At 45.2% G+C, this 409,127-nt stretch overlaps 1 protein-coding gene and 1 pseudogene across 2 annotated transcripts; both read right to left on the bottom strand.

Moving 5' to 3' along the window:
* Positions 1 to 23,694: 23,694 nt before the first annotated feature.
* ITGA9 (integrin subunit alpha 9) lies at positions 23,695 to 360,987 on the bottom strand. Of its 2 annotated transcripts, XM_041733738.1 has the most exons (28): positions 360,731 to 360,987; positions 345,727 to 345,854; positions 344,355 to 344,461; positions 335,802 to 335,925; positions 323,094 to 323,161; positions 313,552 to 313,681; positions 310,572 to 310,657; positions 308,241 to 308,309; positions 303,573 to 303,710; positions 300,941 to 301,046; positions 299,654 to 299,748; positions 295,515 to 295,605; positions 292,689 to 292,734; positions 285,676 to 285,830; positions 275,878 to 276,038; positions 189,513 to 189,662; positions 172,981 to 173,057; positions 149,607 to 149,757; positions 105,238 to 105,324; positions 101,442 to 101,521; positions 94,053 to 94,142; positions 91,832 to 91,940; positions 86,438 to 86,545; positions 62,182 to 62,307; positions 60,191 to 60,310; positions 56,557 to 56,658; positions 41,273 to 41,392; positions 23,695 to 28,237 (listed from the first exon to the last, which is right to left on the bottom strand). In XM_041733738.1, exons 1-28 carry the CDS (start codon positions 360,913 to 360,915, stop codon positions 28,139 to 28,141), a joined length of 3,108 nt encoding a protein of 1,035 aa, XP_041589672.1. In that variant the 5' UTR covers positions 360,916 to 360,987; the 3' UTR covers positions 23,695 to 28,138. The 2 variants fall into 2 exon arrangements, with proteins under 2 accessions (XP_041589672.1, XP_041589673.1); XM_041733739.1 differs by lacking the exons at positions 23,695 to 28,237; positions 41,273 to 41,392 and adding an exon at positions 46,706 to 46,876.
* On the bottom strand, positions 261,747 to 264,382 carry LOC121478621 (annotated as a pseudogene).
* Positions 360,988 to 409,127: the final 48,140 nt, after the last annotated feature.

Genomic DNA, 409,127 nt, shown 5'->3' with positions numbered 1-409,127 from the left:
TGGGAGTGAAACAGCCCCAGTGATCTGAGGACAGGTATCAGCCATTGGAGGTCAAAGCACATCAAGTCCCAGAGACAGATGCCCAGAAACAGTAAAAGGGATCTAAGGGATCTGAACAAAGCACCAAAATGTCTGAGTCACAATTCCCAAACTATTATCATGCAGTGTCCTTATACCATAATGCACTATTTAATGTTTTAACTTCTTTTTTTATTTAAATAGAAAATTAGTGGATAACATTAAAAAAAAAAGACAAATGGAGATTGTAGGAAGAATAACAACCCTAAAAAAAGAAGAGTTGCCCAGAGTAGGGGGGTAGAGACCGTTATATGAAGGGCAGGGGACATAGCCCTAGAGCTGGCAAGTGTGGCTCCATGAGGCCAAGGACAGGAGTAGGTAGGAAGATGAAGGGTGTGTGTGAGGGCAGCCTGGCCTGGAGTCTCTGGGGTAGAGCTCCAGTGTGGGAGGGGACAATTGGACCAGAAGGTGGGGCAAACTGGTCAAGAATGATTTGGAGTGAGGGAGAGGCTGCCCTTGACAAAGGAACAGTGGATATGGAATGGGCAACTGAGGAGGCAGAGCAGAATGAGTGTCCCAGGTAGAAGGAACAAGAGCATGATTTCCAGCTTAGAGGCCAGGGAGAGCAGGCTCGGGAAAGAGTCCACAGTGGTTAGAGTTGAAGATCTCTGGTGATGTGTAAGGCTCATCAAGCAGAGGCTTGTGGCTCAGGAAAGGTATTGAGGATTTCTGTACTCTGGGGGCAGTGGGAATGACATATTCAGATATATGTTTAGTAAGTTCCTACTGACTAGCAGACTGGGTTAGAGGCAGTGCAAGGGACAAGGAAACCCATGGAATGTGTTGCATTAATCCAGAAAGGAGATGATGGTGATGCTCTCTGGACTGGCCATTCCCAGCCTGGCTGGCCCCGTTCTCCATCTTTGAATCTCTGCCCTCCTGGCTCTGTCCTTGGTCAGCTTTCTCTTTTCTCTGCAGGCATCTCAGTCTTGTGTTTTGTGTCTTGTTACTTAGTTTCTATCTCCGTGCCAGCTTTCTTGGTCTTTCTCTAATTCTACCTGCATGTGCTTCTGACTCAGGGCAGCAAGTCTTACTGGGAAAGGAGTGGAAGTAGAATCTGGGCTGGGGGCACCTGGGTAGATCAGTGGTTGAGTGCCTGCCTTGGGCTCAGGGCATGATCCTGGGGTCCTGGGATCAAGTAAGTCCCTCATTGGGCTCCCTGCAGGGAGACTGCTTCTCAATCTGCCTATGTCTCTGCCTCTCTCTGTGTGTCTTTCATGAATAAATAAATAAATAATCTTTAAAAAAAAAGAATCTGAGCAGAGATTCCTGATGGTCAGTCAAGTGGATACAAACCTGAGCCCGCCTACAAGTCTCTCTCTTGGGGTCACCTTGGGACCTAGATGAGTTTCCTCTGGGTAAGAGTTCTCTTTTACAGCGGATGGAGCCAGAGTTTTATCAGATCCCAAAAGGGCCTGCTCTAGCTGGGCAGGATAGGCCATACCCACAGAGGTCCTTTATATATTTATTCTCCAGGTGTGTATTTGGGTGCCTTCAGTATGCCCGGCTTGGGTCAAATGCAGGAGACATAGTGCCCTCAAGGGGCTCATAGCCTGATGGATGAGGTAGAGGAATAATCAGAGGGTGGCACAGAGTATAACTGGTTTATTCTCCTGGCAGTCCAGGAGTCCCTACAGAGGATATGATGCTAGCAAAATCATTTTCTGAGTCGCAGTCTCCCAGGTAAGAGACTTTTCCAGCCACAGAGAAGACTCCATTCTGAGGAGCAGTATAACATCATGATGGAGGAAAAGATTGGAATTTTGAAAGCCAGGTTGAGTTTGGCCTTTAACCTGTGAGTAATCTGGAGCCTTCCTGAGCAAGGAACAGGCACCATTCAAGAAACTTGTTCAGATCTGTGAGTAGAGTGAAAAACAATTCGAACCAGGCTAAGCAACAATGAAGCTCATGTAACTAAACCAGGGTTACGTGTCTGGGACGCAGTAGTCTGGGAACAGCACTCCTGACTCGAGGCTGTGGAGCTCCCTACAAGGAGGGTATGAATTTCCTATGACCTGGAGGATCAAGGTGTAGTTAGGGAAGCCAGAGGTCTTCCTTATGCCCAAGACAGCCTGTCTTGTCTTTCCCACGCAGGTTGCCCAGGACATCATTCCTTAAGGGCTCCACAAAAGCGCATCCTTTTACCTTCAACACCCATGTCCCCACAACATCCTAATTCTTCCTTTCAAAGACCCCTTCCCCCATTATACATGGATTCCTCCAACCAAATGCCTATTTCCACTAACACTTGGGGCATCCGGGCCATCTTTGTTTGCCTTCTGCGGTCATCCCCAGGGACGTTTTCCATCTGTCCCTATGTGGGACCTGTGCAAAGCATCCTTCCCACTGACTCACAGTTCTCTGCCAAGAAGGTGGCCCCCTGATGAGCCAGAGGTCCAGTAGGTGAAGCCCGCCCCCTGGTGGTCCCCAAGTTGTGAGGTCCTTTTCATGTGCCCAACTGGATAAGAAAGTTGGACTCTCCTTGCCAGCTCCCTGGAGTGTACTGTAGGGCCCAAGGACAGGCTGCCCTCAAATGTGCCATTTTCACATGTTAATTGTTTTAAATAAAAGTTACCTTAGCAACAGCCTGTGTCAGAAGGACACTCAGACTCTCTGTCCCCCTGAAATCAGGAAATAAATCTCCCATGTGAAAGGTACCCTTCCTGTACCAGGGAGTAAAGAGACATCCTTATCGCCAGAGATGGGAAACTTAGAGCTCACAAGGCTGTATAAAGAACCCTTGTTACTTTTTGCTAATTTATTCCTCCAGCCCCCAAGTCGAAGTTCCCAAAGTTAAGTTTTCTTAACTTATCAATTCCTCACAAATGTATTATCTCTTTGTCTAAAAACTATAAGAAACTTTCTGCCTTGGTCATTTCTTTGGGTCTCAATTTCATTATTGGGCCTCCATGTACACATAAGAAAACTTTGGGGTTTTTCTCCCATAACCTGTCTCATGTCAAGTTAATTCTTAGTACAGCTAGCTAGAAGACCCTTGGACCAAGGGAAATTTCTTCCTTTTATTCCATACCATAGCCACAGTGGACCCAGTCGTGTCCCCTACTTCACCTAGCTGTCATGATTTGTACTCCTGTTCCACTTTTCACAGGGTATTAACAGAAAAGCCGTCAGGAATGTGAGGATCTGTGTGCTTGTCCCGGGAGCAGAGAGCAGGGGAATTGAACTGGGCCCCACTTGGCAGCCAGCCTTGGAATAGAAGATGAAGTGGCGTTGGTGATGATGTCCACTGGTGATGGAGAATAGGGTAGTCAGCTGGGGTCCTGAACGCAGAGAAGAGGACACCTGGTATAAAGTTGGCGGTTGGAAGCATTTGGAAAATTTGAGAATAAGACACATCCTGGTCTAAGACAGACTCTGGGGCTGTGAGGTTGAGATGTTGCATCTTCAGAGATGTTGCATCATCAGGATACCCAGAAATCCAAGAAGCCTTCCTAGAGGAGGACACGCTAGCGCCTTTCCTTCTACTTCCAAAATCTCAGGCCTGCCCTGCCCAGAGAACATGGGTAGAGTAAGGGGACACAGCCCTGTGCTCACATCCTCCCTGGGAGCTCTGGGTGGAGGGAAGGCAAGGCCTTGCCCTAAAACCCTGTTACAGAGGAATAGCTACTGGTGCAGAATGGGTAAGGCAGCCCTGTGTGCCCTCAGCCCACTGGTGGCAGTGGCTTTGGTTCCTGAAAGGACAGTCAGTCATAGAGTCCTAGCTTGATTTGGTGCCTGGGACCCCACACTTTTAGCCCTCACATGGATTGCCCCTCCAATGCCTCCCCTATGTCCCAAGGCACCTGGGGTCATCTCCCCAGGCTGGTAGAGGCTGTTCTTGCCTCGTTGATGGCATCTGGCTTCTCTTACCCAGGCTCCCCAGGCACTGGGCTCTGGCCTGGCCACAGGTACCCCCTTTATTCCCTCCTCTGCCACAGGTACTCCCTTTATTCCCTCAGAGGCTGAGTTCGAGCTGAGATAGACAAACCCAGACATGCCCAAAGTCTGTGGCATGAGACATTTCATGGGCAGGTCCGGTCACAGACACACATCTTGGCACACACAGGTACAAGCTCATTTGTACTCAGGCTCATATACGTGTTGGGACACAGGGCACACACATGACAAGGCTGTCTTTGCCCAGGCTGGTTTCTTCCACCTTGGCATGCCTCTTTCTCTCCCTCTCTGTAGCCTTCTGGCTCTCCATGTCCCAACCCTGCCAAGCATTACCCTGCCCCTTCAGTTCCGCTTGAACCCCGCCTCCTGCCTCCTGGTGTTTTTTGGACATGATCACAAGTAAGAGCAAGGAAATGTCTGCTAGCAATTTCTATTTTTCACACAAACTTGCCCAGAGGCCTGGGTGGAGAGAAGGCTGGGCTTTCTGCTTTGGAACTGGGAGAAGAGGAGAATACAGGAAGAAAAAACAGATGTCAATAAATCAGCCTGTCCTCTGACACACCCCCTCCCACCCCTGGAGCCACACACACCTCCTTGGGTCCCCCCCCCCCCCCCCCCGCCCGACATACTCAGGTGCACCCTGCTGCTCTTCATCCTTCTATACTGCTGTCCCAGAAGCTCGGCTAGAGCTGACTCTTGGGGCTCAAGACCCAGTGAATTGCTGGTCCTGCTCTGCTGCCAAGCCGGCCATGGGAGGCTCTCCCTGTGCTCCACACCTGAGTGCCAGGCTGGGGACCAGTCTCCACTGAAAGAAGCCACAGGCAAGTGCTTCCTCTCTCCAGGCCTTGCATTTCCTGGGAAGGCCATGCAGCTACATGATGCCTGTTGCCCAGAAGGAATGGGTGCAGACCAGAAGGAGGCACCTAGCCTGGTCTGAGCTTGGAGATGGGACTGAAAGAATAACATTTCCGGACAGTCTGTAATTGTTATAACAGTTTTTAAAATATTCAAATCAAAATGTTTTTGAGAAACAAAGATATGCGCCACATGGATTTGGTCAGACCTAGAGAGGCCACAAAGGTCCTGAAAATTTACTATCTCTGTAAATCCCCGATACCTCCGGGCAGGTGGGGAGGTGGGTGGGTGTCGGCCATCCTGATTGTTTACTGTATACCAAGCTCTGCATGGGTACCATGTATCCCTGAGGGGCACAGGCTCCTTCAGCTGCAAGGAATGGAGCTGGGGTGAGCATCCCAGAGCAGGCGCTCTGCTCTATCCAAACTTCAGAGGAATCCAGCTTAGATTCTGGAGAAACCCACCACCTGGCAGGCCTTGGGGATCAGTGGGTCCCACTGCCAAGCTCAGGAAACTGAGGCCATTCAGGATCAGAGCCACTCCAGACCAGTCCTCTTTACATTTGTCATGAATGTGACTCCCCTGTGTCTCTATCCCTGCTTTCCTTTGGGTCTGATCACTTGTCTTCCTGCTGGCATTTAACTAATTCTCTTAAACCTCAGTTTAAATTCTGAGGGTGGGGGTGGGGGGCGGAGAGTCCATTTGGCTCGGTTCATTACCATAGTTCAGGTTACTCTGGTTGGATAAAATTTTATTCCAAAGCTTAGCAACTTAAAAGAAACCCCAGAAATATGTGTATGCATGTGATCTGCAGACATATTTATTTAGGGTAAGTAGCCCATGATGAGGGACTGAAATGGGCACTTTCTCCTACATTCTAGATAACGAGGCCTGAGACCCAGATTCCATTAGACGGCTGTTCACTAGATCATGAAGATGTGACCTCAGGAAACCCAACTCACAACTGCAGACTGCATATCTGTGGACTGTTCCAAGAAACCTATGAGGAGATGGAGATAAATGGCAAGAAAATAAGACATAGCCCTAAAGCTACATCTTCCCTATGGTGCCTCTCCTTAGCATATGCTATTCCCTCTACCAAGAATGTTGTTCCCTGCTCTGTGCCTCGAGTAACTTTTCCCTGCCTCCCAAGGCCCAGATAGCAGGGAGCCTCCTTTTCTGGGCTTAGTGCTCCTGGTCTGTGCTCCCTTGGCCTTTGGACTGATTAATCTGGAAAGAGCAATTGCAGAGTGAAAAGGGAGAGGTGGCCTGAATGTCCCCTGAATCAGTCTGCAAACTGATTTAACACCTCCTGGCTTTGGCGGATTAGGCTGCACCCTCAGATGAGACCATTCCATTTGCAGCACGGGGTTCCTGCCTCTCACCTGGCTTCTCCTTCCTACCCACAAAAGCTTGATATGCCAAGAACATTTCCCTTTCCAATGCTGAAACACATTTTCCCTCTTTCAAAAGTTCATTCTAACTTTAAAGTCTCTTCTTTCCCCTTCAGTCATACAAACATGTTTTCTTCAACTGTGAGGCTCTGATAGATTATTAGACACCCCTCTAGTGCTGTGTATCGCTAAGACCAGAAAGCAGGAAGCAAGATTGCTTGAACCTCTCTAAAGGCAGCTAGAGAAATGCAGGACTCCCATGGGGCAAGGCTATCTGGATCACACCACTTTTCTTCATTGTTGAGAATGGAGACTGCATCCAGATTTAAATTGCTTTATTACTAAATCGATTATATAAGGACCATCTCTGTGGCTTCCTTGTTGCTAGTAAGCTGGTTTGAAAGTTCCAGAGGCAGAGGAGCCTGGGTGGCTCATTTTGCTGGATGTCTAACTCTTGGTTTTGGCTTAGGTCATGATCTCAGGGTCATAAGAACGAGCTCTGCATCAGGCTCTACACTAAGCATGGGATCTGCTTAAGGTTCTCTCTCTTCTTCTCCCTCTGCCCCTCACTCTACTCTCTCTTTCTCTTAAAAAAGAGAAAGTTTCCAGATGCAGCAAAATATTCTCCAGCACCAGCAATGGTTGTTATCAACAAGACCTCACTCAAAATAGACTCAGGAAAATAGCTCCAAGCCAGAGACTGCAAACTGGCAGCCTAGGGGTCCGTGCTGGTGGCAAATATGATCGGTTGTTCTTACTGTTGTTGCTTGTTTTCACTTGTACCATGCAGACTCTCAAAATGGATTTTTTAAAATAATTATAGCCTTAAAGAAACATTACAAGAATAAAGAATTCCCATATACCCATCAACTGGATTCCCTAAGTGATCACTTTTTAGCTCCCTATATTGTTATCATTTGAACCATATGAGAGTAAGATTTACCAGTAAACACCAGTAAATACTTCAGTGAATATTTCCTTTTTTTTTTTTTGAAGATTTTATTTATTTATTCATGAAAGACACAGAGAGAGGCAGAGACATAGGCAGAGGGAGAAGCAGGCTCCCTATGGGGAGCCGATGTGGGACTTGATCCTAGGACCCCGGGATCATGCCTTGAGCCGAAGGCAGACACTCAACCACTGAGCCACCCAGGCGCCCCTCAGTGACTATTTCCTAAAAACCAAGAATAGTCTCTTACATAACCATGTACAATTACCAAAACAGAAAATCAACATTGAGACAATATTATTTGATCTATAGACCTTCCTCACCTTTCACCAACTAACCTGTCCTGCCCTTTGTAACAAAAGAGAAAGTTTACTTTTTTTTCTGGTCCAGGAGCCGATGTAGGGCCATGTTGTCAGGTTTCTATTATTTCCTTAATCTAAAACAGTTCCTTGGTCGTTGTCTTTCATAATCTTGCCAGTTTTGAAGAACAGAGGCTAGTTGTTTTGTAGAAAATCCCTGAATAGGTTTGCCTCTTGTTTTCTGATGATTAGATGCAAGTTATGCATGTTTGTCAGGAATGCTCCAGAAGCATTGTATCCCTACCCGTGTGTCATGTGAAGAGGCCCATCATATTGCTTGTGGCGTTATTGGTAACATTCACTTTGATCACTTGGTTAGGGCAGCAACTCTAGGGGTTTGTCCACTATAAATTTTGTCCCTGTGTATTTCCCCTTTCTAAATAAAAAGCATTTTGCGGGGAAGTACTTTAAGACATGTAAATATCCTTATTCTCACCAAATGTTTACCTTCCGGTTTTAGTATCTGTTGATTCTTGCTTGAATTGGTTACTGCCATCACATTTTCACAGTTTGGGAAAAGTGGGAATTTGTTTGAGTTGGCTTTTGTGTGTGTTTGGCATCTCCCCATTATTCTTTGAGCCCTTCTTTGATTTCTGGTACAAAATGTTCCAGGCTTATCTTGTCCTTTCCCTGCCCTAGTGCTAGAATCAGTCATTTGTCTAAGGAGCCTTGATCCTGTTTAGTGGAGAATACAAACCAGGATCTGGGTGCTAGGTGCACTCACTGCTACTGGGGTGTTATTGATTCTAGGCTCACTCGGTGGACACAGCTAAATAAATGTATCTGTCTTCATCTGTATCAATTTCTTTATATTAATCAAACTATCAGTCATCCATCTATATTCATTCTACTAAAACCATAGGTTTATAAGTGGTACCTCCAGTTACTAACACTGCACAATTATGCCCCCCCCCTCCCATCTCTGTAACTCCCTTCTCTGACAGTGAGAAACTGGACTCCTGCTACCCATGGTCCCTTTATATACTCATGCTAGAAAACCCAGAAAGTAGCTTCAGAATGCTAACCCATTCCACTGCAAAAAACCAGCCCAACCAGAGTTCAGTATTTGTTCCATGTTCTCTCTGTCTTTTGTCAAAATACTTTATCTCACCCCCTTTAGTTCTTCCACCCCCAAGTTAGGGTCATTTTTTTCTCTCCTGTAGAATTTTCCCCATTCTTATTGATTTTTTTCTTTTCTTTTTTTTTTTTTTTTAGGTAACTCAGACATTAATATGGCCCCCAAAGTCAGAGGTATATGGAAAGGTACATCTAGAGAAGTGGCACTGCCCTATCTGTTGTACCTTCCCCCGAGCCCCACACCTCCACCCTGCTTCTATCTTAGCACTTTAGATAATCATTGCCATGAGTTTCTGCTCTGTCCTTTCTGTGTTTTCCTCTGCTGTACAAACAGCAAATACGTGTATCTATTAATTTCTAATATTCTAAGCAAAAGGTAGCATACAGTAGATACTCACTTGTATCTTTCATTTTCACTTAATATAGCCTGCAAATAATTCCTTCAGTTTATAGAGATCTTCCCCCCCCCCTTTTTTTTTCTTTAGCTGCACTGTCAAGGAGTAGCTTAAGGGTACATGCCTGATAACTGGGTAAAAAGGTAAACACATATGTAGTTTTGTTAGGAATTGCCCATTTCCTCTCAGGAAGATTGTATCGATTTGCATTTCCACCAGCAATGTATGCAAGCACCTCTTTCCCCACAGCCACAACAATAGAATGTGTTGTCATATTGTAAATTTTTGCCAATCTGCTAGGAGAGAAATGGTATCACAACATAGTTTAAATTTGTATTTCTCTTATAATGTGAGTTGAACATATTTTCACATGTTTAAGGCCCATTTAAATATCTATATCTATCTATCTATATATATATATTTTAGTGAACTGTCTATTCATGTCTTTTGCCCATTTTCCCATATTTTTTAAAAATCTCACCTCCTCCATGTTTTAGAGCTCTTTCTATATTAAGGATATTGGTCCTTTATCTCTAACATAGATTGCAAATATTTTCTTCCATTTTATCATTTGACTTTGCTTATCGTGTTTTTCTCGCCAAGAGGAAAATTTTTAGTTTCATGTGGTCAAATTTATCAATCTGTTCTTTATTGCCACCAGATTTTGAGGCATAGTTAGAAAGCCTTTCCTGACACTTAGATTATGCAAAGATCCATCCATATTTTCTTCTAGTACTTGTGTGGTTTCGTCTTTTACACTTAGATCGCTGATCCATTTGGAGTTTATTCTCTTGTAGGTAGTGAGATCAGGATCTAGTTTTTTCTTTGCTCGTGGCTACCCTGTTGTCTCAGCACCATTTATTGTAAAAGTCAATCTTTGCCCTAGTGATTCAAGATCCCACCTTTATTGTGTATAAATTTTCCATATGTACTTAGGTTGAGTTTGGGGCTTTTTATTCTGTTCTGCTGGAATGTCTATTCATGTACCAGTATCACACTGTTTTAATTATAGAGGTTTTAGAACATGTTTTAATGTCTCATAGGACTAGTCCCTGACCTCTAGTTAAAGCTTTTTCCCCCCTCATTTTTTCTAGATATTCTTGCACATTTGTTTTTCTATATAAACTTTAGTATCAACTTGTCAAGCATCATTAAAAAAATAATTTGTCTCCAAAAAAGTTCTCCAAATTTTGAATTAGCTCCTAAAATATAAGATGGGGAGAAAATATGAATTTCTGGTTTTTCTTGAAAATTGGGATGGTCTATCAACATGGGCATTTTCTTTCCACATGACAGAGCAATAGCTGTGGCCTTCACAAAGACCTGTGGTCTCCAGGGCTACACAGTGCCTACCACTCCCTCTGACCCCTCACCCCCGACCTTCACACATAGATGTTCCTACTGTGGCACTTGAGTTGGTGACACAAGCTTTAAATGACCAGGAAAATTATATACCATGTCTATCCTTTGTTATATATTTCTCTGTGTTACAATAAAAGGTTATTAAAGGGATTTGTGCCTGTTTTGTTCACTGCTGTATTTCCAAGGCCTAAGAAGAGAGCTTTAGGCATAGTTGGCACTTGGTAAATATTTGTTCAATGAATGAATTTTTATAGATAGGAAATAAGAAAAAAACCAAAATGTGTTCCTTCTTCAGGAGACTACTAAAAACAAATCAAGTAGAATCAGCACATTGGTGGGAGCAAGTTGGTACAACACTTACAGAGGACATTTTGGCAATATTTCTCAAAATTACAAATGCACAGGTCAGTTGTGCTACTCTTCTACTTCTAAAAATTTTTCCTAACATATATTGGTATATGGACAAAATGATGATGTACAGGGTTATTTACAGTAGTAATAATAAAGGATGGGAAAGAAATGAAAATTTCTTCAAAAAGGGACTGACTGGGGTGCCTGGGTTGAACAGGGGTTGAGTTTCTGCCTTTGGCTAAGGGTGGGATCCTGGGGTCCTGGGATCAAGTCCCATACCGGGCTCCCTGCATGGACCCTGTTTCTCCCTCCGCCTATGTCTCTGTCTCTGTCTCTCTCCCTCTCCCTCTGTGTCTCTCATGAATAAATAAATAAAATCTTAAAAAATGGGGGGGGGGATTGACTACATAACCTATGGCTTATCTATACATCAAAGCAATGGAACACTATGCAGGTAATAAAAAGTAAGAATGTTTTCTTTCTTTTTAAAAGATTTTATTTATTTATTCATGAGAGACACCCAGATAGAGAGAGAGAGAGAGAGAGAGGCAGAGACATAGGCAGAGGGAGAAGCAGGCTCCCAACATCCCTGCTAGGAAACTGATGTGGGACTGAAGCCACAGGCAGACCTGAGTCAAAGGCAGATGCTAAACCTCTGAGCCACCCAGGTGCCCCAATATGAATGCTTTCTATGAATTGAGGGAAGAACACAAGGTGCAGAATAATACAAATAGCAGGCTGCCTTTTCTGTATAAAAGGAAAAACCAAAGATCCATATTTATATTTGTTTGTAAGTACATAAGGATACTCTGGATGCACTCATAAGGAACAAATAAAATTGTTAGGGGGATAGAGTAGGAGGGAAATCTCTCTCTCTCTCTCTTTCCATGACTCTGAGGAGTAGGTTTAAGCCAAATACTTATATATGCATACATAATGCATGTGTACATATACACACATGTATAAAAGCAGCTATTAAATGGAAAAGATAGCAGAGGAAGCCATCAGATCCTGGAGACCACAACTATTCAGCTAGGACTGTCTGTAGGGACAGCTGTTGGATGGGGTCACTTGCTGGAATTTCATCCAGTCTTGCTCAAAGATGATATATTACACATGTTAATTATATTTTGACAGAAAAGGCAATGAAATATGTTTCTGCTCCTACTATCTTGCATTGAGAAACTCCCAGAGAGCACTTTACAAATTGACAGTCAATAAACCACTTCACCCAGTGGAGACATAGAGCAAACTCCAAGATGGAATGCTGCTATTCACGCCACAGAGGATGCCCCTCCCCCACAACGCTCCATGATTAAAAAAAAAAGTGAAATATTACAGCTAGTGAAATTGGGAATTTAGCAAAGAAAGAATTTATGGAGTAACTATAGTTCTAGAATGATAGAAAGCTATATCTTCTGAAATATTAAAATGCAAATTCAGGAAGTCTGCAGAGAATAACACAGCTCTTATATATTATATAGGGTTTGGCACATGGCATATGATCCATGTGAAGTGAATTTAAAAAAAAGTAAATGTATTAAGCTGAGTGCTGTTACTCAAATAGATGAATCTGTACCTGTCATAGCATTTATCAAAATATTTTCAATTGGGGAGCCCAGAAAATAATTGGAACCACTACTGTGGCAGATACTAGTCTGGATGTACATACATCTCAATAACTTGCCTTTCCCCCTTTTTTGGTTTATAGTTTAATTTTTTCTGAGAGTGCCAGTTTCTTTGGAGTTATTAGCTTCTTTTAAAAATAATTCTCAAATAGCAAGCCATTATTCTGTTTTATCTCCTTGCAGGCATCTAACAACAAACAAATGTTAACATTCTGGTAGGCAAAATACTGGTGTTTCAGTTCAGTATGCTACACCTCAAGGTCATATATTCTAGGTAGAAGAATATTAACTTTCAAAAAAATTTTGCATAAACCACCTGAGAATATGATACTTGTGTGCAGTGAAAGGAGTCTTTAGCTCATAGGCAGAGTATACAGTTAAGCATTTATACATTGATACCTGGACATAGGGAAAAGAATCTCCATGAAATAGGCAAGAATGTAAAGAGCTCAGATTCTAAGAATGCCTCTGTTACTTTTCCAAGATACATTTCAAATGATTTGTCCAGTAACTGCAACACTGTAGAGGAAATGTTGTCAAGAGATAGCCATTGACTGAGAGGTGTTTCACCCATTGTTACAAAATGATTAAAAGCAAAATCTCCTTGACCACGGGATAGTTTTTGGAGGAGGAGTGGAGGAAATAGGTTACAAAACATAGAGAACAGCCTCATTTCAGGAAGGGTCACGTTCCCCAGGCCATTCTCTCGCTTTGTCTATTGTCCTGCAACTTGAAATGAAATGTTTTAAAAATTGCTTTTGTAAGTTTATGGTTGAAGTCTTTTGTTGTTGTTGTTGTTCTTTTAAAAGCTACTTACTGGGCGCCTGGGTGGCTCAGTTGGATAAGCCTCTGCTTTCAGCTTAGGTCACGATCCCGGGGTCCTGGGATCCAGCTCCACATCGGGCTCCCTGCTGGGCGGGGAGTCTGCTTCTCCCTCTCCCTCTGTGTGTGTGCTTTCTTCCTCTCTCTTTCTCAAATAAATAAATAACATCTTTATTTTTTTTAAAAGATTTATTTATTTATTTATGAGAGACAGAGTGAGAGAGAGAGAGAGAGAGAGAAAGAGCGCGCGAGTGAGCGGCAGAGACACAGGCAGAAGGAGAAGCAGGCTCCACGCAGAGGTGCCCCGCGTGGGACTCGATCCCAGATCTCCAGGATCACACCCTGGGCTAAAGGCGGCGCTAAACCGCTGAGCCACCCGGGCTGCCCATAGATAATATCTTTAAAACAAATAAAAGCTGCTTGCTTTCTTTTCCCATTATTCCCACTAATTGCATAACTTCATTTCTTTGATTGTGCGACTCCTCGGCACTACTTCACTGACGTTTTGGGAAGTTAAATGTTTGTTCTCATGAACACCAAAAATATCCGAACTCCTTTAAAGCAGTTGTTAGACAGGCAGCCCTGACTTCTCCTGACCAGCAGGGGACAGTCGGGAGCCAGATTATTGGATTTCCACCCAATTAATTCATACTCTTGAGGGTTAGCTACTGCCTTCACTTTAGGCCTTCCCTTGACGCTTCCGAATGGGTTAAGGGCTGCTCTCCTTCCAGCCACCCGCTAGCAGTTCCTGGCTCAGCCACTCCTGCTTCACTTCACACTCGTGCCTCTTGGCTACTACTGTCTGGACACTGGGATCTTCTCAGTTTCTTGAACAATCTAGGCTCCTGCCTGCCACTGGGTCTTTGCACCTGCTGTTCCCTCTGCCTGAGATGCTTTTCTCTTCTTCTTCACCCAGTTATTTCTCCTTCTCTATCATCTCTTCCTTAGGGAATACTTCTATGCTACCAGAACAGGAAAACTTTTTCATTTCATGTTCCCATAATACCCCTTTTTTGGTATGATTACCTGTATTATTGTCTATTCGATTATTGTTAGTAACCGTAGTTGCATAGCCTTGCTGTAGTTTGCTGAGGGGTGGGATGTTAGCCTGAGAGACCCTGATTCCTCCCTGTGAGGACCCACTTCCACACCCAAACTCACAAGAAACTTCTGGGCTGATATCATGTTTCACAGTGAGAGCTGTGAGACCCCGACACAGGGGTCTCTTCAGTGACCATAAAAGTTGGGGGTGGGGGTTGAGGCTAGATGCATCTGTTTCCCTTTTCTGTTCAACTTTTGTTTTCCCTGAAATTAAGAATTGTCTGGTTTTCCCTTTTATTTAGTTTTCTCTGTGCTGCTCACTAATTCATCCCCAAACCTAGTTCAGACTGTTTGTATCTCCCTTCCTTATGAACAGACATGTCAGGTGTCCTTCAGCCCTGATTTCTTGATGAAGCAGCATCTCCCAGAGTCTTCTGACTTGCTCTCTGTATGCCTGGGCTCACTCTCCCGCCCACTACTGGTGGCAATGCAGAATGGCGCAGCCACTTTGGAGGAGAGTTTGGCAGTTTCCTACAAAACCAGACACAGCTGGACACCTGGGTGGCTCAGTGGTTGAGTGTCTGCTTTCGGCTTAGGTCGTGATCCCAGAGTCCTGGGATCGAGTCTCACATCAGGCTTCCTCTGCTTCTCCCTCTGCCTGTGTCTCTGCCTCTCTCTGTCTCTCATGAAAAAATAAAATCTTTTAAAAAATATTTAAAACAAAAACAACCGAACTCACCCTTACCATACCATTTTGCAATTGCACTCCTTGGTATTTGTTCAAATGAGTTGAACGTTTACATCCACACAAGAACCTGCACACAGATATTTGAGCAGCTCTATTCATAACTGCTAAAACTTGGAAGCAACCAAGATGTCCTTCAGTAGGTAAATGGACGTATAAACTGTGCTACATCCAGACAATGAAATGTTATTCAGTGCTAAAAAAGAAATGAGTTGCCGAGCCGTGAAAAGATGTGGAGGATATGTAAATGTATTTTACTAAGTGAAAGAAGCTTGTCTGAAAAGGCTATAGACTGTGTGATTCCAACTATGTGACCTTCTGGAAAAGGCAAAACTATAAAACTGTTAGAAAAAAAAGGAGGAGGAAATATTCACAACCTCAGGTTCGGTGAAGGGTCCATAGATGTGACACCAAAAACATGATCTTTAAAGAAAATAATCAATAAATCAAAAAATGAAAAGACAAATAGTAGACTGGGAAAAAATGTTTCTAAACCACATATCACAAAGGACTAGTATCTAGAATGTATAAAAAGCTGTCCAAACTCTGCAGCAAAATATCACACAGTCCAATTCAAAAGTAGGCAAAAGACTTGGAGTGAGGTCTCACCAAAAAGGATATACTGTGGGCAAATAGGCCCATGAAAATATGTTGGGCGTCACTATCTGTTAGGGAAATGTAAATTAAGGCTGCAGTAAGATATTGCATCTATTACCAGCGAAAAGTAAAAATAGTGATGATACCAAATTCTGGTGAGAATGTAGAAAAACTGTATCTTTCCTATATTGCTGTGAAAATGGAAAATGGAACAGTTACTGGAAAGGAGTTTGCAGTTTCTTATACAACTAAATGTACGCTAACTGGATGACTCAGTAATTATCCTTTTAGGCATTTGTCACAGAGAAATGAAAACTTATGTGCCATGTAAACCTGAATACAAATGTCGTAATACATCATTATTTGTAATAGCCCCAAACTGGGAATGACCCACATGCCCTTCAGCAGGTGAATAGTCAAACAAGCAATACTATGTCCATACCACAGACTATTATAGAAATAAAAAGCTACAAACTGTTGATATATGTAACAACTTGGATGGATCTCTAGGGAATTACTCTGAATGAAGAAAAGCAATCTTGAGGGTTATCTACTTTTTTTTTTTTTTTTTTTTACAATTAAAAGAAGTTCAAATATTCTTGTTTCTCTGATTCCAGTCAAATAAAAGTCACTCCCAGTCCATACAATGTTTGGCAAAACAAAATTTGTCTACACAGTTTCAACACAGTATTTGCAAACACCTAATGACAAGTTGTTTCCCACTTCAGACTTTGGAATATAGTTTCTTACTATGGTAAGCAAGGTTATGGATAGCACTTGGGCCAATGGGAAAAAACCCTATTGAATCCATATATTGTATCTATAGGATAGTACTAGAAAACTAGTGTTACCAGTATGGAAGCTAACTACCAAACATGAAATTAGGAATCTTCCTCCTCCCAATCTTCCCACATGGCTGAAGAAGGCTTTCCACACATGGTCATTTGTATGGAAGACTCATATGCAAAGTGGGCATTTCTGCAGAGAAAATAAAGGAACACTTTCTGTGAATAGAAATAAATCTGACTAGAGTGTACCAGTAGAAAGAAAAAAGAAGGTTATGTACTCTATGATTCCATTTATAAAACATCTTCTAAAAGACAAAATTATAGAGATGGAGAGTAGATGAATGGTTGTCAGAGGTTAGGGGTGGTAGGGGAGGGGTAGCATGAACAAATCCCTTTGTGGTGATTAATCTTTAAATTTTTTTTCGATTGAGTTATAACTGACATATAACATTATATTAGTTTCAAGTGTACAAAATAATGTGATGATTAATCTTGATTGTGGTCGTTGTTATGTGAGTCTGTGTAGGTGACCAAATTGCATGAAACTATAGATCACTCACACACACACACACACACACACACACACACAAACACACACAAATCAGTGCATGTCTACTAAAGCTGATGAGAGGCGCTTGGGTGGTTCAAGAGGTTAAGCCCCCAACTCTTGATTTCGGTTCAGGTCATGAGAGCGAGCCCTACCTGGAGCTTGTGCTCAGCACAGAATCTGCCTGAGATTCTCTTTTCCTCTGCCCCTGCCCCCGACTCTCTGTCTAGAATCAATCGATGTTTTTAAAATAACTGATGAAATCTGAGTATGGTCTGAGTATTGATACAATGTAAATTTTTCCCTTTTTGATACTGAATGGGTTATAGTTATGCTAGATGTTACTATTGGGGAAAGCTGGGTGAAAGGTCCATGGAACTTTTTTATACTATTTTTCAGTTGCCTGTGAGTCTATAATTATTTCCCCCAAAAGTTTAAAAAAAAAAAAGCCGATGGCCCAACAAAACAATTGAAGCAAATATGACAAAGTGGTGGTAGGTTCCCAGGCATTTGTTATAATCATGTTTGCACTTTGCTGAAATATTTCCCGGAATTAAGATAAATGGCATGGGGAAGATACTTCTTTTTTTCTTTTGTAGCAGTGGATTAAAAAATACCTAGGAATTATCCACAACCTTATTATAAGTCAACAGGATGTCAAAGCTGCCAACGAAACACGGATAAAGATCTCTGTTATTGAATGTAGTCCTAGACTGGCAAATCACAGGAAGGAGGGAAAGTTGAGGAGTAGCTGCATTATAGACTGACAGTTATTTTCCTCTTTATGTCAGAGATGGTGCAGGATGTGGAAACTGTCATAAAAATAGTTTTAGGAACTGGAGGTTTCTTGATGCAGGAAAGAGAAATTTTGTAGGTTATATAGCAGCTCTTTCTCATATGCTTCAAGTGCTGTCATGGAGACAAAATTGACTTTTTTAAAAAGGAGGCTTAGGACATATGGTGGGGAGGGTTGGTGAGACAGTGGAAGAATAGACAAATAGACTGGTGGAATAGAATGGAGACCCAGGAATGAACGCTCACACATATGATCAAATGACTTTTGAGGAGGATGCCAAGACCATTCAATGGGGAAAAAGACAGTTTTTTCAACAAGTGGTACTGGGACAACTTGATATCCACATGCAAAGAATGACATTGGACCCTTACCTCACACCACATACAAAAAGTCAACTCAAAATGGAGGATGGACTTCAAAGTGAGACCTAAAGCAAAACAGACTCTTAGAAGAAAACATAGGATAGAAGCTTCCCAACAGTGAATTTGGCAATGATTTCTTGAACATGACACCAAAAGCACAGTTAACAAAAGAAAAAATAGACAAATTGGACTCCATAAGAGTGTAAAGATTTTATGTGTCAAGAGGTACTACTCACAGAGTAATTCTCCCACAGAATGGGAGAAAATATTTGCAAATCTTATATCTGATATGGGTTTTATACCCGCAATATATAAAGACCTCCTAAAACTCAGCAGCAACAGCAACACAAAAAACAACTCAATTCAAAAATGGGCAGAAGCCTTGAGTAGACATTTCTCCATAGAAGATGTATAAGTGGCCAATAAGCACATGAAAAGATACTCAACATTACAAATTGTTAGGAAAATGTAAGTTAAACCTACAATGAGATATCATCTCACACCCATTAGGATGGTTACTATCAAAAACAAACAAACAAACAAACAAACAAAAAAACCCAAAGCCCAGAAAACAAGTGTTGGTGAGGAAGTGGACACATGGGACCCCCTGTGCATGGCTAGGAGTATAAGCGGTTCAGGCACTATGGAAAATAGTGTGGTGGTTCTTCAAATAATGAAAAATAGAATTAACCATGTCATCTAACAATTTCGTTTCTGAGTAGGTTCCCAAAAGAATTGCAAGCAGGGTCTTGAAGAGATATTTGTACACTCATCTTCATTGCAGCATTATTCACAATAACCAAAAGGTGGAAGCAAACCAAGTGCTCTGCTGACTAGCGAATGGAGAAGCAAAATGTGGAATATACAGGCAATGGGATGTTATTTAGCTTTAAAAAGAAAGAAAGAAAACTCTGCAATATGCTTTAACGTGGATGCACCTGGAGGACATTATGCTGAGTGAAATAAGTCAGTCAGAAAAAGACAAACATTGTATGATCCCACTTATATGAGGTTCTTAAAATAGTCAAAATCATAGAGACAGGAAGTAGAAGGGTGGGTGCTGGGGTCGGGATGAGAGGAGAACAGGACCTCCTTTATAGGGACAGAGTTTTGGTTTCATATAATGAAAACCAGCTATGGGGATGGATTGTGGTGATGGTTGTGTAACAAAATGGATGTACTTAATGCCACTGACTATACCGTTACAAATGATTAAGATGGTAAATTATAGATTATATATATTTTATCACATTTTTAAAAAAAGGGATGCTTGGGACAAAAGGTTGGGGAGGGCTGGGGAAACAGAGGGGGCTCCCAAAGTTCAGGTAATGCTGACCATTGAGGGGAGGTGTGGGTGGAAATCACATGAATGCTCCATCAAATGGAATGTTTGACAGAAGCTGGAAGAATGTAATTTTGGGGATGTTGAAGAAAACATTTCCATAACGAATGATCTCCAGAATAGGTGACAATTCCAAGATTTAGATTCTAGATGTAACTGATATGTGCCAGACCTTGCTGTTAACGAAAGCATAGACAGAACCATAATGACGCATACCCAAGTACCTATACTTCGGCCAGAATCATTCAACCAAACGTTCTTGAATCCTCTCTTTGGCCATGGTCATGATTATATGCAGCTGCATGATTCCCTGTATCCATCTGGCCTGGGGATCCTGGGTGAGCTTATATTCTAAGGTCCCTTAGACCAGGTTCTGGCATATGGTTAGGGGGTGGGGGTTACCTCACCAATAACCAGGGCTCTCTTCTGCCAGTCACTTGTCTCTGGGCCCTGGCGGGGATGGCCCTCTGCGCCTCTTCTCTCCTGCTGGGTGTTGGCCCATGATCTGCCTAAATCAATAGCTCATCTTGTCAAACAAGCCCCAGTACTGTACACCTCACACGTCATCTGTCAGCCAGTTTGGACACGGCATGTGAACATGATAGACATTTGATATCACAACTAGCCTGGGGAAGTCTTATATGGAGAGTCTATGGATGGTCATCATTTCTCAGAAAAGCCTGGAAAACAGTCTATATTTCTGTTGTGGAAGGAGTTTCTAAATGTTTCAGTGATGGATATATAGTGTCTTAGAGATTACTGTCCTGAAAATAGAGGATCCCTTGAGGAAGCTATATCATTCACAATAGCTGGAGTGTGCAGTGTATGTTGTGATTCTCAAGTTGCAAGTCCCCAGACTAAGGGGCTAATCTTGCAGGGACTAAGGAGGGAACAGAGAGATCTGAGTTGTTCACCATTGAGTGCGAACCCTCATGTACAGCTGGTGGGAATGCAAATTGGTACAACTGCTGGAGAAAACAGTATGGAGTTTTCTCAAAAAATTAAGAATAGAGGGGCTTAGTTAGTTAAGCACCCAATTCTTGATTTCTGCTCAGGTCATGATCTCAGGGTTGTGAGATTCAGCATGTCGGGCTCCTTGCTGGGCGTGGAGCCTGCTTAAGATTCTCTCTCTCTTCCTTTGTCCCTTCCCCCACCTCTCTTTAAAAAATTAAAAATAGGGGCACCAGGGTGGCTTAGTGGTTGAGCCTCTGCCTTTGGCTCAGATCATGATCCCGGGGTTCTGGGACTGAGTCCCACATAACATATATAACATACATATATACCACATATATACCATATATAGACAGGTATGTGTGTGTGTGTATATATAATAGAATATCAGCCATATAAAAGAATGAGAGATTGTGATTTTGCCATTTGCAACAACGTGGGTGGACCTAGAGGGTATCATACTGGGTGATATAAATCAGACAGAAAAAGACAAATACTATGTGATTTCACTTACCTGTGGAATCTAAAAATAGAACAAAAGGACAAAAAACAGACTCTTAAATACAGGGAGCAAACTGGTGGTTGCCAGAAGGGAGGTGGAGGGGGGAATGGGTGAAACAGATAAAAGGAATTAAGAGGTACAAACTTCCAGTTACAAAGTAAAGAAATCTCAGAAATAAAAAGTTCAGCATAAGAAATACTGTCTATAAAATTGAAATAACATTGCTGGCAGATGGTTCCTACACTTAGACTGTGATGAGCATTGAGTAACGTATAGAATCATTGGAACACTATGCTGTATGCTTGAAACTAATATAACTCTGTATGTTAATTATACTGCAAAAGAAAGAATATGAGGGGCACCTGGGTGGCTCAGCAGTTGAGTGTTTGCCTTCGGCTCAGGGTGTGATCCCAGGGTCCTGGGAACCAGTCCCCCAATGGGCTCCTGGCAGGGAGCCTGCTTCTCTCACTGCCTGTGTCTCTGCCTCTCTCTCTCTCTCTATCTCTCTCTGTGTGTCTCATAAATAAATAAAAAATTAAAAAAGCTAAAAAAAAGTTATGTACACTCCTCTTATTCCTTAATAACACACTCCCCATGTTCCTTTGTGGGTGGGTGCATTTTGATGACTCATTTCTGGTTCGTGTTCTATGGGGCTTCTGGGAAGGCTAATTAAAAGGGAGGAGGCATGTGCCATCTTATCCTCCTCCTCTACTGTTGGCTTGGAAAGTTGCCATGATGGCTGGTACCCTGGTAGCCATCCGGAACCATGAAACAACTTTAAGAATGAAAACCACATGTCTAGTAAGATAGGAGCTGATCTCCTGATAATTCATGAATCTACTATATGAGACTGTGATGATCCAGACCTGGTCGTCTTTTGTGTGGGAGAGGAACACACTTCTATCAGGTTTAAACCATTGTTATTTTGGATTTTTTCCCTATGATATGGAGCCAAGTATTCTCTTAACTGATAAGGTGGTTATGAACGGATGTTGATTTGGAGGGAATTTCATTTTTCTTGATCTGTCATTTCTTAGAAAAAGTTTCTTGGAAATACTTTTTAAAATGCGCTCCCTCTCCCTGCTTTTTCATCTATTTGGTGTCTTTAAAGGGTTATACTTTTGTTGAGATTTGTTTTGATTTTTAGGATATTTTTCAATTATAGAACAATCATATCAAATAAAGTGCAAAATGATCTTGACTAAACTTTGAGGCATAGCAGAGGTCTGGCAGCAAGCCCAGACGGCACAGTTTCAGGTCTTGGCACAGAGCTGGCGATACCCTCTTATATCCACTTCAGTTGGATGTGTACATAGAATGAATAGATGTGATCTCAGGGTCAGGCGGCTTTGCTGATGGATAGCTGCCAGTTGGTTTGATAATGCAGGCAGAGCTCTAAGTGAGCACTTACATTAATTCTGTTACTAAGCACAGTAACCTGATGAACAGACACTTTAAGGACCAGATGTAATCTGGTGGATTGAAAAACTCTTGATTGAAGGGGGGGGGGGGCTGACACGACTAATTGGCGATTTTTCTTCCTCTTAATTTTGTATCTTTTGATTCTTTTGAGGTTGTCCAGGCATTTTCCTGGCTTAAGGAAACAGGTTAGGCAACCTTAGAGAAATGTACTTAATTAGATGGTGGCAGGTCTTGTTAAGCCAGGAAGCATCCGGAATGAAAAAGCTTGAAATTACTCACTGGACCAGTGCCCTCAGAGTCAGGCTCATCAATGCTCTTTGCTGCACACAAATCTCTTCTCTTTCTAGACTTGCAAATTGGGATCTCTTTCCTAAGCAATGCACACTGTGCCAGGTGTAGTTTTACTGAAAAAATAATTTGCATATGCTTCATTGTTACAAAAGAAATGCCTGCTTACTGTAGCAAACTAAATTCAGATAAGTAAAAAAAAAAAAAAAAAAAAAAAAAAAACAATAAACAAAGCCAAAACACTGACAATCCCATCTACCTAAAGGCAACCATTTTTAATCCCTTGGTGTGTATCTTTTCATCCACCTTCTACACTCTGTGGTGTTTGTGCATGAATTTTCATTATAGGGCAGTAAATTTTAACAAATATAAAGGCAGTAATCAATGAAATAGGAATAAAATACCAGTAGATCTGCTTGGTACAGCCAAAGGCTTATTCTTGAGGAAGACTAGTAAAGTAGATAGATCTTTGTTGGTCTCATCCAGGGGAAAAAGAGAAAAACACACAAATGAACAACATTTGAGAAAAGAACAGGGACATAACTAGACAGAGATGACAACTCTAAGAGAACACGACTAAACGTCTAAGGATGCTACCAAAACACTTCTCGGAAAATGCTTGGTGACTGGTGGGAACACGTGGAAGAAGTCTACTCATAACAAGGAATCCACCTCATTTAATTTGGGCACTTTTATCTTAATATCAAGGTCCTGGGGACACCTGGGGCCTCAGCAGCTGAGCGTCTGCCTTCGGCTCAGGGCATGATCCGGGGTCCTGGGATCAAGTCCCATGTCGGGCTCCCTACATGGAACCTGCTTCTCCCTCTGCCTCTGTCTCTGCCTCTCTCTCTCTGCCTCTCTCTCTCTGTGTCTCTGAATAAATAAATAAAATCTTAAAAAAAATATCAAGGTCCTGGGTTTGGCTCTGGGCAGGTGAGTGATGCACTGAGAAGGTGGTGGCTATGGGATGGAGGCCAAGGATAGCGGACAGTTCAGCCACATTGAGGGGGTTGCTCATGCATGACTAGATAGACCTGCATATGCTCGTCAATGCTCATGAAGTACTGCATTCAAACTCCATCTTCAACATCCTAAAAAGGTTCAAGTTCTTCAATCAGCAAAGAAATTATAGACCAAACTCCTGAATCATTTGCAGCCATTTTTTTTTTATTCCAAACGTGTATTTTTGTAAACCTGCATTTCCCAAATAGTGCAAGTGAATTAGAAGTGACTGCATAGACTTTAATACATGTGACTTTGTAAGGGGTGACCCCTCCCACCAAAAGTCCTCAGCAGAAATGTATGTGGATGCATCAGTCAAGTTCTGGAAGTGAAGTTAGCGTGGGTGTCTGCATGCAATTAATCACTCTTAAAGCTTTTAAACTCACTCTGCCCATCACACTGTGCACATTAGAATTTTTTAAAAAAACCTTAACAAAGTCTGAAATCTAGATCATTGTGCTATAAAGCATTGCACCACATGGGAAATTTGTTCATTATCCCTCACAATGTGCTGAAAATCGGAAGACATTCTAGAAGATTCATCTTGGCCCTACTGGCTCTGTATCCTTCCTTTAGCCATTCATTTCAGAAAATATTCTCCACTGTGTACACCGCTGCTCTATACAGCAGGACAGCAGAACACCACATCCTGTACATTAGAGTATTTCTGAAGTGACACTCACTTTCTGCCTTTTCTTCTGCTACAGGGCCATTTCCTCTGCATAACCATCCTTTACAGTGCCTCTAATTCCCAGAAGTTTGAGTCAGATGTATGTAGGTTTCACCAGATGCACATTTCCTTTGTGACCTATGTGTTACTGCATTCCCCTGGCCATAATTCCTTTTCCAAAAATAAAAGTAGTAGAATAACCTTTAAAAATTGACCCCGCTAGGGTTCTAACAGGTAGCATACAGCACGTGTATCTCTTGGGGGATCTATTACACTTCTGCATTGAAAACCGGTCCCAGATGTTCTCGGGAGGCCTGCTGGGTTTCTGTTTGTTTTTAATCCCCATGTCCTTGGCTCAAAGACTGTAGGCTACTCTTGATATGGTGACGGAGGACTTTCTATTGGATTTTCTACAACATTTATCAAACTTTGGAATACTCCTGGGGATGGAATTTTCACAAAGAGCTGATTCCAGATGTGTGCCTGTGAGTCACCATAAAGCCAGCAGACCTACTTCCCTTTTTCTAGCATCTCCTTACTCCTAAACTTTACAGCCTCTTCATGGTGACAGGTCTCGGACTCACTCTGGGGGATGTCCCCAACTCAGGAGTCCCGTATCAATTAAGCACAAGCAAATCAGTTTTGAACAGAAGGCATTCTCTTCCTAAGTTTTCACAGAGGTCCTTTTTTCATTTTTAAAAAGTGTCTCAATACTTCTGACAGTTAATGCCATACTGAATCCATAATTAAAAGCTGAAGCAGACTGAAGCTGAAGCAGCTGTGTAAGAGAATATCTGATAGGATTCCACAGTGAACCCATATAAGCAGGAAGGTTAGAAACTGGAATGCACTGTGGACTTTTAAAAGAATATTCTGGAGGAGTAACACAGATGCCATTCACCCTGTCTGCTTCCCCTGAGAGCCTCTTGAGAGCTTCTGAGCTGGGGTGGAGCTGGTAAAATGCCCAGTTGAGAGGGCTAACAGTGTGCTTGGCTTCTTTCTCACTGTGTTAAATGGCTCCCTGTTGCCCCACCTACTACTCAGCACCATTGGACATGCAGGGGCACCATCCTGCTCCAGAGAGACTCCTGGAGTGGCTGCCAGTGTTTGCTTCCAGTGAGGCCAAGTACAATTTTTAAAAAGAACTGTCTTATGGAATCTTAGTGATCCTGAGTATATGACTACTCCTGTGGGTCTACCATTCAGAATCAACCAGAGGCGAATAGATCCTGGCTGTGACACTGCCCACAGGAGCAGGGTGCGTCATCCTCGACACTACTGCCAATGTGTCTGCACCCCTTGTGGGAAGCTGGTTAGTGGCTATAAATGCATTTGGTCAAAGCCGCTGATGGAGCTGACCCAGGCCTACCACCTAAGAATCTTAAATGGTTTATTAAAGGACAACATGACACAGTGAACAAGAATCCAGCAAAGGAAAGCTACACATGGGGTCTCATAAAGGCTTTCACTCTCTAAACTCTTCTTGAAGGGAGGTCTGGCTTTTCAGGCAAAACATGCCTGTGGTGTTCTCGGGGGACCCCGCAGCACCTAGCACAGCTCCTGGCCTACAGGACCCCCGTAAGTATCCTTGAAATGAATGACTATGACCCACTCAAAACTGCCTTTGTTACTCTTGATAGAAGTCACAGGTGAACTCTTAGAACTGGTTTCTTTGCCTGCATCTGCCCAGTAGTCACCTCTGTGACTCCCTCTGTTAGAAGCAACATCCCTGACTTCATTCTAAGATCAGCCTCATTCATGCCACTGACCCTCTGGGCTTTGCTGTCTATTCCCATATTCACCAGGAGGGGAACACATGATACATACACTGTCTTCCTGCATCAGAGTCAATTGCATAATGAGAAACAAAAAGATGCTTCAGTTTCATGCCAGGTTCACAACTGCACGCCCGGTCTCCTCATGAGTCTGCCCCAACTTTAAATGCCTTTGCAAGTATTAGCCAAGTACCTGCACAGAAAAATCCCTTTCCTCTGGAGTTGTCTTTGCAACAATGTTCACAGACCCCCAACATGTTAGTTTCCAGCAAACAAGGCCTTTTGAGAAAGATCTTTCATCTTATTTCTGGCTTCATGTCCATTTGATGCCATCCGTTAAGTACCTGGGGCATCACTGGGCTGTAATAAGCCAGTAAGGACTCTTTGTCAGACCCTGTTCTTTGCCACGTTTTTTTCTCTCATCAGATGGTCTGTGGCGACAGCAGCCAGAGCTGCTACCAGTCACTGACTGTTCACTACGGGCCAGGTGCAGGGCTGAGTACACTATAGCTGTCATGTCACTGCCCTTTTAGAAAACCATTTTGCACTTAAAACTGGGCAGCAGTGCATCTGATAATAAACACTGTCAAATGGGGGGACTGGAAGGCCCCAACTCAGCATTCACACACACAGGGGGCGGGGCAGAGGTCACAGTTATGCCTAGATCCCTGTGCATCATTTCTTTCACAACATTTCTGGATGCCTCCCTGCGCTGGGGGTGCACTTCCAGCTCTCTTTAGAAGACTTCCTCTGGGCTATCAGAGCCATTCTGCCTCCAGGAACTGAGAGTGAGAAGTTTACACCTCCCCTGGGAGCAAGAATATAAAAGCTCAGCTCCCTCACCTCAGGTTGGGAGAACTCTGAGACTTAACTTGCCCTCCAGAGCTCCCTTGTAGGATAAGGCTGAAGCTACCCTCCACGGGATATCCTCTGAAATGGCATCCTTACCTGGCTTTCTCCCCTTCCCTGTCCTGCTTCCCTCATACCCCTACTGCAGTTTTCCAGGGGCACAGACAGTCCCTTAATTAGTCACTTGCATGTAAATCCTTCTATCAGAGTCTGTTTTGGGCGAACCTCACTTAAGACACTATTTTAAAAACTAAAGACAGGTTGAATGGTCATCTCTGGGAAGAATCTGCAGTCACCATTAGCTGGGACGGCAAGAATGGTAGGGGAAGTGGAGACCTCTGAAGTCAATGAAAAGGCAACACATCACAGCATTCAGACACAAGTCTTTGCTTGGTGGGCACCAGCTTAGTCCTTGTGGTGTGTGGACTCCAATGCACGATGTCCGGGATGAGACGCCATCCTGAGGTTTACCAGATGACCAAATGGCCTTGCTCCAAGTTCTTATCTATTAATCCAAGTGGAAGGAGGGTGTGATGCCTGCTGTAGAGGTGATGCAGAGCAGACTTGTGCTAGGATCAGGTTCTTCCATCCAAGTTCCTATTGGAAATCTCCCAGTGAAAGGTACATATGAAAAGCTACTTACAGTTCTTTAGCACATTGCTTCAAACCTGACTCCAGGCAATAAAGATGTGAATTGTCTTAAAGGTCTCACCACCACCACCGTTTATAATGCAGCACTACCAGCCTGGTGGATTCATCGCATGAGCTTTCTTCAGATTATTTCATCTCCAAGTCTCTTTTAACAGCAAGTTCCAAAGTACAGTCAGATTTTTATCCTTTAAAAGGTGTATGAATGCACATGGACTTCCAAGCTTTCAGGCCAGATATCAGTGCTTGAGTGAATTATATAACTATTTAATAGAAATAACAAAACATCGATACAAATATAAAGACATAATCAGTATAAAAGGCTTATATTTATAAAAATACTTTTAGGTAACAGTTTTCCCCTGAGGGTTGACCACACATGTTGCATCCATAAATACTGCTCATCTCTGTAGCTTGCTTTCCAAAGTTCGGAGTTCATCTCTAAAAGGAAATGGGTGGTGGCTGTAGTCATGTGACCTGGCCAGAGTGGCTGCCTCAGGTTGGCTCCTGGGCTTGGTGAAATGAGGAAGAGAACAGCATCAGTGGGGCCTCCGAAAAATCTGGAGAAGATTCTTTCTTCCAAATATGGAAGATACAAAGATCAAGATACAGGCGAATGATTGGGTCACGTGACTGGCGTGGCAGGTCACTGGTTTTTCTGGACCCAGTCCCAACTGTCTTCGTTCTCCTTCCGGTTTTTCTCGGCCTCGATAATTTCTTTGTACCTTCGGCGAAAGAAGCCCATCTAAAAGGCAGAGAGAGGAGAAGCCAGGTTAGAATGTTGGAGAATCAGTTGTTCTGATTCCCTGGGTGAGGAGGAGGTATAACTTCTACTCACAGAGCTGGGAGGGCTTGGAAAATCCCTTAGAGTAGATTGATGTAGGAAAAGCATTATTGTGGAGCAATCTTTCAAAATGCATGGACTTCCTCCAGGTTATCTTATGATTGACTGTTCCTTGTTAAGTGCTTTAAGTGGAGCGTTTCCTGAATGGTGTGCCGGGGAACAGTAGTTACTGAGCGTTACTCAAAGGCATTTGGGAATAAAGTAGGTTTCATTCATGGTCAAAGAAGTTTGGGAAATGTTGCACTCTTTCTTCCTCTCTGAGCTGTGTAATAATGTACAGGAGAACAGTCAAGGGTCTAATAAACTCTTAGGAAAGGATCTAAGAAAAAAAAAAAAAAAAGGAAAGGATCTAAGAAACTCAGGGACTTGACATTCCCTGAGCTCATTTGGCTTTCGATAAATCTACTCATATCCTGGGCGACATTCGCCATTGTGGGCTAATTGATAAATACTGCTCTAACATAATAGGCTTTTAAAAGTGTCTTCAGGTCTGCAGTCTACCATGCTGTCCCTCTAGATCTTTCTCTCAGACCTACAAAACACACAGGGCCAGCCTCAGAGCCAGCAGCGTGAATTCCCCTGGAACTGGCATCTCACTGGATCCAGGATAGCAGTTCCCTTTAACTGAGTTCTGGAAAGGCCTTTGCCTCTGATGTCTTATGGTTTTTCATATACTGGAGGATGAGTTTCTAGCTGTTCTCACACAAACATCACAGGTAAAACCCACCAGATATTTGAGTAATTTTGTAGCTCAGAGCTGACCTTCACTCACGCTCAGGGAGACCGGGCATGTCTTGTCCTTTGCTCACTGGCATTAGTGGCCACTGTTTCTAAGGTCAGACATCCCGTCGTGCCTCTGCCCTTAAGCCTGACCAGCAGGAGTAGTTTCCACCAGCTCCCTCCCTGGTGTGACAACCCTCAGGTGCATGGCCTACCAGAGCTTCCCAGTGGAATGTGCCCATTTATTCATGAGACACACAGAGAGAGGTCGAGAAGAGGCAGAGGGAGAAGCAGGCTCCCCATGGGGAGCCTGATGTGAGACTTGATCCCAGGACCCTGGGATCATGGCCTGAGTCAAAAGCAGATGCTCACCTAGCCACCCAGATGCCCCTGCAACTGGTCTTACCACGTCTTTATTGGCTTCCTTCTTTTTCCTGTCTCACTTCTTTGCTCCAATTGGTGTTTCCTGAAGTTACCCATGCTCAAACCCCCACTTCAGTCGCCTTGAATGGGGGGATTCAAACAGCCACACACATTCGGTCTGCTGTTGGCAGCTCTGTGGCACTGCAGGTTTGTGGTACTGTTGCGAGCTTGTAACTCCCATGTTTAAAAATGCTCACGACCAGCAATTTCTGCAGCATGCCCATGTTCTCCAGCTCCTTCACCATGAACTGAGCGTCCACAGTCATTCTGATGATTAGGATTCTTTCCCCCCAAGAAGGGGCTGATTGGCCTAGCAGAAGATGAGAGCTGTCAAGGCAGCTGCCAGGAAACATCTCCACCCACACTGCCACGGGAATCCTGAGAATTTGCTTTGAGCAGAGTCAATGAAGTGTTTGGTGCAGTCTGAGTGAATGGGAAGAGGCTTTCTTCAAACAACTGGCAAGGATCTTGTGTTCTGAGCTTCAACCCTCATGTCCAGTTTTGTGGACACTGAGTTCCTAGCGTTTTCATCTCTGGCAGTTTCTTCTAGCATGTGCCAGAACCCCACTTTCTGAGACCCCCGCTCCACCTCCCGTGTGCACACACACTTTTCTTCTCCTTAAATCTCTACCGTCTTCTCCCTTCTGCAAGGAATGTAGAACAGGGGCTTGGTCTGGATGTTTTGGAAAACAGCCTTTGTTAAGGCCACCAAAGCACACCCACAGAAGGTCAGAAGAGCAACCCATGACTTACTGGAAATGTCTAAGAAGTTACTGCTTGAAATACCGTTAGGATAAAAATGCGGTTGACTGGACAAATGTGTCATGAGCACCTTCTGTGCTGGGGAGAACATAATCATGAGACTAAGCTGGATGTGGTACGGATGTAAGATTCTTTAGCTCAGGGCAGCCCGGGTGGTGCAGCGGTTTAGCGCCGCCTTCAGCCCTGGGCGTGATCCTGGAGACCCGGGATTGAGTCCCACGTCAGGCTCCCTGCATGGAGCCTGTTTCTCCCTCTGCCTGTGTCTCTGTCTGCCTCTCTCTCTCATAAATAAATAAATAAAATAAAATAAAAATTCTTTAGCACAGAACTCTGCCTGCTGATGGTGTGATGCCTCACAGGTTCAGTTCCAGGGAAGTAACTCATCTCTACTGGGGCACTCATCAAGCAGGGTTTCAACTGCTCCCTTGTTATCTTTCCCATTTGTCTTAAGTCTTAGGAACCCCCGGGGCACCTAGGTGCTCAGTGGTTGAGCTTCTGCCTTTGGCTCAGGTCATGATCCTGGGGTCCTGGGATTGAGTCCCACATCAGGCTCCCTGCAGGGGCCCTGCTTCTCCCTCTGCCTATGTCTTTGCTTCTCTCTGTGTGTCTTTCATGAATAGATACATACATTTTTTTTTTTTAAGTCTCAGAACCCCCGACAGGTAGGATTTTCGTATTTTGTCCATGGAACTGAGCATATCACCTGTACTTGGCAGCAGTGACAAACTCCAAAAATGCCCACAGTCCTGCATTGCTCGAATCCAGGCCCTTTACCATGTGACTTTGTGGTGGTTCCCATCCTGAGGCCAGGGCTGACTCCCACCCCTTGAATCTGCACCATGACTCGTTCTGACAACTGGATACTGTGGAGGGGATGCCGTGTCAATTCCACACTTATGCCTCCAGAGGCCTCACCCCCTTCTGCTAGCTCTCGCAGAACTCTGCCTGGCCTCCATGTGAATGAGCTCCATCTAGATTAGAGTGCACCCAGCTGAGGCCCTGCTAGACCAGCCAAGCTCCAACTGCCTGCAGGTGTAGACATGAGTCCAGCTGAGACCAGAGAGTGGACCCCCTCACACCCTGCTTAGGCTGAGCCCAAACCACAGACCCATGAACTTCACAGATATTTGTTGCTTTTAAGTCATTAAACTCTGGGGTGCTTTGTTATGCAGCATGAGTTAACTAGATACGGTAGTCTGTTTTTTGTCTGACGTACTGAATGAATCAACACCCACAGGAAGAGACGCAGAGGGGCACCTGATAGTTTTAGATCTAAGGAGCATCATCTGTGCCTTGTACTGCTGCACAGACTTTCCTTGTTCATCTCCAAGCAGGACAAAAGTCGGCTCACTTTCTCAAGGCTATGCTAGCATAAGGATCTGAGAGTGGGCAAACCAGCTAGCAGGGATTTGGAGCTCCTGGATTACACTGTCACGCGTAGCTAGCATATGCTCATGTTTCAGTGTTACACTTGTTATCAACAAAGTGAAGGCACCATTGTCTCCTGCAGGCATGCAGAGGCAAGCTCTCTTCTATCAAGTAGTGTGGTGTTAGCATTAGTCCTAAGAATCACCCTCCACCCCACCTCCGGAATGACTGGAACGCTGCTGCGAAATAGCCTTGCAAACTCCGTGCCCTCCTCCAACACCACAGTGTCTCAAGAGCTCTGTGCCCGGCACAACCTGTGTGTAGTCTCTTAGATGGAAGGTTGGAGCTGCCACTGAGCTTTGCCCTCCTTCTATGCAGCCCAAAGACCATTTCTTAAACCACAGCCTACTCTCATGGCTAAGGAGTCCTGGGTGCAGCAGTGCAGGCTGTGCCCCTCACATCACAGACATGTTAGATTTATTACAACTACTTTCCAGTAGATGGCAGTAGAGGGTCTTCTCCCCCCCCCCCCCCCCCCCCAACTAACCAAATCAGCGGCAGTTTTCCAAATTTCCTGACAGATGGAAGTAAAGTTTCTGGCCGAGGCGGTGCTGTTTACTAGTCTGCAGAGAGGTGCCATAGAGTCCAGCGGTGGGTCTGTCAAAATAATACTGTTTCTTGCACGATCAAGCTAATTCCATTTCAGAAACAGAGCATATTACCTTTGTGCTTTGTTTATTTTTATTTTTTTTTAAATTTTATTTATTTATGATAGTCACACACACACACAGAGAGAGAGAGAGGCAGAGACATAGGCAGAAGGAGAAGCAGGCTCCATGCAGGGAGCCTGATGTGGGATTCGATCCCGGGTCTCCAGGATCATGCCCTGGGCCAAAGGCAGGCGCTAAACCACTGCACCACCCAGGGATCCCTGTGCTTTGTTTAGAGCTTAATTTTGGCTTTTGATAGACCCAAAGCCCAGGCTCTGAGTTTACCAAGCAATGGGCTCCCAACAACTGTGTCACCCAGGCCTGCCCACCCAGTGCCAAAGGATCCACTCGGAGAGATGTGGGAGAGGGAGCCGTGGGTCCTGATTATTGCTCCTGCTCCAACTACCTCCCTGCTGGGCCACAGGGAAGCTCGCTGTCTGGCTGTGCCCCAGAGACCCAGGGCATTCTCAGACCTCAGCGGAAACACGACAACGACCCCTTTTTATGTTGGTCCCCAAACCAGACTCGGGATTGCAGCCTGTGGGGCACGCAACCTTGTACCCAGGACTCACGCTAAGGAGGCACAAGGCACAGAGTCCCCACCTGGGGGCAGCTGTTTTCCAAGAGTTTATGGAAATTTTGGAAAACTGAATGTGAACATTTTTATATTAAAGTATGGATGTATAATAAGACATAAAGAGTTATACAATTCCTTAAATGAAGATAAACTGAGACTTCAAAGACATTTCTCTCTCATGCAGGTCTTCCTTAACCATACACTCTCACTCTGGTTAGTCCTCACGATTACTTTGGGGGAAAACCTTTGAGATGTGCTGGGCAAAACCTGTTTTTGCGGTCGACAGAGCCCACTGGGAAATGGATCAGTGATGAGTTTAAGCTGGACCCTGCAGCAGCACCCATCCAGCAGAGTCAATGTTGTCCTGCACTTTTTCTGGAACCTTCCAGGGCCTGCTTTGCCACTTGAAGGGCAAAAGACTGTGTTTATAACTGTTCTGTCTGTAGTGGAGGAAACATTCATGGAAACCCTAGAGGAGGAGTGACTCAGGCCAAGCTTTGCTCAGCGGCAAACAGAGGCAGCAGTGTGCTTTCTGGCGTTTGTCTCTGTTGGTCCTGCTAGGAGCCTCCAGCCCCATAGAGCGGCTCCCTGAGCCCTCCTGACAGACTCACAGAACCTTGTGATGGAAACTCGTACCAAAAACCTCCCAGAAAACAAGGGAAAGATTTCCTTTGAAGAGTCCTAGTTGGGGAGGTACTAGGAGGGCGGCTTAAAACTTAGGAATAAAGGCAGCCTGGTCAACCTCTGGGGCCTGCACCAGCCCATTTCGGGGTGAGCGAGGGCCTAGCTGCACAGCTCCAGGCATCTAGCCTCCTGTGAGATCCCGGCCCCCTCCTTCCCTGGACTGTGGGTTGCCTCTTGGGTAGCCATTCCAAGGACCTCAGCCACACTCCTTCTTTGGACTAACTCGTGGCCTCATGTTTATGGGATCTCTTCAGTTCCCTGAGTATTTACACAGCATGTCTCTCTTGAGATGTTGACGGTGCAACATCAGCCCAATATTTACTTCCAAGCATAAATAAGTCCCCACTGAGTGTCTCTGGCACATGGTTTTGATTGAGACAGTGCGAAGGATGTTTGTGCGTGTGTGTGTGTGTACACGCATGTGTGCGTGCATCTTCACCTTCTTTCTTTGGAAGAGAAGCAAGATGGATTCTTACAGCCTGGCTAGAGGAAAGGTGATAACCCAGTGACTCCTGGAGGGGCTGCCAGACCTTACACATCCTCTGGGCCATTTCACAGATTTATTTTCCTGCGTGTTTCTGCTTGAGGTCAGAAGAAATGCTCTCAAATAAAAACCATGAACCCAAAGCCAGCTTTAAAGCAGCAGGCTCCTGGAACAGGCCCAGCAGAGGGTTCAAGAGCAGTGAACACCCACCACGGCCGGCCTCCTCCCTGCCTGGGAAAAGGAAGAGCTAAGGGGTCTCAGCCTTCTGGGGAAGGGCCTGGTTACTGGGCTGGCAAGGTGGTGGCTCTTCCCTTTGCTCCAAGGCATCTGAGCTTGCAAAAGAGGCAGAGAGGAGCGAGGGGAAAGGTTCCTTGGTTGAACGTGGAAGGGGGGGATGAAGAGTATTTCTCCTCCACTGAGGGGTGGCTTGTGTGTTTTGGCAAACTGCCCAAGGGTGGAGGGAGAGGGGTGAGGAAGGGAGGCACTGAGAAGCCAGGGCCCTAAATGAGGCTTTCTCTTCCAAAGGAAAAACAACCTCGAGTCTTCACTCTCTTGCCACTTGCCCCAGGGGCTGGCCTCGGGACCTGAAGGCACTTCGTAATGTGCATGTGCCCCACGAAGTTGCTATCCCTACTGGACAATTACACTTTCTTCTATCAACAGGCCTTTATGATTGTGGCAAAGAGACACGAGGCCCAGGCCCAGGCAGCTTCAACCCCCATCAGGAGCTAAAGGAAAGGAGAGGGGAACTCATTTGGATTTTTCTCCCTTAAAAGAGTTTCATATTTCAAAGTTTTCTTCCTGCATGGTGGTTTGGCAGGCTACTGTAATCCTCACACATAAAGTTTAAATTATGGCTCCCAGTGTCTGCTAACATCCCAGCTTTGGGGGAAGCTGATTAGGATCCATTTCAGTATTTGAAGAAGGGTCTGGTTAGCTCGGAACCCCGGTTGTGGATTTTGTGCTGGAGCCAGGGCCTGCTGCCGCCAAGCTTGAGAGCGCCTGGGACGCAGGCGGCGGCGGGCGGACCTTCGGGAAGGTTCTGGGGTCTGCCCTGAGGCAGAGGTGGAGGCTGAGCGGTAGGCAGGGAGCCTGGAAGGGCTTTCTATTGTAGATTGATCGTGGATGAGGGGCATGTTAGTAGCACCATGGTGAGTGCAGGAGGGCCTAGGAGATGGTGGCACAGCCCCTTCCCCTGGCCAAGTCCTGCTCATCAATCTGGGTGCTTGGCTCAGCCACCATGTCTGGTCACTTAACCACATTTCCCAGAGGTCTTCCAGGCTGAGTAAGGGCTCTTTTGTTTACCGCTGTCTCTTTGCCCAGAGTCTCTCACCTAGTAGGGACCCAATACTGTTTGCTGAATGAAGGCACTAGCCATCTTTCAAGGGTAAAGTGTGCTGACCCACAGGCCTGTGTCTTACAAAGAACACATCAGCACAGCCACCGGCTTTGTTCCGTTCTCAGTACCATGCTATGATCTGTGGTTATGTGGCACATTCTGGGGAAGGACCATTTTTGGCTCATCAGCTTGAGGCAATGGCAAGCAACCATAGGTGGCAAGATAAGGGGTTCCTGGTCAGCAGTGGCAACTGGGTACCACTCGGTGGTTTTTCCCCTTGATGGGGATGGAAGGAATTATAGATGAACCATGGCAATAAGCCCAAAACCATAAAGACCTCCCATGTAAGCTAAATATTAGGCTGGTCTTTAGTCCAACTAATCAACAGACTTCTATGCACTGGATTGTCGATACAGTATCAGATTTCTATTCTATACATAAGGCATCATTTTTAGGTTACAGACACAGGAATCACAGTTAATAAGAGGTCTGTTGGTGAAGTTTCAGGAATATGTAGGTCTTCAAAATAATCCTACATTTTGCTTGCCATTTTTAACCTCCTATGGTCATCATACTTACTAGTTCACTGTTGAAGAAAGATGCTTTTCTTTTTTTTCTTAAGATATTATTTATTTATTCAGACACACACACACACACACACACACACACACACAGAAACAGAGAGAGAGAGAGAGAGAGAAAGAGAGAGAGAGAGAGAGGCAGAGACACAGCAGAGGGAGAAGCAGGCTCCATGCAGGGAGCTAGATGCTAGACTTGATCCCAGGTCTCCAGGGTCACACCCTGGGCTGAAGGTGGCGCTAAACCGCTGAGCCATCCGGGCTGCCCGAAAAATGCTTTTCTTAAAGAAACTCCCTCTGCTAACTTACTTCCTGCATTGTAGCTTTGCCTAAAGAGATTATCCACTCTGCATTCTGAGTGTATTCGTGAATGTTGCACCAAGATTAATTTTTATTCCCTTTCCCTAAAGAAGCTCAATTGTGATTTTATCTATGATACTATGGAAGAGAGGTGAGGTTTCAAATACTTTAAAACAACAGTGACTTTCAAAGAAAAGATTAAGAGTTTGCCCCTATCTCTGGCCATCATGAATGTGGCAGATAAAACGTGGCCCTAAACCCTTTGCCCCTCCTCCTATTAGGATGTGGGGTCTATTTCCCCTCCTTTGAATCTGGGTTGGCATGTGACTGCTTTCACCAACAGAGTATGGTGGAATGATGCTATGCCAGTTGTGGACCAGGCTTTAAGAGAACCAGCAGCTTTTACCATGCTCTTTTGGGGCCTACACTATCAGGTAAGAAGTCAGACCCCTCCCTGGGGAAGTTCTGAGTCTACATGTAGAGGGAGTGGGCCTCCCAGTCATCCTCACCAAGTGCCAGCAATGTGAGTGAAGCTGTCTTGAACTCCTCACACCACCACTTAATGTGACTCCACTTAATGTCATTGGGAGCAGAAGAACCACCTAGCTAAACTCTTCCTGGACTCCTAACCTATACATTTGTAAGAGGTAATATAATGGCTGTTCAAAGCCACTCAACTTGGGGGCAGTTTGTTACACAGCAGTGGCTAAATGGTACAATATAAAAGCCCATGATGTGGGCAACAGCACCACGAACAACCATGAAGCCCTGCTGGAGTGAGCACCTTTGTAGTATCTGCCTAATTTCCTTCTTTTATGAGATTCAGCCCAACTCCCATCCTACCTCCCCAAAGTGCCACCTTGTATCTTTCTCTCACTTAGCTGTTTGGATCAGTGGGAGATATGTGACCCAAGCGGAGCCAAATTCTCTCCCTGCCAGTTTCCTGCCTCCAGCCACAGCAGTATACATTCTCTCCCCTAGACTTGCAGACTGGGATCAGTCTTCGGCTGGGACTAGAAGGTCCCTGCCTCTTGGCAGGAGCAGAGGGCAATCATTTTCTTCTGTGTGCAGGGATGTGTGGAGAGGCAGGTCTGTTTTGGGAGAACATGATGCAGGGCTATAGAGAGGCAGTAGTGAGGGGCTGCATGGGACAAAGGGAGTGAGGGGAAGAGGGGGTTGTCTGGCTTGGTTTCTGGACACTTTCTGGTTGCAGATATACATGTTTCCCTTGGGGTCTATGCATACCCTTACATCCTTAGAATTCTCTTTCTTGCTTATGTGGCTGTGGATGGATTTCTGGTTTGTTGGTTGTTGTTATTGTTGTTGTTGGTTTTTGCCACTGAAAAAAAAAAGGGCCTTGATGATGCCTGAGATAGTATGTTTAGCCCTGGAAACTGAAGGGAAAGCTGGCCAGACCAGTGAGGTGACAGGAATATCCTTTTGGCAACCTTCCCCCTGCTATGTGAGGGGAGCTTAGAGTGACTCAAGCCCATTCTAGTCTCCTATAGGCACCACACACTCAGAATGTCTCATACCAAGCAGCTCCTTTTCCAAAATGACTTCAGATCCTGCCTTCCTTCCTCTGACTAAGGGAAACCATCAATTGTCTAAGCTAAAAGCAGTGAAGGATGGCTACTTTCATTCCTTCCTGACCTCCCAGCCCAACCAGCCACCAAGTCCTACCTGCTCTAATGTGCTCCCCTCCCCTCCACCATAGTGATGGCCCTAGCGAGGGGAGGGGAGCACAGATCTGGCAATACTACTGCTCTACCTCCAGGCCCCCCATGCTTCCCCTTTCTCCTGGTCAGTGGGTGCTGTCACAGCCCTGGTGGACGATCTCACTGCAGGTGGCTGCCCTCTCATGACACACCTCACAAGCTGCTTGCCACAACACAACTTTTTCACCAACTCTACCTTCTAGATGGAATATCTCTCTGCCCTTCCCTGCCTGGAAAACTCAAACCACATCCAAGGTCAGACTTGAATGACACCTCATTTGTGAAATGTCCTATGATTTTTCTCAGGTGCTTCTAAGTGTTAATTAAGCTCAGTGCTAAAGATTTTGCCTGTATTTTCTCGATACCTCAGGCTCCAGGTTATGGTCTCCATTTTACTGAGGAGGAGACTGAATGTCAGAGAGGGTGACTCTCCCAAGCTGCACAGCTGGCGAGTGCTAGAGCCCAGTTCTTGTGCACAGCCATTGGCCTAGCTTGCAAAGTGCTCCTCTCACTTTCCACATGGTACTCTATGGCCTCTCACATGGTACTCTGTGGTCTTTCCATTCCCCCTTGGTGTGAGAGATTAATGGTACCTTATTCTCAGTTTCCAGAGAAGCTTGCACATACTCATCATACTCTATTATGTTATAGGTCTGTGTGCTGCATGGTGAAGGGCAGGGAGGAGTCACAATCACTGATGTATCTGTGTACCTACCCAGCATTTGGTTCAAAGCAAGTGTTCAATAAATGTGAGCCAAAATGAAGTATGGCTTTTGGATGATGAGCAAAGTGGTTTTGAGCCCCATGGCATCATTCAACTGCTTCCTTAAAGCTATTTTAGACCACTGTCTTCCACCTCATTAGTAATGGCAAGACTTTGTGGTAATGCCGCCACTTAACTGCCACCACTCTGCCCTCTTTCCTGGTCCATGGTAGATGGTGGTGTCTGCCTTCTTGGGTCTTGGCTCTTTGGATCACATATATCTGGGTGACATCAGGGTCCTGGCCACCCCATGACAGCCATCTCCTACAACTGCATTCTTTAAATAAACACAGCAAAAGCAAAGCTAAGCAGATGGTAGGTGGAATGAAGCAAGTGCATGTAAACAGAGGTGAGACATACACCTGAGTGGCAGAGCCAAGAAGGGTGGTCAAAAGGAGGGCATTCTTGTCATGAGCGGGAATGGGGCATGGCCACAAAATTCCCCACTCTGGCCCTGTCTGGTCTCATGCACCCAGCTTTGGAGGACAGAGGATTACTCTCATCTGAAGGGCCCAGATAAAGGCAGAAGGAAGAAATACACACACACACACACACACCCCAACCAATGCCCTTATGGTCTCTTCAGATTCCAAACACTGAGCTGGCTTTGTTCTTTGCCCACAGACCAGAGGCAGTCTGGGCAGGAAGTTGGAAGAGAGAAGGGGGAGTTAAGAATCTACTGGCCACATAGATTAAACAAACAACAAATTGGCAGATTAAAAAAAAAGGTTAATATCCACTCCTGGCAAATATATAGGAAAATGGACACATGCTGCAGTGCTTGTGGGAGGGTGAACTGGTATCACCTTTCTAGAGGCAATTTGCAGTATGTAATAAAAGGCGTAAAGTACTCTTTTTCTTTGACTCTGTAATTCCATTTCTAGGGTTTCATCTTAAGCACAAAATGGAGGATTTGTGCAAATATTTGGCTCTTAGGATAGATATTCACTATGGCACTCTTAAAGGAGGTGTGAAACCAGGAGCCACCTAAACTCCTGTATCACAGGGCTGGACAAGGGCAGACCTTGCAGCCTCATGACAGGCCTGAGAGTGGGTTTTTAACAGTATGGACAGATGTTTACAATACTGTGTTTGGGGAAGAATAGGCTTAGACACAGTACATTAAAAGCATGGGAATGTTAGATAAGCTTACTTCAAGTTGTGTGCTCAATATTTTTCATTAAACCTCCAGACCCTTTTTCAGGTGATATAGCTTTAAATTTAAAGCAATGAGTCCCATTGTCAGTCTGAAAAATGTGTAATAAAACACTTTTTTTCCTGTTTCTAGACTTCTCAGATAAAAGTATATTTAATATGCTTTTTTTCAGATTAATAATTGAACCCACAGTTTTGACTTTAGAGGCCTTGTAGCTCACAATATATCGAGTATATTGGAAAATTTAACATCCCTATTCAAAAATAAGTAGGTGCTATGAGAGTACTTGGTCTACATCTTTATGCAGCGAGTAAGGTCAAGAAGAGACAACACTGTTCATCATGGTTATTCTGAGATGTGGACTCCTGAGTGTTTTACAATCTTTTTTTTTTTCTTCCTGACATGCTACAATGTTGGATCAATAAAAATTATTTTGCAATCTCAGAAGCTAATTATTTGAATCTAAAGCTTTTGTCTATAATGCTGTAAGAGGCCATTTCCGCCTGCCTCTGAAACTGCGAACCCTGGAAAATCAAGGCTTTGGGAACAGTAGGTCCCACCTATGGTTCCTGGTGCTATCCTAGAAGCCAGAGACCCAAGACCACACACGGGCTCCACTCACCTGGAACATTACTGTCCAGTGGAAGAGACATACCTTCACTAGATAATGACTCTGAGGTTGCTACTGATGAATATAGAGGCTCTGAAGTAAAGGGACTCCAGATCTCTGAGAGTGTGAGGCAAAGAAAGCATCTCAGACTTGGGATGAGGACATTCCCTTCTTCTCGAGAAAGTGACAGGAGGCAAGAAGGATGGGCAGGTATTCCCTGGTGAAGGAGGCAGGGGAAATCTATCCCTTGGTTCACCTACAAATGAACCACCAAGAGGTTGGGAGAATGGTCCACTCAGCTCCCCAGGCAGAACTCTGGACAGTTAGCTCATCTCAGCTACCTGAGTAAGGCAGAAGCCCTTTTCATAGTCTACATGGGTAAAGAACAAAGAATTGCCCTGCAGTCCCTTGCTTTTTTTCCCCCAAGGAAATGGTGAACCATCCCAGGGTCCACTGTGCCTCCCCAGGCTTCTGTTGGTGTGGAGTCAGGCTCCCACCTTCCTGACAGGACTAGTGAAAGAATGGAGTGAGGCTGAGATGTTTAAATGGTTATGAGTGGCCTCAAGAGGAACCAAGATTCCATTCGAGCCTGCAGGGGGCCCTGCCCTCCCTCCACTGTACCTGCACCATGAAGAAAGTCCTAAGAGGAAATTTCTTCCAAGAGAATTTGCCTCTGGTGAGGCAGGAAGACTGTGCACCTATGGGTGGGGGCTCCGTGGGGCCCCCCACAATCGCCAGACTCACCTTCCAGAGCAGCACAGCCAGCAGCAGGAAGATAAGGATTCCCACCAGTAAACTTATGGCAATGATCCACCCCACGACGTAGCCACGGGGCTCCAGATTGTGCAAGGCTTCGAAGACCACCTAGGAGGCAAAGCAGAAGGGGGGGGGGGGGAGATGCTCAAACACAAGTACTCATCGCGTGACAGAGCCCGGCCTGGGCTTGATGTCTGGAGGGAACTATAGGTGTGTCCAGTCTGTTGTTACCAGAGTAGATTTTGGTTCTATGCTTTTCTACTTATAGACTGATGGATTTTTTCCTCCCACGAGCATCAGAAAAGGCACTTGAAATCCAAGCCCCAGTTCTTGAAAGGGTTGTAACAACAAAAAGCCTGACCAATATCATGAAGCGAACATAAGTGTGGTAAAGGTCTCAGAGGACATGCTCCGCTCTTGATTCAGGCAACAACAGTCTCTCTTTTATTATGGTTTTACAATGAAGGACATGGACATGCCCTCCATGTAAGACAGGTACTCTCCCCAAGTGTTCACTTCAACAAGTAGCTTAGCGCAATCGTTTGATCAATGCCAGTTTCCTGACAGGCTGTCGTTCCACAAGGGCCAGGACACCATCTGTCTCAGGTCTCATGGCAGCACCTAGCACACAGTAGGCCCTCACTACTGAAGCACCGGGCTCTGGTTTCCAGTGGGAGCCATATGCATCCTGGCCCCTGCCACAGTGAGGCAAGTTTCCCCAAATTTTATGGAAACCCGGTGGTGTGTGGGTTAGCAGCCTGCAAGAGCCAACCGCGTGCTTCTCTTCCTCGCCCCACATCTAGTGACACTGCAGTGGTGGTCTGAAATGGGCCACGGGCCAATGTTTACACTGCGGAAACTGGCAGACGAGTCAGGGCCTCCCACTCTCCACCAGGGAACTGATTGCTTAATACATATTAATGCTAAGTGTACCCTTCGGCCCTGTTTTAGCCTCACTGGGCACCGTGCAGTTTGGTTTTATAGAATTCAAAGCATCTACTGTGTCCTCGTTGCCTGGCAGCTTTCCCTAACATCCACTGCCCACTCGAGCTTGCTGCAAAAGAGACAAGACTCACAGTGCTGGGCGGTCATCATCTCCCTCGGCTGCCTGGTTGGCTCATACCCAGGTCTTTGTCCGAGCTGGGCCATTCCATCCTTGGGGAAAGCCTACCTAATCCTAGCTGGATGCTGGAGGCCAACTGAGGCTCTGCCTCTGCCCGGAAGCCTTGCTTCTCATGGAGGAGCCCAGCGGTCCTGCCTCTCCCTGCTCAAGCCATATGTCCAGCACCATGTATGTCCCCTTTTAGGGCCTAGCTCCCAGCTCTCTAATTCTTCCCAAATAGCTCTCTGTGTCAGGCTCGGTGCTTTACTTGTAACCCCCTGACTAGTTTACACAACAACCCGAGGACGGCTTCAACGCCCGTTTTACAGAAGGGAACCATGGAGGCCCAGAGAGGAAAAGCCTTTTGCTCTGTAGCTTAAGTACAGAGTCAGGATTTGAACTCAGGTCTAGCCAACCCCAAGCCCCTAAATCTGAGCTTGCCAATGTCACACCACGGAGTGCCTAAGCTGATGGTGGCTCTTCTTAAAGAATACTCATTGGTTAAATGGATCATTTGTTGTCTGTGTCTGGGTGATAAGGGAAGCCAATGTGAGCATCTCTATCTCACTGTGTCTATCCCTACAGCTGGGGTAGGAGGGGAGTTGTGCACCAGGGGCTGGAGGGGCTGTGGTCATTCATGAGGCATATGACCTGCCACAGTCACACCTGCAGGCCCTAAATCCAGAACATTATCTCAAGGAAAACCAGGCAGAGCAGAGACCATCCCTTCCTGCATGGGGACAAGTGAAAGATAATAACTACAGACACAGTTGTCATTCTGGGAATGGAAAGGAGGCCACCCTATAGCACATACTCACTGACTGTGTGACCTTGGGCAAGGTACTTTACCTCTCTGAGCCTCATTTCATCTGCACAATAGGGGTAAAATAGCACCTCCCTAGAGAATTCAAGGGTACTATGGACATAAAGCTCTGAATCTAATACCTGGCAGAGCCAATCCTTGACAGATAGAAAGTGATTTTTCTATCAGTGCTGACCAGAAGATGTTTTTGAGGTTGTACACAGTTGGCTAGTCTTTAATTTTTAAAAGCCATTTGTTGATGTCTAAAATACATAGAGAAAAGTGAACATAACCCAAGTGCATGGCTCACTGAATTTTTATATACCACATGCTAAACATACACGTGTAATCAGCACCCAGAATAAGAAACAAAATATGACCAGTCCCCCAGATGCCTCCTTCCCCCTCCTTTTCTGCTAACACCTGCACAAGGGTAACCACTAATATGACTTCTCAGGGCCTAGATTAACTGCACCTGCTTTTGTCCTTGGAACATTTGGAACAGTACAGTGTGAACTCCTGTGTCTGGCTTCTTTCTCTTAATGTTGTGTTTTGGGGAGCATCTGGGTAGCTCAGTGGTTGAGTGTTTGCCTTCAGCTCAGGTCATGATCCCGGGGTACTGGGATCGAGTCCTGCATCAGGCTCCCCGCAGGGAGCCTGCTTCTCCCTCTGCCTGTGTCTCTGCCTCTCTCTAGGTCTCTCATGAATAAATGGGTAAAATCTTAAAACAAAACATTATGTTTTGGGGAGTCATCCAGGTTGTAGCGTATTTATCCTTACTGCTGGACAGAACTGTACTGTGTGAACACACTACAATCTATTTATCCATCCTATCCTGTCACCAAGAGTGGTTTTCAGACACTGAGCAGGGGGTAGTGGCTTGGAAAGGAGCTGTGAATTCTGTCTTCATGGGCCCCTATTTCCTATCTGGTTTAGATTGAGAGGTCCCTGTCTTTATTTTATTTATTTATTTTTTAAAAGATTTTATTTATTTATTTATTCATGATAGACATAGAAAGAGAGAGAGGGGGGCTGAGACACAGGCGGAAGGAGAAGCAGGCTCCATGCCGGGAGCCTGACGTGGGACTCGATCCCTGGGCTCCAGGATCATGTCCTGGGCCAAAGGCAGGCACTAAACCGCTGAGCCACCAAGGATCCCCGAGGTCCCTGTCTTTAAAGACAGATTGGTGCCTTTGGGTTCTCACCCCTAAAAAGCTGTAGATTGAACCACCTCCCATATTCAGAATCTCTCACGGTGTCTTGTACAGATGAGGCAAGACACTGTGGCCAACAGGCACGATGTTAGGCAACCAAGATCCTGCTCTCAGCTCCCCCCTTGTGAAATGGGGGTCTGAAAGGGAAAATCAGATATAGTGTTGTGAAAGTAACGCAAGTCTGTGAACCTTCCTGTCGACGGTGAGTTGCTGAGGCAGGCCGTGAGCTCAGTGTGGGCCAGCTGTAGTCCAGCTCCTTGGAGAGCCCCAGTGGCTTCTCAGGGACGGTGCCAGAAATCTGCATCCCCGCAAAGCCGCGCCGGAGGTCTGGTTTTGCGGATACAGACACAGTTAAGGGTGTCCACTGCAGTTTAGTCTAGCAAATTCCACAAGAATGCCCTGTCATTTCCCCGGAATGCGTGTTTAATCCTTTCTTATTTTTAGTGATGCCGTTCATCTTCTCGGGTGTGTGTCTCGTGCTCTGGCAGAGCTGGCCCCCACACGTCAAGACTCTAGTAAGTTCGTGTAGGAGAGAAAATCAGAGTGTCCTGCAGTTTTAAGAGGTCCCATCTTGGAGCACCTGGGTGGCTCAGTGGTTGAGCAAACTGCCTTTGGATCTGGGCGTGAGCCCGGGATCCTGGGATGGAGTCCTGCATTGGGCTCCCTGCGGGGAGCCTGCTTCTCTCTTCTCTTTCTATGTCTCTGCCTCTCTGTGTCTCTCATGAATGAATAAATAAAATCTTAAAAGGAAAAAAAGAAAGAAAAAGAAGTCCCATCTTAGATAAGACCATTTCAGGAGCCTTTGGGAGGATTCCCGAAGGAGTTAGGAGTTGTTAGGAGTTGTCTTTCTAAAATGTAGGTCTTCTGTTGCTTCTCTACTTAAGCTATCAATGGCTTCCCTTTACACTGAATACATCATCTGGGTCCTGGGGCTCTTTACAGTCTGGTCTCCCTCCTACCTGGCCAGCCCCTTGCAGAGCAACCATTCACATCCTAGCCAGTCTGCGTCATCTTGCCTGTGGGACCCGTGCTCTCTGGCCTCTCTGCAGGCTGCTCTGGCCATCTGGAATGCCCTTCCATTCTTGTCCATTTAGCAAACTCCAATATTGCTCATCTTAAAAATGTTCATACCCTTTGGTCCATTCATCCTGTACTTGAAAATTTACTCAAAGGCAAAGAAACATAAAACAGAAAAAGTTTTGTTTTCAAAGATGTTCACTGAGTAATTATTTATACTGGTACATAATAGAGATTTCCCCAACGTCTAACAACACGGCAACAGATAAGTAAATAGGTAATTATGGTCAACCACAAAGTGGAATACCATAGAGCTATTAAAAAGGATGATAAATCTGGCTGTCCAAGTACAATTTTCAAAAAGCTGAAGACATGCTGCTCATACAAATAGAGAGCGAACACATGTTAAAGATGGATTTAATTCATTATTGAGGGAACCAGCAGGATGGTGAAACTAGTTCAAAGAAGGATCTGAAAACATATGTGGAACACACATGCATATACACACACATACGCAAGTGCACACACACAAGAATGCTGAAATCAGATACAAAACTGGCTAATGTCCCACAGGGCGATGAACTATAATCTTTGGGATTATATTTTCTGCCAGACAGAAATCATTTTCACCTTTATTGGCAAAAGGCTTTATAACTTATTAGTCTTCTACAATCAACTTGTAACTTCAGAGAATCCAGGCCCTAGAGAGTTAGGCAGGCGTGCTACACCTTTTCTCAGATTTCAGTGTGTCCAAGATTCACGTAAGGAACCTAGTTACAACGCAGATTCTGACTCTGTGAGTCTGGGTTGGGACCAGAGATTCTACATTTCAAATAAGCTTCTTGGTGATGCTAATGCCGCTGGTCCATACTTTGAGTAGAGAGGGGCTAGGGAATGCTCCAGTCTACCATTGGAAGGACGTGCAATCATCTTTTTACCTGATTTCCATGTTTTAAATACTTTTGAAAACATGATAACATGGGAAAAATGATAAATGTTACAATGTTAAGTCAAAAAATGAGAATATCAGTTTAATATTTAGAAGGTATCAGCTTTGTAGAAAGATGGTAGGAAGTTTCAAAAGTACACAGGTGCTTTTTGATATGGGCATTTTTTTTCTTTTTGCTAATAAATTTTTTTAAGCTGAGCATTTTTTTCCTTTTAAAAAATTTATTTAAATTCATTTGCCAACATATAGTGTAACACCCAGTGCTCATCACACCACGTGCCCTCCTAAATGCCCATCACCCAGTAACCCCATACCCCCTAATTTAGCATTTTAAAGCGAATTAAAAAAAAAAAAAGACGAAAAGGAAAGACACTGCTTCAACATCTCCTATTTCAAGAAGCCTGACCCATTCCTTTCTTTTTGGCAGAATTAGTCATTCTCTGAGCTTCTGGAAACAGCAATCTTCAACTTCTTTTAGCAGAGAAGACCTACTGTGCTATCCCCATGTCTGAAACAGAAAAAAAGTGGAGGTTCTCTGGTTGTAAAGAAGGTAGGCAGCCAGAGTCCAGCGTGCTCGGCCCCCTTCCCAAGTCTGCCTATCCCTACCCCAGAGCCAGTTTTAAAACAGTTTTAAAACCATAGCTGAGTACTTGGCAGTCCTGGCTCCAAGTCCTTCTCACTCTGTCAGGTAATGATGGATCTTCCTGCTGATGGACTCCAGTGCCCTGTGAATTCTTACAGAACACGGTTTCGAATGCATGTCCTCCTGTCGCCTAAACCAGGATCATGATTCATTATGTGATTCATGAATGCACAGATTAATACATTCAATGTCCTCTTGGCTATAATATGAGATGAAGCATGAATGTGATTCAGTCTGCAACAAGACATCTGGGGTTTGAAGCTTGAGTCTCTGAGCGTCTGAGTGTGCTTCCCTTCTCTCTACCTCAAAAATAGAGTTGCAAATGTTATTTCTTTGCAGGGAGTTCTGGCCATCCATCCATCCATCTGCTTACCCACCCACCCACTCATCTGTCCACCCAACCATCTGTCCATCCATCCCATCCATCTGTCCATCCATCCATCCATCCATCCATCTATCCATCCATGCATCTAACAAATGCGTACATAGCAACTGCTATGTGCCAGGCACTGTGGGGGTTCTGTGATGAATCAAGCAGGTGGTCCAGGCTCTCACAAAGCTTCCGGCTTTTAGAGAATACTGACCAATTAGACCCATAAATGTGAAATTATAATTTTGTAAACTGCTCCGAAGGAGAGGTTCACGGTTATGAAAGATTCTGAGATAGGCATGGCAGTCAGAAAGAGTTCCTAGAGGAACTGCGTGAGTGGAGAGTGACGAGTCAAAAAGGGAGGGAGGGAACAACATTCTAAGAAGAAGCAGCATGTGCAAAACCCCTATGGCAGGAATATGCTTGGTAGGGGTGATACAGGGCCAGCAGACAGTGGGGTTGGAGCAAACAGAATCAACAAGAAGCCAAAGGAAGATGTTCAAGATGAAGCTGGACAGATAGGAAGAGCTGGAGGCTGTGTTAAGAATCATATGCTTTATCTTAAGAGGAATGGGATTCCAATGCAGGGTTTTGACCAGGGGAGGGACATGGTTCGCAGTATGCCTGGAGCACTTAGCTGAGAAAGGACTGTAGATTAGGAGGAAGAGCTTCACGTGGTGGGGTGTGTGTGGGTTCACGGAATAAACAACCTGGGTAGCAGGGCTGCAGGGGAAATGGTGCTGGGGAGGTTTATGGTGCTTTTCTGGTATGAAAGGAGGTGAGGAGAAAGGGAAAGAGATTGAGGATGAGGAGGAGTCTCATGGTGGAGGTTGATAGGAGGCCAAGAGATGGGGAGACAGAAGTTCTGAGCAGTGAAGGGATGGATGATGGCATGGCCATGGACTGAAGCTGGAGGGCTTAGGCGCCAGATGTTAATTAAGAATACATAAGAGAAGGAGGAGTTGAGGATTTGTCTCAACAGAGATTCTGAGGAGGACAGACGTGAGGCTGGGGACACAGCTGGCCCAGATACCGGGCATCCTGCCTGCTGCTGTAAAGTTTCATGTACTTGAGGTTGGCAGGCTAGTGTCAGGGGACCACCGGGAGCCAACATCCAGTCTGAGGCAGCTGGCAAACCAGAACCAGAGAGCTCAATTCACTTCTGTGTTTTCTGGAAACTTTTACAATCCCACCACTGCAAATATGCCTAATGTCATAGCTGGCAATGCTCAGGTCTCTGTGTAAGGCCTGAGGACATGACTACAACAGGGTGCCCCGGTCCAGGACTCTGCTGGACAACAGCTGCCAGGGATGAAGGGACCTGCAGTCAGCCCTACCCAAAGGGAGCTTCGACCTCAGACCCAGTCGGTGGAAGGTCAGTTACAATGGCAAGAGGCTGTCTGCGGTCAACATCACACACGTCTCACAGAAAAGGAATTTGAGTACAATAAAAAGTAGAAAGGGAGGAACATCTGGGACAATGAAATGACATTTCCACCTGCTTCTGATTACATCTAATAGCCAGTGAGGGTGTGTGGGAGGGAGGACAGAGAAAGGGCTGTGGGGGCTGGAAGAAGTGCTCCCCACAGAGCCACGCCTTAAACTACTCTCAGAACACAGTTGTCCGGAAGCACACCAGCTCAGGGGAGCAGGGACACTTATGGAGACAACATCAGTGACCAGAAAACACACTGCACGTTTGGCAAGATTGATACTACTGTCCGTCTATGCTGTGACAGACAGACATGCCATGCACACCGTGGCTGCCAGGCGCTGGGTTTCAGAGAAGCCTTGCCCCATTAGCACACGCAGAGGAATGAGCTGGGCTGGTGCTAATTCCTTTGTTGTTAATAACGGGTCACATTTGTTGGGGAACTTACTGAGTTCCTGACATTTCGTTGAGGAGCTTATATCCACTACTGCCCATAATCCTCACCACTGCTCTTTAAAGGGAGGAGGGGGGAAAAATTAAAAAAAAAAAAAAAAAAAGGGATCCCTGGTTGGCTCAGCAGTTTAGCGCCTGCCTTTGGCCCGGGGCGCGATCCTGGATTCCCGGGATCGAGTCCCACGTTGGGCTCCTGGCATTGAGCCTGCTTCTCCCTCCTCCTGTGTCTCTGCCTCTCTATCTCTTTGTCTATCATGAATGAATAAATAAATAAGTAAATCTTTAAAAATTTTTTAAAAATAAAGGGAGGAGGGGAGGACAGCTCATCTATCTCCAGCTATCTTGATGAGAAGCTGTGCATCTGGTGAGGGCCCAGGCCACAACAGGAAGAGCTCCAGAATCAACAGACCCTTTAGTCTGCACACAATGTGCTTCCCAGGCTCCCGGAGCCACGGGTCGCTCTGAAGACCAAGGGCCAGCTGCTTACCACCCATGACTGTGATACCTACCACCTGCTCAGAATGGTGTTCCCTTTGTGTGTGGGCACAAGGCCATGGGCCAGCATGGGGCAGAGGAGCACGGGATTAAGGAAGACTCAGGACTTGCAAACAGGCGCACCCAGCAGCCAGTCCTGGCTCTTCGACCGACACACTGTGGCACCTCAGGTTGGAAGGTCTTTCCAAAGCCTCAGTTTCCCCAACAGGAAACAAGAGTCATGATACCTGGCTCAGAAGGTCACCAGAGCTTATCACATCAAACACCAGGCACACCACAGGGATTAAATACCACCTTTCACAGCAGAATTCTCTAGAGACAAGGGGTTCAATAAGGGAGTACAGAGGCCACCAACGGAAATGGGAGGTAAAAAACTGGGGGAATTTGGGGGTACCTCAGCCCTGATTCAACCAAACCATGTTTCAATTTAGGAGTGGGTTCCATTGTTTTCAAAAATAACATCAGTCATGATGATCATGATGGTAACCAGAGAGCACTGATTTAGAATAAACTGGCTGAGACCCTGGAGGTTTTGGAGGAGGGAGAGGCTTATTCTTCATGTGGTTCATCCTGTCCTTGGTCATCTCTTTATGCCATGAGAGCCACTATTAAGTGAATGCCCACATGGATGCTCCAGGCAAGGGGCTTTGTATCAAGATGTCACTTGATCCCTCCCAACTCTTTCGGACAGGCATTCCCTACATGTGACCAGCACAAACTGCAACATCTTTACTGATATAAATCTACATGTCCATTTCCATCTCCTCTGCCACCATCATCTCTTGTCAGGTAACTGTCACAAGCTTCTAACTAACCTTATTTTCACCTTTCCTTCTTCCAATCCACTAACCACATGGCAGCCTGTGATTTTTAAATATACAGTTGACTCTTACATCACAAGAGTTGCAAGAGTTGGTTTGACCTGTGCAGGTCCGCTTCTATGCGGATTTTTTTTCAATAAATACAGTACAGTACTATAAATGTATTTTCTCTACCTTACGGTTTTCTTTTTCTTTCTTTTTTTTAAAGATTTTATTTATTTATTCATGAGAGAGACAGAGAGAGGCAGAGACACAGGCAGAGGGAGAAGCAGACTCCCTGCAAGGACCCCGATGTGGGATTCGATCCCGGAACTCCGGGATCACACCCTGGGCTGAAGGCAGACGCGCAACCGCTGAGTCACCCAGGCATCCCTACCTTATGGGTTTCTTAATGACATTTTCTTTTCTCTAGCTTACTTTATTTGCGAATATATAGTATGTAATACAGATAACATAACCACATATGTGTTAATTGACTGTTCATGTTATCAGTAAGGCTTCCAGTCAATAGTAGGCCATTAGTCCTTACGTTTTTTGGAGAGACAAAAGTTATATGTGAATTTTTGACTGCCACAGGGGTCATTGTGACCCTGTGTTGTTCAAGGGTCAACTGTGTATTGGATCATGCCATTCCCTACTTCAAACAGAAGCTCTCAGAGGCTTCCTTTTGCTACTGCCCCCTGGCGTTACATGGCGTGGAGTTGCCTATGCGTTCCCCTGCAGATATATTCACTGTTCCCCGGGGGTCTTGACACACTGGTCTTTGAGCAGTGAACATAGTGGGCTGTTTGGATCTTCAAGAAGCTCTTCCCTCAAGCTGGGGCACCTCTTTCCATTCTTGGCAAGCTAATTCCTTCTCATTTTCTATATCTCAACTTCTTCAGAGAAAGATTCTTTGACCCCCTTAACAGAGAGCAGGTTACTCCCACAGAACTAACCTCAATTTGAAATGAAATCCTTTTTTGCTTCCCTGATTACCATCTGTTGTCCTCTCAGTTATCTCTGGGAGTACAGGGACCATGTTTATTTTGTTTCCCATTGAATTTCTACTGCCTAGTACAGCACCTGGCTCTTAGCAAGCCCCCAATAAGTATTCATCAAATAAATAAGCAACTGGTACCTGTTAAGAAGTAGGACTCCTCTTTTGGCAAATGCTGAGATATTACTTAATTCCTTATAGTTAATAACTGAATTCTCACTTGTTGGGGGTGGTGGGTGAGGGGGAGGACCACCTTTGGATGATGGTATATGATGGGGATGGTGGTGACCTTCTAATGACCCTCATCTGCAACGTAACTTGCTGTTCAAGGAGGGAAAACTTTCTTGCCATGTAGAATGTGATTTTAACTGTAACTGGCCACATAAGTGTAAAGCACATGTCATAATCCACTTGGTGACTGTAACAACTGTAAAGCTCACACCAAGAAGCAGTACAACAAAAGGACGCTAAGAGGCATCTTTTGGAGTAATCTCTGTTTACCATGTTAAGTGATGCCTCTCTGGTTGAGATGCCCTGGCTTGCATCTTTGGTTGGGAGGCTGTGGTAGGGTACAGAACAAAGGCAGAAATCTCCAGCAAGTAGAAGCTTTCTCATAGTATGGGTGGGGAAACTGAGGCTCACAGAGCCTACCTGCCACCCAAAGTCACACAGCTAGGATGTGAGGAAGATGGATTTGAATCTGGGCTTTCCTGACTCCCAAGGGGAGATGCAGTGCTCTGTATTCAGAGGTCTGACTTCTCGAAAGGGCCAAGCCTGGGAATTGAACTGAAATGACTTTAGAGAAAATGAACCTGCAACTTGCTGTCCTGATCCATTAGTGTTTGAGAGGGCAGATTTTTTTAGGAGTGAAAGCATGGCTGTGATCCCATGGCTTCATTGTGGGGTCTGATTAGGGATGAGAAGAGAAAGCCCCTACTGGGGTAAGGACAACCAGGTCCAGTCTGAAGGAGCTGGCTGGGTTCCAAGGCCACCTGGGCGGTTTTTAATAGAGATGCTTTAAAACAGGTCAATGATTTCCTTTCCATACTGGATACTTTGCATTTGTCCAGGCCGTTTCACCCCCCTTGGCTCAGTGCCTTCCCCAGGGTCTGGCTGGCTGCAATGGAGAAGGGGAAGGAACACCAGGATGGGACTCAAAGGTTCTGGGCACTGTTCTTGGTTCAGTCCCTGTGAGATCTTGGGCAAATCATTTCTTCTTCCGAAGTATCAGAGGCCTTGTGTTCAGTAGAGCAAGAGACTAGTGGCTCTAACCCAGGGTGGGAGGCAAAAGGGAATCTTCGGGCACTTGTTAGAAATCTGACCTATCTTCCCATCTGCAGAAGGGATGCTGGTGGCAGTGAGCTGCGCGAGGGAGGTGAATGCCAATGTGGACATATGGTTCGCATGCACCATGGCAGACGGAGAAGAGCCCCAAACATTTGCCCTATCAAATAAGCAAGGAAACAGCACTCATTCAAGCACACGCTTTCTTAAAAAAAAATAAAAAAGCAAAAGAGCACAAATACTCCTTAACCATCTTTGGAGAAAGATTTTTACATTCCCTCACTAAGGTTGCATCTTGCCCAAAAGAATGGTCTAAATGATTGAACAAGGACTCTGGCTCAGAGGGATGCCCTAAGAAGAGCTTGGGAATGGTTAGCTGGCCCAATATTGAGCCTCAAGGATTAGAGAAGCACAGGGGAGGGGACACTTGTCACTTTTTAGAAGTTCCGTGATGACCTCCCTCCTAGTGCTGGGGAATCCTCCTCTGTGTGAGTCTCAGGGCAATGGTGAGGCAGAAATGTCAGTGATCTGCTTTCCCTGGGATGTGGGTCCTGGCGACAGGGACCTAACCTCAGCTAGTGAAAGCCTCCTGCCTGACTCTGGAGCAAGGGGCTGAGAGAAGCTAGGCACATCTGTGTCCCGGGCACCATGCCAGGTTCTTCCTGTGGCCTGACTGAGCCTGTGGTCCTGGCTCCTTGGGTTTCTTAATTCCTCTCCTATCACTAGTCTGGTTCTCCAGCCTTCTTGGCAATTCTGGGAGCCACAATAGCCTCTGAACCTACTGTGATTCTGCGGAAGAGAGACAGAGCCAGTCCCTCCTACTTGTTCCTAAGATCTCAGCCTGGTACACAGTCCACATGGCAATGACTTATTCGTCTACAGATTTATGTGTGTATCATATTTTCTGCTATTTGAAAATATCAAGGAAATAGGTTTGCTATGTAATTCATAGAGGCTTCTCACCCAGCCTGGGAAGGGAGTTGGGGGCGGTGGCTTGCAGTCGCAAAGCCCATTCTCCAGATTTTTGGTTTGCCCTGTGGGAGTTTTTAGCTTTAGTTGTTGGCAACTCTCCCTGAAAAGTAAGAAGGGCTGGGTGGAATAAGGATACGAGATGCAGCGTACTCTTGGCACCTGGAAACCAGTATGGAATGCCACCTCACTGGTCTCACCTGGAACTCTCAGGTTTGGATCTGCACACAGATAAGCTTGGTGTGGTTGGTCTTGGACAAATGCTAACACATGACCTGGAAAGTACTCCCACGTCTATTTATCAATAATCAGGGCAAATGCTTCAAGAATCTATTACATATTTCTAGGTATTCATCCAAATGCTTTGTAAAGCACCACTCAGACCATAAAAAGAAAAGATCCACAAGGTCACAGGAAAATCATTTCATGTCCCTGTCGATGAAATTTACCACCGTGTACACCTCATGTAGTTACAAATCAGATTTCTCTTCTTGCCCATACCCTGTTCATACCAGCTACAGGTACACTTCCTATTCATTCCAAGGCCATCAAAATTTGGTACCTAATCTAAAATCTTGTGGAATTTTGCTTGGTTTAAATCTGGTGGCTACCCTCCATGGAAATTTCCCCTCAAAAAGACAGTTGACAGAGAGCCAGGCATTCAGAAGACTCATGCAGGGAAGAACGTGTTTGTTCTAAAAAAGTAAACCTTCCTACTCAGAAAAGATTTCTTTTTTCCTGCCAGGAAAGTTGAGAACAGATTGTAGGACTTCATCTTAGCTCATGGATTGAAAAGGCAAAGTCCTGGAAAGGAGGGAGAGTGGGACATTGTAGGATTCTGATGGCTGAGTACTAAAGAAAAATCAGTTGAAATGAGAGCTTCTTCCAAAGAACTCTTGATAATGAAAATATCACCATAGTGCTCAAAACAGAACAGTAATTAATGGAAGTGGTATTTTGGGGGCGTACAGATGACTCAGAAGCCAACAATGGGACGTTAAGCAATGTCTTCCTGGATCCCACAGTTCAGTGTTGTCATCGAAGGCAATGTGCCCAGTGATTTTTTTTTCATCTACACAAGGGATTCCACCTGTAGAAAACCTGCTAAATTACATCCATTTGCTCTTAACTGGGAACACTGTGGTCTACCCAAATATTCCAAACCTCTTGTGTTGGGCATGGATTGCATTCTAGAAAACTCTTTAACCAGAGCTATGACAATGAGCAATGAATTACGATCTCCTTCACTTCTCAGGTGAGAGTCTGAATTAGCAGTGCAATGGCCAAAAGGCAGGGAGGGAGAGGCAAAAGCCAGCTCCAAATATCCAACTGCCAGAAAAACTCCTTCTCAAAGGTGAGAGATGCCAATGCCTTTCCTTTTCATCCCATTTAGTTTCCGTTATTAAAATTAGCACCTGGTCAATTCCTTGGTATGAATAGAGGAGTCAAGCTCCGCATCTGATGGATGGCCCTTTCCTGCATTCAGCATGCAATGTCCAAGCCCTGGGGCAGCTCAAACATCCCACCTCCGGAGCTTCACAGATCCACATTCATTCTGTACCAGCCAACGCTCTCATCTCTTGTTCGCTGCACACAGGAGCAGGCCTGAGGTTTTGAGGTGGTCCCAGAGGCTTACTGTTTAGGGTCTTATAAGAGTGGGCTCTGGTCTGATCCCCATCCTAATCTTCAGATGCATGGTGTTTCCATTGTTGATGGGAAATAAGTTAACAACCTTCTCTTTTTTGAAATTTTTTAAATTGGAGTTCAATTTGCCAACATACAGCATAACACCCAGTGCCCCTCCCGTCAAGTGCTCCCCTCATTGCCCATCACCCAATCACCCCAACCCCCTGGCCACTTCCCCTTCCACTACCCCTTGTTCATTTCCCAGAGTTAGTTAGCAACATTTTCTTTATAGCTACATAATCTCTATGAATTTATCACATATGTAAATTTATCACAGCAACAGGGATGCTTCCAAGAGTCCCCGAGAGAAGGTGAATTCCAGGGAAGGAGCACAAAAAAGTAATGTCATTGCCTAGCTCAGTGGCAAAACCAGTTCACAGGTTGCTGTTTCCCCTTTCTATCTGCCTAGGATCTGAGTGTGGGTGTCAGGGATGTGCCTCCCTGCCCATCCCCGAAAGCCAGTAAAGGGCAGTACAATCCCAAGGCCACACTTCCCCTCCAGTCTCTCTCACACCCCGACGTCCAAGCTTCCTTCCTGCTGTGCCCTCCTATGTCTCTGAGGCCTGCATCCCAACTGCACTCTATGGAGGACAAGGGGTTAGAGAATGAAAGAAGGTTCTAGGCCTTGGAAATTTGGATGTGACCTCTTTAAAGTTATTTAAACAACTTGTTTTTAAAACATCCAGTGTTTATCCATGAAGCAATGTTATGGGGGGTGGCACAGATGAGATTTCAGGGAAAGGTCTGAAAAAGATAAAAATAGTCTTGGCTTTCTGAATGGAAATTCAAGCCCTGTCAAGGGTACTTCCAGACTATTTTTCCTTTGGCTGGTCATAGCAGAGAGCTTTCACATAATGATGGCACAGTAAAGAGCAATGCTATCACAAGAGCAGACGGCAGAAATTCTCCATGTGGGCCTGGAAGCCAAGGCAGGCATGGTCTTGGGTCTACCACAAATCTTGGCTCAGAGACCATCTTTACCCTCAAATTCTAGCACCAAGCCACCCAGATTTCCCCACCCTCTAAGGAGTGCTGTTCTAGGGGTGGCTGACTCACCATCATCTCTTCTGGGTTCCCGTTGGCTATCTCCACCACCCTCAGGGCAGGGTCCACCTTGACCTTGGCGCGGGTCATAAACTGGATGACAGATGAACTGTCCTGTGGAGGAAACAATACAACTCAGACTTTTTTTTAGCGATAGTGGTTAGGCCTTAAGGTACTGGGCAAAACTGAAATTCTAAGATTCCATGGGAGACGGACAAAAATGTTATCACTGAACCAGATACCTTCCCATCCCAGGTACCTACATAAGCAGAATTTTACAGTCTCTCTTGAGAATTCTTTCATGCCATGGTGGGTGCTGAAAAATGGAAGTTTTGCCAATCATCAATACATGCAAGCTTGTGTGCCATGGTTTCCAAGTGGTAAGAGCCAGATACTTGGATATTGATACTGACATATTCACAAAGAGTAGAAAATAAATAAAGCTGTTTAATTGTGTACAACAAATCCGGGCCTGGCATTCCATAGAAGGCATCTGATTTCTATTTCTCAAGCATCTTCCTTCTCTGACCACAACCCTCAAACCCTTTACATGAGTTACTTTTAACTCTTTCTTTACCCTTACAGGAGGGTGTCTGGGGGTCAAATCCATTTCACATGGAGAGAGGGTACTGGGTAGAGGGAAGGAGAAAGGGAAACATCTGGTTTTTAAATCAGGCTGTGGCCTGAGAAGCAAGGGGTCTGGGGTGGGTGTGGGCGTGTCTAAGACTCAGGAAGAGTCCACTAGCCAGATGCCGTCACAGGCCTTGGTGGGGGTTCAGATCCAGATAATGAGAAAATGGTTCCCAGGCAGGGATGCAGGAGGAATTTAGAAAAAGGGCAAAACTCTGGCTCCGGAAAGGGTCACGACCTTGAGCCAGTGGTACAGATGGTGCTATACTGACCGCAGTGGAGGAGCAGCCTGGCTTCAGGCGTGGAAACAGAGTGCAGGCTACTGGAGTGTTCTGCAGCCCACCTGCTGGGGGGAGCTGGAGCTCTGTCAGGAAGGTGTCTCGTAGTTCACCCACCCACATCTCCTCAGCCTGCCTGTCGCACACGGAGGCACAGATCAGATGCCAGCTTCCACCCACTTCTGGCAAAACCTACCCCCCAGAAGTGAAAGCAGAGGACTCTCATAGGAAACCGTTCTGAGGGAGCCCCCCACTCATCTCTGTCAAAGAAATCACAGAAACCTTCCTGGGATGACACATGGGGATGCTACTTTGTGTACTTTACTGGGACTTACGCACTAGCTCTTATTCTTAAACAGCAATAAAACCAATTTTATTCTTACTTTTATTTTTTTTAAAGATTTTATGTATTTATTCATGAGACACACAGAGAGAGAGGCAGAGACACAGGCAGAGGGAGAAGCAGGATCCCTGTGGGAAGCCTGATACAGGACTAGGTCCCAGAACCCCGGATCATGCCCTGAGCCAAAGGCAGATGCTTAACCCATGAGCCATCCAGGTGCCCCTAAAACCAAATTTAAATGCTTCTTGGAAGCTTGTCACTCAAGCTGCTCCAGTGAGCTCTCATGAAGCAGTAAATAATTTTGTATGCAAATCGTCTTTTCCTGACTTAACAGTTTTGCAGATTTGTGGCTTTATGTGTCAGGATATACTGTGTTTGCAAGCTTGGATAATCATCATCTTGGATATTTATACAACAATAACAGTAATGACGATGGTAACTGTCAGAGTCAAAGGCCGAGCAGATGAGCAGCCTGCCACAGGACAGGCCCCTGGTGGTTGTAGAACACTTTCAGAGAAATCTGAAGCCTCTTAATTTAAAAAGGCAGACCTTACATTTCAAATGAAAACTTGTTAGGATCAAAACAATAAGACCTCAAATTCCCTTGTCTGGTGCTGAATCTTGAGGTCAAAGGAAAATAAACACAACCATAGACACAGGCAAACCACAGGGCTGGAGCAGCTCCATAACCTTTGGGAGGCCAGAGGGCTCCCAGAGCCATCCAGAGCTCACTCCCCAGGGGAGGTCGTGGCTGGCTTTGGGGCACTGACCTTCTGCATGTCAAGCGCCGGGAGCAACTGATGCCCCATCTGGTTCCAGGTCGGCCTCATTTTAGGCTTTCCTCAGCACCTGGAATTTCTGGTTTCTGCAGAAAGGGCACTTGCAGGGAGAGTGATCCTCTAACGTCTACATATGACACCCCACAGCTATCTCTTGGGGTGCAGATTGGGCTGGATGGCCCTTGGGAACAGCAGTCCAAACTAATTTCCCTGCAAAGGAAATCAGAGAGAACTGTGCACAGCTTCCCCTGAGTGCGTGTGGGCTGCACCAACGACAGATGGACAGTGGGCGAAGCATCCTGTGTCCCCTCTGCCTGAGATTTCTCAGGTCCACATGCCACTGCCATGCCTAATTTAAAAACTAACGTTGGAAAGACTTTTCTAAAGATATTCATTCAGGTTTATACTGAACACATTTAGTTTTTCCAGAGGAAAATAAATAGAATCTCTGTGGCTAACATGCATATTTTATCTTCACAAGTGATTATTTTTAAAGCATCTTGTTGGATGTGGCCTTTCAGAGTCAGCAGCTCTTATGTTAAAATAAAAATCAGTGAATTCATATGACATTTTTAAAGAACCACTAATTCACTGACTGAGGTATTTTTAAATGAGGCACTTTTGATAAACTCAAAATAGGAAAGACAGAGTCATCTGAAATTCAAAAGTTGGACTTCTCTGAAGGTAGGTGTTGGCCAAACAAAGGACTGGTAAACAACCACCCATGGGTCAAATCTGGGCCTTTGCCTGTTTTTGTAAATAAAGTTTTATTGGGACACAGCCACACCCAGTCATTTGAGCATGGTCTATGGATGTTTTCACACTACAATGGCAGAGCTGAGCTGTGGCAAGAGACTGTATGGCCTGTAAAGCCTGAAATATTTACTACTGGCCTTTTACAGAAAATGTCTGCCAACCTCTGATTTAGAATTGGGTCCGGAGAGCAGAGGTACTGGCATCACTTGGGAGCTTGTCAGAAATACAGAATCTCAAACTCCACCTCCCAGGAATTTCCATTTTAATAAGGTCTCCAGGTGATTCGGATGCAAGCTAAAGTCTGAGAAACTTAAATGTGCAAACAAAACACCTGGTGAGCTTATGAAACTGAAGATGCTGTGTCTGAGTCATAGAGCCCAAGATTCTGCATTTCTTTTTTCTTTTCTTTAATTCCACATTTATAATAAGTTCCCAAGTGATGCAGATACTGCTGGTCCTCAGACCACACTTGGAACAGCAAGGATCTGTATCTCCCACCCTCAGCATCCTCCAGCAGTGAATTACCAATGGCATTTGCCAGAGAAGTTTTAGAAGGGGCAGAGTTTCTGAGAAAACCCACTTCAATGCTTTTAAATTCCTCAGGAATCACCTACTTTTAATTTATTTTTAATTTTTAAAAAATATTTTATTTATTTATTTGACAGAGAAAGACAGAGAGATCGAGAGAGAATGAGTAAATACACACAAGCAGGGGAGAGGCAGGCAGAGGGAGAGGAAGAAGCAGGCTCCCTGCTAAGCTGGGAGCTCTTTATATGGCTCAGTCCTAGGACCCTGGGATCATGACCTGAGCTGAAAGCAGATGCTTAACCAACTGAGCCACCCAGGTGCCCCGGAATTACCTTCTTCAATATTTCTGTGTTCAGCAGCATGTAAATGTCTATAGTACGACTTTCTTCTTTAGCAAGTGCACTAAGGTTACAGTGAATTGTTAGGCAAGAAATTCCTGGTTTTTCACAGTCCTGAGAAGAAAAATCAGAGAACTTACAAATGCTATTAAAAACAAAGACAAATGCACAGCAGTTTATGGAGCAGAGTGGTCCATGAGGTTCTATTCTGGTCACTACAATAGCAGGCATTCCCAGGAATTCCACAGTTAGATGCAATCATCATTCCTTCCTGCCACCAGAGGGCAACAGAGGGATTTCCTGCCCAGCAGGCACCAGAACATACTTTCAAGTCAAGCAAATGGGAAAAAGCCTGGTTTACCCTACCAAAAAATTGGATTTCACAAGGAGAAATAATCGTTTTTAAAAATAAACACATTTACATATTCCGAAATTGTTTTCCTTAGAGTTCTGAACACAAGATGTATTTCCTTACGTTATGTAACTTTTGCCTGTGCAGTGGCAATTATACTTTCATGTTCCTTTTTCAGGTAGAGCAAATAAGAGGGTTAAGAAGTCATAGGACTCAAGAAAACATATGAGTAAAGAAAAGCACGTTTGACCAAGAAAACACGTGAGTCACCAATAGAAATCTAAATTCCAAATTAAAGTTACAAAAGTGGAATTCTTCTCTTTTCTAAGGTAGGATCCAGAATGTATATACATAGATTTATGATGTTTCAAGGGTGAGGTAAGACTGTCAGCAGATACAGAGTCCTGTCTAACAACTAGATATCACTGTGCCTAACAATTCTAAGGGCTTTCAAAAGTAGTTGTGTCATCAGCACTAGGTAAGTAAAATAAAAAAAAAAAAGTAGGTAAGTAAAAAAAACACAAAACACAAAACAAAACAAAAAACCTGGGGAGGGGGGGGGGAAGAAAAACCCTCAAACCCAAAAAACCACCCCCATATTCCAAGTGGCAAACAGTCCTCCTTTTTTTTTGGTCAGGAAAAAAAAGAGAAAAAAAATGTGAGCAAGATGTGCCCAGCTTGAAATAAGGAGCTAAAGAGATGTAACCAAATATATGGGGGAAAGGAGGCTTTGGGAAAACTTACAATTCTATCTTCAATACCCTCACTTTAAAACAATGGAGGTAAAACTTATACATAGTGGACAGAATTAATCTTAAGGGCCCATCTTGATATATTTTACATGTCACACCCAGATCAAGATGTAGAACATTTCTGGTACTTAAGCAGGTTCCCTCATGCCCCTGCCTGTTGCTATTCTTTCAAGAGTAACCACTATCCTAACCTCCAACATCACTGCTAGGCTTGCTATCTGAATGTCATATAAGTGAAATTTTATATGCGTGCTTTGGCTCCAGCTTCTTTCAGGCATTACTATGTCTGTGAGATTCCTTCATGTCGCTTTGTGTGGTAGTATTGTTCATTACTCTGTAATATTCCCCTGTGCGGCTATGCAACAATTGTCTACCCATTCTCCTGTTGATGGGGATCTGGACTGTTCCTAGCTTTTAGCTATAAGAAGATTGCTATAAATGTTCTTATCCATGTCTTTTGGGGGATAGAAATACTCATTTCTCTTGGGGATATACCTGGGAGTGGAACTGCTGGGTCACAGGATAGAGAGATGGTTAGTTTAGTGGATCCTACCCAAGAGTTTTCCGAAATGCTTGTAGGAAAACCATCACTCTTGATTAGACTCATACTAGTTGGAAAAATGTTTTACTTTGTGTTTGGTGGGTTGCAAAGGTTTTCTTTTTGCCAGGCGATGGAATTTGGAATGTAAATTTAACACTTTGATTGAAACCTCAGGCTGAAAAATAGGAGTTGACCACAGTCCTTGTGACTTTATACGCCAATTGATGAAAACCAGATTTGGGAAATAATAAATGCCAAATAGAAAACTGGCCTCTCATCTCAGACTTGCCTTCCTGGTGAGGACCACCCATGTTAACCCAACTAGTAAGCAAATTCTTACCAAGACTTTTCTTCCAGACTTTGTGAAAAAGGCAAATATTGTATGGAAGATATTTTCTTGCTCCTGAGGGATGATGCAGGGGGTTGGGTTTTTCTGGAAAGAACAGTTTCCCTTCTCTTGGCCCACCTGAAAGTGAAAAGAAATCGATCAGAGTGGTCTGACCCAAGAATGAAATCATAAGCTTGCAATCCCTTCTTGCAGGGGTGACAACAAAGTCATCTCTTCCCCCTCATCCATTGTCCAGGGGACAATATGGCTGCAAAGCTGAAGGGCAGGGTAGTAGAATCAACCAGGCCAAACAATCCTAAGTCCTTAAATAATCAAGATGAGATGGCATACAACATGCAAATGAGGTGTGACTAGGAGATAGCAAGACTTTTTTTTCTTATAAATTTTTTTTATTGGAGTTCAATTTGCCAACATAAAGAATAACACCAGTGCTCATCCCATCAAATGCCCACCTCAGTGCCCGTCACCCAGTCACCCCCACCCACCACCGACCTCCCCTTCCACCACCCCTAGTTCGTTTCCCAGAGTTAGGAGTCTTTCATGTTCTGTCTCCCTTTCTGATATTTCCCACTCATTTTTTCTCCTTTCCCCTTTATTCCCTTTCACTATTTTTTATATTCCCCAAATGAATGAGACCATATAATGTTTGTCCTTCTCTGATTGACTTATTTCACTCAGGAGACAGTGAGACTTAAGGAACAAACCAACCTTATACTTTACGGTTTCTAAAGCATATTTATAAGCCTCCTTGTAGCTACTCTCTGAGATAAGCTTTCATGCTTTGTCCAGATGAAGAAAATGAGACTCAGGTTAAGTCATTTGCCAACAATCACAGAGTTCAGAACCCAGGTTTTGAAGCCAGGTCTTCTGAACCCAAGCCTTCATGCATGGTCCACTGCCAGAGGTTTTCAAACTGTGTTCCATGGAACTCCTAGGGTGCTGTAAAACCCCACAGTCATCTTCCTAGAGAGAAGAGGCACCTAGCAGGACTTCTCTGGGCCCCATTCTCTGCTCTAACTAGAGCAGCAACCACATATAATGTCACTTAAAATGAGGGTTCTACTCCAAAAAAAAAAAAAGGTTGGGCAGTCACCACACTGAGCCATACGGGAGCTTATATGCCCCTGAGCTCTTGGTGAGTTATCTGATCTTGCTTCTGATGGCAGTAGCAAGAGTGCTGAGCAACAGCAACATTAAAAACAAAACACATTGAAACAACAGTGTATGGTCTTCCATGGTGGTTTCTTTCAGAACAACACTATTTTTGATGCCTATACTGAGGAAATGTTGATAAAACCTCAAGACTTCTTTACCTAGATCATCACACCACACTGGTTGTGGCCAAGGACCAGATAGAACTTAAGGTCAAGTGGTAAGAGTCATAATTAGTAATTTATAATTTAGGATTGTGTTTATAACCCCATTTCTAACCAGAACTGTCTGTTTAAATCAAACAGTTGATTATTATTTTTAATACCCTTGAGGAAAACATAGTCTGTTTGAATTTATATAAGAATGTTTCAGCTTCCCACTCATGGTAGGGAGCAAAACTTAAAATTTTTACATAAACTTCTAACTTAGGCCAACAGTGCTAGTCTTTTCATGATGAACTATAAAATAAGACTCCCAAATGTGCTGCATTAATCTCAATTTTATCTTTGGTCTAAACACATATGGCAGGATCTACTATATATGCCTAAAAACAAATAAGATGAAAATCTATTTCCTCAAACTGATTATTAGAAAAGAGAGTGTAGTCTTTACCAATCTCTCATAGTTTAGGATTTATTATTCTTTAAGAATATCTCATAATTTGGGACTGTCTCAATTACTTTATTGGAATCATAAAATCTGGGAAGACATGTCAGTCTGAAATACTCTCAAATCAATACTGGTTTTGGCTGCTTTTAGAGGTCCATGAGAGGGATTAATGGGAAGGCAGAAATGAGATTTAACATAAACTTAGGGATTATTCCTGGGGTGCAAGTGTGTCAAACCGTGCTAAGTATTTTAAAGCTCATTTTGGAAAGCAAAACAAGTACTGAGGATTATGAATAATCACAAGAAAAATGAGAAAAACTGCTGCAATGTTACACAAATGAGCATTTGTGCTTTGCAATAAAATTTCAGCAAGAAGCCTGGATTCAAAATGTACTACATTTCAAATTAATTAGACAAATTCAAGATGATATGCTCTGGAAAACTGTGGACTAAAAAGTGGCTTCATTGTGATATACACTGGTCTCAAAAGATATACATCTGTACAAAATCATTTCAGGAGATGTGAGAATGGGAAGAGTAATATAAATTAGTATATTATTCTTACATAATTTTAGGTATGCAACTGCATGGTTAGGTTAAATATTATAAGTGGAGATTATTTAATTCATGTTTCTAACTTCTTTTATTGAGGTAGAATTTACATTCACAAACATGCACAGATCCTAAGGGTCTGATGAAATTTGATAAATGAAATCACTCACATCACCACCACCCCAGTGAAGGCATAGAATCTGTCACTCACTCCACAAAGTTCCCTCTGGTCTCCTAGTTCATTCCCATCTCCTACCTCCAAGGCAACCACACTTCTCATTCCTACTATGCCGGCAAAAAAAGTGTTAAATGTGCCTCATTAGGGAAGTGGGGGATTGTGTTATTTGAGGGTTACCCTCCATTTAGGCAAACAGGGCACACCGTGGATGGCAAACATTTCATTCATCGAGCATTTGAGAATTTTAACACATTGTGCCCATGTTCTTAATTCCAATCACTTTTTGCTCTGAAGCATCCTCCACTTTCCCTGTCTTCGGGGTGGACATTTGCTGAGAGGCCACTGGGAAATGGTCCTTCTGCAGCCCGGGCAGAGGGTGGGGGTGGGGGCACATTCCTCTGTTGAGATGACTGGGCCTGACCACACAAACACATTGGTCTGGGTTTAGAGAAACAGAATCTCTGAGTCTTGCAGGATGCATTCGTCCTTAATTAAAATCAGGGATGGGGGCAGAGTTTCTCCTGGCTCTGCAGATTGGTGCTTCAGGGTCTCTAGGCTGGGAGAGAAAGTGTAGGATCGAGTCTCAGCTCAGCCAGTTTCACTAACTTCGGGTGTGGGGAGCCTGGCACTGTGAAGACCCCCTTCCCCCACAGATGGGCAGAAAGCTGAGAATGGCAGGGTGAGGAGGGGGTGAGCAGCTGCCGAAGGCTCAGGGCATGCCAGGTGGGGCAGAGCAGAGCTTAGAGCTTCCCTCTCCTTTCCCCTGGAGTTTCGGGGGCTAGTGAATGGGGTGCTGACAACCATGTGATGTTATCCCATGTGACATCTGATCTGCTCCAGTGGAATCTGGAGAAGGGAAATGGAGACTGAGTCTGTGGTGAATGAAAATCTCAGCCAGTTGTGCTCCCGACTGTGGTTACACGGGAATCACTTCAATGGGGGGGGGGCATTTTTCTGGGAGATTTAGGGGGTTCTTCTTTCAAAGGCAGAATGAAGGTTGCTTCGTGCTACATGGGTCTGATTCCCACCAGCTAATCCTGCTGCAGGCGCTCCCTCAGCTAGAATTGAGCAACTCAGATCCTGGCCGGGTCATAGAAGGGAAGGATTTTTCTATGTTGGATAGATATGTATGCGACAGTCGCAGTAACACCTAACACTTGTGCAGCCCTTACTATGTGCAGGTTCTGAGTGCTTTACACATACTAGCTCATGCAGTCCTTGCCTCAGGAGGGGAGTACTATTGCTAGCCCCATTCTACAGATGGAGAAACTGAGAGGCAAGGGGAGGCCAGGTGACTGCCTGAGGACCCCTGTTAGCAGGCCATCCAGCTCCAGAGCTGGTGCTTATGACCACCTCCCTGCCTCTCAGGTATAGAGGCTGAGGATGGGGTTGGGGTGGGAGTCATGGATCAGCAAAAGTGGAGGAAAACCAGACCTTCCTGTTCCTACCTAGGTCAAAGGGAAGGAAGCACTAGCCTAGCAGCCTAGAACGCCAAGAATCCTCCATCCTGACCCATTTCTGCCACTGTGGCCAAAAAAACAACTCCTGGCCAGAGTGTGGGAGATAAAAGTGCCTGCTAGCTGGGGGGCCAGGCTGCCTTGGGTTGGAAGGGGAACAGAGTATCCTGGAATGTGGTTTCTGGGAGGCAGCCTGCAGGTCACACAGTTCCTTGGCCTCAGCTGACAGATAAGGAACCAGAGGCCCGGAGTTCCAGACCTCATCCAAGGTCATGCAACTGGTTGCTGGCAGCAGAAAGCACCCAGTGAAGGATTCCTATGGGACAGATGGTCTTGATGAGCACTTGACAGTCCCGGGGGTCAGCCCTAGCTCTGCTTCCTGCGAGCCATGCCAGTTCGGGTCTTCAGGGCCTCAGCTCCTCATGTAAAATTAGGATGGTGGCCTAGGTAGTTACTAAAGTTGTCCTCACCTGCTAATTCCATACTTTGAGGACTATCTGTGCATTTTGTAAAAGTACGGGGCCATCCCCTCTCACATTATGTAGACAAGCAACTGCTGATCCCCCCACTAGCTTGGTTCTAACCACGTTCTTTGCTTAAAATCAAGGGGAAGTACTGTTTTCTTCTCACGTTGCAGACAATCCAAACACCACAGTGCTCATTTCCATGGCTGGCCAGGGTCTCTGTGGCCACTACCCCCTGCTCATCTCTGCCCACTCACTTCTCATCAATTTTCCAGACTATCCAAGTCCACATGCTTCCCATGACATGGCTGCTTATCTTCTAGGACCTCTGGGAGCTGGACGAGGTCCATGTCTATTGGAATGTGAATAAAAGGACTTCACCAAAAACACAACACAAAGGACACGACGATGCAGGACACAGAGTCAAGGCTGGATTCTGCCAAGGCAGCTATTGAGGGTTTTCTGCTGGCTTTTGGTCTCCCCTGCTCCCCTCATCCCGACCCCAAAGAAAACATTATGTAAGTCAAAACCAAGAGATGGTGGTGATTTGGGAAACTGTGAGGAGCCCAAGGAGAATGTGGACATCACTTGGTGGCAGGGTCCGGGTCAGTCTCGGTCAGGAGGGTTCATGGTCAGAAGCCAGCATCTAGAGCTTTTACTTTAGTAAAGTCTTTAGACTTTCCCGGCTGTGGTGGTCCGATCAAGGGGCTGGGGAAACAAAGTATTTCCACGTTATGGCCGAGTGATAGAGGCCTGCATAAAGTCCTCAGAGTTGTTTGGTGACCTAGAATTAGAGAAAGGACACAGATCTCCCCCACTGGGGGCCCAGAACAGAGTAGCCCTAATGAAGTCTTTGTCCCTGGGCCTGAAGACTTGAGAGACAGAGAAGTCCTTTGATCTGTCTTCTGAGTCTCATTCCCCAAGCATATCATCCTGGAAATCAATTCCAACTGCTTAAGGCCCCATCCCTGTGCTGAGTTCAGATAAATGGGAATAATACTGGCTAACATTGGTACTATTCTAAGAGTCATGCACTGAATCTATATAATACCCACACAGAGAATACTGCGATCAGTAGGGTGACCATATCATTTATTGTCCAAACCAGGACATTTTTTAAAAAAGATTTTATTTATTTATTCACGAGAGTTAGAGAGAGAAAGGTACAGACACAGGCAGATGGAGAAGCAGGCTCCATGCCGGGAGCCCGATGTGGGACTGGATCCCGGGACTCCAGGATCACGCCCCGGGCTGAAGGCAGGCACTATACTGCTGAGCTACCCAGGGATCCCCAAAACCAGGACATTTTTTAGAATAAAGTGGGGGAGTCAACCAGATAGACTAGTAAGATAGAGACCTCTATTAGGGATGGCCAGGCAAACTGGGACATCTGGTCTCCTTAATTTTTATCCCTGTTTTACAGATGAGAAGACTGAGGCCCAGAGTGGGTAAGTAGCCAGCCAAGTACCTAGATGGTTCAACTGTGGAAGGAACACCACCTCTGAAGCTGTCCCCAGCTGTCCCTTCCTGTTTCATCATCCTTGGGCACAGGCTGCACAGCCTCTGTTCCCCACACATTTGGATCTTCATCTCACTGTCCATCTGCTCACAGCCCTCAGAGCAGCAGTCCTGCTGCCACCATGACTCTTATCTACAAATTTCTCCCTCCGCCAGCAGTCAGCCTGTCATGATCTGCACTCTGGACTCAGAGGAGGTGACGCTTCACATGGATCTTGGAAGATAAAGAGGACTTCCAGAGAGCAAAAGTGATTAAGGGGGAGGTAATTCCAGGCAGGGAGGAATAACATCTGTGAAAGCACAGAGGTTCCAACAGTAGACTTGATCTAGAGGGAGCCTAAGAGTTCAACATGGCTTAGGTACTAGATGAATGTTGGGTAGTAGTGGTGAGAAAGGAGGCAGGAGAGGTGGGTCTTGGACACAAAGGAGAATCTTGCAAGCAAATCTTAGATTGGGATGGGGGGAAGCACTTACCCAGATGGCGATGAATATGTCTTAAAATGAAGGAACCATTTTTCATCCTGGGCATGTGGTATTACTGGTTTGTGTTTAATAGGCTAACACATAAATGTCTCGTTTCTACCAGCATCAGCCCATTCCTTGACCATCCCATCCAGGAATGAGAAAGCTCACCAAAATGCCCCTGGCTTGATGTACAAAGTGGACTTCCCTGAACACAGTACACGGCCAGTACAAGAGAAGTGTGGGGGATTAAATTGGCATGGGAACAAAACTCAAATGATGCTTGAAGTCTTGACCAATGTGGGTTTTAGGGGAAGTTTGATTTAAAAACTCTGTTGAATTGACTTGGATTAAAGAGGGTACAGGTTCATTTTTGAATAACATGTGTTTCATGTTAACTCACATTTATCTGTTAATCACTGGCTCTGTGTTCTCTGTTACATCCTCGGGCCACTTTTTCATATCGTATTACACCCATCACAGCTGATGGCAACTGGGTAAACATGACCTGTCCTCTGACTTACCACCTGCTCCTCCAGATTCACACGCCCCTTGAGTTTGAAAACCCAGAGAATGTTTTGAATGCCTACTTGACTAATTCAATTATCTACTGCCTAATCTTGGAAACAAGTATCAGAAGATAATAGGCCCCCTTCGGCTACAGGAGGCTCAACATTTACCACAGTGGCTTTGGCGATATTAATTTTAGGATTTCAAGGTTTTAAGTAAAAACAATACTTATATAATGATTGAGCAATGATACCAACTGGTTAATTAGGCTGACCTAAGATGTTTACTGACAGAAAGATAAATAAAAACTATGTATTTTCCTTTCAGCAAAATATAAACTGTGATAATAGTCTTTTCCAGTCTTAGAGAGCTCCTTAGCTTATGACTTCTTAAATCATGTTGCTTTGATTCACTATTGAGTGTTTCTTAGTATTGACCAAAGAATGGGAAAAGAGGATAATATTTTACCAATAAATCCTAAAACAAATATTTTTCATGTATTACCATTCATTTTGAGTCTTTGTAATAATAATAAAGATGCAGAATAATGCAGAAGGGGGGCTGCTCAAAGGCTCCATTTATTTACTCTAATTTTTCAACTGCAAGAACAATCTTAACAAAAGGGCAGAGAAACCAATAACACCCTGGGTACTTCCTCCTCACAGATAAGCCTCGCTTTAGGTTACTAATATATTTGAAAGGTTGAAAACACAATTTTTGTATGCATGCATCATTTTGTGTAAAGGAAGGATTTCTCAAAGGCATCTTCTGGGAGACCTTCCTGGAGCATGGATTCTTTTGCTTTGTGCAAAGGGCCCTTGGGTATCAGTTCAAATTCTGATTTTCTGATATTTATGTCTGTGTGTAGCTAGAGAGTCCAACACATTCATACAGACAAACAAAAGGCAAAACACTCGGATGATCACAACAATATGAAGTAAATTAACAGGAGGCTCCGGCTTTGGCTAGTCCCTCCTCACCTTGATCCTCAAATCAAGAACATGCTGTTTCTGAACTGAAAAAGGTAAATAAGAGCAGAGCAGCAGTCTGTAAACAATAACCCATCTCCAAACGGGCAGAGCTGGGGATGGAGCAAGAGGAGCAAGGAGTTTAAGAAGGACCTGATGTCAGGATGCCTGGTTGGATCAGTGGTTGAGCATCTGCCTTAGGCTCAAGGCATGATCCCAGGGTCCTGGGATCGAGTTCCGCATCAGGCTCTCCACAGAGAGCCTGCTTCTCCCTCTGCCTATGCCTCTGCACACAGCTCCTGCCCCGTCTCTCATGAATAAATAAATAAAATCTTAAAAAAAAAAAAAGACCTGATGTCATTGAATTTCCAGATGGGCAAAGACAGTCACTTTAAAAAAAGCCTGAAAAGATCATAAATTTCACTTGAGATGTCTCCTCTCTTTCAAATTGAAAATGATCCTCTAAATAAAATGCTTGTTTCTTCTTACCGTCTCCCCAATCCCTTAAGGTCACCACTGCGGTGAAAGGTCAGGGTGTTACTGAGACCAAAACTGAAACAGGAAATAAAAGGGCAAAGCCTCAGAATCAGTCTTCCAGAGTGAAGGGAGAGCGTAATCCATCGTCTGGTTTTGACCTCTGTATGAGTCTGCCACTATTTTATAAAATATTTCACTTCTTATGATAAAAGCCAATGGTTTTTCCCTTTCAGCAGCTCCAGGGTTTGGCGAAAACAATGGTGTTCCCTCCCCGCTCTCCCCACACCCTTTTCCTCTGGGTGTGGCCAGCCCATGGGCTGAGAAGTCAAGAGTGCAGGCTGCCACCAGTGCTGCCCTGTAAAACAGAATTCATTTACATTTAATCACAGCAAGACTAGTCTTCCTGATGAGGCCCATTTCTCAAGCATGGGGATGGCCTTTTCCTGGAGTTAAAGGGATACAGATGGGAAGTACTTTCAGAGAAGCAGTGACACAAAAGAATTTCCAGATGCGGTCAGATTCTCTTTAGTGAAAAAGTGAGACATAAATACATTATCTGAGCGCTTGACATGCATGCCAAAAATGTTTTCCTTCCACAGATAATGAAGCATTTTGGAGAGAGAACAGTCTGTTGATTTGGGTAATAAATGAGTCAGTAGCCCTCACGTTGGACACAACACAGCCCTGGGAACTGATTCAGTTTATCTAGATTCTGGGTCCAGCTTAGACCCAGCTTATGGTAAAGAACAAAGTTCATCTCTAGTTTACATGAAAGGATAAAGTAACACACCTACTGATTCACTGAGTTATTGCAGCATTTATTAGATGTATCACTTTATAATTATCCCTTTATCAAAAAGCAAAGAGGTGTCTGATTGGCTCAGCCTGCTGAGCATCTGTCCGACTCTTGGTTTTTGCTCAGGTCATGATCAGGGTCATGGGACTGAGCCCCACATCAGAGTCTCCTCTCCCTCTGCCCTCCTCCTGCTTGCAGGAGAACTCTCTCTCAAATAAAGAAGTAAATAAATAAGTAAAATCTTAGGGCACCTGGATGGCTCAGTCAGTTAAGTGTCTACCTTTTTGGCTCAGGTCATGATCTGGGGTTCCTGGAATCCAGCCCTGCTTCTCCCTCTCCCCTTGCCTCTCCCCCCAGCTCATGCTCTCTGTCTCTCAAATAAATGAAATCTAAAAATAAATAAATACAATCTTAAAAAAAAAAGAGTGAAGAACAATTTTCTGATTGCCGTCTGTGTAGCCATCTGTCCTAACCTTGCACACAACTTTCTGAGAGTAGATACAATCAGAGCAGTAAAAAGAGAAACCTTAAAACCAAAGTTTCAAGACTTCATGAGAGGCCTAAATAAAATATGCTGCCACTCCCCAGTTTGGATCATTAAGGAGATGTGTGAGTGAAGCTGGTTCCTGGACAGCTGGGGAGAGAATCACTTCTCAGTGTCTAACAATGTCGAGAAAGTTCCTTCCGGTCAGAAGAAATGTGGTGTGGATGTCAGAGAGGAGTTTTCCTGTTTTGGGGTTTTGGAAGCATCCACAATTAGTCCTGGGCCGGTTACACGAGAACCACGTGTTACCGATGAGCTCTGTTTATCCTCAACGAGATTTCCTGTTAGCAACTTCAGTAACAACCCCTCGCCCAGCAACGACAGGGCTCTGTGTCATGTCGCTTTTAAGGAAGGAGGGAAGTAAACTGCATAATCGTTGACTTTCAAGGGGACCAGAACAACCCCGCACGCAGCACAGGCATTCCAACTGGCCCACACACCGGTAATGGAGAGTTAATGCTTCCAGATGTCACAGCGGCCCCGGAGCACCAGGACCCCGGGCTCCTTGATGAGCTGGCGCGATCAGCAGGGAGATGTCACTGCTGGCTGGATCCATTCACTCTGTCCACAGGTTAGAGGGCAGCCACTGGACCACACTGAGCACGGACAGCCCAGGCTGAGCCTTGTCCCCACCTTCCAGAGTGTGCGTTGAATGTAAGCTGTGCAAAAACACACACACTTTCTCCCTCTAGCCAAAACTAAAATTGATCCAAGAGCTCAGGAACGTAACTCTGTCTCCAAAATTCAATCAGCCATCTCCCCACTTTTAAGTGTTTGGCTTCTGTTGAGAAAAAAAAAAAAAGGAAGCCAACCTAATCCTGACTCATTTCAGGAACTTGACTATTCGGCTCATATTCAGACATATGCAGAGGGAAGAAAAAGAAAAAAAAAAAGGTTGGAGGCCACTGCAGAGATCTGAGTACCTGACTGTGTGTGTGTGTGTGTGTGTGTGTGTGTGTGTGTTGTGAGAAGGAGAATGTTTTCACCATGTCTCTGACCAAAATTTGCAGAGTTCAAGTCTGCTCTTAGAAGCCTTCATTTCTGGTATGTGACTCAGCTCCTGATTTCAAAGTTTTACCTTTTTACTTATTCCCACATTGAAATTAAGGCCACTTCTGCTGTGAGTTAAGGGAAATTGCCAAAACATCTACACGTGGGATTTCAACTCCATGAACATTTCCTGAATTCCCAAGACATGTGAGATGCTCATTAGATGTGCCGCAGGGTGTGCAGTTGTCGAAGGACGCACACCCTCCGGTAAGGCAGAAATACATACTTGCGTTGATTAGAATCAACAGAGTGGGTGTGACCAATTCTTTCATTTATCTGAGCACAGACTGTGGTTGGGGCACCAGATGTTGGGGATACACAGGAAACAAGGTGGCCATGACTTTGCTTTCATGGTGTTTTCAATCTTGTGGAAGAAGGCAATGAAAAATAGTAATTTCAGACAGTGGCAAATGCTATGAAAAAAATAACACAGGAAGATGGGATAAAGGTGATGGGGGTTTGCAACAGTAGCTAAGGTGGTCAGGGAAGATCTCAGTGAAATGGCGAACTTTGGGCTCAGAGCCATAGTATGAGAAGGAACTCCCCAGAAGATCTGGGGAAGGGTGTTCACAGCAGAGGCAGGTGCAAAGCCCTGAGGTAGGACTACCCAGGAAGGTATCTGAGAGGGCCTGATAGAAGAGAGGAGGTGTGAGAATTAAGTCTTGAGGAATGAGTGGGCTTTCCATAGCCAGGGGTAAGGAAGAAATCAGGAGGTCAGGAAGCCCAGGGAAATGCATAGTGGGTGGGTCAGCAGCCTTCATAGGGTGGGTCATGAAGCCTTCATCTTCATGGTCCAGAGTGGCTGGAAGACAAGGTCAGAGGCAGAGGAAATTGGAGGAAATGGCCTGGAAAGGTAGATGGGGGGGGGGGGGGGGGTCATGGTGGGTTTTAGGCCACATGGTTTTGACCATTAAGATCTCCTTGCTGGGGCACCTGGATGGCTCACTCAGTTAAGTGTCTGACTCTTGATTTCAGCTCAGGTCATGATCTCAGGGTTGTGAGACTGAGCTTCATGCTGAGCATGGAGTTTGCTTAAGATTCTCTCTCTCTCTCCTTGCCCTTTCTCCCCCCACTCTCTCTCTCAAAAAAAATCTTTTTGCTATTCTTTTTACAGAGAACCCCAAGGGTGTCTCTCAGAGTTACACAGATAAGTTAATATGTGTAGAAGGCAGTAAGTCCTTGAATGGCAAAGCAGGTCCTCAAGGAAAAGAAGGAATATTACCTACAGACACTGTGTCCCAGGGAGGCTTCTTTTTTAATGTTTTTTTTTTTTTTAATTTATTCATGAGAGAGAGAGAGAGAAAGAGAGAGAGAGAGAGGCAGAGACACAGGCAGAGGGAGAAGCAGGCTCCACGGAGGGAGCCTGACGAGGGACTCGATCTCAGGACTCCAGGATCATGCCCTGGGCCGAAGGCAGGCGCTTAAACCACTGAGTCACCTGGGCTTCCCCCAGGGAGGCTTTCTAAGCCATGAATTCTTGTTTACAGGAACCTCCCTCCCATGATGAGTGCTGGTTTGGTATAAGCCCTCGGATTTCTACATAAAAGTTGAGGAAGAAGGAGGGGGAATAAAAGAAACATGTGTTCACTATGGAGGAGAGTAATGGACACTGAAAAAAGAAGCAAGTTGTTCAATTCTGGATTATTCGCCAGGGTGTTTTAAAGTGCCAGACCTGGCTTGTATACAAATTAAGTTCTGACCTCCTGCAAGCTTGCCGTGGGAGAGACTTCTTGTTGCAATCACCCTCCAAGCATAATTAAGTCATGAGATCCAGGGCTCCTCTCCTGCAAAGTGTGCCTTAACCACCAGCCAGCTTTAAAAGCCAGGGTTACTGTCAACTGCTGTTTCCAGCGAATAAGTGATTCCCTTTGTGGCAGAAAGCTCCCCCACGATGAGTCCTAATGAGCACACACACACAGAGGCTCCTGGATGTCCAGTCTGGACACTGCACAGGGCAGCATGGGAACTGGGATTTCACAGGAGAGAACCCAAGCAGGGCTAGGAGCAAGAAGAGAAAATTCTCAGGAAACAGAGACATGCCAAGGCCTTCACGCAAAAAGATCACTGGACAACCTCCCGAGAGAGCATGGATCCCCCACCCTGAATGAAGGTCTCAGCCAGACCTGCCCTGACTACTCTTGGAAACTACAAACTTTCCCATCCTCACTCCCTTGTCTCCTTTGTTTTTCCTCATGGCACTTGCCATCATGTAACACGCTATTCTATTTTACTTATTACTTGTCTCTACCACAATGTAAGCTACATGAGGGCTGGAAATTATTATATTTTGTCTGCTTTTTTTCCCCCTGCAGCAAAAGCCAGTGTGTGGCATATGGTGGGTACAAGGCATTTGCTGAATGAATGGATGAACATGTGGATAAAAGATTCCCCACGACAGTCTTGCAAAGATTGTCATCACTATTTTATAGATGAGAAAAAGGAAGCTTGGAGTGATTTAAGTAATATGCGTTGGGCCAGGGCTTCTTAATATTAATATTAATATTAATATGCAAATGCATCACTGGGGATTTTGTTAAAATGCAGATTCTGATTCAGCAGGTCTGGGTAGAGCCTGAGATTCCATGTTTCTACAATTCTAACTTCCAGGTGATGCTAATGATGCTAGACAGCTCATGTCTGGACAAAAGATGTGGTGAGGCCTTGCAAGTGGCAGCCCACTGGTTAAGAGTGAACACTATCTTTTTTTTAATTTTTAATTTTTATTTTTTTTAAGATTTTATTTATTTACTCATGAGAGACACAGAGAGAGAGGCAGAGACAGGCAGAGGGAGAAGCAGGCTCCTCCCAGGGACCCCGATGTGGGACTTGATCCTGGGACTCTGGGATCACGCTCTGAACCAAAGGCAGATACTCAACCGCTGAGCCACCCACGCATCCTGAGTGAACACTATCTTAGCCACTTACCAACTCTGTGACCTTGGTACATTTCCCTGCCTCTACTTCCTTGCCAAATTCTCATGAAAATTAAATGAATTTGTTCAGGTAAAGTACTTGGTATAGTGCCTCATCTATAACAAGTGCTTAATAAAAATGTATTATTATTACTACTTTTTTTTTTTTTGCTTGAATCTCACAGCTTCCTCTCAGAATCCTAGTGGAATATTATTTTTCTATTTCACCAAAATAGAAAAAGCTTGCATTTATGCTAATAATGACATCAACATCTACTATTAAAAAGTTAGAAATTTCTGCTAGATACATAGTTCTGTGAGAATTTTGAGATAAATTCCTGAAAGCGGAATTGTTGGTATTCATATATTAAATTCTGATGGTTACTGTCAAATTGCCTTTTACACCAACTGTATTTAAGAGTGCTCAATTCTCCTCATCTTAACCAACAATGGATATTAACAATCTTTGGGATTTTGCCAGTTTAATGGTGGGGACCTCATTTTCATTTGAATGTACATTGCTCTGATTACCAGTGAGGCTAATGTTTTCATTTTTTTTATGTTTATTTGCCATTAAAATTTTTGTGAATTGCCTGCTCATATCCCTTCACCCATTTTTATAATTTTTGGCCTTTTCTTTATTGCTTGAAGATGACATTTACAAATTTGTCTGTTAACTATGTTGCAAATATGTTTCCCCAAATATCTTTGTTGGTGATGCTTTATGATTACACAAAAGTTTAACATTCTTTAAATCTGTCAATCTTTTAAGTGTTCTAGATTTTTATGACTTCCTTAGGAAGAAGAGATTTCCCATCCAAAGATTATGAAAATATCCAGTACTTTCCACTAATACTTCTTTTTTTATACATAACTTTGTACTATACCTATTTTTTTTTCCAGTGAGGTAGAGGTTTTCTGTAATTCTTTCCAAATGAAGAGCCGATTGTCTTCATTTCATTTTTTTGTATGGGAGTCTGTACAGCTCCACTGTTTGGGGCAATTCTTTCATAGATATTTTTTCCTGCCTCTTTCCCTCTATCTTATCCTTCTGGAACTCCAATTATGTCTATTTTTATGTGTATCCTTTATGATGTCTCAGAGGTCTCTGAGGCTTTGCTCATTTTTATTATTTTTTTTTCCTTTCTGTTCTTCAGATTGGATAGTATCCACTGACTTATCTTCAAGTTTGCTGATTCTTTATCAGTTCAAATCTGTTCTGGAGCCCTTCTAATGAATTTTTCATTTCAGGTATTTTACTTTCAACTCCAGAATTTCTACTTGGCTCTTTTTATAATTTCCATCTTTTATTGATATTCTCTGTCTGATGAGTCATTATTATCGTACTTTCCTTTAATTCTTTAAACATGGTTTCCTTTAGTTCTCCAAATATATTTATAATAGCTGCTTTGAAGTTCTTGCTTACTAAATGCAACATCTGGGTTCCTCAGAGGTAGCTTCAGTTGATACCTTTTCTCCCCTTGGACACTGTTTACCCTGTTCCTATTTCTTTCCATGTTTCATAAAAATTTTTAAAACTGAACATTTTAGATAAATACTGTGGCAACTCTGCATTCTTACCCCTGATTTGGGAAGTTGTAGCTGTTACTTTTTTTTCTGCTTATTTGTGTCATGCCTTGTTTGTACTTTCCTGTGGAGTCTGTTTCTCCTACAAAATGTAATTTTTGATGTCTGCTCAGTATGTTTTTTACACTTGTTTTATTTTTAAGCCTGGTTTCCTAGGGGTTGTCCTGGATCAACATAGCTTAGTGATCAACCAACGATGGGCCAGAGGTTGGTCCAGTAAGGCTTCCACCCTTAGCCAATGGGCCAGTGTGTGTCTTGGACAATGCATTCAAGGGCAGGCAGTTTATGTGTACCCCAACTTTTACTTTCAGCATTCACAAGACCTCACATTCAATCAGTTGGTTATCTCAGATTTTCTAGGGGGCAACAACATTGTTTGCCATAGGGATACTTCTGTTTCTTTCTTTACGATAAAGGTTATTTATTTCTTTTTATCATTAAGACCTCTTACACTACTAAACCAAAGATAAAAAAGCAGGAACTCATGTCTTGCTCCTCACTTAGGTGGGATAGCTTTTAACATCTCAGTATTCAGTTTCTATATTATAGGTTTTATAGGTTTCTATAGAGGGCTTTTGTCAAGGTGAAGAAGTTTTCTTCCATATCTTCTTTCCTGGGAATTTAAAAAAAATACCATAGGTGTATGTTAAGTTTCATTTTTGTCTTTTTGGAAGTCCTCATCATGATAATCATCTGGTTATTTCATTCTTAATTCTATTAATATTAACAGAGTGAATACCATTAATGTCTTCATAAAGAATCAACATAGCATTCCTGGATTATATTGTACTTTACTCAGTATATATTCTTCTTCTAACAGGAATTAATTTGCAAACATTTATTTAGAATTTGCATATTTGTTTTCAGGTGAGTTGGTCTGCAGTTTCCTGCTCTAAGTGCCCACTCTTCATTTCTAGTTATTGACCCAGAATATGTTAGTCTACTAGGATGAGTTTTTCATCTTTTTCTAATCTCTGAAAGAGCTCATATAACTTAGAAATTATTCATTCCTTGACAACTCGGAAGTACTTGCCTATATAGCTACCAGGGCTGGTGCTTTTTAAAGGTATAGATCTTTGGCTACTCCTATATTTTTTTCTAAAGTAATTGGTATATTTAGACTTTTTACTTCATTCATTTCTTTGAGTTTTTTTTAATGGGAATAAAATTGTGAAGTAATATAAGTTAAAAATCTTTTCCACATGAGTATAGTTCTTCTATCATTTCTAGTGTTTTCTGGCATCATGACTCTTTTTCATTTCTTGATCAAGTTTGGTATAGGTTTGTCTATTGTGTTGGACAACCCCCCCCCCCCCCCAGTTTTTGGTTTTCTTGATGTGGAATACTTTTGTTATTGTTCTTTTATTTTCCTATATCATGACTTCCACTTTAACAATATCTTCACTTTACTTTGTTAGAGTCAAATTAATTGTCTCTTTTCTAGAATTTGTCAGTTTAGTTCACTTTTTTTTCAGTCTTTCCTGTTTTCTATGTATATGTAGTGATATTTTCCTCTGTGTGGGTTTTGTCTGCATCCCATTGGTTCTGGTATGAACAAGTTTCACTGTCCTTTATTTGTAATTTGGTCATCATTTTCTCTTTGATTTCTTCTTTGTCTAAAAGCAGACTGTGTCTTTAGTAATTTTGAAATGCTTTTTTTGGTCATGTTTACTGATTCTTTTGTTTCAATTTTATTTTGCTTGCCATTAGTATTGTTATACTTGCTTTCTTTTTGTTAGCATTTGCCTTTTCTTGGGATACCTTATGGGTCATTTTTAAAGGTGTGTCTCTTATAGGTAACTTATGTTTGTACTTAAAAAAATTCAATATGACAGTCTGTCATTAACTAGGGCATTTATTTCATTCATAGCTATTTTGATTATTGATGTGTTTAGATTTATTCTTGCCATCTTATTATATATAAATGTGTGTGTGTTTATTTATTTTCTTCATGAGTTCTTATAAAATTCTTCTTTAGTGGTTTGGATGTCCTATGTTATTTTATTCTTCTAAGAAGCCATTAAAATTTTTATGTATGGGGATCCCTGGGTGGCGCAGCAGTTTGGCACCTGCCTTTGGCCCAGGGCGCGATCCTGGAGACCCGGGATCGAATCCCACGTTGGGCTCCCGGTGTATGGAGCCTGCTTCTCCCTCTGCCTATGTCTCTGCCTCTCTCTCTCTCTCTCTCTCTCTCTCTCTGTGTGACTATCATAAATAAATAAAAATTTAAAAAAAAATAAAATTTTTATGTATTTAAAAATTTTATCAAAGTCTTGGGCTAATTGGTACAGAAACTCTTCCCCAAAGAAGACAAGACTCCTCACTTGCTTTCACTTCCATTTTTCCTGCCTGCTAATTTTTATTTTGTGATCATTTGGATCTCCATTCCAGATTTTTATAAAATAATGAAATGATACGTTTAACCGGCTTTTTTTTGCGAGGGGTCCTTTTGTGCTATATTATTGGGAAACCCCTCAATTCAAGTTTCCAACCCACTGCTTCACTCTTTTCTATCTATTCTACTATATAGATTATATAGTATACTGAGGTTTCTGTTTGAGTGATCAAAATTTTAAATTTATGAAACTCTAGCTTATTCTATTCCATGGAAACTATTTTTGCATCTCTCTGGAGACACTAATCTTGTTCATTCTAAAATCTTCTGTTGGCTTCATTATTACACTCTCTGGTATTACTTTTTTTTTTTTTTGGATTACTATTTTTGATAGCAGTTGCCTCACTGTCCTGGGGTTGGTTCTCCTCATTTAATGCATGATTTTTAGTGGTCTGCTCATCATCTGTCTGTTTTATTGACTAAGTCTGTCTCCAGTGAGTGGGGAGTGGGCAGTGCTCCGGAGAGAGGTATGACATAGAATACAGTATGAAACATAGGAGCTTTGGAGCCAGACAGACATAATTATATACCCCACTCTATTGCTTACCAGCTGTGTGATGCTGGGCAAGTCTTTGAGACTTGGTTCCTCAATGTGGGATAATGACCTTCGCTTGAAAAGGCTGTGTGGATTTAATCTGACAGCACATGAATACAGGCCATTAAAGCCTCAGGACTGCAGTAAGTGCTATTTGTTTTTTGTTAGTCATTTAGTAGAAATTTCTTCATTCTTTAGTTTTTGATTAAATGTGATCAATTTAATTGTCACAATACCACTCTCATTAAAAAGCTTCCCCAAATCATCCCAGGGGAAAGTAATTCAGCCCCCCACTTCTAGGTTTAAGCTTCTGTGTGGTTACTGATATATCAGGTACATCTTTCCTTTACAGGGATATAGACTCATCACAAATTAAGTGAAGTTCCCATATCAACTGACTCACTTCGGCAGAAATTAGATCATGGGCAGACCTGTCTGGTGTGCCTGCATGGACAGGGTGGGAGGGGCGTTTATCATTTATTAAGATACATTCTAATGGATAGTGGTATTAATATCATACTGATATTAGGGTGCCCTATGACAAAGTTATTGATGTGTCTCCCAAGAAAATCATCCCTCATTCCCAAACTTTTTTACCTCCTGGAAATTAGGTCAGTTTTAAGGATTGCTGCCTGAAAGCAAGGACAGAGCTGGTCAGAGAGGTAAGCTTTTTCAGGTGGTTTTGAAGGAAGAACAAAGAATGGGATGGCATTTATTTAATGTCTCTAGATTAATTCCAGAGTTCTTCAAAAGATCTGAACTTGCACCTTGAATACAGTTCCAGCCCTTTACTCTATGTAAGCTGTCATTTAGGACTTTCTTCTTTCTTATATATTTACAAGAGCCAAGCTCCAAAGCCTCCTCTTCCAGCATCAGAAAGCTGCTAATATACAGGTTTTCAGTGTTAACAAGTAAAGCTTGAGTCCTGAGACAAACCTCCCATCCTTGCCCTTGAACTTCATACATTAGGAGTAAAATTTAACTTTGTAGGGGACCACTACCCGAGTTCAAATGGTTTCCCCTTCATGAGCTATAAAACTTGTGACATATGTGCTAACTTGGCTTCTCTGAGGCCTGTGCCCAGGGCTCTGCTAAAAGGCTCATCTGTGCAGAGAGACTACCACAAAGTGAAGCCATTACATTTTCCGGGCCAATTCCCATCAAGCTGTATGAGAGGTTATATCCTCACTTCAAACAGGAACCTTCTCCAAGGAGCAAAGGCTTGCCTTGCATGGGCTGCCTGGCCTACAGAAGCCACTGTTCTCTGCAGCAGCCCAGGGTCATTTGTTGGCAACATCCATGTGTGGTCAGATGGCCTCTGGTAGCAGAGGGCTTGGCCTTCCCCATTCCTCAGTCAGGAGAAATGAAGGAACCAATTCACAAGCACACAGAAATGATGCACCCCAGAAGGATTAACTGTCACACAGAAATGACTGTGGTATAGTACTTCTTATCACACTGCCTAGATATCTACCTGCAGTACATTCTGGAAAAGTGTAGGGAACAGTTACCTTTGTCTATCTGTATAAGGGCTAGGCACAGAGCATAGAGGACCAGATACTGCCTCCACTGAACACTTACAACTACTGACCTTTCCCTCTGTCTGGAATGTTCTTTCCCTCACATGTTCTCCTGGTGAACTATTACACATCCTCTAAGCCCTGACTGAGAGTCTGCATTTCCTGCACCTTTACTAGGGTGGGATTTGCACCTTTGGACCATCCCTGGATCTGGGCATGCCTCCACTACCGAGTTTGCACCATGGTATTGCAATGACATTTTCTAGGTCGCTCTCCTGCAAGCCCAACTTTCTGGGAATGCTGTGTGACTTATTCCTCGTATTGGAGCCTGGAACATACAGGTGCTTTTTCTGCCAGTGTTTGCAGAAGAAACCCAGAATGATTTATTATTTTCAATGATTTTATCTTAGATGGACTAGAGAAGTCCCTCTTGCTCATACTCTTTCCTTCACGGTTGTTCCATCTAGGCTTCCATAGGCACTGTGGCTTGCTCACACTTTTGCTGTGCAGTGGGAAGTCAGCATGTCCCCACAGGATGCTGTGCAACCCTGAGGGGTGGGAGGGGATAGCAATTAAGTCTTTCCTCAGACCACCGCTATAGTTCTGTTTCTATATAGAACACAAGCAAGGTGGAGGGGCTGAGGACATTTGCTATAAGGAAAGATCATGAACCACGGCTGGGAGTATGAAGTAGATATGCTTCCTCTGACTTGCTGGAAAATCTCTCCCAGGTGGGCAAAGGCACTCTCCACTCACCGGCAACTGGACCTTAAGAAACCCTTGGGGAAAAACAAGTCTTTGGTGAAACCTAGAGGCAACTCTGTCCTACCCAGGGATCACAGCTACAGCCCCAGAGGCATCTGAATGAATTCTGAACCATCAGTTGGAAAACTGTGTCAAAGGTCAGGGCTATAGGTGGGATAAAGGCCCAGGGCCCCTGAGGACAGCATGCCCACCCTTAGCATTCTATACGGATGACAACCACAAGTAGAACAGATACTAAGGGCACTATGGCGGGGGGGGGGGGAATATATATATAGAGAAAGAGGGATTGAGAGAGAGAGAGAGAGAGAGAGAGAGAGAGAGAGAGAGAAACAATCAGAGGTGCCCACAGGATGTGGGGAGGGATGTCAACGCCTGTTATCTGCACCCAGGCTTCAGTTGGCTTAACAGGTAAGCTAGTGGTTGGCTGCCCAGTAGCTGTCCAAGACTGAGGAATGGTGGTGCTGAGGTTGGGGTGGGGGGGGAATGTCACCAGGCCGTGGGGTCATCTCCTGGTGCAGTACAGGCAACGAGGGCTGGTTTCTCCCAGAAGGAGTAAGTCCCACTTGCACCAAGCCACCCATACCTCCCGAATGAAAGCTCTGCTCCACCCAAAGTCCCAGAAGGCCTAAGTGCAGAGCCAGGAGCATTAGGAGCCACGCCTGCCTCAGTGAGTATTCTTAGGCTCTGCTGAGGAAGGGAGGGGCTGAGGCTGGGGCTGAGCTGCTGGATGCCCAAGCTCTCAGCCTTGTGGCTTTAAGGTGGAAGGTGTGCTGCCTACCGGCCTCTGAGACAAGTACCTGGGGCTCTTGCCTCATCACTGCATCACACCATGCATGGCTTTACATTTCCATGGTCACCGTAATCCAGTCTCGATTGTTCCTAAGAATACAATGCTTCACGACTTGCTTCATGAGATTTGCCAGTGAGCTGAATTTTCCATATCGTGAAAATGCTGTAAGCCTCTGAGCATGGGCTGGTGTATCCAACTGAAGGCTTGGCCAGTTTTGAGAATTCTGTTACAGACTTTGTGAAAATTCTAAATACAGTCTTGAAAGTCCAAAGGGTTTGCGTCTGAAAACTCAAACAATGGAATGAAGCCAGCCAATATCACTTGGGTTTGTGAGGGTCCCACTCAGACTAGCAGTCATGCCGTTCTGGAAATCTTCAGGAAAACCACTGCTAATGCCTCCCAAGCAAACCAGCTGTTTATAAATGTGTTCCAGAGTCCGTTCCAGTGGCTCTTCCTTGGTCTGATGATTAGTGCAGAGAAAGGGGGCAGAGCTGGTTCTCAGATACCCTCAGAATCCAAGTGAGTTAAATTTCCTATTTTGGTTAATAAATAATTTTGTCTGTGTAGAAAAAAATTCTCTGTACAACACTAAAGATGTTTTTTTGAGCAACTCTCAGGGCATGCTCAAGAGGAAAGCACTCCTGGCCGCTGGGGAGTAGGTGGAGAGGTTGGTATGATTAATAATATTTAGGAGGGTAGGTGAGAGCACATGTAGCCTTATGCTAAGCTCTAATCATGGTAGCTGGTACAGGACACTGGGCTTATCTTCTTCAGCAAAGCTCATCGACATGGGCACTTCACGAAGCACAAGTGAAATATGGTGAGGGATGGAAGTGACTGAGCAGGCAACCTGGGAGGGGTAAGCTGCTCTACATTCGACATTTCACATGGTCCAGGCTTTCAGGCCATGTGACCCAAGAGGACAGCAATGCCACACCCTGCTACCACCATCACATGATGGTGCCTCCCATGGGCAGTATCCTCTTCAGCTGTAGGCTCAGATGTGTGACATGACCTGAGCCTTGCTGCCCCAATTTCTAAGCTATCAGTGGAGAGACTGTCCCTTTGTCTGGCTAGCTGTCCCTCACATGCCCATATAAAGAGCAATGATTCCATAATTCTCTCAAAGTGCCTGCAGGTGCTCCTCTTGTGTCCTAACTCCCCAGAGCTTCCTGTACCAGTCCTCCCCAGGAGGGGTCACCCTCAAGCCCAGCCACTTGAGACTATGAAGCACTCTGAGGCACCTCTTAACGGTCTGAAACTTTTCCTGAATTCATGCAGACAGAGTAAACAGGTCTGTCTTATACTGTAGAGTCTTTTTTCAGCCCACACATATTTCCTGAGCATATGCTACATGCCAAGCATTGTATTAAGAGCCTGGAGATACAGCAGTAAGAGAGAGAAACCCCTGTCCTTAAGCTGTAGGGGGCCAGGAGGAGAGAGAGAAGCTGGTCAAATATGAAAATACATGCAATGTCAGCTTGTGACGAGGGAGAGGGTGATATACGAGCAGGAAAGAGGCACAAGGAGTGCTGGGACTGAGGCTGAGTAGAGAGGGTGTCCCTGGGAAGCTGATATTTGAGCACGCTGGTGAAGGAGGTGAGTGAGGAGGTCATGTGGCTCTCTGGGGGAAGGGTGTCTGCATAGAGGGAAAATTGAGTCCAAGTTCTGGAGGTGGGAGAGTGTCTGCTGTGCTCTGGGACCAGCAAGGGATGGTGTGGTGGGGGTAGAGAGAGTGGTGAAGGAGGAAGAAATGTGGTCAGGGAGTGTCAGGAGAGAAACTGTGGGGCCAGCTAGGGTGCCGGGAGAATTCAGGGAGTAGGTAAGCCACTGGAGGGGTCTGAACTGTGGAATGACATGATCTGACTTGCATTTTGGAAGGCTTGCTCTGCTGCTAGACTGAGAACAGATTGCAGGGGGACCAGGATAGAAGCAGGGACACTAGCGAGGGGCTCCTGCAATAAATAACTGCTGGTAGGTGATGGTGCCTGGAAGTGGGGTGCTGGCAGGGGAGGTGGAAAAAGTGGCAGCATTCTGAGTTGTTGTGAAGGTGGAGACATTAGGGCTGCTGGTGGATCAGATCTACGAGATGTGGCAAGAGAGGCAGGCATCAAAGATGATCCAAGGTCTTTGACCTGAGTAATTGAAAAGACTGAGTAGGCATTTGCTAAGACAGGGAAGGAGGTGGGAGAAGCAGGTTTGGAAGGGTACTACGGAGAGTTCAGTTTAGGATAAGATGGAGATTTTCAGGCACCTAGGTAGAGATGTCCTAAAGGTAGTTGACTTTCAAAGTCTGGATTTCATGGGAGAGGTTTGGGCTGGAGAGAAACATCTGTGTCATCAGTACATACTGAATATAAAGCCACGAGTCTGGGTGAGGTCTCTGAGATTGAGTACAGATAAAAGGGGGTCCCTGAGCCCTATAGATGTTGGTGAGATGAGGAGAAAAGCTAGTGAGAAAGAAGGAACCAAGGGAATGTGATGTCCTAGAAGCCAAGAATGTCTCAAGGAGGTGGGCAGGAATGATCACATACTTGTTGTCAAGCTTCCTCTTGAGACAAAATCTACAGTTGACTTAGGACCAAGGATAATTACATATTCCATATATAAACTTGAATTTCAATGTATTCTTCTATTTTATGAATTAATCCTTCATGTTCCAGGCCTCAGTGACCCTTTGAAACTCTTCATATATACTGTGGATCTTCCCCTCAGAAAAATGCAATCAGATACACCTAAATTTTCCAAGAGTTTCCAGTGCCAGAAAAGTCTATCCCAGAAGTCATGTTCATAACCAAACCTGCCCCATACCCAAATAGGTCTTCTCATGACATTAACCAAACCGTCTCGAAGCAGAAATTCAGTTGTTGGGGACCTCTTGGCTTCTCTAGGTATGTCTCCAAAGGTTAGAATAAGTTAAACTTTTTGGGCCCTCAGAGTAGTATACAAAAGGTGAATGGGTTGGTTCAAGTCTGAAAGCAACAGTGACAACAAACGAGAACTCACCACCATCTCCTGAACATGAAACATCTCTGCACCTCCAGATGATAATCGATTAGGAAAAGTGATGCTCACAGACGACCCAGGAAGGGTGCTTGGCCCAGTGTTATAGACCTGTGGGTGTGAGACAGCAATTTTTAATAGAAATACAGACTTTCATTTCATGACATGCAGTAGATACCCCCACAGAGACTATAGGGTTTAGGATCCAGAGGTCATGACTTCAAGTGTATCAAAATATTGAATAATAACAGATTTTGATGCAACAGCAATCCTTCCAATATGCATTTAAAACCCTCAAACTTTCAAATTACCTTACTCCCTTTTAGCATGTTCTTGTCTTCTCCCTGCTAAAAACTGTATTTCCTTTTACATACCGAGGAGTTGCTTAGAGACTATTATACTAGAGAATATAGACATAATCTGGTCCAGTGGTTCTCAAACTTTAGCATACATCAGAATAATCAGATGGGCTTATTAAAACATACACTAGGGGAGGGCCATGCCTGGAGTTTCTAAAGTAGATCTTGGGGGGGGCGGGGGGAGTGTGGTGAGAGGACTTAAGGATATGCATTTCTAGTAAAAAATCCTAGGAGATGCTAATGCTACTGGCCCAGGAACTGTGCTTCTGTGCTTGGAGAATCACTAATTGGGTCCAAGCCCTGTCTTTTACAGTTTGAGGTACCTGAGAAGACAAAGTAGATTGTCCCCAAACCAAATGGTGTAACTGACAGAAAGGGCTGTTCTTACTACACCATCCAGCTAATCAGGTTTCTCTGTAACTTGCAGCTCTTCCCTTGCTAATACTGAGGACCTCTTTTCTACCCCAGTGTTTGGTCCTGTAAAACTTGATCTCCTCATCCTCCCAACAGTCCTCCCTGTTTTCTGTCTCCAGTAACCCATCATCTCCTGAGAAATGAGAGGAAAGATGGTGGCCACCAAGAGACAGATAAGGGAAAGGAGGTGGAGCAAAGACTGGGCAGGAGACTTAAGGAAGAAATGGAATACAAAGGAGAATAAAAAATATGAGTAGATGTGTTGAGGCAAAGAACAGACTGATGGTTGCTGGGGGCTGGAGTCGGGGGAATATGGCTGACAGAAAAATGGCTGCCAAAGATGTCCATGTGTCCCAATCCACAGACCCTGTGAATATGCTACATGGCACGGGGGAATGAAGGTCACTAATCAGTAGCCCTTAAAATGAGATTACCCTGGACTATTCAGGTGGGTGCAATGTAATCACAAGGGTCCTTGTACGGTGAAGAGGAAGACCATCAGAATCATAGAGGTTGACTGTGAGAAAGACGTAGCTGGCTACTCTTGGCTTTGAAGATGAAGGGGCTCAAGAGCGCAGTGGCTTGGAGAAGATGCTGGAAAGGGTAAAACAGATTCTCCTCTAGCGGTTCCACAAAGGAACACAGCCCCACCGATACTCTGATGTTAGCCCAGCGAGACCCACATTGGACTTCTGACCTCTAGAACTACACAGTGATACATTTCTATTGTTTTCAGCCATGGAGTTTGTGGTAACTTCTTACAGCAGCAAGAGGAAACTAATGTAGGGAGTGACTGCTCAAGGGTATGGAGTTCCTTTTTTGGGGGTAAGGAAAATGTTCTAAAATTAGATTATGGTGATGGTTGCACAATTTTTTAAAAGATTTTATTTATTTATTCGTGAGACACACAGTGAGAGAGGCAGAGACATAGACAGAGGGAGAAGCAGACTCCTCACAGGGAGCTCAATGAGGGACTCAATCCCCTGACTGGGATCACGCCCTGAGCTGAAGGCAGATGCTCAGCTGCTGAGCCACCCAGGAGTCCCAATGGTTGCACAATTCTATAAACACACTAAAAGTCATTGAACTGTACACTTTTTTTTAAAGATTGTATTAATTTATTCATGAGAGACACAGAGAGAGAGAGGCAGAGACATAGGCAGAGGGAGAAGCAGGCTCCATGAAGGGAGCCCGACATAGGACTCGATCCCGGGTCTCACACCCTGGGTCAAAGGCAGGCGCTAAACCACTGAGCCAACCAGGCTGCCCCCGAACTGTACACTTTAAATGGGTGAGCATCACGGTATGTAAATGAGATTCCAATAAAGATGCTATTGCTTTTTAAAAAATATGGGTAGAAGCAAGCGAGAGAAGAAGCTGGATGCTGCTCTGTGGTCTGGGGACTAGAGAGAGAAATTGGGCATTTGTGGCATCTCTGAAGTTAAGGTTGCTAAGGGCAGAGCCAAGAGGTGAACAGAACTCTATCTAGCCAGGTCTTCACACGTGACAGAATGTACAAGGATCTAGGCTCCAGCCAGCTCTTCCCTAGAAAAGCGTGTGTTCATGTTTTGCAATAGCTGGATTCTGCTTCAAAGCACAAAAACACGATTGAGAAGATGAGCAGTCCTTGCCAACCCTTGATTCGAAAAGAACAGAATTCACCAAAGACAACAACCGTAAGACACTAGAAAAGGAAGGAATATCTAACCGCAAGTGAAATAACTAATTTGAAGTGAAACCCGAGAGCCCAGAATTGCAAAGAAAACTACTGACATGTCTGGGAAATCCCAGTGAAAGCAGGAGGTGGGGGAGGAAAGAAGAGAGTGGGTTTGCTTTGCATGCTTTCACTTACTACAGCCAGACTGGTGAGAGGGCCTGTGTCACCATATTTATTTATTCTTAACACATGTCTTAACATTTGATTCTTTGCAAATGTTCTTGTGCAGAAGCTGCATTAGTTTTCATGGTTATTTTTCAGGTGAGAAAAATGATTGACTCTTGATGAATACAGAAAAAACCTATCAATGGTCAACACATTATCGTGTTTCTGTTCAGAAAACTTTGGTGGGATGTAGAAACAAGGCCCAAGACTAGGATTTCTGCCTTTCTCCCATCTGCATCTGTGGTGAAGTCTTTAAACAATCACATAGCTTGTTGAATAATAGCCTTTAAAAGACAGAAAAATCACTCTACGTGCAAAGTCCTGTGCTCTTCTTCAGTCAAGGACATATAGATCTACATTCCTGATCCCACCCTCCCCCACTAGCTCTAGTCTTAATCATTATGGCCATCAACCTGGTCCAGGGCCTTCCTGCATGACAGTCATAAAAATGACAATTCTATCAGAAAATGAATCATCAGAGCTTTCCCAAGGAAACTGTCAGCTTTGCTGACACAAGAGGATCTCCTTCCAGTCAATGACACACACTATCCATCTTTCGGACCCAGCAGACTCTCTTAATCCTGAATGGAATGCTGTGTACTTCCTCAGGCAAACTGATAATCAAGAGGTTTATCTAGGGGCATGCCCATCACTCATTCCCGGCCCCATTCTCTAGCCTGTACCCTAGGTCAGGTCAGATGTGAAGAAAGCTCTTTGCCTGAATACTAAACATTAAGCTCCCTGTAAAAATGCCTTCTGAGAAACAGGACTTAACCACATACCCTCAAGATCAATTTCTTTCTCTTTCCCTCCCTCCCTCCCTTCCTTCCTTCCTTCCTTCCTTCCTTCCTTCCTTCCTTCCTTCCTTCCTTCTTCTTTCTCTCTCCCTCTTGCTTCCTTTTCTTTGTCTGACTGTCTTTTCCTCCCTCCTTTTCTTTCTTTCCCTCCCTCTCTCCCTCCTTCCTTCCTGGAGGGTGATAAGAACATTTTTGGATCTCTGGCATAACTCCAACTATTTCTTGTCTTTTCCTTTAACACCTACACCCTCTTCATTACATGGTATGTGTCATTTGAGCCCTTCTGAATCATTTTCTGGATTGTATCTTTTGTTATAAGACACCTCAAAAATTCTAAGAGTGGGTGAGTAATTAAAATTAAAGTGATTTCAGTAATATGCAATCACTCCATCTGGTCTTTATCTGTTTTCTAATTGCAAAAAGCAATGGGGAAAAATAAACTACTTCTGAGCAGCAGTTCAGAAATACAGACGTCCTACTCACAGCAATCACTGTGACATCTCAAAAGCAGGTCTAACCGCACCTTCCCCTTTTCCCTGGAAACTGAGCATAGGGTGTGACAGTAGGAGCTTAGCTGGCCAGGAGGCTCCTCCTCTCTAAGCTGGGGACATGTGTTCTCCATCAAGGTTTCAGAGGCCTCCTGCCTGGGAGAACACTTCAGAGAGGGGGAGACCATTGTTTGAGAGCCCACAAATATTTTGCTGCCTCCTTCTCTGGACCCACACCCCATAATTATTTCTCATCCCCTCAGTCCACCTAGGAGTGGCCACGGGGAAAGAAAATAGTAATTATTGGCCACAGCAGTCAATGCCAGACCAGGAAACCATCTTTTCCATGGGGAGAAATGGGGAAGAGGTGGGGGACAGCTCTGAGAGCTGGAATGCAGAGATGCTGGATGTAGTTTATAGTGCACCATGGGTTAGCCAGGCCCATCTCCTTCACTTCATCAACAGCTCCTGGCAGGGTGCTTGACCATAGGTTGTCACTAGTTTTTGTCAACTGAGGACAACAGACTGGATGAGGCTAAGCTTATTCTAGCTTAACATGCAAAGATGTTTGTGTCAAACAGTGCTGTCCTGAGAATTTATACTTCACAGCAGGGGTCAGCAAACTATGGCCTGCCACCTGTTTTTTGCATGGTCTGCAAGCTAAGAATGGTTTCACATTTTTAAATAGTTTGGAATAGTGAAGAGAATATAATATCCCAAATTCAGTGCCATAACTTCAATTTTGCTTATGTATTGCCTATGGCTGCTTTGGCACTACAGTAGCATAGTTGAATGGATGCTACAGACACTGTATAGCCTGCAAAGCCTAAAATACTTACCTGCTGGCCCTGTACAGAAAATGTTTGCCCACCCTGGCCTGGAGAAGGAGGAGTGTTTTTCCGGATGTCCACAGTCCACACTGAGCGGACCTGCTGAAAATGATGCTTATGTGACTGGGGAGAGCCAGCCATGGCTCTGTGAAGGAGCAGCATGCTTCTCACGCTGCTTTGCTACTGTAAGCCTGCACTTCTGAATGGCTGTTCCGCTGTGGGAGGAGTGGGCTCCAGGCAGAGTCAGCACAGAGAACCCCAGGAAGAAGGGGATGTGGCAAATGCATGAGGCTGCCCTGCTCATAATGTGAATAATGATGGAGAACTGAAAGGCGCCTTTGGGGCCATTTGCGTTGGGATGCTGGCCAGAGGCCTTCTTGGGATGTTTATCATGCAGTTCTCCTTCTAAGTATTGAAAAGCAGAGGGGTCTACACAGCAGAGTACCAGACAGGGAAGGGATTAACTCTGTGTGGTTACAGAAAATATATACAAGCACATGTACTACACTCCAGCCAATCAGGCTGGGACAAGTTTTTCCCAGGAAGAACCTGGCTCTTCGGCTGCCTTTAGTAGAAGACCCATCCCTGTGGGCCCTTCTGTTGGCCCCCAGTGACAGGAGTCAGTACCTGAAGGGTAATGTTGAGCGGCTGGAAATGACATTCCAGGTCCTCCAGCTGAATGAAGTTGGATGCCTCCACAGACTCGCCATACACAAAGGAGGTTGGAGACATGATTCTGAAAGAGGAAAGCATTTCATCCATCATCCTAAACCTCGGTCAAGCAACCCATGGTCACGGCTGTCCTGAAAACCCAAACATCTGTCTCTAATCCAGAACCTTGCCCCTCCAGTGTCTTCACCAAACCCTTCCATTCTGGAATTGTTACTTCTTTGTCCCATAAGTGGACAGAGCCAGACCCGCCAGACCCATGTTTCCTAAACAGAGGTGTCCTGAAATGTCTTCCCATCTTAGGGTCAAATCAATAAGCTACATATAAATATGTACTGGGATTACATGTCTAAAATAAGGAGGAAGACAATGGTAGCTTTGATTTCGTTGTTTTCCTTTAAACTGGATTACAAAATTATGTATGTTCTGTTTTATCATTTGAGAAACATTTTGTGGATTGAGGAAGATTATGGCAAGTTTTTAAGAAATAAATATAAGTGAATTATATATTTAGCATCCTGAAGCTCATTCTGTGGCAACTTTATTAAAAAAATTTTAAATTTGTCAGACTACCAAAACCACTAAAAATTAGGTATTAAAGTTTGGGTCTGTTCAATGATAGCATTTTTCTTCAGATTTCAAACAGTGGCTACTTAAGATGTAGTTAAGAATTCAAGCTCCATTTGTAGTGATGCTTTCAATGCTGTCCATATGAACAAGCCCGAGATGAGACCAGGCCCAGACTCACTTAAATTCCCAGACAAATAATGGATTCTAGATGAGATTCTAGAAGGCTGCTTACTTGCCCAGACACAGTCATATAAAAATTTTGGTACGAAGTATGAATGGTCAGTAATTCATCTACTTTCAACTTAAATGTATTATTTTAGAAATGTCATGAGTTCCTGGTGTTATCAAATGGCAAGAACTAGTTCGTTTAAACTAGCCCTGTTTTATGTTCCTGGAAAGATCAGAGGTTGACTCATGCGTTTAACTGATGGCTTCACTGGGGGCTGTTAACGCCTCAACAATGAGGCCTCCTAGGGCCTGACAACAGGATCAAGTGTTTTGTCTTCCCCCACTAAGGACAGGGATTGGTTCCAGCCATATTCTCACTATTTCTCTGATGAGACAAGTAAATAAACCACACGGTTAAAAATAGAGCCATGAACAGAGGCAAATCTATGCTAATTTGCAAATATATTCCACTGATGCCTCCTGTCTGAAGAATGTGAGCAAAAACACCTAGAGGCTCACTGCAGCACCCAGCAGCATGTGAACTATTGCAGAATGGCTCCTCCTGCAAAGTATTAACATTTCTGCTTCTAGCCAAGGCTGGGACCCAGAAGTACTTGAAGAGTGAAAAATGAGAAACTCTGAACCTCCAGAAAGTTCAACTTGCGTTTGGGGCACGGGTTCAATGGGTCCTCATTTGATCTAAGCTAATTGTGCAAATCCTTTTTCCACTATCAAAGAGGTATGTGCTCTGTTTTCTGAAGCCAGAAACAGGAACTGAGTTCTCATTTTTCCAAGCCTGGGCTTTGGCTGAAAGCCGCTCAGGCTGCTTCGGGGTCCAGCAGCTGCAGTCCTGCCTTCTGATGCCAGTGGCACTGAGTGGCCGTGGACTTTACCCAGGCACATGGTGCACCCGTCCTAATGGGTCCCTGCCCACCACAGACATCAGGTAGAGCCGTTGCTGGCTCTGCAGAGGGGGTTAACAGAAACAACATGAAAGCCAGCGCTGACTGTGTAGCTAATCAGCAAGGCGAGCCTTTCTGCAACGCCGCTAGGGCGTTGGGACACATCTGGCTGTAACCTCTGGCCCCGCAGCATTTGGCTGAGATCTGAATCCCAGGAATCATGGCCTTCTGGAAGGGACGGGTGGGTGCTGGGTATATAGGTACATAAAGGTATATAGAATGCTCAAAGAAATTCTGAGGCTTAGCCTTGTCATGGAACTTCTTGCGTCACCCAGCAGGTGGGTAGGTGGCTGGGAAAGAGGAGAAAACAGGAAGCCAGGAGGGCATGAGACAGTAGCTACAGCTTTGCCCTGCATTTTGAAGCCGGCATGAAGGGGAACTGGCAGGACCAAAGACTCCTGGCTACACCTGCAAATAAAAGCATGGCGTTCCAGCCTGGGACACCTTTGTGTTTTGGGGACCCAGCACTGGCTACTCACCCAGTGATGGACGTGTCCACTTCGTGCATCAGCGGCACTGTCAGCATGAGGGTGTTGTCGTGCAGGGACTCGGAGCGTTCCACGTTGCCACTGCATGGGAAGAGAGGGGTGAGTGCTGGTCAGTGCTAGCTACCCGGCAGCAGGCTTCATCGTTCTATGTGAGGTCTCAATCTGTCACTCTCCAATGGTTGGCTGTGCACTCCATGTCCCCTTGGTTCTGTTTGTGGTTCCTGTACAGAGTCACAGTGGGCACTGTGCTGTCTCAGCTGTGATCCCCTCCCAAAGATGTGAGTCCCAGCAGTGTGCTGGGGAGGCAACCCCAGGAGACACCAGCAGGAAGTGGAGAAGAGATAGGGGAGGCAATGAAGGTAAAAAAGGCACACAATCTAGGAGGTCAGCACTCTGGGCAACTGGGTTTGGGCTCACTGGGGACATCTGGGATGCAGCATGGAGTACAAATCTTGGTCTTCCCAGTGGAGTTGGGACTTTATCCATTAACTCCTGAGACCTGCTGCTGGGGGGCAGGGAGCACGAATTTCCTGGTACCTGCCTTCTGCACCCAAGTGAGTGGCCTCTGGCCAGAGAAAGCCTGGACAGAGTGGCAGGTGCTGGGAGCCAGAAGCTGTCCGGGAGGTGCAAGGGAAAGGTGGGTGCTGAATGGTTATGGAGGTACCAACAGCACGTGCTACTTCTGTAAGCGCTTGTTCCATGAATACTGGATCCACAAGGTTAGGGCATTGCAGCTGGGAAGGGGCTTGTTTGCTGGACTCAAGTAGTTACTTCCCACCTGGAGGCATCACCTGTATCCATGGCCAGCCAAGCCTGAGAAAGAGGCCCTGGCCAATCCTGTCATGGTAAAGACCATGGGAGCTCCCCTATAAATTTCTGGCTGCAGTATGTCCACAGACAGGCATCCCCTTTGGAATGAGAAAATGGAGAATGGGGATTGTTGTGGTCTTTCTGGAAAGGGGAATGCAAGGAAGCTGATGCTATTGGGTGGTGGCTTTGCGCCAGGCATACTGCATGGCATGACCTCATTGGGTCCTCAGAGGAACCCCAGTGGGGTGGAGGATTATCTGCCTCTGACAGGTAAAGAGAAGCTCAGATAGATCAGGGAACTTTCCCAGGGATCCAGAGCAAACCAGGTCAGTCAGATTTCCCAACTAGGGCTATTCTATTGTGACCCCTCCAAATCTGATACCGGATTTGAGAGGTTGTGGGGAGTGGGGGGGAGAGGGGGTGGAGGAAGGGAGAGGAGAGGAAGAAGAGGAGGAAGGGGAGGAGGAAGATGAGGAGAGAGAAGACTTGGCTTCTTTTTGCTATTTTGTTACATTTCCAAGATGACTGTGATTATTATTCCACTGGAAGCACCGCCTTGGGAAAGGGCAGGCTGTGGGGTGCAAGTTGCCAAAGCCAGCACTTCCAGTTGGTTCTAACACATGGCATGTATGTGGGATCCCAGTAGGAAGCCACTCCAGGGGTGGAAGGTAGTGGCCCCAAGACCCACTGAGGTTTGGGTACAGCTCACTGGATGGCTCCCCGCTCCATTCCCTGAATGCTTGCAGAGTTCCTGTCTGCCCCCCACTGCCTTCCTGTCCCCCCAGCAAGTGCTAAATGCAACAATACTTAAAGGGCAGCCCACATCCCCTCTCCTTCTTTCTCCCATTGTTCTGAAACAATGGTGCTCTGTGACTCTGACCCCTGACTTCTCTCATCTGTCTTCCGCATATGGGGTGACATCCATCACTCAGAGGTCAGCCAGTCTGCAGAAACAGCAGGGTCAGGTGCCCACCAGGCCTAATTCCCTTGCCTTTCCTTTCTCAGGGGGGCAATAAAAGCCTTAGAATCGCTGCTAGAGGGAGCCCTGAGGCAACTACAGAGTGGATGGGACGGATGATGCCCTGGCCTGCTCCCTCCCCACACCCAGCATCCTGCCAGGTCTGAGTAATCGGTTCCTGATGGAAGCACCACCCCTTGCCCTGCCATTTGTCCAGCCACCTGTGGCTGCTGGCAGCTCAGGCCCAACCGTCTCATCTGTCATCAGGGTACTGCTCCAGACTGGCTGAAGCTGAAACATTGAGATACTGAGGCCAAATATCAAAAGGCTCCCAGCCACTCTGCAAGCTCGTGACTTGGGATGCTTTCCCATGGTCTGCAAAGCCAGGCTGCTGAGAGAGCTCTGGAGGACTGTTTAGGCTCAACTTTACGTCCTCCTAAATCCATAAGTAGGCAGGAGAGCTTCAAAGGGTGATGATGGGGAGGACGGAATGATTGATATTTTAACTGTGGCTTTCAAGATAAGGAGCTTTAAGGATCTTTCTGCCTGAGCAAGGAGTCAAGTGCTGGGGGCCGCCCTCTGGGGCAGTAAGACTAGTTTTCACCAACATCTGGAAAGAAATGAATTCCTGTGATATGCTGTTGGGTGTTTAACATAGAAAACGGCTTCCTTAACATCCATGATTCCAATGTTAGAAGATTCTGCTATTTAATTATTTAAGCTGCCATTATTTAAGCTGCCAATACTTGGTGTCCCCTGATGCGACATGGCAATATTAGTGCACTAAGTGGATGTTCTTGATTTTAGTAAGTTATTAGCATTTTCTTATGTGCCGGGCATTGCATCTGATAAATAGTGCATACTTAATAGATGTTTGCGGAATACAAATGTGCCCAGTTTAGAGCCAGGGACTGCAGACAGTCGTTCTCAGCCTGGCTGATGAGACTATTTCAAAATCCCAATGCCTAGATCTCCCCCAAGCCAATATTCAAACCTTTGCAGGATTGACCAGGGATTGGTGGTTTTTTAAAGCCTTATAGGTGACTCCAGCAGTGCCCACTGGACACCTACAATGCCTATGGACACATGATTCTAACTGATAGAGGTTCCACTGTGGTATTATTGGCTCCCCCTTCTCTGACACCACTGATCAGCCCTGGGTGGGGTTGGGAGGCAGGTGGAGTTTCCTCTTTTTGACAAAGAAGTCCCTTCCATGTCATTTATTTCCTGCCCAAATATTCCTTCCCAGGATATGGACGGCCCCAGGTGAAGAGGACCGAGACAGTATACTAATGGATCCGCCCAATCATAGTGAGTTTTCTGTGGATCCAAGAAGCAGCAGGAGAATGACAATTCCCAGGTTTGAATGGCCTTTTGCCTCCCTGTATTAAATTCAACAGTCTCGTGCTCTGTGGGTGAACTGTTGCATGCATCACTTCGCTCTTCAGTAACTTTTTGCCTTTGAATGTAGTGTAGACTGTCTGAGGCTGCCCAGCCCATTCTCCTCTGTCAGCCTATCTTCCACTGCTCTGTATGTTCCCCGCCAGAGATGGCTCACCAATGCCCAATCACCCACAATGCCCACCACCCAGGTGGGTGTCACAGAACAGGCTGTCCTGTGTACAACCTCAGCACTACTCCTCTGTGTCTTCAGCCTGCAAACAGACTCCTCTGTTTAAATGCCATCTCCCCAGTGAAGCCCTTCTGGATTCTGGGAACAAAGTCCACTTTCTCTTTGCTTTGTATGTATTTCTACTAGATCACAGTTGTGTTTTATGTGAATGTGAATTATGTGCTCCCGAAATTGTATGAATAAGAAACAACCAAGTCTCACACAATTTCAAAGCTTGCAAGCCCAACAAAATGTAATCTGTGCTGAAATGCTTGCTAGTGCCCCATGATAGGTCACCCTTGCCATGCGAGAAGGTTGTGCAGGATTTCTGGGCTTGCTAGGTTGTATTTTAGCCATCATACTGTTGTCATATACACCAACTTTTTACATATGCTTTAGTGTGTGTTCAGTAAGTCCAATCATGCTGAACTAAAGGCCAGAAAGTCATCACCTCTGGGGTAGGAAGTTGGACACAATAACACAAGGTAAAGAAGGCCAAACACACACTGGGATGTGCTGTGCTCTTATTTTTAGGAGACGGAACAGTCTCCAAAACGTTAGTGACAATGCTAAAAAAAAAAAAAAAAAAAAAATACAGAAAGCAGCATCGAAGCCAAAATATGCAATCGTGGCTGTAGAATTGAGGGGCTATGAAAATGTATGCTTCCAGCATCACAGCCATTCCCCAGGGAAAGTGAATCTTCATTCCATGAGCTTTAAATAATGTTGAGATGGAGGAAGGCCTCAAATGAAAACAAAATTAAAGAGCAGTGGGAGATGAGATCAGAGCTTTTTTATGTCTGCATCCCACAGATGTGGCTGCTGCTGTCATGTTGCACTTGTTGGGGACTGCCCCAGATGCCCAGCGGCTAGAGGGGGTACCTGAGAGCAAATCCATTATGAAGGGGCCAGAACGGACTGCAGAGAATTGAAAGATGGAGAGCTTGGGAAAAATCATAGTTCAAGACTCTAGGGGAACTGGTGTTTCTGTGAAAATTCGAGAATCACTCAGGGGATGACTATGACAGTATGTTCCTTCAGATGCACATTTTGGCAGAGGTGTAAGAGATGCCAGATCTAGAGGAATGCACCACACCAAGATGTATTATGGTTGGGGGCAAAAGTCTGAGATGTCACATCAAGGATGGAACAGAGTCCAAAAGGAGATTTCTGGAGAAACAGCTTTTAGAGAAGTGTTTGTGGTGGGGGGAGGGTATCTGTCCTTTCAGGCATGCTTCGGGGCACCCCTGATCATAAGCTGGGGTGGGCTGCATGCCCAGGGAATGAATATAGGGCAAGGCTGCTGGCTTTCCCTCTCCTGGCCCAGGGAAAGAGAAGGGGACATGTGAGAATCCCTGGCATGTCCAGAGACCTTTGGGGCAGAGGCTATTGAGTGGGACCAGTGCAAGATCCCCTTGGTCCTGATCCCCTTTGGTCCTGTCCCTGAGGGCACAGTCTCAGCAGCAGAACCCGAAAGGATCCCTGGCTGCCATGAGGCTGAGGTTGGAGGATATGATGAGGGACTGAGAGGCCAGAACCCCTAGCTGGGGCTGGCTGTCTGAAGGCAAGAGTCAGCTTGGAATACCCCCGCGGCCTGGGGAGTGCTCACACCAGTACCTATGAAAGTGCTAGCACATTTCTATTTCACTCACACCTTCTACAGGCTCTGCTGTGAGCGTGGGGGGCTCGGGAACTCCTCTAAGGGGAAGGAGGGCGGGCAGTAGCAGCACCACTGGAGGAAAGCAAGATTGTTCCTGAGAGACAGGCAGGCTTCCCTTCTGCAGCTCACCCTCACTGAGGGGAGAAAGGCTTCACTTTAAATCCAGCTTTGATTATTTTGGGGGACACCTTAATTACCAGTTTGTGAATTTGCCATGAGACTTGAAGTGACTCTGCATTACCCGAGAGAGACCTGAGAACACACAGGATTGTCCTAGACAACCGCCCTGCCTCAAGACAGGGAAAGAACTAACCTCACCCCATGGGCTTAAGGAGAGAGTACAGGACACAAGGAAGATGCTTTATGATTACCAGTGTCTGCACTTGCTGGATGAATCATTACACTCCCGGCTCCCGCTGACACTGTATGGTTCATTTGCTCATTATCTATCCCCCTGCCACCAGCACACTAGCTTCCCCAGGGTAGGACTTTGCCAGTGTCGCCTGGCTTATGGGAAGGGGTCAAATATTTGCAGACTGAACGATGAGCGAAGTGTGCCTGCCCTGTGGTGTTTCCTCCCCCCTCCCCTGCAGGAAGCTGTGTGTCTACCTCCATCTCTAGCCTGAAGTCTTCTTCTTGAGATGCTCTGGGATGCAAGACTCGCTCTCACTCATCCAGGATCCCCCTGTCCGCTCCAGCCTGGTCCTTTCCCCATGGCAACCACTTGATGATTGTGCATGGCAGTGGGCAGAGTGGTCCAAAGCATGACTCCTTGCTTTATCTGGGGGCCAGAGACATAGCCTAGCTGGTGCCCCTGTTATCCTGTACAGCACATCACCCCAGGGAGCTGGCCCTAGTGGGGCTCATCACAAGAGTCTGGGAAATGACATTCTTTATAAATGGGAACAGGGGATGAGGAGCTCCTTCTCAGGTCCTGAGGGCATTCTCCTCTTCAAAGGAAGGCTTGTGGAGCACACTCATTTCAAAGGTGACCATGCAGGCGGTGGCGATGGTGGGGTTGGGGGGAGGAGTGGGGGCCTTAGATCTATAAAGCTGAGCCAGTGGCCTTACTCTGCACCCCAGATCCCACGGGTCTGTATGTCTGAACCCTGTGCTAACCTTGTGACTCCTCAGACCATCTTTCCCTGGTTGACTTGCAGTCCTGGTTCCCACTGCCTGCTCACCTGGTGTCTGGCCTTCCGTCTTCCTGGCCTCTATTAGCCATGCAGTTCCTCGTTTTGTTTTCTCATCATTTTCAGTGGATCCTGCCTGATCTTGGCCTTCAGGGTGTTTAGTTCAGATCTCTAGACCACCTCTGGGATGGACTTAGGATCTTTGGCATGAAATTTTGTGTGGAGGTTAAGGCAACTCTAGATAAGACAAGATAACTGAACACAATAGATGATCCTTGACTGGACTCTGGACCAGTGGAAGAGTGGCTGCAAAGTCATTGGGATGACTGACACAATTGGAACATGGGTGGCAGTTGAAATAATAGTATTGTCTTGGTGTTAAAATTCCCTGCATTTGCTAACTATACTGGTTATTTAAGAAGATGGTCTCATTCTTAGGGAAGGCAGACTGAAGTACTTATGGGAGGGAGGCATAATTTCTGCAACTTATTTTCAGATGGTTGAGAAAAAAAAAAACTATACGGAGAGAATGATAAAGTCAACAGAGCAAAGTGTCAGCGTTGGGTAAAGCTGGGTAAAGGCTACATGGAAGTTCCTTGAATTATGCTTTGCAACATTTCTGGCAAGTTTAAAATCTCTTCCAAATAAAAATTCGAATTACAAAGGTAGCCTTGGGTATCCAGCCTACACCCCATTCAAAGCTTGTTTTTTCCTAATCACCCATCTAAATACCTCTCTTTCCATCCTCTGTCAGCCAAGCGCTACCCAAATGGCGCTTCAGGGTGCACATGGGTTCTGGCTTGTGGAGGCAGCTGACAACAGGCTTGCCCAGGCCTTCAGACTGCTGTACCCTCTCCCTGCATCAAGGAATGCAACCCACAGGGAAGTCTGTGAACTAATAACCACGTGGGCTTGGATCGGAATCCTCACCTCCCCCGTCTGTTTCTCCTTGGCTGTAAAAAACATTACCTCTGACTGGATGATCCCCAGTCCCTCCCAGTTCAGTCTGACCTGGTAGCTGCACAGGCAGAACCAGACAGGCACCATCCCTGAGAGATCTGGTTCCAGCCAGCGGTCGGGGGCTTTATCACTGAACTGTTTCTTCCTCCTCAGCATCCTGAGCATCATCAAAGCATGACCAGGGAATGTCCTTTCCTGTTCCCATAAATCTTTTATCTTTGAAAAAAAAATTAAATCCCCTCCTTACCTCTGAGCAGTAATGATGAAGCTAAGAACTTCCTCTTCCCCAGACAGGTGGCTTGTGTCAAAAATCACGCTGAATTCATACTAGGGGAAAAGAAAATGACATCTGGCATCAGCAAGCATTCCAAACTTAAACACTACAGTCTTCTGCAGTTTATGACCTCTGGAAGCTCATTTGCATGACAAGCTTTATTTTTTATGCATTTCTTTCTGGTTGCCAGGACAGAGAGACAGCTTGAGCAATAAAACCAAGCCTGAAGTGTGTTCTGGTGAGAGGCATACTGTTTTTCAGCAACTGAGGTTCTCTAGGAAGTTAATATGCTTGTCTCTTAAACCAGACCTTTCTAAGTATCACTCACACACCATCTTCCTAATGTTTGTCACAGCTGGTGCCACATCACCTGCGTCATTTACTGTGCACTTTCATTGCCACTTTTTTTGTTTAAAGACTTTACTTTTTAAAATTTTATTTAAATTCAATTAATTAATATATAGTGTATTATTCATTTCAGAGGTAGGGTTCAGTGACTCATCAGCTGCATGTAACACCCAGGGCTCATTACATCACATACCCTCCTCAATGCCCATCACCCAGTTACCCCATCTCCCCACCCAGCTCCCCTCCAGCAACCCCCAGTTTGTTTCTTAGAGTTAAGAGTCTCTTATGGTTTGTCTCCCTGTCTGATCTCACCTATGATTCTATTTCATTTCTTAAATTCCACATATGAGTGAAATCATATGATAAATCTTTCTCTGATTGACTTATCTCATTTAACATAATATACATCAGTTTCATCCACATCATTGCAAATGGTAATATTTCATTTTTTGATGGCTGAGTAATATTCCATTGTGTATGTATATGTATATATGTGTGTATATACATATATATCCCCCATATCTCCTCCTTTATCCATTCATCTGTTGATGGACATCTGTGCTCTTTCCATAGTTTGGCTGTTGTGGACATTGCTGCTATCAACACTGGGATACAGGTGTACTGTATCCTGATTACTGATTACTATGATTTGTATCCTTTGGGGTAAATACCCAGTAGTGTAATTGCTGGGTGGTAGGGTAGCTCTATTTTTAACTTTTTGAGGAAGCACCATACTGTTTTCCAGAGCGGCTGTACTACTTTAGAAGGAAAATTTCTAACATGATCATAGGTGGGAATCGGGATCACTTATCAGTAAGAGAAGGTGCTCATAAAAATAAATGAAACCAAGCATTGTTGCATTCTGTTGCCTGCTGAAGGCTCTGGGCTTAAGGTCCACTCTATTTGGTAAGAGAGAGACTAACAAGTGCTAGGGGGGTGTTAAAGACAGGCTGGCACTATGGGAGACTTTCTTCTGATGTGATCAGGGAGGAAGAGTACTGAATAGGTAATAACTGTGTTGCCGTCAGAGTCAATGCTGTATAGTGCCGTGTCCATGTTTTGCCTAAAATAATCTCAGGGACTGCCTACAATCACTTCAGGTACTCCCCATGGTGAGCATCCTATGACTTGGGAAAGACAGCCCTGAGCCAATGGTTTTCACTATATACATATTAGGCATGTGTGAGAATGTGAGAGGGACCCCAGGGTAGGAGTTACAGAACCAAGCTCTACTACAAACTGAGTATGTGATCTTGGCCAAGACACTTACTCTCTTCGCATTTCAATGAAAAAGAAGAGGATGGACAAAATGATTCTTAAGTTCCATCAAGTTCTGAGGGTCTATAACTGTTTTTTATCTAAATACTTGGCTTCCTTAGTGTCTAGTGGCAGCCCCTGGTCTAACTTCGTGATGCTGGGTTCAACTGCACTGAATGCCACCTGAAAGTAATGAACGCTGACCATCAAACACAGTGGACACTGGACACCCCTCTCTAGACTGAAATTTCTATTACAGTGGGACTTGTCAGTTGCCAGGGAAGGTGGGATGTGGTGACAGGATGGGAAGCAGAGCTGGAGGACACAAGGGAAGGGAAAGTCAAGGGTCTTGTCCCAGCACAGAGTCAGAATTTGGAGGAGATCTGAATTAAATACTCTAAAGCCCCAGGTGAAGTGAGAAGCTGAAATCAGAGAGGGAGGCCTGGGAGAATGGAAAGCCAGGAATCTGGCAGGCCGGTCGTGAGACAGAAACAGAGGGCCACCAAAGTAAGCTGATGGGACCGTCCAGAGGCTCAGCAGGTAGCCTGCAGCCTGATGAGCCACATGGGCTTTGGCACAGGGGAGGGCAGACCAGGTGTGGACAGGGGCAGTCCCTGGCCCTGCTGGGTCACTTCTTGGGCATTTTCCAGGGACTAAGCCCTAGACCCCCTCCCTCCTGGGTTAGCGTTGCTCTGGGCTAAACCTCTATATGTGGGAGGAAGGTAGTAGTATCACCGAGCTGGGAAAAAATTCAACTTTCCAATGTTCACACTTCCATTAGTTCCATGACTCTTTGAGAGTTAATGAATTTTGACAAAATTTAATGCTCCAGAATTCAACGTGGCTTTGTTTTTGTTGTATCCATTTTTATGACTACCCTCTTTATGGTAAGTGATCCTGAATCCGAATGTGAAAGGGATACAATTTTCTTTTAAAAAAATCTTTAAACTAAAACGAGCAAGACACACCTTGGGTTTGATTTGGGATGCAGGCTGGATTTTACTATGAAATGACAACTGTTAACGTTTTTCAATGAAGTCAATTTTCTGTTGCTGGAAAGATTTTCATGAAATGTGTGTGTGTGTGTGTGTGTGTGTGTGTGTGTGTGTGTGTGGTGTGTTTCTACAGGCAATAACACCCAGGGTTCAGGGCCTTCCTGAAAGAGTTAGGAATCACGGATGTAAGAGCACCATCCTTCGGAGCAGGCACATTCTGTGGGGCTAAGAGGTTCAAGTGACTGGCTAGGAAATAAGCGAATCTTCTTTCTCACTTCAACATTCTCAGAATTGGTTTGCAAAACAGCTGTGAGGCACTAGGACCAAAATGTCTTGAAGATGAAAACAAGCTGATTCTGTGACTTAGGAGAGGAGGATTAAACTTTCATTTTTTTGGTGTGGGGGGAAAGGTTAGACAAAGGAATATGAAATTTCCTTCAAATCATAGCAGGAAAAATAGCTTCCATTTTCAAAGGCAGACCTGATCTTTTAGATTCTAGTTTTGCTTCCAACAATCACATCTTCTATGTATCTTTGCATATCCTTATAATACTGGCACATACCAGAATGTTCCATGAATGTTTGAATATGCTGGACCATATTATTGTTTGAGCTTAGAAAATTTGGCTCCTTATAAATACCAAAGTGAGTCTAATTTCTTTTACTTAAACAGAAATGAAGTGCAATACCATTATTTATGTTTTAAGAATTTTAAGAGGTCTCTTGAGAAAACTGTGAGTGCCCAGGGGGAGTGGCAGTCAGAACTGCAGGTCAGTAGCCCAGACCACATTTATCCTATGTTGTCGCACTCACAGTGGCATGGAATGTCCCAGAGGAAGATTTTTAAGGAGGCCAACCAGATGGTGCTTGCCAAAGTACCAAGGCCATGGTGTGTTCTCTCATATTTGGGGTATGTCAAGTGGATCAAAGAGGAACAGCATGTGGGGAGGGCCCCTGTGGAGTGCACTTGGAGTAGATCACAGGCTTCCGCCCCCGCATCCCCCCCCCACAGGAGGTGAGCCATGCCACTGTACAAGGTGGGAGGTGGGGGGGGGTGGCGGCAGGGGTGGGTAGAAGAAGTCTGGGGGAGGGTATAGCTGACAGGGCAGGTGGCTGGTGGGAAGGGCTGGGGGCAGCTGTGAAGGAAGTGCCCCGTCTCTGCCCCTTACCTTCGATTTTGACCTCATGAAAGGAAATCCCACACTGCATTTGAGGAAGTCTGATTCCAGCAGCTCACAGGAAATGCCCATTTCCTCCTGAAAGAGAAAAGGCACCAAGGGATAGGCTGGCTGTGTGGAGACAAATGTGTGTAAATGGTCTCAGAGAGGCAAACTGAGACTTCAGCAGACACGGTTCTTCTTCAGGGAAGTTCCCAGATGGAATCACTGCTGGCTTGGGGGGAGGGGAGCCTGTGACCAGGCTGGAGTCCGCAGTCCTCCTCTGACACCCCACCCTTCTCATGGGCTCCCTGGGAAGGCAGGTGTCAGAACATTCTTAATATTTTGGCTCTGAAGTAGGCCAAGCTGCATGTGAGCTGGATGTCTCCAAATGTTTGGATGAAAGATAACCAAGTCATCTTCCTGGACATTTTCTCCTAAACCCACACTCTAATCTTGCCTTTCAATATCTTGCTGGTTTGGGAATGACACACTCTAAGAAAATCACACCAAGGAAAATATAGGAGTTCTTTCTGCAGCCTGGGGTAGTAAGGGCTGACTGGTCCCCTGCAAGCCTTCCCAGATACAATGGTAAGGAGAGGTCTCCTAGTGTAGCTCGCTAGGGCTGGGCTCTTACACAAAGTGGCATGAGAAAACCAAGACTGGGGTCATGAGGAGCTGTTGTGTTTCTACCTGGAAACATGGTCTACAACCAAGGTCAAAGCAAAGCCAGGAGGCTCTTCATAATCCACAGGTTCCAAGTTATTGAAATCAAATCAAGACCTCCAAGGGGAGATAGTGTGTTGCAGATTCTGGAGAAGGAGAAGGCACAGAACTCGTACTTGCTGAGTGTCTAGAAGCCATTACATCAAAGTTCAATGAAATCATGTGCCCTCCCCCAAGGTCATTCTTGGACTCTAAAGCCTGTCTCCCTCCCCATTCCAAGCTGATTTTATAGAGGGAAAGAGAATATGAATTCTCTTCTATTTCTACTCTGTTTCTATTCTATGAACACCCTTTATCTGGCTTTATTTCTATACTTCTTTTTAAGTTGTTCCTACGATCAGGAACACTTTTCCTCAGTCCTCCTTCCAAGGCTTACTTCATGTATCTTGGCTTCAAATAGTCATGGGTGCTAAGTTCACACACGTAGGATGGAAGTGGCCTAGGATTCAGAATGGACCCTGAGCCTCTCCTGGGTCAGCTGAGTCAGAGTATCACCTACCACGATTAGCATGCAGGGCACAGGTCTGAAAGATGGTAGTCCCTGTCCTTGAAGAGCTCATAGCTTAGGAAGAAGAGACCTCCCAGCAGATAGACAGACATCTACACAGAAGTGTGAGGGGATGCTCTTAGAACCTGAAGGATAGGGGATCCCTGGGTGGCGCAGTGGTTTGGTGCCTGCCTTTGGCCCAGGGCGCGATCCTGGAGACCCGGGATCGAATCCCACGTCGGGCTCCCGGTGCATGGAGCCTGCTTCTCCCTCTGCCTGTGTCTCTGCCTCTCTCTCTCACTGTGTGTGTGACTATCATAAATAAATAAAGAAAAAAATTAAAAAAAAAAAAAGAACCTGAAGGATAGGAATTGGCAATTTCAAGAAGGAAACCAGAAGATAATTTCATAAATGCTGTCTGATGACTTGCATGTCCCAAAGACTGGCTCTAATGAGTCACCGTGGTGGCTTTGTTACCATCTCTTTCCTCATATTCCTCCCTGCAGAAGCAATGTCTATAGCTGGCCCAAGGAGAAGCTCCTCTAAATCCTTGCTAATCATCCTGTGGGGAGCAGAGGCAGTGAACTCGAGCCTAAGTGATGTTGGCTCTCAGTTTCCCTGGCACATTTCCCGTTCACATCTGTCATGGGGTATAATGACTCTCAAGAATATCCCAGCATATGTGTAAATTACCTGATTCCTCCACTCAATTCTTCTTTAAAAATATTTAATTATTTATCCATGATAGACACAGAGAGACAGGCAAAGACGTAGGCAGAGGGAGAAGCAGGCTCCCTGTGGGGAGCCCCAATGTGGGGCTCAATCCCAGGACCACGACCTAAGCTAAAGGCAGACGTTTAACCACTGAGCCATCCACATGCCCCTCAACCCAGTTCTAAACTCCCTTTGCAAAGATCCATACTTCATGGGGAGTCCCTTTCAAACCAGGAGACAGGTTTTTGGTTCAAGTTTAAGGTCTACTTGTTCTTGAAGTAAAGATTCACTGCCTTCTGAAGACTTTTTTAGTTTTTGCATGGGTGTGAAGGAATGACTGTGACTTCAAAAATTGGCTCTGGAACTTGAGAGGACCTCAGTTTACTTGGCTTTGGCTTAAGACTGCTTTTGGTTATTCAAAAGCTGCTGGATTTACTTCTTTTTGTTAATTTCAAGATGCCAGAAAATAACACTTAAGCCAGCATTTATTTCATTATTCCAAGTCTCTCTTCCACCCTACTCAGTCTACTAGAGATTACAAAATTGGATCCTTGGTGGGGCCAGGCAGAGAGTGCAAAAACCACAGACCTCTCTAGGATTGAGAGCTCTCGGCGGACAATTCATGACTCATGCGCTCCTGGTGGTACTACAGGAAGGGATGTCATGCATCACCCTTCTGCTGCCTGTCAGCACCAATAGAGACCTCCTGGGGTTATTTATTTCTATACTCTGCTCTCCTACTGCAGCTGTGAGGTAGCAAACACTATGGCTCCCTGTGTGGATGGTGTGGGTGCTTGTCCTAGAACCCCTTTACTACACGGGTTCCATAGCTCCCAGCTGAATGAACCCTTTTTGCCTGGAAGCTTATAATGCCCTCTCCTACCAGCATTCTGCAGGCTAGGATTGACATCCTTCTGGCTCCAGGTGAGACTGGCTCTGGTGTATGGCTTAGGTTCCAGAGTCCCCATGGGATGAGGTAAAGCAGCTTCCAGCTGAAGCACATCTGTTTGGTTCCTTCCTCTGTCCCCTTCTGCTCCCTTCACTCCTCTTCTTTCCCTAATAAACTGCTTGCACAGAAATCTCCATCTCAGGTTCTGCTTCTGGTGAACCTGACATCACACAATGGCTTTTTCTTTCTTTCTTTCTTTCTTTCTTTCTTTCTTTCTTTCTTTCTTTCTTTCTTTCTTCTTTTTTTTTTTTTTAAGATTTTATTTATTTATTTATTTGAGACAGACTGTGAGAAAGAGCACAAGCAGGGGGCAGGGGCAGAGGGAGATGGGGAGGGAGAAGCAGACTCCTTGCTGAGCAGGGAGCCAGATGTGAGGATATATCCTGGGCCCCTGGGATCATGACCTGAGCTGAAATCAGATGCTTAAATGACTGAGACACCCAGGAACCCCCACAACAGCTCTTTAGAGCTGAGGCTCCCTGTACTGAGAGCTGCTGGAAAGTACAGGCATTTGCTCCCAGGTGAAGAAAGACAATGGATGGGGAACATGCACATGCTAATAAATCTGTTTTAGATTCCTATCGAACAGTAGTTTGTAAAATCTGGATAGGAGGCCATCAGGGGAGCAATTGGCCCCAAAGCAGAAGTATCATCCTCTTTGTTCTGGTTTCACATCATGCCCAGGGCATAACTGAAAAAACAGGCTCATTATGGAGCCATTCACAACCCTGGCAGTCAGGCAGGCACCCTGTAGGCACAGAGAGACCCAGTGAAGTGGGTCTATTCAAAATAGATCACTATTCAAAATAGTGATCTACTGAGGGCTGCTTATTACTTATGCCAGCTACTTGATACCCACAGCCACCAGGTGTCTCCTTGGCTCTGCCTTTACTTTGGCTTTAGGTTGGAGCAACTTTATCATTGTTGCAAGACATGATAGACATGATGACCAGCTCTCAGCTGACCAGGAATATAGACCAGTGAACAAACTTTGTCCCCGATCACCTGCCAGTGTAGACATCTGATTACCCAATTCAAATACAGTACAAATCTACTGCAGAGGGAAGCTAAGATATTGCTGCAAAAGAAGTAGGCTTTCATGAAATCAATGAAAGTGATGATGGAAAACTGCTCAAGCCACCAAAAGCCACTGTTAAATCTGGACCTGGCCAGGTAAGATCAGTTAGCTGATAAATATCACTGGATGATAACACTTTAAGATGCTTCTAAAGATAAGGATTTAAATAAAAAAGATCAAGAGAAGCCCTTAGAAGAAATATGCTATAAAAACGACCCTTTTGTGATTACCCTAAAAAAAAAGGCAAAATATGAAACAAAGAATATCACCTTATATTAGGAATATTCACATCCAAAATCTGTCCATCAAGCACTCAATTCCTTCCTTTGTCTCTGAAATTACATACTGTTAAAGATGCTAATAAAGCAAATAAGTTTTTGCCTTGTGTATAAGATATCTTTGACATTATAATCCCAACATTATAAGACCTGTTAAATGTAAAATAATGTAAACTTATTTCCATAATTTTTAGTTTCATTGTTTAAGTAAAGTCCCAATCAAAAAAATTTTTAAAGAGTTAAGAGTTAATTTATTTATTTGACAGAGAGAGAGAGAGAGAGAGAGAGAGCACAAGAGGGGGAGTGGCAGGCAGAGGGAGGGGGAGAAGCAGACTGCCTGCTGAGCAGGGAGCCCTATGTGGGGCTCGATCCCAGGACTCTGGGATCATGACCTAAGCCAAAGGCAGATGCTTAACTGACTGAGCCATCCAGGCGCCCCCCCACCTCACCGCTCCAATCAAATCTTACAAAAAAATTTTTACTAGAAATTTTGGATCTTATTCTAAGAAGATTCACATAACTGGCCTTTTGCCTGGCCCAATTTTCCTTGGCTAACAAAGATCTCCAATACCATCAAATGCTATCAGGGCTTCTCCCTAGAGACTGAGTGATTCAATTTAAATAAAATTAATTTTTTTTTAACTGACACACATTACTCTTAGAATCAGGAAGACAAAAAAAAAAAAAAAGAATCAGGAAGACATCAAATGGACACTTTCTAGAACATGTGATGAAATACATATTTGGTTTATGCACATTCACCTCTGTATCCTCAGCCTGGCACTGAGCCTGGCACTTAGTAGCTTCTGAGTTTTCTCTTATTAAGTGAATGGGCCTTGGCTGGTCAAGGATTCAGATGAAGGGACTGTAAGAAGAAGCTCATTTGCTGGTCTGCCTGGCACGGGAGATGCTTGCCTTGGCAAAGTCCCCCTCTTTTCCAGACATACCTCAGCTCTCCCGGGCCTAGGAGTGTGGCCAGGGGAGCCAAGTCCCAGCCCTGTTTGTAACATGCAGTTGTTGGCAAGAAGAATCAGATAATGAAGTTAGGGAGCCCCCTTGGCCTTTGGACTCCTTCCTCCCAATCATACAGCATTTGATTTCATTCTGGAGTGTGCTTTGACCACCAACACAGTGCTCTTAGGGAACAGCAAATCTGCAAAGTCCGACAAGGGCTCGGTGCCAGGAAAAGTTTGAAATTTAACTTCTCATTTTCTAGCTTCCTCATGGGTTTGTCAAACTGAAGAGGACACTCATGTCCTCATGTCTGGCTGCCAGTCTGGCAATTTGGTGTTCATCTAAGACTCCCTTCCTTCATCTATGCACTAGCGGTGTGGCCCCTATTGAGTTGGTAAGAGAAGCCGCCGCGTTAACTCAGTTAATACAGAAGTTGGGTAAAATTTGGAAGCACTTTATCCTCAATTCTCTAATCAACTGAAGCGCCACAGGGGTTCCCAATAAGTTGGTCCAGTGACTTAATAGAAAGAGACTTCATTCCCAGGAAATACTTCATTGGCCCCATTCGACCATGAGTCAGCCTGAGCCTCACCAGAAAAAACAGTTCTATTCCCGGAGGGGAATCCTTTGGGATAGGATCCATGAAATTCCTACCCATGAAGAAAACCACATGGGTTTACAGCATAGAAAGTGCACAGGTTAGCATCCCAACTTTTATTACTGGCTCAGGTCTGTAACAGCTATGTGTTGTCAGGCTAATTAACCATCCTTTCCTTAAGCTTCTATTTCCTTACCTGTCAGATGAAGTGGTAACACCTGCTTTGTTTGTTGGCCTGCTAGTGCTGATGGCTTTAAAGATGGAATGCACAGATGGCCCCTACTCAATAATGGCTTACTACGTGCCAGGTAGCTCCTCTGGGTGGGAGCATCCTTTTTGATGCCATTTTACAAGGAGGAATGAGAACACAAAATAGTTATATCACTTGCCCAAGGGTTCCTAACTGGCAACATAAAAATAGATCAGAAGGGGCTTGGGATGGGAACACCAAAAAAGGAACAGACGAGGTCCCCTTCCCCATCCCCACCAAAGAACCCATGGAAACTAAGCCTGAGAGGTGGGAAGCATACCCGATGAAGCCAAAACAGCCTTTAAAGGAACATGGAAAGTATAGTGACTCTAATACAGATGCTCAACATGGCTGATGGCCTGGCAAGGCTGGGTCAGTGGTTACAGACCTCCTGCCAGATAGGAGCCGGCAGCTGAGCAGTCTGAGGAACCAGAGGTGATCACTCACACATGTGGGAGATTTGGAAGAATCAGGCGAAGAAAGCACTACAAAGCAAGTTCCTTTCTTAAATTTTGTCAGAACCCTGTTTGGAAGCCAAGGCTCAGACTAAGCTGGGTTTGTTCTTTCCATGCTTAAGAAAAGTGAAGAAAGCAGGAACTATAGTCAGAACATGTCTGAGACAGATGAACTGCATAGCCATTGGAGCAGAATTCCCCTGGGACATGAAGTATTAGAATTTGGTGAGTGCACTTTATGCCACCCTGAACCAATCTCAGGCAGAGGGAGGCCAGCTGTCAGAGAAGGAGCAATTACCTAATCAAAGTGAACCAAACAGTCCTCTTGGCCCTTAGAAAAAGTGCTCTGAAAGCTTTAAAATGAGTAAAAATACTACATTTTAAAAACCATTATGAATTAGAAATGAGTTGAATAAACTTATCTGTGTAACATTCCCTCCTTGGTACATTACATCAACCCTGTTTAGAGCTAATCTTTATATTTTCCCAAAGTGCAGACAAATAAAAACACTTCCCCCATGGGACACCTGGTGGCTCAGTGGTTGATCCGGGGGTCCTGGGATCAAGTCCCACATCGGGCTCCCTGCAGGGAGCCTGCTTCTTCCTCTGCCTATGTCTCTGCCTCTCTGTGTAGATAGAGATAATGAACAGATAAATAAAATCTTAAAAACAAACAAACCAAAAAAAACACCTCCCCCAGTGCTGATGATGGGTGCCTTTAGGACCACAGGGATAGGAACTTAGAATATAGACAAAGAAATCAACCAGCTCTCACTGAAGAGCCCAAAGTGAAGAGACCAACAATCCATGCCTTCTAAGGCTTAAGAGAAATTATTTGATTTTCATCTAGGAAGTTTGTCCTCCTGTTAAATAGTGGGAATGTCTCATTCTTAGATTTTAAAACCTGATTTCCATTCTTAGATTAAAACAAAATATTTCCCAAAGCTTGCCAATTCTTGATCAGCCAACTAAGAATTCAACGTTGCATTCTATCTCACAAATCAAATTATTTTGATTTTCTATTGCTCTTTTCCTTTTCCCTACAGGCTGACTGGAAAATCAACAAGGTGGAGACCTCTCCCGAAAGGACACAGGAAAGAATTTAACATCATGGCACAAAAACAATTTATGCATGGTGTTTAGATGAAAGGCTTTGTAGGAGTCAAGTGCTTGAGGAGTACTTATTAAAACCCTGGCCAGGAATCTTGGTGTTAGAAATGAACTAACAGGAATGCCTGGGTGGCTCAGTGGTTGGGCTTCAGCTCAGGGCGTGATCCCGTGGTCCCGGTATCGAGCCCCGCATCAGGCTCCCTGCATGGAGCCTGCTTCTCCCTCTGTCTCTGTCTCTTTCTGTTGTTGCTCATGAATAAATAAAATCTTAAAAACAAAAAGAAATGTACTAACAGTGAAGAATTTTACCCTACCTACAAACCGACCTACATTCCTGCCCACTCAAAACTCATTTTCAAATGATTTTGTTGCTAAGGGCCTTGCTCCTCAAAGTGTGGTCCTTGGACCTGCAGTGCAGCAGGGGTGCAGCAATCGCACCCTTGGGAGCATGCCAGAAATGCAGATTCTCAGGTCCCCCTGAATTAAAGTCTGTACTTTACCAAGATCTCCAGGTAGCTCTGATCATGACCATTTGAGAAGCACTGCTCTATATCACTGAGCCCACCCACCCAGGAAACAGGATGTCAACCCATGGAGACCACTGTCTCATGCTCTCTGCCTTCCAGAAAAATATGCACACTACTGATGCTAGTTAAGGGCTACTGTCTATGTGAAGACACACTTTCCTGGAGTTGGAGATCTGCCCGTTCACATGTCCCCGATCTAGGTTCCTCTGAAAGCAGATTCTGGGACAAGGAAGTGACCTCAGTACACTTCATGAAGGAGTGGGCAGGTATGCTACCAATGGGTGAGGAAGCTGGGACATCTATCCTTCAGTATCTACCTGTCCTTGGTTGAGATGTATCAGAAACACCGACCGTCCTATACTTCCTGTGCTTCTAGCCTTGGTGCTTGACCATAACACACCTGGAGCCTGGAGCCGAGAAAGCCCAAGGCAGAGAGACATAGGTAGGCCTCGGCCTGCAGAGCAATTGGCACAAGTGGTCTCCAGGGAGGTGTCGGGGATATGAAAGGGCCTGGGCTTGGACAGTATGTCCCCTATCCTCTCCTCTCTCCGCAAGCAGCTGGGATGGTCAACTGTGGACTCAGAACTCAGGCAGCTACTGATGAACTTCCCTCAGCCACAGATGAAGAGACAGGCCCTCAGAGAGGACCTCTCCTGAGTACTGTGTCTCCAAAGAGCATACTGTGGCCTCAGGGAGGCCTGTCTCTGGGAGCAGCTGCCAACTCATCTCTTCCCTCTGGTTGGTGCATCCATTTAGCTACCTTTGGACACATCTTAGGACTCTAAGAATCAGCATCCTCTTCTAGAATGATCCCTCTCTTCTTTTTCTTTCCTTGCTGCCACAGCACATCAGCCCTAACCTCCTCCCATCCAGATCAGCACAAAACCACCTTAGTGGATGCCCTGTTCTCAGCTGTTCCCCAGTTTGTTCTACAAGCTACTCTAGGTGAATCTCAACATGCTCCTTTGTTCCCTTTTACTTATGAAAGGACTTCAAAGGTTATTACCAACCAACACCCTTCACTGATCTCTAACTGGAGTGTGCACTGGAGCCAGCTGGGGCCAGAGAAACCATGCACAGCTGTGGACGCTGGTCACTGCACAAGAGACCTGGCTGAGGGGGGAGGGGGCTGAAATCCAGCCATGTGGCTCTCCCCAAGTCCTGCTCCAGGCCAAGAGGCTGTGGCCCACCAGAGGGGGCACTTCTCTCCAATTTGTATGACTGTGCTAGAAAGATCAGAGTCTGTGTGGAAGGCTTTCTTTTAAAAAAGACCCAGATGGAAGCCCTGCCATAGACCCACTGAATCACAGCACAAAGCAAGGGCAAGCATCCGCTGAAATCTCCCTGGGTGGTTCCAATGTACACTCAAGTTAAGAGCCCTCCAAGGAATAGATTACGTTATAAACCTTGTTAAAGATGCCGATTGCAGGCCCTACCCTCTGGAGTGGGATTCTTAAGAGCAGAAGTGGGGTCAGAAAAATCTGAATTTTGAATCATCTGGAGCATGTGTTCCAGGGCAACGTCTGAAACACTGACTCCAGGGGCGAGGACAGTCACCGCCATTTTGGAGGTGAAGAGACTGAGGCCCAGCCTGAAGGGAAAAAAGTGCTTTCTCTGGGTTCTAACTCAGGTGAGGACAGGAAGCCTGTCAATATGCGCCCCATGCCTGGAATGGGAGCCTCCCAGACTGGTGTCTTGCCCTCAGGGCGGTAATGTAGAGAGAAGAATTGGAGAGACGGTAGCCAACTCCAACATGGGTGCCCATCTCCCGGTGCCCCCCAAGGAAGCCCGTCCGCTCATTCAACAAGTGTTTCTTATTTTGCCTCTAATGGGAACCAGCTCCTATAGAATGATATGCATGTTTTCTGTTGTCTTTACATTCCTTTGTTTATTCTCTCATTTAATAATTATCTATTGGGCAGCCTCAATGCCCTTCACTGCTCTTATAAGCAGTCTCCATTGTCTACCAGGGGGTGCTTCCAAGCCTGTGGTGAGGGACAAGGACCTAGCTGCTGGAGGAAAGACTCCTGTATACCCTGTGTGATGACAGCCTGGGTGAGGTGTGCTCAGTGGGCTGACTTGGAGCTTTGTGCACAAGAGCAGCTTAGAACACATAGGTCAAAAGCTATTACAAATGGTAAACAAAAAGCACTATTCATAAAACGGAAAGATCTGGATGAGGGCCCTCTATTCAGGACTGTATCTAGCAGACTAAAAGGTGGAGAAGAGGTCCCTGCAAGACTTGTGGACTTGAGTGGATTAATCTCATGTGCCAGGAGTGGAGGTACTAGGCGAGCTTTCCTGTTCAATGTCGGACATGGAGTGATTGCTTGATGGTGCATCTAACAGAGCAAAAAGCACCAGCTGAGGGCTCAAGCTGTAGGAAATGCCCATGGGAAGGGCAGAGAGGGGAGCACAGGCTGTACTCAGGATGTTCAGACGGCACATGTGCCAAGGAAAAGCCTGATGCCAAGAACCTCGAGGATCAATACCACATTCAGAACAAGAGTAAGTCAATTTTACAGCACTGAATCGAGAAGGACCTCCTGTTGAAACGAAATGTTAATGTTATGTGTCCTGTTTGTATTTCAAGAACAATATAGGGAGATGGGCTTGGTCTCTTAGGATTATAGTTGGTCTTCTCTATATTTAGTTTTAACATTTTCAGTTAGTTGGCCACTTATGTAAACTGACCCACACTACACAAAGCGTAAAGGTAGCTTTTGGTTGTTTTAATGGTTGGGTTTTAAATTCAGTTTTGCTAGAGTTGTTTGTGAAAGCTCTTCTGATTCTTCCTGGTTCTTGGGGGAGGGGGTGGGGGGGGAGAGGAGGATGAGCTACAGGTTCATCACATTGCCTAAGCGCCAGTATGTTCTGAACTTGTTGGAATAGATGAAATTTAGGATTATGTCAGAAGCTGGCTTGGTTGCAGGGGACAGATTGAATGGACTGGCTTATGACTTCCCAAGCCCTGACGCTGCAAAAGTAATGGACTAATCAGCACTCTATGTGCTTCCATCTGTCATGTGCTGGGTGTCTCCCCCACAGGCAGTTCTGCTCGTTCTTTATTTTCCCTTTGATGACGTTTTCATTTGTCTTACTCTCCACGCTGGTTTTTAGGGCCACTTCAGATGGCTAGACTGACCACACACCACCCTGCTCACAGCAAGCCATGGAAGGAGGGGTCCATGCTGCTGGCAGCATCCCTTCCACATCCCCGTGCATCTCTTTGCATGTGGCCATGTGCACTGATTTCCAGCTGCCAGCACCTCTTTATGAACATGGTGAAATGGAAATGCTTGGGAATTCACATTCCCTTGGGGCAACCCTTACCCAACAGACCCTTGTCCCTGATTGGGAAGTTCTTAGATGTGACCTGTAGTTCCTGCCAAAGTTATCCATCTAATCTTTCTTGCTACCCACTGAGAACTTTGCTTGGCCTCCTTTTCCACTTCCCTACTGGTTTCTCCTGGGAACACTTCCTAGCAAATTACCTTTACATGATGTCTTATCTCAGGATTTCATTCTGGGGAACTCAGAGACCATCACAGACACACCGGGCTTCCCTCCCCTCTCTATGCCCCAGGTAGGGGGATCCTAGCCTGGTGCCAGTGGAAGCACTTCAGACTGCTTCTCAAGTCTTAGAAAACCTCTCATTCTAATGCATGATGCAGGGTAAGGCTGCTTTCCTTGGAATACCAGTTCTAAGGAAACCAGCATCTTTTAAAACACAGAATTCCACCCACCAAACATTAAGGGTGCAAGCTAACATGGCTGTGCAGACTTACATGACTCACATTATCAGTCTTAATCCATTTAAGTGCCTCTTAAACATGAATTCATTTAATTATTGTTCCTAAGCATTTTTCTCTTTGTCCACTTTGGGAAGGAGTCCTCCCGACCTGTCCGCACCAGGCTCTGGGCAGGGGCGCTGAACAGCAGGTTAAAGCCACTCTCCTCTTTATAGAGCTTCCCAGGGAAAGGATCCAGGACCCTGGACACTTCTTGACTTGTGATTGCACAGTGATTTTTTTCAAACTGACGTGGGTTTAAATCTTAGTTCTACCACTTATCCAGTGGTGCCTTAAATACCTCTGTAAAAACACAAAGTAATACCTAGTCCACAGCCTTGCTACAATGATTTGGCGAGTGTCTATGGTGGTGGTTGCTACTCAGCTCTATTGAGGGACTTTTCAAATGTTTCCTTTGCTCTGCCACCTACATTTGCTGGCAAATCCAAGGCTGTTCAAAGCCACTCCCAGTATAAGACCACCTCCCCACCCCACCCTGCCCCGGCTGGGCCGCCTGAAAAATAAGAGACAGAATTAGTGTGTAGTGAACTCTGACCACATGGCAGACATTGCTCTAAGCACTTTGCTAGGATGGACAGATTTATGCTTCTCAACAATCCTACGAAGTAAGTATTAGATCATCCGCTTTGCAGATGAGGATCCAGGAGCCAGAGAGGGTGAAGGAACTCATCCAAGGTCACATAGCAGCTGGATGGTAGCGCTAGAACTCCAGTGTGGCAGATTAACCCTGGAGCCCGTACTGCCTCACAGAGACTGGTCCACAAAGGGGCCTGCAGGGTGCAGGGCACAGGGGTTTTCCTTCCTTTGCTTTGCAATAACCTGCCTACAGCACACTGGTTCTCAAACTCTATCATGCATCAGATGCACACTGCTGGGGCTCACCCCCACCCCCTCTGATTCAGCAGGTCCAGGGAATGGCCTGTGAATGTGCTTCTCTCATCAGGTCTCTGGCGATGTGGATGCTGGTAGCAGGAGACCATGTTTGGAGGAGCACCTATCCAGATTTTCAGAAACACTGGCCCAGGGCCAGACCCACAGTGGAAGACAGTCTCATAGGAGGGAGTAGGACTTGGTCTGCTGAGCCAGTGGCCACCTGAGGTGGTCCCTTCCAGGGATGCTATGAAGTCTGTGGGGCCCCTGCTGCTGGGGCATATGGGAGCCCTTCACAGGCTGTCCATTGTCACTGGGATACCCCCATGTCCGCTTCCTCCACATTGCTTCTGACTCCCCCACTCCTGCAACAAATGGAGCTAGATTAACATCATGATGGTGTGGTGAAGAGATGCTGAAGAGCACAGAGAGGGGGAGGGAATAAACATTTACTGAGTATCTTCTCATTTTGGGATGTTGAAGTGCCATCATCTTGAAGCCTGATACTGTGAAGGAGGTCTCATAATCCCCACTTTACAGATGAGGAAAACGAGGCTCTGGGAAAGTTGGACAACTTGCCATAATGTGTGTAGCTACTTGGTGGCTAAAGCCAGAGTCACACAGTGCCTACGTCTCCTCTACTCCGAGCTGCGTCCTTGTGCCTGTCTGGATGGTGGATGCCCTGTTTCAGACATAACTGGTGCTGAGCAGACTGCAGAGAGGGGGCCTGTGACTCCAGGTGCTGTTTCTGCTGGGGAAGGAAACATTTCATATTCACCATTTCTGGCCTTGAAACAGACTCCAGTCTATGTGGGGTTTTCTAAGCAGAAATAAAAGGGTCAGATGGTATCTCAGTGGCCTGGAGGATCCATAACTTGCCCTTACTGCGGATAGAAACAGCAGCATGACTGCAAGTAGAGTGGCCCTGGGCCTTCAGAAATGGCAAGGAGATGCCTTGCTGGCAGCCACTGGGCCCCTTCATGAGTCTCAACCAGCAGCCCCTTCATGAAGAGAGCCCAGCAGGCCTTTTACAAAGACCACAGAGAGTTTTCTTTGGCACAAGATTCAGATTTCCTGCCCTGTTCCAATGACCTCACGAGGGAAGCACCCCTGGACCCCCCTCCCCCACCCAGTGCCAACAGTCTGGGTTTCACAGCTCAGGCTTTCTGCTTATATGGGGAGAGAGCTTGTTTCTTGTCTTCCTGAGGCCCGCCTCCATGGCTCAGTCCACTGCCTTCCTCTGTATTTGGAGACAAAAGGCAGTCCCTCCAACTGGAACCTTCTAGAAGAGGGGATATGGATGAGGGAGACCCCTCTCTTGTAAGCACCAACTCTGCATTTCCTCAGCAGATGCATTTTTAACTCCTGAGAAATGACACAAGGGAGGATAATTCTGTGTTTGAATCTTATGATGAGCACTAAAAAGTGAAAGGAAAAGTTGGGCAGCCCAGTGGCCCAGCGGTTTAGTGCCGCCTTCGGGCCGGGGTGTGATCCTGGAGACCCGGGATTGAGTCCCACATCAGGCTCCCTGTATGGAGCCTGCTTCTCCCTCTGCCTGTGTCTCTGCCCCCCACCCCCCCGCCCATGTGTCTGTCATGAATAAGTAAATAAAATCTTAAAAAAAAAAAAGGAAAAGTCATACGGACCTTGAGAGAACAAAAGCTCCCAGTTCTTTCAAAGGTTCTGAAAGGGGTTTTCCTAACTGGAAATTCTGGTTCCTCCCCTTGGCGGGTATCATCCAATTCACGATCCACCAACGTCATTTTAACCCAGTCACTTCTAGAACCACTGGTCACGTCCTAGAGTTTTAAGGGAATACTTAAGATGGTCACAAAGCACTTAGGAGTCAAGGCTGGGGTAGAGAGAGGACCTCTTCTTTCATCATCCACCTGAACACAAGTAGGATCCCTCAACTGTTAGCTGTGAGATCATGAACAAGTTACTTGCCTGCACTGAGCCCAATTTCTGCACTGGTCAATGAGGATAACAATGTTGCCCTTCAGCTTTGTGAGGACAGACCACAATTCCCTCTGGGGATCCATCTCCTCCCCACATTCAGCCCAGGAGCTGTGGGTGGCACTCTACCCCCAACCCCTAAGAGGTAGGGCAGTGTAACCCAGGCTTAGGGCAATTAGACCAATGAAACTCAATATAACTTTTGCTAGGAGTTTTATGACATGAGACTGCTCATTCGCCACAGTTTGACAGCCATTTTGCCACCCTGAGGGGACAACCTGTCTGAGGAATGAGCCAAAATGAGAAAGAGAAGCTGACAGATGGACAGACACTGGGGCAACTTTCTGAGGCCTAGTAACAAGCTGTGACTAAAGCCAAAGCTAGTTTTTTTTGGTTGTTTTGTTGTTGTTGTTGGTGGTGGTGGTGGTGGTTTTGTTTTGTTTTTTGTTTTTGGCAAAACAATGAATTGTTTTTTCACCCAAGCCACTTTGGGTTGAATTTTTTATCGCTTGCCACGAAAAGGGTTAAAACGGGTATAAATACCTATCTCCCAGTGTTCTGGGAAGCAAATTAAATAAAAGCCCTTGAAAGGGCCTAGCAGAGGGTGCTACAGTGCTGGGACCTACCTCCCCAGAGGAGGGGAGGACACTCAGCCATGATGGCCCCATGCACCAAAGTGGGGCTGGGAGTGCTCATCAGAGGGACTTAGGAGGATGTGTGTTAAAGTCCACACTGAGATGGAGTCCTCTGGCTACCTGGTCCCACAGAGGAATGACCCACATCTGAAGAAGCCTCAGAGCTGACCTAATTTCCTCAGGCCCTTAGTTATAAAGATGATTCAGGTTCATTCATGCCTGGCAGCCATGCCCAGGCTTACATGATTTCGGACCCTGTCTTGTCCATCATCATTTGGGAATGTTGCTCAGAGAGCCAAGAGAATCTTTGTTTTTAATGAATACTGGGCACTGTTGCAGGTACCTTACAGACAAGAATTAGAAGTCTGGAACATCCATCCTGATCAGGAATAGTGGTTTTCAAATAAATTATTTGACCCTCCTCCCTTCAAAAGGTGGAGCCTCAGTCCCCTGCCCTTGAATGTGTGCCAGGCTTACTACCTCCCTTCCAAGTAACAGAACGTGGTGGAAGTGATTCTGTGTGACTTCTGAGAGAAGGTCAGGGGCGAGTGTGCTGCCTGGCCGCCTTGATGTAAGGACACTCAGACAACCTGTTGGAGGGGCTGTTGTGCAGAAGCCCTGAGGTCTCCTACCAACCGCCGCGACCAATCCATCAGCCATGTGAGAAGCTACGTTAGAAGCAGATTCTCCAGCCCCAGCCAAGTCTTAGATAACTGTGCCCCTTGCCAGCATCCTGACTCTACTCTCTGAGAGGCCCTGAGCTAGAAGCACCCCAAATCCCTGACCTGCTGTGAAGGATAATAACTGTTTGTTGCTTGAAGCTCCCAGGTTTTGAAGTACTTTGCTGCACAACAATAGATGAGTAGGCATCGTTAGGGCTGCTGTGCAGAGATCCAGAATCAGACAGTGGGGGTGGGGAGGTACACTAAGGCCCAACCTCATCTGGCTCCAAGGCCACAGTCTTCCCCTCATGCCCACTCCAGGGAGCCTGCAGAATCACAAAGCCTTCCTTATAGTTTGACGGTAGGTAGGGTGACGGTGAATCGCATTTGCCTGGGACAGTCCCAATTGATGCCTGTTTTCCTGGGGCTATTTATTAATTATTCTCCTGGTAGGTCCTTGAAGTGTCCCAGTTTGACAGATTATATGGTCACCCTAGAAATAAGGAATCTAGCTTTCATGTTCGGGCCTCAGGGTCCCTCTGGGAAGACACTCTGAAGCCGATGTGTCTAGGTGAGAGCCCTGTTCACCCTCCTCCCCCCTAAATCATGCCCGGGAGCTCATCCTCAAACCCTATACTCTTATTACTCTCTATTTTGGGTGGGACGCATGGTGATGGTGAGGACAATATTTACTTCCTGGCAGTTCACTGATGTCAGGGATCAGGCCCTGTCCTTCACCGTGAGGCAGGATGGCAACGGAAAAGGTTTGTCATCAGAGAGATGGGAGCTCCAGTGCCAGCGCTGCCACTTGCCAGTTTTGTAAATTGGGGCAAACCACTCTCTTCCTGAGCTGAGTCTTTAGCTTCCGTGAAATGAAATGGAGATGATCATTCTATCCCCGCAGGGTTAGCGGGGGTGCTCCGTGAGATGCTGGCTTGTGGCTATGCCCAGCAGAGTCCCTGTCACACTGGGTGTGTTCCTCTCCCCATCAGGGCTCTGCCAAGTTTTTGTGAAAACCAAGCCAGAGCAGTAAGTACAACACTGTACTTGGTTTTTCCATCACAAGAAAGAGTCCGATGGGATCCTTTCCCCTTCCTGGTGTCAGTTTCATTCAGAGAATATACTTTAGAAACATCAGATTCTCCAGCTCTGCTCCAGACCTTCCAAAACCTTCCAAAAGTGTGCTCTGCTTCCTCCCATTAGGATTCTCAAGTTAAGGGTGAGGAGTGAAGATAATGATGCCTCCCCTCCACCACCCCCTTCTCTCCACGCTTCCCTGCCACTGCCCCCAGCACCAGGTGGACGTTTCTCCACCTCGAGTCTGCGCAGAACACATCACTTGTCTGACCAACAGAATGCAGCAGACGTGGTGCTCTGCCTGGCACAGGCCTCATCTCCAGAGGCCTTGGAACTTCTGCTGGCTCTCCTGGAGCCCACGTGAGCCTGGGCCTATCTGCTGAAGGAGGAGACCACAGAGCTATCACTCCCACTGCCCCAGACATTGGAGGGCAGCTCCATGGGCCTGCCATCTCACCACAGATATCTGTGTGAGGTCAGGAGCCCAGCCTGGAGCGGAGGGACTGCTGTCAGGGTCATGAATGACATTAGGTGGTTGCTGTGTTGAGTCACTACATCTAAGGGTGGTTTGTTACAGTGATGGGTACAGAGTACAGAGTTGAGGAATAAATGAGGACCCCTGTGAGTGACCCAAGTCCTATCCAGCCAATGGGAAGCACTCAGGAATGGGTGGCCATGAGGATGGGGTCACCCACCCAACCCCTTGCGAGACCCGTACTGCCAGCCAAGGGAAGCCCTGGCTTGTCCCCACTCCTAGTGCTCAGAAACTATGATCAGTCCTTCTTTTTTGGTTAGCACCAGAGGCAGAAATGATGTCCACAGATGAAAACAGAGACAGAAAATAAGAAAATGACTGCAGAACTCCTAGTAGCAGGTCTTTCATGAGGCTCTGAGTGGCAAGATCACCACTGAGCCCATCCACTGGAGCCAAAGAAAATGGGGCCCTGGAGATGGTGGATGCATACAAGAAACCCAGACATCACCTTTTTCACTGTACCTGTGTCCCTGGCAGCTGAGGACTGAACCTCAGAACACGGAAGAACATACCAACTCAAGATGGATGACAAAAAAATGGCCCTTGTTTAGTGTCCTTAGACCTTCAAAGCACCAGACCACACTACGAGTAAAAAGAAACAGGAGAAAACCACAAACACAGTAATAACAAGGGATGGGTTTCATAAACTCGTCAAAGACATGGTTTTCATTACCTGCTAAAGGTACACACCCCAAGATCCCACCTAACAGAAGATAACTCACTGGTAAGATGTTCCTTAACTAAATCTTTGTAAATTGTTGAAGCACATTGAACTTCTCATTTGAATTGCACTGCCCTCTGCTAAGACGTTTAAAAATGTTTCTGTATTAATCTTTTTGTAAACAGAAGGAGTCTGTGGTTAAAGCAATCAAGTCCTTATTTACCTTTCCTAAGGTCTGGATTTCATTTGTTTAGCTCAAAATGAGGTTTCTTGCACAGTATAGTTTAAATGTCATAGCTTTTCAGACATTTTCCCATTTTCATGCTTTCTTAATTTATATCTGGTGTCAAGCATAGTATCAGGAAGAGCCAAGGTCTTGCTTTTTTTTTTTTTTTTAAAGATTTTATTTATTTATTCATGACAGACAGAGATAGAGAGAGAGAGAGGCAGAAACACAGGCAGAGGGAGAATCAGGCTTTATGCAGGGAGCCCGACGGGGGACTGGATCCCGGGTTTCCAGGATGACGCCCTGGGCCGAAGGCGGCGCTAAACCGCTGGGCCACTGGGGCTGCCCCAAGGTCTTGCTTTAAACCCCACGCATCTCCCTCTGAAACACAAAGTCCTATCTGTTCACCTCGACTTAGAATGCAGACTGTCTGGATGCCTGGGTGGTTCAGTGGTTGAGCATCTGCCTTCGGCTCAGGGTGTGACTCTGCGGTCCTCGGAGTGAGTCCCATATCAGGCTCCCTGCGGGGAGCCTGCTTCTCCCTCCGCCTATGTCTCTACCCATCTCTCTCTGTCTCTTGGGAATGAATAAATAAAATCTTAAAAAAAAAAAAGAATGCAGACTGTCTTCCCTGTGGGCTCATGGAAAATGTCAGAAAACGGATTTGGGCCAGGAAGAGAGCTGACCAATGCTTTTGCTCAAATGGCAGAAGGCAGTTAGGGGCTGAACTCAGTTTCTGACAGCTTGGGTTGGGACTGGGGTTAGAAATGGCTGTACATACGCCTCAGATGCCCTGTGTCATTCGCTCTTGGCCTAACTCTGATTTCAACTCTGGCACAGCAGACAGTTCCAATGGGCACTCACACTCACCTGCACCCTTGCCAGGGCTGGACAATCTATTCCTTTGGAGACAGACCTCAACTGACTGGGAGTGGGCACTAGTGAATGAATGCCCAGCCTCAGTGTCCTCTCATGGAACTTCCTGCATGACTTTCTTTACATTTCTCAAAGGTGCGGATACCACCAGTGGTGACCTGAACCCACACACACACACACACACTCATATGGGTTTTTCTTCCCTTCTTCCTGTTTTCTGGGCCCCTGATGCAATAAACCACCTGCATTTACATCCTCATTTCAGGCTTGGAAAATGGCAGACACCATTTGCCTGTGGTTGGTAGATCTTAGAGGAAGGAGTGGTCTGAAAAGCATTGCTTTGGGAAAAAGGTGAACCAAAAAGCCCAGTAGTCCAACCGAGGCCTTAAGGAAGATTTCCAGAAGGAGCTCACAGGGAAAAGCCATCCCGAAAGGGTTCGTGGGCAAGATATGCAAAGACATGTGGTTCTTCTGGAGCAGGCCAGTATGTATGCAGTGGGGTGAAGAGCAAGAATGTAAGAAATTAACCTGCCTGGGTTCTTGTTCTGCAAAACCAAACTTCCTCTGGCCTGGCCTCCATCCTTCATTTCCATTCTACCCCAAATGTCAAGCCCACCCCATGGAAACTGCAACCTTTTCATTTTCTGCTGCTTCCATCTCAAAGTCCTCATTGGACTTGGCCTTGCTAGAACACACTTCTTTCTTCCCAAAGAGCAAGGCAGGTTCTAGAAAGCTGGGTGGGTAGTGGCTTTAAAAAAGCCTAGATGCTCAATGTGCATACTCTTTCCCCTCATTGCTCAATTAATTCATGAGGCACAAGCAAAATAAAATGGTTGCTGTATACTTCCAGCAAAGTAAAAGAGGCCTTATTTCCCAAAGCCAAAACTAATATTGCACACTGGGACTGGTCGGGAGCTGATAAGGAGTGCAGGTAGGACGCTTCAGGGACCATATATGGTAACGATGAGCTGGGAAATCAGACCGGGGAGCTTCAGCATCCTCCTGCACCAAGCTCCACTTTCAGAGAAGCTGGAGAAGGAAGGAACTTCTCTAAACCTAGCTTTGGTTTTCCAAGACAAGAACCAAAAAATCGATATGTGGCCTTGTGACATTCAATACACCATTTCCTTTTCCAGGGGCTCGTCCCACCTGGGAAATGTAATGTTTTAGGTCTGTTAGGGCGTGAGTTTCCCTCCTTCTATGACAAAGGTCAGCTGTAGAGCTTGGATCCATCAGCTGGCTGATAACCATCAGTGCCAACCAAATGTGTGAATGATTCTTTTATGATGACAATTCTGGGCTCAACTGAAAAGCTTCTACTTTCATTAAGGATAGCTTTTGTTTTTTTTTTTTTTTGGGGGGGGGGTAATATCCTAAAGTAAGGAAAAATAATAAAAGCAGATCCTTACTTCTTCAGAAATGAGATCTTTATAATAAATAAGTGAATAAGCATTTTTATGGCATTTTATAAATCTATTTGGAGGCTCCAACAATAAGGAATTCCAACAATAAGAAGCTGAAATGCACACACAATCTCCCTCCCTGCCGCTCACACAGGGACATCTAGCTGTGGAGCTGAACATAGCCGTGGCCCCTGCTAGAACCTCCTGGGCTGACTCATTCCCCTATCTTCCCAGAAACTTCCCACAGTACCCCAAGAAACCTGCCATGACACCCAAGTGCGATACACTCACCATGGTGTCAATCCATTGCATGTAGAACTGTTTTCCTGATGGACTGTAAGCAACTGAAGGTAGGGCTTATGTCTGGCTGGCTCATGCATCGTCTACTCCTGATCCACGTTAAACACATGAATTTTATTCGCTGAGAAAATGGATGGCACCATGATCCTAGTCATGACTCAGCTAGGTGCCCTTTATGCCATCCTAAGCACCCCGTTTCCCGTTTGTGAGTTCTTTACTGGTAGAATTAATCCCTATAGACCTTTAGGATATAGGTTAATATGGTTACCTCCCAAGTCTCATTCTAAATGATGAAAATGAGGGCTCTATGTTATTCACTCAGCCTCGGTGTTAGGAGAACCAGCCTTTGGTTATTTACAGTTAAACAAAACAAAACTAGAGGCTTTTATCTCATGAAAATCATAGCTGTCTCTAAGACCCTGCATCACTTCAATGTACACATACATCAGGAAATTAGAATGTGTCATAGCATTCCACTTGTTATGTGATATAATCAATCATTCAATAACCTCCTGGTTTGCCAGACTCACTGTGCCAAGAGCACAAAGCCACCAGCGGGTCCTCTTCCAGCTGTCAAATGCTTAACAGGTAAATGTCAAAGTAGGGAGGACGGTGCTATTTCCACCTCTCCAATCCCATTTAAGGGCAAAGCTTTCATGTGTGATCTTTCCTTTTATGTTGAGTTCACATGAGGACAAATTAATTTCAGAGAGGAAAACCCAAGGGTGAGGTTCCTGCCAGTTTTCCAGGGTCCAGTGTGGAGACATGCAGGCACCACAGGAAAGCTAACTCCAGGAGGAACTGGTCAGGAGCTGGGTCTGTGTGCCAATATCCTTAGGAGGCTGAAGAGAGCCTTGTTCAGACCAACTGCAGCTGTCTCTGCAAATTCATTAATGTTTCCTTGCCCATTACCTCCTGTACAAAAAACTGGAGATGAGCTCACGAGAAAGACTCATTCACGAAGCACCTGGCCCTCCAGAGGGTAACAGCTCCAGAGCCACGTGAGCAGCCAGCACACTGCACTGGACGTGTAAACAAGCCTCTTGATGCAAATAAGATGCATTTCAGCTCCCTGGAGTGGCCTGTTTGTGCCTGAATTCTCACTCCGCCACTTACCAGCTATGGCTCCTCCTTAGCCTTGCTAAGTCTTGGTTTCCTTATCAGGAAAACTCAGCTTATAACTCAACATGCCTCACCACAGTGAGTGTGAGGCTTAAATACATTAATAAAAGTGAAGTCCAGAGCATGGTCACACACATTGTGCTGCCCACTGTGGTGGCCGTGACCATGCCATGTGCATTCCCAGAGTACAGGGAAAGAATGTAAACTTCCTACTTATTTTTGTGAATGCTTGCAAAAGCCTGACATCAATTTGACAGAGACCACACAAGAAAGAAAACTACAGACAAAGCTTGTTTAGGAATACAGAAACAACAGTACTAAATCAAATATTAGCAAATGGAGTCCAATGACATAGTGATGATCAAGGAGAGGTGGGAGCTTTTAAAGTACATTTGATCTTATGAAAAGGTAAAAAAAAGAGAAGCAGCATGAATAGTTTCAGAGGCCAATATTTTAAGAATAGTAATTAAAAAAAACAAAAAACGTTGTCATCTCAGCGACCCAAGTTGATCAAAACCTTTAAATCTTACTGACTTGGAAGGGGCCTCCCTCAGAACAAGTAATCAGTCAAAACAAATACTTATAAAGTAGATTTATATTAGGTTGTGTTACAGAGATAAGATACTCCAAATGGGTCATTTGAGGGAAGAGTCTGTGGTCACAGGGTAACAAAACAAAACAGAACTGATTGGTCAGATCAGTAGTTTGAGAAGTGTCTGCTGTGATGAACAAAGCCTATTTACAGAAAAAGGGGTCCATCTGCTGTAGGTCTGGGTACCAGAAGGAGAGCCTGAGATGAGTATTCTGGATTGAAAGATGCATTAAAAAAATGTGCTCCCAGGGAACCAATAAGAAAGTGGAGAAGGCAGGAAAGGGGATCTAGGTGGTGGTGGGAGTCAGGCAAGGGTGTGAGCTCAGGCCAACTCCAGCAGAGGGTGGCCTCTCCTGATCCCACAGAGGGGCTCTGGAGTGAGTTACCTCACAGCTGTCCTGATCTGGGGGTGTTGGGCATTTGTAAATTGGTACCGCACAGTCACAGCCAAGGGCTGCCCGGATCGAGGCACTTGCACCTCTTCATGACTACAGGTAAAGCAGCGCCTGTGACCTGAGGTCAGTCTTCAATACAAGAGTCACAATACCTGGGTGTTGAAAGAAAACCAAGGAGGAGTGTGTGTGTAGGTGGAGGGACAAAGATGGCAAGAAGGGCTGGAGGGGACTAGGTGTCACACCAATAGTTTTGGCTACATGGAACAACTGGATCATGGACCAGAGTTGCATCCTCGTGTCCCTGGATCCCAAATCAGCAGTGCCAGTCCATGCCTCAGGCCTCAGCAGGTGGCCCTAACCCTTCTGGGAACGTCCATGCAAGTGCAGCTCCAGGAAGAAATCAGAACTGAAGCCAAAATTAGAATCAGACTAGAGATAATAAATTTCAATTTCTGATAACAGCACGTATGTAGTTGGGTGTCAGTGTTAGTCCACTGACTGGTGAATCATGAGTTTGTTAAGTTATTGAAAGCATTTAAGAGAGTCTGAGATTTAAGAAAAAGTTCAAGTATTTAGCTTGCGTTCAGAGCTAAATGAGAAAATCTATTAGGCTGAACCACCTGACATTGCCAATATTTGGCTATCTTTGAGCTACAATAGTTTCAACTTCATATGGTTCAACTTAAACCACTGAAATCCATTTTCTGACTTACAAGTCATGTAAGTACTATGTGAGTATTTGTAAAATGGTAGTTGCTTGAAAGTAAGTGACTTGGATATTAGATATCACACTAACAGAAGTGACCATTCCTTGACATGCATAAGAGCTCTTCAGGTTTGCAAGAATCTTACAAATAGACTTAAAGTATATTTGACAAGATGTCAGTGCTCATCCACATTAATGCACTTCCTTAATATCATTAATAAAACAGAACTCAGGTCTATAACCACCATAATGACCCATTACAGTTGAGAATGAGAAGGATGCTCACTATGCCCACTGCTGTTCAACACTGAGTGAGAGGCAGGGTACTCCTCTAGAGGAAGAAGTGAAATTTTAACATTAAAAAGGAGGAGTAAAAATCATTATTTGCAAAGATTATGATTTCTACCTAAAACAGGCTGGGATGAGTGAAAAAGCTAAGGTCCTAGCTCAAAAGCTAAGGTCCAAGTTCAATAAAATCATTAGTTAAACTTACACCAAACTTGAAAGCTTCTTTTTCTTTGTATATATGTAAGAGACAGTTAAAAAGAGATCGTGGAAATTTTCTAAAAAGTAGAATAGGTTTTCTAAAAAATGTAATATTTACAACAGCAAGAATCCAGGAATAACATGAACAGGTGGGACCTCTGTGGAGGAAATGATGATATCCTTCTGAGGGACAGAAAGGAAGAGTAAATGGACAGAGTAGATTCTTGGATGAGAAACCTGAAAACTGAAAAAATGTGTATGTTCTTCCAAAATTAAAGTACATATTTAAAGTAATTCCAATCACATTGCAATGGAATTTTTCTGAACTTAAAGGAATGACTGAAAAAATAAGCATGTGACATTTGGCGGCAGAAGTTGAAGAAGTCGAGTGCTAAGGGAGACACTGTCTCTTCCAGATGTTAAGCTGTCATAGGAAGCTTCAGCAATTAAAGCTGCATCGGTCTGACCTTGAGGTAGACAGGTCAGGAGGCAGAACACAGAAACTCAGAAACCCAGAAACAGATGCAAATGTAATGGGAATTCAGAATATGAAGAAGATGGTGACATCAAGTCAGGGGCAGTGTGGGTGGGTGATGGGTGTTTAATAAATCTTTTGGAGACATTGTACTATTTGGAGAAAAAAAAGGTTGGATCTGTACATTTTTCTTCTTACACCAAGGTAAATTCCCCCAAAGATGGACTGGAAATTTAAATGTGAAGAGAAAATGAAACTAGAAAGTATGGATACATTTTGGGTAGATATCTGGAGATGGGGAGGAATTTTAAGCCAACACCAAAGTCAGAAACTATGCATAAAGAACAAGATGAATGAATTTGATTATGTAAGAGTTTAAGACTTCTGTTGGGCTAATTGTCATAAGGTTAAAAAAACAAAGGACAAACCAGGGACAAATGTTATTGGCAAAGGATTAGTATTTCTGGTATGATATGCATAAAATACTCCATATGTCCTCTTATGTAATATATATTCAAATGCATAAATAATAACATAAAAATACAAGAGGAAATTTGAGACATATGCCAACAATTCCTAGCAGTCATCACTGGGCTGAGGGATCACAGCAGATCTTTCTGCTAAGCTGAACTGACACCCCTCCTAGGCTTGGGCAGCGACAGGACCCTTCTTACCCCAACGCCAAGCTCTGCTGTGCACTTTCCAGAGGCAGAGCTGACACCTGCCCCATCTCTGACTCCTGGGCCTCTCCAGACTCCACTGAGGTGCTCAGTGGATATCTAAGGAATTCTCACACCTCTGTTCAGAGGAGGGGTGGGCTTTCATTAAGGAGATGGGTGGCCAAGGAGGCACCCTGCGATGATGCATTTCCCAGTGTGACTTTCAGGAACATGGCATCCTTAGGAGGAGAGCTGGCCACTCCTCTCCTGCAGCTGACCTCCCAGCAAGGTGTTCTGTGGCAGCTCCCACCCTCCCCAATTCAGCTCCATTTCTCCTGCCAGGACCATCATCTGCTCAGCCCCAGATACCAGCAGCTCCAGTTTTCTGCATTCCCCCTTGGAAAAGCTTCGGAGAGCTGTGTCTGCCTGCTGGGGTGAGCCAAGTGCAAAGGGAACAGAGCTCTCCAGTCAAAGGCTGGGGGCTCCCCGGCGTCCTTCTTTCACTTTCTCTGGGGAAAACTAAAACCTCGGTGGAGACCTTTCAATGCACAGCTCTAACCACCCTACCATGTGCAGGGACCCCTGTGGGGCTGTCGCTGTCACACACACACATCCCCCCAGGTAAAGGGAGGTAAAGGCTTCTCACTTGGGAGAAGCATAAGCATCATGGACAAAACACAGCCTTGGTCTCCCAGCAGACTGGGCTCAGATCCCAGCTGTGCTGCTTCCTGGGACAACCTAATCCTTTTGCAGCCTCAGTTTTCTCCTTTTAAAATGGGTTACTGAGAGGCACCAGTGGGTGATTATAATGACTCTGTGTCATCGTTCCCTGCCACCATCACCAGCCGCCCGCCCCCCGCCACGCCCATCACAGGTACTTCTGCGCTCCCACCATGTACGCCCTTTTGGTGGCTCATGTATAGTGGCAGTCTTTGGTAAAATTAGGCCCCTCAAGCACCAAATAACTCACTCTTTCGCCTGCCAAAAGCCCACCCTGGATCCTGAGCCATACCTCTGGTGGACCACATGCATGTGAGGCCATATTACCTGCCCCACAGACTCTGGAAGCTCCCTGAAAGCAGAGGCGGCCTGCCTCGTGTCTATCAGTGTGACGCCAATGCTTCCAGATACCCCGGGCTATGTGAGGCCTATAATTGCTCCAACCTCCTTAAATTCTACAGCCTGTGGACTGCTGTTCCATCTCCTTCCCTCTATCTTAGTGAGCACTAGAAAGAAATGGGGCCAGCAGTTGAGGAGTCGGAGGCCAGCCTTGGCTGTGAGACTTCTTGTTGGAGTGGAGGCAATCAGAGCAGACCTTGGTCCATGTCTCTGTCTCTGTCTCTCTCCAGCTGGGGTGCCTGCAGGTTTTCACTGGAGGGCTTTCTCCAGTGACAGAGGCACTGTGGCCTCTATGCAAGGCAACTGAGAAGTGTTCGAGCAGTCCTCAACAGTGACTGTGGAGAGTGTGGATAAGGCCCCAGCCCTCACTCCTAGGGCTGCTAGCTCTGAGATGCCTCATCAATGGGCCCAGGACTCCCCAGTGGGAGGGGACCCAGGGGCCCACAGTATACCTAGCTTGAGAACCTATCCTTCATCTGCTGCTTTCTTTTCTCTCACCCCCTGGGTCCCACCCTCACTGCTGTAAATAAATACCTTGCATCTGAATTCTTGTCTCAGGGTTTACTTCTGGGGAAACCTAATGAAGGCACGTGAAAGAACCCATAGCATAGATGATTTTCAAGCCCGTGGGACTGTCACGTTCCCACGCCTATCCACGGCCTGCAAACCTAGGGCAGAAACTCATGGACAGAGGACTGCTCTGGCAGGAAAACGATGCTGGCCTCAAATGAGGGGGCGCAGGGCACAGATACTACATGGATCCCTTAGCACCAATGGTGACTTTCGGCACCAAAGGACCAAACTCGCTCATCAGGTCAGGCCTGATCCTACACAGCAAGACTCTCTCGCCAGGTGGGGGTAGCATTGCTCCAGTTCTCTGACTCTTTGTGGTTTGCCTTTCCAGGGAGATAAGAAGCTAGCATACCTCTCCAAGCCACCAAGTTTTTATTTTATTTTATTTTATTTTATTTTATTTTATTTTATTTTATTTTATTTATTATTTTATTTTATTTATTTTATTTTATTTTATTTATTTATTTATTTTTTATTTTTTTGCCACCAAGTTTTTAAAAAGAGCATTTAGTACTTAAAAAGTACTAGGGCAGTATAAAATTTAATGATAACTGACATAGTAGCCATAAAGTACATAAAAAAATATCTTTCTTCCTTCTATATACCCATTTGCCACCCATTCATTTATTCATGTAACAATACTGACAACTGACTATATCCCAGGTACTGCTGTAGGTGTTAGGGGATGAACTGATGAATAAAAAGTCATTCTATACTATATGGAACTTACAGTCCAATGGGAAGGCTAAGGTAATCAGCAAAACAAATAGTACATCAGATGGTAATAAGTTCTATAGAAAAAATCAGGGTATGGGGGTGTTTGGGACAGTAGGGTATTTCTAATCAGGTGACATTTGAGCCAAGATGGGAAGGGATTGAGGGACTGGGCCATATGGATATCTGACAGAAGAGCCTGTGCAAAGGCCCTGAGGCAGGAACAAGCTTGGTGTGTTGCAAGGAACAGCAAAGGAGGTCACGGTGGCTACACTGGAGAGGGCAAGGGGAAGAGTCAAAGGAAATGTGTGCAGAGAGGCAGCAACTAACTGGTTCTGACCCTATAGGGTCTTACAGGTATTGCAAGGAATGAAGTTTACAGTCAGATGGGAAGCCATTGGAGGGTTCGGGCAAAGGAGTGTAGAGGTGCAAGGGTAGAAGCAGGGAGACTAATTATGGAGGAAGCAACTGCAGTCAATAATCAGGCAAAATATGGTAGCAACTTGGGCCAGGACGGGAGCAGGAGGGATGGTGCAAAGTGGTTGGGTTATGGATATATTCTGTAGGTCTAGATAATAGGCCATTGGTGGAACAGATGCAGAGGTGAGAGAAAGGAGCAGGGGCAAGAGGAAGGGAGTTGGTATTTCCTGCAAATGGAAGGTTTGGAGGGATTAGGATCCCATTTCAGACATCTTCCTGTACTGCTAGAAATGTTCTCATTCTTGATGTGGTGGTGGCTAGATGGGAAGATATATAAAGATTATAGATTATAGTTAAGATGTGTGCATTTTACACTATTTAAATTACATCTCAATTAAAACAGGCTATTTAAGACTAAAAACAAAAAAGGACATAAAAGGTTGGTGAATAACTGTGCTACTAGTTGTGATTGGTCCAGAAAGAAGACTGGATTTAGCCAGCTGGAGTCCTACTTGTCTTGCTATTACAACATAGTTGGCAACAACAACAGTTGATTTCAAGCATAGCCCACTCTTTGGCCCAGGGGACTTTTTTCCTTTTCCTTATCTCAATTTTAGTCCATGAGCAGCTATGCTCACGGTTTGACTTTCTCACCCCAGGAAAGGCACCTCCCTGACCACTATAAACTGTCTTGAGACTTTCTTTGGATCCCTCAAGATCCTTGATTTTGGACTTCTCTGTTTGCTACAGCACATGTACCAGTTAGTTTCTTCTCCTTGAGCGAAGAGCCCACCTCATTGCCTCCTGCATGGGCAGCCCCTAAATGGCTGCCATTTGAACAGTTAATGCTAGGGAGAAACAGCATTACCTCTAACCACAGAGGCAGAGACTGATTTCCCTGGTTAGCCAACCACATTGTTGGCAAAGCATCTGAGAGATTTCCTGGCAGATAAGACAATGAAATCTGGGCCAGAAGGTGATGTTAGCACCAGCTCAGCCACTTTCTAGTGCGATCTCAGTCTTGTTAACCTTTATGAGTCTTGAGCATAAAATGATTATGTTTCTTTCATCTTGTGAGTTTCTCTTCCTTCATCTATACATTGGGAATAGGAGCACCCATCACACAGGGCTGTGGTGAGGATTCAATGAAATAAGCACCCAGTAGAGTGCCTGAAGGATGCTACAGAAATATCTACTTCTTCTCTCCTAGTCTACCCAGCAGCAAGTGGCTCCATGTTTACCTACAGGACATCACACCTGGAGCTCTACCAGGCCCATTACTCCAAGTGCATTTAAGGGTTCTTATTGATGTCTTGATAGGTTACCAAGTTAGATGACCTAAAGTCAGGAACTATGACCAATGTCAAATTTTGCTGTGTGTACAAATACCCAGGGATCTTGTTAAATGCAGACCCTGATTCAGCAGGGTCCAGGGGTGGTAAGGTCTGAGAGTATGCCTGTCCTTCTTTTCTTTTCTTTTTTAAAAAGATTTTATTTATTTGAGAGAGCAAGAGCGAGTGAGAGATAGAGTAGAAGCAAGGGGAGAGACAGAGGGAGAAGCAGACTTCCCACTGAGCCTGATGCAGGGTATGATGGGAGGCTTGATCCTAGGACCCTGGAAACACAACCTGAGCCGAAGGCAGATGCTTAATTGGCTAACCTACCCAGGCACCCTGAGATTCTGCATTTCCAACAAGCTAATTGACTAGATGGTGCCATGCTGTCAGTCTGTGACCATATTTTAAGTAGCAAGCCTATAAATGACACAACTAAACTTCCAAATAGCATAAAAAGACAAGAAGAAAAATAGAGTAAATGCATCACAAATGAATATAATTGTGCTGTGGCTGCCACATTCACAGAAATACCATGTTTAGAACTGGGGCAATGCTAATTCTGTGGTGGGCTCACTGGACAGCAGTTTGGGCCTGGGTTCCATATTTTAGAAGAAGGAAGATGCCAAACTAGACACAGCACAAAAACAGAAATAGAACAGTGAAGAAGGGACTGGAAATATGTACACCAAATGGTTAGGAGGACAGGGGTACTGAATGCTGGCCTTTCTAGTGCAGGTTGGCTTGGACAGAGAGCTGTGGCAGCATTTTCGTGGGAGGCTCCCAAATCCAAATCTACCAACGTTGTCATTGGAGTGGCTTCATTTTGTCCAAATAAGAAATGCATATGTCAATGAAGACAGATAAGGCAGACAGGTAAAGATCATCTGATACATTATCAGGATCTGACATCTACTGGAGTGGATTTCACTGGGCACTGCTTGATAAGATGGAACTGAGTCATATCACCTTGCTGGTTCACTCTGGGTGCTCTGTGACACCTGGCCAGGGCCAAACCAGATCTTCCCAATAGGTATTCTTTTTTTTTTTTTTTTTTAAAAGATTTTATTTATTTATGAGAGACACACATACACACACAGAGGCAGAGACATGAGGCAGAGGGAGAAGCAGGCTCCATGCAGGGAGCCCGACGTGGTACTTGATCCCGGGTCACACCCTGGGCCAAAGGCAGCGCTAAACCGCTGAGCCACCCAGGCTCCCCCCAATAGGTATTCTTGATGATGACTTTAATATATCCTAAATGCAGTAATGCAGAGCCTGGAAGAGCCCTAGGAAAAGGAAGATGAGATGGTGATTGTGCTGGTCATTTGCCTGTTTGTGATTCATTCTCTCTCCGTCCCTCTTTCTGCTGTTTCTCAGAGACACATACTTGCAAACACCCTCTCTCAGGTTTCTGCTATGGCTGACTCCACTGATGCCTCTCAAACACCACTCTCCCCTTCCTCCCCACTGGCAGAACCTGACTGTGTTTGGGGCGGCGATGTGCCCAGCTCAGAAAACTCATCTCTTAGCCTCCACTGTGGCCAGGGGTGGTCAGATGACATGGTTCTAGCCAATGAGAGGTACATGGAAAATGCCAAGTAAGGTTCCAGGAAAGCTATCTAAAAGGGGGCAGGCCTAACTGGACAACTACATGCAAAAGAATGAAACTGAACCACTTTCTTACACCATATAAAATAAAATCAAAATGGATTAAGGACCTAAATGTGAGACCTGAAACCATCAAGATCCTAAAAGAGAGCCCAGGCAGTAATTTCTTTGTCATTGGTCAAAGCAACATTTTTCTAGATATGTCTCCGAAGTCAAGGGAAACAAAAGCAAAAATTAACTGTTGGGACTACTTCAAAATAAAAAGCTTTGCACAGCAAAGGAAACAATAAAAAAACTAAAAGACAACCTGCTGAACGGGAGACGATATTTGCAAATGATATATCTTTTTTTTTTTTTTAAGATTTTTTTTTTTTTTTTATTTATTCATGACAGAGAGAGAGAGAGAGAGAGAGAGAGAGAGGCAGAGACACAGGCAGAGGGAGAAGCAGGCTCCATGCAGGGAGCCTGACGTGGGACTCGATCCCGGGTCTCCAGCATCACACCCCAGGCTGAAGGTGGTGCTAAACCGCTGGGCCAATGGGGCTGCCCCGCAAATGATATATCTGATAGAGGGTTACTATCCAAAATATATAAAGATCTTATACAACTCACCACCAAAAAACTTCAAATAATCCATTTAAAAAATGGACATGAACAGACATTTTTCCAAAAAAGACATGCATATGGCCAACAGACACATGAAAAGATGTCCAACATCACTAATCTCAGGGAAATGCTACTCAAACCACAATGAGATATCATCTCACACCTGTCAGAATGTCTAAAATCAAAACCACAAGAAACAATAAGTATTGGCAAAGATGTGGAGAAAAAGGAGCCCTCCTGCACTGTTGGTGGGAATGTAAACTGCAGCCACTGTGGAAAACAGTATGGAAGTTCCTCAAAAAATTAAAAATATAACTACCCTATGATGTAGTAATTCCACTAGTGGTATTTACCCAAAGAACAGAAATACATTAATTTAAAAATAAATATGCACCTCTGTTTTTATAGCAGGATTATTTACAACAGCCAAATTATGGAAGCAGCCCAAGTGTCCATCAATAGATGAATGGATAAAGAGGTGCTATACACATAAAATATGACTCAGCCACAAAAAAGAGTATTTTTCTGTTTGCAACCATATGGATAGATCTAGAGAATATAATGCAAAGCAAGATAAGTGAGTTAGAGAAAGACAACTACCATATGATTTCACTCACATGTGGAATTTAAGAAACAAAACAAATGAACAAATTAAAAAAGAAAAGGGATACAGACCAAACAACAGACTCTTAACTACAGAGAAGAAACTGATGATAACCGAGGGGAGGTGGGTGGCTGGATGGGTAGAGTAGGTGATGAGCACTGACTACAGATGAATCACTATACTGTACACCTGAAACTAATATAACACTGCATGTTAACGATACCAGATTTGAAAAAAAAATGAATAAATAAAAGAGAGCAGGCTGTTAGCTTTCCTTTTCTTACTGCCAGGAACATAGCTGCAGCTCTGGAAGTGGAAACCAAGAGACAACATGTATGAAGAAAGGCTGAGTGCAAAGACCAAAGAACTTGGTTTCCTGATGGCATCATGCAATTGCCTACCAGTCTTGGACTGTCCATTTTTAGGTTTATTATTATGAAAGAAAAGTCAAAATGGTTCAAAAATCCCAATGGGTTAGGATCAGCTGCTAAAAGTTGGCCTTTTACATGCAGCCAAACATATTCCTAATTACTTTTAAAATCAGTTGTTTAATCCACTTACTTAGGAAAGAGGACTGGCTGGCTAGTTACACTCAAGTGCCTAGATAAGAACAATGCCAGTGGCTGTCAGGAAGCAGTGATGCTACTGGTAAGTCTGGCCTCAAAGGGACAGAATGACAGTTCTGGGAGGCTGGAACATCATGGGATGTGGCTGTGCATTCATATTCTCTGTTAAATTCTAAGAGCCTCTACGGTTGCTGGTTCCCTAATTCCGATGCTGGCAGAAATATCCTGTGTGCAATTCACACTATCACCTGAGAATACCACACGCACTTCTCACAAGCTGGATCTTTGTCAATAAGCTCATAACCCAGACTTCACAACACAAAGAACACCAGCAGACGGCAGCCCTACTAGAACAAACACTTCCAGGATCCCACCAGATTCCCTTGGGCCCCTGAGGTGCCCACCTCCTGACTCCAGTATGTGTCTTCTTCCAAGAGCCAGCACCCAGGAGTCTTCTTTGGAGGCTTGCCCTCAGCCTACTAGACCACTGTGTCCCCACCTCACCCACAGAGGGCAGAAAGTGCTAGAACTTTTATTCCTCGGTAGGTGGCCTATAACCAATCACTGGTGCTACCGGGGAGCAAAAGCCCATCATGCTGACCTTCAGATGGACCTCGCTGAGTTGTGACTCCCACCTCAGAGCTCCCCTGCAGGATCGGGCCGAGGCCACCCTGAGACCACACCCTGCCCTGTCCTGCTTCCCTGCCCCCTCTGCATCTGCTTCGGGGAAACTCAGCCTAAGACACCCAGGTTCTCCTTGATCTTTTTTGTGTTTTCTTGTTTGCCTTGGCTTAGCAGTCCATCTTCATCGCTCTCCTTTTAAGAGGTGTGGTGTTGCTTTATGAAAAAGATTTAAAATCCAAGACTCCTCTTTTCCCCTTAAAAAAGGAAATTATTAAATTGCTGTTTTGCAGCGCATTAGAAACAACAAAAAAAATTGCAGAGATTTAACACCTGTTTTCTGAACTACCCCCTGCTTTCCCCCCACCAAATAGATTTACCCAGGTCCTGCAGTTCTGGGAAGCGTCCTTAATTGATCCTTGTTGTAGCTATAGCTCTGTTGACATTTCTAAAGCAAAATGTGGCCTTCCTTCCAAACACAGTGAATACACAAATGAAACTTTTCATATATGTGAAAAGTGAGCCCAGCCGGAACGCCAAGGCCATGCGGTGATTGGAAATGGGGATCTAGGTTTCTCTACCACCTCTTCACTGCCCACCAACACTGTGTGGTGGGGAGGCAGCCTGGCTCTCAGGCAGGGCTTCACTGGGGGGTTACAATCTCTCTGACTGCAATGGCCACAGGCAATCCAGGTGAAGGACCCAGAACCTGGCCTCAGGGTACCTGCTCCTGGCCCACCACCCACTCTTGTCTGCTCCAGGAGGAAGATCAGAGCCGCCAGAAATAGCTCAGAAATGGGGAAGGCTAGGGAACGTGGGGTTGACCTCCGAAGAGCAGGATGGGGAAGACCAACAAGGGAAGACAAGAGAGAAAGAGCTTGCCACTGTGTCAGAGCCTCAGATGGGCTTGGAGCCAGGTGAGGTTTCTCTGCCTGGCATGATGCAGGAAGTTCAAGGTAAAGTCACCAGGGTGCTTGGGGCGCTGGATTAAAAACAGAAAAGGGGCGGAAAAGACTTATTATTTTCTGAGTATCGATATCCACCCTCAGGGCTCCCTTACAAGGGCAAGAAGCGAGTACATTCATCATCTTAATGGCCGGGCCAAATGACTACAAACATCTAAGGGTTGCATTTTACTCGAGGCTACTATTAAGTTGACGAGAGACACCGGAGAAAGCAGAACACAATGAAAATCAGTTCCTGCATGAGTGAGAGCAGTGGCAGAGTGAAGGCAGGATGTTGGAAATCTGCTTCCATGGGTCTTCCCAGCTCCACTGAACACATCTTGTTTTGTTCATACGTACAGATGCAGTTTCTGTGTGGAAACTTCCATCTGGGAACAGGCCAGGGCCCTCCCACAAATATAAAGGTATATAAACATGTAAGTGTCTAATCTTTCCCACTCTATCCGGCTAGAGGCTGGATCATTTTTATCGTCTGGCGCCATCTTGAGCAGTTTGCCTTGAAAGTGAGAAGAGAGAAGCCCTTGTGAGAAAGAGGCTGCCTTTCTATGGTAAAGGTAGATAGAAACTGGAAGGTTCACTTTACAAGTAAAACAAACTTATGAGCCCTCTATGCCTTTTGTCATGAAGAATAAGCCGTGGAATGCCACAAAAGCTGATCTGGTGCTTTTCTGCCCCCAAAGCCAACTAGGAGGCCAAGTTTCATTTGGAATTCACAGCACTCCTCTGAAAGAACAAACTAAGCTTTCCTTCACACAACTTCTAATAGACATCATTAGGCTTCCCCCACTGGGCCCTGTCACAGGGAGAGACAGAAGGACACAGGCGCCACCCCTCCATCCTAGTCTCTCAGGGAGGTTAGTGACACAATGCATCAGCCAGAATCAGTGACTTACAACCAACCCAGGCTGAGCACGAACTACGGTTCTTACGGTTCTTACGAACCTGAAAGTGCAGAAAGCCCTAACTGCATTGTAAGTGGTAGTCTCTGTTTTCCCTGCTGGATTCATGATCCTCCCCCTGCTTACTCACTGGTCTCTTTCCTTCTGGCAATCCCAAGACTGAATCTTACCTTCTGGTGTCCCTGGCCTATTTGCTCTTTCTTGGCTCTTCCTCTAGCATGTCACACCAGCTTCTGTCCTTTCTCTATTTTCTCAATCCTCAGGGAAGAACACAGATGGCCCATCACTGTCTACCTGATAAAAATCCGATTACCCCACCGGGCTTCACGGGGCCTGCAGACCTTTGGGCTGGTCCTCTCCCTGCCCGATCTGCAACACTCAGGGCCTAGCCCTACATTGTTTGGGGAGTACATTATTTCCTCACTCTTTAAACTCTGATATTATTCATCACACATATCACATATTTGAACCATTATATATCTTGGATTTTAAAAAGTCAACATCCCCAAACCAAAACTTCTAATACTTCAGCAAATAATAAGTAAATGAAAAAAAAAATCAACAGGCATTACTAAATCCAAACAAACAGGGGTCACCAAAGCTGGCTCATTTACTTAACTGCTATATATTTACCAAATCTTTTTTTTTTTTTTAATTCTAGTTAACAAATAGCGTAATATTAGTTTCTGGAGTAGAATTTAGTGATTCATCACTTATAGAGAATACCCAGTACTCATTTTATTTACCAAGTTTTTCATTATTTTTCATGTAATTTTATTTTCTTAAGTAAAGGCTATTAAATACAAAAATATGTTCAGTTTAACACTAGTTCTATTTTTGACATTATGAAGGTACACACCCATGTGTGCACACTCATGTAATCCCCTTGGTAAGACCCAAGTCTTGATTTTTGGTTTAAAAAGGCAACTTACATGCTTTTTCTTGTAGTCTTGTTTTTTTCCCTCCTCCCCTTCAGCATATAATCTTGGTCTGGAGTAGGTGACCAATATATACCCTCTGAGTAAGTGAATGCATTATAAAGTTTATGCTTGTGTGTAGGGGGGCTACCATGGCAGGCTATGTATCATGTACAAGTAGTTGGCATAGGCCCCAGTTAATCCTCAGCATATCTCATTTTTTAAAAAAGATTTTATTTATTTATTCATGAGAGACACAGAGAGAAAGACAGAGACATAGGCAGAGGGAGAAGCAGGCTCCTTGCAGGGAGCTCGATGTTGGGACTCGATCCCAGAACCCTGGAATTACGACCTGAGCCAAAGGCAGATGCTCAAACACTGAGCCATCCAGGTGCCCCAGCATATCTTATTCAATAAAGAAAGAAACTGAGGCACAGTGAGAAGACCCTTGGCTCAAGGTCACACGGACTACAAGAAACAGTGAGGTTCTGCATCTGCATCTGATGGTCGTGAGAACCTAGCTTTCCTTCTGCTCCACTTTTGCTGCTTGCTACATTACTTCTAAGAACTTCTGAAACACAAACTCCAGCTTAGCTGCTTCTTGCGATCACTGCAAAGTACAAATATTCCAGCCTGTGAAGTTTTCAAAACGTCACTGGCTTTAAAAATGCTATGGATACTACATGTAAATCGACCCTCTCCTTCCCCCAAACACACACTTGCACTTGAACCCCCAAGCTCCAATCTATTTGGCTAGTTATCTGCCACCCAGGGACAGGTGTGAAATGCAGTTAAGCCTGCACACATGCTTGGTTCTACCACAAATACAGATCCATGTGACAAACAGGCAGGCAGGGGAATGTGCTTATAGCATATGGAAGACAGCTAAGCTGGAGGTCACAAATTGGTAGCCTATGGGCTGGATGTGGTCAGTTGGATGTTTTGTTTGGCCCATACAACGTTCAGAGAACATTTTAATTAGCTGCCAAAGTCATGAGATTTCACATAAAAATGTGGATTTCTGGCTTTTGTTGAAAAATAGGAAGTCTGACAGCACCAGTCCTCACTCCCACCTGGTAACCATTGACTGCTGCAGTGAATTGCCTGCTGTCTCTGGATGAGGCTCCATTTTTCCACAGTCTTCACTGCTTCCTATTGTCCCACACCTGACACCCTTACCCTCTTTACAATACTTGCCTTGCCCCACTCCTTTAAGTCTGCAAAGTGTATGTCACTAGATCTAAAGCTAGAACCTTGGCAAAATTTCATGAAGCTAACTCACAACTTCTGGAAGCCTAGAAAATGAGGTGCTCAGGTTGCAAATGCTTCCAACCCTGTGGGTATCTCCAGCAGGTGCTGGTGAGCCTCACATAGCTGTGTTGCACCTTTCAGGGTGCTCCACCCCAGTTACAGTTGCCAGCAGCTAGGTCTCTGTACCTGAGTGCATTTTTCCAGAACCAGGTCGATTGCTCTGGCCATGCACATTACAGAAAAGGGAGTCCTGGGGAAGGCGCACTCCTAGAAAGCTTCAACCATTGATACCCTGGGAGGAGGTGTAAATCTCCCAGCTCTCTCTGCTCTGTGGTTTGTGTTTTGCACTGCCTCCCAGGGTTGTTCTGGGATGAAGTCCCAGTGCCCACTGTGGCAGCTGGTTTAACAACACCCTCTTCATTAGCTGCTTCCACTGGTCTATTCCTGCTCTACCTCCCTCCCAGTGCTCTAGCACCTGCCAAATGAACTGCTCTCAATTCCTCGCTTCAAGGTCAGTGTCTGGGAGATCCAAACCAAGAATGCACTCACACTGTGGAGAAGAGACTAGGTCAGGGGCCTGCCCTTGTTCTTTCTTGTCCAGCATGGCCTCCTCTGTAACTGAGCTGTCAAGCTCCTGAGTCCCCTTTGCACATAAAGGTCGCCTGGGAGCTCTCTTCCAATAGCCTAAAGCTTACAACTGCCCATGTCCCTGTCTGTTTCCACACAGGTCAATACCATGAAGACATACCCATGAACCCAGCCCCTTCTTTGAGCTTATCTGTCTCGGTCACAGGAGGCATTCCTGAGTGCAGGAGTCCTAACTGACAAGCAGCTTCAGCCTAAGACAGCAGGCATCTGCATTCCTAAAATGTCCTAAGGTCACCCAGCCACTAGGAACATTGCTGGTCCTTTGACCCACATGGGCAGTCTCTTTCCATCTTGCTGGTTCGCTCCTGTCCCTCTTCCTCTGCCCTCTTACCAGGCTCCAGCCAGCTCTCTCCTTCATCAAATAAACTCACCCACCCTCCAACTTTGCAGTTGACAGCAGCAGCCAATATCAACTCTCCAGAGGCCCATCCGTCTTTCTCTAAGCACTTAGCTGGGGACTTTGGGTACCTTGAGACTAGCTGTCACAGTCATCACTTCCAGCAGGGCAACGTTTTAGTGCTGTGGTCAGTAGCTGGCCTCTTGTGCTCTGCTTGCTGACATGCCTTGCACCCCATTAGGCCATGAGTTCTTTGGGAGCAGGGATCAGATCCTACTCATCTTTGGGTCCCCTGGCACTTAGCATGTACTTAAAAACTGCTGTCTGAACAAATGCATTCCTATTCCACGGAGGCAAGAGGAGCCAAAGCCTCTATGCCAAATGGCATCATAGTGAAGAAATTAAAACTCTGCTTTCTTTTGACTCTGGGGCCACGTGGTAGTATAGCTCCAGCAGGCACCATTCACGTAGTCTGTGGAGTGGTGCTCTGGGAGTGTCACAGAATCTAATGTGAACATGACTGTGGGATTGTGCGATACAGATGGGCCCCAAATGCATTTCTTCCATTCTTTCTTAGTCTCCCTTTCCACTGTGCCCCTACCCCACCCTTAAGAGATCCTGCACACTGCTCCACAGGTGGCCACTGTATTACCACTGGATGCTGTGCCCCAGCCAGCCCACCAGCCAGCCAGCTGGTGGCCACCAACACTTTAAGTCCCATTTTATAGAGTGTTTTCAAGTTAGCTTGATGGAGGTTAGAGAAAAGTCAGCAGATGGTTATCCATGTGTATCCCACATTTTTTATAAGCCGCCTTCCCTTTCAGGAAAGAATCAGCATAAATCTATGAAAGCAGCTTTGTGTTAGCACAGAAGAGTTCATCTTCAGGGAGATGTTTTGTTCAGTCCCAGAAATAAATACATCACGAACTGTGTGATGACACAGAAGACTGGAGACCTCATAAGTCTAGGGCTGAGTCTCCTGGTGGCTACAGACACAGGGATAGCTCCCACCCTCCTACCCACATCACCTGTGCAGCCAGGTGAGGCACCTGAGCTGAGATCTGAGGGCAGAGCAGTTGATGAAAGAACATGAGGGTGGAGGGGATTCCAGGCTTGATTATAATTGGATCTGAGTGCACATGTGGGGGATGGTGAGCAATGAGGCCGGGGGAAGAGGGAGGGCAGGAAACGCGGGCTCAGAATGGCCTCTTAGGGAACAGCTGAAGAGTCCAAACTCCATTCTGAAGAATGTCAGACAGGAAGAGAGACGAGATTAAGTTTCTTCTCAAATTTTTATGGTATAACTGACATTATAGGCTTATTTTTTAAATTAAGTTTTTCAGTTATGTATTTACTGTGGCAATACTTTTTTTTTTTTACATTTGCTTACTATTTTAAATGCTTGCAAGATTTGTTTTTGCTTATGTCTACTTTTATTTGGCCTTAACTTTTTTCACAATTGCAATTTTGCATACTTTATCTGTAAGTATCCTATTTCTCAGGAATAGTTTCATGCTTATCAAAGCTTTAACAGTTACTGAAGCAGATGCTGCCTTGCTCATATGCTCTAGAACCAGCCAGAGGATTGGTCACTTGAAGCCAATGCCCTCCAAGCCAAAGGTCTTCCAATTTCTCACTGCTGGAGTTATTTGCTCACTCTAGGGAGCATGGCCCATTGCCAGAGAAGGCTGAAAGTGTCAGGGAGTTAATGCCCTTGGAGTGATTCTCTGTAGATGAGTGGTAAGAGTTGGTATAGAAATCCTCTAGCAGCTTCCTTACCCCTGGGGGTGTTTCTGAGGGGTGTTCAAGGATCTTTGAGGATCCTCAGTGAGATAGAACCCGGGTTCCCAAGGCTTGCGTTCCTATCTTTCATCCCTTCCCTGTCTAAACTCACCACTACAACAAAGTGCCTCCTGAGATCACCCCCAAATAAACTACCTATACCTACATATCATTGTGCTGGGGTCTGTCTTTGGGGAAACTCAAACTAGGAAAGTTAACAGACTTTATGAATTCTTGTATATTCAAGGATGTCTTTATTTTGTCTCCACAATGGAGGGCAAGTTGGCTGGGTATAGAATTCTCAGTTCATAAGAGAACCTATTCTGATTTTTAAAATACTGTTATAGAAAAGAAGCCTATGGAACACTGGTTTCTTTGTTTTCTGTTAGGTATCAGTAGTATCACTTTCATAGTTATCAAATTAAAAATCTCATGCAACTGTGTGTTGACATTAAAGTGCTCTAATATTTTTGTCTGATGTTTGCAGAGTTCACTCAAAAGAATGGAGATCCTTCCTTGCTGTCTACTCATGTCTTCTATTCCAACTATTATGGAGCTACTTCTCTTTGCTGATCGGTTTCTACCTTCCACATCTATAGTCCTCAATGTCATCCTTCTTTATTGCTTTGTTCTTTTTCTTTGAATTCTCAGAGACCATCTCAAATATGCCCTGTACAACAATGAATCAATTTGCCATACTGCTAATTCTGCTTTTTCCTGATTATAACATATCTTTAATTCTGCCATCGCTTTCTTGGTTTCATTTTATTTCCTTCTCTGTCTACAATCTTTATTTTTGTTTGCCTCTCAGTTCATTCCTTTTTCATCCCAATTTATTGTTCTACTATCTGATCTTTTGCTGTCTCATTTTTTTCTTAATTTAGTCAAGAACATAAGTGGATGCTCTATAGAATTTACTTTTGTTTTCTACTAATAATCCTTTGAAAAGGTATGTTTTCCTTCTACATCCTGAGTTGCACTTTTGTTAGTTTATGTGTTAGAATCTTTTTGTAGGGTCCACTTTGGTTCTGTTAGGTCTGTGCAGGGTGACTGGGCTCTCCTGGTTCCCCTTTACCAACCACCTGGGAGCTGTGAGAATCTTGCTCTGGACTGAGTAATACCATTTACACCTCCATTTGGAGTTGTGGTTGTGATCACAGGGGATGAATTTTTTGTTTCTTTACCTTCTCTTGCCACATTGAGGGTCATCTCGCCTGTTTTTCTAGTTGGGTCTGCCCTTGTGGCAGCTACATGATGTCTATGTGCCCTACAACATTTCTCACACTGTTTCCCACATCCTGAAGAGCCCCTGATGTCAACTTCTAACAAATTGAAACTGAGGCTCCCTATGCCAAAGGTTATTGGGATTCAATGGAAAAGAGATTAGAACGATTAGCTGTAGTAGCTAATGACACATCTGTGGTCTTCTTGGGTACACTGTCCTTAACTGACTAGAGTCCCTCAGCCAGAATGCTTGAGGGGATACTTACCACCCCTTAAGGTGTGCTCAATGATACAGGAGTCAATATGATGCTTTCCTGCCATTTTAAGAGGAGACACTTCTGCTGAGTGATTTATGCTCTTGGGAATCCCTCCACCTCTTTCCATCCTATCAATCAGACCAAGGCTACATTTTATGACAGCACACCCTTAGCCCTTTCCCTGTCTCATCCTACTTCTTTCACTTCTCTCCCACAGCATTCCTACACTATAGCAGATCCATGTAGTAGGAGAGAATGGGAAATGCATGTAAAGCTCCTGATAGTAGTTATATATCTATATATAACTATATATACTAGGTAGTCAACAAACACTATGTTACATCTCCCAAATAGTTACAAGACTGAAAATATAATGTTCATAGCAATCTCTGTGAAAGACATTCATTACAGTATTTTTAAAGAAGGTTTATTTATTTATTTAAGAGAAAGAATGAGAGAGGAGAGAGAGAGAGCAAGCATGAGCAGGCAGAGGGGTAGAAGGAGAGGGAGACAAACAGACTCCTTGCTGAGCAAGGAGCCTGATATTGGGCTCAATCCCAGGACCCTGAGATTATGACCTGAGCTGAAACCAAAAGTCGGATGCTTAGCCAACTGAGCCACCGAGGCGTCATCATTCATCAGTATTAAAGAGAATAAAACTGGAGTAAAATATCTACATAATAGGAATTTGAGTGTAATCCATAGTATACTTTATGATAGAATATTATGCAGCCTCCAAGCTAAAAAAGAAAACTATGATGAAGGGAAATAACATAAGATATAAGAAGCTACACCTTTGTTTGTGAGATATTACTACCAAATCCTATATACCAACTGAGTGGGACTAGCTCAGAAACTTCTAGCAGACAACAGAGAGAACAAAGCCTAGTCACAGAGAGGACTGTGTCTACAGTTAAAAATAAGCAAAGTACTCAGGGAAAACATGGCTATCTCTAATTCTGAGACCAAAGAGAAATTTCTCCTGTAGGTCCTAAGTGAGAGGGATCTGCAAAGTAATGATATGTCACCAACCATATCCTTTCAGTCATCACAGTGATGAGTTTTACAGATCTGTCCTTGAGTGAGCCCCTCTCCTGCCACCCCCTACAGAAATATGGCATAGCAGCACAGGAAATTCTGAAAAAGAGATTCTATATGGAGTCAGAGATACTAGAACACTGCAGATACTTGGTTTTCTCTTGACTGGGCTTAAACCAGGACAATTTTTAGGGTGTAGAAGACAGATGGGAATTATGCTTTTCTCACGGTCCTTCTTGATTGCTTTTGTGCCCTCCCCAACCCTGGTGCTCCTAAAAGCTATTAAGCAGCAGAGAGTTTGAGATGACGTCTTGTAAAGTTCTTGGAGTGTGCCACCAATACAGATCGCTCTACAGAGTGTCAGTTGCCCCCCAAACAGGGCAAGGTTGGTATAATCCTATCAAAACTGTTGAGCTTGCCAGGATCTGTGTCTGAACAGAAGTTTGCCCATTGGCTTGAATGTGTGCTCATCTGTGGGCAGGGGGAAGCTTTCCTCAGAAAGTGATTTTGATTCCATTTAACACAGACATCAAGACACTGCAGTTCCATGTTGTAAACACTTTGGAAAGCTCCAAGAATTGCCTTCAAAACTGCTGTCAAGAGTTAGAGCAACCACTGGGGAGGGTGAGATCTGTCTTAACCTACTCATTCCTCTTGCCTGCTGGAAACTCATTCTTTTTTCTTCCCATAGGTGGTTTGTTGAGTTGGATTATGGGAAAGGAGAAAATACCACCTCCTTTTTCCTTTCTGAGTCATTCTACTTAAACTTCAATTTATTCATATACATGAATTCATGCTGAAAAGCTCATTCAGTTAATGAAAATAATTTAATTTCCTCAATTCACTCAAATATATCATAAATAAACATGCCAAAGCACAGGCTGACATATGTGACCCCCTAATGGAAAACATGAAGTGCACTAGTGCTGATAACAAGCATAATAAGCAGTGATCTGTCCTCATTTCTTATCTTGTTTTTACAACTACTGACATAAAACTGAAATTCTCTAGAACACTCTAGTGTTTGGAGAAGGGGTTAGACAAAAAACAGTAGGGAAAGGGTTCCATAAGAGAGGAAGCATGGGAGACAATGTTAGATATGGATATTGCTGTAGTACTCTGTAGGTATTTATGGTTTCTTCTTGGGTTGTACCAACACACCTTCTAAGTCCCAGGAGAAAAAATTCTCATGGTTCCAAATGATAGCCCACATAATGAAACAGTCTTTTCAGAATCACTACACATTGCAAGCTATGATGAAAGTCAGAAAATGCACCAGATGGAAGGAACAAAGACTCTCTTTCAGGGGTGCCTTCCTTACCTTCTGCCACATGTTGATGAAGAAGAGCTCCCGGGAAACATTGAAGGACACATTGGCATCATAGGCATCATCCCCAAGGTTTGAGATGGAGATGTTCAGGGAAATATTCTTCACAGCCCCCAAAGCTAGATATGGGGTTTTTCCATCAACACTGTAATGAAAAATAAACAGCAATGAATTCCCTGAAGCTTTCACTAACATGAGATATCAGAGGGTAGCTGGGGGTTGGGAGAAAAAACTCTCCTGGGGTCAGAGCTACAAGTTCCAGGAACCCCATTAACCAGCCATACATTCTTGGGCAAACAGTTAGCTCCCATGGGCCTCAGTTTCCTCATCTAATAGCCTAACTCGATATGTTCTTCTGGAGCTCACATCAATCTCAGAAAATTATAAGACATTTAATACCCTAGACATGTAATTTGGCCATGTAATCATTTAAATGTTTTTTAGTACCTACTACAGCCACTCACTGCTACTCTGTTTGCTAGAAGAGAGAACAGTGAATAAAACAGAGTTCTTGCCTTCTTATGGCTTCAGGGAGACAGAAAACACATACACCAAGCAGCAAACATATAGGTCAGATTGTGCTAAAAGCTACAGACAAAACTCACAAAGGGTAAGAGGGGTGGAGAATGATGGATTTGGAGGGAGAGTGGGTTACAATTTTAAATAGGGTAGTTGGGGATGCCTCACTGATGAGGTGACCTCTGAGTAGAAACCTGAAGGAAGAAAAGGAGCAAGTTACATAGACACCTGGGAACTAGCAAAGGGGAAGTCATGCCTGGCTTGTTTAAGGACTGTCAAGGACACCAGAGTGGCTAAGAGCAGTGAGCAAGGGGGAGTGTGGGAACAAATGGGCATGGGAGGCAAAGGAAGTAGGGGAAGACAGACCATATGGGGCACTGTGAGGCCATCACAAGGACTTGGTTTGATTCTGAGATGAAACTCCTGCAGGGCTCTACACAGAGTGGTGAGATTTGACTCCCACATCTGAGGGTTCACGTTGGCTGTGATGCGAATGGTCTGTGGAGTGCATGGTCATGGGGGAAGCAGGGAGCCTGTTTAGGAAGCTCTCAGAATAATCCAGAAGGCAACTCAGACCACAGTCATCAAAGCCAAAGTAATGAGAAGAAGTTATGTTCTGGATGTATTTCCAAAGTTATGCCAACAGATTTTGCTGATGGATTGATTGGATGAAGGGTATTAGGGAAAAAGAGTTATGGATGGCTGCAAGGATTTAGGCTCAGCAATTGGAAGGCAAGAGTGGTCATTCATTGAGATGGGAAAGACCACAGATGTAGAAAGTTCAACAGAAAAAAATTCAAATGCTTATTGGATATTTAAGAAGAGGTGTTGGACAGCTGGATGCATAAATCTTGAAGGAGGGCTGGAGATACACCTTTGGGATGGAATGGATATAATTGCTAGGGAATGAGTATAGATAGAGAAGAGGTCTCATACTTAGGAGCTGCAGGTGAGGAAGAGAAGAGAAAGCATGACAAGGGGGGTAGGAGGTAAACCAAGAGAGATGGTACCTAAATGGCCACAGAAGCAATGTTTCAAGGAAGGAATACTCAATTTTGCCAAATGTGGCAGATAGGCCAAAATAACATGAAGAATTAGGATTGGCCACTGGAATTAGCCATCTGGAGGTCACTGATGATCTCAATAAGAGCTGTGTAAGTGGAGTGACAGGGATGAAAGCTTGGAATTGGCTTAAGAAAAAAAGGAGTAGAATAAATGGAAACAGTAAGTGCATTCAACTATTTGGAGGAGTTTTTCCGTAAAGGGGAACAGAGAAATAGGATGGGAGCTGAGGGTGGGGAGTGGGCTCAAAGCAATTTTTTAAAAGATGGAAATTATCATATTTGCACAAATATGGGAAGGATGTTCCACAGAGAGAACAACTAATGACATGACAAGGAATAATTGCAGGATGGCCTGGTAAACAAATGGAAGGGCTGGCCTCAGCTAGTACAAGGTCAGAAATTAGAGCCAATGGCACCAATGTGTTAGTAAATGGGTGTTAGAAACAAAGTAGAGGTTCCTTTGTGATTGCTTCTATTTTTCACTGAAACAGAAGGAGAGTCAAAGACTGGGAAGGGAGAGAAGGAGTAGGGAATGTTTGAGGGGTGAAGAGATGAAGGGAGATGGCATCTCAGTAAAGCAAGGGAATGAGCAGGCCATTAATGGGATGAGAAGGGGTGAGGACGATGATGAAGATGTACATGAGATGGGTGACTGTTAATGTGACATGAGCTGTGGACAAAATAAAACCACATTGGTAGCCAATCTTTGGCCAACCAGTTAGTGGATGATGTGATTAAGCTTATGGGGGCTTGTGTAATGGACAATTGGTATTTTTGGCTGCTCAGCATCCTGACACCTTCCCGTTAGGGAGGAACCCCAAGATAGATGGGAGCGGCACATCAGAAGAGAGGTTGACCCTGCCTCTTCCCTTCTCTTGATAGCTAAAGTTTGGACACCTGATTATGCAGTCATGTGATCTCAGGCTAGTCAGTGGCCTCAGAATGGTGAGCAGATGCTCCCAACCAGGGCCATGAATTTTGAGGGTTGCACAAAGATACCCGGGCCCTCTGAGATCATCTGAGGGGAGCTACAGAGGTATTGAGAGCCCAGAGGTGGCATCCTGAGCTAAGCCTGGTCTCCCCTGTTTCCCGTTCACATTGGTTCTCCAAGCTTCCAGCCTAGGCTCTGAACCAGCCCATATCCTAGCACTAAATTCCTTTTCTGCTTAAATTAACCAGCACGTGTTTATTGTTGTTTGCAACCACTAATACAATGAATAGAGCATGAAAGAAAAGAGAAAGATCTCAAATCTCAGTAGGCTGTAATACTTTGAAACACAGATTGTTGCAGGGGGAACAATCCTCATAACCCATCCGTGAAGAGAAGACCTCACTTTCCTGCAAGCCCTGGCGCATCAGCAAGAATAACATGTGCAACGAGAGATCTGATGGCCTTGCTTTTTGGAAGCAAGAGCTCTAAGGATCCAAACAAGATGTGAAAAATTAACTCAGAGAAAAGTTTCAGATTCCTGAATGGTTTCCAATAAATTAAGACCCTGACCTCAAGCTATTGTGGCAGTTATGTATTATTGTTGGCCATTTTAATTTTAAACAATTGATGGGTTATTTCTGTCCTCCTGTTTGCTTTTATAAGATTACAGGAGTAATCCTTGGGCCTTGAGGAGTTATGAGGGAGTGCTAAGCTTGCTTTCTCTTGAGAAGGAATCACGTAAGCACTCGAAAGCAGCCCAGTCACATCAGAAAGTACCCATAGTTTCCAAAAGGAACATAGATGATACAGGAAAGCATAGGACCGTGGGGGTAGGGAGCTGCCTCCTCATTCCAGTTTTGTCATTTGTGATCAGCCTCTTTTCCTCACATGTAAACGGCAAGAGAACAGGCCAGGCATGTCTAAGCTTCTCCAGCACCCTGAGCCTGGGCCTCTGTCACTTCATCAGGCAGCAAGGACGTTCCTAGGCTTTCAGAGTCAAGTGATGCTAACATGGCTCCATGATGAAGGGAAGGCAGGCGCCTTCCAGGGTGGAATGTGAACTCAGACTTCTTTAAAAAGGGGTGCCTCAGAGCTGTCTTTGCTCATTCTCTACAGTTGAAGTCCTATGTACAAAATGGTCTGCCTCTGCTTCCAATGCTATTCTTAGAAATGAAATTAAATGTAATTTGCCTGATACTGGGTGCTTTGAAACATGTCATCTTTCTGAAACTTTACAACACTGTGAACCGTTCCTGATGTTAGTCCCATTTTTAGAGACGAGGAGATGGAGAAATAGAGATAAGGTGGCTGGCCAGGATGCTGTACTGGGCTTAGGAAGCAGCACCTCCTCTGCCTTCAAAGCCCTGCCCCCTCCATCGTAGGCCCCTTCAGATCTCCCTCTTGGGGCAATAAATCTCCCTATTATGAGCCCCTCCAGTGCTCACTTTGGCAGTACACATACTAAAATATGAGCCCCTCCAGCCTCATATGCTCCGTCAATCCTTCATAGCACTTACCAGGTTGGGATGACATATTTATTTCTGTGGTTATCTAATTAAGAAACATCTCTTCCCTATTAAAATCAAAGCCCCAGGGGGCAACGATGCCGGTCTGGTTTTGCTCAATGAACAGACTTGTGTCAGGCACATAGTAGGTGTTCAGTGAACCCTTATGGAATGGTTGAATAAACATGCCCAACAATCCCACAACAGTTCATCAGCTCAACCTTTGTACTTTACAGCTGAAGAAGATGAGCCCACCTCCCACCCCCAAAGGGGAACCCACTTTCGTCAAGGACACTTAGCCATGGAGGGGCTGAGCTGGAGCTAGTGACCAATTTCCTGCCCAACTTCCTTTGGCATGAAGGCCATCTTATGTAAGCTCCATCTCAGTTGGGAAGAGTTTTGGCAAGAAGTATCTTTTAATGACATCTGAAAAGAACAGAACTCCACAAAGACCAACCTCTCTTTCAGGACTGAAAGAGTAAGACAATCTGGAACAGAGGTTTTCACCAAACATCCCACAGGTGCTTACTTATTAAAGAACTACCTTTCTAATTTTCTGGAAATTTTATTCCCTAAGAAATTTTCCCATTAATTCTAATTTGCTTATTTAGCCTCTTAAATGGGTCTTATTACTTTGTACACCACTCACTGGTGTATTTTTAAATGAAAAGTGTTACTAATAGTCAACATATGATACAAATTGTGCAGTTTCTATAAAGCATATCTGACAGCACGTATACAGCCTGCTGGAAATACACTGCTCATTTGTTATGAAAAATAACACATATAACTGCCCTAATACATCTCATAGTAGCTGTTTTTGAATATGTTGGACTTATATTTAAGTTTAGCACTGATCTGATGTTTCTGATGTTACTGCTGCCAAGTTGGTAGCTGTGTGGTGCCCACGGCTCACTGCAGAACCTGTTCCCTGACCTCACTCATCACCGTACATTCAGAGTGCACACCACTCAAAATTCCTCACCAAGTAGATGTGATACATTTTTGTACCAACCATCATATGCTGAACAACTGAGGCCACTTAAAGTAAATTCTTTCCCCTCTGCAGTCATGCAAGCAATTTTATGCAGATATTTTTTTGAGAAGGTGCTACGGGAAGAAACTAAAGTAGCTCAATGGTGTTTAATAATTAATGATGCATTGGATCATTTTAGATATTCCCTAAGTCCTAAAGATAAAAGCTGTAACCTTGTTTAAATAATTTCTGGTTATAATCTACCTTCCATAAAATGTAATGCTTTTATTTTCTTTTACTGCTAGCTTCAATCCAGCCTGAGTAAAGAATGCTAATACAGGAGTTAATCAAGTGCATTTTAGTCAACCATATTTGAGTTTTAAAAACTTGTTATACCATTATTTTCTTTAAGATTTTATTTATTTATTTGACAGAGAGCAAGAGAGCACAAGCAGGGGGAGGGGCCGAGGGAGAGGGATAAGCAGGCTCTCTGCAGAGCAGGGAGCCAGACATGGGGCTCCATCCCAGGACCCTGGGATCATGACCTAAGCTGAATGCAGACACTTGACCAACTGCGCCACCCAGGCACCTCTTGTGATACCGTTATTATTATTGGTGATATACTTGCCAACCACAACTATATTTGATCATGATAACCAGGATAATAGTATAGGGCAGCCAAATCCATTCATTCTTTTTCTTTTCTCCTTCCTTTTTCTATCCCTGCCCATTCTCCCTCCCTTCCTTATAGTCATTTATCCATCCATTACTTTTTATTTTTTTTTTTTAATTTTATTTATTTATGATAGGCACACAGTGAGAGAGAGAGAAGCAGAGACATAGGCAGAGGGAGAAGCAGGCTCCATGCACCGGGAGCCTGACGTGGGATTCGATCCTGGGTCTCCAGGATCGCGCCCCGGGCCAAAGGCAGGCGCCAAACCGCTGCGCCACCCAGGGATCCCTATCCATTACTTTTTAAAACTACCTTCTCAACTTAGGTGCCAGGGATACAAGTCCCAGGCCCCTAGGAGTTCACAGTCTAATGTATTTACAAAAGACAAATGTTGATGTCAACATGTGTGAAGTGCTGACCCAGAGGTATGAAGAAACATCCCTAGGAAGTCCCTTAAAACTATGAGAGTACAAAGAAGGGATTTTCTTCAGGGGCAGTGGGGGTGAGGTGTGGGGGAGTGGCGGGGAGTATTTGGCAAGGTATTACTGAGGAGGTGAACCATGAGTCCTACAATAGCATGACAGCCCTGTCAATAAAATTATTGCTAAGTGTGATTATACAGACAGAAAGAGACACACACACATGCACACACACACACACACACACACAGAGGCAATCCTCAGTTTTCATGGAAATCATAATAAAAAGGACACTGTGAAGCAGATCATATTCTCCCCAAGGAGAGACGTCAAAATTGGGGGCAGCATTCCTAAGTAAGGATCCAGCATCCAAAAAATCGCAGATATCCTTAACAATGTGTCATAAAAGCAAGGACATAAATTATAGCCACTGCAATTTAAAAGCACAGACAATGCTTCCTATTCTTAAAAAATGGGCAAACATCATAAAACAAGAAATGGTATTGGACAGCTGGATGGGGGCTGACTTGAGTCATCGTTTTGCAGTTAAAGGCCAGAGAGCGAATCATGTCCCTTCGGCCGTCCAGCAGACAGTGGCGAAGCCAGGAGGCCCTTCCAACTCTCGTGGGATGTCTAGTGTTCCTCCCTCTATTCCCAATGCTCTCAAAGTACAGAAACATGCAATTAAACAGACTCAAATTCACAGAAACCTTATTTGGCTCTAATTAGATGAGAAGTGAAATTTTTCCCCTTCTAGCATTTAGAGAGTATTCAAAGTATCGGGAGGTGTCATCTCTTTACAAAAGCTATGTAAAGTACTATTTTCCCCTTGACAGTTTTTATTTATTTATTTATTTATTTATTTATTTATTTATTTATTTATTTATTTTTACTTATTTATTTTTTTCCCTTGACAGTTTTCCTTGAAATTGGTGGAGGTGTTTGGGATGTTATCTTGAGTCACCCATGCAGGCAATGTTGCAAGTAATAAGTGAAAATGAATACTTTCACCAAAGTAAAAGTAATTACAAAATGAGGCTGACTCTACTCTGTCCCCCGGGGGTCTTATCACTGGAGCCTCTGCTTCTATCTGCCAGATCTCCATCTTTTGCTGGAGGACTTTTCTCTGAAGGCCAGCAGAGTGCCAAAGAATAAAGTAGCCCCGGGGTAGCCCTGAACCAATGACTGATGGTGGCTGGTGTGTAATCACCTCAGCAACCTTGCCTACTGGCTGTGATAGCTCTGAAGTACATGTTCTAGCCTGGGTTGCCCCATGTGCTAGGCACTAGTCACATGTGGCTTCTGAGTGCTTAAGATGTGACAGCTCTGAATTCAGTATAAAATACATATCTGGTTTCTTAGACCTTACACAATAAAAAAAGGATGTGAAAACCTCCATCATTTTCATAGCAATTACACATTTAGATGATTTTTTAAATTTGTTAAATAGCATTTGTTTCATTCGTTTTACTTTAATTCTTCAATGTAGCTACCGGAAAACTTTTAACTGAATATGGGGCTTGTGTTATGTCTCTCTACTGGCCAGGACTCTCCTAGACTTTCAGTAAATTCTTTTTTTTTTTTTTTTTTAAGATTTTAGTATTTATTCCTGAGAGACACAGAGAGAGAGGCAGAGACACAGACAGAGGGAGAAGCAGGGAGCCCGATGTGGAACTCGATCCCAGAACCCTGAGACCAGGGCCTGAGCCAAAGACACATGCTTGCTTAATCATTGAACCACCCAGGTGCTCTTTCAGTAAATTCTAAGTCTTTTAATTTTAACAATGTGGTTGACTTATGATTCATCTTCAGTGGTAAATATTTGCTTACGTTACTTGCAAAGTAGAGGTCTAGGGAAAACAAAGTACATTTGGGTAAAAATAAATTTTAAAAAATAAAAATAAATAAAAATAAAATAAAATAAAATCGATAATATTTAGCTCCTAAAACCCACTTGCTTTTCAAATACCTTAACATTATGAAATGTCAGAAAAGGCATTTCACATGTGTTCCCTCCTTCCCTACAGAGTAATTTTGAATTTCACCAAAATCAGATGCCCAAAGTTGTACACTGTGCAGATAAGCCTCACTGGTTACATGTGATGTGGTGGGAGAAAATGAAGCCAGCCACGTGGACCTTGGCAATCAGGAAGGTCTTATTAGTCTGGCTCTGTCAGAGACAGACCCTGAGGTAGGTTTGAGAACAAATAAACCATTTATCCATGAGGGGGCCCCAGAAAACACCAATGGATGAGAGGTGGCATGAGGGATGGGAGGGATAGCCAGGGGGTTACATGAGGGGAGCTGTACTGGTCATCCGTGCCTGGCAATTGCTCATCAAGGTAGATACGCCAATTTTCTAGAAATTGTTAACTATTTTGAATATTGCCCCTGCCCTAAACTAGCGCACATTAAGGTAAAACAAACAGGACACAGCTCTTGCTAAATCTGAGGGGTATGAGCGTGTGTGTGTGTGTGTGTGTGTGTGTGTGTGTATTTTTTTTCTGAGCTACCCTAGTGCAACCTACTTTGGAGAAAATAATCAGGAACCAACTCGAGAAGGTCTAGATGACAACAAACACACATTTCTGAGGGCACCTCTGCAGGGCATGCGCTCTGTGAGGGACTTCCCTCAGCTTTCCGGCCTGGGGAGCCAGCGGTCGATACTTTCCAGGCCCAATGGTGTTCAGACTATTTTGTGCCAGAATGTCATTATGGTGTTAACGCCTCAGCCTCTGTTTACCTCTAGGGGCTGAGAGCTCTGACAGTCAAGCCTACTGTTGCTTGCAGGCTTATTCCAAAGCCCCCTGGATTCGTTACTGAAGTGTATGCATTTGAAGAGCCAGACTGGAGGCCTCTCCTCTGTGACACAGGTAACCCTTCTATATAGAAAATGAGAGGTCTAGACCAAACGATATAAAAACCCATTTTCAAAACCCCAACATTTCAAGGTCTCCAAAGACTAAAGCGGCCAACCTCAGCCTTTATAGGTTAGATGCCAGGATGAGTGCCCTCGCCAAATTCTGTACACCCTGAGCCTTGTGCACCATGTGTTCAGATTCTTGATCCCTTTCAGCTTGTATAAGCCGGAGAAGCTATCCTTTTCCCAAGATGATCATTCTCATGTGACAGAACCCTGGACAAGGAAACCATGAAGTACAGTGAGGGACTACAAACGAGTAAGTTCTCGTAGAATGTTCTCACATCAGCTCTGAGATTTCTCTTTCCTACAGGGATGGGAAGTTGACTTGCTGGTTTATTTTAGTTAGTAACTGCCTATTTCTTCGGATTCCTGTAGAGCTCATTGATAATTTATCTAGAATCCAAATACCAGTTCTCACTGCTGTAAAAAATCACAAAAGTTTCCTTATTTGTAAGATTCTAGCTACTGTGGCAGATATTCAGGAATTTATGTTACTAACCAAGAGCACCAAAAAAAAAAAAAAAAAATCACTAAGAAATTTCCAAAAGTATATTGTGCTAACAAGGTACAATTCTAAATATATTTAAGAAATCATATCTAGTCTTGTTTTATATTTTGATATACTCTAGGAAGAGAGGACTTGTTATTTCTGCCTATTATTAGTCTTATCCTGCAGTTATCCTAAACTAGCCCCACGCGAACCCAGGCCTCCAACCTCCTGTGGTTTACAGCCTCAGCCCCGAACTACCTACTCCAACCCATCCGATGTTCCTCATGCCGACCTGCTCAAGATCCTCTCATTTCACAGCCTACAATACATATTGGTTTAAAACTCAGTACCACATCTGGGAGCAGCCTGCTTCTCAGTTGTCGGTGCCTCACCTCTGCCACCACTCAGCCTCTCCTCTGGGTGTCCTGTCTTTGGGCTCCAGGGACAAACACCACAGTCATCTGTCTGGGCTTCAGCTGAACCCCTTGGCTGATGTGCTTACATGACTTGTCCCAGACCCCTACCAGCATCTATCTGGACATGTGTCTACTTTCAGATACACTTCAAAAAATCTAAACAGCAAAGACTGTCGACTTCAATTTCTTCTTTCGTTTTAAAATCTGTAACTTTAAGTAGTTTTAATGTTCGTACTGTTTATATTCTTGAATGCTGCATCAACCAGTAACACTATCATGAAACAGAACACACTATACGTATGTATGGATGTAGGTCTTAAACTTCTCCAAAAGTGGGTTATCATGCCGTATAGTTTGAGACGTGATTCACATCTCACCATGCTTTATAAACCTCTTCTAATCATGCAAAACAGATCCATATGGTTATTAACTCCAGATAGAGATCATAAGGCACCTCTGGAAGGCACGTCAATTAAAGTTTACAGCAGGTCACCGGAATGATTCCTGGGACTAAGTTTCTGGTTTGAAAATCACTTCTATGAAGCCAGAAATACCCCTATCTCCCTCAAATGTACCCACCTGGGCCAGTTTTAAGCTCATAAAGTGAGAGAAAAGCATTTACTAAGGTGATCTGAGCCAAAATAGTGGTTTCCCTAGCAACATTCAGATAATTAACATGAATATGTGGTACTTTAAAAAAAAAAGTGCCTATATCCTGACTGTGTTAGCATCAATTTGGTCCTAGATCTGGCTCATTTAGCAACTCATGTAGTGGTAGAATCAGTATTTGCTTCAATAGTCATCCTTTTCCTAACAAGGCAAATGTGAGAAGCCAGAGGGTCTGCCCTCCCCCTGCCCCATCTGTTTAACTGTGAAAAGAACTGCTGGTTCTCAGCTAACAGAGGAATTCAAATCCTCATCAGCCTCTACTTTAGTAGTTTCTGGAATCACTAAATCTTAGGACATCTGGAACAAATCAGGTCCACTCACTGTAACAACTGGATTAAAGACAAAGAATACTTGGGGTGGGGGGGAGGGCACAAAGGAATTCCCAAAATCTGTGGGCTGCTCAGAGGTCTGATGTCATAAGACAGCATGGTGTGCAGCAATGTGTGACCCGACCCAGCAATGGCATGGTGCCACCTTATACCACACATAAGCTGCTTCTTAAACCTGGCCACCACGTACTCAACATGCAAGAAGCTGATCTGCATTTCATGGAAGCTGGCAGTCCAGGTAACTCAAGAGAACCCAAGTCGGCAGGGCCACTGGGGTCTTTTGACAAGTGTGTCGTGGCCATAATTTTTCCCTGCTTCAAGCTCAAGAAGCAAATGGGTTACAGACAATAAAACGTGTTGAAATTATAAGCCTCCCTGGGTTTGGAACCGTTTTTCCTGTGAGGTGAGGAGCCATGGGAGCAAGGAGAAAATAGCCCTGCCTGCCTGGGTCCTCTGGAGCTCCTTGAAGGTAGAAACAAGAATACACACAGCAGACACAGAGCATCCAACAACCACTGGCGTGCCCATTTGGCCACAAAGTGGCTACTGCATTCACCCCCCCCAGCCCAATTTCTCTGCTTTTGGCCCAAAGCACTAGTTTTCTTGAGCTCATCAAAGCTCTGATGCACAGTTACCTGTCTCTTTAATAAACCAAGAACAAAGAATGAATGTGTACTTTATGATCAGTATATTACAGACCCTAGGAGCCAGAGAGTCAGGGAAACACTTCCTGCGGTGGTTTCAAAGTTTGGTCTTACATTAAAAGAAAGAAAACTATAACATGACAACAGCTTTATAATGAGATCCCAGTTCTGCATATTATAATAAAAATTTTCTGTCTACTCCAGTGAACAAAGCAAAACATTTGCTTTTTCAGCATGTATCCTTCCCATAATCAGGAAAAACTTCTCAACAGGGGTTTTTAGCCTGTTTTTATGCCACCAGATACTCCTGGTAGCCTACTGAAATGAATGGCCCCCCTATCAAAATAAAGTTTGAAAATGCATAAAATGGAAAATCAGACTACAAAAAAACCAATCATACAAAAATATCATGATAATTACTTTTAAAAATGTGTGGTATAGTAATATGTGCTCTTTCTTTTATGACATTAAGTAATAAGATTTGGCAGTGGGTCTAGTAACTACCATGACTTTGAAGCAAGTATGAATGTAAACGATATTCTGAAACATCTGCAACACTGTAACCTGATAGGCAACATCAGTGATTTCTATGTGTGACAGTCACAGGTCCTGCCTATATTCTTATGTGTCATTGTCTACATTTATAATCGAATAAGATGCTACATTTCAGTTTGAAGTTAGTGAAAATAAAGACTGTCTTACTATTCAAGTTCACAGACTCCATGAACTCAATGCCCAGATCACTAAGGGGCTATGGATCCAGGGTGGAACATCTGTCCTGTGGGAAATGGAGGGAGACGGGCTGGTTTAATGACAGGAAGGAGAGGCTAAGCTGGGGGAGAGAGGAAAGACGAAAATGTCATTTCTGGAAGGTGTATAATAAAGTGTTTGCAACTGCTCTGGATTTCCTTCACCTTGATTCCAATGCCCCTGGACTGACAATGAGCCGTCTTTAAAACTGATGGACCTGGGGAGGCTAGCCAAAGAGGTGCATATGAGAACCTTCTCCTTCTTGGCATAGAAGGTTAATCTGTTTGAGTTCTTCCACACCAGGAAAAAGAAACAAGCAAAAATTTTAAAATTCATTTTTCATTTTTTTCTCGAAGAAACAACTGTCAGGTGAAACAATGGTATTTACCTCTTGTTCAAATTTCATTTTCGCAGAAAATATTCTATAAAGGAGCCCATTGCTCCTGGTGAGGAAGCCTGATTACTCCACCTGAGTATCCACGTACTAAGGACTCCGGCTGCTTTTGGTTCCCCACCAGTCAGGAGCTTTCCAGTAAAAGCCATCTCTCATGGGGGCACCCCTTCTCCTTTTATCCCTTGTGTCTGCAGAGCCCTCTTTAAAAACAAAGTCCCAGGGACGAAGCCACCAGAAGTAATCCTAAAGATACAAGAGCTTGGGAGTGCCTGGGTGGCTCAGTTGGCTGAGTTTCTGACTCTTGGTTTCAGCTCAGGTCACCGTCTCAGGATCGTGAGATCAAGCCCAGTATCAGGCTCTGCGCTCACTACGGAGTTTACTTGAGATTCTCTCTCTCCCTCTGCCCCTCCTCCTGTTCACGTGTTTGCTCTCTCTTGAATGGATGAGTGAATGAATGACACAAAATCCCACTCACCACCTGAAAGGACCTCTTACACATCACTACAGGCCTGGTTTTAAAAATCCAAAAACCTCTCTAATTCCAAGAGGGCAGATAAAAAGTCCATTGGCAACTATTTCCCCCCAGTGATACCTAATAAATACATTGGATTTAGTTTCCTCTCAAAACTCACATTCCTAAAAAAGAATCAGACTGCCTGGCCAGGAGATCCAAGAAGGAACAAATAGGATGCGAAGCCTAAGACGTATAGCCTCTCAGGTTGGCTTCCCTGGAAGCAATCTCTGAATGGGGATTCAGGTGGTTTAGAAAGGGATGTCATGAGGAGCAAGGAGCCATGGAAGGCGGATGGGGCAGGCAAGGAGCTGAGCAAGACTGTGGCCTTGGATGGAGTCGCCTGATTCACATAGAGCACAAACTGCAGCACAGAATTACCTACACTTGAGAAAAGGGGACTAGTTTCTGTGTCTCCCAAATGAGCCAGCCAGTCATTGGCCGAGAGTTGCCCCAGGGTGGGTGTAACCTCCCAGGCAATGTGACTCCCAGAAGGCAAGGGCCATTCTCCAGGCCAGAGGAGGGGCAGCCGTGGGCCCTGAGTAGCCAACACTTAATGACAGCTGGGAACTGGCATCTGCAAAGTAAAAAGGATCTGGGTGTGGTACCAAAAGCATCCACCCAGCCTCATCGTGTTTGGGTCAAGATCACCTGGCATGGAGTCAGAAAAGCAGGATCATAAAATCTAGAAGTTCTTTACATAATACCTCCCTTCTCATGGCAATTGCCATGAACCGTGACTTATGAGCAGTCCACCTTATACCCAAGTCTGTCACCTTTGGCCCTGCAGGTGGGGGTCAGTGACCACTGGGGACAAAGCAAAAGGATCATCCCTTCTCAACAACAGCTACTTGGGTTTTTCATTGGTGGAGAGCACAAGGGTCGATTTCTGATTTCCTGGAGGTCCCATCAGGTGGCTCAGAACAAACTGGGAAAAGATGCTCACAACAGGGCATGGGCAAGACAGCAAGAAAAGTATGTGTGGGGAAAGACTTACTTCAGAAAACAAAACAACTGCCTGTCCTTGGAATTTAGCTTTTCTTACAGAAATAAAAGTCTGCTTCAGGATGGGTGAGGCTAGTAACAGTGGCAAGAGACCATTGACCCCGCCGCAGAATAAACTGCCAAAAATCTTAGCAAAGAAGTAGCCCGTCTGTTCTGCACTTGAGAAGTGAGGGATCTAGTTGCTACCTTCTCTCATAGCTCCTTTTCTTGGTTTAAATGTCCAGGGAGAAGGAAAGTAACAGCCGTATCATTTGGACCTTGCTGGAAAGATGCTTACACATAAAACCTCCAATGGTTGGCTGTATTTGGAAGCCAAGGAAAATATTACCAAATAAAATTTTATTAGGTACACCCTTGAGGTAGACCAAGACTTCCCAGGTTGCTTAGGAGGGAGGTAGCCTACAGGCAAGTGCTGTCCCAGTGGCTTCTGTGGTTGCCACGGTTACTCGGTTACCCCGCAGCCCTGCCTTCAACATTCCTTTAGGGATTCCCCAAACTCTTACCATCCAGATGGAAAATCCCTGTGTCTGCTGAGCAGGGGGAGGACTATCCCTGAAATCCAGTACTTGTTGGGATAGATTTCTGCTGTTCCTATGTGTGGGTGGGGGAGGGGGGCAGAGGAAGCTGAAAAAATGAAGTAACCTCCCCTCCATGTTTTCAATCTGTCCAACAAGGAAACATGGTCAATTCCTCAGGTGGTGGCCCACTCTCCTCAACCTCACACCTGAGGCTGGTAGGCTATTTAGGAAGCTACCAATCAGATCTGCCCTGAGATAGGCAGGAAGTTCCTAAAGTCATCTCCACTGGTTAGCGGCACAGTAGAGTGGGTGTCAGAGACAGGCCAGGTTCCCCAAGCTGCCATGGCTAAAGACACAGGCCATGGGTCTAATGGCTAGGACACTGGACTCAGACTCAGGAACCTACCAGCAGGTGTTTTTCCTGCCACTGCCATTTAACTTTCTTTTTGACTTCAGAAAAGTGACTCCAATTCCGGCCTATCAGCTTCCCCTTCTGCACCTGAAATGCTATGGTTTCCAGTATGTACGTGCCAATCACCAACCGTGAAGGACCTGTGAGCTGGACTTGTTTCTACCCAACCTGAGTTACTCTGAAGGACAACAGAGAGGGCATCTCAGAGCCATACAGTCACCCTCTGTGCTCATCCCCAGACCGGGCTGGAGCCAGGGCTCCAAAAAAACACAGCTGCTTAGCCCTGCTCCACTCAGGTCCCTCCCAGGACAATGGAGGAGCCAGAAGTCTTACCCTCTTTGCCCAGGGTGTGCTGTGAACACATCTCTTACCTATCTTTCCCACTGCCCTCAGGAAAATGAGAACAAAGCTCCTAGTCCTGTACTAGGCTCATGGGTTTGCTCTAAAACCAAATGCTCTTCATATTTGCTAGAGAAGGGACAAAGGATTAAGATACAAACAAATGCAATAGGAAATAAAGTTTTTTTTAAAAGATTTTATTCATTTAATTCATGAGAGAGAGAGAGAGAGAGAGAGGCAGAAACACAGGCAGAGGGAGAAGTAGGCTCCATGCAAGGAGCCTGATGCAGGACTCGATCCTGGGACTCCAGGATCACACCCTGGGCCAAAGGCAGGCACCAAACCACTAAGCCACCCAGGGATCCCCAGGAAATAATGTTACCATAGTAATGGAGAATGTTGGGTATTTGGCAAACCATGGAAAGATAGTATTCTCAGAAAGCTAAAGGGAAGAAATCTTAGAGTCAAAAGGTTCTAACACACTTGTTAGAAATTCCGGAATAAATTCATCAATTGAGATTCTTTGAGAAAGTGGGTGTAGCAGACATAATCCATGCCCTTGCCCCCCTCCTTGGATGGTGCCAAACGCTCTTGCCGACCTCCAGCTGCCAGTGTTTGCATCTTTGTATCCAAGGGTCTCTTTCTAGAACCAGACAAAGCTGTCACAGGCTGGGGGTGCCAGGGATTAACTGTCCCTACCCTCCCAACTCCAGAGCAGCCCTCAACCCATGACCAAGAGTCAAACACTCCAGCCCCTCTGATGGAGTAATTGTGAAAAGAATGTTTTCCACCATGCCTTAGGGTTTTCTTGCAGGGTGTAGCTGCAGCCACTGTGGTAGGTTGGCATGATGAACTGACTACTGGCCTCTCTCCACGGGCATCCTTTGTCATGTGACATCACATCCCCTCCCATCAGGAAGTAGAGTTTACTTCCCCACCCCTTGAATCCTGTTGGCCCTGTTGGCTTTGCTCTGGCCAACAGAATGGGACAATGAAACTAACCCTTACAAGTCTTCGTGCATTGCTGTTCTGGATTTTGGATCCCTGCCACACCATAAGTGTAAGTGTGGACCAGCTGGCCAGAGTATGAGAGACCATGTGGAGGCCAGTGGAGGAACCCCAGCCACCAAAAACCAATCATCACAAACAGAGGCAACTGGCCAACCTGAACTTGACTGCAGATCCATGAGGGAGTCCAGGAGACCCGAAGATCCAAACGGCTGAACCCACCCTAAACAGCTGACCCACAGAATCAAGAGATAAATAAATAGGGTTTTTCCAAGGCATGAATTTTTGGGGTGACTTATTACACAGCAATAAGTAACTAATACACTAGAGTTGCACAGTGATGCAAGAGATTGTCCCTACTTGCCTTCATCAAGCCTGGTATATCCACAGCAAGTGCTCTGTTACTCTTTGTCAAATAAATGAATATACTAGCACTTTGTCACCTCCTGCCAGATGAGTAGAAGCTAGACACCCTGGAAGGTTACTATATGTTTCGATACCCTTCCCAGTGTGTGAGTGTTGCTTTGCTTACCTGACACTGCTGATTACCTTCCCAGGGGCCTAAATCCTACCCTCTGCCTGGCTAACTCCCAAAGAAGGACCACCCACATGTCTGTTTAACCTTGATGTGTTCCTGAAATGTGGAAGACACACCTGCTGCCTCCCATTAGGGAATCCACATCAGAGCAAAAGCAAAGACTTATTCTGAGAGAGGAGAGGATGAGCAATCCTTTGACTCATTCAAAAACTCCTATACACTGGAGCATTTCATTTTTCTTTCAAGAATACACCCTTGAAAAAACCATTCCTGTTTCCAGAGATTTTAGAAATAGCGACTACACAGCCCAATCAACAAACTTCTTTTGCATTTTTCTTCCAGATCTGGGACAGTGAAGGAAAAAACCTTCACTTCAGTGAAGTAAGTCAACCGGCTAATATTCTGACAAGGGCACAAGTTTTCCAGGTTCCTGATCAGCTCCCACTTGCCTTCCTTCATAAAAGTGACAACAACAATGATGGCAACTTTACATATGAGGAAACTGCTGATGTGCCCATCATAAGCTTGGGGTCAAATGTGGCCCTCAAAGGAGAGGAAAGTCCAACTTAGATGAGTTAAGAATGTGTGACTCGGGGATCCCTGGGTGGCTCAGCAGTTTAGCGCCTGCCTTCAGCCCAGGGCATGATCCTGGAGTCCCGGGATCGAGTTCCACGTCGGGCTCCCTGCATGGAGCCTGCTTCTCCCTCTGCCTGTGTCTCTGCATCTGTGTGTGTGTGTGTGTGTGTGTGTGTGTGTCATGAATAAATAAATAAAATCTAAAAAAAAAAAAAGAATGTGTGACTTGGGATGCCTGGGTGGCTCAGTGGTTGGGTGCCTGGCTTTGGCTCAGGGCATGATCCCCAGATCTGGGACTGAGTTCCACATCAGGCTCTTTGCAGGGAGCCTGCTTCTCCCTTTACCTATGTCTCTGCCTCTCTCTGTGTCTCTCATGAATAAATAAATAAAATCTTAAAAAAAAATGTGTGACTCACTGCAGACACCACCACTGACCCATCAGACAGGCAGCAAATGTCTCCAGGGGGAAGAGCAGAGCTTTACATGTCCAACAACACACAAGAGAGCATGAATGGGGATGGATGAAAGCCATCTTGATTCACAGATTTTTTAACCCACCCAGCTCCTTTCTGGATGGGACTTCTCACACAGAGGAGGACTTTTTCCCCAAGGTCCCCTGCCTCAGTACTTCGGGTTCAGAGCCAGCTGATATCAGACCCCCAACAGCAACTGAGGCTAGTGTTCAGGAGGAGAACCAAATGCAGGATTAGACATTCCTGGCTTTAAGGGCTTGAGTGTCTGTATCCTCCCCACTAAAAAGAGTATAATAATATTTACTTGTTAGTGTCATTGAGAGGATTAAATCAAATAATAATGCTAACTTTCATTTGCTGAGTGCCTATTATATGCCGAGCACTTTTAGAGACACTTAAATATGTTTTAATTCATTAGATACTTAGAATAACTTTATAAGGTGTTGCTATTATTTCTCTTGTTTTACAGATGAGGAAATGGGCACAGAGATGTTAAGCAACTTGCCCAAGGTTGCACAGCTGGTAAGACACTATGGTGTGTCTATGTATACCCATGACTCTCTAGGGTACCTAGTGCACAGTAGGTGTTCCTTAAATAGAGCTCTCTTCCCCTTTATCAAACAAGACTTTACTTCTACTGCATGATGTGCAGTTGATAATTCCAGTTTTGATAATATAAAAAATAGCCACTTTTGAGAAGAATAATTTTCAGGTTCTAAATAGCTCTTGGGTGCAGCAATCCTCCTCTTGAAGGCTGGTTTTTCATGGATGGAGCTACCTGTCTTCCAGCCAAAAATTATGGGAAATGCACCTGATCCCACACCTCCACTGTGATAATAGCACTGTTAAGACCACAAACATACAAGCATTATATGTGGCCACAAGATGGTTCTTCTAACTTCGTAAGTATTTTACTGTGTCTTTTCACTTCCCTTAAGCGTTCTTTCATTATTCAGGTTGGCTAGCCAGAAGGTACTGCAATGTTCCACTGGTCTCCTATGGGATGGATCAAAATATATACGTGTATTTTTAGATCAACTGCCATAGTCTACATTTCTTTTTATCTTAATCACATGTGCTGTAATCTTAGATACTGTAAGTATTCAGACAGACAAAACAAGACATGTTGCATCATTTCACAAATGGAGTTTTCAGTTCTGTTTAATAGAAACGATCTAAGCAGCTTCATCCCTGTTCCTGGACATTCTGGAAGAAGCGTGTTTTGGAAACAGGCTCAAGCCCGTTAAAGACGATGAACCTTTAACTAAAGACTTGATTGTTTTAAGAGACAACAGGCCTGCCAGAATTCCTGCTCTCTGGAGAGAAAAACCAAAACATCACTGAGTCCCCATCACAGATAGCATTTCCTGGCCTGATCCCTGGCCACTCTGGGGGACCCAATCACTCCCAGATGTCTTTCCCTCTGTCTTCTGCAGCCTCCTCAGTCTGGTGGGTACTTGGCCACTTCCAGCCATACCTTGTCCTTTGCTGTCTGCCCAGTCATCAGAGGGGTCTTCCTCTGTTATGCTTTGCTTCAACTTTTCAGTACAGTGAGTCACAGCTAATACAAGAGTGAGGTTCTACAGGCACTATGGAAGGCAAAAGTCGTGTCCAAAATGCCCTTCTGAAATCTCAGGGGAGGCACTGTGGTGAAGATCAATACAGCATGTCTCATAAGTCCGATGCTGCCAAGGGTACTCCTGCGCCAGGACAAAGGGGCTCTGTGGACCTGTGCCGGGGACTAGGAAATGAGGTGGGTGGGGAGGAGTTGATTCAAAACTCAAGCTTTCGCTGAGCGGAAGAGAGGAACAGATGACCCACACCATGTCACTCTCTCTCAGTCTTGCCACATCTCTCACTGTGTCCTCCTGACCCCCCTCCTTCATGCCAGACATCTGCAGATCTTTGTGGGCATCAGCCCTCCACACCTTCATGCCTCTGCTTACAGTTTCCATCTGCCCAGAAAACCCACATCCTCCCCCTCATGTCTCTTCATTCCTCATCCTGGAAGCTGCTCCCTAGCCCTATAACGACCCATCTACCTTTGTTCTAGCACTGACCAGGTGATGCCATGCCCATTGTGCATGCTGGGAGAGCAGGGCGCACACAGCGTTCATTTCTGCACCCTGGTGCCCAGTGTTTCCCTGACTTGAAAAATCAAGGGATATGCAACCCTCATCCTCCCCTCCCTGCCCCCGGGGCAATAATGAGTCAATACAGTTCAGTGACAACCAGAGCCACTCGGTTCTGGTTCTGACAACTGAGCCTTTGTGAACCACATTCACACCCTGGCTTCCACCAGCAGTTTACTGACTGTGCCTTCTCCTACTTGGTGACTAGCTCTACATGAAGGTCTGGGGAAATCCAGTATACCCAAAGCCACCATTTGATTTTTTATTTCTCCTCATTTAATTACCAATTAATGTTTCTCTGATGGCTCCCTTGGGGACAGCTATGGGTCCAAGATACAAAGAAGGTTTAATGGGGGATCCAGACAAAAGCCTATTTTGAGGGATGGGGGTGGGGGAAGGGAGGGCTCCTGGGAAATAACTCATGCTAAGGAGAGGCTCATAGCTTTCATCCAACGACACTGTTTCTGAGATTGAGAAAATATTCTTACCCAGTCTCTAGGTCTCATGCCTGAGTCAAGAATGTTGGAATTAGAAGAAAGGTTGAATCAGCCCTGAAAACTAAGGTATCAGGAAAAAGAGCATCTAAAAAAAAAAGGAAAAAGAGCAGTCCTCTTCCTTATGTAGTAATGTAGTAGAGCAGACTGCCATATAGGTCCCAATTCACCCTTCCCTTAACTTATGCCCTCTGCTGTGTGACTTTGCTGTGCCTCTCACTAAGGCGGCACAGAATATTTTCCTGTCCCCTGATTTTGGGGTCTGTCATATGACTTGCTGTGACCAATGGAATAAGGCTAAAGGCAGAATACACCAGGTCTGAACCTCGGCCTTAAGGGTTATTGCATGTTTTTGCTTGCCCTTTCCACTGTCACCAAGTCATGAGGGCATAGCATATGCCCATGCTAGCTGACTGGTTCCAGCAGGACAATGAAGATACATGAAGCAGAGCTAACTAAGTCACTTGAGCCTAGCCGAGATCAACTTATCCTCTGCTGAACCCCAGATGCTTGGGCAAGTCAGCCAAGATCCAGCTGAATCCAGCCTGGACCAGCCAACCCTCAGCCAACCTGCAGTCCATGAGAATAAATGACTGCTGTTTCAAGCCACAGAGTTTTGAGGTGCTTTGTTATGCAGCTGGCTATAGTGAGCTGATACATATGGGGGATCTGGATCCTGGCTGCCATACCAGTTCTCAAATTATCAATTACTGGGCCCATAAAGCAGAACTGGTTCTGATCCACAAATCCTGAGGGGCCAGGTAGGGGCAGCAGAGGCCATTTTAAGTACAAGGTGCCTTACCAACCATGAGCCTTGGAGTTTATATCTTAATACATGAAAAGTACAGTTGAACAGAGATAGATTTGACTGTGTCCATTAATGGGCAGAAAGAACATCAGAACTTCCCTAACCTAATATTTAACCTTGGAGCAGGTGTACATTTTCCCACCACACAAAGTTTTCTGATCCCAAACAAATTTCCAACATTCACAGTCTGCTTCAAGACAAAACAAATTCGTATATTTTTGTTTTATGTTACTTTTTCCCTAAAACACTTTTTGGAAGACCTATTTAAAGCTAAAAGTAATGACTTGATAATTTATGAACTTTTTAAGAACTGGTTTCTCTAATAACCCCAGCAAGTTCTTTTTAATGTTAAAAAATTCCAATGTCCACTTCATTTGTCTGAAGTAATCTTCTAAGGTTGGCAAAACATGTGCCACTTTAATCTACCACTTTTGTCCTAAGTAAAAGTAATGCTAATTAATATTTAAGTGGCAGGCACCTGGGTGGTTCAGTAGTTGAGCACCTGCTTTTGGCTCAGGTCGTGATCCCAGAGTCCTGGGATTGAGTACTGCATTGGGCTCCCTGCAGGGAGCCTGCTTCTCCCTCTGCCTGTGTCTCTGCCTCTCTCTCTGGGTCTCTCATGAGTAAATAAATAAAATCTTAAAAAAATAACATCTAAGTGTCATGGAGGAGTATTGGTGTGTGTGTGGTGGGGGGGGGGGGCAGTGTTACATCACCTTGTACCCAATAAATGAATATAAAAGAAAAAGAATCTTAGTATTACTTCCTTTGATGAATAGATTACTTATCAATGTAAGTGTTCCAGTGCAGTCACTGTTTACATTCCACCCATTCTCAACTCTCATGGTTACAAATAAAGGGCACAGCATGGCATTTTGGAAAACAACTATCAAAAGAAATGGTAATAAACCTACGGAGAGACTTTCTGGCCCCCAGGCTAAAACAATCTTTCAGAAGGAACTGTCTTGAAAGGAAACCATTCTCTAAAATGTAGTCAAATGATTTAGGACCAGCACCTAGATCCTACAAAACATCTAGAATAAAAGGCTGGCAGAGAGGAAACAGAAGGCCTCTGTGTGGTTTACCTTTGCCTGGGGGACTCTCATACTGTGGGAGGAAAGCCTGAAACAATAGAGACTGTCTGTTCCCTCTAATCAGGACCACTAGTCCCTCTCCTTCACCCCCTCCCACTGCCATAGAAACCTTCACCTGTTGTGAAAGCAGATGCCATTGTTAAGTGCGTGTGCGTGGTGGTGGTGGGAGAAATTAAAAGAATCTTTTATAATAGTCAAATCATATGAACGGTCTCAATTAAATACTGGCAATTTCTTACGGTTCAATCTAATACAATGTGTAGGTATAAAATACCCCCCCTCCATCACACAAATCAGAAATATGGGCTAAACCGTAAGATATGTAGAACTGTGAATGAAACAAAAAGCAGATTATCCCCTGCAGATGACAGGCGTTGTTAACATGATCACAGGGGCACTGGGAGGCTCAGTCGGTTAAGCGGCTGCCTTTGGCTCAGGTCATGATCTCCAGGTCCTGGGATGGAGCCCCGCGTCAGGCTCCCTGCTTGGCGGTGGGGAGTCTGCTTGTCCCCCTGCACCCATACTCATGCACAGCATGTACACGCTCTTTCTAGCTTGTTCTCTCTCACATAAATAAAATCTTTTTAAAAATTAATGTATGATACATACACATCTTTTTAAGCTACAAAATACTGTTGCAACCTACCAACTCTAGTTATCCTCTTTGTGGGGCTGAGGTGGGGGGAATCTGCACACTCAAGCTTTAGGGTCATGACAAACGCGCCCCCTGGAAGGAGGTGGCAGGAGTGCTGACTTACCTGGAGAGCAACAGCTGACCTTGGAGCTGCAGGTCGGCGGCACAGTCCTCTGAACGGCAGTTCCTCTCAAAGACCGTCTGTTGGGGACAGACAACGGGAAGGACAGGATTTAATGGCAAAGGTGTAAATACCAGCCAACAACTTTCTTCCAAATCAGCAAGCGGTAACTCTTCCTGGGAACCTTCAAGGCCTCCCCTCCCATGAAGCCAGCCCCCCAACAAGGTGAGGGCTCCTCCTCAGGCTCCAAGGAAACCCAGGGCAGAGGGGGCCTGGACTGCAGAGCGCATTCCTTATCGGGTTCCTTTCTCAGTCTACCGAAGTGCTTCTTGAAGTATGTTCCTCAAGAAGGGTACACGGCAGGTGTCCTTTCCACGTTTGAGAAGATCCTTAAATGCTCTCCAATGTGAGTGAATAATCCAGTTGCATAAAGAATTCTTAGATTATAGTGTGGTCATTGTCTTCTGTTTGCTCTCTTGGGGAGGCAGAAAATCTCTGTGTGAGATGGGTTCGGCTCGAGCGATGGGATATTATTATAATGTTTAGTGCCAAAGAGAAACGTCAAAGGCAATGAGGCGAGTAAGCTGAGGACACCACACCCGGGCTGAGGGGACTCTTTCCTACATCTGGGGGGTGGGGAGGCATAGCCTCTAACCCAGATTGGGCCTCGATGGCCAAAGCTCCTGCTTAGCTTCAGGGCCTAACCCTCTGTGCGCCAAACCCGCTCTGTCCATGGGCCTTGTGCAGCGTGCTGAGCCAGGTCTATCTGTGGAGGTTGGCAGGGGAATCGGGAGCAGCATTTTGGGAGGAGTTACAGTTTTCCCCTGTGGTCCACAGCAGGCTGCCAGTCCCTCCCTCATATTGGTCTGGAGCCCTCTGACATGTCTCATCTACGGACAGCAGGCTCCCGGTGTTCCAGACTCACAGACACTCCTCACTACTGTCAAGAGGCTTTGATCATTTTGGATTTTGGAGAGAAGAGCCTGTTGTCATTTTTTCATTGTAAGTCATTCACTATTGAACGTCTCTTCTGTCACTGCTCATGTTTGTGGGTTTTTCCCCACCACAGAACACAGTTCCAAGTGATCTGCTCCCCTCCCACCGGGTCCATCCAGGCGCTCTCAGAGTGCCAGCACGGACTCCGGTGAACTTGCTGGCCCACGGACAGTCTAGACCTACCAGACGGAGTAATTGTGCCTATGGAAATTCATATTCCTGTGTCACATTTCCAAAAGAATAAAGTGCCCCAGCCAACATTCCCGGCCTTGATTGTGGCAGGGGCAAAACTCATGGAAGGCTTGGGCAAAACAAAGGAAATTCCCAAGTCCTTTTGGACACTACTGGGAGCAAGGGAGACAGCCAGATTTCCAGACTTCCAGATAAGACGTTTGTGCTTGATTTGCCGTCTTGAGCAAGGAGAGAACAGGAGCAAGTGGATGTGGACTGCACGGATATCTCAGGCAAGAGCAGCAGGCTCTGGAGGGTAGGAATGAGGGCAAAGCACTAAAAGCGGCTTCACCTTTGAGACTGAAGCCTGAAGGTCCCTTCATGGGGACTGTCATGCCCTGACCGAGGCTTTGCACCTAACCTTGTTGTAATTTCACATTTTTCTTCCAGCAAACTTTCCACCCATTATCTAAGCTTCAGGTCTCACAATACCCAGCCCTGCCCATGCTGACAAGGCTCCTCCTTGCACATCTTTCCAGTTTCACAGGTGAGAGGGACAAGGTGAGTTCCCCACTGTGGGACATGTGGTGGGAAGCAGGTGAGAAGTTATGGAAAGGACGTGACCTAAGTCCTCCTATGGCACACAATCTGGCAAGACCTGGCCCCTTCCCTCCTTACCTCTGTCCCTTTGCCTCTCTTGTGCCAGCCACCCCTCAGACTGGCCTCCCATTTTCCCATAGGACAAGCAGGGCCTCCACCACAGCTGGTACCCAGCTCCTCCACCTGGTTCACCCAGGGCATGTCCTCTCATCCTTCCATGAGCAAATCAAAACCATGTCTCTGAGCCCCCTCCACCCATGAGCTCAGGCTTCATTGTAGTTCTTCTAGTTCTGGGTACTTTCTGCAGCTACTGCTCCTCTGGGTTTAAAACTAACTGATTTTTATCATTATTGGTTTCCTGTTTATCTCCCCTGCTAATATTATGCCTCCACAAAGATAGGGACTGTATTGGTCTTTTTAAAAAAATATTTTATTTATGTATTCATGAGAGACACAGAAAGAGAGGCAGAGACACAGCCAAAGGAAGAAGCAGGCTCTCTGTGGGGAGTCTGATACAGGACTTGATTCTAGGACCCAGGAATCATGACCTGAGCCCAAGGCCGATGCTCAACCACTGAGCATCCCAGGTACCCCAGGATATATTGGCCTTGTTCACCATTGTGCCTGTCCCTGGAGCCTGGCATGTTGAAGTTTCCTGGTCAACACTGGAAGACCGTGTGGTGCTCTGAAAGATGAGGTGACCCTGAAATAGAGAGTCCCATGGTGGCCGCTCCAATCCAGGCCAATGCTAATAATCAATGCTCAAGCTGTAGCAACCATCCCTTAGCGACATGTGAGTGTAGAGCCCCCTACGAAGGGTCTGTTGCTTTGTAAAAATTCATTGTCTTTGGTCTGCCCTCCTCTTGTACTCTGCTATTTCCTATCCCTGGAACTGACTCACATCTTCCAGGGCTGCTAAATTTCCATCCAACAAAGGCAAACACTGAGTCCACCATTTATATATCTTGATGTACACACACGGGGATACATATATGTACACACACACACGTGTTATGTGAGTGCTTATACTCACCAGCTAAAACTAAGCATGACCTATTCCGAGAAGATAAAACACCAGCTTACAAATTAGCCCAGGACTCAATTTCCACAGTTATAAAATGAAAATCAGCCATGGCTTTAGGCAAAGATCCTTCCAAGCTGCGAATGCAGTTGTCTTAGAGGTAGAGTAGCAAGACAGAGGAAATCAAGAGACTTGCCTCATGTACTGGGGAGGCTGAAGTTGAAACTCAGAGTTCCTGTGCTTTGGACCTGGATTTGTCTCTCTGGGCAAATGACCATTTTGTTTCCTGAGGAACTGAAAAGCATCCCTCTGGGGCAGAAGGTAGGCAGACTGAGGCCTCAGAAAGCCAGCTGACAACAGAGTTTCCAGGAGCAAGTAAAGACTACTTCTCTTTTACTAAGTACAAAGAGTACAGGTTCCCTATGAAGCCAATGGGCCAAACTCCCAACTTTCCTCTTAGGAACAACCCTGAGCGCCAACCAGAGCCTCTACGAAATTCCTCCACCCGCTTTTGCCCCTGTCTCCCTAGTCTTCTGGGCAAAGGCAAGCCTGGCCGTCCGAATCTGACAAATCCCCCACCAGCTTGGAAGCATTCTCTCCTACTGCCCTCCAGCCTCCACCTTCTGGTTGCCAAAGCCCCATCCATTTCTTTACCCAGAAGAAAACTTTCTGGAAAATGGAAACAGATCTGAGAAGCCACCATCTCTTAATTCCTCTCTGGTTAAAGGAGGTAAACCCTTTCTCTCAGGAGAAAACTGTTTCTTGCCTCAGTCTTCAGAGACTTGCGGACTGGACTCCCAGCGGCCTCCTCAGCCTCACAGACTAAATTTCCATGTTGGCTCCTTCCTCACCCTGGTCTTCACCCAGGTTTTCCTGGAGAATAGTTTTCTTTTTAAAATCCTTTATCCAGCTTCTCCCAAAATCCTTACTCTGCTTCTTTTAAAACAGGATTGGCAGACTTTTTCTATAAAGGGCATCTAGTAAATACTTTTGGCTTTGTGGCTATATGGTGTCTGTCACAACGAGTGGTGTGAAAGTGGCCATATGCAATATGTAGAGACAAAGGCATGGCCACATCTCAGTAAAACATTATTTATAAGAACAGGCAACAGGCCAGATTTGGCCTGCAGGCTGTAGTTTATGGACTCCTGTTCTAGAATATTTGGCTATTGGTTTCCTCGTTCTCTTCAGGCCAGGGGAAAAAAGAAAAAAAACCAACAATGAATCCAGCTCAAGTTACATTTTTCTCTGAGCCAGAGTACAGAGGCTGGAGCTGGCCGTGCTTTCTTCCCAACGCAGTGGCCACCAAGGCCAAGGCAGCCTTGGGGATGTGTGGCTTGGGGCTGGCAGCTCAATGACTGTTCTGGCCAAGGTTGACTTTAGAGAGGAAGTTGTCTAGGGACTCAAGCCTTGGGGTGCCCATTTCTCATATTCAAATCTGCATTGGAAAAAATCTTCCTTCCTGATCTAATAGGAAGTAGGTTTCTTCACCTATTCTAGCTGCATGTTCATAGGAGGGTCAATTTCTTGGACTTGGTGATATTTGCATATATATATATTAAAAAAAACACAAACCAACAATGAATCCAGCTCAAGTTACATTTTTCTCTGAGCCAGAGTACAGAGGCTGGATTATACATATATATATATATATATATATATATATATATATATATATATATAAACACATATATATAATCAATGACATAGATTAGATTCTATTTACAGGGTTGCTGTGGCAACCATATCCATGCTGAGGCCTGAGAAAATAGCACAAGTGGATTGAATGGGAATACATGATTTTCAAATCCCACCCCAAGGGGACCCAACAAGAAGGCTATTTTTAAGCTAACATGAGTGAGGCATTTCCTGATGGGCAATGTGACTTACCAGAGGGTCTCTGCCTGGATGACAGGAAGTATATTTCTAAACTGCTGTTCCTCCTACAGTCCCATAGAAGCTCCCAGAGGCTCTGGCCATATGTAAATAATGTCTGCAACCCCCAGCACCTAGTACAGTGTTAAAAAATTGTATAAATGCCATGACCAGAGTGTAAAAGGTTTCTCCTTCTAATTCTGTTTCAACAGACTCTTTTTTTCAGAATCCAACACTGTCTTTAATGTGAGCTCAGGGTGGTCCTGAGATTTTCTTTGTTTAGCCCCATGCCCAAATGAAGAAAGGAAATGTCTCGTTGCCCAGTATTTAAAATCAGGTCATACAGATAGAGTTCCTTTCTTTTCTTTCTTTCTTTCTTTCTTTCTTTCTTTCTTTCTTTCTTTCTTTCTTTCTCTTTCTTTCTTTCTTTCTTTCTTTCTTTTTTTTTAGAGTTCCTTTCTAAAAAGTATCATGTCCAAAGAAATAAATGAAAGACAAATACTTTGTAAGACTAAAGTGGAGACATTCCTCCTATACCAGGGTCTGTACAAATTATCCTTTTTTGATTTTGAAAGCATGGGAATAAAAACAGTCCCATTGGTCTTCCTCTAAACACAAACACAGAACCAATTTTGCCTCATGTCCTTATGGAGAAATTGGAAGTGACAAGTTCTGTTTGGGGCATCCTTGGGTTTACTCCATGGCCCTGCAGTTCATAGCATAGTCCCCTCTGCCTAAAGACAGCCTTCCCCATGATCCAGTTGAACCCCCATGAAAAAGTGAGAGCTGAGACAGCCCCTCTGGAACTGCACCTGGCCTCTGGACTCACCTGGATTCCAGGACTGCCTGGGATTGGCTGGCCTTTTACAGGCCACATTTCACATCCCCTTACAACCTTTGCCTTTTAATATCAGCCATAAACTTGCTCCTAGAGACCTTCTGCCTCAAGGGTCAGAAATGCTCTCCCACGATTTTTGCCCTGGAATCTTCTGTGTTCTACACTTCATTTATTTTTTTTGAACAGTTACTACTAATTAGTCACAAGAGGCAGAAAACAGAACCAGCAATAAAGATGCTGGGCCTGTCAGAGAAAAGGAAGAATATGCTAGCTGTATTTATAAAAGCTGCAGAGCCAGATGGAATCAGGCAACTGGGAGACAGATCCCCTCAAACTGGAGAGGCTGCCAGCAAGACCCCTCCCCATGCACCCACAGAGCCTCACCTCAATGGGGCTCCAGGTATAACCTCAAGCACCAAGTGCCTGGCCTCGGACTTCCTCAATCATCTCAGAGGAGAACAAAAGAGAAGTTGATGTTCCTTCCCTAGCCAGAGACTGTCCTCTGGAGTTGAGCCCTCATTTGTTTATATAAATACTCTATGGGCTCACGGACAAGGTTTTCTATAAGGCAGGACGAAAGAAAGAAAACTCAATGGGCCTGAAGATTTGGGGGCAAAACCACGATCTTTTTCTTACAGAGGGTTGTGGAGGATCGGAACAACTCTTTCCATAAGTTGCAGAGATAAAGCACTAAAGAAGAAAGTGTGCAGGCTGTGCAGGTCACTGCTGGGTACAGCCCAGCCTTTGGGAGATGGGAGTCCCCTCTCCTTTTGGGGTTAACCATGGTGGAGAAGCTAGGAACATAGGGATGTAACCAGACTTCTGGGGTCAGTGAGAAGGCTAAACTACACATGCTTGAAGCTAAATGTCTTTCACACGTGTTTCACCATGACCGTGGTGCCCTTTCTGAAAAGATTACCCAGAAGCTGATGCCAAGCCGCTGATGCTTATAAAAGTGGAGGTAATCTGGTTGGACTAGGGATGGGAGTAGAAACTTCTTCCTCTCACTCCCCTCCTACCCTGCCGGGCCAAAGTGCTTCCCTGAATCCAGGTGCCTAATCTGCCCCTCCTCCCCCAGACTGGATGGTCCATGAAACCTCTCTGGCCCTGGTGTCTGCAGTGACATGCTCTCTCTTCCATTCTCCCGACCACTCAGCTTTGCACTGTTCCCTAGACGTTTTATATATGATAATGAAAATAAACTTTCAGCCTGGCATTTTAAGGCAGCTGGGCACCTCACTGGGGAAACCATTACCTCATGTCCAGGCTGAACAAACAGTGAGTTCTCATGGGCTTGGGCTATATTTCCACACATCCAGGCACTGAGAGGTCTAGGGTCGGGGGACAGATGGTGACGATTTCCAGCACAATGGAGACCCAAAGGCTATGATTTCAACATAATTCAAAATTAACAGTAGAGTAAAACAGCTCACTTTTCACTTGAAAGATGACAGGGTGAGTGTTCTCAACACAGGTAATGCCTATTCTTTCACTGAGCATATCTCCTCCAGCTTGTTTTTTGGAAAGGACATTTACACGTGCACAAACGTACGACGGTTGTTAGGTGAATCACTCTAAATCACACACCATGCTCTCCTGTCTGGGAGGAATTCCCAGAGAGTTCATAAAGCACATTTTTAAAAAATTATACAGCCTTACTGAATCTGTCAGTGGAGAAATTCTGATACGATGTCCAACCTTTGTGGGAAGCCCTAGCTTTGTGTTCTTTCAGAAGGGCTGTCACCCGAGATAGATTTACTGAGCATCCACTAAGGCAAGGCACTGTGTCAGCTACGAGGGATCAACAGAAAATGAGAAAAAATTGATCCCTGTCCTCTTGAGCCTCCATTCAAGTGAGGAAGACAGAAAAGCAATTAGACAAATAATAATAGATTGTGACAGGTTTCATGAAGGAATCAAATAGATAAGTAAGTCAAGGTATACAGGTGGTTGGAGAATGGTTCTTTGAGGAGGTGGTATGTAAGCTGAGACCTGAAGAATAAAGAATTGGCTGTGAGAAAGAGCTTTCTAGAAGAGGTATCAGCATGTGCAAAGGGCCTGAGGCTGAAGAGGGTTTGAGTTTGAGAGTGGTTGGCATGCAGTTTGTAGCTAGCACCCAATAATCCTGGAGAGGTCAGGGCCCCATTGTGCAGGGTCTGTGGGCCTTAACAAGAGTCTATATGTTCTTCTAAGGGCAGAGGGAAGCTGGGGGAAAGGGGGTAGGTAGGCATTATAAAGAGAAATGACCTGGTGGCCTGGACTACAGTGGTGGCAGGAGAGAGGGAGTATAGAGGCAAGGATTCATGCATCAGTCCAGCTTGTGCTGGAGAGCCAGCTCTCGGGTTCTGGTAGTGTAGATCATCCCCATACCATCCCTCTAGCACAAGGGAATCTCTGGGCCTCACAGGCAAGGACCAGTGCTGAAGATCACGAGAGGTCCATATGAATAACCAGCCAGAGCCCTTAGTGTCACTGCTTCCTACCCAGGGAACTGACACATGGGCCAGCTGAGATTAGACACACGCTCTGCAGAAGGGAATCAGCTTCAGTGGAGCATCTGCTTCCTCTAGTCCCACTTAGACATTCCTGTGGTTTGCCCTATTCTTTCCTCACCACAGTGCTGTGAAGCTGCCTTGTCACCTCCACTCACGGGGGTGGAGACAGAGGCTTCCAGAGGTTAGGTGACTTGCCCTTCCCAGGAAAGGAAGAGCAGAATCTAATGCTGTCTCACCATTTCAATGCTCCTCATGTGTTATTTCACAGAATCCCACAATCTCCCCCAGGTAGGCAGAGCAGACAAAGGTACCCCAAGTGACAGATGATAAGCGGGGCTCTTAGCAGGTAAATGCCCCATGCCACTGGGTGAGTACATTCTGCTCTGGCCTGGGACCCTGATCTTACTTCAAAGACTGTACTCCTCCAGAGAAGCCAGGGGAAGAAAGAAGCCCTGGAGTTCTCTGGGGTATGGAGCACATTCCTTTTCTACTGCTGCAGTAATAAGTTAGCACAAATTGAGCAGCTTACAACACGACAAATTTATCATCTCACAGGGCTTGGCTGGTTTCTCTGCTCTGGGTTTCACAAAGCTGAACTCAAGGTGTCAAGGGTTTGGCCCTTCTCTGGAGGCTCTGGAGGAGAATCTGCTTCTAGGCTTACTCAGGCTGTTGGCACAATTCAGCTCCCCATGGTTGTAGGACTGAGGCCCCAGTTTCCTTGCAGATGCTCACTGGGAGCCTTTCTCAGCCCCTGAAGGTTTCCTATGTTCTTTGTCAAATTGCACCTCTATCATTAAAACCAGCAACAGTCAGTCAAGTCCTTCTCATGCTTCAAATCTCTGACTCCTTCTTTTGCATCTCCCTGACCTTGTTCTGCTGCCTCTAGCTGGAGAAAGATGGGGCCCACCTGGATTATCCAGGCAACTCCCCCTATTTTAGAACCCATGACCTTAATCATCCCTGAAAAGTATCCTTTGCCATGTAGTTTATTGTATCCACAGGTTCTAGGAATTAGGGTAATGGATATGGGGGTCAGGGGCATTCTGTCTACATGGTGCAAGTCCAGCCCCAGTCAGGTCTTTGGCAGCCTCCTGAGGAAGCGTGAGAGCAATTAGAGTTTTCAAAGCTCTACTCTGTGTATAGGGTTTGAAGACAAGAGCTTCTGTCACAGCCACTGGTATGCTCACCTGACGGGGAAAGACAAGGGCTCCTCAGGTGATAAGTTCAGTGCCAGCCTTCCTTCTTTTCCAGCACACAGGCCAAATGGGGCTTTGCAGGATTCCTTCATTCAGCTCTATACTGTTTCAACAGCTGAGACCAAGTAGGAACTAACGATAAGTCAACTCTCTGGGTCTTTCACACTGAACTTCTGAGAGAACTCACGTGGCAAGGCCTTCCTGGCACTGCTGTGAGAGCTGCCAAGGGCCTCACCAGGCCCAGGCAGACCAGTCTCCCCAAGGCACGTCTCTGACCTCCTTGTACTCAAAAAGATATAATGGTTTCCTGTCCCCAACAGAATCAAGTCCAGCTCCATGGCTGGTGAACAAGGTCCTAGTCTTCATGGCCCCTCCCCCTCTCCTGACACCAGATATTCAGCCACATGGAAGACCATTAGGTTCCATCAGTCCTTCCTCCTTGGTTAGCCTGTCAAACCCCTCTAACCCCAGGTGTCCAAATCCTACTTTGTCCTTGACTCCAGCCCATTCTCCCCTTTCTCCACAGAACACCTTCTCCTCCGTTGGAAGTGGAACACACACACACTAATCCGAATCTCACTATCTTCTCTGTACACATTATTCCTGTACTGTAAGCCTATTGAAAGCAAGCAATGGTTTATCTTTTTTATCAAGGTCTTACATGGAGTAGGCACTCAATGACTGAATTGCTTTTGGATTTATTACAGTCCTTTTAAATACTCTTCTGGCTAAGGGATAAAACAAGTTGCTTTTTGTTGTTGTTGTTGCTTATTTTTGTACTGAATATCTCCTGAGGAGAGGCAGGTCTCTACTCTGCTTACATTTTTAAGGAGAAGTGTGTGCTCATCAGGCTGAGAATCCTGCAGAGTGCCTAGAATCTCAGGTGGTTCTCAGCACTGGTGGCAACTGCACTCTGCACTCACACAGCCTAGTACTTATCCTATGGCCCACATTCTACCAATACTGTTCTTTACCCAGCAGAGGGGAGGCTTGGCCTCCTACCTGTCCCACTTGCTGCAAAGAACTGCAGATCCCTCAGGATGCCTGTACTCACATGCTCTAGTCCTTGCCTCCATGTTATACATACTGTGCAGCTATTCCACCTGAACACAACTACCCATGAGGGCAGGCCACATCTCCAATGGATCACCAGAACTTGGTTCATCCCACTGCACAATCCTGTGTACCAACATGGGCTGGGTGCCTTTTAGTTGAAGAGACTACAGTATATAAATACTAATGTTATCTGGCAATGTGACTTGAAGAGTTCCAATGAGGTTATTTCTTCCTATGAAAGAGGTTAGATGCTCCTTGGGGAATGGTCATAAATACATGGGCTGAATTTTAGCTCAGTGTGATGGAGTGGGCTTAGCTCTCAGAATCTTTCTCCTCAAACTTAGCTAACATCTGGAAGACACATGGAGTATGATCATTAAATTAGCGCCCCCCCCCTCCCACTTAATCAGGAAAAGGAGAAAAGCAAGGATCACTTTTCCCAGAATATTTTTGAGACTCCTAGACAATCTTCCCAATCTAAGAACAATATTTTTCTTTCATTTTAATTTCAATCAAAGAATCACATGGTTAAAAAAAAAACAATGACCCCCTGCCACACATCTCTTTATACTGAGTCCTGCTCTCCAGGAGCAACCACTATTACCCATGTCCACATATGTTTCTTTTGATGATTAATCACATTTTGACATCTTATGGAATTTCTGCCACAAGGTACAAGAATTTCCCTCCCCTCCACCTTCCTAATTCTGACGGGCAAATCATTAGTCTTAGCTTCTCTCCTGCAGCAGTTCTCAAACATCAGCTGCATGAGAATCACCTGGTCAGCTTGTTAAAAGACAGACTGTTGGGGCCTACTCCATGAATTTTTGATTCAGTGGGTCTGGGTGGGGCCCAAGAATTTTCATTTCTTACAAGATCCCAAAAGAGGCTGACATGGCTGGTTCAGCAACCACAACTTAAGAAGTAGTCCTCCACTGAAAACCTCTGCAATTTTAAGTAGTAAATAGCTATTTCTTGTTTCACTAAGTTTTGCAATATATTTTGACTCAACAATTTAAAAGATATTAAGACAATTTTGGTTGTCCTATTTTTTACCTCTATATTTAGTCAAATTTAATGATATTTGCATTTTATTCCATAACTGAAAACCAATAAATAATTCTAATGTTATTATGGCTACACGATTATTGATCACAGTAGAACCAAAACAAGTATCACGATTACAAATCCTCTTCTATAGGTGAAAACTCCTAGAACACTCAACTTCCACTTAAGGGAGAATATGTATCAAAGTCTTCTCTTCCTTATACTCTTTTACTTGCTTAAAATCACATGATATTTTGTTTTATGTTTGTTTAAACCATGATAATTGACCATATTTCTATTTTTCTAAGAGTTTTTGATTGCCTTTATTTTTTTGTTAGAGAAGAAATATATTTCATCTACACTGTATCCTAAAGTTTTGCTACTTTCTGTTTTTCTGCCTATTGCTGGCTTCAGTCCTCCTGAAGTCCATTGATCCCCTTTTCTAAATTGGTTAATTATTTTTTTAAAATTTGCTATTACCCTTTTGTGTTGTTGGAGTGCATTTCAAGTTATTCCCTTAAAAGAGTTCCTAGAGAGGTAAACTATGTGACCCTTGCTTGTCTGAAAAATGATTGTATTTTGACCTCATACTTGAGTGTTAAGCTAAGTATAAAATTCTAGTTTCAAATCACCTTCTCTCAGAACTCTGAAGTCTTTATTTCACCATATTCTGGCTTCTAATATTGCTAATCAGGAGTCTGATGGTCTACTTAGTATGACTCTAATTCTGTTGTAAGCTGACATATATCCCTCACTACCACCATCCATCCTGTATTCTCTGTCCTGGAAGCATTTAGAATTTTCCTTAAATGTTAGAAGCAGAGACACTGCAAAATGATGAATCTAGGACATTTTTGGTTTCTCCTGCTTGTAGTTGGTAAATTAAAAAATAAGAGGTTACCCTTTACCTCTGGGAAATTTTTTCTATTGTCTTTCATAACTTTTTAAATTTTCTCTGTTTACTTTTCCTGGTATTCCTATTAGTTGAATATAGGACCTTGTAAATTGATTTTTAGTTGTCTTTTCTATTTGTCTTTTAACTCTGATTATTTGAGGATTTCTTACCATCATCTTCTTATCCTATTAAATTTTTGTCTCTGCAGCCATATCGTTAATTTTTAAGAACCCTTTTCTTGGGGCACCTGGGTAGCTCAGTTGGTTAAGCATCTGCCTTCAGCTCAGGTCATCCTGGCATCCTGGGACTGAGCCATGCATCGGGCTCCCTGCTTCCTCTGTTCCTCACCCCACTCATACTCTCTTGTTTTCTCTCTCTCTTTGAAATAAATAAATAAAATATTAAAAAGAACTTTCTTTTTTCCTGTTACTTCCCTGCAAAAAGAAATAGAATTCAAACCATTTCCTAATGGACAGAATGCATTCTTAAATCTCCTATGTTTATTATGTACAGTTTAAGGTAGTTTTTTTTTAATTTTTATTTATGATAGTCACACACAGAGAGAGAGAGAGAGGCAGGGACACAGGCAGAGGGAGAAGCAGGCTCCATGCACCGGGAGCCCGATGTGGGACTCGATCCCGGGTCTCCAGGATCGTGCTCTGGGCCAAAGGCAGGTGCCAAACTGCTGCGCCACCCAGGGATCCCCTTTAAGGTAGTTTTTAAATGTATATAATGTCTTCTATTCCCTGGATAATTTATTTTCTTATAAGTCAGTTATTCTGTTGTTTATTTTGTTTCTTTCTCAATGTACCACATTGCCCCTTCATTCTCAGGTTTTACTGGCTGTCCATTTGTATTTAAGGCAAAAGGGCTGATCAGAAAATCTGTGGATGTGTCTGGGTGAACAGTAAGAAGGGCAACTAGCACTTACACTGGAGTCTCTAAATGCCAAGAGGTAATAAGGTTTTCCTTTGGGGAACCAGCCAACTCACACCTCAACTAGTTTATTCAATTCTTTACAGAAGAAAAATGCCTGGTTGCCTGCTATTCTGCATGCCTAAAGTATTGGGACAAGGACAGAGGTGAAACGTCAACTCTTCCACTTACCAAATTCCACTTAATATCTCCCTCCCCTATTTCAGTTCCACCTGTCACTCTTTCACCCCTCTGTAACCACTGGCCTGGCCATGACTGTAGCCTTTCTGGATCCCTGGATAGATGGGCACCCAGGCCCTTTCTGTATAGTTCAAGGTTCACCCACCAACACTCTTCCATCTTCTTCAGTCACTCCAGAAAATTACCAGACTCTCTCACTGATTGATGTCCCTTCTCCCTCACAGTCTCTATTAACTCATTTATTATCACTGTAATGGGGTCTCAGGAAGCATAAACATATGTGCTTGGTTGATCCAGAAGTGACCAAAAAGGGCATTTTCATATTCATCTGTCCCTGCATCTTTGGCTTTGATTAGGCTGATTCAATGAGACCCCAGCCTACTCCAAGTGTCAATAACCAGTAGGACCTACCAGTCACCTTCCAGGGTACTTGTGTTTTGAAAGAAGTTCATGTTTGAAATAAAAAGAAGGAATTTGCCAGTAGGTTGTGTGTATATGTGTGGCAGGTCCTGGGAGCCTTGCCTACACCCATGCACAACTGCTGCCCATCCCCCAGCTGATGTGTAGGTAGCTAACAGCTCACATCTGTGTCCTTCCCCAGAGAACTGTGAAAAGCTGAAGGGAATCTCCTTCAAGGAGACCCACACTCCCCTTCTACACTGGACAGCCAGCCAATGGTTGACTAACACGGGATACAAAAGGCCAGCCCTCTTGCCTCAAGAAGACAACTTCTTGGTATAATTTATCCTCCTGGGTTCCCCAGCTCAGCTAAGTTAGCTGATGCCACATCCTTACTCAGTCCCGTCCACTTCCCTTACTTCCTTGTTTCTTCCAGTTGCTCCCAAGTCCCTGCCTCAGGCTCTGCTTCTAGGGAACCTGACCCAAGACCATGTGGGAAATACTTTGGTAGAGAACTGGGATGCCTTGGTAAAAATCTCACCACTTAATGAACATCTGGATGCATATCACAAACCTCAAACACTTCTCTGTGTCTCTGTGGTTTTGTCACAACTCTAATCTGCAAGGCACGGCTCACTGACGTGCTAATTTTCCCCTATGCTCAGTGCAGTCAGCAGGTGGGTGGGGCCAGTGAGTGGTTCCACAACTTTGCTCCCACCCTACATAGGTTCGTTTGGCCAAAAAGCAGTTTTGCCTGACCATCCCCTCACCATAGTCTTGGAGCTGTGGTGACCTTGGGTGTTGAGGAAATATTGAAAACAGATTTGGGACTAACAGATTCTTTTCATATTTCCTGGATAGTAGTGGTGCTGCACATTTCACAGATGGCTCAGGGCAGACAAGCAGCACTGCCGCACAGAGTCAGCTCACGGGCTCACTCCAGCCCACTCCTACTTGGAGGGCCTGTCCCTGACGTTGTTCTGAAGCTCTTCTATACAGCAGCACATCCTAGAATCTGATAAGCATCAGACAGGATGGGTGGCCCACCAGCACTCATCATGTTCTAGGCTCCAGGGATGCTTGGGTTGGGAATTTCTAACTCAACCACCAATTCTACAAGATGATGTTCTCACTTCTTCACCTCCCTCATGCCCTCACCAATAAAACATTTAGTGAGCACCTCCTATGTGATCTAAGCTCTGGAATTGGTCTGGGAACAGGTGTCAAGATCAGGAGCCAAGTAACCAGTTCATGACCTCAAAGGGACATTAAGGAAGGCACGTGATGGAATGAGCACTGGGTATTACACAGGACTGATAAATCACTTACCTCTACCTCCAAAACCAATACCTCCAAAACCAATACCTCCAAAACCAATGTTAATTAGTTGAATTTGAATTAAAAAAAAAAAAAGAGCCAGGTTAAATTCAGGTTCTGTCTGACCTCAGATTCTCTGTGCTTACGTCATAACCATTACTTGTAGTGCATCTCCATTCTACACTGTAATAAACTGGGACTGTAGAGGGGGCAAAAAAAAGGATGTATTAAAAAGAAAGTATCATTCCGCAGGTTACTTTTTTTTCCAATTTTAAATCCAGTATAGTTAATATGCAGTGTTATATTCGGGTCAATATTTGTTAATATAATAGCTGTAGTAACCCAGAAGCCCTAAAATCTCAATGTCCTAAATTAAGAGAAATTTAAGTTCTCTCTCAGTCAAATTCCAATTAGGGATTAACAAATGGTCTGCCTTTTGGTAACTCGGATCCTTGACTTTCTTCCATCTTGTGGTCTGCCATCTTCTGGAGCCTTTGAGTCCTTGGCTTCCAGTGGCAAAAGAAGATGATGCAGGTTTTGGTTTTGGTTTTGGTTTTCAAATAACATGCTTTATTGGATCAATTTATTTTTTTTTTAATTTTTATTTTATTTTATTTTTTTTTATTTTTTTATTTTTTTTATTGGATCAATTTAAATGCTACAACAAGAAGAAAGAGAATGAGGTAGATAACCAGAGTGAAGAGATGTATACTGAATGTACGATGCAGTGATTCCACGGTTCTAGCTATTATGCAGTGTTCATCGGATGAGTGTGTTCTTTATCCTCTTCACCTATTTCACACACTACATAGTAACTAAAAAGGGGGAAAAGATACTTTTAAAGGAGGGTTCTGGCAGACACCACTTTAGCTAAGTAATCTATCTTAATTATAATGAATAATGGGTCAAACTGATACTGCCTTCTGAAGTGATAAAGTGGAAGGATACAGCATCATCTGTGTAAATAATTTGTGAAAATGTTTAGCCTGAAACTAACTGAGGGAAACAACCAGACAATTCCAGATTATGGGACAGTCTACAGGACAATTTGCTGATAATCTTCAAATAATGATATAATAATATTATTATTAAAATTTTTATCATTATATATTAATGATGGTGAATTACTATGTTATACATTATAATATATTAGTGATAGGTGAATTATTATATTATATATTATATTATATTAATGGTAGGTGAATCTAGGTGAAGGGTATATGTATGTCCATTGTGCTATTTCTTCAACTTTTTGTAGGTTTAACATTTTCAAGATAAAAACTTCAGAGACTTAAAAAAGATAAGTTTATAACCACTTGGGAAGAGACTCCATGTGTTTAAATCATGTCATTGTTAGACGCAACCCCCCAAACCACATATTTTATCATTTCGCAGATCAGGAAAGGGAGGTGTGGGGGGGGGTGCCTGTGCCCCCTTCCACCAGGCAGGGCCGCAGCCTTTGCCACAGGCACCTGCCACCCTGGGTCCCGGTCGCGAGCATCAAGGTTCTGACCTGATTCTGTTGGGCAATCTTCTGTCCCTTTTTCCAGCGGAGCACTGGTGTCAGGGCTGGCAGTTCTCTCTCCTCCTCCCCAGTCACATGCTCACCCAGGCTGTAGGCGGCTTCAAACACGATGGGGCTGATGACGTCCTGCACTCTCCGCTGAAACAATAAACAAGCAGTCACATTAATTGCTAATACTGGCCGACACGTGCAGAGCATTTCACAGTTTATAAAGACCTTCCACATGGATTGCCTCATATGATCCTCACAACCACCCTTGTGAGGTAAGATTTTATTGCTCTCATATTTCAGATGAGGTAACTGAGGTGGAGCGCAGGGAACGTCTTGTCTAAGGTCACCTTGGTAATAAGTGGGGGCTTCCCCACTCTACCTTGCGTGATGCTCAATCATCTTCTCTTTAGCATATGGAACACATTACCTTACTCGTCTTCCAAATATTCTCCTCAGCCAGCTGACGGGTAGGAGAGCATCTGCACTCACGCTGGAAGCTAACTCTCTGCATTCATAGTGTTTGGATGACCACAGGTCTTTTGTACAGAGATAAATACGGCTCTTGTGCCAGGACAGGAGATCTCAGGACACTGAGGAGACTTTTGTCTTCCCAGGGTTAGGTATTGGTGGCCTTATGTTCTTTCCTCTGAGACCAAAGGGCTTTGAGACCCAAAGGAATGAGAGGCTGATAGTCACAACAGGAATGGAGAGGGAAGGAAGGGAAGAGAGCAAACAGACAATGAACACCTGCAAGATGCCAGGTACTGTGCCAGGTGTTCTCACCAGAAGAGCAACATGCCCAAGCCCTGTGAATTAGGACTTCTTACCCTCCATCATCTAGAAAAGATCAAGGAAAATGCAAGGATACACTCCCCAGGGCACAAGGCTGAAAAGGATTTGAGTCACATCTGTTCAACCCTGGAGCTCTTGGCCTTCTGGCACAAGATGTCACCATCTCTTGGGGACTCTGGGTCCTCCAGTCTCATGGTCTCTGGTTAGAGGCAGGGTACAGGGTAGGTAGTTCTGCGTTAGGGCCAGCATGCCCTGTGAGAGGTGGGCTTCCAAGTGGAGCGGGGCAAATCTGAGGAGTGGCGCCAATAAGCCACATCCCCACTACTCTGCATCTGTCACGGGCAGGGAACCAGCAGAGAAGCAGTGGCCCTTTTAGGGACTGATAGAAGCTGGGCAGGAGGGCAGAAGCTGACCATGGGGCCATGAGCAGAGCCAAGGACTTCACACCACTCTCTGTGCGAAGTGTGGTGGAATTTCAAACAGATTAGAGCTGAGTTCAAAATAATAGAAAGTTCTAAAGTTCCCAAGAAGTGCACAGTGAGGAACTGGCTCCAGCCCCTCCCTGACACCCAGAGCCCCCTTCCAGAGGCAGACACACCTGTCATTTTTGGATATGGGTCCAATCTAAGTGTATGCAGGCAAATCGCAGTTCATGGCATACTGCAGTTTATTTTCTTCACATAGCATGTATCCTGGAGGTGGTTCAGTCAATACACAGAACCCCAGCACCTCTTTCTAAATGGCACACGACGAGTTATGGATGCCCTTACTGACCAATGTTTATACCCAAATCTGCTTTAATAAGTGAATGGGTGGCAGCCCATCCACAGATGAGCAACATTCTCTAAGATGGGGGCCTAGGAACCTCAGTTTCCAGGAGGGGAATAAATAAAAGGGTCTGTGATCAGACAAGTTGGCGGGGGTAGAGAGATGCCAGGTTCAAAAAGTTAAAGAGGGTTTTTATTCTGTTTTTAGCGCAACTGCCTCTGAAAAAGGGTAGGGTAGTCTGTGGAACAGACACTTAGACACAGTGGAGGACAGAGTAGGACTCTCTCACAGCAGCCCAGGAGAGGAGGTGGCACTGGAGCCAGGGCAGTGTGGGGCGGGGAGCCAGATGTGGCCACACCTGTCTGCTGACTGTGGACCACAGGCAGCTCTGGGGGTGGGGGCCTGAGTGGCCAGGGGATGATACATCTTTGTGTTCAGGAAAGCATTCAGGTGGGAACAGATTCAATCATTCAGCATAACTAAAATATAGGACCTCTCCAGCGTAGTAATACGGAAGCCTTTTGGATAAACTGCTTCCAGAAAATTCTCTTGACCTTCAGATTTGAGGGACAGGTCTTTAATACCTATGTCCTCTCTGGGAGTAAAACCTATACTTGGGAAACAGATCTCCTCTGCCTTGCTGACTTTGCTAAGCAGAATTTAAAGGCTGTTGCGGGTGTAGAGAACAATGAGAGTGCAATCTTCATGGTTTTACAAATAAATGCCTCAGTGGTTTTGTTGTTGTTGTTTTAAGAGGGCCTATCTTATGGCTTTTCCTTTAAATCCTTTGTGTTGAAGAAGGTCAGTTACTATGTTTTTATTCTTGGGGGAAAGGTTGAATCTGGGAGTGGGGGAGACAGAAGTGACTTATCATTTCCCAGCTACCAAATGCATGTATTCCAGAGACTCGGCCAAGATGTTACTTTACCTAATCCACATTCCACCTGACCTGGTAGACTATTGCTCCCATTTTGTAGATGAGGCAACAAGAGGTTCAGGAGCTCACATAAATTGCATTTCACCCCAAAGCTAATAATAAGTGGCAGAACCAGACTCATTCTTAGAACCAGAAGCAAAACTCCTTTCCCTGAAGTCCATAAAAAACTATTTAAAGGTTATCCCAACTGCTTTCAGTTCTGACATCACCCTCAAACATCACCTGTTAACTTAAGAGGACAAGGGGCAGGAGTGGGGGCTGTTTCTCATACAAGTAGGAATAGGAGTTACTGACAGCCAGGAAACTGGGTCTGTGGGCGAGCACTGTTCCTAAACATGTGGCCATCAAGCCAGACTCACCAAGGAGGGAAGCCTTACTGGGGTCTCTTATTTGGAATGAGTAATGAAGTCAGACACATAGGCATGCAGATGCTGTGCTGTGGCACTGATTGCAAGAACCTATTTTAATGAAGAAGTTTGGAAAAAAAACAGCCTTTAGTACAAGTCCTGGTGGCTCTGGGCAGAAGGGAACAAAAACACACTGAGCCATAGGCGAGGGCAGGACAGAGGCAGCATTTTTTTTTTTAATTTAGAAACAAATTTTATTTAAGATCTGAAATACAACCTAAAATATCAACTTCTCCAGAAAACCGTGGCTACACAATAATGCATTGCTTCTATCATGTTAGACCCATGCATTAGACTCAAATACAAAAACCATGAAACAAATCACCATCCTTCAACAATTTGAGCAAAAATAGAATGCCTAAGGATCAACATAGATGGGCTTGCAGAGGATGAGCTGTTTTACTTCAAGCACCATAAAAAAAAGGAGCACAAATGCATGGGTTTTCAGGTATATACATTAAGTTGAACCTTTGGCACTAGGAATCAGGGCATTTTGTCACGTAGCATTAACACATATTAGAAAATTGTGTAGTGTCAAAGGGATAGAACCACCAGCATTTAAGCAATGTTGTCAACTAGGCAATAAAATGTTCTACTAAATGTTTCTTCTTCATCTAATTACTGTGTACACTGGTAGCAACTTTGCAATGAGAAAAGGAGCTTGTACTCCTTTCATTTTCTGTTTAAAAACAGAACAGAAAACAAACCGAAACATAAGCCCTGTTATACATTAACAATAATTAACAATCATCAATTATACAAGAAAAAGACTAAGAATGAAAAGAGTGTTTACAGATACCAGACATAACAGTGGGTGGTCACTAGACCCTCACAGGGCTTTGCGGTGGTACTCAGCTGAAGCCACTTTGTAATCACTGGCAGTAAACAGAGATGCAGCACTCTTTGCCAGATATTTTAGGAAATCATGCAAATAGCCCAACAATAATGCAAGGCTCTTCTCATCAAGGGGTGTATATGCCAACATTGCTCCAATTCTTACAAATAATCTCAGTAGGTGTGGGGCTCCATAAACCTGGGACATTGGCGCATCAGGGTGAACCAAGAATATTTCAAAGTGATGTTGGGCACTCAGCTGCTCTACAAATTTGAGAGACCCCAGTATACTGAAATTCTCAGGGGCAGCATTTTGAAAAGCGCCAACACCCCCAAGAGGACATCTCCCTCCCACACTCTGTTTATTTTATCTGAGCTGTGAAGGAAAAGTGGCAGCAACGTTTAGTGGTTTCCTTTTCATTTCTGCAAGCCTCCCTCGGATCAGCACTGCAATTAGTGGAGGAACTCCTTAGGATAGAGGAGGCTTACCGTGTTGGCAAAGGCTGTCATCACTGAAATTTCACTGCTTAAAAAAAAAATCACCATTGCAAACTGAAGCTTCTATAGTAGAGCACTTAATCAATAGACCAAAAGGCAAGAATCTACCTTTTCTCACTAAAAATCTACCAGGAGTCTCTTGATTCTGAAAGTGGAAGGAGCCCCATGGAAAACGCTGCCCAGGCTGGTGGCAGACTTGGTAGTGATTGAGGTTTAACAGGAAACTTACCATATGCTCAATTTGAAACCTACTGGGTGCTTAACTTTGTGCCAGGCCATGTGCAGGCTCTAAAAGAAACAGAGAAGAAAGACCCTGGGGGAAACAGGTAAGCAGTGACAATCCAGTGCAACATGCACAGAACAGAAGAGGCTTCAGGGAATTCAAATGAGGGACATCTGATTTGGACAGAGGCTTGGAAGGCCTTGTCTGTGGCAGAGATAGCACAAGGAGCTTGGGAACCCCAAAGAGGCCCCATGTGCCTGGAGAAGTCCAAGAAGGCTTCTTGGATGAGGTAACATCAAGTAGAGGCCTGAAAGACAAGTGGGAGTTATCCAGTCCAAAAAGAGTGCACAGGGAGAGACTTACCAGGTGGAGGGCTTATGGAGAGGAATGAAAACTTATTCCTTCAGCAAACTGAAAATGGCTCAGTGTAGCAGGAGGGCAGGTTTCTGGGGGCAGGAGTGGGGCATAGCCTGGGATAGATGGTGAAGGACAGTGTGGGGCAGAGATGGGAGAAGGATTGAGGCATGTTACACAGGTAGAATCAGCAGGACTAGGTGTGGGAGGGAGAGCTGAGCCAGAGCCCAGTGCTTGGTGACAAGGAGGGAATGTAGGAGGAAGAGGTTTGGGGAATAGCAGACAAATTCCATTTTACCATGTTGGGCCTAGACATTGTGAGATATCCCTCTGGAAGGCCTCCCAGAGGAGGTGCCCCGGGTTCACCTATAAGACAGAAGGACATCAGCCAGAGAACAGGCAGGAAGCAGGCTGGCCCAGCAGGATGGAGAGGACATGGGCTGTCCAATGGATTGCATGTGATTCCCAAAGTGGGGAAGTAGGGCTCACGGGGAGGAATAGGGAGAGAAGAGGCTGCAGCAGAGAACGGATCTCAGAATTTTCACAGGTTGTGCTGACTTCATCCTGTAAGCTGGGACCAATTGCAAGAAGGGTAAAGTGATGATAGAGGCTATGTTAGAGAAGAATCCCTCTGGTTTCTTACACTGATAGGTAAGATGGGAGGCAGGGAGGCCAGTAAGAGGCTGGAGGAAGCTGTATTCTAGAAAGATCCCTCTAGTTGTAGAATGGAAGTAGACTGATGGGGATAGGCCTGGGGACAAGCAGGATAGGAGGTGGCCGCCATAGGGCTTCAGAGGGAAGATTGTGAAGGTCTTTGCCAGGACACAGCAGTGGTGATGGAGCAAAGGGGAGGGACAGGAGGGTAACTCAGGAGGAAAAGGTGGTAGGACCTGGGGACTGGCTATGAGGATGACCTCTCTTCCATCAAGAGTTATGGAGGATGCCCTAGCATTCAGCTTGCATGAGTGAGTGTATGGACACATGCCACTCAACATAGTGGTACCAGAAGGACAGATGTGCAGAGAGCTTGGGTGTAGACATACTGAGTTTTGTTACACTGCAGAAATCCCCTTCCTGTCTCCAGACTAACTCTGTAAGGAATCTCCCTGACTAGATCAATTTGGCCCTAAAACTCAGCACCTCCTTTTCTCATCTACAAAACCATTTCCCTGCCCCAGTGTCCAGAGTCAGCCTTCCCTGGTAGGGTTCATACAGACCCACCATGGGTCCTCTGCTTATACCACGAGCCCATTCAACCATCTTCCCTGGGTTGGGCTTTGCCCTCCTTTGGACGACCACCTTTCATCCTTCCTTGGCTCACTTCACATGCAAAGACATTATCTTGGGGCCCCTAGAGAGGGCTATGGGGCCTTGCAAGGTCTGTTAGCAAGAGGGAGTGAGGGCCACAGAACAACATGCCTTCCTATGGACTCCCATTCCTTATGGAAAGTCCTTCAAGGCTTTTCCTTCTAACTGATTACCTCACTCTAAAAATGAAATATAAGTAACTCAGATGGAAAATCCTGCAGGGGAAGGCCATGGAAGCAGGTGCCACCTACCACCAGCGTTGCTACTGGAGAAGAGGTTGCTCTGCCCCATTATCCTGGGCTGTCTAGTTGTCTGGGGGTCCAAAGTCTTTGTCTCCTTTATTTGTGGAATCACAGAATTTCACCGGTGAGTATAATTAGTATCAAATCACAGGAACCCACATACCTGCCCGAAAGAGGGCATGAGTTACTAGGTGGGGGGAAACCCTTACCCCCAAGCGATTCAAGTCCAGCCTTTGCTCCAAGACCCAAAGCAAGCAGTTCCTGAGCACCTGTGCACCCAGACCTGCCTTGTGAATTAGAAACCTATTTCTCAGCTGCTTTTCTCCGAAGAAACAGTTTTCATCTTTCTTAGCTAACTAGCAGCTGCAGGGGTCAACTAAATGAAAACAGGAAGGGCTGGCCTCACTTTAAATGTGCAAATAACCTAGAAGGTCAGCAAATAAGCCTCTAGCATTAAGCCAGATAATTGGTTTCGGAAAAACCCTCTAAGTGTTTTTTAAAGAGGCCTTGGTATTTTTTCTTTTTCCAAACAGGAGATTTTTTTGTCCCTTCCCCAGATCCTTTCTGCCTATTTCTCCCTACAATGGGCTCTACTTCTGTCCATGACTGTCCTGCAGGCATGCCCACGAATAGAGAAACCCTGAAAGTGGAATGAAAGTGGAATGCTTTCTCCTTTATCTATCTAATCAGAAGGATTACAAAGGCAGTTCAATGGTTCAGGCAGTTCAAAATACTCAGAAGCTTGAAAATTCTTTGAAAAGCAAGGCGAGGCTTTTACATCTCTAGTAATAACACAGTACACTGTAGAGCCACCCTCAACACAGATAAGAGCAGGGCTGGACACTGCCCCTCCCCCCACCACACACACACACACACACACACACACACACACACACACACACACCTGTTTAAAGGTATTAGAAAACTACAGAGAGGCTGGACTTCAGAGTCTAGGGTCTGAAGGGGAAGGAAAGGACCATGAGTGGACCCCAATATGTGGCACTAGGTGTGGATTTGGAAGCAGCAAAAATGGGAAGCAAAGAAACTGAATGTGAAGTGGTGGCTCAGAGGCCTAGTTTCTGAGTTGAATTTCTGGTACTCTTATGAGTCTGTGAAGATAAAACAGAGCTAAGGGCTATTAAGGTGGCCTGGACTTGAGAACTAGGATCCCAAAGAGAAGAGAAGCATCTGGAGGCTGATATTCAACATCATATTTCCTCCCAGGCATTTGCTGATTCCATTAGCACTCTAGGGCTATGAGATGCAGAAACCCAGCAGAAGAGAGTGGTCAAGACCAGAGAAGGTCTACTGAAGAGCACACTGGACACAGCAGAAGACCAGTGATCCAGAAGGTAAGGCAACAGAAAATATCTGGATTCGAGCATGGAGATGAAAAAAGATGGAATGTTCAGACACATAAAAGGCCACAAGTGAAAGGGAAAATATATTTCTAATGATATAATACTCTTGATAAATATACAAAAAATCAAGCACCATGACTAGCACCATGTAGGTGAGCAATAAACAGTGCCTATTACTTTTATCATAATTTTTAAATGGCAACTTTGAATGTCTGTAAAAAAAAAAAACACCCTGCCCTATTACAAAATGGATTCTTATTATGAACTCCACATGTAGCAAGAAACGATTTCTCATTTTATGAGAGAATAAACTAGGCCAAGTGTGATTTCATTTAGAGTCCTATAAATTTAAAAAAATAAATGAAAATTTAAATTAAAGCGGAGGGAAAAATTCCTGGAAATAATTTTAAGCAAAATCTTCCGAAAAGCACAACTGACTTATAAGAGTCTTACGAGATGAGATTTACCCTGGGAAGAGAGAAAGCTTTATCTTTGGACGAGTTCAGTTATAAACACTGACTAGACAGGGCTCTGAGGCTCAGCTGAATTCAAAGAACTCCAGTAATGCTGTCATGAGAGGCGGAAATAAGTGGTGAGCAACTCAGAACGTCTTGTTTCTGAAAGTTTCTCAGTGAGATTAGAAATTTTAATTATGACAACAGATTCCTTTATACATAATATCTTATGGAAATAGGTATCATCATTAGTCTGGTATGTATTATTTTCTGGCTAGCATCCATGCTCAGGAAGCCATCAATGACTCTTCAGCTGACATATTTGCATACATTATGCATGAAAATCACAAACCCACTGAAGCTTTTTCCCCTTTAAAGACAAAACAACCTCTAGCTAGATATCCGGAAAATGGTTTGCTGTTGTGTTTCAGAGTTTCTGTACGTGTGTGTGTGTGTGTGTGTGTGTGTGTGTGCGAGAGAGAGAGAGAGAGAGAGAGAGAGAGAGAGAGAGAGAGAGAGAGAGGCATGGTGGGGGAGAGTGTTGTTTATTTAGCTGTTACGTATGTTGATATGTTTTCTGATTTTTGTTTTGTTTCTTTTTCTCTGCGAGCATCCATTCCAAAATATGCCGATGGGGGATTAGGACTTTTGACTGTTTAGAAACAATCTTCTAAGAACATGTCACATCTTTGTGTAACGCTCTTTGCAAAGAGACATGTTAATTACATCACAGATAATTACACACATCATTTGTTGGCTAAAAGACAGCAGACAAAATTGGCCCAGCATGGAGATTATCCAGTCAGCATGTCCCTAGGGAGAACCAAATTTTGACTTCTAATCTACTGCGCTGCCCTTCTTCTCTTCATTCTCTCTTCTCATCTCCTATCCCCAAGCCCCCACAGTGGCTTAGAAAAATACTTGTAGTTGAATAAGAAACTAACACAAAAGAAAATGCTAAAAACATAATCCAAGAAAGAAAAATGAGCAGAGTTGGCATAGGTAGCTTTTCCTCTCCACCACCCTTTTCCCACATCATCTCAGCCATCAGTTCTGTATCTGCATGGTGTGTCAGCCTTCAGTCCTCACGTTGGGGCAGATGCTTTAGGACCGCCAGGGTTAAAAGTGGCGGAAACTCAGCAGTCTCTGGCTGTTAAGTGAAGGAGACATGAGGATGAGGGGCAGGGACCTACTTGGCTCAGCAGGCAGTTGAAAACCCTGAGATATCAATCTCCTCTCCCTGCATCTTGTGAGGACAGGGATACAACTGAGCATCTGCTCAGGTCTCACCTCTGACCTTTGCTCCCACTCATGCTGTTCCCATGCCTGGAATGCTCTTCTTCCCACAAAATGGGACTTTACCCTTTGAGACTCAGCTCAAAGCTGCTCCTTCTATGAAACTTTCTTTGAGGATACCAGCCCTCCAGTCATGGCCCACCCAGCAACTAGAACCCCAGGGTCCTCATTACCCAATCTGGCACTTGATTATTTTGTCTTCTATTCCTGTCTTTCCTTAATTTTAAGGATTTCTCCTTACCTTCCATTTAAAGTTTCTGAAGCTGGGATGCATCTTAGCATTGAATAATACATTTATCAGGAGAATGTTTCCCCTCCTCAACTCCTGCCTGAAAAGCTGCCATTACATTGCTGAAATGTAGGAAGGGAGGAAATATAGTACCAGTTCTGGGGGTCAGTTAACTCATGGCTGGTAAGTGTTGCTGTGGGAATCGGATGTCAGCTCTACCTTGAGGTCATAGTCTCTCAGACAAGACCAAGCATGCCCTTGTCCAACAAGGTAGCATGTGGCAGCAGTAGGCAGGACATGGCTCTCAGGGATCCTTCAGTGCTAGGGATGACAGGTGTGTGTGGGAGGGAGGTAGAAAGGTGAGTGGACAGACATTATGGTTGGCCCTCCCAAAGACCTTCATCAGGGTTGCCTTCAGCCAACACTTGGTTGCTGTGTGCCTGCGCCAGGCACCGTATTAGGCATGGGGAAGCAGAGAGGATGCAGGCAGGGGGTGGAGGGTAGTGAGCAAAAAGTCAAGATGCAGAGGGGAAGGTACCCACTCCAGAACTGTGAGAACCCAGTGAGAGGGAATCACTTTGGATCCTGAATGGGATGTGGATAGGGGTATCATGATTCCGTGGAGAGGTGGTGACTCTGGAGGAAGAACTGGAAGTTCAGCAGCCTGATAGGGAAACAGGTATAAGGGCTATTATATCAGTCAGTGGAGACAATCTGGAGGTCTAATAGACCACTGTATGACTGAGGAACAGAGGCAACTGACAGGGTGGGAAGCAAGGACTTTGACATAAGTTCTGGGTCCAAGGGAGTCGCAGCTCTATCCCTTACAGACTGTGTGACATTGGTTACTTCATCACACTGAACCTGAACAGTTGTAAGATGGGTTGACACAATCAACCCTTCATGGCTATTGTGAAGACTGGAGACCATACATGTCAAGCACCATGGAGAGCTCCTGGGACTGAGTAACAGCCAGGGGCACCTGTGTTATCATCACCATCATCACCGTCACCATTGGTACTGCCTGAAAAGGGGCTGTGGGGCAAGATCACAGGGTGAGGAGCAGGGAGGGGCTGCAGACAGTGAGAGAAAGTAGCCTAGAACCAGGTTGTAGGACCTTGAAAACAGATGAAGGCCTTTCATTCAATTCTTTTTTCTTTCATGCAATTCTGTGCGCAATGGGGACTGTCATGAGTTTTGTAAGCCAGTCTTAAGATAAGAACCACAGAGGTGGGATCCCTGGGTGGCGCAGCGGTTAAGCGCCTGCCTTTGGCCCAGGGCGCGATCCTGGAGACCTGGGATCGAATCCCACGTCGGGCTCCCGGTGCATGGAGCCTGCTTCTCCCTCTGCCTGTGTCTCTGCCTCTCTCTCTCTCTGTGACTATCATAAATAAAAAAAAAAAAAAAATTAAAAAAAAAAAAAAGAACCACAGAAGTGATCTAAAGGACTGACTGAGAATGGAAAGGGAGGAGGACAGGACCTTTATGGGGCTAAAGCACCCATCCCCCAGCTGCATGCCAGCTATCACAAGCTCACAGCTACCTCTTATAGAGAAACATTCTTGGTTAGATGGGAGCCATGTTATAAAATAGGTTTTATGTCCCCCTCTCTCCTCACTGGCGATGACTGACTGCCATGAGGGTATAAAAGGGGATAGTCCTTGCTGAAACGTAGGACAACTTTGTGGTGTACTTCGTGTCCCAGAGCTCCCTCACAGGATCAGGCTGAGGCTGGTCTCCAGCTGGAACCCCTCCCTCCCCCTCCTACTTTCCTCACTGCCCTTTCCTGAGAACACCCTCTCAATAAGTCCCATGCAAGTGAGTCCATATTTCAAGCTCTGCATCCAGGAACCTGACCTCACATCATAACTGAGTGTTACAAAAAGTTGTGGTAGCAGACATACTTCTACATATACACACACTACTTAAAATGTGGACTTGGACATAGGGAGAGTACTGTCTTGTTCAACATCTACTCTCAACCCCTTGGCATACCCAAGGGGAATTCCTATGCCCCCTTCATGAAAGAGATGAAAACACCGAGGGCTGAGGAGTGAATAGACCCACCGAGGTCATAGCACCAGCACCCCTAGATTCTGTGGAATGTGAATGCAATAGAGTCAGAGAAGTGGAGGGGGCTCTGGCTAGAGAAGTCTTGGAACTGCAGTGAGGATGAATGCCTCACATAGCTCTGTGGATCCTGTGGCTCCCACTCTCTTACCAAGAGGGAAATATGGCCCATGAGGCAGCATTCTGAGAGCTGGGAATGGTCTCGAAAGTGACCCAATCCAGCTCTGCGAGCTCCCAGGGGATGCTGGTCTGTAGGTGGCAAATTCCTCCTTGTTTGCACTCCATCCTGCATGACCACCATGGGTCTACAATGTAATTACTAACCCTCGTGCCTATCTTACTGCCACACTGTGAGGTCAAAGTGGTACAAGGGGCAGAAATCAATCTCTGGCTGACCAGCTGGATTATAGTTTTGAGGCCCTAGACAAGGGGACCCAGGTTGGGGGCACTCAGGTTCCTGACCCACAGAAACTGAGATGATAGATGGGTGTTGTTTTAAGCTGCTAAATCTGCAACTTTTTATGTATCCTAGAAAACTAAAATGTGCCCCACTTCCCCAGCTGGCTGATACAGAGGTCAGACAGCCCATCCACTGGCCTCTGTATGGATGAGCTCTGCCTCTGTATGGATGTATTCATACTCTAGGGCTTCTTCATGGGACCAGGCTGAGGCTCAACTTCTCTAGAGAACACATCCTTAACCCAACTTTTCCCTGCCCTGTTCTGCCTCCCCCACTTCTGAGAGGCCGCCCCACTGTCAATCTCAGGCAGAAGTCCCCAGATTCTGCTCCTGGGGAAGCAGATGTGAGATACCACATAATAAATCCCAAGTTGAATCTGTTGGACGAGAGGCACCTGGGTGGCTCAGTGGTTGAGCTTCTGCCTCCAGTTCAGGTCATGATCCTGGAATCCTGGGATTGAGGCCTGCACTGGGCCCCCCGCAGGGAGCTTGCTTCTCCCTCTGCCTATGTCTCTGCCTCTCTCTCTCTGTCTCTCATGAATAAAGAAAGAAAAAAAGAAAAAGAATCTGTTGGCTTTTAAAAAAAGAAAAAGAATCTGTTGGCTGAAATATCCTTAAAGAGATGAGAGAAGGTAGTTGAAGCAGGATGGAGACCTGAGCTCATGTCCGACCAAAACACAAGCAGATCCCAAGACGACGTGAGTCGTGGGTTCTACACAGGCTACCATATTGATTATTGTGCTCCCGTACTTTCAAGTCAGAGTTTCACCATGCCCTTCTTTTGTTTATTCTTTTTCTTTCTTTTATTTATTCTCAAAAAGAACAGAACTAGCACTCTGAAAGAGTCTTGGCGCTTGGGGTGGGTTAAAGATACAGATCAGCCCCAGGCTTCCTCAAGGCAAACTCTTTCTTTTTTTTCTTTCTTCCCTTTCTTTTCTTCCTTCCTTCCTTCCTTCCTTCCAGCTGCTCGCAAAGCACCACTGTCTCTAGTGCACTCAGCTCCGAGTTTTACAAAGGGCAGAGTGGCAAGAAAGGGATAAAGTTAATAAAGGAACTGGGGCTTGGAGCATCCACAAAATTAATAATGAGTTCCTCATCCCTGAAGAGTTATGATGTATGCCATGCAAACTGTAGAATTGTTTTTCTACCTGCAACCGAGATTACATCTTAAGCCACAGGTTCTCAACCTAGAAGAGAATTCAGGGGTCTGTGAACTTGGATGGAGAGAAAAACATTACATCTTCATTTTTATTAGCCTCTCACTGAAATTTGGGATTTCCTTTCATTATAAATGTAGACAGCAAAACACTAAAGTATTAGAAAGACTTACGACTCTGTCATCAGTAGAAATCTGAGATATTTTCACGTTATATTACAGTTGTAGAGTCCTTGAAATATTGTTCATGCTCATCAATACTTCAAAATTGCCAGATCTCATTATTTAATGTATCAATAAAAAGTAATATAAATGTGGGTTTTCTTTTTAACACTGATAGCTGAATTTTGATATATAAATCTACATATTTTACAAAGTTCTATGTATTTTACTGTATGCACTCAAAAACATTGTTTTTAAAGACTTCTCCCAACTGCCAAAGCAGCCCATGTACAAAAACGGTCAAGAACTTTGGTCTAAATGGTAAATGATACAAAGAGAGGAACCATCTTGTGGTTTCTGAAATGCTTCCAAATATGCTTCTAAAATTGCAGAAAGAAGCATGATGTTGCTTCAGTCTTCATAGGTTATATGAACTCCCCGGTTTCAGCAGTTAAAAATATACTGTCCATTACATTTTATGACAGGTTCAAGGCCTAGGCTCAAAATCATACCAGGGCCCCTGGGGTTTAAGAATTCCATCCTGGACAGTTATTTCAGGCAAGAGTAGAGCAAATCTGCTTCGATGCTGAGAGTTATATGAAAGCATCTGTTTCCCTGTGTGAGGCCCTAGGAGGGCTAGGGGAGAGAGAGTAGGTTCCCTGGGCTACATGTAGTGTTCACTGCTTTTACAAAAGGAATCCTGACCTTCCCAGGGCAGGCCTGCTGCTTCATGAGCCCTGGAAGGGTATCTAGAAAGCTGAGAAGCTTTCCCTAGACCTTGGTGGTGTGTGAAAATCCTGAACCGTGACTAAAATGAAGAAAAGAGTCAACATACTGACCCCACAACATTTCCAAGCTACTCAAACCACAGTGGGCCTATCTGTTCAGCTTGGGGGTTAACTGAACCAGCACAGTTTCTCTGATTAATTTGCAGCTTAGCAAGTGAAGAAAGTAGCTCCCCTCAAACCTGTAATAAAACAAGGTCATTAAAATTCCAGTGAATTTCATCAAAACTTGTGCAGTCTTTGGTCTATTTCATTCTTCTTCTTGCTCTGTTTCCATTGGGTTGGTCAAGATCACCAACAGCTGCCATGTTGCAAGATCCACTGGACAGCACCCCTCTGCTGTCAACTTTCTTACCCCCAACAGGCACTCCTTATTGAGTCTCTTCTTCCTGAAGCTCATCCTTCCCTGACTCACCCAGGGGATGGCTTACTTCTGCCTCCACTGTTCTTGTCCTCCTGAGATGATATCTAAGGCAACACATGGCATTTATTGGTTGACATATTCCTCACCTCCCAAACTAGACTAAAATGCTCTGGGAGCTGAGGTCATATTGCATTCATCTCAGTATGTCCCCATGCATGGGACACAGCAGACACTCAATAAACATTTGCTGAGGTGTATGCATACAGAAATGTACACTCATCCAAAACAGGCGGCATTGGTGAATCTGAGATCACCCCTCCTAAGAAAGCCAGCTTTACTCAGGGGACTGATCCTACTCCTACAATTAATGTGCTATACACAAGACATCTTACTAACACTGACCTGAAACTTCATTGCTTTGCTCTGTCATTACTTCCTTTCAGTGTTTATATATCTCACACCTCTTTATTGCCTTTCTTTTCATATGTCCCTTCTTCTTAACCTTGGCTATTCTAAGTATCTTTAAATTCAAAAGAAGCATGTTATGCTGGTCCACGAAAACCTTTTTAAACCACTTAATAAATACCATTTATTACACCTCTTAGCACTCTTGGGTTACTGGATACTGTGGGATCTCAACCCAGTAATAAAGAAAATGGATACTGCTTTCTTACTTATGGGGAAGGGTTGGAACATTGGCAAAGGGACGCTCTGAGTAAGGGCTCCTTTAGTTCTGGTCCTTTCGGCACCAGCACCTGTCACATTTCAGTGACACTAATCAATCACCAACACCCAGGACTGAACCACATGCTCTTACAGGTTACCTGGTATAACCTCTTCACAGGTATTATTTTCCCTCAAGTAGTGAAACTCCGGCTTAGACAAATTAAGTCTGTATGTGTATCATTTCAGAGTTTATGGATATGATCCCAAGAAATTGTTAAAGTTGTCAGGAGTCACAGAAGATGCTGAATTATTGTTGCATTTCTGGATTTATCAGGTGTTCTCATTTCTCTCCCTTCTATTTGGATAAGCCTCTTTTCCTTTCCCACCTGGCCTTAGATGGAAACCTTGTACAAATTTAAGATGACATATGAGGTTTTTGTTGTCGTTGTTTTGTTTTTAGAGAGAAAGGGGGTGCAGGGGCAGAGGGAGGGAGAGAATCTCAAGGAGGCTCCACACCCTGAGGCTCCACACCTCTGTAGCCTGATGTGGAGCTCAATCCCATGACCCTGAGATCATGACCTGAGCCAAAATTAAGAGTTGGGTGCCCAACTGACTGAGCCACCCAGGAGCCCCTGACCTATGAGTTTTAATTAAACAGAGAATGAAAAATAAATCTCAACTTCTTGGATAAATGTTAAACAGACCTGCCCCTCAAAAATTCCAAAGCTATCTCAAAAAGAAATAAAGAAAATAAACAATCCCATTTGCAATAATATCAAAAACAATACTTAGGAATAAATTTAACTAAGGAGGTAAAAGATTCGTAAGACATCAATGAAAGAAATTGAAGATGACAAAATTAAATGACAAAATTAAATGAATTAAATTCTGTGTTCATGGATTGGAAGAATTAATATTGTAAAATTGTCCATACTATCCAAAGCAATTACAGATTCAATGCAATCACTATCAACATTGCAATGGCATTTTTCATCAAAATAGAAAGAACAATCCAAAATTTGTCTGGAACCACAGAAGACCCCAAATACCCAAAGTAATCCTGAGAAAGAACAAAGCTGGAGGTATCACACTTTCTGATTTCAAAGTATACCACAAGCTATAATAATGAAAGCCTAGTCAGTCTAGTACTTGGATCAAAGTAGAAACACAGACCAATGTAACAAAACAGAGGTTAGAAGTAAACCTATGAATATATGGTAAATATTTAACAAGGGAACCAAGAACACTCAAGGAGAAAAAAGTCTCTTCAATAAATGGTGCTGGGAAAATACAATATCCACATGCAAAAGAATGAAATGGATCCCTATCTTATGCCACTCAAAAAATTAACTCAAAATAGATTAAAGATTTAGATGGAAGACTTGCAACTATGAAACTCTGGAAAGCTCCCTGACTTTGGTCTTGAAAATGATTTTTTTGGATATGACACCAAAAATATAAGCAATAAAAGCAAAAATAAACAAAGTAGGACTGTATCAAACTAAAAGCTCCTGCATAGCAAAAGAATGATAGACAAAATAAAAAGGCAATCTACAGAATGGGAGAAAATACTTGCAAACTATATATCTGATAAGAAGTTAATATCCAAAATCTATAAGGAACTCAGATAACTCAATAGCAAACAAAAACAATTACAAAACCCCCCAAATGATCCATTAAAAAATGGTCAAAGGAACTAAATAGACATTCTTCCAAAGAAAATACACAAAGGACCAATGAGTATGTGGAAAGGTACTCAAAATCACTAATCTTCAGAGAAATCAAAACCATGAGTAATACCTCATAGCTGCTAGAACAGTCATTATAAAAAAAATCCATGAGAAAAAAAAAATCCATGAGAGATAATGAGTGTTGGCAAGGATATGGGGAAAGGGGAACCCTTGTACGGTGTTAGTAGGAATGTAAATTGGTGCAGCTACTATGGAAAACAGTATGGAGGCTCCTCAGATTAAAGACAGAACTACCTTATGATCCAGCAATTCCACTTCCAGGTATATATATCCGAAGGAAATGAAATCTCTATGTTAAAGACATATCTGCACCCCATGCTCATTGCAACATTATTTACAATAACTAAGACATGGAAACAACCTAAATGCCAACTGATGAGTGGATAAAAAGATGTGAGATACACACACACACAAATATAATTCAGCCATTAAAAAAAGAAGAAGAAGAAGAAGGAAATCTGGCCATCTGCAATAACATGAATGAACCCTGAGGGCATTATGCTAAGTGAAATAAATCAGAGAAAGACAAATACAGTATGATCTCACCTGTATATGGATAGTAGGCCAGTGGTTGCCAGAGGCAAGTGTTATGGGTGGGGGGATGGGGAGGCACAGTAAAGGATACAAACTTCCAGTTATAAGATGGCTAAGTTCTAGGGATCTAATAATGTTCAGTATGGTGACTATAGTTAACAATACTGTACCATATACTTGAATCTTGCTAAGAGAGTAGATCTAACATGTCTCACCACACGCAGAAAGAGAAATTGGAACTCTGATGAGGTGATGGTTATGACAGCTTACCTTACTGTGGTAATCACTTCCCAATATATACATGTCACATAATTATCACACTGTACACCTTAAACTTCCACAATATCATATGTCAATTATATCTCAGTAAAGCTGGAAAAAAATGTGAAATCTAATTTAGGAGATATAACAGGTCCTTCAACCAGCCAGCCAGTCTATGCCTGTACCTTTTTTTCCCACTAACAAGACTCCTCATCTGTACTTATTAACATTACTATGGACCCTATGATCCCTTTGCTCTTCCTCTTCCAAAATTCAAGGGGAATCCCAATATCTCATCCAAAGACATTTTCCCCAAGGGACTCTCTGTCATCTAGTAATAATTACCACCAATTGGGTTCTTACTTACTCTTGCAGATTGTATTTTCCAAAGATAGCTGCAAAATATCTCCTATTCCACATGTTCTTCTGCCATGTGAACTTGATACTTCCCCCATCAAAAGCTAGAGTCCAATTCTCTTCCTTTTGAATCTAGATGGGTCTCAGGACTCATTGTAACCAACGGAATACAATGGGAGTGATGCTATGTGACTTCTAGCTTGGGGCAGAAAAAGTCACATGGCTTCTACCTAGTGCTCTTGGGATGCTTGCTCTGGAAGAAGCTAACGGCCACCCAAGAAGTATGTTCCCTTTAAGCCCCCAGAATATCATGCTGGAGGGGCCAGGCCCAGCTATACCCAGCCTTCTAGCCACCCCTGTGCCAAGGTGCCAGATATGTGAATGAAGAAGATTGGACATAGCTCTGAACCATTCACATCTCTCCCAGCTGATGCCCCAGCATTGTGGAGCTATCCCAGTATGTTCTGTCCAAAGTCCTTGCCTGTAGAATCTATGGGCACAATAGCTATTGTTCCACACCATTAATTTTAGGATGGTTTGTTACACAGCAGTAGATAACTGAAACACTCATATTTAGTGATAACATAACAAAGCTGCTTACAAGTGCGATGGGTGGAGACCACATCATTCTTTGATAAATCTTCCACTGTACCTGGCACAAGAATGTGCAGAGAAGTGTTGAATAACTCACTTAGTTGGCATCAAAAAGACTAGAAAAAGCCTTTCACTGGAATGGGGAAGAGCCTCCAGGAATTCTAAATGCAGCATTATTTGTACCAAGGGCAAGCTCGTCTAAAATGATTCATAAGTGCCAATGGACTATCTGAGCCCCAAGGACACACCTGTCTAAATTGATTCACATGAACCAGCAACCTTCACATAACTAGAGTCAAAGATGATGACAAAGTTTTTGTTTTGTAAGTCTTAGTTTTTGTTTTGTAAGTCTTACCACTAAATATAGGCCTCTCTGCATTGATATTCACATGATCACACACCAAAAAAAGAAAAGAAAAAAACAGTTAACACTTTGGGGGGTCTACCTTTGAAGAGATTTTTCCAAACTCTTTGTTTTCAAAGTAGCTGAATTTTGTGTTCTTGAAATAATATTCAAGCTATATCTATGATTTCTTTTATCTTAACCTCTTCAGTGGGTAAATTAAGAACACTTTTTATATTGGAAAGGGAAACATAAATGCCTGAGGCTTTTATGATAAATCACTACCCTCCCCAATCAACATAAATTTGATCATAATATTTAAAAGCATATTCTGGACATACAGAGCCCACAGATAAATCCATACATATCCAAACACCAATTTATAAGTAGATCAGTTCAAATTCAGGGTGTCAACAAAGATGTGCCAAGTATAGAAAGCCAAGGCTGCCATTAGGATGATTACCTGTTAGTGAGAAGCCCTGCTTGGCTTTTTCATGCCTGGCTATCCCAGCAGGAATAAAAATAGCTAATTTTTGGTGGTGCAGTCAATTGGGTGTCTGACTCTTGGTTTCGGCTCAGGTCGTGATCTCAGAGTCTTGGGATTGAGCTCTGCGTGGGACTCTGAGCTGAGTGTGGAACCTGCTTGAGATTTTCTCTCTCCCACTCCCTCTGCCCCTCACTCCCCTCCAGCTCTTGTGCTCTCTCTTAAAAAAACAAATAAAAAAAAGTTTTGAAGAATGACTACCAGTGGTGAAACAGGGTTATCCCCAAATTAAAGTTGGTTCCCATTCAACTTGATTTTTAAAAAAGAACCAGCAGTCCTTTCATGGAACCATGTCTTCAGGGCCCCAGCCTCCCTACTCTGAGCTGTTTTGGAGCAGTGATGTTGTTTCTACCGGATTCTATGGGCTCTGAACACTTCTTTACTGTAATTGACAGCTCCAGACATTTTAACCCCTTTCTTCCCTAGAAAAGTTATATTCTAAGTCCAGGGCAAGTTGCTCTCCATCATATATTCATCTGTTATCCTTCAAGTATCTTTTGCTACATAGAATATACATGAATTCCCCCTATGCGGAATGCTGATACCTTAATTTGAGGGGCAGGACTCACACAGTCATCAAATTCCAGAATGGAAGAGAATTAGATGTCATTGACAATTAACACTCATTCAACCACTGAGCTTCCACACGTTATAAATCTTTCTTTCCTCATCTAGGAACTGAAAAAAACAAGGCTGAGCCCAAGTTTTTTGTCCTTACACTACTTCCCCATCTTCCCTGGAGTAACTTGCAACTTCTACTTTGCACAAGTGAGCCACCTGATTTCTACCCTCAAATCCAGAAATGGGTCTTCTGGTTCCTCCACCCGCCTGCCTGCCATTCAGCAAAGGCTTCCTGAAAATGCTCATGTTCTCCAGGGGTGGCCCTCCTTGCTGTTGTCACAGCCCCACCCCTATGGTCACTGTTCCTCAGAAATCTCTCACACAGCCCACATAGTGGGCATATGCCAAGAGACTACTGACTTTCAAGTGTCTGTGTTAGTAGGGACAATCTCAACACCAAGAGTAGGAGGTGGCAAGTACCCTCCCTCACTCAGACTTGCTGCCCTACATGGCCACTGCTGGGCACCCAAAGAGACCAAACAGGAGAAGGCCAGAGCTCAGAGCAGCTGTCCATGCAGACAGGGGACATGCATCCCTCTGTGGACAGCCTTCTCAATGACTCCTTCTCAATGCCACTTGATTGATTGATCTTATTTAAACATGAGAGAGATGGAGTGCACAAGTGAGCATCTGCACATAAGCACAGAGGGAGAGGAAGAAGCAGACTCTTCCCTGAGCAGGGAGCCCGACTCGGGACTTGATCCCAGGACCCCATGATCATGACTTGAGCCGAAAGCAGATGCCTAATTGACTGAGCTACCCAGGCGCCCCTCAGTGCCACTTTAATCTCAGCACACAGACAGCAGTGAATGCCGAGGTGGCAAAGTGACCCCCTGTGCCTGTCCAACAACAAGTCCGCATTGCAGTGTCACCACGGGAGACACAAATTCTGGTGAGGTTCTCAGGTAGATATCAGAATAGGCTGTGAGCTCATGGATTCACATAACCCTTGGGGCTCAGAGGATGGGTGTTCCATGAGGGGAAAAAAAAAAAAAACATTTGTCTAGAACCACACTGTCCAATCCAGAAGCCTTTAACTCGACAGGGGCTATTTAAGTTTAAACTAATTAAAATGCAGCAAAATTTAAAATTTACTTCTTCCATTGTACAAGCTGCATTGAGTGCTTGGAAGCCAGGTGTGGCTAGAGGCTACTGTATTGAACATGCCTATGGAGAATATTTCTACCACTGCAGTGCACTTCCAGCCAGCATTTTTAAATTGGTCTCTTTGGGAGCTGGAGAACCCCTTGGATGATAGGGCAGCAAATCTCAGCATCTGTTCAGGGCCGTACCAGAAAACTGTGATTGAAACAGGATATTTCTTTGTAACATAAGGATTCCGAACGGCCAGACTCATGATGAAAGATAGAACTGTTTTGTTCAAACTCAAAATAAGTACTATGTGACTTTCCCCTAAAAACATCAAGATTCTTGGGGTATGAGACTTTAGTACTCCACTGGAGCAGGGGCAGTGATGGTCAACTGGCACCAAGTGGGCACTAGAAGCATGTAGGCTCCTGTCAGTGGTAGGGTGACCGCAGGAAGGTTTAATGAGCCTCCATCAGGCATTCCATCACACCTACACACTTTATCACACTCGTGTATCACCCACAGATGGTGAGCAGAGACATGAAGCTAAAGGAATAAAAAAAAAGGTTCAACTATTCCAAGTTATTAGCCCAGTAAATGACTACATATAAATGACCACACTGTGTGATTTTTCACCAGTTGCCCGCCCTTAGAGAGACATTGATGGTAGTAAAGAAACAAAGCATCTTTTTAGCTCCAGGCTGTAATAAGATGTTGCTCATGCAGGGGCAGCTGAGTGATTTTTCCAACATTGCAGGAGTCCACCTCCTTTCAATATGAATCATATTATGGCTCAGATAAGCATATGGTCCAGGTTTATAGAGGACTTTATGAAAACTTATTCCTTCCAGAGACCACATGAGAAAATACTTGTCCCTCTTTTATGAGCGGTGAACAGCTGAATGCCAGAGAGATGAGGAGACCTGCCCAAAGTTGTACAGTAATGGAGCGGCAGGGGCAGAATTAGAATTCTCCCCAGGTCACTGGGATGCATGGCAACTTCTTGCCAGATCTACTATGTGAATCTCCTCTCTGGCTCCCTGCCTGCTCTCCTGCTCCTCTCTTGCCCATTGTCCATGCAAAAGCCAGGGTAATCTTCTGAAAAAGCAAGGAAAACCACATACCCTTGCTGCAAATCCTTCAGTAGCTTCCCATTGCCCACCTAATTAGACCCACTAGCTGAGCATGGCCACCAGGCCCCTCGGGAACTGGCTCTGCAGACTTCTCCATCATCACTTCCTTCCACGGCTCACTTGGCCACCACACTGCAGCCATACTGGCCTCCCGGCTGCCCCTCTAAACACCCCTCCCTGCCTCCAGGCCACCACACTGGCTATTCCCTGTGCCTCAATGCTTTCCTCCCAACACTTAGCATGATTGACCCTGGTCATCGTCCTCACAGCACCTGTAACAACCAATTTCTACTCATTTGGTTATTATATGTTTACTTTCTAGAATTCCTATCGGATGCTAACTCAGCAAAGAGTAATTAGGCCCACCGACCAGCTTCAATACCCAACCTATAAAAAGACTCAGCAACCGAGCCGAATACATTAACCAACTAGATGGATGACTGCCTTTTCAGGCCTTGTCAATGGGCCCGGTGCTTTCATGATCAGGATTTCCCTCAACTTTCTGAAACCAACTCTCTTTTCAGGGCTATAAAGGGGTGGGGTGAGAAATACTGATCTCTACCCAGGACACCTGCCAAAAGCTACATCTTTCAGGTTTCTGTGCCACAGTGAGTACAGAAGAGAGAGGACATTGAGGAAAGGTGGATCATAATTAATGGCTAAGCAGAGCGAGAGCCACTCGTGATTTCTACACCGTTCCCAAAAGCCACACAAAGCCCTCAGTGTGAAAACCCTCTGGCTAAACATTTGCTTCTAAAAGCAAGCTTCTCCTCCACGTTGTAGCTTGAGCTCCTGATTCTCACAAGGAACCCGTTTTCTGCTATCTTCCAGGCATACGCAGTAGGGAAATTAAACAGATTTCCATGAATTATTTCTAAAACACACCAAAAATGTCAGGCTTCACTTCTAGTAAATCTGCTTCTAGGATTCGGCTGCTATGAAGAATTTCTGCCTCTAGAGCTGAGTCTAACACCAAGTGGTGGGAAGTGGAGAAAACCCAGGAACTGTTGCCAACTAAATGGAAGCTGTGCCTCCGCAGTATTTCGTTAGCGCCTCTCTGAGCCCATTATCCACACCCGGCTGTCTTGCTCTCCCTGATTCTCACCCATGTAAATCTCAGACACTTCAGAGACTCCAGGTGCCACAGAGAGGGAAGAGCCCTCCTGCCGTCTCTGCTGCAGGGCTGAGAGGGGCAGGTGATGGGGGCGGGGGGCTTGGGAAGAGCCTCAAAAATCTCTTCAAACTGAATCAGTTTGCCTTCTGACGGGAATGTCTGCCCATCTGTATCCTTTGCACATTTCCTAGCTGGATAGTAGCCTGCTTTCCAATTCTAGCGCTGGATAGAAGGAAACCGGAGCAGTTAGGACACGCGCGGACACACTTTGGATCAGGTACCTATCTGGTTCTTTCATCCAGCGCTGAGCCTCCTTGTTGCCCTTCCCCATCCCAGCAAGGTGAAATAATGGCAGCATGGTGTGGTGGAAAGAGCAAGGCTCTGGAGTCAGAAACCTCGGGTTTGAACCCTTTCACCGATGATGCCCTAGGTACGGGGTTCAGCCTGAGCTTCCATTCCCTCCTCTGGCAAAGGAAGATGGGTGAGTGGATACGCATCTCACAGCGTCTGGTGCGCTGGGCGAAGGGGAACCACCGTAACATGTTCAGTGAAGCAAAAGCTCCGGTCATGTGGCCCCTTGCAAGATACTTCCAAGAAGAAAACGCAGATGCTCCATTTAAAGCTTCAGAGTACGTCTTAATTCTCAGGAAGCATCGCACATTGTGTCCCTCTTATGGTCACTTGAGTGGAACCTAGCATTAGGTGTGGGAAATACTGAGCAACACCAACCCCACTTAACACGGCCCCAGGATATGAAAGATACTCAGGTGGCTAGAATAAATGATTCTCCGGGAGATCATGAGGAGGTTGAGGAGCTGGGTCAAGAGGGAGAGTGCTTTACACCCTTTGTTTGCATCCAGATCATCATGTCCTGGGTCAAGAGGGAAACATGGCATCATGAAAAGTGGGTGACCCACAGGGAAATTCTAGGACAGCTGTTTCACCCTCATGAGAGACCATTAGAGAATAATGGCTAAATTCACCACCTTTGAAGGAAAATGAACATTTGCCCCAGCTTTCCCAATTGATGGCTTTGTGGCCATGGACAACCTATTTACCCTCTCTAAACCGCAATTCCCTTTTTGGCAAAATCACAATAATGGTATCACCCATGACACAGATTGTGGGTTTTTTTTTTTTCAGAATGTGGTTTTAATTAAATGAGATACAGTACACAAAACAGCTGACATCAAATAAGGTCTCAGTAAATACAAAATGCTGTTTTGAAAGAGAAACCTATTTACAGTGACAGCTTGAATCCATGGACTCTATAGCTGACCTCACGTGCAAAAGGCCAAGGAATGTAGAAAACTAGAAAATTATGCCTGAATTAACAAGAATAAAAGAAAAGATACAAAGGAAAGAGGGGAGATTCTAAATCTTTTTTTTTTTTAAAGATTTTATTTATTTATTCATGAGAGAGACAGGGAGAGAGACAGAGACATATGCAGAGGGAGAAGCAGGTTCCCTGTGGGGAGCCTGATGCGGGACTTGAGCCAAATGCAGACACAACCATTGAGCCACTCAGGTGCCCTGAGAATCTAAATCTTTTTTTTCTTTTTGAGAATCTAAATCTTGATACAAAATTTATCATCTAATGAAGGAAGACAGCACTTCAAGAAATATATTTTTAAAAAGATGATGGATGGATACAGGTATCATAAAGCAAACACAGTAAAATGTTCATGATGAGTGATGAGTATATGGTATTCACTGTGAAAATCTTTCAACTCTTCTGACTGTTTGAGAGGCAGGAAGTGGGGATCCTAGTTTAGAATTCCAGACTTACCAAAAGGTTTGAGAAGTTTATAATCCTTGAATGAACTCCAGTTTAATCCTTTAGGACAGTCTTCAAAAATCATCATTTCCTCTCTGAACTTCCTTCATAGTGTTCCCATAGCATTTAAGGAGTGTGTGCATATTAATTACTCAAGAAATTCATGAATGTAGTCCTACTAAATCCCTCTTCCTTCCTTGCTCTTCTCAGTTCTCTTTCCACACACAGTCACTGTTAACAGCCTTCCAGAACTTTAAAAATATTTTTATACAAAATATTAAGAAATATATAGCAATGTGGGTTTCTTTTTTCATGTATATGGAATCAAGAAGACAATTTCATTGTCGCAGGCTGGGTTCTGTAGAGCCAACTCTGGGGATGGTAATTAATGTGCATCATCTCCCCTAATGAGGATGGTTAAGGAGTGCCCTTGGGATCCATACTGGTGGAGAAGGTACAACAGAAGCAGACGGAACATATGGAAAAGCTGAGCTGTGATGTGGTCTCAATGGAAGCCTTAGCCAACCTATTACTCAAGAAATAATAATTTTTATATTATTATTATTATTATTATTATTATTATTATTATTATTATAGAGTTCTAAAGATGGAATGACCTTTCAAGGTGGTTCCAAGTTGGGCCAAGATCCCCAGACCTCTCTATTCCTCTGTGAGGATCAGCCCTGGATACAGGTTGCTTCAGGAAGGGGGTATGACCTTAGACAAAGTCAACTGAGAGTGATGTGCAAAGGGAGAGGCCAGCTGAAGGCCTCAGCTGGAGGAAGAAGTCCTTCATTCTTGGATGCAGAGCTGAGCTGTGAGCCATGCGTTATGGCATCCACCATATTCCTTTCTTTATTTTTTTTTCAAAGTACGATCTCTGAGAGCTTTCTACTTCAGTACAAACTGCTCTGCAAGTGGTTTCAATTTTTCTACTGCTATGAACAACACTGTAATAAAAATCCTTGCTTTGAGACCATGTGCAAATATTTCTATAAAGGAGAGGTCAAAAAGTGGAATTGTTAGGTTGAAGGATATGAGCAATTAAAACATTTGATGGAAGTTAAGCACACTTGTAACACTGGTAAATTCAAATAACTATTTGCCTAATTTTCACCAACATCTGATATTGTTAATATTTAAAAATTTTTGCCAATACAAAAATGGTAAAAGTGCTATCTCATTGTTTTGTGCTACCTTAATTAGAAGTGGGCATAAATAAATATATTTGTGCTTATTTCTTGAACCATTGTATTTCCTAGACTATTAACTGCCTCTTCATAGCTTTTGCTAATGGTTAATGGTTTTCTTTATTGTTTTTAAAAAAGTTCTTTATGAGCTCCTGCACAGTGAAGGAAACAATCAACAAACTAAAAGACAACTTACTGAGTGGCAAAAGATATTTGCAAACTACATATCCAATAAAGGTTTAGTATCCAAAATACATAAAGAACTGATACAACTCAGTACTCAAAACCCAAATAATCCAAATAAAAAATAGAAGACATGAACAGACTTTTCTCCAAAGAAGACATCCAGATTGACAACAGACACATGAAAAGATGTTCAACATCACTCATCATCAGGGAAATGCAAATCAAAACCACAATGAAAGATCACCTCTCATGTGCACCTCCAAGAATGGCTAAAATAAAAAACACAAGAAACATCAAGTGTTGGTGAGGATGTGGGGAAAAAAGGAACCCTCTTGCACTGTTGGTAGGAATGCAAACTGGTGCAGCTGCTATAGAAAACAGTGTGGAAGTTCCTCAAAAAGTAAAAAATAGAACTACCCTATGACCTGGTAATCATACTAATGGGTATTTACCCAAAGAATACAAAAACACAAATTCAAAGGTATACATGCACCCCTATCTTCATAGCAGCATCACTTACAATAGTCAAATTATGGAAACAGCCCAAGTGTCCATTCATAGATGAATAGATAAAAAAGAAATATGTATATGTAAATATACATACAGTGGAATATAATTCATCCACAAAAAGAATGAAATCTTATCATTTGCAATGGCATGGATGAAGCTAGAGAGTATAATGGTAAGTGAAATAAAGAAAGACAAATACCATATGATTTCACTCACATGTGGAATTTAAGAAACAAACCAAATAAGGAAAAAAAAAAAAGAGTGAGAGAGACAAAGAAACAGATTCTTAACTAAGAACAAGCTGATGATTACCAGAGGGGAGGCAGCTGGGGGTGGGGGATGGATGAAATAGGTGAGGGGATTAAGAGTATACTTCTCTCGGTGAGTAGTGAGTAATGCATAAATTGTTGAATCACTATATTGTACACTGGAAACTAATATAGCACTGTATGTTAAATATAGTGCAATTAAAATTTTAAAAAAATTTTAGTTCTTTATATATTCTGATTAGAAATCCTTTGCCTATTATATATGTTTTCCACTAGCCATTTTACTCTATTGATGGTACCAATGGTCATAAAAGGAGTTTTAATGTAACAGAATGCTTCATTTATTCTTTATAGTATTGACATCTTATATCCTGTTTGAAAAGTTCTCTCTTACTCCAAGTTCATAAAAATGGTCTTTTTTTTTCTGCTTACGTTATCTTAGTATTCCTGCTTCTTATACTTAATTCTTCAATCCATATGGAAATTATTTTTGTCAATAGTATGTAGTAGGGATTTAACTATTTTTTCCAAATGTATAACTATTTCTGCTAATAATTAACAAATAGTTCAGCCTTTTCTTCAAGATTTGAAACATAAGCTCAAAAAAAAAAGAAACATAAGCTCTTCCACTATTAAAATCTCATATACACACATGTGTTTCTGAACTCTATTTCACTGATTTGTCTACTTTTGTAGCAATTTTATATGGTTTTAATACTATTTTATAATATGTTTTGTTATCTGGCTGAGCAATTTCCTTCTTGTAATTATAGATCAGCCTGTCAAGTTCCATGGAAAAAATCTTACTGTAATTGTGTTTGGGGACAACAGATAGATTTGTGTGGTCTATCTATTTAGTCAAATCTTTTAAGTCATTTTTAAAAATTTAAAAGTTTCCTCATATGAGTCTTATTATTTCATAGGTTCATTCTTAGATACTGTTTATTTGTTGCTATTGTGAACCGTGATTTTTAAAAAAATATTTTCTCAGGACACCTGGGGGGCTTGGTGGTTAAGCATCTGCCTTTGGCTCAGGTCGTGATCACAGGGTACTGGTATCAAGTCCTGCATTGGGCTTCCTGCAGGGAGCCTGCTTCTCCCTCTGCCTATGTCTCTGCCTCTCTCTCTCTCTGCATCTCTCAGGAATAAGTAAATAAATCTTTAAAAAAAAATTTTTTCTCACTAAATACTGGTACACGGGAAAACTATTGATTTTTTTATATAGATTCAGCCAAACTACTGAAATCTATTAATCTAACAGTTCAATTATTCTGCCAATTTTCTAGGTAGATAGCATTATCTATAAACAATAACAGTAATATCTTTTACTTTCCACTGCTTACACCTATTTTTCTTTCCTTATTACTTTGGCAAGACCCTTCAATAGACAGTAGTAATGACAGCATGTATTCTTGGCTATGGTTTCTTTACAATGAAAATTATTTCTATATTTCACCATTAAATAAAATACTTATGGGGTTCTTGTTGAGACCATGTTAGATTAAGGGAATTTACTTTAGTCCTTAGCGTTTGCTACCTATATTTTAGCTCTATAACATATGTAATATTATAATACAATGGGCAGGGACCTCATGGTTCCACTCAGTTTTGTACCTCTAATTCCTAGGACATCATTTGTTTATAAGAGGTTCACAATTAACGTTATTTGAATAAACTGATGGGATAAAAGAAAAATGGGAATTTTTTTAGAACAGTACTTTGAGATATTTTTCATATTTTAGAAAAACAAGGCCATCAATTTTGACTTGAAGAATCTGATTAAAGGGGCACCTGGGTGGCTCAGTGGTTGAACGTCTGCCTTTGGCTCAGGAAATGATCCCAGGGTCCTGGGATCGAGTCCCACATCAGGTTCCCCACAGGGAACCTGCTTCTCCCTCTGCCTATGTCTCTGCCTCTCTCTCTGCGTCTCTCATGAGTAAACAAATAAAATCTTAAAAAAAAAAAAAAAGAATCTGATTAAAGGACAAAATGCAAGTTCTGATATGTATGAGAGAATTTCGTTCAACTCTGTGTGTACAGAGTTCAAGTCTCATTAATATCAGAGTGAAAGCCTGATATTTTCATGTTGATAGCAGAAGTTATGAAGTCTGAAGTTAATCAGTATTTTATCTGGAGTCCTTAGAAAAATTCCTAAATGTAAGTAGCCTCTAGAGATCTTAGGAAGCTACCTCAGGAATATACTGCTTCTGTGAAATCACCAACCGCTGACTCATGCTAATGAAGTGTTAAAAAGTGGATTGAGATGTTGATACCTCTCCATTTTATTTTACTGCTTCCTAAAAGCAAAACCAACTGGATGACAAAGAAACCTCTGCTCTTATATCACTCATTGTTGTATTCCTCCTGGTCTTAGAGTTGTTGTTGTTGTTGTTGTTTTTAATTTTACTTAAATTCAATTTGCCAACATACAGTATAACACCCAGTGCTCATCCCATCAGGTGCCCTCCTTAATGCCTGTCACCCAGTTACCCCATCCCCCCACCCACCTTCTCTTCTGTAACTCTCTGTTTGTCTCCCAGAGTTAGAGTCTCTCATGGTTTGTCTTATAATACCCTCCGGTTCTATCCACATCAGTGTAAATGATAGATATTCATCCTTTCTGATGGCTGAGTAATATTCCATTGTGTGTGAGTATATATATATATATATATATATATATATATATATATATATATATAAATTGCTAGAATTTTGGGGGTGGGTCTTAGAAGGGCTGTTGATGGGTAAGAGAGGGGATTCCTAAGCCTCATTGTGGGGCCTGGGGGAAGGTACAGTCCCCGTTCCACAGGTACATGACATGACTGGTATCCTTGGACAACTTCAAGTTCTTTATCCCATTTATTAAACTTGCATTTGTATTGTGTTGGGTCCTGCTCTTCTCATCCAAGATCTGCAGGTTAAGGGAGAAGAGGATGGGGCAAGCTAGGCAGCCTCCCACTCCTCAGACATTCCCTAGAGGTATGGGAATATGGATCTTGGTGTGTGATCTTGGCGGGGGGTGGTTTCTGTCATTGCCCGTGGTACTCCCAGGAAGGGGTGCACTGACAATGGGAGGAAGCTGAAGGCAGAAGAGGAAGAGAGCATTTCTGTCCACGGAGCTCCTACAGGGGGTCAGACTGGTCCACTGACCCACTTTAAGGCAGGCTCTGAAGAGTGGTGGATCACAGTGCATTGTTAAGGCTACAGGAGCATCAGTAAAAGCCTCTGGAGATGGAGGTGACTGTATCATATCTACAGACTCAATCCTTCAGATCACAGCCATGTGTCAGCTCAGGATTCTCACATCCAGCCCAGGCCTCCTGCTCAGCTTGCCTGCTCTCTATTACAGACCCTGCAGCATGGAGTTCATTCTTGCCCTGGGTCTGTTTGGGGTACAGAGAGGAGTCTACTTTGACTTGAGTGTAGCACAAGAACAGGGCATGGAGGGCAGCCAGGTAGCATAAGCTGAGATCAGATTGTGAAGGGTCTTGAGCTTGAGAATCTATGATTTCAGATGCGATGGGCAGTCCTCAGAGTTTTCTGGGCAGGCAGTGAAGCTGAAATCCTTTAGTACAGGGGGAATGCCTTGTTTAGCTGGGTCTCTGGCTCCTGGCATAGCGTCTAGTACATAATAAAGGCTTGTTTTTATTGACTAAATAAATGATTAGAATTACTGTATTTATAATGGTAAGATGTTAAGAAAGTGTGGATGAAGGTTGAGCAATGAGAGTAAATGAATCCCATTTGCCTGAAAGCCTAGAGTTTCCAGCACAAATGAGAGTGCCTCCCTTTCCTTCTCTAGTCTAATTCCCCAAATTTCCAGTGTAGATGAATATCCATCCCTTGTTGTTTTCCAAAATTGAAGTCCTGAGTTTAAATTATGCCACAATGATAGAGGGGACAGTCCTCTCTATTGCCTCAAAGAAGGGTAGATCTACAGAGAGTGCATTTTCCAAAATAAAAAAATGAGGAAAATGCAAAACACGTAACATGCTGCTTGTTAAATGAGCATTTACTATGCATTTACTAGGCATATATGCTTTATCTAATCCTCAAAATGACCTCTGAGGTAAATTCTATTACTGTCCCCATCTCACGGACCAAGAGATGCTATATGTGGAGAATCCTAGACTGATGTCTGCATAAGAAATAACAAAGGAAAGGTACCACCCACCAGGCTTAACAGGTCATTGGTACAGCCTTCCCTACAAACCCAGAGATCCCATAAAATATACATGCCAACAGGTGCCCAAGTCCCTAGGTTCAGGTGGAGGGATCCTGGTGTAAGGATCCTCAGAGACTGCTGAGCATTCTTTCCTTCATCTGCTTCTTCCTCAGCCCCATTATCAGATGGCTTTGATCACAAAAAAATGAGGTGTTGTACAGAGGGGGCTTCATACACTTTGGCCCAAAGAGCAGGTACTCTGCTTGTGGATGGGGGGCCAAATTCCATAAGGTAGCATCATGTCTCAGGACCAGTACTCCTCTTGGCCAACCAGCCTCTCTGATTTCACTGTGTGCTAAGTCTCCTGTCCACCCTGCCTGACTCTTCCACAAGACTGTGATTAATCACTGTTGAACCCCTAGCACCTAAAAGAATATGTTTCACAACAGCAGGTACCAAAGAAATGCTTACCGAATAAAATTAATCCCTTGCTTCTTACAGAATCTTCCATGGTTTCCATGGCTGGCAAAACAAGATCAGGACTCACTGGCACCATACCCCTAGAGCCAAAGACTTCAGCCAATCTTCCTGCACACTCTCTCACCTCTTCATTTCCAGAGCGCTTGTCCTACCTTATCTCCACACCTGTGTGTATGCTACTTTTCCAGCCTTGCACTCCGTCCCAGCCCTCTGACTCTTTCCCATCTATGAAGAGTCTCCTTTTTCTCTTCTGTGCTTGTGCCATAGGCGGAGTCATTTATCCCTTCAGGATGGAACAGCAGGAAGGAGGTATCACTGCTGTTATTTCATTCATGGCCCAGTGAGATCAATTTTCTCAGTCCCATTTTACAAAGATAGACATTAAACCATAAGGCATAAAATAACTGAAGTCACACGACTAGTTGGTGTCGCAGATGGGATTCAAGCCCGCGTCAATGATTCCATCATCGGCCTCCTCCATTGCCATGAGACCATGCCAGCACTGCCTTTTGGAGGATAAGATACAGGTGGAACACAGCTGCGCAGCCACAGTCACCAAAGCCCAGGCCAGTGGAGACCGCCAACAGCCAGCTGACCCCTAGTGATGTGAACAAGCCCTGCCAAGATCAGCAGAGCAGCCCAGCCAAGCCACTACTCACCTGAGATTTGTGAATAGCATGCTTATTTTTAGATGCCAACTGAGGTTCTGAGTTTATTTGCTATGTATTATTGTTCTAACAGATAACTGAAATGAACTCTAATTCTTGTTTTTCTTACTGCACCTTATTTAAGAAACACTGATCAGTCAGGTATTAAGTACCTGTTGTCAGCAGGTACGAATCATAGTCCTGGGTGGGAGAGGGGGAACTAATCAGAGTTCTTCATACAATAGAAACAAGTCCACAGTAGAGACAAAAGGAGACCACAGGAGTCCTACATCACTGTCTGCTGCGTTCTCTGAAGCCTGCCCTCCCTCCTCACCTCCATCACAGACCACTGCAGACATCCTCCCTGTTCTTCCAGAATCCACACTCACCTCCCTAAACCTGCAGCCAGCATGATCTTCCTGAAATGTGACGATGACTGCACCGTCTTCTGCCCCTCAAACCCTGAGATGCGCAGGTTGGTCCCCTTCTCCCTGGTGCCCTAGATGAACTTGTGGGCTGCTCCCATTCCCTCTTGGATCACTCAGATCACAAAAAGTCTTGCAGCCACTTCAGAATAACCTTGTTCAGTACTAGAATGACCAGTCCTGTGTAATAGTATCAAATTTCAAATTTCACCTTAAGTTAAACTTGGCTGTATCCTATCTCAGGCTTGAAAGCTGCTAGGAGGTGAGAGTAGAGGATGGAAAAGCAAAGGGTGGTCACCTTCTCCTGCTTAGGACACCTTCTGGGGCAGGGTGGTGGGGAGGAGCGGAAGACACACTTGGCTGGAACGCACATCATCAGGTGTTGGTTATCTCCTGCCACCACTGCAGATGTTCAAAGCTTCCCTGGACGCCTTGTTGACATCTCCCGGCTTAGTGGGTGTTCCTGGTTATGTTTTGAGGAACATCTGAAGGCTCCCTGGAGCTTCTCCAGCATTGGGACCCTCCTCTGAAGCTCCTGAGAGGACAACTGGTCTCCAATCCCTTTTAGATGGTTCAGGAAGACACAGTGGACCAGCTGTCCCTGAGATGCATTCACACATCCTTCTGTGGGAAGGTAAGCCCTTCTCAGGGCTCCACGAACTCCTCCTTAAGGTGTATGTCCAACATCCACCTTTGCTCCCTGAGACTCTGGAAGACACCTGGGCAAGCACTCTGAGTGTTCTGCTTTCTCATGGTTTGAGGGGAATATACCCTCTTTTCTCCAACAAGCTCAGATGGGAAATCACTATACCACACCATCAACCTTCTCCAAAACTGTCTCCCTCTCCAAAGTCAAACTTCCTGGGCTTCGCTAATGGCAATGCCTTTGTACTCTGGACATTGGTCAGGGGCTAAGTTCAAAACTGAGCTGCAGTCTTTCTCTTTCCAAGTTCCTAACAGGTAGTGGAGTATCTGGACTGAGGATGTGGAAAGAGTGGCAACCCTGTGGGGCTTGGTGGAAACTGACAAGAGAATGTCACATGTAAATGCTGGGCTACACTTTAATAGCATCATGTTCCTTCATGGCAGGTACCACAGCTGGAAGGAGACATTCATTCACAGGGTCATTTTATTCATAGTGCAACCTCCTACAGGGCAAGGGCCATGTCTGGTTTTCCTCATCACAGTGCCTACAGCACCTTGCCCAATGATGGCCCATGGAGAGTGCTCAGTAAATGCTTGCTGACTGACCAAGTGGATCAATGAATGAACGGAAGAGGAAAAGCCACCTGCGACCAGGATGCATGGTTCGACTTTCCTGGGATAAGCCGATGGAGCTTTTCATCACCTCTCAGGCCCACGCACAGAGAGGTGGCCTGAAACCCCCAAGGCGAGAAGTCCCAGCTATGGGCCAGACTGTCTTTCACTGCCACACACAGGGACGAAGAAAACGCCCTGAAAAACTGGGTGGCAGGAAACCACCCTGTGGCTCTCTTCATGCATACATGGCCACCATGCTGACAGCCCAAACACCGGGCCAGGAGGGGAACAAAGTGGAGAAGCAGAGTTAGCAAGCTGTTGCAACATCAGGAAAAGCCAAGTGGGGCCAAGGGGCCCTGAGTCCAACTCTGCTCTCCCCAGCACTCCCAGTGCCACCCCCGATCATGAAAATAAAGCGATGAAGTAGCTGAATTGGTTTGGCAGTGTTTATGCTTTTCTGCTACTCTCTGAACTGTGCACTCTGGATAAGGGAATAAGTTTCTCAACTCAGAGTCTGTTTGCTTTCCATTTGGGCTGTTTTTTTTTTTTTTTTTTTCTGTGCAGCTTTCAGACTGCAAGTTGGTCACACGCCATCAGAATTTCCTGACATCTGCACTTCTTGCTTCTGAGGCTTTTTCTCACTGTTTTCTTCTTTTCCCTGGTTTGGCCCTTGGGTTGCCAAGGGTACCGTCTGGCCTAACAGTGTGGCTGGCCTCAGAAGGGAGGCTGACCCTGATCAGGAGTGGACAGGCCTGGTTCCTTGTGCAGCCTGGGACCCTCTATGGTCTGTTTTCCCTTGGCCTCCCCAAACTCAGGCAGCTTCTGAGGCTCCCAGCTCCCAGACATGTCTGGGACTCCAGAGGCCTCCTTCTCCCAGCCTGGCCTTCCCTGGACCGTGACACTACTGCTGCTCTTCCCAACGTCAAAAATCTTCTGAATGTGAAACAAGGCAGAGATATTACAGGTGCCTTTTCAGGTGATTCCAGGAGAAGACAGCTTTGTTTGATTCACCAGTTAGTCCTGAACAGGGCCCACATGATGAGAGTTAGAGGGTAATCTGTGAAACCCTGACAATCCGGGAATGGTTTTGGTTTAGTGGAAAGATACTCCCAGAAGTTTCCATTTATTACCCAGAGAACATGAAGCCAGTTTTAAACCTAACTTGGCAATCTTATCTTATTCCAGCATCCTCTTCCCGCTGACTATACAGAGCTTGCTCTCACCTGTTCCTCCTTGCCCTCTATGTGCTCAATAGCCTCTACTCCCCACTCCCCTTCCTAAATCCTAGCTCAGCCTTCAAGATACAGCCTGCCTGCACACTCCAACAGGGGTGCCTCCCCAGGCCTACAGCCCCAGAGTGCTCTCCCCAGCAGCGCCAGTACAAAGGAGCCTGGGACCTCACACTGAGGGCCACAGTGTTCTAGGCCAGACCTCAACATGCTCATGCCTCCCGTGTCTCAATCACCACCTGATCCATAGCTGTCTATGGTTTTCTGACAGTTCTCAACCTCCTGCTGGTGCTCACAGTCTCACAAATACTTTGGGCTTCCCTTAGAAATTAAACAAAAAAACAAAATTTCCTTAATTGTGGCCTCCACACTAAAAAATTCTGTGTGCTTCCCACTGTGGAATCTTCTCTGTAGGCCTTCACAGAAGGAATGGAGAAGGGGCACAAGGATTTGCTGAGAGCAAGGGGAGAGGTCAGAGAGTATTCAGCTGTCAACTCTTCCCTCCCTCAGCCCAGGCTCCCCATCCAGGTAGGGGTGTGAGTCCCATCCTTCACAGCCCTCCCCCTGCCAGTCAGGCAGTGCCCCTTCTTGCTCTTGGCATAATAAAAGGCTACTAGTTTGACCTTTAGACAGAAATGAGGCCAAGCCTCCACCCTGCCACCAATTCTTACTTGCAAAGCTTTCCTAAATATCTGCTCCTGTGACCTGCTGCTAACTCAGAGCTCAGGTGGCTTGGGCTGCCTAGCACCTGCTACTGGCACCCAGTAGCAGAGTGATCTGTGGCTACAGCCCAGCTCCTGGCCTGCAGCTGGCTCTCCCTTTCTTTCTGATGAGGGAAGAGAGGGGCAGCCTACTTGCCTCTGGTCAGATACCTAGGTAATGCCAGCTCCCAGTCCTTCTTGGTGCCCTGTCACTAGGGCAATGAGCCTAAGGCCAAGGAGGGCAGAGGAAGCTGTGCTGGCATAAAGCAGGCAGGTGCTCCTCATCTGAGTCAGGTGGACCAGGATCTGGCTTGCCCTCATCCCTCTCCTCAGGCTCAGAGAAACAAGAACCCAGCACTAAAGAGGGCCCGATGCCTGGGGTGATATCCTCTTCTGGGTTACTGATTATGCCTTTCTTCCCCTGATCTTTTTTTTTTTTTAAGATTTTATTTATTTGACAGGGAGAGAGACAGAGAGAGAACACACGGTAGGCAGAGCAGCAAGCAGAGGGAGAGGGAAAAGCAGACACCCGGCTGAGCAGGGAATTGACCAGGGGCTCTCTCCCAGGACCCCGGGATCATAACCTGAGATGAAGGCAGACACTGAGCCATCCAGGTGCTCCATGATTACTCTTATTATTAGCTTTGCACTTGCATACTGGTTGGTCTGATCCACCAGATGCTGTGGTTTCAGGCTATGAGTACAGTTCCTGAACTCCTTTTCTCAACTAGATCTCCATAGGATGGGCAGAAGGGCCTCAAGTCCATTCACTACTGTTTCTACTCTTTCCTAAATCACAAAACATTCTTATAGCCCCCAGTCCATGCTGGGCATATGACAGATAGGAGCTTCCCCTCTTGACCTCAGTCCCTCTTCCTAGAGACTTCTTTCCTTGGGTGGCAGCACCATTCAACCTGTTCTCCAAGCCAGAGACCTCAGGGGACCTAGGACTCCCGATCTTTCTTCATTGCCCCCAACACTCACTCATGAAATCCTGCTGATGTAATCACTTTGTCACCTCTCCAGGACACCTCTTTCTCTCCATTTCCTTCTGATGCCATGTGGAGTGATCACTGTGATAGCTCCCAAGCTGGGACCATGTTCCTTGGGGACCAGCTGTGGCCATGTGGCTGGGTCTCACCAATAGAAAGGGATGTGGGTCATTTTTAGGCTGGAGTAGTTAAGAAGTAGATGTGGCTTCTCCACTGGCTCTTTCTCCTCCTGACCCTAAGGAAGCAGATGACCATGGGGCCCTGAGGGAGGACAAAGCCAACAATGGAAAAAAAACCCAGGTCCCAGAATCACCATGTGGAGGAAGCTGCCTCCCCTGAGGAAGAGTCTTATTTGATGGATACATGAGTAATGCACAAATTTCTAGTGGGTTAATACTCTGAAAATTGAGGCTTTATTTGCTGCAGCAGTTGGTGCTGTGTTAATAGACACAGACACATACTGGGTTACCTTGTTCTTAATGTGGCTTAACAGCATATTTAAGCAGAGAAGTGATGTGAAGGGAGACACCTCGGGCCACATCGGGGGAGAGAGGGAGAGAGGTGGCAATAGAGAATGGGCTTCTTACCATTTCCCAAGATGGAGGTGCAGGGGGGAAGGCAGGGGCCTTATCCTCTTCTCTCCCCACTGACCACCACCCTGTGTCTCCTCATGTCTAAGCTCTGGGTTCCAAAAACCACTCTATGTCTTTGTCTCCTTTTAAAATCTAGAAGTCAGTTAAACCTCATGATGCAGGTCCCCTATCAAAGTAATCCCCTTTTAGACAGACCAGGTTTCAGAAGGGAAATGAAGGGACCTTGGGCTGGAACTTCAGAGTGGAAGTGGGCTTCAGTGAGGAGGAGGCCCTCAGGCTGACTCTGCTAGGGATCCATAGGAGCGGGATACAGATTCCACAAGCTAGCCTTCAAGGACCAGGCCGGAAACAGCTCCTGCACCCTGCCAAGGCTCAGGCAGAGAAGCTCGGGCTTTATGCTGAGCTCCAGAGGCAGGCAGATGGAAGGGCCTGGGCTACGTACGAGGAGAGTCTACAGCTGGGGAGGAGGCAGCAGACCCAGAGAAGATTTAAGCCTCAGCCCCTCAGCCCCTCAAAAGAAATGGTCCTCCTGACTCCATTTGGACAGCTGCCAAGTGCTCCTCTGTCACCTGCCCCCACTCCCCAGCCACATCCCCCCTTCTGGCAGCTCCCAGAGGCAACTTGAGTGTGCAGCCCAGGATGCTCACCCTCGCAGGAATGGCTAAGGGTGGGGTGCGCCAGGGGTCCCCAGATGCCAATGGGATTCATTCCATCCCAGGTTACATAACCTCTTGGCTGCAGCCAAGGTCTGAACTGACTATGAAAATGGAAAATGCTCCAGCAAATGAATTCCAGGGGCATTAGGCAAATGGCCCTTTTAAAGAAACAATAGCTTTCATTTTCACATGGACATGAGGAAAGGGATGTTGTGTGTGGGGGTGGGTGAAGAAAAATGGATCCTGCCCTGATCACAGAGCTGATCCCAAGAAGAGCCCAGGGCCCTGGCATCAGGGGCAGGAGGGTCAGCGGCACTGCCTGGGGTAAGTCAGACTCTTCCCGGGAGCAGGCCTCCCTCCCCTCTGCCAGGGCAGGGTGGGGCAGAGCAGCACCAGGCAGCAGGGGGAGGATTTCCTCAATCTGAGCAACCCTGATAACCTGTGGGGCTACACAAAGGGAGTCAGTGTTTCCACTGGCAGAGTTCTTCCTGAAACAGAGCTACGGGGGGTCTTGGCATCTACTTGGGGTAGTGGTGGGAAGGATGAGCATATCAGTGGCAGCTCTGACTCAATAGGAAACCCTCTGACCCAGGGTCACCCCTCACCTCTGCTGCCCTGAGCAGTGGGTGAGGCCAGCCTTCTTATCCCCAACCTGTGCCCTTGGGGGCCCCCCCATAGAGCTGCAAAGGGGGATATGTCACTTGGCATAGGGTCCAGGAGACCCTTCCAGCCCTGGCAAGGCTGCTAGGCTGATGCCAAGGGCAAGGCAGATATCTCTCGGAGGTTGTCTGGGCAGATGTCTGTGCCACAGTCTGCGCCCAGCAGAGCAAGGTCTGGTGTGGCCACAGCTAAATGTCTGGACTGCACCATCCACAGGAACAATGCATCTTCTGACTGAGCCCTGAAGCCCCCTGGGAAAGCCTTGCCTGGGAACTAGTCAGAGAACAAAACCCAGCCCAGCTTCCTGTTGGCTCTCTGACACACACCCTCTCAGTCGTCTGCACTCCACCCTGCCCCTCCACCCAGCCTGGGCTATCTTCTTCCTGTCTGCCTGTCCTCTGCCACCAGATACCAGGACAAAAGCAGCCAGGAGATCAGGGGCCCAGGGTGGGCATGGGCCCTGGCCTCCATGGGAAGTGGGGAGAGAACCCAGCTAAACCAAGTCTCCCAGAAGGGTGGTCATAAGCAGCCCTCTTTAGAACTAAAGTGAGCGCCCACCATCTGCCCCAGGCCTGTGCTCCCACCAACACTGTCACTCTCTGTTTAAAAGGGTCTCCAGCCTCAATCCCAGGATCCCAGGATCCCAATCTGAGCCGAAGAAAGATGCTTAACCCATTGAGCCTGCTTCTCTCCATTTTATTCCCAATTTCCAGATGAAGAAAATGAGGCTCCAGGAGCTTAAGAAAAATCATCAGGCTAGTTGGTGGTGTGACAGAGGCTATGCTCCTGAGAAGCCTGTCCCCAAAGCTTGCGACTTGTATATAAACTGTGTTTTCAAGTCTTGTCTCTGCAGCAGAGCTCATGTAAGCTGCAGTCATCCATTCGGGGCTGGCCTCAGGTCCTCATACCTCAGAATGCTGCTATGGTGAAGTCTGGAAAAGCTCAGTCTTCTGGAACTGCATGCAAGTGGCACATTCACTTGGTAAGACGAGAACTGGGAAGTGGCTGAGGGAATGGGAAACTGGGGCTCTAGACTCAGCTTGGGATTTATGAGTTGGTCTCATTCGGGTATAACATGCAGCCCCTTCTAGCTGATGACTTGGCAGAACTGGTATCACCTAGGATCCAGGCACAGGGGCCCTTGCCCTGAACCCCATGTTCAAAAGAACCCTCGAGCTATACTTATCCACCAGGGGCAAGGAGTTGGTAAAGCAAGGACAGAATTCACGTTTTCCCCTTCCAGATGCGCTCTGGGTGCCCAGGATTCCCCACATTTCCTGTCCAAAGTCCTGAATCTACTTTCAGGGTCTATTTGGGCTCTGCTCCAGGTTCACCCTGTCAACTGCAAACCGTGCCACTACTAAGTGTCCCTCGGGGCCCAAGGGCAGCTTCTGCAGGGAGTGGGTAGATGCAGCCCGGATGTGCATCCACAAGCATGCAGAATTATCCTGGCTGGCATGTGTACGGGACAAAGCCAATAGAAGGGGAAGTGGGGAGCCTTGATCACTCTCCTCAAGCCATCCCTTTCTACACTCAACTCTGAGGCACCTGAAGGTTTTAAATTCCATCCTGGCCTTCCAGGTGGTCATAAGGGTATATCTGCCAAGGTAGGAGGACAGAACAAAGTTTACTTCACAGCTACCTTCACCTGTAACTTTTTAATATTTAGGCATCTGCTATGTGGATCCCAGTTTATACTCTTGTACTGGTGCCATCGTCCAACGACAGGGTGAGTCTGAACAGAGTCTCAAGTTTCCAAGAGACTGGAAAGGGTGAGGTAGAGAAATGAGAGTTGATGGGCTTCCCAGGGGTTCTGTCTTGTGTATACCCCTTCCTCTGTTTCAGTGATGGCGGGAAGATACCCCAGGAAGAGAAGAGGTGACAAACTGGGGACTGTTCCAGTTCTGACCCTGCCACAGAATGCTTACTCTACACTCCCTACTTTCCCAGAGGGTAGGTCTGCATCTAGGCAAACAGAAAAGCCCATGTAATGTAAAAGAAGGAAACGCTGCTCTAATCCTAACTGTCACAAGGATGCCTCAGGCCTGCTCTACCTTGACTGGCTTGGTGATTGGGAAAGGTACATTAGCTCTGTTCTCATAAAAGAGTGGGAGATGTAAATTCTTACTTCACAAAGATGCTCTCAACGTTGGAGACTATCTGGCAACAATAGGTTTGTGATACACAAGGTAATATTCTGCTTTTCGATGGTAAGCCCAGCATGTCAACACAGTGCCAGGTACCTTGTAGAAATCAGTAAATGCTGACATGTATGGATGGATGGATAAATGAACAGATGGATGAACAGTAGACCAGTGAGCAGATTCTGGGTTGGATTCTTTAAAGGATATTACAAATTTCCTAGTGTTCATAAAACTCCCCATCCAACATTGCCCTTGAACTGAACCTCAAATAAAACTCCCTTTGTCTTTCAGGAAGAAAAACAATAACGAAAAGCTTGGAATTCACCACTGGAGTTAGGACTTGGACTTAAGTGCATTCTCCTAAAACATGTGGTATAAGGTCATGTGCAGCAGTCATAAGCAACGGTCATAAGCTTAGTTCCAGAAGATGCATATTTCAAGGTTCATGGCCCCAAGGGTCTCAATATGCACCATGGCCTAATCTCTGCCTGTGAACCTTTATTAATATCACAATTATTGTCTCCACTAATTAAGGCTTAAATCTCAGTCCATGCAGAATGAGAAAACAAGTATCGTACTATTTTCCCAGACATGCAATGCTACATATGCTCAACCAAGGATGCTGATAAATCAGCTTCAATCCAGGGTATTTCCATGAATGAGGAGAATGTGCCAACACTAAAACACACGGAGATCATAGCTCTGCACCCCTCTAAGCCTCTGGGCTTGTATCATTCATTCAATACTGTTACAGATTCCACAAACGGCAGAAGAGAGTGTGGTCTGGGGGATTAAAGTGAGGGAACTAAGTGTTATAAACAGCATGCATGGAGGGAACAGAAATATAGACCACTCAGCCCCATAAGAGAACTCAGCTTTGCCAGCAAGGTATTTCTTTCCTCGGGAGGGGGACACAGAAAAAAATAACCTGATGAGTTGTAAGTTAACAGGCAGCCCTGGATCTCTTATTAAAATGAATGACATGAAGCTTCCCAAAATGTACTAATTAATTAATTAAAGTTTGAAAATTTCCCCTCCAGAATCCCAGAGCATAATCACAGCACATTTGATCCCAAAGGCCGTAAAGTCATCTGGTATCAGAGTAATTCAAAGTTTTCTAGGCATGGCTTTCTGCAGAACTGCTACAGAAACTTGAGATGGTGTTCCTGAAGGCAGGCCTTCTAACCTGCAAGAAGGAAATAGCCCGGCATGCCCTTTTTCAGGAGGAAACATCTGTGCTCCTCTCCAGAGAACAGTCAAATGGGACATGCCCTGCAGGAAAACCCTCTGCAGAGCTTTCTAGAAATTCCTCTTGCAAGATCCAGACATGGGGTGAGGTTCAAAGAATTTTATCACAAAGTCATGCAGTAGTGCTCAAAGGGTTAGCTAACGGCTATTTGCTTGTAGCTATCATGTGTTTTAACATGGCAACTGCTATATCTTTACTCCTGGGGTCAATCAGGATATTTAACAAAAGCCTGCTGGTACCATTCTTCCCATTCGATTCTGGGAAAATAATGTTGGCACAGGCAATATAAGACAAAAACACGTCTTGAAGGGGCCAATGTGGTTAGCAAGACAATATATATAAAATCTTGGCAAACTATGGAGTGCTTTCTAAATGTTACATATTCTTGTATATGATCATCATCATCATCACTAGATTTCTCTGTAGTCAATAGACCAAAACCTGTCAGAATCATAGCTGGGCACAGTGTATCCCACACTCAATTAATATAATTCACCCAAGATGCATGTTGAAAGCAGATCTCTAGGTACCCACTGCCAACCCCTGCTGGGGACTAGTGATCCAGAATCACTGGGAAACTGAACTTTTAACAAAACATTATCTTGACCAGGGAAGTTTGGGAAATACTCCACTGGTTCCCAAACTCATGTGGAAATTGAAATTCAGGACCCTCTTTTTCCTGCTTAAAAATACCCAAGTGCATTACTCTACTGAGATGGGCACAGTGGGGTTAATTACCCCCTCAGAAATTAACTAAGGCAGGGGCACCTGGGTGGCTCAGTGGTTGAGCATCTGCCTTTGGTTCAGGTTGTGATCCTGGGGTCCCAGGATCAAGTCCTGCATTGGGCTCTCTATAGAGAGCCTGCTTCTCCTTCTGCCTGTGTCTCTGCCTCTCTCTGTCTCTCATGAATAAATAAATAAAATCTTTTTAAAAATTAATTTCCAATTATTATTGGAAGGATCTATGTATCTCTTCCTTATGTTGAGAGTTTTTTATTTACAAACATCACCTACATTCCCTTCTTGGAACATGATATGGCATAAATCCCATCTCAGAAATAAAGCCCCCACAATTTATGGAGAAAATGTTGCACTTGAAAGAATCCCTAATTATCCAAAAAAAAAAAACCGAAAACAAAAACAAAAACAAAAAACCTCAGAGGAAAAAGCACAACCATACCTATTCCGTCTGATGAACTTACTGGGCTAGGTTCTTGTAGGAGGGGATGGTGGCAGACAAGTAAGGGCTTCCTGACCTGAAATCCCATGGAGTTTTCAAGCAGAAGTGACCTTTTAGTGGTATAAAGGCCAGAGGGCAGGAAAAACCAGGAGCCCTGACACTCACTTAGTCATGCACTCACCAAGTACCTAATGAATCCGTGAGGGTCCCCACCCAGAAGAGGTGGCTCTTGCAAACAGGGACAGAGAGAAGAGCTCAGGGAAGGGACTGTTAATGAGAGAGGATCAGGAGACCCCATGGTAAAGCTCCCCAAACCAGCAACAGCAGGGAGTCTTGCTGCCCCCAGGGTTGAAGATTACTAGGACCCCACGGTTATCGGGAAGAGCGACAGGGTAAAGCTATGGCCTTCTATGAGTGGGCACAACTCCCCCCTCTTTTCCCAGTGCTCCCCTCTGACTGAATCCACCTCAAAGCCAGAGGGAAGGCCAGCCTCTCAGGGCACAAGGCACGGAGGATGATATGTAGCATGGATCTGGAGAGGAAAATGGAGAATATCCAACATACCCACCAAGGCCAGGGACTGCAGTCTGCCCACCCTGGTGCTCTTCAACTGAATCTACTGCTGGTGGTGGATCATCCTTCTATCCCACCAGCTGGTGTTCATGCCCTTTGTTACTGACTCTGAAGTTCATCTCCCTAAAGGCAAACTCTGTTTCCCTGCTTCCCTGATATTGGCTTTGGCCGTATGTACTTGCTCTGACCAAGGGAACGTGGAAGAAATGATGGTGCCAGTTCTGAGCCTACCGCTTACGAGGCCTCGTGTTTCTGTTCGCCCCTTCTGTACTTTTGCCCTCAGCATGAGCCTGCCTCAGTAGTGCACTGGTTCTAAAAAGTGTGAGAGACAAAGAGAAGAGCATCCCCCACTAGACAGACCTACAGCTTGAAGGAGACCTGTCCAGCTGACCCTTGGACCTGTAAGAATGATAAATTCTTCTTGCTGCGTGTGCTGAATTTTGGGGTGATTTGTTACACAGAAGCAGCTGATAGATACATCAGTCTAGCCAGGTACATAAGCCATCCTGAATCAGTAACAGGAGCTACAGGGCTAGAGATGAAAAGAAAAGCATGAATTCACCTGATAGAGCCAGGTCCAATGTGGGCATGAAAGGTCGATCATGCCCAGTAGTGAGAGAGACTGTTGGAATCTCAAGGCTTAGATGTGGGGTCTGAACTGATGTGGGAGCCTATTTGTGGTGATAACATTAACCTTCTCTCGAAGGAATAGACACTCTGCTACTGTGTTTTAATTTACACCTACTCTTGTTCCAAACAGAACTGAAGTATGCTTATAAAAAAGCCCATAACAGGGGCGCCTGGGTGGCTCAGTCAGTTGGGCCTCTGATTCTTGGTTTTGGCTCTGGTTATGGTCTCGGGATCATGGGATCAAGCCCCACGTTGGGTTCCGTGCTCAGTGGGGAGTCTGCTTCTCTCTCTCCCTCTGCTCACTCTCTCACCCTTTCTCCCACACACACTCTCTCTCAAGTGGATAAATAAATCTTAAAAAAAAAATCCCATAATAAAATGAGCAAGTAAGAACAGCAGAGTGGAGATAAAATGATGGTATGTGAAACCAAGGGCTGAATAAACCAAATGCACACCATAAAGCCATGTCCTCCAACTAGATGTGAGCTGCAAAGTTGTCTCTGAGCTTCCCAACAGCTAAGGTAAAGACAGAAACAAGATTCACAGGATGAGTAAGGCACGGATGGGTCAGATACCCAAAGAAGGGCAATTATTTCCTGGAACTGAGATCTGATAGACACGTCTTCTCCTGCGGCCCCGTCAGATCCTATGTAGTGAACCCTGTCGTCAACAGAACCCTCACAGAAAACACTTTGATGCCACGATGATGATGAAAGCAATGGCTAATGCTTACAGAGTGCTCACCATGCACTGGTAGTCATTTTCTAGGTGCTTAACCTATAAGCAATTTTCTCCTTTTCTTACTATGCTCTAAGAAAGAGCAGTGGCTATTTCTCATCATGACCCACAGGAGAGTTGCCTTTGGAAGACAGCCATCTATGCACAACAGTCTGGGGACTCCACTATCAGACAAAGGATAACCAAGCGTGTATCTTGAGACTCTTCTTGAGAATCTAAAAATCAAGATCTGGAAACAAAATATTCCACTTCTCCATGCTGACAACTGTATAGGACAACACCATGCAGGGCAAGGAAGACAGGACTGAGCAAGATCTGGCTGAGAAACACACAAACAGCATGACCATCAGGCCCCTCACCATAAATATAATTAATTTTGGCCAAAGTTTCGATAAATATTGAAGAGCAGGAGTCCTACTGAAGTCCTATTGATTGACAAATTTGGGGATGTTGATATTAGATTATGTTTTTTTCTAAGATTATTTTTTATGTATTTATTCATGAGACACACACACAGAGAGAGAGAGAGAGAGAGAGAGAGAGAGAGAGAGGCAGAGGGAGAAGCAGGCTCCATGGAGGGAGCCTGATGTGGGACTCAATCCCCGGACACCGGGATCACATCCTGAGCTGAAGGCAGGTGCTCAACCACTGAGCCACCCAGGTACCCCTAGATTACGTTGTTAAGTTATAGGATCCAGAGGACTGCCTAGGCCTGGGGAGAGACAGACACTTCTGTGGGTTGTGGCACAGGACAAAGTTAGTGTCCCTTCCTAGAAACGGTACAAGGAAGGTCCAGGAATCAGACAATCAGTTGAGGAGAATTAAGACCATTATTTCTTCAACTCTGGGTTTATTTCTTCAGCTTAGTGGATTTTTGTGGAACCCACCAAGACCTATCAATTAGACTGCCACCACCACTCCTCAGAGCAGCCATCCTCAAACCCGCCATCAACAAGCAACATGACGGACACTATCTGAAATTCTGTCCCCCTGTCCCCCCACCCCAGCAGCCCCCACCTACTCTACTGAGAACACCAAACCTTTCCTTTCCTTTGGAGGAAGTTTGGAGTGATGCAGGAGGTTAGGAAAAGGGAGAGAGGAAAACAAGAAGTGCCATATATATTCAGCCATCTTCCTCCCCTTCAAAAGCAATCCCTATTTGGAAATGTTTGCTATCCCTTCTTCAACAAGACGAGTGACCTCAGGGCTGGAGAAATAAAATCCCCTGCCTGTCTCGGCTCAACAGGTTCCCCGACAAGCTAAACACAGCGGCACTTCAGCTGCTATTTTTAGACCCTATAAATTCTGTTCTCTCTGTCTCCGAAATATTCTTTACAGATTGGCCAAAGACTTTTATCTGGGCTCTGACTCCGTGACAATAAATTCATGAGCACAAGGTCCTCACTGTGCCTCTGTTTGCCATTTTGGTCATTTTAGGAATATACTCATGAAACACGCAGAAGATTTGTTCTTCCTTGGAGGGGACACTGCCTGCCTCTCATCGCCCCCAGTGTCTCTGAACGATGAACAGGAAGAGGAACTACTACCACTGAACTGATTGTTGTTAGAAAGATAAATAAATAAATAAAAGTGGAAGGAAAAGAACCAGAGCAGGAGTCACACCAGGAACTCCTCAGGGTTTCTCAACAGTGGTTCAAAACCCTAATCCAACTCTGGGTTGGCTTTCACTTTGCTCTGACTCTGTTAGCTACAGTGAGGGGACTGGTGTCACCTGAGGTGGTATCAAGATGAATATCAGAAGTCTCTCAAGAGACTGTGTTAGTTTCTAGTGTTCCTGAGAGACCAGCTCAATGTTGCCCAACTTGATTCTAGAAGATGTTGTCTGAATGGATGGACGGTCAGAGCAAATGGCTTCAAATGCAAGAGCAGAAGTGGACCTTGGCCAATTCCACTGTTATTCATTGTACACCACTTCCAAGGGCAGGCAACCCTTCTCTGCCCCAGGTACTCATGAATCTGGCCACCCAGCCAACACTCTGTAGCTGTCATCCATGTGCACAGTCCTTTGCCAGGTTCTGTAACAGGCACCACTGCACCCCCCAACCCCCCACAAACCCAGGATTCCCACTTGACCATTCTCTTACCTTCCCTCCCTGTCCACATCTAAGACTTCAGCCACTATCTCTACCATCAAAAGGTCTCCAGGCCCATCTGCTTATCCCTGACCCCAGCCATCTGGTATACTGCCCTTACCTTCTAGCTGGGCTGTCCACTTCTACTCCTCCTCACCAACCTCAATGCACTCTCTGAAAACACCTATCACATCACATCACCGACCTGCTTCCCAAAGCACTCAAATAAAATGCACACTCTCAGCATGGCTTATGCAGCCCAACACAGTCTGGTCTTCATCCACCACTCTTGGCTTGTCTCATACATGATTTTGAGCGATTCTCCTAATAGGTCTTTCAGGTAGGAATTAACCTCAGTTTATAGATGAGATTCAAGAGCTTCAGCAAAGTGAAGTAACTTGCCCCAGGTCACACAGCCAGTAATGGTGAGCTGAAGTTATTAACATCTGCGTCTTTCAGACACCAAAGCCCATGCTTTTTTTCTACCTGCCCTCTGAGCTCACATTAACCAGATTCAGGAACAGAAAGATGGCAGGCAGCCCCCATGGCTTGCAGTTCATTTATTTCCAAAGATCAGATCTGAGTTAATTCAGGAAGAGCAGGATGGCAGCACATAGGGCCACCACTGGGGGTGAAAGAGAGTAAGAGAAAGAGATGCGAAGAACAGAAAATGAGGAAGAAGAAATGGGAGATGATGCTACGAATGACATTTTATAAAGAATTACAAAATGTAGCTGCAAAATTCCATCTGCTTTTGGCCAGAGCTCTGTTAGGTTCCTAATGCCAGAGGATTGGGCCAACAATGATATTCCCCCTCCCCTAGAAGTTGCAGTCCCTGGTTACATCACCTCCTGGTTACATCACCTCAGACAGTGAATCAGCTGGTCACATGGGGGAGGGCTCACCAGAAGCACTTTCCAACTGAGATGTCCGGCATAGTCAGAGTTTCCTTCCCTCTCAGAGCAAAAGGGAAAGCCCTTCCTTCCAACCATGCCAATTTCTTTCCGTCCATTTATTATTTTCTTTAATGTGGTGGAACATAAATTAACGTAACTTGATTTTCAGGATTCCCTGCCTTTTACAAATATGAAGTACTGACACAAGTTTTCTCAGTATAATCCCATCTTCCTATATCATTGTTCAAATTCACATAAAAGAGCCAAAATTTTTCATAAATATTTCCACCATTCTACTAATATTGACTAGTGGTGAAACTCTCATCTCTTGTTTCTCTAACAGCTGTAGAGTACAATTACATTTTAAAACAGATAGCAAGGCACCCCGGTGGCTCAGCGGCTTAGCGCCACCTTCAGCCCAGGGCCTGATCCTGGGGACCCAGGATTGAGTCCCACATCAGGCTCCCTGCATGGAGCCTGCTTCTCCCTCTGCCTGTGTCTCTGCCTCTCTCTCTCTCTGTCTGTCTTTCATGAATAAATAAATAAAATCTTAAAAAAGAAAAGAACCTTAAAACAGATAGCAAAACTATATATTTACTAATACTGCCAGTTTTCATGGCCTAGATTTCTCTAATTTTATTTATAATTATTAACACCTTTATTATTAACATTTAAACTGGTAATTATGTAAAACCCTCTGGGAAGAAGTTAATCTTTAAAAAATGCTTATAAGTGACTTCTTCTTAACTACAGATCCATGGAGGGAAGGGGGGGGCAAAGGTGAATCTGATTCAAATCCACAAAGATGGGCTGAGAATTTACCATGCATGCCCCTGGGTTAGTAGCTATAAATGGTACAAAGAGGAGGAGGATATGCTCAGGGCTTCCAAACAGCTCGGGGTCTGAGAGGAGAGTTAGATATTCTATAAATGGCTAGAATGCCAGGTGGAATATATTATGGTTCACACATTGAAGTACTTCATATATACTAGGTCATGGTAGAGACTGCTATTTTCCTACCCATTCTCAAGATACTTCTCCCTTTTTACTGAACTTAAATTTTATTCCAGTTTGCAATGAGCTGAGCTAAAGGGTAACATTTCCCAATCTCCCCTGGACCAAAAGGTGGGCAATAGGATATAAGCAGAAACCATGTGAGGCTTCTATTGAGGGAGACAACTCCTCTGAGACATGTACTCTTGTGTACTCTTCTCTCTTTCTCATGGTTCTTATTTGGATGTGACAGCTGGAGATACAACAGCCATACTGGGTAATAAAGCAGCTTTGAGGCTGGAAGCCACCGTCTGAATATGGTGGAACAGAAAAAGAGAATAATTCTGGATCCTTGATGACCATGAAGTGACCAATCTGCAACTTCTTTTGCATGAGAGCAATAAACCCGAATCTTATATACTTCTTGTTGGGATTTTCTGCTCCATGCAACTGGTCTGGCCTAAAAGAGTGGTAGCCACCAGGGGAGGAATCAAGAGGAGGATGCATGGTGAGAGTATCTCCCTGGGGTTGCAGGCACTGCTGGCAGACCATGGCTCAGATACCAAAGGATGGGTTCACAGAACTTCTCTTGGCAAGGACAGGATACTCCATGATAAGGGGGGGGGGGGCAACAAGGCAGGGGCACGTCCCCTGTTCTTAACAGAATCTAACTTCCACTCATCAGTTACAAACCACCCAGGACAGCCTTCCTTCTCACCTCTCTCCTTGTTCCCCCTTCATGGATCTAAATGACTGTTCATGACTACAAATGATGGAACCTCAAGGGCAATGGGCAGGAAATCCTGGGACTTCCTTCTTGCCTTCCTTTTTCCCTCCCACCACAATGAGATCTCTTCCTGTAGCTCTCTCAGGGACACCGAAACAGGTGGGCATGTGCCAGGAAGAAATATTCATGAGACTGTAGATTATGGGAGGTAGGCTCCTCTCATATCTTTCTCTTGCTCTCTCTCTGGACAAAAGGATGCCCAACAAAATTCCTGATTCCCTCTAAATCCAAATCAGAGCAGTGGGCTAGAGCCTAGGAAATTGGTCTCTCTTGTTTGAATTGGCAGGTGTAATAAACAAGGCTGGAAAGTCATGGGACCTATAAAAGGGAAGCATGTCCCTAAGGGACCCCAAGACAAGACTGAAGAGGGGACAGCTGCAATCTTTGAAAATTCATCCAAGGGCAGCCCAGGTGGCTCAGTGGTTTAGCGCTGCCTTTAGCCCAGGGTGTGATCCTGGAGACCCGATATCGAGTCCCACATCGGGCTCCCTGCATGGATCCTGCTTCTCCCTCTGCCTGTGTCTCTGCCTCTCTCTCTGTGTGTGTTTCTCATGAATAAATAAACAAAATATTAAAAAGAAAGAAAGAAAATTCATCCAAAAGTAGACCAGCCTTTACATGTCTCACCAAAAAGTGGCAGGTCATCCCATGTCCCTCCAAGGATGCAGAAGGAAGTAAGCTTTCCCACTCTCTACCCCTACACTAGTTCTTAAGACAACATAAATATTTATGAAATGAACTCACCCCAAATTTCCCAGCAATGAATTAAAATTTAACAATACCAAGCAATATACTTAAAAGTTCCAAAACCTAATTTTCTCTTTCTTTTTTTACCAAATGCAAATTTTTAAGCTGTTCCTTAACAGAAACAAAGACACAAAGTATCTTCTCACACTAAACCTTTCTTCCATCTTTTATTTTTTTTAATATTTTACTTATTTATTTGAGAGCGAGCGAGAGAGAGATTGAGCATGAGCTGGGGGAGGAGAAGCAGACTCCTGACTGAGCAGGAGCCCTATGCAGCTCCATCCCAAGACTCTGAGATCATGACTTGAGTCAAAATCAGATGCTTAACCATCTGAGCCACCCAGGCACCCCACCTTCCACCTTTTAAAGATGCATCTCATCCCCACCCCTACTCCTATAAATTCTTTCTGGAACTAAAAATACCAAATTTATATCTTTTCCTCACTAGGAACCATATTTGGGCTTGAGATTAAATAGCAAGAATTCTTTAAAACTACATTATTTTTAAAAAGTAAATAATGACCGAGGGAAAAAGAATCTCACATTTTTCCAATACAACATGAAGATGACAGCTCAAGATAATACTGAAGGCCTCCAGGAGGAGAGACCAATGTGAGAATCATTTAGGGCCCTATTTATACCCCAATTGACACTCGTTGCTAAATAAAAATGTGTTTATGTTTCCACAAATCCACTCAGATTTCACATGTTCTGCTCAGCCATCACTGAGCAGGAAGAAGTTACACAGCTTCATGGTAGATATGGAAATAGAAAGCTTTATTAACTCTTCCTCTTATACTACAACCTAATATAAAACAAGACTGAACAAGAATTCAGGACAATCTTCTACAAGATTATAAAAATTATAATACAAGAATTATAAAAAACAAAACTGATTATTCCAAAATTAAAGAGGCCCCTGAAAAAGACTTAACCTTTTCAGCCATATCCGTGCCAAATTATGGCTTTTGTAAGGACACATTAAAACTGAAATGGCAGACAGGGCTAGAAAAACCTGCTTGGATGATCCACTTGAGGCAGAAATAGTTGGTTTCACTGCTGGTCCTGGGGCTCTCTGTGACCACATTTTATGGATCTCCAGGGAGGCCTCAATCCACCCTGAAGTAAAAGGACTCTTTTACTTGCCTCTGAAGGACACCAAAAAGCCTGCTGTCCTCACAGAAGTCAGCCATCATGGTGTGAACACCACCCTTGGCTAAGATGAAGCCGAAGTCATCATTTGAGTTTTATGTCTATAGTCACTCCATGTCCAGCCAGGATTCCTTTTATACTCAAGAAAACTAAGACAATTAATTGAGGCTTGAGGCATTCCTACGCAAGGAAGGGATGGGAAGAGAGGGCAGTAAGGCTGAGGGGCTCAGGCGTGTGCAACTCTAGACACAGGGGATCCCCTCTCACAGGGCACTGTAACAGGTGGCATCATGGAAGCACATGACTTCCCCGGATGTAGCCCTCACTGGCCTGCTCTTCCTACCCCCATGACCCCTTACACCAGGTCAGAGAACAGAGCTCAGGCACCACACTGCCCCAGGACGTGGTTCTGAGACCCAGGGGCCAGCCTCTGCCGGCTGGAATCCCAGACAGCCTCTGCAGTGCCTGGGTTCTGAGCTCAAGCACACCAACTTGATTCTCTAGTTCCTGCTTCACTTTCTTGAAACAAGAGCTGTGGCTGGGCCTGTGTGTTTGGCTGTGGCTCCCAACAGCACCCCGCCATGCTCCAGGAAGGCCTCTGTTTCCTGTCTTCTCACCTCGACTTCTGCAGCAGGGCTTTTCCGCAAGGGAGATGATCCTCATGGGACCTTCTCCTGAATCCTCCTCACACTGGACTGCAATTTCTCTAACCAAATGGAGATCTCAGCACTTAGGTGTAACTTGCATCAAAAGCCTTTCTCTTGTAAAGGGGAAAAAATAAGAGTTCCTATTCACAAAAAGTACACTGCAGGAAGGCTTGAACATTTCTATTAAAAGATCTGAAGACAGGGGAGCCTGGGTGGCTCAGTGATTGAGCGTCTGCCTTTGGCTCAGGGCGTGATCCTGGGGTCCTGGGATCAAATCCCACATCGGGCTCCCCGAGGAGCCTGCTTCTCTCTCTCTGCCTATGTCTCTGCCTCTCTCTGTGTCTCTCATGAATAAATAAATAAAATCTTAAAAAAAAAAAAAAAAGACATGAAGACATTGCCCCAGGCCAAGGCCAAATTCACACTTTTCTCCCCTCTGCTTCCCTCGCCCTGTATGCCTGCCAGAGAAGGGCTCCATCATATCCTGTCCTCTGGGAGGATGGGATCCTTGAAGACAGGGGCATGGCTGGTTCACCTCTGTGTCCCCGGAGACCAGCAGGGGACCCAATAGCACCCATGGCAAGTGCTCCACAAACAGCAACAGAATTAAAGCCACCCGAGTGTCCACTGGCACTGGGCTGCGGGCTGTGGGCCTTCCCCAGAGTCAAGGCTGACCCTTTCATCACTTCTGAGAAGGCTTCCTTCTAGAAGAGTCCTTCTACTTGACTCCAGGTTTTGTTTCTTGAGAAGATTTTCAGATGGTCTAAAATTAGCTACCCCTCCAACTCAATTAGGAAAACCTTGACATTTTATGAAGTAAAACAAAACAAAACAAAAACCACTTGGTTTTAATGACTTGCTTCCACAGTGCACAAAGCACTTTCCGGACAGCCCTACTTCTGGTGAGCAGATAATCAAGCTGCAGGATTATCTACACAGCTGCGCTCTGTCACCCAAGTCACGGAGCCCACCCTCCAGCAGGATGGCCATGGACACTGAACAAAAGAGCCAGGCCCCCCAGGTAGGAGTACAGCTCTGGGATCAAATACACTGGGCTTAGGGCCTGTCTCACTGCTTTCTGCTTCTAAAAGCATGGGCTGAGTCACTTAATTCCCAGCCTCAGTTTCTTCATGGGTAGACAGGGAATGACGATAGCATACCTCAGAGGGCTGAAGTAAAGATCAGGAGACAATTTGAGTTATGAGCTTAGAGTAGTGCTTAGGCATTCAGTAAATTCTAGTCATTGTCACCGATGTGATTTTTGTGACTTTTGCTACATGTATTTACGCTTAAATAGAAGACAGCAGATAATGTCAAATAAAACAGCAGCCTGAGCAAAACACCAGCAGGTGTTTGCTACACATTTGGTAGCTTATGCTATGGAACATCTGCTCGAGGCCCACCAGTCATGTGGGGACTCCCTTCTCTCCACGGTGCTCTGAGCCACCTCCACACAGGCAAAAGGGATCATCTAGAATCTGCTTCTGAAAACCAAGACCGATGGCATAAAGGTTCAGCTGCACCAGTGGCTTGGGCATGAATATTCTAGGTGACAGCAGTCTGTGCCTGGGTGCTGCCTCACCAGCAAGATCCTCACGAGAGGGTGTCGTCCTTTTACCACCAAATGTTCACACGCAACTGTGTACAGCTGCTCCCCCTCACCTCTATTAGCCCTCACTCAAGGGTTCCTTCAGGGGAGCCACCTTCAAGGAAATAGACTCTGTATAGATTCCAAGGCAAGATCCACTGGAAGGTTCTGAGAATGTTCCAGAAGGATCCCTCTAACTCTGGACCAGGTGGCTCAGATCCTGCTGAAGCCCCAGTGCCGACCTGGATCTGTTCTCCAATATGACTTCATACTTGCCCCACCAGGAAGGGGCGTGCGGCCCCACCCAGGGAGCTCTCCCACTTAATTGAAGGAACACAGCTGGAGAGCCCGTAGCCTTATGAGGTTTGCATGGTTAAGAGTCCCCCTCCAATGAGAAATGGCAGTGAAACATCAGGGACCTTTCCAAAGGCTCAATAAGAAATCAACTCTGGGGCTAAGAGACAAGTCAGGAAGTTTAGGGAAAGGTAACCACATCCCAGTGGGAGTTCAATGCCTTTATAGCTTATTGGTTAAGACCTTGAGTTTTAATTTCAGATCGGATCTTAATGTAACAATCCTTGGCTGCAAGAGCTGGAGGAATATGGAATAACAGGAAAGAATAATAGGAAAAAAATCAGCAAAGGTGACTCTTGGGACTGATATTTTATTACACCACACTTGATCCTAACCCAAAGGTCAAACAGCAATAGGATTTTACTCTCTACTTAACCTGGAGCTTCTCCAACCATTATTTAAAGTTAGTCGTTCTGAGGATATGAAGATGGTTCAAAAATCAGAGAGTTATTCTGGTGGGGAGTGGCAAAGGAAAAGGAAATACACTATTCACAGTCTTAAAAGAAATACCCTGTGAAGAATACCAGCACCAAAAATAAACCCCACACAATGTAAAATAAACTTTTACAAGCAACCTTGTCCTGGTACCGATTTTTTTCTTCCCATCTGAGTTAAACATAAGTGAGACAGGGCACTGAAGGAGATGAACTTTTCTCTTCTTTACAGAACTCTGGAGGTCCGGGGATCCCTGGGTGGCTCAGTGGTTTAGCACCTGCCTTTGGCCCACAGCATGATCCTCGGGTCCCAGGATCGAGTCCTACATCGGGCTCCCTGCATGGAGCCTGCTTCTCCCTCTGCCTGTGTCTCTGCCTCTCTCTCTCTCTCTCTCTCTCTCTCTCTGTGTGTGTGTGTGTGTGTGTGTGTATGTGTGTCTCTCATGAATAAATAAATAAAATCCTAAAAAAAAAAAAGAACTCTCTAGGTCCTATGCTAAATATAAATAAATCTTAAATGGTCTCCAATAAGGTCAAGTTTTCAACAGGATGAGCCCATACTACAGAGTCCTTAGGTATCCTTTGAGAAATGATTGTTCAGGAGCCCTGCTCACTCTGCTTGGCTCCAAGATAATCTGCACAAATATTTGTGAGGTGAATGATGAGCCACCAGTCTCTTTTCTTCCTCTGCTCCCCACCAAATCTGAACTTACCTGACCTTGCAGTCAGGGTCCTCACCTATGGCTCCCTCTCTCTGCCTAGTATTGATCAGCTCATATTTTCTACTGGCAATGTAAAAAAAAGAAAAAAAAGTATTTCCTTCCTTTAAGTCATCCACTTTTCTATAATGGAGCCTTGACACACTTCCCACTGAATGGCAAGGTCTATCTGCCTTCCCTTTGAGCTCTGGCAGGTCATAAACACGCCATGCTCTTCCACCCTGCTCTCCTGACACTCCCCATTAGGAATAGTGCACCATGTTGTGAGGAAACCCGGATCAACACACATGGAGAAACATGCTGGGAGGCCACATGTAGGTGTTCTGGCAATTAGCCCACTTGAGGTCCCTGTCTCAGTCAGGTAGCTGGCAGACGTGGGAGGGAAGATGTCCCAGATGATACTAGCCCCAACACTTGCATCTTCCCTGCTAAGGCCCCAAACATCATGGAACTCTGAGAAACCATCCCACTGTGCCCAATCTGAATGCCCCACAGAATCCAAAGCAAAATAAAATGGTTGTTTCACTCCCTCTGGCTTGTTACAGAGCAAGAGTAACCGAGATACCATCCCTCAGTGAAGAGAGTCACAAATGTGAAGGAGAACCAAAGTAACCAGGTGCTAGACACACTGGGAAGAGAGTGATCTCAGAACCAGGAGACAAGGTTATGATCTAGCTGTCGCTAACCACCTGTGGAGCCTGGCCAGTCATTTCTCTGAGGTCTTCATTGTATGAACTGTAAAATGGGACTACAGAACCTAGTAAGACCATTGTAAAGATTAAATGAAACACAGCATACAAAGACCCTTTGAAAGGGGTGAAATGTGAGGCATTATTATCACCACCACAAGTGAGGTCTTATGATATCATATGCATCTTCATTTTAGATGTATAAATTCCATTATTCCATGATACCTGTCAAAACCTAAAAAAGTAAAGTGAGGGACAGTAATGGAGTAGCAGGAAAAACTCAGATGAGGCTGAAAGAATGTTGTAACACCATTTTCTTCCCTCCAGCCGATTTTCCCTAGAATGCACGTAATTGCTCTGTGAAACAATCTTGGATAGGTAGGAAGACTAAGAATTCCATTCCTAAAAATATACATATGCAATAGCATACTTTATAGGTCTTATGATAGCTTAGCTTTCCAGGAATAATAACTAAAGCGTGTTGACTTTTTTCTAATAGCACAATTCTAATTGTGTGACAATACTTTTACATTGCAAGGACTCTTACAGCAATACTATTAAATAGATTCTAGTATTATCTCAATTTACAGGTGCAGGCACTGAAGCACAGGGAGATCACATCATGTAGTGTGAAATGGCAAAACCAGAATTCAAACAGGAGGCTTTTGGAACAAGGCCATGCTTGCACCCCTGCATGATTTTCTTTTTCTTTTTTTTTTAAGATTTTAATTATTTATTCATGACACACACACACACAGAGAGAGAGAGAGAGAGAGAGAGAGAGAGAGAGAGAGAGGCAGAGACACAGGCAGAGGGAGAAGCAGGCTCCATGCTGGGAGCCTGATGTGGGACTCCATCCCGGGACTCCAAGATCGTGCCCTGAGCCAAAGGCATGTGCTAAACCACTGAGCCACCCAGGGATCCCCCATGATTTTCTTCAGGGTCAGATGTGAACCTCACATTAGGTTTCCCATCTAGTTATCTGGGAACTTAAAACGTGCTGTTAATGATATTGTGTCACTGAAGCTCCCTTGAAGAAACATGAGGGAATGACAAAAAGTACTTTCTCTATCTCACAGATGACCTTTGTGCATTGGCTCACTGCCTCCAGCTGAACCCCCCACGCCCGGGGCTGACCCTCGTGCCCTGGGCTGACCCCCGGCCAGGAAGCAGCTGCCCCAGGCTCTGTGTCTTGCTGTGCATCCCTCCCCTGCCCTTAGCAAAGGCCTTTGAGGAGATGGATCCCAACAACTAGCTTTCCCAGGGTCTCTGCACAAGGCTTGTTCTTCTGCTTTAAATCATCACATCTATATGAACAGTCAATTTGTTTGACAGAGATTCAGTAAATTCTTACCAGCAAACTATTATTTATAAATCAAATTTCATGAAGCAATCTACATTGTAGGAAATATGAAAACTAAACTAAAATATATATATATATCTATTACCCAGGAGTCCACGTTTCCTTCTCCAAAAAAAGGGGGTCATACGTTTCTGGCCTGGAGAGCTCTAGTTTCTTAGGAAATTGGAGAGTAATGGACCTAATATCCAGCCCACTGCTGTAGGACACACTCCTAGCATTCAATACAAACAACTTCATCTGAGCCCTGATTTGAATGACGGAAATAGGGTTTTTAACTTCTGTCCACCTCTCACCAATGGGTTCTCATAACCTGGATTCATGTCCAGCACTCATGAAACATCCCAAAGTGAGTCTGAGAGATGATACCAAGGGGCAACGAGCTGGGGGAAAACAGGTACTTCCAAAAGTACAAAGCCTCTATGTGGTTCCAAAGAAATCCGTAAAACAATCTGGTCCCCAAACTGTTCACTGCAGTTCATAGCTGTATCATTCCCCCACTCCTGTCCCAAAGGGCCCACCCAGCTGAGATCCGGTTTGTGAAGCTTTTGGACACTCAACACAGAAGAACAGCGACAACCAGAATAGCTCACAGGACTCTAAAGCTGTCCAGCAAAAGCTGCCAAACACTTAAGAGGTGTATCCCTTGGGTCTTTGCTGTACCCTTGAGAAGGAGGTTGGCCAAGGACAGGGGTAGCCCAGCCCAGGGAAGAAATGCTGAGACTCTGGGGGATCAAGGCAGCTGCTTCAGAACCAGGCAAAATCACTAGCCAACCACACTTTGGGGAGCTAGTTTCTCACAATTGCATGATCCTTAAATAGTTTAAAAGCTCTCACTGGCATGACTCAATAATACAATTCTCAAAGCCCTTAGTGTACTGACATTTGCTATCCACATAAAATAGCAGCCGATTCTAATCTGGCTTCATGCTCAAACACTATGTTCCCCCTAGAATCTATAATCTGTCATACCAATATTTCTCCACATCTCCCTTGCATATGAAGGCCATGCCATACGACCTTTGCATGTGCTATCTCTTCTCCCTAGAATGTATTTTCTTTCCTTGATTCTACCCCCAACTCCTCATCAACCCAGCAAATTCCAGCCCGTCTTCTATGGTCTAGCTCCTCTCTCAAATTTGCACCTGGCCTTGTAGATATTACACAGCTACTTCCCCACATCTGTCAGTATTTCACATCTGCATGCCCTTGGGCACTTATCTATATTATGCTTGTGTACCTGTATCCATCTTCCCCACCATATACTGCCTTGCATGCACAATATTCTCTTCATCTCGATACTCCAAGACCTGGAACATTGCCTGGTATGTAGAGTGCCAGGATTTAATTCATGTGAACCAAGTAGACTACGGCCCAGAAAGTTAATCACTTTGGCAATGACATCACATGGAATATCAGTTGATTCATAGTCTAATCAATGTTAGTTGCAAACTCTGCCAAAGCAATTGAGAATGACAGGATTCTTCTCAAGGGTTAAGGCACTCAAGGAGCATCTGGTCCAAGTTCTCTCTTAGTGCTGGGGACAGGGATCCTAAGGCTCACGCTTGAATATCTCTGGTGATAAGAAACTCACTACAGCCTGAGATAGTCGATTCCAAAGAACAATCTTGATCAGCCACAAGCCACAGGAGATAGATAAATACAAGAAACCCATCTGGTCCAGATCCCGTGCCTCTGAGACCAAGCTTTGCTGAGGACTGTGGTTAACCCACCTCAGGATCCCAGGCACTTATCTCACCAAAATGCAGCTAAAATAGGCAACTCAAATAATTGTGCTGCAAATGGATTCCTAGTCTTGAGCTTGGCACTCTTTCCAAAGAAAGGAAAAGAAAAAAACTATGGTATGTATGGTATTATACTATGTCCTAGTTTTGATAATGTACTATAGGTAGGTAAGACGTTATCAGTATGTAAAGGATATGTGAGAACTTTCTACATATCATTTTTCTAACTTGTTATAAGTCAAATGATTTCAAAATTTAAAAAAGACTAAAAACAAATTTTAGTAAGTTACTAAATTAAAAATAAATTATATATATGTATGTATGTATAACTATATATAATGGATATAAATATATACGCACACACACACACACACATACATACATAGAGAGAGAGGGAGAGGGGAAGGGGGAGAGAGAAATATGGAGGCAAGGTCACTGTCTTGATGGTACAAGCGCATAATGGAATGCTCTGGGTATGGACTCATTTCTCTGAGGTCCTTACTATCTATCTATAAGGTAGGGCAAATTCCATCATCTCCACGGCCTTGTCTTTTCACCTGCTGCTTTATCCGAATCTTGAGACCAGAGAAGTCTGATGAGTTTATTGCCTGTCCCTGTAGTGCCACCCCAACCCAAGACTATCCACAATACGAGGCCTGTCCCTGCTTGCATCGGCCAGCCTGGCCTTTACCTAGCAGCCCAGGGAATACCCAGGCTCCCCAGGAGGCCAGGGAAAGGAAAAGAAATTGATCCTAAGGAGCACCAGCTACATACTGAGCACCCTCTGGGGTGCTCCTCCGTTAATCCTCCCTAGGATCCCATGTTGTGCCCATTCTACAGAGGAGGAAACTAGGAGGTCCAGTAGGGTGGGAAGTGTTCCTGGCTGCCGGGCAGAGTAGTGCAGAGGTAGAAGGCATACAAGTTTGGTCCTTGCTCACCCACAGCTCACTGCAGGACAGCTGCTGACCCTTGGGTCAGCAATGATACTGGACAGGTTTACAGAAGCCCAAGACCCAGCCTTTCTTGGTTTTATTCAAACCCCTTACCTTCACTCATGCCTTGTATCCCAATACCCATTTCCACTCCTCTGTAGGGTTGGTCTCCAGGAATGTCTGTTAATCCCAGGGGCTTCTTTTAGCCTGTTTCTCTTCATTAAGTCTGGGTGGGGACGGGTGTGGCTGGAGCTCTGAGGCCCTTCAGCCAAAGCATGAGGGCCCCAGGCCAGCATAAGGTTTGTACTCCTAGGCATTCAACAGATGCAGGTTGAACTACAGGGGCAAATATGTATCTATCTTGGTGATGTGTCACATTTTTAAAAAGACACCCACTTATCCAGTGGCTGCTTCCTCTGGTCATAAATCAGTAAAAATTTCATGATGGGGAGTAGGAAAGAGGATCACATTTTCTTCCATTAAGACCAGCAATCAATCAAGCCTGCTGAAAGCCAGGCTAAATTTAGCATGAGATATGGGCTTTCAGAAAGTCCTTCACAGTGTACGAGGCCACTAAAAATATAGCAAAACAATTAAGTCATCACAGGATTGACAGAGGTCTATAAATGGTGAGGGTACTAGGGCCTGCCATACCTTTAAACAGGTCCTATCAATGAGAAGGACCAGAGATTCTGGATGTGAAATATCATTCAGTTCTTTTATCATTAAAAAGTGAAGCTACAGAAGGGTAACTGTATGGGTAGGGAGAAAAGGCACAGGAAGGTGTAAAGCCAAGTTATTTAGAGAAAACAAATCTACAGGGTAGCAAAATCTTCTCAACTTCAGGAGAGGAAAGCATTCTGTGGAAATGCCTCAGACTGTATCCCCCTTGTGCACATGGGCTTCTAAAAGCTCTAGGAGGTCCAGGAATAAGCAAACCTGTCCATTGTTAAATGCAGGATTTTCCAAAATTTATTTGAATACAAAACTTTATTTTGTTATTGCATAAAGCTTGTTACCATCCTATGGGAAAAAAAACACTTTAGCTTTGGGAAATGTTGGTATAAAACATAATATTCTTCATTGTCAATGTGATGTAAACAGGGGCCTGGGTGTCATCAAAGATTGTTCCATAAAAATGATCAGCCTGTGCACTGCTGCTGACCGATAAAATGGCAAAAATGCCAGGATTGTCAGAAAAAGTGTGAGAAACCCAGCCAAGCAAGCCCACTCTCCTCTGCACACCGGGCTGAACTTCTAGAGGGATGGGACAGAGTAAGAGGACAGGAGCACTAGTGACCAACGCCAACATCAGTGGGCTGGGAAGGGACTGGAACGTTGACCTAGCAAAGCCACAGGTAGGATTTATCCTCCAGAACAGACTGTCGGGCACCCAAAGACATTCACTTCATTCTGACAGTAAGGGGGGGGGGGCGGGGGGACGAGGAAGTGGTGAGACCTCTAACAACAGCAGACAGCACATCCAAAATGGGGAGGTGGGCTTTTCCACCTGCAGATGCCCTAGCTCCAAGCTGAGCAGTGTCAGTTGAGCACTGTCCGCACCACAGCCCCAAGCATGGCCTGTTCAGACTGCACTGCTTCAGCCCATGATGTAGCAATGACAATCCCATATTTGGTAGGGGAAGTCAGGGATCTGCCGGCCACCTTCTCTGAAGCCAAAGTTGAAAATGTAGCACCCATCAGGGAAGAGTTTTTCAGGCTTTCAGGCCCTGTGGTCATTTACTTAGTCATAATCAAACAATATTTTTATTCATACCTGTTTTATGGTATCTTTGGACACCACACAGAAATGAACTCAAAATGGATCACTGATTTAAATGTAAAAGCTAACACTATCAACTTCTAGTAGCATACCTTGGGCATATGTTCATCTTAGACACAGCCCAGGTCCTTCTCACACTCAGTGAGTATTGAGTGATAGCCAACGTCAGTGACTCTGCCTTGGTGCTGGGTATATATGGTGGGAGCAAGCCAGTCCCTGATGCCAAATGTCTTATCGCCTTTCAGAAGCTCATTACGGCTTTGTATTTAATAAAATTATCCCAAACCTCTTTGAATCCATGTCTATTTCTTGCCAGCACTATCTTGGTTGTAACCTAGGTTTATGGAACTTTTTGGCTCATTACCTAACCAGGGAAGGATATCACCTGCTATATGCTGACATTTTCTTACTAGGATGGGAAGGAGGACATCCAGCCTGGGGAAGTATAGGATGAAAAGGGAACAAATGGCAGACCTCAGGAGAACCTAATGGATACACATCATGGTTCAACCTGGCCCAGCACAGACTCCAATGTGCTGGAAGAGTCGAGCCAGCTGGGAGACCAGGTTAGAGGGTAGCCACTGCTTGGAGGAAACAGGAACAGGCTAGCAGGAAGGAATTAGCACATCCATTTAACCTCCTTATTACAGCATCTTCCCCACACTGTTATGGATAAACAGAAAACTGGCTGCTTTGAATGTCTTCTCCTTTGTTTTTCCCTGACCTCTGGTGGGAGGGTGGGGGGTGGGGAGCACAGATTGGCTAACAGGATATAAAGGAGGAGAAGAATAAAAACAGAGTGGAATAACAAACTGGAGATCCAAAGGCACAGGAGACACTAAGACCCTGAGGAAAGAGGAAGTGGGGGGTTGGTGGGGGTGGGGGGCGGGGGCAGACAAATGCCTATGGCCACTCTGGGGGGCACAGAACTAGGAGGAGGGTGTGATTACACCAAGGTGGACTCTGGTTCAGTGTGAGGAAGGACTTTCGGGTAATGAACACCACCCAAAGCTGGATGGGCTGCCAAACCCAGTGGAATCCTCCCATAGCCTGGGAGGCCAGAGACACAGAACACCTACAATGGCCACCCTCCACCCCTACCCTGGGCTCTATTCATGGCTCTCTGCTCTGGGAAGAGGGGAAACCCCACCAGCAGAGCAGCTGTAGGCAGAGAAGGCCGCCCAGAGCTTCATTTCCCAGGCATTCCACACAGGTGGAGAGCATTATTTGTGGCACACAGGAAATGCTTACACCCTGACTTCAACACAGGAAGCACTTAACCAGTAATGATGCTGGCTTACTTCATCCACCTTTTGTACCCTCCAGGGCCTCTGAGCGTTAACAGGCCTGACAAATGAGTCCCAGGAGGATCTGTCCTTGAGCTATGGGTGAGAGCACTGACACTGGAAACATGGGCTTCTCCTGTCCCGAGAGCTTCTTTACCCATGCCCTCCGGCGTGACCCCAGGAAGCCTGACAATGTCATCAGAAGCTACGCAGCACAGGCGCACCAGAAGCTGGGCGAACACCCAGGCTCAAAGCAATGACACCAACATTGTCAGCAGCTGGATGGCAATCACTGGGCCTCCCGTACGCTTTCTGAAATGCTGAAAAGATTTCACAGGCCCTCACCACCAGGTTTATGGACACTTATGCTCCAGAAACTCCAGCTCAGGAAACTGAGAAGCAAGCATGCTTCCTTCGAAGCATGAGGGCAACCTCTACAATATTAAAGTGTTTCTCAGAACCTCAGGTGATAGGAGCTCTACTTGTACTATTCATTGATTGAGGAAATGTATTCACACATATGAATTCACACTCAGGCCCCTGAAGCAATCCCAATTAAGAGGTATGATGCTAGACATATAGACAATATGGCAGCTGTGCAGTATGGCAGCCACTACCCCACATGTGCCTAGTGGGCATGGGACAGTGGCTAAAATACACACCGAGTTTCAAAAATCTGGTATAAAAAATATATGTATTTCGTTAATAATGTTTCTATTGATTACATATTGAAATAATAGTATTTTGGATATATTGGGTTAAATATGTTGTTAAAGTTAATCTTATCTGTTTAACTTTTTCAACATGACAAGTAGAAAATTTACAATTATGTATGTGGCCTACCTTCTATTTCTATTGGGCAGCACTGCTCTGGAGTTTCCACTCTGGGGACAACTCCTCTTCCTGGATAGAAGTAAAAAAGCCGCCACTGCCTTAGGGTCCCTAGGCATGGCTCCTTGTCAACTAAATCAACTTCTTGCCAGGAGGTATCCCAATGAGCCACAGAGTTGACTTTTTATACAGAGCAATAGCTCTTTTTGGCTTCCTAAAGGATGATGTAGCCTTGGACTACTTTCTGAAACTGTTGGGGTCCCTTCCTCATTCCCTCCAAACCAGATTAAGTAATCTGAGAAGGCATGGAGGATAGGGTGCACATGTGACTCTCCAATCAACATCTGGTGAGCCTTTGGTATTAAATAAAAAGCAAAATTACAAAGGACTAAAAAAAGGTGATAAGGGCACCTGCCTGGATTTACCTCAATGGATTTACATAAGTCTTTTACAAATGTGTTTGTGTATTTTCCAGTGTGCTAGGTTTAGCACATTACAAGCAAGGTTTCATCTTATCCTCACACTAACAGTGTGGGGTAAATAGCCAGGCCCTGCCTTTCCCCAGTATTACATTTACAGCCAAGAGAGAGATTATCCAGAAAGCAACTCCTTATTTATTTTTTTTTGTAACAAATGACCCCAAAATGTTAATGTTGTGCATGTATGTGTTCATGTGGTTTCATCCAGCAAATTTTTTCCAGGATCAGAGAAGTTTGATTTATTACATTACGAAAAATAAATAAATCTCTCCTTTGAACTTCAGTCCATGAACCCTACTCATTCCTTGAAATGGACAGTAAGGAAGAAATGAGGCTGGAACCTAATTAGTCATTTGACAAGGATTTTGGGGGTCCTACTCCATATTAGGCATGGCCCAGGGTAACTGCACCCCATGTCCTAAGCTCCCTGCCCTAAATAATGGAGACAAACAGCTAGTACCAAAGTGTTAGAGGTAAAATTGTGTCCTTCCTAAACTCCTATGTTGAAGCCTCTGGTACCTCAGAGTGTGGCCGTATTTGGAGGTAGGGCAATTAGGTTAAAATGAAGTCTTTCAGTTGGCCCTAATACAATATGACTGGTGTCCTTATAAGAAGAGGTGACGAGGACACAGACAAGCACAGAGGGAGAACCAAGGGAGGGCACAAGGAGAAGGTAGCACCTGCAAGCCAAAGAGAGGGGTCTCAGAAGAAACCAGCCCTACCCACACCCTGATCTTAGACTTCTGGCCTCCAGAACTGGAGATATAAAATCCCTGCTGTGAAGCCACCTGGTCTGCAGAATTTTGTGATGACGGCCCAAGCAGACTAGGACACCAGGTAACAAGGGGGAAGAAGGCCTTGCCCCACCTGAGAAATGGGGATCGGGGAGAGGAATTGAGCAGCAAACAGTCATTCTGGAGAGGAAGCATGGCAGCTGGATCTGGAAAGGGGAATCTGGTCTGTGCAGGGGGAGGTGGTGGGAAGAGAGCAATAGGAGCAAGTGCAAGGACATAATTTGTCCAAGGTCCCAGAACTATTTAGTTGCTAGATGGGATTCAAACCCAAGATTTTGCTGGGGACCAGTTATGAGGTCCTGAGTAGATGAAATACTTGAGCATCCGATTTGACAACACTAAAAGGGGATTTTATTTTGTCTGTATGTGTCTACAGAATTATGATATATGTAATTCTATGTATAAAATAATATTATATGTCACTGGGTTCTCAGTCCATACATTAAGGACTAAATTTACATGTAAAACACTTAGCACATAGTAAATGTTAAATAAAAGATATTATCATTATCACTGTTAGCATTACTGCTTATTTTCTTCTTTTTATTTGCACAGCCCCAGTGCAGTATTTAGAAAAGGAAGCAATTTCCTGTTACTGTCTTTACACAAAACGAGTGGGACGCATATGGACAGACTTTTCTTCAGGACCTTCATTATTCCAGCTAGAATGCAGCAGGTCTGGGGCACCTGGCTGGCTCAGTGGTTAAGCATCTGCCTTCAGCTCAGGGCATAATCCAGGGTCCTGGGATGGAGTTCTGCATCAGGATCCCTACAGCGAGCCTGCTTCTCCCTCTGCCTATGTCTCTGCCCCTCTCTCTGTGTCTCTCATGAGTAAATAAATAAATAATCTAAAGAAGTAAAAATAGGTAGGTCCACATGTGTCTTGGGAGAAGAGCCTAAAAGCTGCCTGCAGGCAGCCACTTGGAAGGGGTGGGTTTTTTCACTGTGGGGGCTTCCCCGGCTGGTTGTTATGTGAGAGCACCCTTTCTACCATCCACATACACTCCAACCAGCAAATCCCCATCCTCAAAATCAGAGGTCACCAGAAGCCCATGAGGAAAATGCACGTGACCACCATTTTCTCTCAAACATGGAAGAACCCACACAATCTAAGTTGTTTCTCATTTTGTTTGTTCCAAGAGAGCAGAACCAAGGAAAAGAGAAAGAAAGAAAAAAAATTTTTATTATGCTGCTTTAAAAAAGCTTGCACTTTAAGAAGCTCCTAGTCTTAGGGAATAGAAATGAATTTCTGACATGGTTGTACCCAAAACACTCCAATGAGGTTAAACAGAACTTCCAAAAAGGCTATGCTCAGTAAGTTGACTGCTAATGCCACCATCCTTCAAGCAACAGGCAGCAGGTGAACAGGAGACGCTGCAGCCCACCCTGGCCCTCCTATTACCGGCAAGCACCAGCCTGAACCAGTGTGTGACACAAGGTCACAGTCAAGCCAGAGCGTTACAAGGAGAACTATGTTCCATCCTCACTGACAGGGGACTCTCCCAACAGCAAGGTCAGGGGAGAGGCAGCTGGCCCCTCCAATGCCCCTTGGCTTCTGATTCTTGGGAAACTGCCAGCTGATGGCCTTCCTCCTTTGACTCTACTTGTAAATCTTGGCACCTATTTGTTCTGGCTCCTTGCTTTGCAGAGCATGGTCTGTGGATCAGAAGCATGGGTGTGATGGGGGAGCTTGTTAGAAATTACCCCAGATCTGCTGCAGCAGGGTCTGCACTCAACACTTCACATAGGCCCTTGGTGACTGTGCACACACTGAAGTCTAAGAGGCCCTTGCAAACTGACTCATGAAGGTGTAAGTCGGCCTTTCGCCTAACTCACTCTGCTCCAGGGGAAGGAAGGCGTCCCTTGTGCTACCATTTGGCCTCCTCTCTTCCCACGTAGATTTCTTGTTTGTGCCATACTTTTTAGTTTCTTTTCACCATCTGCTTCTAATCATTAAAATAAAAATCCCCTGAACACCTATGAAATGAGTCTTGACCCATTCCAAACAAGGCAGCAAGGTAGAGTCACAGATTTATGGGCTAGTGAAGGAAAAAGGGGTCCCATGTTTCCCGGCCCCCTTCTATGGAGTGGAGACTCTCCTTCCCATGTTCGGGCTTAGAACTGGAGGCTTAACAATAAAGGTGAAGTAGGTTGCCCAGGACCACGTGACAGACCAGCCAGACCTGCCCCTCGTGGCCTGTGCCACACGGGAAAGTGCTTCACGAATGGGAGCTCAGGAGCAACTGCTCCCTCCAGGACTTGTGCAAGCAGCAGGAATGAGGGCCTTTATAAACTACAAGGCAGCTCTGTAATGTGTCTCAAACCTTAAAATGCTCTCCCTCTGGACAACAATTGTGTCTCTATCCTCTATATCGCCACTGTGTGTATAGTTTCATGCCACAGAAGAGAAAACAGATGCAAGACTGTGACATTCCTTACATGACCTACTCAGGGCAAACATCTGATTTCCTCAGCGCTAATGCTCTTCTCTGCCCCCCACCGTATATGGCCTACGGACACTATGTTTGTGGATACAGGGTTGTGTGTGTGTGTACGTGCATGTGCTCCAAAGGAACACTGGAAAGAGAGACTATAATCTATGGCATTCCTGAAACTCAGGTTTTAATCAGCATATGTAAGTACAAAGTGAAACAGTCAATTTGATTCCAACCCTGTTATTTATGTTTCCATTTGCCTCCTGAGGCTTGACTTCTGTGATCAGTGTCCTGTGAAGACTCCATTTGCTCCTGTCACAGAATCTGCAAGTTGCCTGCCCAGTGTGCCTCCCTCTTCCTCCTGAAATAATCAAACTTCAGTATTGGCACTGTCCCATATGGTAGCTACTGGCCACATGTGGTTATTTAAGTTTAAACTTAAAATAAAAATTCATTTCCTCAGTGATGCTAGCTCCATTTCAAGTTCTCAAGAGTCCTTTAGTGGCCACCATATTGGACAGGCCAGTTAGAGCACATTTCCATCTCAGAAAGTTCTACTGGGCAGCAAAGCCCAACTGTTAAAAGTCTGTAGGATGTCCAGCCAAAACCGACATCTCTCAGTCTCCCTTAAGATATGATCAGTGATTTGGTAGAATTCACTGGAGACTCTTTAAAGGGCCCTCAGATCAGATGGCAAGACCTTTTGCTCTTCTCCATTCATGGGGAGCAGACACAGTAGCTGGAACTCAGCAGCCATCTTGGGACCATGAGGAAAAGTGCTTCTAATGTTCTAGGAGTGTCTTTGCTTCTTCCCCCCCTCCCTCACCTCGGTGACTTCATCAAATCTCACAGCTTTATTTTATTTTTTAAGATTTTTTTTTTTTTAATTGGGATGCCTGGGTGGCTCAGCAGTGGAACGTCTGCCTTTGGCTCTGGGTGTGATCCCAGTTCAGGGATCAAGTCCCACATCGGGCTCCCTGTGATAAATAAAATATTTTTTATTTATCTACTCATGAGAGACACAGAGAGACAGGCAGAGACACAGGCAGAGGGAGAAGCAGGCTCTTCACAGGGGGATTGATATGGGACTTGATCCCCAGACCCGGGATCACACCCTGAGCAAAAAGGCAGACGCTCAACCACTGAGCCACCCAGGCACCCCAAATCTCACAGCTTCAAATACAATCTGCCACTGAATCCCAATTTTATACCTCCAACCCAGACTACTACTCAAAATGCAGACTCATATATACACATCTATACTTCACTATCCAATGGACCCTTCTAACTCAATGCATCTAAATATGAACTCCAGAACTTTCTCTTAAAACCTGGTCCACCTGCAACCTTACCAATTCCAAAGAGAATACCATTGACAACTCCCTGCTTCCAGTTAATCAGGCTGAAAATCTTGGAGTCACCTGGGATACCTCCTTCCCTGATATGTGACCATTAAAATCTCAGGATACACCTTTGAAATGAATGCAGAATGCAACCACTTCTCCCCAGCTCCACGATTACCACCCCAGGCAGAGCTATCAAGCTCTCTTCCCAGATGCTTGAAGAATCCCCTACACCTGTTATGCTCCTATCCCATCTCCTACAGTCCATTTCAACATAGCAGCTAGAAGAGTCCTTTCAAACTGAGAGCCCTTACTTCAAAGTGGAAGTTAAGACCATGGCACTGCTCTGCTCAGATCCTCAGAGAAAACACAACAGCCTCCCCATCTCCTGCGGGGTGTTATGTGGTCTGCCCCATGCCCATCACTGCCACTCGGACTCCTCTCCTCCCATTCCCTCCCACAGTCCTCCTGCTCCTCCTCAAGGCTGTCTCATACCCCGGGACCCTCTCTGATGGGTCCCTACAGGAATCCCACCTTGCTAGCTGCCCCCTCCCCCCTTCTCTAGAAGGTCGCCCTGACCTCCAGAAGCCCAACCCTGCACTCCCAACCAACTTCACCTTGCTCTATTTGTTTTCTTTCTCCATTGCCCTCATCACCTAACACAATTTCAGTTATTGCTTTATTATCTCTATTGTTTGCCTCTCTCCACTGGCAGGTAAGGTCCCAGAGAGCATGGATTTCTGTCTGCTCTCAGACGGACGTGAGGGTCCACACAACCCAGGACATAGTAGGCACTCACTACACATTTCCTAAATAAGTGAAAGTTCATGAGAATTGCACCTTGAGCATTCAAAATAGAACCAGCAACTTCTCTTCCTCCTCTAAGAAGTCTTATAACATGGTTAGAGGTCAAGTGATATGCTTAAGACCCCAGAGGCGGGTCTCCACTCCTGGCAGCTGAATGAATTCTTGTGAAAACCAAGGGTGTCATGCTGTATCCAGAGTGCAGGGAGACCTGGAAGCTCTTTGCAGAGGTAATGGTACTAGAAGCCTCACTTGTGACCCAATCAATAGATTACCTCCCAGGAGCTGAAACTTGCCTCTGTTCCAGGGAGCAGAGGAAACATGGTGAAGCAAGGTATCCTATTATTAGTGTCATCTTCCCCAAATCCTTAGCTGGCTAGGAATTTTCCCAGAAGAATTCTCTGGACATCCCCTTCCCCCCACTGCCCCTACCCAGATAACAGTCACCACCCTCTGACAGATGTCTTTATCCATATCTTATTTTGACATGCAGCACAGCACAAAGGCAGCTCTCTTCCCCCACTTCCCTCTTACTGTAGCTCCCACCCAAACACAGGACTCTTGTTATCAGTCTGGGTTTGAGCCCTTCTCTCCAGGCACCTGCAACCACCCTGCAGAAAGTGCCGGGTACCCAGCAACCTGGTGGCATGGTTCACTGCCTTTGCGGGTAGACACTAGCTGGGTCTGCTCAGCCTTTCCGCCTTCATTCAGAGACCACTGTGGGCCCTCCCACATGGAGCTGGACATGTCTCAGACACAAATGCTCACTTGGGAAGAGATAGGAAGGTTTGTGGGGCCTTCTGGACCAGCCACTACACAAAGCGTGGCTTCTAGGCCTGCTGCTTCTTGATTCATGTGGCACTCACTTATTAGGCCAGAGAACTCTCCAGATGGCTTTGGGAATGGATGCCTCAGGAGGGACAACAAAGAAAAGCACACTAGTACAATTTGGGCCACCTTAATATGCTGCTTCTAATTAGCACAACTGGTAAGGAAAGGGCAGGACCCGGCCAAAGTTTCTACTTGATCAAATCACCATGCAAGAAAACCTCACGGAGCAGCCAGCCCACCCCACACTCATCAGGACAGGGCCAAACTCAGTCTCTAGAAGTAAGGGGATTGACATGGTTTAACGGCCTACTGGAAGTACTCTCGCCATCACCAGGCCCCTTCCTCCTCCAAGACAACTCAATAATCAGCCCATTACTCTTTGGTGTGTAGAGCACTGCTGAACAGAAGAATCTCAGCGTGTATATGGGGGAGGGAGGGAGGAATGGCTACCTCGATAAATTTAAATAAAATCTTTTTTATTATTCTATTTTATTTTATTTATTATTATTTTTTTGTTTATAAACATTTGGAATTTTATTTAAAAAAAAAAAAACATCACAACCATGAACACTGTTACAGTTAGAGGCCCTCTCGGTTCTCCACAATGATACTGAGCATGCTCACAAGGGGTTCCCATTGTTTAGTCTTTAGTTAAACAACCATCTTTAAAAGAAGGAAAAAAAACTCGGCACACTACCATTTAACTTGTTTTAATGTTTCTTCACAAATGGTGAAAAATACTAATACAGACAAGGAATAATCATAATGTTGTGGCCAACATTATAAATGTGGAATTATAAATTTAAAACATTTTCTGGTTTAAAAAATAAATCTGGTAGTCAATGCAGCTCTGCGGGGTCTCTGCGTCTAGTAGGGCCGGTCTCTGCGCTCCTGACAGTGCTCGCCTTTATCCATTTTTCCAGGTCCTCCACGCCCGCCTCTTCTTCCTCCCATCTGTTCCATCAAAGGTCCAGGGGGCCCACCAGGACCGCCTTGTCTTCCTCCGCCAAAGCCACCTCAGTCCATGCCCCGGCCACCACAGGGGCCCCCTCTGTCTCCACCGCGGCCACCTCTGAACATCCCACCGGGACCACCGCGGTCCATGAGGCCACCTCTTCCTCCCCGCATGCCACCAGGGCCGCCTCTGCCATGGTCACTGCCTGGGGGCGGGAAGGGTGGTGGAAGGAAGCCTTCAGGCTTCAGGGCCTTACACTGGTTGCATTCTGTTCTCCAGGCGAAGTTCTGGTTTCCACACCCCGGACTGGGGCACTGCCAGTCCCCAGCTCGGTGCTGGACGTTTCCTCCTCCAGATGGGTTCCCTCAGGAACCCCGGGGTCCTCTTGGGGGAAAGCCACCTGTCTCCTCCACGGCCTCCCATGCGACCCATGGGGCCCCCTGGACCTCCACGGAGTGGCGGTGGCATCCCTCTGCCCTCACGGGGAGGCATACCACCCTGCATGCTGTTCATTGGAGGTTTCTTCCGAGCAAGAGAAACCTTAAGTTTGCTTCCTTGAAAATCTTTCCCATCAAACCACTCCACAGCCTTGGCAGTTGGTGGGTCTTCATAGGATACTATAGCATCACCTTTGGGCTTTTCTGTTTCCTTGTCCAAGTAGATATGGATCATGAGTTGTCCGGTTCTCTTGTTCATCTTAACAACTCCACACTGCTTAAAGAAGTCAGCCAGATCATCTAGAGTCACATTGTCATTTAAGCCTTGCACATAAATTGCACTGTTGTCAGAGTCTTCATCTGGATCTACAGGTGGGCCTAGATCAAGATCTGGTCCTTCATCCATGGGTCCACCAGGCTTATTGAAGCCACCTCGCTCTCCAGCGCTGCCCATTCCACCACGTCCTCCTCCCCGCCCACCTCTGCTCATGCCTCCACGATCAAATCCCCCTCTTCCCCTGTCCCAGTTATCAGGACCACTCATGCTCTGGTTCTCTCCTGGTCCGGAAAATCCTCCAGACTCCTGCCCATAAACACCCATGCTACTGGGGTGGTCCTGTCGGAATGAACTCTGCTGCCCGTAGCTGCTGATCTGTTGGCTATATTGACTTGGAGCCCGGCTGTAGGATCCAGTTTGGGGGGGATAACTAGTGGGCGGCTGCTGCCCATAGCTGCTTTGTTGACCATAGCTACTCTGCTGTCCATAGCTGCTCGGCTGCCCATAGGTGTTCTGCTGAGAGTAACTGCTCTGATCATAACTAGTCGGCTGTGTAGAGGAGTAGCTGGTAAGAGGATAAGATGGTGGTGCTGTGACTGGCTGCATGGGGTAGCTCCCAGGTACCTGGGGATAACTGTAGTTACTCTGTCCATATCCTAGGCTGGGCTGGTTGTAACCCCCTGTGCTAGATTGAGGTTGACTAGTCTCAGTGGGTTTGTTACCATCCTGTGGTCTTGCAGGTGTGTTGGCTGCTGGCTGCTGCCCATAGGCTGGGTAAGTGCCATATGCAGACTGAGCTGCATAGGAGGCCTGGGTGGTAGTGACCGTAGCAGTGGTGGTATCATAAGCACCAGTGCCGTACCCCTGGACAGGCTGACTGTATGCCTGGGGGGCAGTTGGGAGTAGTATAACCAGCAGGAGGCTGTCCATAAGAAGTTGCATAGGCGGTCTGCCCATAGGTCGCAGTGGTCTGAGCCTGGGTATAGCTGACATCAGTGGGCTGTCCATAGGTTCCATAACTCTGCTGCCCATATGCCTGGGTGGTCTGTGCATATCCTGGAGTTGGTTGGGAGGTGTATGCACTGTAGCCCTGCTGGGCTGCAGCTTGGCTGTAGGTACTGTAATCCGTGGACACCATTTTCCCTCCTTCCTTCTCGTTCTCTCAACATCCATCTCCCTCTCCTCTTTTTTATTATTTTAAATGGAAACCATTAAACCATCTAATATTTTCAATCAAAATGCAGAGTGCTTACAAACCAAATGTACAAATATAAAAGCTGTGGTCTAGTGGTTAAACTAACCTCACAAATTTAACTTTCCTATTATTTGTCAATCTAATAAAAAAACCACAGGAAACAAGAATGAAAGACTGATATCAAACATCTGTGTGTAAGGCAGGACTTGAGTGATATGATCAACTTAGAGACAAACACAGCAGACACAGTGGTCACAGCCAGTGGAACGTTCTGCAGTAGGCTTACAAGAACCAACTGTTCAATTTTCAGAAAGTGCATGAGCCAGTGGTCATAACAGCCATTATTAAATTGCATAAGCTTATAATCAAATGAATTATATTAAGTTAAAGGTGGGTAATAAATACTCAAAACTCATCACTTCCGAATTATTGTATCATTTATTTATTTATTTATTTATTTATTTATTTATTTATTTATTTATTTTTATCTTCAATCATGTATTTATATCTATACTGTTATCTATGTTCTTAAAGTTATCAGATCTACATAATCTCTCATGCACGGTCCAGAAATACTATACAGTAGTATGCTATGGTGCATTTCTTCCTAATGCTACATTCAGTGATGTCCCATTGACAGAATGAGATCAGCCATGGTGGGAATATTCACACCAGGGAAACTGGCAAAATGCTCTAGGTCAGGTCCCTTCCCCTAAGTACCAGCACACTACTGCGCCACAATATGCTCATCAACAGCTGCCACCTGTGGTGGCCATGTGCTGATCCCAATAAAGGCTCTCGCTAACTCTGCAACCATGGGCAAATCACATGCCCTCTTTACCCAGGCAATGCCCTTAGAAGAGTAGCTGGCATATAAGTGCTTCATTAGGGCAGCCCGGGTGGCTTAGCGGTTTAGCGCCTGCCTTCATTCAGCCCAAGGCCTGATCCTGGAGTCCCAGGATCGAGTCCCACATCGGGCTTCCTGCGTGGAGACTGCTTCTCCCTCTGCCTGTGTCTCTGCCTGTGTGTGTGTGTGTGTGTGTGTGTGTGTGTGTGTGTGTGTGTGTGGTGAATAAATCTTAAAAAAAAAAAAAGTGCTTCATTAGTTGTGGCTTACACTTACGAGAGGGGCCACAGTGTGGTAGTGAAGAGCCCAGCCTTAGGAACCATGCTGCTGGGTTCAAATTCCACCTCTGCTCCTTGTTGGCTCTAAGGTACTGAGCAAGTTCCTTCACACCTCTTTGCCTGGTCTTCTAAATCCTCCAAAGAAGGCCAAAATTAGGAACTATCTCTCATGTTAGTATGAGGAGAAAATTAATAGTAAAAGTAGTCATGGATAATAACTGGCACATACTAAATAAATGCTCGACTAGTGTTTGCAGCTTCCATTATTACTACTCCAAATATCATGGGAATTCTTTTAGTGAGAAGCATTTTAAAGGGGGTTTACTTACCAAATTCTTTACTAATTTTGATATTATCACACCTCATTTTTCTCCCAGACTATTACCTACTAGAGAGGATCACAGAGAAATCCTGCTGCTTTTAAAATTCAAGTTAATTCCAAAAGTTTACCATTAATTAAAAGTGAATATTTAAAAACAGAACTATATTATCCAGTAATTCCAATCCTGGGTGTTTACTTGAAGAAAATAAAAATACTAATTTGAAAAGATATCTGTAACTCCCACGTTCACTGCAGCATTATTTATAGCAGCCAAGAGATGGAAGCAAGCTAAATGTCCAGCAATGAATGAATGAATAAAGAAGTTGTTGGTGTACACACATGTGTGCAGGCAAACACACAAGAATATTACTCGGCCATAAAAAGGAAGGAAATCCTGCCATTTGCAACAACATGCATGAACCTTAAGGACATTATGCCGAGTGAAATAAGTCAGAGAAAGACAACTACCTTATGATCTCACTTATATGTGGAATCGAAAACAAACAAACGAAACTCATAGAGAACAGACTGGTGATTGCTAGAGATGGGGGGCAGGGCAAGTAGGTGAAATGGGTGGAGGGGGTCAAAAGGTACAAACTTCTAGTTTTAAATAAGTAAGTCCTGGGGATGTAAGGTACAGCATGTGCTATAGTCAATAATATTTGAAAGTTGCTAAAAGGGTAAATCTTAAATAAATTTGTAACTGTGTGGTGACAGATACTGACTAGACTTACTGTACTGACCATTTTGCAATGTATACATAGAGAAAATTGTTATGAACACCTGAAACTAATATAATGTTATATGTCAATTATATCTTAATTTTTTAAAAGAAAGTGAGTAAACTGTGGAGGAAATTCCAAAACAGGAACTACTAAAAGATGATTACTTTGAATGAAATCACTCTTATAATAAACATGTAAGCTTTAGGTTTGAGGAGTAAAGAAAATCCTTCTTTAAAATTCTTTAAAATCAGGGCAACTGGGTGCCTCAGTTAAATGTCTGCCTTCAGCTCAGGTCATGATCTCAGGGTCCTGGGATCAGCACTGCATGAGGGTCCCTGCTCAGCAGGGAGTCTGCTTTGCCCTCTTCCCCTCCCCCCACTCGTGTGCTCATTCTCTTTCTTCCTATCTCTCTCTCTCTCTCAAATAAATAAATAAAATCTTTTTTAAATCCTTTAAAATCATATCTTAAATACCAGGACAAAACCAGTAAGACAGAACACATTATCATGTGCGACTTCAGAAAAATATTAGTGTTATAAGGGTATGCATAACATACTAAACCCAGAAAGCTGTCTCTTAAAATGAAAATTTCACTCACAATTGATAAAGTACAAGAAAAAAAGCCTATTATAAAACTTTTAGTGTCAATGCCATGGCTCTGTATTTATACCAGCCTTTTTTCCAGGGAAAAAAAGGTGAGGTGGGCAAAGCCACTATATTAGAATGATTGTACCTTCCTTTACCAGTCATAAGGTCTTCTGTGGCACTATCCAAATGCAGACTTCATTCGACCCAACAAAGAAATCAATAGCTAAATGTACCCAGAGAGGACATCAACACCCATGTAGAACATCTACCCCTCTACCCCCTAAATTCGAGATCCCTCCCCAGTTTGCTCTCCAACTATGCACGACGCAGTCTCCTGGAGGAGGTGGTCAAAGTATCCACACTCTGGGGGTTGGCTTTAGGCACCGTCTCCAGAGCCCCACCTCCAGTTCCTTAGTGACATCTGGATGACCAGAGTGCATCACATGAGCAGCTTTACAACTGAGCTCAACAATGATGGCAGCTCCCCATAGATCAGTTCAACCCACCTGAGGTTGAACTCCCCACTTACCCTGCCCTACTTTCTAGCATGACTTTAGCACACATTTGGGCTACCTATGCCACCTCTGGCCAAAGAGTACCTGCCAAAGGGACAAAGCTAAACTGCAGGAATGAAGAAAGATATCCCCAGTTTTCCTTGGGCACTCCACAGCTGAAAGGCTCATCCTCCCTAAAACATATGTCCAAGGCCACCTCAGGGACTACCAGGGCCCCTCCATCTGTCCTCTTCAGGGTCCCTATCAAACCCTCAACCAGAACACTACAGGCCTGAAACAAGGAAGACAAAATGGCTGAAGCTGGAAGGGACATTTCATTCCTGTTTAAGGGCCATCCCCCTTTCCAAGGCAGGTTAAGGGTTTTCCGAAAAGGGATCTGAACCACATCTAGAGAAGGAAACTGAGATTACTAATCTACAGACTCCAGGTGAAGTCAACGTGAAGCTGGCATTTAGAAGATACCCTGGAAAAAAAAAAAAAAAAGATCCCCTGGCCAGGTTAAATAAATAAAGGGACAGTCTTTCAACAGGATACCATACAGACATGAAAGAGAACAGGGAAACTGCAGACACCAATATGGAACAACTCTCAGGATCCTTTTTTTTTTTTAATTTAAATTCAACTAGCCAACATATAGTACATCATTAGTTTCAGAGGTAGAGTTCAGTAATTCATCAGTTACATATAACACCCAGTGCTCATCCCATCATGTATCATCTTTAATGCCCATCACCCAGTTACCCCATTGCCCCCCACTTCCTCTCCAGCAACCCTCAGTTTGTTTCCTAGAGTTAAGAGTCTCTCATGGTGTGTCTCCCTCTCCAATGACTTCCCAAGATCCATTAAAAAAAAATAAGTTTGATTGAAATATAGTTTACATACAATAACATTTACCAATTTTAACTAAAAGCTTTGATGAGCTTTAATAAATGTATTCAATCATATAGTCATGATCCAGAATATTTTCAACACCGTGAAAAGGTTCCTCTTGCCTCTACGCAGTTAATCATTCCCAACCCTCCCCATCCCTGGCCCTTAAAGCCACTGATCTGCTTTCTGTCTCTGTGGTTGGCTTTCTCCACAATGTCATATAGATGGAACTGTTGTACTACTAGCTTTTTACGTCTGGTTTCTTTCACTTAGCAGAATGCTTTTGAGGTTCATCATGTCATTGCACACATGTGTGTGTGTATATATATATATATATATATATATATATATATATAATCGCATGTTATACACATGTGTATATACACATTATCGTGTACATTGGTAGTTCACTGTCATTGCTGAGTAGTACTCCATTGTACAGATTTACCAAAATCTGTTTATCCATCTAACTGGACATTCTAAAAGAAAAAAGCAAGTTGCACAACAGTGTGCCACGGCATGCTGCCATCCATGTATAAAGGGGATGTGTGCACACAACTTTGTGTATTTATTGACAAACATGCAGAAAATTGGGATCGTGGTTGTCTCTGAGTGGCTAAAAGATATCCCTTCTCTGTATATCGTTTAGTACAGTTAAAAATGTTTTTGACAATGCACATATACTATCAATTCAAATAAATAAGTTTTAAGATGACTTCCTCCATCTAAGGTCTGCATCCCTTTTCTCCAAATATTAGTCTTTTTTTTAAAGCTATTTCTTTGACTTATCAAGATGAGGTTTAACAAAACACTTTCCAGATAAAAAAGGAAATTTTTGTTTTCCTTCCTCCCCTTCTTCATGAAGTTCTTACACACTCCAACTTAATCTCCTTTTACTATGTGCTTCATAAACTTAAGAAAATTAGAGCCTCTGATATCTGACCACTGCATTCAGTAGAGCAAAGGCCCTGCAAACTCCCAGCCTGTCACATGAAGCTCAGTCCAAAGGCATCTCATTGGGTGTGAAAACAGAAACAGACTGGACCACCTGGGCAGAGCCCGAGGCACGACCTCCGAGGAGACCTGGTGGCCCGAGATGCCCTGCCCTTTGCCAGGCCAGACCGACCATCTGTTCCCACAAGCAACAAAAGAGCTGCAGTACGTTAGGTCTGAACTCCCTTGAAAAACCCTCCAGCAACATAAAAGCACAACTGCATGAACATCTGCAGCTACCCAGGAAAGCCAATGCGCACTCATATTCCCTTGTCTGGTGTGGGGTGAGGGGTGGGGGTTCCCCTTGTTACATTAATCCTCATTCTTGGCTCTTTTAACAATGTCTGACACATGGCTTTGCTCACTGAAAGTTTTCTCAAGGCCTCTAGAGGGGTCGCTGATCCTCAGAGCTGGGAATGACGTAACTGAACCCATGTTCCATCATGCCTGGGCTTCTCCCCACCATCCCCATAGAGACTCAAGCTGCTGCCCTGCTCTCCAGCTCCTGAAGAGGTGCTCACCTGCCCAGCACACATGAGCATCTGGCTCACAAGGGCTGACTTCTCAAGGCATCGTGCAGGACTTGAGGCCAGAGCATGGCTATCACCCTAGTAAACACACACAGGCCGGAAAACAATGGAGCAATGACAGGTCATGCTAATTCAGTCTTCAGCTTGGGCCACGCATCCACAACTCTTCCACCTCACACCACCACCTCCCAGCAGCAGCAGGTTCCCAGGGAGGTGGGCAGGACCCACCCTGACCAGATACCCCCTGGGACCTCTCTCTCCAGCTAACCAAGGAGTCACTTCAACAAGGCGCACTTGGACGAGCATTTGTTTTGTGCCTATCATCCCCAAAGCAGGAATCAGGCGGCATGGAGCACGTTCCCAGGAGACAGGCAGCTGACAGTGGCATCTCTGGGGCCCATGACAATGCCCAGCTGTGGACTGCCAGGGCCTTCAGCAGGCAAGAAAGGTGAGGTGTATTCAATCAAAGCAGAGCATGGCCAGTCCTTCCCAGACAGGGCTCAGGACATGGTTTTCCATGGCACTATATCAGGACCCACATATATGGAACGTTATTGCCCAGTCAATACCCTTCCAGTCCCTCTGATTGCATCAGGGGGAAAGTTCAGTACATTGCCAGTACATCTTTAACACTTCCCTAGCACTCCATCATCTCCCCTTCTCACACACAGGAAGAGTGGGTGGCTTGTCCACAGACTGGCAAACGATGAAATCCAGTTAGAGTTTGAGGACACTGTTGTGTCTTCAATGCGTTTACTTTTATAGTTACTTTCTGTTTGTCATATAGTAGTTGGTTTCTGCCTACAGGAGGGTACAAAATTTCTGTTTCAAATTATTTTATTGTAGACAAAAAAGTCAGCTGATTTAAAGAAAAAAATATGAAATAAGATACCAGAGGAGCTGTGTGTTTAAGATTTTTTTTTAAATGCAAAAATCATGTAAGGGGTATGTGGTTGTACATACTTCTGAGAAAAACTGGGCCTCTGATCACTGAGAGGCCAGGGACACTGGGGTTCTTGGGGGTGAGCCCGAGAACTCTGGAATGGAGTCAGTCTACCTTGACAAGAGCCCAAGGCATGTGTGATGGTGTATGGAAGATGAGGCTAGAAGTGTAAGCCAAGGCCAGTCTGTAGAAGCCCTGAGGCTGAGTAGACATGCGAGGGCTTTCCCCTGCAATTGGGGAGACCCCCCCCCAAGACACCTCCAGCCCACATCACTAGAAGGAGCTGATTTACAAAACTGGGCTGGTCTGGGGAGGAGAGAAGATAAACTGGGGCACATGGACTCTGAGACAGAGAGGCCAGGGAAGAAGCCTACACTACGTCAGCTCTGTGGGCCACAGTGAGCCCCTGAGAATGGACCTAGTACCCCCAGGAGGATGGGGCTTATTACAAAATTCTGTACGTCCTGAAGGCCCCATCAGGGCTGAGAAGGGAACAAAGCATGGGACAAAACACAGCTAGCCTGGGAGGCAGGTGTTAGCTCAAACAGTCTTCTACGGTAGAGATACTTATCACCATATATGGAAGGAAAACTTCCAGGGAAAAGGAAGGGAGAGAGAGAGAGGAAAAAAAGAGGATTGGAATAGGCTTAAAGTGTGTGGGGGGGAACCGTAAAGATAGCCTAAACAAAACACACCCAGCCCCTAGCGCCTGCCTCACAGTCTGCTAGCCATATGGTATGTGATAAGCCGGAGCACTTTTATTTACCTTCCGTCACTGTCTACAAAGCCAGCCCATTGAGAAGGCTCCACTTGCACCAGAGGCTACACCATGCCCTCATGCTCAGATGACCAGCTCCCAGTCCAGTCCCCAGTCCCTGCTCTAAGAAGCCACCTGCTGCCACTCCCTCCCCACCGTGTTGCCTGCCTCAACTCCCACAAGAGCCACCGCCTCCCCAGCTGTTTTTCCACAATGGACAAACCAGGGCCAGGCCTGCTGCCTCCTTGGCGAGCTGGGCCTTTGGGCCACACCACATACAGTCAGCCAGCTCATTAGTGTCTGCCTTCACTGGCTGCCTCGGCCATTCACCAGGGACCTCTGCTACAGCCCAGACAACAACTGGTCAATAAACTTTCCTGGTGGCCATAAACACTCAGCCACCTGAGCGCCACTTAACAGGGATACTTCCTCTTGAACCACAAAGGCCACAGAAGTGTGTGCCTTCCTGATGCATCCCACCATGCCCATGTATATATACCAGCAAGCACCAGCCTGAACCAGTGTGTGACACAAGGTCACAGTCAAGCCAGAGCGTTACAAGGAGAACTATGTTCCGTCCTCACTGACAGGGGACTCTCCCAACAGCAAGGTCAGGGGAGAGGCAGCTGGCCCCTCCAATGCCCCTTGGCTTCTGATTCTTGGGAAACTGCCAGCTGATGGCCTTCCTCCTTTGACTCTACTTGTAAATCTTGGCACCTATTTGTTCTGGCTCCTTGCTTTGCAGAGCATGGTCTGTGGATCAGAAGCATGGGTGTGATGGGGGAGCTTGTTAGAAATTACCCCAGATCTGCTGCAGCAGGGTCTGCACTCAACACTTCACATAGGCCCTTGGTGACTGTGCACACACTGAAGTCTAAGAGGCCCTTGCAAACTGACTCATGAAGGTGTAAGTCGGCCTTTCGCCTAACTCACTCTGCTCCAGGGGAAGGAAGGCGTCCCTTGTGCTACCATTTGGCCTCCTCTCTTCCCATGTAGATTTCTTGTTTGTGCCATACTTTTTAGTTTCTTTTCACCATCTGCTTCTAATCATTAAAATAAAAATCCCCTGAACACCTATGAAATGAGTCTTGACCCATTCCAAACAAGGCAGCAAGGTAGAGTCACAGATTTATGGGCTAGTGAAGGAAAAAGGGGCCCCATGTTTCCCGGCCCCCTTCTATGGAGTGGAGACTCTCCTTCCCATGTTCGGGCTTAGAACTGGAGGCTTAACAATAAAGGTGAAGCAGGTTGCCCAGGACCACGTGACAGACCAGCCAGACCTGCCCCTCGTGGCCTGTGCCACATGGGAAAGTGCTTCACGAATGGGAGCTCAGGAGCAACTGCTCCCTCCAAGACTTGTGAAAGCAGCAGGAATGAGGGCCTTTATAAACTACAAGGCAGCTCTGTAATGTGTCTCAATCCTTAAAATGCTCTCCCTCTGGACAACAATTGTGTCTCTATCCTCTATATCGCCACTGTGTGTATGAGAAAACAGCCAGGTACCAATCATATCCAAACTTCTCCAGGTCCAATGTACTAGACTGCTCTCTTGCTCTCCCTGAAAAGGACTCAAATCATCACATATTGCCATGTGCTTGCTCAGTGTTCCTGAGTTGCCCTCAACCCTCCAAAATCTTCTGACCACACTACCTTTCTTCTTAAAAGCCACGGTTCCATGTGTTTTTAGATATTTTTATTCTTTTTTGTGTTCTACACAATGACACAGAGGTAGAGGAAAGTGATGCTTCAATATGAGGGAACCCTTTACAATTAAATCTGCAACTATACACATTTATCTCACATGCTGGTAAAAAATCCCCCACATTTATGGAATAGGACAAATCATATCATGGAAGAACTAAGAAAGTTCACGAAGAAATATAACTGAGTATGAAAGTATTATACTCTTGGAGCCTTTGCATTCTTCTCTTCTGCGTGTTTAGGTACGACTCATTGTCTCCTTGGAGAAACATGTCCCTTTCCATCCAGGAATTCTGCTATCTGTTCCAAGGCTGTGCTCACATAGCCATCCAGGCAAGCCACTCCAGAATTTCATTCTAGCACAACTGGTGTCCAGTGATTTGCTTTAAAAACTCCTTCAGGGTGGCTTCCACAGACTCACCCTCAGGGAGCAAGGAGCAGATCTCCTGGCATCCTGGATGCCAAAGAGCGCATCTGCGTGGGGATGTGTGGGGGACCAGCTGCCCCAGAGACTCAAGAGTGTGTCCCCACCTGGCCCCTTTGGGGGCTGTATAGCTCACCCAAGGGATGGGAACCCCTGTCAACCATGTTTTGATCAAATGGAAAAGTATCAAACTGTGGGGTGAAGGGTATCGGGATGGTTGAATCTTCTAATGGATGCTCAGTTAAATCTGAATTTTCAGATAAACAACAAATAATTTTTAGCATAAGTATATCCCATGCACTATTTGGGCTATACTGCTACAAAAAAACATTTGCTGCTTATCTGACTTTGGGATTTAATGAAGAAGCCTTATGTTTATTTTCTAGACTCTGGCAGCCCTGGCTATCAGGAAGTAGCAAGACCTACAGCCTTGGGCAGCCCTGCTCTTCTTCCCGTTTACCCTCAGAAGGCACCACAGAAACAGCTCTGCCTCTGGCCACCACATTATTGCTGTTCCCTGAGTGAACTCTGTAAAGGCCTGCAGGCACTTGGGGGCCCTATCTTGAGGTCACGACAAGAAAGTGAACCCTTCAGCCAAAGTGAAAAGTCACAACAAGACCTGAAGGAAAGCATCTGTGGAAGAGACTCAGGATGAGGAAGCCCGAAGGAAGATGCCTCACCACTGGGAAGTATGGAGACATCCAGCACAGGCACTTAGAGGTCTCGCAGTGTTCAGATATGAGCCTGTCCTGGGCAGCCTCATGCTTCCAAGGGCACCCATGAACCAATGTAATCTAAGACCTAGAGGCATGAGTGGCTGGTTGACGTAATAGAAGCACGGACCCCTTTATAAATGGCCTTCACCAGGGCCAGAGGGCAGCTGGTCTGGGCAAGCCCCAACACGAGTCTTGGCAAGAGACATAGGCCAGCCCCAATGAAAAGCATCTCAGAGGCACGGACTCATGGGCTCTTGGCCAGACCAAGTGCCATGGATGTGTGTGGCATTTCTCTATATCCAATCCAGAAGTATCAAGAAGCAGCTGTTATTCTCCTGCTCTGGTACTAACAGCTCAATAACAGAATAAGATTCTAAGCTATGGACTATTTTTACTCTCGGCCAGAAAGCCACTGGCTAATATCAGGTTGAACTACATGAAAATACACTGTCCTAAGTCAGCAATGTTAGAATACTGACCATTCCATATGGCCCAAACAGACAGTAATGCTGACTGCCTGCTGTGGGTCAGACTCCATGTCAGGTCCTTTAAGTATATGTGACTATTTTAGTTTTTTAAAAGATTTTATTTATTCATGAGAGACACAGAGAGAGAGAGAGGCAGAGACATAGGTAGAGGGAGAAGCAGGCTCCATGCTGGGAACTCGATGTGGGACTCGATCCTGGGTCTCCAGGATCATACCCTGGGCTGAAGGCGGTGCTAAACCGCTGAGCCACCCACACTGCCCTATGTGCCCATTTCAGAGATGCAAAAACCAAGACACACAGATGTCAGAGTACTCATCCAGCTGGACACACACCAGGGTCTGTGTGACTCCAAACCCCACATTCGTCTTAAGCACCATGTGCTGGGTACATGTAGGTCCTTCTATCTCCTGTGCTCTCTGCCTATGGGTCAGTGCCTGGCTATCCCTGCAGCACCAGGCACCATCAGGATTCCCATCCTGCCAGCACCTGTCTACACAGAGGCCACTCTGTAGCTAATCAAAGCCTGACCTCCCAAATTAGCAAAGTATATTTAACAAACAATCTCAAGAGGGAAAAAACATTTGAAAGTTTATTTAGAGTAAGAGGGGAAAAGGGGCCAAAAAAAAAGCACTCCTAAAATAAACAGAAAGTAATCAAGGGATAAAAACCTAGTTTTTAAGTCCGACTAGTTTTAAAGCTCCTTAGCCATGACTATGAGCTAACATGTAGTAGACCACTGAGAAAGCCATCAGGTGCAGTGTGATCTAGCACCACTGCAGACCCAGACAATGTACTTCCGTGGTGTCCTCCGAGAAGACTACAGAGCTTCAGAGAGGAAGGAGGATGGAGAAGCCTCCCAAAAGGACAAACCAAGGTCAGGGAGTGTCATTGGTCTCCTGGCCCACCACAACTCGCCCTCAGATGCTAAGGCCAACACAGTTAGATAAATAAAAGGGCTGTCAGGCTTCAACTTCAAAAGAAGAAACGAATGTTCTCCTTGTGAAATAAAATGTTAGAAGTCAGAGCATACATAACACACAATAAAGGTAGCTTCCACAAGTTCTAAATGAATATCCATCCACAAAGATCAAAGCTGGAGAATGAAAAAGAGGACTGACCTTCACGTGGGCCACGTAGTGATGACACGTCTCCTTCATGTAGACCAGTTGCAGCTTCTCTGTGATCTGACCCACGGACTCTCCCGGTAACACAAAGTAGACTCTGGGCAACTGGCCCTTTGCCTTTTTGGTCACATCAGCCGTCAGAATGTAATTGAGGCCTGCCAATAAATAAGGTCAAGACATCAGTAAGGACTCACGTGCAGTGACAAGGCCACCTGTGCTCCCCCCCACAGGCTCACAAGCACACTTCATATGCTACCTGGCCCCCCAGTGCACTGAGGACTGCAGCCCCAAGTCAACACCTTCTTGGAGACAAGCATGCAGCTAGCACCTTCACAGAACCAAGAGACAATGAGGCCGCCCCCTGCCTTCCTGGTGATGCTCCGTGTATCACATGTTATGGCTCCTCCCTGCCATAAAGCCCATGAGTTACCCAACTGAGTCACCATTATACACATCAATAATTAGCTGTACCCAGCACAGTTGGTGTCCTAAAAAGGAGACACCATGGTGAACCTACAGAATATTCCTAGAAGCTGCAGAAATTATCACGGCTGCTCATAATCCCAATTCTTATAAAGCAATGGGAAAAATGCCCAACACAAGGGAGCAATTACCCAACAATTCACGGATGTTGAGTTGTGCTAGATAACCACGACATCCCTTGGACCATGTACCACCTCTCCCCCAAGCACCAACTATGTGCCAGGCACCATTATGGGGGCACAGGGCCTATATGTATGAGCAACCCAGGTGGAGCCCTGCCCTCCTGGCGCTTGCACTCAGGGAAACTCCGACAGAGGCTAAAGCTGACTTTATTCCCAGGGAGCCGAGTATACGGATCACGAATGTCAGCGCTTATTGTTTCAGTGGAACCGTGACCCCTGTGGGGCCTTGCTAGGTGTACTGTGCTGCACTCCTGAAGAGAGAAACCCATTGCCTCTTCCTGAAATGGGTAATGTCAGATGGGAGAACCTACTGTCACACAATCTGAAACTTAAAAAAATAAAAATAAAATAAGTCACATTAGATAAACCCAAGAGGTTTGACTTTCTTAATTTCAGAGCCAGTCACCCTCCCTACAATGATGCGCTTTATTAGGCAAATGGGGCATTAGTGTTAACAGACCTATTTCACTGCCTTTCTGTACCACAGCAGGGATCAGCCCTCTGTGACCCTTTCTATTTTTCATTGCTTTGCGGATTCAGGGGAATGTGGCATTTTTAAAGGGCGAGAGAGGGAACATTCTGTCCCCAAGATGACCAGATAAGGCTGCAGAGCTATGGGAAAACAGATGACCCTGCCCTGTCTCCAGAAACCAGCCCCTTAGTGCTGGGGCTCTTGCACCAGTAAAAAGCCGCTCACACCTGCCCACACTGAAGTATGAGAAGCAGGGCAGCAAGGATGGCTCCAGCTTTTAATAACATCAAAGGGATCAGCCACCAGGGGAGATCCGAGCCAGGACGGAGGAAAGTGACCAGGACAGGCTTTCTGCAGCTGCCACAGGGTGTATTTTGGATGCATTTAATGGTTTTCCTGGGTCTCTGCCATCTCAGGGATCTTGCCATGCCGAGCTGGCGGATTCCTGGTCAGCAAGGGCTGGTCTGCCCCAACTTGTTTACTTCAGCCAACAGCTGATTGCCAAGGCAAGGCAGGGTCACCAGGGGGACCTGAGACCTGGATAGTCACAGGAAATGTAATGAAAAAGAAAAGAATGCATGTGGTAAGGTAACATGACAGAGAAAACACGAGAGCCGGGATGAGAGTCACACATGGACTCCTTTGGTGAGTGACACCAGGTAATGGAGCAGACACATAGAATGTGAAAGCTTTAGAGCAATCTAGGGACCCTCCGGCTCAGAACCTTCATTTTTCAGATGAGGAAATGAGGCCCCAAAAGGAAACCAGACTTGCTCCACATCAACCAGACTTGCTCCAGGCCAAAGGGCCATTCACCACAGAGCTGAGTCTAGAACTCTCCTAACCTCCAGTGTGGGGCTATTCATTCCTACCACACTGGTTCTTGGTGCACTTTTTACATTTTTCGAATGCCCAGACAGCAGAACCAAATACATGCAGTTTTCCAGAACTGAACTCTGGCCTGTTTACTTTCTACTGATCACAATTTCCCCAAGCAACAGCCAAACAGTAAGAAAGGATTATAAATGGACTGTGTTTTCAAGTTCTGTTTGGCAAGTCCAGAGCTAGAGATGGACATTGCTGGAAGACCAGCCAGGCCACAGCTGAGCAGGGGTAGCTGCTGAGTGGGACTTCCTCTGAGCAGCCCCTCCCTGGCCTTCTTCCCAGGTGCAAGAGCTGCCCTCCCTCGGGAAGGGTGGGCATGGAGAGAACAGAGGGTGTGAACCCTCTTGCCAGTGATGAGCTAGCTGAGCTCAAAGAAAACTGGGGGTAGAAATGATCACAGGAAGACAGAGCAGATAGTATCAGCGCACCACCCATATCCTCTCAGCTTGTACCATTTCTCTGTTGTCCAGCCCAATTTGCAACTGCCAGCACCCACACCCCCTTTCCTGAGAGCTTCTCTGGTGGCTCTACCCATATGCATAACTGACTAGAAGTGCCAGAGAACCAAAGTCACTGCAGCAGACCTCAACACTGCAGGACCTCAGCTCCCTCATCCCTTAGGTGGAGTAACTCTAAGGGATGCTCTACATGGACTCTCAGGATTCCCCAGCAGGATTCAAAACAACACACCTTCTGTTTGGCTGCTGTGATGGTTTACTTTATGTTTCAATTTGACTAGGCTGCAGTACTCAATCTGGATTCACTGCAAAGGTATTTTTATTTTTTTAAAGATTTATTTATGAGAGAGAGGGAGAGCAAGAGAGCATGGCAGGGAGGTGGCAGGGAGGATCAGGAGAGAGAGAGAGAAAGCCTAAGCAGACTCCACACTGAGCAGAGAGCCTGACATGGGGCTCGATCTCACAACCCTGAGATCACAAGCTGAGCAGAAATAGTCAAACATGTAACTGATTGCGCCACCCAGGCACCCCTGCAAAGGTATTTAAATTGAGATTATGTTTAAATCAGTAGACTTCAAATAAAGCAGATTACCCTCCACAATGTGGGTGGGCCTCATCTAATCACATAAAGGCCTTGCGAGGAAAAGACTAAAGTCACCCCCAAAGAAGGAATTCTGCATTCAGGATGCCTCCAAACTACAATGTCAATATACACACATCTGATGGGTTCTGTTTCTCTGCGGAACCTGACACAGCTTCCTTCTCTTGCTGTCTCACTGTCACACTTTCCTACTGGTGCTTCCTGGGATTGACCACAGTCTGAATCAGCATGTGCACCAAATCCTTGCCTTAGACTCTGATTCTGGGAGAACCTAAATTAAGATAGGGAAGGTCAGGAAAAGGGAATGGATTCAACCTTCAGTATGTGCTAAGCTCTGTGCTGGATACTTTTCAAACATCACTTTAGTCCTGTAAAACCCCGTATCACTGTAGAATCTCTGAACCAATATATCCCTCTTACAGCTCAAAAGAGGGCAGAAACAACTCACAGTTACTAGAAACTGAGCTGAGGACCACAACTACTGCTCTGTTCCAGGCAGAGCATGGGCATGCCAACAAGTTTACCCATCAGATTTTTCTAAAATGTTAAGATATACAATCACAGACAGGCCGAATTAACCAATTCGCCAAGCGCAATCATTCTGGAAGCTTTTCACATCTTTGTAACTGCCTGCTTAAAGCTTCTTTATATCTGCCTCCTTGATTTAAAATTTACTTTGACATTTTAAATCACACAAAAAGAAGTCACTTCCGTATCAAACTCTTTCTTCTAGAAGAAAGCCACCAGGAGACTCACGATGGGAAACAGCCTGAGAAGGGTCTCATAGCTGCCAGGGTGGCAAGAGTGCAGACCATGCTGGAGTCCTGAGTTCAACTGGCACTTTTAAACAGTACCTACCCCAAGAGTGTCTGAAAGGGATCCCCTAAGAAGTGGAAGAGATGCTAGAAAAGCAGCCAATCAGCTGGCATGCTCCAGCAGCCCAGCCCTGTGGGAGGATGGCTGCCCCTAATGCAAGCCAGGCCAGCCAGCCCCTGTCCAGGGAGGGTGCTGGTTCTGATTATCGCCTGCTCCCACCGCAAAGTCCACATCTTCAGGTTTTCCTTCTGGCAGCTTGTGTCCATGCCATGTCGAATGATGTCATGTTGATGGAAAAGCTGACCAGCCCCAAGTCATGTTGCAGCCTCCTCCTTTCCCTGCCCCCAGCTGGTTCCCAAGGGCCCCCCATACTGGCCTGTGCCAGGAGGGAGCCAGCTGTCTTGCATCAACTCGGCTCTAGTTGTGTCCCAGAAAGTTTTTGATTCATTCCTATTCTGTATCACAACATGATTTCAGCTGTGAAATTCTATTAATAAATCCTCCTCCCAAACTTACTGAGCTTCTCTTAGAGTCTCCCAAGAGAAGGGGGTAAAAGGATATTTGCCCTTTACGAGTTCTCCTGAGCTTTCTCCACCCCACCCCCCCCAAAGGAACAAAGTGGTAATTATTAGACTAGGTCACTTCATTCCTCATATAACTTGGATTTGCCTCATTATCCCATCTCCATGCTGCTCAAGAGACCACAAGGAGCTCGGAGAACGTTCTCTGTGTGTGAATGCTCTCTGGAGTGGAAATGCACCCCTAAAGCCAGAGGAAGGGTTCTGAGGACAAGTCACCTGGTTTTAAACCTACTTCTGCTACTGGCTTAGATGACTTGGTGCCATCCCTCGGGATCTAGCTCCACTGCTAGTCCCCAGGCACAAGTGGGCACCCCTGCTTGCTCACAGCTCTGCTGGGCTGAGAGCCATGGAAATGAGGGGTGCCAGATCAGAGCACAAAACACAACCACTTAGGGCTCATCCCTCCCTGGTTTTCATTTAGCACTCTGGGCAGAGTCCAGGACTGCTGGCTCAATCCCTAACCTCCAGAGGCTGACGAGCACATTTAGGCTTCAGCCTGGTCAGGAAGCTGGTAGAGGCTCAGCCCATGGGTACGGGGCAGAACCTTCCAGGCATGGTATTCACCACCCTTAGTTATGGCAGCCAGGAGGCTTCGAGGAGTGACAAGCTGCTTCCCAGGCCAAGAATGAAGTGCCTAATAAGACTTGGGATGGGCAGAACTCTTGTTTTAAACTGCTTGGTGAAATGGGTTATAAATCTATTCTTTGAACCACTGCAGTTGGACACATGCCTGCACCCCAGCGTGGAATGTAGGGCCTACCACACAAAGGGGCCGGGACACATCCAGGAGGAGCGATGGGACATCGGTGGCTTTTCTCTGCCTCCCTTCCTGCAGAATGCAAGCTCCATGAGGGCCAGGGCTCTGTCTGGCCTGGCCTCTGCTTGGCGTCCGAGGAGCACATAGCCTGGCACTCTTAAGAACTGTTTGTTGGTTAATGACTCAACAACAGGCGCCTCCATAACTCTGCATGACTGGCTACTTGTGGTGCTGGTTTCTGAAGTTATTGTCTCTCAGCTTCCAGCCCACTCTGCTCTGCGAGGCTGGGTCCGGGGCTCTGCAAACCTCATTTCTGCATTGCCAGCGGTTCCATGGGAGGCTATGCCCAAATGGACAGCCTGAGGGAGGCTGGCAGAGGGAGGAGGGACTGCACCTTCCTGTTCCCATCAGCCCAACTCAGCTTTAGTCTTCCCCAGCAGCTGGTTCCAACAGTGGCTAATACCAGTTGTCGTTTTTTCTCTCCTCCAAGGTTTAGGTCCCAGGTTTGCAGGGTCTCTTCTCCAAGTTTCTAGGTTCTGATCACCCCAAGTGTGACCTCTTCTCTTTGTCCTCTTGACCAGTGGTCTCAAGTCTAAGCCACCCAGAGACTTGCTAAAGTACAGAGTACTGGGTGCCCCCCTCACCGTCTGAGTCAGTTAGTATGTGCATTTCCAACATCCCCACATGTTGCTGCTGCTTGCAGCTGGACTGGGGACCATGCTTTGAGAGCCCCAGGTGCCATCCCAGAAGTGGGAGTTTCTTTTTAAAGCTACTACCAGGGACGCCTGCGTGGCTCAGCGGTTGGGCGCCTGCCTTTGGCTCAGGTCCTGATCCCAGGATCCCGGATCAAGTCCCGCATCTGGCTCCCTGGAAGGAGCCTGCTTCTCCCTCTGCCTGTGTCTCTGCCTCTCTCTTTCAGTCTATGTCTCTCATGAATAAGTAAATAAGTCTTTAAAAAAAATAAAAAATAAAGCTACTACCAGGTCCTCTACAACCTGCTTTACCAATTCCTAAAGTCAAATTCTGTCAAAATAACTGGTTTCTGTTTTCCTAACTGGATCTTGCCATTAGAGGGGCCAAGGCAGAGTCATCTTCAGAAAAGCTCTACAGTTCCCACGGTACTGCCAGAGGCCACAGCTGCCCCTCCAGTGGTTTGGTAAATCAGCTGGCCCTGAACACTCCTGAGACCAAGTGGGAGCTGTGGTTTTCCACTGCTAAAGCAGAAGATGAAGAGGAGAATAGAGTCCCTTCCCCACCAGGTCCTAAAGGAGAGAAAAAAACCAAAGAGGCAAGACTATTAATAAGTAACATGAAGTGCCTATTGCTCCCCAAACTATCCCCAGGGAGGTCTTGTGGCTTAAGATGCCAGCAGATAGAAAGTGCTTCTGACAACTGTTCAGAAGTACCTAGCATGCCACTGGTGCCTCTTTATCGCACCATGCCAGGCACACCACACCAATGCAGCCATTCTACAGACCAAACTCAGCCCTGGATATGCAGACATTGAGAGGTGCCTGGAAGGTCTGCCCAAGGCATTCCATGGCCAAAACCACCACCATCAAGGCTCCTCTGCAACTGCCAGCAATGGGAGAGGAAGGCTCATCACCAGAGCCCCAGCCTTGGGTTCCCAACACAGAGGCCTGGGCAATGACATTGAACTGGTCATCCAGTCTGCTGAGCCTGGAAGACAGCGGAGGAAGGTGGTGCCCCCACCCTCCATCAACTGGAGACGGGGAACTTGATCTCCCTGACCATGCTGAGCCAAAGCACTGCCTTCTACGCCCAGGGACACCCCACCACAGCTAGACCCACAAGAGCTACCTTTCACTGATTTCTATCACATTTCCATAACAGCTGCCCATTTTCCCTTCCTCAAATCTCTCCATATTCCAATGCTAGCTCCTATTTCACCAGATTTCTGCAAAGATGGAAATATAACACATTTCCCTGAATGTCAGGGGAGGACAAAGAAAAACAGGTGGATAATTTTCTGCACTGCCCTACTGATACTAAAATTCCCCTGTTATCATTATCTTTAGGCCTCCATCTTAAATATATGTGGAGAAATACTGCTTAGATAGTCAAGGGATGTTTGATTTCAACAATAAGCCCATGTGGCAGATGGAGGGTACTGAAGCAAGCTTTCCTGCTCAGTCCACCACCCCCATGAGGGAGGCAGCCTCCCCACTCCATACTCCCCCTAGAGGCAGTACCATGTGCTACCCAAATGCCTGTCCCCTTATTAACTAACACTTCAAGGGTCATGGTTAAGCCTAGACTTCATTATAATTCTGCCTAGAGGTCAATGAAAGGGGCTCCAGTGACTGGGGCCCAGAAGGCCCACTGGTGGGGAGCAATGTGAGAAGACACCCACCTCTCCTCCAGCCCACAACCCTTCACATCAGAGTATGCTCTACCACTTGTCTTATGCTCTGAAATCCCTCTTGCTTAAAACTGGCATTGTGGGTTTCTTCTCACCTGCCCCTGCTATGCCAAATCACCTTTGTTACCACAATAGTGATGTCATTAAAGAGCCTGGAAATTGTGTACAATGGTTCAGATTCAAAATAATAGAAACTGTGGAATTCCCATTCAAAGCTCCACGAGGATAAGCTTGGCACATGTAGGCACACAATAAACATTTGTCAAATGAACACACGTGAATTATTAATTACTTGCTTATTTTAGAGTTCTAGAGTAGTTCTGCTTATTTTTATGCTCACCAATGTTAACCTTCAACTCAATAATTCTTTTATAATGTATTTTAATGGAGTCCAACTACATCATAAGTTGGTATTTGACAGAAGACATGCCATCTAATTAGGCAGAGGACATATGAGTTGCAGGACCAAGAGAAAAAGTGTTTTTCCCCAGAGAATGATCTCTTAAATAATCAGGGAAGAGGTGAGAAGTAGTTTGTGGAAAGCAAAACTATTATGACCAGGATTCAACTCCTGGCTTCACCAATAGCTATGTGACCCTGAGCAAGTACTTTCTCACTGAGCATGATCTTTTTCTCATTGGGCTATCCATAAAGTGTTTGTCAGTCCTTTCTCACTAACCAAGTCGTGAGTTCACAGTGTTTACATTTAGTTTTGAAATTTCTAATTTTTTTAAAAAAAGACATCTCAGTGAAAAACTTCAAAGTTTGATTATTGAACTTATTTAATCCACCTGAAGATCAAATAAAGTATCAGTGAGACTGTTGGCCTAGGGTTAGCACACTGTTAAATGTACAACATTCAATATGCAGCTGAGAAATAGACCACAAGTGAAAGTGTACTTCTGTACTTCTGGGTGTGCACACACACACACACACACACACACACACACTCCAGAGCAGTGCTTCTCAAGCATGAATCTGCACATGGGTCCTGTAGAATCCTGTTAAAATGCAGATTTGATTCTAAGATCCAGAGTGAGGCCGGAGATTCTGCATTTCTAACAAGCTCCTGGAGGATGCTGGTACTGCTGCATCCAGGAACCACTGTGAATAGACACCTAACTCTAAAAATGTCTAAGAAAGGCACTATGTCAGGTCCTTATTGATTTTTTATTTTTTTAATTTTCCTAGAACTCTATTTTCTATTATTAAATCAGCCTTTCAAGTAAAAACAAAGCACTTAATAATCTGCACAAGTGAGGGCACTTGGATGGCTCAGTCGGTTAAACATCTGCCTTCAGCTCAGGTCATGATCTCAGGGTCCTGGGCTCGAGCCCCACATTGGGCTCCCTGCTCAGCGGAGAGCCTGCTTCTCCCTCTCTCCCTCTCTGCCCCCTCTACTCATGCTCACTTCTCTCTCTCTCTAATAAATAAATAAAATATTTTTTAAAAATCTGCACAACTGTTCCAGATTCATTTCCTTCAGGTGATCACACACACACTCTTGAGTTCTACTCCACACTGATCCCATCCTCTTCCAGGAATTGATGCAGTCTCTGGAGATGGGCTGGCAAGCTGGCCTTCCCCAAACAGAGAAACAGCAGGGCCAGCTGTCTCTTTTCAATCATCTGAAGCCGACAAAGCAGCTTGCTCTCTTTTGCAAGACTAAGCCTTCATAAAACTTAGCATCCCAACCCTACCATCCATCCCTGCTCTCAGATTCCACAGTAAAGGGCTTAAGGCCCTGACATCTGGCTCGTGCTGCAGGCTCAGGGGAAGCCTCCAAAGACTCACCACTTCTTTTTTCTAACTGAATGGAATGTTCTGCAAGGACCAGGCTCCAGTCACTACCTTTCCACAAGTTCCACTGGCCTGTGACACCTGTGGCCCCGTGAGGTTTCAGTATGGTCACACATCTGGGGGAAAGATTCTTGGGGTCACATATTCTTTGTTCTAGAACTGGAAGTTACATTAAATTGGGAAACTCCCAGAAACATAAAAAATCAGGAACCACAGAGGGAAAGGGTGTCTGGCCTGTGTGTCTGCTGCCTGCAAAACCAGCCAGAATGCACAGTGAGAGCAAAGAGTCCAGAAGAACCCATCATTAGCCACAATCTCACAAGCCCGCCCCAGTTCACATGGCCATCCCGAGCCCTAACTCAGTGGCTCATTACCAATTTCTCCTGGAACATGCTTGCCGTGGAAGCTAAAGCAGGCGGTGACGTTCAGGCAGTTCACAGGCTGCAGCCCATCGTGACACTGAGGGGCTGTGATGTTGATGGAGGCTGGGAGGAAGATGGAGACGTCCACCGTAATGATGGGTCTCGCCCTGTATGTCAAGAGAAGGAGGTGACTTAGACATGCTCTCAGAACCAAACAAGAACTAAGCCAGCAAGAGAAATCCTAGGCCTTCAGCCCAGCGTTTTACTAGAGCATGAAATAACCCGTGAGAAGGGCCAATGTGCCCTGTAAATGCTTTTTCCTGGTCTTAGAAGTGGCTTATTTCCTAATAAATTAATGGTTAGCTTCCCAATCATAAAGGCTAGTAAGTTGTTAATAAAACACATCTGGTTGAAGCCATAAATGAACCACCAGATGTTGGATGATTATTTAAAATTTCACCAATTAAGTTCCGATTTCCATTTTATTAGGAAGATAGTAATATATTTAAGAGGAGTTCCTACAGAGGATGCCAGGACTTGAGAAATAGATGCACCATCAGGAATTCCCCCCGAAGCATTTGCTGTCTCTGTAAGCACAAATGGCAGATTTCCGGTCCCATCCAGTGGGTCAAATGTCCCCCCTTCATTAAGTCCTCTCAATTCATTAAGTACTTTTCTCAAAGAACTTGATTAATAGAGTCCCAGATGATAACACCCAGGCACTTCAGAGCTGAAGAAATCAACCCACCTGGCCTCAGGAGCAGGTGAAACCTAATAAATATCTGCACACTTACCACCAACATGGACTACCACCACCCCCATCACCACCCCAACCCTGTGCCTGATAGATGCAGAGCATCTCTGTTGTACCTTCTGTGGATCCCCAGGGTTGGCCAACAAAAGCTGACAGTGACTCACACCATTCTGCTCTCATTGCAAACACCTGCTCAGGGATGGGTCACCTAAGCCAGGGCTTAAATTTCTCCCCTCCAGGCCTCACAAAGAGACCCTTTTACCTCTAGGTAGCCTAGGCCTTCATGCCACTGGAGTGATATAACAAGATTAAGGAGCATTAGTGGCTTGAGAACAATGACCTCTCTTGTGTACAGTGACCCCACAGAGCGCCTACGGTGACAAGACAGATGGGAAAAAGGAACACAACTCTCAGAGAAGAAAGTATTAAGGAGAACCTTGGAAAAAGAGGGAAGGAAGGAGACACCGGGCCTAGATGGGGGGAAGGGTCTTTACTGCTGCCACTCCTGCCATGGATGTGGGTCAAGAATGGGAGAGTTGTGACAAGTGCAAGGGAACTGTGAGTCCTTCAGAGCAAATCCAGCTGTAAGGTCAATAGAAGTCAGACAACAGTAGTGCCTGAAAGAAATCCAATGTCCTGGCCTTCCAATTTTCTTCTGGTGCATCCTTAGAAGATGCTATAAATAACACAGAAAACAAGTAGTCTGCTCCTGGCCAATGTGATTGTACAGATGCCAACAGACACTCTATAAAGCCCCCAGGTGCCCTTCAACAGCCAGCTTATGTTCCCCCTCCCAGGGGGCCAACTCCAAGACCCCTGGCAGGTGGATACCCTCCTCCATGGCCCCAGCACTATATTCACACTTCATCTTACTTATTATCAATTTCCAAGCCTGCCCCACCAGCCTGCAGGCCCCTCAAGGACTAGGACTCTGGCAAATTCACCCTGATATCCTCAGGATCAGTGTTCAAAAGCCCTAGGTGTTGAATGGGTGCCAATGTCACTCCAGGCCAAGGGACTGAAAACCACAGCAGTGCCCAAAATTTTACAAACAGACCGAGGCACCAGGGAGAGCTAGTCTCTGCCCTGTGAGAGCCTCCACCCTGCCCAGAGCACATCCTGCCTGGTCACCACACGGAAGAAAGGCCTCACCCCCTCTCACCATCCCAGAGGCCACTGTGTTGGGGAGGCCACATGGTCCCCCATCACAGCAGAGCCCATAAAGAAGACAAGGTGAGAAGCCTAACAAACTGACGTCGATGGAGGCCATCAAGACCGAATCCTCTCAAGTGAGGACAAGAGCCTTCAGAAGGTGCATGTCTCACCAACATCAATCACATCAGGCCCTTGAGCCTGTTTCAATTCCAAGAACTGTTTTTGGACCAGGGAAAGCCCAGAAAGCTTTCCTAAACTCTCTCATCACTTCCTTTGAACTCCAATGGCACTGCACCAGGTGTCTATCACCCTAACACAGAGCTAACCGGAGAGAGAAAAATCACCAAGGGCAGTGCTGGGCCAGCCCACAGTCCTGCCCACAAATGTGCCAGCCTCAGTGAGAAAAGCAAAGGGGTACCTAAGGACAGCACCTGCAAATGCCTTCAAGACTTTATTTTTTAAAAGCTGGGAGCTAGAATACTTCTTTCTGATGACTCTGACAGTTCAAATCCTGATACAGACAGTCCCTGACTTATGACGGTTTTACTGCACAATTTTGCAACCTTATGATGGGTCGACAAACATTTAGTAGAAACTGAACTCTGATTTGTGAGTTTGGAGCTTTCCCCATCCTGGTGCTATGCGGGATGATTCTGTGGTGACACTGGCCAGGGGCCACAGTTTTTAAGGTCAGCCAACCAATCATGAGGGTGAATCACCAGCACACTGACAACCTGTCTGTACCCACATGGCCATTCTGTGTTACTTTAGGTACAGTATTCAACAATTTACATGAGACAGTCATCACATTATTATCAAATAGACTTTGTGTTAGATAATTTTGCCCAACTATAGGTGGATATAAGTGTTCTAATACAGTTAAGATAGGCCAGACTAAGCTATGATGTTTGGGAGGTCAAGGGTAGTAAATGTATTTCCATTTATGATACTTCCTAGGTCAAGGTAGATCGGTACTTCACCTGTATTTACTTCCCAGTAAAACCAGTCAGGGTGCCCTCTAATGTGGTGTAACTCCCATCACCCCAGCCTTCTGCGCAGGCAGTGCTGCTTGCAGGAGAGACAGAGGTGGGCAGGTGAAGATGGCAGCTACTAAACCAGCCCCAGAGTCATCTCCAACAGGCAGCTAATTAAGGTCTATGTCCTTAAAGCCATTATCAGCAAGGTTTTCTCTTAACAGTAGCCCAAAGGATTTCAAACCCATATACATCTGGACACTCTTCCTTGGGATGTTTAAGAATGGGAATGGTGGGATCCCTGGGTGGCACAGCGGTTTGGCGCCTGCCTTCGGCCCAGGGCGCAATCCTGGAGACCCGGGATCGAGTCCCAAGTCGGGCTCCCAGTGCATGGAGCCTGCTTCTCCCTCCACCTGTGTCTCTGCCTCTCTCTCTCTCTCTCTCTGTGACTATTATAAATAAATAAAAATTAAAAAAAAAAAAAAAAGAATGGGAATGGTGCGTTTTACCTGCATTCACGTGCTTGGTTTCTTTTTCTGGTCCCACCCAAACTCTGAGGTGACTCAAAGTCTACCTAACTTTCCAGTCAGCCAGGCCAAGCCTGAGACGCCCACCTAGCTTAGCCAGCTGACATCTCCACACCTTCCTGCCCATAGTTGTTCAACCACGTCCAGCACTTTATCCACAGATGCCACTGCCAATGACCACCAGACATACTCAGCAGTCTCTCTGCCTGTTCCTCCCTGTGCCTTCTCTAAGGGGGTCCAACTGGCCTTTAAGGCCTTCCCTGTACTCTGAGTCCCTTACACTCCCAGTAGAGACCTGGGATAGTCACCCATACCCATGTTCCATGCTGAACCTTGCCCTGCGCCTGTTCCAATCTTGGGACCTGGCTCAAAGACAAGGCCCCTGCTACTCACAGCCTATACACCACATCCCATATCCCCCCCGTCCCTTGACCCTCCAAACCTCATTCATCCTCATCCCCGTCTCCCTCTGTCCCTTCAGGACTCAAGACAGGAGTAGGGTCAGGGCAAGCTTTGTATGGCTGAGGATGAAGCTAAAGGTAACCACTTCTGATTCTTGCAGGACACTAAAGGACCCAGGAGAGCAGGAGAGGTTTCAAAGACTCTCGGCTTTAATATCTGAGCCACCTGGCAATCCCATTTGCTCCTTTATAGCCAAGCTTCTGGAAAGGAGTCAAACTACACCATCTGTTTTCTTGCTTCTCCTTCTCTCTCCCACCCACAGCGATCTGACTTCTGCACCTCACTTCTCTACACCTGCCAGAGTCAAGGGCACCATTGGCCTCATGCTGCCACCTCCAACAGGACTATGTGGTTTCTCTGCTGGGCTTGATGTGGGTTGGTGCCCTTGACAGCATAACCCTGCTTTATTATCCTCATGGTATTGACCACCGTCTCTAATTATCTCCTTTGTAAAATCAGTACATTTCAATGTCACTTAGTTTTCTCATCTATAAAATGGGAATGATAGCAATAATATCTATGTCCTGGAGTTGTTAAGAAAACTAAGAATTAAAATATGTTTTATTGGGGTGCCTGGATGGCTCAGTCAGTTAAGTATCCAACTCTTGATTTTGGCTCAGGTCATGATCTCAGGGTTGATTCTCTCTTAAGATTCTCTCTCCCTCTTCCTCTGCCCCTCCCCTCTCTAAAAAAATTATGCTCTATCAACAAAAGAGAAGAACAAACTACAGTATATTTAGTCAGTGGACTACTGCTCAGTAAGGGGGAAAAGAACTGAACAACACAACAGCACAGATGAATCTTGAACACACTGTATTGAGTGAAAGAAGCCAGAAGTAAGAGTGTATACCATATAATTCCATCTCTGTGAAATTCTAGGACAAGCAGAACTGATCTATGGTGATGAAAATGAGGCCAAAGGTAGTCCATCAGTAGCCAGCATAACTGGGAAGAGACAGGAGGAAACTCTCTGGGGTGATGGAAATGTTCTTTATCTTAACAGAGGTGGTAGTCATACAGGCGTATACACTGGTGAAAACTCATCAAGCAGTGTACTTAAATCAGCAGGCTCTACCATATGCGAATTATGCCTCAATACAAGAAGAAGAAAACAACCAAAAAGAGTTAATTATGCAGGTGAGTGCCTAAGCAATGCCTGGCATAAGGCAGGCACTTAACCAAACACTGGTTATATTAGTTACTTGTATAATTGTTCTTCAAGGGGATCTGGTACATCATTGCCCACAACAGGTCTAGGATATAAGCTGAACAAATGAAGGAACAGATCTCTGATCTCCACACTCCTCCCCAGCCATCAGGGCCTTCTGCTGAAAACCTTATCTAGACAGAGCCCTACAGCCCCTCTCCTAAAGCCTCTTCTCTTGATAAGTGACCCCTGACGTTTTCTCCAAAGGACCCTGCCTTTGTGCCTGGATGATCTCCCCTCACCAGAATCAACTTCCACCCCAAGTTGGGGGCTGGGGCTGCCATCTTCCATATAACTGCCCCACTTTACATCTACAGCCACGTGTGGGCAAAACTCCCAGAGAAGGCCACCACAGAGTAGAAAGAAAACCCCTTTGGAGTTGAAGCTCACAGCTGGAAGCTTATAAAATAAAAGAATGATGAAAAAGCAGAATCTACAGGATATACCTTAAGCCAGGTGCTCCTGGTTTTAAGAGTGCCTGTTTTCAACTGGGAGAGCAGGGAAAATGTGTTTTGATCCAGGGGAATTGTGACGAGCTAGAGCAAGCTGCTTGGGGACAGGACACCACAAAGGCAGCAGGTAAGCCCAGCTTCCGAAGTATCACCTGAGTTGTTTGTGGCCTTGTAAGCTGTTTTACCTGAGAGGAAATGGCCAACCCCCAAGGCGGGAGGGGATCAAGAAGGGGAGACCCAATCATGGCAATAGTGAGGTCCCTGCCTTGGGGACACACATGCCACCATCCAATACTGAAGGGCTGCTATGGGCAAGACATAGGATCAAGAAGCAGAATTGTAGGGAGGCAAATTCAGCCCAAGTTATCTAAGAACTGCTAGCATTTATTGACCACCTACCTGTTCTGTGCATTTGCGTGTAGTACTAACTCACAGAATTCTATGAACCCAGTGAGGCAAGTGTTACTGTTCTCCTGTTTAATGGGTGCGAACCCTGCAAAACAGGTTACTTGACTCACCATGGGAAACCCACCTTCCAGCATCAGAATGGGGGTTCGAACCCAGGCCTCCTGGCCCTGGAGTTCATCATCCTAACCTAAGGTGATTCTGCCTCCTTCACAATTTAACATCTTGAGTTAGCTGGGGGTTAACTGGTTCCCTCAGAAGTGACTAAGCTCCTGCCCCGAGGCGCGCCTCACTCAGGCGAAGGCCCGGTGCCTTGAGCCAGAGGCTCGCAGGAAGGCACTGCTGAATGAGAAGAGTCTGGGATGTGCGACTACATGGCCTCTGGGACCCCTTCCAGCTCCAAGATCCCACTGGTCTATTTTAGAAAGTTCTGCCATCAGGTTATTAACAAAACTGAAGAGCTGGCTCCCACTCCAAAGGGTAATTCCGCCTCCTCTGACTCATACAGACAGAAATACTTGGAGATGGTTCATGGTGGGATGGCAGCCTACAGCTTTTGTAGGAGAGATCCAGGCTCCAGGGGCTCTGGGAACCCTGGGCCCAAGCTCCCATCCCTCATCTCTGCCTCCACAGGCAAGGAAGTGCTGCCCACAGGGCAAGAGGCTCCCAGCCCCTGGGGATCTAGGCACTGACAAGGTGGGGATGAAGTGCTAGGACAGGCCAGAGCTTCAGAGCCCCTGGGTATCCTGGTACCCTTGGAGACGATGACATCGTGTACACACATTAATGAAGCAGCTGTTCATGGCAAAAGCAAAACCCTTAGGGCTGAAAGCCACCCCAAGCCCCAGGGTGCTACCATCTCATAGCTGCAAGCCACTTGAGGCCCACCCCAGCTGGAAATTGCAACAGGGCATAAGGAGAACAAGAAAAGAAAGAGCATTCCCACTCCCCGAGCACCCCCAGCCTCCAGGAACAGGACAGAGGGAACTGCTGACTACCGGTGAATAACTCCCCCTGTCACCCCATCACCAAACTTTAGCCTTCACCAATGAAGAATGTAATCCAGAAAGCAAGAGGGAAACATCTCACCTCAGAAGAACCACACTGTCAGACATGAAGGCTCCAATCGTTACATCTGAAAACCAGAAGTTTATAGCATTCAGAGATGTGTAGAAGCCCATCCCACCCCACCCACCTCTGGCAAGGGCCACAGCCACGGGGGCCCAGCCCTGAGGTTAGGACCCCTGACAGGCTTCCTCTGGGTCATACAATTATCTTGTAAGAGTTAGAGCCACACTGTCCCACGTGGCAGCCAATCACTGGGTGTGGCTTGTTGAGACCTTGAGATGTGTCTGATCTGAACTGAAATGGTTCGGTTCAGATGTGTTCAGGCCAGCAAGGGTGAAATACAGACCAGTTTTCAAAGACCTGGTACAAAAACCACAAACGATCTCAAAAACTTTTATATTGATTATTAAAATTAATTTCACCTATTTCTTTTTATCTTTTCATGTGGTTACTAGAATATATTAAATTAAATATGTGGCTCATATTATGTATCTTTTGGACACTAGTGAATTAGAGAGATGGAGACTTAAAACTAAATGACCTGGAAAAAGCTCTAGGTTCTGTAGAACATGTGAATCATCTCTGCTCCACCCCTCATTCTGTGTGACCTCAGAATCTCTTACAGTGTCCTTGTCTGTACCGTGGACGTAATCATCCCTAGTGTCTTCTCCAAAAGCTGATAACATTTCATAATATTTAAATAAGAAGACATCTATTAAATATCTATTAAACATAATATTAGTTGTTCAATATAATATTTTTGATATTTAAATACATGTTAACTATGTTAAATTACATATTTAAGTCAGAAAATTCATGAAATACTTAGCATACTACCAACCAAGTTGCAAGTGTTAGCCAGTAATGTTTATTCTTAAGTAACTTTAATTTAGGAAGTGTATACTCATCTAATAGCTCTCTGCCTTTCTTCCCCTTGAAAGTAAACTTTTTAGTCCTGGGGTTCCTGTTACCACTTTACAGAACCAAGCACCTGAATCCCCGAGTCTATACAGTGCCCTCATTAAGGAAAAATAAACAGCAAATCCATGAATTGTAGTGCTGCTAAAATTTCTGCATTTGGGTCTGGTCATTAATTTTGCTGTTTTCCAAGTCTTTTTGAGTTGACTAGATATCTGAAAATAAAAGAACCTGAGGAATCTGTTGTTTCTTTTATGAAAAATGTAAGAAATTCAGGGACACCTGGGTGGCTCAGTTGGTTAAGGGTCAGCCTTCGGCTCAGGTCATGATCCCGGGGTCCTCCGATCGAGCCCCATCTAGGGCTCTCCATGCTCAAGGGAGAGTCTGCTTTTCCCTCTGCACCTCCCCCTGCTTAATTTGTGCTCTCTCTCTCTTCCTCTAATAAATAAAAATAAATCTTTAAAAAGAGATAAAGGTAAGAAATTCACATGCGTCATGAAGCATGAACACACCCCCTCACTGTGTGTGTGCATCTCTGCCCACCAAGATGTGACCTCTGGCCAGTCCCCTAAGTTTTCTGTGGCTCAGTACCCTTGTCTATAAAGTGGGGGACACCCCATCTCCACCTACCTGTCACACTACCTATAAGACATCTACTGCATGTGGAAGCATTTTGCATATGTTAAAGTATGAAACCAACAAAAGGTATTATTTCAGGATGGCCACAAATTACCCAAAACAAGTCTTGCTTTCTCCGATTTAAGAAGACCCATGATGGTCCACAGGCCCAAAAATTTCAGCAATGACCCTTTCCTATTCCCTCCTCCTGGCTCTGTAAAGCCATAAGAAATTACCAAAACTGCTGCCTGGGGCAGCCCAGGTGGCTCAGCAGTTTAGCGCTGCCTTCAGCCAGGGATGTGATCCTGGAGTCCGAGGATCAGGTCCCGCGTGGGGCTCCCTGCATGGAGCCTGTTTCTCCCTCTGCCTGTGTCTCTGCCTCTCTCTCTCTCTCTCTCATGAATAAATAAATAAAATCTTTAAAAAAAAAAACTGCTGCCTGTGTGAAACTACAAACAATGGTGCCCTCGTACAGCACTGCACTGGATGCCAGAGGTCCTTCAGGGGGGCATTGTTCAAGTGGCCAGAAATACTTCCTCAAGACCGCAAGATGACCCTTACTATCAGGGAGATGTCTTCTGAATTCCAGGATGATTTGGGATTTTTTCCAAATTCTCATCTTAGTTTTACCTCGTCCCACTCCTCAAGCCCCAGAAGAACTACCATCCCACTGACTAGTCCTTTTTACCTAAGCCAGACACACTTGAGATTGAGGTGGGAAATTGTACATTTTTATTCAATTAGCTTCAACCACCACAAGGCATTAATTAAGCCTGAAGACAGAGCAGCCAGTCTTTAATGGTGAAGGTCTGTTTTGTCCATCAGGGACAGGGCATGCTTTTCTTTTCTGCTCCAAATATTTCAATATTCTTGCAGGGGTTAGAAGGTGAGGAAGGTGCTGCTCAGTTATTTTTCCCCTCTGAAGTGTAAGAAACCTCTTCAGATGGTTAAATATCAAGGAAAACATGAGGTTTTGCTATCATTTTTAATGTAGACTACTTCTTTTTTTCTTCATTAGAACTACTGCCACAGAAATCATGATTTTTTTGTTTTTCTTTTTCTGTTTCTTTTGAAATCACTGTTAAGATCTACCCTTTTGGTCCTTCAACCCTTCAGAATAGATCATTCTAAAGCCACAAAATAAACTTCAACACTGTAAAATCAAATACCAGGCAAAGCATCCCATTCTGTTGTGGGGATTTTCCTAATCCTAAATAGATGTTACCACTGCTCAACCAGATTGGAAATTACTCTACCTCAAGTATTTATCTTCATTTATCTCCAAAGCTTTTAAAAGAAAAAACAGCTTACCAGGATAGCCATTTCCATCCATATCAATGCCTCCTGATATGGACTGACCAAACATCCGCAGGACTGGACTTATCTTCTGGCCAGACAGTTTCTGAAACAGATAATAGAGAAATTGAGTCACCAAATAGGACCACAGTCATAAATAAAACCTGTGACTTTTCTATGCAGCTTCTGTAGGACACTGGGTCCTCAAGTTGTGGAAAGGGAAAATTGTAATTCTGATTTGTTTTTGTTTATTTTTTTAAGATTTTATTTATTAATTCATGAGAAACACAGAGAGGCAGAGACATAGGCAGAGGGAGAAGCGGGCTCCCTGCAGGAAGCCTAATGCAGAATTTGATCCCAGGACCCTGTGATCAGGACCTGAGCCAAAGGCAGATGCTCAAGCACTGGGCCCTAGCCTCCCAGGATAAGGCTGTTCCATCTAGTAAATCTGGAGCTCCATGGTCCTGAACCTTCTATAAACTGTAAGAAATCCAAATTAATCAGCTGAAGCCACCCTCTTCCCTAAAAAGCAGCCCCCCAGTCAAGCAGTTAGAGTGCACAGCTCTACCAAGGGACATCTGCACTTTTATTCATCATCAAGGTTAACCTATGTTAACACATGCTGCATTGGCTCAGGGCTATTTATGTACAACCGGCTTTTGTCATTCATCGATGTCTGCGTGGCACAGTTCCTCAAAAGATATCAAACTTCCTGAATCAGAAAAGTCCCATCTCCTGGGATCTGACCCATTCCTTCTTCCCTTTGTTTATACAGTCTCTTTGGGGAGGCTTACCTCCCAATGCCCTCATTTTGGATGACAAGAAAAATGCTTTGTTTTCATACCATACAGCACAATCCCTGTCGGAACCAGGTTTACAGATATCCAGGGGGCTCACTTTGGACTTTCTTTCCTCATCCTTTTCCTTCCTGAGTCACCCTGCAGGAAAGTCACGAGCAGGGGGAGAGGGGAGTTTCCATAGGATCTGCAGAGGGAGATGCCAGGGACCACCTCCACCCAGCCCCTCCCAGGAGCCCATTACTGCGATTAACCTTCCACTTGCCATCTTCAGGTAAGTCATCCAGCAGAAAAGGAGCAAGCATCATAGTACAAATCCCAACACTGTAGCAAACACTCAAGAAATGTTTCTTGCTAACAGGCAGAGCTTCCTGTCCCACATGGCTCTGGCTAAACAAACATGTACATATGTCTATTTCTTAAAAGCCACATTCTGAGGCAAACCAGCTCAGCTCCGCAGTCTAACATGCTAGCAGCAGCTTGCCCTGGGTCTGCATTTCTGTCTGAGCTCTGCTGTGGCTGGGACAAGGGGGAAGAGTGAAGGGGTGGTCCATTTGGGGGTGGCGATGCGGGCTTAACATCTGCAGGCCATTAGGCCATAAAGCCAGGAAGATAAGTCTGCTCGGTGCTAATAACTCTAAATGAAAACCAGGAGCCTTGGAAAACCTCCGCTTGACCAGGTTTACAGGCAGTGTCCTTACGGCAGGAGAAGGATCACAGGGGCCGCCACGACATACCCCGGGGGGCTCTCAATTTGAGAAAGGCACACAAGGATCTTAAAATCAACACTTCTCATGGTGAACTCAAGAAAGAGGAATGAGTTAAAGAGTAATGTGGACGCACTTCAGCCCTGATCTCACAATTTCTCCGGCAGAAATAATACCAGTCTGGGCCAAAGAAAAGCAACTCCTTTGCCCAGAGCTGTTTCTGATTTCTTCCTCTGGTTCACCCACACAATGCCAGCTCTGTCTGGACCCCAGCCCTGAAGAATCTATCGTTAAAGGATTTTTCTTTTTCCTTTTAAATCACTGACCTTATTGTATACATATTAGCAGCTTGGAAAAGTATAAGCATAGCTGCTTCTTTCTTTTTTTTTTAAAGTGCCCCAAACCACTTCTCTTTGTCAAAGCTAACAAGCCTGCCAGCATGCTGACAGAGGCAGGAAGGGTCCAGCTGCTGATCCCCGCTTCCTACTAGAGACACTCCATGTTAACCACAAAATTTGTACTTCAGTTCTCTGCAGGGATTCCACCCAGCAACATAACAAAACACTGGAGGGCACCGGGAGGAGGGAAAGTGAGGGGTCTCTGACAGGTTGCTTCTCCGTGTGATTTGCTTCCAAGGTCCTGGAACAAGCTTCCAAGAGGATGCGTGGACGGTGACCTCGGCAGCTGCCTAAGGACCGGGCTCCCTGGATGACTTCCCGCTTGTCACATTGTGAAGAGGGTCCCTAAGTCAGACCACAACAGGTCTCATGACATGGATGTGGCCCCCAACCAGCTCCCGAAGCCTTCTTCCTCCTGCCACATTGGCTGAATCACCTAAGAGCTTACTGTCACCATGATTCATTTCTAATGGGAAGAGTAGACCCATGGCCCTCGGAGTACGTGTGCTTCAGAACAAAATCAGTTTCCAGATTTCTAAGTTTTCCAACTGAGCTTCCCTGAGTGTTCCTTCCTCCCATGTGGAGTTGTGGGCGTGTTATAAGAAAAGGTTGAGAGTCAGACAAGCAAAATTTCAGTAGCCTTACTGCCACTTACTACCCGGAGACCTTGGCCAAGAAAAGTCCCCTCCCTGGGCTGGAGGCATGTCATAAAGACACTGTGGATAATAAGGACACCATCTCACAGGACTATGACAAGAACTAAAGAAAAAAAGAGAGCAGAGCAGTCCCTCCTCTCTGCCGTCTGCCTCATGTGGGAGTTACTGAGCTGGGCTGGCCCCAACACAGAGGATGCTGGAAGCCAACCCTTAACCTTTAATCAGCTTACTTGTATTTACTACAAGAAGAACAATTATGAATGCACAAATTGAACTTACATTTATGTACTGGCTCTTAAAATCAGCTTGTAAAGTCTCTTTCTTACCTAGAGACTTCGGCACATGAACAGGACACTTTACTAATACTTCATTTTATAAAACAGTTGTAGAATATTTTAGAAGAACACATTCCACATTTGCTTCAACGTAGATGGAACTGGAAGGTATTATGCTGAGTGGAGTAAGTCAATCAGAGAAGGACAAACATTATATGTTCTCATTCATTTGGGGAATATAAATAATAGTGAAAGGGAATATAAGGGAAGGGGGAAGAAATATGTGGGAAATATCAGAAAGGGAGACAGAACATAAAGACTCCTAACTCTGGGAAACGAACTAGGGGTGGTGGAAGGGGAGGAGGGTGGGGGGTGGGGGTGAATGGGTGACGGGCACTGAGGGGGGCACTTGACGGGATGAGCACTGGGTGTTATTCTGTATGTTGGTAAATTGAACACAATAAAAATAAATTTATTTAAAAAAAAAGAACACGACTCAGTTAAAAGTTGTTTCCTTAGAGATAATCAAGATATGAGACCAGCTTTTTTGTGATGAGAAATAAAAGCATGAGTAGAAAGTGGTAAGCACCTAAGAAGCACTCAATAGATCAATATTTGCTGATTGAAAATTTCTCAACTTGTGCTCAAATCCCTTCCTGTCATTGACCCACTCACTGGGAGAATGATACAGGCCTGTGCCACTCTAGACAGAGACATCCACAAATATCCTGACGATGCTTCTATCGAGAGAGTGACTTCCTTTTTTCCCATGGGTTGGGCTGGACACATCAGCAAGACTGAACACCAAGCTGATATGGCAAAAAAACACAACTCACCACTTCCACGTTCCCAAGTCTGGGGCTCAAGGCCAGAGCTTTGACCAGCTCCTCATTTCAATGCCAATTACAACAATCAGCCCCATGACAGCCTTCAAGCCCCTACCCTGTGGACCATTGTGTCTCTAAATTAAATTTTACAACATAATCCTTAAGCTTGCATAGATAACTAACAATAAAAAAGGAAAGCCTCTTTTTCTGCAAGAAATAACTCAAACTGCGGGTAAGGATGGGGATGTAATCCTTCCCAGGCAGGATGCATCCCTGACCATGAGCAAACTTGGAAGTCTCTGAATATGTTTTTATACTTAATAAGCAATACCAGTGGTCTCTGCCTTTCCCTGGAGGGCGGGAAGATTGAAGTCATAGAAACCATGTTGTGTTTTCCTCTGTACCCCAGGGTGGTGTGGCACAGACTAAAGGTTCCCTGCGTGTTTGTCAGATGAATGTATGGACAGTTACCATGTCATTCTCACAGCAATTACCATTGAGTACTGAGGGACTATCCCGCCAGCATCACCATGATAGATATAGACGGCCCCTGAGAAGTCGTCCTCCTTGGGTGCACCAATGGCCACATCTGAGGAGAGAAACAGCTTTTGGTTAGAAAGCCACATGGAGTAACACAAGGACTTTTCCTAATTCCTGCCATCATCTGGGTCCCTCCACACCAGAAATTTTTTGGTCGCTGGTTGCTCAGGCATTAAACTAGATACCCAGTCTCTTAGCAGGAAAAAAAGTAGAAAATTATTGAAGCTGTGAGGGTTTAGTTTCCAGAAAAGTTCCTACCTCATTCTCACAGAAAAAAAAAAAAAATCATTGACTCACCCAATAAAAGAAATGCAAATAGAAACCACTCACCCAAATTTCTGTCAGAGAGGGGAATTCCATAAACTAAGGCTATTGCCTGAAAAAGTCAACTCTGTTCCTGGAGAAGGGACTGGTACAGGATGGCACTCACTTCCACCCCCCCACACAAAAATTGTTACCCTCACACACTGACAACCCTGGAACAAAGCTGAGATCTTCCTGACTTTCTTCCCTCTGCTTCTAATAAAAGTCATGTGTTTACAGAAGTGAGGTCAAGGGTGAGGGGCATACGCTCACATGACCTCGAGAGGCCCTCTGTGGCCAGGGGCTTGAGGGTATCAAAGGAGCCTGGATGTCTGGCCTGAGGCAAGAGCTGCCCCCCAGCCTGTCTTCTACCACAACCATCACCCCGGAGACATGGCTCCCACAGGTCCTGATGTCCATCTACTGCATATACAGTAAGCAGGGGGGGCACTGAACAGGCCAGAAACAGGAACCAAGAGACTGTGAAGGTATCTGCAGTCCAGACAGAATTGGAAACTGGGTGCACACAGCTGCAACCTCTCTGCAGGGACACATGCAAGACTATCCCCTTGCTGTCGCTCTCACGGCTGAGAATGTCTCAGTCATCCCTCATTTGTTGTACTAACAACACCGTAGAGCCAGAGAGGCTCAGATTGAGGGCTGGTAGCAGGAGAAAGCTGGTTCCACTTCCTCAAACACGTCTGCATCAAGAAGCCCCGGCGGCCCGGCCCCAGGTGCGTTCGCACCGCAACACTCAGCCAAGAATTCCGGGCTGACAAGAAGCTACCGCACAGAAGCAGAGCCCAGCCCTGAGTGCCTGCATGGAGCACATCTTCTCCAAGGGCGGCCCTCCCTACGGGGGCCTTCCAAGCAGGCAGGCAGATCCAGCAGCACATCATGTCAGGGAGAAGCCAGAGGGCAGGTGCAAGCTCACTGACCTGGGAACCCATCGTCGTCAAGGTCACCCAGGCTGGCGATGCTCTCCCCAAAGTGTGCGTTGTAGGCGCCATCACCACTCAAGGCCAGTTGCTCCTCCAGGGCTCCCTGGGAAGCAGGATGGAGGAAAAAGTGGAAAACAAAACACAAACAGAACCGAAAAACAAACAAACAAACAAAGCTCCGAATGTCACCCTGAAAGTGTACCCATCAACAGGAGACACCCAGGCAGGACTGCAGGCACCTAAACTTCTCTTTCGTTATGGCAAAAGGAGTTCCTTTCACTTGTGCAGCAGGAAAGATTCCCACAGCCTGAGATGCCTTTTAGAGGGAAGAGGATTCTCACAGTGACCAGCGACCCCACCTCTCCCTTGTCCTGACACTCCATAAACCCACCTACCTACATACCTATCACCACTGAATCTTCTCAACTGCCCTGACCTTTTCCTCTGCAAAGTTGTTTTACATGGGCAAGCATATTTCTATTTTTTCTCTTCTGTGACTTTTAGTACAAAGTTGCTTTATAAGGTACGTGTGATTAGTAATCCAACACCCAGTAGTTCTTGGCCAGGGTGGGGGGCATACACAACCATGCCTGTTCTCGTTGGACTCAGATTTGCATTTCTCGAGCAAACACCAGATAACAAAGGGAGGGAGCTAATGGTGTATGGTGGCAGTAAAAGCCATTTGAGGATACCCACTCTACCCCAAATCACTGACATGTCAGTATCAGAGTATTAAAGTGCAATCTGAGATTTTGAGGCATAAGAATGTCTAAATCTGCCCTGGCATAGAGGTACCCTGGACTCACTGCACACCCACAAGCCATCCCAAGGAGTGTCTGGCTTTAGATCAGACCTCGTGGCTCCCCCACTTTACAGATGAGGAAACTGAACCACTAATTTTAAGTTATTTGTCCATATTGCACAGGCTAGAAAGTGGAAAACCCAGGATCCAGGTCCATCTAACTCCAAAGTCACCATTTTCCCATTCCTCTGCACTGCTTCATAATCATTCATCAAAGAGAGGGAGATTCAACAGATATACTACCCTTGTACTTAGGGAAGCCACACAGGCATTAAGATACATTGGTTGGGTGTTGGAATGTGTGGGCACAATTTGTCTGGGGAGTTATCCTGCTCTAAGATTCCACACCCTGATTTAGACACACTGTTGAGCTATTGAGCTGATCACCTTGCTGTCTGACAGGTTCATACCTATGTGAATGTTTCATTCTCCTACAAACAGAGTAGCCAGCAGCCACTGACTGTTGCTGAGCTCATCTCCATAATGACCACCTAATTTCTCCCCACACCAGCCTGTCCCTTTCCTGGAATGTCAAGGGGGCTGCAAGTGCCAAGCATCACTGCAGGAGGTACCAGGAAGTATCTTCGGTCCCAGGTTTTAGATTCACTTCCTTAAAAGAGTTTACAAGCATCTGAGAAAGCCCACAGCTCTAACATTCCCTGGCTCCCCTTCACATGGCTGCCCTTTCTTTCTGACATCTGCCCACCTATAGTTAAACACCATTGTCCCCTCCAATTGAATTAGTTATCCAACTAGGATAACTAGCATCTTGGTCACCACTTAAAAGTGTATTTTTTTTTTTACCATGAAAGAATTACATTCTTGCTCTTTGAGTAAAGATAAAACTAAAAATCTATCCAAGGCTTACCACCCACAAAGATCTGTTATTAACATTCTCTATGCATTTTGTGTATTTTTATAAAGGTTGTTTGTAGAGCAAGTTTTCATCCTGCTTTTCACTGATTACCGCATAACCATTTTCTCATGTTTGGTGACAAAATTGATGCATTTAACTCTCTTGTTGAACATTCTTAATTCTAGATGCTGAAAAGATTCTGCTTTCTCACTGGTCTCCCACCTCCACTGTGCATTACTCCCCCACTCTCTCCCCCCAATCCTCCACTCAGCTGCAAAGGGGCAGAGACATCTTTCTGACACCATCACCCCCCTTTCATGGTCCTGCAGGATAAGGGCACCACGATCATGGCTCTTGGCCACTGCACTGGTCCCCCCAGAACTAAGTGGTCCTACTGCCCCATGCCTCATCCCACTTGCCCAGCTCCCAGCCCACCCCTGCCTCTCTGCCTAACTCCTACTCCTTCGGATTCATCCCAGCCATTGCGTCCTCCAGGAGGTTTCTCTGCCCCCTTGGGCATGTGCATAGATACTTCCAGGGAGGTAGCACAACTCCCAGGGATCCAGCTGGCCTAGGTTCAAATTCCAGCCCACCACTTCTAGTTGTGTGATGGGGGGCACATTATCTAACCTCTCTGGGCCTCGTTTTTGCATCTGAGAAATGGGACCCCTGATATTACATTGAAATCCTTTATGGAAAACAGGAGGCACAGTTTCAGGTACATAATAGACGCTCAAAATCAAACAACAGACATTACAATTTTTTTCAACCCCTGTATGTTTGCAGTGGTAACACTGTGTACAGCTTTCCATTAATGGAATGTTGAGCTTTCTGAAGGTAGGAAGCGAGTGTTTTCACTTCCTCTGGGTTATGGGGCCCAGTGCCCAGCCCAGCAGGGTCTCAGTCACTCTTTGCTGGACAGATGTCCCCCCACACACACTCATCCACATAGTGCCCAGCACTGTACTCACATTTCCTCTGTTGATGTAGACGGTGACCTGCCCCTCATCTCTGATCTCAGAGAACATGGGGGCCCCCACCAGCAGGTCAGAGAGGCCATCTGCGTTCAAGTCAACTGCGCATAAGGAGGAGCCGAAGTAAGAGCCCATCTGCAACCAAGTCGAGTTGCAACAAAGCGTTCAGTGTCTGCCCTCACACAGGAGGTCCTCACTTTCCTCTAGCCCACTGCTTTAGGAACTCTTGCTCCCAAGCCCCTCAGAGGCTGTGAAGGCTATGCTGCCCCATAAGCCAGAAGGCCCAGGCCAGTGGTGAAATGCCTGATTTCCCTGGCTCCTGGCAGCTATGCTGGGGCCCCGGCAACATGAGACCAAAGCTAACAGGCTCAGAGGCCCCCTCCTTGGAACCCTACCAAGGGGAAAACAAGTGGACCAATCCCAGGAGAATACAGTATGGTTTTTAAAAATGCAAGCCGAGGTTGCAAAATGGGTTACAACCATAGTAAAAGTGCCTCATATAACAGACATCTGACAGGGCCAACCATGTAGGAATATGAAATTTTGTAACATAAGGCAAGCTTGAAAAGAAATGCTACATGGGGAAATAGATTCCCCTCCCCTGGGCCTGCTCAGAGCTAAAGCTAACCAAGAAGGCATGAATTCCAATGACAGGAAAAGGTACAACTCCTAAGACTATGTAATGGATAAGGGAACACAACCAGGTTACAGTGGCTCTTCCAGTATCACGGCTTACTCCAATGCCTATTACTGTAAATCAGGGGTCTTAACTCCAAATGCCAAAGGGATCCAGGCAGGTGACAGAAAAACCATAAGAAAAAACATGTAACATTGTAAAGTTGGTCACAGGTGGCAAGTGACACTTGGTTTCAGTCTCTAACAAACAATGAGTGGTACAGACTGTGGCAAATAGGAGCCCACAGAGCCAGCTACTAGACACGCTCCTACCCAGCCGCAGCCAACTGCTGTCATGAAGGAGGCTGACCCAGAGAAGACCAACCTTCCTGCTTTTTAAGAGAAGCCAAAAATCAAAAATTGTATTTGAGGTGCCTCTTTTTAAAACACAGGCAACTTGGGGGCATCTGGGTGGCTCAGCAGTTGAACGTCTGCGTTTGGCTCAAGCCGAGATCCTGGGGTCCTGGGAGCAAGCCCTGCATTGGGCTCCCCACAGGGAGCCTGCTTCTTCCTCTGCCTATGTCTCTGCCTCTCTCTGTGTCTCCCATGAATAAATAAATAAAATCTTTAAAAAAATGTGAGCAACTTGTTCAGAATAAAAAAACCAAACATACCGGGCAGGCCAAACAAAGTTTTACAGGCTGCATCCTTTCTAAAGGCTGCCAGTTTGCAACCTCTTGGAAAGGGAAAAGAAAAAAAAAAAAAAAAAGCCATTCTTTTAAAATAAATGTTTTCAAATAAAAGGCCTCTGGTTCTGCTGATGGCAACAAGCATTTTCTTTTGGAGTTGCAGTTTGCAGTTTGTTGGCTACTGCCCCAGGGAGTGTGAGAGTGGAGGGCACTCCGGTACATTTCCTGCAGTGAACCGGGGGACTGGCGCCCCTCCTCAGTCACATGCCACTTGTGCTCAACCCACCCCACCCAACCACCGCCCATTCCCAAAGGAGAAGCATGTGGGCAATGCCTGGATTCACAGCTGAGACCAAGTTGCCAGTCACTAATTCGGTGGCCTTGCCGATCTTTCCATCTGGACTTTAGTAAAATAAGCAAACAAACAAGCTGGTAAGACCCACACAAGGCCCCGAGGACCAAAGCTGCTAGCTGTTCTCTCTGGCTGAGCCCCATGGGAACAATGTGCTTCATTCCAATGGGCTATTTAACTTGGCATCTTTATCAATGTTCAATCAGAAATCCCTGAACATGAAGTTTCCTATCTAAGTTCTGACATATAAACACTTCAGATACCCTGTTAACTTAATAAAACTCCTATATGGCAATGACATGCTTTCAGGGGTGGGGGGAGGGTGTTCCTTGATCAGAATTCTCCCATAAGTCTGGAAATACAGGGATGTGTGTCTATATTAACATCTGGATTGTGCACATATTGATGATTTCTTAGATGTACTATATGAAGGCTGTCAATCGAAAAAACCCAGAACTTTGAGGTTTCATTTTATTTTGTTTTGTTTTTAGAGTAAGGCCAGGTGACAGGACTACCTCACCAAATCCTGGCCGAAAAAAGCAGAAGAGGGCCAGTGGTTGGCTGAGTCAGAACCCTCCCCTGTGTGTGTGTGGCTCCGGACACAGGGGTAAAGCTACAGACATCCTTTGAAAGCCTGGGGTCATGTCCTTTCCCTCTGAAGTAATGGAGAAGTCAGAGAGACTGGAATTTCTCTTCTTCTTGCAAAAAGCAGAATCATATGTATAAAGAGAGTGATCGTCTTTTTCAAAATCAGAAAGCTTATGACGGGGTTAAAGCCAGAAAAAATGGGAGAGCAAGATTGAGTGGTGTAAGAAAGGAATGACTCTACCTAGGATGGTGCAAAGTGAAGGCAAGTAGAGCCCTAATGAAAGTGACAAGTGACAGAGCCATGGAACTGGTGGGTGAAACACCTGGCCCTTCCATCCCCTCTCAGGGAGCCCCAACACATCACAAGGACATTCAAGCAGATACGCAAACCAGTCTGTCCTGGACTCCATGGCGTAAAGTTCTCGGGAAGTGTGCCCAAGTGGCTCCTCAAATGTTGACCTCTCCCACCACCTGCTCTTAAATCTGTTGCCCGAAACATGACCACAGCCAGTCACAGATGAGTGGCCATGTAAATTGTCATTTGCACCAGGAGGTTTTTGAGAAGGAGGGGGGCACAATTATAGGCTGTTAATTATACCAGGATGACCACCCTGGGCACAGGTGGCTGGTGGGGGTGGTGGGCAGGAGGCATGGAGACACAGGTGGAAATGAACGTGAAGATACTCTGAAAACTGGATGACAGGTGTGCTCCAGCTCCACACATCACATTAGAGTCCTTAAATAGTATTTATGTGAGGTGATGGGTGTGTTAACTAGCCTTACTGTGATGGATCAAATCATCCATTGAACACCTTAAGTTCACCCAGTGCTATAGGTCAATTATATCTCAGCAAAGCTGGGAGAGGGGGACGGTTCCTTTAATTTTATGCTGTCAAGCCCAGGTATGTTTGCAGGGGAGAGGTGGGGGTCTGGGTTTCCCACAGTAGACACACTCACCTATTTATTATTTTTTTGTAAGAAAAATAAAAAATGTTAGGCTTAGGAGCATTTACATCCTACTTGCTCTTTGGGGCTCTTTCACAAATGGCACTGAGTTACTTCTTGTTGAACTGTCAGGGGTGCCTGGAAAATCTTTTTTGCAGAATTGCTCACAGTCCTTTTCCAGTGCTGTTGCTTTGGGTTTTTAGAAATGTTAAAATAACATAGGCCAGTGCAGTTCCCAGGGAAAACTTCACAAAACTGATTTTGTAATGCATTTTTTTTAATGGAAAGGATTATGACAATTCTATACCAAGTACACACGTTAACATTGTTAAAATTGAAAGAGAATTCCACTTGTGAGTGGGATTTGGGGAAATCAGAATATCCACCACCAGAACAGTGTGTAATGGTGCCAGGCTGGAGGAGAGCAGGTTTAACCCCACACTGGGCTGGGACACACAGCCTGCCCGACAAAGGAAATAATCGCTTTTCACCCTTTCTTAAGGTGGCGGGAGGTAAAACAACCTTCCACATTCTCCTATCTCCTGGAATCTCCCTCCCAGGCCCCAGGGGTCCTGTGCTTCTTCCCAGAGCTCACTGAGGCCTCCACCAAGACAAGCCTCCAAATTACTTTGTTGGCCTCCCAGCCCAAATATGTGTCCCCTGAGAGCAGCCAATCTCCCTCAACAATCTTGTTGGTCTGAGCCACACTAAGGGGTGCAGGACTGATAAGCCTGTAAAAAAATGCTGCTTATTAATCAAAGCACTCTCTACCTGCCTTAATTTCAGACTATGGTGCAGCATAATGGAAACATGCAGGAAATGGAGAGAGAATTAGGGCCAGGATGAAGACAAGACAACCCAAGCAGATCAACCTTGCCCAGGACTAATTTCAAGGCAGCCTTCCCAAGCTATTTCTATTTCCAGGTTCCCAAAGGAGCTGAGTGACTTTTTTTTGGTTTCTCTGTGTGACAATAGTCCCTGTGACGATGGTGGAAGGGAGCTCAGGATGAGGAGGAATGGTGCTGGGCCAGGGACACAGGGAGAGTGAGAGCCATTTGCCTGCGTGCCTACTTAGTTAGCTATCATGGGTTTGCCACCGTACTAAACTGTGATCTCTGGGGTGTTGATGTGTAAGGTACAAGAGAGCAGCAGATGGAGGAGAGGTAGCAAAAGGCAGAGAGACCCCGCGAGTCATAATTTTGATGAGTATCTGAACTATGAAACTATTTTGAACTCTGTGATGTAACTTGGTCATGTCCAAATGCATCTTGCTTCCTATGTCCTAATCAAGCAGGAATTCCACAATCTGCAGGTTACACACAATGCTGAGGAGTTTAAGGCAACTGCATGCGGAGCCACCATACAAACTTAAGGCCCAGGTAGGACCTTTCTACCAATTTTCTAAAAAAATGAACTGATTCCCACATTATGACATCTCATAAGCAAAAAAGAAGATAACAGTGTCAAGAATCTCACCTTTTTACCTGATGCCTGAAAAATCTTAATTAATGTGCCCGATCTTCGATCAGCTCTAAAAATATAAACCTACAGAATGGAAAAAAAAAAAATCTAGTTAAGATAGAAGCCAGGATCAAAGATATTTACCAGCATCCTCCTGAGAGTCCTACTTAAATCAAGGCCAATGAGGCACAGGGCAAGTGCACTTAAATTAGCTGACAATTAAGAAGTCAGCGTTCCCTGCACTTTACCAACTTTGTAAAAAGAATGTCCTTCAATTCCAAGGCAGAAATCACACCCTCTGCTCCTGAACCACACCATTCATGGAAGCCATGCGCAATATGGTCCAAGGAGCTTACAAATTACTAATAAACAATTCAACTCTTGGATGAAGTATGCATTTTCTTCCTTGAAATATTTCTTTCATTCCTAAGAGTTAGAGCTGCTGCAGGTAGAGCAATGGAAGACAGAGGAATGGAAGGGAGTGTTTCAGACAGAGCAGTTTTCCAAAGTGATTCCACAGAATATCAGAGCCTTACGATCTGCTTAAGTAAACAGGAGTTTAGTTGGGGAGACACCAGATTTAAACATTAAATCAATTCCTCTACTGCAGGACTTTGAGAGCCTTCAGTATGCACCATGCATCGCTACCACAAGGAAGGATTACTCACAAAGGACTTCCCAAATGCCAAGACTATGGAAGTTCTTTTTCAAGTTGCATCTTATAGGAAGTGTCCCATGAGGACCAGGGTAGGGGACCCTCCTAGAGGGTAAGAAGCCTCTACCTTAGTGAGAATGTGTTTATGACCTGACACCAGAAACAAATAATCCTGCAGGCCAGAGGTCTATTCTAGGGTTCCCGGGAATGGTTATAGTTGAGCAATTTTGTCAACTATAACCAGTTTCCCCAGCACCTCTCATGTGATCCAAGTGAAAGAAGCATTTTCAGGTTCTTTTTTGTTAGTTGAGTCCAGGATTCTCTCTGTCTGGTTCTATCAGTTATAAATACTGTTCTCATCCTAAGACTTGACTATCTTGAAACTATCACAAGCATATGCAGAGAAAACACCAATCAGATCAAAGTTTGTGTAACTGGTGAGAAAAGGAAGCATTGAGGCATCTGCATGGCTGTGACCCAGGAGGCAGGCACTTTTAACAATGCTAGAGATGCCTGGTCACATGCAGGCAGCTTCTTTCCCCGGTGACATTATCAGCTCCTGATGCTTCTTCCCTCCACCATGTAGAGGAAATTGTGTGACCCTGAAGGACCCACCTCTCTCCTGACATTATCAGATTCATCTGCCTGCCTCCCCCTGCTCAGTACCATTGCATTTTTATCTGGTTTCATTCTCAAAGATCCTTTCTCCCTAGCACCAGTGGTAGCAGGGAGGGGGGAGGTACAAATTCCAGAAATGAGAGCTACGGTTCCTAACTCCTACCCACGGGGATCTGGGGAAATGATTCTCATGATGTACCTGTAAAGCCCAGTCAGCTGGCCAGACTGACATGCTGGCTCAAGTCTCCAATTAACAGTAGTTTTGGTCCATCTCTAAAATCCAGACCCCACTTCTCTGAGCCCCTAGACATATCGCCATACTCTATCCCAGGTCCACCCTATTGCCTCAGGTACAACTATTATTCCTTTGTTCAGATTTTTCTATCAGAGAACCTATGGAATTTGTTAAAAATTTAGGTTCCTGACTCATGTAGACCTACTCAATCTAGATTTCCCATGTTTTGGAGCTAAAGAACTGGCAAGCATAGTTCTTCATGCTCTTGGACCCATAGAGGCCACAATTCCAGAAAGCCCTGGATCCATGGGGTCTTTCCCATACCCTGGGAAGATCCTTTAGGAGAACTGATGCCACATATTTCCAGTTCAGCCTTTGGACTGAACCAGTCTTGGCTCTAAAACACTGGGAAAATAAATATGATCCTCTAGGCCTCAAGATAAGTAAAGTCCCAAAGATACTTGGGACTAGACCTGATTCTGTTACATCAAAGTCAAAATTGGGGAAGGCCTGACAGAGTGGAGCCTGGCCAGTGCTGGATACCATTCCTTTGGAGGACGCCATGATGCCAATGGTCAGTCTTAATAACATCACACGCAGAGTGAGCTGCCAAATGCACTGAGATGAGAACAGTGAGCAGCATTCACTCTCTGATTAAGCTTTCAGGGTATGCTCTCAAAAGTGGTCAGAGGCTGATGGGAGACTCCTCATGGCTTCATTTACCTGCCAGCCACCTAGCAGAATGTTCACATCAAATAAGTGACAAACCTCTATACCAGGGGCACCATGCTCCCCCCCTCGTGTCTGACTCCATGCTATTCCAGACTTTACTCCTCACCTTCCCAATGCCTTCATCCTGTGGAGCACCTCCTACCACATCGGTGGTGAACGGGCGAGAGAAGGAGCCGGCAGTTACTGCATAGCCTGTAAGGAAGGGGTGTTCACCGAGAAGAGAGTGAGAGGGCAGAGAAAAAAAGACCCATCAGAGGAAAAAGGGTCTCAAGCATCCCTTCCCTGGACACCTGTGACCCAGCTATTCTTGGAACATAACCTCCCAGGGAACAAATGGATCTTTCTATCAGTCTTCTCACCCTGAAATGGCTCATCTCACAAAAAGTCAGGTTCACAAAAACATCAGGGCAGGAAAGAGTGTTTTCTGGGAGTCCTCTTTAAAACAGGTACTATACTGGGGAGTATAGTACTCAGTGGGGAGTGGCTCAGTGGGTTAAGTGCCTGCCTTCAGCTCAGGTCATGATCTCAGGGTCCTGGGGTCGAGCCCCACATCAAGCTCCCTGCTCTTTGGGGGAGTCTACTTCTCCCTCTCCCTCTGCCTGCTGCTCCCCCTGCTTGTGTGCTCTCTCTCTCTTTGCCAAATAAATAAATAAAATCTTTAAAAAAGAAAGCAGGTACTGTGCTAAATACTTTATGTTTTTCTTTTTGAGATATAATTTTTATATGGTCAAGTGTATACATCTGAAGTATAGAACTCAAAGTGTCCAAATGTACACAGCCATGTGATCACCACCCAGAGTGAATTTAGGCACAGACCCCAAACTAGAAGGTTCCCTCCTACCATCTCAAGTCAATGCTCTGCTACAGGCAGCCACTACTCTTTTTCTATCACTATATATGTATATTTTTTTAAAGATTTTATTTATTTATTCATGAGAGACAGAGAGAGAGAGGCAGAAACACAGGCAGAGGGAGAAGCAGGCTCCATGCAGGGAGCCTGACGTGGGACTCAATGTCGAGTCTCCAGGATTCTGTGCTGGGCTGAAGGCAGCGCTAAACCGCTGAGCCACCCAGGCTGCCCTCTATCACTATATATTATGTTTACTTATCCTAGAACTTCACTCTACCTAACACCTGTGACATTCATCCATGCTGAGTATAATAGCAGCCATTCCTTTTTATTGTTGAGCAGTAGTCTACTGTATGAAGAGTACAGAACATCTTTATTCTCCTGCTGGGCATCTGGCTGGGCTGTTCCCAACAATCCCAGCATTACTATGAACAAAACTTCTGTGAACATTCAGACGTGTGATTTTGGATGCCAGCAAATTTTAATCTCACAATTCTACAAAGAAGGCCTGATTATTTCTTCCACTTTATAGATGTAGGAACTGAAACTAAACATGGTCAAGTAACATGCCCTAGATAACAATGCAAGATTCAAATCCAATTGGGATGCCTGGGTGGCTCAGTGGTTGAGCCTTTGGCTCAGGTTGTGATCCAGGAGTCCTGGGATCAAGCCCTGCATTGAGCTCCCCGTAGGGAGCTTGCCTCTCCCTCTGCCTGTGTCTCTGCCTCTCTCTCAGTCCTTAATGAGTAAATTTAAAAATCTTAAAAAAAAAAAAAAAAGATTCAAATCCAATCTGTGTGTCTCCAAAGCCTCTGCTGTTAACCACTGTGCCATCTTCCCTCCTGGGAGAAGGCAATAGGTGAGTGGGTAAATAGATGAGGAAAGAATCTGGATGCAAAAGCAATCTAGAAACAAAGGTCAAAGCTGTCTGAGCTTAGTCTAAATGTCTCCTGCTTTCTGAGACAGGCTTGCGGGCAGGCTAAAAGTTCTCCTTTAGCCAGCAGAAACCCATATGGGTGGCCATATATTCCCCAAACCTTGTCTTTGCCTTCAATCTTAATGCTGTGATCACAAGCTGTTTGGATTTTGTGATGACACCATATTGTGGTCAATTCTTATGGACCCTGTGGCCTGACCACATTACCTAAGAGTACTGAGTGATCTCAAAGCCTTAAGTGACCCTTGGAAGCCCTGCAGCAGTAAAGGTCTCTGGTACAGAGCAAGAAGCCACGGGTCCCACAGGTTCAAAGGACTTACTCTGAACCCTAAAGCCATACCCAAACCAGGTTCTGGGCTGCCTTCTAGACACGTGTCAGGTCTCCCTGCTGTGCACTGGGCTCTGTAGCAGGTCCTGGAAATGTCAGGCCCGCTCTGCGCCTCTGAGGTGCTCCCAGCTGACACCAGAGGTCAACGCTGTCTCCACAGCACACATATGGCAGGCAGCTTCAGGTTTGGAAACCGCAGGTTTAAGCCCCCACTCTGCTATTTACAAGCCATGTGACCTTTTCAAGTTATAGACTTCTATATGCCTCAGTTTCTTTACCTCTAAAATGCAGGTAATGATAGTTGCCTCATAAGGTTGTTTCAGGAATGAAACAAAATAGTATCCAGAACTATAGCATTTAGAACAGGTACTAAGGAAATGAGCCACACAAAATCTTCAGGTCCACAAGCAAAGACAGGCTATCTCTGTCCCTCAATAGGTACACTGTCATGCTTGCCTGGTGGCTGTTGTGTCTATTTTCTTTCTAGAAGGTTGAAAGGGTTGAGAAAATAAGAGAAATTTTCCTGAGCCTGCAATTAACCTTCAACATCACGCTGCCATCTGTCATGCTAATTTCTCGTCCTTACTATTTCTATTTGCAACCAGTGGTGTGACCAGGAAGCAGAGGCCACAGCCAAGCAACTGTCAAGGGAAACCAGGATTCCACTGCACTCATTTTGTATCTGAACTTGAGTAATTGCTCAAATAAGAAATGAAAATGTTTGCTTCCCTGGAGGTTCCACTGTCAGCTCTGTGATTACACCACAGTTTTTAATCCAGACCCCTCCTTTGTTCTCTACCTGCTGGGTGAAGGGCTCCATGTAAGGTACCCTCGCTAAGAGCCCACCTAATTAGAACAATAAATGTAAAAGCCAAAAAACTCTTCTTTCTACCATACAGCCATAGTTGGCGAGCCAGGTGAAAATTTTTCCCATTCCCCCTCCTTATCTGTCACATCCCTGAGTTACTCACCCAGGTAAGTGTACCGCCTGTTCATGATCACTTCATCGTTCAGTTTGAAATAGGTGTTGTCTGTAAGGTTCAGCACTTTGACTGTCCCGGCCCAATAAAATGAGCCTGGGGCACCCATCACCACCAGCTCCTACAAAAGATAGACGCAAAGGTAAATAAACAGGAAGGATGCTGAGGAAGGGAGCAGGTGATATAATAAGAACCACAGCTGCATCCAATGCAAAGACACTTCACACCAAGGACTTTATTTGGCTGAGCCATGAAAAGTACTTCACCAGATTCCCTGGCATGATGGAATCCATCACATACACAAGGTCATTGGGAGTAAAGACAAGGATAACGTACCAGACCCCTCTGCTACCCATGGATAAGCTCACATGTACTTCCTCACCTTTACACCAGGATCAGACAAGGAAATGACAAACATCGCACATTGTCCTAAATCACAGAATTCCGGGAAACAGTGCTCGTGAAAAGATACCACCTCCCTCCTGGTCCCCAACCCCACCTGCTTCCTACAGAGCAAGGAGAAAACAAAGATAAGAAGCATCTTTGCAAAAAACAAAACAAAACAAAACAAAACAAAAAAAACGGGTACCAACACTCCAAGGAAATCGTCCCCAGTCCTCACTCAGGACATTCTTCTCAGGGATGGCTCTAAAGCTTGCTTTTGGGACACTGTGGCCCCTGGCAACCTCATAATGAAATCAAGAGAGCAGAGAGGAGCACTAAAGAAGAGGACAGATCATTTGGGAATATAAATAATAGTGAAAGGGAATATAAAGGAAGGGAAAAGAAATGTTGGGAAATATCAGGAAGGGAGACAGAACATAAAGACTCCTAACTTGGGGAAACGAACTAGGGGTGGTGGAAGGGGAGGAGGGCGGGTGTTGGAGGGGAATGGGTGACCGGCACTGAGGTGGACACTTGACGGGATGAGCACTGGGTGTTTTTCTGTATGTTGGTAAATTGAACACCAATAAAAAATAATTAAAAAAAAAAAAAAAAGAAGAGGACAGAGACCCCTGGCAGCAAAAGACAGCACTGCTCTTAAAAACAGGCCCAGATGGGATCCCTGGGTGGCACAGCGGTTTGAAGCTTGCCTTCGGCCCAGGGCGTGATCCTGGAGACCCAGGATCGAGTCCCACGTCGGGCTCCCGGTGCATGGAGCCTGCTTCTCCCTCTCCCTCTGCCTATGTCTCTGCCTCTCGCTCTGTGACTATCACAAATAAATAAAAAATTTAAAAAAAAAAAAACCAGGCCCAGAGAGAGGCATCTGGGTGGCTCAGCAGTTGATCATCTTGCCTTAGGCTCAAGTCATGATCTCGGGATCCTAGAATCAAGTGCCAAATTGGGCTCCCCATAGGGAGCCTGTTTCTCTCTCTGCCTATGTCTCTGCCTCTCTCTGTGTGTCTCTAATTAAAAACAAACAAACAAAAAAAAAAAAAACAAAGAAAACAGGCCCAGAGGGACATCCAGGGGGCTCAGTCACTTAGGCGTCCTACTCTTGGTTTTGGCTCAGATCAGGATCTCATTGAGCCCTGTGTTGGGAATCTGTGTCAGTGGGGAGTCTGCTTGAAATTCCCTTCCTCTGCCCCCCTCATTCGTTTCCATGCTCACACGCATGCGCTCTCTCTCTCTAAAATGAATGAATTTTTAAAAATAAATTTAAAAAGAATAAATAAAATAAATAATTTTTTAAAAAAAAGACTCAGAAATACAAGACATGGCAGTCTCCAGCATTTGCGTTAGGGGCAAATGGCCCTGTACCCTCAACGGGGTCGAGAGCAGGTCTGTGCTATAGACCTATCCCATGAGCAATCCTGATGAGAATTCTAAGTGCTTCCAAATGATGCAACTACCTAAGGAAGTCAGCGTGGATCCCTATGTGGATTCATCCACAAGGAGAGGCATTGTCACTGTGCTAAAGGAAGCTAGAAATGATCTAACCGTCTAACAGCTGGCATTCTAAATCATGGTACGCCCATTCAACAGAATCCTGCAGCAGTAAAACTGCTGTTGCTTAACAGCACTGAGACAGGGCAGCAAAGTGCTGAGTTAATGAGGAGAGGCCAAACAATATGCATACTACGATGGCATTTTATAAAAGGTGGGGAGGAAGCATGTACAGACAGACAGACATGAAACAAAGACCAGAAGGATTAGCCCTGAATGTTTATGGTTTTTTCCCCACTGTGTAACAGGATTACAGGGATCCCTCCTCTGCCCTCCCTTCTTCTATCACTCTGTCTCTTTCTCTGTGTCTCTCCCTGTCTCTCATCCCCAAAATTTGTGTTTTACAAAGTTATAGAACAACGATTAAATGCTGACAGGAAGTCACCTCAGAAAACACACAATGTGTTAAAAATGGAGCACAGGCTGTGTGTAAGCTGTACTGAGGGTAGGTGTCCACTGCCTCCCTGAACCCCCTGGGTGACCCTGGCTGAAGCTTTCATTCCTTCCTTCCCCAACAGGGAATCCCTTCTTTTGATTATCTATATTTCCCAAAGTACCTATGTTGCAATAAGAAACACTATAAATTATTTTCATAACAAAATCACTAATTTTGCATTCCATAATATTAAGCACCTATAATTTTGTAGAAAAGCTGACAGATCAATAAAGTCCTTTTGTATGACATTCCCAGGGTAAGGCAACACGGAAACATACAAAATATTTTAGAAAAAGTTGTATCCAAAAGGGTCCAAATAAAGACAATTTTAGGGGAAACCTCTCAGTTGTACAAAAACCCCAAAGGTGCAGGCCAGGCAGAGAGTAGACACTAGACACCGCAATGTCATCAAGGACTCTCAGTGACAAAACATACCCACCTCGCCCTTGGCCCTTAGAGTCCCCATGGTTTTTAACATTTTTTTTTTAAGATTTTATTTATTCATTCCTGAGAGACACACAGAGAGAGGCAGACACAGGCAGAGGGAGAAGCAGGCTTCCCGCAAGGAGCCCAATGTGGGACTCAATCCGGGATCCTGGGATCATGCCCTGAGCCGAAGGTAGATGCTCAACTGCTGAGCCACACCGTTCTGTTTCAGAAACATCCTTTCAGGCTGACCCCTCTCTGCAGAGCTGGCCTCACTGTCAGAAGCTGCTGCTTTCCGACAAGTCCCTGAAAGCTACATCTTGCTACAAGGACTCTGAGTTTCTAATGACAATTCATAAAATCACACTGAATTCCCACAGAGCAAACGTCTGAAAAAGCCAGAGCCATCTAAAGAAAAGAAAGAAGAAAGAGCACCTGGGCAGGAGAGCAAGCGTATGACCATGGTGGCACTGGGACAATGTTCTGAATGCCATGTGTGCCGTGGTCCATTTAGAAAGAAATTTAAACAGTAGAGTGTGAGCACAGCCAGAAGAGAAGCCACCAGATCCTGCCTGAATGGCATGTTCCTGGTGATCGAGGAAGGTGGAGCCCAGGAATGGCTGTGGAGGAATGCTGCATTCAGATTCTGACGTCCCATCCACCTCCAAGGGAGCAGGTGAGAAACTAGACACTCTGAGGCATATCGCTGTTTTATAAAAACATATCACTTGCTGCACTCACAGCTCATCACTAAAAAAACACAGGTGGGGAGTGCATTCATTCACTCCTGTCCCCTACACTCATCTGTTCTGTGTAAGGGGCTATACTAGTTCTAGAAGGGACATTAGACAGGAGCACCTGGGTGGCTCTGTGGTTGAGCACCTGCCTTTGGCTCAGATCAAGATCCCAGGGTCCTGGGATCGAGCCACATCAGGCTCCCTGCAGGAAGCCTGCTTTTTTCCCTCTGCCTGTGCCTCTGTCTATGTGTGTCTTGAATAAATAAAATTTTTTAAAAAAAGAAGGGACATTAGACAAAGGACTTTTTCCTTGGACTTGAGCTCAGAAAGGCATTTGGAATGGGGTGTCTAAAAGCATAGGGCATGGAAGAACATGATAATCAATAGTCTCCATACCAGTGGTACACACCATATGTAGAGCTTTTTCTATCCGCAGCTCTTCATACGCCAAAATCCTGAGCAGTGCCAGAGACACAAAAGGCTCTCTGGGATACTAGGCAGTAGACAGTGTTTTCTGATGACTTAAATCAATCCAGCATAAAAATTGAGAGCTGTACATCTAACATATCCCCGCACCCAGTCTCTCAAACATTGCAAAGAGAACAAGACAAGGTAATCTATCTCCTCAAAAACCTCCAACCAAAGCTTTTGTCTGTCTTCCTTCTCCTCTTTGTGCTCAGACTCCTCCCTTGGTTCAAACTAGATGACCTGAGACCTGCACGGCTGGGGCCAAGGGGTGGGGAGTTCCAGGAACTCCCTGTAGTTGATTTTCCCATTCACTAGGGATGACGCCTACATCTTTTTGATGCTGTTCACAAGGGTCAGGAAGTGGCACGAATACTTATTAGCTACCACCCAATGCAGATGGCACAGAGGAACACAAACTTCTCTGCAAGCCAAAGGCCACACTGCCTAACTCACGTGTGGAACCCCTTCCCTGAACAGTACAGGCCTTTTCCCAAGGTGCATTTACTAGCAGAATCTCCGTAAGTACAGAGGTGTGTGGGTGTGTCTGGTGAGCCTTGGACTTCTCTCTGTATGCCCCTGCAAGGCAGCATAGCAGCGGGGGCAGAGGGGCACTTGGTATCTACAGCAGAAGTCTGCGCCCCGGGCTCCCACATTAGTGCTCCAAAGCTGGCAGGGTGCTCTGTCTTCTCTTGCTACGCACAACTGTCTCTATCCTCCTAGGCTACAAAAATAAAGTTCCCAGGAAGCTCTCCTTTACCCTCAGTGACAGGCAAAAGCTTACATGGCATCTGTAGCTCAAACAGCTTTGGTAACCCCTAGGTCACGACCTTCAGGGCAGGCAGGCACCTGGGGCCAGAGTACTCAGGGCCACATGGCCATGTCCGAAAGGCCACAGAGACACATCCAGCTGGAAAGGTAGCTGCCTGCCCTGTGCAGGGACCGCCAGCCCACAGCCAAAGCAAGCCCAAGTAATGAGGTCACCAGGAGGGCATGGGAGTGGAGAAGTGTTGCCTGACCCCTGCAAACACATTTCCTGTTCAGTCTCCAGTACCTGAAGTTCCAGAAACGAGAGACAGCGAGTTCAAAGACCTCTTGTTTCAGAAGGCCAAAGCCCAGGGGAGCCAGGAGGCAGTGGCTGGGTCAAAGGACTGAGCCTCCCACTTGCTGGCCTCACAACCCCCCATCTGTGTACCACGACTGTCCCACTGCTCTTTGTTCAGCCAGCACATGCTGAGGTTCCATGGCTCCCAGAGCCTGGAGTTCTAATAGGTCCTCTTGTTCCTCTGGTCACCTGGAGATTGCACAGCCACCTGGATTCTCCTTCACCCCTGCCCCTTCTGCTCCTCCCACCAACACCCCTTCCACCCAGCCCCAATGACACCTCCTCCCTGGGAGCTCCTTCTCTCCTTTAGCTCTTCAACAACATCTCTGATGAGTTCTCATTTCTGCAGTCTACTTTTTCTCCTCCCACTGTTGAAAGGAGGAGCCCTCTCCCCACCCCACCCCAACTCCATGCTGAGCACACCCAGTCCCCTCAAAGAGGTACTAGCAATGACCAAATCAGAGTTTCCAACTCAGGTGGGGTTCTGGTCCCTATATCCAAACATCTTCTAAAAACACCTATGACACATGATGAGATGAGCACTGGGTGTTATACTATATGTTAACAAATTGAATTTAAATAAAATATATATTTTTAAAGATTTTATTTATTTATTCATGAGAGACACAGAAAGAGAGAGAGAAAGAGAGAGAGAGAGAGAGAGAGAGAGGCAGAGACACAGGCAGAGGGAGAAGCAGGCTCCATGCAGAGAGCCCGATATGGGACTCGATCTCGGGTCTCCAAGATCACGCCCTGGGCTGAAGGCGGTGCTAAACCACTGAGCAACCCGGGCTGCTCTAAATAAAATATTTTTAAAATAATAATAAAAAAAAATTAAAACACCTCTAAGTGTCCCATCTATCACCTCACACTGCACGTGTTGAAAGCAGGCCCATTCGTTTACCTCCCCCAGTGATTCTTCTCTAGACGGCCTTTTTGCTACTGGGGCCCCCCTGTTTTCTAGAACCCTGGCTCACAACCTACTTCCTCCAACCCACAGGCCTCTAGTAACCCAGCCCACTGATACTGTCTTAATAGTCTCCAATTCCCCTGAGCATTTTTTCTTCCTGCCCTGTTGTTTTGTAGCTAGACCACATCACAGCCTCCCCCCAGGGCCTCCCACTTTTAAAGTTCTGGGCACAGGAGCCCATACAACCTCTCCCTCTCAGCACTGCCATCCATGGTGTCCATCACCTGCTTGTGGACTTAGAGTGGTACCCTCTTGCCTCCTGGGCTGAGTCAGACTTTGCTAGACCCTACCAGAGAAGTGACAGCCACAGAAGTTAAAAAACCTAAATGTGCATACAGATGGAAGAAGAGTATGAGCCTGGCATATGGCAGGATGGTATTTCAAATCAATGGGGAGGAGAAAATAATCACCTACACATTTAGGAAAATAATGGAGTTTGTTTCTACCATATAATGTTTGCAGAAAGAAACCCAAGATGTACTAAAGAGATAAATCTTTCTTTAAAAACCTATAAAAGTATACCTATACTATAAAACTATAAGAAAACCTATAAAACTATAAGAAAATATAGGTGGATATTTCGTATTCTTAGGGGAGGGATGACCTTTCTGAGAAGTCCAGAATCCAGAGAGAAAATGATTGATACATTTGACAAACATGAATGTGTGATGGCAGTACTATAAAGACACCATAAGCAAACTTGGACTGGTAAAAAAAAATTTACAATACATATAAGAGATGAGAGATTAGTGTTGAAACTATCTTACAAGTTTCTAAAAATCAGTTAATCAAAAAAAAGAAAAAAACGGGGTGCCTGGGTGGCTCAGTTGGTTAAGTATCTGTCTTCAGCTCAGGTCATGATCCTGGGGTCCCCTTCTTGCTACCTCTGTCTATCAAATAAATAAATAAATATCTTAAAAAAAAAAAAAAGAAAAAAAGAACAGAACAATGAACCAAGAACAAAAACAGCCAATTTCTAGAAAAATACAAATGGCTAACATTTGAAGAATACTAAACTACATTAATACTCAGATAAAGGGAGATTAAAGCAAAATGAGGTACCTTTTCATTATGACAAAAACAGATACTGGTGAGAGACTGTAGGATCAATGACACAGCAATGTGGGGGGTGGCTGTTAGCTGGCAAACACTTCTGGAGTACAATTTTTCAGAATGTACCCAAATTCAAAGTTTGAATAGCTTTGGAGTCCTCTACCACATTTCTCTTCTGCAGAAGTGTGAACTTGTGCACGAAAATGCCATGTGGGGGGACCTCCAGCCCAATGCTGCCAGTGAATCTGGTATGTTCCAGCATAAGTCCCAACTGTCTGAGGCTGGAGGCAGAGAGACCAGGAGGCCAGATAACGGGTAAGGCAGGAAGGGTAGGAAGACCTGGGCAACCATGTAGAGGAGTCTGGATCTTATTGTAAGTATGAGGGGGATACAAAAGGTTCTGGGCAAAGGAGCACCACAATATTTTTCTCATTTCTAGGAGGTAGTTGTGGCAGTTGCGTGGGAAGAGGCTGCCTCGAGGCAGGGTGGGAGCAGGAAATTAGGAGGGTCCTGCAGTGGTGCCCTAGGTTTGCAGGTGGCAGCAGAGATAGAGAGAAATGGAAGCCTCTGGGATAGGATTGGGGAGCACAGGAAGTGGGATTCCCTGATGGTTTGGATGCAGGAGAGAAAATAAGAGAGGAATCTTGTTCTTTTGGGCCTGAGCAGTGAGGACAATGGGTGGCACCATCCACCAGGCCTCCCATGGAATTCTGTGTAGATGGTCATAAGGATCTTACAAAAGTGACAGCGAATGGATATAGTAAGAATTAGAGGGTGCAGACTGCAGGAATAGAAAGAAGCATCTCGTATTTATTGGTCTGAGAGTGAAAGACAGCATTTCTGACTTTTCTACCCTTTCCACGTTGCTTTGTGAATTCAATGCTGCATTGCTATTTTCTGAATTTAAATAGCAGTAACAGAAGTCAAGGTAGGCAGCTTTGCTTCAGATCAGAAAGCTCTGGACACCGGTGGGTGTCCCCTCCCGCAGCTCTCTGCTATCCTGGAGCAAGAGGAAGAGAGAGAATGTCAGAAAGCCAGGCCCATGAGCCAAGACACAGAGTTTGGATTTTAATCTACCATGTGATGGGAAGCCACAGAGTCAGAATGATAGGGTTTGATTTTGAAAGATTCCTCAGGCTGGTGTGCAGAAAACACAGGGTGGGGGTAGAGAACAGATGCACATGGAGGTGACGGGAATGTTCTCAAGCTAGAGAGGCTGTGGTTGCACAACACTATGAATGTACTAAATATCACTGGATTGTTTGCCTCCAAATGGTCAAAATGGTCAATTTCATGTTATGTGTATTTTATTACAAAAGCAAAAAAAAAAAAAAAAAAAAGACACAAAATGAAACAAAACAAATGCAGGTAGATCAGTTCGAGACCAGAATATATATCTCCAGGTGATGACAATGGCTTTTCCAGAAGGATGATGGTGGTGGGGAATTAAAGCTGTCACATTTGGGATATGCTTAGGAGGTTAAAATAATAGGATTGCAGGTGAATCAGAAATAAAAAGTACTTTTTTGAAGGGCCTGAGCCAACTACATGGATGCCAAAGCCACTTATAGGACCTGACATGGAGCTTTGTACACAGAAGGCAACTTGAGAAATCAGGGGTTGATGTGAAGAGTGAACTCACAGTAGGTAAGCATCACTTAAGAACAGTCCCTAATGTTGTACCACCAACCAAAGATCGTGGTATGACTGCACAGGTACAGAAGTATTCAAGTCCACAGTCCTTTGGAATGTGGGGAAGGGGCTGGCTGAGTTATGTATAAAACCATAACATTTCTCCACCTAGGAAGGAAGGATGGTAGGAGGTGATGCTTAATATATCCTCCTCACTGCCAGCAGTGAGACACAAAGGTGACTGAGCACCCTCTCGCCTGCACCCTCTTGAATCAGTTCCTTCCATGGGTCTCAGGGTCAAGAAGACTCTTTAGAGAAACTGTCCAAAGAGGTGCATCCTCCAAATGAGCCCACCCATTCTCCCCCCAGGGGCCTCTGGCCAGCAGGTGCCCACCAATGTCAATAACCTTCCCTGGAGAGACAGAACATGAAGACTCCTAACTCTGGGAAACGAACTAGGGGTGGTGGAAGGGGAGGAGGGCAAAGGGTGGGGGTGAATGGGTGACGGGCACTGAGGGGGGCACTTGACGGGATGAGCACTGGGTGTTATTCTATATGTTGGCAAATTGAACACCAATAAAAAATAAATTAATCATTAAAAAAAAAACCTTCCCTGGATATCACATCCGGGGATCAGAATCCACCCCCACTCACAGCTCAAGTGTGCGGGGGCATCAGCAGGCCCAGCTCAAGAAGCTACCGAGACCACAGCCAGGAAATGAGCAGCAGCAAGGGAGCAGAAGGCCGGAGGCCGACACCCACCTCAGTGAAGAAGCCTGCTATCCCAGCCTGGCAGGAGCCGTGTTCCTCGCCGTACTTCTTCTTATACTCTGGAGGGCAGGGAAGGGAAGAAGCAAACCACAGCCTCGTCAGTGTGTGCCAGTCGTGTGTAGGAGCCGCGGGCGCTGGCCACCTCCCCGTGCGCCGCCGCGGGCTGGGCCCAGGGACACCTTCCAGACCGGGGCGCGGAAGGCAAGTCTCGGGAATCCACCAGACCTCAAAAATCCAGGCTCTGGTGCCATCAGGCCGTGAGGCTGCCAAGTGCCCCGGCCGACTTCCTCCACACATGTGGGGAAAGGGGAGCGGCAGCCGTGGTCATTAAGTGGGAGGCTGGTGACGATTATTTCATTTACTTCAGAAAGGATGGAGAGCCTCAGTAGGAAAAGGAGCCGAAACCATGACCCAGAAAGGGCATGATGTGGCCATCCCTGTGTGGAGTCTCCTGGAAGATAACCTCGCCTCCCAACACCACACTCCACAGGGCTGGAGGCAGGAGGGTTTCTGCCATCAGAGCAGAAACCAGCCAGAGGAGCCTGGGGCCCCAGGGAGATGGGCCCCCACAACACCTGCTCCTGGACTGGGTTACACTATCCCCCACGGTGTATGCAACATGCTAACACCTCCATCTTCCGTAAAAGGGGCAATCTCTCCAGGTCAAGATAAACACAAATGGTTAAGTTCATGTCCTCACAGTTCCCAACACTCTGACCCGACAAAGGAGCATTCGGTGTCACTGTTTTATTTTTAAGTTGGAAGGAAGAATGATTAGCTACATCCACGCATGCCATGTCATCAATCCCTTCTCCCTGGGAACCCATATTGCTATCCGTTAATAGGTAAAACCGTGAGGCTCAGAGAGGTTAGGTGAATCACCCAACGTCACAGAGCTAGTAAATGGCAAAGCCTAGATTCACCTTAGTTCACCCCTATGGCCTATCAAAGGATCTACGGAGTGAGTGATCACACAAAACCAAGGACGTGACCAGCCAGCTGAAATAATTACATGGGTAAAGACATAGAGACAGAGGGACGTTCAGTCAGATGACTCAAATTAATTGCATTGCCAGACACGGGCTCATGGCTGTCCCTCAGCACCTGCAGGCCCCGGGCGACCCAACAAAATAACCCAGTGATCCCCCCATGTCACCTCTGTGCTCTTGGCAAGTGTCTGGTACCATTAAAGGCAATATACTTAATTTTGAAACAAAATAAATAATATGAAGGAACAATGAAGCTGTGATTGCAACACAATGCCACTTCCTGCAGCCCCGAGCTTCTCTAGGGGACCCTAGGGAAATATACAGAGTAACTCAGTTTCTAACAACACTCACCACAAAGCCTGGTAACATTTTCCAGTAAGTGGCCATTAACCGACTGCTAAATTACAACGGAATGTCAATTGAGTTACTCCTCTTCCCTGCAAGGGCTAAATCAGTTCCTCCCGCCTTGTCCTGTTATTACAAGAACTCAGGCCTTGCCAGAAAGCAACCTAGGGACGATGGAACTCGCCTGTTCTCTGCAAAATCTTGCACCCGGGCTGGGAGTGGGGCTTGTGCAAAGTCATAAAGAGATCGTGCATCAAACTGTCTGATAGCAAGAAATAATAAAAATTAATAATAAACCTACATCAAATAGCATAATGGCAAGAAGGATCAAAATGTCCCAAACTGAACAAACAGTTATATTAAATTTGGAAGGTCTGGCAAAAAAGCATATCCACCCCCACTGACTTGAGAGGTTAAATACTCAACTGTAACTCTCAAGCAAATGAAACAAAGAAAATTCAGACCCCACCAGCTGAAGGAAGCTACAGTGCAGGACACACCAGTTTAGGCCTCATAAATTTATGACATGAATAAGAATTCTGTAGGAATCTTTCATGTTTTAAAGGAAACAGTCTCAAGGTCTCCTTTGTCATGGGGACTCCAAAAATAGTAGATATAAAACTTGTCTTTCTCTACCTCATCCCTGGACTGTGCTGGCCAGCTCTATGCCAGAAGCAGGAGCCAGGACTTCTAAGGGGGGCACAGACATATTGGAATCTAGGAATACCCCACTCCTGGCCCCGCGAGAAAGTCCTGCAAGGTAAAGCCCTACTACCAGCCCCCTGCCCTTAGCCAGCATCAAGGTACCGTTAGAAGCCAGCCCCAGTGTCCCTGAGCTGGGAACACCTCATCAGAGGTCCGAGGGCCAGGGACACAGAACAAAGGCATCATCCCACTGGCTTTGACTTTCTGAGATTCCAGGGCCTATACCCACCTTCTCAGAGTGCTCTAGGACAAAGAATCAAATCCAACCACGTGGGGCTCCAGACTAGTACCTGTAACTCTGACCTCCCAGAAACTTCTGTAACTCTTGATTAACCACTTCAACTTGGAACAGGCTCCAGTCCTAATACTTCCAACCCCACTCCATCCCACTACACATGCTTTGCAGTGAGGGGAGGCAGTAGTAGCAACTCTAGTCTGGGAAGGCTCAACTGGTGTGACTGGATTAGACCCTTTCCTATCTGAGCCATCCACAGCCTTCCAGAAGTCCTCTTCAGCTTCTCTGAGTGACCTTGCAGGTAAATGTAAATGATACCCTCTCCCCGTCACAAAAAGTGTTTGTCCCTCACGGTTTATTCAACAGCAAGATGAATCATTTATTTCATTGTCCCCAACACCAGCCTCATGTCAGTGACTGGGATGTGCTGGTGCTGGAGCAGTAAGGGAGGGTGTGCACACATGTGGCTCTGTGCATAGACCCAAGGCCTGGGCAGCAATGTAAGAAGACTGTACATTCCTCCGGCCACTAAGCACCCGGGTTCTCCAACTTCCCTTCCCTTGGACCATTGCGCCCTGTGCTCTGCTTGCCCTACCTTCTGTCTTCCAATCAGTCAGGCTCCCTTACCTTCACCCCCAGCCTTGCTGGGAAGGGAGTCCTGGGTACCAGGAATTCTGAGTTCTCTACCCAGAGCCATCATGAACCCCAGAGGCCTAAGGATGGTGGCAGTTGCGATTGGAGTAGGACAGGGACCCACAGGATTGATGTTTCTGGGCTTTCTAAACTTAGGTTGGCTGATTCTACCTTGGACAATCCCATCTCCCCTAGGGCCTCAGGAGGAACAGGACAGAACACGCAGATCCAGTTCCTGAGAAGGCAGGAAACCCTCTATACCAGAGCTTTGAAAGGGGAGGTAGGTATGGAAATAAGAAGCTGCCCCATCCGGGGTCCTCAAGGAACCCCCCAGGTCACAATCCCTCCTCCACTGAGAAGTCCAGGCCGTGCAGGCTGCAAGGATGGGGTGGGACTTCCTCCCATCTCTGGTGTTCCCAGAACTTGTCCCGCACACACACAGGCTGCGGCGCTGCCATGGGCAGCTCCTGGACACGTCCACGCATTGTCCAGCTGCCCCCAGGATGTGGCCAGGTGGAGAGCTACAAGCTGGTTCCCTCCCTCACTGCGTGGGACACATTTATTCACCTTGAAGCAGCAAAGGGGGATCAGGGTTGTCATGACAGCAGCCTATTGTCCTTCCATAACAAACCTAACACTGTTAAATCCACAGGAACCGAACCTTGGAAGAAAGATGTGGTTGAACGAGGAGACCTGGAAATCACCTGGAAGAGGCAGAAACAGGTTGGAGCAAAGCCCTTTCTCTCTGCTGTGGGCGGGTCTGAATTACTTGGCCTGTGTCCCACACGATCCATTAAGTTGTATGGCTCCTCTGCTCTAAAAATGGTAGTATTTTCCTTGGTTTAGCTGCTGGTTTTACTAAACCCTGTCTAAACAGAAGGCAATTCAGAAAGGGAAAAAATGCTAGTTTCCAAATGTTCACAACCCACAACTCAATACACAGAGCTTACACTAATGAATTTTAATTCATTCAAGAATTAAATGGGGTGGGGTCACTTCCTGCACTCTTCCAGAAATGCTGGTGGGATAAAACCAACCCGTGGAAAGATCAAGATTTACAGACAGTGTAACATATTATTCCTACTAATCTCTCTTCCCATTTAAGAAAGTTTCCTCTTTCAAAGAGAGTCTTTTTAATGCATCAATTTTAAAATTGTTTTTTTCCATAGCTCCTGAACTTAGCCATGAAATGGGAGGAGGACAGCTTTCTAGTCCTAAATTATTCCTGAATTTTTGCTCAATTTCTGAGTGAACATCAAATAATTGGTCATTAAACAATTTAGAGGACAATGAACTTGGGCAGACAGATCTCTACTAGTAACTGGGGCATTTCAACATATAAAACTGAAAAGACAAAACTGCCTGCAGTTGTGAGGCACGACAGTCTAAATGGAAAAATATATATATAAATGACCTAAATAGCTAGGTTAGAGAGCAAGGGAAAACATTTTCTCAAAATAATGGACAATTAAGCTATGGTGGGCATTAAAGGTAAACTACATAAAGCCAGTAGCTTCCAATTATGTGAAAGCAGCTTTCAGAGGGGACAAGATCTTGTGAGCACATCTATCACCTGAACCTCATCTCTTTCTTTTACAGATAAAGCCACCATCGCTCAGAGAGAGCAAGCAGCTTATTTAAGGCCACACAGCAAATTAGCCTGAGGTAGGAGTAAAGGGCAGGCTTGCTGACTGCCAATCTGCTTCAGAGACACCATCATGCTTCACAGAGCACACTGGCGGTGATAACATTCTTAGCCCTAGGAAAAAATGTTTTCCATCTGTGGATGAGTGGATATACAAAATGTGGTATACACATGAATCCCGTGGAGTATTGTCTTAATATTAAGTCTTAATGAGGAAACTCTAACACATGCTATAATATGGATGAGCCTTGAGGACATCACGTTAAGTGAAATAAGCCAGTCACAAAAAGACAGAGACTGCATGATTCCACTTATATGAGGTCTCTGAAGAAGTCAAACTCATTAAGACAAAGCAGGATGGCAGTTGCTAGGGCCTAGGGTTGGTGGAGGGTTCGTAACAGAGTTGTTTCATGAGGACGGAGTATCAGTTTGGGATGATGAAAAAGTTCTAGGGATGGGTGGTGGTGGCTGCACACTAGTGAATGCATGTACAGCACACTTTGAAATGGTTAAAATTGTAAATCTTATGTTATGTATTTTTTTTAATTTTTATTTATTATTTATGATAGTCACACAGCGAGAGAGAGAGAGGCAGAGACACAGGCAGAGGGAGAAGCAGGCTCCATGGATCGCGCCCTGGGCCAAAGGCAGGTGCTAAACCGCTGCGCCACCCAGGGATCCCATGTTATGTATTTTCTTATAAAAAATGTTTTTAAAAAAATGTAATGTTTTGTGATCTTTAAATAGTACCAATTTTGCCAGCTCCCTACTTCAGAAACAGAAACAAGCAACTTTACAGGCACAAAACAGTATACCTACATTCAACGTACTGTGTGTTACAGACTAAATGTGTGTGTCACCCCAAAATTCCTAAGTTAAAACCATACTCCCTGGTATCAAGCAGTGGGGATTAGCATTAGATGAGGCCACAGGGGCAGAGCCCTCATAAATGGGATTAGTACCCTCTTGGGAGTCTAGAGAGCCTGCCTCTCTCTGCTCTCCACCATGTGAGGACAGAGAAAAGGGCCCTCTTCAGACACTGAATAGGTCAGGGCCTTGATCTTGAACTTCCTAGCCTCCTGAACAGTGAGAAGTAAATGTTTGTTGTTTAGGTTGCTGTTACAGCAGCCTGAAATGCCCAAGACACTGTACACTGTATGTTATCTTTCATCCCTCCAAAAACAGTGACTCTGAACATATAGGCACATCTCAGTGGCTCAGAGCTGAGTAGACTTCACATGATGCAATGCCTGGTGGCTCAGTCGGTTAAGCATCTGCCTTCAGCTCAGGTCATGATCCTGGGTCCTAGGATCGAGTCCTGCATCAGGTTCCCTGCTCAGTGGGGAGTCTGCTTCTCCCTCTCCCTCTCCTTCTCTGCTCTCCCTCTCTCAAATAAATAAACAAAATCTTAAAAAAAAAAAAAAAAAAAAAGAATTCACATGATGACCAAAACTAACACTCATAACTACAAGTTAAAGAAACACCTAGGACATAGAGCAGATAGTCCTCCAGTAAAATGTCATCAGGCTGAGGAGCCTCATCTCCCCTTGCATCTGCTAGAACTTGTCTATATTTTGTGCTACAAAATATAGACAAAACTGCAAAACTGCAATACAGCTTGAGGAGCCTCTAGTACAGTGCCCTAAAAATTCAGAATAAAATTTTGACATAATAGGAGATTTTGCTCAGTGAGGGGCCACAGCATCCCAGTAATCACAAAAACCAACATCCGCCGAATAGGTGGTACAAAGAAACTTGCTCTGAATTTCAATGCCAACAATCCTTTTTCTGCTTGATAAGCCTGTGACCTTCACCAACCTCTCCAAGTCTGTTTTCTCATCTGTACAATGAAGTTAAGAATTCTTACTCCCTAAATGGGGTCGTTACTCAGTATGATCATAAATGTTAAGTGCCCTAGCACAATCCCTAGCACCCGGTCAGTAAATCTGAATCTGTCAGTTTCTCTGAGAGGAATAAAACCCAAGGAATAAAAACCTGTCATACAGATTAGCAATTTTAGGAGATGAGATTAATAAAATTTAGACATCTGTAAGGATAATACAGATGTATATAGATATATAGATGATATAGTTTAAGCAATCAATAATTCCATACAATGTATGGAAACATGTTTGAAGTACAGACTATATTTGTGCCCATGATAAAAATTTTTGGCACCAAAATTAAAACTTGATGGGGTTCCCTGAACTCCAAGAGCCACTGCCAGAGACTTGGTTACCTCCACTAGCCCTGGTTCTTCCCTCCAGCTACCCTCCCTCCCTCTCCCAGCCTCAGGGTCCCTTCTCCACATTAACTGGCTATAATACAGAACTACATCTGTTTTTAAATTTGCTGTATTTACTTAAATGAGATAATGTTTATGAAAGCTCTTTAGAAACCATAAAATCCTATGTAAATGTAAAGTTCTTTATTTAATAAAAATTTATGGGGCTTGTTCTTAAATTTTTAAATGGATCAACTCAGCTTCTTATGGTTCTCTCCAAAACAAAACAGAAACACAACAAAACAAGACAAAACCTCAAATCCTTTTCATTTGCAAATGGCTCTTGATTGATTTTTATTCCCTGTGGAACTCCAGCACTTCACACTAGAACGGGGAGGGGGGGGGTACCTTCACATGTGAATGTGTGATCTATGTGATCTATTTTCTTTTCTAGAAATGAACCTTGTCTTGAGAGATGCAAAAGCAACTAGGAATAAAAGGACACTCACTCTCAAATAAAGACAATGGCACAGAAGTCTTTTGAATCAATGGAACAATTTTAAAGCACAGTGAAATTTGATAAATTCAGACCCCAACAATTCCTAGCTTGAGAACGTTTAAACATGGCATGAATTAAACTTTAAAACATCTACAAAAAGGAGAGAGGAGAGCTTACTAGCAAATAAATTGTGCAAATAGGATCTTTAAAGATATTTATGAAATTGTCATCTTTTCATGGAATCTTTTTTTTCGATGGATCTTAAAATCATTTTTGTAATACCCAATTTTCTACCCTTCATTACCTATTCATTAAAGCAAGATCTGCTAGTAACCTTCTCTGAAGGTTTAAGGATAGCATTAAGGCACTCGAGTTAGCTAAAAAATTCATACTCGTCGAGTGTTCACTCTAGGCTAGGCACCTTATATACCTCAAATACCTCTTCAGTGGGCTAATCTCCCCATTTTATAGATGAAAGAACTGAGTCTCAGAGGGATTACTCAAAATTACCCAGACGTAGTAGGTTCAATCACAGTAACAAGTGAGTGTTAAAGCAAGATTCTGAAACTGGGTCTAACATACAACAGTGCTCTAATTGTGCTTCTTTAAAAAATCAGCATTGCTCCACAATTTTTCCATATTAGTGAGGCTCTTTTGTCACAATAAAAAAAATGACTTGAGGGGGGCCTGGTTGGCTCAGTCGGTTGAGTGTCCAACTCTTGGTTTTGGCTCAGGTCATGATCACATGGGTCATGAGATGGAGCCCTGAGTGGGGCTCCATGTTCAGCAGGGAGTCTGCTTGAAGACTCTCTTCCTCTGTCCCTTCCCCCGCTCACATGTATGCTCTCTTAAATAAATAAATAAATAAATAAATAAATAAATAAATAAATAAATGACTTGTTTACAGCCCCCCTCCTGCCAAGCTCTGGCTTCTTGTCTCAGTAAGCTCGAGGGCAAAGGATGAGAGAAATCTCCATGCCTGATATTAACAATGCATGAACTTCACTTTGAGGAGCCTAAACTGTGACTTGGTCAATAGCAACAGGTTTCATAGCACTTGTTCTTCAGTTTACAAATAGTTTCCCCCATGTCATCCCATTGAATTTCTTGTTTTCTCACACACTCGGATAAATCCAAACACCATATGGTAGTAATGATGCTGTTTTCATATCAAACATAAACGGCTGACTTAATGGTATGCTCCATTGGTTTATTTTACTTTGTGTTCTAAATTCATTTTTGTTTCCCATTCCCTCTACATTTCCTGGTTCCAAACAGGATATTCTGATAGCATTTCCCACCCAACCAGAAACAGGAAGCACCTGAAAAGTCATGAGAAAAATGTCTTTGTGCCAAAGACTGATGTTTTAAGAATTCAAAAGTTTGAGACTGTCTGGACAGGGGCCTACAGACTTCGAGGCTTTCGTCTACTAAACAGACCTGGCAACATTCTGAAGAGAGCACAGGTGACCCTCCAAGAACTCTCAATAAGGCCACAGTGAGAGAACAATGCATGGTTTTTCTGAGCACTTCTGAATTTTCTCCGGAGCCCTTGATGGTAATCCTTAGAGGTAATGCAATGGAGGCCCAGCCACAGGCCTGGGGCCATAGAGACAGATGGGCAAAAGGGCAGGACTCAACCAAACCTTCCACACCCATCAGTGGTCCTTCAGCTATTCCACAGCATGCACATTCAGAGGAGGCAGGGCCCCTCCCTTCCCAGCACCCACCACCATGACCAACGATGGATTCCCACCATTCCTCTTCCGGAAGCCCCACTTGGCTGCAGACTCTAAGTGGGCATCCATTTCTCCAGCTGGAAAATGAAATAAGCTGTCTTAATGCCACTTAGACCTTGGATGTAGGTTGGGCCCTTGGGGAGAGGCGCCCTGCAGGACACACTGGCGTGAAATTCTCTCCCCACACAGCTCTCCCACTTGTGAAAGATCATGTTTCCCCTGTTTTCCCCTGTACATGGAGAACTTCTTCACACCGGGAACGGTGTGTCACTTGGGTTTTATCTATCAGGCACTTAAGATTATGTGGACTCTATCCCTAGCAGACAAATTAGTCACCCCACAGTGATTAACAAACATTTGCCTAGCATACAGTACATTAGCACAGAATATGGAATATCAGAATATTCATGTTTACCACGCATGCACACACATGCATGCGCACATGCACATGTTGGGCACTATTCTAAGAACTAACAAGTTTTAACTCACTCCATCTTTTTCACAGACCCCTGAGGTAGCTTAGGGGAAAGCCAGGACTTGAAGTCTGGCATGCTGGGTCCAGAGTCTATGCTCTTAGCTACCATGCTACTTTGCCTCTCCATTGTATGACATATGAATAACAGAAAGGAAACAAAAACTTGGCCTTGAAAAAGCCACACCACATCCCTAGACCTCAATAAAGATAGGCTCGTTAAGATGATATCCAAAAGGTCCTGTTGAATTCTGAAGTACTTCTATTGTACTGTACTTGCTGTAATGTGATCCCTCACTTGGAACATAGAGTTTGAGTCACCGAGTTTTTCCACATTAAGAGAAAATATAGTTGCCTGAAGACCCAAAGTAGTCCACAAAACTGGGAGGTGGACATCCCCAAAGTTAACAAGGCACAGGCAAGGCTCCTCTAACTATGGCCGGCAACATGCATGTTGCCAAGCCAGTCTTCTAGAGAAATCTGAGTGTCTGCCACCCCTTGCCTCCTACAGAAACAAAAACCACAGAAACATTCTCCTCAGTGCCACATTGTTCTAGGGGCTGCTCTTATACTCCAACGCTCCCTTTCCCAGTGAATGAGTTAACATACAGAAGTACATGTGAGCCCATGGAGGAAAACGATTGGGCAGGGGCACCGCCATTTTGCTAATTTGTTTGCTGGCTCTGTCTGGCCATCATTAAGTCAAGGAACAGTCAAAGAGCAATCCTGGCAGCCTGGGTTGATGGTACATTCACTGTTGTGTAAGGAATCTGGGATCATGAGACGAGCTCGATGTCAGCTATTACTGCCTAACAACCACGAAATGTCTGTGACAAATAACAAATACTCATTTCCCACTCCTCCTCCCACAGATCAGCTGGGCTTTGGCTGATCTAGTTGGACTCAGTCAGCAGGTTCAGTTCAGGTCTGTTCCACATGTAGCTCTTCTGGGACCACTGAGCCACAGGGGGCACATTCCGTGGTGAGGGTCCCAAGCACCCAGAGGGGGAAGAAATACATGACACCTCTTAAGGCCCAGGCTGAGAGTTCACATGCACTTGGGAATGAGGGACATGTGGAGCAGACCTGAGCCGACCTGTCATCTGGCCCAGCTATGGCCCTCATCGGCTCACACGGGCTTCCACCTTCCTGCCAAGCATCAGGGGCCTCCAGCACCATCACCATTTCCAGGATGCAGCCTGGTGGCCAGCATGTGCATCTTTCCATGGCGGGGGGGGGGGGGCTTTCCCTGCCTCCCCCCCCCAGGATAGAACAGTGGAAAGACTCCAGCCCCTACACACCACAGGTGGTTAATCCCAAGGTGTGTTCTGTGCTGGCCCCAGGGCTCCCCAGAGACTGTGCCCAGCTGCCCAGGATAGGAACCTGTAGGTAACATCCCTTATAGGCTGCCTTCCCTTCCCTCTCTTGCTTCCCACGCCCCGACTGGGGTCTTCTGAGATGACCTCCAGAAAACTACCCATATTCAAACTCAAGTGAAGGGAGTTATAAAGATTAAATGACAGATGGTGTAAAGTCCCCAAGCCAACACTGGCCCAGCACTGATCTCACAGCCACTTACCAACACATTAGGTTCAAGTGTGAGCCATGGGGGCTATGGGCTCTAGCAACCTCTTCAGAGGTCTGTCCTTTTGCATTCTGATACTTACGATGGCACACAGAAGAGTCAGTGGGCACAGCAACATGTCCCCATTTCACAACACGTCTTCTGGGAAAAAAACCAACCTCCTGGGCTATTGCATAACTAGTTTGGATTCAATATCCCTGGATTGATCCCTTCACCTCCCCCAGGCCAGCAGGCTACCTGAAGACTTATTTCAGGGGCTTCCCCTTTTCTTCCATGGGGGTAGGGCAAGTGAGGAGTAAGCTGGGGTGGTCAGAACACAGTCTTGACCCCTTATGGATGCATTTATACTACCTGTGCCTCTCCGTTAACTGACTACATCACATCCATTTTTCACATGGAGGTTTTTGTCTGCCTGGGGTAACAGAGAGATGAACAGGGCCAGAGTTCCATTTCCCCCATGGTCCCACCACAGCTCATCCAATGCTGACACAGAAGGAAAGCATAAGCCTCGCCCCCACGGAAGGACAGGGTTCATGCCTCCTGCTGGGCCCCTGCCAGTTCTTCTGTGAGGCCGTTGCAAAGAACACCTGCTCAGGACACCCAAGTCCCTTTCAGGGCCCTGAACGGTCCTCTGGGGACTGGACAGAAAAATGCATGTGTCCAGACAGCATTTCTCAGAAACCTCTTTGGTGGCCACAAAATTTGAAACCTGGGAAACCCCAGGGAGGCCCAGAGGAAATGTGGACACAGGCTAGTGGAGACTTCAGTCCAAGCAAATAAATTAGAGGGGGAACTAAAATACTAACAGCATAGCTCTCAGAGGGAACAAGTGCTAGCTCACTCAGAATTAGGCAGAGAAAACCTGAGTGTACAATTTATAAGACTGATGAAAAGGAGAGCATTTCCTGAATCCTTAAAGCTCAAGTTCAACCAAACTAAATAATGATCAGCTCAAAAAAATTAATTAAAAAAATATAATAATAATCAGCTCTGTTTGGAGGTTTTAAGCAGGAATCCTGAGAAAATACATTTCTTTCCAAGATCCCAAGCGCCCCTTGGCAAAGAGGTCTTCAAACTTACATGAGAGCATGTGGACCAGATGGGAAGGAAAATCAGCCTTGAGGTATCACGGAATTACTGAATCTGGGTTTCCTTTTCCTGCTGCCTCAGGACATTTGTCCACAGAGCTGCCTTGGGAGCCTTAGGACCATCTGGGGAGCTAGGACTGTGGAGACCATCTGAGCCAACCTCTGGGTTTTCAGGAGAGGACATCAAAGTCCAGAGAGAAAAAGTAGGTTTCCCAGGGCTACAGAGCATGTGGCAGTGCCAGAAAACCAAATTCTGCTTAATCACTTGGCTGAGGCTTAGTGAATTTTGCTGAGACTTCATATAGCTCGGTAAGCACCCTGGGCTCTGGACAGAGATGGGGAGGGCTGGGGCTGGGCAGGGTCTGAAACCATGGTCCTCTGCTCATCCCCATTCCCTGGGCAGGCCCATGGGTGCCAAGAGACAAACCAGGGATCCAGGGCTGCCCCCCAGTTAGTTTGGAAAGCTGAGGGAAATGGAGATGATGGGAGTTGTTGGGGGTGCTGTGGCGGGGGCAGGGGGCAGGGATCAGCAGTGCTCACCTTCATAGCAAGGGATCAGCGTCCTGCCTTTAGCCTGGAGGTTGGACGGGATGATGTAACAGAAGCCATGGGGCAGGATGTGGTCTGTTTCATAGTAGATGTTCTTCCAGCGGTGGGCACAGGCCTAAAGGACAGAGACGAGGTCAGAGCAGGGAAGTCAGCCCCAGAAGGTCCCAAAGCAGAGCTCTGGCAGTGCCAGGTTCTTCTGTGTGAGGAGACAGAGGGGTCAGAAAGCCATCCTCCCTCCTGCCCAGCCATGGCTTGGCACCAGGTAGTATCTGGGGCATCAGCAGCCTCTTTAAACAAGAACAAGCCCCTGGAAGGCTACTAGGAAGAGACAGGAAACATGTAAACTAACAAGGGTTATACCTGGAGCTGAGCCCTGGGAGGGAAAGACTGGGGTTATGGGATGGAGACTCTGTGGGTGGAAAGGACAGAGGTCAGGGAGAGAGGAGAGCCAGCCAGCCACACTAAGCATGACACAGCGGTCATTGGGAACTGAGGAAGCAGTGAGAAAGGCCTGGAGGTTAGAGGGAGAGGAGGGCCGTTGGCGGGAGGGAAGGGGTCAGAAAGGGGACAGAGCTAGCCCATGGGGGTCTAGTGGACCTTGAGGGCTATTATTTTGGTGGATGTGCAAGGGAAGCTGACACAGGTAGGTGGCATGATCTGCTTTATGGTTCAGAAAGAGAACAGCCACCATGTGGAGGCTGCAGGTGGGCAAGAGCAGAAGTGAACATCAGGTGGGAACAGATACTGATGTGGCCCAGGATGGGGTGGTGGGGCAGAGGAGAAGAGAGAGCTTCAGGGTATGTGCTGCGAGTAGCATGGATGGGCCCTGGGGAACCACCTAGGAGAGCAGGAAGGCAGGAAAACGAAGCCAAGTGAAAAGGAAATAACCCCCAACATGGACCTTGAGGCCCTCAGGCCAGGATGGCTACACAGGCCTCACAGGTGCATCTGATCACTTAGTCAACTAGTTCTTGAGCACCCACTGTGTGCCAGGCTCTGTGCTGGGCCTGAGGATACAGCAATGAACAGCCAGAGCCCTGGGTCAGTCTGAAGGGTCAGTCTGAAGGGAGAGACACACTCTAGTCCTCCTGAGGCTGCTGGGCCAGGGCACACTTTGGGAAGCTCCTGTTTTGAGCTGGTTTGGGGCAAAGGTTGAACCATTGCCCTTACTTGGCTGTTGTTGCCTACAGAAACATTTCAGCGTGCACATCATTAACCAGAATTAAATGTTGATGGTTCTATTTTCAAAGTAGATTTACACACAGCAAAATGCTCAAGTCTCAAGTATACCATTTAATGCACTTTGACAAAGGTGTACATTTATGTGAACAGGCCCGAAGCAAGATATAAAATGTTTCCATCTCACCCCAAAGTTCCCTCATGCCAGAAATCAGCTGGTTTCAATAGAAAGGTCAAGAATGGTGACTCTGAGGAGGTGCCATCTGAGCAGAGGCCTGAGAAAGTGAGGGAGTGCCTGGGAGGGCACCTGAGGGAGGCTCAGGGCAGAGGGCTCTGAGGCAAGCGAGAGCTTGGCGTGTGTGAGATGAGGCCGTTAGGGACAGACCCCCTAGTCAGCATTCTGAGCAGCTTCCCAGCACTGGCTCCAACAGACACTGGAATGGGAGCCAGTGGGAGGAACGGAGGCTGGGTGCACCCTTCCCCACCCACCAAAGAACACCCCCAGCCTCACCCTCAGACATAACTGCCCACTTGATGTGAGAAGGCCTATCCACATCCCAATATCCACAAGTTTGGATTAGGCACCGATCTGCTTACTCTGAGGACATGCCCGGTTCTCATGGACATGCCCCACTCACTTCTGCTACCAGTTCACCTCACTCTGGCCTACAAATCTGTTTTCTTAAAATACCACATTTTAAAATAATCAGAGTGTTTAACCTCTTGCTTTCTTTCCTTCAAATGTACAACAAGCCACAATGTTCAGCATTTATATGGCCCATATTCTTCTACAACTCTAGAGGGTGCACAAAGGAGTCTTCAGAATTCCTATTTTCCACATGGGAACCCCAAGTGGGCTCAGAGCTAGCAAGTATTATAAACAGGCCTGGAACCCACTGTTTCAGGGTCCTCCTCATCTCACTAGAAAACATTTTCCATTTAAAACTTTCTATTCCTGCCTGAGCAGCCATCAAACACACCGCCTGAGACAGATCTAGTAGCTGTTGGGCTACCAGCCTTACCCACAGGCTCCAACACCCCTGAAATAACCACTCTGGAGCCCAGTGAAATCCGCAGGTCACCAAATGAGAGAGGTGCCTCTTTGGGGTCCTCAGATCATCCTATGATGAAAATCACTGTCTGCCAGCCTCTCTGCTCTTCATTCCTTCAAACCAACTGCCCACAGGACCCCTAACAAGGGCACTCTCTGCCCAAGGACAAAACTACTGGAAATAAGAATGTGCCCACACACTCACTGGCTCTTGCCCTAGGACATGAAACTACATAAAATAAATCTCTTGTTACACTGCAAACCATCTTCATTTCTCTCCACTTGATAGTTTCACATTCGCAGCATGTTTCTCAAGGGGCTATACCAATCTGTCATAAAGCACATCATCGCTCCAACCCACTAAGTAGTTGATTTTTAAAATGTTTAGTTCTGACTCAATTCTGATGCCTTGCAAGCCATTGAATTGGCAGGTAAATTACTTCTATTTTAACTTATAGACTTAGCAAAGCCCCTGGCTTCCAGGGCTTACTGCATTTTATTGTCTTTCTGGGCTGGAGAGACCATAAAAAGAGGCGGATGTTTATCGTGAGGCATGCTGACTCTTCTAAGGAAGGACACTCTGCATTTAATGTCTAGTTTATTGTCTCCTCATTTGTTTTTATTTTGTTTTTTTAAGTGCCATAAACTGTTTAAGGAGTGATCTTGGAGAATTCCTAGAAAATCCAAATATTACATTTCACAGTAAACTAAACTGAAATTAAGGCATTTTGTGAGGTCAGAGATCAAAGTGTCAAAGGCAGTATGCATGTAGGAAAACAATGAAGAGTATTTCTGAATATAAATTATAGAAAGAAAAGACTGTTTAGCTCTGATTATCATTATGTATACACACGCATGTCAATCTGACTCCTGCATTAAAAAAAATTCCTAGGGACTGTCTCCAAAGGATTACTAACCTCATCAATCTCTCCAAATGAGTTCTGCTGTGAGGGAGGAAGGGGGCCAGAGCAGGAAAGAACAGGAAAAAGAGTATTCTCTAAAAATAGCAAGACTGGCCAAACTCAGATTCCAAATAATCATAAGAACGGGGAGGGTCATCTAGCATCACCCCAAATCTTAGAATCTGACATCCTTCCAGTTATTAGGACTGTTTTTTTAATTCCAAAAAAATAAAAAGGAGAATATGAGCAATTTTTATTTCAAAGGTCTTTTCTGTTGTATGGAAACAGCACGTCCTTCCCGGGCAGGCAGTGTGTGGGGCGGGGTGTAGGGGGTGCCTCTCCCAATGGCTCAGCCACAAAGGCACATAGGCCCCCATCTCCACCCTCTTACACAGATGTCCAGAGCTATTACCACACCTCGGGTCCACCCTCCACAGCCAGGGCCAGGCCCTGGGCCACCGAGAACAGTGGGTGGAGGGGGTCAGGGACATGATGCCACAGATCTCCCCCTACCCAAGAAGGAAGCCCCCTGCCCTGCTCCAAGGGAGGATGGAGTGGCCTAGGAGGCACAGGGAAGAGGTCCCTGGGTGCTGGGAAAGTCCATTCTGAGAATGTTGACCAAATGACAATTCATCAGAGTGAATACAAATTATGTGTGTCCTTTCTTGCATGTGTTATAGTTCATTAAAAGTTCTCTAACCAACAGCCAGGAAACATGGCAACAGAAGTAAATGCAAAAATGGACTCTGCAGCTTTGAAAACAGCAGACAGGTGAGAAATGGTGAATAGGAAGGGACTGCCCTGTCACTTGGAGAGGACACAGCACACAGCCAAGAACGCTGCTGCCACCAGAAGTAATCTAGACGCTTCAATTACTTGTCATCTGAGCCTTGGAGACTACTGAAAAGCAGAAACATCAGATTTGAACATTTGGAGGTGCCTTCCCAAGTCCAAGAAAAGAGTCTATGCCTATGCTGGCGGGGGTTGGGTGGTGATGGCAGGAAACTAATTCTTTTTCTCCATTTCTCTGTCATCTGCACACTGGGGGTGCCAGGGGACAGCGTAGAGAGGAAAGGGACTTGCCCCAAATCCTGATGCTGTGTTTGCACCTGCTATCATTTGTTCGCTGGGGAAAACAGGAAGGTACCACAACACCTGCAAGTCAAGACCCCGGCAAAGCCAGGGCTGGATGCCGGGTTCAGGGGTGAGAGAACATCATTTGTCAATGAGACATTTGACGCCCTGTCACAGCTTTTAAATTCTCCACCTCGGGATCCCTGGGTGGCGCAGCGGTTTGGCGCCTGCCTTTGGCCCAGGGCGCGATCCTGGAGACCCGGGATCGAATCCCATGTCGGGCTCCCGGTGCATGGAGCCTGCTTCTCCCTCTGCCTTTATCTCTGCCTTGTCTCTGCCTCTCTCTATATATATGACTATCATAAATAAATAATAAAAAAAAAATTAAAAAAAAATTCTCCACCTCTTCTTTACTTTTAATCAGTACCAGATGCCATTTTTAAAAAACCCACCCACCTCCCCCTCTTCAAACCTGCCCTGGAATCCAATATTCTGTTCCCTAGGGATACAGGTCCTACACTCACACCCCAGGTACCTCTTGAACATTCAAAAGGTGTTTGAAAAACACCCACCTTCCTGTGTGTAATTTTCAAATAAATACTTGCCTTGCAGAAAGCCCTGACAGGTAGACTTGACACATTAAAGAAAAAGCAAGTGGATAAAAGGTCTCCATGTAAATATGGATGACATCACCATTCCCTGTACCTTGGTGTCACTCTAGGGCCATTTTATAGCATTTTGCCTGTCTACCAGTCAGCCACCAAGAAGGGATGGCAACTGATTTCCTTTCTAGTTGTTTTAACAGTGACACTCAGCCCTTATATTATTCAAACACACTTTTCAACACCCCTCTTTGGAGAGATCATCTCCAAGCACTGACCATGAGAAGGGTAAAAGATGTGGCCTCTCCCCAAGCAGCTTCCATAATAAAGGAGACATACACACAAGATAAATTATACATACAGAAGTAACAACATAATGCTCAGTTCCTAATGAGCTCAAAGATGCTAAGCTTATTCCAGAAAGCACTGTCACCAAATGACAGGCTTCAAGGAGGAAAATGAGTCTCAACCAGGGAGGATGGAGGGGGCTGGGAACAGAGAAGATTCAGGACAAGCCTTTCCTAGCAAGATGGCACATGTGCAAATGTTTCTCATGAATGACTAAATAAAATCTTTTAAAAATAAATAAATAAATTTTTAAAAAGAAGGAAATACTGTCATATGCTACAATATGTATGAACCTCGAGGACATTATGCCAAGTGAAATAAGCCAGTCACAAGATAAATACTGCATGATTCCAATTACGGGAGTTATTTAATACAGTCAAACTCTTAGAAACAGAGGAATGGTGGTTGTCAGAGGCTGGGGGCAGCAAGAAGGGGGCAAGTGTTCAATGGTACAGAGTTTGTTTTACAAGATGAAAAACTTCAGAGATCTGTAGCCCAACAAAGTACACACAGATAATGCTACTGTACTGCACACTTAAGAATGGTTAAGACGGGGGACCCCTGGATGGCTCAGTGGTTTAGCGCCTGCCTTCAGCCTAGGGCGTGATCCTGGAGTCCCAGGATCGAGTCCCACATCAGGCTCCCTGCATGGAGCCTGCTTCTCCCTCTGCCTGTGTCTCTGCCTCTCTCTCTCTTTTTCTCTCTCTCGCTCTCTCATGAATAAATAAATAAAATCTTTAAAAAAAATAAAAATTAAAAATAAAAATGGATAAGATGGTAGATTTTACGTTATGTCTTTGACTACAGTAAAAAAAAAAAAAACATGAGGGAAACGAATGCCGTTGGATGCTTCTTCTTCTCTAACACTCATGGGTGACTTACTGAATGGATGAAGCAGTAATTGTATAAAACATGAGAAAAATAGCTCTGCATGCAATGAATGAGAGCAGGATTATCACAGTAGATTATCATATCAGAGCACTATCTCCACTAAGCACTGGCTCTGCCTTCTTGGTTTCCTTTGCTAACTCATTCCTGTAATCGTTACCACTGATCACATCTCCAGAGACAGCTCCCTCCTCAGACTGATTTGCAGTGACACAGAACCCTCTGGAAGTTAAGTTCTTGGCCACACAGAGGTTATCCTTCTATGGGAGGAGGAAATGTTTTAACAGGATCAACCTCTGGCTCTAAGCTCCAAGCACTCTAGAGCATGGTGTGTTATACCACCACCAGACTACCACTTCCTCTATCCTGAATTTTGACCTCAGGCCATCCTGATTTAGAGATGGATCAGCTTCTTCCCTCCTTTCCAGAGGACGGCACACAAGCATTTGAGCCCTCCTGGGGCCAAGTTGTCCAGTCAGGGTCAGGCTCAGTGTCTGGAGGAATGTAGAAGTTTGGAGATGGTCCAGGAAGACCGCAACAGTGATTAAAGCACTGGACATAGCGACACACAGCAGGGTTGGGGCCCTCAACAGATATACAATGGTTCCAGTAGGGAGGCCCCTCCATACTGGTGATAGCATCCAGCTGCTTCCTCCTTCCCCATGGGGCCTGGCAAGGGGCAGATGATAAATTTGTGGTGAAAAGGCAGGCCAAATTCACATGAATAGCCTCTGCTATGGCGAAGTTTAACATAAAGTGGGCTCCTGAAAGAGGGGAAGGAAACATTTTGCCTAGATCTGTACAGAAAACCTACTTCCCCTGGGATAAAATATAAATATGTAAAACACTCCACTTTACAGCATGTAGCCCAAAGGAAGCCTCCAATGAATGGCAGCTGGTAATATTTTCCCTCCTTGATCTTATGTTTTTATAAGAAAAATCTTCATAGAGCTTCCAAGAAAAGTCAATGAAAAGAAAAGGCCTATGAAGTCAGAATACTGGTTATCTCAGTGGAGAGGGGCACAAGGGAACATTCTGGTATTAGCAACAAGGATGCAGGAGTGTGGTTAAGAAAAATTCGCCAAGCTGTTCACATCAGGTTATGTAAGTACTTTAGTGTTCTACTGTAATAGGAAGGAGTAAAAGAAAAAGAAAAAAGTAGACAAAATTTCTGAGGTAATTACAAATTCCTTTTTTGTTGAGTCTAATAAAACCTTCTGGAGTGATGGAAATGTTTTCTCTGTGTGCTGTCCAACATAGTAGCCAGTAGCCATGTGCTGCTACTGATCACTTGAAATGGGTCTAGCATGACTGAAAACCTGAATTTTTAATTTAGCTAAATTTAAAGTATACTGACTCCATGTGGCTGGCAGCTACCTCCTTGGATGGTCTAGCTCTGGGACATCACAAGTCTCAAGGGTCAAGACTTCTCTTTGTACCTCTGCAAAGTACCCAATGAACCTGCTGAGTATATCATATGCACTTTGGGAACTAAATATAGTAAACCCTTGAACAACATGGTGGTTTGGGGGCAGCAGTCTCTCATGCATTTGAAAATCTGCATAAAGCTTTTGATTCACCCAAAACTTAATAGTCTGTTGACCTGAAACCTTATCAAGAACCTGCCGATCTTCCCAGCAGGTCGGAGAGTCAGTTAACACATACTCTGTATGTTGTATTTACTAGACACTATATTATTACAATAAAGTAAGCTAGAGAAAAGAAAATATTAAGAAAATCCTACAGAAGAGAAAATACATTTTACAGTGATGTAAAAAAAAATCCACCTATAAGTGGACCCATTCAGTTGCAACCCGTGTTGTTCAAAGGTCAACTGTAAAGCACTAAAAATAACATGGATTTCATAACATATAATACTATGTAGGAATAAGCAGGAATAAACTAATACATACAACATGGGTTAATTTCAAAAGTATTTTGAGCAAAAGAAGTCTTACACAAAAGAATGGTAGGTTTCCATTTATATGAAGTTCTAGAAATATAAAAAGTAATCCATGGTAGTACTAATGAGAACAGTGGTTGACTCAGGGTGGGAGGAATGGACTAGAAAGGAACACAAGAGAACTTTTGGGGGATGGAAGAAATAATCTATAACTTGATGGAGACAGGGGGATTACACAGGAGTGTACCAGTGTCAAAAGCCAAACTAGAATCTTAAATCCTGTGCATTTCACATACCGCATACCTTGAAAAGCACACACTCACAAAAATGCTTACGTAATGAATAAGATTTCTGAAGCACTCTTCACCCACATTTTGTCATGTTTTGACAACTGTACCTCTGCACCCTGGAACGGATGTTAAACATTTGACAGATAAAGAAAATAAAATGGTTAGTCATTTGTCCAAGCAGTAGTCCAGAGCAGGCAACCTCAAGGCCATACCCTTGTCACCGTGCCATCCAGCCTGCCTAAGGAATCACAAAGTCATTCATCCTCAGAGTGCCACCCCTTCTCCACAGCACCCCCGGAGGCCTTACCAGCACGAGGCCATCAGCCTTGGGCTGCCGGGCCAGGCTCACCCCCATCCACTCATCATCCCGGTCTTCCCGGCAGGTCTTTCCACATGGCATGCCCCGATTCTTCCCTAGATGAGAAAGAGAAAAGCCAGACTTCCTTTTAGAAATGATGTTCTGCTGGCTGCTTTTCAAAGGGTGGTCTACAGTCCAAACGCTGGTCACCTGCCAGTGAGAAAATGAGGAACTTGGAACAAAGTGTAAATCAACTCTATCACGATGCACGGTTGACTGCTTAATTCAGCCAATATTTTTTTCATCGCCAAGACTTTTGCTCCACGAAGGAAGTGGTGCAGTGATTTACATTCTGAAGCTAGCTCCTTACTCTGCTATGCACCAGGAATCAGCAGTTCACAAACCAGTCATTTTGAGTGGCACTAAAGAACACCACGGACACCTCTGCTTTTCAGCTAAAGAATATCTTAACAATTCTTTGTTTAAAAAAATATATAGCTAGGATTTCTTGCTGGGAAAGAACTTTGGAGAAAGTGAAGAACTGAAGGGATAATAAAGCAGCTCCCACAGTGTGCCAAGCACGGATCTATGTGACACTTACCTCACTTAACTTTGTCAAGGTAATTGTGTAAGGTAGGTATCTTAGTCCTAACTTTACAGGCAAGGAAACTGAAGCCAAAGAGACTATGGAACTTGCTCAGTCCCAGTAAGTCCCAACTAGTAACTGGCAGAGCTGGGCTCTGAACCCAGGCGAGTATATAACCTGATTCTAAAGATGACGGATCATATATTTTCCACTGGACCAAAGTGAGCTTTGTAAGACCTCCACCTATCATATCTTTCCCCTACTTGAAATATAAAGCCTAAGATTGATTTTAATGGCCTCCTGATTCATGCAGAACATAAAATCTTAACACCTTACCCCAGCCCGCGTTGTCAACCCCCCATGCTCCCATCCTCCCGCTCACCACTCCAGCTATACTGTCCTCATTTGGTGCTTTAAAATGGCACAAGCTTTCCTCTGCTTGGAGGTTCTGCCTCCCACAGCTGCCCAGCTAACTACTGTGAATCTTGTCAATCATGTGTAGATCAACTACCCACCTCCCCTCTGGTCTTCTTGCACTCGACTATTCATTTTAATGTCTCTTTGCCCACTAATCTGTATGGCCCAGGAGGGCAAGATCTTTGCTTTGTTTCACTAGTAGATCTCAGTGCTTAATAAGTAATATGCACTCAACACATGATGGATGGATGGATGGATGGATGGATGGATGGATGGATGGAAGGAAGAGGGGATTAATGATCAGGCCACCCTGAGAAGACAAAGAAGAAGTGTGAGGGTATGGAACCCATTTCCACCTTGGCAATGACATCCACCCACCTCGAGCCATGTCCAATTCGGTGCATCTCCGGTCAGGGTTGGTGTGGACACGGCACTTAAACACAGCCCCAGGGGACTTCACTGAAGCGCTGTATTTGGAGTCTGCCTTTGGTGCCCCCACGAGGACCCTGCACGTGAAGAAGAAAGGACATTCTGTCACAACCCAGCACCAGGAAAGAGGAGGCTGATGGTTAAATCCTCACCCAGCCATGGGTGCGTTGCCTGAGCGCTTATTGAGAAACTCTCCTCCAGCATTAAAGTGTGCTAGAGGGCCTAAGGGGAAGGGTCCCCTGCAGTGAACCTATTAGATTTTTCTCCTGGTACCTTTAGAGCTTAAGACTGGCTGGGAACACATATAACCAAAGGGCTCATATCTAAAACCTATAAAGAACTCCTATAAATCAATAAGGAAAATACAAACAACCAATACAATAGTAGGCCAGATACTTGATGAAAGAAGATAACCAAACCACCAATAAACATATAACAAGATGCTCAATAACATTGGTTATCAGAGAAGTCCAAGTGAGAAATCCATGCCTCCTAGAAGGTTACAAGTGCTGGCAAGGATACAGAGGAAACAGAACCCTCATATACTGCTGGTGGGAGTGCAGACCATGACAACCACTTTAGAGAATTAGCAGTTTTTAAGAAAGCAGAACATGGGCCTACCCGAGGGCCTGGCAATCCCATTTCCAGAAACACACCCCACAGAAATGCATGAGTCTACCAGGAGACATGGACAAAAATGTTCACAGCTGCAAATGTCATGGCCAAACACTAGAGGAGACTCAGAGGTCCACTCATGCCAGAAGATACAGGTAAATGGTGGCACAGAAATACAACAGCATTCTACATGGCAACGAAAATCAATGAGCACGCAACTACTGCCACACGATGAATCTCACAAATACAGCACTGAGCAAAAGACATCAGGCACAATAGGCACTCACTGTCTGATTCCATTCATCTTAAGTCCAAAGCAGCTGGAATTTAACTGGTGCTAAAGGTCATGCTACAGGTTACCTCTGGGGAGGAGCAAGGGGGGTTGTAGCTAGGGAGGGGGGGGTTCCAGGGGAACTTGTGATGTTCTATTTGCAACCTGAGGAGTAGCTAACCCAAATGTGATAACTCATTGAACTGTATATATGACATGGGCCTTTTCCAGATGTGTGTGACACTTCAGCAAATAATAATAATAATAATAATAACAAAAAGTAGGAAATTTAGAGATGCCATTTCTCTTCTGTGTCCCCTCTTCCCCTTGCCCTCTACCACACCCAAAGCACCTATATCTAAGAGGAAATAGGAAAGAAATAGCAGGAGGGTAGAATTATAAACCATATCCTTTATACCAGTGCCAAACCAGAGGTAGAGTTCACATATGAACAGGGGCAAGAAGGAAGCTCAGCATCCCTTCTTCATCATGAACCAGAAGTTGCTGTGGAGATGAGCTCCCCCTGCAGTCCCCTTCCCTGCCATGGAAAAAAAGAGTGAGAATTCTAAGATGACAGAAGAGATACACTTAGGGCTGTGCAGGCACGGAACATGGGGACACTGGCAATAAGCTCCCCTGCAGGTGTTGCAGAAACACTTCTGCCTCATGTGTTTATGTACTGTTCCCAGAGAGCAGTCCAGTGCCGAGCTAGAGTGAAGAATTCTAATGGCACCAATAGGGCACAGCATGTGCTGAGCCATATGCCATTTGGAAAAAGCCTTGTCAGGTGAGACTCTGAACAAGGTCTACACCTGTGTCCAAAGAGTAGAAAACTCCAAGCCACTTCTGAAGGAGAACATGAGCTGCTTCTTATGTGTAGCAGCCTGGAAAGGAGATGCAATTCACCCTAAGAGGTACCAGGCACATTGTAAAGTACACCATTCCCCACTGGCCTTGGAATAGAATGCATTATCTACTATGTATGTGTGGAAAAGCAGTCTAGCAGAGGTTGGAATGACCCCAGACAGCCTCCCCAGAGATGTGGAAAGCTAGCCCAAGCTCCCCTCACTTTGTCCTGAAAGCCACCTTCACCTTGGGAATCATGACATTCACCCCACCCCCACCCACAGAATGACACTGCTCCCTCCCCAGCACCTTGGCTGAAAGGAATGGAGATCTATATATCAGACAACAAAAGTCTGGGACCCTCAGCAAAGGCCCAACAGCCATACTAATCTGGCTTAGAGATGTGGCATCAGGTTCATGAGAAGGCATGTGGGTCCTGTCTTCATTCCCACTGCCTCTGAGCCCAATCCCTCAACACCCAGAACACAGAGGATCTCTGAGGACACAGTGAGCCAGGGAAACTCACCCTCACTAGACCGTTTTTTTCTAGGTAGGTCTTGAGAGTCTATACTTGAGAGTCTATACACAGTGGGGTATAAGAGGAACAGGCCTCGAAGCTTCCCTGCAGTCCCTCGGTAGCACCCCAGGAAGCTGTGCTTCCAGGTGCTTGCTGGCAACTCCCACTCCTGCAGCCCCCCCACAGTGGGCCCCAGCTGCAAAATCCTTAGGCAATGGTGGGGCTGGAACCCACAGCCTTCAGAAATCTTTGTAAGCGCTTCACCACACAGACCACACCAGGGCAACTCGCAGGCTCCCGGCTGCTCTAACTCAAATGCATGATGACACTCAAAACAAAACTCCAGTGAGAAGAAAGCCACATTAAGGGATCAATTTCCCTCCCTGGCTTCTGGCGCTGAGCTTCAGAGCCACCAGGGCAAGCCAAGGGTTGCTCTTGATAATGCCAGTTGTGTTTTCACAGGTGAGAAGAATTAGCAGTTTGACATGTCTAAACTGCCGAAACATCCACTGCCTTTCCACATGTCAGGTTGTAGGAGCTGCGGAACATAAAATGCCTCCTGCACTCAAAAACCCCAGTGGGACAGGGCTTGGTCCAAACATTCCCACAAATTTCAAATTTACATTAGCACAGTGAATAAATGCCACTTGCAATTCATTTGGTAAAAATTACACAAAGGAGAGAATTATTCCCATACTGAGGAAGGGAAATGGCTGCAAGAAACAAGGTGCTTCTGTATCACATCCTCCCAAATGGCACTAGGACCCTGGTCATGTCAGAAGTGCCATTGTGCCAAATTCACAGATCAAGGCTCACAGGTTATTCCAGGAAGGGATCCCGGAGGGCTAAAATCCCAACTGCGGCTTCATCCAGCCTAGAGCTGAGACTGAGAAGGGTGAAGTCCCCATCAAAACCTAAGATAGAAAAAGGATCCACTGGTTTATTTTTCTCTTCCAAGCCCAAAGTACTCAGGGGTTCTACCAATGGCTGATCAAGCACTGATAACAACCCTCTGCGTATAGCTCTTCATCAGCTGGCCAGATGAGAAGGTTCTTCCTAAATCCTTTGTCATGGGAAATGAAGCAAGAGATGAGGGGGTGTGTGTACACACATACACGCTCACTGGGGTGGCACGGTGGAGAATGAGCTTGTATCTCTGTGTTTACAGAACGCCGTGGCTTCCTCCACAGCCTGGTGCTGTTCTTTACCTGGGCTGTCTGCCAGCAAGACTGCTGCTGCCGGCCAGCCGATGAGCCTGTCTCTTCTGAAGTTGGTTCAGCTGGCTCTCCGCCAGGCCAATCCCAAGAGATGGAGAGCATGCAACCGCCCAGGGTTCAGGACAAACCACCAGAAAGATGCCATCTGCCTTTTCTCTCATTGTTCTCTGAGTTATAAAGAGATAGCCCAGACACTTCAAAGATCCCCCCAAATCTTCCCTGTACTCTTGACAAGACCCTGAGATGTTTCTTTCCTTCGTACTGTTATCATATGAAAGGGCCCAAGTGTTCCCACCAACAGGCTCCCATCACTAAATCATCAGGCTGATTCTCACCTTTGCTGGCTACTTCAAGTGTGGTCCTCAGACCAGCAGCATGGGAGCTAGATGGAAATGGAGAATCTCAGCTCTCAGCCTGCTAAATCAGAACGCACATCTTAACCAGCTCTCTGGTTGATATATAACTACCAATGCCGATTACAAATCATGTTCCATTTGGAGCCAGTATGAACAGATGACTCTTGAGAAGTGAGACTCTCCTCCTATCCTAGCCCGTTAAAGATGCACCCAAACTTCCAAGATGTTTTAGAGTCCCTTCATTAATTCATAACTCTAGATTTCTAATTACAAGGACAACCAGGGTGTATCAGGCACTTAGAGTATGCAGATGCTGGGCTAGGCTCCTTAAAGGCAGAATTGCATTTAATCTTCAGAGCAATTCTGTGGAAGGCACTCCCATCCCCATTTTACAGATGGAGGAACAGCTGGCCAAAGGTAGTCACAGGCTGTACCCAAGCCCACAAAGCACAGTAAAAAGCAAAAGCAAGCCCACAAGTACAGGGCCGTCTCCCCTCTCTGCCCACCCCACATGAGCCAGAAAGTAGGAAAAGGGAGCCAAGTGAGGAGCGACCCCTCTGCTGCTAGCCACCACATGTGATCTTGCCTAAACAAGCACTCATGAGGCTCTGTGGGTGGCCCCCAGGTTAGAACTTTGATTTGGAATTTCTGTCATGCCAAAGGACCAGGGTTTAGAATAGAAAGAAGCCCTTTATCCTCCCGCAACAGGCTGTGTTGATCACTTTCTTGCTTTTCTAAAACGTGTACACTGTTGGCACAGTGATGCTCAGAGGTTTGCCTCTCCTAATGTATAGTTCAGACGCCTGTCTGGAGAGCTGGGCTCATCTGCTCATCTGCCAGCACCAGTTATGCTCACATGTGGTCTGATTTCTTGCTCAAAGGTAACCCCGTTGGGCAGTTTCTGGTGTGCACTTTACTCAGAGACTGTGGGTTACACAACTGGTGAGCAGTAGAGCTTGGATTTACACCCTGGGCATCCATGTCTGAGGGTGTGCTCTTTCCAGTCCTCCAAACTCCCTGATTGTGGCAGTTTAAATGCCCTCCCTTTTTCCAATGCAGCCACCTCCTTGGTTGACATGTGTGTGGTCAAGCTGGCTACAAGGGCTCCACTCCTACCACCCATCTGCTCTGAACCCATCCCTAACATCAAGAGAGCAAACAGCAGGTAAATTCCCTAGCCAGCAGGCGACAGAGAAGGACCAAGCTGCCTCCCTGGGGAAGGCTCCCTCTCTGCCCACTAATTCCACAGCAGCAATTCCTCAGGGTGAAATTACAGTGAGTTCGAGGGCAGCAACTGGGAATTGAAAACCTTAAATGCATTAGGTTTGCTTCTGTGCATTTGAACGCAATGTAAAAGCTTCCCCAGGGACCCATGTGTCAGTTACATGAGTGGAATTCAATCATTGCATGTCCCTGCACACTGCCCAGAAACCCTAAGAATCACTCCACCTCCCTTACTGGGCAGAAAATAGCCAAGACTTGAACAGAGAGAGAGCTGGTTGCTGCCAGGGAGCCACCTCTGACCACACAGAACCCTTAACACCCAGAGAGCACAGACTCTCTAGGGCCAATGCCTGCCAACAGAGCTGGCGAACCTAAAAGGCCCCAGAAGCTCCTCTTTTTACATTTGGGGAAACTGAGGCTCGGGCTCAAAACAGGGAATACTAACTGCTTTTTAGGGGTTTAAAACTAATATTTCCACTTGAGTTCTAAGCTTTGAGGGCAAGTTATTCAGGGGGGAAAAGTGTAAGAAACACAGGGATAGCACAGGGTTCAAGTTCTGCAACACTGATAAGTGTCCTATCTGAGGCCACATAGATTCACTACTCTGGGCCTCCATTTTCTTCTTCTGTAAAACAGGAAGAATTGAAATGTACCTAGTAAGGGTTCTCACAATGTTTAAGCTAATGTTTATAAAGTACCTAGCATGGTGCTTGGTACAAAGTTGGTGCTCAATGAAACATGAGAATGTTAGACAGTAGGCCAAACACCTGAGCACCCAACTTGTCCCAGCTCCTCATCTTCGTAGCACTCTCAGGAGCTCCTCAGACCCAGGAATTTATTCAGACCCTCAGCTGAGCTCATAGAAATCCAGGAATGCCTAGGGCACTCTCACCAGTACTAGCAGACTGCAAAAGGAGCCATGCCCTTCTCAATGGGGCTCTGCAGCTTCTTCCATTAGGAAGTGACGTCTGTCCCCACCCTCTACCCCCAGCACCCCTTAAATGTGGGCAGGCCCAAAACTTGCATTGGCCAACAGAATGTGATGGAGGGGGAGTTGTTTGACTTCCCAGCTTCGGCTTCAAGAGATCATTCATGCTCCTGATTGCTCTCTTGGCACCCTGCTCAGCCACCATGTGTACAAGCCATGCTGCTGGGGGGTAAAAGACACATGGAGAGGAGCCATCCCCAGTGAAGCCATCCTAGACCAGCCGGCCAACCAGCCTAACCAGAAGTTGACAGCAGACACATGCATGAGCCCAGCTGAGAGAAGAACCATCCCGCTGAACCCAGCCTAAACTGCCAACTATAGAGTCATGAGCTAATAAATGGTGATTGGTTTAATCCCGAGTCATAGAGTAGTTTGTTACACAGCAACATTGTGGTAATAGAAAACAGAGCATCAAGGCAGGACATGCCACTTTTGCATGGAAGTGCACTGTGGTACCTCCACTGTCCCCCAATTGCTCCTCAGTCCAGCCTACGGACCTGGCTCTGCAGCTGAGAACTGCAGCTCCTGTTCCTCCGGGTGTCTGGTCTCCTCTCCTTCCCCCAAGGGAAATCTTCTTGCCAACCAGGACCACAAACTTTTACTGAGGACCCTGCTATATGCAAGGCAGGGTGGGGTGGGAGATACAGCCCTGAAGAATGTGCTCCCTCACCTCCAGCTCTGTGATCTCAGGCAAGCTCCCTGGCCACTCAGGACTTCGTCTTTAAAAGATAATACAAATGCACAGTCCTCTTCCCAGGACAGCAGTGAGGCACAAAAAGAAATGGCAAAGTATGTGTGCATGTGTGTGGGGGGGTGCATTTAGGATGGCCAGACTTTTGAGAACAGGGTAGGAGTTTTCATCCACCAAGGCCAGGGGCAGACAAATGCTCCCAGAAGTAGCATCAGGGCACTTTTTCTTCCTCCTTAGGAAATGAATACCTTGGACAGGGGCTTGATGGGGGAGGGCACAGTTGCAAGGCTGACCCTGAAAATGGCCAGACCAGCACTAAGTCAGGCCCATCGAGGTTCAAATCACAACTCTGCAATCTACTTGCTGGGTAACCTTGGTTTTGGCTTCTGCACCTCACTAGCAGCCCCACTGCTTCAGAGTGACGATGAACATAGCCCCTCTGGCACACAGATAGTACTCATAAAAGACTGGCAATAATATTTTTATTCTGGGAACTTTAGGCTGGAGTAAAGAAAGGGAAAGAGGGAGGGGTTCAATCCAAATGTGGAGTCAGAGAATGAAACAAGTGGCTTCTATGCCCAATTGGGACAGAGCAGAGGCACAGGCAGGGTCCCCTCCGTGGAGAGGACCGTGGAGGGGCCTCTGTCAGGGAGTGAAGTGTCCTCAGAGGCTGCTATCCTGGCCAGGGCCTCAGGTCTTGGCAGATGCACCGAGAAGCAGCCACTGGAGAAGGGAGCATGGTAAAAGAGCCAATGCTTTCCTTCTTCACCTGAGAGCATCAGGTAAACATTAAAATCCAAGAGAGGCAAGACTCTGGGAAATGTGAATAAAAGCCATGAGGTCTTTCCAGTGCTTTCTTGCAAGAATTTTTTTCTCCAAGAAGAACAGGTTAGTACTTTTACCTTTATACTTTTTCACTAAAATTCTCACTACTACCCCCCAACCTTAGAACTACAGACCTACCTCTCAGACTTATATGGAGCCCAGGATGGGGGCCAGAGCACCCCACCACAGGGGTGGCATCCCACCTGCTGAGAGAAGAAAGCAGCATGCAAAGCTCTGGGATGTCCAATCCCACAGGCCTCCAATTAAAGAAGCCATCTCAGGGACGCCTGGATGGCTCAGCAGTTTGGTGCCTGCCTTTGGCCCAGGGTGTGATCCTGGAGTCCCAGGATCGAGTCCCACATCATGCTCCCTGCGTGGAGCCTGCTTCTCCCTCTGCCTGTGTCTCTGCCTCTCTCTGTGTCTCTCATGAATAAATAAATAAAATCTTTAAAAAAATAAAAATAAATAAAGGAGCCATCTCAGAGGCCTTCTGGAAGCAGAGAGGATGTAATGGAATACACAAAAATGCAGATTTACATAGAGTATGACCAAAATTTTAAAGACCACACATAACGAATGCACCTTACACAGGTCTATCACATTCATTTCTGCACTGAGTATAGACACTTCAATTTTGATAAACCAATAAAGGAGTCAATAAATGTACTGAAAGCAAACTCTTTTAGTATCTCAAGTTGGGATGAAGAGGACCATTAGTTCCAAAGGCCAGATCCAAGTAAAAATAAAAAGAAGTACTAGTATTTATCAAGGGTTTCCTAGGTGCTGGAGGTGGTATTCCAGGCTTTGTGTACATCACCTCATTTAAGGCACCCAAGAATGAGAAGAGGGAGAAACTCTTTACTCCTCTTTTCCAGAGAACACACACCAGCTCTGCCACTTTGGCCACCTGACCTAGGCAAGCAACATCTCTGTGTTTCAGTGTTCCCCTTTGTGAATGGGACTAGAATGACAACCAGCTGAGACTCAGGAACATTAAATAAGTTCATGCATATAAAGCATGTAGAATAGTACTCAACACATGCTAAGGACTCAGTATGTATGGCTGCTGCCACCATGTTGCTTCAGCTGTGAACAAACTCACAACACAAGGCTTTTCTGTTCTCTCAGAAAGCAGAAATTGGGGACCCAGAGAGCCTGTGGTTTCAAAGACTCTAGATCTTTCCCAATCTTGGATTCACTTTCACTTTCTAGGGCTCCCTCTGGAAAAAGGAAGGTCATAATAAAACACTTTCTTTTGCTTGGGCTGGTCACCAATCCATGTGGTTTAATGGCTTGTGGTTCACAAGGTACCAGGAATGAGGTCCCACTGCTCCCTCTGGTCAGGAACTCATAAGTTGCCCAATGGTTCAAGGTAAGGGGGGGGCCTCTCCCTCTTCCATCCTTCACCTGTGACTTCCTTGAAATCAGGAAGAGGTGCCCTGGGCATCAGTTAGCAGCTAGAACACCCTGGAGTTGGCTGTAGGCCAGAATCCTAATGTTCCCCATGCTGACCCAGTGTAATAAGCAAAGGCACAGATAATCCCCAGCCACAACTGCTGGCCAAGGAGCACATCTCATACCTTCCTAACACAGCGATTCACAGACGATGGGCTCCATGGCAGCCATGGAGGCGTGCATCCCCTGCGCCACCTTATGCTGCTCAGCTACAAGGGGGCAGTGAGCTGACAGTCCCCAAGGGCAGCCTCTTCAGGGTGGCAGAGCAATCAAGCTGAGGCCATGCTCCTCCCAGGCAGGCACAGCCAATGACTGATCAGGATCATGGTGGGGGCGAGGGGGAGGGGTGGCCCTGCTGAATTGATGGACACCTTAATTAGATCTACAGCACAGTCTGAACTCTCCTTACTCCCTCCATAGCCCTTACCCCCCACACTTCTCTGGTACTCCTATCTCTGCCCGAGCATCCACTCCCAGAGGACACAACACTGACACAAGCTCCCAGTCAATGTGCACTGATCACCCAGCCTGGGGCCAGCTTTGGACAAGGTAACTCTAAGCTGCAGTTCTCCAACTGGCAAACTGGAAAACCATGCAACCCAAAGATTGTCCCAAAGATTCCACTAAAGACTATGATGCCTGTGAAAGCATTTGACCCCTTACAGAGCGATGCCCAATCAATACTATCTGTTGGGATGATCAGTTTTCATTTCTTAACAGGCTACTCCCTTGATTTCTGAGAACACAGTGGCTCCTTTTAATACACATGAAAACAACATTTCCCCCCAGACAAATCACAGTAAGAGTTATCAGAAAAAGACCATTTCCGGACTAGCAGCAAGTCAGCAGGGAGTCAGAACTGGCTGGGGCCCAGCTCTTCACACCCTCACACCCAGAGCTGTAAGTGACTTGCTTGAGAAGAGTCGTCTTCTTGCCCCATAACGTTCTCCCCTGGGCAAGACGGCTGCCTCTGCCTCTGCCTCTGCCCCTGCCAGCTTTCAGCACTAGCTCAGGAAACAGCACCCCTGCCAGCTTCTCCAGATCCGCAGAGAAACACCCCAGAGACCCCGAGAGACACTTTCTGGGTCCCTTAGAACTCAGGCCTCACACACACACGCCATGCCTTCCTGAGAGCTTGAGAAAGCAGGCTTTGCAGGGCAGTAAGAACCTGCAGGTGTGAAGAACAGGGTCTGAAAATGTGACTTCCAGAAAATCCTTCTGGGGAAGTGGAGCCACACTCCCACCCAAGGGCCTGGTATGGGCCAGAACTCAGCCAAGACATGCCCCATGCAGCTTAGAAGGTGCGGCTGCCACTGCCATTTCTGGACGCCACCTCCCAGAGACAGGCAGTGGGCTACTGCAAGGTCCTGGATCCCAGGGTCCCCCTTTTAGAAGTTTTGCCTTCATGGGGGTCTCCCCTTTGCCCCTCTGAACCACCTGTGCCATCCCAAGAATGAGCCTCTCCCCATCAGAGCCCACATATTAGGCTGTGCCTGAGACACAAGACAAGAACCCCACAATGTCATCCATCAGACAGGTGGTGGGGTTTCCACTCCTGAATCCCTCCACCTTAGCAGAGCAGCCACTCCAGTGTCTGAGCAGGGAAAAGACAAAGAAGTCAGCCTCCCTGGCTTGTCCACTATTAATTCGGAGTTAGACTTAACCACCCGAACTTGTTTTGATACACAGATATGCCAAGGGCTGATTTTTTGTTTTTCTTATGTCACCGTCTGATCCTTGTCTAGCCCTTGAAGAGTGAATTCATTGCTCTAAACACCCATCCTGCCCAAAACTCTCCACGGTAAGTATTCTACATACCGTCCAGTTCACTAGTCATTATCCACGTGTGGATGTTGAGCACTTGAAATGTGGCTCGTATGACTGAGAAACTGAATTCTTAATTTTATTTGATTGTAATTAATTTTAATTTAAATAGCAATCCATCTGGCTAATAGCCACTGCAGTGGCAGTGCAGAACCGTCTAGCTTGTTCTTTTAATCCTCAACCTTAATGCAAAAGGAGAATGTTATGTTCTCCTTGGCTCTGAATTACCTCCTATTCCTCACTGAATGATGCTCTGACAGCCTTAACAAAGCAGAAAGCCGGCGCGTCTTCCATTTCCGAGCACTTGCTCTGCGCCTGAGCACAGCCGTCTTGATGTGTCCCGGGAGATGGGGCAGGAAGCACGTCGCCAGAAAGGAAGCCAATGCACCCAACCACCTCGGACTCCAGGGCGTCTGGGGCAGAGAGGAAGGAGGGGAGGGGAAGGGAGGGGTGTGAAAGAAACCCACTCTGGGGGCTGGACGCCAGCCGGGCTGCATTTATTTATATCACAGGGTGTTATAGTTGTCTGCCCTGCAGCTGAAGAACCGGTACACGTCTAAGCAAAGGGGACAGAAATGGGCTTTGTCCATGTTCCCTGGCACCTAGTGCTGTTGCTCAAAGGATGCAAGAAGACCCGGGGCAGAGGGTGTGGGGAGAGAGGTACAGGAGAGGAAGCTAACTCTGGCAGGCAGACACCCTGAGTGTTGCTGGCAAAGAAGAAACTGAGTCATTTGTATGTTTGCACCCCAATGACATCTGTAACACTGTCTGGGATATTCTGGTCCACCTGCCCATGAGGACAACTCTCACTGCCTGGAGCACAGCAACAGAGGGACCATTCAAGCCAAACACTGGGTCTGGGGCTCTGCTCTGGATGTGATGGGACCAGAGAAGCTGTGTTCAAGCCCCAGGGTTTAGAGAAGCAAGGTCACCTCTAGGTCTTGCAGAGATCTAAAACTTTCTGAGCAGTGACAGGTATGCTCAGTTATGGGATTCAAGAACAAGTGTTAGCTCTACTGGCAGAGCACATACATGTGCTTTGTGATGTGCGCCGGGAATCACATTAACACCACGGACCCTCAGCTCTGCGGCAGAGCGCACCCTGACCCTGGTGCCTGGGCTGTATCCCCGGCCCCTCCAGCACATTCTTCTTGCTCCTCTATCCTATCTGCAACAAATCCTTCTACCTGTAAAACAGTGTTCAATTAACATGAAGCCAATTTACTAAACCACTAATACTGAACTAAGAAGCTCAGTAGGAATTTCTTAAGAAGACAAACTCCAAATACAAGGCTTAATTAACATTTTCCTTCTTCTCAAAAGTTTCAATGTCTTTCTTTTCCTTTTCATGTCTATCACTTACTTCTCACACCCATTTCAGCCTATTTGTGATCTTTTTAATTCCCCTCATAGAGATGGCAAAGCTCTTCAACTGCACGGGATCAGCCCTGCAGCAAATCACTCCAAAACCCCAGGGTCAGAGTTAATGCATTCCTCTAAAGTACACACTTTAACTTCACTGGCACTTTGAAGATGCATAGAAAACGTCTCAAGCCTCCCTCCTCTCTGACCCAGCAATTCCAAGCCCCGGAATTTATTCAAAGGAAATAATTAAGGATGTCCGCAAGGCTTTAGTTACAGGGATGTTTACCCCTGCTGTTGTTCATAATCATGAGCAATTGGAAACAACCTACACGTCCCTCCAGTAGGAGGGGATGCAGACTCCTCAGTTTTGAGGAGTCTGCATCTCTAGTGGCCCAGGGCCCAGGGACTGCCTAGTAGGAAGAGACCAGCAATCAGTCGCTAAGTCACTCAACCAACCCCAGAGCTAAACGTTTAGAGACATTGGGTAGATCCAGATTCCACAGAGCCTGGATCTCGTAAATTTAGGGTGACTACCTTTAATACAAAGTTAGGACTATAAATTTAGGGGATCCCTGGGTGGCTCAGTGGTTTAGCGCCTGCCTTTGGCCCAGGGCGTGGTCCTGGAGTCCCGGGATCGAGTCCCGCATCGGGCTCCCGGCATGGAGCCTGCTTCTCCCTCCTCCTGTGTCTCTGCCTCTCTCTCTCTCTCTCTCTCTCTCTCTCTCTGTCTATCATAGATAAATAAATAAATAAATCTTTAAAATAAAATAAATTTAGGCACAGGGTCTTGGTGGGGGCCCATGTGAGTGAGGGGGCTTTGGTAGAAGTTTCCTTGGCCTCATGGGGAGTCTAGTTTCCAGAGAAGAGAAAGGAGGTGTGGCTGGAAGTCTATTGCTTCAAGAGCCACAGTTGACAAAGTCTGGGCAGCAGAATCAGCTGAGAATAACATTCAAGATCTAAGACAAAGAATATTGGAGGGAAGGGAGAGGAGAGAAAAGGCTAGGGAGGAAAATGCTGGGAAAAAGCAGCAAGAGGACAGACATCAAGGACATAGCAAAACTATGATAAAGGGACTCCTGGGTTGCTCAGTGGTTGAGCGTCTGCCTGCCTTTCCTCGAGAGCCCCCTGCCCAGAAAAGCCCTCCAATTCCTGACCACTGGCTCCACATACTTTGTGCCAAAGCCACACAGTCCAAGAGCCCAGCGTGGGGTTCTGGGATGCGTTCTCCAACTGCTCCTGTTGCATTCTCTACCAAATCCAAAGCCCACAGTGGACTGGGACATGCGGGACATGGAAAAGGCCTGCGTGGCTTTAAAAGGGGGATTTGAAAACATAAATTTAAAAAGGGGGGATTTGGCAATGCAGAAAAAGACAATCTAGCCTTAAACTCAGCAACTGGAGTAAACTGTAGAGAAGGAGATGCAGGACTGGACAGGGGCCATAAAGGACTTTAAAAACTGGTCCTCTTGGAGGCAGTTCTCCTAAACAACATGATTGTGAACATGCTGGCCGGTCACGGAGTCACCCTTTCCCAGGAATGCTCAAACCTACAAACCCACCTTTTAAAAAAAGATTTTATTTATTTATTCTGATAGATGCAGAGAGAGAGAGGCAGAGAAAGATACAGGCAGAGGGAGAAGCAGGCTCCATGCAGGGAGCCTGATGTGGGACTCGATCCCGGACTCCAGGATCACGTCCTGAGCTGAAGGCAGATGCTCAACCGCTGGGCCACCCAGGTGTCCCCAAACGCACCCTTTTTCAAGATTTTTTTTCTAGATTTATTTATTTATTTATGATAGACAGAGAGAGAGAGAGGCAGAGACACAGGAGGAGGGAGAAGCAGGCTCCATGCTGGGAGCCTGACGTGGGATTCGATCCCGGGTCTCCAGGACCGCGCCCTGGGCCAAAGGCAGGCGCTAAACTGCTGCGCCACCCAGGGATCCCCCAAACGCACCCCTTTTGATCGGCTTCTGTCCAATTCAGAGCAGTGACCGTCTCACAGAGCTGCATGTGGAGAGCACACATTACTGACCTCACCTTCCTAACCTGCATCCCCAAAGGATACTCACACTGGTGCCCACACAATAAAACCAACTCCCAACTCCAGACTTGTCTGTCCCCCAGGGCCCACTGGGCCATGACCTTGAATAGGAGAACTGTCTGTGGTCTAACTCTCTGATGAAGAGGTGACCCTTGTGTGCTGTGGGACTTCCACGTGCCTGGGGAAGGGGTCAAGGAGGAAGCAGCCTCCTCTCAGGGCCACTCCGCAGGGGCTGGGCAGTCACGCTCTGCGCCTGTTAGCTGAGGCACTTAATGGAGGCAGGTCCCTACCCTCTGGGACTCTCCAGGAGCAAACTAGACTCCTTGAGCTCTAGAGAACCACGTCCGTCTTCTGAAACCTCAGGTGCTTGTCTCCGGGTCAGATGGCCCGTGGGAAAGGAGGCCCAGGCTGCCCCAGGAGTCGCCCACCAGCCTTGGCACTCAGGGTGCGGCGCCACCGTCCTGTCCAGCATCCTGGGCCCTCGCAGCTTGCTCCCTGGGAGGCCGTGTAGGGGGGCTCGGCCGCAGGGCGCAGACACTGACCTCGGGCCCCGGCTCCCCGGCACACACGTCCGGCACCACGCACCAGAGTGGCCTGGGGGGGCGGCGCGGCAGGCGCTCCCCGGCCTGAGGACTCCGCGTCTCGGCGCTCCGGGTCTCGCGGCCGCGGCCCTCGGGACAGCGCCGCCGAGCGTGCGGGCGCGGAGAGCGGCACTCACCAGCGCGTGTGGTCGTGGACGTGCTCCAGCACCGCGTAGCCGAAGAAGGAGCCGGCGGGCCCCTGGAAGCGCACCGGGCGCTGCGGGTCCAGGCTGTAGGCGTCGGCGGGCGGCCCCGCGGCCACGAGCGCCAGCAGCAGCGCGCGGAGCCCCCCCGCGCCCGTCCGCGCCGCCGGCCCACCCATCCCCAGCCCCAGCCCCAGCCCCAGCCCCAGCCCCAGCCCCAGCCCCAGCCCCAGCGGCCGCCGCGCTCGCTGCCCCCGGGCCGGCGCCGAGCGCGAGGGCGCGGGGCCGCGGGGCCGCCGACGGCCGGGAGGCTCCGGGGCGGGGCCGCGCTCCGAGGTCGGGACTGCGGGCGGGCGGGCGGCGGGCGGCGGGCGGGCGGCGAGGCCGAGCGCAGGGCGGCGGGCGGCGGGCGGCGGGCGGCGTCCAGGCTGCGGCCGCGAGGTCTGCGCGCCCCGAGCGAGCGGTCCCGGCCGGGCGGCGCTGGGCTGCGGGGAGGCGCGCCCGCGGGGTGGGCGGCCCGGGGCGGCGGGGGGACGGCGGGGGGACGGCGGGGGGACGGCGCGCCAGCGCCCCCTGCCGACCGCCCGGCGGCCCGCGACCGCCGCGGCCCCGCCCCCCGCGGGCCTCGCGCCCGGACTCGCACCCGGACCCCGCACCAAGGACTGCGGGTGCGCTCCCGCCCGGCCCGCGCGAGGTCTCCGCCCGCAGCAGCGGCCCGTGCGAGCCGGCTGGCCACGCGCATCCGCAGGTCCCACCGCAGACCGGAGGAGCCAGAAGCCCGAGGTTGGGGCGCTCGGGGAGGGGGCTCCGAGGTGGCTCCGGGGCATGCGCTGGCCCAGGGACTGAGGCCCGCACCGGGGTCCCCCAGGGAGCCCGCCTCTGCCTCTGCCGAGGCCTCTGCCTCTGTGTGGGTCTCATCAATAAACAGATACATGAATCTTAAAAACAAAAAAAACAAAACACGAAGAAGCTCTGAGGGTTGGGCCCAGCTGTGTGTGCGGAGTCAGGTGTTACTGTGATAAAATATACACAGTATGAGACTTGCCATCTTACCCGTCTTTGAGTGTACAGGCTTAATGGCATTAAGTACACTTAGGTTGCTGTGCATCCACCACCACTCACCTCCAGAACTTTCCTGTCTTGCAAAACTGAAACTCTACACCCATTAAACACCAACTCCCCAATCCCCCCCTCCCCCAGCCCTTGGCAACCGTCATTCTACTTTCTGTCTTTGAACTGGGCTGCTCTCAGGACTTCGTACGAGGGGAATCATATGCGGCTGGCTTACTCCACTTAGCAAAATGCCCTCAAGGTTCACCTATGTTGGAGCAGGTGTCAGCACTTTCTTCCTTTTTAAGGCTGAATAATATTGCACATACATGTTTTCTTTATATATTGATCCTTTGATGGACACTCGGGTTGGTTCCACCCTCTGGCTATTGTGAATATGCGAATAAGACTGCTATGAATGTAAGGGTACAGTTACCTGTTTGAGATCATCGCCGTCAGGTCTTTAAGGTATATGCCCCTGAAGTAGGATTGCTGTATCATATAGCAGTTCTGTATTTAATTTTTTAAGGACTACCATAATGTTTTCTACGACAGCTGCATCATTTTCCATCCCACAGACAGTGCACAAAATTCTACTATCTCTATGTGCTCTTAACACTTATTATATTCTGGGGGTTTCTCTCTCTCTCTCTGTCTCTCTCTCTCTCTATATATATATATATATACACACACACACACATATATACATATATATGTGTGTATATATATTTATTTATATATACCCATACACATACAAATATATACAGTGACATATACACCTCACATCCTATTCTATAGATACATAGATATAGATATATACACACACACACAAAAATAATCCCATGTCCCAGATAGCAAGTACCTAAACTCAAAAAAAGCAGCACTATTAAACAGAGAAAGGTTATTTCTGCCTCATTTCCCCAAGCTTGTTTCTCTACATGAGCTGCCCAGACTCACCAATGGTGCTCCTGGCCACACAGTCACCTAAGATAAGAGCCTAACACAAAGTCCTATATCTATTTCTCTCCCACCCCCTATCCAACCAGTCCTGTTTATTCCACCTCCTCAAACTCTTAAATCTATCAACTCATTCTCATCTCTGCTGCCTAGGTTTCGAGTCAAGCCCTTGCTTTCCTTGACCCACAGTGTCATAATTATTATCTTTTTTATTTCTACAGTATCCATAGGGATGTCCCTCATTTCATGCATCTTATAGGTAACTTGTGTTTTATTTGTCTTGGTGAGAGTTATTAATTTTATTAATCTTTTTAAAGAAGATTTCCTTCTTTACTGTTTCTTCTAATTTCTTTGGATTTAATTTGCAATACTTTTATCTAGCTCCTTGAGATAGATACTCAGATTTTTAGCCTTACTATTTTTCTAATTCTTTTCTAATATATACATTTTATAATATATAAATATATATGATATATATTATATATAAATTTCTATACACACACACACACACACACAAATTTCCCTCTAGGCACTATCTGACTTGCATCCTATAAGTTCTGCCAATATATTGTATTGTCATTATCGATCAGTTCAAAATATGTATGTATGTATTTATTTATTTATTTGAGAGAGAGAGAATCTTAAGCAGGCTTCATGCCCAGCACAGAGCCCAATGCAGGGCTTGATCTCACAACAGTGAGATCATGACCTGAGCCAAAATCAAGAGTAGGTCCCTTAACCAACTGAGCCACTCAGTTGGTTTTTCCTAAAATATTCTCTAATTGTTGTTGAGTTCTCCTTGGTCCATGGAATATATAGAAATATATTCTTTAACTTTCAAGTTTGGGGAGTTTTTTTTTTTTACTAATTTCTTTTTATTTTTTAAAAAAGAAGTATTTATTTTAAGAAAGAGCACCTGTGGGGGGGGGGGCAGAGGGAGAGGGAGAGAATCTCAAGCAGACTCCCCACTGAGTAAGGAGCCCCACTAGGGGCTCCATCCCACAACCCTGAGACCATGACCTGAACTGAAATCATGAGTCTGAGACTTAACCAACTGAGCCACCCAGATACTCCTTGTTACTGATTTCTTAATTCCATTATGGTTGTAAAACATACTTTGTATGTTTTCAGTTCTTTGAAATTCATCAAGATATACTTTATGACCCAGCATATGGTCAATTTGGTGAATGTTTCATGGGCACTTGAAAAAAATGTAGGGACATCTGACTGGCTCAGCCAGTAGAGTGTGTGACTTGACCTTGGAGTTGTGAGTTCCAGCCCCACATTGGGTATGGAGATTAGTTAAAAATAAAGTCTTAAAAAAAAAAAAGAATGTAGAACACATTGTTGGAATTATTGTTCTATGTATGTCAGGTCAATTTTGTAAAATCATGTAGATCAAAATTTATATATCCCTACTGATATTTCTTTGCTTATTCTATGAGTGACTTGATGAGATATATTAAAATCTCTATCTATGATGATGAATTTTCTAATTTAGTTCTGTTGGGTTTTTCCTCTATAATTTAGGGCTTGTTTTTAGATACAGATATATGATTCATACTGAATTGGCTCTTTTATTGTCAATGAAGTGTGACTACACTATTATGGTTTCTCTACATGTGCTCTCTTTTTTTACCTTTCCCCCCTACAACAGAGATAAGATAATGGTTTGAAAACTTCTGTTGCCTCCCCCTTCCCACAGGTTGGAGCCAATGCTCCATAGCAAGACTGAAGTAGGGTGGGTGTCCCTACCCTTGTTTCCAGGCCCATTTGTGCCCCTTTTCTGCCTCACTGCCAGGAACCCTCCAAAGCACTGACACTCAACATCTGTCTGTTCCCTAAATGCATCCAACAGGGGTTTTCAGACATCTGTGCATTCTCCAAAGCTGTTCCTTCTTCCTGAAATGTTCCACCCTCTTATCCAACTGGAAAAGTCCCACCCATCCTAATATTCTGGTTCAGTTCTTGCCTCACTCTTTATGTGACTCTTCCTCTGCCCCTTTCTCCACTGAGCTCCCACAGCAGTGTTCACATGCCTGTATCTCAACACTTACAATATTATAATCTATTTCTTTTTGGCTCTCTGTTCCTTCTAGACTGCAAGATTCTCTACAGAAAAAAAAAAAGTATCTTGGGGTGCCTAGGGTGGTTCAGTCAGTTAAGCATCTGCCTTCAGCTCAGGTCATGATTCCAGGGTCCTGGGATTGAGCCCTGCATCAGGTTCCCTGCTCAGTGGGGAGTCTGCTTGTCCTTCTTTTTCTGCCCCTCCACCCCCACTCATGTTCTTTTTCTCATTCTGCTGTCTCAAATAAATAAATCAAATCTTGAAAAAAGAAAAATATCTTAATTCTCTTTGTATCCCCAAGGCCCAGCTCAGTGCCAGACATAGGTAGATGCTTAAACATTGTTGAAAAAAAATGAACTGCTTGAGGAAAAGCAAGATGAGTAAAATGATAAAGCCTTTGGGGCATCTGGGTGGCTCAACTGGTTGACCATAGACTTGATTTCAGCTCAGGTCATGATCTCAGGGTGGTGATCTCAGGGTTGTAAGATTGAGTCCTCCCACCCACCCCTATCCCCATCCCCACCTATCACCACCCCCAATTACACACACACACACACACACACACACACACACACACACACCACCTCCAGCCCTGCACGGGGCTCGATGCTTTGGGGAGTCTGCTTCTCTCACTCTCTCTCTCCCTCTGCTCCTCCCTCTACCCTCACTCTCTCTCTCCAAGATAAATAAATTTAATTTAATTTAAAAAGAAAAAGAAGATAAAGCCTTTTGGAAGACACTCTGAAGGAGAGTTTTAACTTTCTCTGAGTTTTGGTTATGGAGTAAGAAATGGTCCATTCTACTTTTAGGAAACAAAACCCAAGTTTCCACTGATGGCTAGTAACTTCCCAGTATCTATACTTCCCATTTTCCTAATTTAGAGAGCTTGAAATTACTGCAGCATTAATGTATCTCTCTTAAAAAAATAAGTAAATGAAACTATATATCCCAGTCTTCCTTGCAGAAGGGGAGGCCACACTAACAGTGTCTGGCCAATACGATACAAATGTACATTGTGGCAGGTGGGGCTTCTGGAAAGGTTTTTTAAAGGTGTGCTGACTCTGATGGCCTGTGACTTTTGCCCTGTGTCCTTCCCTGTCTTGCCTGCCTGCACCATAGACAGAGGTCCAGGCTGGAAATAAAGCCCATCTTGAGAGCTACCTCAGAGTAAAGGCCAGGAGATTGCAGAGATCTCAGTTACAGCATCCTGCAGCTGCCACCCTTAACCTAGGCTGCCTTCTTCAGGACTTCTTATTATATAAGAAAATTTAACACCAATTCATGGGAGCCACAACTTTTGAGGATTTGGTTATTTGTAGCTAACTGAACACCCAACTGAACAGTTCCTAGAGCAGAAGCTCCTAACTTAGGGCTCACACAATTCTATCAGTAGCTTCAGAGGTTCTGAGACCCCTGTGGTTGGCAGAATAATGCCCTCCACCCAGACATGTCTAAATCTCTATCCCTGGAAGCTGTGAATATGTTACCTTACATAGTAAAGGGACCTTGCAAATATGCTGACAGGTAAGGACTTGAGATAGCAAGATTTTCCTGGATTATCTGCGAGGGCCTAATCTAATCATTTGAACCCTTATAAGTAGAGAACCTTTCATTGCAGTCAGATAAAAAGATGTGACCATGCAAGCAGGGGCGGGGAGATGCTACACTACTGGCTTTGAAGACGGAGGCAGGGATGCATGAACCAAGGAACACAGGTTGGAAGCTGGAAAAGGTGAAAATGGATTGTTCCCCCAGAGCATCCAGAAAGAAATGCAGTCTAGCACCACCCCAAAGGTAGTCTGATGAGACCTGTGTCAGATTTCTGACCTTAGAACTGTAAGATAGTAATTGTGTTGTTTTAAGCCACTGAGTTTGTGGTTATATGTTATAGCAGCATTAGAAAACTAATACACTCCCTTAAATTGTATGCAGAAGGGTATGTGTGGGTGTGTGGAAGTGTGTGTTGATATGTGTGGTTCTTAGGGAAAGATCCACAGATTTCGACAAATTCTTAAAAGGGAAGGTAATTTTAACTTCCACTTATAAAATAAGTCCTGGGGATGTAATGCACAGCATGGTGACTATAGTTCCTAGTGCTGTATTGAGGAAGGAACAGGTGGAGCTAGGTAGGGAGAGGTAGGTAGACTATGTGACTAGGTTCACATGGGAGCTGTGTGACCAGCCTCATCAAAAATCCGAAAAAGGCTGAGCCATAAGGAAACTAGAGATAAGAGAAGAAACCAGACCACTCTGCCCTGGGTCTCAGAGATGGGATCTTTTTATGGCAGTCACTTTGTGACCAACAAAGAATGATCAGACCCCAAAGAAGTAAGCCATTAAAGATATTATCGCCAGTCCTTACTCAAACCAAGATGTCACAAGAATGATAAGGCCACAAGCTTCCCGGTCAGTTCTAAATAGAGACTGTCAGTGGAGGCCCACATCGGCAACCCATTTGGGACCAGAGCCTCTCTCTCCTGAGAGCTTTTCCTGTTTCCTTGCTTAATGAAATTCTATTGCTTTGCTCACTCTTCTTTGTCCATAAGATTCATTCTTCAATTCTCCGAGATAAGAACCTCACCCTCCTGCTTCAGTATTGTATATTTGAAAGCTACTAATAGGGTAAATCTTCAAAGTTCTCATCCCAACAACAACAAAAAAATCTCTGTAGCCTTGTGTAGATGCTTTTTTGTTTTGTTTTGTTTTCTGTTTCCTTGGGTAGGTGTTAACTAGACTTACTGTGGTGATGATTCTGCGATACATACAAACATCGAATCATTAGGTTATATACCTGAAATTAATACAACGTCATATGTCAGTTATATTTCAATTTAAACATCGAATCATTAGGTTATATACCTGAAATTAATACAACATCATATGTCAGTTACATTTCAATTTAAACATCGAATCATTAGGTTATATACCTGAAATTAATACAATGTCATATGTCAATTATATTTCAATTTAAAAGAAAAGTAAGGTAGTTGCTTTGTTTTTAAGATTCTATTTATTTGAGAGAAGAGAGAGAGAACTCACACACAAGAGCTGGGCAGGGAGAGGGACGGGGAGACTCTCCACCGAACAGGGAGCTTGACAGGGGCTCATCCCGGGACCCCAAGATCATGACCTGAGCCAAAGGCAGATACTTAACCAACTGAGCCTCAAGGTGGTTTTTAGAAGGTTAGAAACCAGTGATCTAAATCACACTGATTTCAACCTCTGTAGCCTAAATTTTAAAAGTGACATCAGGTGAAAATTGTAGCAGTCATCATCAACAAAACAGTGCCTGCCAAACCTGGCTGTTCTTCAGCCCCCAGGCAACCACTCAAAAAGGCAGCTTTACAGGGACACCTGGGTGGCTCAGGGGTTGAGCATCTGCCTTTGGCTCAGGGCGTGATCCCTGGGTCCTGGGATGGAGTCCTGCATCTGGCTCTCTGCAGGGAGCCTGCTTCTCCCTCTGCCTATGTCTCTGCCTCTCTCTGTGTCTCTCATGAATAAAGAAATAAAATCTTAAAAAAAAAAAAAAAAAAAAGGCAGGTTTACAAACACCACTAAATCAGGTCTAGAGGTGAGGCCCAGGAATTTGTATTTCAAATACCTCTCAGAAAATTTACCAAGTAGCCAAGTTTGGGAAGCAGGGTCCTACAAGAGATTCAGAATTCTGCATTGTGTTCCTGAACACGTTCCTAACACCATTATATGACAGGAAAAACAGAATTTGGCTTCACATGGAGAGGATTTAAATCTCAGGCCTGACCAACTGTGTAATCTTGGTATGTCAATGAAACAGGGAAACTAATAAATGAATAACCTATGGATGGGCTTCTTGGGACATTATGTTCTAACTGTAAAAGTCTAAACATTTGTTATTCATATAATCTGACATCAACCGTGAGCTCAATTTCCTGGTTGCCAGAATAAGCTTTCCTACAGAGACTTGATCTGAAGTATGAGTCTGTAGGAAAACTATTGGGCAACAGAATGTTTCAAACCTGGCCATACAGAACGCAGATTTGCCCCACAGGTATATGCCTTTGGGAAAGCGGAAACTCTTGTCACATTTTCTAAGTGAAATGACAACTGGCTGCTTTTCCTTCCTTTTTACCCTCTCGCTTCAAGAACAGATCTGTGAAATTTTTCCGTTAACTCTGGTGGTTGCAAATTGAACAACAGACACTATCAGCTTACCTATCATTAGCCTTTTCCACAATCTGCCATCAATTTCTCTAAGGCAAACTTGACTTCCTCTCAGAGCTGCAGAAAACTTGAGAACATCCTTATCGCAACATTGCAAAAGAACTGGTTTGCCCTCACTCTCTCCCTGCCCCAGGCACAGAGGAATAATGTATTGAAATGATTAAATGTCCCAATGGAAACGTTGGTTTCTCTGAAACCTTGAAAAGTCTTAAGATTTATTGGTCTATTTTTCCCCTTCCTTTCTCAACCAACTTTTTTTTCTTATAAATTCATTATTTCCTAGCTGCTTAGATACTAGGTCTAAAGTTAGGTACGTTTTTAAGGCTCTTTCTACAAGCCAATTGAGTCAGGAATCTTTATGTTTAGAAAATAACTTTTTCATTACAAAAACCTTCGATGATGACAAAAAATATACATAGTTCTTTCAAATGAAAAGTCAAGGGAGTATTTTCAGGCACTATCTTGAGCCATACCTTTGCCTGAGATCTCTTTTCCTGAAATGTAGCTCCCTGGTCTCTTATAGGAAACGCTGATTCCTTTCTGCTGCAGTGACCCGTACAGGACTCTGGAACACTCCCTGGACCCGTCCTGCTGAGTGCTCATCCTTTTGGACACAGAATGTACCTCAGCAGGGTGCTAAGGGGAGGTCGAGCCCACAGCAATGACTATGAGTGGGTACTGGCTTGAAAAGAGCTGATGTGAGTGCAGGTAATGAGGAGGACAAGCACTGCTATAAACTGACTGGCCATTTGCAAAGCAGGTGCATGTGCCATGCATCTAACATTGCACCGAACATTTTACTGAACATTTTGTCTCATTTAAACCACATAGTGACCAGATTAGGAAACTGCAGGCTAAGACTTGATCTCAGTTACCAAAGAACTGTGCAAACTGAGGACTTGACTACGTTGTCAGTTCATAATCCTTGTCCAAAACTGTTGCGACCAGGTATGTTTCTGGATTCAGATTTTTTCCCCCAGAGTTTATAAGATAACATAGCATAATCACCAAGTATTATACACCTAGCACATAAATCAAACATATAGCTGGGCAGCAAAATGTGTGCATATTCACACTGTGATTGCCAGAATAATGGCCCCAGGAATGTCTCTGCCCTAATCCCCCAAACCTGTGAATATCTTACTTTACATGGCAAAAGGGACTTTGCAGGATTTTGTTAAACTCAGGACCTTGAGATGGAAAAGTTATCCTAGATAATCCAGGTGGGCCCAATATAATTGCAAGGGTCTTTTTTTTTTTTTTTTAAAGATTTCACTTATTTATTCATGAGAGACACAGAGGGAGAGGCAGAGACATAGGCAGAGGGAGAAGCAGGCTCTCTGTGGAGGGCCCAGTGCAAGACTCAATCCCAGGATTCCAGGATCATGACCTGAGCCAGAGGCAGAAGCTCAACCACTGAGCCTCCCAGGTGCCCCCAAGAGTAGCAATTTTAAATAGGAGGGTCTGGAAGAAGCCACTGAGAAAGTGATGGTTTACAATGACTCTTTTAGTTATTGTTATTACAGTAAGATATAATAAATCATGCCAAGAAAGGATTTTGTACATTTCTCAGTAGTCCTTTTATCCTGCTTAGAATTCACCAGGCTTCCTGCCTCTGAAGATAGGCATCTTTCCTCAGTTCTAGAAAGGTCTCAGTCGTTACTCTTTGAATGTGACCTCTTCAGTTATCTGTATTGTCTCCTTCAGGAACTCTTATTTGCTATATTTTTTAGGCCTTCCTGCTCTCCCATTCATGGGCATAAGCCTCCACATTTGCCATCTCTTTGCCTTTTTAGGCTGCATTTGGAGTAATTTTCTTAGCTGTGTTGTCTTGGTCACTCATTCTTTCTTCAGTAAATCTGTTGTTTTACCAGTCCTTTTTTTCTTAAGGATTTTATTTATTCATGAGAGACACACAGAGAGAGACAGAGACATAGGCAGAGGGAGAAGCAGGCTCCTTGTGGGGAGCCCAATGCAGGACTCAATACCAGAACCCCGAGATCACAACCTAAGCCAAAGGCAGATGCTCAACCACTGAGCCACCCAAGTATCCCTTTACCAGTCCTTTGAATTTGTAATTTTCATTATAACATTCTTTTAACCTTAAACAGTCCAATCAATCAATCAATCAATCAATTAATAAAAGATTCTTCGTGGTTCTTCTTTGAAAAACTACTTTGTCAATTTGATGGTGTCTTGCTCCTTAACTGTACTTCTACATCTTCCTTCATTTCTTTAAAAAATTAAGCTTATTTTATATTGTTTCTGATTGTGCTAATTGTATTCTGTACATTTGCTTCTGCAGTCTGCTTGTTCTCTCTCATGGTGGCTTGTTTCCTTGTGCAGTCTGTAATCTTTGCTTGTGAGCTTCCTTGGAAATTTATCTTTGTTTAGGATAATACCTTCCTCCATGAATGATTTGTGTTTGCTCCTGTGAGTTGCCCAGGGTGCTGCTCCTTCACCATTATTTTAACCTAAATTTCTGCTGGGATTTTTTTTCTGTTACATGTAGCACAGCACAGGCTACATATGGTTCAGTGTGCTCAGGGGACTCTTTTTCCTCTTCTTATTTCCATTCCACCAACAGCCATGGTGGCCGAGACAGGAAAGACTTCCTATAATCCCTCTCTGTGGGCAGGTGTTATCCTAGTTTACCCACCAAAGGGGTTTAGCTTGATTTGAGGTCTCCAATCTGACTACAGCCATGTTTGGTTTGCTGTCCTCTGCATGTGTGAGAGCCACTTAAATCCAGATAGACTCAGGGTGAATGCTGATATCAGCATTCACTTTTTCTTCTATATTAGATTTTTTTTCATTATTTCTGGCCTCTGAATATTTATTTCCTGCCAGCTTAGCAAACCATTATTCATTTGTATATGTTGTTCAGCACTTTTAGGGGTTTTGTACCAGGAAAGATTCCCAGATACCTACCATTTACTCTACCATATTATCAAAAAGGAAATATTACTAATTTTTAAGTCACTAAACAATAATTTAATAATAAGTTAGCAAGAATAATGACCTAATCGTGTTTTTGAGTCTTTTATTCTATTAAGAGAACTCATGTTGTTTCAAATCCCTAAAGAGGAGCCAGGATAAATGTGGGGCCCCGGAATTTGAAGGACAAGATGGTCTAAAGATAGGCCTTTGTCACCCAGGCAAGAGGCTTTGGAGTGAAATGACTTATTTTGCATCTTCACTTGTCAGTGCCCAGAATCAGCTGTAACAGAAGCAGGACATTGACTAGAGGACAGAAGAGGATGACAGATAAAAGCTTTTATGCATGTGGCTGTTTACTTACGTGTTTATTCAAATGTATTTGAATTATTCATTCATTAATTTCAACTTTTTCAAACAGTAAAAACAGTGAAAAAGAAGCCTTCCACTTCTTTCCTGCAAGCCTGCTCTTCCTAGAGACAACCATTGCAACCAGTTTCTCAGCATGCCTCTAGAAACATTCTGTACATATTCAACTAAAAGGCTTTTTTTATACACACTTAGCCTACCCCATACATTGTGTTGTGCTTTGTCTTTTTAAAATTTAGCAATATGTTAGAAATGTTCCATATTGATATGATTTATTTTCCTAGTGGCTGCATGGATTGTCATCATATGGATGAACTATAATTGATTTAAATAACCTCTCCCTCTGCCAACTGGTGGACTCTGGTGACTTCAGAAACGTTGAGGCTAGGAACCTTCTGGCATATAGATCCTGTGACCATAGTAAGTATTTCCATAGTACAATTCCTAAAGGTGAATTCCTTTATCAACAGTAGTGTATGTTTTAATTTTATGGATATCATCAAATTGCCCTGAAAATAAGCTGAGCCAGTTTGTAGGCCCAAATAGCATAGCATGAGAATACCTGCTTCTAGGGGCTCTTTTGAAATCTACTTCATATATTCTTATTTTATTAATACATTAACAGTTTGTACAGCTAATGAATTCACCCAGAAAGCATCTATATTATGAATGTACATTGTATATTATGCCTAGCATTATTGTGCTTTATGCCTATTATTGAACATAGAAATATCTCTTCATAGGTATATAGTGGAAAATTGCACTTAATATGTAAAAGTAATAAAGTTGTATTTTTAAATTACTTTCTGATTTTAATACATTACTGATTGCTAGTAAATTGGAAATGGATCTCTAGACATTAAATCTAACTTTATATACTTCCTCTTCCCCACTCTACCTCTTCTCTGCACCACAAATGAACCTCAGATATTAAAAATCTGATTATATCATAAAGTCCAATCCTCCCTAGCAGTTACCTCAGGAATTTATCAGAAGAAATAATTGGATATAAGGTTTTTAAATGTCCATGTCATGATTTTCAAGGCAGTTTAAGGGCATCTGGGTGGCTCAGTTAGTTAAGCATTTTACCCTTGGTTTCAGCTCAGGTCATGATCTCGGGGTTGGGGAATTGAGCCCCATGTTAGGCTCTGTGTACTGTCTGCTTGAGATCCTCTCTCTCTCTCTCTCTCAATAAATGAATAAATAAAATCTGCCCCTCCTTCTGCTCTCCCTCCCTCTGTCAAATACATAAATAAAATATTTTTTTTAAAAAAAGATTTTTATAGCAGTTTTGCAATAGTGAAAATCAGAAAGTACTATGACTAAATTCTATAAAAAAAGATACTGGCTTATACTTTATGGGCAGCCAGAGAATATAAAAGTATGCAGCTATCATAAAAAGTAAAAAGAGTTTGTTTCATCTCAGCATGTCTGTGTGCATGAAATGGTTTTATATTTTCTCTAAATCTCTACCACCATAATCCACGATACAGTAGCCTTTCCTGATAATATCCCAGTACAAATCATAACCCTTCAATCAGTTTGCCCATAGTCTCCTCTTGTCAGGAGGACTTTGTCCTGTTAATTTAAAACCTCATAGAGGATGTGTGGGTAGCTCAGTGGTTGAGCATCTCTTGCCTTTGGCTTAGGGCATGATCCCAGGGTCCTAGGACCCAGTCCCACATCAGGCTCCCTCTCAGCAGGGAACCTGCTTCTCCCTCTGCCTATGTCTCTGCCTTTCTCTGTGTCTCTCATGAACAAATAAATAAAATCTTCAAAAAAAAATAAAACCTCATGGGGTGTTTGGGTGGCGCAGTCAGTTAAGTACCCAACTCTTGGTTTCAGCTCAGGTCATGATCTTACAGTTGTGGGAACCAGTCCTACATTAGGTTCTGTGCTCATTGTAGAGCCTACTTCAGATTCTCTCTCCCTCTCTTTCACTCTTTCTCAAATAAGTAAAATATTTTTTTTAATTTTTAAAAATTAGAAAAATAAAACTTCAAATTTAGGGGCACCTGTCTCCACCAGTTAATCATCTGACTCTCGATTTCTGCTCAGGTCATGATATCAGGGTCTTGAGATAGAGCCCTTGCTACTAAAAAGCCTAATCCCAAGCAGGACCACCAGCACTGGCAATTCCCTGTGAGACGTGGCTATCCCCTTCTGTCGTCACCCAGCTGGTGGCTTCGATCCATATTCTCTGATACAAGGGTCTCCTGTGCTACAGTGGTTTCTCCCATGAGCCCATACTGTGCATGCCGACTACCCTCTGCCACCCAACCTGAATCTAGCAAGGTGACAGAGACACACATAACTCTTGGGGAATGAAACTTCAAAGGGGTGCTTATTGCCCCTCTCCAGTGGCTGCTCTACTTTCCCACTGCACTTCCATTCTTTCCCTACCATTGCCCTCAGCTCTATACCGGTAGCTTAGCATAACTGAAGGATAAGACACAGGTTACTCCTATAGTCACCTAGAAATTTTATGATCAGTTATACTGAGGGCCCCTTCCATAGATTTGAGTGAGAAAAAATCTGATAAGCATCCCTCCCTCTGGCCTCCCTCCTTAGGACAGTAAGAGAAGAGGAAAGACTATCTCCATGGACACTGCACTCCTCCCAGTGCCCCTAGAAATGTATGGCCCAGAGAGTTTCCCCTCCCTAGCTCTTGAAGCACATGCCATGCCAACAATCAGGTCTTCCTTGGGGTTAATCCTAAAGAACTTCACTTAGTTCTTAATAGGGCACAATCTAGGCTGTACTCTTGCCATTATCTGGTTGAATCTGCACTCACACAAGCCTGTAACAAAAGGATAGTGGGCAACTGTATATACTGACAAGGAAAAGCATCCAGAGCACATGAAGGTGGAAGTAGGCTCCTTAACACATGCCCGGTATGATCTGAAATACGTATTTTCATGTATCTAAAAGTGTACAGGCACATAAAGAGTCCTGGAAGTTTTGCTCAGGTGTTGGTAATGGTTATGGTGGCAATTATGGGCTGTTCTTGATGACCTGTCTACCTACCTTTTCCCTTAGTACTGTTCAAATTGTCTAAGAGAGACAGCGTGGATATAGATGTTATGCCCATAAGGCCAAAGTTACTAATCAAAAGAGAAAGTCTGAGAGACAGAAAAGTGGATCGGGAGCCACACACATGAGACGGTCACTCCTCCAAATAAGGAGAAAACTTGACCTTCATGCAACAGGGGAAGAAAGTGGAGCCAGAGGCAGCCCTCATTACCTGTTGACGAGCCCCTGCTATGTACAGTGCAGGCCTATAGAGGGGCTGACATCCACCTCCTGAGAAGGGGCTTTGCCAGCAAAGGTAAGCAGGAGACCAGCCAGCATGTGGAAGAAAGTGGTCAAAGCCAGATGTCTCTTCACAGTATTTTTAAAGGAAGGAGAGAGAAATAGGAAGGGCCTAGATCATTCGCACACCAGATAATCATTCTCTAAATGATTGATACTTAGCTAAATGCACTTCTTAATGTCAGTTCTTCAAAACTTGCCTGGCCTTATTTTTTATACAAGACAAACTACATTTCCACATGGTTTTCAAATTCAGAAAGTTCAGGGGAAGGGCAATTACTATCACAAACGTTCAACTCTAATAGCAGGCAGAGATTTAAGCAAATACTTTCCCACTGAAGTATTTCATAAGCCAAAAATCCAACTGTTATTATTGGGTGCAACATTTCCAACCTGCTTCCATGCTCAAAAAAAATTATTTTTCCAGAGATCCAAATTTAGTGAAACTGCTTCAAGCAGCCATCAATGTTAGAATACATCTGTGTACCATAATGCCAAGTTTTTAAAACATTTCTCACCTGAATTGAAATATTAAAACTAGCATAACACTTGTCCAAATATAAAAAATTTTTAAATGATGATATTTCTAGGAGGCAGTTGAGGGCAAAGAATGAAGGGTCTAGAACTTGTAATCCCAGTCCAGTGAGTTGTTTGGTGTCTTCGTCAGCTGGGGCTGCCATGACAACATACCACAGACTGGGTGGCTGAAACAACAGAAATGTGTTTCCTCACAGTTTTGGAGATTGGAGGGCCAATGCCAAGGTCCCAGCAGGGTTGATGTCTGTTAAGAGCTCTCCCCTCAGGCTGGGGACAACTGCCTTCTCCCTGGGTCCTCATGCACAGTGATCGAATTCACTGGAGTCCCATCTTGTGAGGACATGAATTATCTCAGGTCCCACCCTTACAATCTCATTTCACCTTCATTATTTCCTTCCTCCAAATACAGCCACTCAGGGGTTAGGACTTCAACCTATGAATATGACTATTCAGTCCATAGTGTCAGATATGTGACCTTATGGAGTTATTTAACCTCTCAAAGCCTCAGTTTCCCTATTAGTAAAAAGAAGATCATACCAAGAGATTTGTTGTGAGGATTAAATGAGATGAGCCACATAAAGTCCATTATAGAGTATCTGGCACGTGGGAAGAAATTGATAAATGTTAAGCAATTTAATACCATTATTACTGTGTTATTTATTTCACTCTTTTTAAAAGATCTTATTTATTTGTTCATGAGACACACAGAGAGGCAGAGATATAGGCAGAGGGAGAAGCAGGTTCCCTGCAGGGAGCCTGATCCTGGACTTGATCCCAGGACCCCAGGATCATGCCCTGAGCCCAAGGCAGATGCTCAAACACCGAGCCACCCAGGTGTCCCTTACATCACTTTTAAAAATATGTACTTTTGTTTGGAGTAAAAGAGAAAAAATTTAAAACTCTATTCTTAAGGTGACTTCATTTTTTAAAAAGATTTATGTTAGAAAGAGCACATGTACTTGGATGCACCTGTACACTGGGGGAGGGGCAGAAGGAAAGGAAGAGCCTCTCAAGCAGACTCCCCACTGAGGGCAAAGCCTGATGCAGGGCTCCATCTCATGGCCCATGAGATCATGACTTAAGCCAAAACCAAGAGTGGCCATTCAACTGACTGAGCTACCCAGGTGCCCCTAGGTGGCCTCATTTTTAAGTGGATTTTCTTAGAGCCTTATCGGGCTTAAAAGTTCACCACCTCATGCTCCCAGGGCTTCAGATCTGGGAAGTAATGACCCCTGACTAGCCATGACCTTATCTTTCATATAAGTGGACCACACCAGCTGGGCACCTACCTCAGGGCTCGCTCTACAATCACTTTGGTGAGTTGTCAAAACCGCATCCCACCAGCTCTTCAGATGTGAACCATCAGTGAAAACTCCTGAAATGTCTTCTTTACTGATTTCCTCAAGTTCCCACCCATCCACTGTTTTCCTGCTTTAAATCCAGCCTGGTGTTAAGATGTTGCCCTGTGTGTGTGTGTGTGTGTGTGTGTGTGAGAGAGAGAGAGAGAGAGAGAGAGAGAGAGAGAGATTCACTTCAGTATCATTTAGTTGTGATGGGCCCTCCACAACCAAGTGTCTGGAATTGAATGTACCAGAAGTTGACTGCCCTAGCGGAGTGTGTCTATAAATAAGGAATGGAGACCTGGGGTGAGAAAGGGGGAGGGTGAAGCTTCCAGAGAAATAGAAGGGCACTTCCAGCCCCTTCCATGTCTTCTTTCAGACAGCCTCAGTTTACCCCAAACTCTAGGGTGGATGTGAATATCTCCAGGGAAGCGCAAGTTGTTGGATGAGGATTCTAGTTCTTGTTTGCAGAACCTTGGAGTTCATGCTGAAAGTGCCCACAGCTGCAAAATAGATCTATTACATCTTCTCGGCGTACCAATGTTCTCAGCAATATGAAAGGAGAAATAAATAACACGTAGTGAGGCTGGGATAGCCCTGAGCTGAACCCAGGGACAGGGACCTGTTCTAAAAGCGAGGTGACCCCCTCTACGCACAGCATTGGGGTGAGGAGGGAACAGTGATTCTGAGTCCATGAGGGGAGATCGCCATCCTTCCTGGAAAGAGGCTTACTCCCTGGACGAAGGCAGGGCAATGTGTCTGCGTTGGTGACACCACAGGCCGGGCCCTATTTGGTGAGGGACAGAGGCAGGTAGAAGATTGGTCCCCAAACTCCAGGGAGCACTGGGGCTATGGAAGGGCCAGCACCAGCCATTGTGGGAAGAACAGGAGCGGTGCACTCAGCCCTGGTCCAGGTCCCTGGGAAACTAATGGGGTGGTGCTCAGGCAGGCATATGGTATTCCCCGGCCTCAAGGTGGGGGTTCTGACTCTGGTTTCCCTTCACAAACCTAGGAATGCAAGGAACCTCAATATCAATTCCGGAGTACGTTGACTAAGTGTGGAACAGCCAATGAGCCTCCAGAAGAAAACTGCATTGCTATTACCTCATACGGAGTAAGCTAAAATCAATGCACACCCAACTATGTGTATGCATTTACTCAATGAACACTTCAGATAACAACACCCGTAAGACAGGACCTGTGCCATGCATTGAAGATGCAATGATAAATAACACAGCTCCCCGGGAGGCTGATGGTGGGCCTGGGGCCACCACAGGTTAACAAGATCATCCGGTGAGAAGAATAGCAGGTCAGAGGAGTGGAGAGTAAGGACAAATGAAACCCAAGAGTGTCCTGCATCTGTCATCACATCCAACCTGTCTTCAGAGAGTGCTGGTCACCGCTTCTCTTTTGCCTTCCAAAGCTTGTGGGAATTTCTCTTTTGACAAACTCCAGCTTGAAAATATACAGGGAAGGAGGCTCTGAGAAACACGTCCAGCTTACCCACGTTAATGGAGAACAAGCCACAACAGAGTCTCTTTGTCACCATCCTCACAGTTGAACTACCTACTGTTTTGTTGGGCTTCTCAATGTTGCATCTGGCAAATACTTAAATCAGTGTTCCATATAAACTCACAACATGGTTTGGGGGTCATCTTCATTCTAAATACCCAGATCAATCTGAGATAGCCACCAACATTTGCCATTTGGTGCCTACGCAGGGTTTTTATGTGCATCGAGTTTTGGTACTCAGTATGGGGTAATAGCAATACAGTTTTCTTCTGGAGGCTCATCAACTGCCCCACATTAGTCATTCACAACCACCTATAATTATGTTAGAATCTATAAAAATTAAATGTATAGAAAAAACTTTATATGTATAGAAATGTATAGAAAGAGTCTTCTTGTGAACTGGATATTCCTAATAGGCCTGGATATAGAACTTGTAATGATTACCTGCAAATAGTGTTTCCCCCTCACTAATAGGAAAATAATAATAATAATTTCAACATATTATGTTTTTTTTTTATTTCTAAACTTTTGATGAGTTTTTAAAAATATGTACCTAGGAGTGTGCCTGGGTGGCTCAGTCAGTTAAGCATCCGACTTGGGCTCAGGACTCTGATGCTCTGCCTCTCCCTCTGCCTCTCCTACCACTCATGCTGTCTGTCTCATTCTCAAATACATAAATCAAATCTTAAAAAAAAAAAAACCACAAAAAAACATGTACCTAAATGTGGTGGTCTTCTCACTTGGTTACTGAGCCCAGAGAAATGCTAGCAGGATGGCCTATCAAATGCTGAGGAAACTGGCCAGGTCTTTGTTTCTGTATTTGAAGGTGTAAATAGGCTGTGTGTCCTCCAAGAACTAACTTGCCATCCTCTTTCTGTAGGTCATTATTTGCTTTTTCTTTACTTTCTTTTTTTCTCCCTTTTGTTGTGGTTGTTTCACTTAGTTTGAATTTGTTTTTTTTTTTTTTTTGAACAGAATGTTTTCTTTTGTCATACTTGATCCAGTCACTCTGGTTCAGATGGAGGCACATCCATCGGAAGCCTGGGCTCCCTGTCCACAAAGCAATGAGCAATGAGAGCCAAATGTCAGGAATGCAAGTCTGCTTGGCTGGGCTCCTGAGGGAACTATTGCTGAGATATACCCCTCCCACCCACAGGGGCTGACTCTCTGCAGGGTGCTGAGTGTATCTATGGTGAGGAAAAGTGACAGGGAGGTGAGAGTGCTTGATGCAGCAGGATATCCATGCAGGGAGCTGGAGGTGTCCATGGGTCACCAAGATACCAATAGTCACATTTGGCACAGAGACCTTAGAGAAGGAGAGCAACCTGCACATAGAAGCCTCATTTCTTTTTAAAAATAAAAGATGCGGGGGTGCCTAGGTCACTCAGTCAGTTAAGCGTCTGCCTTCAATTCAGGTCATGACCCGAGGGTCCTGGGATCAAGCCCTGCATCAGGCTCCCTGCTCAGTGGGGAGCTCGTTTCTCCCTCTCCCCCTGGCTCATGCTCTGTCTCCCAAATAAATTTAAAAAATTTTTTTGAATAAAAGATGCCAAGTCAAAGCCCAAAGCTGGAGTCTTTCCCAAAAGAGCCTCACTGGCCCCAGGAATCAGCTTTCTAAGTTTGATTCTCAGCTCCAACATTTACCAGTAGTAAAAAACAAAACAAAACACCCAAGTTACTGAGATTCAGTGTCCTCAAAAATACAATGTAAAATGATAATAGTAAGTACCTACTTGTGGAATTATTGGCAAGCTTTGTGTAACATGGTTAGAACACTTCCTGGCATATAGGAAGCCTCTGCCATGTTGGTGGTAGTAGTAGAAGTTGTCTGCTACTGTGAGGGAGGCCTCAGAGATCAATGCTCCCACACCCAAGACTGCTAAGTGCTAGCCACGAACTTGGCATGCCTTTCCAGAGAGCAGTCTGGGGAGGAGGGCAGATTACTAACTGCTTAGTTACAACATGAAAAAGCATGAAATGGGGAGAGATGGTTGGTAGAAAGTGATTAGGAGTACAGAGGATGAGGGCGGGGGTTAGTCTTCCCTCAAATGGCACCTCAGTGGAGACCTGAAGGGCTAAGAGTGGGCTAGGCAAAGGGGGGGTGAGGTACAGGCAGGACAAGAGGACAAATGAAATGGTCATCCGAGGAATACACAGCATCAAGGGAGGGTTTTTTAAATTGTAGGGGAGACTCCAGCAAGCTTAAACAATGGAGGGAAGAAGAAAAGATGAAGAAAGAAAGGAAATACCATACGGATGAAGGTTGTAAAAAAGCACCAGGTGAACTATGAGGGCAACGTGCTGTGTAGCTATGTCTGAAACAAGTGCCCTTGGAAAGTGTCTGTTTAGTTTTATTTTTTTCTAATTTTTAAAAAGATTTTATTTATTTATTTATTTATTTATTTATTTATTCATGAGAGACACAGAGAGAGAGAGAGAGAGAGAGAGAGGCAGAGACACAGGCAGAGAGAGAAGCAGCCTCCTTGCAGGGAGCCTGATGGGGGACTCGATCCCAGGAGTCCAGGATCACGCCCTGGGCCGAAGGCAGATGCTCAACCACTGAGCTGCCCAGGTATCCCTCTGTTTTGTTTTAAAATGGAGACAATTGTGCCCAGAATGCAGGCTCAGTATTACCCATGAAGATAATGGCAGAGGTAGAATTAGAACTGGTTTGAGAGGGGTGCCTGTGAGGTACAGTCGCCTGAGCATCCAACTCTTGATTTCAGCTCAGGTCATGATCTCAGGGTCATGAGATCAAGCCCCACAATGACTCTATTCTGAGTGTTGAGCCTGCTTGGGATTCCGTCTCTCCCTCTCTCTCTGCTACTCCCCCTACTCTCTCTCTCTCTCTCTCCCTCTCTCTCTCGGAGAAGAAGAAGAAGAAGAAGAAGAAGAAGAAGAAGAAGAAGAAGAAGAAGAAGAAGAAGAAGAAGCAGGGGTGGCGGCAGCTTGAAGGCTGTTTGGTGCAGTGTTCTTTATGCAGAAGGACAAAAATTAACATGGACTCTTAGGAGGTTTGCAGATGAAGGCCTACTGCCCAACAAACAGGGAAGTAAGTTCCAGTTGCCAGGGAATCAGTTTGGAGAAGGAGCAAGTCAGAGAAGGGAAGGTCAGAGCAGTGGTCTCCCAAACCAGGCTGCCTTTATATATTTGTCATGATAAATGGAATTTCACATCCAAATACTCTGGCTCATATTTTTTGAGCATTATTATGTGCCAAGCTTTTGGTCATCTATTACTGCCTAACAGACTGCCCCCAGAACTTAGTGGTTTAAAACCGTCGTTTTATTTGCATCTCACACTTTTTTGGGTCAGGAATTGGGGCAGGGCTCAGATGAGCAATTTTTCACTTCTGTTCCATGTGACATCAGCTGGTGGCTGGGCTTCTCTGGAGGGTCCAAGGTGGCTTTGCTCACATGTCGGGTGCTTTACTGGGAATGGCTGAAGGTCTGGGCTTGGCTGGTGCTGTCAACTATAGCACAGATACACGGCCATTCTGGTATCACACTCTAATAGGGGAGAGAAATGTTCAGATTTTCATTTCTAAAAATGGCTATTTTTCCCCTTTTACAGGTGGACCCCAGCAAACTTTCCCAAACAAAATGTAGACACCATAATTGCAACCAACTGTCATGACATTTGGCGTATGTGGTCTGAACTCACAGGCTTTCAGATACCAAGAGATTCTTCCACAGATGTGAATTTTGCCCATAGGTCCAGTTCAGGAGGGAGGACTGAGCATCAGTTACAGCCTCCCTTTCCACTACAAGTCTCTAGAAATGAGAAGAAACAGCATTTGATCCATAATAATGTTAAGAAATTAGAAGGAGTTTTCTTATGGATAAGAAATCACTCATATGTGGAACTTAAGAAACAAAACAGGCAAAGGAAAAAGAGAAAGAAAAACCAAGAAACAGGCTCTCAACTATAGAGAGCAAACTGAGAGTTGTTGGAAGGGGATGACGGCAGGTGGATGGGTTAAACGGGTGATAGGAATTAAGGAGGGAACTCATGATGAGCACTAAGTATTGAATGGAAGTGATGAATCACCAAATTCTACACCTGAAACTAATATAACACTGTATGTTAACTATGCTAGAATTAAATTAAAACTTTGTTAAATTCCACATGAGTGACACCATAAAATGATTGCCTTTCTCTGACTTATTTTGCTCAGCATAATATGCTTCAGTTCCATCCATGTTGATGTAAATGGTAAGATTTCATCCTTTTTGATGACTGAGTAATACTCCAGTGTGTGTGTGTGTGTGTGTGTGTGTGTGTGTGTGTGTGTGTGTACACACACCATATCTTCTTTATCCATTCATCTGTCAATGGACATCTGGGCTCTTTCCATAGTTTGGCCATTGTGGACATTGCTGCTAGAAATTAACTGTACATTATATGTTAACTAATTGAATTTAAATAAAATAAAATTTAAAATTCAATTAGTTAATTACTAAAAAAAATAAAAAGACTGGCTGTACAGTGCTGGTGAGGAGAAGGGGGAACCCTTTTACATGGCTGATAGGAATGTAAGATGCAACCACTTTGGAAAACAGTTTGGCAGTTTTTTTAAAAGTTAAACATATACTTACCATGTGACCTAGCCATTCCACCCTTAGGTATTTATCCAAAATAAAAGAGAGCTTGTGTCTTACAAAGAATTGACCACCAGTGTACATAGTGGCTTTATTTGTATTAGCCCCAATTTAGAAACAATGTAAATGTCCATCTATAGACCAATAGGCAAAGTGTGGCATATTCATACAATGGAATAGTACTCAGTAATATAAAAGAATAAACATGTAATAATGTGAATGAATCTCAAAATAATCATGCTGAGTGAAAGAAGACAGGCAGATGAATGGATAAAGAAGATGTGGTTTATGTATACAATGGAATATTACTCAGCCATTAGAAACGACAAATACCCACCATTTGCTTCAACGTGGATGGAACTGGAGGGTATTATGCTGAGTGAAATAAGTCAATCGGAGAAGGACAAACAGTGTATGTTCTCATTCATTTGGGGAATATGAATAATGGTGAAAGGGAATATAAAGGAAGGGAGAAGAAATGTTGGGAAATATCAGGAAGGGGGACAGAACATAAAGACTCCTAACTCGGGGAAACGAACTAGGGGTGGTGGAAGGGGAGGAGGGCGGGTGTTGGAGGGGAAGGGGTGACGGGCACTGAGGTGGACACTTGATGGGATGAGCACTGGGTGTTTTTCTGTATGTTGGTAAATTGAACACCAATAAAAATTAATTAAAAAAATAAAATAAAATAAAATAAAATCATTTGCATATTATACATATTAATAAATCTTTTCTCAACCAAAAAAAAAAAAAAAAAAGACAGGCAAAAAAGAACATATACTGTATGATTACATCTATATAAGACTCTAGAAAAGGCAGCTAATCTGTGGTGAGGGATCAGTGATTGGGGTTAAGGGTGGGAGAGAAAAGAGGAAGGAATTACATGGGCATGAGGAAACTTTTGAAATTAATGGATATGCTCACTCTCTAGTTTATGGCGATGGCTTATAAACATATGTCAGGGATCCCTGGGTGGTGCAGCGGTTTGGCGCCCGCCTTTGGCCCAGGGCGTGATCCTGGAGACCCGGGATCGAATCCCACATCGGGCTCCCGGTGCATGGAGCCTGCTTCTCCCTCTGCCTATGTCTCTGCCTCTCTTTCTCTCTGTGACTATCATAAAATTAAAAAAAAAAAAAAAAAACATATGTCAAAACTTAGCAAAATGTATGGTTTAAATATGTATAATTTATTATACAATTATAACTCAATAAGACTGTTACTATATAAATATATATTATATACATAGTGTATATGTATAATATGTCTCTATATAGACAGATATCATGTATGAATAAATATATATGTATCCCAGTGTTTCTGATACTTATTAGACCATGACCCTCTTTTCCTTGCTCACCTATTACACTAGTTTGCAGAAACATGGCATATGCAGAGGCAGACCTAGAACCGATCCTGGCTTCACTCTCTTACTGGCTGTGTGCCCTTTGGTAAGTGATTTATACTTTCAGAGCCTCAGTTTCCTTGTCAGTTAAATGGAGCCATGGTCAGGATTAAAGTAGTGAATTTCAAATGTCTGCCATATCATAGGTTCTTAAAAATTTTAATCCAGTAGGCGCCCCCTAGAAATCAAGCCAGCCCTATTTACGGATTTCCCCAATTGCATTAACTTTATTTCAACTAAAGAAACCAGCATTTGGTCAACTTGAGTCCAAAGTCCACGGGGAAAGATGTTGAAATGCTTAGCATTGCCCTGCAGGCCCATCTGCTCTGCATTAGCTGGTCTTCCTCTGTTTATTATTCCTGGTGTTAAATCTCCTCCAATTCGTGTGTGAAAAGTTTGGACACACAATAACCTCTTTATCACATTTTCAAACTCTGGGCTTGTTCTGGAAAGTTTACACCTTTTTCTTGTTGCCATTGTTTTCATGTGGATTCAGATTTCTGAAAAGGACGTTTGGAGCTCTTTACTGGAAACATTTATGTGTAAACTGGATACAGACAAATATCAAAGAATGAAAATGGGATGTCAGAGGAATTAAAACTGCACTCTGTGGGCTCTGTGTTGTTCATCGAAGCTCAAGGTGGTGGTCAGGAGCCAGAGCTGGTCAGCCTCCTCCCTCAGCCTCTCTCCTTTTGGGGGTAAAAATTGAATAATACTGAAAAGATAAATAGAAACAAGCCAATGTTAGGATATAGAATAAAAAGTGTACATAACTATAAAAATAAATACATCATAATAACAATACTGGTTACCATTCATTGAGAATTATCTCTACTCCATGCTTTACTAAATGCTTTTTTTTTAAACGGAATCTCTACAGCCAATGTGGGGCTCAAAACATGACCCCAAGATCAAGAGTCATGTGCTGTCCATACTCAGCCAGCCAGGCACACCTAAATGCTGTTTTATTTTTTTAAAAGATGTCATGTATTATTCATGAGAGACGCAGAGAGAGAGGCAGAGACATAGGCAGAAGGAGAAGCAGGTTTCCCATAGGGAACCCGATGTGGGACTCTATCCCAGATCCCATGAGCCAAAGGCAGATGCTCAACTGCAGAGCCACCCAGTCGTCCCCTAAATGCTGTTTTATTTAAACCTTGAAACAAGCCTGTGCATGAAGTATAGAATCAATAGGACTCTTCCAGTCACAGGTGACAGAAAATTCACCTCTAACTGACTTATAAAGGAATTTTTAGTGGTTATGTCAATTAAAATCCTAGATTTAATCTTAGCTTCAAGTGAGACTTGATCTAGTAGCTCCAAAGGATGTCTCTAGAGACTCAGATTCTCTCCTTCTCTTCTCTGCTTTCTTATTGGCTTTCTCTTTATACTTCATGAAGTCAGTCCAGAAGTTCCAGGCTTTCCCATGGTAGCAAAATGACTGCAGTCATTCCAGACCTCACAACTTTACACCACATCACTCAGAAAGAGAGAACAAGGGATCCCTGGGTGGCGCAGCGGTTTGGCGCCTGCCTTTGGCCCAGGGCACGATCCTGGAGACCCGAGATCGAATTCCACGTCAGGCTCCCGATGCATGGAGCCTGCTTCTCCCACTGCCTGTGTCTCTGCCTCTCTATCTCTCTGTGACTATCATAAGTAAATAAAAATTAAAAAAAAAAAAAAAAGAAAGAGAGAACAAGCCTGGAATTCACACTCTCACACTGGTCCCAAATGAGCTGTGTGTTTGTTGCTGAACAGATCACTGTAGTGGAGGAGAGCAAAAGAAGAGGTAAGAGCAGTTGACTGGATTAAGCCTTTGGGGTGGGGCAGTGGCCCATACTCAGGAACTAGTGGTGGGGACAATCCCAACTAAAGCCCCAGGGTGAGAAATTGGGAGAAGTAGTTTCTCAAGACAAAATAGAAAAGAAGTTGATAAGAAAAGGGAAATAGGGTGCTGGGGACACACAAGTGTCTACTCTAGTATTCATTTATTTATTACAAAAATTTAGGTGATGATACATTGTGGAATAAAAAACCAAAAATTCCTGTGATAGATGCTGTTGATGCTCACCCCTGCCCCCACATGATCCCTTGACCCACCTGTAACTGTGGCGGACCATTCCCCCTCATGGGAACTGTGTGCATCAATTTGCTTCTCCACTTGAAGACTTGTTCTGGCTCTGGAAACTTCTCAGCTGCCTGGATGTGCCAGAGATTTCATGCCCAACAAGGGACAGGGGCTGGGGACTGGACCAGAGCTGTTTTTATTTTGTTTTATTTTATCTGTAGGTAGGAAATCTCTGGGGCTGGCTTGACAGGGCTTCTCAGAAGATCTCAAAAGGGTTGAGCCCCAGCTGCTAGAGCAGTAATGAATGGATTAATGCATCCTTTTCTGGCTTTGCCCCCTTCCTTGTCTCTTCTCCCCAACTCTCTTGTGCTCATTGGGGGTCACCTTCCAAATAAACAACTGGCACCAAGGTCCTTGTCTCATGGTCTACTTTCAGTGGAACCCAAACTCAGACTACCTTGCCTTCATGGACTCACATTCTGAAGGCAGAGAGAGACAGATGATAAGCAGAATAACTTAGCAAACTCTATAATGTTTGATGGAGACAGTTGTTAAGGAGAATTATAAAGTGGGGAAAAGGGTAGAGTGCCATGATAGATGTGGGGCTACTATTTTATATCAATGTCCAGGAAGCCCTGAGGGAAATGTAACGTGTGAGTCAAGACCTGAAGAAGGGGTATCAGGTCAAGCTGCCTCATCTAAGTTAACAAGTGATCCCCAGTTCATCATGGTTCATTGCCCATTGAAACCATATGCCCATTGCAGGTCAGCAGGGACTTTGCTCCACATACCTTCAGTTAGTATCTGACTGAGGAGACATTGCTAGTTGTCATGGAAGGCAGAAAAACAATTCTGGAAGGTCTTACATCATCAAGTAAAACTTCAAATCTGAGCTTTTTGGTTCTACTCACAACTCATGTGTAGAACTGGTCATGTGGCCCATCAACCTAGAGGATGAAGGAATACAATTTACCAAGTTTCTGGGTGGTAGAGAGCTAAAAATTGTTTGAGGACAAACCTAGTAACACACAGTCCATTTTTCCAATTGTCAAATATTTAGACAAAATATACTTGCCCTCTCTCCAAGGGGTTAAAAGTCGATCACAGCATCAAACTCAATCTATCTGGGGATGAATTATCTCTGTATCAGGTGTATTATTTTTCTTTTTTTTTAATTTTTTAATTTTAATTTTATTTTTTTAAAGATTTTATTTATTTATTTATTTATTTATTCATAGAGATGCAGAGAGAGAGAGAGAGAGAGAGGCAGAGACACAGGCAGAGGGAGAAGCAGGCTCCATGCAGAGAGCCTGATGTGGGACTCAATCCCGGGTCTCCAAGATCATGCCCTGGGCTGCAGGCGGCGCTAAACCGCTGCGCCACCGGGGCTGCCCTGTATCAGGTGTCTTATAGTTTCTCTTGATCCAGAGACCTATGAACCAAAAAGACAAGTTGTCTGAACTCACCATGCAATATATTTTCAACACAAATTACAAAGCATACTAAAAGGCAAATTGCACAGTTTAAAGAGACAGAGTGAGGATCAGAACCAGACCCAGATATGGCAGGAATATTGAAATTAACAGACCAGGAGTTTAAATAACTCTGATTACTCTGCTAAGGAAGGGCTCTAGTGAAAAAAGTAGACAGCAAACAGCTACAGGTGGATAATATAAGCAGAGAGATGGAAATTCTAAGAAATATTTTTTTTTTAGGAATGCCTGGGTGGCTCAGTGGTTGAGCGTCTGCCTTCAGCCCAAGTTGTGATCCTGGAGACCCGAGATTGAGTCCCACATCAAGCTCCCTGCACGGAGCCTGCTTCTCCCTCTGCCTATGTCTCTCTCTGCTTCTGTGTGTGTGTGTGTGTCTCTCATGAATAAATAAATAAAATCTTTTTTTAAAAAAAAATAAAGATTTTTTTTAAATGCTAAAGATAAAAAATACTGTAATAGAAATGAAGAATGTCTCTGATGGGCTCATTTAGTAGACAAGACATGGCTAAGGAAAGACTCTCTGAGCTTGAGGATATGTCAATTGAAACTCCTCAAACTGAAAAGCAAAGAGAACAAAGACAGAAAAAAATGGAACAGAATACCCAGGAACTGTGGCACAACTACGAAATGTGTAACATACACATATTGGGAGCACCAGAAGAAGAAAGAAAGGAACAGAAGAAATATTTGAAGCAATAATGACTGAGATTTTCCCCCCGATTTATGTCAGATACAAAATCAGAGATCCAGGAAGCTCAGAGGACACCAAGCAGGATAAATGCCCCCCGTGCTACAGCCAGGCATATCATCTTCAAACCGCAGAAAATCAAAACAAAGAAGTAGATGAATCCACTATTGAAGTTGGAGACTTCAACACCCCTCTATCAAAAACTGACAGATACAGCAGGCAGAAAGTCAGTTAAGGACATGGTTGAAGTCCACAGCACCAAGAGGTCAATTCCAAAAGGGGACTATAGAAGAAACAGAGCAGGTACCTCTCTAGCAATTTGGAAATCCTGATGAGCAGCCGAGGCAAGGGCCTCCCACCCCGGAGGTAGAATAGTCATAATTTTGCTCCCTGGGATATTGTTTTTTTGTCCCTTGCCCCCCTGCACTGGGAGAGTCTTCTTTCTCCGTTATTCTCTTTGGTCAGATCTAAACTGGGCTTTGGAGAATATGCCCTCCCTGGGGGCTGTAATAGGACACCAACCCTGTGAAACTTCCCAGATCCTATTGATGGCTTCCTGCAACCACAGTCCTCAACATCTACTGTGAGAAGAAATAGTGGAAGATTATAAGGGAAAGGAGGGAAAAATCAGAGAGGGTGACAAAACATGAGAGACTCCTAACTTTGGGAAATGAACAAGGGGTAGTGGAAGGGGAGGCAGGAGGAGGGTTGGGGTAACTGGATGATGGGCACTGAGGAGGGCACTTGAGGGGATGAGCATTGGGTGTTATATTGGCAAATCGAACTCCAATAAAAAAAAAAAAACTTAAAGAAGATAGCTTTCCAAAGCACAAAAAAACAACACATACACAAGGTCATTAATTGCAGCCACATTTGTAATAACAAAAGACTGGAAACAACTCAATTGTTCATCAGTAGGGGGTCTGGTTGAATAAATTACATTCATATAATGAAATTCTGATGCAGCTGTACTGAGAATGAGGAAGTTCTTTGTGAACTAGAGTGATCTCCAGAATATACTGTTAAATGAATGGGGGGAAAAGCAAGATACAGAACAATGCCAACTTTTGTTTAAGAAATAAGAGGAAATAAATATTTTTGCTTATTTTTCCCAAAAGATACACTGCAAATGGTGTGAAGAATATAAGGAGGGCGGTGAGATCCCTGTAAGGATGACTTTTAGTGGTGTCTTGACTGTGAATCCTGTAATACTTTACATATTCAAAAATAAAGTTAAAACAGAAGAGAAAAATGAAAACCCCCAAACTGAAGATAGTGCTATGAGGTTCACTGACCACAAGATGTGGTGCACAAGAAACAGGAACGCACACTAGAAACTGGAAAGATGACACTGCCTTAACCGACTTGGGGGCAACAGGGGGAGGAACAGCTCTGGGGGGACAATCGGGACCCAGTTCCTGATGTGCTAACTTTGAGATGTTCATTAGGTGTCCAGGCGGAGACACTGAACAGGCGCTCTGCGGGAGTCTGGGGACCAGGGAGGAGGTCTGGCTGCAGATAGAAACATGAGCGTCACTGGCTTGCAGCTGGTGTTTAAAACCACGAGACAGGATGAGATCACCAAGGGGACTAGGGAACATAGATAAGAAGGAGGAAAGGCCTGGGGCCTGAACCTTAGGGCCCTTCGTTCTCTGGGTCAGGGAAACAAGGGTACGTGCTAGCCAGCCAGGTGGAGGAGAAGCAGGAGTGGGGTGCCCTGGAAGCCAAGCGAGGGGAGGGTATCACAGAGGAGAAAGGGACCACCTCTCGCCCTCCAGATGGAGACCCAGAGTGACCACTGGCCTGGCAGAGAGCAGCTTCCATGGAAGGATGGGGGGTCCTGACCAGTATACTTAACATACAGTGTTATGCCAGTTTCAGGTGTCAGTACTCTAAACAGTAGAGAATGGAGTAACAGGTGGTGGGGGGTGGAGTCCAGACAGCATTACATTGTAAGGTCAGAGCCATAAAGCATGCTTGTCTACAGATGGTAATGATCCAGTAGAGAGGGAGAAACCATGGCAAGAAAGAGGCACTATCATTATCATATAATTTATAAGATGAGGGAAATGACACTTTGGGATGCGGTTTAGTGGAGGCTGGAACAGTGTCTTGCTGGGGTCACCAGGCAGGAAGTGCCCCACACCTCCAAGCCCACCGTGTTCCCAAGCGAGCACCTTGGGTCTCTGGCTCTGCCCATAAATGGGCAGAGACCTGTGAGCAGCTTCTGACCGGGCCTCCGGGATACAGGCTGCCTTGAAGGGACAATTAAAGTGAAACCACCTCCATTAATCAGTGCACGGGATTAGATATGAATGTCTGAAGCCTTGCCAACAGCTCTAGCTCCGACAGCTGACGGGGACAGTCAGGAGGCTCTTAAGCACAAGCATGCCTCTGAGATATTCCACGAAGCCTATCAGAGAGAGCGGTCACATAGCTCACATACGCTGCTGTGGAGCCCAAGGTCAGAGGAAAGGGGATCCATAGAACCCGCCACCCTTCACAATCAGAGGTGCACAAAATGTGGTGGGCCTATGCATGATGACACATCTCTCCCTTTTTCTTGCTCACACATGTGGGATCTGCCTACTTGCTCCCTGTGGTACAGAATTTATAAACATGGCCAAAGTTTCCCTCCTCCCCCGCCTCTACCCACACCCCTCCACAATGTCACTTTGCAACTCCTCTCATTGAGGGGTGGAGTCTGTCATGATCAATGAAACAGAATAGAGAACCCAGAAATAAATCCATGCTTATATGGCCAGTTAGCCTATAATAAAGGAGGCAAGACCATCCACTGGAGAAAAGACAGTCATTTCAACAAGTGGTGTTGTGAAAACTGGACAGCTCCATGCAAAAGAATGAAATGGGACCATTCTCTTACACCATTCACAAAAATTAACTCAAAATGGGTTAAAGACCTAAATGCGAGACTTGAAACCATAAAAAACCTTTTAAAAGCATAGGCAATAATTCCTCTGACATCAGCTGTAGCAACATTTTTCCAGATAAAGTCTCCTAAGGCAAGGGAAACAAAAGCAAAAATGAACCATTGGGACTACATCAAAATAAAAAGCTTTTGCATAGCAAAGGAAATCATTAATAAGATAAAAGGGAACCTACCTAAAGATGTTTGCAAATGACATAGCCAAAAAGAGGTTAATATCAAAAATATATAAAGAACTCATACAACTCAACAACGAAAACACAAACTATCCCATTAAAAAACAGGCAGAGGACCAGAATAGACACTTCTCTAAAGAAGACGTCCAGATGGCCAACAGACACATGAAAAGATGCTCCACACCACTCATCGTCAGGGAAATGCAAATCAAAACCACAATGAGGTAAAACCTCACACCTGTCAGAATGGCTAAAACCAAAAAGACAAAAATAACAAGTGTGGGCAAGGATGTGGAGAAAAAGGAACCCATGCCCGTGATTGGTGGGAATGCAAACTGGTACAGCCACTGTGGAAAACAGTATGGTGGCTCCTCAAAAAGCTAAAAATAGGACTACCCTATGATCCAGTAATTCCACTACTGGGTATTTACCCAAAGAAAGCAAAAACACGAATTCAAAAAGATACATGTGCCCCTACATTTCTAGCAGCATTACTTACAATAGCCAAGATATGGAAGCAAACTAAGTGTTCACCAATAGACAAATGGCTAAGGAGGATGTGGTACACACAAACACACACACACACACACACACACACACACGAGTATTATGCAGCCATTAAAAAGGATGAGATTGTGCCATTTGAGACAACATGAATAGACCTAGAGGATATTATGCAAAGTGAAAAAAGTCAGACTGAGGGACCCCTGGGTGTCTCAGTGGTTGAGCGTCTGCCTTTGGTTTAGGGCGTGATCCCGGGATCCTGGGTTCGAGTTCCACATCAGGCTCCCACAGGGAGCGTATTTCTCCCTCTACCTATGTCTCTGCTTCTCTCTGTGTGTCTCTCATAAATAAATAAATAAAATCTTTTTTTAAAAGATTTTAAAAGAGGAAGACAAAACCCTGTGATTCTCTTCTTAAGTGGAACCTAAAAAAAATAAATAAACAAAAAGCAGAACAAGACCTATAAATACAGAGAACTAATGATTACTGGAGGGGGGGAGGGCAGGATAGGGAGAGGGGAGTGGGAGTACAGGCCCCAGCTATGAAGTGTATAAGTTACGAAGATGAAAGGCACAACACAGGGAGTACAGTCAATGGTACTGTAATCGTGCTGTATGGTGACACATGGGAGCTACACTTGTGATGAGCACAGGGTAACATATAGAGTTGGTGAATTAGTATGTGGTGCATCTGAAACTAATGTAACATTGTATGCCAACTATACTCAAATAAAAAAAAATAAAAAAGTGGAGTCTGTGTCCCCGACACTTGAATCTGGGCTGGCCTTGTTTTGCTTTGACCAATAGAGTGTAGTAGGAATGATGGAGTACAAATCTGACTCCTGGCCTCAAGAAGCCCTGCACACTGGTACTTGCCCTCTCTGCACCCTCTGCCATGTGAATGAAGAAGCCAGGCAAGCCTGTGGACTCTGGGGGGCCACACAGAGTGGAAATCAGTCATCCTGGCCCCTGGAACAGCCAGATTCGGCCGACTAGCATTCAATTCTGGTTGCATGAGTGAGCCTAGCTGAGATCAGAAGGACCACCCAGTTGATTCCAGTCCTAATGGCCAATCTACAGATGTGTGAGCTCAACCAGTGGTAGCTATTTTAAGCAGCAAAAAGTGACTTGTGCGTCCAACTGATTGATCCACAGGTGACCAAGTAGAATACGGTCCCTGTTGATTTACAATGTATCTTTGGTGGAGAATTATTCAGTGAGACTTTAAACCTCAATTTTTGGTATTTTCACAAGGCAGTGTGGGCTGTGGTCACATGTGGGAATGATTGGCAAAGCCCCAGGGAAAGAAGCAGGAAGGTGAGAGTGTGCCCAGAGGGGCACATTCAGGATGGCACATGCAGGCAGCCCTCTCTGCCACATCCTGAGTTAAGCTGGTGGCCCATGTTCTGCCCACCAGCCCCATCACATACAGACCAGGCCTCACAGACCTTGAAGCAGGACCTTTCCGGAGCTCACACAACCAATGCAACCCCAGATTACCCATCCTCAAGTGGTCACAGGCCCCCAACACACCAGAGTCTATCCAGCATGGTCTTGCTTCCATCCACAGACTCATGACCATGGGCATATTTTGCTTCTGCACAGAATGCATTCCAAGGCTGTGGACCAAGGAAGAGGGTGCAGAACTCAACGTGACTCCCTTACATTTGGGGGAAACAGCCTGAGTTGTTTACCCAACATTATTGTACCCTTCTCTCCTACCCATAGGGGGCCCATGCATTGCAGTAGTTGTGCCCAGCTAAAAGATAACATATCCCAGCCTTCCTTACAGCAAGGGTGGTCAATCATTCTTTCATTCCTCCAGGACTCATTGAATACCTAAGCCCAAGAAACTCATTTTCAGGCAAGTTCTGGGTTCTGAAGATACCACAATGAACAAAAGAGACTAAGTCTCTGTCCTCATGGAGCCACTGTCTGGTGAGGGGAGAAGGTGACAGTAAATGAATGCCCACGAAAAAAATCTAGAGAGGGAGTCATATGGGGTTGACTGCTGGGGGAATACACAGAGCAGAGTGAAGGAGACAGAATTTGCCTAGCAGGAGTAGGAACCAAAATTTTTGTAAGATGCTCAAAGAAGACATTTCTGAAAATTCAGTTTGAGCAGACGCCAGATGAAGAAGAGGGAAATATAACATATAGTGTCCAGTGGAAGAACATCTCAGCTGGAAAGAACAGCAAATGTAAAGGCCCTGAGGCAGGAACAGGTCTCAAGGATAAGCAAGGAAAGTGGTGTGGCTGAGCAAAAGGAGCAAGCCACAGAGCGCTAAGCAGTCACAGTGGTGATCATGTAGGGCCTTGCTGGCCACTGAACAGACACTTTCCCTAGAGTGGAAAGGAGTTAAGCAGAGAGTGAAATGGTCTGACTTCTATTTTAGGAGAACTGTTGTAGCTGCCATGTTGAAAAAGGATTTTAGAGGCCAAAGGCACAAACAGGAGGCAGTGTAGGAGGCCACTGTCATAATTCAGTTTAAAAATGATGATGGTTTCAATCAGAGTAATGGCAGTGGGATTGAGAAATGGCAGTTTAGAACCCAGACACATTTTGAAAGTAGAGACAACAGGATTTGCTGATGGATTGAAATGTGCAATGTGAGCGAAAGACAGGAGGCAAGCAAGGGTCATGGTAAGGTTTGGGCCTGAGGAATTAGGACAGAGTTTCCAGTCACCAAAGAAGACAAAGTCTGCAATGGGGAACAGGTTTTGGAGGGAAGATTAAAAGCTTGGTGATAGAATGTTAAGTCTGAGATGCCCACTACACATCTGCTAGGGACTGAATTGTGTCCCTTCCAAACTCATGTGTTGAAGCTTTAACCCCCAATGTGACTGTATTTGGAGTTAGGACCTGTGAGGACATAATTAAGGTTAACTTTAATTAAGGTTAGGGGCTCTAATCTGATAATAAGGATGGGGCTCTAATCTGATAACACTAGTGTTCTTATAAGAAGAGGAAGAGACACCAGAGTTCTCTCCCTCTGCATACATGCACAGAGAAAAGGTCACGTGGACGCAGTGAGAAGACAAGCCAGGGAGACAGGTGTCAGGAGAAACCTACTCCGCCTCCAGAACCATGAGAAAATGATTTCTGTTGTCGAAGCCGTCCTGTCTATGGTATCTTGTTATAGCGACCTAACACAACATCTAAGTGGAGACGTTGAGGAGTGAGCAGTTAGATCTACAAGTCTGGAGTTTGGTGGTAAAGTGCTGGGCTGGAAAAGTATATTCAGGAGATGTCAAGCACTTGAATGGTGTCTGAGGCCATGAGACCAAATGAGTTTGGCTAAGGAACAGGTACAGGTGGGGAAGGAAAGTGGTTTCCACAATGATCCTTGGGCCTTTAGAGGCTAGGGAATGAGACTGAGAGAGAGGTGGCCAGTGGGGTGAGGTGAGAAACAAGAGAGGAATGTCCCAGAAGCCAGGAGGAGAGAATGGCTAACATCAAAGGCTGTTGATAGTTTGAGCAAGATAAATACTGAGAATCAACCATCAGATTGGACTCTTCGGAGGCCACTCGTGACCTTGAAAAGAGTCATCCTAATGCAGTCTGGAGCAAATCCCTGATTTCAGTGGTTCAGATAGAAAGAAGTTGAGGGGCACCTGGTGGTTCAGTCCATTAAGCACCTGACTTCAGCTCAGGTCATGATCCCAGTGTCCTGGGAACAAACCCCCTGTCAGGCTTCTCGCTCTCCCTCTCCTCCTCCCTCTGCTCATTCTCTCTCTCTCTCTCTCTCTCTCTCTCTAACACACACACACACACACACACACACACACACACACACACACAAATAAATAAGACGTGAGGACACAGCAGCAATTTGTTGACGTTCACTTTGTTTTGTTTCTTGAGAGGGAAACTGCAAGAGCACTTTCATGGGCGGATGGGATGGGAGCAACCCACAGAGAGGAGCCCCCTTTTCAGCAGGGGAGCTTCATCCCTGAGGAGGCTCTGGGCTCCGTGCTGAAATGGTGGCATTGACTTCAGAGGAGAGACCTGGGCTCAGGCATCATGGTGGGAACAAAGGCAGAGCTGGTGGGACAGAAGCAAGTGGATTGTGGAAGTGCTGGGAGAACCAGGGCCTGTTTGAAGGTGATCTTGCAACTCAAAAGAGCAAGTGAGTGCAGTTCAGCAGCTTTTCCCAGCATCCCCCAGCTGCCAGGTGTAGACCAGGAGTAGTGGGTGGGGATCACTGGAACCCAGGTAGCTGTTTTGCCAGGTGAGTTTAATGAAGAGCAGGAGATGGGTGCTGATGATGCATGGCCACCACACAGGCCCATGGAACCCAGGCTGTCCGAGGCCAAAAGCGAGGGAATAAATGATGGGGATGAGGTTGGGGAAAGGATAGAGGTAGAAGCAGTGAGTCTTAGGCTGGGTCTTTAGTTTCAAATAATCGTGGAGGTGTCCCAACAGATGTGGCAGCTGATGGAAGAGTGGCCTTATGGGTACAGATGGCAAGAGGTGTCAGGAAGGGGGAAGGGAAGGGATGCAGGCTGGAGGGTGTGAGGGGGTACAAGGTGAACATGGACCACACTCTTGGGCCCAGGGATGCAAGGGGCATGAGGAAAAGTGCCCCCCCCCCACCTGCTACCACACACACAAACTCCAGAAAGCTGCAGGGAGTCAGAATCCCCTCAGGACAGTAAGGGTTTCGCTGACTCAAGAAAGTGGGAGAGTTCAGAGCAGAATGTGGGTGCTGGGGACCGAGCAGGAATCTGCGGAGGCCCAGGGGAAGGTCTGGGATCACCAAGCCCGGAGCTCAGAATTCAGATCCCACCTTCTGGGTTAGCAGCATCCTTCCTGACCTCAAAGGGGACTCAGTTTCCTCACCTGGAGTTGTCAGGAAAGTTCAAACAGAGCAGGCAAGCAGACTCTGTAAGGAGAGAGAACAAACTGATGGTTCCCAGAGGGAGGTGGGGGAGGGGAGGAGGATGGGGACTGAGGAGGGTGCTTGTTGTGAAGAGAGCCCAGGGATTCAAATGAAAAGTTTTTTGTTGTTGCTAAAGAGAAAAAACAAGAACATGCAAATCATGCCAAGTGCCCAGCATAGAGACCGTCAACCAGGGCCCATCCTTTTCTGTCCTGACATCTGACGTTTTGGCCTCAGCTTCCGATGGATGACCGGCACGTGGTTCACGGGCCACCTTGCCAGCTGTTTTCTACAAGAGCCCCTTCCCTCTCCCCACACCCCTGCCATCCTCCCCCCACCCCGCCTCTGCAGAGGCAGCTCCAACATAGCCCACCCCCCGCAAGAAAAGAATCCCAGCGGGCATGGTCACAGGACCAGGGGCACCCTCCCAGCCTGGAGCGCCCTCTTGTTTGAGCTTCTATTCCTGCCACTGCTCAGTGAAACCCAGCTTCAACTTTTCAAACAGCTATAAAACACGCCTAAAAGTGAATCCTGATTAGTAAAGTGAGGACAAGCAAGCCCACAGCCCCAGGGGTGCAGAGGTGAGCCAGGGTGCCTGGGTCCCTCGCCGGGTGTCTGGAGGGAGAGGATGCCAGGCCCTGCTTCTCTTTCTCTTTCTTCTCTTTCTGTCTTCCTTCCTGGAAGAGAGAGATGCCCTCAGTGGAGGCACTACCCCCCCTCCCCGCGCGCTGAAGATCTGTCTGCCTCCCTCCAGCTGGGCACTGCCTTCACCGGCCCTGTGGGCAGCCTCACATGAGTTGGGGCCTAGGAAGACTGGACCACGTTGTACAAAAGAACAATCAGAGCCAGAGTGTGCATATGGCAGACTCAGAGGGCAAGTCCGGGATAGGAGGAGAACAGAAATAATGAAGCCAGCAGGGACAGCCCAGTGGCCCAGTCCGGATTGAAACAGAATCTCTGCAGTTGACGGCTCTGTATTTTAAAAGCTCTTGGGCCATTCTAGTTTTGAGTTGTGTAAACTTGTGATCTGAATTTGGCACCAAGCTTCCAGGTGGCCGAGGTGGAAAGGGAGACATGTTATCTGATACATAAAATAGTTCTCACCGTCCAGGGGAGAAAATACACTGAAATTCTAACTGGCACTTGGCTGTGAAATAAATATTGTGCATACAGGGGACTCTTGTTAAAGAGTTGTAAGGAACATGCAATCACTGATTCCCTGAAGTACTTTCTCCCAGTGGCCTTTGAGGAGAGCCTCGGGCAGAGCTGAGCAAGGTGCTGGTTCTTCAGGGACCAAGGAAATCTGTGCTAAGCCTGCTCTTCCTGTTGGTCTGAATGCATTCAAGGAGAGGACACTTTTTGAAGTGTTTTGATGGTAGAACTTTTTTCAAAAAAAAAAAAAGGAATCTCATGTAAAACCCCAATATCTAAACCAAATAAAAGTGGAGCAGCTCCGAGTAGGGAGGAGGGCCCAGAGCCCTGCCTTTTCGTCCTCTCTCTCCCCCTGCAGAGTTCCCTGATGCCACCCACCCACCTTACTTTGGAACCGAAGGGCTCCCCAAAACCTACCTTGAAGACCATGCATTCATCATTGTGATGGCAAATAGGTCTGAGGTCACATATGAACACAACAGATGGGCAGTGGCTGGGGGGTACTGAGCTGGGAAGTGTTTTGATGAATCATTTGCATTAAGGATCCCAATCTTCATGCTCTTACTGTATTCAGTACACCCCCTTGTAATGTGACTTTTGGAATCCTCCTATCAAGAGACGCTGTTTCTCTGCCTCTTAATTCTGAGTTTGACCCAGGTAATGATACAAGCAGAAGGTTCAAGGGTGCTTGCAGGGTTCCATTTCTGCTCTAGCATCTAGCATCCTCATATGAGAACATGGCCTGCCAGCTTGCTGGAAGGATGATAGAAGCACAGGCAGCAGAGCAAGTTTCCCCAGCTGAGCTGCTGCAGACAGCCTGCCAACTCTCACCTCATGCAGGGGGCCCCAGCCAAGACCAGCACTGTCCAGCCTTAATCACTGACCTGCAGATGCCCTTGAGCTAAATAGATGCTGATTTTAAGCCGCTGGATTCTGTGTGGTTTGCTATACAGCACAATTGTGGCAACAGGTAACTGAGACAACTGTTGACAGTTATGTCTGGCATGGTACAGGATGGGGCTTCAAACCATCCTTACACATGACCCACCATCCCTGGTCTTTCCAACCATCACACAGCACAGGCAAATGCACCATGTCAGACATTCACCTGAGATCACCTGCCCTTGGCAGAGCCTGAAGGTGAGTTCACTCCTGGCCACCGTGTTAGATAGTGGGGAAGCCAGGGGTACAGGTGAGGCCAGGCTTGGCATCTGCTTCTCAGCAGTTGTTCTGTAGTGCAGAAGTGGGGAGAGGGGGAAAGAGGAAAATGCTCTTGAAAGGCACACACAATTCCCTCCTTCTCTTTAGATCATTCTCCAGTCACTCAGTTGGTTTGCTTTTGGTCATTCACACCTTCGGCTGGCTGTGGAACACAGGCTCCCCATCTTGAGAGTGGGATCCACCTGCGCCAGCTGAGCAGTGGCCCAAGGGGCTGGTGGTCTCATCTAAATCTTTGTGAAACTGTTCAGACTGGGGCCCTTGGTGACAAAGGCCAGCTGGCTGTAGCCTCATTCTCCTGGGCCCAGAGCGTGAGCAATGGGGGTGCATAGAGCCCCAGTAAACAAACATGAAACAGCCCCCTCCCCCCGCCCCCGCTGCCACCTCCCGTTTCTGCCCTGAGCACTCTGTGCATTGCATTCAGCTCGAGCAATGGAACATCCGCATGTGCATTTCATATTTTAGAGCCCACACTGGCAAAAGCTGCTTTTGCAAGATTGCTGGCAGCAAAATTGGCCCTGCACTTTCAAGGAAGAAGATAAATGGCTTTGAGCTGAAAACCTCAAGACTATCATGCAGCCGTCTCTCGTTAGTGCTTGGGATGAAGGCTAAGAACTGAGCGGGGAGCACGTGGCCTTCATGACTGCGTGGCCTGCCTCACACCTTCTCTGGCGGTCCCCATGGTGGGGGTGTCAGAGCCACCCCCCCCCCCGCCCCCGTCCCGTATCTCTGTGCTTTGCTGTTCCTCCTTGGAGCCCACCCCCTGCCCGGCCTGGCTTCCTCCTGCTCTTCTTCAGGTGTCATCCTCACAAGGCTGTTAGGAGTTTTCTTATCTGCCTTGGGGGTGCAGTTCTATCTGTGCGTCTGCCGCCACCCCCTCCCAGGGGCTAGTTCCTTCTGGTGATTCTCTGTGGGCCTTCCAGCACCTGGGATGTGCAGGCTTCCCTGCAGAGCAGCTTCTCGCTTCCTGGGGCTGGGGCTCCAGAGGCTCCAGAGCTGTGTTTCTATTCCTTTCCTTGCCCGGGGTTCTGGCATGACTCTCTTCCTGGTCACTTGTGGGGTGGGAATCGGGCCATCACCCGCCCACACGGCGCAGGCTCAGCCTCAAGTTGCTTTCAGACAACGCTTCTTTGCCCGCTCTCCTGGGCAGCTCCAGCCCTGCTCTCCCAGGCCACAGAATGGGCTTTTTCTACTTCTAGTTCAACGAGCGGACAGTCTTCACTGGCTCCCGACTTTATGCAGGAAGCTCAGGTCAAACCCCCATTGCACAGGGGTCTGGTATCCACTCACATCCTCCTGGCCTCACATTTGATTCAGCCATGGCTGGACCAGACAGTTCCATGTGGACTTAGATTAATTTTATACCTACGCATATCAGCCAGGCCCCCTCTCTGGGACAGTTTGCTCCCTCTCAAGGAGCCTCACGGGGCTGTGATGGGGCAGGATCCAAGGCCCAGGGCTGGACCACATAGCTGGCATCAGGCCCCAGGAGCAGTTGGGAGTGGTATCAAGGAGCCCTGGAGGCCAGCATTAGAGTTAGTTCTGAGAACATAATCAAAGGTCAGGACAGAATGGTGAGTGTGAGACTGAGCACAGTTGAGGCAAAAAGAAAGGATAGACCCTGTGGCTAGGGCTGCAAATGTGGTCATGGGTGACACAGATGGGAATAATATAAATACTGGCAGTAAGTCCCTGGGCAGCTGGTCACCTTGAAGACCTAACGCTGAGCTGTACAGGCCATGACTGGCCCAGGAAGGTGGTCACCTTCAGGACAAATAGGACACTTGATGGTAATACTCGTTTGCAGGCCCCCAAAATCCTGTATCTCTTACAGACATGGAGCCAAGTTTAAAGGAGGGGTATGGCCAGCTCCCAGAGAATTCCTGGCCTCTCCAAGTAATGAAGATCCTCAAAGGTCCCTGCAGCAGGAGGGCAAAGAAGGTGCAATGTAGACCCAACCAACCCTGGGTGGATACCTTTGAGAACCAAGAGGAAAAGGAAAGGAAATGCTGTTCTCAAGCCTGGGCAGCACATGAGAAGAACAGGTGCTGGTGACAACACCCCAATTGGGGACACCCCTCCTCATAGTCTTCACTGGAACTCCTCTTTGCCTATTTCCAGGCAGGGTATGGGCACTTGTTTTGCTTGAACCCATTCTCTTTGAGGTCTTCCTGACATTGGCAGGGGTCAGCTCTGGACAGTCGTAACCACAGTCATTAGCATCTTGCCTGTTATAATGGACAACTACAAGAGTGCTTGGCTTCGGTTTTGTTCAACTTGTATCTTCCCTGGTACCCTTGCACCCTAACAATTTCAGTGTTATAAGTTATTTACTAAAGACCAGCAATATCCAATTGTTCTCTAGCTCTGTGTTTGAGATGCCATTCTAAGCATTTTATAGATAGTAATCCAATCTAAGACATAGTATTATTATGCCCATCTTATAGATGAAGAAACTGAGGTTTACAGATTAGGCCCCCAGCCTAGTGAGTAAAGAAATGGCCAAGCCAAGCATGAACCCTGGCCATCTGGCCCCAGAGCCTACACTCCTAGCCAGCAAGCAATGTTGCCTCCCCAAGAGATGAGGAAAAATTAATCTGTTTGGACAGATTCTTTCCCTGGGCCTAAACTAATCTTTGAGTTCAACATGGCTCAGTCTTGAAAGAAAAACATCTAGGAAATTAGGAATGAAAACACTAGGGAAGGGATTCTTTCCAGTGGTACTCATTTCCACTGGTGTGTCCTGAGGTGTGTTACCAGGATTTGGTTCCTTAACATATCAATCTTTGTAACTAACTGACTTATAAAACAAGTTAAAATAAAGTCCAGGTTCTGCCACTATTGTGCTCCTTTTGCTTCTCTGCCTTCCCCAGTGCCTTCTCCATGTAGAGAGAAAGGTCTTTAAAAAATGTTCCAGTCTTTTTAAAACAAATTGTTTTTAATTGTAGACAAAGTTATGGTACATTTTATCCTCTCTTTAAATTTACTTGTCCACTCATTCAGTCAGTCATTCAATAAATGATTATTGAGTGCTTACTATATATTCTACGTCCTAATGATGCAACAGTGGAGAAGACAGATAACACACCTGCCCTCTTAGAGTTTTTCATTCTAGGGGCGCCTGGGTGGCTCAGTTAAGTGTCTGCCCTTCGCTAGGTCATGAGCCCAGAGTCCTGGAATTGAGCCCATATTGGGTTCCCTGCTCTGCAGGGAGTCTGCTTCTCCCTCTCACTTTCCCTCTGCCTCTCTCCCTGCTCTTGCACACATATCTGCTCTCTCTGTCTCTCTCAAATAAATACAATCTTTTTTTAAAAAATGTTTTTATTCTAGTACAAGGAAAGAGACCCTGTTTACTGAGGGTGTGCAATGCTATGTGCCAATGAAAAAAGCTAAAGAAGGTGAGGAGATACATGGTAAAGGTGATGATTAAGGAAGACTAGTTTTAGCCACTATAGTGAATGAATTATATGCCTTTCTGGTGTATATATATGTGTGTATATATATATATATATATATATATATATATATATATATATATATATAAAGTATATGCATCTGTAACATTGCACAGGATTCTTTAAATCAAGTAAATAATACATAATAGCTACATGAATAAAATTACATTGTGTAGGAGACTTCCACTTCCAGGAGCACAGATAGATGCACTTCTCCCTGTCCTTCCCACTAAGTACAACTACAAACCCTGGACATTACATAGAAGACAAACATGAGAAGACTCTGAAGGCAGAGGGAACACCACAGACTGTCTGGGGGACTTGGGGCATATGGAATGGCATGCTCTGAGTTCCTGACGGTTTCTCTGCCTCATGCATGTAGGCAGACCTGGGGATGAAGGAACTGGCTGCCTGTCAATGCTCAATGCTCTCTCTGAAGAGAAGACTAGGAAAGGAACAGCCTGGCAAGACAGCTTTTAGATAACTGCCACTGTACTCTACCCACACAGCACAGAAAACACTACAGCCCTACCCTCACCTGCCAGCAAAGGTCCAGTGGGGAACTTGACCTCTAACATTGCCAGGCTGTAAGGAGGCACCCCAAACTCATTCCAGGGTGCTGTTGGAGAAGACTGAACAGGCAGCAAGGACTTCCATCCCTGGTGGATAGCTAGAGGCCTTCCCCAACCCACCTCATCCCCATGTCAGTGGAGAAGCCTGAACTTCCACTCCTGCTGGCAGCAAATAAGTCCCCTCCCTCTCCCTGCTGGGGCAGGAGTGGGGGTGGTGTGTTAAGTGGAGAGACATGGACTTTCACTACTACCCAAAGGTAAACAGGTCACTCTTCCCATCACTCCTCCTGGATGTCAGTGGGGGCCACATGGGGAAGAGTAAAGAGGCCCTCATACCCTTCCTAGCCCAGGTGGTATCAGTAGGAATCTGTAATTCTATACCCTTTCCCAGTAGTAATGAGGAGACCCTCCCCACCCTGGGTGTCAGTGAAGGCAAAATAAGAGAATCTGGACTTCTATCCCCACCTGGCACTACCCCACCTCTTCCCCTGCCCGAGCAGTCTCAGAGGAGACCAGCTACACAGGTTTATGTAAGTTCCAGAGTTTCAGAACATACTATCCCAAATGTCCAGGCTTCTACTGAAAATCACTAGACATACTAAGAACCAAGAAAACCTCAAAGTGAGGAAAAAAAGATAATGTTAGCATCACAAGGACACAGAGGTTAGAATTACCTGACAAAGATCTGAAAACAGAGGAGGAATTGCTTCAATGAGGAATTACAAACATGCTTGAAATGGGTAAGAAAACAAAATCTCAGCAAGGAACCAGAAAATCTCAGGAAAGAAATAGAAGATATAAAGACCCAAATTGGGAATTTTAGAACTGAAAAATACAATAGCTGAAATTAAAAACTCAATGGATGGGTTTAACACCAGAATGGAGAAGACACAAGAAAGAGTCAATGAACTTGAGATAGAACAATAGAAATTACTCAGTCTGAGTAAGAGAGAGAAAACAGGCTGAAAAAAGAAATGAACAGAGCCCAGGGACTTACGGGACTCTAATAAAAGATCTAACATTGTGTCACGGAGTTCCAGAAGGAGAGGGAGAAAGATGGTATGGCTGAAAAGAAACTCAAAGAAATAATGGCTAAAAACTTCCCAAAATGGGCAAAAGACAAACCTGTTGACTGAAGCTGGGAAAACCCCAAACAGGATAAACCTGAAGAAATCTCAAATCTATATATTTGAGCCTCTAAAAACTAAACATATTATCCTGAAGCTTGCTTTGCTTTTTTTTTTTCCCCTTCATGACATACTAGTCAGCTTTCACTAAGCTGTGCTACAATAACAAATGATCCCCAAATCTCAGTGGCTTACAACATAACTATTTGTTTCTCACTCATGTTACATGACTGGTTGATGTGTCTACACTATTCCAGGGCCCAAGCTGAAGGAGCAACCACATCTCAAACTCATGGCAGAGATCAAGAGCAATGGCTGACTTATGCGAGGGCTCTTAAAACCACCACTCAGAAGTGGCATATATCCTGTCCACTCAAAACCCATGGACCACAGTCACACCCCACACTCAGTGTTGGTGGAAAAATATACTCCACCCACTCTGAGAGGAGGTACTGTAAAGTCAGATGACAAAGTATGTGAAGACTTGGAAACAGTAATCCAATCTACCACAGTCTGCTCACTGGATCATAAATACTCATTTCCTTCCTGGCTGCCCATAAAATATACTCAGTGTCCTCCTAAAGGCATCCCCAAAGTCTCATCCAATCATTGCATCAGACATTATGGCCAGGATCTCAGGATCCACACCAGATCTTGTGTCAATTTCTCCTGGAGACCTGTGAATGAAAAGGACAAATCATCTGTCTACCCACTCTCAACGGATAGCAGTGAAAGAGCAAGAAGGACAAACACAAAATACTCCCCATTTACAAAGGGGAAGGCAGCTTGATCTGGGTTTGTGGTAATCAAGAGGCAGTAGGGAGATGAGCAATTGGAGAAGCATAAGAGATGTACTCATAGCCACACTTTAGGCTGATTTAGGGGAAAATATTTAGATTTTAAAATGGCTGTACTGTTTACAAGTCATTGAACAAAGGTTCACATTTGCTGTTGGAACACTCCTAAAGAACAGTAAAAAACCTAACTAAAGAGGGTCCCAAACTGAGGCCCAAGAAATTATTACTATGGAAGCAAATGGCTTGGGGATGGGAAGAACACCTTCACCTGCACCCACCCACCCACACTACCCTGGAGTGTATGTTTTAAGCACTGCCATTTCATTTTTGATACTTCATATTTGAGTGAAGCCCAGTTTTGAAATGTAGTATTCAAAGAGTGTACAGACTCAGAATGTTCCCTCATGTATCACATCTTTGGAATGTTAGGGGAAATGATGCCAGACAAATGTGGCACACAGGAATGTAAAATGTGTCTACTTGTTTGGAAATCAAAGGCAATTGAGAGAAAGGTTGGTCCTGGATTGTTTTTTTCAAGTGTGCTTACAATATGGACAGTAAGGTTACCATGGAGTACTAAATGTAGGTGACAAATTACACATAATCTAAAATGTTCAACAGGAGAAAAAGGAAACAATGATGTATCCACAGGATAAAATATTGAACAATTAGAAATAGTTTCAAAGAAATTTTAATGGCTCCAAATGTAAATAGACATGTAAATGTAGGCATGTATGTATACACACACACACACACACACATGCATGCACAGCCTGTTCTTCCATACAACCATTCACACATTAGAAAAATACTCACGGGGACATCTAGGATCAAGCCCTGCAGAGCAGGGAGCCTGCTTTTTCCTCTCCCTCTGCCTACCACTCCCCACTGCTTGTGTTCTCTGTCAAATAAATAAATAAAACCTTTTTAAAAAAAGAAAAAAGAAAAGAAAAAGTACTCATGATTAAAGGCATCAAAAATAAAGTTCCTAGGACCTGGAGATTATCACCTGAGCCAAAGGTAGATGCATAACCATCTGATCCATGCAGGCGCCTGATGGTTGTGTTTTCTTGTTCAGGGATTCTGGAAGGTTAGCTTCTTTTTAAACTGTACTCTCCATATTGTCTACAATGAACCTAAATTTCTTTCAGAATTAGAACAAAAATACAATGAAAAGGTCTTTTCTGTTTGCTTTTTCAAAGATAAATTTCAGTCCCAACACATTATTTTATCCTTTAGACCTCTGGACCCATTTCCTGTGGAGGGTAAGGAACCTCGGCTAAGCCATCCCTACCTCTGGGGTCTGTAGCAAAGAAAGGCATGAGCACCCTTCTAGCATCTATGCCCTACTTACTCTACAGGCAGTTATTGTGGCCAGTAAATTTTTGTAAGAATAAAAGTAAACACACATCAGAAAATCATAAATGATGTTCCAGTCCTTTTTTTTTTTTTTTTTTTTTTTTCCTTTAAAAGATACAAGTATTACCTTAGGAGAAGGGTCTAAGCTTTTTTTTTCTTTTTTTTTTTTCCCTTCTCCTTTTTTTTTTTTTAATTTTTATTTATTTATGATAGTCACAGAGAGAGAGAGAGAGAGAGAGAGGCAGAGACATAGGCGGAGGGAGAAGCAGGCTCCATGCCCCGGGAGCCCGACGTGGGATTCGATCCCGGGTCTCGAGGATCGCGCCCTGGGCCAAAGGCAGGCGCCAAACCACTGCGCCACCCAGGGATCCCTGTTCCAGTCCTTTAATTTAGAAATGCCTAAATCAAAAAGTTTCAAGTTTTTAGAGACCATTTGTATGCCCCCCAAATTAATGTTAAAACCTATCCCCCAATGTGATGGTCCTAGGAGGTGGGGCCGGATCACCTCTGACTTGGGACCTCTCAGATCTTGTAAGTGGGGCCCTCATGAATGGGATAAATGCCCTTATAAAAGAGGCCAGAGAAAGCTCTTGTCTGCCACATGAGGTTATAGCAAAATGGCATCTACAAACTAGGAAGCAGGCCCTCACCAGACACTCAACCTGCCGGTGCCATGATCTTGGACTTCTCAGTCCATGAACCTGTGAGAAATAAATGTTCAATGTTTATAAGCCACTCATTTTGTGGTATTTTTGTTATAGCAGTGTGAACAGCCTAAGACACAAGTCAACAAAAAGATAGTTCTCTACCAAGATTCACATGCATCTGACCTCAACAAAGGGACTATAAAATTCATTGCTGGAGCTGCAAGTGAAATTTTTACCAAGAACTTGCTCATGTGGGGATCCCTGGGTGGCGCAGCGGTTTGGCGCCTGCCTTTGTCCCAGGGCGCGATCCTCGAGACCCGGGATCGAATCCCACATCGGGCTCCCGGTGCATGGAGCCTGCTTCTCCCTCTGCCTGTGTCTCTGCCTCCCTCTCTCTCTCTCTGTGACTATCATAAATAAAAAATAAAAAAATAAAAATAAATAAAAAAAAAGAACTTGCTCATGTAATATCTTATTAGCATCTAACACCTTTCAAAGTAAAATGCTAGTTTTCTGGCAATAAATTTACTCCATCAACCTCTTTGTATGCTTTTCTCATGAGGTTTTGGAGAAAGCCTTGGGTTCAGAGCCCTAGCGCAGGATCTAAGTGCTGGGATCACAGCTGTCTCACTGTGGCCTTCGGCTATCACAATCCTCCTTCTTTGTCTGCAAGTAACAATCGGAGTAAAAGGCAAAATACTCAGCAGTCTGTACTCTATGATGCAAACATGCTAGAAGTATTTTTGGGAAAACTCCATCATTTCCCCGGGCATCAATCAGGGGCAGTTATGGGGGGATGGGGGTCTTCAAGCAAAGGTGGGGGGGAGGGGTTCTAAGGCCCTGACACAGAGTAAGACTTTATGTAAGACTTTATCCTTCTTGCTGGAACAAGTCATTGAGAAAATGTCACCATCATTCTTAATCAAGGTGAAATGAATTTGCTGTACCTTGTTCTGAAAGAGAGGCTGTGTGCCTGCACTGAGGAAAAATGAGCAACCCCTGATATTAACTGATTATCACT

This window comes from Vulpes lagopus, chromosome 19 (genome assembly GCF_018345385.1).
Source record: "Vulpes lagopus strain Blue_001 chromosome 19, ASM1834538v1, whole genome shotgun sequence".
NCBI lineage: Eukaryota > Metazoa > Chordata > Mammalia > Carnivora > Canidae > Vulpes > Vulpes lagopus.
Note: the sequence above shows the minus strand (reverse complement) of the source record. Positions and strands in the feature narration are given on the sequence as shown.

Coding starts and splice junctions, on each gene's coding strand:
- ITGA9 (XM_041733738.1), bottom strand. CDS start 360,915: ATGGGTGGGCCGGCGGCGCGGACGGGCGCGGGGGGGCTCCGCGCGCTG. Junction 285,831..292,688: donor GACAGTGTGGTTCTTCTGAG/GTGAGATGTTTC, acceptor CTTGACATACAG/GGCGAGACCCATCATTACGG. Junction 105,325..149,606: donor TCATCAACATGTGGCAGAAG/GTAAGGAAGGCA, acceptor TTTCTCTTTCAG/GAGGAAATGGGCATTTCCTG.